A 458,165-nucleotide genomic window follows, 5' to 3' on the forward strand; every position below is an offset into this window, starting at 1 on the left:
GGATATAATAGAGCCCATCCATAAACCTGGTAGAATCTTTTTTGACAATAAGGATTTTTTTTTCGATGTGTCAAGTTCAAATTTATTACAGATTTGGTTAAGTTTAACTGCGGTTGGATACCTATGCTTATGCTTATGCTTAAAATATATAATAGAGCCCTTCCATAAACCTGGTGGAATCTTTTTTGAAAATGAGGAATTACAACATAAAAAAGCACTTTCTTTGATTTAAATACAATATTTTCATAATAATTTTAACATTTTTCACGTTCCGCGAAATTTGCGTGAAATTTTGTGTTTTGAAATTGAGGTCCCCATGATATTTGCAATTTTTGAGCGTGAAAAATCACTAAGCCTAATTATGGGCATTAATACTCAAACATGTTTCTGTTTGTTTCTATGTGATTGCTCTTAAAATCTAGTCAATAATGAACGAAGAAGAATAAGTTCTGAACGTAGAGTAAAATTCTTAAATTATAACAAAATCTAAACAACATGTTTCGAACAACATCGAATCTGAATAAATTTAAATTTCAGGCCCAATTTTCAAAGTTTCGAATCAACAAGCATCATAAAATTCTTTACACATCATTACAATCAGGCAATCTTTAAAAATGATGAAGTTTTCAAATAAAAAAAAAAAAACATAAATCTCAACCTGAAAATCAAATTTAATTTAGTGCATTTTTATCATTGCATGAACTTTTCCCCTAAACTCGACACTCGTATCCCCACAATCACAATACTTCCCATTTCTTCTAAACTTGTTTCCCCTACCGAGCTCTTCTCCCCCCAAATACCCACTGGACCACGAGGCTTCTCGCGATCGCGGCCAACGACGTGCTAGACAACACAGGAGCAACAACCAGCCAGCCAGCCTGCCAGCCAGCAGCCGGTGTGTGCTGTTCAACTCCACCAATACCAACGTGGCGGCGCACGGAAAAAGAGGTCAGCTATTTGCGCTCTTGTATCTATTTCATCCCGACTTCGAGGGGCCTGCGCATGTGTTGGTTGATTTGCTGCCCCAGTGTAAGCAAACACAACCAGTTTGGGGGGGTTCGTGGATTCTTCCCCATGGACGTTTTATTAGTCTGGGCAGGTCGCCGTGATAAGATCTGCGATGGTATTTGGGGAATAATTTCTTAGAAATATATTGGTGGGAATGATTCGGTTGAAATAATTGCTCAGAATTTTGGTAGTCTCAAAAAGATAAAATAAGAATAAATGTTTTAATAAAATGTTGGTTCCGTTTCATTTTTGTAAATATTGTAATGTTTTTTTTTCTGCTTGCAGTTTTGAAAAAGTACAACACCTCAAACTTCAACATTTCAGTTCAAAAAGGCTGCTTTGTTCAGAGGTTCCCAAAAATTTTCAAAAAATAACCAAAGCATTCAAACATTAAAACTTGTAAATAAGTCTAAATTTATGCTAAGATAAATACAAAAGTTTGAAAAAAACGATTTAAATGTATGTAGCAGTTCCCCACGAAAACAGCATGATTCGAAAAAAAGTTCTCCGATCGGGCTCAAAATTTTTCTGCGGGTTCCTTGGCCGAAATAATTAGACCCGTATTTTTTGTTTGGCCATTAGGGTGACCTACGCCGTGTTAGGGTGGTCCGAAAAAAGGGCAATTTCCGTAATTTTTCGCAAAAACCAGAAATAGAAACCGTAACAGTTCAATTAGTTGGGTGGTGACGCGCGGTCAATTATGTGGCATTGTGTGTGAAAAGAAAAGAATTTTATTTCGTGTTTCATCCTGATTGGCTTGCTTAAGTCCTTCCTACATCATCGTTGATCGGGAGGCATGACGTCGTGTGAATTGTTGCATTAAAATAAGTTTAAGTATTACTGTAAATGACTGTAGAAAAGTCCTTCCTTTATGATCAATGTCGTCTGGGTAATCGTGATGAAAAATTACATTTATTCAGTATTTAAATACCTGTGCGCGAGTGTTTTGGTGTGCTAATTAGAAAGACCTTCCCATAGCATCGTTGCTCGGAAGGCTCGCCGACGGGTTTGTTATGAAAGTCCTCCCCATAGCATCGTAGCTCGGGAGGCATCGAAAAGCCAATACCTTATCCTACTAACCCAAAAAAAAATAATCACGTGATGCTTGAAGGAGATGCTGTGGATTCAACGGTCTCAAGCGGTATCAACAAGTATATAGCGAAAAACTGTGTGCTTGATGAGTCTGCAACTTCAACTATCGGACTAACATTCCTCCCTTTTGTTGAACTGCAGGCTTCTTGGGAGGGCGCCGGTATTGACTAATAAAGTCGGGGTCTTCAGGGGTTAAACAGTGAACGGATGGTTGGCTCCCACTGATCATTTTTGATTCATTGTTTAACTTCAGCTGATCTGTCAATAACGGAGTAGCAGCTCATTGGCAGTCAACCATGCTCATGCTCATTAGGGTGGGTACGTTTTTCAAAAAGTTCTCGGATCAAGTTTTAGTATGGTTCCCCTTGTAGGGCATGCCCATAGGGACTTTCATGCCAAATATCAGCTCATTTGGTTGTAAACTGGCTGCGCGCATCAGGGTTAAAGTTTACATGGGAATTACTATGGGAAATTGGAACTTTTTGTTCAAACGCTCCTACAGGTCTGGGAAAATCACGCGCCAACTTCTGGTATGGTCAGGCCTATGGGGAATGGTCTGGAGAACACTTTTCCCGAAGAGAGCATATGGATTCGTTGTCCCTAGACCTGGCGCATCGGCAAACAATCCGATGTCTCCGGAATCAACGGGTTTTCCTGAAAAAGCATCAAATTTTCCTTAGCATGCTATGAAAGCTTGATGCACACCGCGACGCCATACGTCAGGCAGCTACCACGTGGTTGAAATATTTGCAAAAAAATACAAATTTGCTATGCAAAGATTCTTAATTCGACTAAATAATAGCAGGATTACTCGAAATGATCATTTTCTAGTCAAAAGAAGGTTTGCAATTGAATATTCCAGCCGTTTCTCACACACGTGGTAGCTGCCTGACGTATGGCGTCGCGTTGTTCATCAAGCTTTCATAGCATGCTAAGGAAAATTTGATGCTTTTTCAGGAAAACCCGTTGATTCCGGAGACATCGGATTGTTTGCCGATGCGCCAGGTCTAGGGACAACGAATCCATATGCTCTCTTCGGGAAAAGTGTTCTCCAGACCATTCCCCATAGGCCTGACCATACCAGAAGTTGGCGCGTGATTTTCCCAGACCTGTAGGAGCGTTTGAACAAAAAGTTCCAATTTCCCATAGTAATTCCCATGTAAACTTTAACCCTGATGCGCGCAGCCAGTTTACAACCAAATGAGCTGATATTTGGCATGAAAGTCCCTATGGGCATGCCCTACAAGGGGAACCATACTAAAACTTGATCCGAGAACTTTTTGAAAAACGTACCCACCCTAATGCTCATGCTCATGCTCAAAACCAGAAATAGAAACCGTAACAGAAATACGCAACTTTTGGTACCCTAACATGTCTATGTCATCGCTGAAATTTTAAAGTTATAGCAATTTTAGTGAAAAAAGTCGTTTTTTCCCCGATTTCGTCATTATTCCATTTTTGCGCGTGGCGCGTCGAAAAACCCAGTTTATATTTTCAAAAAATCGTATCTCAGAGCATTGAAAACATAACTGCGCCATTTTTCAATATGTTATGTGAAATTTTCCGAGGAATCCGATAAAAAATTCAGACATAGGCCCTTTGGTCCCGAGACCTTCAAAACAGCATTTTAAGTTTTAATACGACCATTTCAAATGTTAAGCTAGATTTTTGAAACTTCTTACTATTTTTTCCAAATAGCCAAACTAATCACCTTTCATTTTCGTCTTAGGACAGCTAAAATCGGATAAAATGGCGCGGAGATATGACTTTTTGAAAAAAGTGGTTTTTGCGAAAAATGACGAAAATTGCCATTTTTTGGACCACCCTAACACGGCGTAGGTCACCTTAACACGGCGTAGGTCACCCTAATGGCATAAAAAAATACGGGTCTAATTATTTCGGCCAAGGAACCCGCAGAAAAATTTTGAGCCCGATCGGAGAACTTTTTTTTCGAATCATGCCGTTTTCGTGGGGAATTGCTGTATATTAATAAGAATTTTAAGATTGTATGTATTGGAACCACCGTCCTGGTATGACTATAGCGTGAAAAAGTCTTGAAAGAGATTTATTGAAATAAGATGTTTAATGAAAATAAATATTCAGCTGTGATTTTTTTTAGCGTAGCAAAGAGACACATATTTGAATCAACTTTTAATATCTTGACAGATACGTATTTCGCGACTCCCAATAGAAACGAATCATTCACTAAATTAAATTGATTCATTCATTAGTGTAATGGATAATGTGCTCGGTTTTTTTGTTTACCAAAGTGCGTGATCATTCAGTATTCTCAATAAAAGAGAAAGAGAGAAACAAAATAGTCACAGAAAAGTGTTAAGAGAACAATAATACCACGGAAAGAGAGAGAAAGAAGAAAGCACAAATTGGGCCGACACGACCAAATGGAGATCCGATGACGACGACGACAACGCGCTCAGCGACATTGAAGTCAGCAGCTTAAGCCACGTGGGAGAGTTGGTGCGATGGGAGAAAAGAGGGGAGGGGGGATCCGACAATACGCATAGAAATGAGCATTACACGTTTTGTTTTCGCATCGCTTCTTGGATGTTATGCTCAGACTGGCTGTGCGTATGTGTGTGTGCTTTGTTTGTGTGAGAATGTTTGCGGAATGGTTGACTTTGCTGTTCAATGATTTTGGATCGGCTCTCTTTCATTGGGGCCGCTGCCTCTCAATGTCTGTGTCAATGTTAAGGTGAAGCTTGTCTACGAGAATCGATGAGCAAATCAGGGAAGGAGATTCATTAGATGAACTGAAAGCAATTTTTAAGTACAGTGAGTCAAATATTTGTGCGTCTTTTTTGCAGTACGGAAACGCGACAGAATGTCCTCTTCAAAATCTTGTCATTGAATTTGTAAAAAACTTAATCTTAAAAAATACAAAAATTGTGTACTGAAAAAATATAACAACATAAATAGGTCAAATGATTCTCCGTAGTTTTATTGAAACTACAAAATTTCATCAATTTGAGTGAATTATGTAAGTAAATATTGATGCTGTGTCAATTGAAAAGTAGTTTAAGCCAGTTTGTGATAATTTAGAACTTCTGATAACTATTTCTAGTCAGCTTTTATAAAATGGTTGAAATTTACTTGTTTATATAAAACTAATCAAAACATTACTGTATGAACAACTAATTTTATTAAAAAAAATGTTTTATGTTTTAAGAGCGAGTCCACGAGCAAAGCAAACCCATCTCGCATCGACCACCCAGATGTCCTCTACAAGCTGCAGGTTGCACCGAATGGATATCTGGATGGAACACTTTTTTATTTGAGTTTGAAAATAATGCTATTTTTGACTAAAATGCCAAAAATTAGGATGCTTCCACCTGCATTTTGTTACATTTTTTAAGCCCTTTCAGATGCATTTTGAATTTTGAAAATTAGTTCAATTTTGCCTAAGTTATAGCCTTTTTAAGATTTTTGACGATTTTGAACCTTCAAACTTTGTGTCCCGATTTGCCCCACTTTCCGTTGACTTAGAGTGCTCATATTTTGGCCAGATGCTCGTTTTATGTGTACAAACAACCTCTGAAAATTTCAGGCAGATTGGTGAGAGCCAAACGAAATCCCATACAAAGGGGTATGCCCTGTTCGTGGACTCGCTCTAAAGAGCCTCTTTTGAACCAATTTCAACAACATTTGTTCAAAAATACATTGTTTGTATCTTTTTCTTAACATTTGCGACAAAAAATACTGTTTCGGAACAAAACCGTTAACCAATCTGGATTTTCCTGGAACCGGAAGGGGGAGGGGAATTTTCCGGTGGTCACATAGAAGACAAAAAAACACATTTTGCCATTCGAAGCATCCAAATTCACCGATACAGTTACTAATTACGAGTCCCTAGTTTGAGATTTGTCACTTAAAATCTGAGGTATGTATAATTTGCTAACCTAACCTGCTAACTAGATTTGTGTTTACATTAGAGAAATAAAAGAGAAAAGCTCGGAACTTAACCTCAAAGGTAAACAACTGAATGAACTTTTTTGACAGGTGTCAGTTCCGGGACTTAGCATTTAAAATTATAATTTTGCTCCGGTTGCTCCGTTTCAAATGGACACAAACACGGCCAGGAACACGGCAAGGACACGGCCACGAGAATAGTCAGAAACAGGCACCTACACGGCCAGGGACACGAAAACGGCTAGAAGCACGGGCACGAACACGGGCAGAAGTCCGGACAAGGACACGGCCACGGTAGAGAGCCTATATGGAGAGGCGAAATGTCACTCTCAGGGTTCCAATCGAACTGTCAAATCGGGGTTTGGAACAAGCAACAAGATCATGCAAGAACAAGGTTGGAATCAATTTAAAATAATTTTGGCAAAAAACGAGACTTATAACAATTACAAGTATTGTACAACTGTTGTTGATAATAATCTGGTAGTTTTTATTATGTTTGTGCTTGTTCGGTACAATAAAAGTGCCAACACCAAAGAAAAACTACAAGTTTTTCAACCTTAAATTTGAATGACTTTGATTGTTTGAAATTTCTCTCAGAACATTTCATTTCCCTATGTAGGTTCCTAGGCCACGGGAATGACGGAACAGGCAACTACGTGGTCAGGTGCACGTACACGAACACGGCCAGAAGCACGGACAAGCACACGGGCACTAATACGGAAAAAAAACTCGGGTTTTCGCGCAATCGGAAGAAAATTCAAATTCAAATTCAAAAAACGTTACTTAATCCACCCTTAGGTGGTTGGCGCCTTCCTCACATTTTAAGGGTGCTATCCAAAATGCAAAAAGTGCGTAAATAACACTTAGGTGCTTATAACTTTTGATAGGGTTGTCAGAACTTCAATGTTTTGGACGCGTTAGAAAGGTCTTTTGAATACCCATCCTACGATAGGTCGCATGAGAGATCCGGACAACGTTTTCATCAACATATCTGAGATCCGGCCTCCAAAAAGCGTATAAATAACACTTAAGTGCTTATAACTTTTGATAGATATGTCAGATCTTCAATGTCTGGGACGCGTTGGAAAGGTATTTTAAATACCTTTCTGAAAATGTATAGCATGACGGGTTTTCTTACAAAAACCACCCTTTTTACAATCTTTCGGACTTTTGTTAAAATCGTTTTTTCAGCATAACTTTTGAAGTACTTAACTAAACTGCATAATTTTTAATAGCGACTTATGGGACCCCAAGACGGATCGAATGACGCCAAAACGGACAAAATTGGTTCAGCCAATGTCGAGATAATCGAGTGACAATTTTTTGATCAACATCCCACCACACACACATACATTTGCTCAGAATTTGATTCTGAGTCGATAGGTATACATGAAGGTGGGTCTAGGACGTCAAATTAAGAAGTTTAATTTCCAAGTGATTTTATAGCCTTTCCTCAGTAAGGTGAGGAAAGCAAAAATGCTTAGTCCCGATTTGACACCTGTCAAACCACTCAAATGGCACTCACAAAATGAATACTGAGTTCTTTGAGTTCATTTGCTACGTCATGGTTTTCTTGTCGATTCCGGGAATGGTTTTAATTTGCATTTTTGATTTGGCTCAAACTTTGTGAGGGCCTTCCCTATGACCAATAAACCCATTTTGCGTCATTGATTCACTCATACAAGTCTCCATACAAAAAAGGTACGTAAATATTCAAATCTGATCAATATTTATCTATATCAAATGGTATTTTTTTTATAAAGTTATTTTTAATAGGTCCTTTTTGGTACAGGGACCTGGTTAGGACCGAGTCGGCTTTTTTATTACATTGTTCTTAAAGCTAAGAGTAATTACAGATGATCTGTGTGTAAATGTTATAAGGACCATTCAGAAAAATTGGCGATTTTTCAATTAACTTTTTTCACAAAAAACAGCTTTCCAAAACCCGAATTTAAAAAAAGATTTGTTTTAGGGGACAAACTTTTCAGCCATAGAGAAGGATGTGAAAAAAATTTACCATCGAGTTGGTTTTTTTTTATTTTTTTTTATTTTTTTTAAGTTTTATCTTTAATTAGAATTTTCAATCGGAAATTACATTTAAGAAATATTGATAAAGTTAACCGTTTTTAAATTAAGGCTTACTTAAGTTTAATTTTAACTTAAATTTTACACAGTTTCGTTTTTCAAATAGTGCCCATGCTTAAACCTACTGATTTTGAGAAATTGTATTTTATTTGTGAAAAAAACGCTAATGATAGAAATTGGTAGTAAATATTTTTGCATTCTATTTTTTCTGCATAGTCCTCGAATAGTCATCAAAACTTACAAATTTTCCGAAGACACCAATTTGATCCGAAAATTCCATCAAAAGATTCAGATTTTCAAATATTTACGTACCATTTTTTTATGAACAATTGCTTAAATTGTATGGAGACTTGTATGAGTGAACCAATGACACAAAATGGCTTCTTTGTTCATAGGGATGGATGGCTCCAAAAAAATTGTTCCAAATGAAATAAAAATGCGAATAAAAACCATTTCCGGAATACGTAAAATTTCTCTCATTGTTTTAATGTTCCGATATTTTTTTAAATTTTTTCAAATATTAAATTTTAATGTTATTTTTAATACTATTTGTACAGTATGTAAAAAAAGTATTTACACCCCTTGAGCACTATGCACATTTTGTGATGAAACATGTAAAGAATTTAAAGTTTGACAGGAACCTAGTACTACGTTTTGTTCAGAAACTCATGCCAAACATTGTGCTACAAACAGCTCATGAAAAGATGATTTCTATAAAAAGTTATATAACAAATACTATTACGAAAATAAAAAAGGTGCAAAAAAAGTTTGTACACCTTTCGAAAAATTAACATAAATAATGTTATTTGTTGACAAATCACCATAAATCCAGTCTCCCAACTCCAAATAGGCATCCTTGACTGATTAAAAAAATGATTTGGATTGAATATAAAGTTTACTAACTACTTAGTATAAAAGTTTATATAACTCTGGAAATTCTATATAAAACTTATCTAAACTTAATTTTGCAAACTTTTAATTCAACTAAATGTCAATATATTACCATAGAATTGCTAAATAAACATTTTGGAGTGGGTATAACACCGTTTTGGGGGTATTTGTATCGATAGAATAGATTTTTCGTTGGAATTTCGTACCAACCCGGAATTACGTCGTCGGAAAATCCGCCGGCATTCGAACCGGTCCATAATTCTTAAGTCAACCTATGTGGCATCGGAAAGGGCATAAAATTTCCGATCTTTTGATACCCATACATCTAGGTTTTCTATAAAACCCACGTTTTTAAATACCTGGGCAAAAAGTAAGTTTGATCCACGAGAACAAAAATTACGAAATTCCATACATTTTTGGCAGATTGCTCAAACAAAACCATAACAACGTTTTTACCTAGGTATTTAAAATCGTGGGTTTTATAGAAAACCTAGATGTATGGGTATCAAAAGATCGGAAATTTTATGCCCTTTCCGATGCCACATAGGTTGACTTAAGAATTGTGGACCGGTTCGGATGCCGGCGGATTTTCCGACGACGTAATTCCGGGTTGGTACGAAATTCCAACGAAAAATCTATTCTATCGATACAAATACCCCCAAAACGGTGTTATACCCACTCCAAAATGTTTATTTAGCAATTATATGGTAATATATTGACATTTAGTTGAATTAAAAGTATGCAAAATTAAGTTTAGATAAGTTTTATATAGAATTTCCAGAGTTATATAAACTCTTATACTAAGTTGTTAGTAAACTTTATATTCAATCCAAATTATTTTATAAATCAGTCAAGGATGCCTATTTGAAGTTGGGAGACTGGATTTATGGTGATTTGTCAACAAATAACATTATTTATGTTAATTTTTCGAAAGGTGTACAAACTTTTTTTGCACCTTTTTTAGTTTCGTAATAGTATTTGTTATATAACTTTTTATAGAAATCATCTTTTCATGAGCTGTTTGTAGCAAAATGTCTGGCATGAGTTTCTGAACAAAACGTAGTACTAGGTTTCTGTCAACATTAAATTGTTTAGATGTTTCATCACAATATGTGCATAGTGCCCAAGGGGTGTAAATACTTTTTTTACATACTGTATATGCCTTGTCCTTTCTTCTGGAACTTCAGCAAAACTCCCATTTCCTCCAGCACGTCATCATAAATTAAGACCCATTTCTAATAAACACCCTCGGGGCACCTTTTTCGACTAACCCAAACTTTTGGGGTCATCCGTGATTCGTCACGGTCGGAGGCAGAATTTTGGGCCCCGCTATGGCAGAACCCCAAAATCAACTTGTCCCCTCGAAGGATCGTCAGGTAGATTTTTTTTTTCGCGATCCGCGGTCTTTTAACGTTACCCCCGAAGCCAACTGAGCAGCACGGTCAAGAAAAGGCAGTAAACTTTTGGCCCAATTTAGGGGCAGTTTTGGGGTGCTGTCTCCCCCGAGGGCACACTTCACAAAGTGACGCACGAGACCCGTTGACCACTAGGAGGTCCCTCCGCGAAATGATGGTTTATGAACAGTGGGATTTCTGGGTGGTCAAAATTAGATTTTTTTTTGTTAGCTCAAATGATTTCAAAAAATGATTTTGTGCAACAAATTTTGCCCAAAATTTAACCCACTGTGGCCCCAGGCAGAACGATTTGTTCGGCCAAATTATCTATCGGCTCGGCCCCCTTCGTCATGTTTCACAACCTGTCATAATTATGTTGATTTGAACTTGATCCAAAACATGTCAGTGGGAAGATCGCTTTCGGGGGACCTTTGATGAGGACCGGTCCCGGCGCATGGGGCTGCTTGAAGAGCGAGAGACCTTTCTTCGGACTTTGGCACGAGCAATTTGGAGTGCGGTGTGTGTGCTTAGGAATGAGATGATTGGCCACGGGGCGGAAGCTGCTGGTGCGTGCTCCGATGGACCCCGAGGGAAAAGGTCAATTTTGGGCACGCAACTTCGGTTGCAGCATGAACAGTTATTCTGTTTGTTTCTTGACCAAATTTGATAATTTTTCATAAATTCATCATCACTGCTGGATCCGATTATTTTTCGCTAAGTTTGTCGAAATTTCTCTGTTTTTGTAATAAAAATGTTTTTTGGCAGGTTTTAGAAAGAATCATCTTAATTTACAAATAGGACACCTTTCCTTGTATAATTTGCAGCTTTGATCAGTTTTTTCAGCCTTAGCCCTTAGTTAACTTCCAAAACAAAAGTTTTTTAAAATGTTCTCTCAAAACCAGTTAGACTCCCTGGTCCCGGACCTCCTCGATAGCGAATCGGCTAGAGATAGACAGGACAGGGGAGAACCAGCTGAACTGAACGCGAAACCAAACAAGACTCACTTTGACCCACTTTCCCGCCAAGTAAACACAACATTGTTAAAGTTCTCCACGATCCACGACGAGCGCTGCAAACATCAATCGATTCGCTGAGTGCCTCCCAATCGTCGTCGTCGTCGTTTCCTCTCTTGCTCTTTGCTCTCGAATGTGTGACAATGTTGGCAAGCACTTAGAGCGGGCTCATGAGTGTAATTAAATCATAAAGAGAAAGTACTACCGCCCCTGGTCCCTGGTTCGAGGAACACCATGAAAAAAGTAAACCAAAAATTTACTTAAACAATAAAGCACAAAATTTGGCAACAATTCAATATTAAGTAAAACAATCTCAAAATAAGGTTGCCTATTGATTTAAATAACATTGAATTTGCTCAACAAATCGAAAAAAATATGCCAAAAACATGTTCACAGTGTTCTATTTCTAACTCTAAGAGTCAACAACGTCTCTGAAGCACGGTTGCGTACTTTGGCAAATGTGCAAAGTCGAACAGTGCAATAAAGAGTGGTTAAGAAGAGGAAGAAGAAATGGGTATGCAACAAAACGCAAACCAGCTAGCAAGCCAGCATGTATTTTACACCCAAAACTGGCCAGCGGTTGTCCGAGAGAATAATGGCATCGAGACGAAAGAATAGTGTTACCATTTACGGACACAGAGAACACAGCTCGAGATGGGTGAAAGAATTATCCTCTCGAGGTTCATTTGCAAAAAAAGTTCATTCGTCAAAACAAAAAACTAAAAGTGTCGACTACGGGAATCGAACCGTAGACCTTTGACATACTAACCCATGGTCTTTACTGCCTCGGCCACCACAGCTTGGTGGCTAAGGAGTGGTCAGATGTCGATGTATGACACTTGTTGGAGATTTATTGCATCAATTAACGAATGAACTCATTTGTTATGGTGGTGTGAGTTGATAAAATTATTCTCTCGATTTTGGCTCTGAGCCCTCAATAAATTTTGAGGTAACGATTCTCTCGACTCGGAATTTTGGGTGTAGGTATGATTTTGTCTCGTGAGCTTGCAGAAAGCATAACACGGTGGCAAACAATGTATAAGACACTTAGGGATGTCCTTTTCATAACAGAAGTGCTCCTAATCGCCTTCTCGCGTTCTCTCATTGCAGTTTTCGGAGAGATTGAGAGACTATGCGGTGAGAGGGCATAGTCGAGGAAAAGGGAAAGAGTGATAGAGAGAGAATGACATCGCTGGGAATCACGAGGCAAAAGAAGAGATCTCACAAGCTATAGTGACGGCCACTATACTCTCAGATATTTTTGGAGCAGAGATAATCTATTGATAGCTTTTTTATCACTCATTTGCAACACTGTAAATAACATAAAATGTTATTTGCCTAGTATTCTTAAATATCATAAAATGTTATTCCCAAGTTATTTCCGTCAGCTCGGGTTGCAAATGTTTTACTAATTCATGCATTTTCTACAATAGATTGCGTAGCCTTGAAATTTGAATAAGTATTTTTTTTAAATTTCGTAAGGAAAATGAGTTTATGTTCAAAATTTAATTTATGCCTAAAAATTCAGTTTAAAGATCAATTTTTTTTTGTAAAAAAGCTCTAAACAAAAGAAATTGAAAGATTATTTCAAAGGGACAGTTATTTTTTGAATCTATTTTTGTTTTTTTTTTGGGAATAAATTCAATTTGGGTCATTGAGTTTTCCCTTAAGTGCCGGTCCAAATATTTTTTTTTAAATGTTTTTGAGAGAAAATGTTTTATGTTTGAAAATACCCAAATTTTTCACATTTAATTGATAACTTAACTTTATTTCCAAATCAAGTTTTCCGAGATAAATCCGTATTAGTGATAGAGGATAGTAGAGGATACCGTAAACTTCTGGCATTATTTATAATTTATAGGAACGAGAATATCTAATCAACCTCTAGTCACAAAATCATCGTCAAAGCAACTTTTAATTTGTAATTTAATATGCAGTCCAGATTCGATTATCCGAAGCTTCGATTATCAAAAATTTCGATTATTTGAAGTTCGATTATCTGACGGTTTGTATGAGTTTTCGGCTTATTTTTTCCTTGTTTTCAACATCAAATTCAAATTCTGCGACCTAATTTTAGTCAAATTTGAATAGTTGATTGCCTATTAAAAAATAGAATGCATTTTTTCAATGTTTCGCTACCGCCATATTGGCCGCCATCTTGGATTTAAAATTTTTAATTCACTTTAGCGTAGTTAAGGGGTCATGCTTAAGCAAAAATAAGGCAACGATATTTTTTTCGTGATTCGATTATCCGATTGAGGCCTTCGGATAACCGAGTCTGGACTGTAGGAAAATTTCAACAAAGTTTGTTTTTTTTGTTTAATAATTCGTCACTTAAAATCATTTACAAAAAATGCCCTAATTTCACGTCAAAATTTTAGAAAATATGAGTTTTTTTAAATTGTTTTTATTTTGTAAAAAAAAAATGTTTTGCTCATAAAATGCAAAAGATACAAAAGCTCCATTATTTGGTGGGGGGGGGGGGGTCGATTTTTCGAACAAATAATGCCGACGCGTTGAGTTCAGTTGGCCAAAATGTAATAAATTATTGTTGGCGAAAAAGTCTCCGAGAGTTCTCAAACCATAGGTACTGGGGGTTTGCTGTTCGATCATTAATCGAGCTACAGTCCAGACTCTAATATCCGAAGGCCTTGGCAAAATTTCCCTTCGGATAATCAAAACATCGGCTAATCGAATCTCGAAAAAAATATTATTTTGATGTCTTATTTTTAAGATTAAGTATGACCAATAAACTACTCTAAAGTAATTTGATTTTTTTAATCCAAGATGGCGACCAAAAAGGCGGTGATGAAACATTGAAAAAAATGCATTTTCTAATTTAATAGGCATTCAATAATTCCCGCCGTGTGGATCAATCGGACCGCGCACTGGACTCACAATTCAGAGGTTGTTGGTTCGAATCCCGCGGCGGGCGCTCTAAAAAATTCTAAGTGTAAATATGGGTATCCGGCGCCGTCGCTCCGTGCCGTACTCAAAACACTTAGGAGCCCAGGGCGGCGAAGTCCTTGTAGTTAAAAGGAAGACACTAGTAGTTGGTACTAGCAATGGAGACCAACAGCTATAAAGTCAACTTCGTTTTTCAATAATTCAAATTTGACTCAAATGGGGTTGAATAATTTGAATTTGATGTTAAATGTTAGAAAATTAAAAATTAGGATTTTTTTTGTTCGTGATTCGATTATCCGAAGTCCCATGCAAACCTTCGGATAATCGAGTCTGGACTGTACTTGGTTAATCGCGGCAAGGCAGTTTGGAAAAATGTTGTTGGCTGTGATGACGATATTGGTGGCGTCGATCAGTTTTTGCAGGAAGACAATTTTGTAAATTAAGTTATGAAACTTTTATTGGGTAATTCTCCGCCAACTCACACAGCAGTTGCCCCGACCCCTCTTCGATTTGCGTGAAACTTTGTCCTAAGGGGTAACTTTTGTCCCTGATCACGAATCCGAGGTCCGTTTTTTGATATCTCGTGACGGAGGGGCGGTACGACCCCTTCCATTTTTGAACATGCGAAAAAAGAGGTGTTTTTCAATAATTTGCAGCCTGAAACGGTGATGAGATAGAAATTTGGTGTCAAAGGGACTTTTATGTAAAATTAGACGCCCGATTTGATGGCGTACTCAGAATTCCGAAAAAACGTATTTTTCATCGAAAAAAACACTAAAAAAGTTTTAAAAATTCTCCCATTTTCCGTTACTCGACTGTAAAAAATTTTGGAACATGTCATTTTATGGGAAATTTAATGTACTTTTCGAATCTACATTGTCCCAGAAGGGTCATTTTTTCATTTAGAACAAAATTTTTCATTTTAAAATTTCGTGTTTTTTCTAACTTTGCAGGGTTATTTTTTAGAGTGTAACAATGTTCTACAAAGTTGTAGAGCAGACAATTACAAAAATTTTAATATATATACATAAGGGTTTTGCTTATAAACATCACAAGTTATCACGATTTTACGAAAAAAAGTTTTAAAAAAGTTGGTCGTCATCGATCATGGCCGTTCATGGTCACCCGCGACAGACACGGACGACGAAACAAAGAGAAACGCAAAAAGTAACTTTTTCAAAACTTTTTTTCGTAAAATCGCGATAACTTGTGATGTTTATAAGCAAACCCCTTATGTCTATATATCAAATTTTTTGTAATTGTCTGCTCTACAACTTTGTAGAACATTGTTACACTCTAAAAAATAACCCTGCAAAGTTAGAAAAAACACGAAATTTTAAAATGAAAAATTTTGTTCTAAATGAAAAAATGACCCTTCTGGGACAATGTAGATTCGAAAAGTACATTAAATTTCCCATAAAATGACATGTTTCAAAATTTTTTACAGTCGAGTAACGGAAAATGGGAGAATTTTTAAAACTTTTTTAGTGTTTTTTTCGATGAAAAATACGTTTTTTCGGAATTCTGAGTACGCCATCAAATCGGGCGTCTAATTTTACATAAAAGTCCCTTTGACACCAAATTTCTATCTCATCACCGTTTCAGGCTGCAAATTATTGAAAAACACCTCTTTTTTCACATGTTCAAAAATGGAAGGGGTCGTACCGCCCCTCCGTCACGAGATATCAAAAAACGGACCTCGGATTCGTGATCAGGGACAAAAGTTACCCCTTAGGACAAAGTTTCACGCAAATCGAAGAGGGGTCGGGGCAACTTTTCCCGATTTCGTGTGAGTTGGTAGAGAATTACCCTATTATAAAAATAACGGCATTTTGAACAAATTGTTGGGTACTCCTACACTTTAAAATTAATATGATTATAATTTATTTTAAAGCTTTCAAAACTAGGATGATTTGTTTTACAAAGTTCATTTTAAGAATTATTTTATACAAATTATTGTTAAACCACTAACTTTTCCCTTTCCTTAGCAGTTTTAGTAACCTTTTCTTAACTCTTGAAAACCAAGGCTACAAGTAAGTTGAACCGGTAACTTCAACTCGTTGGTTCCTGGCCAAAACACAACCAATCGGGATTGGTGTTATTGAAGTCGGAGTCGCTTGATCTTCAGAAACTGGAGTTGAAGTAATTTTGAGCATGAACGATGAACAAATGTGCAAAACTTTCTTTTTGGCCATCCCATTTATGATCCCCAAGACGGAATCACCACGACACTTGTCCGCTCGACGGATCACGTCGTCATCGGTATGGGCAGCTAAGCGGGTTTAAAAAAAAACACGGTGGCCACGTGGTGCTGGTGGTGGCAAACAATTGCACCGAAGCATGCAGTGCTCGCGGTGAATTTGACCTACATCCTAGCAGCAGCCTGATGCCTGCGGCGATGCAATTTTCCACTGCGCTTTTCCCCACAGCGCACTACAGCGGGGGGTAAGAGGGGGAGAGCGATCAAATTCCAAGCTCAAAGCTTTGAGGCGAGCTTTTCTTTACTTCCTCCGTGGTGATGCTTCTTCGCTCGATTCACGGCCACCCCACCCCGATTGGTGGCCTCGCTCTCATTCACTCGGGCCGGCCAGCCCCAGATTGATTGTGGCCAATGTAAAACATCGGGGCAAATTCACGCCTCAGACCCTGGCCAGACTGACGGACGGAGACCCGCTGTCGGATGTGGCCTGATACTCTGCGAGGTGGCCGCGGCAAGCAGGGATTGGAATTTTTTTTCTAATACTAATTATGAAAACTTTAAAATTTATTGCCATAACTTTAAGCAAAATTCTTATCATTTTATTAAACTGTTGTTCAAAGAATACATTTCTTCTATAGTTCCCATCACTGCCTCCAGCCAAGCCAAATTGCCATGTAATTGCAGAGACCCCCAAACAGACACCCAATCTGCATCCACCCCCCTTTCTTCCACCATTCTACCTCACACACCTGATCGATCCAAGGTGGGGGTGGTGGCCACGAGGTTCATAAATCAATCCAATGAATGCACTAATTTAGATGAACAACATAGACCAAAAGGAAACAGAAGAAGCAAAGAAGAATAGTTCAGCAATTATTCGACGTGAAAATGTTCGCAGTTTCGGACCAACCAACTGACTGACTGACTGACTGAGCTAATAATCGGCAAACGATAAAGCCAATTTTGTTGTTTTGTTGGATGGAGATTCTCTTCGAATGACCCAGAGAGCCTCCCAACCAGGCCGGCCAGACAGACAGAGTGATCAATATCAAGGTTGATTGGGTGGGTGGGTGGTTTTGGGCTTTGCGCGTTCTCACGTGAATCACGTTGTGGATTGAGTTTGAAGGTTAAGGCAATTGCTGTAAATGATGTTGAAATTTACTTTGATATCATTAACTATTTTTAAACTTTTACAAGTGTTTTTTTGCTATCTTTATTGAATATTCATTGTATTGTTTTGCTTAAGGCCGTTACAACTATTTATCAAAGTTACTTTCAAAAAATAATACTGATGAAAAACCAAAAATCCAATAATATAAAAGACTGCTCCTCTGACGTTTCACCAGCAAATTTATAAGTGTCATCGAAATTCCTTCCAAAAAGCCTAAATCTGTTTTTGAGTTTTTATTTTACGGATACTTTGTGCATGACAGGAGAGTTGCTCAGTCTCTCACAAAATTCTTTGTCAGTGAGTACTTTATAAAACTCTTTTGATGAAGATTTTCTATCGCTGATTATCAATTTGTTTTTGCACCCTAATTTTTGAAGACAGTTTTGATAACAAAGCCAGTCAAACACGATAAGTGTTGTACGAATATTTTTAAACATTTTAAATAAATTTATTTTTCTCCAAAATGATTCCAAAATAACAACAATTTAAGTATACAGTCATGCCTCAGTTTAGCACCGCATATGGGGGATTCAAAACCGAGGCGTAGGGGAGCTGGGGGTAAGACGGCCACCCCACTGTTTTAATAAGTATACTAATGAATATTACTAAAATGTTTAGCAATACTGTTCCTCATGCTAAATAATGCATATGGAGTCACCTTTACCAGAAATATTGTTTGAAATAGTATGAAAATAGCTCAAAATAAACAAATAATTTTTGAACTTGAAACTGGATGAAATTTTCATGAATTACAACATAGGCATTTGTGTTAGATAACAATATGTTTTCCTGTCTTCAAATTTTTTTTAATGTTAAATTGAAGTTTTCCCTAGATTATGTCCCTCGGAAAAGTTTTAAAATTGCGATGAGCTATTTACAAAAAAAAAAATGTTTAAAAAAATAATTTATATGGGGGCAAGAAGGCAACCTTCTCCGGGGGTAAGGCGGCCACCCGTAATTTGTAAATTTTATTTGATATAGGTTATATTTTTGAAGGTTTTTGACTATTACGATACATTTGTAGATAAGGAAAAGCATTTTCATAAAACGTTACTTAATCCACTTTAAGGTGGTTGGTGCCTTCCTCGCATTCATGTTGTATTTTAGGTGGTATTTACAAATTAATTTAAGAGTTATTTTTATTTTTTTAATTTTTTTTTCATTTGTTTTTTTTTTAATTATTGATTTTACTTGAGCAGCAATTTTCAATTCTTTTTTTACCAACTCTTCAAAATAAAGGTGAAAAGTCTCATGAGTTATATATTTCAATAAAAAGTTCGTGTAAATCTTTGTCAAGACAAAATGATGCAGCAACATAATTAATACAGATTTTTCCAGAAGAGACGCAGACACTGCTTAAGCGATGTGGCAACCGGGCGATACGCATGCAAGGGGGTGTGGCTGCCAATCCCCCGCGTGGTCAAAAAGTCAAAAAAGCAAAAAAAGACCCGGCCTTTGAGGTTATGCAAAAATCACCCTTTTTTGTAGCTACAAAAAAACTTTTTCTTTGCATAACTTTAGAAGTACTTCACTAAACAGAATAAAATTTAATAGGGTCTTAGGGGATCCCAAAACGAACAGAATAAGGCGGATCCGGCCAAAATCGGTACAGCCAGTTCTGAGATAATCGTGTGGAAAAAAATCATGTCCACACACATCCCCACAGACATTTGTTCAGAATTTGATTCTGAGTCGATAGGTATACGTGAAGGTATATCTAGGAGGTGTATTTAAGAAGTTCATTTTTCGAGTGATTTTATAGCCTTTCCTCAGTGAGGTGAGGAAGGCAAAACTATCAATTTTTAATCCAAATGCTGTTAACTACCGTTTTGACAACATTCTTTATGAAATCCTATCAAACTTTTCATAAAAATCGCTAATTTAATATTGTTTACATAATTTTGATTTACTTATTCTAATCGAAATACACTAACTAATTTTTATGCATCATTCTGTGTTTGTTTTGTAGTAAAAAATCACAGTTTTTCATGACATGTGGTCACAATAATATGAAATTCACATTTGAAACTTGATTTTTTTCAACCAAAATAGTTTTGATGTTCAGAGAAGCCGTCTTACCCCGCGTATTTCATATATATATATACGATTTCAATTATTTTTTTAAAATTTGCTGAAAAGTATTGAAAGTTGGTTTTAGATCAAATTACGTACATATTTTTCTACTACAAGTCCATTATAGAAATGACATATATTAGCATTTCTATAATGGACTTGTAGTAGAAAAATATGTACGTAATTTGAGATCAAAACAAGCTGTTGTGTAAATTTTATTAGACTTTTCCTCAGGGTGGCCGTCTTACCCCCATCTCCTCTACATAACTGAAGCACAGAGCTTATGGAATTTTGGCTGTATGGGAGACATTGGCTATAATCGAATGACAAATGAAGCAAACAACAAAGAATATAGTGTTTTAGAATTGGGATGATGTCAGCTATCCACTGTAATTAAAGTTGCATGAAAATTTTCACAAATATACGTATTTTCCTGTATTTTGAAAATGCATTTTTTTACTCTAAAAAAAATTTTAAAATATTTTTTATTGCAATACAAGTATCAAATGATCGTGTGTCATAAATTTCAAATGTCATAATTTTTTTTGAAAATAGTGAAATTAACACAAGACTACGTATTTTCGAAAAAAAAACTTAAAATTTCAGGTTTTTTTGCAATTTGGGTATCAAATGATCGGATTTTTTTCCTATATTTCGAATGTAATAGCAAGCTTTTCAGAAAATACTAACAATTTTCACAAAACTTCGTATTTTCGAAAAAAAAACACTCAAAATTTCAGATGGATAACAAATCATCGGGATTTTTTCAAACATTTGGAATGTAATAAATTTTGAAACTTTGAAATTTTTAGCATTTTTTCCAAAATACATAGCTTTGTTAAAAATTTTAGTAATTTCAAAAAAAATGTGTTATGACTTTCGAAATGTAAGAAAAAATACCTATCGTTCGATATCCATATTGAAAAAAACTGAAATATTATTTTTTTTCGAAAAAATGTAGTTTCGTGAAAATTTGGGGTATTTCAAAAAAAAGATACTATATTAGAATTGTATGAAAAAATCCCAATCATTTGATACCCATATTGAAAAAAACCTGAAACATTGAGTATTTTTTCGAAAATACGTAGTTTTGTGATTTTTTTTTTAGTATTTTCAAAAATTGTTGTTATTACATTCGAAATGCATACAAAAATTCTAATCAATTGAAACCCATACAGTGAAAAAAAAAATAATTTTGTGTTTTTTTTTTTCAAAAATACGTAGTTTTGTGAAAAAGTTGAGGTTTTTTCAAAAAAATGTGTTCTAACTTTCGAAATGTGTGAAAAAAAATAATTATTTCATTTGAAATTTAAAAAAAATCCGATCGTTTTATACCCATACTGCAAAAACAATAATTTTAAGTTTTTTTTTTTCTAGAATCATTGCATTTTCAAAACACAGGAAAAATACGTATTTTTGTGAAAATTTCCTCGTAATCATCCCGATTTCAAAACACTATAAGTTTTTTATGTAAGTATGATTTTTCATACGATTATAGCCAATGTTTCCCATGTAGCCAAACTCCCAAAAGCTCTGTGCTTTAGTTAAGGGGTTACATACATGTAAATCGGCTAAATTGTCAGAGGTTGGTATTAGCATACATTTAAACCTTTTTTAAATCTGTGTTCAGGGTATAAAATAATACATTTTTATCTATTTACAAAACATGTTTCAAGAAATTTGGTTGTAACATTTTAAGTTAGCTGTTTCTAAAAACGGGTACCACGATATCTAAACACTGCTTTGACCAAATTGGCACAAAATGTTGGTGAAGACTCGTTAAACCGGTTCTGTGTGCATGACTGAGGCCGATTTTCAAAATGTTTTTTATATACAAAATCGTCAGATTTTTATTTTTGTGTTTTTATTTAAAAAAAAGCTAAATTTAAAAATCAGACTTCGTCATACACGAGCGTCTTCACTCCAAATTTCAGTTAATTTGGTACATACCATCTCGCGATATCGTGGCACCCGTAAGTCAACTCGGTGTTTAGAGAAAAACGTTCACAAAGTTTGAAAGTTCGCTTTGCGCATAGCAAAATTTTGAACTAACTCAGTTCAGTCACGAAATATCTTCATGAAACTTTCAGGAGTGATTGAAAATCATCTTTTTAGTGGATTTATTGAGTTTTCTGTAATACTAAATTTTGTGATTTTCTACCTGTATGTAAGGTTGAACTTTTCAGCACTAGTATCGAAAGTAACATTTTTCAATATTTTTTATTGTGATCGGTAAACCTCGTTGGATAAATGTACGGCTCGTGCTGAAAAAAAAAATCTTTTTGCAACTTGTTGCATAAACTACTATTAACAAATTGAACATTTCGACCAAAACAAAAGTTAAATTTTATGAAATATTGCTCATAAACAATATTACATTCATAATGGCAATTTTTAAATAACTTTCGCTTCAATACCCCCAGAAGTTCCCCGCGTAACGTTGTCGCCGTCGCAGCGAACCGTTAGGATTTCTACTTATCACTCCGGAATCTGTTTCAAGGCCAGGCCTTTTTGTTCCTTACAGTTTTCACTGAATCATTTTCGATTTCATCATCTTGGACGGACCGAAAAAAAAAGTCCGATGATGTCTCTCGCTCCAGCTCGAGAACGATGACCAAGACATTGTACGAACGATCAAGAGAAAGAAAAAGAGAGGAAGAGGAAGCTGAAAATCGTAAACTTACCTCAGAGTGTTGACCTAAATTCGCGAATGCCCGCGCAGTCACAAAAGAACAGTGCTAAAATGTTAAACCAGCCAGCGCCGAAAAGAAGAGAAAAAGAGAGCGTAGTAGGAGCAAGAGAGAGAGACAAAGGCACGCGAAAGAAATGCTTTCGCTTCCCACGATCTTGGCTTTTGCGCGCTCGCGCGGTTTGACTTTTGGGCTTGAAGGGCGAATCTCTGTCCGTCTCGTTTGTCTGTTTGTCTGAGCTATGTCAAGTTTGATTAACGTGTTATTTTCGGGATTTTTTGCTGCTGCTTCTTCTATACGTACATATTACTTTTTTTTCTGGGCACTGAACATTTGTCATCGTCCGAGTTAACGGGGCAAACCTCCTACACGAAGAGAGGGCAAATGAAGTGGCACACAAACAACGAAACGGAAAGTTTTTTTTTTCATGAAAAGGTGTTACTTTTTACGTACTGATAGCTCAAATGAAAGTGGTTTCTCTAAATTCTGTGCTACTCTTCCAATCATGCAAAATATCTTTTCTGACTATAGTCCCAAAATCATTATTTTTAAAGGTTTCGATTGAAAATAGATAGAAAAATATTCCAAAATTAATGAAGTTACAGTACCAATCCTGAAATAATTTGATTATAAAAAACTGTAAAATTCTAATCTAATCTGCCACACCAGAGAGCTTGCTTTGCCAAATTTTAGATTGACACCGCAGTTCATTGTGATATGTACAATAATAATAATTCAAAAATAAATAACGAGTGGCCCAATTGGGATAATTTGATTTTAATTTTAATCACTTCACTTTATTTATACAACCACCTGAAAATCACGAAACCAAAACTCCAAATAAACTCGTATCGCTGTTCGAGCACAAGCCTCAGGTGAATTATAAAAAAGAAGAAAAAAAAAAACATCCATGAATTATTTATAGTATTTTCTTCCACGTTATTTGCCCGTGGACACGCCAACTCCTTTCTTCGAAACTGCCTCCACCGAAATTCGTCAAGACCTCGGGCATGCTGATTCGCCATGCCTCTTGTTTCGTACCCGCACCGTTTCCACCGTGTTCCGAGTTCCAACGGCAAAGTCAAGTTCAAGCGCTGCTTGAGCCGCTCCAGAGTCGCAGAGTATTTCGGGCTGGCAACAAATTCATTCCGCGCAGCTCCAGCGCCGACATGTGGCCGAGTTGACATTAATCACGGAACCCGAATGCGAGGCACGGTGACCTACTAAGGGTGCCACTTGGGGACGGAATTGCCACACACGGCCCAACTGAATGGGTTCATTGAGCAGTGCACGGCAATTGAACTCTAATTAGGCGCTGAGGTGGCGGGAGCTGATCTATTTTCCCATGAAGTTTGGAGAAGCAAGAACTTACTCATATAATTAATTGCTTTTTTATAGAAACAAGTTTCTAATATACAGTATGTAAAAAAAGTATTTACACCCCTTGGGCACTATGCACATTTTGTGATGAAACATGTAAACAATTTCATGTTGACATAAACCTAGTACTACGTTTTGTTCAGAAACTCATGCCAAACATTTTCCTACAAAAAACTCATGAAAAGATGATTTCTATAAAAAGTTATATTACAAATACTATTACAAAAATAAAAAAGGTGCAAAAAAAGTTTGTACACCTTTCGAAAAATTAACATAAATAAAGTTATTTGTTGACAAATCACCATAAATCCAGTCTCCCAACTCCAAATAGGCATCCTTGACTGATTAAAAAAATAATTTGGATTGAATATAAAGTTTACTAATTACTTAGTATAAAAGTTTATATAACTCTGTAAATTCTATATAAAACTTATCTGAACCTAATTTTGCAAACTTTCAATTTAACTAAATGTGAATATATTACCATAGAATTGCTAAATATACATTCTGGAGTGGGTATAACACCGTTTTGGGGGTCTTTGTATCGCTAGAATAGATTTTTCGTTGGAATTTCGTACCAACCCGGAATTACGTCGTCGGAAAATCCGCCGGCATCCGAACCGGTCCACAATTCACAAGTTAACCTATGTGGCATCGGAAAGAGCATAAAATTTCCGATCTTCTGATACCCATACATCTAGGTTTTCTTTAAAACCCACGTTTTTAAATACCTGGGCAAAAAGTAAGTTTGATCCACGAGAACAAAAATTACGAAATTCCATACATTTTTGGCAGGTTGCTCAAACGAAACCATAACAACGTTTTTGCTTAAGTATTTAAAAACGGATTTTCCTACGACGTAATTCCGGGTTGGTACGAAATTCCAACGAAAAATCTATTCTATCGATACAAATACCCCCAAAACGGTGTTATACCCACTCCAAAATGTTTATTTAGCAATTCTATGGTAATATATTCACATTTAGTTAAATTGAAAGTTTGCAAAATTAAGTTTAGATAAGTTTTATATCGAATTTCCAGAGTTATATAAACTTTTATACTAAGTAATTAGTAAACTTTATATTCAATCCAAATTATTTTTTTAATCAGTCAAGGATGCCTATTTGGAGTTAGGAGACTGGATTTATGGTGATTTGTCAACAAATAACTTTATTTATGTTAATTTTTCGAAAGGTGTACAAACTTTTTTTGCACCTTTTTTATTTTTGTAATAGTATTTGTTACATAACTTTTATAGAAAACATCTTTTTATGAGCTTTTTGCAGCAAAATGTTTGGCATGAGTTTCTGAACAAAACGTAGTACTAGGTTTATGTCAACATGAAATTGTTTACATGTTTCATCACAAAATGTGCATAGTGCCCAAGGGGTGTAAATACTTTTTTTACATACTGTATTACGATTTGTAGCTTTCTGCGAACCCAATTTCAAAATTTATAAGTAGGTTAAAAAGTCTCTGTGTGATAAAAAAAAATGCTTAGTAAAAAAGAATTTATTAATGGGTTCTGTATGATTAACAATCGAATCGACAAGTGATTTCAATGAGAATTTCAATGCTGGTCAATATTTTTGTCCCCTCATTTCTTGGCGAAATTTCGAAGAGGAGGGGAACAACAACTTGAAATAAAATTTGCAATTGCGTGATCAACTGAGAACTATTTGAAATGCATTTTCTTGTGTTGATAAATCATATTTTGAATATTTGAGCTCGCTTGAAACTATTTTGATTTATGTTTTAGTATGGTGTAGAGAACTGCAAAATATTTTTAAGTGGAAAAAATCATCACTGCTTAGAAAATTGAAAACACTTTCAAGCGCAGCGTTAAACGCCGAAGCAATAGAAAATATTTAAACCGCTAGGCCGAAAAATTATCTTTAAACTAAAATTATACCAATTTTCCCAAATAAGCCAGATATATGTGCCGAATACAAAATTAATTGCTTTACAATGCTTATCGATAACTCAATATATAGTGTATTCAATAATTCATCCATTTTAACAACCAAATCTTAATTTCAAGACCAAAATTTGTTTTTATTTTTATTATTTTAAGAATTGCCGGGAATTCTCGGGTCAAAATAAAAAAAAATCCCGGGATGGACACACTACAAAATTGAATATGCAATCGAAAAGTACAACGGGACCATCCATAAACCACGTCGACACTTAAGAGGGGGGGGGGGGGGGGTATTGCGATTGTCCACGATCCATACAAAAAAAAATTTTTTTGTATGGACAATTGTCCACGAAGGGTGGGGGGGGGGGTAAAAGATTCCCAAAAAAAGTGTCCACGTGGTTTATGGATGGTCCCAACACAAATTTATTGATATAATGTATACAATTCCAATATCTTTTTTTTTTTTGTTTTTTTGCATTTTTTTTATGGTTTTTTCTGCATATCGTAAAATTCTTTTTGAAAGAAAAGAACCTATAAATACAAAATTGTCTCGTTATTTTATTTATTATTTTTTCATTTTTTTATAATTTTAATTCTCTTATCATTCCTTTTCCTATTCCTTTTCCTATTCCTTTTCCTATTCCTTTTCCTATTCCTTTTCCTATTCCTTTTCCTATTCCTTTTCCTATTCCTTTTCCTATTCTTTTTCCTATTCCTTTTCCTATTCCTTTTCCTATTCCTTTTCCTATTCCTTTTCCTATTCCTTTTCCTATTCCTTTTCCTATTCCTTTTCCTATTCCTTTTCCTATTCCTTTTCCTATTCCTTTTCCTATTCCTTTTCCTATTCCTTTTCCTATTCCTTTTCCTATTCCTTTTCCTATTCCTTTTCCTATTCCTTTTCCTATTCCTTTTCCTATTCCTTTTCCTATTCCTTTTCCTATTCCTTTTCCTATTCCTTTTCCTATTCCTTTTCCTATTCCTTTTCCTATTCCTTTTCCTATTCCTTTTCCTATTCCTTTTCCTATTCCTTTTCCTATTCCTTTTCCTATTCCTTTTCCTATTCCTTTTCCTATTCCTTTTCCTATTCCTTTTCCTATTCCTTTTCCTATTCCTTTTCCTATTCCTTTTCCTATTCCTTTTCCTATTCCTTTTCCTATTCCTTTTCCTATTCCTTTTCCTATTCCTTTTCCTATTTCTTTTCCTATTCCTTTTCCTATTCCTTTTCCTATTCCTTTTCCTATTCCTTTTCCTATTCCTTTTCCTATTCCTTTTCCTATTCCTTTTCCTATTCCTTTTCCTATTCCTTTTCCTATTCCTTTTCCTATTCCTTTTCCTATTCCTTTTCCTATTCCTTTTCCTATTCCTTTTCCTATTCCTTTTCCTATTCCTTTTCCTATTCCTTTTCCTATTCCTTTTCCTATTCCTTTTCCTTTTCCTATTCCTTTTCCTATTCCTTTTCCTATTCCTTTTCCTATTCCTTTTCCTATTCCTTTTCCTATTCCTTTTCCTATTCCTTTTCCTATTCCTTTTCCTATTCCTTTTCCTATTCCTTTTCCTATTCCTTTTCCTATTCCTTTTCCTATTCCTTTTCCTATTCCTTTTCCTATTCCTTTTCCTATTCCTTTTCCTATTCCTTTTCCTTTTCCTATAACAAGACTTTCCAGCATGCTTTCATCAAGTTCTCTTTTCAGACCACCCGAACAAGGTGTAGATCAAGGTGACCAAACAAACAAAAATAGCCTGGTCGAAGCATTTTTTATTGTTTGACCTCAAATGGGACTGCTGTTTCTAAAGTACTTTCACAATTCATATTAAATTTAACATCCAAATAGAAAATTTAAATATTTTTACGGCTTTTTTCCACGTTTTCAAAAATCATGTTTTTTTATCTTTAGCTTTGACCAAAATAAACCAAGCTCAAAAAATGGCATTTTTATCTATTTGTAAGTTTTTTTTTTAATAAGTACTTTTCACATTCAATTTTTTTATGTGAAAGGTGGATTTGAAAAAAAATGCTAAAAAATTTCGTTTAAAATGAGTATGCAAACTTTTTTTTATCTCAATTTTTTTTCTTAAGCTGTGGAAATATATCTTAAATCACATTATTTACAGTAATCATAAACACATGTTTGAGGCATTCACGAATTGGAACACATATTTTAAGAAACGATCTGAGATATGTGCATTCCATTAAAATATGTTTTAAAATTTCATTAAAAAAAAACGGTTCAACAATAGAAATCATAAACACGATTCTCCCATCTTGCCATCACTCTAATCAAGTACCTATTAGTGTCATCGTAACAATAAACAGTTTTTCCTTCTCGTTCCGCAGGTAGCTCCCAAGATGTCATCCGCGATCGGATTCGGATTCTGTTGACGAGCCCCAAAAGGCGCAACCAAGCAGAAAGAAATGGAAGAAACCAGCTCGACTAGTAGCCGGAAGTAGGTCAACCCCTTCTGGCTGGCGACCCCCGTGTACAGAAACCGGATCTGCTCTGGATTCGCCGCCAAAGTCCGACCAGACGCAGCAGCTTCTCCCTTAATAGGTTCTCCCCGTCGTAGCCGGTCTCGCTTTTCAACAAATCAACTCTCGAGATGGTTTTATGGTTTCTCGGCCCGGGAACATGCGAAGGTCTGCTGCCCCTCAGACATGGCGAGGCCCCTGGTGAACAGGCTTGACCGGCCCAGGCTGCTACCGATCCGATCCCCGTCGATGGCCAGTGACGGAACCGGGTGTCACCAGAGAGCGGGATTGGAATTTTTATTAGTCCACGCAGTAGTAAAATTGAAATTGGAGCAACTTCTCTCTCTCTCTCTCTCTTGATCTCCCGATGGTGGAATGATTTCTTTCGACGCACATTTCTTCGGCTTGAAACGAGCCATAATCTGTGATAATTGTAAACAGGTTATGGAGTTATTTGTAGTTTTGATCGCTGGTTTGATTGGACGTTTGGAAGAATAAAGTAAAATTGAGTTATTTGGAAAAGCCTTCTTCAAATTGAACATCGTTTGAAACCCTTCCAGCAGGTGTAATTTGTCCCTTACGTAGCTAAAAACTCAGTTTTGTAACTCGTCAATTGTTGTCATTCACCAAAACCAGTCAGTCTGTGACGAACGATCGATTTCTATGCACAAAAACAATTATACACCAAATCCACACCCAGCAACGTGTGGTGTTGTGACTGGTGCTGCGAAGAATCCGAACCACGCCGCCGTGTACGAAATATGCAAAGTATTTTAACGGTAAATATGTAAAAAACGAGCGAACGAACGAACCCGGGGGTGACATCAATTGGCGCAAGAGACGAACCCCCCTTCGTTTGGGTGATGTCACACGTGGCGGCGTGGTGGGGGCTAAGTTCTTCTTGAAAAGTTGTGTAGTTTCTTGTCCATGATTGAGCAGTTTTCACCAGATTGAGTAAGAATGATGAGCGAATCTGACCGGTATGGTAAGCGATGAGTTGACGGGTGAGGTTGTAGCTGAACTCAGCAGGGATGCATTGTGGGAATTGAAGTTTGACTCAGGGTGAGCTTCAACATTTCAACAATCAAGTTTGATAATTTGTTTTAAATTTGGTACAATTTCAATAATAAAACTTGTGTTCAAAAAATTCGGCTCCAAGCATTATTTTTTTTAATTGCGTAAATTTTGTTACACTGAAATAAAAAAAAGTACCAGACTCCTAAATTCTAGGAATTTTGCCACCTTTTCTTATTTAGTAATTGGGTTTTTTGGATTACTTAATAAGAAAAGGAGGCAAAATTCCTAGAATTTAGGAATTTGGTACTTTTTTTATTTCAGTGTACAAGAGTAGGGGTCCAAAAAAAGAAACGTAAAAGATCGCTTTTTTTCGACATTTTATGCGGTCCGTCGATATATTTCGTCGAGGGGTCTAGAATAAATTTTTTTCGATTTTTTAAGATTTTTCTTTACAAAAGTTGTTGAAAATTGAAGGATCATTTCATATCCATCAAATTTCTTATGAATATGCCTTGAAAGACTCTAAACTTCATTGACCTTCTGTAAAAAGTTTCCCAACAGAGTTTAGAACAATTTTCCTAAAAACTTTCAATTTTAGTGAATTTTTTTTTGGTTCAATTTTGCAAAAATATCTAATGCTTTAATTCGTTCAGCTGCCTTGAAACACGGGTAATCAAATGATTAAAAAATTTCATGCATTTCGAATGTCATAATTTTTTTGAAAATATTTTTGTTCTCAAAAGTACGTTAATTATTGGATTTTTTTATACGTTTCGAAAGTTATAACAACATTTTTTTTAAATATTAAAAAAAAATCAGAAAACTATCATATCATCAAATGATTGATATCATCAAACGATTGGGATTTTTTATATATTTCGAATACAGTATATTTTTTTAAAATACTAAAAATTTTCAAAAAACCAAATATTTTGAAAAAAAGCACTCAAAATTTCAGTTTTTTACAATATGGATATTTAATTTGAAAGTTGTTACAATTTTTTTAAATACTCAAATTTTTCACAAAACTACGTATTGTTGGAAAATGCTCAAAATTTAAGTTTTTCACAATATGATCGAGAAATTTTAATAAATTTTAAAAGCTATATGATCTTTTTTATATTCTCAAAATGTTCACAAAACTACGTATTTTCTAAAAAAACTACTCAAAATGTCAAAGTTTCAAATTGCATTCGAAATGTTTGAAAAAAATCCGATCATTTGTTACCCAACTTAAATTTTGAGTGTTTTTTTTTCGAAAATATGTATTTTCAAAAAATTTTGTTATTGAGCAATTCCAGCTCAAATCAGGAATTTTTCTGGTACTTTTGTTCCCGTTCCTCTCCGATTTCAATGAAACTTTTTAGACATGTTATCCTAGGCCTATAAAAGCCATTTTTGTGTAAATGGAGACAATTGCACTCGATAATGACATTTGAGAAGGGCGCAAGAGTTTTCAATATTTTTGTATTTTGTAATTTAAGTATTGCTGTATCTCGAAGCCGTTGCGTCGTATCAAAAAGTGTTCAAAGACAAACTTGTAGGAAATTAGACGAACTTTTTTGAAAAAAATACACTGAAAGAAAAGTGTACGCAAATTCTATGAGATTTTTCAATTTTTATGTTCAAAAGTTAAATTTTAAGGTGATATTACAATTTTTTTCGTTCAAAATTTTTGTGAAAATAGCCTAAAATGTGACAAAAAGACTCACGAAAAATGCAGGATGGTATGTCTCTCCTACAAACGCACAAAAATCATTTACAAAAACTGTTTTTTTTTTTGAAAAGTGGTCTAAATGTCAAAATTTTCAAAACCTTATTAAGGAAATTGACAGACAATTTTACATAAAAGTCTCCATATTGACCACTGTCCTATGTCCAATCCTTGTGAGGATACAGCGATTTTAAAAATAAAAATGCTGAAAAATAGAATTTTTAGTGGTTTTTGGCAATTTCTTTATGACAGACTTGATTTTTCAGTCTCGTAAATATTTTTACCAGAAAGCTCGTCCAATTCCCCATAAGTTTGTCTTTGACAGCATTTCAATTGAATGCATGGGCTAACAGATATAAGCTTCATTACATTGCTAATAACTGAAAATAGAATATTTTTGTCAGTGTGGTAGAAACCTGGATAGTATATAAGTTTACGTTAATATTCAAACGAGTCAAAGGCAAACTTATGGGAAATTGGACGAGCTTTCCAGTAAAAATATTTACTAGACTGAAAAATCAAGTCTGTCATATAGAAATTGCCAAAAACCACTAAAATAAATTAACTTTTAAACTTAAAAATTAAAAAAAATTTAATATTTTTTACGAAAATACGTACGTTTGAATATTTTCAGTTTTATCAAAAAAAATTGTTCGACATTCGAATTTAATACCATTATTGTAATAACAAATATTTTGAGGTTATTATTTAGTTAAATAAAAATGCATTTTCAAAATACAGGAAAAATACATATTTTTGTGAAAATTTTCATGTAACTATAATTACAATAGAAAGCTGCCATCATCCCGATTCCAAGCACTTAAATTTTTTGATGTTTGCATGATTTTTTATTCAGTTATAGCCAATGTCTCCAAAATTATATAAGCTCTGTGCTTCAGTTATGCACGCCTCGGTTTTGCATCCCCCATATGCGGTGCTAAACCGATGCATGACTGTATATTATACAGTGTATATGGTGAATTACAAACTAATGTTTATTATTGAAATGTAAAAATGAAAAAAATATCAAATGTACTCTTTCCAAAATTTACTATCCCAAGAGCAGTGTTGTTCTTCAGTCACCTAAATATTTACCGCATAGCGGATCAATTGACCACAAACACGAAATGCCACAAAAGATCCTTTATACTTCAGAGACTTCTGCTTCACCCCGAGTTACCTGTTCAAACCCATCCACCCGAAGGACATCAATTCGGTTTGCCGGCTGTAAATATTGTTCAAATATTGACCAAACCTCCGCCCCCGGGCATCTATCAACGTCAATGCTTCCCAAGGTCATCCCAGCTATTTGCGGTCACTCAGCTCCCGGAATCCCCTGAAATTGCGGTTCACGGAAGCTTCGTTACGCATTTCTCCGAAAAGAAAAAAAAAACGTGTCTCCCTTCCAAATTGAGCAATATCTCTCGATCCTTTCTGCACCCTCCAACCTACCCTCCGCGGGAGGTCATCCTTTACCAGGTTTCCAGGTACCTGCTTCTCGATCTGCCCGCGCAGCAGGTGAGAGTCAGGCCGGTTCTGTTTTGGGCAATTTACACCTTGTTCAATTTGTCTTTGCTTCAATTTGCGTGACTTTTTGGCCCTGCCGGCGTGGGGTCCGAGGGAATTCTCAAAACAAACAGCGCAAAATATTTGCAACACCGGAGAGTGCACCACCACCCAGGGTTACGTGAATTTAGGGCCAGGTCGATGGACCCCACGGAGAGCGTTCCGAGGCTCGGCAGGTTCCCCCTGGGAATTTTGTTTTGTGTGTTTGCTTGCTTTTAAGACAAGACATGTTTCGCCACACTAAACAGGCTGAGCAGAATCGATTGACCCGTAGATTGCTCCGAGGCATCCGTTGCCTCTTCCAGGTCCGAGTGGCCGTTGGATTCCAAACGAAGTGACCCAGTTAGTCCTGGAGGGGGCCCCCGAAAAGGGCGTGCATCAATAAATCAATCTTCGCTGGCTATTCGGTCAGATCTTCAAAGCGAGACCTGGGACGGCGATAAGACGGCGTTCGAGACGGGTTGGATCGTAGACAAAGGCAGGCTGGTTGGTTGGTCGGAGGAGAGAAGTTCATGCTCACGGTCAGCGGATCGGGGATGGTGGCGTAGCTATAGATTGGCTAATCGAAGGAAATACCATACGGTCACTTGGCAGAACCTTGAATTTGACCACCAGTGAACCGAACAAAGTGATGCACTTGGCACGCGATCTAATGGGTGGTGAAATTTGATTGGTCCTTGGTCAAGTGTGAGCGATTAGTGCAGGCTCGTGGGTGGAATGAACTCTGAAGGAAGAACGTCGAGCTCATGTGGTAGAGTGTCATTTGAAGAACATTTTAAAAATTGTTTATTGCAATGAAAAGAAAAAAATATCGCTAACCCACAACTGTTTAGTAAAATCTAACCAACCACATCATTGCATTTACCAACCATGCAGAGGTACCCTTCGAACAAAACCGTCGAAATTACCCCAACACTCGTCAATTGTCCTTCAACACCTGCTCCGTGGCTGCGGTTTGACTGCGCGCTCGCCAAGGAATTGCGAAAAATGGGCCCTGCCGCTGGAGCCTTGCTAGAAGGTTGGCTTGGCCCACCACCGCGCTGTGTCGTCAACTCAACTCAGGCGTTCATTAGCAGGCGCGCACACGCGAGCCAATTCGCTGCACACGTGCTGCAGGTTCTTCCACGCGGTCCAATTTGAACAGTTCCGCGGATTGTGCTTGGCTAGCAGCGTATAACAGAACTGCTGATCACAGATTTTAAATCAAGATTAATGCCAATAAAGCCCAGCAATAATGAAGACAGACCTGTGGTGGTGGTTTTAGCTTTTGGGAAATGTCTAGGGGAGTTTGGGTGCTTTGGTTAACCCTTAACGAATCAATTAAAATTAAATTTTAATCTAATGGAAGAACGAGAATTTAAAGGGTATAATTTTTTGTTTGTTTTCAATTTTGACCACACTTATAATTTATGTTTATGGAACGAGTTGTAAAATTAATATTGACAATCAAGAGAACGAAAGAGCCCGAGTTGGAAATATACGACGTGTGCTAAAAAAATCGCGATTTGCAATCCATTGGCCTAAATCGTCTTACTAAAGAAATAATGTTAACAATAAAAACAAAGCGTTGTTGTCAAAAATGATGCAGTCAAGGGTTACAGTTTTTGGAAGAAACGGAAAAGTGCACAAACAACTGTAAATCGACTCCCAGCTCTAAGCCAAGTCGCCATCGAATGCTACCGCGGTGTGAAGTTTTACAAAATTAGGAATAATTATGATCGTTATTTCTTCATTTCTTGCGCGGAGCCACACGACCAAACACCTTGTGTGTCAGGTGTGGCGGTGTCCGCTATACGCGAGGGTCTCGACACGGACCATGAAGCACTTCCAATCTACCGAAACCAAGTCTAGCAGGGTCTAGCAATGTATGGTGGCATCGATCACCACGAACCCCGTTCGACGAGACCATGGCGGCACCAGGTCTAATTGATCGGGCCATTTGGTGCAAATAAAAGCGCTGATTTCGGGCTCGAAAGAAACGGCTAATTGAGATGGGGTTGTCGATTTGGATGGCTTTGTTGGTGTTCTAGTGGCTAATTAGGTGAAACAATAGCGGCTACTGTGTAGATGCATCGGTTCCTTATCGAATTAGTTATAGGGTAGGGTAGTCATCAATGAGACACTTTTGGTTTTTAACTTTCAACGATTTTTGTATTTTTTCATCAGGGTAATTCTCCGCCAACTCACACAGCAGTTGCCCCGACCCCTCTTCGATTTGCGTGAAACTTTGTCCTAAGGGGTAACTTTTGTCCCTGATCACGAATCCGAGGTCCGTTTTTTGATATCTCGTTACGGAGGGGCGGTACGACCCCTTCCATTTTTGAACATGCGAAAAAAGAGGTGTTTTTCAATAATTTGCAGCCTGAAACGGTGATGAGATAGAAATTTGGTGTCAAAGGGACTTTTATGTAAAATTAGACGCCCGATTTGATGGCGTACTCAGAATTCTGAAAAAAAACGTATTTTCCATCGAAAAAACACTAAAAAAGTTTTAAAAATTCTCCCATTTTCCGTTACTCGACTGTAAAAAATTTTGGAACATGTTATTTTATGGGAAATTTAATGTACTTTTCGAATCTAAATTGACCCAGAAGGGTCATTTTTCATTTAGAACAAAATTTTTCATTTTAAAATTTCGTGTTTTTTCTAACTTTGCAGGGTTATTTTTTAGAGTGTAACAATGTTCTACAAAGTTGTAGAGCAGACAATTACAAAAAATTTGATGTATAGACATTAGGGGTTTGCTTATAAACATCACGAGTTATCGCGATTTTACGAAAAAAAGTTTTGAAAAAGTTGGTCGTCATCGATCATGGCCGTTCATGGTCACCCGCGACAGACACGGACGACGAAACAAAGAGAAACGCAAAAAGTAACTTTTTCAAAACTTTTTTTCGTAAAATCGCGATAACTCGTGATGTTTATAAGCAAACCCCTTATGTCTATATATTAAAATTTTTGTAATTGTCTGCTCTACAATTTTGTAGAACATTGTTACACTCTAAAAAATAACCCTGCAAAGTTAGAAAAAACACGAAATTTTTAAATGAAAATTTTTGTTCTAAATGAAAAAATGACCCTTCTGGGTCAATGTAGATTTGAAAAGTACATTAAATTTACCATAAAATGACATGTTCCAAAATTTTTTAACAGTCGAGTAACGAAAAATGGGAGATTTTTTAAACCTTCTTAAGTGTTTTTTTCGATGGAAAATACGTTTTTTCGGAATTCTGAGTACTCCATCAAATCGAGCATCTAATTTTACATAAAAGTCCCTTTGACACCAAATTTCTATCTCATCACCGTTTCAGGCTGCAAATTATTGAAAAACAACTCTTTTTTCACATGTTCAAAAATAGAAGGGGTCGTACCGCCCCTCCGTCACGAGATATCAAAAAACGGACCTCGGATTCGTTATCAGGGACAAAAGTTACCCTTTAGGACAAAGTTTCACGCAAATCGAAGAGGGGTCGGGGCAACTTTTCCCGATTTCGTGTGAGTTGATAGAGAATTACCCATCAGCATGTTTTAATGAGCTTTTTGTTGCATTTTCTTTCTTTTAATGTGTTCTAACATTGACCAAAATATGAGATCGATCCGACCTCTACAGCCAAAGCTATTTAACTGTCTCATTGTAGACGCACTTGGCAGGAACAATGAGACAGCTGGGGAACAATGAGACACTCTACGAAAATCAATACTTTTCTAGTAAAACATCATATTTTTGTATTGTTCCATTGCAGGTGACTTGCCTTGAACATTTTAAAGCAATTTTGCCAACTTGAAACTTTAATTAACAAAAGTTATACTAAAAAGTATTTGAATTTAGTAAAATTCATTTATTTATACCAAATAACTTAATATTTTTGGTTAAATGAAGTTAAAACTCAATAAATAGGCCAAAAATCACTCCAATTCATGTTTTGAAGGATTTCCCTAGATTTTGAAAAGTTTAATGAAGAAAAACCAAAGTGTCTCATTGTTACTCATGGGCTGAAAAGAGTTGGGAACAATGAGACAGCCCTGGATTCCCAATGTTGGTCAAATCTAATGAAAGGCAATTGTTGCCCAACTCATGCCCTATGAAATGACTAAAGAAATTTGGAGAAATATTAGTTTTTGTATTAATGGCAGCCTATGAGCAAAAAATTAATTTTCAGGCATAATTTACTTTTACACCCCAAAATCTAACATTTATGAATAAATTTGCAAGGAAGCCTCCATAACCAAATCCACTTTAATGGCAGACCTGTATCCAGTAGACACACCTTTCCCCAAAATATGAGCCTGATTGGTTGAAACTACGACTTGTGAGAGCCATTTTATCATTGTTCCCCGTGTCTCATTGATGACTACTTTACCCTACTTATTTATAGTTTTTTTACAGACTGATGTACAGAAAAAAAAAACTGAAGTCATCATTTTCTGATCAATTTCAAAATTGGAGGGGTCTGTTGACACCTTGGCACTGCCTTAAAGTTTCCCTTTTTCTCGAAAGCTGTGATAAATTGTCAGCTGTGTGCTTCCTTGTGACAACGACCATTTAGTACTATCCGAGAAAATCGATTTTTAAAGTTTGATGATAAACATTTTCAAAACTATTAATGGTAGAGCCAAACTTTTTGAAGCAAATGTTTCGTATACTATCGCTTAACAAACGCTCCAAGTTTCAACTAATTTGGTTACACCAGTTAAAATATACAGTAAATTATGTAAACAAAAATCTGAAAAGCACGTGTCACAAGTGTGCCTTGAAAGTAAATTTGTACTACGTGTCACAAGTGTGCACAGAATTCCCATACAAACTAAAATAGGCTCAAATCAATGGTTTAATCGACTTAATCAGTATATTTTAATAAACAAAAGGTTGCACTGCCTTTAGATAGTATGTGTGTACATAAATTTGTGAAAAACAAGAAACAATTTCCTCATTTTCCAACAACATGTATGACGTGTCACATGTGTGCACAATCATTTTGATGATAAATTGGTCTATGTCACAAGTGTGTGTTGCGATATCCGGGAAACGGAAGCGAGTTTCCAAAATCGGGTTAAAGCATCCTGTAGTGTTTGTTAAGTATAGCAAAACGTCATCATTAACTCATTTTCGACCAGAACGGTCATGTCACAAGATAGCACACAGCTGACGAAATTTTGTTTTCCAAACTGATTTATCAGCAAGCTGAAGAAGGTAGATCCAGGACTCATTTTTGGGAAAAATTTACGTGTGTATAATAGGTTCAGACATTAAATTTTCAGTATTTCTTGTAGAGGGTTAAGTTTGATCTCACCTCATTTTACAAAAGTTTTCCAATCTTGGCTAGGGGTTTCATTTTTATTTGCAAGATACTTTACACTTTAGCACTTTTGATGTATTCGATACACTTGTAAGTGCACAGTTTTAGCACCATTCGATTCAAAATTTATTCAGCTATGAATTTTCTGTTAGAATTCCAACACTTGCAAAAATATGCTCAACAAACGAATCAACTCAATTTTTGAAAAAGTTTTCAAAATGCAGACAATTTTTAAGCCAAATAAGCGCTTCCCTACCACCGCACAGTGGTCCAGAACGCAAAATTAAGTGGAAAATGGATTTTCCGAAAAAAATGTGACGTTTTGGAGCTTTGACGTCTTCAGAAGGGTTATTGCAAATGGAAATGGGCAACTTTTGGTGTGGTTTAAAATTAGGGTGGTTCACGATTAAGGTGGTTTTGAAAATCTAAGTTTTCAGGAATATTTTTGGGATTTTTTTGTCTTCTAGAAAGTTGTTGGGCTTGTCAATCCAAGCAAATTTGTCGAAAACACCAAAATTTTATCTAGTAATCTACGCCTTCTCCGACAAATTAAGAGAAAACATCTGAGCAAACCTTCAAAAATCAGTTTTTTGAACGTAGCAATTCAGGGTTAAGTTTTAGAGAAAAGTGTTGTTGGGAGCACTTTTAGAGCTCTGAAAATCGAACATTTTTATTTTCTGACAAGTCGATTTGGACTTAAGGGTCAAAAGTTACAGCCATTTCAAGGCAAAAAAGATGCATACTTTAAACTCAAATATCTCGAAAAGGCGCAGGCCAAATTTTAAGCGCCTGGTTGCATTCAAAAGAGGAAATTTTGATAGGTTTGATAATAGTTTTACATAGAAAATCTAAAATATGACCAAAATACGATTTTTTGACACTTTGGATAGTTTATGAGGGCAGATTCAAAGATTAAATTTTGGTGTCTAAGACAAAGGAGCTTGGATTGGCAAGCCAAACAAATTTCTAGAAGACAAACAAATTCTCCAAAAAAAATCCTGAAAAGTAAGATTTTCAAAATCAACCTAATCGTGAACCAACCTAATTTTGAACCAAACCAAACGCCAAAGCTCCAAAACGTCACCATTTTACGGAAAATACATGTTTCACTTAATTTTGCGTAATGGACCACTTTTCAAATATTTTTCAATCCGCCAGACTTGTCTCAAGATTTATATTTTCAAAACATGTACTGGGGTAGGCCACACATCGTCCATGTACGATATTTCCAAAAAAAGTGTTCCTTAATAGTGCTTTAAAAATAGTTTTGCTGAAAATTGTAATTTAAAAAACCGGGGGTGACTTTGAAAGTAATTGTGTTTCTCACCAATTTCCGCCTACAATTTTGCAAATTGAGTTTACGTCAAATTTTCTCTTAGTTAGGTTATTTTTAATGTTTTTTTTTTTGCAAAAAAAAACAATTAAATATTTGTTTAATTAAGTTAAAAAACTATTAATAAAATTTATATAAATTTGAGGTTAAGTAGAAAAATGTTACAAATTTGATTTAAATTTATTAGGCTTCATCCATAAAGTACGTCACGCTAAAATCAGCCAAAATTTACCCCCCCCCCCCTCCCTCCCTTTGTCACGCTTTTCCTATACTTATTACACGCAATGTCATACTTTATGGATGACGCCTTAGATCTGGAGCAACATTTTTAAAGGGCGCATAAGCTTTTTGACAGCTAGAACTATTTTACAAATTCAGAGCCAACGGGTAACCCCACCGTTAGAAGGTTGCTATTGGCCAGCTAAGGCCAGCTATTGTTTTACATATCGAATTTTGTGAAAAAGTTACCTGTTAGCTCGGAATTTGCAAAATAGTTCTAGCTGTCAAAATGCTTATCCGCCCTTTTCTCGTGTTGCTCCAGAGATATTGATTTTCAAATAAAAAGTTGAATAACAGTTTATGTTATCATAACAAAATTTGTTATTGGTCTACACAGAAAAAAAAGTGTGAATTTACACGACACTGAATTTATGTTTTCCACGTAAACATGCTCAATGTAAATTTGAAATTCGTTGTAAAACGCTGAATTGCATTTAAAGACCCTTCATGTAAAATGAGATTAAATGTAACGCATGTTTGTCGTGTAAATGGATTCGATTTTGTTGCCAATTGTAAAATTTGAATTCATGAAATGCATGTAAATGATTATTCAATGTAAAATTTGCTTCACGTAAATGTTTAAGTAATTTAAATTTAATTTGAAATCTTGTTTGTTCATGATAGTGACAGCTCAATATTGTTGACGATTGCGGGTGAAGATGCGGGAGTGTTAAAGAGATAAACGTAAATTTTTGCTGTAAATTCAAGCATTTTTTGATCATTAATTGTGTTCAAGTGCAATTCAGGATAGTTTCAATAAAGAACGCAACAAGTTTTTACGGGTCGAGTTGAAAGTGGCAGGAAACCAAGAAATATCAAAACAAAACAAAAATCCGCATTGGTTGAAGAAAATGGTGCCGATTAATTCACAAAACGCAGTGTCTGGTCCGGTGACACCGACCGCGGAATTTCGCCGGAAGCTTTTGCGACTGGATTAATCCTTCCCGGAAACTGAGGGAACGGAATATTTTGACTTCCAGCTGGTTTGTGGCGACAAAAACGGGTACGTTTTGTTAATGGGTAATTCTCTACCAACTCACACGAAATCGGGAAAAGTTGCCCCGACCCCTCTTCGATTTGCGTGAAACTTTGTCCTAAGGGGTAACTTTTGTCCCTGATCACGAATCCGAGGTCCGTTTTTTGATATCTCGTGACGGAAGGGCGGTACGACCCCTTCCATTTTTGAACATGCGAAAAAAGAGGTGTTTTTCAATAATTTGCAGCCTGAAACGGTGATGAGATAGAAATTTGGTGTCAAACGGACTTTTATGTAAAATTAGACGCCCGATTTGATGGCGTACTCAGAATTCCGAAAAAACGTATTTTTCATCGAAAAAAACACTAAAAAAGTTTTAAAAATTCTCCCATTTTCCGTTACTCGACTGTAAAAAATTTTGAAACATGTCATTTTATGGGAAATTTAATGTACTTTTCGAATCTACATTGTCCCAGAAGGGTCATTTTTTCATTTAGAACAAAATTTTTCATTTTAAAATTTCGTGTTTTTTCTAACTTTGCAGGGTTATTTTTTAGAGTGTAACAATGTTCTACAAAGTTGTAGAGCAGACAATTACAAAAAATTTGATATATAGACATAAGGGGTTTGCTTATAAACATCACAAGTTATCGCGATTTTACGAAAAAAAGTTTTGAAAAAGTTACTTTTTGCGTTTCTCTTTGTTTCGTCGTCCGTGTCTGTCGCGGGTGACCATGAACGGCCATGATCGATGACGACCAACTTTTTTAAAACTTTTTTTCGTAAAATCGTGATAACTTGTGATGTTTATAAGCAAAACCCTTATGTATATATATTAAAATTTTTGTAATTGTCTGCTCTACAACTTTGTAGAACATTGTTACACTCTAAAAAATAACCCTGCAAAGTTAGAAAAAACACGAAATTTTAAAATGAAAAATTTTGTTCTAAATGAAAAAATGACCCTTCTGGGACAATGTAGATTCGAAAAGTACATTAAATTTCCCATAAAATGACATGTTCCAAAATTTTTTACAGTCGAGTAACGGAAAATGGGAGAATTTTTAAAACTTTTTTAGTGTTTTTTTCGATGAAAAATACGTTTTTTCGGAATTCTGAGTACGCCATCAAATCGGGCGTCTAATTTTACATAAAAGTCCCTTTGACACCAAATTTCTATCTCATCACCGTTTCAGGCTGCAAATTGTTGAAAAACACCTCTTTTTTCGCATGTTCAAAAATGGAAGGGGTCGTACCGCCCCTCCGTCACGAGATATCAAAAAACGGACCTCGGATTCGTGATCAGGGACAAAAGTTACCCCTTAGGACAAAGTTTCACGCAAATCGAAGAGGGGTCGGGGCAACTGCTGTGTGAGTTGGCGGAGAATTACCCTAATGACAGTTTTTCTTACATTGTTACTTACACACTTCCATAAGCATTCAGCATCCCTCTTGCGGAATCCTTACTTGAAAGTTCATGTCTTCATGCTGCTTGGACGGAACATCTTGGCCAGTTTGCAACCAGCAAATGTTCTTTTAACAGTCTGAGGTATGGAACCTGTCGAACCGCCTTCTCGACACATTTCTATCCCGCCGTGCCAGTCAACACATCACTCATCAAGATCTCCAGGATTACAACGAGAAGTGGTCTGATTGGAACAGCCAGTTCTGCCGCAGGAGTTAGAACAAGCTATTCCGGTAAGGTGCTTCCGGGTCAAGAGCGGCATGCCAAAGTGTTCTCGCATATACATTCCGGGCCTTGGTGATGCATTCTACGAAACATTTATGTTCAAAAACATTCACTAAATCAACTATTTTGTTTTGAAATAGCAAACCTTTTGAGAGGAAAACTTCACTTGGGCATCCGGTTTAGGTTTTTGTTATTGGCCAGAAAATTTGATAAGAAGAATCATCGTAGAAAAAAACACTTTTCGGGACAGTTCGGACTATTTTTGCGACAGAACAAAACATTTTCTCGTTGACAGCTGCCAAGTCAAGGCCTTTGACAAGTCAGAGCCACAACCTCTGAGAAATGAAATACCGCGATCAGTATGATGGTTGAACAAAATAGGGCTGATGTAAGGCCGATCAGGTTGTAGAACTTCTCAGTGGGAGGTAGCTCAATTTCACCACTTGAATGTTCAGCCATGGTAACCATGGCAATTTAAGTTTTCACCACGGGTTTTGGGACGTTCATAACTTACGTTGAACCTAATGAGAAATTAAGTATATAATTTTCTCAAATTTTTGTCTGACTTTGCCAAGACGAGCACAAAAGGAACAATAAGGGATCAGCCTTTCAAATAAGACTTTCAACAACATTTTTTAGATATTGATAACTATTTTTAATGTAGGGATGGTAATTTATGTTATAAATAATATATATATTGAAGAAAATCTCTAAACGCTCATTTAATAATTAAGCAAAAAGAACAAAGATTCAACAAGACAAAAGCAAGTATTTTACTTAAAATAAAAGTAGAAAAGCATGAAACAACAGAAGATTTATTTTCTTAGAAGAAAAGTTGCTCAAAATTTCCTTCCCCACAAACAAGGTAAAAAAAGAAATTGGTGTTAGAGAATTTCAGAGTACCGTATCGGTACCGATATACAAGTGCTCGCCTCTAGAATCCCCCAAAAATTTACTAATGCCCAGTAAACTCAATCGGAATTCTAAAACGGAATTTGTAAACGATTCGAATTGAATTCCGTTTCAGAATTCCGATTTGGGTTGACTGTGGAAACTTGCTTGATAGTGTTAGCGCAGCTGAACATTTCAAAAATTCACCACCAAAACGAGTTATAATAATCAAAATTTCGCCAACATTAAATTAAGCGTGTACAATTTGTTTTGGTTTGGTTCCCGCAGATTCACTATAGTTTTTTCGTCTGCTGCGATCGCGTAAAATTTGTTTTGTTTTGCCGGTTTAGCGATTGCAAGTGTTGAAGTTAGATTTCCCTGGTTCTGCCGGCGCTGTTCCTCTACGGAAAGAGCGATCAGGTATACGAGATGCGCTTCCGGGCGAAGATTGTGGAGCTGCCGAAGAACGGTTACTTTGATCAGTCTGAAGCGACCGGATGGCTTGCAGGCGATCACGGACGGTTGCACATCCCGGTTGCACAACGGCCTGCGAACGATAAGCAGCAAGCTGGACGACATGCAGAACTTGCTGAACGAAATGCGCGACGGAATGATCCAGGTGAAGCAAGGCGTGGCGAGAGTTCAGCAGAGGTTGGCATTGGTTCTTTCTTTTTTTTGGTGTTGAGCTTATTTAATGTTTGATTTTCAGGATGCAAGAGCCGCAACCGCAAGCCTGTGTGCGATACCAGAACTGCGTCGAAAAGACTGGTGACGATTGCTGGTAATAGTCGCGTACAACATTTATCGGTAAATAGTAACTGCTACAGTTGTAGACAAAAATAGTATACTTATCAGCGAAAGCAGAACCGCCCAGGCAAGAAGTTCTACTTGAAATTATACTTTCCGGCCAGCTGTCTGTACGTGAGGAAGCAGCCGACCCGGGACAAGAAAAAGTACTTCATATCAAGCTGACGGATCAGAAACTGAGGTAAGAAAAGTTGCATTATAAGGACCTTCTCCGCGACCATTATTTCAGAGCAAAGGAATTTTTTCAAACTGCAGAACATGAACGTGCTGACTCGTCGCCTGGAAACCAATTCTACCGCTCGTGTTCCGGTTTGAATAGTAGTTTATGACGCTGTCGATGCTCTTTCTCATCACATTCGAGCGACACCGTTATTGATCGTGGTGGTATGCGTTGGTCCAGAGATGACACCGAATCCTCATCTTTCAGTAGCTTGTGGTGAATATTGCGTCTTCCGTCTCGGCAGCAGCTGTAATCGGATCGAATTCAAATCTCCAGCTGAAAAGGATCTAGTTGGTGAAACCGTTCAGCGATCATCAGCCGCCGAGCTGCTTCCCGGTTCAACCCGTGACTTTTTCAGCCCAACACGACTGGTAAGCTGAATCGTAGAAATAATGGCGGCACTTTTCTTTACTTTGGTTTATTTTGTAGATTTTGCTGAGACCTTTCACGGACGTGGGACGTTCGGAACGTCGTTCAAGCACCACAAACTATCACTCATCGCGGACAAGCATTCAACGGCGACGAGAAATTGTGCTTGAGACGCCATAGGAACGTTAACAATCATCGATTCTGACAATTCTGATAGAAAACCAATGGTCAACTGATGACCTTTTAAAATAAATCGTAAGTAAAAGACCTTTTTTCTAAACAAACTTTACTTTCCTGTAAATTCTTCAAGAAAAAGCATTTAATTTAGATACGGTCATATTCACGGTGTAAGTTGGAGTGGATAAAAAAATACGTTTTATCATTTATTCAAACCTCGTTGGATTTAGATTGTGATATATTTTTCGAAAGCTTTGGTTTGTATTGTTTTCTGCACTTAGGATGGAACGCTTTTGTTTTGAGTTGAGCTTGAATCAAATCAAAACAAAACCGTAAGCATGTGTTTCAAAGATGTTACGAGACAAAACAAATCGCAATGCTTTTGAAAATTACATCAGATTCTAGATTCAACGGGGTAAAAAATTTTACAGCTTTCTTAAATTTACGTAGATTTCATCGGAAATTTACATGTTTTGAAGTCCCTTTTGCTCCGGCTAATTTACGTTGGATGACATGTAAATTTAAAATGAAACTCATTTAAATTAGCATCATTAATGACGTGCACTTTTGGTACATCATTAATGATGTAAATTTACCGGATTATTTTTTTCTGTGTAGTATTGATTGAAAGCAAAGACAACCTGGGAATAACATTTTTTGTTATGGAAGAATAACTCCAAATGTTATTGGGATGATCGGATTAGTTGTTAAAATAACAAAAAATAATAACAAAGATTTGTTCGAAGAATAACTAAAAATGTTATAAGTCTGTCATTACAATAACAGTCCAATAACAAAACAATCATAACGGCGAATAACAAAACTTGTTAAAAATAAGATAAAATGTTATTGGCCTAGTATTTTCAAATATCAAAAAATGTTATCCAAATCCAAAGTCTGCTCGGGTACAGGGAAGGGAAATAAGTACCTGCACTTGTAGTAGGGTAACTACGATAAGCACCGAACTTTAAAATATTTGGGTGCGGTGCTGGTGCTTATTTTTCAAACAAGGTAACTTTGACTTGTCTTTCTTTGTTACCACAGACAAAATAACTTTTTTGGTCAGTTCCTAGCAGATTCTGTACTTCTTGAGGAGCAATGGCATGTTACAATGTGGCCAAAATTAGACATCTGTGACCAAATTTTGAGTGTATATCGTGAGAAGACGGCTTCGAGTTCTATTTTTGAGCAGACTTCAGAATTGGTAAAACAATCACTGTCTTCAAGCGACTTTATTTGAACTTTTACCCGGCGTGGAGGCACCAAATCCTTCATAAAGATGAGGCAGAAGAGTGTGAAAATGAACCATGAGTAATACAGGATGTTCATGGTGCAGCTGTTTAGACCTAGTAAAAAGCCACTTTGAACGCAGGCCACAATCCCCTTATGCCCCTCGATCTCTATGAGAAACGTTTCAAAAATGTCATCCGTCAATTCTCGCAAGGTCAAATCCATACTGAGGGAAATGCTGCGGCATTTCTTCCCGTTTTCAAAAAATGCGAAGAAGCAAGAAGATTTACATTTAAAATAACAGCTACAGCAATTATCTCCAAATATACATACAAATTTTATCATCCTAAAGCCTAAATAAAAAAAACGTTGCAAAAATAAGCACCTTCAAGCTGGGGTGCTTATTATAAGCACCCAAAATAATGGGTTCTGGTGACAACTAAAGCACTGCACCTTTGATATTTCGCAAAACATGGTGCCTATGTTCGTTCTCTGCTCGGGTAGCAAGATTAATAATTTTTCTAAGTTTTCTAAGAAACATGTTCTACTGAAAATGTCTTTAATTCTTAAGAAATTTATGATTTTTTAGATATCGTTTAAAACTTGTTTTTTTTTAAACATATTTTAACTGATCTCAGTGTACAATTGTCCACAGAGCCTAGTAATGCAGTTCGTTTTCCGATTTGAAAGTTAGTCAACTAACTTTAGAAACTTTCCAGAACTTGTTGAAAACTAATTTCATAATTTCTTACTTTTTTATTTCAAATATTACTTTTGAAAATGAACAATATTTCAAATAATCCAAGATATAAATATATAAATATATTCAGTATTATGCCCTTTTAAAATGATAGTCTTATTTAAAAAATATATATAAAGATTTTTCGAAAGGATCAGAAAATTTCACGAATGTTTCATATTTTAAAATTGTAAATCGGACCAATAGTTGCTGAGATATTGTGTTTTTTTTTGCAAATCAAGTTTTGGTGACAGAAAGTTATACTAAAAATTACCAATTTTTTTACCATGTATCATTTTTTTCAACTTTGCCGAAGATACCAAATCGATCAAAAAATTTCTTCGAAAGATAAAATTTATGAATTTCCATATATCATTTTTGTATGGAAAATTATATGGACAAACTAATGATGCAAAATGGCTTCTTTGTGCATACCGAAGGCACAAAAAAAGTTTCAGCCTTGATAAAAAATACCAAAAAAATAAAATGACCGAAATCTCAGCGAATTGTTCATTTAGGATTTGGGTACAAACTTTTTTCACATACTTTTCATGAAAAATATTACTCATACAAAAAACGAAGCAACAGAAACCAACCAGGTACTGACCACAATGTTCGAACCCCAAAATTGTTTACTGAAAAAAACTTTTTTCGCACTGCAAAACTACCCCCAGAGAGTTCAACATTTATGGCAACCTTTTCGGTAAGCGCTTTCTTCGCGAAAATTTCTCCATCAAGAAGGTCCCCCCCACCCCTCCCCTAAACATAGTGTAAAATTAGCGACAAATTTAATGCTGCGCCGCGTGCATAAAGATGAAAATAAATAACCAATCACGCTTGGGTCCCGGTCCCGGTGGCCGCCAGGAGTTTATTGCACGCCCAACCACACCGGAGTCGTTATCATAAAGTTGATTTTTAGTAGCCGACCCTTGGCCACCGCTTTTGCCGGTATAAGCCCCCTTTTCGGATTTCTCCACTGCACCGAGTTCGCAACCTGCGTGGCACAGATTCACCCCTCGCGCGTCACCGGGCATTTTATGCGAAAATTAAAATGACCGCGAGGTGCAAGTTAACCCTCTACTGTCCTTAGTTTGTATTTCTTGCTTTCATCTAACTAACTTTCAATTTAACTTTCTCAAAGTGTGAACGACAAATTCAAATTTCAAAATCAAGTAACAGTCGAGGGTTAGGGAAGCCATTGGCTCAGGAGACCCCTGGAAAGCCAGGTAGCAAACGTATTGTCCGATGTTGTGTACATTGCACTGTCCAGGACAATAAAGATGTGCCACAGACTACACACGGAGAAAAAAGAGTTCCCAAAATCGTGAACAAGCGTTCATGAAAATGGGAACCTCGAACAAAGTGTTCAAATCCATGGTACGATTTTGAAAAACGTACCATGAAATTTGAACACTTTGTTCGTGGTTCCCATTTTCATGAACGCTTGTTCACGATTTTGGGAACTCTTTTTTCTCCGTGCACCGGCGCGGCATTGGTGGCCGGTGTCTGAATGGGTGTGGGGACCTGGTCAGACAAGCGAGGTTCCGACATTGCACATTCGAAATCGGGAAGTTATGCGAAAGTGTTGCCAGGAAGTTTGAACTTTATGCTGGTAGAAATTTTTGTCTGAATTTGTTATATCAATATTGTTTCTGAATGATTTTTGGAAGTTACTTCCATGTTTTAAAATCAAAAATACTTCAATTATTAATTATTTCAAACCTACAATATTTTGTTATTTTTGAGTGTTATACATAATTTGAGAAGGTTTAATAAAACTGGAACAAAATTATTAAATATTTTTATATTTAAATATTGGCAACCAGATTTCCCCTAAAAGCTTTCCACAAAAGACGCAGTTCCTTGGTTCTTTTCTTCCTCTTACAAACATGGTCTTCCCGGGAAGGTCTTTGCGCCACGCGGGCACGGACTCAAAGGTGCTACCTGGTCCTCGACCTACTGACTGACTGACTGACTTGCTGACTGAGTTGTCTTTCCAAAAAAAACCCGATGCATGAGGAACAAACAGAACGGACCAAGCTAAGCCCTGCTCGCCATGCTAATTTTATGCAACGCCAGATAATGGATTTGACTCTTTTTGCTTTATTTTGTTGCGAATTGCTTCAAATATGACTCTTTTCTTCAGTTGCAGGTTTTAATTTTGAGTAAAATAATATTCATGATTGTTTGTTGCAACATTGACTCTTCTAAGACAATGACAGAATAGCAACAGCAATAAAAAATATAACTATCATTAACCTAAATTTCAAGATCAAAAACCGTTGACTGAAGCTGAAAGCCACGAAATCGGATCGCGCGGAGACTCACGCCAAAACAGTCAACATACAACCTGAAACACTCATACACACATGACACCAAGGGTGACAAATGGGTGAAGAAAGTGCCGCGGACAATTCGTCATACCGCGGATTTCACACGGACCTTTGTTCCGTCTGTCATGGAGCCAAGATTGACCGACCGACGACTTCTTGGTGACTTGGTCGGGTGTAGGAGCAATGAATCTGACGCTTTTATGTGAAATGGTGAGTTTTGTTACATTTGTTATCTTTTCTTCTTCTTTTTATTGTCACTCATGCCAATAAAAGATACTTTTATCAAAATTTAAGAGAAAACTTTATTTAAAAATCAACTATAAATAAATAAATTGTTTGCTCTACAGCGTTGCCTTGGCGTTCTCGATTGCGAGATTCCTACTCGAAACTAAGTGTCCGAAAGCTTGATTATTGAGGCAATTGCAAAATTCTTTTTACACCTAAGCTTCCATCCACCCCGGGATTCGAACTGACGACCTTTGGATTGTTAGTCCAACTGCCTACCAGCGACCCCACCGAGGCAGGACCCAGGGAGACGACTCCTACACCTGGACTGAGCTATCGACCTAACCTCTAGGTTAGACCGGGGCCAACATTTACTTCCCCGTCGGACGGAAGGCATGATCAGACACATCTCGTCTCTAAAAATGCCACCGGGACCTTCTGGGATCGAACCCAGGCCGACTGGGTGAGAAGCAACCTCCGTAACGAGATATCGAAAAATTGAGCTCGGATTCGTGATCAGGGACAATCATTAGGGGAGAGTGGGGAGACTTGATCCCCTTTTTTTGTATCGCACATAACTCTATCAATTTCTCACAAAACTATAAACTTTTTGCATGAATTGAAAGCTTAAACATTCATCTATGTCTGGCTAATAAGGGTATCTCATCAGATGAACTCTTCGAATCATGCCAAGCGTCATAAAAAAATATTTGAAACCGGCACTTTAAAAATGTTAGGGGTAACTTGATCCCCCTTTCAACATTTTGAAGAAATCTTAAGCAAAATGTTTCTTATTCATCCAAACTTTTAATTTTCTATAAGTTACAGCAATTTCACATAAAATCTGTACGTTGGTGTTCAAAATATAACAACTTTAGTATGTAAAATATTTAAAAACTTAAAATATTATTTTTTAGACCAAAATTGAGCATGTTTACAAAAGCTGGAAATTTTTGTTTACAAAACTTTTGAAAAAAGGTTCAAACTGCAGTAAGTTATGTACAACTATACTAAAGGAAACTATGTATGAAAACCCAGCCCAATTAATTAATCTTGAGGCTGATTCCAGCGACTGTAAATATGCAGGGATCAAGTCTTCCTAAACGCACTTTTTTTAAACAATTGATTGTAAAAATAGTATGACGATAAATTTAACATCAAATGCGTAAGGGTTTTGGAGTTGATAAGTTTATCGAACAATTCATATATAAAAAATATTTTTTTGAATATTTTTTGAGTGTTTTCTATACATATCAAAAAAAGAAAAAAAAGATCTCTTGGAAGTTTTTTGCAGCTTGTTTTAGAAAAATGTGTGTAACTCAATCTAAACATTTTTTAATTTTTTTCTTTGTTTTCTACTATGAGTTTTAGTTAATTTCGCACAACTTTCTAGAACAAAGCTAATTATTTTACCCACATGCTGACGAGATACAGGCTTGGGATCAAGTGTCCCCGGGGATCAAGTCTCCCCACTCTCCCCTACCTCTTAGGATAAAGTTTCACTCAAATCAAAGTGGGACGGGGGCAACCTCTGGCGTATTACCCACATACTTAAACTAGAACGTTCAATTTCCCGGGGTTACAACAATCCCGGAAAACGGTAACATTTTGCAATAAAATTAGTGCGTCCATCCCGGGAATTCTCGGGATTTTTCCAGAACCGGGAATTTCTGAGTCTCGGGATTTTCTATATTTTATCCCTGGAATTCCTAAAACTGAAAAAAATCTAATTTTGGTTTTGGTTGTTTAAATAAATTAACAGTTGAATACTTAGTAATCAAAATTGAAAATTCATAAAAGATCCGCTAAATGACCAGTGCATTAAATATTTTCTATTGAATTTTTAAAGCCTAGGCATTATATTTAAGTATACAGACAAATTGAAAAAAATCAGATTTAGCTATTTTTCATCAAACACCGGCATCTGGAGCAAATTAAGACTAATTTAGAAGTAACAAATTAGGACAAGTGTTAAAGCCAAATTGTTTGCATAATGTTTTGATTTTTTTTATTATTGATTTCGATAACAGCAGAAATAGAACGAAACAATTAGTAAACCGATTTCCAAATTATTTGCTCTAAAATCTCCAGTACCTATTCATACTGAAGTCCCAATTTTCTTCAGTTGGTGGTAGAGATATTTTGTAAAATATGATTCTGAATTTATCAAAAATTTTACATTGGTATCTTTTAATTTGATTTCGTTTCTTATTTTTAAAAGAATGTTTTGAAGTCATTTATCAGCTTTTGTGGTCATGTCGCTTCGCTAGGAGATGGTGATTTTAGCGGATTGCAGACTGGATTTCGCCATGGAAAATGATGATTGTCTAAGCCCAAGTTTCATAGGAATTGATAATTGGATGGCTGTCATCACCGCGACGCGAGGCTTTGATGCTCCACTTTTTTAAGGGGGCAAGAGAAAATCTCCACGGTGTCCCCATGTAAGTTTCACTTGCACTTTTGTGGTCGTGTCAGGTCATGTCAAATAAAAACAATAAATAGATGAAATTAACATAATTTCAATCACACTTGAATAAAATTGTGGCTGATTTAAAATTCAAAGCACAACAAAGAACCAAAAATAATCATTTTCAATGTATTCTAATCTATTAGAAAATGCTGCTGTCCTTGATTCGATTGAAGTGTAGATTATCACCAATTATTAGTATTGAGCGAATTCTATGATTTTTAGCTTGAAAAACATAACAAATATAATGAAAACATAGATTCTATGACTGTTTAAAAAAATTCCCGAGATTTAAAAAAATAGATTTACCGTGTCCCGGGAAATTGGACGCCCTAAACGAAATTGTTTAGGAATGCAACATTTGGTCAAAAAGAGTGTGAGGACCAGTTAATGGCTTGAATGCATGGATTTTCATTTTCATAAAGCTCATAGAACTTCAAGATGTCTTTTAAATCGTACAGTATCAAAAAAATCTAAGGATTTTTTTTGTTGGGACAGTGAGTTAAATGAATCCATATTCCTCAATCAAAAAATTGCTTTTGAACTTGCCTTTGTGACCAGTTTTAGAGAGTGTGATTAAGATTAACAAAACAATATCTCATAATTATGTCTTTTTTATGATAAATAACTTTATTAGAACTACCCAAGTAACATTGTTTTCCAAGAGTTCTACAAGAGCTCTTCAAGATAGCTACAGCATAGCAGTTTGGACCGTGGTAGGATAAAATTCTCTTCAAAACTTCTTCAGGAGTTTATAAGAGTACTTGAAAAGAGTTTTATCCTACCGCGGTCCAAATTGCTATGCTGTGGCTATCTTGAAGAGCTCTTGTAGAACTCCTGGAAAAAAATGTTACTTGGGTAGTCATACTGGTTAAATAAAAAATATGACTTCTCGTGTATTTTTTTTACTTGAAAAAACCTTATGTTTTCGCATATGTGAGCAAGCTTTCAAAATATTTTTCATTCAAATTGTTATTTCAATACTATTAAACAAATTGAACTGATCCTTCTTGCACAATCCTATTTGAGATTTTTAATAACAACAATTTAATATTCATCTAGTTTGGTCATGCTAAACAAATACACCAACTGTTGTCAAATGAACGGGGTCTCTTTTTAGTTTGACACCCCTTTTACACGGAGTTCACACACACTACCAAACTTTTTTTTTGATAGTGTGCGTGAGCGCCGTGTAAAAAGTGGCAGTTCGTCATTTTTTAGTTTGACTTTGACCAACCAACGAGGTACAAACTAAAAAAGTGTCAAACGAAAAAGTGACCAACCAGCGGAGGTTGAGTGTAATACAAATAATATTTAGCAAGATCTATTCCCAGTTTTGAATGCTTCTGAAATTGAGCACATGACATTTTCAGACGATCTGCAAAATCCAATGCAAACAGTAATTTGAATTGATTTAAATCATATTCGTTTTTTGTTTTTTTCTTTCTGCCAACTTTCAAATATTTCTTGCCAAAATGGTAAGAAAGTGTATACTTCCGCTTGAATTTTGGAAATTCCCGAGAAATTTGTAAATGTCAGGAAACAGCATTCGTTTGTCAAATTATCACAAAAGTTTTCGAATTTGTGTGTGTTTCGAATATGTGGATGACTATTTTGAACCTTTAAAATAATCCTGAGTTGTTCAATTCAGTTTCTATTTTTATGATTTTAATGAGCAAAAATATTTCTAAATAAGTAGGGTAGGGTAGTCATCAATGAGACACTTTTGGTTTTCAACTTTCAAAGATTTTTCTCATTTTTTCATCAGCATGTTTTAATGAGCTTTTTGTTGCATTTTCTTTCTTTTAATGTGTTCTAACATTGACCAAAATATGAGATCGAACCGACATCTACAGCCAGAGTTATTCAACTGTCTCATTGTAGACGCACTTGGCAGGAGCAATGAGACAGTTGGGGAACAATGAGACACTCTACGAAAATCAACATTTTTCTAGCAAAACATCATGTTTTTGTATTGTTCCATTGCAGGTGACTTGCCTTGAACATTTTAGAGCAATTTTGCCAACATGAAACTTTTAATAACAAAAGTTACACTAAAAAGTATTTAAATTTTGTAAAATTCGTATATTTATACCAAATAACTTTGTATTTTTGGTTAAATGAAGTTAAAACTCTATAAATATGCCAAAAATCACTTTTAATTTACGTTTTGAAAGATTTCCATAGATTTTGAAAAGTATAATGAAGAAAAATCAAAGTGTCTCATTGTTACCCATGAGCTGAAATGAGTGGGGAACAATGAGACAGTCCTGGATACTGGGTATATTCTAAATTTTGGCCAAAACTAATGAAAGGACATTGTAGCCCAACTCAATCCCTATGGAACGTCGAAAGAAATTAGAAGAAATATTAGTTTTGGTGTTAATGGCAGCCTACGAGCGAAAAAGTAATTTTTGTCCATAATTTACTTTTACACCCCAGAATCAAACATTTATGAATAACTTTTGAAGGGAGTTCCATAACCAAAGCCACTATAATGGCAGACGGTGTATCCAGTAGACACACCTTTCCCCCAAATATGAGCCTGATTGGTTGAAACTACGACTTGTGAGAGCCATTTTATCATTGTTCCCCGTGTCTCATTGATGACTACTCTACCCTATGGGACGTGGTTTATGAATGGCCCCTATAAAAAAATAAACACAAATAAAAAATAGTACACACAACTGAAACGATCGTTAATCCTTTAACCTAGATTGATAAACCTTCCCAACTCCATCTTCTTATTGTTTTCCACCCGAAAAAAAAACACGATTTACAGTAAGGTGTACAAGTTTGACCTGTTAATATTAACACGCACACCGGCGGCTGCGGCAACTTCCACAAAACTCGGCACCACCAAACAAGAAATGATAATGACCAAAAAATATCGGCTCCACTCAATTAAGCCAGTTTTCAAAGTCAGAGTCAAAGCCAATGCCACTGCCCCCCGTGCCAGCACTCTTGGCTGCTGCTGCTGCTGCTGCTGGGGGCGAGTTTGTCGTCTTGTTGACGAAATCTCCCCTCTCACCGCAACGCAACACCCCAAGATGATGGCGGATCAGCAACGACAACAAAAAATGAAAAAGAAAATAAAACTTGAAAAAGAGGGAGAGAAGAAAAAACAGCACACACAAGAAATACCGTTGAACCTCAACGGACGACCAGCCACCCAATATGACGCGATTGTAGTGGTGGATTTTTGAGTGAAAGACATGTGTTTTGGGCTGAATTTTTAGATTTTACGAACAAAATACTATCACAAATATATTCTAATAATTGGAGCATTGTATCAAAATCGATCATTTGCATTGAATATTAACTATTTTTGGCCTCCTTATCACCACAAAAAATAAAAATGCTAAAAAGATCATCATAGCATTCATAGCTTTTATCACTTTTGTCGAAAAGTTTTATTATTGAGTATACAAAACACACGCATGCCAAACTTTAACGGGTAATTGTGTTGAAAAATGACCGATTGTGATTGGACATTACCCCTGCTACACCAAACTGAGGAACCAACTCAAAACAAGAAGCAAAAAAAAAACACGCACAGATTCCGACGAACGCCGATATGCATCTTCAGGCCAGTGGCCCCCAGAAGTTGTTCACATTTTCGAGGTCCACACACACACTCCCAGGACACTCCACCAACCCTTCGTCGGAGTTCTTTCCACAAACCCGTCCGACAGCTGGAAATTAAAATGCAAATAAGGAATAAATCAAAACTGTGCCCAACGCCGAGATAAAAGGAAGATACGGACGAACCGAGGGCAGGTTGGCCCGGGTCCGCTTTAAACATGCCCCGCGGCCTATAATTATGTTTCACTTTTTTGGGGGGTGCTGCTTGCCTAATTTTACCTTCGGAAGAGGAGACCCAATCGCCGCTGCTGCTGTATCGCCTGTCCACCCAGAATGAGAAGCCCTTGTGGCCGGGCACCAGGTCATGGAACGATCCGTTATCAACGCCGCGATATAGCTGTTTTGCGGAGTTCACCGGGGACGACATCCTCGGGCCACAGTCAAAACAAGTTCTGATGGACCTTAGAATGGGGAGAATCCATACGCATGTGAAGATGCTCAACTTTGTTTTATAAACTGTTTGAAAAATGACTTCAAGTAGTCCTTTTTCTCACTTGTATTCCGATTCACCCCAGTTTACGGTTCGAAATAGCTTGCGTGAATATGTTCCGAAATTGATGCGTTATTTAAGAATTGTAACAAATGACTGCGATAGGGTTGTCTTAAGATTTAATTTTGTAATTGAAAATAAACTTTTGATTCAATGATTAAAACTACTATAATAATAATAATGTTGAATTTTTGGCCCTTTTGAAGTGTTACTCTTGATAAAAAAAATATTTTTTTTTTTCGAAAAGATCAGAAAATTTCGCGATTGTTTCATATTTTAACATTGAAAATCGGACCATTAGTTGCTGAGATATCGACATTAGAAAATTGTGGGTTGTTTGAGTGAGACTCAGAAAACATCATTTTTTCCTGTTTTTGAATCTTCAATATCTCAGCCACTAAGGGTCGTATCAAAAAAGTTCAAAAATTGCAAAATGTAGAGAATTTTCTCAGCTTTTCAAAAATATTTTTCAAGGGCGGACAAACATGGGCACTTCTTTAAAAAAATAATAACTGTAGCAAAAAAGTTACCTTAAAATGGCTATAACTTGAAAACGTTGCACTTTATTAAAATTTTACTAAAATACTTTTTGATGGCAAATTTAATTTTACATCGATTTTACAATATTAAGCGATTCAAGCCCAAAATTTTTCTGATACTTTTTTCTCGACCCTCTCCAATTTCAATGAAACTTTGTAGACTGGTTATCTTACGCTTATGTCAGCAATTTTTGTGTATATGGAGCCAGTTTCACTCGAGTATGATATTTGAGAAGGGCGTAAGTGTTTTAAATATTTGTGTTATTCGGAAATTAAATATCGCTGTATCTCCAAGCCGTTGCATCGTATCAAAAAGTGGTCAAAGACAAACTTGTAGGAAATTTGACGGACTTTCCGAAAAAATACACTGAAAGCAAAAAAAATACGCCGCTTTTATGAGATTTTTTTATTTTTAAGTTTAAAAATCAAATTTGAAGGAGAGCCTTCGATTTTTTTTTTTCGTTCAATTTTTTTTGTGAAAATTGCCTAAGATGTTATAAAAAGGCTCACAAAACATGCAGGATGGAGCAACTCTCCTAAAAAAAGAACAAAAATCATGAACTGAAACTGTTTTTTTAAGTGCTCTAAACGTCAGAAATTTCAAAAATCGCATACGGGAATCGATTCCCCAAACAATTTTACATAAAAGTCTCTATATTTAACATTGTCCTATGTCCAATAGCCCGGATCAAAAAAATTAAAGTTGCTCAAATCAAAAATTATATGAGATTGCCCGAAAGAGTACTCAAAATGGAGGCTCAGGCCAAAATTTCAGCCCATCTGGTTGGAAACTGGCTTGCCTTGAGCAGGAACAAGTTTAAATGGGAATTAACCCGTAAAACTGGAGCATTTAGGTAAATTGCTATGTACAAGACAGCCGTTAACAAATGACGACTTTTGCATACCATGGGGTCCTAGGGGATGATCTGGGGAACAATTCCTCCGAAGGGTGCAAGACGATCCGAGGCCCCTGGTCTTGCCTTGAACCGGATTCATTCCGGCGTCGCAGAAATTCTCATGGTCCCAGCTAAATGTATAGGGAAAAATCAAAGCACTCAGAAGGCTCACTCAGAAGGCTGTCTCGATCAGAAGACGCCACATGGCAATCAGTCACCACGTGGCAGGAAAATAACTCCAAAATCGACTTCAAAATTACATTTTGTGTTGTTAAGGTGTTTTTTTGGTTGAATAAAGTGTCCTAGAAATTGTCCAATCCTATTGAAGATACAGCGGTTTAAAAAAAAAAAGTTAAAAAAGGGTTTTTAGAAGTTTTTGGCAATTTCCATATGGCAGACTTGATTTTTCAGTCTTGATAGTAATTTTACCGGAAAGCTCGTCAAATTTCCCAAAAGTTTGCCTTAAACAGCATTTCATTTGGATGTAAGACCTCACAGATTAAAGCTTAATCACATTGCTCGTAACTGAAAACAGGATTTTTTTTCAGTGTGGTTCAGTGGATGGCAGTAACCTGTTATATTGAAAAGTGGTCAAAGACAAACTTATGTGCAATTGGACGAGCTTTTCGGTAAAAATATTTACGAGACTGAACATTCAAGTCTGTCATATAAAAATTGCCAAAAACCACAATAAAACTATATTTTCACCATTTTAATTTTTTAAACCGCTGTATCTTCACAAGGATTGGACCTAGAACAATGGTCAATATGGAGACTTTTTTGTAAAATTGTCTGGGGAATCGATTCCCACTATTGGTTTATAAAAACATTTAACGTATAGACCACTTTTCAATAAAACAGTTATACTAAATGATTTTTGTATTTTTTGGGGGAGAAGTACCATCTTGCATTTTTGTGAGTTTTTTTTAACATCTTAGGCTATTTACTCAAAAATTTTGAACGAAAAAAAAATCGTGATATCACCTTAAAATTTTACTTTTAAACTACAAAATCATAAAACTCATAGAAGTTGCGTGTATTTTTATTTAGGTGTATTTTTTAAATGAAACTTAAATGCCAATCGTGTTCCCTTTTAAAGAACAAAAGTTCTATGGGGAGAGCGATTGATATTATGGCGGTGTAATATTATTGTACAACTGAAATAAAATAAATAAATAAAAAATAAATGTTTAAAACAAAAAAAAAAAAAAAAAAAAAAAAAAAAAAAAAAAAAAAAAAAAAAAAAAAAAAAAAAAATCCGATTTTTTAATTAACAATTTTTTCACAAAAACTCAATTTCCCAAAAAACTTTTTTTTTTATTTTCGTGTTTTTTTGATATGTTTTAGGGGACAAAAATCCGCAATTATTGAGCCATAGAGAGGCTTATGGTTAAAAAATTTGCCGCCAAGTTATGATTTTTTGAAAAAAATGGTAATTTTTGAAAAATCGAAATTACATGCAAAAAATATTTTTTTTTTATGTAAGATTGAAAATGCAATCGAAAAGAACTCATCAGATTTTTCGATGAAGGGCTCCGTTTTCAAGATATAGCCAGCAAAAGTTTAATTTTAGCGAAATATTAGCAGTTTTTAAATTTTTTAAAATAGTGACCATGAGTGACCATTTCTAATAATATTTTACTGAAAATTTCAGAAAATTAGCTATAAAATTGTCAAAGAGACATTGAAGATTGGACCTCTGGTTGCTGAAAAACAGCGGCTTAAACAAAAAAAAACAGGAACATTGAAGTTTTCTATGTCTCACTAAAACAGGGGTGCTCAATGTTTTTGGAGGCCGGGCCAAATTTGAAGCTCAAATGAGGTTGCGGGCCAAATTTACAAAAAAAAGGTTATTAAAAAAAATTAATTACGTTATTTTGATTTAAAAGATTAAATTTTAGTTATTTAAAAAAAAATTCAATTCAAAATAATAGACAATACAAACTAACGGTTTCCTATCGGTATTGTTGATTTTATTGTTTTAGGTAGGCAAGGCAATTTGAAAAAAAGTTTTTAGCTGAATGTACTTGTGTTTTCAAAAAAAAAGTTTTGTTTCGAAAATGGTGACATAAAATGTTGAATAATTTATCTAAAGCCGTAATTTTATTTATAAGTTTAGTGTGGCTTATGAAAAATCGTTGAGAGCCAGAATTTCAACACTTCAATGAAAAAAATGTAAGCTTCCGTATGGTTAAACTGCAATCATTATTTTCAAAAAAAAAATCTACAAAAAAACATTTATCAGAAAAAACATATTTCAACGAAAATAAACAAGAAATTATAATATTTTTCATAAACCTAAACATGTCCAAATGATTCTAAATGCAAAGGAATTCATATTTAATTAATTTCAGCTGATTGCACCTAAATTTAGTTTTTTTTTAAGTTTTAAAGTTTTAGGAAATATATTTTTGCTCCTTGTTTTCGAGCCAATTTATTAAAAATGGAAGAGGGGTGGGTTGATTTTCATCGACGAAAGTTTTGAAAAATATTTGCTACAAACTTTATCCTCAGATTTCCACAACTTGTCTGCCTGAATCAGTTGGTAGTCAATCAGATGCGTTATCTAACTGTAATGAGTTCAAATCCTGAAGCAAAATGTTTGATGAAAGTTTTGACAATATTTACTAGTTTCACTCACATTGAAACCTGTGAAATTGTTTTAATTATTAAATATTATGAACAATTTTTTTGTATCCTAAAGTGGGGATCAAAATATTAATAAATCATAAACTTTTTTTTATTAACAAAAAATAAAAAAAGATTAGCGCATATAAAAGTTTAATATAAACCTTAACTTTGAAAAAGTAAAAAATAACTTTTTGCAATTCCGTCGTGAAACTATTTACTTTTCCTGTCATTCTTGAACGACGAAATAGCCTACTTTTCTGTACCAAAAATAACAGAATCGAATAGAAACACTTTTCAAAATAAATGCTGAAAAGTTCTACTTTTCAGCACTCAAATGGGTGCTGAAAAGTTGAACTTTTCAGCACTTGTTTCGAAAAGTAACACTTTTCAACATTTTTTTGATTTAAACGGTTTATTGACAAAATACATGAAAATTTGACATAAAATTTCACTCAGTGTGTGCTTTTTGGAATTGCAAAAAATGTTGTATGGAACTCGTTGCAAAACTTGATTTTTTCAGCACTCTTCGTATTTATCCAACTCGGTGAACCTCGTTGGATAAATGTACGACTCGTGCTGAAAAAATCCTCTTTTTGAAACTTGTTGCATAAACTACTATTACAAGTGGTCAACGGGCCATTTAACATGATCATTCAAAATGGGCCCGCGGGCCATAAAATATCACCGCGCGGGCCACGTTTGGCCCGCGGGCCATACTTTGGTCACCCCTGCACTAAAACAACCCACCATTTTCTAATGTCGATATCTCAGTAACTAATGGTCTGATTTTCAATGATAAATCATGAAACATTCGTGAAATTTTTCGATCTTTCTGAAAAAAATATTTTTAGATTTTTTGAATCAAGACTAACATTTGAAAAGGCGTTATATTGAATGTAAAATTCCTAACTCGGTCGAAGATTTTTTGCCCATTCTGAAAATTTCTGAAAAGTTGGCACTTTATGTCCCCTAAAACATATCAGAAAATGAAAAAAAAAATGTTTTTTTGCAAATCAAGTTTTAGTGACAAAAAGTGAAAAAAAAAATCACCAAATGTTGTATCGTGTATTCCTTATCCATACCCACAACATTACCGAAGGCACCAAATCGATCAAAAACTTCCTTCAAAAGATACAGATTTTTGAATTTTCATATGGGTAATTCTCTACCAACTCACACGAAATCGGGAAAAGTTGCCCCGACCCCTCTTCGATTTGCGTGAAACTTTGTCCTTAGGGGTAACTTTTGTCCCTGATCACGAATCCGAGGTCCGTTTTTTGATATCTCGTGACGGAGGGGCGGTAAGACCCCTTCCATTTTTGAACATGCGAAAAAAGAGGTGTTTTTCAATAATTTGCAGCCTGAAACGGTGATGAGATAGAAATTTGGTGTCAAAGAGACTTTTATGTAAAATTAGACGCTCGATTTGATGGCGTACTCAGAATTCCGAAAAAACGTATTTTTCATCGAAAAAAACACTAAAAAAGTTTTAAAAATTCTCCCATTTCCCGTTACTCGACTGTAAAATTTTTTGGAACATGTCATTTTATGGGAAATTTAATGTACTTTTCGAATCTACATTGACCCAGAAGGGTCATTTTTTCATTTAGAACAAAATTTTTCATTTTAAAATTTCATGTTTTTTCTAACTTTGCAGGGTTATTTTTTAGAGTGTAACAATGTTCTACAAAGTTGTAGAGCAGACAACAACAAAAATTTTGATATATAGACATAAGGGGTTTGCTTATAAACATCACGTGTTATCGCGATTTTACGAAAAAAAGTTTTGAAAAAGTTGGTTGCCGTAGATCATAGCCGTTCATGGTCACCCGCGACAGACACGGACGACGAAACAAAGAGAAACGCAAAAAGTAACTTTTTCAAAACTTTTTTTTCGTAAAATCGCGATAACTCGTGATGTTTATAAGCAAACCCCTTATGTCTATATATCAAAATTTTTGTTGTTGTCTGCTCTACAACTTTGTAGAACATTGTTACACTCTAAAAAATAACCCTGCAAAGTTAGAAAAAACATGAAATTTTAAAATGAAAAATTTTGTTCTAAATGAAAAAATGACCCTTCTGGGTCAATGTAGATTCGAAAAGTACATTAAATTTCCCATAAAATGACATGTTCCAAAAAATTTTACAGTCGAGTAACGGGAAATGGGAGAATTTTTAAAACTTTTTTAGTGTTTTTTTCGATGAAAAATACGTTTTTTCGGAATTCTGAGTACGCCATCAAATCGAGCGTCTAATTTTACATAAAAGTCTCTTTGACACCAAATTTCTATCTCATCACCGTTTCAGGCTGCAAATTATTGAAAAACACCTCTTTTTTCGCATGTTCAAAAATGGAAGGGGTCTTACCGCCCCTCCGTCACGAGATATCAAAAAACGGACCTCGGATTCGTGATCAGGGACAAAAGTTACCCCTAAGGACAAAGTTTCACGCAAATCGAAGAGGGGTCGGGGCAACTGCTGTGTGAGTTGGCGGAGAATTACCCATAGGGTAGAGGACCCAGAAATCGCCCACTTTATAGTGGCAATCTAGGAAATTTGATGAGAATTTAATGAAAATTTATGGTTTTTGGTTCTATTTGTTGTAGAACGATGATAAACTTTTTGATTTTAAGTTTCCACAAGGTTTTTATAATTTACATGTTCATTTTTGATAAAAAATTGCGTTTTAATAAAGTGCTCTGAAGAGCCTATTTTCGCCCCCCTAAATCCAATTTTCGCCCACCCTTGGAACCAGTTTTCGCCCACGACAAAAATCAAGAAATCCAATGAAATTATGACACAAAGCTAAGCAAATATGGTCTCCTATTGATACACAACATGTTCCCGAAGCTCAATTTCATTGATGTGCACTTCTTTTGTCGTAAAATAAATTGAAGTTCAAAAAACCCTAGGAGTTTTCATTACAGATATCTTACTAATGTTGAGGTTCTTTGTATATACTAACTAAAACCAAAACATGTTCTCACTCTCACTAAAAAAATATGACTAAATCAAAATTTGTGATAGAACTCATGTGTCCCGATTCACCCAATATAAGGGCACACAGTTACAATTAGCTCCATGTTGTTGTTGATTTTGTTAGAAGAGCTTTAACCCTATAGGTCATTCGCTCCCGAATTGACTCAATATAAAACTTCGAGTACCTCTTAAAGCACATGTGTAACTACTTTTCCATCCTCTGCTTAATTTCTCCTCTGTACCAGTAAACTTTTACTACATTTGAACTAGGTGTCCCATATCTTAGCTTAGGTTAATTTTTAAACTGATGTTTATACCAAAACCCCCTTATGATTGAAAGGAATAAAAATGATTATTTATCCTTAAAAAATAATCTAGAATGTTCCAAATATATTTTCAAGCACATTTCGCTGCGATTAGATAAGTTTTTATGGTAAACGAAAACTGGTTCTAGATAAAATCTTAAAACACAATACTAGATTTCGCCCTGGACGAAAATTGGATCGCATGTTTTTTCATGACCCCAGAAATCGCGCACTTTATTTTATTGAAATAACCTTTGGTAAACGTTTAAAACAGGTAAATCACTAGATTTTCATGAAATTCAGACATACAGTGAACTAATGAATTATTCATTTACATTATTTTTTGCAAAATTGAGTTGTTTTCCTTCATAAACATTATTACCCGCTGTAGGCTAAATTGACAAAAAATATGGCGGCTGCAGTAAGGCATTTTTTGAAAAGTTTATAAAAACTAAATAAACAATAGAAATTCATCAGGAAAGTTTCAATAAGTACTAGAAATGAATGAATATGTGAACCTGCATAATAAATTCAACCAAAAAATGGTATAAGTTTGCTAAATACAGATTGAATTCAGTAGGTGGGCGAAAACTGGAGCAGGGCGAAAACTGGGTCCTCTACCCTATATCATTTTGGCATGGAATGCTGCCAAATTTGTATGGAAAATTTTATGGACAAACTAATGATGCAAAATGGCTTCTTTGGGCATACTGAAGGCACCAAAAAAGTTTCAGCCGGATTAAAAAATACAAAAAAAAAATCGAATCACCGAAATCTTAGAGAATTCGTCTCTAATATCTAGAGCAATCTTCAAAAAATACAAAAAACAATTTTCAAGATCAACATTGACCAACCCTATATTCCACAACCCGAGTCATTTCGCAGCGCCACCTTGCGTGTTGCGGGTCATCATTTCTGGTTCCCTTCGGTATTGTTGTCTGGCTCTGGTGGTCATTGCACATTCCTGGCGGGTTCTTTCGAAGACCCCAGCCGACCCAAAATTTGGAACACACGACTTCGAACACGTACACGCACCACCACAACTCACACGCACCGAATCGCCTCCGGGTACGCATCGCCGCCTTTTGACGTTGGCTGATGGTGACCAACTTCCAGTTTGGCCAGCTTGTGTTTTTGGGCTGGACGTGGACTCCTCCGGGGACTCTGGCCAACTGTACCCGTTGCGGGTAGGAAACGAAGGCCGATCATTAACCACGCGGTGGTGTGGGACCCCACTTTTGCCGTTGTCTTTCCGTCAACATCGACGTCACCCGTCGCTGGGAGACAAAAATTTAATTACATTTTTATGTTTCTTTTGGCAAATTTAAGTTAGAGATTTTATGATGGTGAGTTCTTTGAGGATGTTTTTAATTTTTTTTTGTTCAAGAGACGTTGTAAGGGTGAAAATGTCCAATGTTTTTAAATTACACTTAAAAATTTACAGGAAAACATCAATTTCCGTAATCATGAATTGTTTTTTTCATATTTTTTTGGGAAAGATCATGGATTCAGCTCAAAGATATAGTGAATGGATTCCTTCGTGGTTCTCAAAATCATGAACGACAATTTGAGATTTTAAAAATTGATTTTTGCCGAGCAATATAAAATTTTATTTTGAATAGACTTTACATAATCATAAAAAATAAAATATTTTTGTAGCGGCTTAATAAGTCAACTATCAAAACATTTTATAACCTGCTACTTCAACTATTGGACATTTACCCCTGAAAAAGTAGCACCTCGTCATCAGACATGCTAACCAGCTCGTTGACCGACTGAACCCTGCCGTCGGGTGACAAGTATGTAAGTTAAGTACGCCCGTCAACTGCAAATGGGCCATCGCTGGGAGGAAGAGCCAGAAGGTGGTGAAATTCGCAATCCGTGAGCTAATTTGGCTGTAGACAAGCTTCCCCCGTCTTTGAGGTTCCAAACCGGGCAGAATCACGTGCGTGTGTGTGTCTTTTTTTGTATGTTTCGATTTTAAGATCGAACATTGCCGCAGAGGATAAGTGTTTGTCAATGGAGTGATGGATTCATTTGATTAATTGACCTTTTTTTTGTTCGCCTACACAGCATAAAAAACTGAAATTTCGGAAGGTTTGGTTGTTTTGATATAATTTCTTTTTTTATTAATTGATGAAAATTTACCAGTTCTTGATGTAAATAATATCACACTTTAATTTACACAAATTCTGTCCCCATTCCCTGAAGAATATTACCATAATTTTTTCTGTGTATAGTGTCCTTGTTTGAATAAATGTCTCATATGCATTTTTTTATCACTTTTAAGATCATGATGTTGTTTGGTTCAAAATCTTGAGCGCATTTAAAAAACAAAAATATCCAGTACTTTGTTTTAGAAATCTAGAAAAAAAAACTAACTTAATCCACCTATGTGGTTGGAGCCTTCCTCACTTATAACCAACAATGGCTGATATGATGGAATTGAACAAAAATTTCATCTATTTTTTAGATCTGGAATAAAAATGTACATAAATATCACTTAAGTGGCCATATAGCTAGACAGGGTTGCCAGATCTTCAATGTTTTGGACTCGTTGGAAAGGTCTTTTGATAATCTAACCAACGATGGGTCGGATGATGAACCCGGGCATAGTTTACATACATTTAAGTGAGATTCGGGTATATGTGAAAACACATTTTTATGCTTAACTTTTGAACTACTTATCGAAACTTCAATCTGAATAGAACTCTATCTATTGGACCCTAAACCAAGTCGAATGCAACAGGTTCAGGTCAAATCGGTTCAGCCAGTGCCGAGAAACATGGGCTAGTTTGTTGGTCTCATACATACATACTAGGGTGGGTACGTTTTTCAAAAAGTTCTCGGATCAAGTTTTAGTATGGTTCCCCTTGTAGGGCATGCCCATAGGGACTTTCATGCCAAATATCAGCTCAGGGTTAAAGTTTACATGGGAATTACTATGGGAAATTGGAACTTTTTGTTCAAACGCTCCTACAGGTCTGGGAAAATCACGCGCCAACTTCTGGTATGGTCAGGCCTAAGGGGAATGGTCTGGAGAACACTTTTCCCGAAGAGAGCATATGGATTCGTTGTCCCCAGACTTGGCGCATCGGCAAACAATCCGATGTCTCCGGAAGCAACGGTTTTCCCTCAAAAAGCATCAAATCTTTCTTAGCATGCTATGAAAGTTTGATGAACACCGCGACGCCATACGTCAGGCAGCTACTACGTGGTTGAAATATTTGCAAAAAAATACAAATTTGCTATGCAAAGATTCTGAATTCGACTAAATAATGTCAGGATTACTCGAAATGATCATTTTCTAGTTAAAAGAAGGTTTGCAATTGAATATTCCAGCCGTTTCTCACCCACGTGGTAGCTGCCTGACATATGGCGTCGCGGTGTTCATCAAGCTTTCATAGCATGCTAAGGAAAATTTGATGCTTTTTGGGGGAAAACCGTTGATTCCGGAGACATCGGATTGTTTGCCGATGCGCCAGGTCTAGGGACAACGAATCCATATGCTCTCTTCGGGAAAAGTGTTCTCCAAACCATTCCCCTTAAGCCTGACCATACCAGAAGTTGACGCGTGATTTTCCCAGACCTGTAGGAACGTTTGAACAAAAAGTTCCAATTTCCCATAGCAATTCCCATGTAAACTTTAACCCTGATGCGCGCAGCCAGTTTACAACCAAATGAGCTGATATTTGGCATGAAAGTCCCTATGGGCATGCCCTACAAGGGGAACCATACTAAAACTTGATACGAGAACTTTTTGAAAAACGTACCCACCCTAATACATACACACACACATAGGCACGCAATGTGTTAAATTTAATGGCCTCATATCTAGGCTCATCAATGTAACTTCCGGGGTACCTCAAGGCTCTCATTTAGGCCCATTACTTTTTATTCTTTACGTAAATGATGTATCCTTTATATTTAAGCATATCAACGTTTCGATTTACGCAGATGACATGAAATTGTTTATGAAAGTTAAAGACGAAACTGACGCTTCAAGATTCCAGAACGAAATCAACATATTTTTTGAATGGTGCTGTCGTAGCCTTTTACAACTTAACATTAAAAAGTGTACATCGATCTTGTTCAGCAGAAAAATAAATAAGCCAAATATAAACGTAAAACTAGACAACCAGATAGTTGAAACCTGTTCAAATGTTAGAGATTTAGGAGTCATACTTGATTCTAAAATGACTTTCATCGAACATTACAACACGATGGTATTCAAAGCAACTAATATGCTCAACTTCATAAAACGATTCAGTTATAACTTTAAGGACCCCTATACATTGAAAACATTGTTCATAGCTTATGTTCGCTCTATTCTTGAATATTGTAGCGTCGTGTGGAGTCCACACATCAAAACACACGAAACCCGTATTGAATCAGTGCAAAAACAATTTTTACTATTTGCTCTTCGTAAACTAGGGTGGACAGTGTTTCCCGTTCCTTCGTATATTGCACGCTGTATGTTAATAAGCTTAGAAACACTTGTAAAGCGTCGTGAATTCGCTTCTCTCTCGTTCGTAAATGATCTTATTGCAAACCGAATTAATTCTCCAGAGTTGTTACAAACATTAAATTTCTATGAACCCACACGCGTATTGAGAGCACGTGAGCCATTCGCATTGCATTTTCACAGAACTGACTACGCTAAACACGGGCCCATGAATAGAATGATGGAAACTTATAACAAATATAATAACATAATCGATTTCACAATGACAAAATCCACCATGAAAAAACAGTTTTACAATCAAAGATAGATGCTCCCCCCTTGTAATTAGAAACTAAGCAACGATCATGTAGTCTACGTATGTTTGACGAATAAATAAATAAATAAATACACACAGACATTGGTTCAGTTTTCGATTCTGAGTCAATGTGTATACATGAAGGTGGGTCTACGACGTTTTCATATAAAGTTCATTTTTAGAGCAGGATTATAGCCTTACCTCAGTGAGGAAGGCACCTAGTTTTTCGCAAAAACTCAACACGTAGCCTTATGTGTGGGACAAACATGCCTTGCGTTTTTCTCAGCTTGCTGTTTTGTATATGGGACATCTATGCGAACATGGGCAGTTTAGGCCACTGCAATTATTTTTTAAAGCTTATAACGCTCAACTCTAGTTGAGCTCGATAAGAGAGATTGAAACAAACAGAACTGTGAGAACCGTATTTGATGATTCTACTTGTTTCATGCTAATATTCTGTTTTATTTGGCTTTACTTTTCAAATACCATTTTATTGTCTACCGTCAGTGGGGGTGACATTAGGTCTGGGGTGAGATTTGGTCAAAATGATTTTTTACGGATTTTACCATTTCTCAGGTTCTTCTCAATTGTGTAGGGGACATCTTAAGATGTCTTCGCTGAAAAAATCGTTCCTAGAACAAATCCTGTTATTTTGGCAGCTGTCCAAAGTTGAGGTACGGTTTTGGCCAAAAATGACCTCTCGAAAAATTATTTCTCTATTATTTTTATTTGTTGGAATTGCTCAAAAACTACCCAAATGTTTGAAAAACTCTACTTTAAACATTGTAGCATGTCAATACGATTCCCTCGAACAAGAAACACTGTTGGATGACTTGTTTTTACCGTATCGTTGTATTTGAGCATCATTTTAGTTTCATTTGACCCAATGTCACCCCCTCTAAGGGGTGAGATTGGGTAAATTTTCAAACTATTGGCATTTAAGGTAGTGTCCATCAAAATCCACCATATTTTGGAAAAATGTTAGTAAACTATCTAAGAACAAAACTAAGTTGAAAGATTTTCGATGTTATTTAAATTGTTTTTGTTATTCAGAAATTACGAAAGGTGTATAATGTTTTTTGACCCATAGTCACCCCCACTGACGGTACCTCCTCTTTTATTTTTTTGCTTTATATTTTCCCTCACTTTTTCTCTATTTTTCTTAAAATGCCTAATTTTTCTCTTATGTTTCCCACATTTTACCATCATTATGCCATTACTTTATTATTGTTTTTTATTTATTGTGTTTGTAATTGATTTGCTTCAATCTTGCTCACACTTTCAACTAGCTTTACTTTGTTTTTATTTTATCTGCTTTGTCGTATTTTCACTAATTTTGTTGCTATACTCTTTATAAATTTATTCGATATTCTGCTATTTTCATTTGTTTTTGGGGTGTGCATTTTGTCATTATTATGTCATCTCTGTTTTTTTTTTGTATATGTTGTTTTTTGGCTTATTTTGTCTTTTTTTGTTATTTGTTTTGTATATTTGTCTAATTTTCTGTTAAGTTAATTTTTTGTGGTTTATCATTGCCTTTATTTTCTATTTCTCTGGCAATTTTTTTTATCAATTTTTTTTTCTCAATTTTCCTTTTTACTCCTTAAAATTTAATTTTTATTTTCATTTTTTTATTCATATAAACACTTAAACTACCAAGGACGCGGAAAACTCGGTTTTTATATGGAACCAACAATGTTTTCCGCGCGTTTGGTAGTTTTAATATAAATTTTGACTGAAATTTGTAATAATATGCCACTTTTTAATTTTCGTAAAAAAAATTAGGATAAGGGAATCAAGCTTATGAGACTCCACAAGCCGAATATTGTTTCCTGGACAATGTTAAGCCTCTGAGCCAAATTTGAGCAAATTAGTCATCATTTATATCCATTGACACTTAAGGGTGAAGTTTGCATGGGAAAACACACAAAAAAGCATGGATAAAATCTTTTTTTTGCGATTTTAGCTATAGGTGTCACTGTTTCCATTCAAATATGTATTCTCCAAGGTTGTTAATCGATAAAATGATCGTCGATAATATTATCGTCTGACGATAACGATAATGGCTATCGTTATTGTTATCGTTATTTCGATATTTCTATCGGCGATAATCTTATCGCCGATAATGGACAAAAACTCATAACATTATATCGCGGAAATAACATTATATTTTGAAAATGACAGTTTTTCACAAAATTCACGAACATAGCAAAATTTTAGAGTGATGATAAAAGGAGGGGTGTTCCGATTTTGATGAAAATATACATTATTGCTTATTTTGATTTTTTTAACTAACCTCGCCAATTTTTAACTTGAAAAGAAAAAAATCGATTTTGAGCTTCTTGGTAACGATTGAGGTTGAGTAACCCGTATGATGATGATAATTGTTGTCATTAATTAACAAAAAATAGGCTTCCTTTTTTTCAAGCTCTTCTCAATAAATCAACACAGTTTGGAATTTCCCAATAATGGTGTCACGACACCAGCTCGCCTTGAACGCCACAATTTCCCCAAATCTAAATTTCCACCAAACACATCCCACTTTTGATTTCTGGGACAAATTGCGCCAATATGCAAAATAATTGCCACCGATTCACTGCCACTTTGATCGAGCACGCGCAACAGGTGATGCTCTCGTTCCCACTTCTCCACCCTCCCCCATCGAAAATATGGGCCAATTCTTCCAGCAGCTGTGAAGGCCTCCTCCTCCACCTGGCGATGCAGATTGCTTAATGCCTAGCCTGGCTGGCCCCCCTCTCGATCTGTAATGACTCGGCAATGCTCGAGTTTAATGAAATTACGAGTGAAAAACTAGTTCATTCATAAATCACAACCTGTCTGTCTGTGTCAGGTTGAGAGTGAAAGATGCACCCAAAGATAGATTGTTTGGATGAATGAAATTTGAATATTTTTTTAGTTGAATTTTTTTTATTCAAAACATTTAAGACAGTGAGAACAAGTAAAAGAATATTAAGTTTCTTAATTATTAAAACAATACAACTTTTAATAACAGTATAGACTGTTTCCACTTCATTTTTTCCACATTTTGTCCAAAACATTCAAATTAGAGTGCTTCTTCCAGCAACCCCTCGGTAATTTGTAAGCATTTTCCTGCCTACATCGCTTTGATTACCCATAATGCCTTTTTCTCGCGCCATGTTCCACATGGAACTTCCCGATTAGAGGGGGATGCCCCCCCTCCCCTGGGGGTTGAGCCAGTTTGATTGAGGTAACCAAGCTCGCCGGAAGTGGAGCGGCTGAGGCGGCGGCGGCCTAATGTTTCGTTCCTTTTCATTAAAAGCTCAAAGCGCGCGGCACTGAGTGAGTTGAGTAGCTCACAGCAGATGGATGCAGATGAGAAATTGAGGTTTACCCCTTGATGCTGTGTCAATCGGGGAGATTCATCAAAGTGCTGATTGGCCTTGATCGGAAATCGGAAGCGGCATTTGGTTATCTTTCTCTCACGCGGTGACACCAATTTTGGAGGGAAAAAAACGGTGTAAAAGTTTGGCGATCTGAATTAAATTTTCTTACTTTGATTGATTTTAACAAAGACACATTGTTCGACAAGATTTTGTCACTAGTCTAAAACTATTTGTGAAACCAAACTAGTTTGCTGAAAAAAATAATAACAATTTTGAGGTACACTTTCTTGAACATTCATAATGCAATGCAGTGACATCCTGTTTTTGACAACACAACTTTTCGACACATCTCCAATCGCCAAAAATGTGTAACTTTAAAATTTCAGCGATGACCTTTACTTTTTGGGTACAGAGAAACCCTTTTTTACGCGATGCGTTACGTTTTTCTGATTTATCAATTTCTCTGGACGATGCAACATTTTTGCAATCTTTTAAAAGCAATTTGTACGGTTTGTTCAAATATACAAAACGCTTTTTGATGCTTTCAAAAATATTGTATGGTTAGAGAGGAATTGACAAATTAACACTCAAACGCTCGGGTAGTCATTTGACCCTTTTTTTTTTCTTAAAAATCTCATAACTTTTGATAGAATTGACCAAATTCGATGCTTCCGGTTGCAAAAGATCCAGATTTGTCTATATTTTGAACTGTCAGATGGGGGACAAATATGGTCCACTTTTACCGGAGATATTCCGGATTCCGTTGGGGTACCTCGGCCCTCCTATTTGGGGTTTTGGTCAATAGAACAAAAACCATTGCACAGAACAATGCCGGAAATGGTGCAAAACTTCAAAGCATCATTCTAATACATCATCCTGCATAGATATATGACATAGTCAAGACCTTCGGGCACCGGAACAGGTTCCAACCAGAAAGGGTTCACTGAGCTGATGTCGATTGGTGCCCAAATGGAACCGGTTTCGGTGCCCCGTAGGACCTAACCATGTCAATTATTTTTGTCGGATGATGTATTAGAATGATGCCTTGAAGTTTTGCATCATTTCCGGCATTGTTCTGTGAAATGGTTTTTTTTTTATCGACCAAAACCCTAAATAGGATGGCCGAGGTACCCCAACGGAGTCCGGAATATCTCCGGTAAAAGTGGACCATATTTGTCCCCGATCTGACAGTTCAAAATATAGACATATCTGAATCTTTTGCAACCGCAAGCATCAAATTTGGTCAATTCTATAAAAAGTTATGAGATTTTTAAGAAAAAAAATAGGGGTCAAATGACTACCCGAGCGTTTGAGTGTTAAAAAGCGTAACGCCAACGTAACGCCACCGTTTAATAAGAGTTTTCTTTGTACCAACATTTTCGTTATTGCGGACAGCGGACAGCGCGTCGAAAAACACAGTTTTTATTTTCAAAATCTTTACTTAATGCACCTTTAGGTCGTCGGTAAGGTCTTTTGATAACCTATCCAACAATAGTTCGCATAATAAATCTGGATAACGTTTTTATCAAATTATCTGAGATCAGGCCAGTGACTAACTGTATAAATAACTGTTAGGTGCTCATAACTTTTGATAGAGTTTGATTGCATCAACCAGAATTTTCTAGCACTATAGCCCAAGAAACCAGCCTGAAAATTTGAGCTTATTTGGTTAAGGTTTGCTCCAATTTTGATCTGAAGTTAAAATGGAATTTCAATCAATTTATTGATATATTTTTTTAATTCTTCTTCTAGAAAGTTTCCCTCAAACTGATAGAATTTTCTCATCCTTTAAATGTCTTAAAGGTGTTGATCCGAGGAACAACTTTGTACAACAAACTCCCGGAAATCGAGAGTTGAATTTGATCATTTCCCGGGACCCAGGAGTTTTTTTGAGTATGCCTATAGTGGCAATAATTTAAAAAGAAAAAGTAATTAATTAGTTTTTTTTATAAATTTACTAACAATCAATTCATACTTATTCTATGAAACGTCAATTTAAGTACAGTGGACTCTGTCGTTGTCGATATTGAAGGGACCAGAGAGAGGGAGTTATCAAATTATAGAACGAAAAATCAAGCCAATCTATTTGAAGTAGAGGGTGACGAGCGGGAATTCGCGGGAAAAATTTCTTGGGAAATCGGCCATTTTTGGACCTCTCGATTCCCGGGAAACTTGGTCGAGGCTCCCGGAAAATTTTATACTTACAAATATCGAACCAAAATCAATAATTTAATCAGAAAAACATTTGGAAAATTCGATTTTTTTTTTTAGAAAATTGGATGTTCAATGTTCGATTTTCAAAATGGAATAAACCAATGCTTCTCTAATCTTCTTATTCTAAAAGTGTAAATTTGAACTTTTAAAAAATTCCAATAACTGTAATTGAGAGTAACCAAAAAATGTCGACCCCAAAATTTGCCTTGAAACATTCTTAGCAGTTACACACCAGGAATGAAATATACATTATTTTTAAGAAGAAAAACTTTTTCAAAATGTCTTGATTTATTGTAATTCTTAGTAAGTCAATTTCGCTGTATCGAGGTAATTTCCTTTTTTGATGTCAATAAGTAATTTTGTGTTTTGCATATTAAATTATATTTTGGGAATAAAAATCAGGCATTTTTAGTGTCCGCTAATTGTGAACATTTACAGTTGATCTAAAGAAGGAAAAAATCAACTTGAAATTTTTACTTTGTGTCGTTATTTATCATATTGCAAAAATGCCATATTGCATAAACGGAAAATTATATATTAGTTATATTTCTACTTTCAAAAAATCTAATAACAAGTTCAACAACAAATTTGTGCAACTTTTGAAAATCACTCAGTGCGAATGAAGATTCGTAAACATTTTAAACTGCTATTTCGAGTCCCAAAAAGGCTCAAGAAACGATTTTGTATTTGTAGATTGAGGTAAAAAATCAAAATGAAGAATTAGTTTCTCAAAACAATGAGGTTACTTAGTTTAACATTTCATTGGATTAGTATGAATTAGTTGTATCTGAATTCATTAAAAAGAAAGGTTTTTTTTACTTTTCTTTTTAAGTTATTGACACTATTGACTAGTTAAAAAAAATTCCCGGGTCCCGGTAATTCCCGGAAAATGGCAAAACTCAACCCTCGATTCCCGGGGAATTGAAAATCTTGAGAGTTGAGAGTTGAAGGGACTGACTAATTTATTGACAGCTGGAGCAATATTGATATCGAAAAGATCGACAGCCAGAGAGTCCACTGTTTCCTCATTGTTTAAAGAAGCTATACAGTGAAACCTCTTTTTAAGCGATGCGTTACGTTTTCCTAATTTGTCGATTTCTCTAGAACTACGCAATATTTTTGCAATCTTTTAAACTCAATTTATAGGTTTTATTCAGATCTACAAAACGCTTTTTGAAGCTTGCAAAAATATTGTATGGTTTTAAAAGAAATCGACAAAATGAAAAGCGTAATGCCACCGCGTAAAAAGAGGTTTCTCTGTATCTACCTTTTGATTTTTGTTGAATCTGCAAATACAAAATTGTTTCTTGAGCTTTTTGGTACTCTGGGACTCACTGGGAATTTTATTTTAAAATGTATACGAATAATATATGGGTAATTCTCCGCCAACTCACACAGCAGTTGCCCCGACCCCTCTTCGATTTGCGTGAAACTTTGTCCTAAGGGGTAACTTTTGTCCCTGATCACGAATCCGAGGTCCGTTTTTTGATATCTCGTGACGGAGGGGCGGTACGACCCCTTCCATTTTTAAACATGCGAAAAAAGAGGTGTTTTTCAATAATTTGCAGCCTGAAACGGTGATGAGATAGAAATTTGGTGTCAAAGGGACTTTTATGTAAAATTAGACGCCCGATTTGATGGCGTACTCAGAATTCCGAAAAAACGTATTTTTCATCGAAAAAAACACTAAAAAAGTTTTAAAAATTCTCCCATTTTCCGTTACTCGACTGTAAAAAATTTTGGAACATGTCATTTTATGGGAAATTTAATGTACTTTTCGAATCTACATTGTCCCAGAAGGGTCATTTTTTCATTTAGAACAAAATTTTTCATTTTAAAATTTCGTGTTTTTTCTAACTTTGCAGGGTTATTTTTTAGAGTGTAACAATGTTCTACAAAATTGTAGAGCAGACAATTACAAAAATTTTGATATATAAACATAAGGGGTTTGCTTATAAACGTCACGAGTTATCGCGATTTTACGAAAAAAAGTTTTGAAAAAGTTGGTCGTCATCGATCATGGCCGTTCATAGTCACCCGCGACAGACACGGACGACGAAACAAAGAGAAACGCAAAAAGTAACTTTTTCAAAACTTTTTTTCGTAAAATCGCGATAACTTGTGATGTTTATAAGCAACCTGTCTATATATCAAAATTTTTGTAATTGTCTGCTCTACAACTTTGTAGAACATTGTTACACTCTAAAAAATAACCCTGCAAAGTTAGAAAAAACACGAAATTTTAAAATGAAAAATTTTGTTCTAAATGAAAAAATGACCCTTCTGGGACAATGTAGATTCGAAAAGTACATTAAATTTCCCATAAAATGACATGTTCCAAAATTTTTTACAGTCGAGTAACGGAAAATGGGAGAATTTTTAAAACTTTTTTAGTGTTTTTTTCGATGAAAAATACGTTTTTTCGGAATTCTGAGTACGCCATCAAATCGGGCGTCTAATTTTACATAAAAGTCCCTTTGACACCAAATTTCTATCTCATCACCGTTTCAGGCTGCAAATTATTGAAAAACACCTCTTTTTTCGCATGTTCAAAAATGGAAGGGGTCGTACCGCCCCTCCGTCACGAGATATCAAAAAACGGACCTCGGATTCGTGATCAGAGACAAAAGTTACCCCTTAGGACAAAGTTTCACGCAAATCGAAGAGGGGTCGGGGCAACTTTTCCCGATTTCGTGTGAGTTGGTAGAGAATTACCCATATCAGGGGTTTTTTTAAAAGATCCAGTAAACCTAACTTTATTTTTTTGCTTTTTGGGTGCTTTTTAATAGGCGGTTTCAAAAACACCCAAAAAGCAAAAACTGGAAATTTATAATATAATAATATAATTTCCCAGGATCGGAATTTTTGCAGTATGATAAATAACGACTCAAACAACTTTTTTTCAAGGTCAGTTGGAAATATTCATTAAAGATATATTTACAGTTATCAGGAAATTCCGAATGTTCACAATTGGCCGACTTTACAAAGATTGACAGAGTTTTTTTCCCAAAATATAATTTAATATTAAGGTTGACGCGAAACACAAAATGACTTATTGACAATAAAAACAGAAATTACCTTGAAACAGCGAAATTAACTTAGGGAATAAAAAAAACAGATTACGAGGATTGCTATACTCGAGAGAGGATAATTGAACTTATTTAAAAAAATGCATTATACACCTGTCCAGTTGTTTTGCAATCATTAGTTTCCAAAATAACTAAGTTTTGACGAAAATTATTTTTTTGCCAAAAATAAAGTTTTTACGCTGCTGTACATTGGAATTTCATAAAAATTCAAAATATTTTAAATCCAGCCTAAACATGCTAAATATCAAAATATCAATGCAGAAAAATGCGTTTTACAGTGTTTTCAGTTGATTTGAATTTTATTTTCATTAAAATTTTGAAGTTTTTTGAAAAAAATGTTTTGACCTCTGGTTTTTTGGACCAATTTTGAAGAGGGGAGGGGGGGTGACATAAACTTTGAAAAATATTCGCAACGGCCTTATTGGAATTTAAAATTTATACTTTCTGAATAAAAATATTAGAGAAGAATTGGTTTATTCGAACTTGAATATCGAACATTGAACATCGAACATCGAACATCCAATGTTCTAAACAATTTATAATTTTCTGATTAGTTTATATAATTTTGCTTCGATTTTTTTTTTATTCCCGGGAACTATGCCATGTTCAACAAAGTTGTTCCCCGTATCAAAATTTATTTTAAAAAAACTTAATAACAGGAAAATTCGACAGGGGTTTGGGAAATTTTCTCTAAGAAGATGTAAAAAGTTACGATTCTCCTTAGTAACCTGATTAATGTTCCATACTGACTTCAGATCAAAACTGGAGCAACTAAACCTTAACAAAATGAGCTAAAATTTCCGGGCTTTTGTCTTTTTCATATTTCCGTGAACCACGCTAGTGGTTTTGTTATGTTTTGTGAAATTTCCCTGGGAATCCGATTAAAATATGTTCAGGCATAGGCTTTTTGGTCCAGACATGGTCAAAATGCCATTTTAAGTTTTCATACGACTTTTTCAAATGTTCGGCTGGTTTTTTCGGTCCTCAAATTATGTTTCCTTGAACTTTTTTTTTTTTGCAAAAAATGATGAAAATTAATACTGGGCTAGTTATTTTCGCCCTAGAAACATTTTAAGTCCTATCGGAGAGTTTTTTCTGTTAATGCTATTTTCCAATGGAATTGCAGAATAATGGTAAGTTCATCACGCAGAGCAGTTGAGAAGGATAACTGTGTTTAGAAAGCTTCTTAAATATCAAACTTGTTTACGTAACATTCTGCACATGTTCAGCGATCTTGAAGCTATTTTTTTGTTTTCAAGATAACAGCATCTCTTTGTGCAGGATCCACCTTGCGATAATAAAACGGTCCGCACTTCCGGAACATTACCCAACATCCCGGTACACGTGCAACCGATAATTGCAGCCCCGGTCCAAGTTATGAATGAAAATCATACCTGCAAAATTACGCGCGACCCAAAATTACTATCCATTCATCCATTCATCGATCTCCATTCATGGGCAGCCTCCCGAAACACACACTCACACACACACACCAGATGACGAATGACCTCGTTTGCATTTTTTTTTTCGGTTGCTGCCAAATGTCCCCAGCCTGCCTGTGCACGACGTCGATGTGTCCTGGCGGAGGAACCAGCTGCTGCGCCAATAATTACCGACCGTCCTCGAAGCAACTCTTCAATGGAACCCCCATTCAGCGTGCATCGTGTGTTCCAAATTGATGGCGCGCCCAGGCAAGCGCAGTCAGGTCAGGCAGCTTGCATTCAAGTGCAAATTTTGTCAACAGGCCGCAGCGCGGAAGCGACGGTCGGTCGATGGGGATAATTGGGGTAAAGGATCTTTTTTTCCAAGAATTTTCATAAATTTTCAGTTGATGGTTACAACATCGGGGAATGTTGATACATTTTCTGTCAGAAAAACCTGTTTAATAAGTATTTCAACAGACATTTTAACAGTTCTTATAGTGTCAGATTATTTTTTCGTATAAACCATCACACCCCATCTCACCCACCACGGTAAACATGTGCAGTTTTGTTGCCATTCGGGGACAAAACAACACAAAATGCCGCTGTCTGTCCTGGCGTCCGGAGGCACACTTCCCTCGAGATGTGTGTCTCTGCTTCATTCACGACCGGACAACATCCCAAAAAAACAACTGGGAACTGCGGCCGAATGGTCGATCGGCCGATGGCTAATTAGCATTTTAATATTTTACTACTTTGTGCGTGTTGCATCTTCTTAAGGTCTTGCTGCTTGTTTGGTTGGCCTCGCCCGGCCTCGCCATAAAGTGCAATATAATTTTTTGCATTTTTGAAAACTCAACAAGCTGGCATGTAACGGATCTTCCTGAATGGAAGCTCACGATGCCATTTAATGGCATTTTGGCAAAACAAATGGCCCGTCATTGAAGATGCAGTCAAGGCTGAGATTGGATTGCGTTGCAAGGGCAATTGGTTGTGCCAAATTGAGTAATTATGAAGGGGAAAGAGTGAAAAGTTGGGAAGTTTTTCAAATGCTAATTTGCGAATCTTTGCAAAGCTAAATTGTGAGAATGTCCTACAACATGTCAGTTTATTTCCGTCCTTTAGTGATACAACGTTATCTCCCGATCGTTCAACGTCTGTATCGGCCTGTAGTTATCCCTCATGTAGCCGAATTTCCCCCGCAGCGATTGAAACAACTTGAGCTGTTTGTTGGTGATCAGCAGAGGTTCTCGGTGGACAAGCCACGTGACCGTTTCGTAGCACGGTGGCGTCGTCAGACTTCCGTCGTAGGAAAAGTACGGCCTGAGGTCACTTCCCACCAGCTTCGCAATGTTCATGTACTGGGGATGGACAAAGGTGTAGCTGGAGCCCGTTTTCTTGATGCTCTGCAACGAGTCTATCCAGCGCTGGTTCTTAGCTTTGGTACTGTTGGCGAAGAAGTACCCGAGCACGGCGAGTCCGTTCTCCTGGAACTGAGCTTCGTCCACCGATTTGTAGTCCTGGTTGTAGAACACCAAGTGCATCTCCATGGGGTGCCGCTGATGGTCCTCTGAGTGCTCACAGCCCCAGTGGAAGTGAAGTCCGGCGAATTTGAACTCCCCTTCCAGCGGACCACCTCGCAAAACTAGTTGCTTCGACGGAGGGTAAGTTAGGGCGAAGGCGACTTGAGAATTTGAGAAATTGTTAGGAGCTTTTCAAATTAGACGCCGTCAACTCAACACTCACCAGTGATTCCGTTATTTTTCACCGTAACCTTGGTGGGATTCACCGCCGCGTTGACCAGCTGCAACCGCTTTGGCTCGGTGACGTTCTTCGCGATCGAGGTATCCAAATCGATGGGACTCTGCCGTTGTCCGTCGCAGTACTTGCTGATCATGCCCCATTGCTCGACGCCCAGGCCGTACGTAAAGTACACTGTAAGTTACTTTTAAGGTTACCTTTTCGTTGATGGAAATAAATCTGCCCGCAAGACTTACATCCATCAGCCCAAGCTGCTGAGAAAAAGCTGGAAAACACAGTCAACACCAGCAAGATCATGTTTTAAACTATACAAATGGTCAACATTGAACTATAAATTAAACTCAGAGATAGTCGTGAACATCGGAAATGGACCATTTGTTGATGCACCGATTGCAACGCATTGTATAAAAGCTGCAAATTGATCTCTTGCGGTTGATCTCAGTTAAAAAAGTCATTCTCAAATGTTGTTGTACATGTTGTTTTGATTCACTTACGTCCTTTAAAAATAAACTCATATAGATCCAACTCCGTCCCAAACGTCGCCAAACTTCCGAAACTTGTTTCAATGACACCGCCGGATTGCCCAAAGCTCCCCACAACCCGATTGATATCTCAACTAAGGTATCTGTTTCCATTCGAGAGAGAGATAGAAAAAACACACAAATCAAATTATAAACTCCATTGACTGCGCGCTGCACACTTGCATCACACATCCTATGGCCATAACGATCCGGCTTGTAATTATTATTGGTCGAGCTTGGAAGTTCATAGTCGTACAAAAGGTGCCTCTCCACCAGAGAAGGAAAAACCAAACGGGTGGAAAAAAAAAAGAAACGCTAGGTATAGGAAAATCAATCAACAATAGCAGGAAAATTATAACACTTCAAGCTGCATTTGCCGCCGGTGACTGTTTGACTGTTGTTTGAGAGGAAAAGGTTTAGAAACGGTCATATAGTCATTATGAATTGGAGTTTTTATTTATTCATAGCTGTTATAAATGTTGATGTCTATTTTAGTCTTAAATAACCCAACACACGTATTTTTATTTTGATGTTTTTTTTACGATTTCAGCGTAAAGTTGGTGAGTACTATTTCTATTACCAGAAGTGGTAAAAACAAATCCAAATACAAAGTCCATACAAAAATGCCATCCACATATTTTGTTCAATTTAATTCAATTCGGTGTTATTGGTGAATAATCAAGTTAAATTTTTTTTTCTAAAACACATACCAGAGTTTTCCATTTTGGAACAGTTATTGCTGCTAAGGCAAGAGTAAGAAAAATTTAAGAAAAAACTTACTAAAATTGCAAAGGATATGGGATAGAAAGAGAGGCAGCTTTTAACTCGATCATAGTATTTTTGTTCTTTTTATACGTGCCAAAGCATCAGCTCCCCGAGGGCTAGAAAATTCTTTGCCTTCTGAATCTGAATCTTGAGAGTTTTTTTCTATAGATTTAGGGCAGGGGTTTGCGAGGCAAATGTGGAAAATTGAGGATTTAAAAAATGAAATTACATAATTAAAGTCTGTACACTGAAAAAAATCAATTCTCGTATTCGTGAGTAAATTTCACGAATTTGAGAACCACGAAGGAATTTATGCATGAGTATGGTGCATTTGCACTATAAACGTGCATATATTACTTTGTGGTTCTCGCATTCGTGAAATCAATTCACGATTTCGAGAATTGATTTTTTTTTTTCGTGTAAAACTGAAACTGGAAGTAGGAATTTCAATTTTGTTTCATTTTCAATTTAAGCATTTAATTACAATTTTTAGGAGCGGCCGTGGCTGACTAGTAACGACGTTTACTTTGTAAGCAAATGGTCTTGAGTTTGATTCCCATCTGCTCCCAAACGAGAAAGTTAATTCAATTCAGAGATTTGGAGAACCTTTCAACTGAAATCAATTCATAAGCCTTTGCAGGGAAGGTACATATATCTACGTGTAGATTTTGCTAGCTGAGTGATCTTTTAGGGCAAATAAAAGCGAGAAAATTAAGAACAAGAAGAAAATATAAATATGAACGGAAAATCTAGTTGCGCTCAAGACGGGGTTCGATCGCCCGTCCTTTGGATTGGCAAGCAAAAATAATAACCACTAGGTCATCGCAGCTTGGTGAGCAGTAATTGAAATAAGGAATACTGTTACTACTAGCTTTATACAATCTGGCTCTTTGTCCATAGGGGGATTTTTGTTTTTTTTTATAAAATTATTTTTTATTGGGTCCTTTTCGGTACTGGGACCTGGTTAGGACCGAGTCGGCTTTTGTAATTACATTGTTCTTAATTAGAGGTGGGCAAAACCGCTCTTTTTTAGGAGCCGCTCATTTTCGTTCGCTCATTAAAAAGAATCGCTCTTTTGAACGGCTCTTTCGCTCTTTTTCAAAGTTTGGATAGAAAGGTTTTTTATGAATAGTGTGATTTTAAAGGTTTCCTAGCATTGGACTTTTATAAATTATTTGATAAAACAAATTAAAACTGAAAACGAGAAGATGCCCTTGGAAACCATAGTTGTTGGTGGTCTCTTTGTCAAGATTTCTACTCGAACCTAAACATTCGGGTAATTGAATGGCATCCAAACTTAAATCTAGGATGCTGGAAAAATTGTTTTTAATTGCGTTTATTTCTGCGAGAACTGAACTAATTCTGATGTTTTATTTGAAGAAAATATTCTGTGGACTCTTTTCTACATTCTGATTTAATCAATAAAGTCTATAAACGCTAAAGCTTAATCGGACAAAAGGGTTTATTTTTTTTTTCTTTTTTTTTCAAAATCTTTAAACTATTCAGTAGATTTTTGGTAATATTTAACAAATTATGCAATTTGAAATGCTCAAATTCGTATTCTGATTAAACTTTAGTGTACAATCAGTTGTACAATGATTTTTTTTTCATTTTGTTCAGACAATCATTTACTTTTGAGATAAATTTTTATTAGCTTTGAAATATTTGAAATTGCATTTTCAATTCTCAAAAACAAATTTAATACTATTTTTTGGAAATTCAATAAATTATATTTATAACATAAATCATGCCATCTTGAAACGGTTTTTTCAAAAGACCGAAGTTTAAAAAGAACCGCGGTTCTTTTTTTCTGAGCCACGGTTCGTTCGCTCTTTTCAGTGAGCCGGCTATTTGAGCGACTCGCTCATTTTTTGCCCACCTCTATTCTTAATGCTAAGAGTAATTACAGAGGATCTTGTGTGTAAATGTTAGTGGGAGGGGAGCCGATTACCCGCGGCCTACTCGGGGTTAGTAGGGAAGGGATTGATGTTAAAAGACAAGTCGTGGGAAGGGAAGGAGGATTGTGTAGGGTTCTTAGTTGGCTCTGCTGGCCTTTGCTTTTGTCCTTAGACGCACAGAAAAAAATAATGTAAATTTGGAAGCTGTAATTTTTGAAGGTTGAATATTACCTCTTTTATGATGTAATTTTACCTCAATTTAGACTGAAAAAGTGACATTACACCAGAAAAGTGGTAAAATTACACATTTCCAGAGGTAAAATTACACCTTTTTCGACATAAAAGATGTACCCCTTCCCAGATGTAATATTACCATGATTTTTTTTCTGTGCGCAACTCGGTGTCCAGCTGCTGGGGCGTTCTTGCTTTGCTTCCGGTGCAAACCAGAAACAACGGCTTTGTGTGAAGGCGAGTTATACTAACTGAAGGAAAATTAACTGGAAGAAAACTAAATATATATTTTGGAATCTGAGAGGTCCATACGGGGATGGCGTCGCTATTTTTAGACCACGTTTTCACTTTTTCTCCATCGAAACCGACTACTTTATCGACTTCATTTTGCTGGGCGAGATAGGACGCCGTCTATTTTTAAACAATGACTCAGCAATTTTCCACTCTTGCAATTATAAAAAACCAGATGGCAGCACGATGTAACGCCACGTCCCTATTTGACAAGAGTTCGGAGGTTCTAAATAACGTTTGAATCCGATTGATGCAAACGTTCTTTAGGGTGGGGCTTGTCGGTTCAAGCTGGGGTACCTCGCGCACGGCTAGCCTGCGTAGAAATTGCTTTACACTGTAGAGTCTACAGCATTGCCTTGGCGTTGATTGGTGGATCGTAGCAAACTGTGAGCGTGTTATGACGTTGAAAATTTTCACTGTCGTTTTTTTACTTTTATTTTTTGAAAAAGTGGAGTTTTCTTTTAAATTGGAAATAATTATGCCATAGTCTCTTTCTCTATGATGGCCAGTAGAAGTGTTTACTGGAAGGCCCTTTGTGATTCTTGTGGCAGAAGCTTGGCGTTTGTAGCAGTACAAGTCGGTTCTGAATTGATACCGCAAGGCAGCCGCGAGCATCCATGGCTTGTGGCCATGGAGAGTAATATCCCTGTGGTTCCGGTCCCGCTTCGATCATCGTAATCAGAAATCTACCAGATACCAAATTTGATGAACCCGTTTCTTTATTAATACAAATATTCTTTCACTTACTCTAGCCTACACACACGTCACTACATCAAACCACGCCAATATAACTAAATACGCGGTAGGGTACTACCCTGGTCGTTCGCTGTGAGTGTTCGATTGCCGGCACTCTGTTGAAGGTTCGGCTATGGGTAGTATGCTTATTAATTTTGCGACATCTCATACCCTTAATGTCGTGACGGTTAAACAAGGGCGTCTGTGTGATGTGTCCCTACACCCGTTACAAATTTCCGTTGCTTTGGGGATGGGATGGGAAAATTCTTTTGACTTAAGCACTGGTATTTGTAACAACAAAATTCGTACAAAAAAATATATGTACGTTGGTGTACAGATTACTGAACATAAGATGACGAACTGTTTGATCAAGCGAACACCTGTGTCCGAAGGCTTGGTTGTTGAGGCAATTGCAAACCTCTTTTTACACCTAAGCTTCCATCCACCCCGGAATTCGAACTGACGACCTTTGGATTGTTAGTCCAACTGCCTACCAGCGACTCCACCCAAGCAGGATCCAGAGAGACGACTCCTACACCTGGATTGAGCTAACGACCTAACCCCTTAGACCGGGGTTAGACCGGGGCCAACATTTAAGCTAGAACAAGATAGTCCGTTCGACGCAGTGGTGAACGCAGAACGCTGTGCCAGTTCGATTTTTCCATCAACATTCAGTCGAACAATCTGCAAGGGTTGCTTTGTTCAATGGTCGATGACTGGCAGGCTATGATGACAGGCGCAAAATTTTGCGTTTGCGTTCAGGCCTGACGTACAATCTTGTTCATACCTTTACTTCCCCGTCCGACGAACGGACAAAATAAAAATTAATAAATTTTGCAATGGTGAATGTCACATTTAGATTACTAAGTCCGCGCCCCAACCTTTTTAGCTCTCACCGTCTTATTCTTGTCTTGCTGAACGCCGATGTAGCAATAGGTTTCCCGTACGTTGTATACTGAATTAACTATGTACGATGTATGGGGAACTTACAGCTACATCGGTGTCGATCCAGTCAAATTCACAGCGGCGAGGTAGCCGAGATGGTTGAGGCGTGGGCTTGGTAATCTGAATGTGACTCTCACCAGATGGATGTTATTATTACGGTGTGAAGAATTTATATATTTTTCTTTTGTACATGCTTTTTGTGCACACGTTTTTTCATACAATATTACATGCTTTTTCTCACAAAGGCGATGTGCATGCTTTTGCATGGGATTTTGCATAGATTTTTTTTTCTGTGAGAATAAATCGTTGCAAAAGAATTTTTTTGCGATTGTTCTTCTAATTTCAATGAACTTTGAAATAATTTTCAAATTATTTATTCAGATGTAAGTGTTTCAAATTCGTAATCTATATATCAAGCCTTTTAAAAATATGGTGCGTCATAGCGTTAAAATTTATATGGAAAGACTTTTGGGCAGTATCAGTTAAATTTATGTTGGTATAATCGAGATAACAGCATTAACAAAAATAAGATGGTTCACAAAAAAAAATCTTAACCCTCTAGAACCCAACCCCGCCTTTAGACGGGCTTCGATTTACAAAATCGCCATAAATCAAATTTTCAACCAATTTTTGATCTTTAAAAATCAATGGAAAAAAGAGCTCTTCAAATTTTAGAAAATTGTTGGGTTGGAAGTTTTACTTGTTTTATGTGACTTTGCCAATGTTTTTAAAAATTAATTTTTTAGGGGTCAATTTTGGCTGTGTGTTTTATTAACATTTCCTATATTTGAAGTGAAAAGAAGTATGCAGTAATTTTTGTAGTATCCCAGGTTATGCCTCTACATATTTTTCTGCAATTTAAATAATAATGGTGCCATTTTATAGCAGAAAATGTGAAAAAACAAGCAAAAAATTGATAAAGTAACTGTAAAAACATGAAATAGGCAAAATGTAATGATGAGAGGTGGTAGAATAGCCAAATACTAGCAAAAACAAACATAAACTGTACAAGATAAATGCAAATTAAAATACTAAAAATGAAACAAGAAAAACATAAAACAAGAGAAGTAAAGTTTACCGTAGAACAAAAGTTGCTAAAAATGACCTCCTGAACACTAGAAAAATACAAATTTTCGAAAAAAATTTGGGCGATAGAGGGTTCAACAAAACCTTATTTTTCAAAAGAACTATAACATGTCGTTTTCGTGGGAAATTTCTGTTTAGAAACAATAAAGATACAATGCAACTTCAAGGCTTCACCACACCCCCTAGGTGGATCGACTCACTTTTGTTGTGTTTGATGGAGTGATTTTATATGTAGTGCAAATATGGTGGCAAAGTTTAGCAAGATGGCGGCGCGCCTTCTCTCCCTCACCACCCCTCTCGTTTTTCCACTCCGTGGAAAATCGCCCCATTTGTGCTGCGGCAATAGAATTAGATTGCGGAATCGCTTCTTGATTTATGGGGCCCGTTTTACAAAACTGCAACTAATCAGCGCGAGCGCGAATTGACTCTCCCAGAGTGAATATAAGTTGGTGTGGCTGACTTCGATTGGCTTCTCAAGTTCAACTGTTTGGGAAATAGTTGGTTATTGGTTGTTGATGGTGGTGGTGGAGGAAATTTTGTAAATATTTCATAACCAAATTGCTAATGTTCTTAAAAGTTGGACTGACCAAGAAAATTGACACGTCGTTTATGCTGTTGCGGGTTTTCATGGTCCTCTAGTTCTGTAAACAATTTAACGATTCATTTGGCGTGAAATCGAATCAAAACGGTTGGTTTCGATGACAGGTTGATTTGTCAAGAGTTGGTGTACAAATATGATATACTTCGACAGCGGTCGTGGTTACTGACTTACTGTAGTGTCAATGAAATGAAATGCTTGCATGTTAACTACATGCTATTGTATGATCTGTTTTATGTTATAATTTCAGATACATCCCAACTTTGATTACAACGGTGCTTATGTTCCATTGCGTATATCTTGCGATATGGTAAAAATATCTTCAACCGAATAATTCACTAAGATAGCAACATTGTTTGAAATTTTAGTTTCGAGTCCAAGTCGTACAAAAACTATCCGACTCCACCAAACAATTGACCTAATTTTCAACAACTTATAAACTTTCCATTTTCAACAACGCAATACTGCCTAAATGCCACACTCATCAAGCATCTTCATCGTGGGGAAGCATCGCATCAACATCAATCCCGCCTGGAACCCGAGCCGAACCTTTGACCTCAAAATGGATCACTTCGACCCCGGCGGCTATTTCCAAGCTTTTGTACCTTCATCTTCCCGAGATCTCCCCAAGACATCCCAAAACTTCAACTCAACGATTCCCCATCTGCAAAGGCCCCTCGGGGAAGGGAGAGCACTTGGTCGAACAATTTGTTGTTTTCCCTTTATCACGAGCAGTTCGACAACAAATTATGAAATGCTTATTGTTATTTATGAAATTCGTTTCCGAAAAAGCGATAAATTTCCGTTCGCCCCTTGCACAGGTACATTTCGTGGGCCAACCCGGAACGGCAGGCTGAGTTGACCTCGTTTTTGGCCGTGCCCAAGAGCAGCAGCATCTTGCTCATCTGGCTGAAGATCGCGATCTTTGTGATGAGCGCAGTTGCTTGCGCTTGGGTGCGTTCGACAATAAAGTGAACATGAAAAGTGTGATAAATTACTTTACCGAAAATTCAGTCCCACGGGAGTTTGAGTAGATTTTTCAATGTTTAACTGCTTTTCGTGACAGGACAACAGAAAATGATAATATCCTAAAATTTTTAAAGTACTTCATACTTCTCAAACTTTTTTTGTAAAATCTATTATTACCACGTGGGTCATTCCACCTGAAGTGTGCAAGAAAAAATGCAAATTTGAAAATTACCATATCCGATTCTGCTCAAATTTGGCAGAGCTGTTGAGACTATCAAAACATGCAAAAATCCCGAATTTCATCCAAATCGGACCACCCCCTCCATTTTTGTACCCTCCCAAAAAATCGACTTTTTGGCGATTTTTGAGCGAAACCTCTATCTTCAAACGACGATAACTCAGGAACCAATCATTTTAGAGGGTCGGACTTAGACTCAATTTTGAAGGAAATCGGACGTAGAATCCATTTCCGTGATCAAAATTTAGATTAAAACATTTTTTCTACCTGTATTGCGCAAGTACTTTAGATTACCTGTATTTGCTTTTTCTGCCGCATCTGCTAGAAGCACTCGGGCGCGCTGATCAATAACTGCTACCTGTGTATTTATTGAAATAAGATTTCATCCGAAATAATCGTTAGCAAATTAGGCAAAAAATGAATGTACACTACTGTAGGAAACTGCTGTATAATCTTAAATTGAAAAAAAAAACATAGTATGCGGTGAACTTGTGGGCTAGCCCACAGGACAGAGCAAGAACGACACGCAATACAGGGCAGAATGAAATTCCCGCAGTGCTAGCAGGAAATTGCAATTGATCTTGTAAGTAACACGATTGTCCACGATCCATACAAAAAAGATTTTTTATATATGGACAATTGTCCACGAAGGGGGGGGGTTGCAGGTTCCCAAAAAAGTGTCCACGTGGATTATGGATGGTCCCAAAAAAACATCAGTTATTCAGATGAAACTGGCTCAAAATATAAAAATCGCTTCAATATGATCAATCTTTCAAATCAGATTTTGGGGTTTTTGCTGAATGGCACTATTTCGATACCACACATGGAAAAAGTTCTAGAACCCATGAAAATTATTTCATCTACTACAGCCAGCTCTACATTTGTTCTCGCTTCAAATAAAAGAAATAATTTGATTAAGTGGGAAGGAATGAAGAATTAGGAAAAATATGAAAACAATAGAAAAATTATTTTTTTGCAAATAAATTGGGTATATGGCCCTATTTTGGACCTACTATGCAAAGCGTCAACATATTTCGCATAGTTCTCAGGAACGGTCTAACTAATTTGGCTCGTTTCAGGATTGTTTTGTGCCTTAATTTATGCTGAACAAAGTGTACTATTGAAAATTTAAAATAATTTAACCATTCCATTGTAATAAGCATTTCAAGTAAAACATTTTTTGGATGCTTTTTGGACTTATTGAATGTATTTTGGAGACATCGCTGAACCTATTTTGGACCTACACTCTGATTGGTTGAAATTTGGACAACTCGAATTGCGGCGTGCGGTGGCAACACGCACACTTGCAGAAACTCGGTTTGATAAACCAAAGGGCCTATCCACGATTATAATTTGGAAAATATTTATTTCAGAAATTAAATAATTATGATGAAACAATGGATTTGAATTTGAAAACGTGTTTTAATCATATTGAATGGAAACTCACGCATTTTTAGCAGGTCTCTGTCCTATTTACAATTTGCATATTCTTACAACCTAATTGTTCAAGCATTAGAACATAAAAGACAACCCGTTATTACTCGCAATAAAAGCACCTTATCTTAAAATTAAATGAATGACACAGATACATAACAAGTTACAATGAAAAAAGGTTCTAAATTTTACGCAGAGCTGTTGTTCAAATATTATTAAACAATCAAGAAATTTTAAAGGGAGATTATAGCTTGTAACTTGGTGTGAAACTTTCTCATCTGTCATGTTAAACTTTACAGTTGCTTGACAAAAAGTTTAACTACATGTTGCACTTTAAAAACAATGTAATATGTATTTGAAAAAAAATCTTTGTTTGACTACCAGGGTGCCTTTGATAGTCATAGTTTGTCTTGTTAAAAGCAGATTTGAGGTTTTCAAACATTATTTTTACTTCAAACTTACCATCAATTAGGTTGCTGATATAATTTTTAAGAAAATCATTTATGTCAATACTTAGTTAATTATGTTTATAAGCTTTTTAATATAATACATATAAATTTTAGGTAATATTGTTAAAAATTCAGAACTTTGCCTGAAATTCGTTGAAACTAGTTTTGTTCATTAAATTATGGATTTGTATTACATGTATTACTGAATTTAAATAATGAATCAAACGTTTTCACATTTTATATGAAATTTGTTTTACTGGAAATGCATTTAAATTATGAGATTTTTTAAAATTATGTTTCAAAAACAAATAATATTTAATAATATTAATATTACTTATTTTACCTTTTCCTAGTACCCTTTTCCTAGTAGAAGATTGCCCGAAGAATCCGAAAATGCATTCCGTTTTACGATTCAAAATCATGTTCATTGAAAAAATCATGACATGTTGAGAAGATGAAAATAATGCTATTTATCAACATTTTCTTAGTTATAGTTAACATACTTTTTAAACTTTTCAAAATTTCATGAAAAGTTCTTCATGAGGTACTTTGAGCACTTTTCTACCCCGGTCATTATGATTCCATACCATTCCGTACGTATTCAATTTTTACTCTTCATTTTGCGGAAAAATATCAAACCTATCAAAGTCACCCCGGCTATATGTCTCAAATCATAAAATTCATAATGTTAACATCGCATTAACCTCTTATGCTTATTTTTTCCGAAGTTTTTTATTTTTCTAGCTGGTTTAATTGTGTTTCTAACATGATTGACACGGTAAAATTTAAAAGTGTAATTTATTATAAACCAACGCTGCCAATAGAGCTTTATGACGTTTTGCGTACACACACTAGCGCACCATTTGATTTTGCTGGCCGGACAAAATTTAACCTCAATCTTTTTCTTGTACGTACACGCAATACATACGCACGTAGATTGTTCTGTTGTGAAAAAAATCGTTATACCTGTATTTTCAAAAATCATACATAGATAAATATGCAAAAATCAGATAAAACTTACAAAAAATATATTATTCATGTGTATATTTCTCTGATTAGTTTGCAATACGTCTTAAAAGCCATCACGATCTCCGACACATTTCTGATTTTTTTTTTTTGAACCAAACCAAATTTTGTTTGTTTTCTCGTAAAGATCATTTAAAAGACGTGCAGATGATAATTAAAGCATTTTTTATTTATAATTCGTAAATTGATCGAGAACTAATCGAAAAATTGATTTGTTTACAACTAGCGCTTAGGATCATTTTAAAACTAACTCAAGTTTTTTTTTTAATTTAATTCATACGACTTTTTCTAAAACCCCTTGTAAGCGATGTTGACAGCTCCTGTCACGGTGACAGCTGACGATTTAATGAACTAGACCCTTTAGGTTTTTCAATCGTTTCACCTTCAATTCCAACAGGGTAGCCAGTTTGCATTTTTTGAAGCAAAAATTAAAAATATATGCGGCTAAATTGGTGATAATGATGTTAAGACAAAAATAAATCAACATCAGTTTAAATTTTGGGATACTTTGCAATCGGTCCTAACAATCATCTAAATCTCTAGCATCAATTTGCATTTTTATCGTTTAAAAAACATATTTTCATTGTTTCTGTTAATCATTTGCTTTTTAAAGCTTGGATTTCTTTCAAATAATTACAGTAACGAAATTCAATTCAAAATATTAAATTTAAAATTATCAATTAATTTCAATGTAATATCGAAATAAATTGATAAACTAAACTGGCAACACCTTGTTATACATGTGTTGGTGATAGCCTTGAACCGACGGCAAAGTAGGTCCAAAAACTGATCCAATGCGACTGATTTGAAAAAATATTTTGAATTGAGTTTTTTTCGATAATAGAATAGTTATTTCAATGGTTTAGTGACGAAAAACAAGAAAGAATTAAATAAACAACAGTTACATTGCTCGAAAACCGGACGAAATTACTTGGTGTCAGTGCAAAACAGAAAAAATCATCAAGGTGTCGCGAGCCAAATCTGATAAGCAACGAGGCCGGATTTTTTGGACTTAATCGATGTGCTAGGAAAATGAAAGGAAGTTGGAATGGCGTTGGAAAAAGTGGCTGAAAAAGCGGAAATAATCAAAAATGTTAACATTTTTGGAAGAGGTAAGATACAAAACGATCCTGTCTACACTTTCTGTTGGTTGGATTCAGTGAATTCGTACTTTAAAAGCCTGAACTACCTCGATGAAAAAAATAGGTCCAAAATAGGTACTAGGTCCAAAATAGGGTCATATACCCTATTAAAAGTTCAAATTTTACTTAATATGGTTCAATGACACTGTGATCAGGAAAAACAGTGCATTCAAAATTACCCAATAGATTGTTCAAGGTATTGATTATCTCAAAATCGTATAAAATTATAAAAATAATTTATCTTACAGAACATCAGGTAGTAATTATTGATCAGCACGACTGAGTGCTTCTAGCATATGCGGCGAGTGTAGATAATTTAGGTAGGGTAGAGTAGTCATCAATGAGACACGGGGAACAATGATAAAATGGCTCTCACAAGTCGTAGTTTCAACCAATCAGGCTCATATTTGGGGAAAAGGTGTGTCTGCTGGATACACGTCTGCCATTATAGTGGCTTTGGTTATGGACGCTCCCTTGAAAAGTTATTCATAAATGTTTGATTCTGGGGTGTAAAAGTAAATTATGGACAAACATTTCTTTTTCGTTCGTAGGCTGCCATTTACACCAAAACTAATATTTCTTCAAATTTCTTTCGACGATCCATAGGGATTGAGTTGGGCTACAATGTCCTTTCATTAGGTTTGGCCAAAATTTAGAATATACCTAGTATCCAGGACTGTCTCATTGTTCCCCACTCATTTCAGCCCATGGGTAACAATGAGACACTTTGATTTTTCTTCATTAAACTTTTCAAAATCTATGGAAATCTTTCAAAACATGAATTAAAAGTGATTTTTGGCATATTTATAGAGTTTTAACTTCATTTAACCAAAAATACAAAGTTATTTGGTATAAATATACGAATTTTACAAAATTTAAATACTTTTTAGTATAACTTTTGTTAATTAAAGGTTCATGTTGGCAAAATTGCTTTAAAATGTTCAAGGCAAGTTACCTGCAATGGAACAATACAAAAACATGATGTTTTACTAGAAAAATCTTGATTTTCGTAGTGTGTCTCATTGTTCCCCAGCTGTCTCATTGTTCCTGCTAAGTGCGTCTACAATGAGACAGTTGAATAAATCTGGCTGTAGATGTCGGATCGATCTCATATTTTGGTCAATGTTAGAACACATTAAAAGAAAGAAAATGTAACAAAAAGCTCATTTAAACATGCTGATGAAAAAATGAGAAAAATCTTTGAAAGTTGAAAACCAAAAGTGTCTCATTGATGACTACCCTACCCTAATCTCAAATACTCAAAACTTTAAAATTCGATATCTCTGGAACGAAACATATTCCTTTCTGCCGATAAGTGATTCTTATGTAAAATTGGACGGGGAATACGATGGTGAGGTCAAATTTAAAAAATAAATAGGGCTGTTTTGAGATACTGCCATTTAATGTTTTCAATTGCGCAATACAGGTAAAAAAAATTAATCTAAATTTTGATCACGGAAATGGATTCTACGTCCGATTTCCTTCAAAACTGAGTCTAAGACCGACCCTCTAAAATGTGTGGTTATCGTCTCAACAGCTCTGTCAAATTTGAGCAGAATCGGAGATGGTAATTTTCAAATGCTGTTCCGCTTCAGATGGAATGACCCACGTATAAAACATATCAGAAAAAAATCAGCATAGAAACGTAAAAAAAGTAAAGTGCATACTATCTTTTCGAATGGTCCTTATTATGGTGATTGAGTCTTTTCGAAAAGTAAAAAATAATTTGTTTCGAACCTTCGGCTACACAAAAGTTATAAACAACTCTAAATCAATTGTGTGCTAAAATAAGTATGTTCTTCTATCTAGATGATCCGAATTTCTTGAATAATTGCCACAATTCAAAAACAGGTGAAAAACTAAAGCGTTCCGTCCGATAATATCCCCTCCCCCCAACCCACACCCCGTCGGAAATTGAATCATTCTCAATAGCGCGCGCACAATTTTCATAAATTACGAAATCAATCTTCCACATCCGCCGCCGAAGATCCACGAGTCGCTTTGGCTTTGGCCTCAAAAAAAAACTGCACCAAGATCAAGTCCACCACCCAATCGAACCCCAATCCGTCCGGTCCGCGGCCACGATCTTGAGACCTCGAAGATCCATCACACTGTGTGAGTCGGTCAGCCAGCCATTACGATGCCAGCGCTCATCATCATCATCGTCTTCAACGCGTCGGACCACAACCGGTAGAAAGACCATAGAGTTCGCCTTCGTCCGAGACCTCGGCTGGTGTTTGGCCGATCGGAGGCATTGGGTGAACTATTTTTAAATGGCCATAATCATTGAGCGGTGTCGGGAAAATTAAGGTCACCTGGCGTTGAAGTTTTCGACCGTCAAAAGAAACTAGGCCCTCGCTGAAATCGAATTTATGCTGGCAGAGGCTGGTTGGCAAGCAGGCAGCAGTGATTTTAACCCTCTGCTGGCCGTGTTGTAAAAGAACCGCAAGCGTTCCTGACCGGCAAATTAAACATTTGATGGGAAAAACAGCGATTTGGAAATACATCGATGTAAGGCAAAAAAAATGAATACAAATTTAATGACAGTCCACATTTGAAAGAAAAAAGGTGTTTAAAAATACTTTATACACCTGTCCAGTAGGGTGTAATATGGTTGCATGGAAAAAAAAAATAAAGTTGTCCAAATTTTGTGAGCACAGCAAGTTTTCAGTTCCTTTTGGGGTCCTAAACAACTCCCTAAAGTTTGGGAACGATTGGTTAAGTCTCCATTTTGCGCAAAGCGATTCAATTTTGTATGGGAATTAGTATGAGGAAAACCATTTTTTTTTATTTTGATAGTTCAAATATCCACCTTTCACGCTATATTAAAACAGGATTCATTTTCGGATGCTCTGGAAGGTGCTCTACAACTTTCCCGAAGAGAGAAAAAGGTACAGCTTGTTCAAAACTCGTCTAAAAGATGTTTTTTTTTTTGCTCGAAAATCACGTTTTACCCGAGCAGGGGTAAATAACACGGGAATACCAAATTTTGGTATTACTTGGGCAAATAACAGGGACCAAAATGTGCCCTTGGTTGCCCAGTAATAGATGGTAAAATACCATGAAATCATACCAGTGATTTTAACCCTTTTTTGCCTTTCTTACTAAAGAAAGGTATAGGGTTTGCTTTTGGCTCCGACGCCAATTCAAGCTTCGTTCCCAAATCATTTCTCGAGAAATATTCATTCGAAAAATCTGCAAAAAATCATGGATGATCGATTTTCGACGCCCGATCGATTGACAATGACAGAATTGGTCTACCTCCAATATCCGAATTTTGGCGCTTGATTTACTGTAAAGCACGCGTGACGTCCGTGTGTGGTAAAAAAGTGCTCAATTTTGTGGTAGGGGGTTTCTCAGAACCCACATTATGGATTTGAGCTCTCTTGGGCGCATTTGAAAGGGGATGTGCTGAACCTGAACCAGTTCCATACCAAATTTGAATTTATCCTTTTTTTATGGGGACTCGGAGTGTGTTTTCACCAAATCAGGCGGTTTTCAAATGAAAATTCCGTCGAAAATTGAAGTATTGAAATCGTTTATTTGTCCAAAAAATTGCATTTTCCCAGCCCTACATCCTCCCAAATTTTCATCCATGTCGGTAATGTGGTTCTTGATTTACACCTTGTGGACTAATTCACTGTGAGGGGGAAAAACCCCTAAAAAAGGTAAAAACCAATTTTCACCAAATGCCAAAACTATTCCTTTGGCATTTTATCTAATTTTTTTTCTCCACATCATAATCTAGACCATACTCGATGTTCTGAAACAAATTTGACCTCATTCGGATTTACCGTTCAGATTTTAGAAAATTTCCATTTTTGCCTTTCTTACTAAAGAAAGGTATAGGGTTTGCTTTTGGCTCCGACGCCAATTCAAGCTTCGTTCCCAAATCATTTCTCGAGAAATATTCATTCGAAAAATCTGCAAAAAATCATGGACGATCGATTTTCGACGCCCGATCGATTGACAATGACAGAATTGGTCTACCTCCAATATCCGAATTTTGGCGCTTGATTTACTGTAAAGCACGCGTGACGTCCGTGTGTGGTAAAAAAGTGCTCAATTTTGTGGTAGGGGGTTTCTCAGAACCCACATTATGGATTTGAGCTCTCTTGGGCGCATTTGAAAGGGGATGTGCTGAACCTGAACCAGTTCCATACCAAATTTTAATTTATCCATTTTTTATGGGGACTCGGAGTGTGTTTTCACCAAATCAGGCGGTTTTCAAATGAAAATTCCGTCGAAAATTGAAGTATTGAAATCGTTTATTTGTCCAAAAAATTGCATTTTCCCAGCCCTACATCCTCCCAAATATTCATCCATGTCGGTAATGTGGTTCTTGATTTACAGCTTGTGGACTAATTCACTGTGAGGGGGAAAAACCCCTAAAAAAGGTAAAAACCAATTTTCACCAAATGCCAAAACTATTCCTTTGGCATTTTATCTAATTTTTTTTCTCCACATCATAATCTAGACCATACTCGATGTTCTGAAACAAATTTGACCTCATTCGGATTTACCGTTCAGATTTTAGAAAATTTCCATTTTTGCCTTTCTTACTAAAGAAAGGTATAGGGTTTGCTTTTGGCTCCGACGCCAATTCAAGCTTCGTTCCCAAATCATTTCTCGAGAAATATTCATTCGAAAAATCTGCCAAAAATCATGGACGATCGATTTTTGACGCCTTGTTGACAAGTTGTCAAGTTGAGCTTCACATGCAGACGCGAGCAATGCTGGCGCGTGATGCTGGCGCGTATAAAGTTTTGATACTAGATTACCCCATTTTAGTGCAAGTTGCTTTATCGATTGCTCGTTCATCACACATCGCCTATCATTATTTTCTATGCTAAGCTTCAGTGAACGCAAACTTGACGCAAGCAGCTATCTGTTCTGAAGCCTCATGCTCATTCTTTTGCCTTTCTTTTTTGTTTTGCTCATTCTCTGATCGAACTCTGAGCGAACGAATTTCTGGGAAACGTCTAAGCTTCCCATGTGCCAGTGACAACGCACATCGCGGGTTTGGTTTTCTAGCTTCGGTACTAGCCTTTTTGTGTATTAGTATTTTTGTTCATCGTACCAGCGCACCAAGGTGGTTTATTCGGTACGTTTGCGTTTGTCGTAGTGAAGTCCCACCGAGCGCTCAGTCGTTGTATGCTTCCCAATCCCAAAAACGCCTAAATGCTTGCTTATTGAAAGCTCACAATTTTGCCTAACGCCTAAATGACAGTTTAGTGAATTACAGTAGGCGTTTCAAAGCTTTCAAAAACATTTATGCGGCTTTACCGTTACATCGTTGTTTACAACACGGCAAATTCTCGGGTGTTGAAACACTTTCTGCCAGTCATTTTGTAACCAATTTAACGCATTGGAGCAAGACGGAATTATTTTGTTTTCTAGTTAATTTTTAATATTTTGTAAAGTGCAAAAAAACACTCAGAGAATACGAACAATTTAGCGATATACAGAAAACATTACGAACATCGCAAATTGTGAGCTAATTCCCCGCCTCAAAAATAATTTGTTCTGATTTTAAAAATCGAAAATGCTTGTGTGCGAGCACAGCTTACAACCGGCCATGGCAAATGGGGCAAAAACCAGCGCTTTATAAGTTATGTTAAAAAATATGGTTGAGTTTAGAATTGTATTATGAATGGACCATTCATTCTTTATTTTGCTATTTCTTTGAAAAAAAAAATCAACTGCCGTTAACTTCCTTTTGTAAAAAAGGCTCTATCTCACCCCAGGTGGGATTAAATCGGGTTTTTAGTGCAACAGTTGCAGTTAGTGAAAAAACGGAAATGATCCATATGCAACAGCAAATCTACTCACCTGATGATTCCATGTTGTTCTTAGTGATATTCTTCACCACATTGAATGCATTTGTCATTAATGAACGGCCTGTGCTTGAAGTTCTTGAAGATTCTGAAAAATAACAAGATTGAAAAATAAGTGTTATTAAAATGAAACTGGATCGAAATTCACCAAAATTCTATAATCTGTCGATTAACTCGTTTTTCAAAGTATTTGGTAATCCCAACTTGGAGAAATTTCAACATTTAAAAAAAAATCTTATTGGGTATATAAAAAAAATTGAAAATCAGCTTTAACATTTTTGGGTTTCAAGTCATTTTAGCGCAAAATTAATTATCTCATCAAAATTTATAAAAAAAATCCCATAGTTTCAGAGGAATTTGATGAAACTTTTCAATACCAAAATAATACCAAAACGTGGCATCCTGACTTAGAAATTTTTCCACAATGTCAAGTCATTTCTTTAGGGGGTATATCAAAAATGTTTGAAATCAAGTTTGAAATTTCAATGAAAGCATTCGCTTTGAGACATCATTTTAGCGCAAAATTAATTATTTTTGTCAAAATTGGTCAAAATTTTCCCAAAGTTTCAGAGGAATTTGATAAAACACTGTAATACCAAAAGAATACAAATTCGGCAATTTTGCAATATCAAAACAATACCTTTAATTGGTATGATAGCACATTTTGCTCTTGCATAATCCTTAAGACAAATTTTAAAGGGTCCAGGAATACCAAAATTTGGTATTGATACCAGAGAAAGGTATTATTACGCATTTCCCTTGTTATTTACCCATGCTCGGGTAGACGAGTTTTTGAGGACCCTGTTTTTTCTTTCAGGAGCAAGTTAGCGCCACACTCTCTTCGGGAAAGTTGTAGAGCACCTTCCAGAGCATCCGAAAATTAATCTGGTTTTAAAATAGAATGGGACGTGGATTTTTGAATAATAAACTTAAAAAAAATCCATACTAAACTAAACCAATCGTTCTCAAACATTGGGGAGTTGTTTAGGACCCCAAAAGGAACTGATTGCTGTGCTGGAAAATCGATTTTGTTATTACACCCTAGTGTCCAGTTGTTTTGCACACATAAGTTTTCAAAATATCAAAGCATTGAAGTTCGAAATATTCAAAATTTTCAAGTTTTTTGAAAAAATAATGCCCTCTGATTTTTTGGACCAACATAAAAGAGGGCCACATCTTGCAACGGCCTACACGGTGCTCAAAATACCGTTATTATGAAAAAAAATATGCACTCCGAGATTTTGGGGTCTATCGATTCCTTACACCATAGCGCATCTCTGTGCAAAAAATAAAAACATTTGCTGATGTAGTTTTCGAGATACAGCCATTTTAAAATGTTATTTCCGATTTTTTCTAAGAAAATCCATGAAATCAATTTAATTTCAGCATTTTAAAGAATATGCATTTCTAGATAATGATGTTTTTTGCTTCATATGACTGTCAAGTAACTCTGGGCCAAGTTTCAGAAGGTTTGCTGATGTATTATCTCGAAATGCATATTCTTTAAAGTGCTGAAATTGTATTGATGTTATGGATTTTATTTGAAAAAATTGGAAATAACATTTTAAAATGGCTGTACCTCGAGAACTACATCAGCAAACCTTCTGAAACTTGGCCCAGAGATACTTGGCAGTCATATGAAGCAAAAACACCTTTATCTCGAAATGCATATTCTTTAAAGTGCTGAAATTGTATTGATTTTATGGATTTTCTTTGAAAAAATCGGAAATAACATTTTAAAATGGCTGTACCTCGAGAACTACATCAGCAAACCTTCTGAAACTTGGCCCAGAGATACTTGACAGTCATATGAAGCAAAAAACACCTTTATCTCGAAATGCATATTCTTTAAAGTGCTGAAATTGTATTGATTTTATGGATTTTCTTTGAAAAAATCGGAAATAACATTTTAAAATGGCTGTATCTCGAGAACTAAAACAGCAAACCTTCTGAAACTTAAAAAACATTTTAAAATGGCTGTATCTCGAGAACTGCATCAGCAAACCTTCTGAAACTTGGCCCAGAGATTCTTGGCAGTCATATGAAGCAAAAACACCTTTATCTCGAAATGCATATTCTTTAAAGTGCTGAAATTGTATTGATTTTATGAATTTTCTTTGAAAAAATCGGAAATAACATTTTAAAATGGCTGTATCTCGAGAACTACAACAGCAAACCTTCTGAAACTTGGGCCAGAGATAGTTGACAGTCATATGAAGCAAAAAACACCTTTATCTCGAAATGCATATTCTTTAAAGTGCTGAAATTGTATTGATTTTATGGATTTTCTTTGAAAAAATCGGAAATAACATTTTAAAATTAGAGAGCCTATATAGAGAGACGAAATGTCACTCTCAGGGTTACAATCCAACTGTCAAATCTGGGTTCCAATCGAGCAACAAGATCATACAAGAACAAGGTTGGAATCAATTTAAAATATTTTTGGCAAAAAAACGACACTTCTAACAATTACAAGTATTGTAAATCTGTTGTTGATAATAATCTGGTAGTTTTTGTTATGTTTGTGCTTGTTCGGTATAAAAAAGTGCCAGCACGAAAGAAAAACTACATGTTTTTCAACCTTAAATTTGAATGACTTTATACATACCATACCAATCAGCATAGCGCACCAGGTACGCGTGCTGTAGCAAGAAGACGCTTCCATCTTTCTCGGTCTTGTGCTGCTACTCTCCAGTTTCCCAGGTTACAGATCTTCCGGATATCACCATTCACTTGATCTCCCCACCGTGCGCGCGGTTTCCCTGCTCTTCTGCCTGTTCCGCCAGCTGGTTCAGCGCGGTCAAAAAGCAGTCTGACAGGCTGGCTTTCGTCCATTCGGGCGACATGGCCGGCCCACCTGAGCCTCCCGATCTTCGCCTGGGTGGCGATGGTCGGTTCTTCAAGAAACGCGTGCAGTTCGTGGTTCATGCGTCGTCGCCATACTCCGTCAGACACCTGCACTCCACCGTAGATCGTTCGTAGCACCTTCCGTTCGAAAACTCCAAGGGCACGTTCGTCCTCCTGCCGCATCGTCCAGGTCTCGTGGCCATAGAGGACTACCGGTCTGATCAGTGTTCTGTACATCGTCAGCTTCGTGCGGCGTTGCACTCGATCCGAAGTGAGAGTTTTCCGTAATCCGAAGTAGGCACGATTCCCAGCAAAAATACGAGTCCGGATCTCTTTGCTGGTGTCGTTGTCGGCGGTTACCAGCGATCCCAAGTACACGAACTCGCTCACCTCCTCCAACTCATCACCATCCACAGTTAGAGGGGTGAGACTTGGGGGGCCGACGTCCTTCGAACCCCTTCCTCTCATGTACTTCGTCTTCGTCGTATTCATGCCAAGTCCTACACGCCTTGCTTGTACCTTCAGTCGGGTGTAGACGTCCATCACCGTCTCCAGGTTTCTTGCCACAATGTCGATGTCATCGGCAAAAGCAAGCAACTGGTAGGACTTGTTCATAATCGTGCCACTCGTTTCGATGCCCGCCCTTCGAATAATGCCCTCAAGGACGATGTTGAATAGCGAACAGGATAAGCCATCACCTTGCCGCAGCCCTCGGCGTGATCCAAAGGGTTCCGCTAATTCCCCCGAAACACGCACGTGACACATCACACCATCCAAGGTAGCCTTGATCAGCCGAGTCAGTTTATCCGGAAATCCGTTCTCGTGCATGATCTGCCATAGCTGCTCGCGGTCGACTGTATCATAGGCCGCCTTGAAATCGATGAAGATGTGATGTGTGGGCACGTTGTACTCACGACATTTCTCGAGGATCTGTCGGAGACAAAATATTTGGTCCGTGGTGGCGCGCGCGCCAGTGAAGCCCGCTTGATAGGGCCCCACGAACCTCCTTGCATGGGGTGACAGCTGACGGCAGAGGATCTGGGAGAGGATTTTGTAGGCCGCGTTGATAAGCGTAATGCCGCGGTAGTTGCCGCAGTCCAGCTTATCGCCCTTTTTGTAGATGGGGCACACGACACCATCCATCCATTCCTCCGGTAGCTTCTCCTCCTCCCAGATCTTGGAAATCACGCAGTGAAGCGCCCTCGCTAGTTTCTCTCCTCCATATTTGAAGAGCTCACCAGGTAACCGATCCTTTCCGGCAGCTCTGTTGTTCTTCAGCTTCCTGATCTCCCTCTTCACCGTCTCCAGATCAGGCGCTGGGAACTGTTCATCTGCTGCGGGCGCTCCAAGGTTGACTCCAACGCCGTCTCCGTCCGCTTCATCGCCGTTGAGGTGCTCGTTGAAGTACTGCTTCCACCTGTCCAACACCTCGCTCTTGCTTACGATCAGGTTCCCCTCGTTGTCCCTGCACACGTCGGCTCGCGGCACGAAGCCTTTGCGGGACCGGTTCACCTTCTCGTAAAACTTCCGCGTTTCGTTAGCTCGGAACAGCTGCTCCATTTCTGCGCAATCCCGGTCTTCCTGCTGGCGCTTCTTGAGCTTGAAAACCGCGACTTGCCGATTCCGAGCCTGCCGGTATCGTTCCACGTTCCCTCTCGTCGCCTTGTGCAGCTTCTTGTCGTAAGCTGCTTTCTTCTCGGCGGTAATCTGTTGGCACTCGTCGTCGTACCAATCGTTTCGACTGACTCGGATCGCACTACCCAGTGTGGCTTCCGCTGCACTGCCGATGGCTGAGCGTATGCGGCTCCAACCACCCTCGAGCGAGGCTGCGCCAAGTTCCTCCTCACCTGGCAGATTCGCTTCCAGCTGCTGCGCGTAACTGTGGGCCACATCTCCGTCCTGCAGACACGCGGTGTTGAACGGAGGGGCCCGCCGGCTTCGGCGTTGGTTAAACACCGTCGACAGCTTTGAGCGCATGTCAACTCCAACTAGGTAGTGGTCCGAGTCAATATTCGCACCGCGAAAGGTGCGCACGTGCGTTACGTCCGAGAAGAATCGGCCGTCGATCAGGACGTGGTCGATTTGCGTTTTCGTCCGTTGGTCAGGTGATGTCCAGGTGGCTTTGTGGATGTCCTTGCGAGGAAAGTAGGTGCTCCTGACCACCATTCCACGGGAGGCTGCGAAGTCGATGCAGCGTTGGCCGTTGTCGTTCGTGACCGCATGTAGACTTTCTGGGCCTATTGTCGGTCGAAACATTTCCTCCCTTCCGAACCGAGCGTTCATGTCCCCAATGATGATTTTTACATCCTGCCGCGGACAGCCGTCGTACACCTCCTCCAGCGTCGCGTAGAATGCTTCCTTCTCATCATCGGTCTTTTCTTCGTGGGGGCAGTGCACGTTGATGATGCTGTAGTTGAAGAAACGGCCTCTTATCCTCAACTTACACATCCGCTCGCTGAACGCCGTGAAGCCGAACACGCGATCCTGCATCTTGCCCCGCACGATAAAGCCGGTACCCAGCTTCTTGTCCTTGCCGCCGCTCAGATAAAAACGGGAATTGGTCTGCCGACCTGGCCAGTCGAGCACCTGCTCCTCCTCCAAGCACACCTCCTGCAGTGCCACAACATCGAAGTTGCGAGGTTGCAACTCCTTCGCTAAGGCGAATTCGAAACCCAAGAAATTTAAAGACCTGCAGTTCCAAGAGCCGAGTCGCCAATCGGTGGTCTGCTTTTCTATGGGCTTCTGCCGTTTGTTCCGGATTTCTAGCCTTCTTGCCATTCGCGATCCTCTTTTTCGGTAGGCAGCCTTATCAGGGCTGCGCTACCTAGTCTCGGGGTGGAGAACCACCTACGAGCTACCGAGACTTAGCTCCGGTTTTCTCACGACACCGTAACGGGGCTTTTATCTCGAAGCCTAACGGTCTTCATATCCGGAAGAGGACGTCTTCTACTGTGTGTGTAAAAGCGTTTCACTACTAGCCCCAAATTTCACAATAATAAAATTTATTTTATTTTTTGCAAAAAAGTTTAAAACTTTTTGCCCGTTTTCTTTTTTCAAAAATTGCACACTCGGCACACCGCGCGCGGTTTCAATTAGTGTGCGTATACGCAATCGACACAACTGCACTGCCACTGGTCTTGTTGCTACACCACACTTAGCCCTTTGTTCTGCTTGTTTGTCCCGCGACGACGACGATGGATGGCAAAAATAAATTCACTTTTATTGCCCGGCCGTCGATTGCGGGTCAATGACTTTGGGTGTTTGAAATTTCTCTCAGAACATTTCATTTCCCTATGTAGGTCCCTATTTAAAATGGCTGTATCTCGAGAACTACATCAGCAAACCTTCTGAAACTTGGCCCAGAGATACTTGGCAGTCATATGAAGCAAAAACACCTTTATATCGAAATGCATATTCTTTAAAGTGCTGAAAATGCATTGATTGTTTTGGTTTTCTTATTAAAAATCGGATGTAACATCTTAAAAGGGCTGTATCTCGAAAACTACATCAGCGAATGTTTTTATTTTTTGCACAGAGATGCGCTATGGTGTAAGGAATCGATAGACCCCAAAATCTTGGAGTGCATATTTTTTTCATAATAAGGGTATTTTGAGCATCGTGACCTAATTTTTTTGACTGTCCCTTTATTTTTTGGCAAATTTTAGAATGATTTTTTGAAACTTGAAATAAAACTTTGCAATAAGTTTAAATTTCGAAGGACTTCGATTTTTTTACTAAAATACGATGGTGAGGTCAAAACTTTAGTAAAAAAAAATTTGCTCAATGTGAAATTAAGGCGTCATGTTATCGTTAGCATCTGGGTGCTGAATAGTGATTCGCAAAACGGCCTCAATTTGGAACTGTCAAAGTGGAACCAATTTATTGATCGCCAAATGTAGAGAGTATTGGTATCGTTCATTATTTTATTTTTTTCAAGAATAATAAATGTGTGGCTTTTGAGGACCTGGAGTTGAAGTCAATCATAAGAAAGTTGAAGGCGAGATCGTAATTTTTTTATAATTATGAATGGAAGTTGGTTATGGAGTCGATGCGAATGATCCATCCAGAAGCTGTCTTTATTATTTAGTTCCGTTTGAAAACCTGGTTTAGTGAAAATCTTCTCCATCCAATAAACAGATCAGCTTCGCTAGAATTAGCGATATTTTTCGCTGGAACAGGAACAGCTCCAGGAATCAGCCAGGGAATTTATCTGCGACATCGCAGAATGAAACTCTCGCGCAGTTCTTCGTCACCCGTAAAAAAGAAAAATCTCTTCTAACCGATCGAAGCGCAATCATTTTCAAGCAAAAAAATGTCAAAAACTAGACAAAATAAAATACAAACTACTGATTATAAAACAGCTCATTTGCATTAAGAAAAACGTCATGCTTGTGCTTGAACAGCCTCCTATTTTGTAGATGTAAACAAAGTGGGATTATTCGGAAATCACGTTACGCATTTTCTCTATTTATCACCCAGGTTTGCATCACACACAATTTTTATTTTAAAATAGACTGCGCCAATTGATTCTACCAACATCCCATTTTGTCTGCAAGTTGATTACAATGTTGCACTTTTTGTATACGATTTAGGTGATATTCACTGCCTTATTTTATTTGAATTCTTCCATTGCAAAGTAAAACAAATCTTTAAAACAAAACCAAATTGTCAAATTAACATTTATTTTAAATTTCAAGCAAAGTTTATGCTTTTTTTTGCTACATAAATTAATTATTAATGTTTTGAGCCATTTCGAAATGTTAATCTTGATTTTAAAACTTTCAAAATATGGTATTCGAAAAGTTTAGAAATTTTTACGACATTGAAAAACGAACCATTAGAATATTTGAGTGACTGTAACTCGGGAACAAAAAGACCAATCTTTAAAGTGTCTTAGTCAATTTATCGCCACTTTCTGTAAAAAATCTGTAATTAGAAACGACAAAAAATTAAAGGGAATATTAATGCTTTCTATTCTGTATCTGATAATATGTAAAGCAATTTTCGATTGCAATAATGCTTTTGTGTTAGAACATTTGGCCAAGGGTCCTGATTTTCGGTTCAAAGATCAGAAATCACTCACTCATCACCGAGCGGATCTTTGCCGACTGGAGATCGCAACCGATCGCGAGCGAGCACGACACTCAGGCTACCAGCGACTTGCTCAATCGCTTCTCCCAGCGACACAAATACTTCTTCCTACTTTGTCCGTCGACCCGAATCACATACGTTCAGAGAGGAGAGAATCTAACAATATGCCAGCTCGGTGCTCTTTTGGCCTGCACTGACGCAGTTTGCTGAAATTGCTTTTAAATGAGTCTTTGATGTTGTGTTATCAACAAAATTGCAAAACATTTTTAATAACATGGATTTTAAGCAGTTTAATAACTGAGCATAACAAAGGCGACCGCAAAATATTTCGGCTCAGCGACTGAGTGTGCCGTTTTCGATTTGTGGTCACGAGTGAATGAGTCTTATTGGAGCAATCAGGACCCTTGCATTTAACGCCTAAAATTAGCTTTTTATAAGAGTCACTGTTTATTTAAAAAATAATAACTTGGTTGTAGAATAACTTTTAATCGCTAAAATATTTTGTTGTAAAACTTTTTAAGCTATAGTTAAAAAGTTTTACAACAAAATATTTTAGCGATTAAAAGTTAATAAAAAATGTTTATTTTCAAAAAGTTCAGCTATGTTTTCCTAATGGTTCTCGCCAATAGATATTGTTCAAATATTAGGTCCAAAGACTTTTGCTGTAAAGACTTGACAATTTTTTATACTACTACAAACTATTCATAGTAAAGATAGCTGCCAAAATTGTATGGAGACTTGTATACAATCTTTTGAAATGGCTGCTTTGGTCTTGGGGGCCCCCTTTGGAATGCTTTTAATAAACAAAAGTCTGCTGTTTTTGTTTGAAATTGCTCTGATTTGACTCTTAACTACGATGTCGCAAACTTTTTCACGTTTTTTAATTTTTTCTTTTATTGTCCAAAGAAGCAATTTTGTAGTCTTTTTTTTCATACATGATTTCATTCAATTTTGGGAGCTGGTCATAATAAATGGATATGTAAAGGTATGAAATCGTGTATGAAATTCTGTATCTTAAAAAGGGATTTTCTGATCTGATCGATCATTTCAGTTTCATTTTTTAACATTGAAATTCGATACATTTTATCAAAAAAATTGTGTAGTATTTTTCGATTCAAACTCGACATTTTTTTCAAGGTTTCCGATAATTTCAAAAAACCCTTTTTTTTTAATACATCTTCTAACCCAGAATTTTGTAACGAGGGCGGAAATAATAGGGAATTAATAAGGAAATAAATGGAAAAAAGATAAACAACTTATTTATACCATTTCCCAATATTTCAAAATGGCATTCCGAGGGTTAAGGAGCTGCCCCCCATCGGTGCTGCTCTTTTGTACTGTTTGCAGGCCAGCCGCGATGATTCACCTAAATTTGAAAAGAAAGTGAATTGATTTAGGCCCCGGCCAGTGTGGACTGCGGACGGCTGGTAGGCCGGGCCGGGCCAACTCCACTGGACGGCCATAAAGCCGAAACCTAACGGTAAAACCACGAATCTTTTTTAGCGCAAGCGCGTTAAGCTCTCTCGGACGGAACCCGCCGATTCCGAGTGGCCCGCGCCGCGTGTAGTTTTAAGGTGAGCTGAGTAGTAGTTTTATGGGTGTGTAGTATAGGTACAACGCACATACAAACACAGATTCTAACCAAAAAAAAACCGAGGGATTTGAGCGGTTGTTTTGGGTGCCTCAAAAACGTGTTGAGACAGGTTAGAGCTGCTGCTACTCGAATCATCAATTCGGCATGTGGTCAAGAATTAGCGAATTATTGCGATTCGGGGTTATTTTTGGTACCAGCGCAACTACGGTGCGTTACAAGAATTCCAGTCGGTAGATCAAGATAAACTTTAACAGTAATGACAATGACGTAAATTTATTTTTTCTATAGTTTTGGAAGATTTATTAGGCTTGATCCAAATTAAATAAATATGACAAAGCGGACGAATTGATTTTAAAAAAGTTTTATAAATTTGTTCTATTAATGATGAAGCCTTCTTGAGATACTGATTTTTGAATATTTTAATATTTTTTTTTTATATGGACAGCTGCCAAAATTGTATACAGATTTGTATAGATGCAATGATTATTTTTGTTTATAACTCATTTATTGATTGATTTTGTTTTACGAGCTGCACCTCCCCCAATAACCGTTGGCAATTTATTAAAGATTCAATTTGGGTTATTTGTCTCGGCTTTAATTTTCGTCGTGCACTTGGTAATGCAATGCCAAGGGAGTGCCCCACCGGTGGCCCTCTTTTGGACCTCAACGACGGAACGGGATCATCACACGAGGTCGACGTGGAAGTGCATCCAACCAAGAGGGATTGCGAGGCGGTGTTCGATAATGAGATTCTGGTCACGAGCTTTCGGTTGTTTTGTTGTAAACTTGATTAGTGCGTTTTTGACCGGGGCGCCCTAGTAAGTTACCACAAACAGTCCTGTAGGTCTCTGCCAGGGCCGTGTGGTTGACCGTTAACCACCGCGGTCGTGGTCATTGCAAGTGGAAATGTAGTCCAGTGATGTGTGTCGTCTTGATTATGTAGTCCAGTTGGGACCTGACCACACGTTTGGCAGGCCCGTGTTTGAACTTTTGGAACTGAATAGGCTTAATAGAATCATTTACTGCCATCATGAAATGCCCAAGGAACTATTGTCATGACCTTGTGAGAGAAAGTTTGATTCCTATTAGAATTGATGGTCAAAGAACAATAGAAAATTCGATAAAAGGAGTATACATTTTTCAATTTAAAAAAAATCGCATCAAATTTCGCAAATGAAAAACTTGATAAAAAAAAAGTTGAAACGATGTTTTTTCCCAAAAATTACAGATTTGATCAAATCGTGTTCTGCTAAGTTCATATTTCATTGACATAGAGCAATTCCAGCTCAAATCAGGATTTTTTCTGATACTTTTGTACCCGACCCTCTCCGATTTCAATGAAACTTTGTAGACATGTTATCCTAGGCCTATATAAGCCATTTTTGTGCATAAGGAGCAAATAGTACTCGAGAATAACATTTGAGAAGGGCGTAAGGTATTTAAATATTTTTGTATTCTGTAATTTAAAAATTACTGCCGTTGCGTCGTATCAAAAAGTGGTCAAAGACAAACTTGTCACGGCTTGTCTAAAGGTTATTTTTATAAAACTTGAATGAACCTCGGTAATTCTTTCTGGATGTTGTTGAGGGGACTGTCCCGAGTCAGAGAAACTGTTTTGCAAAAAAATCTATCGGTAAAAATTGATTTTATCTCATTTTGAAGTTTTTATACTATATATTTAAGCTAAAATCATGAAAAAGTATAAGATAAATTGCTGAAATTATGATATTTTTTGGTGTTATTTCATCAAAACATCAGTATCGAGTTCCCTGAACATGTCTTCAATATCCTACATCATGGAAAAATGTTTATCTTGGTCGTCAGTTTCGATAATGGCTGCAAAATAGGCATTTTCCTATTTTTTTTTAATTCATCTGGAAACATCAACTTCATTCGTGTTTATCAAAACCTTTTTTCCTGGAGTTGAGGAAAATAACATCCAGAATAAATTTGCAGAATAAACATGCTTTTACATCAAATCTCTGAAAAGTGACAACAATTTTAGTGTAGAGAAAGCTGCAAATTTTAAAATTCTGTGATATTTATTTCTATTTCTTTCTACTACTACTATTACTATTAATTTCAGGAGGACAAATCAAAAATCCTGAATTGGATGTTTATCTTATTTTAATTGAAGAAAAAAAACACGCTGACAAATTATTGAACATCTTACATAATTCTGCTAAGCGACTTAAGTGTACCGTTGAATAAAAATGTTGTATTTACGGTGTTCCAATACAACAATTTCCTACGCAAACGGCATGGCCAAACTCTTAAGTGCTCGGATCGGCTTCAAATATTCAGGATTCTCTACCCAAAATAGTTTTATACATAATTTTTTTTAGGTCATTAGGGTGATTCCTACAAATATCTACAAATTTCCCGGGAAATCCCGAAATTACATTTTCTCAAATTTTTGGAACTATTTTTTTAAAATGCTCTGAAAAAATAATAAATGAACAAACTCAACATGATTTTGTTCAATTAAATTTATTTTTTGGTTTATATATAATTAATCAGAATATCAGAAATTATGATATCAGAATTATTTTTGATAATATTAATTTTTAAAGCAACTGAGATTAGATTTTGCTTAATGAGTATTAAATTATTACAATTAGGTAAGCTTTTAACAGATCGATGTTATTTCATCAAAACAATATTAACTCCTTACCTCCAAATTAAAATTGAGATTTTTTTACGTTTTTGTTAACCATGATCAAATGAGATGAAAATCGAATTTGTGCAAAAAGAATTAATTCAATTGGTTGAATACCTAGTACTAAAGAAATTACAATTTGAAGTAAAAGAATTATGGAGCACTGGTGCAACTACAGGTGTTAGAGGGTTTAATGTGAAAAAGTAGAAGACTTTTTGTGGAATAATGTTAATTTATCGTATAATTTAAATCATGCATAATAATACAAAAAAAAAAAAACATTGAAAAATTAGTTTCTATTGTTCGTTCTCAAAATATGCAAAAATATATTCAAAGCTTGCTTCAAATATTTTAAAACATTGGGTTGTTTGGAGTAAAACCAACTCTAAAAAGCTTTACCATTTGTTCAAGAGCTGAAACAGTATTTGTCATGAATAACATAATTTCTGCATGTTTTTTCTCATTTCAATAAATTGGTCACAGAGGCAAGTTTAAAATTTCTCATAAAAAAAACCAAAATACATTTTCTTGTAGTTGAATGATTTTTTACATGCAGTCAAGCTATTAATTGATCTTCACACTTATTTAAACCATTAATGTTGATGTGCTATACAATTTTATTGCAAAATATTAATTAAAACCATGATCATAACAATTTTCAATAAATTTAAAATTTCCCGGGAATTCCCGGGAAATTTGTAACCTCGGGAAATTGGACGCTCTAGTTTTGATAAACACGAATGAAGTTGATGTTTCCAGATGAATTTTTAAAAAAATAGGAAAATGCCTATTTTGCAGCCATTATCGAAACTGACGACCAAGATAAACATTTTTCCATGATGTAGGATATTGAAGACATGTTCAGGGAACTCGTTACTGGTGTTTTGATGAAATAACACCAAAAAATATCATAATTTCAGCAATTTATCTTATACTTTTTCATGATTTTAGCTTAAATATATAGTATAAAAACTTCAAAATGAGATAAAATCAATTTTTACCGATAGATTTTTTTGCAAAACAGTTTCTCTGACTCGGAACAGTCCCCTCAACAATATCCAGAAAGAATTACCGAGGTTCATTCAAGTTTTATAAAAATAACCTTTAGACAAGCCGTGTTGTAGGATGGACGGGCTTTCTGAAAAAAATACACTGAAACAAAAATACACGCCACATCGTTCAAAATTTTTGAGGAAATAGCCTAAAATGTTACTAAAAGACTGACGAAAAATGCAGGATGGTATGTCTCTCCTAAAAAAATACAAAAATCATTTACTAAAACTGTTTTTTTGAAAAGTGTTCTAAACGTCAAAATTTTTAAAAACCGGTAGTGGGAATCGATTTTCCAGACAATTTTACATAAAAGTCTCCGTATTGACCATTGTCCTATGTCCAATCCTTGGGAAGATACAGCGGTTTTAAAAATAAAAACTAACTTAATCCACCTATGTGGTTGGAGCCTTTCTCACTTATTACCAACAATGGCTGATATGAAATTCCATCTCTTTCAGATACAAAAATTTCATCTCTTTTTTAGATCCGGAGTAAATAAGTACATCAATATCACTTAAGTGTACATATCTCAAGACAGGGTTGCCAGATCTCCAATGTTGGAAAGGTATTTTCATAACCTAACCAACGATGGGTCGGATGGTGGATCCGGACATAGTTTACATACATTTAAGTGAGATCCGGCTTCCAAAAAGTACATCAATATCACTTAAGTGGCCATATCTCGAGACAGGGTTGCCAGATCTTCAATGTTTTGGACTCGTTGGAAAGGTCTTTTGATAACATAACCAACGATGGGTCGAATGATGGACCCGGACATAGTTTACATACATTTAAGTGAGATCCTGTTTCCAAAAAGTACATAAATGTCACTTAAGTGGCCATATCTCGAGACAGGGTTGCCAGATCTTCAATGTTTTGGACTCGTTGGAAAGGTCTTTTGATAACATAACCAATGATGGGTCGGATGGTGGACCTGGACAAAGTTTACATACATTTAAGTGAGACCCGGCTTCCAAAAAGTATATCAATATCACTTAAGTAGCCATATCTCGAGACAGGGTTGCCAGATCTTCATTTTTTTAGGCTCGTTGGAAAGGTCTTTTGATAACCTATTCAACGATGGGTCGGATGATGGACCCGGACATAGTTTACATACATTTAATTGAGATATATGTGAAAACACATTTTTATACATAACTTTTGAACTACTTATCAAAACTTCAATCTGTATACAACTCGATCTATGGGGCTTTAAACCAAGTCGAATGCAACAGGTTCGGGTCAAATCGGTTCAGCCAGTGCCGAGAAACATGAGCTAGTTTGTTGGTCACATACATACATACACACACACATACACACACACATACACACAGACATTTGTTCAGTTTTCGATTCTGAGTCGATATGTATACATGAAGGTGGGTCTACGACGTTTTGATTCAAAGTTCATTTTTAGAGCAGGATTATAGCCTTGCCTCAGTGAGGAAGGCAAAATGTTGAAAAACGGGATTTTTGGTGGTTTTTGACAATTTCTATATGACAGACTTGGTTTTTCAGTCTCGTAAATATTTTTAACGGAAAGCTCGTTCAATTTCCCATAAGTTTGCCTTTGACAGCATTTCAATTGGATGTAAGGGCTCACAGATATAAGCTTAATTACATTGCTTATAACTGAAAAGAGAATATTTTTTTCAGTGTGGTAGAAACCAGGATAGTAAATTTGATTCTGTAAATATAAAAACGATATAAAACAAAAAGCTGTCAAAGGCAAACTTATGGGAAATTGGACGAGCTTTCCGGTAAAAATATTTACGAGACTGAAAAACCAAGTCTGTCATATAGAAAATGCCAAAAATCACGAAAAATCCCGTTTTTTCAAGATTTTTATTTTTAAAACCGCTGTATCTTCCCAAGGATTGGACATAGGACAATGGTCAATATGGAGACTTTTATGTAAAATTATCTGGGGAATCGATTCCCACTACCGGTTTTAAAAATTTTGACGTTTAGACCACTTTTCAAAAAAACAGTTTTAGTAAATGATTTTTGTATTTTTCTAGGAAAGACATACCATCCTGCATTTTTCGTCAGTCTTTTAGTAACATTTTAGGCTATTTCCTCAAAAATTTTGAGCGAAAAAAAATCGTTACATCACCTTCAAATTTAACTTTTAAACTTAAAAATTGAAAAATGACATAAAAGTAGCGTGTATTTTTGTTTCAGTATATTTTTTTCAGAAAGCCCGTCCAATTTCCTACTAGTTTGTCTTTGACCACTTTTTGATACGATGCAACGGCTTCGAGATACAGTAATTTTTAAATTGCAAAATACTAAAATATTTAAATACCTTACGCCCTTCTCAAATGTTATTCTCGAGTACTATTGGCTCCATATACACAAAAATGACTTATATAGGCCTAGGATAACATGTCTAGAAAGTTTCATTGAAATCGGAGAGGGTCGGGTACAAAAGTACCAGAAAAAATCCTGATTTGAGCTGGAATTGCTCCATATTTAAAATCCCTGGAAAAAGAATCGTCCCGTTTGGTTGAGTTACCTGAGAACCAGCAAGTTGCAACTACCGTTCCAACTTCTTTGTGAGGATTTCAATCCACCCAGTTGCATTCGACGGGAAATTTATCCTACTCTCAGTATATCGACTTTTTTCAAATCGCTATTTTTCTGCTCAAAAACAAATAAACTGATGAAACAAATAGTCAAAACTATTCAAAAGACTTCAGTTTTTATTGTTTTGTGTTTATCAAATTTCTAATGAATATGCATTGTGAGACTCTAAATCACTATCACTATTTGTCAAAATTTCGGGAAAGAACCTTTCTTTTTTGATGCCAGGTATCAAAACTGCCGAATTTGTTATCTTAAGTTTGATCTACAAATCATACTATGTCTTTAATGCTGGTTTGTAGGAAATTTTCTGATCCCTTTGAATTGTTTTTTTTTTTTCAGATTGACCCTTCTGGTCATGATTTCCACCGGTTAAAATCACATTTTAAACAAATGTGTGTTTTTAATTGCTTTTACATGGAACGGTGCACGATATAAAATTTTGTGTAATGTTCTTTTTGGTTGCAAATCTTATTTTTCATCCAAAAATAAAGAAAAAACTTTTTTTTTACTTTTTTTCACGTTTTAGAAATTAATTGTGATTGGTTTTTGGTCGACCCCCTTCCCCTTATAAAAGGCCACGTAGTTTATGCATAAATTTCAATTGGAATAGCTCAGCCGATGCATTTCTTTTAATCATGTTTTTATTATAGTGTTGCTTTTTTTCTGAAAAGTGCATAGAAATATCAAAAACTTTGCATGAAATACCAAATTGTTCGAGAAATGCGTTCATAAGATACATAAGATAGAATTTGAATATTTTAATAACCATTTGTAAAGACAACTACCAAAATTGAATTAAGACATGTTTGAACGAATGTCAAAATAAATGAATTTGCAGAAACATTTTTAACAGCATCACAATCGAAATGTGATTTGAACAAACTTAGTAAAAAACAATCTAACATCCTCTTTTATATTTTCTATCAAGAATTGTACCAAGAATCTTAAATTTCGAGTTAGTTTTTTGCTATTTTTTAATTTTGGTAAAATTATGATTTTCTATATAAATTAAATTTTGTTTTAAATTACATCAAATCATACTGCACGAAATTGATTCACCCATTTTTACCTCCCAAAAGTATAACTCCAACTCTACAACAGAGCCCAAACCAACTCTTTTTTTTCTACACGCTCCAGATCTTTAATTGCCACCTCGCTGAGGAAGGGAGGGAGGGGGGACTCCATTCGTAAGTGAGCGACGGAAGAGTGTGACTATGAACTGCTCCAAGACAATGATGACGCTGATGACGATGGGGCCTCCTCTCTAGGAAGCGCCACCGCCGGAGAGTGTTCGCATTAATATAAAATTAATTAATCGTGGCAGAATTACTTGCCACAACTAGGTGAGAGGGGTGGTCGTATGCTACGTAGAAACTAGTTTTGTTTGGGTAAGTTGATTTTTTTTTGTGTACATTAATTGACACGCAGTAATAAGCAAAATGGTAAATAAGTCATGAATCTACGCAATTGACGAATGACCCCCAAGTGGTTAAAGGGGAAGCCAACTAGCCATGATCACGTTCACTGCATAGGGGCATTCCCGATGATTGTGTGGGAGATTAGTGCCATCCGAAACGGTACCGAAGTGAATTGAATTAGTTAATTTAGCATAATAAGCTGCCACAAAAAAATCAACGAGGCAGTTTAGGGAGTGGGGGGGGGGATGGGCGAGACGGTGATTGATTAACTGTACTAATATAAGTTAATCATTCCTTAACAAGGTGAAAGACAGTTTGGAGTTATTGCTTTCAAATAATGAAGGGTAAGATTTTTTTTGCAGAGCTCGCTTTAGGTAAGTTAAAATTATTGTGTTTTTTTAAGGGAACTTTGAAAGGCCAGATACCTTTTTATGTCAAAATTTTTTTGTTTGTTGGATTTAAAAGTTTGTCATTGAATAGACCTGATTATCGCTCCTCAATGAACTTCGGATTATCAAACATTTTATTATCACTTTTGTTTGCTTTTTCAGATAAAATAAGAGTCTAATGACCCAAGTTTATCATATTCGACTGATTTGTAATCCCTCTCTAATATTGAATTAAAATGCTATAAATCCTACCACCACCATATTTGCTGAAGCTCGGTGATCCATAATTAAGTAATAATTATTTTTTTAAAAAGTGACTAAAATATCCAAAGAATCGATTTGCACTAGCTACATAGGTTTCACTTTACTTGGTTTTCATTGGTGTGCCCTATTTTTCAAGAATGTATGATGAAATAAGGCTGATGCAAATATTTTTCAAAGTTTTAGAACCTCGGCATAATAATACATGAAAATTTAAATTACAAGCTGAAATATCATCATCAATAATAAATTTTGTTTTGATAACATAATCTGTTATGAAACCCTTACGCAAAAATTGATTTTACAATATTTGTTATTGAAACGGCCCGGTAAAATTGCAGGAGAATGCATTTTAAAATGTTTTCAGCTGATTGCACTCAAAATGTTGTTAAAATGTTGTAGAATATTGAAAAAACATTTATTTTGCTTCCTGATTTTCTGGTGATCCTGATGTTCCGATGGGGGTGGGAGGGGGGGTTGTAGTAAAAACTTAGAACAATATTTGCAACAGCTTTAGAAAGAAATGAATGAAACACATGTTTACCGAAGCTTAAAAAACTAGCGAATCATTTAAAAATTAATCCAAATAACAAGATAATGAAAAGCTATGTAAATAAATGGATTTTAAATAATTTTCAGATGGTTGCACTTCAATTTTAAATTAACTAATGCTTCAAAATGAGACCAGAATCAAAAAACTATAAGTTTATGGCTAGAAATCACTCACCACAATATCAACGGTGACGAGCATTTTAAAACAGCCATGCGCCTCCATGTTCTTCCAAACATGAGCTTTTGCGCACCCAACATAAATAAGCTCGTGCGTCGTGTAAAGAAATGCCATAAAACTTTGCCGTTTTTATGGCACACTAGAATTATGGTTTGGCTACAAGAAATGACGATACAAACGCTTGGAATCAGAAATGTGTTATACTTGCAATAATGTTGATTCAAAATCTTTATTATGACTTTGAATATCGGTTTTAATATACAAACTAATAATTGCTAGAAAACTCTTATCGCATAAAATTAATGCACAGACAAATTTCAAATGCTTTCGCTTAATTTAATCAAAGAATAGCAAAATTAATTTAAAAAATCATGGAGTTTGAGGATTTTTAAAAACATTTTTTTTCAAAACTTTATTTATTTAGGTTTTTAAATAAAACATTGACCCTTGAAATCCACAAATTCGGAACCCTTTTATTACGGATGTAAACATACTTTGGATCTCTCCATGAGTACAGTCATCCCACATATTCGAAACGGTTTCCAGATTGGCCGATATTCCAAAAATCATAGAAAATCGATAGTCGAACATGATGATTTGCTTTTACCTTGGTGTGAAAGCTTTTCATGTGATCTTTCGATTTATGTATTGACCGACGGTTTTTTTTCGTTTTAAATCATTTTTTTAAAGAAAAACATTGACCCTTTAAATCCACAAATTCAGAACACTGTTTTCTTACGGATGTAAACAAACTTTGGTTCTCTCTAGGAGTACATATTTTTTACAAAATAATGACTTCTCACACTGAAACCAGTGAAACTCAAGCTTAGTGATGTTTTATCCATGGTCTGATACCTTTTTTAGTCACAGACTTTTTCAATTCAGGTATTCCACAATTGGGTCCTAAAATGAAGCTTAAATTTCCGAGATTTTTGTTCACAAGGATAAAGCTTATTTTTCTGAGTACTATGACACTTTGTACGACCTCAAAGGATCTAAAATGGATTTTTAAATCAATTTTTAAAAGTTAACCACGTGGCCCTTCTTGACAGAAAAGGTCCTACTTGACAGCTAGTTCCAAGGGGACCATAGTTGATCGATCGAAAAAATGTTGTCTCGTCAATTATTTTTTTACATTAAAATGAAAAAAAGTGATCACAAATGGTATTAAATCTTGTTTTTTACCGTTGTAGATAAAAATTGACATAGGGCTTTAGGACCCAATTGTGGGAGGCACAATAACATTCCACAATTATGGTACAGGCAATTTGGAGGCAGTGTTTTGCTACTTTTTGTTCAAAAATTACTACTTTTACTAGTGAAATAGCAAGCGAATGTCCAAATAAAGGTCCTAAAAATAGAAGGGGCGACAGTAAAGATGCATTTGGCATGCTATTGACAAATTATCACAAAAGTGTTCCGAATTTGTGGGTGTTCCGAATATGTGGGATGACTGTATACAGTAAGCTGATGCATTACAACCACGTACCACGAGCCACGTAGCCCAGTGGTATCACCGGCTCGGACCAACACAATTGGTTATCTATTTCCTTCTGGATTCGATTGCGTAGTAAAGGGAAGGTAGTGTATCGTCATAAACTGGATAAGCCACCTTAGGAGAACAAGCTATGGAATGTTAACATTAACTTTGACATGTTAACATTAAGTTGATTAATAAACTGTTAATTGTAGAGTTATGAGTTATTCCAAGTGTAGAACCTACACATAAAATGAGTAACGCAAGTTCAGCGTGTAGGCGAAGAGATCTGTCAAACGAACGAACGAAGAGGAACGAGAGAGTAGATGTCAATCGGCAGTTGAGATTGGATTGCGGCATGGAACGGACGTTTAGAACGAAGTGAAGTTTCTACAATTGGCGCAGCCGGTACGATCAATTAGTTTGTTCTGGTGATTTTTTTTTTGCTTTTGCGATTGGTAAGTTAGTGGATGACCTAGGATATGTTTTGATCCTGGTGAGGAGGAAAACATGGCAAAGGCGCAAAAGGATAAGAGTGGAGAGGCCGATTGATTTGTTTTGTTGATGTTTATTTTGCTGTTTGAGAGTAAACAAAAGAGCGGGACCGGTTGAAGCTTGAAGCGCCACTTGAACAAAAGAGCGGGACCGGTTGAAGCCCGAAGCGCCACCCAAAACAAAAGAGCGGGACCGGTTGAAGCCCGAAGCGCCAAGTCAAAGAAGGAGTGGTCCGGTCATTTTAGCCAGACAGGAACGAGATCGGTTGAAGGCCGAAGGGACAGACAGTGAAAAAGATGCAGTACGTATGTTGATGAATTGTTTGCAGCTTTGAAAGTTGCACGTGGAGAGGCTGAAGAAAGTATCCGCTGATTAGGTCTCTGAAACTTGCGTTGACAGACGGAGGACTTTGTAGTGAAACAAAGTTTAAATAAGGCCCGTTGAGGATGAATGTGTAAGTTATTGACAAATTTAGTTGAAGAGCGGGGCTTCTCGAGGAATGGCTGAGGACGGTTTATGTTAATTTTTGTCTTGTCCCGTGAAGGGGAAAGGAGCGTCCAACACCTATATGCTATGATGTGTCAGCATAGAGCTGCGCATCCGGTAAGTTCGATAAACCATGAAGAAGACAGTTGACAGCATGTGAAGGTGAAGTTGAGAAGTTTTGATTGTATCTCAGAAGAAGTTCCCATCAAGTATAATGTAGATTGAGCGTTGGTGAATGCGGTCAGCGAAAGGAATGATTGATAAGACCCTCTGTATTTAGGGAGTAGGTCTTAAAAGTCGAGTTGACTCGTGAGCAGGAGTAGACAGCTTGAAATGGCAGAAAATGGAAGGACGAAAAAAGTGTTGATTAAACCAGGAGGCTTTTGTTGTTGTTCTGCGCGCATATGCATATGCTATCTTGTAATAGCTGTTTGCGCTTTCGTTGTACTCTTTTATTGGTTATTTTTTTCTAGCGTTGGCTGGTGGTGCCCTAAATACTAAACCTTGGATTGGATTACCGATGAATGACTATGATAGCATTTTAGTCAAATGCAGAAGAATCAGATGTATTGTGATTTAGAGATTCAATCAACAATGCAGGCACAAGATTATAGAAGTTCATGGTATCCAAAATTTGCTCAGCTGTGATGCAGTTATTTCCTGAGATATTTCCTCATTTGAGAGTAGGTAGTATTGATAAAGAAGTTTCTTTGTCTTGTTTAAGGGATATTATATTGCACTTATGTAACGCCTTGTATTTATGGAAGACGGATAGAATGTTGAAATGCTTTATTTAGTTTTTCGGAAGCGCGACGGTTCACTATGTTTCTGACTCGTGACAAAATCTTGCAACAGACGCATTTTGGAAGAGATGTTCAATAATCAAATTTCAATAAGCAAATTATAAATTAACTTAATGTTATCATGTAAAGGATAATGTTAACATTCCATAGGTTGTCTTCCTAAGGTGTCGTGATAAGGTCCAGTTTGTGATGATACACTACCTTCTCTTTACTAAGCAATCGAATCCAGAAGGGACAAGATTGTTCCGAGCCGGGATTTGAACCCCGATCTACCGCTTACTAGGCGGAAGCATTATCACTTGACTACGTGGCTTGGTCTGTATTGGAGTGGCTTCAAATTGAAAATGAGTGAGAGAGTTTGGGTTAAGATGAGGGGCAGCAGTTTTAATAATTATAGCATTCGATTTAAATTGAAAGTTGCCGTTAGGATGCTTCATGAGTATTAGGTTATTTTGGAACTAAACAATCTTTAGTTATTTAAAGTGTTAAAAGTTGTGGAAATTAAGTTAGACAAGTATTTATTTATATGTGGATGTAAGACTTTGTTAATAAATGTTGAATCAGAGGGATTATTTTTTTTCTCGTTTATTTTCATCGGACAAGGAGAGAGATGTAGAGTTATGAGTTATTCCAAGTGTAGAACCTACACATAAAATGAGTAAAGCAAGTTCAGCGTGTAGGCGAAGAGATCTGTCAAACGAATTCCCACTCAGCGCGTTCCGTTTGAATTCCGTTTAGAATTCCGCTTGAGCGAAAAAAGTTCGATTCGAATTCTAAACAGTGTTCGTTTTAGATTCTAAACCGCATTCCGTTTCAAACGCAACAACCGGTTCCGTTTGAGTTTTCGCCGCAAATCGGTTCAAGCGGAATTTAAACGGAATCGAAACGGAATGGACGGGTTGCTTTTGACAGCTGCTTCTTCTTCTTCTTTTTTCATTCAGGTTTTCTTTTTTTGTTGTGGTTGGACCAAAATTCAACCAACAATAATTATTTAACTCTTTATTTTCATTTACAGCTGATTTTATTTGATTTAAATATAATTAATCGTAAAATCAAACGCTTCCCAACCCCGGCTCCCCCTTTGTTTTTTTATTTTTTAAGATTAACAGTGAACATATTGCTTTATAATAGATTGCGATTAAGTACACTCCGTTTCCCCTGTATCGATCGGAACTTCTTCATCGTTGGATTCCGGGACCGTGAACCTTGACCTTTGTGTACCGGTGGTGCTAGCGCCACTGCTCTACCCGGAGGACTCTCCGACAGCGACGAAATAATCTTAGCAACATCCTGCGCTGATATCTTCCGGCCGCCAACCTTCAGCATGTGGTTCCTGCAGTCCTCGAGCGAGGCCGTAAACGTGTAGCCGATCTCCACCACCAGACTGCCCCAGGCAGTGTCTATTACGGACGACCGCAGCAGTGACTGGGAGTTGGCTTTGACCGCTTCGACCGAAACCGGTACACCGGTACACGCTCCCGCGGAAAGTCCCGACACAGCTGCTGCACAAAGCGCGCTTACGTCGAGTCGGCGAGTCCGAATTCCGGGGTGACGTCGTTGGCTTGGTTCTGCAAAAGAAAGCCGACTCACGGCGAAGGACGCTCTCGTGAATCTAAAAAAGAAAGAAAACTCCAGATTAATCCAGTCCAACTTCAACATAGTAGAATCTTGCGATGCCTGCCGGGCCGGCAAAATTTTCAAAAAGCGAACAAAGTACGTACTTGGCGTGCTTCTGGAAGAGGATTTCCTCGGGGGCAAACACGGCCGCGGCACCGACTCCGGCGGCAGCCAAACCATTCAGCTTCGGGGTTTGGCTCGACACGTTCCACGATCGGAACGGGCTTCAGCTTCTCCAACGTGGCCAAACCCACCGAAGGCAGTAAGCGGACGAAAAGGCTACCGCCGATGACGAGGACAAACTGTCCAAGATGAAGTTCACGCCGGTCAAGGAAAAGGCAGCATCTTCTTCAAATTTTCTAGCACACACTTTGACATGTTTGACATTTGTCACACTCACACATTAAAAGAAAAACCGCTTCGGCGAAACGCGGCGAAATGTCACCGAAGTTCGGCCGTACACCAGCAGGTGTCGCTAATGTACCAAATGGCTCAAACGGAATCGAAACTGAGTCCAACCGGAGATTCCGTTTAGAAAATTTCGAAACAATTTTCGAAGCGGAATTCGAAGCGGAATGAACCCGTCATGCGGAAAACGGTTTGATTGGGGAGGAGCGCCCACTCAGCGCGTTCCGTTTGAATTCCGTTTAGAATTCCGCTTGAGCGAAAAAAGTTCGATTCGAATTCTAAACAGTGTTCGTTTTAGATTCTAAACCGCATTCCGTTTCAAACGCAACAACCGGTTCCGTTTGAGTTTTCGCCGCAAATCGGTTCAAGCGGAATTTAAACGGAATCGAAACGGAATGGACGGGTTGCTTTTGACAGCTGCTTCTTCTTCTTCTTTTTTCATTCAGGTTTTCTTTTTTTGTTGTGGTTGGACCAAAATTCAACCAACAATAATTATTTAACTCTTTATTTTCATTTACAGCTGATTTTATTTGATTTAAATATAATTAATCGTAAAATCAAACGCTTCCCAACCCCGGCTCCCCCTTTGTTTTTTTATTTTTTAAGATTAACAGTGAACATATTGCTTTATAATAGATTGCGATTAAGTACACTCCGTTTCCCCTGTATCGATCGGAACTTCTTCATCGTTGGATTCCGGGACCGTGAACCTTGACCTTTGTGTACCGGTGGTGCTAGCGCCACTGCTCTACCCGGAGGACTCTCCGACAGCGACGAAATAATCTTAGCAACATCCTGCGCTGATATCTTCCGGCCGCCAACCTTCAGCATGTGGTTCCTGCAGTCCTCGAGCGAGGCCGTAAACGTGTAGCCGATCTCCACCACCAGACTGCCCCAGGCAGTGTCTATTACGGACGACCGCAGCAGTGACTGGGAGTTGGCTTTGACCGCTTCGACCGAAACCGGTACACCGGTACACGCTCCCGCGGAAAGTCCCGACACAGCTGCTGCACAAAGCGCGCTTACGTCGAGTCGGCGAGTCCGAATTCCGGGGTGACGTCGTTGGCTTGGTTCTGCAAAAGAAAGCCGACTCACGGCGAAGGACGCTCTCGTGAATCTAAAAAAGAAAGAAAACTCCAGATTAATCCAGTCCAACTTCAACATAGTAGAATCTTGCGATGCCTGCCGGGCCGGCAAAATTTTCAAAAAGCGAACAAAGTACGTACTTGGCGTGCTTCTGGAAGAGGATTTCCTCGGGGGCAAACACGGCCGCGGCACCGACTCCGGCGGCAGCCAAACCATTCAGCTTCGGGGTTTGGCTCGACACGTTCCACGATCGGAACGGGCTTCAGCTTCTCCAACGTGGCCAAACCCACCGAAGGCAGTAAGCGGACGAAAAGGCTACCGCCGATGACGAGGACAAACTGTCCAAGATGAAGTTCACGCCGGTCAAGGAAAAGGCAGCATCTTCTTCAAATTTTCTAGCACACACTTTGACATGTTTGACATTTGTCACACTCACACATTAAAAGAAAAACCGCTTCGGCGAAACGCGGCGAAATGTCACCGAAGTTCGGCCGTACACCAGCAGGTGTCGCTAATGTACCAAATGGCTCAAACGGAATCGAAACTGAGTCCAACCGGAGATTCCGTTTAGAAAATTTCGAAACAATTTTCGAAGCGGAATTCGAAGCGGAATGAACCCGTCATGCGGAAAACGGTTTGATTGGGCGAGAGAGTAGATGTCAATCGGCAGTTGAGATTGGATTGCGGCATGGAGCGGACGTTTAGAACGGAGTGAAGTTTCTACATTAATAAATCCGCTTTGTAAATCCCCAACCCCGATATTCTTCACGGGTGTTCCGCTCAGGAACAGGGAATGATTTACTTTTTCTATTACAACTTTAAACTATGAAATCATCAAGCATGGTTGCTTTTGAAATTATAAATGTTTTATAATTAAAATTAGGAAAAAACTATTATCAAACCATATATTACATAAAATCGTTTTCTTATCAGAATCTCAGCCCAAAAATGCTAAATATGATTAACAGTCTGAACCCGAAGCCTATTTTTTCTGTTACATTCTTAAAGACCATCCATAAACCACGTGGACATTTTTTGGAATCTGCGTTTGTTTTAAAAACGCAATTTTGAAACTATATAAAAGCAAACAACGATGACTTCAAACTCATTAAAATTAAAATTTCATTATTTTTGGAGGCCAGAGTTCAATCCTAATTGTAGTTACAAGAGAATACTTGTTTTTTTTTTATATTCCCCAAAAATAGGAATGTATCCAGGTTTTTAAGCGATGATGGCGTTACGAATGTTGCACGCCCCAAATGTCAAAAACGTGCAGTGGTACCAACATTAGAAAAAAATGTGTGGCTGTTGTTGTTGTTGGTACCACTGCGTGATTTTGACATTTCTTGCGTGTACCATTCTCAACGCCATCTTCGCTTAAAAATCTGGATAGTCGGGGTTTTAAAAGTCAACACAATTTCTGTTCAAGGGAATGTGACAATAAAACAAAGACACAAGACAATTTCTTCCAATAGTTTTTATTTTCAAAGATTTTCTTAAGGTTTGAAACATTCAATAATATCATCTTCAAATAAATATAGCTGTCTATATTTATTTATGCACGTGTTTTGCGTGTATGTGTGTCTGTGTCACTAAGTATGTATATAATTCATCTCTTCTGTTAGAATAATTTCACAGTTTACAAATTTAAGTCCTTCTGATTGTTTTGTATGCTTATACTTTTATATAATTCTTCTTTTGTTCCGGATTATACTTCTATTATTTTTGTCAACATCGGTGTTTTGGTTCTTTTGCTTGGGTAAGGGTTTTCTGTTCTGTTTTGTTTTATAAAACAAATTGTACGAGCGCAACGCGGTGTGTTTGTTTCAACGGAGATTCATCAACAGTTTACATTACAGTATTTATGTATGTTTTGATAGGTACCTGTCGGACTTTTACAAAGAGTTATTCTAGTTCTGGTTTCCTTTTTATATATTAACTTTACCCCCCGCTTGTGTCCATTTGTTTGTATTGTGATGTGCAAACTTTCGTCACTTGGATGCTACAAATATCATAACTCCCTTCCAAGGATCTCTAGATTTGCCGTTTTTTAAATAATCTTGTTTCGTCTAACTAAGGCAACCTAACGACTAACGATTTAAACCATACTGTTAGTACAATAAATTATTTGGTATGTGTGTCTGTGTGTTTTCACGTCCTCATTTTCATCGCTAATAGTTAGTACGCTAAACAATATTTTCCTTGATTTTTCTGTGTGTGTTTGTGTGTTTTCGTGTCCTAAGAATAGTAATTCTTTGCTGTGATGCGAGCATTTCTGCGCCTAACAAAAATCAACAACATAAAAAAGAAACAATTTAGTGAATTTATTAGTGTGGTAAAGCTAAATCACTAGATCTTTTGTACCCGGAACCGTACTGGAACATCAACACGCCACGTGGTTCAAGCCTTGACGGACTTGGCGGTCGCAGCGCCGTGATGCTCCTGGAACTCGACGTAGCCGGACTCGTCGCTGAGGTCCGAGTCGGAGTCGATCGCCTGCAGGTGGTTGATGAGCTCGGTGTTGATGGCGGCCACCGTCGATTTGAGCCGACGGCTCGACGGACCGCCACCGGAGTTGGAGGAGTTTGGTCGGGTGGAGTTTGGCGATTCGGCCTCGTGGTGGACGATGGTGGAGGTCGTTACGGGGAGGAGGAAGCTCGTTTTGACGCCGGGCGCCGGGAATGTGATGCTGCGCTTGAAGAGCTGCTCCGAGTTCAGCTTGCTGCCGAGCGGGGTCTTTTCGCCGAGCGGTTCGTGGATGACCTGATGTTCGGCGAGCTGCTCGAACGAGCGTACCCGTTCGAGGACGGAACAGGGTTTGATGAGGACTGCGGCGGATTCGTCCGTGTTGGTGGTAACTGTACTGGACGTTTCACACCCGCTGGAGATGGAACCTTCGTCGCTGTCGGAGTTGCCGTTGATTTTGTTCGTTACGCAGAGCAGCGATGGAGGAGCGGTGTCGTCTTCGCCACTGGGCGCTTCTTGGAGGAGACTCATCAGGTCGGACTTTTCTCCGGCGATGAAGTTGTTGGCGGACTCCGCTGCACTGCGGAGCATTTCCAGCACTTCATCCTGATTGAAGAACACCTCGTCTTCGGTGTCTTCGTGATCGTGCTCATCCTCCTCGTAATTATCCAGGTCGTCTAAACTCAACGCGTACCGCGACGGTTCCAACCTTCTGCTAGGTTCACCCTCTTCCGAACGCTGACTATTGCTCAGATCGTGCATACTCGCCACCACCTTTGGACTCAGCTTCGTATCCAGGTACGAAATCAACTCCGTCGACAGCGGTTCTTTGGAATTGTAATTGTAGTTGAGCAAGAACGCCTCAAAATCATCCTCGGACGAATCCGAGTGCCGACCAACCTTCCCATCCCCCTCTCCTTCCGCAACAACCTCCCCTTCGTCCTCCTCCTCCTGCTTGATCGTATCCAGTATCGAGTCCACCGACTTGGTCATCGGACTGTCCTGCACCACGTTCTCGTTCTTCAGCGGTACCTTCGCTTCCACAGCCTTCGGCGACTTGAACGAGTTCCGTAACCGGCCGCGCCGAATCGAGTGCCCCCGGCGGCATCTCCGCCGGCCCAGCGTTGTCGACGGGAACAGCGCGTCCTCGCGGCAGCACGCCCGGAACTCCTCGGGCTTCGCAACGCGCGTCGGTGCAACCGTAACAGCCGGTCGTTCGTCGTCCTCCTCCTCCTCGCCGATCATCTCCTCGATGGCCATCAGCTTGGGGGCGGACTTGGAGCGCTCGAGCGGCGGCCGGTAGTTGTTGGAGCCGACGCTCAGCATGATCTTGCGGCGGGGCATGCTCGGGTTGTCGTACACGCTGTTGGCCAGGCTGAGCCGGGCGTTCTGGCGGTTCAGCTTGTCCCGCTTGAACTCCTGCAGGGCTTTGGTGAGGTTTTCCTAAAATGAGAGGGAGGGAATTAGATGGAATTTGGTTGAAAATTGGGGATCTAAAACTTTTTGTCTTTTTGTCTTTTTGTCTTTTTGTCTTTTTGTCTTATTGTCTTTTTGTCTTTTTGTCTTTTTGTCTTTTTGTCTTTTTGTCTTTTTGTCTTTTTGTCTTTTTGTCTTTTTGTCTTTTTGTCTTTTTGTCTTTTTGTCTTTTTGTCTTTTTTGGATCACCCACCTTCAGCACCGTGCTAATGTCCTGCGCGACGGACTCTTTGGTGCAGATGACGGCGTGGCATCGGAACTCGTGCTTCAGCTTGCGGCCCTCGTGCCGGTAGATCCAACAGAAGACCCGCGGGTAGTTCTTTGGCGCGGTGCAGTACGTTATCCGGTGGGACCAGTACTCGGTGAGGCCGTGCTGCCGCGTCGTCGCCTTCAGGCCGGAAGGACACAGGCACAGCTTCATCATCACGTCCGGTTTGCTGTTTTGGGTGTAATTTCGCCACAACGTCGCAAGTGGCTTCTCCACGCATCCTTCACCTGAAAGAGAAATAAAAAAGTAATCATCAGCCATTTGTTTATCCGAAATTGCGTCACTTGTTGGCGAGGGTGTAATCGATTTGGGGTGTCGTCACCAAACCGTTTTTCCTTTTGTTTCTTTGTTTTCCATTGATTTCCCCCCCGTTTCAGCGGAGGAACCAAACCAATCAATTGGTCCACCCCTGAATGTGCACGGTAGGTACCGTATTTCCGTGATTGATAGAGCAAAATCACGTAATCGAACAAACAGAGTCAGTGCACGAGACGGTCTCAACGACGCTCGTTTTGGCGGCGGGTGTATGCTTTTCTCTGCTATTGATCATACAATGTTGAGGGTCAACCACAAAATGCGTCTGGTTTTGTTTTCAGAAGAAAATCAAAAAAAAATATTTAAATTGACTAACTAATGCAAAAGTAAACGATATTCAATGTGTCTAAGTAGTTTACAAATGATTGTACATGAATTAAAATTAAAATTTATAATTTATGCAATATTTTTTTAAGTGAGGAGAAACAAAAACAAAACGAAATTTGTATTTTCCTTACTAAACTTTTTCAAATAGCAGTTTAACGTATTTTCTAAACTGAAAGATGAAACACAATTCAATGTTATTATCGGTAAATTATAGACAAACAGAGGTTATGGTATTCATTCATTTTTATTGATTTAAGTTGCCCCAAACCCTCTTTGATTTGCGTTACACTTTATTGTAGGGTTATTATTGGTCCTACATTTTTCTATATCTCGGAGGGGTGGTACGATCCCTTTAATTATTTAACATTCGAAAACATGTTTTCAATAATTTGCAGTGTGAAATGGGAATGTCCAAAAATTACGAAAAAATACAAAAATAGTTTTCTGCCTCTACCTTTTCTTTTTACTCAACTGTAATTTGTAAAACTTATCTGTAAACTGTAAAACATGTAATTTTCTGGGAAATTTAATGTTCTTTTCGAATCTGCAAATAACCCGAAGGGTCATTTATTCATCTATAACATCAAATTTCATGTAAAAATTTCGTGGTTTCTGAAACTTTGCATGGTATTTTTTTTATAGTTAAGGTTTTGTGCTTCAACCATCACGAGTTATCGCAATTTAACGTAAAAAAAAAGTTTTCAAAAAGTTGGTTGGATCGATCACGGCCGCTCAAGGCCACCCGCGACAGACACAAACGACAAAACAAAGAGAAACAAAAAAGGTAACTTTTTAAAAACAATATATCGTCTGTTGTGTGCTTTCTTGTGACAACGACCATTTAGTTCATTTCGAGAAAATCGATATTGATGGTAAATAATTTCAAAATTATTAATGATGGAGTCAAACTATTTACACCAGTTAAAAGATACAGTAAATTACGTAATCAAAAATCTGAAAAGGCTTCATCCATAAAGTACGTCACGCTAAAATCAGCCAAAATTTACCCCCCCTCCCCCCCCTTTGTCACGCTTTTCCTATACTTACAACATGCAATGTCACACTTGCTTAGACCCCCCTTCCCCCCCCTAGAGCGTGACATACTTTATGGATGACGCCAAAGCACGTGTCACAAGTGTGTTTTGAAAGTAAAATTGTACTGCATGTCACAAGTCGTGCTAGCCATTTCATTAGGGCACATAACTTTTGTAGACGAGAGTGTGTCTCTTTCACACCTTATGTAAACTGTCATTTGAGGGAAAGGGATACACAATTGTATACAAAAGTTATGTGCCCTTTTGAAATGTTAGGCTCCAAGTGTGCACAGAATTCCCATACAAACTAAAATAAGCTCAAATCAATGGTTTAATCGACTTAATCAGTATATTTACTAAAACAAAAGATGGAATTGCTTTAAAAAAATAAGTATCAACACAAATTTGTGAACTTTTTAAAAAAAATCCACATTTTCCAACACCATGTATGACGTGTCACAAGTGTGCACAATCATTTTTATGATAAAATGGTCTATGTCACAAGTGTGTTTAGCGATATCCGGGAAACGGAAGCGAATTTCCAAAATCGGATGAAAGCATCTTGTAGTGTTTGTTTGACAAAATGGTCGTTGTCACAAGATAGCACACAACAGACGATATATTAAAGAATCGCAACAAATGAAAGTTACAATCAGGGTTGTTAAAATATCAAAATATCAGCTCTCAGCAACTACAATTATCCCGCCTGAATATTCATGCCTCAAATACAACTGCTCTTCTCTCCTCATTGAAACTCTCAGCGCCGAACACAGCCGAACACGTTTTCGTGTTTACCCACTCGCGATTGAGATTTTCCTTTTCTCTCTCATTCCCGCTTCAACGATCACCCTACCGCAACAGCGTTTAACCACAAAAGCCGCCACAAAACCAATTTCTCAAACGCAGTTTAACGGGACGTCATGCGTGGTCGGCTCCTTATCGCCATCTCGCGTTCTCTCATTGCAGTTTTCATAGAGAATTTGCAGCAAAGCTAAAAGACACGTGTCGCCACCTATAAACAAATAGCGTAAACCTATGATTTTTTGAAAAAATGTGTTTTTTCCTTCACAATCAACATTTTAAAAAAAACTTATGCCGGATTCGAATGAGAAAAATTATTTCCAACAATTTGGTGTACAACTTTCCAATATTTGTTTGATTTTTCTATGAGAAAACTGTAAATTTAGAAAAAGATAGTAATTTGGAGTATTTGGCAAGACAGTCTGTCAAAAATTAATAAAAATTGTTGAATATACGTTAACACATCTGTTATCAACTATATAACTGTTTATTTCATTGATATATACGGGGAAACTCATTTTTTCGTGTTCCAAAACATGTTTTTTAAAGAAAAAGGTCACAAATTTTTGCGCGCCCAAAAGTTGATGTTCATTATTTAAAAGCAAAAATTTTTTCTCGTCTTTTGCAACCAGTTTCATTAAGATTGATGCAGGGAACCATGAGAAATAAGCGATTTTGTTCTTTAATCCAGCAGAAAGGAATACGATTTTTGACAAGTAACCTCATTTTGGCGCCACCTACATTTGAAACACAGGCGCGCTGCAAAACCTCAATAGAGATTGAGAGACTCAGCGGTGAGAGCGCATAGTCGAGGAAAAGAGGAGGAGTGATAGAGAGAGAGAATGACATCGCTGGGAATCACAATTGAAGAATTCGACGACGTTTTTTCCGCTAGGTTCGCTGTTGTTCCAGCGGTGTTCGGAATGACAGCCCCCATACAGTTTGAGCAGTTTTTAGGGAAAAATCGCGTTTATAATGAAAAATCAAGCATTTTCAGAAAAGTGGGGTATTGCAAAGTGTGGCAATTTCGCTAACGATCATAATGCGTGGTGATTTGTAGTGATTAATTGTGACTGGTATTTTATTTAAACGATTTTTCTAAAAAGATGATCGATATTTTGGATAACTTGAGTTAAATGTTGCAAAAGTTAAAAGTAGTGATGAAATATTATGTAAAAGTGTTTAAACTTTACTTTTCTTCCCGTTTGACCAAAATATTGACCTTAAAAATGCATTTTGGGGATTTTTTGGATATTTTTGGAAAAAATCGAATAACTGGCAATTTTTTGAGAAAATTATTGCAATTATGCTGTAATATGTCTCTAATAGTTTGCTCTATCAGTAATACACACATAAAGAGCATTATCAATGAAATAAATCTTATTTAAATCAATTTTTCAAAAGATCTTTTTGATAAATTTGAGGAAAAAACATGAAAAATTAACTCAGCCCCTATGATTTATACATCATTTGATTCGTTTATGCGATTGCCACACTTTACAATAACTTTCATCGACGTTAAAAAATATTTGAAGGAAATAAAAATCAAAAACTGCAAAAAAAAATAATATTTCCAAGCACGCTGTCATTCCGAACATCGTCGCGTAGTGCTTCTACTCGCCACCAGGATGCGTGCACGTTTCTGTCGAATCTCTCAATACACAAGAAGAGATCTCACAACCCGGGCAGACGGTAATAACAAAATCAATAATATTTCAATAACAAATCCTGTTAAAATAACAAAAAGTGTTATTATTTTATCCTGAAGTTCAACATAAAGAAGAACAAATAATAACAGTTTCTGATAAAATAACAAAATTTGGTATTGAAGTGATATTGTATTGAAAATGTTTAATAACACGCTAATAAGAGGAAATGTTATACATTTCAAAAAATCTCCTAATAACAAAATTTGTTATTCGTTCGGTATACTGACTTAGGAATAAAATTACCATAAATCGCACAAATGGAAAAGTTTCTAAGTGTCCATAACACAATCTGTTATTATTTTTTCTTTTGTTAAATATGTTTAGATCTTTGGGATAATTTTGTCTAATTTCGTCGGGGTCATTATTTTGGCCATGAAATGGGGTCCTTAAGCTAAAATTATTTTAAAAAGTTGAAATTTTGGAAGCTTTTTTTAATTATTTGATATACTCCCTAAGGGAATTTGCTAAAATTGGCTAGAACTATGGGATAATTATGACCAATTTCGTCGGGGTCATTATTTTGGCCATGAAATGGGGTCCTTAAGCTAAAATTATTCTAAAAAGTTGAAATTTTGAAAGTTGATTTTTTTAATTATTTGATATACCCCCTAAAGGACTTTGTTTAAAATGGTTAGAACTATGGGATAATTTTGACCAATTTCGCCAGGGTCATTATTTTGGCCATGAAATGGGGTCCTTAAGCTAAAATTATTCTAAAAAGTTGAAATTTTGAAAGTTGATTTTTTTAATTATTTGATATACCCCCTAAAGGACTTTGTTTAAAATGGTTAGAACTTTGGGAAAATTTTGACCAATTTCGTCAGGGTCATTATTTTGGCCATGAAATGGGGTCCTTAAGCTAAAATTATTCTAAAAAGTTGAAATTTTGAGAGTTGATTTTTTTAATTATTTGATATACCCCCTAAGGGACTTTGCTAAAATTGGCTACAACTATGGGATAATTTTGACCAATTTTGTCGGGGTCATTATTTTGGTCATGAAATGGGGTCCTTAAGCTAAAATTATTCTAAAAAGTTGAAATTTTGAAAGTTGTTTTTTTTAATTATTTGATATACCCCCTAAAGGACTTTGTTTAAAATGGTTAGAACTATGGGATAATTTTGACCAATTTCGCCAGGGTCATTATTTTGGCCATGAAATGGGGTCCTTAAGCTAAAATTATTCTAAAAAGTTGAAATTTTGAAAGTTGATTTTTTTAATTATTTGATATACCCCCTAAAGGACTTTGTTTAAAATGGTTAGAACTTTGGGAAAATTTTGACCAATTTCGTCAGGGTCATTATTTTGGCCATGAAATGGGGTCCTTAAGCTAAAATTATTCTAAAAAGTTGAAATTTTGAGAGTTGATTTTTTTAATTATTTGATATACCCCCTAAGGGACTTTGCTAAAATTGGCTACAACTATGGGATAATTTTGACCAATTTTGTCGGGGTCATTATTTTGGTCATGAAATGGGGTCCTTAAGCTAAAATTATTCTAAAAAGTTGAAATTTTGAAAGTTGTTTTTTTTAATTATTTGATATACCCCCTAAAGGACTTTGTTTAAAATGGTTAGAACTTTGGGATAATTTTGACCAATTTCGTCGGGGTCATTATTTTGGCCATGAAATGGGGTCCTTAAGCTAAAATTATTCTAAAAAGTTGTAATTTTGAAAGTTAATTTTTTTTAATTATTTGATATACCCCCTAAGGGATTTTACTAAAATTGGCTAGAACTATGAAATAATTTTGACCAATTTCATCGGGGTCATTTATTTCACCATGAAATGGGGTTTCAAGCTAAAATTAATCCGATAAAATTAACTTTTGAGAGTTAATTTTTTTTTTAATTTTGTTATATTCCCTAACGCAGCGATTCTCAACGGGGGTACCGAGCCTACTTGATTTACATGGTAGGGGGTACCAGCCTAGAAGAAGGTTGAGAATCGCTGCCCTAACGGAATTGATTTATTTATTGAGAATTTTTGAAGTGTGAATAACAAAAACTGTTATTATTTTCACAGAGCCAGGAAGTCGGAGCTGACGTTGAAGTTCGAGCTGGAGTGAGACCTCGGAGACTGCATCGGATTCAGCAAATTTTCAGCAACTTTTACTTGGAGTCGGAGTCTCTGAAGTCGGGTATTTTTGGAGAGCTGAAGTCGTCGTTGACGTCATATCCTGCATCCAGAGTCGGAGTTGTCTTCAAGTATGGATTCAAAGTCGCTTGGAGGTACCCAACTCTGCAGCCCTGACTAGTACAGAGGAGTTATGGCAACTGCAGGTTTATTTGCAAATTACAAATAAACCAAAACAATAACTTTTTTTGTTATGGAGACATACCAGTTCAATAACATTTTTTGTTATTATGCTGCTCCACCTCTCCGCACAAAATAACAAATCTTGTTATTCCTTCATGATTCCTTCTGTGTTATTGGTTTGTTATTGCAATAACAACATAATAACAGTTTAAGTTATTCTTCGAACAAATCTTTGTTATTGATTTTTGTTATTTTAACAACTAATCCGATCATCCCAATAACATATTTCGATCTTCTCACAATGTCAAAAACTGACCTTCCCAAGTTATTTCCGTCTGCTCGGGAAGCTATAGTGACGGTCGCTATACTCTCAGATATTTTTGGTGCAGAGATAATCTATTGATAGCTTTTCTATCACTCATTTGCAACACTGGTTACAATGAAACCCCTTATGTTTATACATAATTTTGTAATTGTCTGCTCTACAACTTTGTAAAACATTGTTACACTCCGAATAATTATCCTGCAAAGTTACAAAAAAAAACGTTAATTTAAACCACCTCAGTGATTGGTGCCTTCCTCCTAAAATCCAGCTAAAATCAATTGAAAAAGCTTTCTGCTTGTATTCAGTTGCGCCTGAATACATGCAAACAAAATGCTAAGAAAAGCGTTACTTACGTTTCTGCCATAAAGCCATAATATGAAGAAAGCTTAGGATAACGAGGCTAATTCCATAAAGCTGCCTCAGCTGGATCTGTAGCAATTTCAACCCTTTCTTGATCCGTCAAAATTATGTTTTAGTACAACTGCTCATAACTTTTGATAGCGTTATCAGATCTTCAATGTTTTGCACTCGTTGGAAAGGTCTATTGATTACCTATCCAACGATGGATCATATGATAGATCCGGACAACTTTTTCATGAACATTTTTGAGATCCGGCCTCAAAAAAGTGTGTAAATAACACTTAAGTGACCATAACGGTTATCAGATCTTTAATGTCTTGGACTCATTGGACAGGTCTTTTCAATACCTTTCTAAAAATGTATAGCATGACGGGTTTTCTTACAAAAATCATCCGGACTTTAGTCAAAATCGTTTTTTAAAGATAACTTTTGAAGTACTTAACTAAACATCACCGTTTATAGATAGTGACTTAGGGGAACCCAAGGCGGATCTAATGATGCCAAAACGGACAAAATCGGTTCAGCCAGTTCCGAGATAATCGAGTGCAATTATTTTGATCAACATCCAACCACCCGCACAGACATTTGCTCAGAATTTGATTCTGAGTCGATATGTATACATGAAGCTGGGTCTAGGAGGTCAAAGTAAGAAATTCGTTTTTCGAGTGATTTTATAGCCTTTCCTCATTGAGGTGAGGAAGGCAAAAACTCGAAATTTTAAAATGTGCTATTTCCCATAAAATGAAATGTTTTCTGTTGAGTAAAAAGAAATAGTGGATATAAAACTATTTTTGCTTTTTTTTTTTCGATGAAAAATTCGATTTTTTGCGTCCAATTTAACATAAAATTCCTATGACACCAAATTTTCTTTTACGGTGCTGTACATCGGAATTTCCTAAAAATTTAAAATATTTTTAAACCAGTCGAAACATGCTAAATATGATTAACAATGCAGAAAAATGCATTTTAGATTATTTGCAGTTGATTAGCTTCATATTTTCATGAAAATTTTGATTTCTTGAATTATTTTTTTATGTCTCCTGATTTTTCGAACCAATTTTGAAGGGGTGGAGGGGGAGGCGACATAAATTTTGAAAAATATTTACTACGGCCTTTTTGAAGGAACAAATAAGCTGGCATAATTTGTTTCAGAAATCAATCATTTATATTTTCTTTTGAATGTATTTTTTAATAAAAATGAATATTTTATACATGTTTTTTTTTTTCAAGAAAAATTTATGATTTATCCATCAAGGCGCTTCCGAGTTAAATTAATACGACTGCTAAAAAAAACGAGTTTGTTGCACGGTCGCATATTTTTTTTTTTTTGATTTCGTGCAACACTATTAAATAGAATTTTTAGTAAAAACAGTGACGAAAAGTATAACTTTTTGATACAACGGCAGCAAAGTTTAACTATTCAGTATTCAACAAGACTTGTCACTTGTCGTTTAGTGTTATGATGGACAACAGTGCTGTTTTTTTGGTAAAGTTAATTAGGTGGAACCTCAAAAAGTTATTTATTTTTAATTGTTGTAATTTTTCACAAGGGTAAAATATGTCAATAAGTAGTGTTTCCTTAAAGGGATGGCACTCTACATGGTCGGATTGGTTTTAATTATTCTGTTACTGTAATAACGACAAAATTAAACTCAAAATATCAAGTTGCTAGACATTGCGTTTCTTTCAAATTTCAGCCTAGAACATTTATTTTAAGATTTCAAGCTCGATTTTTGAAATTTGGAAACAGTATCACAAATTGCATTAAAAAAGACAAAGGACTAATAAATTAGAACAAAATACTTATCAACTCCCGATAAACTCGACTTATACGAGATTTGCGATCTTTCCAAACGAGTAACATTCCGTCAACCTTTGAAAAAGTTGTTCTGACGTAAGTGTTTGCTCGCAGAATTCCTAGGATGCTTGCAAGATTGTCCAACCGTACGATTATTTGCTCACCTCTGACGCGGGTAAACCGGTTAGCTAATAAAGGTGAGATATTGCGATGCTCATTCAGTTGTTGCCAAATGTTGTCAAGGTATTAGTTACAATTTCGAAACACCCTTTTTTGTATGGTGAGAATGTTTTTATTAAAATATTTGTTCGATTTTCAAAACATGGAAACAATATTACAGTCCTAAGGAATTCATATCACTATGTTTAAAAGAGTTCAATTTACGAAACAATCACATTCGAATCCACGTTGAACTAATTTGACGCTCAACCACTAATCGCCTCTCATTGCGAAGCTATCAATTGTGTGAATGAATTACCCACCAAACCACCAAAGCATTGTTCACACCCAATTAATAAGTGGGCCCATTAAGTGTGGCCATCGATCATCGATCGTCGCTGGGTACCCCACAACAAAAACCAACCACGTGATCTCGAAAAGCAAAAGTCAACGGCTTTCACTCACGTCTTTGGGGGACCGATTAACTTAATTTCACCCCCGCGTCGGTCGTCACCTGTATGAACGATGATGATGGCCCGACGGTCAGCAGCAGCAACGTGATTTTCAAAACAACAAACACACACAAAAAGTGGACCACTTGCGTCAAGCGCGCAAAATAAACGCGTCTAATCATTCCGGCAGTTTTGTTGCTGACGGCGTGGACTTTTGTTTGGAAAATGGCGCGTGCCTTTCGGGTGGTTGTTTTTACCCCCTTCCTCGGGAGAGAGTGTGTGTACGCCAAATATGCAAACACCACGCACAGGAAACTTCTGTTAATAGGAATAGGTAACTGGGGCGGTTTGTGGGCACGTAGACTATACCGTACACTGTATATTGGTATAAAAGTTGTGCCCAAAAAAAATAGTTTTTTTTTCTCTACCTTTTTTTAATACTTGATTTCCCTTTGTATTGCGTAATTTTTTCGCATTTGTATTTTGTTTCTATATTTGTGCTTAGTACTGTTTTTAAACCATTAATCATTGTATTTTGGCTTTTTTTTTAATTTACATTTCATACTCGATTTTCCGAAGCTTCGATTATTCCAAGCTTTGGTTATTCGAAGGTCTTCAAAAAACTTGGGATAATGAAACTGTGAAACAAAGCTTGTTTTATCACATCAAATTCTTTAATTTAATTTAATTAGTGTTTTATTACACCGAAAAAAATAATATTCATCAGAAAATGATGACAGATCTTGTGTCAAAAAAAATGTGTGATATAACATCAATAATTGATAAATATGCATCAGTTTCTGATGAATTTTCATCAGGTTATCATTTTTACACAATTTTTATGTAATATAACTCAAAAATAGCTAATATTCATCGTGAATGCTGAAAAGACAGAATGCGTCACGTGATTTTCGAATGCTCCCACTGCACCCCACTACTACAACTGCACAACCGCTGTAAACATAAACAAAGTAGAAGGCTATGTTCAAGCTAAAGCGTGACATATTTTTTGCTGCTGAAGTGACTTGTTTTGAAACATTTTGGATCTGTTGTTTTAAAGTTTTTCGCTGAATAATAAAGTGCTCCGCGCTTTTTTTGTTCGTAGACTAAACGATGGTTTCCACGTGACGAAAAATTGCGTCAGAAATTATAGATCGATTACAATACTTGCCACTTCTTGATATCATTTTGCAGATAGTAAATTGGTTCCGCTTTGACAGTTCTAAATTGTGGCCGTTTTGCAAACCACTATTCTGCAACCAGTATTCAACCAACCAAAATTTCAACCTTCCAAAATTAAACTATTTTTTCATGTGTAGAATTTGACAGTTCTGCTCCAGGATGTTTCATTTGCAATCCTGAGATTTTGAAAACTTTTCAACTGAGATCAATTCATGAACCATCACGGAAAAATAAACTAAGATAAATGCAAGAATAAATTAAAAATAAAACATAAGACAAGATAAGTTCACAATTTCTTGAGAAAAAATAAACATGATTCGATATCCTAAACAAGTGAAAAACATAACATTAAATAAAAACCAATTTGATAAGATTTGGGGCGAAATAATTTTCCAATCCAGGTCGTTGTTAGAACAGATTATAATTTTGAAATCGACATATTTAACAATGTTTTGTTCTCTGCAACCAGCTAGTCAATATTAAGCAATTTTGTATATTTGTGAAACAAGACATAACAGTTTAGAACAGGCCTGCCCAACGGTTGGCCCGCGGGCCTGATCAAAATAGTTTCTCAAAATAGTTCTATAACTAGCCCTTAAGGCGCAAGAAAAGAAATGTAAAATATCTTTATGAAAAAAACTTGGATTGTTGTCTAAAAATGTACAGAGAGACACTAAATTTTATTTTAATCAGTTTTTACTGTTTTTACTTTTAGAACTTGATTAAACTAGATTTTTTAAATAAATGAGTGAGTATTGCAATAATGTATTTTATCAACACATTTTTTTCAGTGATATTAAAATGAAGATTACTGCAAATATTTTTTAAGCATTAAAAACATTCTAAAATGAGTCAAAAAATCAGGGAGCAACACTATATTATTATCATAAGCTTCGAAATTCAAAGAGTAACGAATTTGAAACTATTTGCTACATATTTCTCTACACTGTTTAAATTTTTGAGTTTTGAGTAAAATATTACAGCAAAGGTGCACAAAAGCGCAAAAGTGTTTTTTTTTTGTAAAGAAGATTTGCATCCAAATTTCGCTTCAATAAATTTTATCATGCCTCATTGATTTTTTTTTGTTCTTTGTGTTAAGGAAATTAAACTTTAAGAAACATGCAACGACCAGTTAAATTTGAATGGTTTTTTTAGTTAATGATGTCAGGGTATTTAATTAAATTTCAATAAATAAAAATAAAAATCAATCAACACCAACTTTTTGAAGTTATGTTGTTTTTCATTCATAAAATCAAAATATATATTAAACATATTTGCAAACTGTTTAGTAATTTGTTTACCAAAAAAATACTTCAAATCATTTTATGAGAAAAAATTGTCAACTTTTTCAACTATTATCAAACATTACTTCTGGCCCGATACATCTTCAGAAAAATCACTCCTGCAGGTCCAAAAGGTTGGGCATCCCAAATTCTAAACCCTTCCCATTTTTTTTTAAATCAAAATCCTCTTTTCGAAATCCACTTTGGATCCACCTGGTAAATCTGCCGAAAGCCACACGGCGGCGGTTCGCACCGAGATGAAAGGGAAAATTGCGATTTAATGCTAATAGCACATTGAATACCTGCTGCCCCCCCAACTCCATTACAAATTAAAATTTATCCGGTCTTATGTGCGGCTTGCCCACGTGTGTGCTGGAGCAGCATTTTAGCAAACCGGATTGAAGCGCCACACTGTCATTGTTAGCTGATTAGGCGGTTGTTGCTGCTTGAATGGCTTGTAGAACTGGTAAAACTGGAAATTTGGACGACATTTTTTTAAGGGTTCAGCGTTCTCAACGTAATATTTTTGTAATCAGTGGAATCAGTCTAAGATTTTTTTCTCTTTAAATCAGTTTCATGTGTAAAAGTTGCTACATTTGGCAAGTATTTGTTTTGAACAATTTTTTTTTAATCCTAGTAAAAACTTGAAGATGCATTTGAATTGAATCAAACAGATAACAGAAAACAAACCAAAAGAGTCCGACAAACCTTGAAGTATATTGTGTAAAGCCCAACTACCATAACCAATCCATCGTTTTCTCACGGTGAAGACGTCTCTCTTCAATGACACTCACGCACAGCAGCCCCCACACACACACGTGCCTCCAAAGCTCATTTTCTAGTAAGTACCTCAGCGCCTATTCCGCCTTCTTCGCCAAGTGTGCTGCTAGGAGCTGTACAGTTGCCTTAAGTGCTTCTCGATGATCTCTGTACGGCAGCAGCAGCAGCAGGTGCTTCACCTTCCCCTACATCTCTCGAAGCGAGTTTTAAAAAGCGAAATACATCCGTTGATTTGGCAGCATCTCTCATCGAGGAGGGCAATTATTACTATTGTTTTAAAGTCACCCCCCAGCAATAAGCCAAAGGCGAAGAAGCTCATTGAACTTGTAGCGGGGCTTGATGGAGCTGTTAATTTCGATAAAAGGCGAAAGTGAGAAAAATTTTGGACTCGGATAATGATCGAAGAAGGTGGGTCTATTTATAATAGAGTTTGGCTCTGCGTCAAAAGGAAGAAAACAAACGCAGCGCACAAATAGAAAATTGAGTAAAGGCAAACAAGCAAAGCAGAAGCGAGCCAAAATCAACAATAACACACTGGAAAAGATAGCGAAAAAACGGTATCATAATTACGTATGAGCGATTGGTTCCGAGGTCGCTTAAGTGTGATGGGGTGAGGGCGCCACTGTTTGGGGTGGGAAATCTCCGCGATGAAAAGTGCGTCACGTAACTTTCCCATCATGCCATTTGGCCACATTAGGGTTGAACGAATGCGGCGATTGTGTCAATCACCTTACGTGATTTGTACATGCAAAATGCCACTGATTTTTGGATCGTATTTTGCTTGATATTTTAATTTGGCTGTTTATTTTAAGGATTAAAGACTATTATACCAAAAACTAGCCAAGGTAAAATATGTTTTTTTAGTGCGTCCATACCGGGAATTCCTGGGAAAAAATTCCCGGGATTTTCCAAACCGGGAATTCCCGAGACAAAATTCCCGGGATTTTTCCAAACCGGGAATTCCCGAGTCCCGGGATTTTTTTTATATTTTGTCCCGGGAATTCCCGAAATTAAAAAAAAAAACAAATTGTGGTCTGGAAATTCAGTTTTGGTTGTGGAAATAAATGGACAGTTGAAGACTTAGTAATCGATAAGAATTATCAAGCATTAAAATTTGTATTTGGCGTAAATCAACATTAATTTGGCTTTTCATGGAAAATTGTTAAATTTTTAGTTTACAGATTCGCAAAATGCCTAGTGATTTATACATTTTCTATTCAATTTTATTTATTTTTAATACGACTTGTATATTTATGAATCTAATCTTTAAAAACATATCATATTAAATTATTTTTCATAAAACGACAGCATCTGGAGCAAATCAGTAATTAAGACTGCTGCTTAAGCCAAATTTTTTAAACAATGTTTTGATTTTTTGATTGATTTCGGATAAAACAGCAACAGAACAAAACAATTAGTACATCGATTTACAAATTTTTTGCTCTAAAATCTCCTTTACCTATTCAGACTGAAGTCCAAATTTTCCCAAGTTGGCGGTGTTTTAAAGATAATTTGTTAATAAGTTTAATGTAAAACATGAGATTTAAATTTATTTAATTTCTACGAAATGAAAATATTGTTTTCGAAAAGATCGGAAAATTTCACAAATGTTCCATATTTTAACATCGAAAATCGGACCATTAGTTGCTGAGATATCGACATTATAAAATGGTGTTTTGTTTGGGTGAGACATAAAAACAAAAGTTTTTCTTTTTTTTAAACACTTGCATGGCAATATCTCAGCAACTAAGGGTCGTATCAACAAAAAACCAAAAAAGCAAAATATAGAGAATTTTCTCAGCTTTTCAAACATATTGTTTTCAAAAGTGGGCAAACATGTGCACTAATTTAAAAAAAATGAAAAACTGCGACTATTTTTAAAAAAGTTACCTTATGGCTTAAACTTGAAAATGGTGCACTTTATCGAAATTTCAATAAAGAATTTTTTGATTGCAAATTTGTTTTAACATCGAAAAATGAAGTAAAAAATGTTTTCGACCAATATTTCGATTTTTTAAAAAAATCAGTATTGATTAAAAAAATCTTAACTCGGTTAAAGATTTTTTGCACAACCTGGAAATTTCTGAAAAGTTGGCATTTGATGTCCCCTAACACACATAAAAAATAAAAAAAAATAAAAATAGTGTATTTTTGCAAATCAAGTTTTAGTGATAAAAAGTTAAATAAGAAATCACCAAATTTATTTTACCGTGTATCATTTTTTTCAGTGTAGCCCTTATCCATACCTACAACTTTGCCCAAGACACCAAATCGATCAAAAAATTCCTTCAAAGATACAGATTTTTGGATTTTTATACATCATTTTTGTATGGACAAATGCCAAATTTGTAAGGAATATTATATGTACAAACTAATGATGCAAAATGGCTTCTTTGGGCATAATAAAAGCTCCTCAAAAGTTCCAGCCGGATTAAAAAATACAAAAATTAAAATTCTAAAAAAAAGACAGATTTCGTAGAGAATTGCTCCTATGGCATTGTGATTTAATAAGGTTTCAGGTAGCAGATCGCTTTTGATAACCTCACGAGTACCCCAGGTTGAAAACCACTAATCTATAGCAAGTCTATAACACTTCCCATGTTCTGAGTACATTTCCACTTGAGGATCCTCTGTCTCAGTGGTCTCACTCCCTAACAACAAGGCCAAGGTCACACCCGCCCTGCTGCAGCCATGGAAAGTTTTGATTCTTAGCACCCACCGTGTTCTAGCCGAAAACCTGAGCTTGTAGAACGCGGTGATGGTACCGGATCGTCCAAAAAACCGGTTTCACCACTTTTTCCATCCGGACGCGCCGGCAAGATGAGCACGAGGTAGGAGATACAAGGAAAGATAATGACGATGACGGACCAACCGGACGGATAATTCACGGCGTGCCTTCCCTGTGTTGTGGTCAGCAGGTTTTGGTTTGGCTAATGGTGCTCGATGTGGAGAGTCATGTTAGTTGGGTGCGGGATTCATAGTTGGGATAGGTAACGCAGGGTATTGTGTGGTAATTAGTTGAGAATTATTATGAAGTCACTAGTTTTTGGGAAGATGGATTTGGAACATCCGTGAAGGAAACTCCAGCAGAATTTTGTTGAAATTGAGTGAATCGAATCGAAAAGCTGATTTAATTCAAAATCTTCCACGACCCTCAACCAAGCCTGAGACACCTTCACTAACATTGGATTCTTAGGGTCACGCAAACTGCAGACAAAGCTCGCCAACAAATTCCCTCAGCCAACAGTCAGTGTCGCGGCCAGGGACACTTGGACAATTGGTGACTATTTGCTTCACGGTCACGAACCGCTGCTGTCAAACAATTTCAACGGGGGACGGGTACCAAACGAAGCAACAGCGAAAAAAACAGAAATCTCCAAAAATAGACTTCTGATTGACAATTATTTCGTTTAAATATGGCGTACAAATATTGGACAGGTCATGGCGGCAAATGGCTTGCGGCTATTTTGGTTTTCTAGTGGTGAGGTAAGTGTCCCTATTTTGGGCACTATTTTAAAGCAAAAGTGAGACTAATGCTGTCTGTACTAGTTTGTACCGTGATGAAAGCAGCAAATTATTTCACGTCCAACTGAACCTATTTTGTTGGTTGCGGTTTGCAACCATTATTGTTTTTTGTTACACAGTAAACAATCTTAGTAAGATTTGAATTAAATTTAGTTCCATTAAAAACTTTGTTTTCTTCTCAAAAAGGAAATCTCCAATTTTCAACTGTGCCCCACACGTCTCGCTTCAATTGACAAAGTCCAAAATAGACGTCACGCCAGCAATGAAAGATGCAAATCAACCCACTTTTGTTGGCCGCGTTAAATATATACGTTTTATATTGTCCCGTCTCTTCGGCTGTCATTTTGGTCGTCGTCGTCGTTCTGCAATTGAAATCAGCACACAAATTATTATTTATGTCTCCCCGCCCGCTCCCGCCATGGCTAATGAGGCAAAAGACGTTTCTCCACGTGGCACAGCTTGTCATTCCACCGGCAAGTGCGCGACACTATTGTGTGCCGAAAGACGACAGAAATTATTCATGGCAAAGTAAAAAGGGGAAGATAATTAAAAAGAAACAAAACCGAAACGTGCTTGGGGGAGGGAAATAGGTTCACCAGGTGGATTTGGACGGAGATTTAAAGTTGCCCTCAATTTTATTAAGGATTGATTAAAAAATAGCAAAAATATTTTGATCGATATCGTTCCAAAAACATCTTGTGACAAAACTCACGTGCACCTGTTGAAAGTTTGTATACTCAAAGAATTTACAAAATTAACACCGCTGAATATAACGGAGCGGCTAGGCAAAGCACAGTCAAAATTGTTGTTAGCAACTAGGTGCTACATAAACATTGATAAAAAAGATAGCAGTCTAACCAAAATAATCAAAACATGATCAAATGTGACACCACCTGTGCCTTTTTTCCATAAGTAGTCATTCCAAACCTATAATTCTCAAGCCTGTTTTTTTTTCTAAACTCTCGGTATTATTATAACCCAATCAAAAACTTTAAAATGATTGTGAATTATTAAAATTAGGCATCATTTTGCCAATTGGGTCCTAAAATCAAGCTTAAATTTGTGATATCATTGCTCACAACGATAAAGCTTATTTTTCTGAGTACAATGGCCCTTTGAACAACCGCAAAGGATTTAAAATGGATTTTTAATTCAATTTTTAAAAAGAAAACTTCATGGCCCTTCTTGACAGAAAAGGTCCTACTTGACAGCTCGTTCCAAGGGGACCATAGTTAATTCATCGAAAATATGTTGTCTTGTCAATTTTTTTTTTGCATTAAAATGAAAAAAAGTGATAAGAAATGGTTTTTAATCGTATTTTTAACCGTTGTACATAAAAATTGAGAAAGGGCTTTAGTACCCAATTCATTGTTGTTCAAAATAAACTAATATTTTCTTGTTTTTAGCGTTATTAGGCCTTTATTGAATTATTCCATAATTCAAGAAGAAGCGAATGGCCAATAAGGATAAAATTGCCTTAATTAAATAAACAAACAACAATAAGGGTTCGTTCAAATATTGCGTAACGCATTTGCGGAAGGGGTCCACAAATTGCTACGATACGTGCACTTAAATTAAAATTTGATCAACAAATTCGTAACTTGGGAGAGCCAGTGTGCCTGAGAATTTCAAACTTAAATTTTGATCCCCCCAGTTCCTGAGGGAAACACCCTGGAAGAGTATCAGCCGGCATTTACAAAGCGGATTCAGTGGCAATTTCATTCTCAACTTAATGTTAACATGTTAAGGTTAATGTTAACATTCCTTAGGTCGCCTTCCTAAGGTGTCGTGATAAGGTCCAGTTTGTGACGATACACTACCTTCCCTTTACAAAGCAATCGAATCTAGAAAAGAAACGATTACCAGTTGTATTGGTCCGAGCCGGGATTTGAACCCCGATGTACCGCTTACTAGGCGGGAGCGTTACCACTAGGCTACGTGGCTCGGCCAAAAGTTTTTAATCGAAAATTAATTTGAATTTCAATAATAACATTATGTTTTGAAAGCATTTTTCTTGTGTACTTGTTGAAATTAAAGACCCTAATATTGCATGCAAGGCATTAAATAATGGAGATGTTTTATATCTCAACTTTTCAAAAATGAATTTTTTTGTCATTTTTCTGATTTTGTAAACAATGTTGTCGATTTGAAGAACATTTATACAGCAATTTTCCCCACAAAAACGACTCGATTCGAAAAAAAAGTTATCTGATCGGCAGCGATGGAAAAATCCCAAGGGAGCATGGCTCTCCTCTCTCGCGCACGAAAGATCGGTAAAAAGAATCTGAAAAATCATCATCTTGATTATTCGGCGGAACATCTTTTTCACTACTACACTTGCAAGTGTAACGTCACACGTCGAAAAATGACCTGTCACGTTGATGGGCAATATGTGTAAACAAAGCGAAACAAATAGTTTTAAATTGTGCTGACAAGAAAATTCACAAAAAAATCATCCGCAGATAGATTTTTATAGGAGAAGTTCGGGAGCGATTTTCTTTTGCGTGATTTGCCTCCTCTCTCTTTCGCGGGTGAAGAACCTATGCTTTTTTAAGGTGGGTCCGAAAAATGGTAATTTTCGACGATTTTCGCAAAACCCACATACAGCCTAATATTTTAAAATATGTTTATCGGATTCCCTAGGAAAATTTAAGCAACATACTCAAAAACGGGAGAAATTCATCAACAGGATTTCTAGATAATTTTTTTTGAAAATAAAATGTGGGATTTTTGACGCACTGCACTCGGGAACAAATTGTTGAAATTTTCATCTTTTTTCATTAAAACTAGATAACTTAAAAATTTCAGCGATGACTGATACTTTTTTGGTTACCAAAAGTTTCTTCTTTCAATTACAAAAATGCTATTAAAATATTATTCTGTATCTCGAGAAAGGTTTTTTTTCTGATCAAGTGAAATTGTGGATATTGTTTAGGACTTCTCAGAAAAAAAGGTTACTCAAAATTCATTTTTTTTTTAACAAAAACAAAAAAGAAAAATAGCATCTTTTGAGCTAAAGCACAAGTTGGTCCAAATGAATTTGGCAGCAACCAATTTTTCAAAAAATATATTTTCAAATTATCTTAGATAGAATTTAAATCTACTGATAATCTCAGAACATGTCAATTGTTTTCAATAAAGAGTACAAATAGAAAATTCAAAGAGCAATTCTCTGAGATATCGGTCACTCGATTTTTTTTAATTTTTTAATCCGGCTGAAACTTTTTTGGTGCCTTTGGTATGCCCAAAGAAGCCATTTTGCATCATTAGTTTGTCCATAGAATTTTCCATACAAAATTTGGCAGCTGTCCATACAAAAATGATTTATGAAAATTCAAAAATCTATATCTATTGAAGGAATTTTTTGATCGATTTGGTGTCTTCGGCAAAGTTGTAGGTATGGATATGGACTCCACTGAAAAAAAACTTGATTTGCAAAAAAAAAATTTTTTATATGTTTTGGAGGACATCAAATGCCAACTCTTCAGAAATTTCCAGAATGGGCAAAAAATCTTTGACCGAGTTATGATTTTTGAATCAATACATACAATAACTGCGACTATTTTGCAAAAAAAAAAGTTACCTTAAAATGGCTATAACTTGAAAACAATGCACTTTATCAAAATTTCACTATGATGCTTTTTGGTTGCAAATTTGATTTTACATCGAAAAATGAAGTTGAAAAAATTTTGCGACCGACATTTGGATTTTTTGAAAAAAAAATGTATTGGTTCAATTTTTACCGTGTATAGTTTTTTTCAGTGTAGTCCATATCCATACCTACAACTTTGCCGAAGACACCAAATCGATCAGAAAAATCCTTCAAAAGATACAGATTTTTGAATTTTCACATATCATTTTTGTATGGACAGCTGCCAAATTTGAATGAAAAAATATATGAACGATCTAATGATGCAAAATGGCTTCTTTGGGCATACCGAAGGCATTAAAAAAAGTTTCAGCCGGATTAAAAAATACAAAAAATAAAATTAATTAAAAAAGACCGATTCTGTAGAGAACTGCTCCAAAGCCTTTTTGAATTTTATAATTAATAAATTTATCGAGAACCGATAGTTTTGATTACTGGCACTCAGGACCATTTGAAAACTAACCAGAGCAATGTTTAGAATATTTAATTTTTCGCACGAAAATTTTAGAATTCTCGATTAAATTTTCAAAAGGCCCTATCTGCATAGGAAACCCATGAGGGATAGGTTGTTTTGAAAATTTAATCTAGAATTGTTCTTGTAGCAAAAATCCTCTAGCACAATATTTCAAAAAAATTCCTAAAGAACATTTCTGGAGTTTTTTAAAAGGTTCAATATAACCAGCTTTTAAATCATGCTGGACTGTGCAATTTTTGTTCTTTAATTCAACTAATTTCAGCTGCATTCCCAAACCCAACCTTCTAACGCTCGCGTCAAATCCTTGCACCAAACTCCACGTGCATAATTATATTTCGCCACATTTATTGATGATTACCTTTACGCAACCGGTCTCACCGCACGCTGGCTGGTGTCAATCGCGGCCGTCCAAGTTTCGAAACATTCCCACCAACAGGGGCAATTAAGGGCTCAGGCGGAGGCGCTCATTATATGTGGGCGGATTTGCTAATGCAAAAAAAATATAAAGAAAAAGGTAATATTAACCCATCGATGCGGTGCAAACCACCACGCGCGGTTCAAGGATTTGCATACGAGCGGCACCTGTTCGTAATGGGCTTTGCGGTATGCAGATTCGACGAAGGTTCTTCTAGAAAGTTCTCATGTCGATGAGGCAACCGAGTGCGCGGTTGATTTACGTGAATTTATATTAGGTTCGCCAATCGATAATTTTATGGTTTGCAGAAATACTTAAAAACTTATTGAGTTCGAAGTTCAGTGACCATCCAATAACTTTGAGCGGGGATGGCACATGGAAAAGTTCGTGCCGTTAGTACCAATTAGTGAGTGCACCCAGAGGGAAGACCTCTGGCATTCGATGTGACGCAGTTTCATGAGTGTAGAGCGAGCTTGGCATAGTGGTATTCTGGACTTCCATTTCAAAGGTATTACACTACGGCAAACAAACAAACAAACTCGCTTTTTTTGACAGTTTACCAGTTTGCCTGCTTTGTTTGTTTACCTGGATTTGTTTGTACAAACGTCAGCCTGCATACATTTTGCTTTGATTGCGAGTTTGCCGCAAACAAATTTGCGAATTTGGCAAACTGTCAAACACGAAAAAGTGCGAGTTTGTTTGTTTGTTTGCGGTAGTGTAATAGCTCCTTCAATCTTGCCAAAAAAAACAACATTCCTCATTTGGGTGCAGTCTAGGAAAGTTATTCTCGGGCTGCCATGCGGAAATCACGATGTTGAGTTTACTCGTGAATCGAAACAGATTTAATAATACGTCCTAGTCGTCGGTTGGTAGGCTTTTGAGCAAATTGTTCACACTGTTTTGTGAATTGATTTGCACTCTGGTTATTTATAAATTGAAACGTCATCTAATCAGTCCTAGCATATGATTCCGCCAACACAAGATGCTTTAAATTGGTCACACATGAAGAAACTTTTAATTAGCAAGTTTCATATAAGATAAAATTTTTAACATTTCAAAATATTATGAAAATTGTAAGTAAACCACATATCAAACTTGCTTGTAAAAATATCGCAAAATATCATTCAAAAGACGAATAGAAGCCCATTCAGCATCATTCCCTTGATCGCAAACCACCGGAGGGCACTCATCAGCATCATCATCTTCCATCTCTGTCGAGAATCGTGACCATATATGAGCCACCAATCGATGAGTCACATGCCAATTTTGCTTAGGTGCGATGCACAAAAGCCCGAGGCTGGCTATTTGGGAAGCATACAATTTTGTGTAGGCTTCCCATTACACAAAACTGGGCTAAACCAAACAAAATTTTAGCTTATAATAAATAACATAACTCGATATTTTAAAGTTGATGAAAGTAAACGCTTCAGTTTCTTCTAGGTATGATAGATTCGGACTCCCTGAACACGCTGCTATCGACAGAATTGAATTTTAGTGAATTCCTTGCCAATAAATAAAATTGCAAATTTGGTTACAATGAAGGATGTTCAGGGAGCCCAAATCTATCATACCTTGAGAAAACTGAAGCGTTTACTGACATCAACTTCAAAAAAATATTTTTAAATTTAGCTCAGACGTCTAAACATAACATTAAATGAGTTGTATTTTATTCTTCAAGGCATGAATTTAAAATCAACTCAAACTGCGTATATAACTCCAAAGTTTATTGTCAAAAATTTCGCGCATAAATTTGCCAAATCGCCATGAACCCAGATTCTGGCAACTTTTCTGTCCATATGCTTCAAGTTTAGCAACACATGACACCCCGACGAGCTTTATTAGTTAAGGGGCGAAGAAACTGGTTTCGGCGGTTATGTTTATCGCACATATACATATTTTGAAGTTTCGCTCTCTCTGTCTCTGCCTGATGTGCAAAACAGCAATATTATAATTGAGCAGCAAGCAGTTTGGCGAGTGGCGATGCGCTTTCGGTCACGGTGAAAAGTTGTTTGTGCCAGTTAGTTTGGATTCACATACCGGTCCCGGGCAGGTAGTGTGTGACCATGGGGATATTTAAAAAACAGGCAGATATGGGCCAGTGTTGGATTAGGATCGTTTGAGAGCGTTTTCTGCAATGTTTTGAATTATGATAATAGGGATAGTGACTCCAAATAGTAATATATTTTGGCAATAAAGAAAACTACTAAGCTGAGAATTAAGAACAGCTTGATTAAAATTTGTTGCTCTTTTTAAAAATCAAAGCAAATTACAGACTTAAAAATCATAAAAAGTTTTCATTAAAAATTTAATTTTTGAAACGCATTAGACATGGAAAGGGGAAATATACCCATTTTAATCACTCTATGCCGTTCGACCAATTCTCATCACTTTTGTCGTTTTTCGCTATTAAATCAACATTTTCAGATGTATCAACAATGTAGAATTGATTGCTCACTTTTATTGGAGCTTTTTATTACTTTGGAACAGTCAAAAACACTTTATGAAAACTGTAATTCATGATCAAAGTGCTGATAGGCCGATAATAGAAATAGGCTGAAAAAGGGTATAGTTCCCCTAATTGTACTTTTTTGGAATGCGTCTAAATCAATTCGTTCAAACATGTAATCTAATGACAAGATTTTGTAGCAGAAATCTGAAAACAAAGCAAAATTAAAGTAAAATTTCAGGATGAATATGAAAAAACACAAAACAAAATGAATGTGTCAAAAATATGCCAAACATCATAAACTGGGTGAATTTGATAGGAGAAAGATGTTTAACAGCAAATAGATATTAATAATTAAATACGGACAAAATGGCTTTAATCTATTCTGACATTGGTAGAGAACAATTAAGAGTACTTCGGAAAGAAATTTACAGAAAAAATAATAGATTTAAATGTAAGTTAAAATAGAGCAATTCCAGCTCAAATCAGGAATGTTTCTGGTACTTTTGTACCCGACCCTCTCCGATTTCAATGAAACTTTGTAGACATGTTATCCTAGACCTATATAAGCCATTTTTGTGTATATGGAGCCAATAAAGTAAAAGTAAACCTTTCCCTGTTCCTGAGGAGAACACCCTTGAAGAGTATCGGGGCCGGCATTAACAAAGCGGATTCAGTGGCAGTTTTCATTTTAACTAATGTTAACATGTTAAGGTTAATGTTAACATTCCATAGGTCACCTTTCTAAGGTGTCGTTGATAAGGTCCAGCTTTTGACGATGCACTACCTTCCCTTTACTAAGCAATCGAATCCAGAAAGAAACGATCACCAGTTGTGTTGGTCCGAGCCGGGATTTGAACCCCGATCTACCGCTTACAAGGCGGAAGCGTTACCACTAGGCTACGTGACTCGGTCATATGGAGCCAATAGTGGTCTGTAAGCCTTTACATCCAATTGAAATGCTGTTAAAGACAAACTTATGGGAAATTGGACGAGCTTTCCGGTAAAAATATTTACCAGACTGAAAAACCAAGTCTGTCATATAGAAATTGCCAAAAACCACCAAAAACCCATTTTTTCAACATTTTTATTTTTAAAACCGCTGTATCTTCCCAAAAAGTGGATATAGGACAATAGTCAATATGGAGACTTTTATGTAAAATTGTCTGGGGAATCGATTCCCACTACCGGTTGTTGAAAATTTCGACGTTCAGACCACTTTTCAAAAACACAGTTTTAGTCAATGATTTTTGTATTTTTTTAGGAGAGACATACCATCCTATTTCCTCAAAAATTTTGAACGAAAAAAAATCGTGACATCACCTTTAAATTTAAGTTTTAGACTTAAAAATCAAAAAATCTCATATAAGTGGCGTGTATTTTTATTTCAGTGTATTTTTTCAGAAAGCTCGTCCAATTTCCTACAAGTTTGTCTTTGACCACTTTTTGATACGACGCAACTGCTTTTAGATACAGTAATTTTTATGTTGCAAAATACAAAAATATTTAAATACCTTGCACCCTTCTCAAATGTTGTTTTCGAGAACTATTGGCTCCATATACACAAAAATGGCTTATATAGGTCTAGGAAAACATGTCTACAAAGTTTCATTGAAATCGGAGAGGTTCGGGTACAAAAGTACCAGAAAAATTCCTGATTTGAGCTGGAATTGCTCAATAACAAAAATTTGTAAAATATGCCTGATTCAATATATTCGAAATATTTTAACAATTTTCTCAAAAAAGAGATACTATCAACTCTACATGATAAGTTTTAAAATACTTTTCTACATAACTCAAAAAAAACCTTAAAATTTATAAGCATTTTTAGTTTAAGAAATGTTTAACTTTTAATTCGTTTTTCGAATACAGTTAGCAATATTCATCGATTTTGTGAAAAATTGAGCACTTTTTTTTCCTCATTGTATCTAGTAATACAAAAATCACATCATATACACAACCAGTTTTAAAACAGTGCTAAAATCACAAAAGGCAGACTAGAGCTGATCAGCAAAAGCTGACCACCACACGGAGAAAAAAAAAGTTGCCAAAATCGTGAACAAGCGTTCATTAAAATGGAAACCATGAACAAAGTGTTCAAATCCCATGGTACGATTTCCAAAAACGTACCATGGGATTTGAACACTTTGTTCGTGGTTACCATTTTCATGAACGCATGTTCACGATTTTGGGAACTCTTTTTTCTCCGTGTAATTATGTAAATCAAATGGAATTATTGAAAAAGGCCATCCAATAAAGTATATTAAATTTTTAAAGAAAGAATTTTAAACATAATTGAATTATACCGCAAATTTGTAGGTAATTGATCCAATGTTAGTTAGCATAATTTTTTGCTTAGTAAAAATTAAATCAATTGCAAATCGGGATCCTAAGCAACATCCGTTTTTTTTTCTTTCTTAACTGATATAAACAGTCGGCGTTTTTAAACATTATTATAAAATGTCAGAATATTACTTAAATAATAATTGAATCTTGGCACCTTTTCAAAACATTACATGCCTCTAAATATGAAAAAGACCTCGAAGAACCTTTTTCGTTTGTGGGCTGTGACTGAAAATAAAAAAAATTGAGCTCCCCAATTTGATCTCGATCGTGAAATTTCTATACAAGTTTAACCTTAAACTTTTTGAATTAACAAATCAAAAAAGCTTTGATTGGTTGAACCGAACTATAAAATGGCTTTATATTTGTTTTCTGTGTATGAAATCAAAAACTCTTCTTTTGTCGCTGATTGAATTTTCATAATGAGAATCGAAATTCCCCGGAGTCTCGACCAAACTTCCCAGGAATCAAGAGGCTCAAAAATGACCGATTTTCCTAGAATTCCCGCTCGTCCGCTCCAGACAACATTGTTACAGTAAAACATTTACTACTGTGTTCAAACACTTGAAACAAACTCAGTGGCTCAATGTATGAATAAGCGTTATTCAATGTATTTTTGCGTTTTCAATGAAATGTTTTGGCCCCCTATTTTTTTTTGGGAAATTTTAAATAGGGGAGGGAAACACAACCTTGAAATTAAATTTGTATTGGCCGTATAGCTTGTTAGCTTAGGCGACATTTCCAACGTTTTATTTATTTATTTTTAATTTAGTTGGATAATAAAAATAAACAAATATACACCCAAAGGAAAAATATATCTCAAAATCTGCACCAGTGGATTTGCTGCAGAAAATGTCACATTTTATAAAAAAATTTGCAGCAAGCCCGTAGATCATTTTTGCCCGCGTGTAAACATTTCTGCGATCTGCAGTTCTCACCAACACATATAATGCTGGCCCGTCCCTTAGCAACACTTCATAGAGAAGATTATGTTGGTGCTCTTTCAATTTCATTTCATCAAGCGTCCATGGCGCGGTGGTAGCGTGTCGGATCATTAACCAAGAAGTTGGTGGTTCAATCTTCGTTCTGTTAAGGTTTTTTTGTGAAATACAATCAAAAAGCTGTCGGTAATGTCGATAATTGTCGGTAACGGGCAAAAATGTCATGCCCCTATATCGCAAAAAAATGCATGAGGACAGTTTTCATGCAGATAATGATATACTTTCATGCCGCCATGTATCACAATCATGCGACCGCCGGTTGAGTGTAGTTATCAACCCGTAGTTGCTACTCTGTTATTGCCCAGGACCTCCAAGAATTGCTCCCTAGACCACAGATTGGTAGGTAACCAATCATCGCCACTTCGCAACTTTCAAATGTGCCTACCATGCTAGTCAATCACAGCGCCGGCCACGACCATTGGTAAGATCACGGGGAAGTGGATAGGAATTTTAGTTCGATACTTGAGTGATGAAGCCCGCTAAAACGGCTGCGTCTTAGACCAAGTATCACGTGAGAATTGAGGGGGTTAGTAAGATGGGTGTGAGGCCAGGATTCACCGTGGTAAGTGATGTGGCCGGTCAATGTTATTCATAGTCCTAATTCTTCGTATGTTCTTAGATTCATCTTAAAAGCTTTCCTATTCGGTTCAACAAGCTTTTTGTGGTGAATTCTGGTCGTGTTTAAAATTCAATGTTCGTCTAACGAGTATGCAACCCGTAAGTTTCTTGAATTCAACTTTGCATTCCCCTGCTCTTAGGTTCACAGATTCCAATCAAGTTTCTTGGATTTTTATAGCATTCTTAATCCTTCTAGTCAACTATGCCTCGACGGTCTGGTGGTTAGCATTTTTGTCTGCTGACCCAAAGGACTGGGGATCGAACCCTGCCGCGAGCTAATGCAATTTTCGTTCATACTCAAGTGTTCGGAATTCCTTTTTTCCAACTTTTTTTCGAACCCAGAACCTTCCGCTTACAAAGCGAACAACGTAACTTTCTTTTTTAAAACTTAAAATTTTCAAAGTTGCTTTTTATATATTAAAACTTTTGTTTTAAAATCTCCACAGATAAAAAAAGGAACAAGTTCCTAAATTCTAGGCTTTTTGCCCCCTTTTCTTATTATGTCATCAAAAAAACCCAATTACTCAAAAAATAAAAGGAGTCAATATCCCAAGAATTTAGGAATTTGGTACTTTGTATTTGTTTCATTGTCGGCCTTCAATGGAATAACAAAATGCATTTAATCTTCGCTTCGCTTCGCTAGGAGACGATGATTTTAGCAGATTGCAGACTGGATTTCATCATGTTAGGTGATGATTGTCTAAGCCCAAGTTGTCTAGGGAAAGATAATTCCACCTGAACCAGATTTTCACCACCATGACAGCCGTCCATTGCCGGCCGCTCCCATCTCTACCGTACACCAGGGACAAGGAAAGGGATTCGGAAGACGGGAAGTGTTGATGCTCAACTTTTTTAAGGGGACAAGGGAAAATCTCCACGGTGTCCAAAATGCATTCAATCTGTATCAAAATAGTAACTGGTCAATTAGACCTCTAAATGACTTTTTTGCTGTTAGTTCATATATTAACTTCAATTTTAATCAATTAAATTTTAACCAGAAGGCAATTTACTGTATAAGAGAAGCTATTTGACCAATAAATAAATACTTGCGCAGCAATACCCATTTTTAATGAGAACTGTTATACAAATTTGAAAATAATCATAATCAAATATAATATAATCAATCTTTTTGAACATGTTTAATGTCGATCTTTATTTTAATAAAATAAAAGTAAAAAAATGATTTAATATGATTGATTAAAAACAAAATCTTAATAGTGGAAAAATATTAGTTAATTTGGAAATGGATCAAAACTCTACAAATTGTACCAAATTTTACAACTCTTATCAAACCAAACTGTTCGTTTTCACTTCCCCCGATGGTCCTGCCATAACTTGCAGCCGCTCCATAATATCGATTACACCCTGACAACTCACCGCACCGCTGTAGTGAAAGATAGCTCGAGAGAGGATCCCCTGTCATTTACCTGCAATGAAAAGTGAAAAGTGATATCCCAATTAATAAACACGAAGCCAGCGGGCAGTTGTGCACTGCAATCGGAACAATATAGCAATAACTCTCAAGGTGTGTATACGTTTACGGGTAATCGGTCAACTTCTGGAATGTGCCGGAATGTTTTTTCTGTAGTTGTTTTAAGGTATCTTTCACTTTCTAAAAAATCTAGTGTGGCCATCAAACCGCTCAAACGTTTCCGGTGGGCCATAAAATTAATGCTTAAATCAAAAAGCTGGGAAATAAAAAAAAATGCACCGTTTATAGGACCGTTTGATGGTTCAACGTCGGTAGCGGTTCAAATTGGACACTAACTACTCACTGGTAGCTAGTATGCAGTAGCAGCGGAGTCAAGTACGATCGGCACGTACCGATACTGAGGCTAGTTTGCAACCGTGTGCGACTAGTTTCGTGTTATGTTTTAATAAAACGGCCACCATATTTCACTACTTGGTAAAGTGTTGCTAACTTTATGACTTCCTTCTTTACGTTGAGGAATTCTGCGCAACTGCTCGATGTGGGGCAGTTTGCAAATTGACGAGCTTGTAGAACAGCTAGCATCCATCAAAACTACTCGACATGCTCGATTAAAGTTATTGTGAACAACTTAATTCTTTTATTTATTTGAATTTATGCACTAGTTCCATGAATAACTTCTAAAGAAAACTTTTCATTTTAACAACAACAACAAAAAAACACGTGCCGAGTTCAATCCCTAAACGAACCTAATAATGATGGAAATTTCCGTCATTTCTAGTCGCATTGAAAAAAAACACACACCCATCTTTTAATGGGAAAAATTTCCATATGATTGCACCAACAATCACAGACTTTTGTCCGTAATTATCGCCGGTCATCGCGAATGCATGCCGCAATCATCCTCATGCAGATATTTTTCCCCGATTACACTTCGTCGTTGTCGTGCTATCTGTCGCACGTGCATTTTGGAACAAACTGAGTGAAGAACGCCATTTTGTGCAGCTCACAATGCCTCGCGTTTTCACCTTCACAGACCTTCCTTCAACAAAAACTGAAATAAAACTCCGTGCATTTTTATCACTCTTCATATGAAACAAGTTTCAATATTGTCGTGCTATTTTGAAACACCCTAAAAATTGCCGTAAGAGCGAAAACTAGCAAAAGAATTTCAGTTCAGAACGTGTTTGACACACGTACTTGCCCGACCACAGTAATCATTTGTAACTATAACTCGGGACTTCAGCAACCAATTTTAACCAAACTACGAAACAATACACAGAATGGTCAACCAAACAAAACGTTTTTGTTATTGTTTACATTACCTTCTATCTATTTTTTGCTTATTCAAGGTCAAACATTGAAACGCATTTTTTTCTCGAAAAGGCAAAAAGCGACGTGCGACAAGATGGCACGACATTGTCAACTTGCAATAGTTGATGACCAGGAGGGCAGCGCGTGCATCTTTGGACATTGTTGATGATAGGGTTAAAGTGTTTGTTTTTGACCTTTTGAAAAAAAAATATATTTCAGCAAATTATTCGAGGAATTATTTGTGCTTTTCACAACTTTTTTTTTTACCTTTTGGCATGAAAATGGATCTTTATTCTTCTTTAGGAAATCGTCAATGTGACTGTTTTTTCCGATTGTTTTTGTTGCTGATGGTTTATTTTAAACCATCACTGACCTGTCGTAACGCTTCCTCATTTAGCTTCCAGCTGGGAAAGTGATTAATGTTTCTCTATGTGCTACATGTGCTCTTGAATTAAAATTTTTTGTTTGGATTTAAATTAAATTTGATGCGTTTGCACCAGGGCTGTGGAGTCGGGTCTTTATGGGGACCTGGAGTCGGAGTCATCAAAATTCTAATAGCTGGAGTCGGAGTCGGAGTCGGCTAACTTGTATGAGCTGGAGTCGGAGCCGGAGTCGTTAATTTCTGATAGACCCGGAGTCGGAGGTTAATTCCCATTCTTTTATACATTTTAAATTTATTTATTGAATTGCGTGCACTGCGTTGACATTTTTTTTTGTTTAATTTATTTTTTGGTTCAAGATATTTATCAGATACCATGATGTTTTCGAAGCATTTTTATTGTGATTGAAATGCTCACTATCAGTATTTAACAAAAATAATTATGTTTTTAAAACATTATCAACTATTACATCAATCTTTTGCTTGGAACGCAACATGCTCATTTTGTAACAACAAATCAAAGTTTCGTGCTGAAAACATTTCAAGCTGACAAAAAATATCGAAAATAAGTTGCAACTAATTTTGAAATACCGTTATACCGGAGCTCTCAGCCTTGCATATGCAACTTTGCATATATGACTCATTGAATTTATTAGATGTATCGATTACCCCAATGTTTACAATTTTTCTACAAAACTCTTAAAGTGTTGATCCTTAAAAAATATCGTTGAACAAGTCAAATTGTATAAAATGCCTTAAATTGAGGTGATAAAATTGATATAATTTAATTTATTTTTCAAATATTAGAATTTTCTAATGATTTGTACGTTTAAAGTGTGAACTGAGCTGGATCACACAATGTCATTGTACGTCTTCTCAAATAAATTCAAAAAAGCTTAAAAATTAATGTAGCTAGCTTATTAACTTAAAAAACATTAATGTAAATTTAAAGCAGTTAAATAAAATGTTCCAATTTTTCAAACAACAAAATATAAATTTACTCAGAAAATTGTTGTGCTGAAAAAGCGTTATTTAATATTTAAAATACAGATTAGGTGTCGGAGTCAGAGTCGGAGCTGGAGTCAACAAATTTTGGAAAACTGGAGTCGGAGTCGGAATCGGCTAGAGTTGGTAGGGCGGATTCGGAATCGGAGCCGGAGTCAAAAAATTGTGGAAAGCCGGAGCCGGAGTCGGAGTCGGCTTAACTCAGAATAAAATTGTTGAAAAAAAAAATCCTTTTTTTTGTGCAAAAATGCAAATATATCTCGAAGCTTGGGATAGTCAGCCATTTTTTAGCTCTTTAAAATAGAGCATTACAATATAAAACAAACCTCAGGGACCATCCATAAACCACGTGGACACCTGAGGGGGGGAGGTTCTCGGTTGTCCACGGTCAAAAAAGATTTCTTTTGTAAGAAAATTTTCCACGATGGGGAGGGAGCGGTTAAGATTTCCAAAAAATGTCCAAGTGGTTTATGGATAGTCCCATAACGCATGGTTTTATTGACTATAATTTTTTTTTGTTTTATTTTGTTGAAGAAAAAATAATAATATTATGCGAGGTTTTGATAAATTTACTTTACAAAATCTAACAAATCCTTTTTCACGAATGCCAAAATTATGGTAAAGTGTCAATAATAATAAAAAATAACATTAATTGTAAACATATTAAATTTAGTTTCATTATTAATTTGAAAATTGTAACTGTTTTTGCTCACTTTTTCATACGAACCATAAAAAGAGAAATTTTAGAAATATTTGCAAACAATTGGTTCTGCAAACTTTTTGTGGTTGGAAATTGGATTAATTTAATCATTATTTTTTTATTGCATAATACGACCAACAAACCCTGTTTGAAAAAAAAATGTTTCAGAAGAAAATATTCAAATAATCATGAGCCAGTTCTTAAAAGTGATCATTAACACAATATGAAAAAAAGTTATTAAAAAACGTAAAAAAGTCCAGATGATCTCAGTTCAAGCGAATTCAAATCATGTTGAGGGTTTTAACTTAACCTAATTTAAAAAAGTAGGACAAAAAAGCATCACACAAATCTTTTTCCAGAATTAATATTAATTCTCTTAAGTTGAAATTATACTTCGGTAATTCGGAATATTTTTTTATTTTTCTTTTAGAGATTTTTATGTTTTGAAATTAACATTTGAAGGTAAGTCAACGATTTTTTTCCGTTTTTAATTTTTGTAGAAGTATTCTAAGAAGGTACAAAAAGCCTCACAAAATGAGCATGAGCATGAGCATGAGCATGAGCATGAGCATGGTTGACTGCCAATGAGCTGCTACTCCGTTATTGACAGATCAGCTGAAGTTAAACAATGAATCAAAAATGATCAGTGGGAGCCAACCATCCGTTCACTGTTTAACATCTGAAGATCCCTACTTTATTAATCAATACCGGCGCCCTCCCAAGAAGCCTGCAGTTCAACGAAAGGGAGGAATGTTAGTCCGATAGTTGAAGTTGCAGACTCATCAAGCACATAGTTTTTCGCTATATACTTGTTGATACCGCTTGAGACCGTTGAATCCACAGCATCTCCTTCAAGCATCACGTGATTAATTATTTTTTTGGTTAGTAGGATAAGGTATTGGCTTTTCGAGGACTTTCATAACAGACCCGTCGGCGAGCCTTCCGAGCAACGATGCTATGGGAAGGTCTTTCTGGTTAACACACAAAATCACTCACACACAGTTATTTTGCTCCACTGTTGATTCAACGATCCAAATTGTCAGTGCGTCTTTCGATCATTATATAAAAATGGCTTTTTCACCGCAAAAAATAAAACCTTAATCGATAAATTTAAACACAATCCACCCGACGCCGTGCCTTCCGACCAACAATGATATAGGAAGGGCTTTGAAAATCACAAAAATCACTTTTCACTCCGAATATTTTTTACGACCACGCGCTCCCTTTGCCAGTTATGCACTGATGAGACTGCATTTTCAGAGGGTAATCTTCTCCTCGCAGCATACAATACACGATAAAAATGCGAAACAAAAGGCACACACAAAAAATAATCACTTTTCACTCCGAATATTTTTTACGACCACGCGCTACCTTTGCCAATTATGCACTCTAAGAAGGTACAAAAAGCCTCACAAAATGTTCAAAAACCAACTGCGAGAATCGATTTTCAACATGTTTGAAAAATCAGCAATTTTGTCATTTTTTTACAATAAAAAAAACAGTTTTAATAAAAGAGCAATTCTCTACGAAATCGGTCTTTTTTCTTCAATTTTAATTTTTGTATTTTTTAATCCGGCTGAAACTTTTTTGGTGCCTTCGGTATGCCCAAAGAAGCCATTTTGCATCATTAGTTTGTCCATATAATTTTCCATACAAATTCGGCAGCTGTCCATACAAAAATGATGTATGAAAATTCAAAAATCTGTATCTTTTGAAGGAATTTTTTGATCGATTTGGTGTCTTCGGCAAAGTTGTAGGTATGGATACGGACTACACTGGAAAAAATAATACACGGTAAAAAAAAATTTGGTGATTTTTTTATTTAACTTTTTATCACTAAAACTTGATTTACAAAAAAACACTATTTTTAATTTTTTTTATTTTTTGATATGTTTTAGAAGACATAAAATGCCAACTTTTCAGAAATTTCCAGGTTGTGCAAAAAATCACTGACCGAGTTATGAATTTTTTAATCAATACTGATTTTTTCAAAAAATCGAAATTTTGGTCGTAAAAATTTTTCAACTTCATTTTTCGATGTAAAATCAAATTTGCAATCAAAAAGTACTTTACTGAAATTTTGATAAAGTGCACCGTTTTCAAGTTATAGCCATATTTAAGTGACTTTTTTGAAAATAGTCGCAGTTTTTCATTTTTTTAAATTAGTGCACATGTTTGCCCAGTTTTGAAAAAAATATTTTTGAAAAGCTGAGAAAATTCTCTATATTTTGCTTATTCGGACTATGTTGATACGACCTTTAGTTGCTGAGATATTGCAATGCAAAGGTTTAAAAACAGGAAAATTGATGTTTTCTATGTTTCACCCAAACAACCCACCATTTTCTATCGTCAATATCTCAGCAACTAATGGTCCGATTTTCAATGTTAATATATGAAACAATTGTGAAATTTTCCGATCTTTTCGAAAAAAATATTTTTGGAATTTTCAAATCAAGACAAACATTTTAAAAGGGCGTAATATTGAATGTTTGGCCTTTGTGAAATGTTAGTCTTGATTTGAAAATTCCAAAAATATTTTTTTCGAAGAGATCGGAAAATTTCACAAATGTTTCATATATTAACATTGAAAATCGGACCATTAGTTGCTGAGATATTGACGATAGAAAATGGTGGGTTGTTTGGGTGAAACTTAGAAAACATCAATTTTCCTGTTTTTAAACCTTTGCATTGCAATATCTCAGCAACTAAAGGTCGTATCAACAAAGTCCAAATAAGCAAAATATAGAGAATTTTCTCAGCTTTTCAAAAATATTTTTTTCAAAACTGGGCAAACATGTGCACTAATTTAAAAAAATGAAAAACTGCGACTATTTTCAAAAAAGTCACTTAAATATGGCTATAACTTGAAAACGGTGCACTTTATCAAAATTTCAGTAAAGTACTTTTTGATTGCAAATTTGATTTTACATCGAAAAATGAAGTTGAAAAATTTTTACGACCAAAATTTCGATTTTTTGAAAAAATCAGTATTGATTAAAAAATTCATAACTCGGTCAGTGATTTTTTGCACAACCTGGAAATTTCTGAAAAGTTGGCATTTTATGCCTTCTAAAACATATCAAAAAATAAAAAAAATTAAAAATAGTGTTTTTTTGTAAATCAAGTTTTAGTCATAAAAAGTTAAATAAAAAAATCACCAAATTTTTTTTACCGTGTATTATTTTTTTCCAGTGTAGTCCGTATCCATACCTACAACTTTGCCGAAGACACCAAATCGATCAAAAAATTCCTTCAAAAGATACAGATTTTTGAATTTTCATACATCATTTTTGTATGGACAGCTGCCGAATTTGTATGGAAAATTATATGGACAAACTAATGATGCAAAATGGCTTCTTTGGGCATACCGAAGGCACCAAAAAAGTTTCAGTCGGATTAAAAAATACAAAAAAAATCGAATGACCGAAATCCTAGAGAACTGCTCAAAAGATTTTTAAAATTACTCAGGAAGATTGCTTTATCTTGCTTACTTGTGAGGATTTTTGCAGCATCTTAGACTATTTTCACAAAAAAAAAATAACAAAAACAAGAACTGTGGGCTTGCCTTGAAATTTGACTTTTGAACATAAAAATCAAAAAATGTCATAAAGTGCCGTGCTTTTTTCTTTCAGTGTATTTTTCAGAAAGCCCGTCAAAAATAATTGAAATAGTCCACCTCAAGATATTCCAAAAAAGCCTTAACGAAAATTAACCCTCTACAACCTAACCCCGCCTCTAGACGGGCTTCGATCTAAAAATTCGCCAAAAATCCACTTTTCAACATTTTTTTTTTCTATAAATAACATTGGAAAGAAAAACCCTTAAAATTTAAGAAAAGTTTTAGGTTGGAAGCGTGACTTGTTTTGAGTGACTTTTTCAATGTTTTAAAAATGTATTTTTTTCTGAGGTCAACTTTGGCTTTGGTCTTACTAACATTTCCTCTATATTATTTAAAAATAAGTATGCAGTAAGCAAAGCAAAATACTGAAAAAGTGACTGAAAACAAATGAAAAACTAGATAGGCAAAAGGAAATGATAAGAGGCGGTAGAGTAGGCCAAATACTATCAGAAACAAACATAAACTAAACAAGTGTAATTTGAATCAAAATAAAATGAAACAAGAAAAATATAAAACATGGAAAAAATAAAAAAAATGCAAAAATATTTGGACCGTAGAGGGGTGGTAACTCATCGATTGTTGGTGGATTTGCCAAAATCAGTCCCTCCATATGTTGAACAAAAATAGTTGGAAACAAACAGTCTGTCCTGCTCGATCCTAATGTATACATCAACTGACGTGATCAGGATACACTTGTTTGTTCCACTTTGTATTTTGTCCATTTACAAGGTTTTGCTTGAAATCGAAAGTCTTCAGTGCTGAGCCTATGGTTCAAAAGATGATCTCCCATAAACCTCAAGAAAATCCAACTGATTGACCAACAATCAACCTGCCCCGATATCACTTTAATTCACAGGAAATAACAACCATTTGACCCACAAAACACCGACGCTGACCTTCGCCACTTTTCGACCCACAAAACCGAAAAGAAACCCACACACACACACAAACGGCCCATAAAAGAGCCCATCAAGAGATTTACGTACATCGTATATGCACACGGCCCGCGCGATGTCTGCGCAAAAGTTCCCATTCATATGTTAGAGCGCGCCGATTTGAATCTATGTACCCATTAACGGTGTGCGCGGCCTACCCATCAGCAATCGGATAAACCACAAAAGCCACGTGCCGCTAGTGCGGCGCGAACCCGGGTATAACGGATTTCGTTCGTTTCGCCGGGAACAGAGAAGTTCCGGCGCCAAGCCACTGTGGTAATCTTAATTAAATCTTGGACCGGGTCGCGGGCAGAGGCCGTTCACCCAAATTTGCAAGAGTTTAATGAGCCCCCCGGCTAGTTGATCTCGCGCCGAAGATCAACCCGCAACAGGTCCCATTAACATTCTCGCTTCGAACGACGACAACAACCACCCCGAATGACCTGCAAGCTGGAGGAGTTTTCCCCTCCAAACCTACCAGGCAAGACCAGAATAAATCGATTTGAACTAGTTCAATTGATCTACTTTTTCCTGGCGAGCGCTACGCTGCTACGAGCAGCTTATCTGTGCCCAGAAAAATTCCTTTCATCCTTGTAACACTGGAGATCGCTTTGGAGAGGGGTTCTCTGGAAAAAACGGTAAGATTTCTTAAATTTTATTTTTTTTGTGTTGATTTTGTTGTCTAATTCAGGTGAAGTAAGAAGTAGTATGTACACAAAGATTTTTTTTCTGTTTCTCTGGAAAGCATTCAGAGGTAAGTTTTATGATATGATTATGGCAATGGAGAAAAATTGAAAATTAAAAAAAAAACTTTTTTGACTTTTATTTACAACAAAAAATGTCACCTTGTTATATCCTATATTATTTCCTGTTTTATTTTAATTGTTCGAGAGCACCAAAAAGGCTACTTTTGATTCTGTGATCACTGAAGTTTCATGAAGTTATGATTTTTCAAAACTATTAACAACACTCTCAAAAACTCTTCTTCTAAAAATTGTAATTTTGCATTATTATTAATTGTCCATAAAATTCTCCACAAAATATGACTCTGTCTACACAAAACTGGACTTACAGAACAAATATCTCTTCATAATTCACAGTTAAAGAAAAATCATGGTTATATTACATCGGGGAAGGGGAACATCTTTTATGTCCAAAAAAACGTGTACCTTTACCTCAGAAAACTTGTAATTTTATCGCATTTCCGGTGTAATGTCACTTTTTCAGTCTAATTTGAGGTAAAATTACATTATTCAAGAGGTAATATTCAACCTTCCAAATTAACACATTTTTTCTGTGGTTCATCATTAAACCTTTTTTAAATTAATTTATTATTCTTTTTTCATAATTTAGAAGTATAATCCACCTCACAAAAAATAGCAATGAATTCCTAAAAAAAACTTACTGACTTATAAGTATTCAAGTATTACAATCTACACCTGAAAACAAAATAAGAAACCTGGGAAAAATTAAAAAACATGTTGTTCATCAGACTTTTAAAACCCGACAGCAAAATGCCGAGAAACACGCTAACAAAAATCAAACAATAGAAGAAATAAAATCAAGCCGTTTCATATCTCCCGCATTAAATATTCTAGTAACGAAGGGTCTCTTATAAACATATTTCCAGTACATTTCATTAATTGAAATATTTCTAAATGTATGGCTTGATGTGGTATTTAAAAAAGGTGCAGGTGGTTATGTTCTACATGACCAATATGACAAAGAACTTTGTACAAAACTCAAAAAATCATGCTATTTTTATTTATATTTTTTAATTCTTTGCCAATTTATTTAATCCTGAGTAATTAATTCTAATTAAATATTTGCATTCAATGGCACCTCTGTGGATATAAATTGCCCATATTGCCCCAAGTCGAATGGCTCGATAAACGTCCCCCCGGTAGAACCTTCCCTCAGGGCCATGGCTACTCCGGGTGTTGCCAATCCTGTCAAAATGGCCATTTTCGTTACCAGTATCAAAAACCATGAATTTTGATACCCATATTGCCCCAAGTCGTATGGTTCGATAAATGTCCCCCCGGTAGAACCTTCTCCAATGCACTGGCCACTCCGGGTGTGGCCAATCCTGTCAAAATGGCAATTTTCACTACCACACCCAAAGTTAAAGAACGAGGGGATAGTCCTAACGAAAAGAAGCGTGAGGAAAGTGCTATTTTGCGAGAGTATAGTCCTCTCGCGTGTTCATTCGCTCATTGGAATAGTTCATCCTACTGAATGGCTTATATGGACAAATGACCACCATTCAGTCACCGAATCATGGTGGCCCATACGGCAAAGGCACGGATCAATATGCCGAAGGTCTTGGGTTCGAGTCTCGGTACCGGTTCGTTTTTTTATGGATGAACTTCTTTTTTTAGAGATGAACCCATGAGTATAGTACTCTCGGTAATTTCGGGATTTATCCTCTCAGTCCGCACACAGTAACATTTTACTACCGAATCGTGCTCTTTATACTCTCGAATGCCGATGTCCAGTTCTGGGTGCAGTATCAAAAACCATGAATTTTGATATCCATATTGCCCCAAGTAGTATGGTTCGATAAATGAACCCCCGGTAGAACCTTCTTCAGGACACTGGCCACTCCGGGTGTGGCCAATCCTGTCAAAATGGCCATTTTTACTACCAGTATTAAAAACCATGAATTTTGATACCCATATTGCCCCAAGTCGAAAGGTTTGATAAATGTCCCCCCGGTAGAACCTTCCCTCAGGGCCATGGCCACTCCGGGTGTGGCCAATATCCTACCAGTTTGGTCCCAACCCCATTGCCTTAAATCATTCTGGTTTTCGAGTGACCGATCTAACAATCTTCGTTAAAACAGAATTCCTCCCAAGTTGGTGCACAACCTGTGTCTTTCAATGTGTGCATGTGTGTGTGAACAATAAAATTACCACCGTCGATCCGTCTCTGACGGATTTTCGAATAAAACTAAAATTGTTCAGAGGCTATCTGTTAGCTTATATAGTTCGCATGAAATGTGGCAACAATGGTGCAGCATTCTTGCGTGACAGTTCCAAGAAAGCAGGAGACGAGGCAAAATTTGCACCATGTTGCCACATTTCATGCTAACTATAGAGCTATCTAAGCCCGATGTCACGCACACTAGCTTACCATTTGTTTTTGCTGGCGGGTACAAATTTTAACCTAGAAATCTTTCGTGTACGTACACGCAATACATGCGCGCGTAGATAACTCTATATAAGCTAACAGATAGCCTCTGAACAATTTTAGTTTTATTCGAAAATCCGTCAGAGACGGATCGACGGCGGTAATTTTATTGCTCACACACACATGCACACATTGAAAGACACAGGTTGTGCACCAACTTGGGAGGAATTCTGTTCTAACGAAGATTGTTAGATCGGTCACTCGAATACCAGAATGATTTAAGGAAACGGGGTTGGGACCAAACTGGCCACACCCGGAGTGGCCATGGCCCTGAGGGAAGGTTCTACCGGGGGTTCATTTATCGAACCATTCGACTTGGGGCAATATGGGTATCAAAATTCATGGTTTTTGATACTGGTAGTAAAAATGGCAATTTTGACAGGATTGGCCACACCCGGGGTGGCCATGGCCCTGAGGGAAGGTTCTACCGGGGGTTCATTTATCGAACCATTCGACTTGGGGCAATATGGGTATCAAAATTCATGGTTTTTTATACTGGTAGTGAAAATGGCCATTTTGACAGGATTGGCCACAACCGGAGTGGCCATGACCCTGAGGGAAGGTTCTACCGGGGGGACATTTATCGAACCATTCGACTTGGGGCAATATGGGTATCAAAATTCATGGTTTTCGATACTGGTAATAAAAATTACGGGAAGGTTTTCCCGGGAGGGTTCTGTTGGATGACGTTGTAGGGCTTTGGTGTATTGGGCAAAGTTGTAGAGGAGAAAATTTCATGAAAGTTTGTCAAAGGTGCCAAATTTGTAGCTCTTAATCTACTCGAGATATACGCCATTTTTGTAAAAATGGTAAAAAAGCACTTTTTTGGTGATAACTTAAAATGTTGGCATTTTAGCGTCCTACTATGTTCTGAAGAGTTGTTTATGACATAAAATTACCCAGCTTTGCCGAAGACAGCAAAATGTTTTGAGCCTTTATTGAGGAGTTTAAAAAAAATTAAGTGATTTTGAGCCTATTTTCAAGTTGCAATGTTTTCAAATGGCGCATTTTGGCGCATAATCGAACAATGCACCTGAAAGTACACACTTTCAACTACATTTTCTGAAATTATTTTCGTGTTTATTTGTGTCTATTTTCAGATATCTCAATTTGAATTCGTCAGATTTTTAATAAATTTATTTATAAATGTTATTCGAAATCATAATGAATACAAGGTGAAAATCGGTAAATTGAAGGGTAAATTGATCGATTTTTATGGAAATTACATCGTCTATGAAAAATCACGACAACTTTTCCAGAGTGACCTAATATAACAGGAAATACTCAATTCTAGATACGGACCATCATTTAAAATTTTCACTTACATTATTTTTGAGAAAACAAGTTTTTATTCATAATTTTAAAATATATATCACAATTTTAAGCATGAACAATGTATTTTCCATAAAAAAACGATCAATTTACCGATTATTACCACGTTTCAATAAGATTCCGCTTAAAAATTATAACTAAATTGATTAAAAACCGCCAAATTCAAATTTAGATATCTAAAAATAGACACCAATAGACACGGAGATATATTCAGAAAATCTAGTTGAAAGTGTGTACTTTCATTGCATTGTTCGGTTTTGCGCCAAAATGCGCCATTTTGAAAACATTGCCACTTGAAAATAGTTTCAAAATCACTTAAAAATGGTTATAAGTAAAAGTAAAAGTAAATCTTTCCCAGTTCCTGAGGGGAACACCCTTGAAGAGTATCGGGGCCAGCAATTACAAAGCGGATTCTGTGGCAGTTTCAAAAATGGTTATAACTCCTCAATAAAGGCTCAACACATTTTGCTGTCTTCAGCAAAGATGTGTAATTTTATGTCATAAACATCTCTTCAGAACATAGTAGGCCGCTAAAATGCTAACATTTTAAGTTATCACCAAAAAAGTGCTTTTTTACCATTTTTGCAAAAATGGCGTATATCTCGAGTAGATTAAGAGCTACAAATTTGGCGCCTTTGACAAACGTTCATGAAATTTTCTCCCCTACAACTTTTCCCAATACACCAAAGCCCTACAACGTCATCCAACAGAACACTCCCGGGAAAACCTTCCCCTAATTTTTATTACCAGTATCGAAAACCATGTATTTTGATACCCATATTGCCCCAAGTCGTATGGTTCGATAAATGTCCCCCCGGTAGACCCTTCCCTCAGGGCCATGGCCACTCCGGGTGTGGCCAATCCTGTCAAAATGGCCATTTTCACTACCAGTATCAAAAACCATGAATTTTGATACCCATATTGCCCCAAGTCGAATGGTTCGATAAATGTCCCCCCGGTAGAACCTTCCCTCAGGGCCATGGCCACTCCGGGTGTGGCCAATCCTGTCAAAATGGCCATTTTCACTACCAGTATCAAAAACCATGAATTTTGATACCCATATTGCCCCAAGTCGAACGGTTCGATAAATGTCCCCCCGGTAGAACCTTCCCTCAGGGCCATGGCCACTCCGGGTGTGGCCAATATCCTACCAGTTTGGTCCCAACCCCATTGCCTTAAATCATTCTGGTTTTCGAGTGACCGATCTAACAACTTCGTTAGAACAGAAATCCTCCCAAGTTGGTGCACAACCTGTGTCTTTCAATGTGTGCATGTGTGTGTGAGCAATAAAATTACCACCGTCGATCCGTCTCTGACGGATTTTCGAATAAAACTAAAATTGTTCAGAGGCTATCTGTTAGCTTATATAGTTAGCATGAAATGTGGCAACATGGTGCAAATTTTGCCTCGTCTCCTGCTTTCTTGGAACTGTCACGCGAGAATGCTGCACCATTGTTGCCACATTTCATTCGTTGCAGACCCCTTCCGCAGTACCAAGCATGCAACATTTTCGTAACGCGCGACATTTTTCGTTTTTCTGGATTGACACCTCACCAGAATAGAGCCCTTAGGACAAAGTTCTTTGTCAAAATAGATTTTATGTTTTATCTTAACGATCATTTTTTAAATTTATTGTACACGTACACATTGTATTGTAAGTCATCCATAACTTTATTAGGATCTGAATTTTAGCCATTTTACTCAATAAATCACAGTACTGGTCAAAAGTATATGACATTGGACGATTTGTCAAACCCAACTCCAAATTCAAATTAGCTACCAATAATTATTTCTAAGTTGTTGACATATTCGTAAAAAATGCAATTTTGGCCGACACTCACTATTTTAACGATATCTCAAAAAATATTGATCTTACCAACTTCATATTTTTGGCACTTAGTCTTGAGATAGTTTCTTAATATTACCCCTTAATATTACGAAAATTTACAATACATATGCTGAAAATATCATGAGGTTTGGTCGAAACACGAGCGTACATCAGTAATTTGAATTTGGAGTTCGTCCAATGTCATATACTTTTGACTTTTATGTAAAATTGTCTGGAGAATCGATTCCCGTATTCGGTTTTTGAAAACGTTTAAAGCACTTTTCAAAAAACAGTTTCAGTAAATGATTTTTGTTTTTTTTTTTATGTGAGTTACTCCATCCTGCATCTCTCGTGAGTCTTTTTGTAACATCTCAGGCTATTTTCACAAAAATTGTGAACGAAAAAAATCGTGGGCTCACCTTTAAATTAGACTTTTAAACTATGAAATAAGAAAATCTCATGAAAATTGTGTGTTTTTTTGTTTCAGTGTATTTTTTCGGAAAGCCCATCATATTTCCTACAAGTTTGTCTTTGACCACTTTTTGATACGATGCAACGGCTTCGAGATACAGAAAAATTTAAATTACGAATTTTTAAAAATTTTTAAAACACTTACGCCCTTCTCAAATGTCATAATAAGGCTTAGTGATTTTTCACGCTCGAAAATTGCAAATTTCACGGGGACCTTAATTACAAAACACCAAATTTCACGCAAATTTCGCAGAACGTGAAAAATGTTAAAATAACTCTGAAAACCTTATGTTTTAACCACAAAAACTACTTTTCATGCTTTATTATATATAAATCTTCAATAAGAGTTCAATTTGTTGGGTGGTGACGCGCGGTCAATTATGTGGCATTGTGTGTGAAAAGAAAAGAATATTATTTCGTGTTTCATCCTGGTTGGCTTGCCCACAAGCAGAAGAAAATCAGTTCAATTTGTTGGGTGGTGACGCGCGGTCAATTATGTGGCATTGTGTGTGAAAAGAAAAGAATTTTATTTCGTGTTTCATCCTGATTGGCTTGCTCAAGTCCTTCCTACATCATCGTTGATCGGGAGGCACGTCGTGTGAATTGTTGCATTAAAAGAAGTTTAAGTATTACTGTAAATGACTGTAAAAAAGTCCTTCCTATATCATCAATGTCGTCTGGGTAATCGTGATGAAAAATTACATTTATTCAGTATTTATATACCTGTGCGCGAGTGTTTTGGTGTGCTAATTAGAAAGACCTTCCCATAGCATCGTTGCTCGGAAGGCTCGCCGACGGGTTTGTTATGAAAGTCCTCCCCATAGCATCGTAGCTCGGGAGGCATCGAAAAGCCTATACCTTATCCTACTAACCCAAAAAAAATAATCACGTGATGCTTGAAGGAGATGCTGTGGATTCAACGGTCTCAAGCGGTATCAACAAGTATATAGCGAAAAACTATGTGCTTGATGAGTCTGCAACTTCAACTATCGGACTAACATTCCTCCCTTTTGTTGAACTGCAGGCTTCTTGGGAGGGCGCCGGTATTGACTAATAAAGTCGGGGTCTTCAGGGGTTAAACAGTGAACGGATGGTTGGCTCCCACTGATCATTTTTGATTCATTGTTTAACTTCAGCTGATCTGTCAATAACGGAGTAGCAGCTCATTGGCAGTCAACCATGCTCATGCTCATGCTCATGCATTATATATAAATCTTCAATAAACAAAAAAAATCTTTCATAAATTTGAACGTGACACACAAAAAATCTCCTAATATTCAAAAAAAACTTCCACCTAGTTTATGGATGAGCTGTATATATATTTTGAAATAAAATGTAAGGCATGCGTATTCTCATATATTGAACTGCTTACTTACTTTACTTTACTTTACTTTATCAGCAACAGGTCTATCGACCCAACGCTGAACTAATCGAAGATTTCCAGGATGCTCGATCTTGGGCCGCTCGTCTCCAGTCGCCCACAATGTTGGCCGCTCTTGCATCTTCGTCGACTGCACAAAGCCAACGCGTACGAGGCCTTCCACGAAGCCGACGACCCCGTCCAGGTTCGCTGCTGAATATCGTTTTAGCCGCCCGCTCGTCCGACATTCTGGCTACATGTCCAGCCCACTTCAGCCTGTCGTGCTTGATGACTTTTACGATATCAGCATGTTTGTAGTCTTGGTACAGCTCGAAGTTCATGCGCCTGCGCCACCGGTCTCCTACTTGCTTGCCGCCGAAGATAGAACGCAGGATTCTCCGCTCGAAGACCCCAAGTGCTCTCTGGTCAGCCTCCTTTAGCGTCCACGACTCGTGACCGTAAAGAGCTACAGGGAGTATCAAGGTCCTGTACAGCGTAATTTTCGTAGGCGTCCTTAGGCTGCGGGACCTTAGCTGGCTACGAAGACCGTAGAAGGCCCTGTTTGCAGCACTAATCCGCCGTTTCACTTCGCAGCTCACATCGTTGTCGCACGTCACAAGTGTACCAAGATATACAAACTCATCCACCACCTCATATCTTTCTCCATCTATTTCCACCTCCGAAACACCATCACCTGCACTGCCACGCGCTCTGCCAGCCACCAGATACTTGGTCTTGGCAGTGTTGATGGTCAGTCCGATCTTCGCAGCTTCCCGCTTGAAAGGGACGAACGCCTCCTCCACTGAACGACGATCGATACCAATGATGTCGATGTCGTCAGCGTATCCAAGCAGCATGTGCGATTTAGTGATGAGTGTTCCGTTTCTTTGCACGCCTGCCCTTCGAGCAGCACCCTCCAACGCTATGATGAACAGTAAGTTCGAGAGAGCATCGCCCTGCTTCAATCCATCCAACGTAACGAATGCTTCAGATGTCTCGTTAGCTATTCGCACGCTTGATTTTGCTCCGTCGAGCGTTGCACGAATCAGTCTAATTAGCTTCGCCGGAAAGCCGTGTTCTAGCATAATTTTCCAAAGTTCGTTTCTTTTGACTGAATCGTACGCCGCCTTGAAGTCGATGAACAAATGGTGTGTTTGCAGGTTGTACTCCCGGAACTTGTCGAGGATTTGTCGCAGAGTGAACATCTGGTCCGTCGTTGACCGACCCGCTCGAAAACCGCACTGGTATTCGCCGACAAAGGTCTCGGTCAACGGTCTCAGCTTGCTCCACAGGATTCGGGATAGTACTTTGTACGCTGAGTTGAGGATTGTGATGCCTCGATAGTTGGCACAATCGAGTCTTTGCCCTTTCTTGTAGATTGGGGTGATGAGCCCGTCTAACCAGTCGGTCGGAAGCTGTTCTTCGCACCAAATTCGCTGGACGATTTGATGCAGAATCTCGATCATCCGCGCGCTCCCGTGCTTGAAAAATTCGGCCGGAAGTCCGTCCTTTCCCGCGGATTTCGCGTTCTTGAGCTCCTTTACGGCTTTTTCCACGTCCTCCAACGTAGGCGGGTCCACAGCTATTCCATCGTCCTCAACGTTCGTCCTGTCCTCGACGATTCCCTCTCACGTCTCACCGTATTGAACTGCTATTTTTTAATATTCGACTTATAAAGTTAAAAAGTTTTCGCCGATTAGCTTCAATTTATAGAATTTCATATCAAAGCTAGATTTAACAATCTTGTCCAGTCAAAATGAGTGAAATAATTTGATTTGTGCTAAATATTAACATTTTTTTTAAGTTTTTATCTCTCTTTTCAAAATTTCAAAGTAAAAAATAATATAATTTGTATCGAAATCCAAATTTTTATTGCAAATTAAAACAAAAAAATAGTATATTTTTAAACTTTCACGGGAATCATCCACCCAAATAACCAAATATCGTTAAATTGTAATTGTAATTGTAAATTAAACAGGACTCAGAAAAAATCTGTTATTTTTTTTTAGTTGATTTCAAAGTTTTCATTTTGTTTTGAATAAAACAAAGCATGATTCTTTTAATTTCTTTTGAAACTATACCTTTCAAATAAAATAGCAGTAAAATTGTTATTACAGCGAATGAAAATATTACTAAACTAAGTAAGTTTCTAAAAACACTGAAAAATCTGAACAATTCTTGAAATGGTTCATATCAAGCTTTTCAACTGAAAACTAATAAATTTTACTTAAAAAGTCTGTGTAGATGAAATATTTACTATGTTGTTATTTTGAAAAACAAACATGATTTGAGAAAATTGATAAATTTCACGAATTTCACGCCGTCCACGAAATCGTCAAAAATCACTAACCCTATGTTAGTAATTGAACAAGTGTATTCACTCACTTAATTCTACAGTAGTTCATAAGATCATGTTTATTCCTATTTGTGTTAGATAAATTATTTTGAGAAAAATCGTTACAGTTTCACACAAACATAAATTTTCACGGAATTTCACGCTGTCCGCAAAATCGTGAAATTTCACTAATCCTAGTCGTAATCGAGTGAAACTTGCTCCATATACACAAAAATAGCTTACATAAGCGTAGGATTACATGTCTACAAAGTTTCGTTGAAATCGGAGAGGGTCGAGAAAAAAGTACCTAAAAATTCCTGTTTTGGGCTGGAATTGGTCGTAGGCAAATTTTGAAAAAAGAGTTGTTTCCAAAATATTTGCCTTTTTTTCCTTTTTCGTAGAATGTTTTTTTTCAAATTGGTCAAAATGTCGCTGATTACGAAAACAATTCATATTTAACAGTAATATCCCAGATTTTCTCACACGATTTATTTTGGTGAAGGTGGAAAATTGGGACTAGGCCCAAAATAGGGACATGGAGTCAGATCATATTGTGGATCATGATTTCTACCTTCACAGCCCTGAAATGAACAACGCACATTTCCTTTAACAACTTTCCAAAGAACTGCACCCGCCGCATCTCTCGGAACGACAACTAGCGCTAGGAAACAGGAAAACGCTAAAGTTGGTCATCGCGTGCCTTCGCCTCGCGATACTGCGGCTGTCGGTCGTCGCGTGGGCTTGTCAAGATGTTCAGTGGCCAGCAGCCCTGAACATGTAGTTGGTATGAAGAGGGTGCATGTAAGTGCCACACCTCCTCGCAATGATCTCCTGTACGTACGGAGTGGGTGCAGCGGACTTGTTGATCTCCTTTTTTTTGTTGCCTGCGATGGAGGAAGATCGAATTACGTTTTACATTCCTGAAGTGCGCTGCGATCACGTGGCTGGTTGTGGGTTAATCAGGGTGCTACATCACTCGATCGGTGGAGGTGAGGAGGGGAAACTATCAGTGTATCTTCAGCATCTTTAACCGGGTGGTACATTCAAACTCCTAAACCTTCTATGACCACCAGCGACCTCGGTCTTTCGTTTGAGCGTGAAGGGCTTGGTTTGTGTGTAGATTGCACCACGTCAAAATTACTTGCATAATCCTTACATGTCGATTATCCACACTTTGGCCCAGCATTGTTCGGACCACAGTAATGACAGACGCTGGATGCTGCAGCATCGCACGGCAGTAGCTTGATTCCCCTCACCAACATAATCAGCATCACAACAAAGGCGCTCATGGCGCTCCCCATCATCAAACTTAATTTCCACCATTTAGGTGTCACCCAAGCTCCGGCTCTGTGATCCGCGACGACTCCATTGTTTGTTCGGTAATTTAATTTTCATTATCGCGCGCATCTTCCGCGGAGATCCGCGGACTTCCTCACCGTAGTCAGCTGTTTTCGCGCTCTGAACTCGGTCGCGCTGATGGTGATGAACTGTGAGCCGCAGCTTCCCATCGTCGTCGTCACCATTTCTTCCGGGAGATCCAGACCGCCGGTCGTGGTATTGGGCCGGGTTAAATGAAAACTTAATTAAAGCGTCAATTATCGTTAATTTAATGTTGCGACGATTGTCCCACTGTCACCCGACTGGGTGAAGAGTGTTCAGAACGATAGTTCTGGAAGATCCGAACCACGCGACGTACCGTAAGCAGTTCGTAATGACCTGTTCCAATATTTGCTTTCTGTGCTTTGTGACAAAACTCGACGATTGCTGGACAAACATCCCAAAGTACGCGTTGATTACGTAAGGCGATCGATGCTGGCCGCCTGACGACCTCAACGTAGTGGAGGCTGAAACAACCAAACCGCGAGTATGTAGCACACGGGGCATTAAAAATCGATTGACCTAAACCGTGCGCGAAAAATTGCGGATCATCAGAAGAATCGCCCAAGTCAGAGGCTTTAGTTGCAGGCGCAAATGTTGAGTAACGATTAGCGCTGGCGCTCTGGTGTAGGCAGGGTTGCCACAAATACAGATTTATCTGTATTTTACAGATTTTTGAGGTGATGAGGTCATACAGAATCTGTATATAAAGAAATACAGATTTTAAGAAAAACATACAGATTTACAGATTTTCCCGATTGTTTATGAAAATTGAATAATTTTAATTCTTTATATTTTTTTTTCAATTGCTGGATGAGCCAAAACATTAAATTTTAGATTGTATAGCATTTTTATGCATTCAAAACAATTAAGAATATTTTGTTTTTTTGAAAAATTGTTTAAAAATGCCAATACAGATTCCAAATACAGATTTTCGTCCCCCTGATACAGATATACAGATTATTGACCCTCAAAAATACAGAATCAAATGTGGGAACCCTGGGTGTAGGTCTGTGGACGGCTTTCCACCTGGCGATGATAGATGTATCCGAGGAGAGCTGCTGCCTGCCGATGATGGCCCAGTTGGGGCCCCAATTGGAGATGAATAAATGCAACTTTTTTTTGTGTTGATCGGCCAGCCCAGGCCAGGTGTTGGGGCTAAATGAGCTATCAGATTGACACAGATTTTTTGTGTTATTTTTTGTGTAGGGACGTATAGCGGTTTCGTTGGGAAATGGCGTCGTTGGTGTAGAGATCGGACCTGGTAGATCAAAATAAACTTTACAAATATCTCGCGACTGGGACTAATTGGGCGGTGCACTGAAATAGGTTTAATAAATTGAATCTAGGTGATGTTCCAGATGTACAGTATATGACCAAGTACATATTGAAGAGCAGAGGCAAAGCTCCCTAAATGCAAAATTTCTTCGTGAAAACTCGGCTTTGAACTAAGTTTTTGAAAAAAAAAGTTTACAAAATCAAAGCAAAATGAGCATTTTTTAGCATTAAACTAATTTTAAAATCCGGAACCACATAAAAATTTAATGCAACTACTTAGAAACACACACGATAAACTGTTAAATTGTATATAGAAATGTGTGATACTTTTTGTTATAAGGCCGATGCAAATATTTAAAAAAGTTTTTGTCCCTCGGCCCTGGCCGAGGTCAAGGGGGGGGGGGGGGGGCAAAAAAATAAAAAATATAAAAAATTAAATAACAAGCCAAAGTCTTCACATTTAAATGAAAAAAGTGTTTTAAAATGCATTTTACACTAGTTCAGTTGTTTTGCAATCATTAGTTTTCAAAAAATCTAAGATCTGACAAAAACAAAAATTGTATCGAAAAAAAAAGATTTTGCATCGAAAATTTTCAAAAAATCTTAAGATTTTTTAATAAACGCAAACATGCTAAAAATGATTTTAAACGCAGGAGAATGTATTTTAATTTGATTTCAGTTGGTTGCACTTGAATTTTCATTTAAATTTTGAAGTTTATTCTAAAAATGATTTTTCGGACCAATTTTGAAGGGAGGGGGGTGACAAAAACTTTTAAAAATATTTGTACCAGCCTAAAAGGTTAAAATTAAGTTTGACATTTAGTTTATTATATTTCTTCAAATTATTGATATGCCTCCAAGAAAGATGATAAAATGTTCAACAATTTTATAAATGTCCATTAAAAAAATGTTTTAAATTAAGTAGCAAATAGTTAAATTATAGGAATTTTGACCCATTTTGTCAAAGACATCAATTTTTGCCATAAAATTTTATCTTTAAACTTTAAAATTATGAAAAAAGCTTTAAAAGAGATATGTATATGGATTGCTATAAATCCAAGGGAAATAATAATTTATTTGAAAACATTATAAGTGTTTTGAACCAAAACCGACCGTTGCAAAAACTTTTCAATATTTATGTCAAAAACGGAGCAAAATAATTTTTACAAAAAACTTCAACAAAATTTCCGGCGTTTAAAATCATATTAAGCATACCTGCGATCTATTTAAAACATTTTATTTTTTTGTAAAATTCCTATGTGCAGCACCGCAAAAAAATTTATCGACGAAAAAAAAATTCTTCGTTTCTTAGATATTTTCAAAACTAACAGCTGGGCAGGTGTGAAATGCATTTTAAAAAATCAGACTCAATTTTTTAACTACATAGATTTCAATTTTTATTCACGTTTTATTTTATTTATGTTTTAGGAGACAAAAAAAAGCATTTTGTGCGCTAGAACTATGAATGATGCAAAATTTGGTACTAAAGTTATAAATTATTGTAAAATTGTGTGAAAATAAATAAAAAAAATCGAAAAACTGAGAAAATTTTATAAAATTTTCCTTTTTGTTGATGTTGACTTTGTTCATCGGACTGCTGGTTGTTGTGAAAAGTAAGTTTTTATTAGTATAATGTAATAAGTCCTTTTTCATTTCGCGATATCTTAGAAATTCACATCAAAAAAATCTGTGTAAAATCGCATGCAAAAGCATGCACATCACCTTTGTGAGAAAAAGCATGTAATATTGTATGAGAAAACGTGTACTCAAAAAGCATGTACCGAAGAAAAAAAATCAGGTCTGCTCACGCCACAAATAACATCAATCCGGCGAGATTACCAAATCCGCGCCCCAACCCACTCTGCTATCTCACCACTATGAAAATATACGGATCAATGCCAATGTAATAGTAGGTTTTCCGTACGTCGTATACTGTGTTAACTGCATACGATGTATGGGGAATCTACACTGAAAAAAAGTACTAAATTCCTAAATTCTAGGAATTTTGGCTCCTTTCCTTATTAAGTAATCCAAAAAAACCCGATTACTAAATAAGGAAAAGAGGAAAAATTCCTAGAAAAAAGGAATATGGTACTATTTTTTTTATTTCAGTGTACAGCTACATCGGTGAAGATCCAACTATTTTCATAGCGGCGAGATAGCCGAGTGGGTTGGGGCGCGGACTTGGTAATCTGAATATGACTCTCGCCGAATTAATGTTATTTTTGGGGTGAGCAGACAGATTTTTTTTTCTTCGGTACATGCTTTTTGTGTACACGTTTTCTCATACAATATTACATGCTTTTTCTCACAAAGGTGATGTGCATGCTTTTGCATGCGATTTTACCATCGGATTTTTTGCTGTGAACTAAAAATTAAAATTTTTGGTGACATATTTTGCACTTTTCAATTAAAATTATTTTCGAAATTTTAAAATTTAGGATTACTTTTTAAAGAACTGAAAACACTTATTTCTGACATTTTCAAATGCTGGGCTTAATTTTGAAAATTACAATTAAAACCTTTGCGAATATTTTTTTTTAAATTTATGTCCATTGGCTCTGGCGAAAGTCGAAGAAGGGGCAAAAAAATTGAATTGCTTGCCATGGTTCTAACTATTCAATGAAAAAAGTGTTGTAAAATGTATTATTCATCAGTACAGATGTTTTGCCATCATTCTTTCAAAAAATGGTATTTTTTGACGAACACAAAAACTTCTCGGAAAAAATTGCAATATTTATCAACGATATTTCACAAAACTTCAAGCTATTTTTTTAATTTTTTCAACCATGCCTAACGCTGAAAATGCATTTTAAATAGTTTCCAGTTGATTGCACCTTTAATTTCATTGAAATTAAGGAGATTTTTGAAAAAATATTATTTAACCCCCTGATTTTTTGAGCCAGTATAAATTTTGAAAATATTTGGAACAGCCTTATTTTTATTGAAACAAAAAAACAGAAAATTTTTCAAAAGTTTTTGTCAAAAATCACATCAAAAATCGAACCGCAATTTATTAGCGAAAAATAGCCAAAAAAACAGCTTTTCGTTTTTTTGCGGGTGTGTTTATCCTTTATCAAGAATTTATAATTTAAAAAAAATCAGCTTTATTCGTATATTTCTTCTAAAATGCCCATAACTTGAAAACAGTGCACTATATAAAAAATAAATCTGTGTTTTTAATCAATATTTTAGATTTTTTTTTCCAAAAACCACACTTTAGCGCGCGATGCTATATTATTTAAAAAATCTTACTTAGGGAATTGAACTTTTGATACTAAAAACTCAAATATAAAAAAAAAGATTTTTGTTCTTTGGTATTGGATTTTGTTTGATTACTATTTTGACTTCCTCACTGAGGTAAGGCTATAATCCTAGAGTGTAACAAAAATGACTTTTTGGCGGGCATTCAAGGGTTTGTTCCGGTGGGCATACTAAGCCTAAATTCAAAATATGAGCTTGATTGGACGTAACAGGAGCTGGCGCTCCGCCTTTCAATTTTAAATGGGATTTAACCCGTAAAAAAAGATTTTTTCAAAAATGTCACTTTTTGAGGCATTTTGGCCACTGAAGCGTTTATTTTCAACATCATTGGCGTGTAGGCCAGATCCTTGCGCATCTTTTAGTATATATAACATTGACATTTGGAGCATCCTGGAGCTCGGTACAGGCCTTCAAAGTTTGGCATTTTTTCGAAAAATCGGCCCCGGCAAAAAAGATATGCGTCGCGCCTCGCGACGCCCTAGACGCCATTTGATTTTGCCGGGGCCGATTTTTCGAAAAAATGCCAAACTTTGAAGGTCTGTACCGAGCTCCAGGGTGCTCCAAATTTCAATGTTATATATACCAAAAGATGCGCAAGGATCTGGCCTACACGCCAATGATGTTGAAAATAAACGCTTCAGTGGCCAAAATGCCTCAAAAAGTGACATTTTTGAAAAAATCTTTTTTTACGGGTTAAATCCCATTTAAAATTGAAAGGCGGAGCGCCAGCTCCTGTTACGTCCAATCAAGCTCATATTTTGGATTTAGGCTTAGTATGCCCACCGGAACAAACCCTTGAATGCCCGCCAAAAAGTCATTTTTGTTACATCCTACTATAATCCTGCTCTAAAAATGAACTTTCTATTAAAAGTTCCTAGACCCACCTTCATGTATACATATCTACTCAGAATCGAAAACTGAACAAATGTCTGTGTGTGTGTGTATGTGTGTGTGTATGTGTGTGTGTATGTGTGTGTATGTATGTATGTGACCAAAATTCTCACTGAGTTTTCTAAGCACTGGCTGAACCGATTTTGATCGAACCAGTTGCATTCGACTTGGTTTAGGGTCCCATACATCGTTATTGAATTGTTTGAGGTTTCGATAAGTAGTTCAAAAGTTATGTATAAAAATGTGTTTTCACAAATACCCGGATCTCAATTATATGCACGTAAACGATGTCCGGATCCATCATCCGACCCATCGTTGATTAGGTAATTGAAAGGCCTTTCCAATGAGTCCAAGACATTGAAGATCTGGGAACCCTGTCTCGAGTTATGACCACTTAAGTGATATTCATGTACTTTTTTGAAGCCGGATCGCACTTAAATGTTTGTAAACTATGTCCGGATCCATCATCCGACCTATCGTTGGTTAGGTAATTGAAAGAACTTTCCAATGAGTCTAAAACATTGAAGATCTGGGAACCCTGTCTCGAGTTATGACCACTTAAGTGATATTTATGCACTTTTTTGAAGCCGGATCTCACTTAAATGTATGTAAACTATGTCCGGATCCATCATCCGACCCATCGTTGGTTAGGTAATTGAAATGCCTTTCCAATGAGTCCAAAACGTTGATGATCTGGCAACCCTGTCTCGAGTTATGACCACTTAAGTGATATATTTGTACTTTTTTGATGCCGGATCTCACTTAAATGTATGTAAACTATGGTTGGATCCATCATCCGACCCATCGTTGGTTAGGTAATTGAAAGGCCTTTCCAATGAGTCTAAAACATTAAAGATCTGGGAACCCTGTCTCGAGTTATGACCACTTAAGTGATATTTATGTACTTTTTTGAAGCCGGATCTCACTTAAATGTATGTAAACTATGCCCGGATCCATCATCCGACCCATCGTTGGTTAGGTAATTGAAAGGCCTTTCCAATGAGTCCAAAACATTGAAGATCTGGGAACCCTGTCTCGAGTTATGACCACTTAAGTGATATTTATGTACTTTTTTTATGCCGGATCTCACTTAAATGTTTGTAAACTATGTCCGGATCCATCATCCGACCCATCGTTGGTTAGGTAATTGAAAGGCCTTTCCAATGAGTTCAAGACATTGAAGATCTGGGAACCCTGTCTCGAGTTCTGACCACTTAAGTGATATTTATGTACTTTTTTGAAGCCGGATCTCACTTAAATGTGTGTAAACTATGTCCGGATCCATCATACGACCCATCGTTAGTTAGGTAATTGAAAGGCCTTTCCAAAGAGTCCAAAACATTGAAGATCTGGCAACCCTGTCTCGAGCTATGACCACTTAAGTGATATTTATGTACTTTTTTTAAGCCGGATCTCACTTAAATGTATGCAAACTATGACCGGATCCTTCATCCGACCCATAGTTGGTTAGGTAATTGAAAGGCCTTTCCAAAGAGTCGAAAACATTGAAGATCTGGCAACCCTGTCTCGAGTTATGACCACATAAGTTATACATTGTGTCTTTTTTTCTGGATCTAAAAAAATTATGAAACCATCCATATACTCATTTTTGGTAAAAAGTGAGGAAGGCATCAACCACATAGGTGGATTAAGTTAGTTTTACATATGTATGGTTCTAAGAACGCTTATCCAGTTGTCGCAGGTCATAAACTGCAATAGATTTCAATAGAGCAATCTTCAGCGAAACGGTGTGATGCTCCCTGGCCCACTAATTGTTCAACCCACTCACGTGCACGTTGAATCTCATTGAACTCTATTAAACCGGGGCGGCCGTCCCACTGCTGCGATGTTCCACGCATACAATCGATTCACGTGTTTGTTATTCATGAATGCCGCTTCTGCCGTGCGGAGGGGGGTTGTACCTATTTTCAACCTATTCTCGATACAAATCTAGTCCAATTGTTGTCCATCGTAAAATTATTCAAAAAAAAAAGTTTGAGCCGAAAAAAGGTTACGCTCCCCTTCTGTACACATTGTCCAAGCTCCAGCTGTTGCTGAATTCGCCAACCGTGCGCTTTTGGTGACACACAAAAAAAAGACACATGTCCCAGATCGATTTGTTGATTTTGCTACTATTTTTGCTGTTGTTTTGTTTCACCGTGGTCCGAAAGGTCTCGGCACTCTGTTTCGACACAACCTGAAGAGCCTGACCATCCGAGCGTTTAGCGAGATGTATACAGCTGATCAGCGCGAAGAAACGCCGCGCCACTTATTAATCAGCCTGCAGCGATGACCCTGGCCAGGTTTCCACAAGTGTCGGCTGGCTAGTTTGCTGTCACCAGCATGTGGACGACGACGAGTGTGTGTCACCAATCCGACACACAGAGGATGGCATAACTCATTGTTTGTTGGTGTTTGTCGCGCCGTGAAGGACTTTAGCAGCTTGGGGACACCTTGGGTAATCCGTGCCTAATGACGGTCAGATGCGGACGGATGGGACCTTTTGCTCGGTCGGGGGTCGACAGGTGATGGAGTTGCGACAGAGTCGAAGATATTGCCGAACATGTTTTAATGTTCTTGATAACACTTTGGAGTTTAAAACTGTAAGTTTATCAGATCAAATGATCAATCAGATAACTACAGTGAACTACGCTGAACACTAGAATGACAAAAAATTAACTACATGCAAAATTATTTTATTTTATGCTGCATGAGTTAAAAGAGTTCCCAAAATCGTGAACAAGCGTTCATGAGAATGGGAACCATGAACAAAGTGTTCAAATCCCATGGTACGATTTCTAAAAACGTACCATGGGATTTGAACACTTTGTTCGTGGTTCCCATTTTCATGAACGCTTGTTCACGATTTTGGGATGTAGAGAAAACTTTGTTTTTCCTGTTGGCTTATCTTTTTTTGGGCTAATCTTAGAGCGTCCAATTTCCCGGGGTTACAAAATTCCCGGGAAACGGGAAATTTTTACAAATTTCCCGGGAACGAAAATTATTCTGATCCTGCTTCTGATTTATATTTTGCTACAAAATTGTATAGAACAGCAACTTTAATGTTCAACATGAGTGTTAGGATCAATTAATGGCGTGACTGCTTTAAAAAAAATCATACAACTTCAGTAAAAATATAGAAATTATCCAATTTTATATGCTGTTTTTCAAAAAAAATATCGTTTGTATTTTTTTTTTTTTTTGAGTAATTACAATCCATGCTCCACAACCATAAAAATGCTTTTAAATATATCTCTTTGACTAGTTCTAAGGAATATGTTAAGAATTACTAGGGTTTGTGAATTTTCACGATTCCGTCGACAACGTAAAATTCGTGAAATTCCACAATTTCCGTGAAATTCCGTTAAATTCTAGGATTTTCTGAAATCATTGCCAAACATAAAAAAAAAACAAATATTTTATCCACAAAGGTTTTAAATGTAAATTAGGCAAAAAATAGTTTTGCTTAAATCATATATTTTCATTGAAAAACATATTACCATATTTCGATTATTAAACACTTTAAATTATATATGGCATTTTAGAGCATTTTCCAAATTTTGAGCATTGAGACCAAAGGTCCGGGATTTTTTATCATTGCTATTTTGTATTTTTTCAGTGTAGTAAGTTACTTTAGAAGAATAGAAAGCATCTAGGTATATTTTTTGCTGCAATTCAGATAAACGCAATTTAGTAAATCCTGAAATTCTCATCACTATTATCACGATTTCGCTCCTTCAACATATATTTGAAAATCAGTGAAAATTCCATGTACAATTCAGCAATGAGTTTTTTTTCGCCGTTCATTCAAACTCGAGGGTTATTATTTTAATCTTACAAAAAACAGCCATTTTCTGAAACATTGTAGTTTTTTCTTCAACCCGTGAAATTTCCACGAAACTTGATGTTCCCGTGAAACTGTAAATTTTCAGTTTAAAAAATCACTTAGCTTACTTGCTTAATATATAATGTTCAAAAATCTTTCTAGTTGTTCAACATAAGATTTTAAAGGTTATTACAGCATTTTTCTTGTTCCGTAACATTTCCGCGAAATGTTGTGTTTTCGAATAGTGGTCCCCGTGAAAATTGCATTTATTTAGCGTGAAAAATCACTAAGCCTAAGAATAACATTGACACATAAAGTTAAAAAAAAAAATCATGTTGAAATGATGTTTTTCATGGCAAAGAGCATATTAATAAATGAATAGAAGCATAGAATTCATCTTACAAATTTAACTTCTCGTGCTTTTTTACTTAGAACACTATTTCATGAGATCACTATATTTTTAAAAAAGGTTTGGTTACCTCATTCAAAAACGGTCCAAAAAAATCAGGGGGCAAAAAAAATTTAAAAACTACAAAATTTCAATATAATTAAATATAAGTGTATTCAGCTAAAATCAATTTAATTACATTCTTCTCGATTTCGATTTCAGTCGATTATATTCCAATGATTTAACAACAATTTTCGCTTAAAAAAAGTTACCAAAAATATAATTGTTTTTGTATCTCTTTGTATTCACCGTTATGCATTCTGCTAAAACGCTCAACCAGACCAGCATAAAATAGTTTATTTTCATTTCATAATTGTAATTTTTATTGCCAAACAAATAAGCAAGACCTTTTTCAAGGTGTGAATGATTCAGAAATAAATTTAATCTGAAATAACCCTGAAAAGAATCTGATTATTTTCTGCTGAGTTCAACACCCAAAATTCAGAGTCGAGATAATCGTTCTCTCAAAATTTATTGAGGGCTCAGTGCCAAAATCGATAGAATAATGGTACCAACTCACACCATCATAACAAATGAGTTCATTCGTTAGTTGAATCAATAAATCTCCAACAAGTGTCATACATCGACTTCTGACTTCTCCTTGGTCACCAAGCTGTGGTGGCCGAGGCAGCTAAGTCATTGGATTGGTTTGTCAAAGGTCTCTGGTTCGATTTCCGTTGTCGACACTTTTGGTTTTTTGTTTGACGGATGAACTTTTTTTGCAAATGAATCTCGAGAGAATAGTTCTATCGCCCATCTCGAGCTGTGTTCTCTGCGTCCGTGAATGGTACCACTATTCTCTCGACTCGAGACCATCATTCTCTCAGACTAGCGCTGCCAGTTTTGGGTGAATATGAACAGTAGATTGACATAAATAAAATCAAGTTAGGTTCTCGCATTTTTTTGCGCAAATTTTCAAAACATTGGGACCAAAAAGTAAGGAAAATGTATACTTCCACTTGAATGGGAAATATTATTTTTCGGGAATTCCCGGGATTTCTTCAATCTTCAATTTATTTCAAGCAAATTTGTAGGAAATTTCCTCATCATTCCAAAAAATATTTTTAGGCATGGCTATGAATCCTGCAGAGACAAAAATCCCCAGTTTTCGAAAATCAAGATTCCTTAAAAAACTGCAATACAGTACCGACTCGATAATCCGATAATCCGCCTTGGAAAAATTTCACTTCGGATAATCGAATCACGAAAAAAATATGTTGTTGTTTATTACTGTTGTTTATTTATTACTATCGCTTATGTATTTAAATCCAAGATGGCGGTCAAAATGGCGGTTGTGAAACATGCATTTTGTAATTTAATAAGCAATCAACTATTCAAATATTACTAAAATGGGGTCACAGAATTTGAATTTAATATTAAAGTAAGAAAATTAATAAAAAACGAAAACATATTTTTTATTCATGATTCCAATATCCGAAGTACCACACAAACCTTAGCATAATCGAACTGGGGATAATCGAGTCTGGATTGTACTGTCAAATGAATTTTGACCAACTTGTGTCATAGCTCAAATAAGAAGACGACATTTTTGTTATCTAAAACATTTTCAAAAAAACAACAATTTTCCAACATGGTATTTTTTGCGCCATTCTTTTTGTTGTGTCAAAAGTCAAATTATTCAAACTTGGATGTTTTGAATATTTTCATAGTTTTTTAAGGACTGCTAAAATTGTATGGTAAAAAGAAAAAAATAATTAAATTATCATGCAAAAAGCTTGAATCGAATCGCAGTCCTCTTGCAAATGTTTGTTTATTTTTTCTGGTGGCAGCTCAATTTCTCATTTCAAATCAAATATTCACATCGCATTCCCTTTTCTCCACCACGCGTTCACTGCAACCAAATTCCATTCCTTATAAAATGGTGGTGCAGCGAGCTGCTTGCTACCTGCCCGATATCGCAAACCTCAAATCAGTGATCCATTTTTGAATACCAACTCCACGTTGAGTCATCATTACGCTCCACAAATCAACACAGCCGAGGCAAGAAAGGTGGTGTGCTGCCCCTTAAAGTACAATTAAAATTCCACAGCTTAGAGGGGTACGATCCTGAATGAAAGTCTTTTGAGCGGCGACGCGATGACAATCTCCGCGTGGTGATTAGTTTTGTGGCGCGCTCCACTTGTTGAATACGCCCTTCGTCACTTTCTTCTCGTGACTGTCTACTTAGTGGTGTCATTAGGTTGATAATTCTCCACTATCGGCGCCTCGCGTTACACTTTACAGCACAAAAGACTCGCTTTTGTGAAGGTTCTACCTTGTGGCATAAAGGGGTGGAGCGACTTGATGCGCTGGGAAGTGGAACAATTAGGTCGTCCTCCGCCCTCCCTCAACTATGCCAAGTCAACACCTCATCTATTCAGTAAAACTAACCAACTCTCCTGCCCCTCTCGTACAACTCCGTACCATAATTGATTTCGTCAATTCATCGTCACGTCGTCGTTCTCTGTGTCGCGAGACCCGAAGACCGCTTCATGGCGTTCTAATCAATTACCGGCGTGTCGTCGTCGTCGTCGGAACGATGAAACAGCTTATCTGGCAACACTGTCACCGAGCAATGCACCACTTACGGGACGATCTCGGGCCAGGTTGGCTGCACTTGTCGTCGGTACACATCCGGTTGATTACCAACCACCAGTCAGCTAACTGTGAACTGTCCTGAATTAGCCGTGCGCGCGGCCTGGTGATGGGTACGTCACGCTCCAGTCCTGAATGGAACCGGGTTCGCGCCATCGACATCGGTACCACCAAACATCGGCACGATACGCGCGACGACTACCGCGCCAGTGGTGAAGATGGCGAGCATTAATTATTTTAATTGAAATTGACATTCTAACCTTTCCGGCATGTGCTCGTTAGAAGTCTATCTGGTACCGACGACGACGAGCTGTGAGCAGAGTACGGCACGCCCACTCCACGTGTGGTGCACCCCTGTGGCATGACTGGAGCACAACCGTAGAACAATAGACTTGTGGCCAGGGGTCAGGGTTGTAGCGAGATCTTGTTGCAGGTCACCTCGGGGCGCAAAAGTCATCCGAAGCCGATATACTCGAAGTGAATGTTTTACCTTGGTTGGTATTTTGTTAACGTGCACGGCAGACAGATGATGTCGTTCTACAGTTTGTAATTAAGTCTGTGTGATGTTTGCAAATGGTAGGTCGTGCCTTTCTCAATAACGGCATGGCCGTACGTCGTTCGCAGGCTACATTCTGACGCATTCCACGATGCTTAGCACCACGTTGAGTCATTAAAGTATTCATCTAAGCCACTTTTGTAATGAAATGAACGTTTAAACGATTTACAATTTTAATTGTTCTGAGATTGTGATGCTCTGTAGCGCTATATTAGTGGAATGATATACAGTCAACTTTCTGGTTGTCAATATTGAAGAAACCATTGATGAAGAGAAGTTTTAGTCCACAGGACTAAGGGACCATTCATAAATCACGTGGACACTTTTTTGAAATCTCAGTCTCAAGAAGTTTGATACGTCACATGACTGGTTTACGCTCGTCGTAATATGGAAAATTTAAAAAATGATCAAATCAAACCAGAACAAAGCCTTTTGGGCTTCAAAACAACCCCTTAACATTTGGGAGCGATTGGTTGCGTCCACACTTTGCGCATTGCATCTCAATTTTGTATGGGAATTCTTATGGGAAATCTCTCTTTTTAACATTTAGAATTTAATCATCAAACCAACACAATAGTTTTAAAATTGAGAAAATTCTCTAAAACTTTCCCCAATAAATTATTGTGCTATCTTGCTCCTGAGCAGTTCTCTACGAAATCAGTCTTTTATATTATTTTAAATTTTTGTTTTTTTTTTTAATCCGACTGAAACTTTTTTGGTGCCTTCGGTATGCCCAAAGAAGCCATTTTGCATCATTAGTTTGTCCATATAATTTTCCATACAAATTTGGCAGCTGTCCATACAAAAATGATAATTCGAAAATCTGTAACGTATGAAGGAATTTTTTGATCGATTTGGTGTCTTCGGCAAAGTTGTAGGTATGGAAAAAGGACTGCACTGAAAAAAAATGATAATGGTAAAAAAATTGTGATTTTTAGTTTCACTTTTTGTCACTAAAACTTAATTTGCAAAAAAAATACTATTTTTTTTTCTGATATGTTGTAAAGAACATCAAATGCCAACCTTTAAGAAATTTCCAGAACGGGCAAAAAAATATTGACCGAGTTATGAGTCGTTTTTCGATGTAAAATCGAATTTGCAATCAAAAGTAGTAGTGTAATTTTGATCAAGTGCAACATTTTCAATTTATAGCCATTTTTAGGTATTTTATTTGAAAATAGTCGCAGTTATTTATTTTTTCAAATTAGTTCCCATGTTTGCCCACTTTTGAAAAGAATATTTATAAAAAGCTGAGAAAATTATCCATATTTTGCTAAAAATGGCTATAACTTGAAAACGGTGCACTTTATAAAAGTTTCACTACTACTTTTTATTGCAAATTCGATTCTAAATCGAAAAACGAAGTTGAAATTTTTTTTCTACCAATATTACGATTTTTTAAACAAAAAAAAATTATTTTACCATTTTTTATCGTGTATCATTTTTTTCAATATAGTCCTTATCCATACCTACAACTTTGCCGAAGACACCAAATCGATCAAAGATTCCTTCAAAAGGTACAGATTTTTGAATTTTCGTATATTATTTATGTATTTGTATGGCCAAATTTGTATGGACAATTATATGTACAAACTAATGATGAGAAATCGCTTCTTTGAGTTTACCAAAGGCACCAAACAAGTTTCAGATGGATTAAAAAATACAAAAATTAAAATTAAAAAAAAAACGATTTTGAAGAGAACTGCTCAATAATCAAATTGTTCATAACACGCAATGTGGGATTCAAACGAAGCGCAATTTGTTATGCATTTTCACATTATTAGAGTTTGTTGTAAAATACGCAAATTTTCACAAAATATCGTATCATATTCGAAAATACTCTAATTTTTCCTTACTCGCAATGTGGGATTCAAAAGAAGCACAATTTTGTATGTATTTTCACTTGATTTTTTTGTAAAATACTCAAATTTTCATAAAAAATAACTATGGACATGTATTTTGTTTAAATTTAAGTATTGTACAAAAGAAAAAAATATGTAGCAATAATTAAAGTCTTCTACACAAAAACTCTAGTAAAATGAAAATGAACAAACAGTCATTTCACTTTGTTTGAAACCCATTCCATGTTGCAAATTAAAAAAAATGAGTATTTTCAAAATACAAGGTATTTTGTATAAATCTCAGTATTTTACAAAAAAAATTCTGACAATTTTGCTTCGTTTGATTCCCATAAGGCTGGTACAAATTATATTTACAGTTTTTGTCCCCCTCCCTTATAAGATTTCCCAAAAAATCACGGAGCACAAAGATTTTTTTCAAAATACTTCAAAATTTCAATCGAAATTTAAGTGCAATCAGCTGAAATCAATTTGAAATGAATTCACCTGCGTACAGAATCATTTTTAACATGGTTGACTTATAAATCTTTTGAATTTTAGATTTTTTTTTTTTTCGTTAAATCTTACATTTTTTGAAAATTAATGATTGCAAAACAACTGAACTAGTGTAAAATGCATTTTAAAGCAATTTTTCCATGCAAATGTTAAAACTAGGGCTTGTTATTTCAATTTTTATATTTTTTTATTTATTTAATCCCCTCCCCTCTCGACCCTGGCCAGAGCCTTGAGACAAAAACATTTAAAATATTTGTATCGGCCTAATGCAAATTAAAAAAAAATATTATTTTCGAAAAAACACGATATTTTATGAAACTTTAGTGTTTACATAAAAAAAACACTAATAAAGGTAATTTAGTATTAATATAATTGTTTCTTTAAAAAGATTGAAGAGTTGAAATTATTTCAAACACATATATTTTATGACTCACAAGTTCCTAGACCCATTTTTGTTCTAAGGAAAACAAAGTTAAACCAAAACAGAACTGAGCACCGAAACAGTATTCTGATTACATTTATGGTTTTCAAAATGCATACAATAATCAAGGCAAACAAATTAACAGCACAGTTTTTAACACGGGACCCGTGGTGTACAGGTAAGCGTGATTGCCTCTCACCCAGTCGGCCTGGGTACGATCCCAGAAGGTCCCGGTGGTATTTTTCGAGACGAGATTTTTATCTTATCACGCCTTCCGTCGGACGGGGAAGTAAATATTGGCCCCGGTCTAACCTAGAGGGTTAGGTCGTTAGCTCAATCCAGGTATAGGAGAGTCGTCCTGCCTCGGTGGAAAAAGAAGTTTGCAATTGCCTCAACAATCAAGCCTTCGGACACTTAGTTTCGAGTAGGAATCTCGCAATCGAGAACGCCAAGGCAATGCTGCAGGGCGAATAATTTGATTTTAATTTTTTTGAATATTTTATGAAGACTTGAATAGGTGAGTCAATGACACAAAATTGTTTCTTTGGTCATAGAGAAGGCCGCACAAAGTTTGAGCCAAATGAAAAAAAATACAAATCAATTCCATTTCCGAAATTCTGGGAGAATGGTTCGAATGGCTTAATGACTTAACTTGAAGCTCAGGCCGGGACCAATGAGAAAGAATATGACGACTGAATAAATCAAAACTGAAGAAGAAATGGCAGGTATTAAATTTAACAGCTGAAACCTTTTAAGCTACATTTACACAATGTTGGTTTTGTAGCCAGGGAATTAGAAAATCCGCTTTTTTCAAATGTTATTCCACAATTTTTACGAGCATGTATTTTTTTGTGGTGAATATGTGAAGATATCACATCACATGATTGAGTTTCATTTGAACTCGAAGAAGCACAAATTTTACACGAAGCTTGATAAAAAAAACGATTGACCGATCCCTATAAATTACCCTTCTAATTCTAAACAAATGAACTCACCTTTCGCCCACCCCGTCAGCACGTTCCCCAGGTAGGACACCTTGTACTCCGGATCAGGCCTGCTAATCTCGATGCTATGCGAGTTCCGCCGCAGCAACCGTCCCAACCCCCGCGTAATCGACCTGATTGCCCTCGGGCCACTTTCACTGTCGTTCACGTAGCACGCGTCCCCAATCTTCGGCTCCTGCTGCTCAGCCGAGGCACTCCCGGCGGCGGCATCCTTCTTCTGGAACCGCTCCGCACCCAGGAAGCCCCGCCGGAACTGCTGCTGCAACTTCAACAGCGCACCGGCGCCCTCCTGCTGCTGCTCGAACTTTTTGGTATTGTAGTTGTTGCCGAAAATGCGCGCAATCGAGGCGCTCTTCACGAAGCGCGACTTTTTCTTCTTGGCGGGATCGGCGGGGGCGGTCACTTCGGTGGCCGTGGCGGCCGCCCGCTGTTGGGCGTGCTTTGCGATGGTCCCCGTTCCGGGATCACTCTTTGGTCGGCGCCTGAGCGCGAAAATGTTAAACTTGTCCAGCTTTTGATTCTTGGTGCAGCCGAGGCACGCCTCGGACTCGGTGGGTTGTACCTTGAGGACAAAGTCCACCTCGTCGCGGCCGGCCGCCTCCGGCGGTGGACCTCCGTTGGAAGTCATGTCACAGCGTTCCCTTTCCACGAGATTCACGAGGGAGCGCCCGGAAATTGCTTCTCAATTGGATTTTCCAAACGCGACAGATTCGGGCATGGTTCTTCACTAACTTCACTACAGCGTTGTACTGCAGTTACGGATTGTGCACTGACGACCGCCGTCAAGCTCTCACATTTTGCACTAGCCGAAGCCGAGGGGGTTTCCTCAGAGGCTCACACTGCGCGCTTGGAACGGAAAATTATCTAACGGAAATTAGCAGTTTTCAACTTTATTTCTTCTTGCCGTTGCCGCTTTACGTAACGCGAGCCTCCACCATGCTCTCGGTTATTGCTCAAGACTCGAAACACACACACACTCGCCTAAGGCCTTTTCGAATGCAAAAAAATGAAAATTTCAGCAGCTCTAGATTTAATTACGCGTGTACCGCGCGAACTCAACACACTATGCACTAGACGATCAATCTGACACTCGCGGCACCTTGCTGCTGCTGCAACTCTTCACGGTTAGACCCTTAAGGGGTACGAAGCCTTGAACTCGATTGGTGTTCTTAGCGCCCCACAGCTACTGCTACTATTGCTCTGACGCCACCAAGCGCCCAATTTGGCCTTCTTAATTGACTAACTGCCCGACTGCCTGTAGACTGTGATGTGTGCGGGATTAGACGAGAGTTCGGTCCGTTCTGGTGAGTCTGTAGAAAGATACTGGCGCGCAGCGACTCGCTGGAAATCTGTCCCCGTAAGAGGTGTTTTGACGCCGTGTCGTTCAGGTTCTCTCTTTTTTTGTTGTTGTTCAGGTGTCCGGATTAATGTGTTGTAGTTGATGGTTGGTTCGGGGGTTGGTAGAGGAGCTCCAATCTGTGTGCGGGGACAAAGAAGAAAATCCGTACGTTAGTATGTGGACATTGTGGGGCATTCGAAGTCGATATACTCGCTTGATGAAAAAAAAGTTAAGAAGTGGGGTCGCAATGACTTTATCGCTTTATTGGTCGCCGCCGGAGAGGACGAATGACCAATCAATTATATGTTTGGGAGATATCTCTCTGTATAAGGTTAAAACGAGTCGAAAGAAACTTTGGGGTTGGGAAATCAAACTGGAAACTAGCCTTGGTCGGTTTTTTTTTTCTCTTTGCGGGTGCGAAAACTTTTCTTTATGGCACCCTGGCTAGTCGTTGGCAATCAACGTGGTAAAGATAAAGTTTTGTTTGGTTTCATGGTTAAAGTTTGCTCGTTCTATGCTGTAATTGAAATCGAAACTGTTTTATAGTGGCAAAGCAAGTTGATAAACAAAAAAAAAGATTTTGATTTCTTGCAGACGAACTTTTTAAAAGATTGTGTTTGTAAGATTATGCATTAGAAACATAAATAAAGAAAAAGTGAAGAAATTTTCAAACAGCTTGAAAATATTTATTAACCAAATAAATTTGTAAAAAAAAAGCAAAAAGTTTACCAAACATAATAAAAAAGCAGTTTCCTCAGACATCAATAATTTTAATTTATTATCTACGATTTCTACATCATTTGTTTTTCCACACAAGTCTCCATACGGTTTTGGGGCCATAGGAAATTGGTATCTAAATGTATGAAAATCTGTACCTATTGAGAAAGAATTTATTGATCGATTTGGTATCTTCGGCAAAGTTGTAGGTTATGATTAGGACTTTTCAGAAAAAAAATGCACACGGAAAAAGATCCTTTTTGATCTTTTTATAACTTAAACATTATTTCCCAAAATCGGCTAAAAAAATCTTGCAATAAAAGCACATCTAAAAAAACTATTTTTGACAAGTTAAGAAAATTTCCTACAATTTTCTCTGTGAAACTTTGAAATCGAGCGATTAGTTTCTGAGATACAAATTACGTAGAGAACTACTCTTTTGTCATTTACTATTACTTTTATTTTCGTTGAAACTTGCAACTTTTGACAAGAAAGGGTTTTAATAAAATTCATTCGTTGAATCAATTCCCATTACCCACAAAACCTTTCTAAATGATAAAAGTATTAACATTTAGAAAAAAAACCCAAGATCGACTTGATGTCTCCGGTAAATTTATAAGTTGCAAAAAGTGTTGTACAACAATACAAATTTATTAAAAATATACACTTGGAATAGAATCAACTTTTTATTGATTTTTTTAATTATGGGTTTCATATAAATGAAAACCGAGTAAACCTTTCTGATTTTTTTTTTTGAGACTGTAAAAAATCCTTTGAGCTAGGATGAGCTGCTGCAAGTTTGCTTTCCCAAAATATGAAAAAAAAAGCTTGGTAAATGACGCAATTATTAACGATTTTATTTATTATTATTATTATTATTATTATTATTGTTTTATTTTTGCACGATTAGACGAAATACACAATTTTCACATATTTACAAGAGAATAACCTTGAAATTTTTTTAATGTCAATTCAGAGGATCAAAACTCAATTTTCCAAAATTGGTATTTTTTTGATTTTCGAGATTTGTTGATATGTTTTAGGAGACCAAAACCCGCAACATTTAAGCCATACAGAACTATGGTCAAAAATTTGCCGCCAAGTTTTGAATGTTTGAAAAAAAGTGATTTTTGGATAATAAATTATTTAATACATAAAATTTTTTCGTCCTCATTTTTTAATGTAAATTTGAAATTGCAATCGACAAATTTTCCAAGACAGATTTTATGACAAAGTACCTTGTTTTCAAAATATAGGCACCGAAAGTTTGATTTCAGTTAAATATTTGCAGTTTATCGATTTTTTAAAATGGTGACCATGAAGGACCATTTCCGATATTTTTTATTTTTTATTTTTTGAAAAGTTCAGAAAATTTGCTATAAAATTGTCTGAGAGACATTGAAAGTTAGACCCCTGGTTGTTGAGATACAGCGGCTTAAAGGAAAAGAAATAAGAAAATTGAAGTTATCTAAGCCTAACCCAAACAACCATCCTTTTTGTAATACCGACGTCTCAGCAACTACAACTACATTCGTGAAATTTTTCAATCTTTTCGAAAACAATATTTTTTAAATTTTTGAAGCAGGATTAACGTTTCAAAAGGGCCAAACATTCAATCTTACGCCCCTTTGAAGTGATATTGAAATATTCCAGATTCAGACGATTACGTCGATTCTTAAGTTTACATCAACCGTTTTACACGAGATTCATCATTTCCAAGCTGAGTAAATTGATACTTTTTGAACAGGCGGAAGCAAAAAATTCTAAGTGTAAATATAGGTATTCGGTGCCCTCTCCCCGTGCCCATACCTTCACACTTAGGAGACCCGGGAGGCGGAGTCTTGTCGCAAAAAGAACGATACACGCCTGTGGATCCGTTGACGAAACCGCAAGGTTTAAGAGGGCCACATTATAATAAGGTGTTACGTCGATTCCGTTTTTTTTTTTTTTGAACAGGTAAAAATTTTACATGAAAATTATGTACCAGAAGGAATCATGTATTGTGTTGACGTAGGTTTGATGCAAATTTTACGGACATTTACACAAAATCAAATGAAAATTGCCATAATGAACTTTCTGGCATTGTTATTTGAAATTATTATGAGTAAACCATTTAGAATAGTAGAAAAAGTAAATATTTAAAAAAATAAAATTACAAAAAAGTGTTATAGTTCATTTGTCCCTCAAGAGCGAGTCCACGAGCAAAGCATACCCATCTCGCATCGACCTCAGCAAATTGCCTGGAATTTTCAGGGGTTGGCAATCCAGAGGTCGCCGGTTTGAATCCCACGGCGGGCGCTCTAAAATTCTTTGTGTAAATATGGGTATTCTTTTATACACTTAGGATACCTTGTAGATAAAAAGGAAGACACTAGTGGTTGGTACTAGCAATGGTGGCCGACAGCTATAAATTAAACTTCGTTTTTTTTAGGTCAACGGGAAGTGGGGCAAATCGGGACACAAAGTTTGAAGGTTCAAAAACGTCAAAAATCTTTAAAAAGGCTATAACTTAGATTCAACTTAATTTCAAAATTCATCTGAAAAATGCAACAAAATTCAGGGAAAAGCATCCCAAATGGTTAAATCTAAAGGGCGTTTTAGTGATAAAATTGCATAATTTTCAACTCAAATAAAAAAGTGTTCCATCCAGATATCAACTCGGTTCGACCTGCAGCTTGTAGGGGACATCTGGGACTACCATCTGAGACTGAGAACGCTTTGGGTAAGGCAGTAATTCGGGGGACCCCTTAGATCAAATTTTTCGGTGACAATTTCATCATATTCGTGTTCCTGAGACAATCTCACAATAGAATGTTTCCTGCATTTTGTGGCATTTTGTACGCCCTTTCAGACGCATTTTAAATTTAGAAATTAAATTTAATCTTGCATAAGTTATAGTCTTTTTAAAGATTTTTGACGTTTTTGAACATTTAAACTCCCGATTTGTCCCACTTCCCGTTGACCTAGAGTGCTCATATTTTGGCCAGATGCTCGTTTTATGTGTACAAACAACCCCTGAAAATTTCAGGCAGATTGGTGAGGTTTAAACGACGTCCCATACAAACGGGTATTTCCTGTTCGTGGACTCGCTCTTAAATCGACATTAGTCAACAACTACGACTAGGTTACAATCTTTTTAAGAGTTCTCTAAAACGTGTTTTTAATTTTGATAGCAATCTAGGTTTGTCGTTTTTAATTTAGAATTAACCTTTAAGCCAGTAAAAGTTAATACCCTTTTCCGCTTGAATGACGTTGTCAAACTTTCCGTTCCAGTCGATTAGTCTAAATCAAAGTCTCACTTTACAGCGTGAACAAAACATCCGCAGTGAGTTTAGTGAGGGGTGCCAGTTGATTTGAAAACACTTGCAAAACAAACAAATGAACAAAAAAAAAGTACTAAAACAGAGTGCCGAGTTTCGTAATCACATGATCACATCTAGCAATTCTAATGTATACAAACTTCTTCCAGGATTGATTAGTCGGGCGGGTGACGGTTTTGCACGTTTTGCTGCACGGTGGGGAAGTTTGCGCAGAAACTTGCTTTTCGGTGGGATGGCCGCAGATTACGTAAAGCTGCAGGGTAAAACTCGAGGGACTCGAGTTGTGTGTGTTGTGAAATACTCGCTTTGAGAACGTCTGGGACGTTGCAACTTTCGAGCACGATGATCAGTGTCAACAGAGGTCAGGCTCGCTACCGGTCTCTCCGGCGAAATGAATAAACATTTGTGGAGGTATACCTCGTTGACGGTAAATTTACTGTCAATTAAGCTACACGTGACATGGGTCCGGTCTGGGACCAAGAATTGTACAAATGTTCTCGCGGATTCTAAATGTCTAAATAGCTCGGTAGTTGGGGAGAAAACAACCACCCGTCGGAGGTTACGTGACCGACGGCGTGTGTAACGTCCACGTGGTTATCGTGTCCTTGATCCGTGTCGCTATCACGTTCTGCGGGATTCGCAACTCCCTCTAATGCGCCAACAGGTCGTACGTGTGCGCAACCCGTAGCCAAGATCAAGCGCGCGCGCGCGCCCGCTCGCGAGGAAATGCATTCGGCATTCGTGTGACAAATTGCCTTGCCGTGTGGCCATTATCTCCAATGAGAATCGCAATTTATTCAAATCGGGCTTCCGTATATCGTTTGCGCTGCTACTCCCGGGAGCGAGCACCCTGATTACACTTTTCACCGTACGGATAAGCTGACTTTTGTTTTTGCTCTGAAGTCTACCGCGCAGATCGGGGTGCACGCGCGAAAGTTCTTCAAACACTTCGCGTGAACATCCCATAAAGTACGGCGTCGACCGACGACGACGTCGACGGAGAGTTGTCTCCGCCAGTTGCAATTTACATGGTCATTAGTGATAATTGCTACTCATTGTCCTATTCGAGAGTCGTGCGGTACTTTGAGCTGCAGGGTGGCGAGACATTAAATGTTTTCAAACGCTGTACGAAATTTGAAGTTCTCAATCAACACTGACAGTTGTTGGCCGAGAGCAGAATAGCCTCAACTTTGGCTGAGAGGATAATGCCCTCGAGTTATGTTCATTCGTTCACTGAAACTGTTCATCTCCACTGAAGGAGCTATTACACTACGCCCGAGCATGGGTAAATAACAAGGGAAATGCGTAATAATACCTTTCTCTGGTATCAATACCAAATTTTGGTATTCCCTGGACCCTTTAAAATTTGTCTTAAGGATTATGCAAGAGCAAAATGTGGTATCATACCAATTTAAGGTATTGTTTTGATATTGCAAAATTGCAGAATTTGTCAATGATCGAACACCACATTTTGGTATTCTTTTGGTTTTACAGTATTTTATCAAATTCCTCTGCAACTATGGGAAAATGTTGACCAATTTTGACAAAATAATTAATTTTGCGCTATAATGATGTCTCAAAGCGAATGCTTTCATTCAAAACCTGAAATTTCAAACTTGATTTTAAACATTTTTGATATACCCCCTAAAGAAATGACTTGAAATTGTGGAAAATTTTCTAAGTCAGGATGGCACATTTTGATATTATTTTAATATTGAAAGGTTTCATCAATTTTCTCTGAAACTATGGGAAATTTGTTAAAAAAAATTTACGAGTTAATTAATTTTGCGCTAAAATGACTTGAAACCCAAAAATGTTAAAGATGATTTTAAAAATTAGTGTGATATACCCACTAATATATTTTTCAAAAACGTTGAAATATCTCTAAGTCGGGATAACCAAATACTTTGAAAAACGAGTCAATCGACAGATTAATGAATTTTGGTGAATTTCAATTCAGTTTCATTTTAATAATACTTATTTTTCAATCTTGTTATTTTTCAGAAGCTTCAAGAACTTCAAGCACAGGCCGTTCATCAATGACAAATGCATTCGGTGTGGTGAAGAATATCACTAATAACAACATGGAATCATCAGGTGAGTAGATTTGGCTGTTACATATGAATAATTTCCGTTTTTTCACTAACTGCAACTGCTGCACTAAAAATGGTATGAAAATACCAAATTTTGGTATTACCGTAAACCGGGGTGACTTTGATAGGATTTCAATTTGTTTTTAGAATATTTTCCAACAGGTAAGGTTTTTCTCAAGATTATTATTTTTAAAACATGTACTGGGGTAGGCCACACAAAGTCTATGCACTATTTAGAAAAAAAAGTTTTTTCAATAGTGTTAAGAAAAATATTTACGTTAAAAATTCTATGTTCTAATTCCGGGGTGACTTTGATAGTCATAGTTTTTCTTGTTAAAATCATATTTAAGATGTTCAAACTTTATTTGTACGTTAAATGTACCATCACTAAAGTAGCTGATATAGTTTGTAAGAAAAAAAATCAATGTTTATATTAAGTTAACTAAGTTTATAAGCTTTTTAACAAAATACATATAAATTTTAGGTAAAATTGTTAAAAAGTCGGAATTTTGCCTGAAACTTGTTAAATATAGTTTTGTTTATAAAATTATCGATTTATATTGCATTTTATACTGAATTCGAAGCACGAATCACAAGTTTTCACATTTTACATGAAATTTGTTCAACTGAATTTGCCTATAAATTTGGAGATTTTTTTTAATTGTGTTTCAAAAACACATATTATTTATTATTTACAAACTTATTTAACCTTCTCCTAGTGGAAAATTGTCCAAAGAATCCGAAAATGCATTCCGTTTCCGATTAAAAATCATGTTCATTGAGAAAATCATGACACTTTGAGAAGTTTCAAATAATGACTTTCATCCACATTTTCTTAACTATAGTTATCTAACTTTATAAACCTTTCAAAAATTTATGAAAAGTTTTTCATGAGGTACTTTGAACACTTCTTTACCACGGTCAGTATGTTTCTGAACCATTCCTTACGTATTTTAATTGTACTCTTCATTTTGCGGAAAAATCGCAAACCTATCAAAGTCACCCCGGCTATCAAAGTCACCCCGTTTTACGGTACTTGTGCAAATACCAGCGACCATAATGTGCTCTTGGTTGCCCAGTAATAGATGGTAAAATACCATGAAATCATACCAAAATCATGTATGTGAAAGACCACAGAAATACCAAAATATGATTTTCCAAGGGCGCGGGAATACCTAAAAATAAAACCATGGCAATACCAAGTTTTGGTATTCAAGCAATGTTCAAAAATCCAGAAGACCTCAACTTGGTATTGAAATGGTTTTATTTTGAGGTATTATTTTACCCTTGGAATAACATGGTTTGGTATTGTTGTGCCCTTACACATACAAGATTTTGGTATGATTTCATGGTATTTTACCATCTATTACTGGGCAACCAAGGGCACATTTTGGTCGCTGTTATTTGCCCAAGTAATACCAAAATTTGGTATTCCCGTGTTATTTACCCCTGCTCGGGCGGCCAACAAACAAATAAACTCGCACTTTTTGACAATTTTCCAGTTTGCCAGCTTTGTTTGTTTTCCTGGATTTGTTTGTACAAACGTCAGCTTGGATACATTTTGCCTTGTTTGCGAGTTTGACGCAAAAAAAATGCGAGTTTGACAAACTGTCAAACACGAAAAAGTGCAAGTTTGTTTGTTTGTTTGCCATAGTGTAATAGCTCCTTGAGTGTCACCGGTAATGAACAGGCCTTGAATTGCCGTTCGCTGTAACTTTTTATTCCCATTCTGAGATCTTTTCCCTCTCAGATGATTGTTGCCCTACTATTCGGTGTAAGTAGCCACCCTGCCAGCTACAGTGTCAGCCGTCGAGACGGTGTACTGCCTTTGAAGAGGAGCCCTTTTTCGGGTAAATATACGTCTTAGCTTGAACCCCTCCTCCTTAAGTATACACAAGAGACACAAGGCAGCGTAAGCCTTACGTAATGACAGCTCACCGGGGTACAGTACTGGTGAAACACACGGATTACCATACGTTGAATCTCTCCCCTCGTTGCCGGTTGTGACAGAGTTATCAGATCGTTTTGATTCGGTAATTCCTACCCAGCTTGCACAAAAATTACCCTTCTTTGGCGCTCTACGGTGGCTTCTCTAAAGTGTCAAACCAACTTCAATCTCCCATCGCCCGAAAAAGTAGCAACAAGTCGCGAAGGTCACGCATGGTTTCGCCGAAAAACAGTCACCGTAGTCACGCGAATCAAAGGTGACCTCAGGTCCTCAAATATTGTTCAAACAAACCACCTGCTCGATACCTGACCTGTTGCTCTGCAGTGGGTAAGTTCCGCTCGACACAGGTGGAATCTTAATCAAGATTGTCGCCAAACGCGTGACCGGTTCTGCGTGTCGTGTTTGTGTTTTTAATTCTTGACGGTGATCTACGTCCACAGTTCTAAAGGGAAGACAGTCCTGTGCTGTTCAAGCCAATTAGTATGATGATCGGTGCCGGTGGCAATTGACTACCGATGACACCTGTGATAGGCCGGCGCGCGGCGATGGTTTCTTCCGTTGTCGGTCCGGAAACGTAAGCGTTGAAGTTAACGTTGGGGGGTGACCTTGGCCGGGACGTATCAATTGGCGAAGCGACTTGGCGTTTGCTTCCTAAACTAATGTAAATTACTTTAAAAATTTACTAGTTGTCAACCAAAAGACACAGCAAGGCAATTATTGGAGATAGATCCGGTAAGGGCATTGGTTTTACTCGATTGTTCAAGATTATTTAATCACACGTCAGATTACTTACCTTACCATGAGGTAACAATTAATTATTAGAAAGTGTGGTAAGCGAGGGGCGAACAACAAGTTGTACGAGATTATAGGCTACAAGTGATTGTTCAGTCTTTATTTAATTTTAAGAAGTGTACATTCAAAAAAATACGTGCTTTTCAATAATTTTCCAAACCAATTTCATAAAGGAGCAACTCTCTACGAAATCGGTCTTTTATATCTATTTTAATTTTTGTATTTTTTAAATCCGACTGAAACTTTTTCGCTGCCTTCGGTATGCCCAAAGAAGCCATTTTGCATAATTAGTTTGTCCATATGATTTTCCATACAAATTTGGCAAATACCCTCACAAAAAAGATAGATGATATTTCAAAAATCTGTATCTTTTTAAGGAATTTTTTGATCGATTTGGTGTCTTCCTCGGTTTAGCACCGCATATGGGGGATGCAGTACCGAGGCGTGCATAACTGAAGCTTATGAGATTTTGGCTATATGAGAGACATTGGCTACAATCGCATGAAAAATCATGCAAACATCCAAAAATTATAGTGTTTTGGAAACGGGATGATGGCAGCTATCCATTGCAATTATAATTACTTGCAAAAACAGCAAAATAATTGTTATTGCAATATGGGTATCAAAAAATCGGGTTTTGCCTTCCTCACTGAGGTAAGGCTATAATCCTGCTCTAAAAATGAACTTTGTATAAAAACGTCGTAGACCCACCTTCATGTATACATATCGACTCAGAATCGAAAACTGAACAAATGTCTGTGTGTATGTGTGTGTGTATGTATGTATGTGACCAACAAACTAGCTCATGTTTCTCGACACTGGCTGAACCGATTTGACCCGAACCTGTTGCATTCGACTTGGTTTGGGGTCCCATAGATCGAGTTTTATACAGATTGAAGTTTCGATAAGTAGTTCAAAAGTTATGTATAAAAATGTGTTTTCACATATATCCGGATCTCACTTAAATGTATGTAAACTAAGTCCGGGTCCACCATCCGACCCATCGTTGGTTAGGTTATCAAAAGACCTTTCCAACGAGTCCAGAACATTGATGATCTGGCAACCCTTTCTCGAGATATGGCCACTTAAGTGATATTGATGTACTTTTTGGAAGCCGGATCTCACTTAAATGTATGTAAAATATGTTCGGATCCACTATTCGACATATTGTTGGTTAGGTTATCAAAAGACCTTTCCAACGAGTCCAAAACATTGAAGATCTGGCAACCCTGTCTCGAGATATGGCCACTTAAGTGATATTGATGTACTTTTTGGAAGCCGGATCTCACTTAAATGTATGCAAACCATGTCCGGATCCACCATCCTACCAATCGTTGGTTAGGTTATCAAAAGACCTTTCCAACGAGTCCAAAACATTGATGATCTGGTAACCCTGTCTCGAGATATGACCACTTTAGTGATATTTATGTACTTTTTTATTCCGGATCAAAAAAAAAAAAATAGATGAAATTTTGTGTACAGCCATTGTTGGTAATGAGTGAGGAAGGCTCCAACCACATAGGTGGATTAAGTCAGTTTTTCCATACATTTCGAATGTAATACCATTATTTGTAATACTCAAAATTTTCCCAAAACAACGTATTTTCGAAAAAATACTCAAAATTTTAGTTTTTTACAATATGGGTATCAAATGATCGAAACTTTTTCATACATTCTAAATGTAATAACAAAATTTTTTGAAAATTCTTAATTTTTCACAAAACTACGTATTTTAAAAAAAATACTCAAAATTACAGATTTTCATAATAAGACAACATTTTTTGAAAATACTCAACATTTTCACAAAACTACTTTTTTTTTTGAAAATATACTCAACTTATAGTTTTTCACAATATGGCAATCACTGAATTATTGAAAATTCGAGTATTCTTTCAAAAATACATAGTTTTGTTAAAATTGTGAGTATTTTCAAAAAAAAATGGTTAAACTTTCGAAGTGTATGAAAAAATCCTGATCGCTTGAAATCCATGTAGTAAAAAACTTAAATTTTCAGTATTTTTTCAAAAATATGTGGGTAATTCTCCGCCAACTCACACGAAATCGGGAAAAGTTGCCCCGACCCCTCTTCGATTTGCGTGAAACTTTGTCCTAAGGGGTAACTTTTGTCCCTAATCATGAATCCGAGGTCCGTTTTTTGATATCTCGTGACGGAGGGGCGGTATGACCCCTTCCATTTTTGAACATGTGAAAAAAGAGGTGTTTTTCAATAATTTGCAGCCTGAAACGGTGATGAGATAGAAATTTGGTGTCAAAGGGACTTTTGTGTAAAATTAGACGCCCGATTTGATGGCGTACTCAGAATTCCGAATAAACGTATTTTTCATCGAAAAAAACACTAAAAAAGTTTTTTAAAATTCTCCCATTTTCCGTTACTCGACTGTAAAAATTTTGGAACATGTCATTTTATGGGAACTTTAATGTACTTTTCGAATCTACATTGTCCCAGAAGGGTCATTTTTTCATTTAGAACAAAATTTTTCATTTTAAAATTTCGTGTTTTTTCTAACTTTGCAGGGTTATTTTTTAGAGTGTAACAATGTTCTACAAAGTTGTAGAGCAGACAATTACAAAAATTTTGATATATAGACATAAGGGGTTTGCTTATAAACATCACGAGTTATCGCGATTTTACGAAAAAAAAGTTTTGAAAAAGTTGGTCGTCATCGATCATGGCCATTCATGGTCACCCGCGACAGACACGGACGACGAAACAAAGAGAAACGCAAAAAGTAACTTTTTCAAAACTTTTGTAGAACATTGTTACACTCTAAAAAATAACCCTGCAAAGTTAGAAAAAACACGAAATTTTTAAATGAAAAATTTTGTTCTAAATGAAAAAATGACCCTTCTGGAACAATGTAGATTCGAAAAGTACATTAAATTTCCCATAAAATGACATGTTCCAAAATTTTTTACAGTCGAGTAACGGAAAATGGGAGAATTTTTAAAACTTTTTTAGTGTTTTTTTCAATGAAAAATACGTTTATTCGGAATTCTGAGTACGCCATCAAATCGGGCGTCTAATTTTACATAAAAGTCTATTTGACACCAAATTTCTATCTCATCACCATTTCAGGCTGCAAATTGTTGAAAAACACCTCTTTTTTCGCATGTTCAAAAATGGAAGGGGTCGTACCGCCCCTCCGTCACGAGATATCAAAAAACGGACCTCGGATTCGTGATCAGGGACAAAAGTTACTTCTTAGGACAAAGTTTCACGCAAATCGAAGAGGGGTCGGGGCAACTTTTCCCGATTTCGTGTGAGTTGGTAGAGAATTACCCATGTAGTTTTGTGAAAAATTTGAGTATTTTTAAAAAATGTAGTTATTATATTCAAAATGTATGAAAAAAATAACCGATCGTTTGCTACCAATATTGTAAGAAATTAAATTTGAGAATTTTGCCAAAAATACGTAGCTTTGTGAAAATTTTAAGAATTTTCAAAAAAAATTGTTATAACTTTCAAAATGTATGAGAAAATATTGATCGCTAGATATTGAAATTTTGAGAATTTTTCTCGAAAATTCGTAGTTTTGTGAAAATTTTGAGTATTTTCAAAAAAAAATGTTTTAATATTCAAAATGCATGAAAAAATCCCGATTGTTTGATACCCATATTGTAAAAACTAAAATGTTGAGTATGTTTTTCAAAAATACGTAGTTTTGTAAAAATTTTAAGTATTTTCAAAAAAAAAATTTTTTATTCGAAATGTATGACAAAATTCTGATTGTTTGATACCCATATTGTAAAAAAGTATTTTTTCGAAAATACGTAGTTTTGTGAAGATTTTGAGTATTTTCAAATATGTTGTTATTACATTCGAAATGTATGAAAAAAATCCGATCATTTGATACCCATATTGCAATCAAAATAATTTAAAATATTTTTATGGAGAACATGGCATTTTTAAATTTTCGAAAACCGAGGCGTGCAAAACCGGGGCATGACTGTGCACTGAAAAAAATGATACACGGTAAAAATAGTTTGGTGATTTTAAATTTCAGTTACTTTATTTCTATTTTGAACATTTACATTGTATTTTGATATGTAATGAACCTAACATCGAATTAATTCAACTTTAAAATTAATTTAAAATTATACGTAAAAAAGTATTTCATTTTTTTCCAAATTGCTCGAAGAAAAAAAGAAAATACAACCCGATTCTTTTCAATTTATGTTAATATAACCTAAAAACCAGTTATTTGACTTTCAATCCGAAACATTTAAAGGTAACTTCTAAAAATATTCAATCGTTCAGTTCATACAGCATCCCCTACACGCGAATCCTTCAGGGCATCGTTTCATCACACACGACGGCGACCAATATATTGCAATAATGGCACTCATGAAAGACGACGACGACGACTCGTTTGACAAGCACTTTGGATTAGCATTTAATTGAGTGCCGCCGGAAGCTTTTCAAGCGGCGTTCTCGAGTGTTTAGCATTATTTTGCCCATGTAACCACTGACGGCTAGATGATTCCCAGGTAATGAAAGGTTTAGAGGTTAGACACAGCAAATTGAGCAAAATGTTTATGCAATTGACAGATTAAAATACCTCTTGAATACCTTACAAATAATTCAACATTTTAAACTTTTGCTCTAATTTCAGTAGTTTATGAACAAAAACTCAATGAAACAATAAATGAAAAATTATGCTGATTTTTTTACTGCTACTCAAACTTTTTTACAAAAACAACAAAAAATACTTGTTTGCAAGCATCGATGATTCATTCAGCGCCGCTTCCTTCTTCCTCATCACAACATAGCTTTTTTTTCGTTCTCTGCTCTCTTTCATCGCGATGAAATACAACCTGCGCAGCAGTGAGCAAATACTATGCTCTGTGCAGCATAACAGTTACAGCTGCTCATCGCGAGGGGGTGAAGCATAAGCAACAAGTAGCAACATAGGAGCAGCCGCAAAAAAATGCCACAATCTTACCGGTGCAAATCGACTATATAATGGAGAAGAATGTTACAAATAATTTCACGATTCAAGCATTTTTTGTAGTTGTTTCAATCATGGATTTATTTAGTGTGGAAAAAATATTGATCAACTAGCATAAATTTAGATCGTCAAGGCTAACAGTATAAATTTAAATGTAAATTGATTACATCATGAAAAAAATCCTGGCAGGATAGATTGGCTCCCTTCTTAAAAATAAATTTTAAATCAATTGCCTAATTTTAAATAGGATTCTATGTGAAATTACTAATTACTTCTGTTTTTTCACATATTTTACAACATTCCAATTTATGTTTCTAACCCACCTCAAATGAAAAATCTCGCGAAAACAAATCAAGAGGTAAACCTGCTTCGATAACTCAAAGACCAGCAGAAGAATGTCGGTCGAAACTCTTTCTCGCAAGAGCTCAATTCAGCAGCAGCCCTAAACATTGCGCAACATTTCCGGCTGACTTGCGCCCTTGTGCCGAGGGTACCCAGTGCAACAGATTTATCAGAAAGCAATTTTAATTAGAAATTCCATTCATGCTCCTGCAACTTTCCGCCGCTGACTTTGCGCGATTCTTCGTTGGGGCCCCCTTTCATCGCGCTGGTTTTGATTGCATACAATTCGGGGTGACTTTCTCAGCCCCGTATCGAGGCACAATTATTACAAAAAAAAAATCAAGTTTCAAAGCTTTTCGAACAACCCTAGCCGTCCTACACAGAGTTCAACTATAGAGGGAAGAAATTGGGGGGAAGGGTTGACATCGCAGTATATCTTCAAGTAACCCAACAATTTCACCAATCAGTCATTCCGAACACATTCCTTCCCGATGTTGTCGCGCGAATGGCAAAAGAAAAGGACGGAATCGGTTGACAACAGGGCAGTAATCGCAATCGTTTGCAGGCAGTGATTGACATTTATTTGATGTACAATCCACATCCGACTCGGTGAAACGCAAAGAAAGCACTGTTGGCAATGCAAAAAAACTATACAGGCGTTGCATATCAGGAAAGGTTCAATGGTTACAGGATGCAGTTTTGATCGGCATAATGCGAAACAAACTTGAATGTTTTAAGTAAAAAAAGTTCGAAGTTATTGTATTGAAAGCAGATTATTACATAAGAGCAGTTCTCTCAGATTTCGGTCATTCGATTTTTTTTTTGTATTTTTTAATCCGACTGAAACTTTTTTGGTGCCTTCGGTTTGCCCAAAGAAGCCATTTTGCATCATTAGTTTGTCCATATAATTTTCCAAACAAATTTGGCAGCTGGCCATATAGAAATGATTTATGAAAATTCAAAAATCTGTATCTTTTGAAGGAATTTTTTGATCGATTTGGTGTCTTCGGCAAAGTTGTAGGTATGGATATGGACTACACTGAAAAAAAATGATACAAGGTAAAAAATTTTTTGGTGATTTTTTATTTAACTTTTTGTCACTAAAACTTGATTTGCAAAAAAACACTATTTTTATTTTTTTTTATTTTTTGATATGTTTTAGAGGACATCAAATGCCAACTTTTCAGAAATTTCCAGGTTGTGCAAAAAATCTTTGAGCGAGTTATGAATTTTTGAATCAATACTGATTTTTTCAAAAAATCGAAAAATTGGTCGCAAAAATTTTTCAACTTTATTTTTCGATGTAAAATCAAATTTGCAATCAAAAAGTACTGTAGTGAAATTTTGATAAAGTGCACCGTTTTCAAGTTAAATCCATTTTTAGGTGACTTTTTTGAAAATAGTCGAAGTTTTTCATTTTTTAAAATTAGTGCACATGTTTGCCCACTTTTGAAAAAAATATTTTTGAAAAGCTGAGAAAATTCTCTATATTTTGTATTTTTGAACTTTGTTGATACGACCCTTAGTTGCTGAGATATTGCCATGCAAAGGTTTAAAAACAGGAAAATTGATGTTTTCTAAGTCCCACCCAAACAACACACCATTTTCTAATGTCGATATCTCAGCAACTAATGGTCCGATTTTCAATGTTAAAATATGAAACATTCGTAAAATTTTCCGATCTTTTCGAAAAAAATATTTTCAAAATTTTTAAACCAAGACTAACATTTTAAAAGGGCGTAATATTGAATGTTTGGCCCTTTTGAAATGTTAGTCTTGGTTTAAAAATTTTGAAAATATTTTTTTGAAAAGATCGGAAAATGTTTCATATTTTAACATTGAAAATCGGACCATTAGTTGCTGAGATATCGACATTAGAAAATGGTGTGTTGTTTGGGTGGGACTTAGAAAACATCAATTTTCCTGTTTTTAAACCTTTGCATGGCAATATCTCAGCAACTAAGGGTCGTATCAACAAAGTTCAAAAATGCAAAATATAGAGAATTTTCTCAGCTTTTCAAAAATATTTTTTTCAAAGGTGGGCAAACATGTGCACTAATTTACAAAAACTAATTGAATCCACCTATGTGGTTGGAGCCTTCCTCACTTATTACCAACAATGGCTGATATGAAATTTCATCTCTTTCAGATACAAAAATTTCATCTCTTTTTTAGATCCGGAGTAAAAAAGTACATCAATATCACTTAAGTGGCCATATCTCAAGACAGGGCTGCCAGATCTCCAATGTTTTGCACTCGTTGGAAAGGAACCTAACCAACGATGGGTCGGGTGGTGGATCCGGACATAGTTTACATACGTTTAAGTGAGATCCGATTTCCAAAAGTACATAAATGTCACTTAAGTGGCCATATCTCGAGACAGGGTTGCCAGATCTTCAATGTTTTGGACTCGTTGGAAAGGTCTTTTGATAACATAACCAACGATGGGTCGGATGATGGACCCGGACATAGTTTACATACATTTAAGTGAGATCCGGCTTCCAAAAAGTACATCAATATCACTTAAGTGGCCATATCTCGAGACAGGGTTGCCAGATCTTCAATGTTTTGGACTCGTTGGAAAGGTCTTTTGATAACATAACCAACGATGGGTCGGATGATGGACCCGGACATAGTTTACATACATTTAAGTGAGATCCGGTTTCCAAAAAGTACATAAATGTCACTTAAGTGGCCATATCTCGAGACAGGGTTGCCAGATCTTCAATGTTTTGGACTCGTTGGAAAGGTCTTTTGATAACATAACCAATGATGGGTCGGATGGTGGACCCGGACATAGTTTACATACATTTAAGTGAGATCCGGCTTCCAAAAAGTACATCAATATCACTTAAGTGGCCATATCTCGAGACAGGGTTGCCAGATCTTCAATGTTTTAGGCTCGTTGGAAAGGTCTTTTGATAACCTAACCAACGATGGGTCGGATGATGGACCCGGACATAGTTTACATACATTTAAGTGAGATCCGGATATATGTGAAAACACATTTTTATACATAACTTTTGAACTACTTATCAAAACTTCAATCTGTATAAAACTCGATCTATGGGACCCTAAACCAAGTCGAATGCAACAAGTTCGGGTCAAATCGGTTCAGCCAGTGCCGAGAAACATGAGCTAGTTTGTTGGTCACATACATACATACACACACACATACACACACACATACACACACACATACACACACACATACACACACACATACACACAGACATTTGTTCAGTTTTCGATTCTGAGTCGATATGTATACATGAAGGTGGGTCTACGACGTTTTGATTCAAAGTTCATTTTTAGAGCAGGATTATAGCCTTACCTCAGTGAGGAAGGCAAAATGAAAAACTGCGACTATTTTCAAAAAAGTCACCTAAAAATGGATTTAACTTGAAAACGGTGCACTTTATCAAAATTTCACTAAAGTACTTTTTGATTGCAAATTTGATTTTACATCGAAAAATGAAGTTGAAAAATTTTTGCGACCAATTTTTCGATTTTTTGAAAAAAATCAGTATTGATTCAAAAATTCATAACTCGCTCAAAGATTTTTTGCACAACCTGGAAATTTCTGAAAAGTTGGCATTTGATGTCCTCTAAAACATATAAAAAAAATAAAAATAGTGTTTTTTGCAAATCAAGTTTTAGTGACAAAAAGTTAAATAAAAAATCACCAAAATTTTTTTACCGTGTATCATTTTTTTCAGTGTAGTCCATATCCATACCTACAACTTTGCCGAAGACACCAAATCGATCAAAAAATTCCTTCAAAAGATACAGATTTTTGAATTTCCATACATCATTTTTGTATAGGGACCATCCATAAACCACGTGGACACTTTAGGGGGGGGGGGGGGTATGGCGATTGTCCACGCTCCATACAAAAAAGTTTTTTTTTGTATGGACAATTGTCCACGAGGGGGGGGGGGGTTGAGATTTCCAAAAAAGTGTCCACGTTGTTTGTGGATGGTCCCATTGCCAGCTGCCAAATTTGTATGGAAAATTATATGGACAAACTAATAATGCAAAATGGCTTCTTTGGCCACCAAAAAACTTCCAGTCGGATTAAAAAATACAAAAATTAAAATTTAAGAAAAAAGACCGATTTCGTAGAGAATTGCTCATAATCAATTTTCAACAAATTTTTTAAAATAATTTTTTAACAAAGTTGTAGAGCAGACAATTACAAAACAAAAAATATCTAAAAACATAAGGGGTTTGCTTGAAATCATCACGAGTTATCGTGATTTTAGGAAAAAAAATGTTTTGAAAAAGTTACTTTTTGCGTTTCTCTTTGTTTCGTCGTTCATGTCTATCGCGGATGACCATGAACGGCCATGTCCTCGGAACCTCAGAATCGTGATCAGGGACCAAAATTAGCCCTTAATACAAAGTTTCACTCTAATCGAAAAGAGGTTGGGGCAAGTGCTGTGTGAGTTGTCAGAGAATGACCCATACATGTTTAAATGTAGATGTTTCAATTCAAACTTACCGTAATCTGGGGTGAATCGGGACTACAGTCTGAATAGGGACAGCAGTTTTTAGAGCACCTAATGCTTTTAAATTTGGAAATGGATGTACACATTTTGTTGGCCTGAGTCTGTTCTAACTGAAACCAACCAGAAAAATCAAAATATTGTGCTACATCATGGTTAAACTGCTGTCCCAATTCACCCTTAAGTGTCCCGATTGACCCCAGTTTACGGTACGTATTATGTATTAGGACAATCTTGTTGCAATAATACCTGAAAGTAAAAAGAGAAGAAACTTTTAAAATCTTGTCCTAATGTAGCTATACTTCTTACAACTCAACAGTTATTCGCAAAAACAAAGCGTTACAAAACAAGTTTTATTCATACACCTCACTTTCACTGTCCCTGATCGCAAACTATTTCAACATCTCGCCAAATTCCGCAAAAAAAAGCCTGAACCGAAAAAAACTAAACACTCCAAAAAACGCACCCTCTTGCACATAACCTAGCAAAAGCATGCACGACCCGCGCGTCACATTTGCGTGATTTCACCCCATTAGGGAGATTGTTTTGGCCGTAATCTGTGACAACCAAACTGGGCAGAGACTAAAAAAAAACCAACCGCCAATAAAATTAAGTAATCCGACCTGGTCCCAAAACGACACAACAGGGCGCAAGAGTAACGAAACTCGGTGTATTGTCAGCTGGAGTCTCTTGCCGCTGTTGGGGGGATTGACATGTCACGCTACTGCATCTGTGGGGAGTTCCCCCCACCTGGACTGCATCGCGTGGGTTGGGGAAGTTTTCTTTTGGAGACAATTTTCCTTGATGTTTGGAAGAACTAACTGGAAAAGGCTCCAAAATAACAAAGCATTTCCGAACAAATCATCAGACCTTATGAAATGTTACTTCCGAGCTTCCCGTCCGGCTATTCTCAGCATGAAGAAGAATCAATTCACACGATCGCGTGGGCTGGTCACGTGGCAACCAACCGTTACAAGCCGTTACATAAGGCAGCTGATGGGGACTCCACTGCCAGGGATCAATTACGTGCCTGACCCAGATTATTGGTCCCCCGGGCCGGCATCGATGAATCATGTGCGAATCTGGTGGGAAAACTAAGTTATATTTCGGTGAACGTGGACAAAAATAAATGCTATTGGTAGAAATCATTGCGATAAAAAATTCATCATGGCATTCAAAAATGTTATTATAATAAGACGATTCTTGTGCCCAAATAAGCTGCCCTTACAAAAGTGATATGACAATACAGTATCGTCAGTGGGGGTGACTATGGGTCAAAAAACGATACACCTCTCGTAATTTTTAGTGACGAAAACATAAATAACATTTGAAATCTTTTAACGTAGAGTTGTTCTTAGATAGTCTACTAACATGTTCCTAAAATATGGTGGAATTTGATGATCACTACCTTAAATGCCAAAAGTTTGAAAATTGACCCAATCTCACCCCTTAGAGGGGGTGACATTGGGTCAAATGAAACTAAAATGATGCTCAAATACAACGATATGGTAAAAACAAGTCATCCAACAGTGTTTCTTGTTCGAGGGAATCGTATTGACATGCTACAATGTTTGAAGTAGATATTTACAAACATTTGGGTAGTTTTCGAGCAATTCCAACAAAAATATTAGAAAAATGATTTTTCAAGAGGTCATTTTTGGCCAAAAACGTACCTCAACTTTAGAAAGCTGGCAAAATTACAGGATTTGTTATAGGAACGAGATTTTTTCAGCGAAGTCATCTAAAGATGTCCCCTACACAACCCTTTTAACCGAATTCAGTTTCATTGAGAAGAACCTGAGAAATGGTAAAATCCGTAAAAAATCACTCACCCCCCAGACCCAATGTCACCCCCACTGACGGTGGTTGTTCGGTAACTGGGCGTTGATTAACTATGCTGCTTTTTAACTGGGCGCTTGATAACTGGGCCGTAGCCCAGTTAAAAAGCAGACAAACGTCAAAAAACCAAAACAAACCAAAATGACCGAGGGGTTAATGGATGCAATAATCATATTCAATAAAAAAAACTTTTTTCAAACTTACAATTAAAGAAATATGAAAACCAAGAATTGTTAATAAATTTGAGTAACTTTTATTTTTATATTTCATCTGGAAAATATTATTCATCGGTGGTCCCCTCGCTATTTCGGTGAAGGGATTTTTTTTTTGATTGCGCAAAATTGCAGGAAAAGATCAAAAATATTTTAAAATAAAATGGAAACTCTTAAAAATCCAATTCTTTATTTTACTTTTTTTTTGTCACAAAAATTTTTTTTTTACAATCTTTACCTTCTTTTAATTAAATAAATTTAAAAAAATAAATAAATTTCGGGTTTTTCTTTATCGAAAAATGGTCTTTTTAAATTAGTTTTTTTTTCAAACCTTGATAATCCAACCTTTGGTAGCTGAAGTATTGTGAATTTGAAAATCAAGAAAAAAAATGTTTTTATGGTTATTGCAGGCCCTTATTTTTCAATCGGCGATATTGGACACTTTTGATTCTATTTCCAATGTCAAAAAAGTCCAATGTCAAAAAAGTGTAAAATTAGATTATGCCACAAGTTGCGAAAACAAGATTTTTTCGGCACGATTCGTACATTTATCCAACGAGGTTTACCGAGTTGGATAAATACGACGAGCGCTGAAAAAATCTAGTTTTGATACGAGTTGCTCGCAACATTTTTTGCAATTCCAATAAACGCTTTTTGAATAAGATTTTACATTTATGTGTTAAGTAAATTCACCGTTCAAGACAAAATAATATTGAAAAATGTTACTTTTCGATAAAAATGTTGAAAAATTCAACTTTTGAGCACCCATGCTGCAAAGAAAGACTTTTCAGTACTTGTTTTAAAATGTATTGACTTGCAAATCTGTTTTTTTTTTTGTAGTTTAAAGTAGGCCGTTTCGTTTCTCAGGAATGACAAGAAATGTTGACAGTTTTACAGCGGGATTACAACATAATGGTCCTCGTTTCTCTACCAAAAACAACAAAAAAACAACTTTTCAGTACTGAAATGGGTGCTGAAAAATTTTACTTTTCAGCACTATTATCGGAAAGTAGCATTTTTCAATGTTTTTTATATTGAACGGTTAATTTACGAAGCACATTGATGTTTGGCATAAAATTCCATTCAAACATCCTTTTTTGTTTAATTTCAAAAAATGTTCTAAGCTATTCGTTGAAAAACTTGATTTTTCCAGCACTCATTGCATTTCACCAACTCGGTAAACCTCGTTGAATAAATGTTCGACTTTTGCTTAGAAAAAAATCTTTTTGAAGCTTCTTATTCAGAATTTCAAAATTACGACTTACTTTCCAAATAGGCCTATTTTTTTACAATATATATATTTTTTTCTAATCCATATCTACGCAGCATTAGTTAAAATCAAAAACAAAACAAAAATTGAAATCTCAAAATTGCAATATTCTGTCCTGATATTTTCATGAAAATTTTGGTGGACATGAACTTGTTAAATTTGTTTGTTAAATTACTTTTTTGCAATTCCGTCGTGAAACTACTTACTTTTCCTGTCATTCTTGAACGACGAAATAGCCTATTTTTCTGTACCAAAAATAACAGAATCGAATAGCAACACTTTTCAAAATAAATGCTAAAAAGTTCTACTTTTCAGCACTCAAATGGGTGCTGAAAAGTTGAACTTTTCAGCACTTGTTTCGAAAAGTAACACTTTTCAACATTTTTTGATTTAAACGATTTATTCACAAAATACATGAAAATTTGACATAAAATTTAACTCAGTGTGTGTTTTTTGGATTTGCAAAAAAATGTTGTATGGAACTCGTTGCAAAACTTGATTTTTTCAGCACTCTTCGTATTTATCCAACTTGGTGAACAATAAACATTTTTACCTATTAACAAAACAAATTTGAAGATATTTGGTTGCATCATTGACGAGAAACAGAAATTTCAAGTTAGCAGTTTCAAAAAACGGGTGCCACGAAATCTCAACACTGTCTTGACCAAAGTGGCTCAAAATTTTGGTGAAGACTCTTTAAACCGATTCCGTGTGCATGACGAAACCCGATATTCAAAAAGTTTATTTTAAAAAAGGTAAAAATATTTTTGCGTTTTTCATGAAAAAAAAACTGTTAGTTTTTTATTTTTATGTTTTTTAAAGCAATTTTTTGAAATTGGGCTTCGTCATGCACACGGGATAAATCTTGAGAGTCTTCACCTCAAATTTTAGCCAATTTGGTCTATCCCATCTCGAGATATCGTGGCACCCGTAAATCAACTCGGGGTTTAGAGAAAAACGCCAACAAAGTTTGACAGCTCGCTTTGCGCATGGCAAAATTTTAAGCTTAAATCGTCTCTTATTCAGTTTAATCATAAAATATCTTCATGAAACTTTCAGGAGTGGTGAATAGCCATCTTTTGAGTGGATTTAACAAATATTCTGTAATATAAAATTTTGTGATTTTCTACATGTGTGTAACCCCTTAAATAACTAATTCTTTGTTGTTTTGAACTATAATAAACATTGTATTTAGCCCATATATTGTTTTACTAAATTATTAAATTGTATTAGTTTTAAATCACTGATAATAGTGTGATCACTGATAATAGCCCAAGCTTGAAAGGTTGCCTGTACTTTTTAAATGCATTTGAGGGGAGTTTGATTTTTTAGAAAGGTAAATATTTGTTTGACATTTATAGTCAAACAAGTCCAAAATTGCATACATATGATTTAAAACTGAGTGCGTAGTTCAGGTGTTGTTAGACTTTTCACATGAAATGTTAAGAATGAAATATTTTTTTCCATTTTTTGATAAAAAAAAAGTTTTTAGTGTTTTAGTCAATTTCCAACAATGATTTTACGCAGTACATTGCGTAAACCTGAGGTTAAAATATAACAATGTGGAATGAATTCAATAATATCTCAAATAAAATTAAAAAAAAAATTAAAAAATCACCAACAGAAACTCGTTTCAATCGCTGAATCGTCCCATTTATCGCAGTGACTCCTGCCCACCGTCAGGTGTGTAATTATTGTCCTTAACACGTTTAAGTACCTTGTTTTTAATTGCCGGCGTCGCGACACCCCGACTGCACAGCGTCATACCTGTACCTACGATTCCTACTATTTGCATACCTTTACATCGGCAATTCAAGCAAGCAGCAAACAGGCAACTTGGACGCGACATTCGTCGTGCTAACATTCATCTTGGCGGCAGTACAAACGTCAAGGACGAACCCGAACCTTACGTTGCCCTGTTGTTCCTTTTTTTTATTGTCATTTGACAATAATACAGTAAAGCCATGATGATTCGACACATTTAAGTTAGAATTTTAGACGTTTGTGTGAAGATTTGCAATATCAAACTTGGACAGTCGAAAAATGTCGCACGAGATTAAATATGCTCGAACAATCAATGTTTCACTGTAGCTCATCTGATACCGATTTTCGGTCGAACAATCGGAGATTGTGACCATTTATCAAACATTTACCACGCGGCCGTCCGTCCCGGAGTTGAACGGAACGTGATGGTGGTCGTTAACTCCTAATGAATGTCAGACGAGCCGTAAACTAGCACGCCGGCCGGATCCTGGTTGGTGAACTGGCTTGATGAGCTTCCGCGTTTGTTTTGGGGGTTAAGGAAGGCGTTACCAGCTGCTGGGGGCGGCAAGGTGTTCTACTCTACACCGGGAAATAGATGGATTTGTGGATATAGTTGGTATTAATGGGATCAGTAGTGTACCGTTTGCGAATGTTCGAGAACATTTCGTGCTAGAAGATTGTGGTGGCAATACCACATATCTAAAATTGACGCTTCGTAGTAAGCAAAATTTAGTTTTTTTAGGTTTTGATTTCTGCAAATTGATACATCTATCTATATAGTCCTCTATTTCAGTAAATAAAAACAGAGGAATGCTATTTTGTTATCTCACGACATGCTGTTGATGCACTGAAGGTACATTTGGTCAATTTGCGACAATGGTAAACATCTTCTATGTGAGTAAAGTGAATGCTTACAGATGTTTATGACAGTACGTAGTGATAACAAAATAAGGCCAGTGGACCTCAGCCATGCAAACATCAATATATTTCAAGATAAACAAAAATAAGTCAGACAAAGGTCCAAAATTTGTTTAATTTTATTCAGTATTTAATTTTGATTTTTTTTATTTTTTTTTTTTTTAAACAATATGAATAATTAAACAGTTCATTCCACTCTGCCACGTGAACTCTCGTGTCAATTTATTAATCTCAAACCGGTTTGTTGTTGTTCACCCCCAAACCGGTTCCAAGTTTGCGTCCGAATATCTTTCAGGCAGGTTCCTTACTTTGTGCTGATGTGTTTACTTAATTTCCATCACTTAACCACCCAATCAGCGTATCATTACGGCACTGAAACAAAAAAAACAGTCCACAATCCTTCTCCCGAAACTTAATGGCTGGCTGGCACAATAAAACATTAACTGTGCAACAAATGATTGAGCGCATGACAAGGAATTGTGAGTCCGTTTTACTTTACTTGCTGGTGGCCAAAATTAGTGGTTATTTGACGTCCGAACCCACCTGCTGAAATCTTTGTTTGTTAAACACGATTTGGGTTTTGATTTTTGCCACACTTAAACAAAGAATGAGGAAGTACCTGGCATCTGACTGGAATTCTGAGGTCTTTCATTTGGGTGTATATGTCAAAATCAAGATTTAATAGATCGTAGATTTTAGGATTTCCCCAATTTTTAAAAATGCAGCTTTCTGATAGGCCCCCTCGCCAAGTTAATTTCCAACGTTTCCCCCAACCCAGTTGAAGGGCGTTGACCCAGCTGTGAAATCCAATTAACCAAATGACTCCTCCGAGCGTTTAAAAAGTCAAATTTATTGATACGTTTCTCTACGCGGGACACCCCTTCTTACTACGAGGAGGAGGACCACCCTGGGGGCTGTTCCACAGGCCGTTTTTTTTCCACAATACCTCTGCGGTATCGATCGACCGGTCGATGAAAAAGGCTGTGGTCATCGTGCTGACCGCACAAGAAGTGATAGAGGCATACCCGCGGAACCTGCTGCACCGAAGCGAGAGCCGGTTCCCCGAGTCTGTCGGCAGAGCTGACCTAGTCGCGCCTCCGAAAAAGTTTCTTCGCGCAGCATCATCCTCGCGAGAGGTTGCAGAGTCTCGATCAGCAGTTTCTCGATTTTTTTTTTTTTTGCTGATTGGCATAAGTCACTGTGAGAAGTAAATATTTGAGGGTGGCTCGCGTCCAGGATGATTAGTTGGGAGTGAGTTGTACATTTCGGTGGACAATTGCTGTCAATCAGTGTGAAATGGCCACGGAGGTCACTTTGGAATATGAACAATATTTACAATTTACAGATTCATCAACATACAGCAAGTCTTTTAAAAAAATATCTAGCGACAGGGTTGCCAGAAATTAAAAAAATAAACAACTCTTCAAAAAATCTATTGAACCCAAATTGAACTACTATTCCAAAACTGGCCCTTCAAATACAGTGTTGCCAGGTAGGCCAGATAGCTTGTGAGGAATCATCAACAATGTACAGAATATTAGTCCCAAAGGGATTTTTTACATTCGTCCTTGCAAAATTCACTGAATGTCGCATTGCTCACAATACCATAAGTCAGTGTTGCCAGACCATCAATCTTCGTGATTTATCGCAGGATTTTTCAAATATTTTAACAACAATGATTCTAAAGCAATCATTTAAAAAAAAGCTTTCGTATACCTTTTTAAAGATGTAATTTTCAACCATGTTTAAAGCAATTTTGCGTTTTTTTTCCTGTTTGAAGAAAAGATCACAACACACCACTGCACAGTGGTCCAGATCGAAAAAAATATGTGGAAAATTGATTTTCTGAAAAATGATGACGTTTTGGAGCTTGAGATATCTCGAGTTTAAAGATAAATACCCCTGAGATTTTTTCAGAGTTTGTAGTGCTAGATCTCTTCCTTCTGGTGCTTAAAATTTGACTTTGTCAGCAACAAAAAGTGACCAATCACTGGGTGTTGAGTGTACCTGCCAGATTTTCTAAGTGTAAACAATTGAAGAGGTTCGCAAATTTGACAACCTGGTTCTTCATTTTCTCCTTCCCTTATTCAGAAACGTATCTAAACAGAACAGAAAAAAACAATGCTGACAACTGTTAGTGGTTTGTTTTTATGGATTCTTGGAAAAGGAAAAAGAGGGAAATGAAAAAGCCGCTATCAGCTGTAAAATTTCCTAAACAATTTCGATAGTTTACTTTCCCATTTCAGTCATCTATACGCAATATCGTCGCTGTCGTGCTAACTTGTCGCACGTGAATTTTGGGCCATATTGAGTTAAGAATTCTATTTCGTGCAGCTCACAATGCTTCACCTTTTGACCATTGTTGTCTCTCTCAATATGAAAGAAGTTTCAATCTTGTCGTGCTATCTTGACACAGCCTGAAAATTGATGTAAATGCGACAATTGGCCAAAGGGATTTCAGGTCAGAACGCGTTTGACACAGAAACGAGCTCGAATACCGTAAACTTTTTCAATTGTAACTCGGGACTCCGGCAACCAAACTACAAGACAATCCACAAAATAGCCTCCCAAACAAAACGTGTTTGTTATTGTTTACATTGCGTGCTCTCGGTTTTGTTTTTTCAAGGTCAAAAATTTAAAACGTGTTTCTTCTCGAAACGTCAAAAAGCGACAAACGATAACATAGCACGACAGCGTCGATACATGAACGCAAAACGCTGATGTGATCATCAATCACAACAAAAAAAAATTGAAAGTGAAGAACTGCAAGCCGCTGCAGCGTCAAGATTCGTTTCCACAGAACATGAGCTCGCCGTTTTTTCCCACGGGCCTTCAAAACCGGTTCTTAATTCTAACAACGCCGAGTTGAGTCGCTCAACCACCAGCATTGATCGATAAGACACGACTAGACAAACTCGCAGATCCTCGACCGGCTGCAAAAAAAGCCCAAGGGTCAACTCCACATCCTTATGGGGGGGGGCACCTCTGAGCATGGACCTCAACTCAGACTGAACATTCCTGACCGAGCCATAACATCATGTGCAAACTTGCGAGAGTTGCCCAACTTCAGCAGCACTGGAACATTCTTATTCTCGTTCTCAGTGGTACGAGTTAAAGTTTAAATCTACCGATTTCGATCAGGCTGGCAGCCCGGCGTCCGTAGGACGCTATTAAACATATTTTATGCCGTGAGAAAACTTTCAATTATGTATTTATTGAGCTCTTGCTGTTGTTGTTGTCACTTGGGATTATTATTTGTTGCAATCTGCAGCAGATCGAGTACCCTCTCGTAGACGTGGTTTCAGGCAGTTAGAAAAACGTTTTACGCCGATCATGTGTGTCCTCCGTTACTATAAAGGAGGTACCACTCTCGAGGGGTACGAAAAGGTCAGTGAATGGCTCTCGTGACTACATGGCAGACTACAAACTAATCGCCAAGTTCCTCCCGCGGGTGTCCACGAGCTTGATCGGCCAATCTAATGGACGGGGAGAACGAACACCTATCGGCCATCTCGTGACCATATTCATAAGCCAAGGCCGGATCAGGCGGGGGTTCATTGTGATGCCCCCAGAGAGTGTGCACGCACTCTTCTCCGCAATCGTAATTGGGCAATCAAAAGTCGTGAGGCTGGTCAGCAGGTTCTGGTGCGGGCCGTTCTTCGACCTCCACCGGAACCGTCGATCGTACAGAATGGACAGTCGTTTTTGGGGTGTACCTTAAAGTACAGAGTAGATTCACTAGTTGGATTTTTCCTAGATCGGCTACCAAACTAACCGTCGAGTAGAAACGCATTCTTCGACATTCCATCACCACGCAGCATTATGCAGTTGCTCATTATTCGAGGTTATGTTAGATTTCCCCACCCAAGGGAAGATCCGGTCGCAGCCGTTCAATAATGGTTGTCAACCTCAGGCCGTACACTGCGATTGAACCGGATACACCTGCCCGTATAATATGACATGACCCTCCCGTGATGGGCTTCACTTTCAGATGCAGCGAACCATTTCAATGTGAGAGATTGTTTCGACGAAGGGTAAGACCGGAATGGTCCGGAGTTGCTTCCGGTTTTCTCAACACTGGACAGCGCTGTCACGTCAAGTTACGACATTATCGGATCAATTATGTTGCGCAGTATGGGAACCCAAAGGTTCGTTCGAATGTCAACGTTGTTTTAAAATTTGTGGTTGGAACACCAGAGTTAATACAACAAATGAAATATTTTAAGCAAATATAGGTCAATAAATAAGCAGTTCAACAATTACCGAGCTGCTTCCCGCTGTTCTTTCATTGTAACCAACTGGCCACAGCCACTACAATAACTCAATGATTGGCACTTGTCACCCGAAAATGGGTGTGATTTCTCTCTGTTACTTTTGACTCGGTGATCGAATAGGGCCAGCAACCGCTGACACAGTTTTCACTTTTCGAGTATTGTTTTGGGCTGTTTTTCGTTTTGTTTTGTTGATTGCCAAAAATGCTACGAGAAAAGTATGTCAAATTATCAAAATGATGTAAAAATCTGCTTAAAATCTTGCTTTAAAACATGCAAAACATTTTTTTTTTATTATTATGCTACCCTTGATTTAAATTTGATTTGCTTTTCTATATGACTGTATAGTTTTGAGAGTATAATTCAGAAAATTTTGAAAATACCAGCACAGTAAAAAAAATTATGATAATACAGTCCACTTTTTTGGGTGTAAGTTGGACATGCATTGTTAATCAATGTTAATCAAGAATATAAATTTTAAAGCGCATTTGATTTATCGAAAATTCTTTCAATGGCTTGAAGAACTCTACACCCAGCACATGCTAATTCCTTTTGGTGATGAAATTGTTTAAATCGAATTTAATACAGAATATTTTATAGTGATGATCCATTTTCTTCGCAAATTATCAACAGTTTCACCTAAATGGAGCAGCGGATACAAGTGGTAGAAATGACAGTTCTCCCATAAGGAATACATTGTAGAAAAAAGCAAAAACTGATAGAATGGAAATGCTCCATTGGAGTTTAAAAAAGACATAACTCAATTATGTCATATTCCACAAAGTAATTTAAATTTTTATAATTAACTAACGTTTTGTTGAATAACAATGACTTAATGATATTAAATTTATACAAATACGTTGCTTTTTAGTTGTTTGTTTACCTACGTCAAGTTTCTAATTTGATTACATTTCCATTTAGTCAAGTTACGAAACCCGAAAATAGCGGTGCAAGAAGCGAATCGTGTAACAGGCCAGTTATTGATGGATCTAGACTAAATCGACCCTCCTGAATCCGAATCTGTCTGTTGATTTTCCTGATTCTCAAAGGGAATCGAGATATTCAAGATGGCGTCCAATATGGCGGCTGAACGGAAAAATACTATTAAAAGGATTTTGAAGTTCAATCAACTACTCAAATTTTACTAAATTGGGGTCGCTGAACTCGAATATAACCCCTCGAATACTCTGAAGTACTCAGGTATTGTGCAATCCAAGATGGCGGCCAATATGTCTAAGTAAGAATATTGGAAATGTTAAAACAGAAGTAAAAGGCAATTAACAGGTCAAATTCAACTAATTTAGGGTCGCTGAACTCAAATATGACTCCTAGAATACTCCAAAAAACTCAGGGATTGTGCAATCCAAGATGGCGGCCAAAATGGCGGTGCTTGAATATTGGAAATGTTTATACTGAAATGTAACAGGCAATCAACAGGTCAAATTTAACTAATTTGGGGTCGCTGAATTCGAATATGACTCCAAGAATACTCCAAAGTTCTCACGGAATGTGCAATCCAAGATGGCGGACAATATGGCGAACTTATAATATTGGAAATGATGAGATCAGATTCGTTTCCATTGATTCAATTCTTTAAGCTAACTGCAATTTTCTAAGTAAAGTAATTGTAGATAGGCCTTAAGACAGCGAAAAAAAAATTTCGTTATTCGATTATCCGAAGATTTCATTATCCGAAATGAAAATTGTCCGATGCATTCGGATAATCAAGTCTGGACTGTATTACATCTGAGATGTTGACAGACATTGTGTCAAAAAAAAATATTCATCAGTTTCTGTTGGAAATCACTTTAATACACACGAAAAAATATTTCCGAATGTTACATCATTTATGATATAACACTTTTGAACGTCATTAAACATTTAAATTTAAATGCAATTTGATGTAAATTTGCAACAAATTATACGTAAAACATGATTTTAAGTGTGATTCAACCGTTTATGTAGAATCTCAAGTTTACATCAACTGAGTTTACATGTTATTCATTATTTCCGAAAACGAAACTATTGGCACTACGCCCCCCGGGGCATGGCCTTCCTCTAACGTGGGATTTCTGCTCCAGCGCCTCTGACGAGACAGGAGAAACCGGGACCGACGTTTTACTTCACCATCCGATAGAAGCTCAGTGGATAAGGCGGGAATCGAACCCGCGTCTCATAGCATCATCGGGATCGGCAGCCGAAGCCGCTACCCCTGCGCCACGAGACCCATTATTTCCCTGTCGAGTGAATTCACTTTTTTTCTGTGTACACATTATTCACGTAAAATTACAAAAAAAAACATGCTATGAATGCTTGATGAACACCGCGACGCCACATGTCAAACAGTTACCACGTGGGCTAGCATCGCCTATAAAAAAATTACTTTTTATTACTTTTTGAACCATAGAATTATCATTCATGGTGATCAGGATACTATTCAGCTGTATTCTGAACCTCCAAATAAGAAAAAAAAAACTGTTATGGTGCAAATTTTACAATCACGTGGTAGCTGTTTGACATGTGGCGTCGCGGTGTTCATCAAGCATTCATAGCATGCTAAGGAAAATTTGATGCTTTTCTGGGGAAACCCGTTGGTTCCGAAAACCCCGGATGTATTGCCATTGAGCTCGATGGGGGTTGAACGAATCAACCTGGTCTCTTAGGGAAAGTTGTTCTCCAGATGATTCCGCTCATTTCTGGCCATCCTAGAAGTTTCTACATGTTTTCCCCAGGTCTGTAGGAGCGAACGAAGGAAAATTCAAAATTTCCCATAGTAATTTCCATGTAAACTTGAACCCGCTTGAGACAAGCCAGTTTTCAACCAAATGAGCTGAAATTTGGTGTGAGAGTCCCTTTGGTTATGCCCTACAAGGGGAACCACACCAGAACTTGATCTGAGAACTTTTCAAAATCCGTACCCACCCTACTGTACACACTTTTTGACACGTTTAAAGCATTTTTGTTTGTATTTGTCATGAAGCTTTTTATAGAAATAATCTTTTCATAGGCATTTGAAGCAAGTTGTACGACATTAGTTACTAATCCAATCTAATCTAACTCAATCGCAGCCAGTCCGATGCTGGAAAGTCTTGTGATTATATTACGTCCCAAGCACTTTTCTTGTCAACATTACAAAATGCAGTACATCCGAGAAGCAGCCAACCCTACTGCGTTGTGTTTACCGCATAGAGGATTCTGTGAACGGATCACATTTCGCAGAATCTGTTGGGGAGTAAGGATGCGTGGACATACCGTACCAAACGCTCAAAATCAGTGGTGTCAGGTCTTTTTGAGGACCCACAGTCGGAGCCAGATTTGTTAAATTCTCAGAAGCCGGAGTCGGAGTTGCACCAAAAGCCATCTGACTTCACAGCCCTGGTATAAATAAAATAATACCGAACATTCCCGTCGTTTTCAGGATACTGACCCTACACAGTAAAAAATCATGTTGATTTTGTAGGTGTTTTAATACTCCAAATATTTTGCGATGAAATTATGATTTTTTTTTTTTTACATAAAAGATGTACTCCCTCACATATTAAAATTACCATTATTTTGTACTGTCAGTTAATTTAAGCTATGGGACCAATTTTGAACACAGAAAAAGCGGTGACCTCACTCAAGCAACAAAATGACCACAATGCCGCAGGTCACTTCAGCAACGGCGTTCCTCAGCTAAAATGCGGTCGCGTGCATATTTTACCACGGTTGAACTGGCGGCGGCGGAGGCCCTCAATCATGCGTGAATTTTTCAAAAGCCCAATCCAACAAAGTGCATCGCAATCATTACCGGCGGTGGCATACAGTGATGCAGGTACTCCACACAGATCTGTGTGTGGTTTTGCGGGTGGCACACGGCACACGATGAGAACTGGATTGGCAAAGCTAATGTGCAATTTGATCTAATGAAATCCGGTGGGAAAATGCGGATTAGGTATCTGGGGAATGGGAAATGATTTAATATCGGGTGAACGCAATGCAGCTCTGGTGAACACATTTGAACTAAGGAGGTTCGTGGAGTTCAGTGATTCAATCAATGAGGTTCGTTGGAATGGTTTGTATTCTCTGCGGATCAATGAACTTGCAGAGCTCTTTGAATCTTCAATGAACGTTCTTCGGCGTCCGTTCCAACACCACGGCGCTGGTAGATCTGGGAAGCATCAACCGATAACAAACTAAATCAATTACCGTCGAGAGGCCTCCATTCTGCACTCAATCAAAACCGCACCGTATTTGCTGCATCGCTCAACTGGGGCATCCGATTGCGCTGGATTGAGACTTGACTTGGCGCGTTTCCCAGCCCGGGACAGTTATCTAAACTCCCTCGGAATGTCTGTCTCACGAGGGCCCGTAAAAGGGCACTCAGAATTTATGACAAAACGTCCAATTCGAATTCCACGAGGTTTGGACGATCATTTCCCAAACCGGGCCGTCGTTAGCCGCCGTTTCCAAATCCAAATCCAACTCTTCAGCTCTGGACAGAGGGTTTCAAAGTAAACCACCAGTCGTTATATCACATCCACTTCACCACCGTGAACGCTGCTGCAGCATAGGAAAAGTGGTATTATCTCTGGTCTAAAACGAAGAGAGCGCGCGCGTTCTCCTTAATTATTTGGTTACGATTGCTCGACTCTTTTGAGCGGAAAAGAAACAACAACACACACACTCTTGAGGCCATCAAACCGGGCCGATTATGTTCCAGCTAATTTCAAGCCTATCTGGGGCAACAAATCAAAGCAGCGCTCGGAAAAGCACATAAACAAGATCTTTTGTACTTTTTTTTGGAAATACCAGAAATCGAGAAAGATTTGTCTATCACGCAATGGCAGATGTCACACAAAAAAAATCGTGCGCGCAAAAGTGACCCACTTTAAGGGAGGTGCGCTCATTAGCACCGATCATCGCAAGTTTGTTACGTTTCCTCAAAAAAAAATCGACCCTAGTGTAGTTGCAGAGTTGCATAATGCACAAATCAGCTCTCGCGCATTTGAAAGAAGAAGGTCTGCTGCTCAGCCTGGGAATGTGGCCGCGTGCAGTGGATCATGTGAAATGTGCGACATCGAAGTCGGCTGTTGCCGAAACTGGGTTGTCGACTATGGGATTGAGTTACGTGGTTGACATTTACAGACTATACTAATTGGACGATTAGTAGATGGTTGGCCTTGGCCAAAATGGCACGCATTGACGAAACTTTTACGATGATTGAGCGAACTAGTAGCATTTTTGATTTAGATCCTGCTGGTTTGACGTTAATAACGACACGAACTTACCATGACTGCGAGTTATCAAGACCATGTTTGGGAAAGCAATTACCTGGAAAAAGAAGAAGAAAACATCTTAATTATTGAAACTTTGCTTTTTCGGGTGCAATAAAACTTTTAAATAGTTCTACTTGAGAAAATTAAACATCAAAAGCAACAGTTGTTGTAATCCAACTTACTTTGTAGCAACGTAACAACTAACCTAACACATGAGACCATAACATACACAAAAATACAAAGTCACAGCCAGACCACTTGTTCTGCGCTTATAACTATTTATAACTTGACTAACCAGCAAAGCATTCTCTAACGTGCCATAAAACCGTAACAAACTGTTGTGACACAATAACGTGTGTGTGTCTGTGTGAGTAATGTTGTTGTTATATTTCTCTCCTCTATTTGCAACGGATATCATACCTGAAGGTATGCACCGCATTACTCACACCTACCGAGCACCACAAACAAACACACAATAATGAAAAAAAATAATACATTCTCGTTGGCTGCGGCGGTCACAGAATTCTGCGAAACTCCGCGCCTGACTCATGTATCGGTATAATAATCAGAAGGCCCCGCATTCTCTCGGAACATCTCGTAATCTGACCAATACCACCGGAATGATGCAGGCCTGCAAGCTGGACAAATTCGCACAGCTTGATTCAATCTGGCAGTCGAGGACAGTCAAAATCAGTAAATTTGACTTTGTTTTTTTATGAACTCTTCTTCTTTAGCATTTTCTTTCTTTTTGTTTATTATTATTTAAATCAACTTTTTCATCAGTTTATTTCTCATAGCTCTTCTTCAATTAATTATGTTATTTTAGATGACTTTTCACCAATTCATTAAACTTGAGATTTCTATTTTGAACACTGTTAAGCACGGCTCTGATGACCCGATAAAACTCCAAGTTACGGTAGCATTTGCCCAAGTGGGTAAATGTTTTAAACATTTTCACGCACCACGTACGTCGTCGTCCAACCAAAAGTAAACTTCTTTTTTGGCAGTGCCATTTTCGACATTCACCAACATTGTTTAAACTAGGTTGAGCGTGTGCCAATTAATGCTGTTTTGCAGAGTTTGCGAAAAGGTTTTTATTTGTCGGTTAAACCAACTTCATTAAACCAACCTAAAAGTTGCAAGCACACTTGTATCTTAGAACAAAAAAACCCAAAATCAATCACCCAAAAATACTTCCTGTCATGAAAAATATCGCTAATGACGGGCTGATCCACCGAATTGATTACGGCAAATTGTGCCTCAGAGACTAAAATTAAACGACACCAATACAACAATGCAGTCTTTAATTGTCACTTTTGACAGAAAAAAAACAAACTACCTAAAACAGCAACAAGAAGAACAACATAAAGTTCCCCAAAACCGGTTTCTCGAGAAGTTGGGTGCTTCCTGTGTGCCAAAAACATTAAAGCCAGACAATAAAATGGAATGGATCTGATAGTGACGGAGTGTGTGTGTGTGTGTGTGTTTGTATGTGAGCAGCACACAGCTGATGGTAAAGTTGGAACGTGTTGGAGGTTGTTTTATTTGTCTTGATTGGATTGAGCACATGAGTTGAATGCAATTTGAAACTAAGCATTTTTTGAAGGTCGTAAGCACCTATGTTTTAAGGAAGTTTACTTTACATAAGTTGAATCGTTACCAGGGATGGAAGAATCGCAAACAAATTATTTTCGCTTACGAGTTTTCTTCACCCACGAAAGAAAGATGAGCATAACGTCATGATTCGAAATCCGGACACTTATTTAGTAGCATATCATTTTTGTTATAGCTGGCAAAAAATCATGTAATAAGTTGAAAATGTAGAAACATCATCAGGATGTAGTATAAACAGTCAGTTTCAAGAAAATGCATGCCAAATATGTCTTTTCTAACAATTTTTCATCAGAATTTTAAAATTAAAATGACTTGTTGTGCTTCGAATCCCGGACACTGTTAAAAGCTAATTCGAAATCCGGACACTTTTGCTTCGAATTCCGGAACACTCGATTTTACTTATGAATCGCACAAATTTGGACTGAAATGTTAGTGAATGGCATTCTTTAGGTCTCAAATAAGCTGTTTACATCAAAACAATCGACAGTTTATATAAAAATTTGCTAGAATTTAAGGAAATCGAACCCATAAATTTTTGCTTTGCCTTCCCGGTGCTTCGAACGCCTATGAAATATTTCAAGTGAAATGTTTCGCATTTTTGGTAAAATTATAATTTTATTGTATTTAATTGTTTTGGCATTAACTACAGCGTTCAAACAAACTTTAAATGAAAGTTGATGTTGAAATTCATCAAATAACACAGTTTTGACATTCATAATGCGAACTTATATCCAAATAATTGATAAAACAACATGAAGTGTCCGGGTTTCGAAGCGTCCGGGAATTCGAATCATGACGTTACTCAGTCGCCAGCCAGCGACAAGTTAAGACGTGTTTTGCTCGTGTTGTCATCTCGCGTGCTTGAAAGTTTTTGACAGATGGAGGTGGAGGAATCCTCCGAGGAGGAAGATTTTCGTCCCGTCCGCGGGAATCGGAAGCGGAAGAAGTCCAGCGAGGTCACTGGAATCGGCATCGAAGGAGAAAAAGTTGAGAAGACCCTGCTCAACAACAACAAGTTCAGCACGCTAGCGGATAACAAAAACAACAACAATGTCAGCCCAGCAGGAGAGGAGGGGACGCCTCGGCGGTTCCACCACCCGGCCAGTCGTAAACAAAAGCAACCACCTTTAGTGGTGAAGAACACCACGGATTTTTACAAGCTCGTGGCGATAGTGGAAAGTTGTAAATATGGTTTCAAACCGATTTACAAACTAACCCGATTTGGAACCAAGGTGACCTGCTTCTCTGTCAAAGATTTTGACAAGTTGCAAGGGCTACTCAAGAAGAAGAAAGTGGAATTCTACACCCACGATCGGCGGAGCGAACGAAATCATCGGGTGGTTCTTCGTGGTTTTCCTGATGAACTGAGACCGGACGAGGTCAAGTACCTTCTGAAGAGGGATCTCAAGCTGGACGCGCTGGAGGTGCATATCATCAAGCGGAAGGAAAAGTCCACCGTGGACGAAACTCCGTACATTGTGGTCTTCCCCAAGGGATACACAAATCTGAAGAAGCTCTCTGCAATGAAAGTTGTGGCAAGCACTATCATCCGGTGGGAGGCCTACCGGAACAAGCGGCCGAACGTGACCCAGTTCAGGAACTGCTTGCAGCTGGGTCATGGAACCAGGAACGGTCACCTGAAAGGCAGGTGCAACAACTGTGGGGGTCCCCACAAGACGGACGAGTGCAAAGTCCAAGAAGCCGAGCCGAAGCGGTGTGCCAACTGCTCTGGAGCCCACGAAGTCACGGACCGCAGCTGCCCTAAGCGTGCGGACTTCATCCGGAGGCGCCAGCAGGCGTCGAAACCGAAACCGCCGGCAAGGAAGGCGGAGAAGCAGAGTCCAGCAGTTCCGGCGTTTACGCCGGCGGAGTTCCCTCCGCTGCCGGGCGCAGTTCCGGACGGAAAATCCAAGGATCGCCCTCGTCCCGCAGGAAGCAGCCAAGGTGGCCCCCGAGACGGTGGAGCCACGGAGAAGGAAGCCGGGGAGGTACTCTACAGTTCGGCTGAGCTGTGGGGGATTTTCTCCGAGTACATCGGCAGGTTCAAGACCTGCAAGACCCGCTTGGACCAAGTAACCCTCGTCAGTTACATCATCTCCAAGTATGGAATTTAAGGAGTTTTTTTTGTTATTATATATTGTTTTACTGATCCTCGGTCCCAACCTGGTCACAGCACCTAAAAGGACCTAATAAAAATAAGTTAAGAAAAAAAAGAGAGAGGAGACAAATCACGCAAAAGAATATCGCTCCCGAACTTCTCCAAAAAATCAATTTGTTGATGATATTTTGTGGATTTTACCACTTAAAATTATTTATTTCGCTTTGTTTACACACATTGTCCATCTACAAATAGTGACAGGTCATTTTTCGACGTGTGACGTTATAATTGCAAGTGTAGTAGTGAAAAAGATGTTCCGCCGAATAATCAAGATGAAGATTTTTTTAGATTCTTTTTACCGATCTTTCTTGCGCGAGAGAGGAGAGCCATGCTCCTTTCGGATTTTTTCTCTTGATGAATATCCAAAGATTTTCTTTTGATGATGATTATTCCATCGCTGATCGTTACTATTCCCAGAATTAACTATTTCTCAGAAATGTGTAAAATAAGGGTAATTTGTAACGAAAAATTATGAAATTCATGAAGGGCCATCCATGAACCGATTTGGCGATTGTTCACGTAAAGAAAAAAACAAAATTGTATGGACAATTGTTCACGAGGAGTTAGGGGGGGAGCTGGGAGGGTTTGAGATTACCAAAAAAGTGTCCACGTGGTTTATAGATGGTCCGAAAAATTAGCCTATATAAAGGATTTGAAGATTTAAATAAGCAAAATGATGAGTATTTTTGAGAAAATTTAAGCAAAACATTTCAAAAGGGCTCAAAAGTTGTATCTCTTCCACTCAAATGACAGTTGGGCAGTTTTTATAGACTTCGAAAAACGAAGAATATTGTTATATTTTATTATTTGGCATCGGACAAACAAGCTATTTTTTATACTTTCTTTATTTTTTTTTTTTTTTGTTTCGAAAATCTGTAAACCATACCAGATTATTTCTCGATCAAATCAAATCAAATCAAATTATTAGCATTGCCTTGGCGTTCTCGATTGCGAGATTCCTACTCGAAAGACTTTTCCATCGAGTTCAATATATTAAAGATCTGACAACCCTATCAAAAGTTATAAGCACATAAGTGCTCTAAATTATGGTATGAATAATGAATCAAGTTGATAGAACATCCACCTAAAGGTGGATTAAGCAATGTTTTTTAATAGAATCATATCACAGAATTCTGTTAATTAATATAAACAGTTTTTGGATATATTTTTCATCACAACACGTAATTTTAGCAAAAATAAAGTTTTCAAAGAATTCGTTTTCTATTTAATTTTGTGTTTGTTTGTTCTGCTTCTAAAGCAAAGACTGTTATTTTTGATTTATTTCTACTTAACTGAAAAATACTACTCTTCTTATGTCAACCTCAGAGTTGCAACTCAGCACAAATTAGGTTGTCAAATGCATTTGTTCTAGTCATGTCGTTGGCACACTTCATTAAGCTTCTTTCCCCCTCGTAACTTGATATACCAACCAAGAAAAAAAAACACTGCAAATAAAGCTCATAGACCTAGATCGATGAATCGGTTACGATTAGCTTCGTCTTGTGCCAATTCGAACCAGGAAAATAAATCAATCAAAAGTAATAATACTCAATCGGCGTTTGGAAATCTTCCAGTTCTTTCGAGTGGTATAGCAGCAATAGTTATAGCCACCTCCACCGACAAATCAGTGTTGCGTAAAGTTACTGAAAAAACCTTGGCAAGAACGACGTGCAGCCAGGAGCGCGCTCTTATATGGTTATCTACGCGCAGAACGACTTAATGACTTAGGGCTCACTACGCCTCTACTACTGTGAAGTAAAACTGCAATGACTGAATAAATTGTTTGTGTATGAATATCATGTGTTCTGCTTCATAATACTCGACCGGCCAGCTTGCTCGACCATTTTTGGGTCTGTTGTACAACATGTGGCACGTTCCACGTTTCTGCAAAGGTATAATTATTATGCGTTTTGTACCAAGTTGGTCACAGTGACTTAGTTGCCGCGGTACACAAAATGGCTGCAACTGTACCATTTGGCCCACAAATTGCCAATCAAATCAAGCAACCTCTTTGCGGACAAAATGGCTGGCCCGGTCGATTCGTGTATTATACAACTATATTTTGCATTCCTCGCGGGGCTCCCATATAGCTGTCTGTCTGTCCGACTGTCTGGCCGTCAAACCGCACTCAGCTTTGGGCTTGGGATTCATTTGCGGGGGCGTCCAACCGAGGAAGATTTCTCGTTTGTCGATACTGCGGTACATCTCTAACGAGCTGCCATAACGAACGTCGAAAACTTGAACACAACAAGCTTGGAAGACAGAACGAGTCGTCGACGTTGTGCTGGCTTGACGCAAAAATTCTTCAAAATTCTAAAAATTGCAACAAGAAGTTGAGGGCACTCTGCCACTTGTCATACAAAAAACCTAAAAAAAGAGACAATCGAGACAAGCTAGCACCAATCCAGCAAAGCAAAAACAGGAAACCGGCTCTAATTTAAACATTATACGACCGCGGGGACTCCTCTCGATTTGGGGGGAAAAACCATAGCTTGGCGCACAATACTGCCTTATTTCGAGGTTTGTGTCAAATTCGAAGCTTTTCGGCAGCCCACAGATATTTCAATGTCACCTTGCCTCTGCCGGAATCGAGCAGGAAGGTGTTGGAATTTTTGGCGGTCATTGGCACCCTGCGCAGCGCTGGATCGCGAAGTGAAGATGTGCGTGGGCATAGAGAGTGTCGTGTGTTTTGTTTTCTATAGTATGGTTGTTACGCGGGTTTCCGAAGGTTTGCATAACGTAATTGCGAACTGTCAGGGTTACTACACAGAAAAAAATATGTAAATTTACACAGCACGTAATTACTGTTTCTTATGTAAACTCACTCAATGTAATGTTGAAATATGATGTAAAGAGTAAAAAGTCATGGAAATTACTCCAATGTAAATCTAAATCTAATGTAAATCATGAATAGAATGGAAACGTTGAGCATGGAAACTCAAATCTGATGGAATTCTACCCGTGTTCGGCTTCCTGTAAATTCCTATTTAATGTAAATCATATATCCAATGTATTTCTGCCAAACGTTGACTTCAAAACTACCCGAACTAAAAATAGTTATATTTGGTTCTCTTTCTATCGCTCTCATATTTCGCTTGCCCACTGCCTGAGCCTCGACCTGAACAAGTTGATGCTTTAGCCGTTCGTTTATAAAATGCGAAGATGGCTCAGTCGGCAGCGGGTAGCAGCAGTAACACCGAACATCCTACCCGTCGTCCGTTCGATTCCAGTCCAGCATTATTCCACTTGGCCGTCGACGAGAAAGCGTCCCCTACCTGTGAAACATCTTTTTAAAATCAGATTTTCCTTTTGCTGCCCGCTTCAACCATTTTAAAATAGAACATAGGCCACACCCCTTTCCTACTGCAATCCAAGTCGAGCTTCTTTTTCCCATTGGCCAATCAGAATTAGTTGATTTGAACGAATGTAAATTTCAAAAGTAATGTAAATCCCAAAACTAATGTAAATTTTCAAAACTAATGTAAATTTCCAATGAATCTAGTGTAAATTTCCAATGAACCTAATGTAAATATACATCATTTATCATGATACCTTTTGGTACATGATAAATAATGTAAATTTACAGGAATATTTTTTTCTGTGTATACTGCTTTTGACCCGCATTTTTGGAAGACCTTGAATGTGGCACAATTTGAGTTAATCAAAAGAATTTAAGTAAGCATATATTTTTTTTAACGGTACACTTCAAGCAAAGCTTTTGCACCAAGGTTTTTGTTACATACATTATAGAATCTTCAAAACTACGGAAACTATCGGTATAATTTTGGATTCATCCCCTGAAATACTGTCTACAAAATAATTTACCACAAAGTTTATTCATTTTTACAATCAGGTTGTTGAAGAATTGGGTCCGTAAGTTTGACAATTTTGGAATAAGAAGGCAACAACATCCTTAATTGCTGTGCTGAACAGGACAATTAACCATCATTATCTTATCAAATATAACTACAATTATAGATCTGTCAATATTAAATATGAGCAATTCTCTAACAAAACCTGAAATGGATTTTATTTGTATTTTTTGATTTGGCTCAAACTTTGTGGTAACCTTCCCTATAATTAAAAAAGCCATTTTGTGTCATTGGTTCATTCATACAAGTCTCCGTACAATTTTGGCTGCTGTCCATACAATAATAGAACGTAAATATTCGAAAATCTTTAACTTTTCAAGAAATTTTCTGATCCATTTGGTGTCTTCGGCAAAGTATACCTACAACTTGAAAAATATTCAGAAAAAAGGTACACGGAAAAATGCCTGTTTTATTGTTAACTTTTTTCACAAAAACTCAATTTCCCAAAATATATTTTTTTGATTTTTGAGACTTTTTTATATGTTTTGGGGGACAAAAACCGGAAACTTTTGAGCCTTAGGAAAGTGTGGTCAAAAATTCTACCAACAAGTTATAATTTTTTGAAAAAGTGATTTTTGGAAAAATCGAAATTTTATACATGATTTTGTATACATTATTGAAATTTTCTTTTTTTTTCGAAAACATTATTTTAATTTTTTTTTTATAAAGACTAACATTTCAAATGGGCGTAATATTGAATGTTTGGCCCTTTTAAAATGTTAGTCTTAATTTAAAAAAATAAAAATATTTTCAGAAATTGTCACTTTTGGTCACTATTTTTAAATATCAAAAAACTGCAAATATTTCGCTAAAATCAAACTTTCTGTGGCTATGTCTTGAAAACGGAGCCCTTTATCAAAAAATCTGTTGAGTATTTTTCGATTGTAAATTCAATTTTACATGAAAAAATAGGTAAAAAGAAATGTATGTATGAAGTTTATATTTTTTCCAAAAAATCACAACTCGACCATACATTCTATGGCTCAAAAGTTGCAGGTTTTTGTCCCCTGAAACATTTTCCACTTTCCATACAAAAAAGATGTCCACGAAGGAGAGGGTGTTGAAATTTCCAAAAAAGTGTCCACGTGGTTTGTGGATGGTCCCGTACCATTATTGTATGGACAGCTGCCAAAATTGTACGGAGTCTTGTATGGGTGAACCATAGACACAAAAGTGCTTCTCTAGTCATGTAGGGTTAGTGAATTTTAACGATTTCGCGGACAGCGTGAAATTCGTGAAATTTGAAGATTTAATTAAATTCCGTGAAATTTACCAATTTTCTCAAATCAATTCCTTGAAATAACGACATAACAAATATTTCAACTATAAAGACTTTTTAAGTTAATTTTATTCAATTGAAAAGCGTGATATGAAATATTTGAAGAATTGTTAGCAAAACATACATTTATATAAAATTGTGACAACATGTACTGAGAAGTGAATGCTGCGAATACTTAAATCATGATAGAAAAAATCAGTTAAAGAACATGTTTCGGAATCGGAAGATAACTTCAATCAATTGATTCCAGTAAAAAAATTACAAATGTTGCCTATTTCAACCAAAACTTGTTGAAATTGTGATAAATTCTTGAAGGATTGCACTTTTTTTTAATTTGAATTATTTTTTTTTTTGAAATTTGGGATTTTTCTGAATTTTGTTTAATTTTCACTATATTTGACTTTTTGGGTGGATAATTCCCGTGAAAGTGAAAAAATACCACCTTTTTATTGTTTTCTGTTCTGATTTTGTTTAAAATTTTGAAGATGTCGTTGCTGATCTTATTATATTTTCAAAACTCTAATTATTTCAATAATTTAGGCTGGACAAGAATGATAAATCATGCTTTGATATAAATTTAAATGAAATGTAAAAAAAATACACAAAACATCAAATTTTTTTATCTGCATTAATAAAATATTAAAAAGCAGTTCAATAAATGCGAGCAGCCTTATATTTCGTTTGAAAATATATATATAGAGCCCATCCATAAACCACGGGGAAACTTTTTTGGAAATTAGGAAAAGTTTTTTTTATGTCTCGTTCAAATTTAGTGAAGATTTGAATGGATATTATAATAATGAAGCATAAAAAGTCATTTCTGTAATTTAAACACAAGTTTTTCAAAGTTTTGTTTTAATTTTATTCAATTAAATTCAGTTTTTATTATGTAAATAATCAATTCACCATTTGTTTTGCAATCAAACCTAATAAAGATTTGGAGCTCCTTTAAGCTTTGTGAGTCGAAGACGCTTTAAGTTTAAAATTTTGCCATGCGCAAAGCAAACCGTCAAACTTTGTGAGCGTTTTTTCTCAAAACACCGAGTTGATTTGCGGGTGCCACGATATCACGAGATGGGATGGACCAAATTGGCTGAAATTTGGAGTGAGAAATCTCAAGACCGATTTTAAAATTTTAAAAAATCAAAAACTGTTGATTTTTTATATGAAAAACAGAAAAATATTTTTATCTTTTTTTAAATATTTTTTTCAGAATCGGCCTTCATCAGGCACACGGGACCCGTTTAGTGAGTCTTCACCAAAATCTTGAGCCGATTTGGTCAACGCATTGTTGAGATATCGTGGCACCCGTTTTTTGAATCTGCAAATGTAAAATACCTATCCAAATGTCTTCAAATTTATTTTGTTTAATGCCCTGAAAACAAATTTAAAAACAATAGTATGTGCTCTACATTTAATGAAAAATACATAAATAAACATTAGTTTACAGTTGATTGAACATATTTTTTCAATGAAAAAATAAATTATTCATAATTAGGCTTAGTGATTTTTCACGCTCGAAAATAGCAAATTTCACGGGGTCCTCAATTTCAAAACACTAAATTTCACGCAAATTTTGCGGAACTTGAAAAATGTTGAAATAACTTTGAAAATCCTATGTTTAAATCACAGAAACTACTGTTTATGCTTCATTATATATTATTCTTCATTAAACTAAAAAACAACTTCACTAAATTTGAATGCGACACAAAAAAAAAAGATCTCCTAACTTTCAAAAACAAAAAAAATCCTCTTGGTTTATGGATGGGCTCAAAACAAAATGTAGGGCACGCGTATTCTCATTTACTGAACTGATCTTTTAATATTCGACTAATAAAGCTAAAATGTTTTCGCTAATTTGCTTCTGTTAGGGGAAAGTGGGGCAAGTGTAACAAGCTAAGGAAATGCTCGTTATAACCCATCAAAAACGTTAAAAATCTGTCGGATTTTTTTATAATCATCTTATTCCAGGTCTTGACTAAGACTTTGATAGAAGAAGTTTTTAAAAAATCCTGTTTTTTAATGTAAAAAAATAATTTTAAAAAATTTGATTTTCCGTACGTTCTTCTCAACTAGTGGGGCAAGACGAACAACCCGTTGGGGCAAGAGGAACAATGCATGAAATAACATGTTAATTTGCTAACAATTGAACTGTTATCACTTAGGTACATCAGATTAGAATGTATTTGAAACGTTTCTTTAATTTTTAGATTAATTAATAATATTTTACTAAAAAAATGATCGTTTATACAAAAACAAATTATTACTTAGATGAAAAAAAGGAAATTTTCATAATATCACTATATTTTGTACGGAATTTTTTTTTATCAATTGTTTATCAGTTTTTAAGTACTTTTATGTATTTATTTCCCAATAAAATATGATGTTGCAGCAATTCGTATTTTTTCCATAATAAAAATCCATATGGTACACTTGCCCCACCTGAACAAGGTTTTTTAAAAGCTCTCAACAAAAATAGCCAAAAGTTAAATCATACTTTATAATAGGTGCAAGCCATTGGTAGGGACACTACTGATCTAGGAAAAATAGCATTTTGATAAAATGAGCCTTAAATCGAACCCTAAGCCTTATTTTGTACTTTCCAAATATTATAAGAAAACAAAGGTTTTGAAAAAAATTAAATCATTAAATCTCATGCCCCGTGGCGTTTACGTCGTTTTGGCGGTTGTGTGGTAGTAGAATCAGCTAATTGCATTGCTAGCAACAATTCCTCATACTGGAAATAATCAAAATTGTAAAAATTACGGCCGTACGAGCGATTGTTCCTCTTGCCCCATATGGTCGTCTTGCCCCACCTTCCCCTATATCATTTCACATTCTATTGAATTTCAAAGCAAGATTTAACAATCTTGTCCAGTCAAAATTAGTAAAATAAATTAAACTTTCTGCGACATTTAGCCCATTTAAAATATTTTTTTAGGATTTTAGCTCGTTTTTCAAAAACTAAATTTAAAATAAATTTGCAAAAACAATATAATTTTCAACAAAATCAGTTATTTTTATCCTGAATGAGAAAAGATAACAAAAAGTAGTGTTTTTTTAACATTCACGGGAATCATCCACCTAAATAAACAAATACCGTTAAAATTAAACAGGCCAAAAAATATTTGATAAGTTTTTGAAATGTGATTCCAAAGATAGAAAATACGCTTTATTATATTTTAAATAAAACAAAGCTTGATTTTTTTTAATTTCTTTCCAAACTATACCTTTCAAATACAATAGCAGTATAATTTTTAATACAGCGAATGAAAATATTACTTAATTTAGTTAGTTTCTAAAAAATACTCAAAAATATGAACATTTCTTCAAATGGTTCATATCAACTTGACATAAATATATATTCAAGCATTTTAATTGAAAACTAATAAAATAATATGAAATTAAATAGTCTTTTGGATGATATATTTACTAAGCTGTTATTTAAAAAAAATGATTTAAGAAAATTGATAAATTTCTCGAATTCCACGCCGTCTACGAAATCGTCAAAAATCTTTAACCCTATATTAGTAATTAGACCAGTGTATTCACTCGCTTGATTCTATAGTAGTTCATAAGATTATTTTTATTCATTTTTGAGTTTGATGAATTATTTTGAGAAAAATCGATACGTTTTCACACAAGGGGGGGGGTTGTCCGCGAAATCGTGAAATTTCACTAACTCTATTCATAATTTTTTTTTTGTTGCACCTGACGAGACAAAAACTTGAAATAAACTTTGGCCAGATCTTTGAAAAAGGTTTGGTTTCACTTTAAAAAGCTGCTCCTTTCACCAAAAGCTCGCCAATTATGCTCCCCAAAGTTGCATCGATAAACGAGTGTCTCTAGCCAACACGAACAAAAAAAACGAAACACCTCACTTTAATTTTCCGCAGCACTTCAGCCAGCAAGTTTGCGGGCCGCATTTTATGATGAATAATGCTAAAAGCCACCGTCACGATCAATCACCAGTAGCATTAGATGTAACTTTTGGACAGCCAGAAAAAAAACAAATTCAACGTTTTAATTTTCACTATTTGCGGCAAATTTATGGCGGAGAGAATTCACACACACACACATTGCATGTTACTAGCCCCGTCGGTTGAATTTATCTATTTTGCTGGTTGTCTTTCAGATTGTGCAAAAACACAAACAACTAGCAACAATAGCAGCAAAAGTAAAACTTTACCATTAAACGATCGTGGTAAAGTTATATATCAAATCTGACCAGCCGTTGCAAGTGGTCTTATGGACAAACCGAAAAAATAATATTAGTAATAGGGTGAAAGGAGCAATTTTTGACAACATCTAAATTTTAAAAAAATGATCAAAATAATTCTTGAAATTAATTTAAACTTCAAAAAGTTTGGTCGAAAATAGGGACAACCACCTTTGCTGATAGAGTAAACTAACTAACACTTTGAAGGGGTGTACCTCGTGGAGGGGGTGGGGGACGGCTAGCACAGCCCCTCTCTCGTGAGTGCATAGAAATATGATGAAAGTTGAAACATACATTATTGCTGGCGTTATGTTGTACGTAGTAGCGCACTATGCAATGTAATGGACTTGGTTCGCGTTCCCTTTTTTTGTTTGTGCGAAAAATGTGAGAAAATTGTACGAGTCAACCGACTTGATGGACAAAAGAATTTCCAGTGAAACTTGTGAGTTGTGGTTTGGAAACTAAAGTTGTGTGTGGATACATGTGAAATTTCACCGTTCGCAATAAATTATAACGATTGTTATCGTTTTCGCTGAACTGAGAGTAATAAATATAGTTTAACACGTTTTAAAACTAACCATTAAATTAACTTTAACTTATGCTTGTGAGCGACATTTTCCAGCATATTTGCATCAAAACACAAATAAGTATTATCTCAACAGCAGCAAAAAGACTAAAATTCAAACAGAAATTCCTCCTCCTTCACTTCTCAAATTTCAGCGCCCCAAATGGCTCCGGGCTCGACTTCTAAAAACACAGTCGACATGCCAAGGTGCAAAACGGAAAACCGGTCTGCTACAGAGCAACGTCATTCGGTCCCAAGAAAAGAAAGAAACAGCACAAAAAAAGTCTAACACAACAACAACCATCTTTCTCAAAGAAATGCCACGAAAAGCTCCCGGGATGACGACAGACGGTCCAACACGGGAAAAAATTCTGGTAAAATATTATCTTACAATAACATGATAATTAGAATTCAGAAATGTGGTATTGTGTCAACATTCATGCTAAAATTCAAACCATTTCAAAGAATTATCGTTGCGGTTAACTTCACGCAGTGGGGCTGGCCATTTATAAAAATGATTTTTTTAAACTGGCTTAGCTTTGTTTGCAATTTAAATTTAAATTTTGCACAGTGTACCTCAACTAAGAGACACCACCACCACCACTCCCGGGGGCCGCAAAAACAAGAAACGTAGCCCCGAAAAATGAAAACGAAAGGCGAATAACACACAACAAACACGCGGTGACGACGACTAACTCCTTTCCAATGCCACGACGGGCTCGGACGACGGTGGTGACCACGTGCAAGATGAGGTTTGGCGTACACGTGTTTTTGTGTGTGACTGCGAGAGAGGGGTGTTTGTTGTGTTGTTTTAGTTTTTTTTTGCTTTTGCAAATGTTTCGAATGTTGTTTGGACGGGGTCACGAAGGGTCAAATTTCTTGGGTGTTCTTAGATTTTTATTTTTTTATAAAGTTACTTCCAAAGATTGTAACTATCTCAAAAACAGTTAGAAAGATTAATATATTAAAATATTTACAAGCACAGCATAAAGTAATCTTCGATCAAAAAGCTCACAAAAATACACGTAAAAACAATGTTGAATCTTCAAAAAACATTGGAAAGGAAAATTCTTAAATTTAAAGAAATCTTGGATTTGATGAATATACATGTTTCGTTTGACTTGGTTTTTAGCAAAAGGAAAACTTGAGTATTTAAAAAAACTTGAAGCTAAATTCTAATTATAGCAGTTTTCAACATTTTTATTGATTATTCTGAAAATTATAAAACATTGCAAAGGCTCAATAAATTCATGTTTAAACCAAATTGATTAAAAAACATATTTTTTGAAAAAAATATTTTTTGCAATTCCGTCTAGAAAGTACTTACTTTTCCTGTCATGCTTTAATGGCGCAACAGTCTACTTTCCCTATCAAAATTAACAGAATCGAAATTTAAAACAAGTGCTGAAAAGTTCTACTTTTCAAAACTGAAATGGATGCTGAACTTTTCAGTACTTGTATCAAAAAGTAGTACTTTTCAACATTGTTTTGATTTAAACGTTTATTTGACTAAATACATGGACCATTCAAAGGTTGTTTTTCGGAGTAGAAAAAAATGTTGCATGGAATTCGTTGCAAAATTTGATATTTTCGGCGAAAATAACATTTGAGAAGGGCGTGAGGTATTTAAATATATTTGTATTTTGCAATTTTAAAATTACTATATCTCAAAGCCGTTGCATCGTATTAAAAAGTGGTCAAAGACAAACTTGTAGGAATTTTGAGGGATTTCTGAAAAAAATACCCTGAAAGAAAAAAAAACATGCACCTTTTATGAGATTTTTTGATTTTTAAGTTTAAAGTCAAATTTAAAGGAGCGCCCACGATTTTTTTTTCATTCAATTTTTTTTTTTTTGAAAATAGCTTAAGATGGTTACCGTAAACTGGGGTCAATCGGGACACATGGGGCGAATTGGGACAGCAGTTTTTACCATGTTGGAGCACAATATTTTGATTTTTCTGGTTGGTTTCGGTTAGAACAGATTCAGGCCAACAAAATGTATACATCAATATCCAAATTTAAAAGCTTTAAGTGCTCTAAAAACTGCTGTCCCTATTCAGACTGTAGTCCCGATTCACCCCAGATTACGGTACAAAAAGATTCACGAAAAATGCAGCATGGAGCAACTTTCATAAAAAAAATACAAAAAAAAATCATTATTGAAAACGTTTTTTTGGAAAGTGCTCAAAGTGTGGTCAAAGACAATGGGAAATTGGACGAGCTTTCCGGTAAAAATATTTTTGAGACTGAAAAATCTAGTCTGTCATATAGAAATTGCCATAAACCATCAAAAACCCATTTTTTCAACATTTTTATTTTGAAACCTTTGTAACTTCACAAGGATTGGACTTAGGACAGTTGTCAATATGATGACTTTTATGTAAAATTGTCTGGAGAATCGATTCCCGTATTCAGTTTTAGAAAAAATTGAAAAAAAACGTTTTAAGTACACGATTTTTGTTTTTTTAGGAGAGTTGCTCCGTCACGCATTTTTCATGAGTCTTTGTGTAACATCTTAGGCTATTTTCACAAAAATTTTGAACGAAAAGAAATCATTGGCTCACCTTCAAATTTGACTTTTAAACTTAAAAATCAAAAAATCTCATTAAAGTGGCGTGTTTTTTTTCAGTGTATTTTTTTAGAAATTCTTTCAAATTTTCTACAAGTTTGTTTAAATTACGAAACGCAAAAATATTGAAAACACTTACGCCCTTCTCAAATGTCATTATCGAGTGTAACTGGCTCCAAATACACAAAAATGGCTTATCTAAGCGTAGGATAACATGTCTAAAAAGTTTCATTGAAATCGGAGAGGGTCCGACACAACCGATTCCCTATTTGACATGGAATTGCTCTCACAATTTTTCGAAGTTTAGTGTTATGATGAAAAAATGCTTTAATAAAAAAAACAATGTTAAATAAACTGGAGTCTTTTGGGTTTTTTTTTTTTTTGAAATTTTTGTTTTATAAATATATAAGAAAATCATGTATGATTAACACTTAAGTGGTCATAACATTGCATAATAGGTTCGTCAGATGTTCTATATTTTTGACGCGTTGAATACGTCTTTTGATTTTGCATCCAACGATTAGTTGCATGATTGATCCGGACATCATTTCCAACAAAAATGTCTAAGATCCGGCTTCTCACAAGTACTTAAATAACAATTAAGTGCTTAAAAATTTCTGATAGGGTTACCAGATCTTCGAAGTTTTCGGATAATTTGAAAGGTCTTTAAATTATCCAACTCATGACGTGTTGCATGATGGATCCGGAAACTATTTTCATCGAAATATCTGAGATCCAGCCTCAAAAAACTACTAAAATATCACTTAAGTACTCATAACTTTTGATAGGGTTGTCACAAAAGTGTTCAATTTCGAACGCATTTTCCATTTTACAATTTTATAATTTATTTTTATAATCAAATATGCTAAAGAACAAATATTCCTTCAGGGTCTTCAGTCTTCATAAAGAGTCAACCCGGCACATGATAATTAATTTAGGACCAGATGTTCGTCAAATTGAATTAAATACGGAGAGTTTAAGAGTAATGATCTTTTTTTCATCCAAAATAAGCACGACATGAATAACTTAATAAAATCGAACTAAAAATAGACTAAACAACGTAATCACCGAAAGGATTGCCTTATTTTACGGATCACATAACCCTACGAACCTCTCTAAAAAGGTATTTACCGAAAAGAGGCGCGCAAAACAAAACTCAATCGCGAATAAATGAAAAACAGCAGCCGCAGCAGATAAACACAAACCCCATCGAACCCACAAAACCAGAGCTAAATCGACCTGCAGACAGGCACAACAGCAAAAAAAAAGATCAATCAATCAAACGAGCGCGCGGCCGTCTGATGTAAGTCGAGAGGTGGATGAAAGCAATAAGCTTCACACCAGCAACCGGCTCGCCAATGTTTGTGCCTAATACGGTGGATTTCTGGTGGAATTCAAGCCGCGTTTTACACGCCGTTTTATTTTCATGCTTTTTTTCTCCTCGTATTTCAGTCATTCAGTCTTTCAATGAATTTGAGCGTGGGTTTGCCTGTAGAGGGGTAGAGGCGACGGGGCGCCTAACCGCCATGTTATTCATGCCCTGAAAAGCTTTGAGCTTTTTTATTTCTCTCTGGCTAGGGGGGAGGAGGCATATGGAACTTGAAGCGCCACCGCGGCTGTTAAAATCCACAACACAAACAAAAAAGGGATAATCTTTAGAATGCTCGAATTGCTTTGGCCATTTCCGCGGGGCAGGTTTTGGGCATGAAGTTTTCCAAAGAAAAGCGAAAAAGGGAAAAACAAGCTTGATTACATTTTCGCTCAATTTATTTCGGGGCCAGGCTTTCATCCGGCTCTCGCGTAAACTTTTCTTGTTGATTTGTCGGAAATTAAGGACCCCCACGCATACACGCAGGGAAGCGCGTACCTTCTTAATTAGACTGACTAAGGTGAGAATTAATGAGAAATTACGGTTCGTTTATATTAGGCTTGCTTGCTAATAGGCTTTATCGACTGCCAAGAAATTTGTGGAGGAAAAGGAAGGGTAACTTTTGGTGTGGAGGATGTTGTTTTTGAGTTGACACAGAGAAAATTTGACATCTATTGCTATTAAAATTATTCTTTTCTAAGTAAAAGTCAAAGCAGTTATGCCGTAGAACAAAATTTATGTCCGTTTGTTAATTTTGATATAACTCCAAGGCACTTGAATAACAGCGATTCCACGTCAAACCAGCAGGATCCAAATAAGTGCTTCGATTTAACTCAAATATGGCCAGGGATTTTTCAAAATACTCATCGGATTTCACTGTAACCAATTTTGCTTCAAATAGCTTTATTAGAGGGTCCAATTTCCCTGGGATACAAAATTCCCGGGATATGGGAATTTTTCAACCAATTACCCAGGAAATCCCGAGAATTCCAAAGAAAATTGAAATTTATCGAAAATTATTCTGATCCTTTACCTGATTAATATTTTGCAAACAAAAACTTGTAAAGAATAACAACTTTAATGGTCAAAATGAGTGCAAGGAATTGTTAATGGTTAATTGTTTTACTGCTAGTAAAAAATCATACAATATACAATAATATATCATAAAATATACAAATTCTTATTTTATATGCTGTCTATGAAATCGTACCAAGTAAAATAAAAACCATTCGTATTTTTTGTTGTGAAGTACACAGTAAAAAAAAGGAGTAATCCAACTGCGTGTAAGAGGCTTGGATGTAAAATAAATTTTGCATTATTTTATGAAATATTACACCCTCAAATATGGAATATATACAGAATGGGAAACCTACTGGACCGAAAAGTCAAGCTTATATATGCGTTATGTTATGTTTGCATTTTTTGCACACCTTTCATAGGATACGAAGTTGTTTTATAAATGATTTTTTATGGTTTCGTTTATGGTATAGTTTTTGTAGCATGGTTTTAGGCTATTTAGAGCGTTAAATTTTCCGTCCTGAAAAAAACCCGGGATTTCTGGTAAAAAAATATTTCCCGTTTCTCTGCATATTTGTAAATTTCCCGGGAATTCCCAATTTTAAAGTAAAAGTTTACATTTTTAACTTTTGGGAACATTTTTGCCTTCCTCACCTTACTGAGGAAAGGCTATAAAATAACTCGAAAAATGAACTTCTTAATTCGACCTCGTAGACCTACCTTCACGTATACCTATCGACTCAGAATCAAATTCTGAGCAAATGTCTGTGCGTGTGTATGTCTGTAAGTCCGTGCACCGAAAAAAATGCACTCGATTATCTCCGGACTGGCTGAACCGATTTGGGCCGTTCTGGTCTCATTCGATCCGTCTTAGGGTCCCACAAGACCTATGTTAACTATTATGAAGTTTTGTTAAGTATTTCAAAAGTTATGCTAAAAAAACGATTCTGGCTAAAGTTTGAAAGATTGTAAAAAGGGTGGTTTTTGTAAGAAAACCCGTCTGATCATACATTTTTAGAAAGGTATTTGAAAGACCTTTCTAATGAGCCCAAAACATTGAAGATCTGATAACCCTATCAAAAGTTATGAGCACTTAAGTGTCATTTGTACACATTTCAGAGGCCGGATCTCAAATATTTTGATGAAAAAGTTGTCCGGATCTATCATGCTACCCATCGTTTGATAGGTATTCAAAAAACCTTTCCAACAAGCCCAAAAGATTGAAGATCTGATAACCCTATCAAAAGTTATGAGCAATTAAGTGTCATTTGAACACATTTTAGAGGCCGGATCTCAAATATTTCGATGAAATTGTTGGCCGGGTCCATAATGCGACCCGTCGTTAGTTGGATAATTAAAAGATCTTTCTAATGAGTGAAAAATATTGAATATCTGATAACCCTATCAAATGTTATGAGAACTTAAGTGTTAGTTGTCGCCTTTTGGGGGCCGTATTTGAGATATTTTGATGAAAATAATGTCCAGAACCATCGTGCGATCAAACAGTTGTTGGATAATTGAAAACCCTTTAAAATGATACTATAAGATTGAAAATCTTATAACCCTATCAAAAGTAATGAGCCGATAATTGAAAACCCTTTAAAATGATACTATAAGATTGAAAATCTTATAACCCTATCAAAAGTAATGAGCCGATAAGTCATATAGTAAAACAATTTTCCCAATTTTACCCATGGTTTCTTTTATTATAATAAAGTATATAAATAATTTTTTTTTCTCATCTATTCTACATCTTATTTTTCAAACATTATTTTCACTGCCTATAATTATATCATCGAAAACATGTTGATTCCACAAAATCTGCGTCTCCTCACGCCACATTCCGGTGACGTCCGAATCTCGTACAATTTCCCAGCCGTCGGCGTCATCAACGACAGGCCCGAGTAAATATCACAAATTGATACACCCACATCAACATCCACCGTTAGCAGCACATGGTCACAGTACATCGCTAGCTTGAACGGCTCCCTCGGCACCGGAACTATCCACAGCGGAACAACCTCATCGATCACCTTGCCCGGCGGTCGTCTCCATGAACACATATCCGACCACGCTGGCCGCCGCCAGCAAGTAGCACCCGTACCGGACGGTCCCATCGCCGGCAAACTCCGGAACCGTGTTTTTCAGCTTAAACTTGAGATCCTGCTAAAAAAAACGTAAACAAAAACATTATCTCTATGAAACAATTGCTTCCTGAAGAACGGATATCACCAACTTACCGTTACATACAGTGCCGGCGTTCCGGGGTGGCCATTGCGGGGAACCGAAATTGCGAAGGTTTTAAGGCGCGGAGATACGGATGCATTTTTTTTTTTTCAAAAAACGCGACGCAATAAGAACTGTTGCAGGAAAACACCCGTTTGACGTTTGTGTGGATGAGCTGAGAAGGTTTTTGACATTTTCTTTTGTGCCTTGGGTTTTGCGAGTGGCTCCCGGGATTTTGTTGATTTGAAACTCCCGGGAAAAATGAACAGATATATTTTTTAACTGCCTTAAGGCTTACATAACTTTAAAGTAATACAACTATTGAAAGTGAACAATTTTCATGAAATAGCCCCGTAGGTGTTGTTCAAATATTACGTCCAATGATTTTTGGGATTCTAGACCCCATATTCCATGTAGATATGTTGTAAGAAGTTTACTTAAATAAATAGTAGGTTGGACATTCTTACTACAGGAATAAAATATGTACATAATTGTGAGGAAGGCTCCAACCACCATCGGTGGATTAAGTAACGTTTTTTTTTTTGAAAATGCTCTGAAAAAAAAAATGATAAAGAAATTCAACATATACTTGTTCCATTCAATTTATTGTTAAGTTAATATAAAATTAATCAGATGATCAGACAATGTTATGTCAACATTAAAATTTGGTTGGTTGCACACACACACACACACACTAAATAAAGAATAACTGGTGTTATTTCATTAAAAAGATAGCCCCCTTCCTGCCGAAACAAAATTAAGATTTTTTACGTTTTTGTTTACCATGATCAAATGAGATGAAAATTGAATTGGTATCATCAAATATTTCATGCTTTTGAGCTTTTGAGCTATGAAAAAAAAAACTTTCATCCGAAGTCAATTATAAACCTGAAAACCATGAAGCCTAAAAAACCGTTAAAAAATCTTTGAAAAAATACTTTATATTGTCTGAGAGGTGCCCAAAAACTGTAAAAATATTTTCAAAACATGCTCCAAATATTTGAAAACATTGACTAGTTTGAAGTTAAAGCTTGAATATTTTGTTCAAGAACTGAAATCAATAATATCTGATTTTCTGAAAAGTTGTTTGTCATGAAAAACATAATTTCATATTTTTTTTAATTTCAATTTTATATGTCAAACCACACTTTCAAATTGGTAACAGAGGCAAGTTTAAAAAAAATAAGATTTTTTAAGAACACTACCAAAGATATTTTTTTATTGTACGATTCGAACTAAGAAAATTTGTTAAATTAAACATTTACTTGTAGTTGTATTACTTTTTACGTGCAGTCATGCTATTAATTGATCTTCAAACTTATTTTAACCATTAAAGTTACTATCATATACAGTTTTTTGCAAAATATTTATCAGAGCCAAGATCAGAACAATTTTCAACAAATTTAAAAGTTCCCGGGAATTCTCGGGATTTCCCGGGAAATCGGCTGAAAATTTCCCGTTTGCCGAGAAATTTGTAACCCCAGGAAATTGGACACTCTAAAGGTAAGAACAAGATTGTCCGTCAGACCTGGACGCAAACGCAAAATTTTGCGCCTGTCATCATAGCCTGCCAGTCATCGACCATTGAACAAAGCAACCCCTGTAGATTGTTCGACTGACAGTTGTTGGAAAAATCGAACTGGCACAGCGTTCTGCGTTCACCACTGCGTCGAACGGACAATCTTGTTCTTAGCTTAAGGCTAATAAATTACCTAACTTAAAACAAATATCATTGTGCAAAAAGTGGTTACAAATAAACAATACATACTTTTCATAATTAAATCTCTTACAGACTGTATTTTTTTGAATACTACTCAACAAATTCCTCTTTGAAAAAATAGCAATTCATTAATTTTGGTCACGGTAAACAAAAACGTTTTTTCTAGGTGCAGAATAGCGGTTCGCAAATTTAGAATTTAGAACTGCCAAAGCACAACCAATTTACTGTTTGCAAAATGATACCAATAAGTGGCAAGTATTGTAATCGATCTATAATTTATTTATTTTGATAGGAATAAAAAAAAAGTCCATGACGTCGAGCTTTCGAGGTATTCGAATATATTGAATATATTGATTTTAATCAAGATTGGCAAAATTTGTCGCCAACATTTCAATAAGCACTACGTCTCACGCAAAACTCATGGCTATGACGCATTTTGAAATATTAGCTACGAATTATCGACAACGATGAATTGCACCTGCCATATAATATTGAATAATCTTACTCCGATAATATCACTGCGCTTCAAAAATACATAATCTCGGAATTTCCAGTGGGTTGCTCTTCTAATTCGCAAAATTCCACACACTTCTGTCGCAATTTTCATCACGTGGAAAACACAAAAGGCCACATATCGTTTAGTCTATGCACAAAAAAGCGCGAACACTTAATTATTCATCGAAAACTTCTACAACGACGTATCCAATATTTTTCAAAACAAGTAACTTCAGCAGCAAAACATATGTCACGCTTGAGCTTGAACATAACCTTCTACTTTGTTTATGTTTTCAGCTGTAGTGCAGTTGTAGAAGTGGAGAGCATTCGAAAATAACGTTACGCATTCTGTATTTTCAGCACCCAGGCCAAAAGGGGTTAAAATCTTATTTTCGAATGATGTAACCAAATTTTTTGCTAAAAAGGTCACCAAAAATAAAATAATAAATTTTTTATTAATTAATTCAAAAATTGTCAAAGTTAGGATTTTTATCAAAATCCTTTGTTTTTTAACATTTTTTTACTCGGCAATTTAGAACACATTTTAGTCGCTGTGGTATTTACTCCTACCCGGGCACAACTCTAAGACACGATCAATGTGTACAGTTCGAACTCAATTTCTCGAAGTTATCATTCAATTATCCGAAATTCGGATTTCCAAAGCACTTTGGAGAACATAAACCCTTAAAAAGAAATTACTCATTTTTTGCGTTGAGCTCGAAATAAAAAAGTTGGAGATCGAAGTAAGCTATGATCGCGACCGGTTGGTTAGCTTTTCGCTCCGGATTTTTTTTCGTCTTCTGAGGATTTTCGTCAAAGCCTTATCGGCTAGTTTTGAATGAACTTGTGAGTGTAAATGAAAAGGTGGACATGGTAAAGATATCCGGGTATCGATTCCTTTTGTGGATTTAGAAAAACCAGGAGCTGTTCCTGATCTATTGCATGTCCAAGAAGACCTCGTTTAGCTGAATAAGAGCCTCAATCGCGCAGATACCGAGGATATCTTGTCTGATTTAATGCGGCCGTTGAAAAGGATAAAGATTGGGGCACAATCTGGCTGTGTCTTTTGAAGATATGCAGATTCTTGGTGAGATCTTTCCATCACTATTTGATAGATGATCATATTCTCCTATATTATTATAAAATAAAATAAATAACCCTCCTACCCATTCCCCAATCATCGGTTCCTCAATCCAATTTGCCCAATTCCACTTCCACCCTAAACATATAATATCTGCCAAATTTACACTAACACACCACACCTAACTGATTCGGAGCGTTTGGTACGGTATGTCCACGCATCCTTCCTCCCCTATAGATTCTGTGAAATGTGATCCTTTCACAGAATCCTCTCTGCGGTAAACACAACGCAGTAGGGCTGGCCGCTTTAATTTTTGTATTACATTTTCGGGTATTCTCAGATGTACTGCAATTATTAATATTGACAAGAAAAGTGCTTGGGGCGTAATCTAATCACAAGACTTTCCAGCATGCTTTCATCGGACTGGCTGCGTTTGTGTTAGATTAGATTAGATTAGATTAGATTGAGCTCGAAATAAAAAAGTTGGACTATTCCAATGATCTCTTGGAAATTTGTAATCCAATATTGCGTCCAATATGACTGTGGAGGAATATCGAAATATAAGACTTGGGAAAATATAATTTAAGATGGTTCGCTGCGTAACGTTGTAATATGTACAAATATTTCTTTGGTGAGGTAACAAGGATTTTCAGTTTACTGTGGTGATAATCGGAGGTTCAAAACACCCCCAAATTCGAACGGTTGATTGCTTGTTGGTTTATCAAAGGAATACATTCAATGTGTCGTCATATTGGATGCCATCAGTTTGGAGTTATATTTGAACTCATCGATTCAAAATGAGCTTCAATATCTTACATTGCATCTTTCCCTAAAGGCCACGATCCTCGCAGACGCTGGTCATCCCACGCACCTCAAACCACAACCCACAACTCGTCTAAGATCACTCAACAAAACGCACTCATTAAAGTCGCTGATCGTAAAACGAAAAATCTCGCACTGGAACGCACACTGATGGTGCTCATGAACTTGCACCTTAGACACGAAGCGCGCCCTCCCCCTCCCTGACCGTCAGAGTTGAACCAGACCACCTCGAACTTGTACCCGCATAGAGGGCACTTCCTCGTCTGTTTGAAGTATAAATGCACAGAGTGCGCGCGAGGCGTTAGAGTTTTCAAAAGGCCATCCAGCGGGGCTCAAGGTATAACGAGGCGACGTATACTCAAAACAGTTGGGGTGGGGGGTCGTTCATAAATTGCGTCACAATTCGTGTTTTACGATAGTTTCGAACGCTTTTATTACTGAAACTATACTGAATATTCAAAAATACTGCTTCAAAGATCAGTTCATGAATGACCCCCCTCTCAAATTGAAATTGCATTCGATAGGCGTCGTGCAAGTTCATATAAATAGGTTACGGTTGCACGCCACATAAAACTTCTAGAACAAATATTTCAGCGTTATCAGTGGCGACGACGACGAGCGATGCAATTCTAATGCATAAAAGCTTCCTTCTTCTGGGCGCACATTGCATGACGGCGGCGTGGGTACGGAACACCACCCACATACGGGGGGCGTTTGTACCTGCTGCAACAAACAATGGAAGATTATCGCGAAAAAATAATTGCGCGCATCATATTAAGATCTGGTGGAAGGTGTTCCAACTGTATGTTGTTTTCCTAACGTCAATAGCACACGGAGGGAAGTGCGTGCATGAAGTGAGGTGCGTTTCAGATAAAATATGCGTTTATTGCAGTTCTAGTTTTCCGGTATACTCAAGATATTTTTATTCCTTTGCCAAAGCAATTGAATAAAACAGCCAACAGCCCACCTCTTGGCCATTCCACGACCATCAAAGAGCTGAATCACCCAATTAAACCCTACTCAACGGCGCGGGTTCTTCTGATTAAATCAATATCTAATAATACATATATTTTTATCGCTCACGGCAGCAATATCCTTCGCTCGTATAACCGTATCGCGTTCTGTTCGCGGAAACAACGTAGAAAAAAGCCTTCACTTGATGGCTCCAAATCCGGCCTGTTTGAAGACGTTATTGGATCGCTATATTCGCTGGAAGATGAGTCTCCCGCGAGCGGAAACAGAACCCTCCGGATCAGTCGTAACATAAGAGCTTTGCTCGCATGATGGGGCAAACGAAATTGTTTGTATAGCCCTTAAGCCCCGCCAACACGTGAACTGCCCTGATACTACCAACTGACGTAAGAGACATTTTGAAATTGCAAAAAAACTGCACATATAAAACACACACCACTTCAAAACTAATCCGGAGCGTTTGGTACGGTATGTCCACGCATCCTTCCTCCCAATGAAGATTCTGTGAAATGTGATCCGTTCAAGGAATCCTCTCTGCGGTTAATGCAATGTAGTAAGGCTGGCCGCTTCAATGATTGTAATACAGCTCGGAGACGGAGATAATACGGTGGAGAGAGAATTCTAAGAGGATTTTTCTAGAAAAATCTGAAGTTCAAGCAAACAGGATTCAAACATAATTCAAGCAAAATGGACCGTCAGTTTGTTCTAGCAGGAATCTAGTAGGATTCTTACAGAACCAGCTATTTTCACCGACCTCTACTAGAACCGGTTATTGCATTTCATCGCTGTCGTGCTATCGTGCTATCTGTGCATTGTTCAATCTTGTCGTGCTATCTTGGCACACCCTGGAAATTGATGTAAGTCAGTGCGACAACTGGCCAAAGGGATTTCATGTCAGAACGCGTTTGACACACGTACACGCCCGACTACCGTTAACATTTGTAATTATAACTCGGGACTCCGGCAACCAAATCCAACCAAACTTCGGGACAATGCACAGAATGGTCAACCAAACAAAACGTGTTTGTTATTGTTTACATTGCGTGCTCTAGTTTTTGTTTAGTTTAGGTTAAAAAATTAAATGCGTTTTTCTACAGCGTCGATTTGAGCTAGTATTGTTGAAGATTTCTAGCATAGATCTGGCAGGATGATGGAAGTCTTTTTTTAGTAACAACAACGTTGCTCTATTAGGATCCTGTAAGAATTCTGCTAAAACGCCGTGGCTGGGTTGGGGAGTAATCTACCGAATTGTTTTTCTAAGATGCTTTCTTCGAAGAGGATTTGGAGATTAGATTAGATAGTACAATGATTTTTCCGTACAGAGCATCACTTGAGCATCCCAGATAAGCTCCTATCTCAATTTGGCGTTTACGTCACTCAGTCGTAACAGGGCAGTTGATGACTCCACGTGGTAGATGTTTAGTTTTCGCGGAAGGATCTCATTTCGAGTCAGGTTTTGGGGTACTTAAGTGCGGTTGACCGTTTGGGGTTGACTCCCTCAAGTGGAACAGGTTTCACCTGACATCCACAAGACATTAGCGACAGGAAACGGAAACGAATCTCGCTAGAACTAGGCTGGTGATTTGGTTCAGTTGTCTCCCTCCACAAGGGTATTCGTTGGACCGTGGTGGCGGTAGGGTTCAGGTGATAGATTACAAAGGTTGTAAAAGAGTCAGACGGTGGAGATAGGTCTTGTAGACTGGAAAGTACATAGAAGGAGTTCATGAACTAGGGTGACTTTTTTATTATTTTTTCTGCTAAAACTACTGCTATAAATTTAATGAAATGCTAAATTTTTTATAGTTTATTTCGAAAAAAAATATATCTATACATTGAATTTGGACAACCTAACCGTCCAACAGAGACGAAGATGACAACTGTTATAAAATAAAATTACACACAAAGAGGAAACCAACCGTCTGGGCCCATTACCTGGCAGCGACGGAAAGAGAGTCCGCCGTCGTCGTCTTCCGACAGATGCCAAGAACCTTAATCAAGGTGTTCAGTTTCACCGGCCAGCCAGGAGGTTGGTGGTGAACGTCATCGCCGAGTTCTGGGTCAGCGCGTAGAAAGAGCGTCAAGTGGTTCGATCCGTCGGGTTCCAATTTGTGTTGGCAGTCGATTTCGTGAGCCTTATTTTCGACAGGTTGACGTCATGACTGGGAGGCGCAGCAAACCGGTCCCGCAACCGGTTTGGTTTTGAAATTGGGGAGACAATTCGTTAAAAGTCACGATAACAAAAAGTTTTTTTTTTAACTCTCGGGCACATGTAGTAGAATCACAAAAATAAATGTGTAAAATATTTTCATTTTTAAATAAAATCAAATTTGACAACTGTGATTTTTTCCTGTGTCTCTTTTCACAAGAGAGCCTCAAACCACAACCGCCCCGTGACAGGCAGCCATCATCATCTGGGTTGACTTACTCTGGCTTTGTTGTGCTTTCCTCAACTCTGGGGATCTGAAAGTGTGACCATCGTCGGGGGAGCGGCGACGGCGGCGGCAGATCGAAAGTCACTCTTTCTTTGGGGCACAAACGGGAGACATGGGCTCGGTGTGAGGCTGCCCGGGTCGAGTTCGTCAAGAGAGCATGGCGAAATTGGAGAGGAAGTGGACCTTATTTTGGCGTAACTGTCAAATATGCCATTAAAGTAAGAATCGTGATAAATTTGCATTATTTAGGCTATACTCATCCTAAAATGACAGTTATTTTGATTCCATCGTATTTCCCGGAAAATTTAACAACGAAAATCGACAAAAATCTCAAGGTATTTTCAATCATTGTCGAGCTACAGTATGTTTAGTTATAAAAAAAAAACAAAACTTTTGTCTTTGAAGAATAATTTTAATACTAAAAACACAATCCAATTGGTTCAAATTCAACACAAATATCTAATTTTTGACTCTACCCCAACATTTGGTCCTTTACTTTATTCAAAATTTGGAACACAACATCGTCGTTCATAGGAAAGCAAAAATGGCTGTATTTTTCCACAAACAAACCGCGGTCACGCAGTTGACGACATTGCACACATACAGCAATAACAACGAAATAATGCTAATTGTGGGCATTTTGCATCGTTGTTATCGTCGTTGTATACACGCCAATTAAATCTGTCGAACATTTGATGTTCTCACTTTTATTTTGTAGCACTTGATCAGATCGTGGCTTATGTTCTGCTGTTTTGATACTTTTGATACCATACTTCCATAGTTGAATAATTTATCATAACCAACTTATTTAAAAATATTTCAATAATTGTCTATAGCTTGCTATAATTATTTCAGTTCAGATAAACTGTCGGGGTGACCACTCAAATCCCATTTTCAAATTCCCGACCTTTTCTCGAATTTTCTAGAAACTGAAATGAAAGCCATTTCTTATCTTAAAAATGATTCGAATCAAAATCTCTTTATAAAAATTAAATATCAACAATTGAAAAGAAAAATCTAAATATACTTTTAAAAAAACCAAACTATTGATTTGTCTTGTTGTTAGTACTTTTCTATATTTTGTTCAAAATGATTAAAGAGACAAATTCTTCAAACATATTTGCAATAACTAAAATCATTTTTTTTTTTTGAATTATTTTTATTGCAATGTCAATATTTTTTCATGTTTTCAAAATGTAAAACAGTTTTTCTATTTTTTTTCATTCAGGGTAGTTAGTCCTGGATTGGATTTTATTCGATATTTAAATTTTCCAATGAGTAAAAATTGAGATTTATCTATAGTAATTTACCCAAACTCACAAAAAAATTCAACGGAACCACAAAAAAACCATTCCAAACTCAAGTTCTTTTTCCTATAATCAATCAATGTACAGTATGTAAAAAAAGTATTTACACCCCTTGGGCACGTGGGTTTTATAGAAAACCTGGATGTATAGGTATAAAAAGATCGGAAATTTTATGCGCTTTCTGATGCCATATAGGTTGACTTGTGATTCACAAGTTGTGAATTGTGGACCGGTTCAGATGCTGGCGGATTTTCCAACGACGTATTTCCGGGTTGGTACGAAATTCCAACGAAAAATCTGTTCTATCGATACAAATACCCCCAAAACGATGTTATACCCACTCGAAAATGTTTATTTAGCAATTCTATGGTAATATATTGACATTCATTTGAATTAAAAGTTTGCAAAATTAAGTTTAGATAAGTTTTATATAGAATGTCCAGAGTTATATAAACTTTTATACTAAGTAGTTAGTAAACTTTATATTCAATCCAAATTATTTTTTCAATCAGTCAAGGATGCCTATTTGGAGTTGGGAGACTGGATTTATGGTGATTTGTCAACAAATAACATTATTTATGTTATTTTTCGAAATGTGTACAAACTTTTTTTGCACCTTTTTTATTTTCGTAATAGTATTTGTTATATAACTTTTTATAGAAATCATCTTTTCATGAGCTTTTTGTAGCAAAATGTTTGGCATGAGTTTCTGAACAAAGCGTAGTACTAGGTTCCTGTCAAACTTTAAATTTTTTACATGTTTCATCTCAAAATGTGCTTAATGCCCAAGGGGTGTAAATACTTTTTCTACATACTGTATCTAAATGAAACATAATCATGACTTAACGCTGGCCATAATTGTTAAAATTAGGCTTCACTGTTATATTAGTTTGTTTTTACTTTGTTGTTGTTTTTAAGATTGATTTTATTACTCATTTTATAAACTAAAATAAATAATAATCATTTGATTCATAAAAAAATACTATGAAAATCTGCGTAAAATGCATCCAATATTTAATAGGATTGTTAATGTCTAAAATAACCTTTGTATTCTCAAAAAGATTGAAATCGTGAAAGAAATCGTAAATTTAAAGTAATTTACTGGAGTACAAAAATTCAATTATTGAGTGAATTCAATTTGAAAAATAATAAAAAAAAATCAAGAGTTAGAACATATCTTTTAAACTAGTATGCTTGGGATTCCTAACTTTTCCCGACTTTTTTTCGCCGATTTTGAAGAATTCTTGCTTTTTTCCCGACTTGAGTGGCCACCCTAGATGAACTGATTCTTATGCATGCATTCCATATGTCAAAAGAAGCCATTTTACATCACTCGTTTTTACACCCAAGTCTCCATGCAATTTTGCGCTGAGAAAATGTCCTACAATTTTAATTTTTTGACTTTGTTGACAGCACTGCTGGTTGCAGACGCGTAGAGCCTTCTAAAGTATAATTTAAGGGAAAAATGTTTGTTTTTTTTTTTTCAAAAATCTAAAATCACTAAGTTTGAATATTATAATGTTATGATTGAATTGAAAAAATTTTAAAATATTTAATATTTTTAGAACATTGAAAGAACATTGAAAGAACATTGATTCTCACAATAGTCTTATTTTTTATTGCTGAAAATCAATATAATAGTTTCAAGATAGATCATTTGAACAATGAGGTCTTATTTGGTGACACTGAGAGAAACCTTTTTTTATATCCATTTTATACCGATCAATTAGTTCTTGAAACAAAAATTGCATGAAATTTTCTCAAATATCTAAAAATAATTTTTGTCGTGCTGCTTTTTCTCGATGAAATGTTTAAATATGACAAATGAAATAATTTTGACATAGGGAATTTTTTATGGAAAACCAAACCTGCAAATGAAAGCCGATTCATTTTTAAGGTAAGGTATAGGTTTATCAACAGTGAATTGAAATCCATCAAGTATTACAAAAATACTTGCACTTCAAGATTGGCTTAATTTTTCCAAATAAAATGCCCACGTAGTAAATGGATGGCCCCTAACGTGGAAACTTCAAAAGTAATTTTTTGGACCCTTGAATTGTTTTTTTTTAATTCAATTTTACGCTATTTTGAAAAGATAGAGTTGATTCCAAAATAGAGCAAATCCATGTCAAATAGAGAATCGGTTGTACAGGACCCTCTTCGATTTCAATGAAACTTTGTAGACATATTAACCTACGTTTATGTAAGCCATTTTTATGTATATGGAACCAGTTTTACTCGATAATGACATTTGAGAAGGGTATTTCGTAATTTAAATATTGATGTATCTCGAAGCCGTTGCATCGTATCAAAAAGTGGTCAAAGACAAACTTGTACGAAATCGATTTATCGTTTTTTTAGTTTAAATGTCAAAGACAATTTATGGAAAATTGGACGAGCTTTTCGGTGGGATTTTTAAAAATTGGCTTTTTAGGTCATAGGAAAAGGTCCCAAGAATTGTTTGAAATTGTGCCAATTTTGAGTCTACAATGGGGTGATTTTTTTTTGACATTTTTGAAAAATCTAGATGACACTTTCTGGATCGATTCCTTGGGCAAAATTAAAAATCTGTGCCAATTTTGAGCCAAATCAGCGTTGGAACTTGTATGGGAATTTTTGAAAATGTTGTGGTTAGTATGGAGAAAGGCAAAATTTTCAATTTCAAGGTATGGTGGTTAATTGTGCCAAGGGTAAGATTCTAATGCGATATTAAACGCTCTACGGTTTTGTCCAACAGTGCAAAGCGATCCGGGTTGATCCTGAAAAGCTATCAGTGATTTAAACAAGAAATTTTTTTAATATGAAATAAGCTCTAAACCATAACCGATTTGGCTCAAAATTTGCTCATATGCTTGCTATTTCGTAAGGGATCGAGTCAGGGGTGTCCCTAAAATCTTTTTTTGTCACCCTAGTGTATACACGATTAGCAACATTCCGTGATCAAAATGCACAACATTGAAACCAACCTCGGCCCAGGTGTGGTTGAAAATGACGACGATGACGATGAAAACGAAACTTGTCCATCGAGAGTGGTTAGGCAGCGTAACAAGTGGCACATGACATAGAAATTAACGACCGAAAACTGCGATCGTTTTGGGTTGTCTGACCGCGATGGTTAGGTTTTTACTAGGCGAAAAATCGAAAACTAACTCAAAGAAATATGGCATGTTTGTCAAGAAATTGGATTTTTTTTTTTCTAGTCAAAACCCACAAAGAATAACTGGTAAAACCAGGCCCCCCATGAAACGGTATAATTCGAGCTTCGAATCGGAACTCTCCATAGACCACACCGTAGCGGTACACCGCGGTAATCGTTGCATGGTGCTTCCAGGTCTTCGCGGCCTCAACGTCAATAGTTGGAATCTTCGTACACGCTATTAATTCTACGCGAATAGTGAAAACAGCTGGACTGTGGACTGTGTCGCGGGTACACCCAAACAAAAAACATGAGGCATATTATGTCGTGTAGCACTTGCAAGGGGAATGATGGCAGTCAAACAGCTCAACTTAGGATAGACAACCTGTTTTGGGTGTACAGATTTGAAGCTTTTATTTTGGTAATCTACATAAAGCTTTTGTTCTTTTCTTCTTCAAATTAATTGGAACAAAACTTATTGAATGTCTACACCTTAAAAGCTTTTCACCCAGTTAAGAGACCACACACTTAACATTGCTTGGAGGTAAACAAAGCCTGTGCAGAACGCTTTCAACTCCCTCTTCGGTCTGCTGAACATCGAAACAACTGTTAATCTACCCAGTATTGCATATAGAACTGCGCTGTGTCTATGCGATAAACATAACACAGCGCTATTGCGCATCAACCTGAGCTCCGTTTTTTTTCGTTTTTGTTTTTGTTTTGCGAGCCACTCGCCGAGAATGGCCCGGCTATGAATTTATTGAAAATTTATGATAATTGAAAAGAGTCATAACCATAGCCACAAGACAGGTGTGTGATGGCCGAGGCATACTGTACCGGGCCGAGCTGGTCCGTTATCATCGGCGGGAGGCTAAAACGGGTCGGGTTGCACACATGAAGCCGGGCCCCCGCCTGATGGCCATCGGGCAATTTGGATTTATGGTAATGGAGTTGGGTCAGCTAGTTGGACCGCGGCCACATCAGCGCACACTTCGGAGCTGCTAATTTACCATAAGATTTGTGTTACGTGGCGATTGTTCTGGCTCATAAAAAAGCGTGCAAATTTTGCGGGGACGAGCTGGGAATGCCTTATTTAAGTGTAAATTTAGCGGTTGCGGTAAATGGTGCACTTATCTTGAAAGGTAGAGGAAACTGTTTAGGAAAGGAACCGTTTTTCATCATCAAAGAGCAGTTACGAGCATATCTTTGGCAAATTTTATGTAAATTACCTAAACGTTTAACTAAATAATCGCTGATCCCTCTTTGCCTGATGGGATCGGAAGCCGGACAATACTCAATGACTTTGAAATGAGACCGAGAGAAGTTAGGTCATTCTTTGACCATACATTCCCTATGACAAAAGAAGCCATTTTTCATCATTGATCTTTTCATACAAGTCTCTGCACACAAAATTTCTTTTTGGCTGATGTGCAATAAAGTGTTACTGAATTTTCATCTACTGAAATTTTAGTAAACGATTGAGTAATTTAGATTTTATTGAATTCTCAGTTAACTGATATTTGTAACTTTGACAGATGATTTACTGAAATTTCAATAAAATGGTTGTCAAAACAACTGAAATTTCAGCAAAAGAAACGTCAAATTATTTTGCTGAAAATTCGGTAATTTTCTTGTGGAAGCTTGACAGATCATTTGCTGAAGATTCAGCAATCATTGCTGATATTTCAGTTAACAAAATATGATTTTGCTTGCCTGCACAGGCTTTTATACTGTTAGGTGTTAATTCAATTATTTCATCAATCGTTAAAACCTAAAAAAACAGGTGGTTAGCATCGAGGCATTTGCTATTAACATTTTTCTTACATTTGTTTCTAAAGATCACAAAACAAAATTAAAAAAAAAAAAGAAAGAGGATGTTGTCTCGGCGGCATCAAAACAATAAGTCAGAAATGACATTTCAGTTCGAAAGATATGAAGTTACTGATTTTTCAGTCATGTTTTTACTTATTACCGAGTTTCACCAAATGTGTTGATTACTGAATAGCATTCAGTTATTTATTTTACTGAAATGGCAACGCAAAATTTGCAGTGTATACAATTTTGAGGGTTGGCCATTAGGGTGACAGTAAAAATGGGACATTTTGAAAAATCCTAGATGACATCTTGGATGATTTCTTGGGCAAAATTAAGCGTCTGAGCCAATACCCAAATTGGTTGCGGTTTAGGGTTGTTGCTACTGAGAGTTTAAGTTTGTATGAGAATTTTTGGGAAAAAGTGTTAAGAAAGGTACAATTTTCGATTTTTTTTCGTGGTGTTAATTGTGTGGAAATTTTGACAAAAAGTGAGTTTCTAATGTGAAATTTAACGTTCTGTAATTTTGTCCAAGAGTGCAAAGCGATCCGAGTAGATCCTGAAAAGTTTTTTTTTATCAAATTTAACGTTCTATAGTAACCTTAAACCTTAACCGATTTGGCTAAAAATTGGCACTGATAGGGGAAGGTGGGGCAAGACGACCATATGGGGCAAGAGGAACAATCGCTCCTACGGCCGTAATTTGTACAATTTTGATTATTTCCAGTATGAGGAATTGTTGCTAGCAATGCAATTAGCTGATTCTACTACCACATAACCGCCAAAATGACGTAAACGCCACGGGGCATAAGATTTAATGAAGTTTTTTTTCGAAACCTTTGTTTTCTTATAATATTTGGAAAGTACAAAATAAGGCTTAGGGTTCGTTTTAAGGCTCATTTTATCAAAATGCTATTTTTCCTAGATCAGTAGTGTCCCTACAAATGACATGCACCTATTACAAAGTATGATTTAACTTTTGGTTGTTTTTGTTGAGAGCTTTTAAAAAATCTTGTTCAGGTGGGGCAAGTGTACCATATGGATTTTTAGTATGGAAAAAATTACGAATTGCTGCAACAACATACTTTATTGGGAAATAAATACATGAAAGTACTTAAAAACGGATAAACAATCGTTAAAAAAATTGTACATACAAAGTATAGTGATATTATGAAAATTTACTATTTATCATCGAAGTAGTATTTTTTTTCGTTAAAACGATAAAATTTTTAGTAAAATATTATTATTTAATCTAAAAATGGAAGAAACCATTCAAATACATTCTAATCTGATCTATCTAAGTGATAACAGTTCAATTGTTAGCAAATTACCATAATTTTTTCATGCATTGTTCCTCTTGCCCCAACGGGTTGCTCGTCTTGCCCCAATAGTTGAGTAGAACGTACGGAAAATCAAAAATTTTAAAATCAATTTTTCACATTAAAAAACAGGATTTTTTAAAAACTTTTTAAACAAAGTCTTAGTCAAGACCTAGAATAAGATGATTATAATAAAATCCGCAAGATTTTTTAACTTTTTAATGGGTTATAACGAGCATTTCCTTAGCTTGTTACACTTGCCCCACTTTCCCCTACTTAATTTTGCCTAAAAAATTGAGCCAGGGTGTTTTTTTTAACACTCAAACGCTCGGGTAGTCATTTGACCATTTGAATCTCATAAATTTTGGTAGAATTGAGCAAATTGGATGCTTCCGGTTGCATAAGATCCAGATTTGTCTATTTTTTGAACTGTCAGATTGAGGACAAATATGGTCCGCTTTTACCGTAGATATTCCGGATTCCGTTGTTGTGCCTCGACCCCCCTGTATGGGTTTTTGGTCAATATAACAATAACTTTTTTACAGAACAATGCCGGAAATGATGATAAACTTCGAGGCGTCATTCGAATACATAAAATGCAAAAATAATTGACATGGTTAAGTCCTACGGGGCACCGGAGACGGTTCCGGATGGGAACCAATCCACATCAGCTCAGTGAACCGTTTCCGGATGGAACCTGTTCCGGTGCCCAAAGTTCTTGACCATGTTACGTATCTATGTAGGATGATGTATTAGGATGATGCCTTGATGTTTTGCATCATTTCCGGCATTGTTCTGTAAAAAGTTATTGTTATTGACCAAAACCCATATAGGAGGGTCGAAGCACCCCAACGGAATCCGGAATATCTCCGGAGAAAGTGGACCATATTTGTCCCCCATCTGACAGTTCAAAATATAGACAAATCAGGATCTTTTGCAACCAGAAGCATTCAATTTTGTCAATTCTACCAAAATTTATGAGATTTTTAAGAAAAAACGTTACTTAATCCACCCTTAGGTGGTTGGTGCCTTCCTCACATTTAAAGTGTGCTATCCAAAATGCAAAAAGTGCGTAAATAACACTTAAGTGCTTATAACTTTTAATAAGGTGGTCAGATCTTCAATGTTTTGGGCGCATTGGAAAGCTCTTTTGAATACCTATCCAACGATAGGTCGCATGAGAGATCCGGACAACGTTTTCATCAGAGATCCGGCCTCCAAAAAGCGTATAAATAACACTTAAGTGCTTATAACTTTTGATAGATTTGTCAGATCTTCAATGTCTTGGACGCGTTGGAAAGGTCTTTTAAATACCTTTCTGAAAATGTAAAGCATGACGGGTTTTCTTACAAAAACCACCCTTTTTACAATCTTCCGGACTTTTGCTAAAATCGGTTTTTAGCATAACGAATGACGCCATAACGGACAAAATCGGTTCAGCAAATGTCGAGATAATCGAGTGACAATTTTTTGATCAACATCCCACCACACACACAGACATTTGCTCAGAATTTGATTCGATAGGTATACATGAAGGTGGGTCTTGGAGGTCTAATTGAAAAGTTCATTTTTCGAGTGATTTTATAGCCTTTCCTCAGTACTGTAAGGAATGCAAAAATAGGGGTCAAAATCAATTTTTTTATCACCCTATTGGCCATACGAAATTGCCATGTTAGATGTATATTGAGAAAGGATTTTCTAATAAATTCTGTGTCTTTAGCAAATGATTAGAACAAAGGGTCCTGATTTTCGGTTCAATGAACAGAAACCACTCACTCATCGCCTATCCATTCGTCGCCTATTCCAACCCGCTAGCATTCATGAGCTAATGAGTCTCGCAAGCAGCCAGCGAGTGGCCCGAACTGTTCACTCAGCGAACAAATACATCGTGAAAATATTTGCCTACTCCGTCGCTCGACGACACTCACACACTACCATGCTCAGCGAAGAGCCACTCTCACAAAATGCCAGCGCGGCAGTCTTTTTGTCTTCACGCCCTCAGTTTGTCATCAATTTGATTTTTTCTTGGTGGAAGTTTCTTTGAATGGTGTCTATGATGTTATGAAATCAAAATAAATGCACAATTTAATTGATAACATTGATTTTAGGCAACCCAAATCAATGAGTATAACGCAGCGCATCAGAGAAAAAATGTTTTCAGTTCAGAGTGATCGGAGACGATCGGCCTGTCTGAACCGTTCGGAGACTGAGCCGATCAGAGAGAGAGAAGAGTAGAAAAGAGAGTGTTCGGGAGCGAATGGTGATAGAGTGACAAACGGTAGGAATTCATCAGGGCAGTATCGCGTCGCATGCTATTTGTGCTCGCGAATGGAGTGGTTGATTTTGAGCAATCAGGACCCTTGATTAGAACTTTAAAAATGTCATACAAAATAAAATTTCCCGATTTTTTTTATTTCTTTTTTTATCACTTTATAGTAGAATTTCCAAAATATTGTTTATTATTTTCGCCAAAAAAATCGTTTTTGCCGATGAGACATTTAACCGAAAGTTTTATTTTTGCCTTAATTATTACGTTTGAAAACATGTAAAAACTGCAATGTTCAAATGAATGCAAAAAACCGTGAGTTTAAAGGAAGAAATCTTTTTCAAACATTGTTCAAGAACTGATCATGTTCAAAAATGTGCAAAAACACAAAAAAAAATCCAAAGCTTTCTTTTAGATCTTTTAAAATAATTCAAAGAACTGCGCATGCATCAGAGAATGCAAATAAAATTATTTTTGAAAACATGTTTGTTTTCAAAGTTATGCTAATTATGCATGCAAAAAAAAATTTCAAGGCCAGTTTATAACAATGGAATGCCCAACACACGTCGAAATGTTCCAAATGTTAAAGAACTGGTCATTTTGAAAAGAATGCAAAAGCTCACATCCTATCGGCAATGAAATTTTTTTTAAATGATAAACATTTTTTCTTTTAAATAATACAAAGAACTTACTATTCACGATTCGTTTTCTGTAGATTTATATCTGAAATCTTCGGTGAATCGTGGAAACAACCCAATTAATAGGCACTGAAAAAAACAAAATCAGGTAATTGAATGGTATACTAATCAAAATATCCTTTTTTAAATTTCCCTAAGCTCATTAAGGGGTTACATCCATGTAGAAAATCGCAAAATTTCATATTACAGAAAATTTATTGAATCCAGTAAAAAGATGATTTTCAATCACTCCTTAAAGTTTCATGAAGATATTACATGATTAAACTGAGTTAGAGACGATTTTGAGCTCAACATTTTGCCGTGCGCAAAGCGGACTGTCAAACTTTCTTGGCGTTTTTTCTCGAAACACCGAGTTGATTTACGGGTGCCACGATATCTCGGATGGGAAGACCCTTAAGACATCCCGTGTGCATGACGAAGCCCGATTTTGAAATTTTGCTTTTTTAAAAAACACAAAAAATCAAAAACTGACGAATTTTGAAATAAATAACACAAAAATATTTTCATCTTTTTTTTTTTTGGAAAAATCGGCTTTCGTCATACACACAGAACCAGTTTAACAAGTCTTCACCAAAATTTTGAGCCGATTTGGTCAAAGCAGTGTTGAGATATCTCGGTAATGATACAACCAAATGTCTTCAAATTGTATTGTAAAATGTGTATGATGAAAACAGATTTTAAATAAAATTAAGTGTTTGCTCACACCAACCTCTGACTTTTTTGTCGATTTATATGTATGTAACCCCTTAATTAGAATGCAGATTTTGGCCCAAGTTTTGCCAAATGTATACCTGGCTAAACCAGATGTATGCCTTGCTAAACAGAAAAATAGAAGTATAAGTATTAGTCGAGTTGGTTTTGTTTGTAAATCTGTAGTTTTTTTTCAAAGGTCCAATAAACCAAATTTTCAGTTTTTGCTTTTTGGGTGTTGTTTAATACCCCTGACTCAAGGCGGTTTTAAAACACCCAAAAAGCAAAAACTGAATATTTGGTTTATTGGACCTTTTAAAAAAAAACTTCAGAAATGTACATTCAACATTATTAGCATTTTTTTTTTTTCAAGATACATGTTTGATGACAAAATCGCATAAAATTAACCTTCATCCTGAATGAACTTTTAAGTAAATTTAGCTAAAAAAAAACGCAAATTTCTGCTCAGCAACGCATCACACTCCCATTATCCACACGTTACGCAAACTCGCACTTATCTCAACCCTTAAACCACCGTTCAAATTGCATTACCCTCTCTTTCTCTCCTTTTCCGCGTATTTCTCAAAGCAAAACATTAACCCCGACGACGGCGGCATTTCACTAGACTTGGCTCTTCCACCCCCGACAACAACAAAAAAAAGATGAGTTAAAGTTGAAGAAGACGGCTTCCTACCCCTTCCCCCCCCCCCCCCCCGAAACCGGGTAACATTCAATAACTTGTGGCGAGGGGGGTGTATTATTAGTCATGCTAATAATAGGCTTCTTTTCGGATGCAAGTTCGCTAAAGCGATTTCTTCTTTTAAAAACAAAAAGAGCAAATATAATTAATTACCTGTTTGCAATGAGTTCACGTAAAAGTTCACGTCTCGTTGATCGTCTCCGGTGCTGTCTCTGTCTCTCTCGTGTGTGTGTGTCCGAGTGCGCTGATTCGACTACAATCCACAGAGCAAAAAAAACTACAGTCCGAGATAACAGTGATAACCGAGGTTGAGCTTCCACAGCTTTGAATTCTTCTCACTCACATTGGCAAGCCAAATTATTCACCTTTTTTCCTCTTCTTTATGCACTTGTTTCACTTTCGTGTTTTTTTTATTTAATTTTTTTTGTTTTCTTTTCTTTATTTCACTTGTTTTTTTTTTTCTTAAATTATTCCTCTCTTTTCTGTTGTGATGGCTCTTTCTTCGCCCGTTACTCGCGGCGCGAGTTTAATTGCGGGCCTTTTTTCCGCGAATTCACCGTCAAAAATTTTCCCTTTTTTTTCGAGCTTAGCGTTTTAAGCCTGGTACACAAATGTGCGCGCACGCGGGGAAAACGATCAATTAGTTGCAAAATTTTTATCACTCACTTTTCATTCGCGTGATTTGGCGCTCCACTCGAAATCCGCCACAATCAAATATTCAACATGTATTTGCTGAGTGCCTAAAGTGCTCACTCGCGGGGGTGGTGTAATTAGAGGAGTCGATCAACTCTTGATGGAAGAGGAGGAGCAATCGATTTTCACTTTTACTGTGCGCGGGTCCAACCGGAACGGTAATCACTACCTAGAACCGACTTGGTAGGTTGGAGGTTCAAAATGAAAGTTGTTGGCTCACTGGAGGGCTCGCCCAAGCGTGAACGATCAGCAGAAGTTTCGAGCTTCGGAGCCAGCAGTCATAAGTCACTTGTACACCACTGGATTCGCTGTTGCCAGCAGGGCAAAGTGCGTCGACAAGTCTTGGTTTTGTTTATTTTGGGTGTTCGGTGCGGGATATTCTCTTCTCTCACTTGAAGGGTGCAATTTCTTCGGATGCGTCCGAAGAAAGGTCAAGGCGAAGCCGCGGTGATCAGGTTTGTTGCTGTCAAGTCGAGTTGTGGGTGTAGTTTCGGCAGCGTCTGGAAGTGGAAAAATTAAAAGATTTCATAAGCTATAGTTGTCGATTATATCTAACTGTATGTTCCTTGTGAAACTAATTTTACTGAATTAAACTAACACGAACACTGAATTACTAACACTTTTGCTCCAAACATCACTATTTGTATTAATTACTTCTGTTAAATTGAATCTTTTTCTTATTTTATGCTTGCAATATTTTGAAAATGAACAAAACATTTAGGTTTTTGCGAGCTTTTCAGTAATGTTAAATTTTAAATCTTTTCGTTGTTTTTCAGAAAAAAAAACACAATTTATCTTCAATAATTATTTCCCCAGTCATACATAATTTGCATGCTATTTGCCTCAGAGAACATACTGTTTAAAAAAAAATCGACAGCATCCTCTATTTGATTAACTAAATCATCCAAATTCATCAGTTTTGGAATATTAAAAAATACATGTGCATTAAATATCAATGAATGAAACATGAAACTTACAATTCAATTATTTCCAAATTTTCTTAACAAAATTATCGCAAAATGACAAGACAACAACTGCTAATTTAAAAAAAAAACTAACTTAATCCACCTATGTGGTTGGAGCCTTCCTCACTTATAACCAACAATTGCTGATATGATGGAATTGTACAAAAATTTCATCTATTTTTAAGATCCAGAATAAAAAAGTACATAAATATCACTTAAGTGGCCATACCTCGAGACAGAGTTGCCAGATCATCAATGTTTTAAACTTGTTGGAAAGGTCTTTTGAAAACCTAACCAACGATGGGTTGAATGGTGGATCCGGACATAGTTTACATACATTTAAGTGAGACCCGGCTTCAAAAAAGTTCATAAATGTCACTTAAGTGGCCATACCTCGAGACAGGGTTGCCAGATCTTCAATGTTTTGGACTCGTTGGAAAGGTCTTTTGATAACCTAACCAACAATGGGTCGGATGGTGGATCCGGACATGGTTTACATACATTTAAGTGAGATCCGGCTTCCAAAAAGTACATAAATATCACTTAAGTGGCCATACCTCGAGACAGGGTTGCCAGATCTTCAATGTTTTGGACTCGTTGGAAAGGTCTTTTGATAACCTAACCAACAATGGGTCGGATGGTGGATCCGGACATGTTTACATACATTTAAGTGAGATTTGGCTTCCAAAAAGTACATAAATATCACTTAAGTGGCCATACCTCGAGACAGGGTTGCCAGATCATCAATGTTTTAAACTCGTTGGAAAGGTCTTTTGATAACCTAACCAACGATGGGTTGAATGGTGGATCCGGACATAGTTTACATACATTTAAGTGAGATCCGGCTTCAAAAAAGTACATAAATGTCACTTAAGTGGCCATATCTCGAGACAGGGTTGCCAGATCTTCAATGTTTTGGACTCGTTGGAAAGGTCTTTTGATAACCTAACCAACGATAGGTCGGATGGTGGATCCGGACATAGTTTTCATACATTTAAGTGAGATCCGGCTTTCAAAAAGTACATAAATATCACTTAAGTGGCCATACCTCGAGACAGGGTTGCCAGATCTTTAATGTTTTGGACTCGTTGGAAAGGTCTTTTGATAACCTAACCAACGATGGGTCGGATGATGGACCCGGACATAGTTTACATACATTTAAGTGAGATCCGGATATATGTGAAAACACATTTTTATACATAACTTTTGAACTACTTATCGAAACTTCAATCTGTATAAAACTTGATCTATGGGACCCTAAACCAAGTCGAATGCAACAGGTTCGGGTCAAATCGGTTCAGCCAGTGTAGAGAAACATGAGCTAGTTTGTTGGTCACATACATACATACACACACACATACACACACACATACACACACACATACACACACACATACACACAGACATTTGTTCAGTTTTCGATTCTGAGTCGATATGTATACATGAAGGTGGGTCTACGACGTTTTTATACAAAGTTCATTTTTAGAGCAGGATTATAGCCGTACCTCAGTGAGGAAGGCAAAAACGTTATGACAAGTTCCCCACACTGCAATATAGCAGTAATAAAGTAATACGTGTAAAAATCCTGGGTGTAAGTGAAAATTGCATTCCTTTGTAACATATTATGTAAAATTACACGCATAATCATGTAGCCTATGTACATGAAAACCCCACTTAACCAAAACGTCAACTTACTCCGGCCCATCGTTCAATGGTTAATAACCGTGCGGGCTTAGGCGCAGGTCTCTTGCGTGCTAGGTTGGAACCCATCAGGCTTAAAGTTTTTTTGTGAGCGGAAAACTGCGCGTTCTGCGTGTAATATTTCATTCACACCAAAGTGATGCGATATAAGCAGCGGAACACCCTTGAAGAGTATCGGGGTCGGCATTTACAAAGCGGATTCAGTGGCAGTTTATTAATCAACTTGATGTTAACATGCTAAGAATAATGTTAACATTCCATAGGTTGCCTTCCTAATGTGCGGATGTATTGGCGAGCAATTAATTCAAATGAAAAAAATAAGATTAGGCCACTTCAAATATTGTTCAAATTTATGCTGGCAATCCCCTCAAAAAAAATTCTCAAAAAAGTGCGATGAAAAAATGTTGAAAATACTTTTATCATAAATCAGAAATGCATCTGGCTGAAGCAATTGCAATAACATTTGCCTGCATTGACTTTTATGTTAACCCTCTAAAGCCCAATTTATTGCAATTTTTTCTTCAAATTTGAGGAAATATTTAATCTTAACATTTTATTTCAATATTCATGGGTGAAAATCTGATAACTGTACATTTGGCGTTCAACTTTACTCTAACCTTAATTGTCTTTAATTATTTTTTTTACATTTCTAATTTCTATGCTGGTTTACAATAATATTTAAATTTCAAGGGCTACGGAATGTAAAATTAAAAAAATGAATAGTTTCAGGTTTATCAGTTCTTTATAAAAACTGGTTTAGCTAAATATAAACTAACCTTAATCACTAAAAATTATACTTGTGCCAAATCTAGAAATAATGTTTAAATCATTACATAATGAATGATTAAATTATGTATAGTACACTGAACGATTTGTTATCTTCCTATTGAATTATAGCAGTATCTCAAAATCACTATTCAAACCTTTGATGAAATATTGCGAGCAAAAAAACACTTAAAACTATAAAGCAATTACAAAACCTGGTTGAAGGATAAAAATCATGCTCAAAAAATCAAGTGTTAAACTTATTCTTCAACATGTGTCCAAATTACCCCACAAAAGGTGTTACCCCACAAGGTCTGTCCACATTACCCCACAAAGCATGTCCAAATTACCCCATAGGGGTGTTCATATTACCCCCCCACGCAAAATGTGGGGGTAATTTGGACACCTTTTAATTTATGCGATTACTTTTTCATCAAAATTTATCGAAATGACATGTATCGTTAAATAGTAGTTTAAGGAACAAGTTGCAAAAGGAGGATTTTCCAGCACGAGTCGTACATTTATCTAACGAGGTTCACCGAGTTGGATAAATACGACGAGTGCTGAAAAAAATCTAATTTTGCAACGAGTTTCAAACTACATTTTTGCATTTCAGAAAAACACCCATTGAGTGAATTATAAGTGTTCATGTTTTTTGGTCATAAATCGTTTGAATGAAAAAAATGTTGAAAAGTATTACTTTAAGTGCTGAAAAGTAGAACTTTTCAGCATTTATTTTGAAAAGTTCGATTTTGTTATTTTTGGTACAGAAAAGTACGCTATTTCGTCGTTCAAAAATGACAGGAAAAGTAAGTAGTTTCACGACGGAATTGCAAAAAAAAAATCGCTAAAATTTTTGTTTTCGTCAAATTTAACATTTTTTAACATACATGTAAAAAATCACAAAATTTCAAATTTCAGATTTTTTTTTAAATCAACTTAAAAGATGATTTTCAATCACTCCTGAAAGTTTCATGAAGATATTTTATGATTTAAGTAAGTTACATACGATTTAAGCTGAAAATTTTGCCATGCGCAAAGCGAACTGTCAAATTTCGCGAGCGTTTTTCTCTGAACACAGAGTTGATTTACGGGTGCCACGATATCTCGAGATGCGATGGACCAAATTGGCTGAAATTTGGGGTGAAGACTCGCAAGACATATCTCGTGTGCATGACGAAGCCCGATTTTGAAATTTTGCATTTTAAAAAAATACAAAAATCGAAAACTTTCGATTTTTTATATGGAAAACATAAAATATTTTTATCTTTTTTCAAAATAAACTTTTTGAAAATCGGCCTTCGTCATGCACACAGGACCGGTTTAACGAGTCTTCACCAAAATTTTGAGCCGATTTGGTTAGTGCAGTGTTGAGATGAGAGGATCGAAGCAGTCTACGATTGGAGAAAGACGTCAAAAAATTTCGCTGCTGCTTTTCTTTGAATTTTTGTTCCAAAAAATAAAACGTGGTTCCGGAACTAATCAGTGCAGTGGTGAATGGTGTTGTTCGTGGGGGAAATGTTCAAGCAATGGTTCCAGCGGAGGATTTTGAACAGGACGGTTCAATCAAGGACGTGGCTCGTTCCGGGTCGGTCGCGATACTGCTATGGAACGCGGAGGCCTTCGAAACTTCCCCGACGACCAGGGTGGATGTGGGTTCGCCTGGAAATGGACAACTTCCGGGAATCTGAAGGAACTGACCCAAATAGGAAAGGTGGCGAATGCAGAGAGCGAAGCGGTCGTCGGTCTCCTCGTGGATGGACTCGTCGAGGTCAAAACCCTGCAAACGAAACGGGAATCGGAGCCTTGGCGCACGGTTTAGTTCGTCGGAACCAGTTAAGGTGGAACGCAGTTGTAGCGGGGAGGTTCCGTTGCCGCAGTTTCCACGAAAGGAGAGAAAGGAAGACGACGGAGCAGATTACGAGTGGGGCGGCGGCAAGCTGAAGCAGCCCAAGCAGGAACCGGCATTTTTCCGTGTATTTCGGGCATGCGTGACCTTTGAAGAGAAGCTGATTTTGAAAATTTTATCAACTGGTGAGCTCGTTCTTTTTATAAGACAACCATACTTTCATTTATTCTGACATACACACACATCAATGAACACAAACCACGCCAATATTACTATATACGCGGTAGGGTGTTCCTTTGGTCGTTCGCTGTGAGTTGTGGATTGCCTGCTTCTCTAATGGAGGTTCGACTAGGGGGGCATGCTTATTAATTTCTCGTCGCTCCATACCCTCAGTGACGTGATGGGAGCAAGGGCGTCTATACAAAGTGTCCCTACACCCGCTACAAATTTCCGGTGCTTGGGGAGGGGAAAGGGGTTTCTTTTTATTCTTTGCGCCGGTATTTGTAGCACTAAAATTCGTGCAAAAAAACTTATGCACGTGGGTGTACAGATTACAGAGTAAAAGATGATCGAATTGTTCACCTAGCGCTCACATGTGTTCCAGGACCAAGTTGCCTGCGGGTATGGGGATCATACATACATACATACATACATACATTTGGTTAGTGCAGTGTTGAGATATTGTGGCACCCGTTTTTTGAAAATGCTAACTTCATATAGCTGTATCTCGGCAATGATACAACCAAATGTCTTCAAATTTATTTTGTTAATAGTTGAAAATGTATATTTTAATGTCCTGAAAACAGATTTTAAAAAAGTTTAAGTTTGTGCTCAAACCAACCTCTGACATTTTTGCCGATTTACATGTATGTAACCCCTTAACTAGTGTAAAATGCATTTCAAAATACTTTTTTCATTCAAATGTTGAGACTATGGCTTGTTACGACGTGAAATTTGAGAAAAAAAATCATAAATTCATTAACATTAGGCAAATTTGTAAAATTAGCATAACTGTTATGGTGTACAAAGCATTTTGTGATACTATTGATGTAAATAAAAAAAACCTTAACTGCTAACCATTTGTTATACTAACAACTCGTCACTTATACTAACTATTTCTTAGTTGGTACTAGCTGGTATTGCCACACATTAGTTGCAGCGCAGTTGTTCTTCCCTATTCGATCGAGCGGTAGATACCATAAAAATCACCCAACCACAAGAAACCAGTGAAACCTGATCGTCACTGACTTAATGTTGCTTCGGTAGTGTGTGTGTGCGCCGCAACATGCTCATGTGGCTGTGGGGGAGGCCAGACCCAACCAGCCCAGTTTTAAAAGAGCGGAAGTCTCTGCTCTCCTCTCTCCGTTTCTTTGTCTTTTCCAACTACGGTTGCTAGTGTTTGTGACCGAATCAGCGTAGAATGACGGAACGATCCATGTTGAAATGCGCCGGTATTGGTTTATGTTGCGCCTAGCTGGCTCGCGAGAGCAGGTTTGGGAGTTTTTATTTTATGTTTTTTTTTTTTCAATGAACCTAAATTCCACAGTGGTCCTCTCTGTCCAACGGCACACCGTCGCCCAGTTGTGTTCGTGTGCAACGGCCTGATGGTATGCGAAAGGTGCACGCAGAGAGAGAGATCTCGATTCCAACTAGTTTTGAAACGCGACTTAAGAAATAAAGAAAAAAACAACAGAATCAACTTGTATGGAAGGAAAGAAAGAAAAAAAAAAGCAGCAAGATTCGATTTGATACGCGACCAAATGGCGGAAATTTGAGAGTTTTGTATGTTTTGAAAAAAAACCTTGGAATTTGAACTGGACAGTTTGCACTTTCGCACAGTCTCGGAAGTTGAAACAGGTGACTTTGAAGCTTTGCTTTGGATGGATATTAACTTGTTGACAACAGGCTCGTCGGGTTGTGGTTGGTGGTGACAGCAGGTTAATGTGTCAATGAACTTTAAGTTGCCTAAGCAGAGCACGAACCAGATGCTTGAAATTTGGGAGAAGTCATGATTAGAAGGTTATTGGGAAGGATGTCAGCAAGTCTGGAAGAAGTCAAAATCGATAGTTTTTATGAAATTCTGCTTCAATGACAGAGTTTAGTAAAATTTACCTGAAATTACAAAAATAAGCGACGAACCTTCAATTGAAAAAGTGATTTGAGGCTCTGAAAGTCTAGTTTTGTCGCTTTAAAAAAATCTCCTAGCGGAGACTAGCTGGTATTTTGCAAATATGAATGTTAAGTTTCACAATTTTACCATTAAAAATTGTACATAGGAAAATTTGTGTGACCAAATTTGAAAGCTGGAAAACTCAGTGAGAATTCATCCCCAGATTGACCAAACGATTACAGCAAGTAATAAATGTGATGGTTAGCTAAGTCGTTTTGTTAGTCTAGCAAAGACGCAAAAACAAAAAAATTGCAAATGTAAAATTTTCCGAGGAAACTGATAAAAATATTTTTAGGCATAGGCTCTTCGGTCCCGAGACCTTCAAAAGAGCATTTTATGTATTCATTTGACCTTTTCAGTTGTAAGGCTAGATATTAGAAACTTTTAACTATTTTTTCTTAAAAGCCTATCTAATACCCTTTCTTCTGGGCTCAAGACAGCTAAAATCGGTTAAAATAGTGTGGAGCAATGATTTTTTGAAAATTGTGGTTTTTGCAAAAATCGACGAAAATTACCATTTTTTGGACCACCCTGACACGGTGTAGGTCACCCTAATGGCCAAACAAAAAAATACGGGTCTAATTATTTCGAAAAAAATTGAGCCCGATCGGAGAACTTTTTTTTTCAAATCCTGTTTACCTTTATCCTGCTCGTTCTAATTGTAATGATTAATTGACGTGAGCAGGATAGACTCTTTTTTTACTCTTAGACATTGGCCTATTATGTAACCAATAAAGCAACAAATTACAATTACAATTAGTGTTGATAGAAATTTCGTTTAGTTATGCCATATTTAATTTAAAACAAACCTGATGTTAACTGTTTTTTTTTTTTTTTTTTTTGTAAATAAACTTGTTTCATATTGATTTGCCAGGGCACAATAAAAAATCATGGGTCGTATTTTTGATAAACATTCTCCTCAAATATTTAAATCGAAGTTTTTTTTTACCCTGGATAATTATTACAGTAAAAAAAATTAAGAAAATTATTTAATAATGTTGTAGAATAATAATTATTAGTTTTATTAAAGACACTAATAATAATTATTCTAAAACATTATTAAACAAAATAATAATACTTGCTCGATTTGCCTTCCTCAACAAGGGAAACATAAAAAATATAGTGAAAAATATACAAAACAAAATAAGTTTCAAATTAATAGTTCACCATACTCAAATGGGAGATTGTTTAAGACAAAAATCAGAAACAATAGTTTACATTAACCAAAACATATCTTTAGATTTTTGCTATGCACTTTACCGATCACCCATCCTTGAGGGTCCCGGAGCACCAAAACTTCTTAGCATGGTGCTCTCAACGATAAATTGCCAAAACAAACAGGAACGTGAGCGGGGGATCCCCATGTTTCTTCCTCCCCTGTAGATTCAGAAATGTATTGATGTTTGAACACTCGTGCTCAAACTCAATCCAATTCAACGAATCATCTTTGCGGTAAACTTTACGCAGTTGGCCTGGCCGCTTTAACGTTTGTGATGTTTCAATGCAATCTAATGCAATGGGGCACTGCAATTTTTAATAATGACAAGAGGATGCTAGGCGTTAATCAACCTAAGGCATTTTCCAGGATGCCTTCGAAAGACTGGCTGCGCTAGGGTTAGATTAGATTAGATTAGATGCACTTTACCGATCACCTCTTAATCAATCACCTTCGAGCCTTTATTGGTGACCATTCCCTAACGATCGCTTCCAAAATTCTTCACAACACTGCCCGCCCATCACAATGCGCGCTAAGCTGAGCTATTAAACATCAGCATACACACCCAAACACACACACACACTTACTTATGCTTTCCTTCTGCTTCAGCGCGCACGTATTTTCGGCTCAGCTTTTATGCTGGCTTATGTTTATGTTTTCAGGCTCCCCTCCGAGCGACTTTCAGCGACGGTCGGAGAGAGCCGACGAATTTCTTCGTGTCTTCGTTCCCCGCTGCACACACACAACCACACTTGTGCGTGTACGCAAGATGTGCACACAGGTATCCCCGTACACACAGGTGAGATTTCGTAAGAAAGAATAAGTTTCTGGCTTAATCCACTGAATTTATAACGCCACACACCGTGTAGATTAGAACCGGATTGATAAAGAATAATAAACAGTAACGATAATGCACTAATTCAATGTACATACACACTAACAACAATGAATAAAACAAGAGATGAGGAGGAAAAAAGCCCGCGGTCGTTTTCGTTCCGCCGTCACACGTCCGCTCGGTAAGAAAGTTCGAATGAGACTGAAAGCACACCGAGTCAAAAACAACGGACAACGAGCGCGAACGAACGAGCGCCACCGCCACACACACGCACACTTGCAACAAAACAAACACCAGCAGCACGCAGCAGGCGGCGGCACTGCTGAGCCGAGATGCCGTTTCGGAATTCGAATGATTGCTTTGCTTTGCTGGGTGGCCTCTCCCTCCTCCCCCACCGGCTTGACGATCCCTCTCGCGCTCTCGTCACCGTTGTCTCTCCGACCTCACTCTCTCTCGGTCGGTGTTTTGCTGGACGGGGCCGCGGACACACAAACACACATACGCACAGTATAATACTTTCCAGGTGTTTTGTGTGTGCAGTGGAGCGTTGACGAGGATGATGACGATGACGATGATGGTCGCCGGAGAGACAAGATGGGCGGTTAGAGTGACCCATTGAAAGAAGTTCATTCAGAATGATTAACAAAAAATCTGTTCATTTCACATGTTCTGGCTCCCTGAACACACCTTCGACGAAAATTAATTAAGGGGAAATGTGGGCCAGAACTTAACTAAATAAACGTCATGATTCGAATTCCCGGACGCTTCGAAACCCGGACACTTCATCTTGTTTTATCAATTATTTGGATATAAGTTCGCATTATGAATGTCAAAACTGTGTTATTTGATGAATTCCAACATCAACTTTCATTTAAAGTTTGTTTGAACGCTGTAGTTAATGCCAAAACAATTAAATACAATAAAATTATAAGTTAATCAAAAATGCGAAACATTTCACTTGAAATATTTCATACGCTTTCGAAGCACCGGGAAAGCAAAACAGAAATTTATGGTTTCGATTTCCTTAAATTGTAGCAATTTTTTATGTAAACTATCGATTGTTTTAATGTTAACAGCGTCTTTGAGATCTAGAGAATGCCAGTGTCCGGATTTCGAATCAGTTTTTATCAGTGTCCGGGATTCGAAGCACAACAAGTCATTTTAATTTTAAAATTCTGATGAAAAACTGTTAGAAAAGACATATTTTGCATGCATTCTCCTAAAAACTGACTGTTAATACTACATCCTGATGATATTTCTACATTTCCAACTTATTACATGATTTTTTGCCAGCTATAATAAAAATGATATGCTACTAAGTGTCCGGATTTAGAATCATGACGTTAACTAACTAAATTTTCGGTAAAATTGCTGCGGTTTTATTCTAAGACACCAAGTTCTCCATGGAATTATTCCAAGAAACCAAGCGTCCCCATTAAATTTTATGATCTTATTGTGTCTCATGACATTGAATGGAGGCCCTTGGTATCTCAGTACAATCAAATTAAAATGCATTCCTCTGCGATGCCCATCATTAATAAACTGGCTATAAATAATCTACGTGCATATGTATTTCGTGTAGTACTCATGTTTGGCCAATAATAAAGTTTTTTTTTCTTTGAGGTGTAATCAAAGTAGCCATTTTTCCTTTATTTTTCTGCCTGAAAAATTGGTTTATTGGACCTTTTCAAAAAATAACTCCAAAACGTCTAAACGTATCCCGCTTACTCCGATGGACCAATGACTTACGATGTGAAAGGGATACACTCAATGTTTACATTTGTTTATAGGACCTTATCACAAAACAAAAGTCGAGATATGCCCATTAGGGTGGTCCGAATTCGGGCTATCTGGCCCATCACTAGGCTAAATAACAATTTTGAGCTCATTTTGACCACGGGAGCCCTTCCTCTAATCGCTTGAAATTTCTATGGGAAAAATCGTCAAAATATTTGGAGAACAGCAACTGCTTCAGGTTTTCATTTGTGGAGGGTGCAAAAGTCGTCCAATCTTTATCAATTCTCAGATGTATGACCTTTTTTAAATTTTGAACAACTTTCTAGAAGACACCACATTTTTAAGATTGTTTGGTGAAAAGATACTAGCTTTCGAAAAAAACCATTTTTGCGCCGCTATAAGGAGCAACATAACAAGTTTGTGGCAGGCAGATAAACGAACACGCTCATGCATTAAAAAATAACTGATACAATTTAAAAAAAAGCCGTCTGAGGAAGGCTTCCCGTGATCAGAATTAGCTCAAATTTGGAATTTGTCTTCAGGGAGAAGCCCATCAGCGTTAGGTTTTTTTTTAATTGTATTATTCTTATGGGTAATTCTCCGCCAACTCACACAGCAGTTGCCCCGACCCCTCTTCGATTTGCCTAAATTAATATGGGCCAGAACTTAAATAACACACAACAAAAATATGCTCAGCAACCAGGTGCTCCACAAAAATGTTCTAAAAACCATGCGCACCCATTAAATTTTTTATCTTACACACAAAATCCAGATAACACAGATCTGTGTAAAAAATTTGACACGGATCGTCCAAAACCGGGAATACACAGAATCTGTGTAAAAACCTTGAACACATAACTGAGTTCAGCCGTTGTCTGTCAAATCTGTGTATTTGTTTACATGAGGTTTATTTTTTAACATAGGGGTACTTGGTTTCCCAAAATTACCCAAAATTCGTAGCTTCTTACCAGAAACATATCATGTTTAGTTCAAGCGGAAAATTACCATAAATTTAATTCAGTTAATTTGCGCGTGGTAATGACAGTTGTATCAGAAAAGTTGTAGGAATTCCGGAATTCAAAAGAAGCTAGAAGCTCTTAAAAAAAATATGACGCATTCTCCAGCGACAAAACCGACAAGTTTCGACTGATAGATTCAAATCCGGCGTTTTTTTTTTTTTTTTGAAAAGGGTCAATAAACCAAATTTTCAGTTTTTGCTTTTTGGGTGTTTTTTAATACCCCTAACTCTAGGCGGTTCTAAAAACACCCAAAAAGCAAAAACTGTAAATTTGGTTTATTGGACCTTTTCAAAATAACTCCAGAAATATTTATTCATTTTTTCATTGATTCTATCCATTATTCTATTTCTTACTTCGTTTCAACGTCACAGAGTAACGAGCAAATGCAAAATTAGACTAAAAGTTAGTTTTCTACAGTCTCTATTTAGGTATAGAAAAAAATCTAAATCAAATCCAAATCTGTATTGTTATTTTAGAATTGAAATGGTTTTGATATCATTCGAGGCATATTTTGAAACTTAATCCACCTATGTGGTTGGTGCCTTCCTCACTTTTTCCCAACATTTGGTGATATGATGGGGTTGGACACAAATTATACCTATCTTCTATATATAAAAAAAATTTCGACGGTTTTCTTCGAACGCGAATCAATTCAACACGGAACGTCGGATCGAGATGCTCTTTGTTGCGTTGGGTTCGTATAAAGCTCCCATGAGTCCAAAACGGATTTGTTTCAGGCATTTTTTGGTTGAACTTTTTGCAAAAATGTAAATTCCGCACAATTTATTTATTGAAAGAAGTAAAAGCACACACTCAAAAGAAAATTTACAATAAGCACCTAAAATCTAGAGTTTTTGCCTCGTAGACCCGCCTTCACGTATACCTATCGGCTCGAAATCAAATTCTGAACAAATGTCTGTGCGTGTGTCTGGATGTGAGTCCGTGCACCGAAAAATATGCACTCGAATATCTCCGGACTGGCAGAACTGATTTGGACCGTTTTGGTCTCATTCGATCCGTCTTGGAGTCCCACAAGACCCTAGTGAATGAAGTTTAGAAAAGTAACAAAAACCAAATAGATTCCAAAGAAAAAATGGGTTGAGGAAAGTAATTATAATTTTCAGAAACAGACAGTGTGTAATAACTATAAGCTTTTTTGAAGCCGATATTTTGATGTAATGATGTAAGGTTATCCTGATAACCTAATAATAAGCTTTAATAATCTATTTATATTTGTTTTTTTTTTTATGTTTTGGCTTCCTCACTGAGGTAAACCTATAATCCTGCTCTAAAAATGAACTTTTCATAGAAAGCTTTATGTATACCTTTCTACTCAGAATCAAAAACTGAACAAATGTCTGTCTCTCTGTGTGTATGTGTGTGACCAAAATTGTCATTCAGTTTTATCAGCACTGGCTGAACCAATTTTGTTCAAACAAGTCACATTCGACTCGGTTCAGGGTCTCATAAGTACTGTTGAATTGGGTCCTAAAATGAAGCTTAGATTGCTGATATTATTGTTCACAGCGATAAAGCTTATTTTTCTGAGTACAATGACCCTTTGTACGACCATAAAGAGCTTAAAATGGATTTTTAAATCAATTTTGAAAAATTAACCTCGCGGTCCTTCTTGACAGAAAAGCTCCTACTTGACAGGTCGTTCCAAGGGGACCATAGTTGATCCATCGAAAAAATGTTGTCTTGTTAAAAAAAAATTTTGCATTAAAATGAAAAAAAAGTGATCAGAAATGGTTTTTAATCGTGTTTTTTACCGTTGTACATAAAAATTGGCATAGGGCTTTAGTACCCAATTGTTTGATTTTTTGGGTTTATATAAAACCACTCATCATGTTTTGATAATTTTCAATGCAAAAAGTTTTTTTTTCCTAAAATTTTTGTTTTCGTCTTATCTTACATTTTTGGAACAACTGAACTTGTGTAAAGTGCATTTTAAAACACTTTTTTCCTTCAAATATTGAGACGGGACCATCCATAAACCACGAGGACACCTTAGGGGCGGGGGGGGGGTCAACTATTGTCCACGCTCCATAATATTTTTTGTATGGAAATTGTCCACGAGGGGTATCTGAGATTCTAAAAAATTACCAAAAAAAATTAAATTGTTATTTCAATTTTCTTATGTTTTTTTTATTTCACGTCTGTTTGTCTGTGGTAATACTGCTCAGACGAGATACCCCTGTTAGACTGAAGTCCCGCGGTCGTGCCTTTCGAAGCGTTATCTACTCGAAATCGATCTTGTCCTGCCATTTTCGAGCGTTTGTCCTGCGTTTAATCGGCGTATAAAAAATTAGCAGGCGGTGATAAAATTTATGACAGATCATTACTTTTCACAAAGCAAAGTCTTCAAAATAAATTCTTAATTGCCAAATCCTTATAATTTTGTTGTAAAATGATATTAGTGCGAACAAACCAAATAAAAAAATTTCCCTGGACGGAATCCAGCAGCGGTGGATAAATTGCCCTCTCCGGAAAAACCATCATTTTGATCGGTGAGGATTCGGTCCTCCGAGCAACATGACAATGTTCCGGTGAAGACCATCAGGGATAACCAGTTGTCGGTCCTTTGGGCGGTGCGGTGGAGGAAGAGGTAAATTCTTAATTCACTTGTTTTTTTGTTTTTATATTTTCTTATATTACCTTTTCTCTTAGACAAGGACACAAACAAAACATGCAAGAGCTGCTTCTTTGGATCAAAATCGGCATACACTGATGACATCAATCATCATCAATCATCAATAAAGACAAATAAAAATTACTTTTTTGCAAAAAAAAAATAATACTTTTGATTGATTAAGCCCTAAATTCGAAACGTGAGCACCCGACAATGGCAGGACAACCTAAATAACAAAGTCGCCCGAAAACGGCCCGACAACGGCCCGTCAACATCGATTTTCTCAAACGTCGATTTCGACGATCGTCGGACAAATTGTTGCATATACGCACGAAAAGGGCCCGAATTCCGTCGGACAAACCGACGGAATTCGGGCCGTTTTGTCGAGCCGTCCGGCGGTTTTCGGGCCGTTGTCGGCCCGGTCCGTCTGTCAGGGTAATAAAGAGTATTATCACTTTAAAAAAACGAGGATGCGTCAGATCGAAACAATGAACGATAAGATTTTGATCATGATTTTCATCAGTTAGAACTAAATTAAATTTTGCAAATTATGGTTTAAAACAAAACTTGAAAACTACGCAACAGGACCTGGTAATACTAAATGGTCGTTGTCACAAGATAGCACACAGCTGACGAGGTGTCAATGCAAAACATTGATAAAATATCGTGCGTCTCCATTAAAGCTGTTGCAATATTAACTAAGAACAAGAACACAGAAAATCCGCATATTTAATACAGTTAAAAATAGTAAAAAGGCAACATTCCAACATTCTCACTTTGCGGCGTGTACTTAGCGCCATTCCTCGACGGTCAATCCAATCAATAATTTATAAACTAGGTAAATACCGTTGGCGTAAAGTGAAGAATATGAATCTCTTTTTACTCTTCCCAGCTGATATCTCAGAGAGGGTGGGTGCAGTACAAGTAGGTACAAAAGTCAGCTGTGTTTGTATATCCATAATAACACACTCTTTGCAGAGAAAAAAAAACCAATTATTCCCATTCTCCTGTAGCCTTTTGCACTTTTCTTGTTCTGTTTTTTTTACTTCTCTGATGATAACTTACCGAGTCTTGCATTGTTCTGGGTGATTTACGACGAACTCTACCGCGTGTCGCGTTGCAAAACCTCGTTGTACGAAGAAGGGTGGGGGAGGGACCTTTAATTTTCTTCTGTGACACGTTTTATCGCATTCTGTCATGCAACAGATTTGTCATTTTCCGTAAACATTCCATTTTCGTGGAAAAACCTTGCGAAACATTTCAATTTTCCTGTCCTGAACATTTGCCAAAAATGCACTGTGCCATTTTTAAGAGCAAATCTTTTATTTTCAAGCATTACCTGCGAAGCTATTTTGTTGCTCACAATGTGCATTAGAGACGATGTATTGTGCATTCCTGTAACGACTTGAACGGTCAATTAAGTGATCCGACTTATTGCTTTAACCGTCGCGAAATCGCCGTTGTTGGTTGATGGCTATCTGAGAGCAATTCGATACAAAGTTAAGTCACGTGGTCTATAGGGGCAACGTGAGCCATCTCTCTATTGCTTCCTTGATGACCTGCTGAATCGTTACTTTGCAGTACACAACAGAGTTTTTGAGTTCCTTTCAGCTGTGTGTTGACTCTGAATCCATTTTGGAAAGATTATTGCTTATTACTATTATAAGACTAAGAAAAAAAAATAGAAAAAATAAATCCAATTGAAATTTTAAGAACGCTTTTTCTGGAAGTTAAATTTATTTAGGAATTTCTAAAAGCAATGTCTTCTCGTAACGAAAATCCCTGCAAATTTGGTTGCTTTTGTAACCATTACAGCGAATTTTATAAATTTAAGCATTTAAAAATAGATTTTTTGGAGAACATTTAAACTTACTACAGATCTCAAAAGATTTTTTTCATTTTATAAAGATGATCCCGTTAATAAAACTATTACAGTCGACTTTCTGGCTGTCGATCTTCTCGATATCAATATTGCTCCATCTATCGATAAATTCTTCAGTCCCTTCAAACTGCATACTTCGATTGGCTTTATTCAGGCTTCACTGAACACCAAGATCGGGTGCGCCGTGGTGCGGTTTTCGTGTCACTCTAGAACCCAAACCGAGCTGTTTATTGTCACACCATAGCAACTGTACCGAAAGCACCTTGGTACACCACCGGTGCACCCAACTGTATACCAAGATGCAACTCAACATATGGTTGATCCAAGTAAACCGGAGGCGACATTGTTTTGATTGAGGTTTGTTAGCCATCATTCACATCTTCGGGGTGGCCTGGCGGTTGTGATCTCCGTCTTTTAATCACGAGGTTCCTGGTTCAATCCTGACATAAATATTTTTGAGGTTTTTTTTTCAATTTTTATTATCAAAATTAGTGATTACATACATTAAAAAAAAAACTTCTTCGAACCTGCGACGCTCTAGTCAAAGGGTTAAAAAATTGAATGGATTTTTGTAGTGGAATAGAGAAAACGTTCTGTATTATGCAGGCAGAAAATGCCTATTTCAGGATTATATGCACTAGAAGTTTATTCTATTCCTGAAGAATTATTCTGAATAAATAAAAACATTAAAAAAAAAATAACTGTCGCGATTCGAACCAAGAACCTTTAAAATACTAATGCAGTGCCTTTGACAACCACACCATTAAGAAGTGTTGATTTCAGCTGGCTTGCTAGGCATCAAGAGTTCTAAACTTCTCCCGTGTGGTAGGCGCAGAAACCAAGTCAGTTTTGTGTACCCGATCCACACCGCCGTCACACCAAACTTTGGTTTCGGTGCACCGATCAAGCTACCGAGCTGTGTCGGGTTTTTTTCGTGACGAGAAATGGTGCGCATAGAAAAACCGGTATCACAGCAAACCGTTGTCGCACCCGTCAAAAGGAAAGTCTGATTGTCACTATTAGGGACCTAGGCTCTCTAGTCATTATCTCAGTAACAACTTTTCAATAGGGCGAAACCCTCAGATGTAAACAAACTGAGTTTTTGTCAGAATCATATAAAGCAAACAAAACTGATCCTAAAACACCCTCCATCATCACAAAATTCCGAAAATACGTAGTTTTACAAGCAAAAAACAAAAGGGCTAATCAACAACATCAATCAAAACAAACCAAATTGAGTTTCCGCCCTTGTGTTTTCACCCAATCACGAAGGGCGAATGTAGTGTTTTCTGCAAGTTCCGACGTATATTTAGAAACACCAAATTTTCGTTATAATTTAGTGAATTTTAACCTGACAATCCTCAAAATGGATCAAAATGTATGTTTCTGATGTCTCTGACCACAATTCCACAACAAACACAGATTTGTATGATCCTATACATAACTTTTTAATTTCAATTATTGTAGTATCGGATCTGGTCTGGATTCACAATCTAGATATGAAGGTCCATAATTTACCGGTTCTTGGAACATCCGGGGATTCTGGGTCTAGCAGTTGCAGGACAAAAAGTTAGTGTAGGGAGGTTTAGGAGGAATGCCGTACAAAATCATCGCCTCCGTAACCATTGAAGCTATGCAAAGATAGAGAAGGCAGGATGGTGGCGGGGTGGCCTAGTCGTCAGGTGCCATGTCTCCCACTTCCGGCGAAGACACCCCAAGGAACGTCACTTCAATATAGACCACATCGTACGGTGTATCCTGGCTCAACGATTCTTGGCCTGAATCGGACTCCTTCTGAAGGCTTTCTAGACCATTTTTTTATCACTGAGGTTGCAAATATCACTGTATTATCACTGACTGTAACGTTTCACAATGATAAAATAGTTGTTTCACCACTTTTTTCTTTAAAAACCCGAAAAATGAACAAAAAACAAAAGGACGAATCTGTTGTTTACTTTTGCTTTGCGGCGTAACCTGACGGGCTAAAACGTTGTTTTGGTTGAGTGGGTGGCGAATACGGTGGGGCGAAAATGGAGGCACGCTCTTCAAAAAGGCGTAATTTGTTTTTCTTAATTTTTAATAACAAAAACACCTTAATTAATTTCAAATGGCTCTCTATGATGAAATTATTACTATTTTCTATTACGTTTTGACAAAATTGATGGTTTTCATGCTTTTTTGTGGAAATAGGAATTGATCGGAATCGCAAAATTTTGAATGTTGATTTTCCCGAAATGACAGGATGGTAGGTTTCGCCCTTTTGAAATGTTGTTACTGATCTCATGGCTTGCACAGACATTTTTCTTTGAGAAACGAAGCTTTGAAGGGTGTTTGACATTAGTTTGTTTTTGTTTGCTGGACGTTGCCATGATTCTCTCCCATAGTTGGGTATCAAGGAAAAATATTTTCAATCGAATCTTCATTTTGTATCGTTTTGTAAACTGATGATTCTCTTCCTCGACGGTCCCTTGGATATTGACAACCAGAGAGTCGACTGTATTCACTTACATTGATTACCATTACCAATTCCTTTTTAATTGTTTTGAAATGTATTTCGGTGACTTATTTAATGTAACCAACTTGCATTAAGACGATTTTCGCCATATTTTATTGTCATATTCAATGTTGGTCAGTTACACCTTAAGAGCCATACGAAAATGTTAAAATTCAAAGACAAATAGAGTTTCATAGCGCAATAGCTCAATAACTCAACAACAATTACCTCAAATCGTTTGTGAGTTTAAGTCACAAGTGCCACCTAATGGAGCCATCAATCAAATCAGCGGCCAGAGAGAGGTCATCGAGAGTTCGCAGATGGAGGAGGAGAAAAATCGCAAATTATTCCCCACAATTGCAAGCGCCCCAATCGCACTAGAGTGGAGCTAAAAATAAGCAAATTGTCCTATTGTTTAGGACTCTCCTCTCTCATTATCTGTACGATAGTGCACCATCAGCTGACGGCTCTGGGGGTGACGTTTGGCCCATGCACGTGAAATTTAATCAGATTCTGAGCACGTTAGAAAAAAAAGTGGCACATTCCAAATACAGAGAGTATGCAAATTTAAGGGGCTTGTTAAGGAATCGAAAGAGACGAGTTTGATTGTCTACTTGATTGTCTATTAAAAAAAACAAATGTCACAGAATTTTAAATGTAGTTAAAACAAATATCCAACACAAGCCAATTGACTTTTTAATCAATTTGTTATGACCGTTTTAAATCTGGACCAACACGAGAAAAGGGCGGATAAGCATTTTGACAGCTGGAACTTTTTTGGCAATAGAGCTATCTAAGCCCGATCTCACACACACTAGCACACCATTTGTTTTGCTGGCGGGTACAAAATTTAACCTCACTTTTTTCGTGTACGTACACGCAATACATGCGCACGTAGATAACTCTATTCCGAGCCAACAGGTAACTTTTTCACATAACTCGATTTGTTAAACAATAGCCTTCCCAGCTACCTTCTACACTGAAAGAAACCAACAAATTCAAATGCTTTTCCACGTGAGCTGCTTCAAAAACCTACACGATGAATTCATATGTTTTTCCTTTGACCCTTACATTATTTTCAGGTCATATGGATGTGATAATCATTTGAAAACAGCTGATTGCTAGCGGAAACCATTTCATTCTTTTTTCGCATGGTGTTCACGTTGGAGTCAAGTGATTTTCTCTTGGATTGGCCCCATCAGTCTTTTCCCTTGATAGTTAGGTGGAAACCACGTTAAAATTGTATGTTTTGAATTTGAAAGTCAAGTGTCTTATTTTTTCGGAAATTCATTGAGCAAGATGGCGAGAAGGAGAACGGCACGTTCAGAGCTCGTCCCGAGCCCCAAGAGTTTTAATTTGTTAAAACTAGGATTTTAATATTAAAATTCATGAAGAATCGGAGTTGATCACGGTAAGCATATTGATTATCAAAAAAATGCTAAAATGACAACTTTTTCTATATCATTTTTCTCAGATAATCGATTTCTGGAGTGTCCAGTCCGCAGTGAACCGACTTCGGACAAATCTTTGAGAGTGCACAGTGTCCAAAAATGCCCGAAGGAACATTCGGTGACCAGTGACTGAGGAACTGCAAGCGTGGACTTAACAATGCGGCAACGCAAGAGATTTATTTGTGTTTTTTTTAATTTATTTTGTTGTGTTAGTGTGATCCAACTGGCTTTGCCAAGATGTGTTTTTGTTTTGTTATAATAAAAAAAGATAAAATGTGATAAATAAAATACAAATTTTGAAAATGAGTGTTGTCTTTATTCTTTTTTAACCTGCAGAAAAACAAACATTTTGGGGTGCTATCCATTTCATCTTCAAAAGAATTTCACGTGACATGCATGTGTGATTACATGTGAATTTCACGTGTTTTTCATTTAATTTCGATGAGAATTTCACTTGAATTTACCGGTGCACGCGATGAAAATTTTCTATGTGATTTACACATGATACTCACATGACAAGTCGAATGGGGCAGATTCATGTGGAAAACATGTAACCACAGACAAACAGACGTAAATCATTGAACTAATTTCGCTAAAATCCATCAATCACTAAATGCAACAAAAATTCAATAGTAACTAGCTCAATCTGGTGGCCAATTCTAAAATTGAGTGTTGCTATACAAAAGAGAAAGTGAAAGTGTTAGTACACGCAATCTTTCATGTGGTAGTGAGGGTAGGGAAATTTGTTTACTAAAACCAACATGTGGGTGGAGCAGCAGCAAGGACAGCCGAGCTATTTTGTTTCAGGACAAATCGAGAATTCAAAATATAACAGTCAGCACTTAGGTCAGCACCGAGGTCAGCACTATTGCTGCTAGTGACCGGCGTGACCGGTTGATTGGCTTCGGAAGCCCGGTGAGTGCGATCGGTTCCTCGCATGATCAGGACCAGTCTTCTCCGAGAGGCAGAAACGAACAGCAAGTGTTTTAATTTTCCTCTGCCAACAAAGTGTCCACTGGATAAGACTCTACCGACATGTAAGAAAATGGTTTTTTTTACGAGTCAAATTGAATGTTTTCAGAAGAAGGTTCACCTCGCAGGAAGGTGAGGAAATTTTTGGGTGGCAGAAAAATGGTTAAGCCGTTATCAATAACATGTCTGGCGGAGATTCCCGATAGAAGTCAGATAACTTAGCCCTGAAATCATTATCCGATTATGCGTGCGGAAAACCACCCGTCGCGTTCCGTTCCCGATCTTACTCAATGCACTATCGTTAGCATTATTTCGTTTTCGTTTAGCATTAGTCTTGATTGCAATGTATACCCGATTTTTCCAAATTCTAACACGAAGTTTGGATCAAGATGCAAAAAATCGTTGAACAATTTTTCTCTGCATGTCGTTTCTCATCTTTCACTGTCGTCAAACAAAGGCAGAAATATTTTGGCGCGCTAGCTGAAACGTCAGTGTGATATGCGCTCTGACTGTAGCGCCATCCCTTGCTGGTGGACGTTCCGAAAACTTCATTTAAATTCAAATCAGCCGTTATATTCCTGATTGATGAACATAAAAAGAGATTTACGTCTGTTTGTCTGTGGTTACCTTTTGTTTCGGAATTTGCAAAATAGTTCTAGCTGTCAAATTGCTTATGCGCCCTTTTCAAATGTTGCTCCAGAAATATTTTTCTATGTTTAGGTCACCACCGTGGCATATAATTTAAACTTTGAATTTTGTATTTGATTTTTTCCTAGGGTTTTTACTTTTTCCGATGTGTGGTCTCAAAACTGAAAATTTGTAAAAATAATTAGAAGTAGCCCATTCGATAAAAATAACCGATCGCTTCTTTCAGTTTTTTCCTTGAAAATGACTATGTATTTTTACAGTATTTTTTGCTATCTTTTTTTAAAGAATGAAAAGTCAACGCGATAAAAATCTAAAAGTAATGTAATCCGTTAAAATCAAGTGTCATAGAAATAAGTTTAATAATGTTTCGAATGAAACGTTTTTGAGATCTCCTGATCTTTCAAATAATAAAAAAATAGGAAAAAAAAACAACCCTAACATATGAACAGGTCTGCAACATTTTAGAAGTCTAAAAGAGTTTAGAAAGAGAAATACATAGAAATTATCTATAAAAATTCAAAATGTATATCTTACCTGAAATTACCCATAAATGCCTATAACTTCAAAACGATGCATGCCTTGTTGCATATGAGCAACTCTCTACGAAATCGGCCGATTTCAACCATTTTTATTTTTTGTATTTTTTAATTTGACTTAAACTTTGTGGGGGCCTTCCCTATGACCAAATAAGCTATTTTGCGTCATTGGTTCACCCATACAAGTCTCCATACAATTTTGGCTGCTGTCCATACAAAAATGGTATGTAAATATTCAAACAGCTGTAACTTTTGAGTGAATTTTCTGATCAATTTGGCATCTTCGGCAAAGTTGTAGGTATTATTGAGGACTTTTGAGAAAAACATAGGTACACGGAAAAAAAATTGCTTCACTAAAACTCAATTTCCCAAAATACGAATTTTTTGATTTTCGAGATTTTTCGATGTAATTTAGGGCACAACTTTTGAGCCATAGAGAAACATGGTCAAAAAATCTGCCACAGAGTTATGAATATTTGAAAAAATAGTGATTTTTGGAAAAAAAATCTAAGTTTCATGCAAAAACAAGTTTGACATTATTTTTTAATGCAAAATTGAATTTGCAATCGAAAAGTACTTTACATATTTTTTGATAGAAGGCTCCGTTTTCAAGATATAGCCACCGAAAGTTTGATTTTAGCAAAATATTTGCAGTTTTTCAATTTTTTTAAATAGGTAGTGAACATGAGTGACAATTTCTAAAAATATTTTTTTTAAAGTTCAGAAAATTTGCTATAAAATTGTCCAAGAGACATTGAAGATTGGACCTCGGGTTGCTGAGATAGGGCCGCTTTAAGGAAAAGAAACACGAAAATTGAAGTTTTCTAAGTCTCACCAAAGCAACCCCATTATTTTCTAATGACGATATCTCATCAACTAATGGTCCGATTTTCAATGTTAAAACATGAAACACTCGTAAAACTTTCCGATCTTTTCGTAAAAAAATATTTTGAAAATTTTTAAATAAAGACTAGCATTTTAAATGGGCGTAATATTCAATGTTTGGCCCTTTTAAAATTTTCGAAAGGATCGGAAAATTTCACGAATGTTTCATGTTTTAGCATTGAAAATCGGACCATTAGTTGCTGAGGCATCGTCATTAGAAAATGGTGGAATGTTTTGGTGAGATTTAGAAAACTTCAATTTTCGTGTTTCTTTTTCTTTAAGCGGCTCTATCTCAGCAACCCGAGGTCCAATCTTCAATGTCTCTTGGACAATTTTATAGCAAATTTTCTGAACTTTTCAAAAAAAAATATTTTTGGAACTGGTTACTCGTGGTCACAATTTTTAAAAATCGAAAGACTTCAAATATTTCGCTAAAATCAAACATTGCAAATTCAATTTTGCATTACAAAATAATGTCAAAGTTGTTTTTGCATGAAACTTCGATTTTTTTTCCAAAAATCACTATTTTTTCAAATATTCATAACTCGGCGGCAGATTTTTTGACCATTTTTCTCTATGGCTCAAAAGTTGCGGATTTTTGTCCCCTAAAACATATCAAAAAATCTCGAAAATCAAAAAAATACGTATTTTAGGAAATTGAGTTTTAGTAAAAAAAAAGTTGATAAAAAAATCTGCAATTTTTTTTCCGTGTACCTATTTTTTTCTCACTACACCTACAACTTTGCCGAAGACACCAAATTGATCAGAAAATTCACTCAAAAGTTACAGCTGTTTGAATATTTACATACCATTTTTGTATGGACAGCAGCCAAAATTGTATGGAGACTTGTATGGGTGAACCAATGACGCAAAATAGCTTATTTGGTCATAGGAAAGGCCCCCACAAAGTTAGAGCCAAATCAAAAAATAAAATAAAATCCATTTCCGGTTTTGGTAGAGAATTGCTCATTTCTAAATTACTTTTTGAAAACAACCAATGTGTTATTTGAAAAGTAAGCGAGATTTATACTTTGAAACCTACCTTCATCTGGGGCGAATCGGGACTACAGTCTGGATAGCGCTTATGAGCGGTATATTATCGACGATAATTTCATCGATTAACTACCTTGGTGAAAACCACACACCTATTTTATGACCGAGCCACGTAGCCCAGTGGTAGTTCGGGGTTCAAATTCCGGCTCTGACCAACACAACTGGTGATCTTTTCCCTTCTGGATTCGATTGCTTAGTAAAGGGAAGGTAGTGTATCGTCACAAACTGGACCTTATCAAGACAGCTTAGGAAGACAACCTATGGAATGTTAACATTAACCTCAACATGTTAACATTAGTTGAGTTTAAAACTGTCACTGAATCCGCATTGTAAATGCCAGCCCCGATACTCTACACGAGGGTTCCCCTTAAGAATTGGGAAAGATTTTTTTACTTTTTACACCTATTTTATCAGTCTAAACTGAGTAACTTATCGATGCCGGTGTGCTTCTTGTACTAAGCTTGCTGGGTTTAGTATCTAGTTAAAACAAGAGAGCACACGAGTATGTTAAATAATTTCTATTCCCACTATCACTATCGAGATAATGTTCCACAACCTGAACATAGATGAAGTCACTATACAAGAGTTTTCTTCTAAAACTTCTGAATAATTCTCCTTCTGAAGTAAATAATACTCACGAAATGAGTTCCATACTTTTCGCTGTAAGGTTTTTCTCAAATTCCGCATTCATTGCATTTCAATACACACACACATGAACATGTTGCTGTTTTTAGTAGGAATATCCTCGCTTTTTATTGTGGTTTGTTGTAAATTTACACAGTAAGTTTAGCTTAGGCTTAAACACGGGATGGGTACAGCATCTGCAAAAATAAAAGAGAAAACCAAAATCGTTAGAAATTAGCTCTCAATGGAAGCGCAACAAGAAAAACTCACAATCCGGATGCGGTGTCCCATGGCGTGGCCGGGCAGGTTGGTGCGGAAGCGAGCCCTCACGCTGCCGCTGTTACCGTGCGAGCGGGTGATCTTGCCCCAGATGGCGCGGATGTTGGTCTTCTTCTCAGCGAGGCCGGGCGCGCTCAGCTTGGCCTTGCCACGGTACACGTACACGCAACGCTTGCCGATGTAGAACAGGGCGTTCTTGCGGTTGCGGCAACCCTCGACCTTCAGGATGGCGTGGTTCTCGTGCTGGTTCCGCAGGCCACGCTTGTACCCGGTGAAGACGGCCTTGGCCCAGAGACGGCCGTAGCTCTTCTTCTGGTAGGGCAGGGCGGCCTTGGCCGTGCGCTGTCCCTTCGGCTTGTGGGTACGGGCCAGGATGGCCTCCTTGGTTTGGGACTTCTTGACGCCCTTGGCGACCACCGGAGCAGCGGCGCTCTTGGCGGCGGCCTTGCCACCGGCCTTCTTAGGGGCAGCCTTCTTCGCTGTATCGGCCATTGCGTTCTAGCTGGAAAGAGGGGAATGAAAAATATTAGAAACATTCCGACGGATTTCAGGCAAGCACTTTGGCAGTTGTTTTCGATGTTTGGAGGTTATGCAGCTGGAAAATGTCAACAATCGCATTTTTGTACTCATTTTAAACTTCTTGAAGAAATATCTTTCAAGCGCACCAATTTCTTAACAAAACAAACGTATTTAGATCTTAAATCACATTCAATCAGTCCCACAGTTTCACCCAAAAAAAAGACTTGTCCAACTTCCGACCGACAACAGATTTTGACAGTTCTCCTCAGAAGCACCGTTCCAGTTTACAAGTCGACCGTCAACAACGATCAGTTTTCGGGCAAATTTTCACTAATTTCCGCCGAAACCGGCAACAAATTTATTTCCAACCACACGCGACACTGTTCCGCACAATCGAAAACAACTTGCACCGCGAAATTGCACCGATTTCGAGCCATTTTTGCGATTTTTCCCGTAGTACCTTGGATGAAATGTGTCCACTAGCATACACGATGCCGGAAAAAGAGAGATCACACGAAAGAGATGGCAAAGGAGTACGAACTGTCACGGGCATTTCCGCCGCGCTAGAGCGGTTGATATTCTAGTACTGCAATGTTTGAAAATGTTAGTGCTGCATGGGCGAAAGTACACGGTGATGAATTTTTTAATGGTTTCGGGTTAAATTATCTTTTTTGTATTTTTTTTTTTTTGTTTAATGGAGCACCCGCAGTCAGGATTACCATTAAAATTTGAAAAATCTGGCAAAATATCGATGAAAAATCTGGAAAATCTAGCTGATTTTATGACATTAAAAAAGTTGAATTTACATCTTCTTTTTGTAAAACATATTCTACTTTTATTTGATTTTCAATTAAATACGTTCATTTTAATCAAAAAATTTGTATAAGATGGGCATAAAGTGGAAAATTTGGCAAAATCTGTCAATATCTGACACAGAGAAGGGTAAATCTTTATTCTGGCTGACACTTGAAATATCTGGCATTCCCAGATTTATCTGGCAACCTGGCAACCCTGCCCGCAGTTCGCTCCATAAGAAATACATTGTAGAAAAAAGTAAAAACTGCTCGAATGGAAGTGCTCCATTGAAAAATAGGGTCCAAACTAAAGCCCTATGTTAATATAATCATAAAATGATAAAATGCATGCCAGAGAACAATAGAGCATTTCCATTCGAGCAGTTTTTGCTTTTTTTCTAAAATGTATTCCTTATGGGAGAACTCTCATTTCTACCACTCGAATCCGGTGCTCCATTTCTGATAACTTATTTGTGCGGTGAGAGAAAACAGCCTTCGACTGTGCATCCGACGTTGTGAGTAGCTTTGAGCACTCCGGATATACCACGGGCCATCACATGCTGTAGATCATCCGGACGGTGCTTCTTCACATATACTGAAAGACCAACCATATTCACTGACGAACTGACAAGCCACCAGGAATAAATTTGTCGATTATTTTTGACCGCACACTGTTTCTTTTTCTTTGTACTATTCTCTTCTTCAGCGATTGTCAGAATTCGTATTGGACGTTTTGTCAGCTGCTTTCTTGCTTAACAATTTGTGAAAACGGCGGATAAGAGTTGGAATGGAAATGTTACGAAAAGTCTAACACAAGCCTGATTAGGAAGTTTAACGCAATTTGATGCATAATTTCCCATTAAATAATAAGGCTTTCTAGTCAGAAATTTACCAACACATTCAAAGTATGTTTACATGACAGCTGGACGTTTGTTTGCATCAGGTTTCCTATCTCTTTCTAGCAAATTTTTTTTGTCAAGCAACTTCTAGCTGGTTTATTTGACTGACTGCCCGATATGTCAGCCAACATACTTCGCAGGGCTGTGACAGCTACAGCTCGATCCGAGGGGGATGTCACTCCGCGATAACACACTAAAACGCACAAAAACGAGCTCGAAAAGCATCAACGCTTCTCATCGTGCCGAGTTTTCACATAACGCCACCTTAAAGCAAGTTATCGCATGTTAACGCGCGTTAAAGCGAGTTAAAGCGGCTAGCGTCTGCTCGACTTTTGAACCAACCGAATCGATCTTGCAACCTTGCTGTCTTAAGTCGAGTAGTTTTTGATCGGGTTTGGCAACTCGGTATTTGTTTTGGTTTATTTTTCCTGCAGTTTCAGGAAAAATAAACAAAGCAATCTGTGAGTTTTATTTTCCCCCCTCGGTGACGAAATCGCTGCTGGTTTGTGCCGCTACGCTGGTGGTCCCCACGGAGCAGGTGAAATCGTCTCGTATTGTGGTGCAGATGCGGTCGCCGAAGAATATGCCGACAGGGTTTGTTGAGGTGAACGGGAACGGACGGGTGGACGACATGGAAGGGAAGACGGAAAATCTTCTGACTGCAAACTCAAGGAGGAGGTAAGATTTCGAGGGCAAGATTTTTTTGAGCGGTCGAGTTTAGGATTTTAATTGTTACCGTCCCCCCAGTGTATCGCCGAAATGTTCGCCAAGCAGCTAACGAATTTCTTCAAGGGCTCGAGAACCATCGCCTTGGCCAGGGAACTGCTGATGCGGCTAAAGATCAGCAATGACGATGAGCGTAGCATAATCCGGGGGCGCGGCGGATTCGAAACGGACTCCGAGAGCGTTGATACGCTGGACGAGGAAGAGGTGGACGTGGATACAGAATGCCTTCCAGTCCTGCCAAAAAATTCATCCGCGAACGTACGTGTAGCGCGACCTAACCGTAATAAGCAGCGACTGTCGGTCCGGAAGTTCAAGAGTTCAAGTTCCTCAGCAGCTGTTCCACGGTTACAAGAACAAGAAGGAGATGCTCAACGAACCAGGAAGAGTTAGCAGAATGGAAGGCAGGAGGAGGCTGAATGCGTCGCGATTTGGAGATTCGGGACCAGCTGCAGGATTGCAACGAGTCGATCAAAAAGCTGACCGTGGCAAGTTCATGAAATCAATTCTGGAAGGGCAATCTGGAGTTGATCGAGTAGTATGAAATAAATCAAATAATATATTTAAATTTATGGTTTATTGTCTTCCGGAGGATCATCCTGCTCCACTTTTCGTTTCTTGGCGTGGGACTTGTGGAACTTGTTGACCCGGAGCACGGAATTGTCCCGCTTGAAGGCATATTCCGGACTATGATTGACGAGTGACTTGGCCAACAGGTGTTTATCGATGGATTCCTTCCACATATGGTCCATTATTACGTTGCACGTAGAACACATCAAATCTTTGCTGTCCAGATCGACGTGATGCGTCCCTTCCGGATTTTGCATGACCCACATAAATGACACGAAACCCTCGTCGGTGTACTTTTCACCTACTCCCCTTCTTCACGATCCTCCACCAACGAAAGTTGCTTCTTGATCTTCCCCGACGGCTTCGATTCTTCTTTTGTTTAGCGAGTGGAAGAACGACTTAACTCCTTGTTGGCCGCGATCAGCAGGTTCAGCAACGTGGCCGAGTTATTGATTTGTAACCGCGACGGTCTCCGGAACAACTGCGGCTTCTATTCTGTACCGGCTGCAGTTGAGCTGGCCGCGTTGCATGTTTCTATCAGCGATTTGTTGTTGTTGCCCGCGCCAGAAGCTTAATCACGCCGTTCTGTTGGACAGGTTTGAAATAACTAGAGTTAAAACTCGAGTAAGCCACTTCACGATCAAAACTCACCAAAAGCAGGTTGCGAAGATCGGTTTGGTTAGCGGCTGCAGCTCAGATTAGCGGGCTTTTACAGGTGTCGGGCCAGGTGGTACGATTTTAAACGTTTCGTCAATGTTGATCTCCGCAATGCAAACTCCGGGATCCGTTTCTGCAGGTTGAACCTGTTGCCAAAGTCATCATCCAACAAGGTTGGCCGTTTCAAGTCTCTGAAACATTGACCCTTGGCAGCTGCAAATGTTTCCTGGTACACCGCTCCTTTTTTGGTTTAAACTTTTGTTTCTTTACGAAAAGTTGGTAGGAGACTTTATTTTTCAAGAAAAAAAAGCAAAACAAACTGCTCGAATGATTTGACAACGAGATCTGTCATTTGCTGTTGACAGTTCTCGCTGTCAAAAAAATCGAGCAGTCTGATGCGTGAACGCAAGAAAAGGTAAAGCAAAAAGCGAGTTAACGCGGTTATCGCGCGTTAAAGCGGAAAAGCAAAAGTTAGCGCTGCAAAGGTATGAAAAGGAAGCTTTATCGCTCGGTCAACGCGAGAGTGACACCCCCCTCGGCTCGATCATTGTTTGCATCAGGACACTGTGACGAGGAATTCGTCATTTTTGAGTTAAATTATATTTTTTTCACTGGGCCTAGAAAGCCTTATGCAAGATTTGCAAAAAATTCACCGTAAAATTCCAAATTCGCCAAAGTTTTAAGGTTTCAATATGTTTTCTCTCGTTTTCATTTGTTGTTCCAGAAAGTTTCTCAGAAAGGAGCACCCGCAGTCGAGCAGTTTTTGACAGTTCGCTCCATAAGAAATACATTGTAGAAAAAAGCAAAAACTGCTCGAATGGAAGTGCTCCATTGCCGCTGCGCATCTGTCAAATCGTCTGTTTGACAATCGCTGATCGCTGAGGGTGAGTGAGAAGGAAGATAGTGCGGTAACTTTGAATGGAGCACCCGATTCGAGTGGTAGATATGACAGTTCTCCCAAGGACGAACCGGTCACTTTGGTGGTCTCTCGTGTCGCCACCAATAAAGGAGAAAAGCTCGAAACTTAACCTCAAAGGTAAACAACCGAATGAACTTTTTTGACAGGTGTCAGTTTCGGGACTTAGCATTTAAAATTATAATTTTGTTCCGGTTGTTCCGCTTCGCATGGACACAAACACGGCCAGGAACACGGCAAGGACACGGCCACGGGAATGGCCAGAAACAGGCAACTACACGGCCAGGGACACGAACACGGCCAGAAGCACGGACCAGCACACGGGCACTAATCCGAACAAAAACTGGGGTTATGACGTTTCGCGCAATCGGAAGCAAATTCAAATTCAAATGCTACGTCACGGTTTTCTTGCCTATTGGGTCCTAAAATGAAGCTTAAATTTGTGGTTTTATGGTTCACAACGCTAATGCTTATTTTTCTGAGTACATACCATACCAATCAGCATAGCGCACCAGGTACGCGTGCTGTAGCAAGAAGACGCTTCCATCTTTCTCGATCTTGCGCTGCTACTCTCCAATTTCCCAGGTTACAGATCTTCCGGATATCACCATTCACTTGATCTCCCCACCGTGCGCGCGGTTTCCCTGCTCTTCTGCCTGTTCCGCCAGCTGGTTCAGCGCGGTCAAAAAGCAGTCTGACAGGCTGGCTCTCGTCCATTCGGGCGACATGGCCGGCCCACCTGAGCCTCCCGATCTTCGCCTGGGTGGCGATGGTCGGTTCTTCAAGAAACGCGTGCAGTTCGTGGTTCATGCGTCTTCGCCACACTCCGTCAGACACCTGCACTCCACCGTAGATCGTTCGTAGCACCTTCCGTTCGAAAACTCCAAGGGCACGTTCGTCCTCCTGCCGCATCGTCCAAGTCTCGTGGCCATAGAGGACTACCGGTCTAATCAGTGTTTTGTACATCGTCAGCTTCGTGCGGCGTTGCACTCGATCTGATGTGAGAGTCTTCCGTAATCCGAAGTACGCACGATTCCCGGCAAAAATACGAGTCCGGATCTCTTTGCTGGTGTCGTTGTCGGCGGTTACCAGCGATCCCAAGTACACGAACTCGCTCACCTCCTCCAACTCATCATCATCCACAGCTAGAGGGGTGAGACATGGGGGGCCAACGTCCTTCGAACCCCTTCCTCTCATGTACTTCGTCTTCGTCGTATTCATGCCAAGTCCTACACGCCTTGCTTGTACCTTCAGTCGGGTGTAGACATCCTTCACCGTCTCCAGGTTTCTTGCCACAATGTCGATGTCATCGGCAAAAGCAAGCAGCTGGTAGGACCTGTTCATGATCGTGCCACTCGTGTCAATGCCCGCCCTTCGAATAATGCCCTCAAGGACGATGTTAAACAGCGCACAGGATAGGCCATCACCTTGCCGCAGCCCTCGGCGTGATCCAAAGGGTTCCGCTAAATCCCCCGAAACACGCACGTGACACATCACACCATCCAAGGTAGCCTTGATCAGTCGAGTCAGTTTAGGCGGAAACCCGTTCTCGTGCATAATCTGCCATAGCTGCTCGCGGTCGACTGTATCATAGGCCGCCTTGAAGTCGATAAAGATGTGATGTGTTTTTCTGAGTACAATGACCTATTATAGCACAGCAAAGGATTTAAAATGGATTTTTAAATCAATATTGAAAAAATAACTTCTTCACTTGACAGCTCTTTCCAAGGAGACCATAGTTGATCCATCTTAAAATGGTTTTTTTTTTTTCCTGTATTCTGGAAATGGAGCATTTCCATTCGAGCAGTTTTTGCTTTTTTATACAATGTATTTCTTATGGAGCGAACTGTCAAAAACTGCTCGATTGCGGGTGCTCCATTTCCCGACTTGAATGAGCATTATCGGGTCGCAATTCTTGATTCTGTTTTTCGTTTCGGATTTTTTCAAACCAAACCCACTGTGTGTGTGGCTTGAAGCAAAAATTCGAGCAAAATCGAACAGTTTAACACACTAAAAATTATCTTGTACATGACACGAAAAAATGCATAACGTGATGAATGCTCAATATTGAGTTGAATTTACTGGAGTGATTTTAAACTTGAAGATTTTTATTTCTAAGAGTCTTACCGTCATCTGGGGCGAATCGGGACTACAGTCTGAATAGGGACAGCAGTGTTTGAAAGTTGAAGGTTTAAAATTTGGAAATGGTTGTACACATTTTGTTGGTTTGAGTATCTTTTTGAAACCAATAAAAAAAAATCAAAATATTGTACTCTAACATGGTTAAAACTGCTGTCCCAATTCGCCCCATGTGTCCCAATTAGCCCCAGTTGACGGTACTGATTTTCAGCACACCAAGGTTTAAACTTTCAACACTTTTCAAAAGCTATGATTTTAAGTCAATCTTTCATAGGTCGATATTAAAATTTTATAAGAATATACCGTAATCTGGGGTGAATCGGGACTTCAGTCTGAATAGGGACAGCAGTTTTTAGAGCACTTAAAGCGTTTATATTTGGAAATGGATGTACACATTTTGTTGGTCTGAGTCTGTTCTAACCGAAACTAACCAGAAAAATCAAAATATTGTGCTCCAACATGGTTAAAACTGCTGTCCCAATTCGCCCCATGCGTCCCGATTGACCCCAGTTTACGGTACGTATTTCAGTGCATTGAAAATGCATACTAATTTCTGTAATATTAATATTATTATTAATAAATAAACTTGATTAAAACTTTAATTAATTATTAAGTAGGTCGAATACCGATGCAAAAAGGGCTTTGTTTACCAATGGCTTTTACGGCTTTTTGAAAACTCATCCGAGAAATCTACGTTGAAAGATTTTCTATGTTATTTAAATTTAAATTGTTTTTGTTATTCAGAAATTACGAGAGGTGTATCATTTTTTGACCCATAGTCAACCCCACTGACGGTACGTCAAACAAGCCCTAACTTATTGATCTGAACTTTTTAAAGGGTTTGAATTCGGATATGATGAAAAAAAAGAAGCAACGCAGTTCTTGTTACTAATCATTAATTGTGATCAAGCGTTTATTTACACTAGTTTACTTTACTCCTACTTAATCAGTTCTTCAAACCTGATGATGGGGCAAAACGAGAAAGTAAGGAAACAATCGGTTCGTTTTTTTTTTCGAATTTGAAATTTTTGCTCCAAAAGGCGTGGTGTTTTTGCGTTTCCCGCGTGTCTCAAATTTCACTCCATCGATTGCTAACTTATACCGAGGTATTTTTTTATTTTTTTTTTTTATATAAAAAAAGGAATTGGTTTGATTGCTAAATTCAACAGGAAAGAACCAAAGTTCAGACGCAAAAAAAAGTGAGGGGAAATAATTTAAAGCTGGCACTGCACGGTCCGTCCCAAAGGGGAGAGCAACGTAAAGATGATGAGGATCTACGTGAAGTGGAACTTGAACTGGAACGGTGACCCGTGCTGGAAGTGATGGAAGGGATTGCCGCCGCCGAAGCCGTTGTTGCGGCCGCCTTCCGGATCGAGCGGATCCTCGCCGGCGTCAAACTGCCGCCTCTTCTCGGGGTCGGTGAGAACTTCCTTGGCGGCGGCAATGTCGATGAACTTCTTTTCGGCCATCTTCTTCTCGTCGCCCTGGAAGTTATCCGGGTGCCACTTTTGGGCGGCTTTCCGGTAGGCTTTCACCACTTCCTGCTTGGTCGCGGATCGCTTCACGTTGAGAATTTTGTAGTAATCCCTCCGTTCGGCTTGCTTCTGCATTCGCTGGGCCCGTTCGATGCCATCCTTGGCCCGCTGAAGGCTGTCGTTGATTTCCAACGCCTCGCGGTACTGGTGGATGGCGTCGTCGTACATCTCAGCGCCGATTAGGGCTTCTGCCCGGTCGCACATCACTTCCGGATCCTGGTACAGGTCCAACGCTTCTCGACACCGTCCGACGGCTGCCGTGTACTGTTCGTCCTTGACGAGGCAAGAGCAGAGCACCTGTTTGCCGTTGTACACCATCATCGGAACGTCCGGTTCAAGCTTGATGAGCTTTTCGGCGTATTGCGTACAGTCGGCGTACCTTTGCTCTTCCAGCGATGATTGCGCATCTTGCAGCACCTTGTCGACCTTCTTGATCTTTTTGTAAAACGGGAAGCAGTCTTTGTGCTCCGGATCGAGCTTTAAGCACTCGCGAATCTCCTTCAGTGCCGATCCCGAATCTCCCAGGTCGTACAGAATCTTCGACAGCGTGTAATAACCATCCGTGCTATCGTGCGAAAGGCGATTCACCGACCGGAAGTCATTGACAGCGGCCAACCGATCGCCAATCCGAATGTACGATTGTGCCCTCGCTTCCCGAATCTCCACCGACCACGGACAAATCTCCAGCAGCTGAGTCAACAGCGCAATTGCCGTGCCAAAGTCACCCCGTTGCATCACGTCCAAGCACAGCGCCCACTGATCCCGGGCCGGGTCGATCCGGGCGTACTGGAAGTTCACGTCGTGATTGTTCGGATCCATCCGCAGCACGTTCACCAGGTCCACCTCGGCGTTGTCGAAGTCACCCATCTTGAGGTAAACCTGGCCCCGTTGCGCTCGGGCCGCAATAAAGTCCGGCTTCAGCTCGAGCACGCGGGAAAAGTCGTTGATGGCGAACTTGGACTTGCCGAGGGCCAGGTACACCGTTCCGCGCTTGAAGTACGTCAGATAGTTGTTCGGGTCACCCTCTGTTGTGGAAGGAAATGGTTGCGCAAAGGTTGGAATTCGATTATTGAACATCGTCAGCGTGATGAAACTTACCCACGGCGGCATGGTAATGTGTCAGGGCATCCGAGAGCTGTCCCCGTGCCAGCAGGTCCCTTCCCATCTCCAGGTGGCGGTCGATATCCGCCTGTGAGGTGGCCGATTCTGCCCCTGTGAGGATAAAGAAGAATCACAATTAGAAATTTGATGTTAATTCAATAAATTTTTTTAAAAAGAATACAATTTGACTTAAACCAAAGGTTTATTAGTTTTTCCATACAAGGTTCCTGATCATATAAAATAGGTATATATGTGAATATTCGGAAATCTGTATCCTGAGGATGGATTTTCTGATCGATTTGGTGTCTTCGGCAAAGTTGTTTTGATATGTTTTTGGAGAATTTTTTGCCCTAGAGATTAGGATGGTGCCAAATCTGGTACCGGATGAATTTTTTTTTTAAATTTAATTGTGATTTTTGAAAAAAAAACGTTACTTAATCCACTTTTTCCAACAAAATCACGTTTTTGAGCAAGATTGTCGCAATTATTTTTTTTTTCAATCATTTTTGTCTCTGAAATTGAATGTGTTAAAACGTTAAAATCAGCAAAAAAAAGATATCTGGGATATAGCCCAAGGCATAGGGGCAGGGGGGCAGAATGGACCGCCTAAGGAAAATTTGCAATTTTCAGTGTAAGAACGGGCCTTGACCGATCTTATGCACTAGGTTCCCGACGAACACGCACTGCCCTTACACCTACATCTCACCCTTGCTCTGAGTCAGTACGAGCAGCACGCTAGAACACGCTTTGAGTGTTCGTGCCAGGCATGCACACCTTCTTTTCCGGTTACGCATTTTAACTCGGCCGGGGGTGGTACATTACGTAGGGTTTGATGCAAGTATAAGCGCGCCTAACCATTTATAGTGTGCCTATCAACTTTTATTGAAGCAAAAACTGTTTATTTTCAGTATGAATTCAAAAACTAATTGTTATTTTACTGTGTATTGTTTTCTGCTGAAATCTTCCCTATTGTTGAGTCGTGTTTATCTGTTGCTATTTCTTTTGTCGCGGTGCTGTGTTACAATATTTTGGTCCTAAGCATTTTAGAAAAGTTTTTCAAAAGTACAATAGTAATATTTGTGTTAATCCTTTAATCATTCCATAAATTGAGTAAGGGCTCGAACCTCACTTGCTTAAGAAAAAGGTGAAGTTTCAAAACAATGGACAGTGAAGGAAATATACTATGTAAAGAATCAATAGTAAAAGAAAGATAGTAATTTATGAAGTAGATATAGAAATTAACAATAGTTAATAAATAGAGGTAACAAACAAGCTTAGATTGTATTGAGGGCAATTTACAGGGAAGATGAGAAATTATTCAAATAGATAAATAAAGAAAAGGCATATGATAAACAAAATTGACATCGCTGCCAAATTAAGGGAAAGCAGACAGTTTTTTTACAGCAGCATCAATTGGTAAAATAGAGTGGAAAAGCGTTGAGAAATAAGAGAATCAAATGAGTAAAATCGAAATCAAATGGAGGATAGTAAACAGAAGCCGCGTTAGAAAATCAGTGAAACAAAATAAACAGAAGATAGGTGGTAGCTGAGAATGAAGAGAAGAGAAACCCCGTTGTGCGATGTTTCAGGTACATCCACAGCAGTTGACTCAACATACTGCGAATCAAAACAATACCGTCTACAATCACAAATTACTTCCCTTTCCCACATTGGCGGTCGGATCAACAAAGTTCAAAAAAGCAAAATATAGAGAATTTTCTCAGCTTTTCAAAAATATGTTTTTACAAGATGGGTAAACATGTGCACTAGTTTAAAAAATGGAAAACTGCGATTATTTTCAAAAAAGTTGCCTAAAAATTGCTTAACTTGAAAACGGTGCACTTTATGAAAATTTCACTGAAGTACGTTTTGATTGAAATTTTTTTTTCTAAATCAGTATTGATTCAAAAATTCATAACTCGGTCAAAGATTTTTTGCACAACCTGGAAATTTCTGAAAAGTTTTTTACCGTGTATCATTTTTTTCAGTGTAGTCCATATCCATACCTACAACTTTGCCCAAGACACCAAATCGATCAAAAAAATCCTTCAAAAGATACAGATTTTTAATTTCCATGCATCATTTTTGTATGGACAACTGCCAAATTTGTATGGAAATATATATGGACAAACTAATAATGCAAAATGGCTTCTTTGGGCATACCGAAGGCACCAAAAAAGTTTTAGCCGGATTAAAAAATACAAAAAAAAATCGAATGACCGAAATCTGAGAAAATTGCTCATCTTTTAAATGCATAGAAAAGTAGAACTCTTCAAATTTCAGAAAATTTTAGGGTTGGAAGTAAGACTTGTTTAACGTGACTTTGCCAGTGGTTTAAAAATGTATTTTTTTTCTGGGCTCAACTTTAGATGTGTTTTTTGTTTTAAAATGAAACAAGAAAAACATATAACGAAAGAAGTAGAGTTTTTCGTAGAACAAAAGTTGATCAAAACTAGGGTTTGTTAAAAAATTACGTCCATGAATAGGGGGAGGGAGGGGTCTGAAGTTTGTGACAACCCATGTTAAAGGTATAGAAAAAGTGTGTTACCGGAGGGGGGGGGGGGGGGATTGCGTACTTTGTGTATTAATTTTTTTGTGAAAAATAAAAATAAAAAATTGGAAAACATTTTTTGTGTACCTATATTTTTTGAAAAAATTAAAACTAATTTAATTTTTACAGGTGATTTTGTATGAGTATGACCAACCCACAAAATTGTATGGAATTTCGTATGAAAAAAAAATACTGATGCAAAATGGCTTCTCATATAGAAAAAGTTTCAAAAAAAAAAACAACGCAGGCAAGTAAAGTAGAATTCAAATGTTAGTTGATGTTTTTCGATTTATTTTGTTTTAAAAAGCACCGTCTCAAAATATAAATTAATTTCTTGCAAATTTTTTCTCCATGGTTAATAATATAAGCTTTTCAACTGTAAAAAAAAAAACACTTTTACCAATTATATCTGGTACAGAGAAACCTCTTTTTACGCGTTGCATTACGCTTTTTATTTTGGTAATTTCTCTAAAACAATGCAATATTTTTGAAAGCTTCAAAAAGCGTTTAGTAGATGAACAAAACCAACAAATTGCTTCTAAAAGTTTGCTAAAAGGTTGCGTCGTTCCAGAAAAATCGACAAATTAGGAAAACGTAACGCACCGCGTAAAAAGAAGTTCCTCTGTATAATAATTTTCTCAAGAAACACATCATTTTAGTTTCATTGATGTTTCAACCCACGCGCGTAAGTTTACTTTGTACACACTTTGTAAGGACACTTGTAAGCAACGCAAAAACACGCGACGAATGGTCACATTTTTTTAAATTTTAGACGATTTTGTTTAGTTTTATAACAGATCATTCATCATTTTTATAGATATATATTGCAAAAAATCATTCCAAATGCATCAATCTTTCGCCAACATCGTCCACGAAAGTGAGAGATAACAAAACAGAGACCTGACCCGCTATTCGGCCGACCGACCAAGAGGGACACGTCAGAGTTTGGATGTTGTTGGACGAGAATAACCTTGCCTTGTGGTAAACTGACGATGGTCTGTGTGATTTTTGGACGCGCTTATCTCTCTGAGATGATTGAGGAAATTTCAATTAAAATTACGAAACCTGTTTCGTTTTGATGAAGGAATGATTTTTCGCCCAACTACTAAATCAATGGTTAATCCTTCACACTAGTATAGACTTAGATTTTAGTTTTCTTCCTGCAGCGGGACTTACGTTTGAAACACAGGTCTAATAATAGAAACAGCAGGACCGTGGTTAATTTGCGGCTGTCGCTGAGCTGCGACATTTCGTACAAATTCAGCAGCATTTTCGCGAGATTTTCCACCCGTCGTGGTTTGCTTTCTTCACGTCAAGCAACACAGCACCGTTTTCTTCTTCGCTTCACTAAGATAGAACCGATTCTACACCGACATACTCCGGAGACCTGTCCGGGCCGTCGTTCCGAGTTCGGGTTGTTAGAGTGTTCTGCACCAAAATTTACTTCTGAAGCTGCAATGCAAACGCAAACTGACGTGTTGTTCTTGCGTTCGAGCAGTTTTGACAACCTCCCAGATGTGGTCGACGCTGATTGGTTGGCGTGTTTGACAGCTGGAGAGGCTTTGCTGCATGGGCCCGGCGACGTCGCGACGCTGTTTTGGGGAGGTAGTAGATTGGTGGACACACTTTTTGGCGGCAAGGACGGTATTCAGAATGCGGATTTTATCTGTTTTGTTTACAATTTTAATTTTATTTACAGATTAATTATTTTTAAAAAATAATAATTTTCAATCGCCTGTATTGAGAAATTCAAGAATTGTTTTGATATGTAAGGAGAAACGAAATTAAAAAAAATAAACCGTTTTCATTAGTTTCCCAAGCGGCGATATAACTGCGCGGTTACATTTGAGTGGGTATTTACCTATGTACCAAAACTTGAAAACAAACAAATAAAAACGAATACATTCAAACCCCGATGGTTTGACACGAACTGTTGTCAAACGAACGGGGTCACTTTTTAGTTTGACACCCCTTTTACACGGAGTTCACACACACCATCAAACGTGCCGTGTAAAAAGGGACAGTTCGTCACTTTTTAGTTTGACTTTGACCAACCAACGAGGTACAAACTAAAAAGGTGTCAAACGAAAAAGTGACCAACCACCGGGGGTTGAGTGTACAATTTTAATTTTTTTTGTAATATTGTGAAATATCGGTGTTGGAAATAGTAAAATAGAGTAAAATCTCAAAGCAATTGTTACGAAGTGTAAGTTTAAAAAAAGTCTTTCGAAACCTCTCCGGAAATCCACGAAACAGCCCCCCTTACAGATTTGATAACACGGTAAGTAATTTTTTGTTACGTTTTTATCAAACTATCTGAGATCCGGCCTCTAAAAAGTGCTTACAACTTTTGGTAGGGCTGTCAGATCTTCAATGTAATGGACGCTTTGAAAAGCGGTATACGCACTTCGGAAGGAACTGGTCAAGAAAAAAATTAATTAGGCAGCAGCGGCAGCGAAAGCAAGCCAGAGAGGGTAAAGAAAAGCCCCAAGAAATCATTCCCTCTCCTGTGCTCTGCTGTTCGTAAAGCTGTTTCTTGACCTCTTTCCTACCGATCTGCATACCAGCCTAAAAGGTCTAAAGTTTGTTTTTAGGATCCTTTAAGCTACATATTGTGTTTTATATGTTAATATGTTTTTTTTTTGTAAAAAAAACTCTAGAAGTCTTTTGATTACCAATCCAACGACGGGTTGCACGTGGGATCCGGACGACATTTTCATCAACATATCTGAGATCCGGCCTCTGATATGTGTTGAATTATCACTTAAATGCCATGATGTTTGGTTCAAACCTAGGTTCAAACACATAAATTTTGCGTCACTATCAATGTTTTGACAAAATTCGTTCAACAAGTTGTTCTGGAAGGTTCAGGAAGATTTGATTTAGATCAAAAATTTCTTCACTGGCTTTAAGAAAGCAACAACCGGCACATGCTGATTCAATTTGGTGCAGAAATTCATTAAATTTTATTCAATGCAGAGCATTTCAGAATGGTCAAAACTTTTGATAGGGTATTCAGATTAGAGAACCTGGAGCTTGTTAGACAACGGCCATCTCAAACCATAAGTACCAATCGAAGCACGAGAACTGTTAAACAAAGGAAGGGGAGCTGGGGGTAAGACGGCCACCCCACTGTTTTACTAAGTATACTAATGAATATTACTAAATTGTTAAGCAATACTGTTCCTCATGCTAAATAATGCATATCTCGGATTAGTTTTCAAAAAGACGTAAGAGCCAAACAACAAAGCCCTTTTTTCAACGGTACTCGACCTACTTACGAATAAGCAACTTCAAAAATGCTTGAGACTCGGCTTGAGATTGTTCATTTACATGTCTTGCAAGTACCTACTCTAAATGGAGCACCCGCAATCGAGCAGTTTTTGACAGTTCGCTCCATAAGAAATACATTGTAGAAAAAAGCAAAGACTGCTCGAATGGAAATGCTCCATTCGGAGAAAAATGAAAATTAGTGTCTGAGGTCACGATGGCACTTACGGCTTTTTGAAAACTCACCCGAGATATGCACCTTTGCCAAAGCTATTGTTTGAAATAGTATAAAAATAGCTCAACATAAACAATTTTTTTTCAACTTGAAACTGGATGTAATTTTTATGATTTACAACTTAAGCATTTTGGTAAAATAACAATATGTAATACTTTCTTTTAATATTTTTTCATGTTAAATTGAAGTTTTCCCAAGATTATGACCCTCGAAAAAGTTTTAAAATGCGTTGAGCTATTTGTAAAAAATGTTTTATAAAATAAGTAACTTGGTGGCAAGACGGCCACCTCCACGGGGGGTAAGACGGCTACCCGTAATTTGTAAATTTGGTTTGATAAAGGTTGCATTTTTGAAGGATTTTTGACTGTTAATACATATTATTTAAGACATATTTGACATACTTTCGATAAAACTATCATTTGTTATCAAAATGCTGTTAACTGCCGGTTCGTCAATATTCCTTACTGTGATATAGCAAAATTCATTGAATAGTATGAAATCCATTCAAATTTTTAATAAAAGTCGCTAATTTAATATTGTTTACATAATTTTGATTTACTATTTGTAATCGAAACACACAAACCAGTTAATTTGCATTAAATTGGGTATATTTTCGTGTAAAAATTCATAGTTTTTCATGAAATGTGGTCGCAATAATATGGAATTCACATAGCCAAAATATAAAATTTGTTGAACAACATTTTGCTTCACATTTAAAACTTGTTTTTTTTCCAACCAAAAAAATAGTTATGATTTTCAGAGAAGTCTGTTCAACCAATCATGTAGGTATTTGGGTGGATTTAGCAAAGTTATCAAGTTAATTTATAGCACTGACCGTCTAACCCCACATGGGTGGCCGTCTTACCCCGCGTATTTCATATATATCCGATTTCAATTATTTTTTTTTAAATGCTGAAAAATATTGAAAATTGGTTTTAAGACCAACTAATTTATGTCATTTCTATAATGGACTATTAGTAGAACAATATGTACCTGATTTGAGATCAAAATAATCTGTAGTGTTAATTTTATGAGACTTCTCCCTTAGGGTGGCCGTCTTACCCCCATCTCCCCTACCAATCGAGCAAAAGACAATTATTGTAATTTTTGATAGGGTTGTCAGATCTTATTGTGAAAGCAGACAAAAATCGAAACACGAGCGCAACCTGTCAAAGCCTGTTGCGCCACAGACTGATGTACACGCTTACGATAAACCGCTCCATTTGTGTATGGCGCAACAGATTGTTTTGCGCAACAGAAGAGATGCGCACTTCGGTTTGGTGGAAGCTGCATAATAAATGACAATTCTTTTAAATACCTTTCTGAAAATTTATAACATGAACCATCTGCCGGACTTTAGACTAAATCGTTTTTATAGCATAACTTTTGAAGTACTTTACTAAACTTCGTAATTTGAAGAAAAAACACATACACACACATTTGCTCATGAAGTTCATTTTTAAATTGATTTTATAACGTTTCCTCGGTAAGATGAAAGTAAGGCAAAAAAAAATACAAAACTGAAATATCATCAATTTTAAAATTCATTTTATTAGGATTTTGTACACTTTTTGAGTTGCGTGTTCACGACACGACAAGATAGTAGAAAAAAAAAACTCGTATATTTCCCTTGCGACAGTTGACAACATATTATAAACACGCTTGTCCACCACACCTGTCCATCACGCTAAGAAAACGTCCCGTATCATCCTCACCAATCACTCAGGCTGTGTTTGTCGCGATTTTCCATTACCATCTCATCGATGAGTGCGCGAAAGTCCGCCGAAATATCGGTGTTGCGCAGGTCAAAGCGTTGCAGCGTTTTGTTCTCCTTGATCCGTTCCACCAGGCTGGCTCCCATCGCTGGACCGAGCTTGTTCGAGGACAAGTCCAGGAATTTTACACTCTTGTTGAAACGCAGCATCATCAGCAGATACTCTTCGATTTCTTCGTCGATCGAACAGCAGCTGAGGTTCAGTCTAGGGGAAAATTAAAAAACTTTTTCAGAATGCTTTTTGAGATTTTTAAATTCAAATCGATCAACTAACTCTTTCAATGGCAGATAGAACATCATTGTGAGTACGATAATTGCGCCAGGATTGCCGATGGGATTCAGCCGTAGGTCTAACCGTTCGATAGGGCGTCGACGAACAAGGTGGACCAGAAAGAGGATGCTTTCGGCAGCTGAAGTTAAATACAAAATGTCAAGCTTTTATTGTTGTGTGATATTCACCTTAATGTTTATTTGTTCTTAAAAAATGTTTGTAACCAGTGGGTGTGTAGTGAGTGAATTCCAGTGACACAGGGGCAGGTTAGCGAGTGTGTTCGTTGAGAGTGAGACGATTCGGTTTGTGTCACCCACGGAGAGCGAGCGCGACCACCCCGTATGAGATCGCCAATGAGATGGAGTAACGCCGCTAGCCACCACCAGAGGGCCGAAGAACATCGCAAGGATTGGTAGCCGTGGCGAAAAGGATGATGATGATGATGGGGCGAAATATGGGACTTCGCCGGATCAGAGGTTCGCGGTTCCATGTCCTGCCGTAGATCGGCCATTTGCCCGGTGTATTGGAAAGAGTACGTATCGTACAAATCGCGAGTGAAGCCGTCCGAGCTACGATTAAAGCTCCGCGGCGTAATAAAGTGAAGTGCCGCGACTCGCCAAGGAGAAGGACTTCACGGAGGACACGGAAGGACCGTGCAAGACACCCCAGGACATCCAGGTAAACCCGCGAACCCGTCAACAACCCTGATCCGTGCCCCGAAACCAACGCCCAGTGTAACCGCCATCTTGTTCCCCCATCTCATCACAGGACCCCGTAGTTTTAGCTACAAAAGCCGGAATCCGCGACTCGGATCTCCCGGATCAACCCGTGGCTCGCCCGTGGTTTTCCCCAACCCGTCCACCGTGCACAATCGGTGTCGACCAGCGACCAGCCGCTCAAAGCTGAGTCGTGTGAGTCCTCCATCCGGGAACCACGAGCCACACCCGAAGACCTGCCTTACATCAACCAACCCTGCGCCGGAAACCGGGCAAGACCAGCGGTACCTTCGGGGACAGCTGAAGCTCGAGTCCGTCAACACACTCGAGGACGCGCAGAGGGCAGGCAAACGAGGGTCAAGCGAAGGCTGCAGCAGCATCAACCCGTGCGTCGGAACGCCGACGGCCACGACAAGCCACCCCAGGCCAGCGAGCAGCGCGAGCAGGCCGAGGTCGGAGACAGCGATCGCGTCAGCAGATCCAGCAGCAGCGGCAGCAGTAGCTGAGGGGCCCCGAGCAGCAGGTCCGCCCACGGACAAGGAAGAAAGTGTCAAGGTAGGAGATAGATAAGGAAGTGGGTTAGGACAGGAGGGAGAAGGTCAGGTTTAGGAGGAAGCCGTGCCAATAAAAGTGACTTGACGAGTAAACCGAGGAGTTTATCTCAAAGCGAACATCAGTGTTTTCCTGCCTCGTGAGCATAATTTATGCCGACCCTGAGGTTCAAAAAGGGAGTTATTTGGACCACCCACTCACCCCATTGAGTTTTATGTTTCGATCCCCTTGCCTTGTAGCATTTATTAACTAAGTGGGTCACCCTAGTAGACCCGAAAGTTATATGTTTGAAATTTGGTTTCGAACAGATCAAAAAATATTACAAAATTTACATTAATTTACAATAAAAATTTGATCAATTGCTTTCGATATGTTATCGATTGACAATTAAAAATGAGGTTAATAAATCAAGACAAAACTTGGAAATAATATAAATATTTAATTTAAGAAAACATGGCCAAAACATGTATCGACTCTATTTCCCACATTTTCGGAAAACTAATCTAAAACATTTAAGAAACTAAATTTGAAAAATGTAATTTTGTGCAACTCAAATTTTTTGTATGAACAATGAAATAAAAATGAGTGTTTTAGACTACTTGCAACGACTACTTTGTTCTAGCTGTTTCATTTTTCAAATAGAACTGAAACAGACCACCCGAAACGCGGAGCTGCAGATTTATTTTTCGAGCAGTATTTTGATAATAAAATATGTTTCAACATGAATTAAAAGATAGTTACATAATTGGTGTGTACAAGTATCAGGTGTCTGCTCTTATTTAGCTTATACAACCGATTTTTTTTTTGCAGATTTGAGATTGTTAAGGTTATTTGATTTTTATGAGTAAATATGATATTTCTATAATCAAATATGAACCAGGAACATTAACGTTGAATTATTTGATCTTGCTTTGCCTTTTCTTTCTTTTGTTCCTTTTCAGATGATTCAGCCAGGAGTGTAGGAGTCCAGCTCAACCGAGCTCCTCGCGAAGATGGAGCTCTGGATCCAGCCGTGTTATTTGTATTTTGTTACTCATGTATTTATGTTTTGTATTATGTGTTTACAAAAAGAAGTAGGTTTTTGGTGCCACTGCTTTGGTGGCTTTTCCTGCCTTAAAAAAAGTAAATAAATTCAAAATTCAAAGTGAAAAAAAAACATGGATACAAAACATGATTTCGTGCTTGCCATTTCATTAGGGCACATAACTTTTTTAAACAAGAGTGTGTCCCTTTCACACCATATGTTAACTGTCATTTGAGTGAAAGGGATACACTATTGTTATGTGCCCTTTTGAAATGTTAGGCTCCATTTAAAATCGAAAATGGGGGGGTTGTGCAAGCGTGACATTGCATGTTATAAGTATAGGAAAAGCGTGACAAAGGGGGAGAGGGGGGTAAATTTTGGCTGATTTTAGCGTGACGTACTTTATGGATGAAGCCTAATTCGTTGTTCAATTTCGAGTTTTGTATCCATGCGGCATGCCCCTATTAAATATTAGGTTAAGGTAAATATCGTATTTTTTCAAAAAATCTAATACCCTTATAAATCTTAAACTTGCAAAAAAATCGGGTTTATCAGCTAAATTCAAGATAAATCTGGGCAGACGAGTGATATTTGTTCATAAAAATTATGTAATAATCTATTAATTCTTTTAAAAATATATTTTAATACGATTTATGATTTTCATTTTTAAAAAAATCCCACTTATTCAAAAACTCGGTTAAACTAAATTTTAAAAATGTTTAGCGTTTTGCAACGTTCTACAAAGTTGTTTCTTGTCTTATTTTGCACATTTTGATGAGTAAATGTCACATAAAACACATCATTTGACAAGTTTCACAAACTGTTATTAAAAAGTTTCCAATAAATAATAAAGGAATTTAGAACAAAAAACTTAAAAAAATAGATATCTCAGAAATTTCTCGATGAATCATTTCGCTCTTAGAAGCATTGGAAAGCTGAGAAAATTTCCTATAAGACACATTTGAAAGTAGCGATGACTATTTTTTCGCCTTAAGGTTGCCCAGAAAACACGCCGTGTAGCATCACAGCTCATATGGCACGCAGATGAAAAAGAAGTTTAATTGAGAATGCAAATAAACTTAAGTTGTGATTTCTTTTGCATATTTCAAGTCTGAAATAGGCAATAAAAAAAACCCTTTCAACTTACAAAGAAAGTTGTTCGTCAGCACCACTTCCTTCACGTTCGGCAGCGATTCCGGCGAGAGCGCGTCGAAGAAGGCCCGCACACCGACGTCTCCGCAGCGACAGTGCGGAAAGCCAACCGACGCCAAGTTCGGACAACCCTTGTCCATGGCCGTGGCCAACCGTTTCATCATCGCCGGTTCCAACTTGGTGCTGTGCAGCCGAAACTCGGTCAGTTCGTAGCACCGTTCCAGGCCCTGGGTCATCAGCTTGACGTCCTTGTCCGTGATGGTGGCGCATCCGAGGTAGAAATTGTTGCCGGCATTTTTCACATCGTACGTGATGTTGACCTTGCGCAGTTCACGGAGATTCGAAAGAATCAAATCCAACGGAATGTGGTCCCCGTTTTCGTTCGTAGGTGGCTCCAGGTGGTCAATGCGGAGTTCACGCACGTGCAGCGAGCACAGATCGACCAGCTTTTGAACGATTTCCTGCTCGTAATCAGCTGGCTTCAAGTTTTCCAGCATTTCCGAGATGTGCTTCTCCAGGTACACTCGAATCCACGGTTTTTCGTCCACGTCGATCGGGTAGTACGTTTTCCACCTGTTGACGAAGGCGCGCCTCCAAAAGGCATCGCTGCGAATCCTCGCACACAGATTCTCCAACGGAAAGCTCAAATCCAGCAAGTCCAACAGAAAGTGTCTATCCTCACCCAGTGGAATCTCGCGGAAGAACGGAATCGTTAGCCAGTTGTTGGCGATCGTGTTCAGGCACAGTATCTTCAACGGTTGCGGATTGCACGTGTCCCAGTCCAGGTTGATTCCGTCCACGTGGCGATTCGCATCACTGGACAGCTGGTGCTCGCAATAGTACGCCCGGTGCGTGTTAATGTCCAACGTATTAGGATACTTCATCACTGCGTTTCGCGACTTGGCCTGTGGCCTGCAAAATTTGCACTTGAAATATGAGCCGGAACGCGCCGAGCACGTTTGATCGATACCGTCGTCGGGTGCCAACTAACGAAAAGTCCGCCACGAGCGAGTGTGATGCGATTTTGGCGTCTCCTCATGGCGAGGACGGAGGACACGGAGAATGGGTTGTTTTGAGGAACGCGACGCAGCAAATTTCGGTATACAAAACGGGATCCATGGCAATTTGCGGATACTCCACTTGAACATCATGACAGTCAGCCATCGCCATTGCAAGACGGGAAGTGTGGATGCTCCACTTTTTTAATGGGATAAGGGTAAATCTCCACGAAATCCCTAAATAAGTTTTGCTTGGAGTTGGACGTTATTTGGAAAACATATAAGGCATAAAGCTTATTGAAATCGAGACAAACTTGAGAAATGTTGAAAAAATCTGGAGTTTGTTTTTGAAAAGGACCAATAAACCAAATTTCCAGTTTTTGCTTTTTGGGTGTTTTTGAAACCGCCTTGAGTCAGGGGTATTGAAAAACACCCAAAAAGCAAAAACTGGAAATTTGGTTTATTGGTCCTTTTCAAAAAAAAACTCCAGAAATATTTAATTTAAAACTGCAGTAAAAGAAAATCTTAGAGACTTCGGTAAATGTAAAAAATATGTGCGAGTTTGTTTGTTTGCTATAGTTTAAATTTCTTACATATATATTTTTTTTAATTTAAAATTCAACTACAATCGTTGTTAGCCATGGAAATCGCTTTGAGACAAATTGCCATATAGAACGGAACTTCTGCGTCGGTTTGTGCTAGCGTTGGCGGTCACTTGAGCAGATTTACAACGGCCCCGACCATGTGAGCCAGGAGACAGACCGGCGTTTGTTTATTTTTATAAACTAGTCGCGCGAGATTTTTGTTTACATGCAGTTTTTTTTCTGACAATTTTTATTGAAGGGGCGTTTTTATTTTATTTATTTTTTGCCATTTCGCATGTTCCGCTGTCGGTCATATTTGGCTAAATTTAGATTAATTATGGGACTTAGTTTTTTTCCGCCGTTTTCTTGTTCTGGTCAGTGGATGTTTTCTTTTTTCACTTTTTTTTAGAAATGGAGGGTGACGTCCTGCCCTGCGAGAGAGAAGGTATAAGTTATAGATGCGCCGTTTTGGCACGGACGGCGTTTGCTTATTTTCCCGACGGCGACATCAAGCGTCGCGAAGCCAACAGGCGGAAAATCACGCGCCGGTTTTCAACACACACCTGTTCCTGGGGGATGGTTACAAGGGCAAATGATGCTGGGACAAAATAGTCAAACTTAATATTTTGGTGTTGAAGCAAAATCATAAACATATATTTTTTAAATCAATATTTTAATTCATCTAATATTGAGCAACTCTCTAAAGAACTGGAAATAGTTTTAATTTGTGCCAAAGAAACCATTTCGCATTATTATTGGTTTGCTCATAAGGCTTTCTAGTCAGAAATTTACCAACACATTCAAAGTATGTTTACATGGCAGCTGGGGGTTTGTTTGCATCAAATTTGCTATCTCTTACTAGCAAGGTTTTTTTTGTCATGTCTGAAAATTTTAGCAGCATCCCATACAAAAATGATCTGTGATTATACGAAAATCTGAATCCAGAGAAGAAATCTTCTGATCGATCGAATTTTTTATCATCAAAATTTTAGTTCCCAAAACCCATATTTTCGAATTTATTTTAATATATTTTAAGGCACAACAAAAAAAGAAATGTTTTGAGCAACAGAGAAGCTTGGGCAAACATTGTGTAACCAATTTATGAAGTTTTTCTCTACAAATCATTTATTTGGCATGTTGATGCATGCGGTAAAGGGGGGGGGGGGGATTTTTGCCGGGAAGATGTATGTTTGTGGTGTTCTTTTTGTGCTGTATTCGTGGTCGTGTTCATGGCGAATTCTGTGGAAGGTTTGAAGCCGCGTGTTTGGATTTTTGTGTCTAGGTTGTTTTAATTGTGGTTCCATCTGGAGTATTAGTTTTTTGAATTATTGTTATTTTTTACAGCTTCCGTTCACTTTTAAAAGTCGCATGGGTTCCCTGCACTTTTGCCACTAGTGAACAACAAAAAAATCCCCTACCAAATCCCCACGAGACTGTATGGGCGTAGCCTTGGAGCACAGTATGGAAATTTACGTTCTCGGATATTTTTGGATGTACCGGGCAGCAATCAAATTGTCTAAGAATATTGAATTGACCATTGTGGCACCCCCTACGGCGTGGTTCAGACCCGTAATGTTATGCTATGCTATGCTATGTTAAATCATTTATTTGGCATGTTCAGCATAATTTAAACCAATGTTGAATGACATTGAATTGTCCTTTTCGCCAAAATAATTGTTTTGAGTTCGACATCTGAAATCAGCCATGGCCACTAGCAGGCCTGCAAAATGTTTGCAACCCAGCGTACACATGAAGCAAACCAAAATGTCAGTTCACTACTAGCATGTGACTGTAAGCCTACTGTGTCCATTCAACCACTGCCGCCTGACTCGTGCCGGTCGGGTGCTGGAGAATGAGAGGCGTGAAAAAATGAGCTACACTCAAACAATTCGTCTCGTATGACTGACTCGTAAAATCCTCTCTAAACACTATTTTGACTATTTTTAAACAATTGAATGGTTCTAGACTGTGAAAAACACTTAAAACAACCATAACTTATATTCAAAATTACATTTCCACGCATAAATCCCAACTTTTTATGTAAAAACTTGTTTTTTATGTGCGTGCAACGTCGAATGAGCGTTGGTCGACTACTGCCTCGCATTGCAGCTGCTCAGTGAGCTAGGGCACTCACGACTGAGTCGGGTTTGTTTATGTCACGTAGAGAACCTGAGAGAGAAGCGTCGTCACTCAGTGCAGCGCTTGAATTACTTGTCAAAATTGAGTTCCTTCGTTTAGTTTAGAAGCACATGAGCGGGAAAGAAACGGGAGAGCGAGTTTTGTTGTGTTTGAGAGTCATGTCATTTCTCTTTGAAGGTTCTCTAATGTCACGGTTTTGCGGTTCAGTGAATGGCTCTGAAAAATTCGTGTATGCGGCGCCGATTTTCGCATCATGACCCCTGACATTTTCAGCTCTGGTCCCTAGTCTAAAATTTGAAATTTTCACTTTTCGTGCTGAGAAATTCTGTACCGTCCTGGGTCAGAATGTTTTGCTTGGGGAATTTGAAAATTTCAAATTTCAGATTAGGGACTCGTAATCGGGCTGTAGTGGACGAAATTGGATGCTTCAAATTGCAAGAGGTGGGTTTTTTGTCTTCTATCTGACCACCACAAAATTTCCCCCCGAGGGGTTAAACCGGTTCCGGGACAATCCGGATTGTTTAACGGTATTGTTCCGAAACAGTATTTTTGGTCGAAAAATGTTAATAAAAAAGATGAAAACAATGTATATTTTGAACAAACTTCTTCAGTAGAGATTCTTACAAAATAAAATGGCAATTCTATAAAAATAGTTGTTGATAAACTAATGTTTTGATAAGTTTAACTTAAAAAACTAAATTTAAACCAATTTTTAATATAAACTAACTAAACAAAGTTATCAGAATTTCAAAGTTGTCACAAACTGGCTAGAGGTACTAGTATTTGACACAGAAACAACATTTCATAAATAAATTCAATTAAATCGATCAGATTTTGTACTTTTACTAGGGGTACGGACAGTTATTTGACTTTTTCAGTAAACTATTTTTGCATTTTTTAAGAAGAAGTTTTTTGCAAACCCAATGACAATGTCTTAAAGAGGACATTCTGCCGCGTCGATTGATGTATAAGACATGGCACTTTAGTCGAATTTTATGTACTTTTATATCACGAACATTTTCCGTACGGGGAGTACGGACAAATATTTGACTCACTGTATATCAGAAATACGTCGAATAATATTTTTAAACAATCAAACCAATTTGTCTTTGTGGCAAACAAATCCAAGCGATTGATTGATTAAGAATAATGCATTGAAAATATGAGCGTTTCAATTTCTTCAAATTTTACATGATTATTATGAAATAAAAGACAATCCAGCTTGTTCTAAATGCGATAACAGTATTCTTTGATGTAACATTAAGAAAAAGTTTAATTTGTATAATGAATTTTGGTCAGTTTTTTTATTATTATTGTTATGTAAAGCAAATTGATTTATACGTCCTTATCAAACTATTCATTGTGCTAAACAAAATTATCTTTATTGTTGTGTAGTAAAATCAGCAATCTAAACCCAATTCATGTTCTCTGAGCCAGTGTTGCAAAAAATCTCTAAATCTTTCGCGGTTCGAATGAAATAAAATCAGTTCGACCGGACTTTTTAAATTTGCTTTCTAGCCAATCAACTAAAATTTATTTATTAACAGTTGAACACAAATAATTTAAAAAATCCTTACTCCGGAAAGGACACCTCCGTTGAAAAAAGGGTGCCCCGACTTTTGAGCGCCTTTTCGAGGCCATTTTTCACCCAACTGACGAGGTGGCCGAGAGGTTAAGGCGTTGGACTGCTAATCCAATGTGCTCTGCACGCGTGGGTTCGAATCCCATCCTCGTCGGGAATTCTTTTTGGCGGAAGTGGCCGTGCACTTGATGATTGTGTTAGTTGAAGAACAAAAGAAATACTAAGTGTGTGTGTTGTTTGGTGACACTATTCAATAGCAAGAGAATTTAATGAAAATTGAAGGATTATTAATATTAGCAATTTACGTAATCTTCGATAAGTTTATTGGCGACGTGAGAATTTCCTTCAAGTGACTAGTACAAAAACATTCGAGCAAAAAATGATACCACTCTTTCTCAACCAACAACGGAATGAAAGATGGGTTTATAGACTTTCTCGAACAGGTTGTTTAATGAACCCACCACTTTACACGCAGCACAAACATGTCTCCATTTGTCGCGAACCAGTTTATAATCGCGATAATCAATTTCGTTTATTTTGAAACATCCTTCTCCGAACATCAGCATTTCTTTCAACAAGCCGCCAGCTGTCAAGTCGTTGCTCGAACCAAAAGTGACAAATCGGAGTCGGCATGGTAGATCCATCAAGGGTTGTAAACATCGCATAGGTACAGCATCGCAGTATCACTCACACACGGTCCCGGCAAGACTTGCGCTGACGTGTTGCGACCTGCTCGCAACAAGCGCTACCCGTGCTGTGCAATAAATGTGACGTCACGCGTTCACTTTCACACTACCACACGCGTAAACTGTTTCGACGTAGACACGTAGCATCTTCTGCCTTGGTTACTCTCCCCACCTCGAAAAAAGACCCAAATAGCCCGGTTGACATTGAGACCGGCAGCAAACATGGCGACGAGGTGGCCGAGAGGTTAAGGCGTTGGACTGCTAATCCAATGTGCTCTGCACGCGTGGGTTCGAATCCCATCCTCGTCGAGGAGCTTTTTTTTGCGTTGCGTTGTTGCGGGAGGGTTTTTTGATCGATGACAGTAGAGGCTGCTCGGTGAGGATGACTTGATATTGCTTTGGAAGACAGGTCACAGGGATGGTAATCAATAAAGAGTGGTTTTATATTGTTATAATCACATATTTATATATATTTATTTCTCGTTATTATTATATAATATTTTGGTATTTATTTATATATTAATTTTTAATGTTCTGTTCTCCAGTAATCTGCTTACAACTTTGTCTATCGTGTTGGTTTCCTGTTTTTGTGTGTGGTAAAACTTTTTTTAAAATTCTACTTCTCCCTCTCTTGCCACCCTTTTCGCGCACTCTGATGTTGTTTGATTTATTTTTCTTTTCATTGGATACTTGCTGCTGCCAATTTGTTTCTTCTTTGTGCTGCTGTTAAATCCTTCTTTTTCCTGCTATCCGTGAGAAGAGTCACAAATACCTCCTCAAACGTGGGTTGAACAAGCACTTTTGCCATGTCGGCTTGCATCTTTAATTTTCTTCTTTTGATAAATATGACACATTTTGGTATTGTTTGTTTGCTTCGCTTTGTTTCCGTTACGAGTGTGTGTGTGTGTGTGTGTGTGTGTGTGTGTTGAGTTTGTGAATGTGTGTTTTCCATACACAATTGCTAAACAAGTTCCATGCAGGCAACGTCATTAACTGAACCACCGAAAGAGAGATAGAGTGAGAGTGAAGAAAGTTTGTGTATGTGTGGGGATGTAAAAAGGGGAAATTGTTTTAATGGAATTACTTTGTGTGATTTGTTTGGTATATTTTTAAGGGACTCTACTTGAGGATATTCATTTTCGTTTAACAATTACGGTGGGATATTTCCAGAGGGGAAGATTGGAAGTGTTCGCTCTTTCAGTTGATGACGTTTTTCTACTAAGACTTCTCGAATACGTGTGTGTATGTGTGTGTGTGAGTGTGGATAAAGTTTAAGCATTTCCTTATAATCAAACAGGAACAAAACATAAAGATTGTCTGTAAATGAAACTGGCAAGAACAGTTTGTTTTCCTTTTTTCTTGTTTGTTAATGCTTAGGAAAAATACGAGATTGTACGCTAATGATCGTCAACAGAAACAGTAAATAAATAGTTTGACTTCTTCCTAAATACAACATCAATAAATTATGCACAACAGTTAAACTTTGTGTATTTTGTTTTATTTTTATGCAATATTTTTTGGTTTTTGTTTTCTCGATTTTGTGCTCGCTTTTGTTTTATTCTAGGGCTTTTTTTAAATACACATTGCGTCTACGTTTTTTTTTTGTTTGTTTATCTTTGCTGTTTTTTAAAACCACGTTTTGCTTCCCGTAAGGTCTGCTGGAAAAGTGATCAGAATATGCCAGAATTTGGCATTCGCGTCACGTGTTTTTTTCTTCTCTGGTTTGAACCTTCACACTTTTTTCTGCTTCTTCTTCAACATTCAGTGCACTATTACTGCCAATGATCATATGCTTTAAATATATTTTATTTTCATATACATAATGCTTTTAGTGCGCGTCGCCTCCATCTCTCAGTAGTGTTTGTTCTTGTTTTACTCTGGGCTTGATTCATTTGTTTTCCATATTTTGTTTTGTATATTTTAGCAATTATGTAGGTGTGTGTGTGTTTTTGTTTACTCATTCCATCCATTTTCACGGGTTTTGCTGCTGTTCCAGTTGCATTATATTTTTTAGAATAGTTATATAGTGTTCTTTAGTCTACCTAAACATTTAACTAATTTACACGGATTCATTTTCTTCATTGGGTTTATCCCCTTCTTCCTCTCTTCTTTTATAACTGTTTCATCTGTGGCTGATTTTGGTTACTGTTTTGCTGTGGAAAAAATACCTATTATCTTGGGGGGGAGTGTGAACAACAATAAGCTAGTAACAAAAATATTCTTTTCGACACGATTTTTCTCTCTCTTTCTCACTCCCTGCTGACTCCTTTGAACAGGGAACGACTTCTTGTAACTGATGCCATCGGGAAGATTCTGATCAACGGAGTGTGGAATTTTTGCTGTTTTTTCTTGTTTTCTTTTTGTTTACCTCTGATTAGTATACTACCACGCTACGTTGTTGTCTGGTTGTATTATAATTAGTATAAGATTTGTTTATGACCTAACTCGGAATCTGATTTTTCCTTGTGGTGGGAGAATATATACTATTCTTGCTCGTCTGTTTGCGCAAAACAGAGCGTCTTCCTTCCCTTTTGTTTTTGGTTTCTCTCAAACACACGCATCCCTTCTTTTTGTCAAAATAAAAGAACCAATTTATTCCGAATCTGCGCCGGATTTACGCGGATTCTGCGTTAAAATCTTTCCGATAAGTTATAATTAAAGTTTCTTCTTCTTCTTCTTTATACAGTCAGACGGAATTTCATGTGTTCTCTGTGATTATTCTTGATTCTCGCTCGCTCGCTCTCGATAAATGCCCTCCAAAACATGTCTACCCTGTCCAGTCACATGTTCGCGATGCTCGGCCTTTCTTGCATTTCTTTTTGATATTTCCACTCAGAAAGTAAACATACATACAAAATACTAGAACTTAGACACAGCTTTTACAAAACTTTTTCTTCTTCTTCTTTTTGTTCAACAACGACAACGGCGGTACAACTTACATGCAAACATTACAAAACATTTCAAAGTCGGCAAGTCGTTCGATTCGAGCGACTAGCCGCGGGACAAGTGGGTTGTACCGTGTTTCCTGCAAGGGATCTACGTGTTGGACACACCGTTAAACGACATTATTGATCGCGCCATTTTGAAACAGACAAACAAACATGAAAGTTTTAGCAGTTCTTTTGTTGTCAACCCATCGGGGTTCTTTTTCGAAATTTGACACCACTTTTACACGGCCATCACACACACTACAAAAGGTTTGTTTTGGTAGTGCTTGTGAGATCTGTGTATAAAGTGACAGTTTGTCACTTTTAAGATTGACTTTGTCAAACCAACGCGGTTCAAAGTAGAAAGTGTCAAACGAAAACGCGTCAAACGTAAAAGTGACCAACGACCCGGGGTTTGAGTGTGATGATTCTTTTCTTCTTTTTTACGAGATATCAGTAAAGTGAAGGATCATTCGCAGATTAGGTCTATCACCGTACCTGCAGAAAGATACTTTTCTCTCTGGCAAAAACTTTGCAAAGTTATTAATAAAAAATTGATTTTGGGGTGAAATGGTAAATTATTGGCCAACAACACATTTTCGCTCGTAGGTAAACACAACATAATAAATTTTTTACAATTTTTATTGGCATTTCATAGGCCCTTTCATTGGATTTAACCTAATTGTTTGTAGGATAATGCCAAAATCCTTAGTCGTCTCATTGTAGGGGAAATATACCCATTTTAATCACTCTAATCCGTTCGACCAATTCCCATCACTTTTGCCGTTTCCGCTAATAAATCAACATTTTCAGATGTATCAACAATGGAGAGTTGCTTGCTCACTTTTATTTGAGATATTTATTACTTTGGAACAGTCACAAACACTTTATGAAAGCTGTAATTCATGATCAAAGTGCTGATAGGCCGATAAAAGAAATATGCTGAGAAAGGGTATAGTTCCCCTACTCCTTTGAACCCATGGGTAACAATTAGACACTTTGATTTTGTCAATATATAAATAATTCAAAAACTTTGTAAATCGTCATAAATTTGAATTGAACAAGAATTTTGAACCTTTTAAGAAATTTGGAAGCATAAAAATAAATGACACATTTTTTTAAATTGTAACTAACTCTGTTTTTTTTTTTATGAAATTCAAGTACTTTTTTGTTTAAATCAAAACACTTTTCCGTACTTTTTTTGCAGATAATCACTTCTCTCTTTAGTGGGTAGGGTAGAGTAGTCGTCATCAGCTCTCATAAATCGTAGTTTCAAGCTAAAAGAATCATATTTGGGGGGGAATAGTGGCTTTGGCTATGGAAGCTCCCTTGCACATTTTAGTTTTAGTTTCGATTTTGAGGTTTAAAAGAAAAAAAAATGCTTTCGTTTTTAGGTTGACATATCATAAAATCGTAGGATAATCCCAAAATCCTTGGGAAACAATCAGACACTTTGATTTTGTCAAAACATATTTCAAAAAACTTTGAAATTTGTCCAAAATTTTAATTAAACAAGGTTTTTGACTCTATTATAATTTTTTAATAGCAAAAATGATCATAAAAAGTTCTTTTAATCGTTTTTGATTTCGTAAAAAAAAATATGTCAAAAACTTTGTAAATCGACCTAAATTTCAATTGAACACTACATTATTACCGAAAATAATGAACTATGTAAAGTTGAAACAGTAAGTTTTTATTAAATTTAAGCACTTTTCAGTATAACTATTCGGATCGATCTCATATTTTGGTCTATGTTCCAACACTTCATTACAAAGTATTTGCAACAAAAGGGGCATCATGATATCTAGACTTTTTTTTATTAGGTCCTATCAATAACTTATTTAACTTAAAAAAAACTCTAGATATACTGATAAAAATAATATTAAAAACTAAGTTAATAACCAAAAGTTCCTCAGTAACGACTACCCTACCCTAAGCTTCACATGTAAACATTTCCTACCATTTTTATACTCTCTTGCAGAACTTTTGCAAAAGAGAGTTACAGAAAAGTAAGGGTTATTTCGCAGAAGACCTGTAATATTGTTTTTTTTTGTTCTTTAGCTGATTAGATCCTTGACTTTGGATTTATCAGCTGCTGAAAGTTAGACAATAAATCAGCTTGGGATAGTGATTGTAAACTGTACAAATCAAGCAAAAAGATTCATATTTGGGGGGGGGGGGGGGGGGGGGTGGGGTGCCAAGTTTGATTTTGAGGTGTAAACGTAAACAATGCATTTTCGTTTTAAGGTTGACATAAACCTAAAATAGCGTTTTTTTTTATAAATTTCTATCGTAATGAAGTAATGAGTTGCAAGGTGCAATACTATACCTCTCAGTTAAAATCTTAAGATAAGCCGAAAATCCTAAGTCGTCTCATTATTTTTCTTTCTTTTAATCCCATAACAATCAGACACTTTGATTTTATCAAAACACATTTCAAAAACTTAACATGTTTTTGTTATAAATAAATAAACATGTTTTTGTTTCTCTAAACATGTTTTTGTTTCTCTATTATGATTTTTTAACGAAAAAAAAAATCAATGATGCAAAGTTTTTTAATCATAACTCTGGTTTCGAGACTTCGAAATGAATTGAAAAAATAAATAATTTTATTTTACTTGGATGATTTTGGATGAATGTCTTTTCCCCATTTGTATGAAGATTTTTTAAATCTTCCTATAAATAGGTAGACTGTTTTGTTCCAAACGAATATAAAATTACAGAAATTTGATAGTTTTTAATTTATTTTTATTTGTTATGTTAACGGTGCCTTTACTAATTTTTGATGCTTGAGAGTTTATATGCTGTGTTAATAAATTTCCCGGGATATTTGAATTAAGTTTCCCAGTGATTAGAACTTTTGTTCAAGGCCAATGTATTGTTTTATGCCACCCCGTAACGATCTAGAAAAAAATCAGAAGGCAAACAAAAAAACAATAACTTTTAAATTTGATTGTAAATCCTTTACAATACAATCTAACCATTAGGAACACATTGTTTGACTGTTGTAATTTTAATCAAAGAGAGCCCGGGAAAAAATGCAAATCATTAAATAAATCAATGGTATTTTGATTGTTTTTTTGACAGTGGCATAAAGGACCTATTAGACTACGACAAACAAAGTAACTCGCAAACAAAGAAACTTTTTGACAGTTTAGTAGTTTGCCTGCATTTGTTTGCGGAAACGTCAGCCTGCATACATTTGGCTTTATTTGCGAGTTTAGCAAACTGTCAAACACAAAAAAGTGCGAGTTTGTTTGTTTGTTTGCAGTAGTCTAATACGTCCTTAACTGTTACAATGTATAAATATTTGGAGAAAAAGTATCAGAAAATATAATTTTTCTCCAAATATTTCAGAAACTTGGCTTGAAATTGAGTTGTTTTTTTTTATTATTTTCCCCTGCTCCCCCCTCGACCTTGAACAGAACCGAGGGGCAACAACTGTTGATAGAATTCGCAAAAGCCTTCTTTTTCACTATTTTACCGGTGACTGCCGAGCGATTTCGCTTGCTATTCGCTAATTCGAATAGAACTGCGTTCCAACTAGCGAGTCCGATCTCGCTAATTGGAACGCCTGACAGCTGTCAACGGCACGAAACCTGACACGAAATTGTCGCACAATCGGGTTGAAATGTCAAAATCCGATTGCCAACCGATGTCGAAATTGCAGTGCTTTTTAATTCAAATACATTCGAATTAGCGAGCTTTCGAACTAGTGAAATTTGAATTCTGTACTTTTTTCAAAACAGTGGCGTTAAATTTGATTAAATTTGAAACACTCTAGCTGCACCAGTGCAGTGCACCCTTAAATGTTTTACTTCAAATCATACAAAACAATGTAAACGAGTCAATGTGAGTTTGTAAACAAACAGTCTTTTTTGCTTACGTCAGTGGATGTTAAATCGGCTCATTTACATTTTTCTGAATGGAAATGGTTCAGTAGAAAACATCACCTCTGCGTTTTTGATGAATTATGTCATATTTTTCCACATTTAAAGGACGTATTAGACTAGGACAAACAAACAAACCCGCAATCAAACAATCTTTTGACAGTTTTGCAGTTAGCCTGCACTGTTTGTTTGCGGAAACGTCAGCCTGCATACATTTGGCTTTGTTTGCGAGTTTGGCAAACTGTCAAACACAAAAAAGTGCGAGTTTGTTTGTTTGTTTGCCAAAGTTTAATAGCTCCTTAAGTAGGGTTCGCATTTGATAAGAAAGGGGGTCAAGAAATGTTGCAAAGTGGGCAGCAGTGGTAGGGGAAAACAAAGCCAGAGAGAGGTGAAGATGAGCCCAAAGTAATCGCCCCTCTCTGTATTTTGTTGTGCTGTTCGAAACGCTATTTCTTGACCCCCTTCCTTGAGAGGACCGTACAGGTCCTTCGGCTTCAAAGTTGCATGTTTGTTTGTCTGCGATATTGGATAATCTGACGGAATTTACAAGACTAAAATCATAATACATTTGCTTGAGTAATTTTCCCAAAACAATCTGGAGAAAACTCTGTGTTACGTATTTCTCGAGTCAAATAAAATCAAATAAAAAAATAACGCAAAAATTTTACATGCCGTCTTGCTGGGCTGTGAAAAAATCTCGCTCCCTCTTCTCTCTCTGATAAATCTAGCTGTTGCAATCACCCTGGACTCTACCGCTACCGCGCACCCCTGAGCTACTCAAACTTAACTTGAATTTTATCTTATAAAAAGAAACACACTTTTCGCTTTCCCGAAATAAGAAGATTCTTTAAACAGAGTTCGCCTGAGAACAATTATTTTCCTTTCGCTTTTTATACTATGTAGGTTGAGATGGCACCGAATGTGTGTGTGTATTTTGTGTTGATTTGTGACACGAAACTAAAAGCAACTGAATGCTGCTGCTGGCACAGTTACAGTGCGTGATTTGACTAGCTTCAAAGCGTGTACGAAGGTGATGAACAAACAGTCGGCTTGTGTAGCAAAACTTAAACGATATTTTATCTAGATATTTATACTCTTTGTTACGCGATATTAATAGTAAAGATTCAGATTTGTGTAGTTTGCGCGTAAAACTTAAAACGTTCAAAGTAAAATCTAACTAAACAGTAGGATTCAGCAAGAGTTAAAGCTTAGATCAGTTTTTTTCTTACACACGCTAATAAAAACAACATAAATATTATCTTTTTTTCAGATCTAAACCAAAACACAACGCAATTCGTTTGTATTGCAACAGTCGAATGTAATAAAAGTATAATAGCAAACTTAAGAACTAACAATTCTAAACCAATTAAATATTACGAAATAGATGGTTACACAAATTCGGTGTAATCAGATCGGTCACAAAAAAAATAATAACTTCTAAACATTGCACTTTTAAGCCCTGCTTTAGCGTATGTGTTTGTGTGATTTCCATTCTATAGCTATCGCGAGTCTAGAAGAGTTAAAACTGAAAGCTAATCACTCGATTTTGTATGGCAACCGATAACTCAACAAATATGGTCAGCATTTGTAATGCTCTCTCTCTTTCTCTTTCCCTTCTGTGTAAAGTATCGACTAAAAACGTAAAAATATAGAATCGTTCTACGCCACCATATTTTCCCACTCCCGCTAAATCCCCCTTCACCAACAACATTACATCAAATTAATCTCATTCGTAACATGTTCGAACATTTTACCTACACCGCGTGACTCTCGACGTTTGCAACCGGCACTTTGGGGTTGCAAACCCCCGGAACTCACCATTCCTTTTGCCTACAAAACAACTTTTTTTCAGCACTCTTTTCTTTGTTTGTTTGTGCAACTCCTGTGCTTATGAATTTATCTTTGTTACTCTTTGGTTTTATCACTTATAAGCAATCAAGCGCGCTCCAATATTCTAGTGTGTGTTTGTGTGACTTTGTGTTTGTGCTTTCTCTCTCTCTCTCTCGCTCCCTCCCCATTTTTAACAAACAATCTTCCGCTCCGGCCCAAACTCGTGGTTGACGAACGAGAACCCGCCAAACTCCTCCTGGTTGATGCACCGGATGATGTCGTTCGGCACCGGCGTTAATACTGGGTCCTCCTTCGTGAACTCGGTGTCAAAGTTGAGGGCGTCCCGGGCACTTCGCTGAAAGTTGCGAGGAAAAAATAAATGTTTAGCATCAACATCAACCGGCGCGGCTCTTTGGGGGCCACAACGCATTTTCAGAGAACTCACTACTCGCGGTCGGAATGGTGGTCGTACTTTTCGCTGCTCCAGCGCGTCCCAGTCCATGTCCTTGAAGAACGGATGGGTGCGGATCTGGTTCTCGCCGTCGGTGCAGCCGAGCCGCTTGGCCGCGTTCTTCGTCATGAAGCCTGCAAAGGGGGAGAGGGGAAACAAACGAGTTGGTCAGTCAATGGATCATAGGATCATCTCAATTTCTTATTTCCACGTTTCTATGTCCTGTGTAGTACAGTTTGTACATTCCGAGCTGTTTCATTGTTCAACCTGAATGCATTTCAATGAATCGTCTTTGCAGTTTACTTCACTCAGCATGCCTGGCCGATAGGGTGGTCCAAATGCGGACTTTCTCGGGGCTACCCCCTGAAATCAAAGATTAAACCATCAATTCCAAATTTGAGCTCATTCTGACCACGGGATCCCCTCCCTCTAAGCGCTTGAAGTTTGTATGGGAAAAATCGTCAAAATGTATGAAAAAACTGAAATATTTTTAAATACACGCTTGCCTGCCTGCCTGTCTGCCTAGCAGTGTGCCAGTTATGTTGCCCCTTAGAGCCGTCTGCGCAAAAAGGGTTTTTTTTGGATGCTATTAACTGTTCATCAAAAAATCCTAAAAATATGGTGTCCTCGGGAAAGCTGTTTAATGAAGGTTCTTCATCTGAGAATTGATAAATGTTGGACGACTATTGCGCCCTCCACAGGTAAAACCTGAAACAGTTGCTTTTTTCCATACATTTTGACGATTTTTCCCATACAAACTTCAAGCGATTAGAGGGAGGGGTTCCCATGGCCAGAATGAGCTCAAATTTGGAATTTAGCCAGGTGGTGGGCCAATCTATGATTTCAGGGGGTAGCCCCGAGAAAGCACGGATTTGGACCACCCTAATACTGGTCAATCGAGCAACAAGACCTTGAATAGGGTTGGAACCGGCGGTGGAATTGCCGTATATTAAAAAAAAAAATTAAAAAGACAAATGTTTGAGAATTTTTGCAATAACTCCGTATTTTTTTAAGTACTAAAAATTTTACGATAGTTTCAATTATCACTATATACCGTATATACGGTGAAAATACTTTAGTTTTCATAGTTTGAATCAATCGACCATACGAAAATAAAAAAAAAAAATTTATAAAAATATAATAGTTTTTGAAAAATTTAGTATTTCATTCCAAAAACAGTAAATATGTGAAAAAAAATCGTTTACATAACACCCATACTAAAAATTATAAAAATGTGTTTTATTTTCAAAAAATTCCGGTATTTTGTAAAAATTTCAGTATTTGATTCTTAAAACTCTAAAGAAATCAAAATGCGTACGAAATTTCAAATCGTTTGATATATCAAATTTTAAAATTTGTGTCTTAAAAAAATATTTTGTGATAATGCATACCAAATTTTGAATCGCTTGGTAGTAATAAAAAGTGTTTCATTCCAAAATAGTTTAAAACAGTGAAAATTTATACAACATTTTGAATCGTTTAATACGGGTATAAAACGATTCAAAATGTTGTATGAATTTTCGTTGCAGATCATGAAAAATTGAGTACCTATTTTCGAAAAATATGGTATTATGAGAATTTTTTGTACGTATTTCATTCCAAAAAGTCTAAAACAAAAAAAAATATGTGAAAATTTTAGTATTTTTTTAAATTTCTAAAACAGTAAGACCAAATATTTCTCAAAGTTTATGTCACCCCCCTTAAGGGTTTAATGTCATGTATTTAGGGGGTGCTTAACTGAAGCACAGTGCTTATGTGATGTTTGCTATACGGGAGACATTGGCTATAACCGTATGAAAAATCAAACCAACATTAAAAAAAATATAGTGTTTTGGAATCGGGATGATGTCATCTATCGATTGCACTTAATTTCTTAATTGCACAAATTTCTACAAAAATACTCATTGTTCCTGTATTTTGAAAGTGCAATGTTTCTCGGAAAAATACTCAAAATTATTGTTATTGCAATATGGGTAAATAATCGGGATTTTTCATAAATTTCGAATGTAATATTATTTCTTTTGATAATACTGTGAACATTTTGAGTATTGTCAAAAAAAGTTGTTATTACATTCGGAATGTATGAAAAAAATTCCGATCATTTGATACCCGTATTGTGAAAAACTTAAAATTTTGACTTTTTTTCTCAAAGATGCGTAGTTTTATGAAAATTTTCTCGGAGTTTTTTTTTTCAAAAAATTTTGTTATTGCAATCGAAATGTATGAAAAAATTCCAATCTGTGCTTCAGTTATGCACGCCTCGGTTTTGCATCCCCCATATGCGGTGCTAAACCGAGGCATGACTGTAGTTCAAATTCAACGATAACCGTTTTCGTTTTTAATGTAAGATAAGGTTTAAAAATCTCGATTATCTTAACAATCTCGATAGAAACAAATATAAGATTTTTTTCTCACACAAGTACAAAACATTGAAGAGAACATTCAAAAGCATACAATAGAAAAAAGGTGAGTGAGATTTTTAATGGAGGCGCTTGGTTTCTTACAATGAACCCATGGAAGCGCTTGTATTATTAGAATAAATCCGTTGAATTTGGACCCGTTTTTTGGGTTGAAAATCAACGGAAATTCAATTCTAAATTCAGGGAAATCAAGAAACCATTAACCAATGTGTTTCCTGAAGTAAAATCGCACTCACCTTTCAAAATCGACACGGCCTCCCGGGACAGCCAAACCGGGTACAGCACGTCGTCCCGCAGGATGGCCTCGAACAGATCGTCCTCGTTGTCCGCCTCGAACGGCGGCTGACCGGCCATCATCTCGTACATCAGCACGCCCAGCGCCCACCAGTCCACCGAGGGTCCGTAGTCCAGCTCCTGCAGAATCTCCGGCGCAATGTAGTCCGGCGTGCCGCAGAACGTCGACGTCAGATTATCCCCGATGATGCCCTCCTGCAAGGAAAGATACAACAGTGGGTTAGGTGTTGGTTTTGAGGAGACGGATGATGGTAGCTTGCCTTGCACATGCCGAAATCAGCCAGCTTGCAGTGGCCTTCCGCGTCCAGCAGGATGTTGTCCAGCTTGAGATCGCGGTAGATCACACCGTTGCGGTGTAGAAACTGTAACGCGAGCGTCACCTCGGCGGCGTAGAATGCCGCCCGCGGTTCGTCGAACTTCCGTGCCCGCTGGATCTGGAACATGAGATCGCCCCCGTTGACGTACTCCATCACGAAGAACAGCCGGTCCGGCGTCTGGAAGCAGGAATGCAGCGCGGTCAAGAACGGATGCTTGGCTGCCAGCGCCAGGATTCGCTTCTCGGTCATCGTGCAGTCCACGTCGTCGTCCTGCAGGATCACGTCCTTTTTCAGCACCTTGATGGCGTACACCTCTTCGGTGCCCTTTCGCTCGGCCAGCATGACCTTGCCAAAGGAGCCCTTGCCGAGCACCTTGATGAAGTTGAAGTCGGTCAGGCACGTCTTGCCGATGGACGAGCCGCCGCTGGCCGAACGATTGCTGCCGTCCTCCTCCTGAGATGTGGATGCGCCGCCCTGCTTCGACGAGGTCGCCCCGGCCCGCTGGGACATTACCGAGCCCTGCTGGGACAGGTCCGTGTCCAGGCTGCTCTTCGAGGTCGAGAAGGAGTCCAGCGAACTGTCCTCGCTGCGCTCCGACATGGATGAGTTGTCGCTAGGCGCTTGGTTTAAATACTGTGAGAAATAATAATAAAAACGATTAAAATTGTGAACCTAATTCAAACAGAAATGTAAATAAGACCATATTAAAACAACGTTTGTTTTTCCCAATGAAAACGGGAAATCGTTAAAATCAAGAAGCTAAGTTCCATTGCCCTAATTTTAAAATATGAGCCACCCACAAATAAACCCGTCACAATTTCAAAACGAGTGATTGTACGAAGCATTAAAAAAAACCTCTAAAATTTAAACCTAATCCCGCTTGTGCTGATAAGAAAAACAGAGCATCGTAAGACGAGGTGGCCGAGAGGTTAAGGCGTTGGACTGCTAATCCAATGTGCTCTGCACGCGTGGGTTCGAATCCCATCCTCGTCGGGAAAGCTTTTTTATCTTTGGGGGATGAAACTGCAACAACAATGTAGTTAGCTGAATTAATTAAATTAACTGAAACGGTTAATCGACGTCAAACCGATAGATAAATTTACTGCAATGCCTAAGGGATAATTCATAGACTACGTAGACAATTAGATAGGAGGCGGGAGAGGTTCTAGCCTGTACTTGATAGCTTTTAGCAGTCGAAAGATTTTTTAAACTATTCGTTATTTAGGTATTCTTTTCAAAATCGGCCGATTTCGTGCATTTTTTTTTGTATTTATTTTTGATTTGGCTCAAACTTTGTAGGACCAATGAGGAAAATTTGTGTCGTTAGTTCACTCAAACAAATCTCCATACAATTTTGGCTGCTGTTCATACAAAAATGGTACGTAAATATTGGAAAATCTGTAACCTTTGAAGAAGTTATCTAAACTATTTGGTGTTTTCGGCAAAGTTCATTATAGGTGCAAACAAAACAAATTATCGTTTTTTTTCTTTTTTTCTTAAACAAAATTCACTAGATTTTTTCTTTATTTTTGAAATTTTTCGATTTTATTTAAGATAAAACCCGTTTTTAGGAAAATCTGAAATTTTACTCAAAACAAGTTATTGACTTCAGTTTTAAATGAAAAATTTATTTTGGAATTAAAAAATACTTTCCTTTTTTATAAAACTTTTAGTTCGGCTGGTACAAATTTTATTTGAATGCTTAATAATGTATAACAGTTATGTTACTACCGAAAATTTGCTAAATATCAATGAATTCATGAAAATATTTATTTTTATGTTTTATGACTTTTTTTCGATCAGTGGTCCCAAAATTCATTTCAAGCAAAACATTGTAAAAGGTCTCAAGTCAAACATGTAAACAAACAGGATTTTCTTTGAAATCGATGCTACGAGTCTTAAACTATCACTACATATCGATTTTCGATGCCCGTGAGCTCTCTTGTTCGATCTAGATAGGAATTCCAGCAAGCTTAAAACAAAAGAGTACACCGGCATCGATTTGCTGAAAGTTCAAAAGTTTCATATTTAATGAAAATACAAAAATAAACATTCTACAGTGTACTTTAAATAGTTTCCAACCAATTGAAACTATTTACCCTGATTTTTTTTCAGGAATTTTAGAAGGTGTTAAAAAATTGCAATGCCCTTAAACATTATTTATAGTAAAAATAGGAATATTTATAATTTTTTAAAACAGTGTTAATTTTTGTCCATGTCTGGCTTTTTTGAATAGCTAAAGGAGGTATCAGACTAGACAAACAAACTGGCACTATCCAGGTTTTTAAGCGAAGATGGCGTTCGAATTGTGAACGTCCGAAATGTCAGAATCGCTCAGTAGCACCAACATTAGAAAAAAAATGTGGCTGTCATGCCATGGCACAGTTTATTCGTAATGTTGGTACCACTACATGACTTTGACATTTCGGGCGTTCACAATTCGAACGCCATCTTCGCTTAAAAACCTGGATAACGTGTCTGACAGTTTGTCAAGTCGCAAACAAAGCAAAATGTATGCTGGTAGACGTTTCTGAAAACAAATGCAGGCAAACTGTCAAAAAGTGCAACTGTGTTTTTGTCCTTCTTGAGCAAATTCTCTACAATTTTCGTTTCTGAACATATAAATTCTGAAATCTGAAATCAGTTGCTGAGATACAGCCTTGCAAGGAATAAAAATTGATAAAATGAGGCTATTTTCATGTTAATATAGATTTTTCAACCTGTTTACATATAAGACAATAATTTTTCGAAAGATCGGAAAAAGTAACAAATGTTTCAATATTTAACATTGAAAATCCGACGAATACTTGTCGAGCTATCTTCTTCTGACAAAAAGGTATAATTTTTTGACACTTAGAAAAAAAAAACTCTTTTTTTGCAAGGCTGTATATTACAATGTCAGTTACTAAGTGTCCGATTTCGGAAGGATTAAAAAAATATATAGATAATTCCCCAGCTATCTAATTTTTTTTTTTCGGAAAGACCGAAACAATTAAAAAAAATCGGAAATATTCATATTTTTACCTTAAATAAGGCTAAAAGTAGCTACAACTCTAACAAGTTTCATTTAATTTACAAATTAAATAAAAACGCCTCAATTTTTTTTTGCCTTTTTGGTATATGAAATTTTTAAGTTCCCAAACGTATTTTTTTTTTTCAAAAACCTCTTAAGCTCATTGCACTACCCTAGAGTCGTACGACTCACCTTAGATCTACGAGGTGGTGTCTTGTCCATGGTGATCCCCATCTCGTTGAGCAACTCGGCCAGCTGTTTCGTGTTGATGCCGCAGTTGTTGGCCACGTTGCCCTCGCAGCGCCGGTGGATGTTCATGCTGCACACCTCGCACTTGAGACCCTGCCGGATGATGCCGTACAGCAGCGAGCCGCAGTGGTCGCAGAACGTCAGCCGTTTGAACGAGTGCACTGAAAACCTGTGTGGTATATTTACATTGAAGCGCTGGGCCGCGTCCTGCGGGGTCGGTCTGGTTTGCTGCAAGAGTTTTGAGGTTCAGGATTAGCGCAGGTACAACTCACTACCGCTACCGCAGTCGCATCTCGCTTACCTCATCTTTCTTCTTTGGACATTTGGTGACGACTGAACTATGGCACCGTTTGTGAACCACACATGTACACACTGAAAAGATGGAAAATGTTTCGTTAGCAGAGTTAGAACTGATCAATGGAATTTTTCTGCAAAGAACAGTAAACAGCGGTTAGAAAGGCAGCTAGAAAGGTTGTTGAGATGTCTCAATGGACAAATTAGTGAGCTAAAGAAAACAAAAAAATATGTTACTCACAGCGAGTACATGTGCGAAAACAATACAACAGTCGAGAAGAGTGTAAAAGAGAAGACCAATACAGAGAAACTTAAAGGGTAAACAAAAGTTCCACGCAGGGTCATAAAGAAAGTATAAACAGGTAGGTACAGTCCGTATGTGCGAATGAAGAAACAACAATAGAGTAAGAATGGAAAATAACTACACTTTTGAAAACGAAAGAGAGATGTGATCTTAGGCGCACGGAAAGAATGAGAAAGAACGACATTCAGAGCAGACAGAGAAGGTGCACACTTCTTACCTTGGCATTGGTATCCTTGCTTGCCTAAACCCCTGTGGCATTGGAAGGGAGTGGAGAAGAAAGTGGGAAATGAACGTTAAATTTACCCCTTCTTTGAGTTAGTTGTTGACTTTTTTAACAAAGGAATATAATTTAATTATTTTTTCTTTGATACATTTGGTATTACTAAAAACTTAACAATGATAATATATTTGAAATTATAAATATGAATTATACAAACTTTTAACTGGCCTGTATTACGGAATTGCATTTGAAATCGTTTTTAGTTGATTGCATTGCAACTATGGAATGAAATTTTCATTGGTGAAATATACATTTAATGTCAGAAATTGAGAATACTCAGAAAGTCAAAATCAGACCAAATTACTCCCTATTTTAAGTACAAATCGTCTCTATAAAATATTTAACAAATAAAAATATATGAACTCTTAGCAGTCAAAAGAAATTTGTCGTATTTAGGTACCGTAAGCTGGGGTTATAATAATATCCGGAGTGAATTTGATAATTTTGAGGTTTTTTTTCGCCAATGAAGAGTACAAATTAAATACGTAGGGAATGGTACCGCATCAAACTAACCGTAATGGAGAAGTGTTAAAAGAGCAATTCTCTACCAAAAGCGGTGTATGCACTTCGGAAGGAATCGGTCAAGAAAAATTTCAAATGGGCAGGAGCGGCAGTGAAAGCAAGCCAGAGAGGGTGAAGAAAAGCCCCAAGAAAACGATCCCTCTCCTTTGTTCTGCTGTTCGTAAAGCTGTTTCTTGACCCCTTTCCTTCCGATCTCCATACTAGCCTAAAACCGGAAATGGATTTTATTTATATTTTTTGATTTGGCTCAAACTTTGTGGTGGCCTTCCCTATGACCAAATAAGCTGTTTTGTGTCATTGGTTCATCCATACAAGTCTCCATACAATTTTGGATGCTGTCCATACAAAAATGGTATGTAAATATTCAAACAGCTGTAACTTTTGAGTGGAATTTCTGATCAATTTGGTGTCTTCGGCAAAGTTGTAGGCAGGGTGGCCACTCAAGTCGGGAAATCGGGAAAGTCGGGAATTCGTCAAAATCCGCCAAAAATCGGGAAAAAGTCGGCAATTTATGATTTTATGTCAAAAAGTCGGGAAAAGTCGGGAATTCTGAATTTTTTAAACTCTTGAATAAATGTTGTAATATTTTGTACAATTTTCAAATTGAATTCACTAATTTCTGCTTAAGTAACTTACTTTGAATTTAAGGTTATTTTCACTATTTCAATATATTTGAGTATGGAAAAGCTGTTTAAGACCTTTGAAATTTTTATGAATATTGGAGTCTTTGACACAGAATTTCATAATATTTTTTTATGAATCAAATGATTGCTTTTAGATTTTGTTCACAAAACAAGAGGTAAAGTTGATGAAAAACTAATATAAAAATAGAGCGTAATGGCCAGCTTAGAATTATGATTCTATTCCATTTTGTCACATAATTGAGTATTTGAAACAGGATTCGAACTTGAGTTTGGCAATAGTTTTTTTTTTTTTGGGTAAATATTTGTAATTGTTTAACTAAATTCATTAATTAATTTAAAATGTGTTTTTTTAATGTTGCCCTTGAATTTTTTTTTGTGAGTATGGGTAAATTACCTACCATCGATAAAGCTTGCTTTTCAGTTTACGGAAAACTTAAATATCGAATAAAATCCAAAATTGAAAAAGATTTTTACGTTTTGAAAACATAAAGAAAATATTGAAATTGCAAAAAAAAAAAATAATCCAAGAAATTTTGAGTTCTTGCATAATTATTTAAAAAAAATGTCCCTTCAAACAGTCACTTAAAATAAGTGGGAAAACATAAAATCATATAAAACTGAATTTTCATTGAAAAAAAAAAACAGTTAAATACTGACCACTAGAAAAATTAACATTCATTAAAAAATTCAATATCAAAAATTACATAATTAAAAAAATGTTTTTGCCAGAGAACTTGGCAAAAACATTTTCTTTTATGAATTCCTTGACATTTTTCTAAATCCTTTGAATGAATAATAACAGCAGTTACGTTTTAATCATTCTTTGATTTAAAATGATGATGAAGTTAAAAAAAATATCAAAAACTATACGTTTGCCAATTTAAAAAAATACCATGGAAGTTATAAGTATTGTTGAACTTTCGATTATTTTTTCAAAGACTACTCTGAATCATAAAAATGAAATTACATTTATGAAGTTTTCTTTATTTTTATTTTTTTAATTTTGTTTAGTTTCTGTATTTTCAAAAAATGCTTATTTTTGGATTTTTTTTTAATTCATTGAGATTTTTTTTTTGGTGGTTAATATTGACTTTTCTTATAGAAAGTTTTTTGTTTGATATCGTTCTTTAGATAAGAAATGCCTATTATTTGAGCATTCTGGAAAAGTCTGGAAAAAAGTCGGGAAAAAGTCGGGAATTTGAAAATGAAATTTGAGTGGTCATCCTGCTAGTAGGTATTGTTGAGGACTATTGAGAGAAAAAAAAGGTACACGGAAAAAAAATTGCAGATTTTTTATCAACTTTTTTTTCACTAAAACTCAATTTCCCAAAATACGTATTTTTTGATTTTCGAGATTTTTTGATATGTTTTAGGGAACAAAAATCCGCAACTTTTGAGCCATAGAGAAACATGGTCAAAAAATCTGCCGCCGAGTTATGAATTTTTGAAAAATAGTGATTTTTGGAAAAATTCGAAGTTTTATGCAAAACCAATTTTTTTAATTATTATTTTAATGCAAAATTGAATTTGCAATCGAAAAGTACTCTAGAGATTTTTTGATAAAGGGCTCCGTTTTCAAGATGTAGCCACCGAAAGTTTGATTTTAGCGAAATATTTGCAGTTTTTCAATTTTAAAAATAGTGACCATGAGTGACCGTTTCTAAAAATAGTTTTTTTGAAAAGTTCAGAAAATTTGCTATAAAATTGTCTAAGAGACATTGAGGATTGGACCTCGGGTTGCTGAGATAAAGCCGCTTTAAAAAAAGAAACACGAAAATTGAAGTTTTCTAAGACTCACCATAACAACCCATTATTTTGTAATGTCGATATCTCAGTGTTAATACATGAAACATTCGTGAAATTTTCCGATATGTTGATGATAATTATTTTCAAATAAATTTTTTTCGAAAAGATCGGAAAATTTCACGAATGTTTCATGTATTATTGAAAATCGGACCATTATTTGGTCATATATTTTCCTGTTTTCAAACCTTTGCATGGCAATATCCCAGCAACTAAGGGTCGTATCGGCAAAGTTCAAAAAAACAAAATAAAGAGAATTTTCTCAGCTTTTCAAACATTTTTTTTTCAAAAGTGGGCAAACATGGGCACTTATTTTAAATAATGAATAACTGAAACTATTTTTAAAAAAGTTACCTAAAAATGGATTTAACTTGAAAACGGTGCACTTTATCAAAATTTCACTATAGTACGTTTTGATTGCAAATTCAATTTCATATCGAAAAATGAAGTTGACATTTTTCGAAAAAAATCAGTATTAATTCAAAAATGCATAACTTGGTAAAAGATTTTTTGCCCGTTCCGGAAATTTCTGAAAAGTTGGCATTTGATGTCCCTTAGGGGAATCAGGAAGGTGCTGTCCCTCGCCTAGACCAGACCAAAATCCATGATAAAGCTGACAGACCAAATCTGTCAGACCAAGACTGTCAGACCAAAGAGCAAAAAGTAAACATCTTGGTCTTCGACGTAGGTGCACACAAATCAACAAAAGAAAATTTGAAAAAGATTTTATTTTTCCAATTCAATTACTGGGTTTGACGTCAGAAAATGATTAAACAGTGCGGCGTCCTGTACACCGACAATTAAATAAGCAGTTAAAAGCCTAATTCTTCCACTTAAATTTTTGATCGCGTTTTCGGTTTACACCTGAAAAATTTTGAAATTATTTATACGGATTTGTGATTCCTCTCTTTCCACCATTCCCTTGAGGAGAATCATATCGGAAAAAAATCAAAATAGTGTTTTTTTGCAGTGATAAAAAGTTAAATTAAAAATCTCCACATTTTTTTATCTTGTATCATTTTTTTCAGTGTAGTCCTTATTAATACCTACAACTTTGCTGAAGACACCAAATCGATCAAAACATTCCTTCAAAAGCTACAGATTTTTGAATTTTCATGTATTATTTTTGTATTGACAGCTGCCAAATTTGTATGGAAAAACTATATGGAACTGCAAAATGCTTCGATGGGCATACCGAAGGCATCAAAAAAGTTTCAGCCGGATTAAAAAAACAAAAAATCAAATTAGGAAAAAAACCGAAAAGACCGATTTCGTAGAGAGCTGCTCACGTAGAAACAATTCCAGAGTTTGTCTTTAAGGTCCTATAAACCCTAATAAGATCTTAGTTCCGAGAATTGGTAAGAATTAGATAGTTATTTCACCTTCCCCAGGTAGATAACTGAAACAGTTGCTTTTCTCCATACATTTTGACGATTTATCCCATACAAACTTCAAGGGCGTAGAGGGAGGGATTCACGTGCTCAAATTTGAAATTTAGCCTAGTTATGGGTTTTAGCCGCCCAAGGAAGCTCGGATTTGGAACACCCTAGTTTCCATATCCAAATCTCCCAAGTACTCGTAATTTTGATACTTGGGGTGATATTCTATAGTTTGGAGACGATAATTACAGCAACACAACGTTGTACGTGTTGTACGATATATATTACACAGAAAAAAAAAATCAATTCTCGTAATCGTGAATTAAGTTCACGAATGCGAGAACCACGAAGGAATTTATTCATGAGTATGGTGCATATGCAATATAAACGTGAATATATTCCTTTGTGGTTCTCGCATTCGTAAACTTAATTCACGATTTTGAGAATTGCTTTTTTTCCGTGTAGCGAATGTTGTTTCATATTTTTTGATAATAATTTTCAAAGTTATTGCAAGACTCGTATAGAACGAAATGTCAAAACAAAATTTAAAAAATGTTACAAGACAAACAAGTGATCAAGTAGCATAAAACCATTACCATATAAATTCCCGACAGTGAGAGCAGAATGTTGGCTGGCGCAAAAACGTGGCCATAAATTTGTGGCCATTAACCTGAAACGAGAAAAAAGAGCAAATGAAATATGTTAGTGAAATTTACAGAATGATTTTTTAAATTTATGTTTTGTTTGAAATGATTTTAACCTGAATGATGAATAATTGAATGACAATTTAATACAAAAAATGTCATAATTGTCTAATTTCCTACTTCATACATCAACTGGAAATTGATTTGTTCCCCCATATTGCTCAACTGACTCTAATGTTTGAATGCGAAATAGGGCACGAGAGCTAGTCATCAAAAATCATCCCCGCAAGAAATGGCAAATCAGAGCGAGAGTGAGCAGCAGCAAGAACAAAACATATTCGAATAAATCATTCAACACATTATTCAAAATATTTTTCCGCTAAAAATAGAACCAATTCCTTCGGTCCATCTCTTTTCACATCGGCGTTGTATTCTCTGTTGAGGCTGCTATTGCTTACCCACACACACACACACACACACACGATTTACCACTAACTGTCAGCACATCTCCGGACACAAACACACATTCACCCCAGGGAAGGAGCAGGGGGGAGAAAAGTCACACACGTACACTATTGGGGCGGTTGGTTCGATCTGCGGTGATGAGTGTGATGGAAAGCGCGCGCCGTGATCGGGTCTCGTGCAACAAGCACCACGTCCTACTCTCGGCACTGCAACTGCAACAACTGGTCGTCGATCGATGGGGATTAACCTCAAGTCCACCCCCTAGAATAGTGTCGCATCCCCCCCGCCTAGCATTGCTTGCTAAATTTCCTTTTTCCTCTGTGTTCTGGTGTAATCAGTGGACATAGACAAATGGATTTGAAAATTGATTCTGTTTAACTTCTAGTTGTTACATTTTTCAAATATTTCCTATTTAGTTTTATTTATTTCATTTTTCTCGATTTCGCGATTTCGCGGAAACCGCGTATTTGCCCTGAAATTAAGTAAATACCGTAAAATGCCACGATATTCGGAATAATCTATTGTCAAATTGCTCCTCAGATGCAGATGCAGATTGTAAATTTCTAGTGATAATTTAAAACACATGAACTTTTTCCTTTATTACGCAAAATTCAAAAAAAGAATGTGAAAGAATGTTATCCAAGATTTCAATGAAAGATTTTTTTGTCAATTATTATTTTACTGATTTTTAAATTGTTATTTAGGATGTGTTTCGCAAATAAAATTCCTTAACACTCAGTAAAAGAAGGATAGTAGAATCGTAAGTTCAATTGATGAAAATTCTAAGAAATTACACAATACTTAATCAGTATTTTTTGCAATGAATATGTAGTGCGAAGGGGTTGAATTAAGTGTCTTGAACTACTTCTAACCAGATTGGAAACTGTTTAGGGCATATTGCTTTATTTTGTTTTTTTTTCAGTCAAATATGGGGGTAATTCTCCGCCAATTTACACAGCAGTTGCCCCCATCAACGATGCCAGATTATTTTATGACAGATCTGTATTTACTAGAAAAAAACTGTATTTTATCTGTATCATGTCGAGTTCGAAGCCATAGAAGACATTTTTATATTTATAACAGTAGATTTAAGCTTTTTGATTTCATATAGCTTAATGAAATCACTAAATTGTTGAAATTTTAAGTATAATCTTTTTAAAAAAAATCTGTATACATAGATTTTTTGATTTTTGGGATCGAAAAATCTGTCAAATACAGATTTATCAGTATATCTGGCATGGCTGGCCCCAACTCCTCTTCGGTTTGCGTGAAACCTTGTCCTAAGGGGTAACTTTTGTCCCTGATCATGAATCCGAGGTCCATTTTTTGATACATCGTGACGGAGGGGCGGTACGACCCCTGAGCAACCATCTACGAAATCGGCCGATTTCGACCATTTTTATTTTTTGTATTTTTTATTTGACTCAAACTTTGTGGGGGCCTTCCCTATGACCAAATAAGCTATTTTGCGTCATTGGTTCACCCATACAAGTCTCCATACAATTTTGGCAGCTGTCCATACAAAAATGGTATGTAAATATTAAAACAGCTGTAACTTTTGAGTGAATTTTCTGATCAATTTGGTGTCTCCGGCAAAGTTGTAGGTATTGTTGAAGACTTTTGAGAAAAAATAGGTACACGGAAAAAAAATTGCAGATTTTTTTATCAACTTTTTTTTTACTAAAACTCAATTTCCCAAAATACGTATTTTTTTATTTTCGAGATTTTTTGATATGTTTTACGGGACAAAAATCCGCAATTTTTGAGCCATAGAGAAACATGGTCAAAAAATCTGCCGCCGAGTTATGAATTTTTGAAAAAATAGTGATTTTTGGAAAAAATTGAAGTTTCATGCAAAAACAAGTTTGACATTACTTTTTAATGCAAAATTTAATTTGCATTCGAAAAGTACTTTACAGATTTTTTGATAAAGGGCTCCGTTTTCAAGATATAGCCACCGAAAGTTTGATTTTAGCGAAATATTTGCAGTTTTTCAATTTTTAAAAATAGTGACCATGAGTGACCATTTCTAAAAATATTTTTTTTTGAAAAGTTCAGAAAATTGGCTATAAAATTGTCTAAGAGACATTGCAGATTGGACCTCGGGTTGCTGAGATAGAGCCGCTTTAAGAAAAAGAAACATGAAAATTGAAGTTTTCTAAATCTCACCAAAACAACCCACCTTTTTTATAATGACGATATCTCAGCAATTAATGGTCCGATTTTCAATGTTAATATATTTATGAAACATTCGTGAAATTTCCCGATCTTTTCGAAAAAAATATTTTGAAAATTTGATTTTTTGACCATGTTTCTCTATGGCTCAAAAGTTGCGGATTTTTGTCCCCGAAAACATATAAAAAAAAACTCGAAAATCAAAAAATACGTATTTTGGGAAATTGAGTTTTAGTGAAAAAAAGTTGATAAAAAAATCTGCAAATTTTTTTTCCGTGTACCTATTTTTTTCTCAAAAGTCCTCAACAATACCTACAACTTTGCCGAAGACACCAAATTGATCAGAAAATTCACTCAAAAGTTACAGCTGTTTGAATATTTACATACCATTTTTGTATGGACAGCTGCCAAAATTGTATGGAGACTTGTATGGGCGAACCAATGACACAAAATAGCATATTTGGTCATAGGGATGGCCCCCACAAAGTTTGAGCCAAATAAAAAAATACAAATAAAATCCATTTCCGGTTTTGGTAGAGAATTGCTACCCTTTCATTTTTGAACATGCGAAAAAAGAGGTGTTTTCAATAATTTGCAGCCTGAAACGGCCGGAAAGTTGGACGCCCGATTTAATGGCGTACTCAAAATTCCGGAAAATAAAATATTTTTCATCGAACAAAAAAAAACAATAAACAAGTTTTAAAAACTCTGCCATTTTCCGTTATCCAACTGTAATTTTTTTTTTGGAACATGTCATTTTAAGGTAAATTTACTGTACTTTTCGAATGAGCATGAGAGACCACCCATGTTTGCCCCTCCGTTGCTGAACAGAACCGTAATATCCTTTCAGCACTTCTGATCATAGGCTTCGACTATCAAGTAGTGTTTCCCTTATCAACAGCATGTATGAATGCGCCGAAAAGATAAAACATCATAATTGCCAAAACTAGATCAGTTGCGAATAGGTAACAGTCATTGACCACCAACAGCGCCCGCCATGTCAGTTTGTAGATTTCGATTTTAAGGGACGGCTGCTGGTTTGCCCTGTGCTTACACCCCACGAGCGCCTGGAACCTGAAAATGTGTTAGTAGGATAGGGTGTTTGGTTAGGATTCTTCATAGAAGATGATGATGCTACCCAAAATCATAGTGTTTGTTGAACGGTATTATGTATTATTCTCAAGGCAAACAATCGGATGCTGCGGATGAGACATTTCCCGTTTATCGGTTGTAAAATTTTAAATGAAATGGTTTAATCTTAGACAGCCGGCTGTGGAAAGATAGAACCCAGATCATTTGTAATTAAAGAATAAAGATTTTAACAGTCTGACTTTAAAATTAAGATGTTTTCACAAGTTTTAAATGATTGATGTTTAGTGAGGTACTGATTTACGAAGCGAACGACGAGCTGAAATGGTATCCTAAGGTTTTGTTGTTGATGCACACCGACAACGAACGCGAAAAATCTTGCGTCCCGCGAAAAAAAAAGAAAAAAACACCGACGACGAACGCGAAAAATCCCGCGACCCGGCAGAAAGGCATCGCAAATCGAACTCGGAAATTTAATGTTCTTTTCGAATATACATTAAATTTTTTTTTAATTTTTTCATTTAGAACAACATTTTTTATTTTGAAATTTTGTGTTTTTCTAACTTTGCAGGGTTATTTTTTAGAGTGTAACAATGTTCTACAAAGTTGTATAGCAGACAATTATAGCAGACGACGACCAACTTTTTCAATTTTTTTTCGTAAAATATTTTGTAATTGAGTTTTATAATACAATTTATAATGTTACACTCTAAAAAATAACCCTGAAAAGTGAAAAAAACACGATACTTGCAAAATTTTGTTATAGGGGAGTTTGGGGTAATATGGACAGTGGGGGTAATTTGAACACCCCTTTACGCAAATATGCATACGCAATTTATAAGATAGTTTTGGAAATTTTGATTTTGGTGGTCATATGTGACCCAACAGGCCTAAAAGGGTCAATCCTTTCATCAAAAATTTAGTTTTTATTTTCAACGCAGATGTAATCCAGCACCCAAAAAAATCAGACCTCCTTTTGTCTATGTCTCTTACAGTACATTGTCATCAATCGGCGCGCTGTCAACAAACAACCGCGCGTCCCCACTGACCATTTCATAAGGAGGAGGAGGTTGGTCTGTCCTCGCACAACAACAACGACAATAACAACAGGGGCAACGCTGTTGTTGCCGCCTGGCCTGCTGCAACTATTGAGACACGACGGCAAAAGGGCGATGTGCTGTGGCGGCAGACTATACTCTTGCTCATCATCACCCGCTCCCCCAGCAGCCGATGACATTGAAGCCAACAGTTTCCCAATTGAAACTGAAGGAGGGGGTGGTGGTGGTGGTGGGTTATTCTCGAGCAGGGGCGCACTTGTTGATAAACAACAACGCGAACACGAACGCGCGGTGGTGATGTCGTGTAAAAAACTGTGATGCACAATACAGCAAGTATACTGGCATATTTACAGTTACAACGGGGCTATATCGAGAAAGCACGAGATGAACCGATCGAACTTTGTATGGGTACACAGAAAGAACACTATTTAGACCTAGGCCAACCAACCAAACAACGCGAGTGAACGGTGGGATAGTTATTGATGGTTGTGTGGTGAAAATTTACCCCCTTTTCTATAGTATACTTCAGTGAGTTCAGTGTGCTCATTTGGTCTTGAACCAAACGGCTCCTGATTAAAATTCTACAGTACCGGTAAATGTGGTAAACATCAAAATATACATTTTTCCTATTTGACTAAACTTTCTAGTTGCTAACTTCGACTGTCGCAAACTTGGTCGCAAACCTTTCACTTTACCAAATCAGGAATTTTGCTGGTACTTTTGTACCCGACTCTCTCCGATTTCAATGAAACTTTGCAGACATGTTTGCCTAGACTTAAAAAAAGCCGTTTTTGTGTATATGGAGCAAGTTGCACTCGAAAATGACATTTTAAATGATAATTTTAACGTTATTTTAATATTGCTTAATTTAAAAATAACTGTAACTCGAAGCCGATGCATCGTATTAAGAAGTGATCAAAAACAAACTTGTAGGAAATTGGATGAGCTTTTAAAAAAAATGCACGCCACTTCTATAAGATTTGAAGTTTCAAATTAAATTTTTAAGGTGATGTCACGATTCTTTTTCGTATTTTTTTTTAGGAAAAAGCCTAATATGTTACAAAAAGCCTCACGAAAAATGCAGAATGGTATTTTTTCCTACAAAAAATCATTCACTAAAACTGGTCTAAACGTCAACCTTTTCAAAAACCGATAGTTGGAACTTTTACATAAAAGTCTCCTTGTTGACCATAATCTTATCCTTGTGAAGATACAGCGGTTTTAAAAATAAAAATGTTGAAACAAATAGGATTTTTAAGGGGTTACATATATGTAAAAAATCACAATATTTTATATTACAGATTATTTGATAAATCCACTCAAAAGATGATTATTATTCACTCCTGAAAGTTTCATGAAGATATTTCATGATTAAACTGAGTAAGAGACGATAAATGTTAAAAATTTTGCCATGCGCAAAGCGGGCTGTCAAACTTTGTTGGCGTTTTTCTCTAAACCCCGAGTTGATTTACGGGTGCCACGATATCTCGAGATGGGATGGACCAAATTGGCTGAAAATTGAGGTGAAGACTCTCAAGATGTATCCCGTGTGCATGACGAAGCCCAATTTTTAAAATTTGCGTTTAAAAAAATAAAATAAAATCAAAAATTAACTGTTTTTATATGAAAAACACAAACATATTTTTATCTTTTTTTAAAACAGACTTTTTGAAAATCGGGCTTCGTCATGCTCACGAAATCGGTTTAACGAGTCTTCAGCAAAACTTAGAGCCGATTTGGTCAAGACAGTGTTGAGAAATCGTGGCACCCGTTTTTTGAAACTGCTAACTTGAAATTGCTATATCTTGGCAACGATGCAACCAAATATCTTCAAATTTGTTTTGAAAGTAGGTGAAAATGTATATTTTAATGCCAAGAAAATAGAATTTGAAAAAAAATGAAGTGTGGGCTCATTCTAACATCTGATTATGATGTATGTAACCCCTTAATGGTTTTTTGCCATTTCAGACAGACATAAGTTTGTCTTTGACAGCATTTCAATTGGTGGTATGGGCTGACAGCAGTCATGCCAGATATACAGATAAATCTGTATTTTATAAATATTTCGAACCCAAAAATTTCAAAAATCTGTATATAAATATTTTTCAAACATGATTATATTTAAAAATTTCAACAATTTGTTAATTGAATTATGCTTCAATATGATTAAATAGCTTAAATCTGCTGTTAAAAATAAATGTTTATCTGTGGCTCTAAATTAGACTTGATACAGATAAAATACAGATTTATTTTTAGGAAAATATAGATCTGCTTTAAAATAATCTGGCATTGTTAGCTGACAGATATAAGCTCAATTACATTGCTCATAACTGGAAATAGGATATTTTTTCAGTGTGGTTAGATGGATGGTAGACACTGGATAACGAATTAGCTTACATAAATATTGAAACGAGTCAAATTGAAATACCGTAAACCGAGGTGGCATTGATAGGATTTCTTTTTATATTTGAAATATTTTTCAACTGATAAGGTTTTTCTCAAGATTAGTATTTTTAAAACACAAATTTTTGAAAAAAGTTGTTTCAATAGTGTTTGCCAAATATAGTTACGCCAAAAATTCTTAGTTTGAATTTCGGGGTGACTTTGATAGTCAGTCAGTCTTGTTAAAATCAGATTTAAGGTGGTCTAACTTTATTTTTACGTCAAATGTACCAATACTAAGGTTGCTGATATAGTTTTTAAGAAAAAACTCAATGTTTATATTTAGTAAACTAAGTTTATAAGCTTTTAAACAAAATATATAATTTCGTTTAAAACTAGTTTAAAACAGAATTCGAAGCACAAATCAAAAGTTTTCACATTTAGAAGTAATTTGTTGAACTGAAAATGCCTATGACACATTCTCCGGCAATGTACACCTTAGGATGAAATTTTGAAAAGCGTGTATGAGCTATTTGGATATTTTTCCTCGATTCTAGACTACTTGAAGCTTCAAAATTCATGGTTTTCATTAATTGATCATTTGAATATCATTTTGTACAAGTTGGTTAGGTTATGCATCGATTCGTGATAAAATCATCGTTTTAAAACATTTTTCTAAAAACTCCTGGTTTTCAGCGAAATAAAATCCAAAAAATATTCTTTTGATTGCATTTTGTAGTACTAAACGGAAATGTCATGGGTTTGCAGTTTATTTTAAGTTAAGTATTTTTTTTCAAACTAGTGTAAGTTTACCATTTTATTGCGTTGCAACGTCACGAAAAAGGGACATTTGTTTATGTCAACAAAAAACTAAACATTCAATCATTTTGATATTTCGGATGCTCTTTGTACTTTGAAAGAGCTTTCAAAAGCAATCTAGAGCGACTTAATTGGTTGTCTAGATCCAAAGTTACAACAGGTTTAAGTTTGCGTTGCAACGTCACGAAATTTTAAATCATATTGGTCACATGGCAAAAAAGGTGTATGCGTAGTTGGTTGTTGAAGATAAAAGGGTACTAAATATTATATATTTGTTATATAATGTTTCCGAGCATATTTAAAGAAGAATTGTACATGGGTCATTCACAAATACCGTCATTTAAGTTTGATGCAACTCGATAAAAAAGTATTTTATGAAACTTGTTGAACAAATCAAAATAGACCGATGTTCACAAGGGGGAAAAATTCTAAAACTTTCAAAAAAGTAATCACGTGGTTACTGGATGGCCCCTTTATGATAAACTGATTTACGTGAGGGTTCATTCTAATACAACGCAATGATTTTTTTTATCCCACACCCTTATGTAAGTCAAATTACAGTGAAATTCACTAAACAATAAAAATCACGTGATTCGATTGTTTTTTTTTTCACAAACTTTTGCCACTCTGTTGTTGGACGAACCCTTACTTAAATAAGTTGTATGCAACGTTTTGTTGTTCACAATTAAAAATGTTATGTTGCGCAGTTAAACAGTTATATTATTTCCTCAAATTTAATTTAAAAAGCACAAAAGTCAACTAAATAAGTTACGTTGTTTGCAGATCACTCCTTAGGGGCCATGAACAAACGATATGGGCACTTTATTTATAAATTCAAAATAAGCCCTCCTGAAAACTTGAAGCTCCTCACCTCCCTTCTAAAACTTCCCCGTGTTTTGTAAGTTGGCCAAAACCATTAAAATATTAAGGGAGCGTTCTTGCATTAAGTAACAAAACATTTATTTGTTTGGACCCCCTCCACCCCCTGGAAATACATTTCCGATACACTTTTTTTTGTATAAATCCTTGAACCCTCCTCCATCCCCCTTGATATTACGCCGTTACGTAATGCATGGACGTCCCGTTACATGGATAGAGGACGGGAGAGGGGGGGGGGGGTTTCCTTCGTGATAATGGAATAATACAAAAAAAATATTTTGAAAACCCTTTGGAAAACTTTGTAAATCGTACTGCAACTGTGAAAGCAGAATAGGGGGAGGGGGGGGGGGGGTCTAACATGGGCAGGCCAATCAATTCACATGTCCTTGTACTGTCTATTAATGTCTTATAATCAAATCTTAACCTACAGTTGTTCAGCCTAACAAAAACTATGATTTATTTTGAAACTATAATTTCGTGACGTTGCAACGCAACGAAAAACCCTGTTTTCAAAAACAGAGCGTTGCAACGTCACGAAATGTAAGCGGTCTTCAAAAATCGAGGTTTAATTTTTTCGAAAAACTAACGATTGCATTCGATTTGTTGGCTAATTTTACACTAAAAATGGAAGAAGAACTCCAAATTTGCCGTTTAACAGAGCAGAGTTAATGGCGAAACATGAATTGGGTCAGGATTGAGAAAAAGTCACGCGTTGCAACGTCACGCTACATATCCCCCTCTCAAAAATAGAATATTCGCTTAAAATAATGTTTCAACATTGTTTCTTATAGGAAATTTAATGTACTTTTCGAATCTGTAATAACATATGTACCTTTTCAATGTAATTTTCGAGTTACAGCCGAAATACTGAAAAAAGAAAAGTCAAAGCGTTGCAACGTCACGGCGGAATGTGTCCTATAAATTTGGAGATTTTGTTGAATTATGTTTCAAAAACACATATTATTTATTATTTACAAACTTATTTCTCCTAGTGGAAAATTGATCAAAGAATCTGAATATGCATTCCGTTTTCTGATTCAAAATCAGGTCATTGTGAAAATCCTGCCACTTTGAGAAGATTATAATAATGCTATTCATCAACATTTTCTTAATTACAGTTAACTAACTTTTAAAACTCTTCAACATTTCATGAAAAGTTTTTATTGGGGTACTTTGAATACTTCTCTACCACGGTCAATGTGATTCCATACCATTCCGTGCGCATTTTAATTTGTACTCTTTATTTTGCGGAAAAACCTCAAACCTATCAAAGTCACCCCGTTTTACGGTACTTTCAAAGACAAACTTATGGGAAATTGGATAAAAAAAATACGAAACTGAAAAATCAAATCGGATTATAGAAATGGGCAAAAATGATAAAAAAACCCTATTTTTCCAACATTTTGCCTTCCTCACCTTACTGAGGAAAGGCTATAAAATCACTCGAAAAATGAACTTCTTAATTTGACCTCGTAGACCCACTTTCACGTATACCTATCGACTCAGAATCAAATTCTGAGCAAATGTCTGTGTGTGTGTGTGTGTGTGTAGGGATGTGGGTCTGTGCACCAAAAAATATGCACTCGATTATCTCAGCACTGGCTTAACCGATTTGGACCGTTTTGGTCTCATTCGATTCGTCTTGGGGTCCCATAAGTCCCTATTGAAAATTATGAAGTTTAGTAAAGTACTTCAAAAGTTATGCTAAAAAAACGATTTTGGCGTATGTCCGGAAGATTGTAAAAAGGGTGGTTTTTGTAAGAAACCCTGTCATGTTATACATTTTCAGAAAGTTATTAAAAAGACCTTTCCAATGAGCCCAAAACATTGAAGATCTGATAACCCTATCAAAAGTTATTAGCACTTAAGTGTTATTTATACACTTTTTGGAGGCCGGATCTCAGATATTTCAATGAAAATGATGTCCGGGTCAATCATGTGACCCATCGTTAGTTAGATAATCGAAAGACCTTTCAAATGAGCCTAAAACATCAAGGATCTGACAATCCTATCAAAAGTTATTGGCACTTAAGTGTTATTTATACACTTTTTGGAGGCCGGATCTCAGATATTTCAATGAAAATGATGTCCGGGTCCATCATGCTACCCATCGTTAGTTAGATAATCGAAAGACCTTTCAAATGAGCCTAAAACATCAAGGATCTGACAATCCTATCAAAAGTTATTGGCACTTAAGTGTTATTTATACACTTTTTGGAGGTCGGATCTCAGATATTTCAGTAAAAATGATGTCCGGGTCCATCATGCGACCCATCATTAGTTAGATAATCGAAAGACCTTTCAAATGAGCCTAAAACATCAAGGATCTGACAATCCTATCAAAAGTTATTGGCACTTAAGTGTTATTTATACACTTTTTGGAGGTTGGATCTCAGATATTTCAGTAAAAATAATGTCCGGGTCCATCATGCGACTCATCGTTAGTTAGATAATCGAAAGACCTTTCAAATGAGCCAAAAACATCAAGGATCTGACAATCCTATCAAAAGTTATTGGCACTTAAGTGTTATTTATACACTTTTTAGAGGTTTGATTTCAGATATTGTGATACAAATATTGTCTGAATCTTCCATGCGAACTATCGTTGGATAGGTTTTTTTTTATCAAACCTTGCCGATGAGCCAGAAATATTGATGATCTGCGAACCATATCAAAAGAAATGAGTAATAAAGTTGATTTGTTAAACATGTTAAGGGGGAATGTTGCTATTTTTACTGAATGTATTGACTTTATGAATATGAGGAAGGCACCAACCACCTAAAGGTGGATTAAGTAACGTTTTTATTTAAAAAACCGCAGAATCTTTACAAGGATTTGACATAGGAAAACGTTCAATATAGAGACTTTTATGTAAAATTGTCTGGTGAATCGATTCCCACTATTTTAAACTTAAAAATTGAAAAATCTCTTAGAAGTGTCGTGTGTTTTTCTTTCAGTGTATTTTTTCAGAAGGCCCGTCTAATTTCCTACAAGGTTATCTTAGACCACTTTATGATACGATATAAAATATATCGAGAAATTAAAAGTGCAACATGGAGTTAAACTTTCTGTTAAGCTGCTGTGAAGTATTCCATGACAGCTGTGAAAGTTGGCTTCATATACACAAAAAAGGCTTTTATATGGCATGTCTAGAAAGTTTCATTGAAATCGGAGAATATTAAATAAAAAAATTAAAAAAAAATCTATAGAGCGTCTAAAATCGATGTTGTGTGATTTTTTCCGCGATTTTTCCGACGAAACTTTCATGATGAGACATGATATTTACGAAGATAGCAGTGATGCCCTAGCATAAAGTAAAACCTAAACCTTTCCTTAGTAAGAAAAGCAAAAAAAAAAAAAAAAAATAGGCCCCAAACTCACCTGATGAACGCGCCTTCTCATGGCACCGCGTCGTCGGTTCAGGAAGGGCTGATCCTTGACGCCGGTGCGACGGCACGAGTTTTGTAGCTGCTGCTGCTGTTGCTGCTGGGCGGCCATGTTGTTCGCCTCCTGGCTCCACCGGAGGTCGATCTTAACGTGGACCCGACCTTGGGGCTCCAGGTCAATCTGTAGGAAAAGGTATGATTTATTAGTTTTTCAAAAGTATATTTGTACTGTCAAGTGAAGGTTACGTTGAATATAAATTAGTCAATTAATAGAAAGAAATTTTCAAAAAATGGGTGACAAGAAAATAACTCATTTTAACCAGTTTAAAATTTAGTTTTTTCAAAAGTGTTAATATTCAAAATTTTATTATTGACTTTTCATGATTGTTCAAATTTTCTATTATACATTTTAAACAATGTTTTTTGAGACGTTGAAATATCCTTGCCACACATAATTGATTCGAATTTAACCTCATAACGATCGAAGTGACAATTCAGTACCTGCGCCGCAACCACACAGGTGTGCATGTGTGATTATGTGTGTAAAGGATTGAGAGAGAGAGAGAGAAACAGCAAGTAGTGTGGGAAATTAAAAATAGCTTTTGCTGTTTACTACTGGAAGTCTGCCTGACGTTGTTGTCCACATCAATGACGCCGTGGTCCATGCATTGTTGCCTGTGGGAAGTGAAGTGTGGAGACAATGCGTCGCAGCAAAAGAAACCCTGAGTGGAGTGGTGAGGAGAAGATGTTTGCATCTCTCTAATGTGTGTTTTGAGGGAAGACACACCATGTTAATCCTTGCGTTTTGCATTTGCAATTCGCGCATAATGTTAGTGTTTCAAAACATTATGGTACTCGATATCTAGAGTAATTTTACATTACTAATTACTACCGTCATCAGGGGTGACATTGGGTCTAGACGGTGAGATTGGGTCACACAAATTTCAGCATTTTTTTATGAACCAATCTCACCCCTTAGACTTAATGTCAAACCTGATGACAGTACTAGTAGTACAGTCATCCCACATATTCGGAACGGTTTCCAGATCGGCCAATGTTCAAAAAATCATAGCAAATCGATAATTGAACTTAATGTTTCGTTTTTACCTTCATTTGAAAGCTTTTCTTGCGATCTTTCGAATGCTGTATCGAACATCTGCAAATTTTAACTTTTATATGAAGTTTTTGAAGAATTACTTTGACCCTTGAAATCCACAAATTCGGAACACTTTTTTCTTACGAATGTAAACAAACTTTGGATCCCTCCAGGAGTACATATTTATTACCAAATAATGACTTCACACACTGAAACCAATGAAACTCAAGCTTAGTGATGTGTCATACATGGTTTGATAACTTTTTTTTTGTGAAAATATCAGTTAAATTAAAGTGTTCCACAATTGTGGGAGGCACAATAACATCCCACAATTATGAAACAGGCAATTTGGAGGCAGTGTTTTGCTGCTCTGGACAAAATAGTCTTGGAATGAAGTTTTTTGTTCAAAAAATCCTACTTTTACTAGTGAAATAGCAAGATAATGTCCAAATGAAGGTTCTAAAAATAGTAAGGTCGACAGAAAAGCTACTTTTGGCATGCTATTGACAAATTATCATAAAAGTGTTCCGAATTTGTGGGTTTTCCGAATATGTGGGATGACTGTACTACTCCTTTTTTGTTATCGCTTTGGAACAATTTTCTCAATTATTTTTGGATAGTTTTGAATAAAATATTCACAGAAAAAAAGTATAATTTTAGAAGTAAAAATTTGATTATTACAAAATGTTTAAAAATGTAAACTTGATAAAAATTTACCAAAAACTGATTAATATTCTCCATTTCCTGATGTAATATTACACATTTTTTGACACAAAATCTGTCACCATTTTCTGTGTTGATATTAGCTTTGTCAATAAGATTGTTGCAAATAAACTCAAAAGGTGTCGACAAGGTTTGAAGATAGCCGCTTACCTGTGTTTGTTATTGTTTTCTTTATTAGCAATTCCTTCTTCAAAATGTATCAAACCATGTCAATTTGAACGTGGTTAACGTGGTTTCTCGGGATTTTTGTAAATTTCTTGGGAGTTCTCTAAATTCAAGGCATTCTTTATAGTACATAAGTATGAATTGATAAATTAATGCATTGATAGAATAAAAAAGGCTGTACATATTTTTTTAATGAATTTTATACAATTCTTATAATATTGCTAATTGGCTTGTCCACGATCTAAACAAAACAGGGTTAACAGATTTAAAAAAAAGTGTCCACGTGGTTTATGGATGGTTCCCATACAAAAATGAGATATGAATGTTCAAAAATCTGTATCTTTTGAAGGAAGTTTTTAATCAATTTGATGTCTTCAGCAAAGTTGTAGGAATGGATATGAACTACACGGTATTTTTTTTTGTGGTTTTTAATTTTACTTTTTAGCACTGAAACTTGACTTGCAAAAAAAACTAATTTTAATTTTTTTAATTGGGTACAAAAGCCCTATGTAAATTTGTATGTACAACGGTAAAAAACACAATTAAAAACCATTTCTGATCACTTTTTTTTTTCATTTTAATGCAAACAAAAAAGTTGACAAGAAAACATTTTTTCGATGGATCAACTATGGTCCCCTTGGAACGAGCTGTTAAGATGGAGCTTTTCTGTCAAGAAGGACCGCGAGGTTAACTTTTCAAAATTGATTTAAAAATGCATTTTAAACTCTTTGTGGTCGTACAAAGTGTCATTGTACTCAGAAAAATAAGCTTTATCGCTGTAAACAATAATATCAGCAATCTAAGCTTCATTTTAAGACCCAATTTCCAGAACGTGCAAAAAATTTTTGACCGATATGCATTTTTGAACCAATACTGTTTTTTTTTTTAAAAAAAAATCGAAATATCGGTCGCAAAAATTTTGCTACTTAATTTTTCGATGTAAAACCGAATTTGCAATCAAAAAGTACTCTAGTGAAATTTTGATAAAGTGCACCGTAGCCTGTCCCATTTTGAGGTAATGTCGAGGAATTTCAGGTGCTCATTTCTTAAATGAAAGATTATGATGTTAGGAACAATTGGAGCCTAACATTTCAAAAGGGCACAAAACTTTTGTAAACAATAGTGTATCCCTTTCACTCGAATGACAGTTTGCATAAGGTGTGAGAGGGATACACTCGTGTTTACAAAAGTTTTGTGCCCTAATGAAATGGAAAGCACGAATTGTTTCTTAGACAAGAAAAAATAATAAAATACTTTCTCGCACCCCCTAGTCGATTTACTGAAAAAGGCACTTCAATACAAAAACTGATTCGATCTGGTGAGTATTATCTTCAAACGATAGGTTTTTGTCCTGGATTAAGATGTACTATCAATACTGGACCAAAACCTAAGTTTTTGGACTCTCCCAGGTGGATTTATGTCGAAAAAATCGCATTTTTCGATTTTTTTTTATTTTTCAGAAATGCTCATTTAATTAAGGGTAGCCTATTATTCTCAGTAAAGCCAATACATGCAGCTTGTAGGAAATTTCATGGCGAACATTTTTCCCTTTGAGAAAATGCAATTTTGACACTCCAGAGCCAAGCTATTTGAGTTTTAGTGAGAAAAAAGTGCCAATTTTCAAAATTTCTCAGAATTCAGAAGCAAGGCCTACTAATTACACGATGTTGCAAGCATGTGTCGCAAAGGTCAGGGTATACTTTCTTATAGTAATTTTGGCCGCTGAATCCGAATCTAAAATCAAATTTCGTGTAAACAGTGATGTTTTGTAGCTACACCCTTTTGGAATGTTATTTGCGTGTTTAAATCGCTGCAATTCGAATAGCTTGCAAGTTCGGTCATACTTTTCTCGGTTTTCGTACCACTTTGTTTGTTATTTTACTTTGATTATCTTAAGCAATTCGAAAAATCGTATATTGTTATTTGGTGGGGGCTTAGGAACTATCCATAAACCACGTGGACACTTTTATTTAAATCGCAGACCCCCTCCCCCCCAATTTCCATACAAAACAAATCTTTTTGATAAGGAGCGTGGAAAATCGCACTTAGAAGGCCTTGCTTCTGAATTCTGAGAAATTTTGAAAATTGGCACTTTTTTTCTCTCACTAAAACTCAAATATCTCGGCTCTGGAGTGTCGAAATTGCATTTTCTCAGAGGGAAAAATGTACGCCATGAAATTTCCTACAATGTATTGGTTTTACTGGGAAAAATAGGATACCCTAAATTAAATGAGCATTTCTGAAAAAAATTTCGAAAAATGCGATTTTTTCGACAAAAATCCGCCTGGGAGAGTCAAAATACATAGGTTTTGGTCCAATATTGATAGTGCATCTTAATCTATGGACAAAAACCTATCGTTTGAAGATAATGCTCACCAGATCGAATCAGTTTTTGTAATGATTCCAAGCGATTTTAGAAAATGTACTCAAAAATGTGACTTTTTCAGTAAATCGGGGGTGCGAGAAAGTATTTTATTACTTTTTTCTTGTCTAAGAAAACATTGTTCCTAGCTTGATAATCTATCTTTTATTAAGTGAGCACCTGAAATTCCTCGACATGACCTCAAAATGAGACAGGCTAGTGCACCGTTTTCAAGTTATAGACATTTTTAGGTTACTTTTTTGAAAATAGTCACAGTTTTTCATCGTTTAAAATTAGTTTCCATGTTTGCCCAATATTAAAAAAATATTTTTGAAAAGCTGTGAAAAATTCTCTATATTTTGCTTTTTTGAACTTTGTTGATACGACCCTTAGTAGCTGAGATATTGCCATGCAATGATTAAAAAACAGGAAAATTTATGTTTCCTAAGTCTCACCACCACCACCATTTTCTAATGTCGATATCTCAGCAACTAATGATACGATTTTCAATGTTAAAATATGGAACATTCGTGAAATTTTTCGATCTCTTCGAAAACAATATTTTATTTTTTTAAATCAAGACTAAAATTTTGAAAGGGCTAAACATGCAATATAACGGACTTTTGAAATTGTAGTTCTGATTTCAAAAATGCTACGATACCATTTTTTGTATGGGCAGGGTGACAAGAAAAACGATTCTTTAGGTAGAAATAAGTAACTGCGCCAATTTTGAACCAAGTCGGTTCGGGGTTAAGGGTCGCTTTTTATCGATCAAGTTTATATGGAAAAACTCGAAAAAAATATTAAGATAAGCAAGCAATTAAAATTCCGCCAAAAAGTGGCGTTAAATGTGAGATTATGTAAAATTTTATTACAAACAACTTTGTCGAGTCAACCCTGATGAGTTATTAACGATTTATAGAAGATTTTTGTTCACCAACTTCAACGATAAAAATCGACCCTTAAGCTTTTACCGATTTCGCTTAAAAAATTTACAGTTACTTATTTTGCCGAAGGAATCGAATCAGAGGGTATCCCTGATGTCGATTCATAATTGTATGAAGTTTTTTATGGACGAACTTATGATGCAAAATGGCTAGACGGCTTCTTTTCAAAACTATCCTGTAAAAAGAAAATATTATACAAAATACCTTTACCAAATGTGTGAAAAGCATAAAGTACTCAAGCTGGATTAAAATGCATTATAATTTGGATTTAAAACATTCCGAAAAACTTTCTATTGGTTTCAGGAGAAAACCAAGAAAAACCGGGAATTTGAAAATGTAAATCTGGTGCCACCCTGAATTAAATCAAAAATTCAATGTTTGGGAGTTTTTCGATTCATCTTATGCTGGGAATGCACACTCACCCAAAAGTCCTGCTGGTCGTTCTCGTTCCGCGTCACCAGATCGTCGAACGGGATCGTCATGTTGGCGACGAACACGTCCGTGATGGGGCCCTCGTGGAATATCGTCATGCCGAGGACGTTGGCGTTTTCCACCTCGTGGATGAAGCTCTCGTTCCACACCGGATCGAATGTGCGCTGCTTTGTCGTGGATCGGTCTGTACGGGGAGGAAAATAGAAAAGTACATAGATGTTATTCTTGTTTTTGAAAAGTGTTTGAATTGCAAGACTTTATCTCAGAGAGACACCCACTAGCTGCGAAACCAGCAACCATTCAGAGCTACCTTAACAAGCCAGTGAACTACATTATCTCTCGCTTTATCTAATCACACACGCTACTATTTGGGCTCGCAATTAGATTACAGATGAAACAGTGCCAGACTAGGTTTCTGAAATGATTCTCAAATATGTGCCAGGTCATGGCTGGACGTCCAAACTGCGGAACAAAGCCTTCCAGCGCGCCAGTCGTTGGCGCGAGTCGTCCTCAATCGTTATGTTTATGTCAAATTAAAAACGATTTATTCGAAAGTTGGTCAAAATAAAACATGGAGCAATAATTTTGATTTGCAGCTTTCCCAGTTTTCGTTCTACGACGGTCAGCTTTGGCCAGTACCAGAATGGTAGGGTAGGTGGACCTTTAATCAGTCTGCAGTTTTAATTTAAACATTTCAAAATAGCTAGATTTTTCAATATGTCAAGATTGGGAACATTTTCCCTTCTTTGCGGGGGATGTCACATATGCTTAGGGTAAAGACAAATCTGCACCCGTTTCCGTGCCAAATCGAAGAGGACATAATGAGTCAGGGCCGTGCGCCATATGCACTAGAATAAAGGTTTAAGAAAAAACTACGTCGTGAAACATGCGGCAAAGCGGATGTATTCTAGGCGTTTCACTTGTTTTGCTGTATTTAATAAAAATAAATTCTAACACATGTTACAAACATAAAGAAAAATAAACCGCTTTCTTCCAAATCCGTACCTTCCCCTACTGCAATTATATGCAAAAACAAGAAGAAAGATTTATGAGTTGCATTCCGGCTAGAAGACGGCCAGCAAGCGAAAAGAAACCGACTCGAATCTTACACGAGGACGTATAGCTGGCGAATAAAACTTTTACAGCGGTGCCCTTGTTAGCAGCGCGGAGGGGCCTCAATTAGTGTCACATGCAATCTATCCAGTTTAGCCGGATGCACCACATCGCACGCCGTAGTGCAAGGTTATGTTTGATTTCGAGATAAGCTCTGTGGGGGATGAAGGAAAAGATGCAGAACCCAGCGTTGAAAATACAAATATTCTGCGGTACCAAAAATAAAGCAACGACTTTGCTAATTTTAATTTCCATCTTTCAGCTTAATTTCTAATTCATCGTGACACTGTCGGAGTTGATCAATCGCTCATGGCAGACACGTTTGATGTTAAATAGTTCAATGGAAGAAGAATATCGTGGGAAGAATTATTTTTTTGCTGTTCGTCAAATAAAGTAGTTGAAATTTTCCTTGTATTTTATGCATCGGAAATTTAATTTCGAGTGCCGAAAAAAAAACAAGTTTTGCAACGAGTTGAATACAACATTATTTGCAATTGGGTCCTAAAATTGAGCTTAAATTTGTGACATTATTGTTCACAACGATAAAGCTTTTTTATGAGTGCAATGACTCTTTATACGAACACAAAGGATTTAAAATGGATTTTTAAATGCAATTAAAAAAAAAATATCTGGAAAAAAAATATCCGCCATGAGTCAGGGTTACTAAAAAACACCTAAAACGCAAACACTGAAAATTTGTCCGGAAACTTTTTGTGATGTAAAAGTACATAAAATTCGAGTATCAAGCTTTATACATAAATCGACGCGGCAGAATGTCCTCTTCAAGATCATGTCATTAAATTTGTAAAAAAAAACATATTCTTAAAAAATACAAAAATATTTTACTGAAAAAAGTTTTAAAAAGAGGTCAAATAATTGTTTTTTGTCCTCTATCTGACCACCATAAAATTTTCCTCTGGTGGTTAAACCGGTTCCGGGACAATCCAGATTGTTGACCGTATTTGTTCCCAAACAGTATTTTTATGGTCAACAAATATCAATAAAAAGATGAAATCAATGTATTTATTCAACAAATATTGTTGAAACTTGTTTAATAGGTAATGAAATACAACATGAAATAGCAATTTTATAAAACTAACTTAATCCACCTATGTGGTTGGTGCCTTCCTCACTCTTTACAAAAGGTGGGTGACATGATGGGACACACACATTTGATCACAAATTTCATCTGTTTTTTAGATCCGGAATAAAAATGTACACAAATATCACTAAAGAGGTCATAACTCGAGACAGGGTTGCCAGATGATCAATATTTTGGACTCTATGGAATGGTCTTTCAATTACCTAACCAACGATGGATCGGATAATGGATCCGGACATAGTTTATATTAGTGCGTCCATCCCGGGAATTTCCGGGACAAAATTCCAAAACCGGGAATTCCCGAATCCCGGGATTATTCATAATTTGTCCCGGGAATTCCCGAAATAAAAAAACAAATTTTGATCTGGAAACTCAGATTTGGTTGTGGAAATAGATGAACAGTTGAATACCTCATAATCGATAATAATTTTAAAGCATTTTAATTTGTATTCGTGTATCAGCATTAATTTGGTTAGCGAAAACTGTTAAAATTTTAGTTAACCTATCTGCAAAATGCCTAGCGCTTTAAATATTTCCTATTTGATTTTATATATTTTTAAAAGATTGAGATATCTACGTATATTTTTAATTTAAAATTTGGAAATTGTTGTTCACTAAACACTGCCCAAGTAGCAAGAAAAACATCGCTTTTTATTTTTTTGTTGAACAATTGCTGCACAAGCGTTTTTATACGTTAATTATTGAACTAGTGTCATAACAATTTGTAATTTGTTCAAATTTTGATCAAAAAACCATTGTTAAACATGGTTGTGTAACATAAATGCCAAATCTAGCAACGGATTACGAAAAGTTCATTTTGAAGTTTATTCTGACTTAAATGAAACATGCTTGTAGAACTCGGAGAGCAAAATGACATTTGTAGACATGATGTTTCATTTCAGTTTGCTAAACATGATAGCATAGTAGATTTGACCTTTGGCTTCGGCTGGGATTTCTCGTAAACAAGTTGTTAATGTAAAGTTTGCCTTCGTGTTTTAAAAACCGAGAAAGAACATGTTGACGAAACAAGCACAGATAGTTCTAAAAATAGAAACAGCTTATGTTCAAGGGAAGTTTTAGCAAACTGTTAGTGAACTTGGTAAAAGCTAGATGACCCCAGACTTCTAATTGACGTTTAGGCCTGCTCATCCAACATAACCCCTCGTGGAAAGAAGCAGACGCGCGCCCGGACTTAACATTTGGAGTGATCGAGGGTTCGATACTTGCCGTGAGGATTCTTCATCAAAAAGGAAAACTGAAAATGCAGCCACCGGGGGAACCAGCAGCAGAGTATTATATAGCAGCAAACAATGTTGATTAGTACTTAAAAATTGAAAAAAAAATATCTCCATAAGCATAATAATGAAATTGAATGATTTTTTTGCTGATATTTTTATTATCCATCGTATCCCTATCAAAACTGACAAATCACAAAACTAGTAGTTAAAGTATCGTAAAGTGACATTACTTACAAATAAAGTTTAAAATAAAGATAAATATATTTAAAGCGAAAACTTGGGACGTATACTATGAAAAGCCTCTTTAAATTTCTTGTCTGCCACAATATGTTCTTGGACGGTTCTCAAAACGTTTTCCTAACTCACTTCTGAATCTTAAAGGCAGGATGTTGTTAAAAGGTTCTAACAACGTTCACCAAACCCAATTCAGAATCTTATAGTCAAGAGTTCTTATGACATGTTTAACAAACGTTCTCTATGCAATGATGCAAAACTAACTTAAACCACGCACATTTCTGACGGATGAAGAGATGTTCAACAACAGAAAAACGTGCGCTTTTTCCAGCGTTTAAGAGTCCTCAGGGACGTTGGGAAAACATAGTAAACGAGTTCAACAAGCAGTTCGGAAATCTCTTGGCGAATAAAGTGTGCTACTTGGGTGGCATGTGGGGCAAATTAGGACAAGACACCTATTTATCCATTTTTTTGCATGATGTTTTGAATGACTTTGGTTAAAACAGGAACAGAACCAAACAATTTCACAGAACACAGATTTTAAAATTTATTGCTCTAAAATCTCCTTAGGGACCATCCATAAACCATGTGGACACTTTTTTGAGAATCTGTTACTCCCCCCTTTTTGTGTAAATCGTGAACAATCTTCATACCCCCCCCCCTTAAAGTGTCGACGTGATTTATGGATAGTCCCTTACCTATTCAGATTGTATTCCTGTTTTTTTCCTAGATGGCGGTAGTAACTTAAAGATAATTTTTAAAATATGTTTTATGCAAAAGTTTTTTTTGTGAATGTTGAACTTTTCAGCAACAGTATCAATAAGTTTTTTTTTTAATTTTAACGGTCAATTTATTTAACACATGGATGTTTGCAAAATTCCATTCAAAAGGCGTTTACTCGGGATTGCAAACAATGTTGTAAAACTTTTATTTCCAGCAATTGTCGTATTTCTAGATTACTTTTTTTCAAAAAACCAATCCGCCAAGAGTTTCCTATCTACATAGAACATTTTGAAAAAGTAATCTAGATCTATCCGATAAATGAAAAAAAAAAATCTTTTTGTCACTTGTTGCATAAACTTTTATTATATAAAACATGAAATTCAAAACATATCTAAACTTTTACATTGACTGGTGACATTTTATTTGTTGTCGTCTCTTGTTTTTTAAAGTTATTTTCAAAGATATTTTTCTAGCTTTTCTCGTCATGTCAAATAAAAAAGAAATAAATTTATATAAGACTTATTTAATTTGAATTACATTGTAGTTCATTTTAAATCCGATGCACAATAAAGAACAAAACAAACTTATTTTAATTTCATTTAAGCTATTTAAAAACTGTCATCCTTGTTTAGATTGAAGTGTAGATTATCTCCAATTAACATGATTGAGCTAGTTCTATGCAAACTAAGAATTTTTAACGTAACTATTTTTTAAACACTGTTGAAAAAACGTTTTTTTCGACAATAGTGCATGGACTTTGTGTGGCCTACCCCAGCACATGTTTTTAAAATAATAATTTTGAGAAAACTCTTATCAGTTGAAAAATATTCCAAAAATGAATTGAAATCTTATCAATGTCATCCCGGTGTACGATACATTAAATCTGACATAGGGCATTAGGACTCTATTCCGGAAAACACCATTAGAATTTGACTTTTCAGTTAAACTTTTTTTCCTCGCTAGGATGTTTTTGCCGTCAAGACAACAAAAATAAACTTCTTGAAACGAGGATCGAACCAGCAATATATTGGTTGGTAATTCAACATGTTACCACCGCGTCATAAGGAGATAGCGTTGTCATTTTTTCACTATTCCCCCATCGAAACGTCTACTTCAAACTAAATTTTGACAGTTTTTATGCTTCAATTAGTACTTTTACTTTGAGATTTCCGTTCTCTAATAATTTGAGGTTCTCTAGTGTAAACACGGGCAAAATTGCTATAAGAGCTTGCTGCAAAATCTATTATAAAAGGTAACATTTTTGAAACAAATGACTATGACAGGTTTTGATACCTTTTTTTTGCTTTGGATGTATAGTTTTCGAGATTACGCGAATCATTTTTTTCTGCAAAACCTATCTCATTGAAGTAATTTCACAGATTTTTTTTTGGAAATTAGTTATAAAACGTTCAAAATTGACTAACAAGAACACTGTAAAGTTAGCAAAAGAAGGTATTCCATATTAACATATAAGTCAAACATATTTTGCACTAAGAAACCATCTCCATCGGGATTCGAACTTATGACATTTGGGTTACGTATCTGATTCAGGCAGACCATAATTCATTGAACATTTATTGAAATCGAAGGGTACACAGAAAAAAAATCAATTCTCGTAATCGTGAATTAAGTTCACGAATTTGAGAACCACGAAGGAATTTAGTCATGAGAATGGTGCATTTGCACTACAAACGTAAATATATTCCTTCGTGGTTCTCGCTTTCGTGAATTTAATTCACGATTTTGAGAATTGATTTTTTTCCGCGTAAATAAAATAATTTCTCAGAATTTGAAAGTTCTTTTATTTATCATTATATCTACCGTAATATCTACACTTTGTTTAAAAAATAAAATCACCCATTTTATCACTCCTCTTAAATACTAAGAAAAAAAAAATGAAAATTAAATACTTGAAATTTTTTGTAAAACTACTTACAAAAATATTGCGTAACCAGATTGAAATTGGAGGATTTGGAGGCAGCGTTTTGCTGCTCTGGATAAAATAGTCTTGAAATGAGGTTTTTTGTTCAAAAAGTACTATTTTTGTTAGTGAAGTAGCAAGAGAATGTCCAAATGAAGGTCCTAAAAATAGCAGAGACGACAGAAAAGTTGCATTTTGCAATTCACCACAAAAGTGTTCCTAATTTGTGGGTGTTCCGAATATGTAGGATTACTGTATTTGAAAGACGGAAATGCCCAAAAAATACCTAAAATTTAATTAGATTTTGTGATGAACATTTCAGAAGAACAGCTGAGATCAAAGAGAATAGTAAACTTTGATGCGGAAAAGATGAAACTTTTTTTTGATTTTGTGAATAACAGTGAAATCGGCAAAAAAATGCGGAATAGTTTGTACAATTTTAGCTGTCATGAAATTAATTCTTTTTAGATGCTTTAAAAATGGATTGCCTTGTAGACTGAGGAGCGGCCATGAAATCTATGGTGATTTCTCTCAAACTACATCGCATTACTGTTGAAAACAAAACCCGGATAGCGATCGGAATCATGCAGCGTCCCTTGTTTGGTTATGATGTGTTGACAAACTCCCGCTGCTGGATGGCTATACCCCTTTCAAGTTTTCCACCTCTAGTCTAGTGCCATCATTGAAGTAAGTGCACATTGCATACATCCACAAAGGTCAAGGGTTAGGTATGCCAACCAGTCAGTCAGCAGCCCCAACACGATTGCCAGCCAGCAGCTCAACAACACGCGCACCGGTTGATACTAAACGCCTACAACGTGTACCAGAGAGTATACACAAACTGCCCGAGGTGTACCCCGAGGTTGATCCCTTTCTTCCTCTTGCAAAAGATGAGAGGGGCTTGTCCGGTGTAGAGGACACTCGGTTTTGCCACCACAATTGTTAACCTCTGCAGAGATAACACTTTTGTTGCGCTTTGTGATACAATTGTGACTGATTATATCAAATACACGGAGCATTATCACGGATTAAACTTGTGGAAGCCTCCTAAAACAACTTTAAAAAAAAATCGTTCAAATCAACTCTGTTTGACGGTTCTCCCACTACTCGTCCAGCGCAGAGGACGTGGGAAATTTCATTGAAGAAGCGTGCTAATTTGACAGCACCACCTGCCCATCCCCTCTAGCCTTTTTCCCCACTTGGTTTACCAAGTCTCGTGCTTTTTTTAATTGGTCCAAACCACTAAGGGCGCGCCAATGGACGGCACTTGGCGACGCAGCAGCACGGTTAAGCATTCCGGTAGTACCTGCCTACTTGGGTCGACGAATTTTTTTTTCAGAATTTTAGGAACATGGTAACATTCTTAGCAAGGGAAAATAATCTTTTATAAAAAGTTGTTACAGTGATTAGTAAAGTTCTGTTAAAACATTGTTTTGTTTTGAAAACTAATAGATTTAAATTCCTGTTAATTCCTGAAATTGAAAGGATACTTGGATACATGACTCCGATGTTTGATGGCTTGTTTATTTCAAAAACAATAAAGTGAAAGTTCCCTTCTTACAGAATCGCACAAAGAGTGTTTACTTCCGTTAAGAAAGTTTCCAGGTGGAATCCGGATCGTTCTGTCTTTTGAAAGCTGAACTGCACTTTTCGTTTTCAATCTGACGGCTCGTGGGACGCAAATAACATTCAACTACACGAAAAACAACTGCAGGTACTACCACTGACTTCTTGTACAATTTTCTCTGGTCAAAATAGCGTTGCAAATAAGAAGTCAACTTTTTCTTTGCTCGAAATTTTTGCAAAGTTAAAAGAAGTGCACAGTGGGCGAAATCGGACCCAAAATCGCACTTAATTAAATTCGGCTGGTTCCCATATATGAAAACTAGTGTCTCTTATGCATGTAAAAAATCTGTGGAATCGATTGACCACTAAACGGAACGGCAAAAAGGTCCGTTTTGCTTCCATTCCCAATTTTTCAACAATTTTGGACCGGCCCGTGGCTTAATGGCTACGGCTCCCACCTCATAAGCTGAAGGTTCCGAGTTCGATTCCCGACCGGTCCTCCTTGAAATTATTTGACTATAATTGAACTTTGAATATGAACAACAAACGCATGGAATCAGGTGGGATTCGAACTCACACCTTTGGTTTGGTAATCAGATGCTCTAGCCACTCGGCAACCAAGGGGTTGACACCCCTTGAGCGAATTAATCCGTAGTGGTGAAATAATGTCACAAAGTCATTTACTAAATAATACAACAATCCCTCTCCCAACGATTCCCCTACACACACCACACACCATATTCTATAAATAACTCGAAGTGGTTGGTACGGTATGTCCCCACTTCTTCTTCTTCCCCTGATGATTCCATGAAATGTGGGTTCCGTTCATAGAATCTGTCTCTTGCGGTTAATGCAACGCAGTAGGCCGGGCCGCTTTAGTGAGTGTAATATATTTCGGGGGTTCTCGATAGTACTGCAATCATTAACAATGACAAGAAAGAACCTAAGGCGTAATCTAACCTTATGTTCTTCCCGGATGCTTTCTTCGGACTGGCTGCGCTTGTGATCGATTAGATTAGATTAGATTCCCAATTTTTCAACAATTTTTCTTGGAATCGCTCTGTATTTAGAGCGGAGGCTTTATGCGGCCATCCAAAATGCATTTAACTTTTGTGAAAATGTCCCTGAAATCCAGTAAAGATAACCACTTGCACCGCAAAATCATCTAGGGTCCATTTAACCCCGATTCCGCTATTAAAACATTTTTGGACGTTTTCAAATGTTCAAAATATTTTTTTCGGAAAGATTAGACAAAAAATTGGGTCCGGTTTCGCCCACTGTGCAATGGTTATCTAAAGTATTGAACAAACAGTTGTTTTTGATAAATTTGTTTATGTGCAAATAATGCATTTAATACAAAGTATTGATTAGCATTCATAAGTTTTGATGATTTTTTTTTTCCTAAAAAAGTATTGATGATTGATGTAAAACATATTTCAGGAGCTGCACCATTAAAGTACACAGTAAAAAAATCATGGTAATTTATCATCTGGGAATAAGTACATCATTTATGTCAGAAAATATGTGTAATTTTGGACCTAAAAAAGTGTAAATTTACCGCTTTTTCGTGATAATGCCACTTTTTTAATCTAAATCATCATAAAAGTGGAAATATTGAACTTTCCTTTTTAACAACCATCCACTTAAATGACCCACAGGTCTTTTGTGATCTTTGCTGCCAGAATTCAGGAGTCCAAAGGCTTTGATGGAGAAAGCAACCAAACCTCTTTTTACTCCAAGGAACCTTCCACCCCAGGATTCGAACTGACGACCTTTGGATTGTTAGTCCAGCGACTCCACCGGAGCAGGCCATCAAATTAATGCCAAAACCTATTTTCCCAAGAAACAGTCCCTACTCGATGTTCCGAGGGACCGGTTATCTTGGTTTATCTAAAGTTCTTCGAGGAAATGCGGATAATCGAATAACGGAATTGTTTTCTTATTTTTATAAATATATATATATTAATCATATTTGAGCAGAGCTTAACAGAGCTGTTTGCCTGTAGTGATACATTTACCAAATACAAATTCTCAGATTTCTACGGCACCATATTGGATACAGTTCAGACTCGATTATCCGAAGGCCTTGGAAAAATTTTACTTGGGATAATCGAATCACGAACAATTTTTTTTTCGTTCTCTTATTTTTGATTGTTGAGCTTAAGTATGACCCCTAAACTACCCTAAAAAGATATAGAATTTTTTAATCCAAGATGACGGCCAAAATGACGGTTGTTATTTTTTTTTGTTTGTGATTCGGTTATCCGAAGTCTTATACAAACGGATAATCGAAACATCGGATAATCGTAACACATAATCAGAAAACTTTGATTCGTTTTTAGCTATCTATTTGGGCTCAGCTGTAAAGATTTCGTTTTGAAATTGCCAAACTAAAAAGTATACAGTCCTGACTAGATTATCCGAAGGCCTCGGAAAAATTTCACTTCGGATAACCGAATTACGAAAATATTTTTTTTTGGCTGTCTTATTTTTGATTGCTGAGCATAGGTATGACCCCTGAACTATGCTAACAAATTTTAGAATTTTAAAATCCAAGATGGCGGTGATGCAATATTGGAAAAACGGCGTGTTTTCTAGAACAAACTTTTCAGGAAAAAATAGTCATCGCCACTTTCAAATGTGTCTTATAGGAAATTTTCTCAGCTTTCCAATGATTTTAAGAGCAATATGATTCATCGAGAAATTTATGAGATATCTATTTTTTAAGTTTTTTGTTCTAAATTTCTTAATTTTTTATTGCAAACTTTTAAATAACAGCTTTGGGAACTTGTCAAATTATGTGTTTTATGTGCACAGAAAAAAAATCATGGTAATATTACATCTGGGAAGGGGTACATCTTTTATGTCAGAAAAAAGGTGTAATTTTACCTCTGGAAATGTGTAATTTTACCACTTTTCTGGTGTAATGTCACTTTTTCAGTCTAAATTGAGGTAAAATTACATCATAACAGAGGTAATATTCAACCTTCCAAAATTAAAGCTTCCAAATTTACATTATTTTTTTCTGTGTGTCATTTATTCATTAAAATGTGCAAAATAAGGCAAGAAACAACTTTGTTGTAGGTTGCAAATCATTTAAACATTTTGAAAATAATGTTTTAACTGAATTTTTGAATTTGTGTGATTTATTCAGAAATTTAAAACATAAAACCAAAATAAAATATGTTTCAACATGAATTAAAAGATTATTACATAATTGGTGTGTACAAGTATCAGGTGTCTGCTCTTATTTAGCTGATACAACCGATTTTTTTTGCAGATTTGAGATTGTTAAGGTTATTATTGAATTTTTATGAGTAAATATGATATTTCCATAATCAAATATGAACCAGGAACATGGATACAAAACATGATTTCGTGCTTGCCATTTCATTAGGGCTAATAACTTTTTTAAACATGAGTGTGTCCCTTTCACACCATATGTTAACTGTCATTTGAGTGAAAGGGATACACTATGGTTTACAAAAGTTATGTGCCCTTTTGAAATGTTAGGCTCCATTTAAAATCGAAAATCTCGGGTGAGTTTTCAAAAAGCCAGTGCGTGGCCGAATGGTTACGCTGTCCGCTTTGTAAGCGGATGATTCTGGGTTCGATTCCCATCTGCTGCAACCTTCCATCGGATGAGGAAGTAAAATGTCGGTCCCGGCCTTGGTTGTTAGGCCGTTAAGTCATTCCAGGTGTAGGAGTCGTCTTCATGCCATAAGTACAAACAACACACCAAACCAAGCCTACTCCGGTGGAATCGATGGCGGCGGTTGGACTCGCAATCTGAAGGTCGTCAGTTCAAACACTGGGGTGGAAGGTTCTTTGGAGTAGAAAGAGGTTTGGGTGCTCTCCCCATTCAAGCCTTCGGACTCCTAGGTTCGAGCAGAAACTTGCAATAGAGACCACAAAAGACCCGGGGGTCGTTAATGTGGATGGTTTGATTTTTTTGATTTAAAAAAGCCGTAAAATCCACCGTGACCTCTGACACAAATTTTTATTTTTCTCCAAATTGAAGCAAAATTTCATTGATCTTTAACGTAGAGCACTTGAAGGACGTTTAGATGAACAATCTCAAGCATTTTTGGAATTGTTTTTTTCGCAAGAAGGTCGAGTACCGTTGCAAAAAGGGCTTTGTTTACCAATGGCTATTACGGCTTTTTGAAAACTAATCCGAGAAATGTACTACAAATTACTGTTGCAAGCTTCAAAAGTCATATTCTCATGAGTATAAAGTAATAAAAAAAAATATAAAATGTTTTTCTGTAGAAAATGCATTTAAAAGTGGGAGTAAAATTCGTGTGTTTTAACTCAGAATGTTGACAACATCTTCACAAACTTTTTTTTTGATTTAAACAAAAATTAAATAGTAAACAGAAACTTTTTATTCCAAAATCTGAAATTCTGAAATCCTGAGAATCTCTGGACGTAATATTCGAACAACCCGTTATCAGTCCCATGTTAATCTTTATTTGCAACTTTTCTGCGTTTCATAACAAAAATCGTATTTTTTTTACATTCAATTATTTTTTTCCGAAAAAGTCCTAACCATAACCTACAATTTTGCTGAAGACACCAAATCGGTCAGAAAATCCCTTAAAAAAAACAGAATTTAATACATTTACATACCCATTTTGTATGACCAGCTCCCAAAATTGTATGGATACTTGTAGAAAAAACTAATGATGGCATAGACTTTCATCCAAATCAAAAAATGAAATTGTACTATTGCATTCTTTTTCTGCGTTGATAGATAAATAAAAGTTATTAGACATTATCGAAAAATAAGAATAAAAATAAAGAAAACAACTTGACAGCTCCACATTTAAACGCTCATTCACCACAACCACCGCACAACCGTGGCCGATTTAAACCAAGAATGGATTGTTTTGCTTTTCCACCCAGAACTCTTACACACAACTTGGACCGGAGAGAAAATTGCACGAGAGCGAAAGAGAGAGTGTGTGTGTGTGTGTGTGCATAAATGTGGAGCTCGCCACACTTGTTAGTAGTGCCCTCGTGCCCCCCACTCTTCCACCCACAATGTTTCCCCCCCACAATTCCAGGCACAACGCTTACGCGCGTGTAAGTCATCATCAGCTGAGCAGTTCTCTAGGATTTCGGTCATTCGATTTTTTTTGTATTTTTTAATCCGACTGAAACTTTTTTGGTGCCTTCGGTATGCCCAAAGAAGCCATTTTGCATCATTAGTTTGTCCATATAATTTTCCATACAAATTCGGCAGCTGTCCATACAAAAATGATGTATGAAAATTCAAAAATCTGTATCTTTTGAAGGAATTTTTTGATCGATTTGGTGTCTTCGGCAAAGTTGTAGGTATGGATACGGACTACACTGGAAAAAAATAATACACGGTAAAAAAAATTTGGTGATTTTTTTATTTAACTTTTTATCACTAAAACTTGATTTACAAAAAAAACACTATTTTTAATTTTTTTTATTTTTTGATATGTTTTAGAAGGCATAAAATGCCAACTTTTCAGAAATTTCCAGGTTGTGCAAAAAATCACTGACCGAGTTATGAATTTTTTAATCAATACTGATTTTTTCAAAAAATCGAAATTTTGGTCGTAAAAATTTTTCAACTTCATTTTTCGATGTAAAATCAAATTTGCAATCAAAAAGTACTTTACTGAAATTTTGATAAAGTGCACCGTTTTCAAGTTATAGCCATATTTAAGTGACTTTTTTGAAAATAGTCGCAGTTTTTCATTTTTTTAAATTAGTGCACATGTTTGCCCAGTTTTGAAAAAAATATTTTTGAAAAGCTGAGAAAATTCTCTATATTTTGCTTATTTGGACTTTATTGATACGACCTTTAGTTGCTGAGATATTGCAATGCAAAGGTTTAAAAACAGGAAAATTGATGTTTTCTAAGTTTCACCCAAACAACCCACCATTTTCTATCGTCAATATCTCAGCAACTAATGGTCCGATTTTCAATGTTAATATATGAAACATTTGTGAAATTTTCCGATCTCTTCGAAAAAAATATTTTTGGAATTTTCAAATCAAGACTAACATTTCACAAAGGCCAAACATTCAATATTACGCCCTTTTAAAATGTTTGTCTTGATTTGAAAATTCCAAAAATATTTTTTTCGAAAAGATCGGAAAATTTCACAATTGTTTCATATATTAACATTGAAAATCGGACCATTAGTTGCTGAGATATTGACGATAGAAAATGGTGGGTTGTTTGGGTGAAACTTAGAAAACATCAATTTTCCTGTTTTTAAACCTTTGCATCAGCTCCCTCCGTGTACGCACGAGAGCATGCAGCTAGTGCTCAGTGCTCCATCGTTTTTTCGATTTTTTTCGCCGTAATTGATTGTGGTTACCCGCGAGTTTGCTTCTCCAGCATGCCAAAGGCCGGCCGTGGCCGTGGCAGTTCGAGTGCGGCCTCGAAAAACCCGCGAAGTTCGTCTACCGGCCGTGTGCAAAAAGGTAAACAAACCAACGCCGTGTCGGCCGCCATCGCGCAGGGGAGCGTCAGCGCTGAAGGCATCGACAAAAAGTTACTACATCCTGGATATGTCCCAAGATCACCAGTGCGAACCCGTTCCGGTACTTCCGGTGCCACGACCAGTGGCACATCAACATCCGCCAACATCCCCATCAGGAACGAGTTCCAGATGCTGAGCGACGACGAAGAAAATAACAACTCTGACGGTAGCAGCACTACCGACGACGACGACGAAGATGATGGTCGTGCACGGAAAAAAGTGCCGACGTCAAAAAAGAACAACTCTCCAGCGGAACGTAGACCACCTCCAATTTTTGTTTTGGACACGTTAGCGGACGATGTTGACGAGTTGCTGGAAGGCCTCGGATATTGTCTGAAAATCGGTAAGTCGGCAGTGCAAGTGATCACACTGACCAAAAAGAATTTCGACCTGGTGTTTGAAGAATTGAAGCGTAGCAACTTCAACTTCTACACATTCAACCCCGAGAAGCCCCCTGTTAAGGTCGTCTTACAGGGTTATCAAGACCGTCCGATCTCCGACCTGAAGGGTCACCTTTCGGACGCCGGAATAAAACCGCGGGAGATTAAAGTGCTCTCGCGCAAGACAACGGTAACAGGTACACACACACTGTACCTGTTGTACTTCGACCGCGGCACCGTCAAGATCCAAGACCTGCGGCGGACTAAAACGTTGGACGGTTTTTGGGTAAACTGGCGGTTTTACACCAAGAACCCGACGGACGTAGCGCAATGCCACCGTTGCCAGAAATTCGGCCACGGCTCGCGGAACTGCAACCTCCGGCCCCGCTGCGTGAAGTGCGGTGAGTCACACCTCTCGGAGGCGTGCGCACTGCCACGAAAGGCGGACTTGGGGGACAAGGCAGAACAAACCAAGCCGCGCGTAAAGTGCGCGAACTGTGACGGCAACCATACCGGCAATTACCGCGGATGCGTCGCGCGCAAGGTCTACCTCGAGGAGCAGGAAAAGAGAAAAAAGAAAGCGTCCCACCCTCCTCAGCGAAGTACGAGCGCAGCCGTTCCTGCAGCTGGACAGCGTACGGTTCCAGCGGAAAACTCAGCGTTCCCTCCTGGTTGGGGGCGTTCGTTCGCCAGCGTGGTCGCTGCCGGTAGCGGCAGTACGGCCCAGCAAGAAGTCACCGGGGAAGATCTCTTCACCCTGCCGGAGTTCTTTGCTCTCGCGGGGGAGATGATGACGCGGTTTCGGAGCTGCCGGAACAAGGCAGAACAATTCCTGGCCCTTGGGGAACTGATGATCAAACACATCTACAAAGGATAAATTTTCTGTGATCTAGTATTAAGCTTTCTCTTCCTCTATTCCCTTTCCTTTGCAATTTCTGTAAGTTTTTTTTTATAGTTTTTTCTTACTCTTGCTAGTGCCTTAGTTAAAGAAATAATTGTTCCTAGATGGATTATGATGCAACACACAGCTGTAAGGAACTCCAAAACTCTGTTATGCACTTCAAAATAACTCATTGTATCTTGATTATTCACCAATAAAACCGAATTGAAATTGAAAATAAACCTTTGCATTGCAATATCTCAGCAACTAAAGGTCGTATCAATAAAGTCCGAATAAGCAAAATATAGAGAATTTTCTCAGCTTTTCAAAAATATTTTTTTCAAAACTGGGCAAACATGTGCACTAATTTAAAAAAATGAAAAACTGCGACTATTTTCAAAAAAGTCACTTAAATATGGCTATAACTTGAAAACGGTGCACTTTATCAAAATTTTAGTAAAGTACTTTTTGATTGCAAATTTGATTTTACATCGAAAAATGAAGTTGAAAAATTTTTACGACCAAAATTTCGATTTTTTGAAAAAATCAGTATTGATTAAAAAATTCATAACTCGGTCAGTGATTTTTTGCACAACCTGGAAATTTCTGAAAAGTTGGCATTTTATGTCTTCTAAAACATATCAAAAAATAAAAAAAATTAAAAATAGTGTTTTTTTGTAAATCAAGTTTTAGTGATAAAAAGTTAAATAAAAAAATCACCAAATTTTTTTTTACCGTGTATTATTTTTTCCAGTGTAGTCCGTATCCATACCTACAACTTTGCCGAAGACACCAAATCGATCAAAAAATTCCTTCAAAAGATACAGATTTTTGAATTTTCATACATCATTTTTGTATGGACAGCTGCCGAATTTGTATGGAAAATTATATGGACAAACTAATGATGCAAAATGGCTTCTTTGGGCATACCGAAGGCACCAAAAAAGTTTCAGCCGGATTAAAAAATACAAAAATTAAAATTGAAGAAAAAAGACCGATTTCGTAGAGAATTGCTCAGCTTTTCACGCACACGTGCGTGTCTGTCCCACCAACTCTCTCTCACTCTCTGCAAATGTTCTCCCGTTCTCACATCTGCTTCACTCTCACTCTCTCTCTCTCTGAACCAGCAAAATTGGATGATTGTAGCAGGCTGGCTGACTTTTCCAAAAGGAGGATTTTTCCCGTAATTTTTGCACGCACATGCACCATGAAGGGGGAGGATGATGGGGGGAAATCCCTGGACCGATTCCACCACTCGGTGGTGGAGGTCACTTGGGGTCCCTGCAAATGTCTCGAAGGGGGTCATTAAACGGGTGCGAGAAAATTTCATCCCCCCGAGCTCCACCTGGGGAACGGAAAGGGGGGTTCATCCCCCCGCTTCATTGAATTTTCCATTTTCCTCCTGGCTGGCAGCCATTTTCATTTCCCACTACCACAGCAGCAGCAGCGCCGTGATTTCGAAATGTCAATATACACGGGGCAAAAAGCTGCGGGGAAGACATTTTCCTCCGCGCCAGCGAAGGAGGCGATTTTTCCATGGCCAACTTGGAGTTGAACTTTGGGGTGGACATGGCCGGGGGGTTGTTCAGCGGAAAATTTCGTCCTCAAGGCCTGTGCTGTGCGTTCCGCGGGGTCACGGTGCGTGTGTCCTCAATTATGCAACTTTTGGGGTCTCCCCAGTTATCCAATGGGGTGGGTTACAGGTTGGTTTCGAAGAATGTGGGGGGACGGTTCGCCCTCATTACCTATGAAGTTCTGGTCGACGTCTATCGAGACATACGGATCGATGAGCTGCTGGTCCCCGAGTCGGCCAAATGTCATCGTGTGGCGCGTCTGGAAGTCCGTGGGTCGCAGACCGCACGCCTCGCAGATCTTCAGGCGCAGCGTACCCGTAAACATGGTGCAGCCTGTCCGTGGCACGGGTCGTCCTCACGCGTTTCTTCCCCTCGTACACGGTTTGTGACGGGATTCACGAAATCGATATTGATCCACACACACGCACGCACGCACGCAGTAGGTCGTGCTTGTTGTTGCTGTTTTCCACCGTGCACGCTCCTCACCACCACCTCAACCACCCCACCAGTGTGGCCATAGATCACTAGATCAGCCTTGATGTGATGTGTGTGCTGATTCACGCGAGATTCTTCACGACTCCTCACGCGCGCCCCGTGGACTCGAATTTCTTCGACTTTCGCGTCAAACAAATATCGCCAAAGTAGAAAAAAAGACCCTCGTCGAATTTTATATCACAAAAATTGGGGTATAGATTCTTCTCTCCGTCTTCCTCTCCCTCTCCGCGCCTCGACACGTCTCTTGGATATCTTCCTCGACGTTTGACCGCAAGTGCCCTCCTCCTGGTATCCTTCCTAATGTGTTCCCCCGTGTTGCTCAGAGGTCAGACCCGCACGAAAAAACGCATTCACGATTTCACGATTTCACTTGCGGCACATATTTCTGCACTGGGAGAGAAGAAACGAAAAAAAAATGCTCGGACCTTCTTTTCTTCACACTGCCTAGAGCACACTCTTTTTTTTCCTCCTTCCTTCCTTCTTTCTTTTGCTTCCACTCACACTCACACACCCTCACACTCCGTCGTTTTTTTTTTTTTTGTTGAGGAGTCCCCCCCCAAAAGTAGGTGCTCGCTCGCGCGCTGGTCTCGGACTGAACGCTGGCTGCTCGCACGAGAGCTCGATATGTCTGAATCCGACGACTAACAGCTTGGAGCTCGCGAGGAGAGCACGAGAGCGAAGCAAAATGTTGGAGAAAGCGATGACGATTAGTGTGAGATTCTGCGAGCTGAGCCAGTACCGACGACCGGAGATTTTCACGATAAATTTGATGGGAAATTCACGGTTACATTGTGCAGAAATTAGACGGAATGCCTCAAATATTGTCATAAAATTGGCAAAAAGTCAGTGCAAGTGATTACACTGAACAAACTGAATTTCAATGTGGCGAAACTTTCCTACATGAAAAACCGCCGTCAAATGCTCGGACAGCATTTGAAAGCACCCAACAGCACAGAGCGGACGTCAAGTGCGCGAACTGTGGTGGAAATAACACGGCGAATTCTCGTGGCTGTATCGCGCGGAGAAAGAACCTCAAGGAGCAGAATTGAGTTGCATCATCCGATACAACGTTCCCTCCTAGTTGGGGAGGTTCGTACGCTACACAGCAAAAAATCCGATGGTAAAATCGCATGCAAAAGCATGCACATCACCTTCGTCAAAATAAACACTTAATATTACACACCGCATGTACAATTTTTACAAAAACAAAAAAAAAGTTGCAACCGACGGGATTCAAACCCAGCACCAACAGTAAGGACTGGCGCCTTAGCCCACTCGGCCACCAGACCGATGGAAAGCTGTAAGGATAAACGCATATATGAGCTTGACATTTCGGTCAAGTAGGTTTCCCATACTGCTGGGCTATATATTTCAGAGTGTAAAATCACATAAAATTGCATAAAATAATGCAATATTTATTTTACACCCAGGCCTTTTACACGCAGCTTGATTACTACTTTTTTAGCTGTGTAGAGTAACCGCTTCTGGGAGCGGTTCTGCCCCGGGACAAGCTGATGTTACCGGTGTTACGCGCTTTCGTGCCCGCCGGAACAAGGCAGATCAATTCCATGCTCTGAGTGGGCAGATGATGAAGTACATTTACAATGACTTATTTGGTTTAGATAACTTATTTTGTTACAACAGCTAAGCTTATTCAAAAAGATGGACTTGAAAATTGATTTTGAAAAACTTGAATCTCTGTGCTTCTTGACAGAAAGTATCTTGTTTAAAAGCTCGTTCCAATGAGACTAAGGCTCATTCAAAACCACGTAGCTTTTTGAGTGGGAGAGGGTGTTCGCTCTAGCAAATCTAACCCAATTTTACGCTTGTTTGTTTGTTCTTGTTTTTGGTCGTTAAGCATATACAGACATGGCCCGGTTTAGCACCGCATATGGGGGATGCAAAACCGAGGCGTGCATAACCGAGGCACAGAGCTTATGGGATTTTGGCTGTATGGGAGACATTGGCTATTATCGTATGAAAAATCATGCAAACATTAAAAATTATAGTGTTTTGTAATCGGGATGATGTCAGCTATCCATTGAAATTATAATTTCATGAAAATTTTCACAAAGATACGTATTTTTCCTGTATTTTCAAAATACATTTTTTCTCTAAGGAAACCAAAAATATATTGTTATTGCAATATCGGCATCAAATTATCAGTATTTTTCATACATTTTGAATGTTAAATATTTTTTAAACATTCAAAATTTTCACAAAGCTACGTATTTTCGAAAAAAATACTCATAATTTCAGTTTTTATAATATGTGCATCAAACGATCAGGATTTTTTCATACATTTCGAATGTAATAACATTTTTTTTAAAATACTCAAAATTTTCACAAAACTTCATATTTTTGAAAAAAAAACACTCAAAACTGAGTGGTTATCAAACGATCGGGATTTTTTCATACATTTCGAATGTAATAAAAACATTTTTTTAATTACTCAAAATTTTCACAAAACTACGTATTTTCGAAAAAAATACTCAAAATTTCAGTTTTTACAATATGGGTATCAAACGATCAGAATTTTTTCATACATTTCAAAAGTTATTAAAAAATGAAAATACACAAAATTTTCACAAAACTACATATTTTCGAAAAAAAAATACTCAAAATTTCAGTTTTTACAATATGGGTATCAAACAATCGGGAATGGCTTGTGTGCTTGGGTGAGTGGTTATTATAATTAAATAATGGCATCATTAGTGCGCTGACCACGCGGACGCGCTGTCTTGTTTTTGCATGCTCATTTTCATTTCTTTTATGTCGCTGCTTGTGTGCTTGGGTGAGTGGTTATTATAATTAAATAATGGCATCATTAATGCGCTGACCACGCGGACGCGCTGTCTTGCTTTTGCATGCTCATTTTCATTTCTTTTATTTCGCTGCTTGTGTGCTTGGGTGAGTGGTTATTATAATTAAATAATGGCATCATTAGTGCGCTGACCACGCGGACGCGCTGTCTTGTTTTTGCATGCTCATTTTCATTTCTTTTATGTCGCTGTTTGTGTGCATGGGGTGATTGGTTATTATAACTTATTGGACATCATAAGTGCAGTGCTTCAGGGGACGCGCAGTCCTGTTCTTTTCGCGATAATTTTCATCGTAAATGATCGTAAAAATTTATTCCAACTGGCATCGATCGATTTTATGAGGAGTAAAGCGTCATTTATTTACTATTTTTGAAATTTGCTCGCGTTATCTAAATTGTAAAAATATACTGATAAGCCCAGCCCATAGCACTACTGCTCGGCTGGCACGCGTTCAATAAAAAAAAAAAACTTTTTAAATAATCAATTATCTATCTTTCCGCATCCGGCTGCCTAAGATTTAAAATTTTCAACCGATAAACAAAATGCTCATGGTCACATCACTGCCACTCGTGAATCCTGACCTCATACCCATCTACTAACCCCCTCAAAACTCATGTGATACTTTGTCGGAGATGCAGTCGATTGGGCGGTCTCTATCACTCAAGTATCGGACTAACATTCCCATCCACTTCCCCGTGACCCTACCACTGGTCGTGGCCGGCGCCGGTATTGATCAGCATGATAGGGGCCTTTGAGAAGTTGCGAAGCGAGGAAAGATAGCTCCCACTTATCTTCCACGGCTCGTGGATGTAACTTCTGGAGGTCCTGGTCAATAACGGAGTAGCAACTGCGGGTGGGCACCTATGCTTATGCTTATGCTTTATGGGTATCAAACGATCGGGAATTTTTTTATACATTTGTAAGTAGTTTTGTGGAAATTTTGAGTATTTTCAAAATTTTATTGTAAAAACCCTATGCCATTTTTTATGTACAACGGTAAAAAATACGATTAAAAACCATTTCTGACCACTTTTTTTTCATTTTAATGCAAAAAAATAAAAAAAAAATTACAAGACAATATTTTTTTCGATGCATCAACTATGATCTCCTTGGAACGAGCAGTCAACTAGGAGTTTTTCTGTCAAGAAGGACCGCGAGGTTAATTTTTCAAAATTGATTTAAAAATCCATTTTAAACTCAAAGGGTCATTGTACTCAGAAAAATAAGCTTTATCGCTGTAAACAATAATTTCAGCAATCTAAGCTTCATTTTAGGACCCAATTGGTAATGAATCTCGAAATTAGAGCTGGGACTTCGGATATCCGGATAGTTTACATTTTTTTTCTAAATAAATTCAGATATTTTTTCAATCAAACCAATTCAAAAGAGATGTACGAAAATCACATCAGAACTAAGAAATTATTTGGGTAAAAGTATTTATGAATAAACATGTAACGGATCGGAGGATTGTTTTTCGGATAACAGTATTCAACCATAAATCATGTGATACAGAATTAAAGGTCTTTTGAATACCTGTAAAATTATTCGAAATGGATGTTAAAATTACAAGACATGGATTCAACATCTGTATGAAAAAAATGTTTCAGAATGCGTTTTATACCAGTCTGATTTCAAAAAACATGAACTTTAGAACTATACAAACTTGGTATGTTTTTCAATTTGATTTAATAGAACGATATATAGCAATTTTTGGTTAATTCATCAAATGACAAATTGGCGAATTTCACGGCCAACGACTTTTATCGTGCTATCGTGACTCCTTACGCAACCCGGGTTGAAACTTGTGGCAGAGGCCACGATAACAGCGTTTCATCTCTCACCTTGCTGTATCCAACCTGCACGGGATGGGAGAGCAAAACAACTGTTGTAGCTGACGGATGTGTGGGAGATTTGCAATCCCTCTCCACTCTCGCGATTGGGGATAAAGCTGGCTCCCCTCGGACTGTTGCCAGATTGCTTCAATGGCACACCGCTTTTAATCCATTTGAGTGTTTTGTTTGCTCAAACTTATGTCTATTTTTTTTTTTTTTTTTGAATTTTGTATATCAAATAAAAGTCGGAATCAGTTGGGGAAGTCTACACAGAAAAAAAAGTGTAAATTGATGTAAATTTTTTGTTTGATTTGTGTGTTGTCAAAGAAAGAATTAAAAAAAAACTAATAGATTCGCTACTCAAACGACCTCACAATCTACTGCGAAATTGGCATCCCTTACGAACTCGTGCAAAACTATTCGGTGATATTCTCTGGATAGAATACCTTTGCGCTCTCAAAAATTCTCACAGTGAATGGTGATGGCAGCTGGCAAAAGACAGTCACTCTGTCAAACTTAACGTATGATGGAATGCGCTTGAGCGACATGAGAAATATAACGCAAGAAACATTCGCTTACTACTCTTTGAATGTGATTCAATGTGACAGTTAAGTTGCACTTTTTAAAAGATTAGATTGGGATTGTCACACGTTTTACGCCACGAAATCAGCGCAATGTTCTTAACGGGATCTTTTTTCGTAAATACTCAGAGGAACAATCGCTCGTAAGCTTTATTTTTCACAAGTTTGAAAAATTATTTGTCGTCAATTCCATGAATGTTAATTAACGTTAATTCCATGAATGTAATCGCAGGCCAAGGGCGAATGATGCTGATGATACCTCTTCAGTTGACGCTCAGGCGAGGAACATTCTGGAAGGAGCGCCACTGACTACGTCCGTAGTCCTGTTAGATCATTCTTGATCAAGACAGTATAGCTCTGGTTTCTTGCAAGTGTCCTATTTTCTTACCTCCACGTTGGCTTGGTTTTCATGATGACCTAGCTGGTGGCCTGTGGAAACGGCTCGTTAACCTTTGACCACCGCGGGTCAGACTCGAGACGGCGAAAGGGGCGCGACAATGTGGAAAAGGGAAGTATTTTGTGATTGTAGACGGTATTGTTTTGATTCGCAGTATGTTGAGTCAACTGCTGTGGATGTACCTGAAACATCGCACGACGGGGTTTCTCTTCTTCCCGTTTTTATCTACCATTAGAGAGCCTGGAGCTTATTAGAGAACGGACATCTCAAACCTGAAGTGCCGATCGAGGCACGGGAGCTGTCAAACGGAGGTACCTATCGAGCAAAATCCTTTATCTTTTGCTCTATTGGTTCCTCCGTTTGACAGTTCTCGTGCTTCGATTGGTGCTTTTGGTTTGAGATGTCCGTTCTCTAATAAGCTCCAGGCTCTCTATCTACCATCTATATTCTGTTTATTTTGTTTCACTGATTCTCTAACACGCCTTCTGTTTATTATCGTCCATTTGTTTTCGATTTTACTTTCATGATTCTCTTATTTCTCAACGCTTTTCTACTCTATTTACTAATTGATGCTGCTGTAACAAACTGTCTGTTTTCCCTTAATTTGGCAGCGATGTGTTTTTTTTTTTCGTCAATTTTGACACTTTATTTATCTATTTGAATAATTTTTCATCTGCCCTATAAATTGCCCTTATACAATCTAAGCTTGTTTGTTGCCTCTATTTATTAACTATTGTTAATTTCTAATCTACTTCATAAATTACTATCTTTCTTTTACTATTGATTCTTCAAATAGTATATTTCCATTGTTTTCAAACTTCACCCTTTTCTTCAAACTAATGAGGTTCGAGCCCTTACTCAATTTTTGGAATGATTAAAGAATTAACATAAATATTACTATTGTACTTTTGAAAAAGTTTTATAAAATGCTTAGGTCCAAAAATTGTAACAAAACACCGCGACAAAAGAAATAGCAACATATAAACACGACTCAACACTAGGAAAGATTTCAGGAGAAAACAAAACACTGTAAAATAACAATTAGTTTTTGAATTCAAACTAAACATAAAACAGTTTTTGCTTTAATAGATGTTGATAGGCACACTTTAAATGGTTAGGCGCTTATACTTACATCAAACCCTACGTAATTTACCACCCCCGGCCTAGTGCATAACCGGAAAAGAAGGTGTGCATGCCTGGCACGAACACTCAAAGCGTGTTCTAGCGTGCTGCTCGTACTGACTCAGAGCAAGTGTGAGATGTATATAGATGGTGCATAAGATCGGTCAAGGCCCGTTCATACACTGAAAATTGCGCATGGCGAATTGCGAATTGCGAATTCTAGCATGAGGAATTGTTGCTAGCAATTTAATTAGTTGCAAATTGAGATAAAGAGCTTGGAAGTTTGAAAAAATATTTTGTCGTGAATTCCATAGATGTAATAATTTTACTGATATTTCATCTAACATGGAACAAACACTTGCTCTTAATTTATTAAGCTTTTGTTAAGTTTGTATTGAAAATTTCCATGATTTATCAGCAGGTGTGGTACTTGAAAGAGGTGTTGGCGATGGGGTTCACCGCCACGAAATCTCGCTCTCCATGACCGGGCCATCGAACTTCCCGGATGGCGGCCACATGCACGTTCAGCTTGTGCAGCTCCCGGGCAAGAAGGCCAGCACGTGCAGGGTCTTGGAGAGTTCGAACGTTCCAAGTACCGAGTTTCCAATCGTTGTCTTTTTTACATCGCCTGGTCTGATGCCGATTTATCCGTCCTTTGTTTCGTCTTTTGTTTTTCTATCACGTGTTTCGCCGCCATCTTGGAACTTTTTCCAGTTTCATGCGAGTTCCACGCACACTGACAAATGACGTTCGATTGAACCAAAACTGGCACCGACGAGCACTCACCATTTAAATCATTTAAGGTACATGACTGTGATATCTCAAAGGATAAAGTCAACAGCACTTTCGAGTTGTCATTTTTATTGCAAATAGTTAAAGATTTGAAATGGAACCCCGCCCTTTCGTATAGGATGATTGTAACTTACATTCTCATTTAACAATGTCCGTCACGAGTCCCGCCGCGATCGTCACTCCACTGACCCGCAGCATAATCCGGCCGAGTTCCTTGCAATCCGCGTACCGTTCCATACAAACCGGCCGCTGAAACTCGATATCGACCAGGGCGCACGAGTTATTGCCCAGGCAGCGAGGGTTCTTCTTGACCACCTCGCCGGTTCCTTTGTGGAGTTGCGCTTTAAGTTTGTGGATCGTAGCCGGTTCGATGAGAGATTGGTGATGAAGGAGCACCGGATAGCCCATCGTGATTGGAACTTTAATGTTGAACACCACGATCCGAGCCCGGATGCGCGTTGCCAGAGGAATCGGTGCGTGGATATCGCTGAGTATAAAGCCAATCGCCATGTTGGCCGCTTCGACGTTGGCCAACGTGATCGAGACCTGATCGCCCGCGAAACAGGTCGTGTATTGCAGCTCGTCGATGGTTATGTTCTTGACCACGGCTTGCTCCTTGCTGGGACACACGAGCACGCGATCATTTACGCACACCACACCGGACTCGATCCGACCGGAGATACAGAAGCCGGAGCCGGTGCCCTTGAAAATGTCCGAGATTGACATGCGGAACGGTTTGTCGACGGAACGGGCTGGGGTTTTGAAGGCATCTATCGGGAAAAAGAAGGTTGTTACAATGAAGGTTGAGAGATTTTAAGCAGCTCGTCCGACTTACCAATCACCTTCAGCAGCGTCGGTCCCTTGTACCACTTGAGCAGCTCGCCGTCGGTTGGATCCTTAACCAGGTTTTGCCCCGTAAGCCCCGAGCAGGGCACGTACGTCACGTCGGAATCTTTGAAGCCGGCTTGCTTCAAGAAGAACCTAAGCTTTCCAACAATTTCGTCGAATCGCTCCTTGGACCAGTTGACCGTGTCCAGCTTGTTGACAACGACGCCCAGTTGGTTAACGCCAAGGGAACGCACCAGCAGCGCGTGCTCCCGAGTTTGACCGCCTTGTTCGAAGCCCGTCTCGAACTCACCCCGGGTGGCATCGACCACGAGCAGTGCCACGTCCGCCTGATTCGCTCCCGAGATCATGTTTGGGATAAAGTCTTTGTGGCCAGGGGCGTCCAGTAGGGTAATCTGTAATTACAACCAACAATTACGTCTCTTCTAGGTTAGAATTCACCTCCAACAAACCGTCTTGTTCGGCGTCTCGAACCGGGAACTCCCGACGTCCATGGTGATGCCCCGCTCGCGTTCCTCTCCGGTCTCATCGAGAACCCACGCGTACATGAAGCTCTGCTTGCCCATCTTCTTGCTTTCCTGCTCGTTCTTGTGCATCACCCGCTGGGGAATATTTCCGGTGTCGCACAGCAAGTGTCCCATCAACGTACTCTTCCCGGCGTCCACGTGGCCAATCACAACCATGTGAATGTGCTGTTTGTCCGCGCCACGCTCCTTCTTGAACAGTTCCAATCCGTTCCGTTGCAGCTCCTTCGGAAGTGGTTTGGGCGTTTGGTTGTTGGCGTTTGTTATTTCCGGGGTGTTCCGGCCGGACACCGAGGGCGACTGGACGCGCGGGCTGCTGATTTCGAAGCCCATCGTTACGTTGGCGGTCTTTTTCGCCGTTGGCGTCACCAGAATGGAAGGTTTGACGACGTCTGCGGCCGGAGCCTTGACGGCGAGCAGTTTGTCGGACTTTTCCAGCAGACGATCGCCAATGCCTGGAACGAGTTTAGCAAGAGCATTTGGGTTTAGCCTAGCGAATGAGGCACTGTTTTTCGTTTTCGTTTTCGTTTTACGGAGCAAGGTGGGGGACGCGGCCTCAAGTCAGTCCAAGTCCGGTTTCTTGTGGAAAAAAGGGTAGTGGCCGAACTAGTATTGCATACCAAATGAACACCACCGGAAGATATAGGGGATCGGGAGAGGGGAGGTGAAAGAAAATTAGTGTTGGTGTGAGTAGTAAGAACTTGGATGACTTGAGCAGTTACGGTAATCTAAGTTTAACACTGAATAAAGAAAATCTGAAATTGTGATTCAAAGTAAGAAGGCCCGGAAAAAATTCAATTATTAGTTAATTAAATAAGAAAATGTAACTAATCGGAGATCTATACAAAAGAAACCTGTGATGTATTCCAAATTTAAAGGAAATAAAAAATACTAGAGAAAAAAAGATGAAAACTAACTGCCGACCTGTCACGTCCGTCAATAGTCTTGTCGTACATTACAACTAAAAACAGATCTGCCAATGAAATGTTACACTTCGTTCAAATCAACTAATCATTTAAGTCCAATTATTCATCTACAGAAAACTATCTAACTTTAATCAACAACCTAAACTAAACTGTCTGAAAGTATATTTAATCTCAAATCCCCGAATGTTTTATTATAACGCCAAATAAGGTAAATGATCTTGTTTTTAAACCAGTCTTGCCGCTTCCAAAAACCAATAAACATAAATGAACAGTTCATAAGTTGAACACTAGTAATTAAGACGACTATTTCATGCCATTCATTTCATTAGGGCATAGAGCTTTGCAAACAAGAGTGCATCTCTATTATACCTTATGTAAACTGTCATTTGAGTGAAAGAGACACACTCCTGTTCACAAAACCCATGCGCCCTTTTGAAATGTTAGGCTCCATTTGATCGTCAAGGCTCCAGTAGACCCTCGATTCGCAACAATGGTCGATACAACCATAGACTAATTAAAGACTAAACACTCGGAACAAAAAATTTCAAAAATTATGACTCATAAGCTGTGAACCGCGGGTACCACGTTGAACCACGCATCGGCTTGCCCCTCGTATGACAGAACGACATGGCAGCGCTGGTTTTTTCGATTTCGTTTTGTGCTGATTTACGCGCGCATCTTGTTTGTTTTTGTTTTTCTTAGCAATCAAGGCAGCAGGCTGCAAACAAGTCAATCAGCTGTGCAGGGATTTTTGTTTGGCGAAACAAGCGAAATTTACTGGTGTTTGGTTTGTAAGGTAATGTTTAGCTATTAAAATAAATGCTTATTTTATTCGGTTTATCATTTGTGTTCTCTTTTCCAGATGATTGCTGTTTTCTCATCATTCCTCGCAAGCCAAATCTGTTCAATACGAACGGCTCGATCGTCCGCGACCTCGCCGCCGGATGATTGAATCACCTCGAACCTAGTCAACTCGATGGTAACGATTGCCTTCCGGAGTTTTGGGCCCGAAAGAGCGTGTTAGGCATTTCGACGCTGCACATTATCCGTGCCAACAAGTTCATCGGTGAGGGTGTCGACTTCGGCGGGCCAACATTCCGGTCATCGGAGGCCACTCCGGCAAGACCATTATCCCAGTGAACCCCAGAGCTTCCCCAGGACAAGATTGCCGCCCTGACGGCACGCATTCAGGAGGTCCTCAAGGCCAAGGCCGGTGCCGGATCGGCCACGTTCACGACGGCCTACGCCGCAGCCCGTTTTGCCCTCGCCGAACCTTGGTCTGCCCAAGGTGAACGCCTACGAGCTAGAGCTGCTAAAGAAGGACATTCCGGAGCTGAAACAAACATCCGGAAGGGCAAGGAGTTTGTCAAGAAGAACATAGTGAACAAAAAAAGTGAATTTCGATCATGTTAACCAACCATTGAAAATAAACTTTCAAGTGCATGATAAAAATATCGGCGTTTTTGTTTTCTTTGTAGGTACTAAAGTAAAAAAAGGGTTTTTCCCATGACTTCGGCGGGTTTCGGTTCCGGGACGAAGCGGGCTTCCTTTTTGGGGGCTTTCTTCCTGCTGACCTCCGCGTACAGCTCGCCTATATCGGCGACGGCGAAAGAGGTGCTCGGGGCGGTTTGTTGGTGATGCTGGTTCGGGGACAAATTTTTGTTTGACGACGTTATCGCTGGGGTTCGGAATGCCACAAGTTGACAGTTCAGAGCAAAGATCTTGGCTGTTTTGAGGTTTTTGAAGTAGGTGCAATTCGTCGAGGCCAAGATGGCGTCTGCAAGGACATTCATTCCTTTCAGGTAGTGGTGGGCAAAACCGCTCATTTCTGTGAGCCGCTCATTTTCGTTCGCTCATTTAAATGAGCGGCTCTTTTGAACGGCTCATCCGCTCATTTCGCTCAAAGTCAGAAAATAGACTGGAATGAACTGAAACATGTGCTCAAGATAATAAGTTTTTTTTTTTTTCAAACGACCAATGGAGTGTCCATGAGTGTCACACTTGTTGATTGATAATTCAAAAATATATGTTTTCATCGCACTTATTCTGAACAGATTGGAGATCGTCCATAAAACATAGAAAACCGTCGATTTACTTTATCCTTTTTTGGAAAGCATTTCAAATATAAACGTTTTATATGAAAAAAAGAAAAACATTGATCTCTGAAATCCACAAATTTCGAAAACTTTTTTCATAGAGAAGTAAACAAACTTGAGTTTTTTTTCAGAAGTGAATATTTTCAACCAAATTATTGCTTTCAATTGTAAAAAGTAAAAAGTAATGAAAAGTTAGCTGAATTATCGTTTTGATAATTATCTTCCCATTATTTTGTGAAACAAAAGAATTAAATTTGGTGCTCATTAACATGCACATTTCGTCGCCATCGTGCTAACTTGTCGTACGTGCATTTTGGGCCAAATTGAGTTAAGAACGCCATTTTGTGCAGCTCACAATGCCTCACCTTTTGACCTTCACAGATCCCCAAAATTCGATTTCAATCCTGTGATATTCAACAAAAACCGAAAAAACTCCGTGCATTTTTGTCACTTTACTTATGAAAGTAGTTTCAATCTTGTCGTGCTATCTTGTCACTCCATGAAAATTGATGTAAGTGCGACAAAAGGCCAAAGGGATTTCAGGCCAGGAAAGTCAGGATGCGTTTGTCGCACGTACAAGCTAGACTACCGTAAACATTTGTAATTATAACTCGGGACTCCAGCAACCAACTTCAACCAAACTTTGGGACAATGCACAGAATGGTGAGCCAAACAAAACGTGATTGTTATTGTTTACATTGCGTGCTCTCGTTTTTGAATATTCAAGGTCAAACATTAAAACGCGTTTTTCTCGGAACGTCAAAATGGCGGGTGCGACAAGATAGCACGACGACGTCGATTTGAGGTAGCGTTTTGCTGCACTTAATAAATTAGTCTTGAAATGCAGTTTTTTATTTAATAAGAACAACTTTTATTCATGACAGCAAATGAATGATCAAAACAAGCGTCAAAAAAGAAGATCTGAAAAAATGCCTTAATAAATCTATTGAACAATTACCACAAAAGAGTACCAAGTTTGTGTGATGTGCTGTGGTAAATTACATTTTAAATCATAAACGGTCCAATACATGGATTAAAACCGCACTTCATGTACATAACATTTGAGAAATGTATCGATATTTTCATAATGAGATCATGCAACATCGGGCGACAGTCAGCTGATTCAAAATCACAGGCGCCCCGACACGGGCTAGCAACAAGCATAAAGTGCGCCATAATGTTGGAACATGAGGCGACCGGTGAGAACCTAGTTTCCCCTCTTTTCTCCACAGCACCGTCACCACCAGCGCGTGGAAGAACGAACCGAACGAGAGCGAATGAGCGAGAGCGAAATAACGAAAGAGTGAGCGAAAACGACGCCGTTCGACGACGTCGACGACGGCGCGAGCGACGCTTATCAAGCGCTCCGTTCGTTCTTTCCGTTCATTTGCTCTCGCTCATTCGCTCTCGTTCGGTTCGTTCTTCGACTCGCTCTTTGATTTGACGGTTCTTTGAAAAGAACCGGTTCACAAAATGAACCGCCGCTCATTTTTTCTGAGCGGTCGCTCATTCGTTCTTTAGCTTGAGCCGGTTCATAAGAACGGTTCGCTCAAATAAGCCCATCTCTATTTCAGAGTGACAATTCCGGGTTGGAGGAGGACGGTTTTGCCCTGCCGGTATTAACCGGAGGCGGCCCGCGCCGGCTTTGCTTGGCAAACCCGACGGTGCTCACGTGATCGTTCTCGGAGAAGAAGATTATCAACATTCCGCAATGATCTCGATCGAGAGCCGCTTCTTGTCTAGAATCGACCACCCTCGGGATCTCGTTCGGGATCCCCTCCAGACGATGGTTCATTCTACTAATCACCGTCCTCTTCCGGAAACTGGTTCCGTTTAATTCAAAACAAAAACCCAAACCCAAACAATAACATTGCGCAAAATGGCATGTCAAAGTCAGAGCTGCCAGTTGTTGACATTTCGATCTGTCATTTTTGACAGTGAACCGGCCTTGTCGAGGGGTCATAAAAAGGTTGAGTCATGGTTCAGAGCCCACTGAGTAGTCTTTTATTAGTCTATGATACAACCATAATCCGAAAACCGTTAGTTCAACAGATTAACGAATTTTGTCCGATATCATCGCACTATTGATTGACCGAGACTCTATGGAAATTTTGACATATCAAAATGCTACGTAATAATTTTTTTTTAAATAAATTTCAAAATCTATTCTATCCTACAATGCCTAGAAGAGGCCTCTGTTTCTGTTGTGAGTAAGCGCTGGTTTCAGAGTTCATTTTTCAATTTAAAAGGGGTGGGAGACGACTAATTTGCTTCATGAACTCCTACTCGGCCTTGGGACCACCTCTTAAGACACTGATGGCTCCTAGCTAGGAATTAAACCTAGACACAGCGTCGAGGCCCGCTTCGCATGGCAAAAATGTTGGCTGGGGGGAAGTGATATTATCACGAAATTTTATTTTAAAGCCAACATTGCTAACGGCGTCGAGGTCCTTACTCATGCCCAAGGCCTAGCGAATGAGGCACTGTTTTCCCATTTAAACCTCTCCCGCCCATGGTTACTCCAGAGCACCAAAACTTTGAACTCAAATATCTCGGAACTGACACAACTTTTCATGGTGCTTTATTTAAGTTGCAGGTGTCATGTAGAATGTATACTAACATCTCCCCAAATTTCATCAAATTTGGTTAAGCACAAGCAAAGTTACAGTGTGAAATGTAAACAAAAATGGGCCAATTTTAGGGAAATAAATAAGGCCTGTTTTCGAAAGCCGGTAAAAATTACCAAACACAAAATTTTATGAAACAAAAAATGTTTTGCTATCATTTGAACCTTGGACAAGAACCCCTGTTAATAACATGGTGAGTTTGGACCGGTTTTAAGGTTAGTATGCAGATTGGAAGGAAAGGGGTCAAGAAACAGCTTTACGAACAACAGAACAAAGGAGAGGGAGCGATTTCTTGGGGCTTTTCTTCACCCTCTCTGAATCGCTTGCGCTGCCGCTGCTGCCCATTTGATTTTTTCTTGGCCGGTTCCTTTCGAAGTGCGTATACCGCTTTAATGTTTTTGTGAATTTTTCTATTCCTTAAAATATGAGCGGTTCTTTAAAAAAAGTTTGAAAGTTTATTTGTATTTTTAAAAACAACCAATTCTTGATTGTTGAGAGTTTTATCAATCAGGTCTTTTTTTTTAATGTAAACTTCTAAAATATTTGTTAAGTTTTTTTTTAACTATTTATTCACGTCTGTTGTAATGTTTTTGTGATTTCTTCCTTTCTTTCAAATATGAGCGGTTCTTTCCAAAAAAGAAATATTTCATAAGTTTTTGTAATAATGTTTTGTCATAATATTGTAAGTTATTCCATTCTTTCAAACATGACTTCTTTAAAAAAAAAGTTTAAAAGTTTATTTTATGTTTTAAAAAGAAAACATATCCTTAATCGTTATAATATTTTTTTGAGTTTTTTAATTCCTTCAAATACGATCAGCTCAATAAAAAAATGTCTGGCCTATTAAATATTTTTGAAGATTTTTTTGATTTAAAAAAACTACATTTTTTTCAAATATTAGCAGTTTTTCCAAAAAAAAAATAATTTTAAAACATTTATAATGTTTTTATTTTATTAAAAAAAATTCTTGGCTGCCGTAATGTTTTTGTGACTTTTCCATTCTTTCAAATATTGCGCGTATTTCCGAAAAAGACACACGGCACACCAGCCTCGAAACGACGCGCCGCACTTTCGGCAAATGCGCGCTGTCAAATCCCATACTGCGCATTTTGTTTTTGTTGACCTTCTTCTTCGAATCGCCTGGCATTGTTGTCAGGTATGTTTTTTATTGCATCAAAAGTGCAGAAAATCTCTGGCAACAATGTCTACGGCACATTCTGAAATGCCGCGTGGCGTGTACTTTTGAGAGAAACGGACACTATAAGCTTTTTGAAAATACTACATTCAAAATAATCGGTATGTTTTTATTTGTTTATATTTAAAAGAATTGTTGGAATATTGGACCTTTTCACGATTGTTTCATATTTTAACATTGAAAATCGGACTATTCGTTCCTGAGATATTGACATTAGAAAATGGTGGGTTGTTTGGGTGAAACTTAGAAAACATCAATTTTCCTGTTTTTAAACCTTTGCATGGTAATATTTCAGCAACTAAGGGTCGTATCAACAAAGTAAAAAAAAATCAAAATATAGAGAATTTTCTCAGATTTTCAAAAATATTTTTTTCAAAAGTGGACAAACATGTGCACTAATTTTTAAAAATGAAAAACTGCGACTTTTTTTTTTAAAAGTCACCTAAAAATGGATTTAACTTGAAAACGGTGAACTTTATCAAAATTTCACTAAATTACTTTTTGATTGCAAATTTGATTTTACGTCGAAGTTAAAAAAATTTTGCGACCAATAATTCGATTTATTGAAGAAAATCAGTATTGATTCAAAAATTTATAACTCGGTCAAAGATTTTTTGCCCTTTTTGGAAATTTCTGAAAAGTTGTCATTTGATGTCCTCTAAAACATATCAGAAAAAAATAGTGTTTATTTTTTTGAAAATCAAGTTTAAGTGACAAAAAAAGAAATTAAAAATCCCCAAAAAATGTTTTACCGTGTATCATTTTTTTTTCAATGTAGTCCTTGTTTATATCTACAACTTTGTCGAAGACACAAAACCAATCGAAAAATTTCTTTAAAAGATACAGATTTTTGAATTTTCATAAATAATTTTTGTATGGACAGCTGTCAAATTTGTATGGAAAATTATATGGACAAACTAATGATGCAAAATGGCTTCTTTGGGCATACCGAAGGCACCAAAAAAGTTTCAGTCGGATTAAAAAATACAAAAAAAAAATCGAATGACCAAAATCGGAGAGAACTGCTCAGTACACAACAACTATAGATTTTTTTTTACAAAAAAGGAAATTTTTCGATTCATCCACAAACAATCTCATGTTTGTAAACAAACAGAGCCCAGGCCCGAAACTTTAAACACGAACAATGGCTGTGAACCGAAGATTAGTAGTGACGTTTTGGAATTTTGACAGTCTGGAACGCATAAATTACCCCATTATCGCTTTCCGGCACGGGTAAAGTGGAAATTATTGCACATGTTTTCATTTGGTAGATGTGCAATATAAGTGGTTTTTTTTTGCGGCGACATAAACTTTGAAAAAATATTTGGAGTGGCCTAATTTTCAAAAAAAAAAAAAAAATGGATGAAAAAATACCTCAAATTTAAAGTTCATTTCGAAGGTGAGAGAAAAATATCAACTAAATAAATACCTGCAATGAAAAAAATGGATAAAACAAATAACTAAATACATACTAAATCTTCTCAATTCAAATACTTCGCGCTCTTCAAAAAACTGTAAAAATCGGTAGTTTATTTTCCACAACATTTTTGCTTTATTTTTTAGGTTAAATCTAAAATAGTGTACTGAATGGTTTGAAAAGAAAACTTAATTTTACCACAACTAGGATTACAATCAAAGATCTTATTATCAATTCGTTCGAACGCTTAAAAGGCAGGTCCCACAGATAAATGACCCTAGGCTCTCTCGACTACCGTCGAAACTTCTTCATATGACCCAGCACGACATCATCCGGCGAGGGAACGTGAAACCGGAAAGGCACTATCGTCGCTGCTGCCACCGCCGCCGTGGCCTTGGTAACAAATCCATGCCGCACCCGGACCGTGCTTCGCTTCCGATAGCGCCGGCAAAGTACCGCGGCAAGCCCGGACGCGTGCGGCGTCACGTTGGCCAACTGCTTGGCCGCGAACCAGCTCGCATCGATCGAGCAGAACTCGTCAAAGATTGGCTTTTGCCCGGGGTCCTCCTCCTCCTCGACAATGTCACAGTCGATGAAACCGTACCGAGGAGGGGAGGTTGCCTCGTTTTCGGCGCCGTTGGATTTGGCGGAGCTGAGCTCCGATTTGTCCTTGATGAGGGCCGATTTGAGATCAACGATCCACTGCTTTTTGGCGAGAGGAGTTTGCTGCGAGTTGCTTCGGGCGGCGCTGGCCAACGTGAGGGGCGGCCGGTTTGCGGTGGGTGGAGTGTTGAACAGGTTTGGAATTGTAAAAGCGGTGCCGAGAGGGCTTCCGATTGGAGTGCCTCCACCCTTGGCCTGCAGGTGGAATTTGGCCAGATCGGTAAGGTTTAAAAAAGTGCCCTCCGATGGGGACGACGAGGCCACCCCACTGTCGTTGCTCAAGGAGAGGTTGGCCAGTTTGGGGATCGTCGCTTCGTCAGCGTCGTCACTCTGTTCAGAACCACTTCCACTATCAACGGACGGTTTCTTCATGCGAGATTTGACCAGATCGCTTAGATTTGTGCCAGCTTGTGCGCCAAACCGAACGCTTGGCAGCGCAAAGCCAGAGCTTGATGGGCTAAACATTTGGGGAAGTTTTGAATCTTACCTTCCAGAAGCAATCCAAGCAGGGCGCCCATGTGACGGGGTTGTGAAGAAGTTACGCCGGAACCGGGTTGAGAACGTGCAAAGAGAAGTTAAAAGATGGAAAACGGGTTAGCGAAAATCAGAACCACTGCACTACATCACTTCACAGAAGTGAAACAACGACTGAACACGGTGAGGTACGAGGCATTAGATTTAAGAGAAAGTATTTCATAATGTGTTGAAGATAATGAAGACTTATCTTTGTCCATGTTGTGAAGCTAAATTGCGCAATTCTTTGGGACTTCGCAAACACATTTCTTGTTGTTTTTAATCGCAATTTTTAAGCAATCAATCAATAACTTTTTTATCATTTTGTAATTTTTAATTGTTTAATTATTTTTGCAGATTTTTTGAAAAGTTTAACTTTCTTCAGAAGTCAATTTTGACAGGATATCACAGACATAAAAAATTACAATTACAGTTAAAAATGTAAGAAGCAAAAAATAACAAATAAGCTTAAGGCAATCATTGAAAATTGTAGAATATGCCCAATAATATCAGACAATAAAAAAAATCACAAAAAAAAAATCATATAAAAATACTAGAAAAAAATTAAGATAAGATTCACCTTTTTCGATCATTTTCGGGACGGTTTTGGCCGCCGCCGTCACGATCGGCGATCTCACGCTGGCCGTCGACGGAGTTTTGGTGCTGTTCAGCACGTCGTCCAGCGCCAGATCAAAGTTGTAGCCGTGCTTCATGATGGCCTCCACCAGCTGCTTGTCCGTGACGGATTCGCCAACAATGTTTCTGATCTCGTCCATGCAGGAGTTCAAACGAACCCGATCTTCGTCGTTCAGTTCCGGCAGCTGGTAACACTACAAAAACATAAAAAAAAAACTTTTAAAATCTTCTGGAACTTGGAACATTTAACCGCGACCGACCTCCGAATCGCGCCGCGTATGCAGACCGGCACACCGCTCCGCTTCCAGCCCATCGTCGTCCTCCTCCTCGATGTCCCGATTGTTGGCCAGGAAGGCGGAAATGCTCTGCTGTCCCTTGGCCCGGTCGTACATCCACTGCTGGGCGTCCGTCGGCGAAATGCAGTCGTCCTCCACCGAATGACCGAGGTAATCGTCGTCATCGTCGTACTCTACGGTGGAGTAATTTCGAAATTACGACGAATTGCTCAGGCTGGTGCGGGGAAGGTCAACACTTACCATCGTCGTAGTTCATCGTCCGGACATTCCGATGACGAGACATTTTGAAATTGGCTTTTGTTCCAAGTCACAATCTCTTAATGGACAAATATCATTTGATTAAACTTTTAGGTTGATTAGACGCGATTAACACACTAGCAAATCATAATATAAGAGATTAAAATTAAAATCAGACACTCGCGAAAGCAAATTCACACAAGAAGAGGAAAACTCTTGCGCGATTTGATGCATCAGCAGCAGCAGCAAGTCGACGTCGCGTCAGCTGTCAGGCGTTGTTGTTGCTTTCTGTGCGCGCGCCTTTCGCTGCGTGTCCCTTCAGAATTGACGGCTAGGGTAGAAAATGTGGTTTGGGCCAGACCTTCGAACTGAAAATTTAATATATTTTTTTTTGCAATTCCGTCGTGGAAATCGTGGAAATACGGGAAATACCAACTTTTTCCTGTTATTCTAGAACGACAAAACAGCCTAATTTTCTCTACCAAAAATAACTGAATCGAACAGAAAAACTTTTAAAAACACAAAAAAACTAATGCTGAAAAGTTCTATTTTTCAGTACTGAAATGAATGCTGCTAATACATAGATATTCCACATCTTACTAACAACTGCCGATGGGTAAAGTCAACAATGTGATCATCGTAGTTCGTCATTTAATTGTTTTTCGGAATTGGGTCCTAAAATGAAGCTTATTTTCTAAATACAATGTACCACCACAAAGAGTTTTAAATTGATTTTTAAATCAATTTTGAAAAAAATAACCTCGCGGTCCTTCTTGAAGGCTAGTATGTAGATCGGAAGGAAAGGGGTCAAGAAACAGCTTTACGAACAGCAGAACAATGGAGAGGGAGCGATTTCTCGAGGCTTTTCTTCACCCTCTCTGACTTGCTTGCGCTGCCGCTGCTGCCCATTTGATTTTTTTCTTGACCGGTTCCTTCCGAAGTGCGTATACCGCTTGACAGAAAAGGTCCTACCTCGGGTCCTACTTGACAGCTCGTTCCAAGGGGACCATAGTTGATCCATCCAAAAAAATGTTATCTTGTCATTTTTTTTTGCATTAAAATGAAAAAATGTTATCAGAAAGGGTTTTTGATCGTGTTTATTACCGTTGTAGATAAAAATTGACATAGGGCTTTAGTACCCAATTGCAAACATATTTTGTATGGAGCTTTTTTCAACACTCGTCATGATCATTCTATATTCCACTCGGTGAACCTCGTTGGATAAATACGACTCGTGCTGAAAAAATCTTATTTTTGAAACTTGTTGCATAAACTACAATACTAGCTACTATCACGGACGAACTAATATATCATTATTAAACAAGGTGAAAAAGATACCATGGTTGCAACCACCTAATAATGGATTAGGTATTGCAAATTTTGCACCTAATTCGACGCACAGCCAGAAAATGTGCACATCTCAAACTTGATCTCAAATATGCACACATCAAAATTTACGACCCCTCTCCACCCCGCTCGCCTACTGTGGTGAGTGTCTAGGATAAAAGCTATCATCAGGGGATTGAAAAACCTGTATCATTTTCTCCTGAAAAGCGGTGGCGCCGCGTGGTGGTAGCTGCCCTGTTCGTTATACTGTGAAATTATCCATGGCTAATCCAAGGAACCAAAAGGTGGCAACATAAATGTCCGTCCAAAAGGGGTTCTGCAAAAACCTTATTATTTTTTTTCAAATTTTCGAACAAATCAGCAACAATTAATAAGTTTGATAGTCAAACCACAGACAAACAGACGTGAAACTCTTTTCTATTCCATCGCCAACGAAAACGGTTAATTCAAATTCAAACAAGCAAAAAACATGGATGCCATAGTACCGCAACGAGACACGATCAAGAATGATGTCGCCACCGTAAACTTTGACGTTTCTTGAATTGATTGGTTGTGTGTGTGAGCGCGGGATATTTCTGTTTATGCCGCTTGATTGCTGTTGCAGCAGAACAAAAAGCACGGATTTAATTGCATAAGAACATCGTTTTGATCAAATTTGCTATGAAATGATACAGGAGTTTTTGATAAACTAAAAGAACTGTTATTTTGGGAGATTTTTGAATCCACGTTGTTGTTTTTTGCATCATCAACTGCGAAAGCAAAATATTCCTATTGAGATTCTCGTTAATTTCGCCACTCCGTTTAAAATAAACACAAAAGTTTTCTTTCCTAGCTCCTCCTTGTTCACTTTAGCCAAGGCCTTTTGACCTGCCTTTGTCACCCTGTTCATGTCTGTTCCGGACCACGGAGTGGAATCTGCTGCGGAACGCCGTACGAAAGAGGATACACTCAAACCCCGATGGTTTGACACCAACTGTTGTCAAACGAACGGGGTCACTTTTTAGTTTGACACCCCTTTTACACAGAGTTCACACACACTACTAAACGTTTATTTTGGTAGTGTGCGTGAGCGCCGTGTAAAAAGTGACAGTTCGTCACTTTTTAGTTTGACTTTGACCAACCAACGGGGTACAAACTAAAAAAGTGTCAAACGAAAAAGTGACCAACCACCGGGGGTTGAGTGTACCACAATGCAATGTTTCTGGTGCAGCAACTGTTTAATTTGCATTCTTTGACGCCATCGCGTGGAACTTTGGCAGCATTTTTCCCGATAATTTGTCTGATTCAAAAAAAAAAATTACCCTCGAACATAACAATGTTTCATTACATAAACAACATACAAACGTCAATTTTCTTTTGTACACGCTTAATCGGATAAGGGGAAGAGGGTACACTCTCATAGTGGTTTATTGAAACGATGAGGTTTCCGCAACAGGACTGCAGATCGCGCTAGTGTGCAGCCCAATTTTGAATTTTCTTGTGGGGACGATGGATTTTTTGAAAAAATCAACTAAGATTCACGTCTGTTTGTCTGTGGTCAAACTACACATAAAAGTTAGTTTTTTTTATTAGTTTTTGCAAAACCGCATGTTTTTTAACGAAAGGGCCAAAAATATTCTTAATTACCTTTTGCCCCTTGGTGGCGCTTTGTATTAGCACAGACAAACAGACGTAAATCTCTTTTTAATTCCATCAATCAGGAATATAACGGCTGATTTGAATTTAAACTTAGTTCTCGGATTATCCACCAGAATAGGATGGCGCTGCAATCAAGGCACACTTTCAAATGACGTTTAAGCTAGTTTCATGTAGCGCGCCAAAAGTTTTGTTTTTTTTTTCTGCTGCTACTTGAGTGTGAGGATGGACCAGTTTGGAGAAGATTGTTCACAAACAGCGCAGTAATACCCAAACCACCCTCAAACTGGTGCATCTTTCCATCAACCTCTGCAGCCTACACGAATGTTTCCTCGGCAAGATTTACCTAGTGCATGGCCGCAATTGGACGCGGACGTGGACCGTCTGCGTGAGTTAAGAATTTGAACTTCTTGCATTCTTCTCACATGTTGATAAACAAATGTAAATGTTAGTAAACAAATCTCCCTCCTCTCACTACAACAAGAGTGACCGCGTTCACTCACACACTAACCAATTCTCATATACAGTGATGCTTAATGCTAGTATTGGCCACCAGATCGAGCTACTAGCTAACCTTTTTCCATTTTTTTGTGATTGATGGATTTTCGTTAAATTTGTTCAATGATTTACGTCTGTTTGTCTGTGGTATTAGTATGTGTGTGGTCGATGTTTGAGAACGTGCACGAAGAACACAGAACAGTGAGAACTAGCGAAAATGCCTCACTTTCTTCTGGTACACTCAAACCCCGATGGTTTGACACCAACTGTTGTCAAACGAACGGGGTCACTTTTTAGTTTGACACCCCTTTTACACAGAGTTCACACACACTACTAAACGTTTATTTTGGTAGTGTGCGTGAGCGCCGTGTAAAAAGTGACAGTTCGTCACTTTTTAGTTTGACTTTGACCAACCAACGGGGTACAAACTAAAAAAGTGTCAAACGAAAAAGTGACCAACCACCGGGGGTTGAGTGTACAAGTCGCCATATTGAAATTGCTTGAAGATTCATACCCGTGGTCGGGTACAACCGATTCGCTATTTGACATGGAATTGCTCAACAGTAACAAAAATTGAAGGCGGCTCTCACTGACAGTTCGCAAGTGGCTGACACTGACAACTAGGTGTATTCTTCTCCGCCCGAACAGTGAGAACTAGCGAAAAAGCCTCACCTTCTTCTGATACAAGTCGCCATATTAAAATTGCTTGAAGATTCATAGGGAGCGTTCTTTTATTACGTAACGCGAAAAATCGGACTTTTAGACCCCCTCCCCCCCCCTCGTAACAAAATTTCCATACAAATTTTAAAAATTTTGTATGGAGCGTAACACGGCCTCCGACCCCCCCTCCCCCCCTACTGCGTTACGTAATAAAAGAACGCTCCCATACCCGTGGTTCCCGGCAGCTGTCAACATGCTTTGCGCCTCGTTTTGCGCTCTTTTCTAATGTTGCTCTTGATTTTAGGACCCAATTCAACACTTGCGATACAAAACGTTCCTAGAGGGTTGACATTGATTTGTCAAAGCTGAAATTTGACAATTTTTGTGGCCGGAGACGAGCGCGTTTGTTTTCGTTCCCCTGTTTCAAGCTGCTGCAGCAAGATTTTCCGGTGACCCGTTCCGCAGTCCGCATTCATCTCAGCTTAGGTGAAAATGCCCCCGAAAAAGGACGCAAAAGGTGGCTCCAAGCAGGCATCCGGTGGCAAGGGAGGCGGTTCCGGTGGCAAAAAGGGTGGTGCCGGCGAAGGTACCGGATTTTCCGGATGCAGTTTGGTTGGTTGTTTTTTTAATTTTCGAATGTTTTTAGCCAAGGAGAAGAAGGGCACCAATACGGCGATTAAGGTGCGTCACATTCTGTGCGAAAAGCAGAGCAAGATCCTGGAAGCGATGGAAAAGCTGAAGGAGGGTCAGCCGTTCAACGTGGTGGCCACGGCGTACAGCGAGGATAAAGCTACCAAGGGGGGCGATCTGGGTTGGCAGCCGCGCGGAGCGATGGTGGGACCGTTTCAGGATGCGGCCTTTGAGCTGCCAATCTCTACGATCGGTACGCCCCGATATACGGATCCTCCGATAAAGACTAAATTTGGCTATCACATTATTATGGTTGAAGGGAAGAAATAAACGACTCTTTTTGTATGTTTTGTTCTCAAAAGTGAGAATGGGGTTTTATTTTGTTTTCAAAAGGCTTTCTTTAATGGTCCTCGTCGGTCACCCTCGACGGATTTGATCCATTCGCCGGTGCGGAAGAAGCAGTACGCCACGGCGTACAGCGCAAGGTAGTTGTTAACATTTTCGTAATAAGTTCGCTGCAAGTAGATGTAGCCGACCTCTTCGCGGGCGAAGAAGAAAAAGTTGGACAGTACCGATAGGACGAAAACGTGCGTTCCGATGAAGGCGGCCAGCTGTTTGCTGTGACCGAAGAACTTTTTCACGAATCCTTCCATCACTATGCAGATCCAGTTGAGCGTGCTCCAAATCATGATGAACGTGTACAGCCCGTGCCAGATGTAGATGAACACGAACGTGATCGAGCTGGCCATAATTTTGCGCGCTCCGGAAGAAGTTTTCGTGCACAGTTGGGTGTAAATGTATCGGAACAGGAACTCGTACAGGCCGCGATCAAAGAACTTCCACATGTCCGAGTAGAGATGAACGCGCCCAATGCAGATGGGCTTCTGGGGCATGTCAACGCCGTCGAACCTGCCGAACGCGATTCCGATTCCGTAAAAGACGACATACTTGACGTAGAAGAACTGGCCCATCAGGTAGCCGCAACCGTACAGAACCCAAAGGTTGATTTTATGTAGGAGCTGTTGAGAGAATTGGGATTAGAAGGTCGATTGGTTCGAGATGCAAGTCTTACCTTCAAATCAAGTTGAATGATGTTGATGTAGAAAAAGTGCTGCCCAGCTTCCATTACAAGCGCCCAGAAGAAACAAAGAAGCAGTTGGAGAACCAGTTGCTTTGCGCGCCGAAAAGTGTTCAAGTTTTCAAACGGAGATCGCACTTTCAAACAGTCTTTAAACCGATCGTAAATTATCACAGGACCGTGCAGTAGCAGTGGAAAGTAAAACGAATAGCCCAGCAAATCTACCAACCGGTAGCGAGATCCATCGTCTTTGGGTTTGCACCGATCAATGCAGAAGCACGTGCACTTGATCACGTTCCACGAAATTATGATGCTGAACTCGAGCAGCTTATCGTTGTCGATTCCAAGCAGAACGTTCAGCTGATCGTAAAAATACAACAATTTCACACTGTTGATGACCGCGATCCAAAAAAGTGCCTTCAGCCACAATCCAACCGTACTCTTGCTGTAACTTACGGCAAAGAACGTAACGTTCTGCAGCAGCATAATCACCAGAACCTTGTACCCGTACACGTAGAACACCACACCGCTGCCAAAGACGGCCAGCGCAGCCGACACGTGCCGGAAGCGCATGATTCGCACCACCTCAAACAGGACGGCGTGCAGCGCGAAAATCCACAGATTTCCGACGGCGGACTTCTTGCCGATCTCCCACTCCCAGTCGTAGTCATCGCGGCGCCGGCCCGGAAAGATTGACCAACCTTCCTCGAGGTAGTAGTAGTTTTGGAGAGTGTCTGAAACAATTTATCATGAAAATAGTTTTAACGATTTTAAAGTTCAAAAGCACCACTCACCATTACTTATCAGGTAATTTTTGTAAAACGAATAAAACAAGCAAGACACGTACAACACAACGCAAATCGCCGTATCAATCGTAATCTGGACGGACCCAATTTTCATGTTTTCAAAAATTTGCCACGTGTGTCTACTCTCCCGCTCTTTAACGGCCCCGTTGAATCGAATAGTTATGAATGAACTGCACCGGTTCAACCAACCGGTTCGCCGCACAAACACACACACACTCACGATCCCGTTAGATGCGCCGTCACCACTACAAGCGCACCGATCCGGTGGGTGGACGCGACGCGTCGTCAAAAAACGTAAACAAACAAACGTGGTTTTCAGTGTGCCAAAGCAAAGGTAGCTTTGTTCGTTCGGATTTCGACGGCCTAATCAGCTGGCTCTGGGCGCTGCAGACGACGGTTATCACACTCACGTGGGAGATCGCACCGGCCGGCGTAACGGTGAGTTAACTGTGGAATGTTACGGCGGATTGATCGCGCGAAAATTAAGGAGCAGAAACCAGCATCGGCGTAGATGTGTGTCTGGCTTTGGAAGTTTTAAAAATAATTCTGCCTGTGGGAGGAAGATACCGAAGACAACACTGCTGCGGGGTAGGGATGTTCAAAATAGAGGGACATTAATAGGGGTGCCCAGTAGAGGTGTTCAATAATTGTCCACTACATTTTTCGCTCCGCTACAGAGCAAGGTTATTGATCTTTTTTTTTAATCGGATCATCAATTTTTGACATTTACCAAATGAGTTTCTAATGCACTTGATGCGTTTAATGTGTCCTTGTTTTGAGTACCTGCCAAAATGCTCCGATAAAAAGGTCAAAAGATTGGGATTTTCCCAAAAAAAAAAAAAACACTGCTTTTTGGTTTTAACCATTGAAGTTTCCATATCCCTTATGTTGTCTTGCCCCTAAGGAAGTAACTTATTTTTAAATACGAGAAATGTGGTTGCTAAATAGCCCCTGTTCCTAGTTTTTGTCACATCTATATATCGAATTGAATTGACTGAGCAGTTATTCCAAATAGCGAACTAGATTTCGCTAATTCGAATGCAGTTCCTTTATTCGAAAATCCGTATTTTGAGAAGGGGTTTTCTAATGGACTCGGTGTCTTCGACAAAGTAGTAGGTCACAAATAGGAGACATTAGAAAAAATAGGCATATGTACAAAAAATACATTCTCGAGCCAAATCAACTTTGAGGCTTGAGCCTCACTGGGTCACAATATCTCGGAAACTATTGATACTATTTTCAATGATAAGGCCGTTGCAAATATTTTTCAAAGTTTATGTTGCCCCCCCCCCTCTTCTTTTTTTTTCGAAAAATAAGGAGGCAGAAAAATATTTTTTCAAAAACTTCAAAATTTTAATGAAAATAGAAGTTAAGTCAACTGAAAACAAACTAAAAGGCATTTTTCTGCATTGATAATCATATTTGGCATGTTTTGGCTGGATTAAAAATATTTTAAATTTTTATGAAATTCCAATGCACCACAAAAAAAAAAAATTTCGCAAAAAATAAAATTTCGTCAATACCTATTTTGGAAACTAATGATTGCAAAACAACTGGACAGGTGTTTCATGTATTTTAGAACACTTTTTTCATTTAAATCAGGGGTGCCCAACCTTTTGGCTCTGCGGACCAGGTGTGATTTTTCTGAAGCAATGGTGGGCCGGAATAAATATTTGATAAAAGTTAAAAAAGTAAACACATTTTTTTTCAATTTTCATAGGTATGATTTGGGTTCTTTTAAAGCAAATACATAAAAGAACTAGTGTTGCGAATATGATTTATACATCTTGATTTTGAAAATGAAAAACAAAGATAACATGAAAAAATGTGTTTATTTGACTTATTTTAATTTTTGCTAGTTTAAAATTGTATAGATATTGTTTTTGAGGATTGCAATTAAATACCTTGATATATATATATTTTTTCAATAAAAAAGTCGTTGCAATTTGCTGAAGTTTTTGATACATTTTTCAATATTTTAAAAATATTTCCAGCGATCTATATTCAGTGTCAATAATTTGATTTTTAAGCTTTTAAAAAAAACTTTATAGCTAAAAAGTTGTTCTGGAAAAAAAACCTTAGTTTTGCTTATTTATTTATTTACTTCAAATTTAAGTAAACATAGTCAAAACTGAAAGAAATATTATTTAGTCTCTTTTGTAAATTTTAAGATAACAATCCAAGTATTTTCATAAATTTCGCAATTTTACGAAATAGATAATTTTGTTTTCCTGCACAATTTTTCAGTTAAAAAAATCATAAGAATTAAATTAAATTCAATAATAATTATAAAAATTAAATTCAAACATGAAAAATGTTGTTATATAATATGTTTAAATTTGATCTGGAGCTTATTTTTTGAATTCAGACAATAATTTTATTTTTTAAATACTTCATGAACAGCCTAAGGGCCGGTCATAGAAATATTTTAAAAAGCCGTCGCGGGCCGGATAAAATGGCTTCACGGGCCGGATCCGGCCCGCGGGCCGGACGTTGGGCAGGCCTGATTTAAATGTTGAAATCATGGCTCGTAAATTCAATTTTTAAACTATTTTATTTTATTGTTTCCCTTTTTTATTTGTTTGCCCCAGGGATTTTTTTTCATTTATTAAGTATTTTAAAATTGCAAAAAGATAAAATCGAAAGATTTTACGATAAAATGCATCTAACTTTATCAACAAAATTATAAAGTCAGTTTCGATTGCCATTTGATTTTGCTCTTAAAAATCTATATATATATATTTTTTTAATTTCGTTTGACAATTTTTGCACCATTTCAACACCCAACCGGCGGTCGCATGATTGTGATACATGGCGGCATGAAAGTATGTCAGAATCTGCATGAAAACTGTCCTCATGCATTTTTTGCGATATACGGGTATGACATTTTTGCCCGTTACCGACAATTATCGACATTACCGACGGCTTTTTGATTGTATTTCACAAAAAAAAACCTTAACAGAACGAGAATTGAATCACCAACTTTTTGAATATTGATCCGACACGCTACCACCGCGCCATGGACGCTTGATGAAATGAGATTAAAAGAGCACCAACATAATCTTCTCTTTGGAGTGTTGCTCGGGGACGGGCCAGCATTATATGTGTTGGTGAGAACTGCAGATCGCTGAAATGTTTACACGCGGGCAAAAATGATCTACGAGCTTGCTGCAAAAAATGTTATAAAATGTGACATTTTCTGCAGCAAATCCACTGTTGCAGAATTTGAGCTATATTTTTCCTTTGGGTGCACCCAACTGGCAGTCGCATGATTGTGATGCATGGCGGCATGAAAGTATATCAGAATCTGCATGAAAACTGTCCTCATGCATTTTTTGCGATATACGGGTATGACATATGAAGCATATGTTGGTGCTCTTTCACTCACTTTTCATCAAGCGTCCATGGCGCGGTGGTAGCGTGTCGGATCAATAACCAAGAAGTTGGTGGTTCAATCCTCGTTCTAAGTGTTTTTTTTGTGAAATACATCCAAAAAGCCGTCAGTAATGTCGATAATTGTCGGTAACGGGCAAAAATGTCATACTCCTATATCGCAAAAAATGCATGAGGACAGATTTCATGCAGATTCTGATATACTTTCATGCCGCCATGCATCACAATCATGCGACTGCCAGTTGGGTGAGAACAAAGTACTGGATGTTATAGGCCTGCGGGCCAGATCTTAATTTTCTGAAGCAGTGGTGGGCCGGTACTAATATTTGAAAAGAGTTGAAAAAGTAAACGATCTTTTTCAAATTGTTTTATGATTGGTTTCTTTTAAAGTAAATAAATATAAAAAACTGGTGTTGAAAATAAGATTCATATATCCTGATTTAAAGAATGAAAACAAAGATAACTTTCAAAAAAGTTAAAAAAAATTATAGTTATTGTTTTTGGCGATTGCAATTAAATACCTTGATACATTTTTTTTATAAAAAAAAATTATTAAAATGTCAATGATCGTTGCATTTTTCAACACCAGAATATTAAAAAAAATCAATGAGACATGATAAAATGTATTCTAACGAAATTTGGATTCGAATATCCTTTCCTATTAATAACTTTTTGCGTTGTTGTGCACCTTTAATCAAATATTTAAAAAATATTTTAAAATTATTTTAAACACTCTCAAAACTGTTAAAGTGTAACAAATATACTTTTAATCATTTTCAATTTGTTATTTTTCGAAATTTCAAGTTTATGAAAAAATATATTTTTTGCTCCCTTATATCTTGCATCGTTTTAAGACATTTGATAAATATTTTTAAAATATTCGCCGAAATCTATTTTCAGAATTTATCTTTGTTTTTTAAAGCTTTTTTTTTCAACAAAAACTATTTCACTGAAAAGTTTTTCTGGGGAAATGGGGGAAATACATTAGTTTTTGATTACCTATTTATTTTAAAAAAATAGAAAACTGTTAAAAAAAACTTCAATGAGAAAGAAATTTAAATTTAGTGTCTTTTTGTACATTTTTAGACAACAGCCCAAGTTTTTTCATAAATTGCACAATTCTACTAAATTGATAATTTTGTTTTCGTGCACCATTTTTCAGTTTAAAAATATCAATATACAAATTATAAGAATTAAATTAAAACATGAAGAATGTTGTCATAATATGTTAAAATTTGATCTCAAGCCTATTGTTTTTAATTCAGACAATCAATTTATTTATTGAATAATTCATGAACAAAGGGCCGGTCATAGAACTATTTTGAAAAGCCATCGCGGGCCGTATGAAATGGCTTCACGGGCCGGACGTTGGGCAGGCCTGTTATAGGCTCTTTCGAAAGAGCACACGATTTTGAACCAAACTGCATCAAAAACTCGATCTCGATGAAAATGCATATGGGACATTTATGCGATCAGGGGCAGTATAGTTTTATTGAAATTGAAAAACTGCTTTGATCTTTTACAAATTGTGATCCTCAGTTGGAAAAGAAACACAACTCAATGAAACAATTTTTAAACATTATTTTTGATAAACTTTTACACATTTAAACTAAAGTTAACTTTGCGCAACCTAGGCAATTTTGGAGCTTTTCTTCTAAAGCAGTTGAAAATTTATCCTTAAATTTGAAATATTTGATTTGTATACGTTTTTAATGGAGACGCATGGTACATTATCGATTTTTGTCACTGGGACTAATATTTAAAGCGAATTCTGCAAGACAATTTTACGTTCATTGTTTTTTTTATGGACGTCAATCGAGATGGATAGGGACTACAGTTTTCAAACAATTTAAATTATAAAATTTTGACTTTTCTTTCCAAAAATTCAAAGCATTTAATTTGTAAATGTTGTAATTGGGCAATTGCTTTAAAGCTTAATCCATGAAAATTACTAAAATATATATTTAATATTCTCTCCATTTTTCCCTCTATTGTTAACGAATCGTGATTTAATAGTCACTGCTTACCCCCCAGATTCCCCAACAATGCTGATCAAGTGCCGCAAGTGCTCGAACCCGCTCGCCGCCATCGACGACGCCCACGTGCTGGCGGTCCATTCGAGGCGCGAGTTCGCCGCGGATTCGCTGCCGGCGTGCCCCACCGAGCGGGACAATGCGGAAGTTTTCCTGCACGAGGACCACCTGCCGGGCTGGATGAACGCGGAAATCGAGCAGACCCAGTGGACGCGGGGAAAGCTCAAGTGCACCAAGTGCGGCCAGAAGGTCGGCTCGTTCGACTTTGTTTCGGGCGTGCGGTGCAAGTGCCCCGTGGGTGGGAGTGTCCTTCCGGCGGTGCATTTGGTGCGGAGTAAGGTCGATTTGCGGAAGAGTGTCGGATAGAAAGGGAGAAGGAGAGACGAGGTTTGTTTTTTTTTCGCTTTTTTTTAAATAATTTATTTCAAACTCTTATGCATAAAAGATACAAAATATGTTTTTTTTGTTGTTCAAATTACGAGTAACCTTAAAATTTACTAGAAATATGTACGCGTTTACTGTTTTAAGAGACGAATTAAAAATGAAACATGTATAAGTGTACGTGTGTAAAGATTCGGCTTCTGTAAAAACTTACTCATCTAATATCACATTTCATTTTGTTACACTATAACGTTTTTTTTCTTTTTTCCTCCAAGATCATTGGATGATTTGTGATTTGTTTTCATCTGTTTCAAGCGATTATGATTGTTCGTCTCCTAGTTTATGTTGGGCGATGTTCTATCTCGTTTTTTTGCTTTCTAAACGATAACTTATGAAATATTATAAATTATGTGTCTAAAACTATAGTTAGAACTCATTTGTAGCAGTGGTTTGTGGCTGTTGTATGTACAGAATTCGTAAAATAACTTAAATTAAATTTGATGATTAGGAAAAGACTAGCATTTGTGCGATGAAAAATTAATTTCGATGACTAGGGAAACCCATTATTTCTAAAATTATTGAAATTACGTGAGATCAAACGAAAGCTGCAAATTAAAATCTACATTTGGTTGTACGGACTAGAGTCGAGAAACGGTTGACTAGTTTTTTTTCATGACTAAATTTGCTCGTCCGCAAAGTTGACTGACTAGTTTTTAGAAATAAACCTACTTACAGTTGACTAGAACTCTGACTAGCACTAAAATGACTATTTCTATTGGTGCTGACTAGACCTTACACAAATTGACTGCCGTTGAAACCCTTGTCTGTAAACCTACTTTCAAAAAACCCGAAGCAACAAATTTTGTCCGTTTTTTTTAAACCCTCCCCCTTTTTACACATGTAACTAATATGGCACAATTTTCCACTCGATTGCAAAAGCCAACCCCGAACCTGCTGCTGGTGCTTCCTTTCCTGGACAGTTTGTCACTTTCAAAGCAAAACCAAAGAATAATTAAACGAAACGAAAAAAGTCTGGCGAAAAAATCTCACTTAAATTGTCTTTCGTGCTTTCTTTTTGTACAAGCTTGAGCCTTTCAACCCGATTTGAGGGAACTGAAAAACGCTCAAAAGTGCTGGCGGGTATTGTCCTGTACACGGTAAATAATTTCGGTAGAAATTGTTGTTTTGCTTAAACCTAACCTCTGATGGCTTCTGAATGGTTTTACTCACTCTGAAAGATGTTACACGGGTAGTGGGAGAAATTTACAATTAAATAAGTTAAATAAATACGGTGCGCGAATATATTAGTCTCTGAATAAATTACTTTTTGTTTTCACTAAACTGCAGTTGAACGTGTAACTGTTTGAGTTTCATTGAGTATGAGACAGTAATGCGAAAAATTACAGTTTAGAAAAATGACTAGATGGAACTTATCTTTGGTGACTTTTGAAATAATTTAAATAAATATGATTCAAGAATATATTAATCTATAATAAATTAGAATTCTTCTCAATTCACTGCTGTTAAATTCATAACCGTCAAAATACGATCATGAAAACACTCATTTTTGATTTATTTTTAACCTAGTTTTGTTTCTTATTACTCAGTTTTGGGTGAACTTCGTGTAACGGCAAACAAAACTGGTTTAAAATTGACCAATAATAGTTATTTTTAATGAGCGTGTAAACTTCTCAAAATGACAGTTACGCATGCACGCACATTCAAAATTACTCAGATTTTTTCGCAACCAATCCCACGCTGGAATGAGTAGACGATGAAAATATCAGATTTGAGTGATTTTAGCTCGGATCACATAGAATTCTGAGTAAAATTCACCACAAACTGATATTTTCCTGAGTTGTTGAGGTTTGGAAAATTCAGCAATTTTTATTTGCGTTTTTAACAGCAATACATTTTGGAGAATGACTAGATTGAACTCTTCTTTGGTGACATTTAAATAATTTAAATAAATATGGTGCACGAATATATTAAGCTCTTGAATAAATAAATTAAATAGATCTACGCACAAATGCCCAAGTGACTAAAGCTTATCCAAAATAACTGACTTATTTAGTTCTATTTTAACAAAATCGGAGTAATTTTGGTTGAACTTGTCAACGTGGGACAGTAATGCATGGAGCGACATGAATACTCGAATGACTAGATCGAAACTCATCTTTGGTGGCAAATAATTTAAAATAAATAGGGTGCACGAATATATTAAGCTCTTGAATAAATTACTATTTTGCACTAAAACTAGGGAAATGACTAGATGGATACTCATCTTTGGGTGATTGAGAAATTTTTGGAAAATTTTCAAAATCGAATGTACAGAAGTGTTGGAGGACGATAGTGCTCGTAGCGCCACAAGTTAGAAAGGAAAATTATTAGAAAGTTTAAAGCTTGTTAGCAATTTTTATTTGCGTTTTTAACAGCAATACATTTTGGAGAATGACTAGATTGAACTCTTCTTTGGTGACATTTAAATAATTTAAATAAATATGGTGCACGAATATATTAAGCTCTTGAATAAATAAATTAAATAGATCTACGCACAAATGCCCAAGTGACTAAAGCTTATCCAAAATAACTGACTTATTTAGTTCTATTTTAACAAAATCGGAGTAATTTTGGTTGAACTTGTCAACGTGGGACAGTAATGCATGGAGCGACATGAATACTCGAATGACTAGATCGAAACTCATCTTTGGTGGCAAATAATTTAAAATAAATAGGGTGCACGAATATATTAAGCTCTTGAATAAATTACTATTTTGCACTAAAACTAGGGAAATGACTAGATGGATACTCATCTTTGGGTGATTGAGAAATTTTTGGAAAATTTTCAAAATCGAATGTACAGAAGTGTTGGAGGACGATAGTGCTCGTAGCGCCACAAGTTAGAAAGGAAAATTATTAGAAAGTTTAAAGCTTGTTAGTAGAAGGAAAAGAAAACGTTAGAGTTAGAAGTAAGATTTGCGGACGCTCGAGCATTGCGCCGGATTTCCTTACAAACTAGTCGAAAGCTTTGCTCCCAGTCTCTTACACTTGTGTCTAAAGCTATGTACAAACAGTCTTGTGTCTTTTTGGGCGATCCAAGTCTCTTATTTGGTGTGATGCTGTTTTCAGTTTGTTCGGTACGAAAATTTACACAAATCATAAAACCTATTCCGAGATAGAACACCGCCCTGTGTGTGTGTGTGGCGGGGGTACTTAAGCGACTAATGATAGGCTGAACTTACACGCACGGTTTTCTAGACAACCAAAGCGGTGGTGTGCCGAATGACCGATGGTCCGTTCCGCAGGTGGGCCAGCGCCGCTGCGGCGAGGTTCTCCTCCTCCGTGAAGCGGTCACAGTACGCCGACCGGATGGCGTCCATTTCCTCCTGCTGGTAGTCTTCGTTGATGACCAAGGCACGTTCCTCGTAATCGTCGTCGTCGTCGTCGTCCTCGTCGCTGGTCGATTGCTGCGAAGAACTGGACTGATACTGCTGCACGAGGTCACTTCGGAGCGGTGGTTCGCTGGCCACCACGGTGAACACGGTTTGTGGTAGCTCGGTCATGTGGTTCACGTAGACGGTATTGCTGCTATTCGAGTGGTTCGATTCTTCGCTGCCGCTGATGCTGCGGAAGCTGGACACGGTGTTGATTGTTGCTGCGCTGATTTCACTTGTTTCGGCACTTGATTGATTATGTTTGGGCTTGTTGACTTTCGTTTTGTTATGCGTAAGTTGGTGTTTTTTCAGGTAGGCCGGCCGTTTGAACGATTTGTTGCACTGTTCGCAGCGGTACTTGCACTCGGGATCTTCGCCGGCTTTGTCGCCGTCGCCCTTCTTGGCGACCTGATCGCGGGGTTTGTGCCAGCGGCGGTGCGAGGCCAGGTTCGCCGGGCAGTTGAACCGCTTGCTACACTCGGGACAGCGGTACTCGAGCAGAACAATGCACGCACAACGATGCTGAGCCAGTCCGAAGGCATCGTCGAACTCCAACCGGCAAAGCTTGCAGTTGTACGCGCCGATCACGTTCGGGATCGTAGCCAGTTCGGCGCGTACCTCGTCGGAGATCTCCACCAAATTAAACTGCGGATCGATGTCACCCGATTCCCGTGGGATGTCCCCGTTGATCACTTCCTCGAGCGAAATAATCACCGTGCCCGACACTGGCGACGTCGTCTCCTCGTCAAACTTCAACTTCCGGGCTGCCTTCGTACGGCGTTCCTTCGAAACCGGACCCGCCACCCCAGCCGGGTTCTTTGAACTCTTCTGACCCACCTTCGCGCCTTCACTCTTAACTGGTTTAACCGGTGTGGCTTCCTTGACCGGCTCCACTTCCACCTTAATCTGCTTGGCGCGCTGATGATTCCCATCGCGGTTCTCGTCGTTGTCCTCGCGGTAACGCTTCTTCAACGGCGACGGCGTCAACGGAGGCGTAATCGCACCGAAGCTCTGCTTCACCGTCAAATCCAGTGGCGACTCGGCGGTAAGCTTAGTCGTGGCGTTGTTGGCCACGGCTATATAACGCACCTTGTAGCTTGGCGGCAGGTCGGCCACCGTCGTCAGGAGGCCCATTGGCGGGCGGATTTGGAGCTGCGATGAAGCCATACTAGCATGTCCCACAATGCCCCCACTTGATACACACAACTCTCGAGTCCACACACTCTCACTTCATTAACCACTTCAAACAAAATAAAATCTCGTCTCGCACTCACTAACCTATCGATACGGTATTTACAAAGAAGTAGGAAAAACGGGGAAATACAAATAATCTACTAAAATCAAGCCGGATCAATGTCTTCCGGACCGAAGCCAGACGGCGAATGACACGGTTTCGGCTTGAGTCCTTGCGCTTTATATAGTGCCGAAGCAAAACCCCCCGAAAAGGACGCAAAGCCGAGCATGCGCAATCAACGCACGAGAGAGAGAGCGAGCTCGAGTCCTTTCGACCGACGCCCGAACGTGTGAGAGTAGTGGTGTAACGACGCCAGGCTAGACAGGGGTTTCCCCTTGGCAGAGAGCGAGCATTAAATATGCTTCAAGAGAAACGAAGGAAGAACGAACAAAAAATAAGCGGCACGCGACCCGAGCTTGGAAACATACACAAAAGACTCGGAGCACGTGCGGATGTACCGGCGATTCCTCAGGTTACCGCGCGTCGCGCGCCACCACCACCCAGCCACACTGTGTTGTCCGCACTTTTGCTCTGTCCTTTTGGGGTTGGTTTGGACATGGTGGCAACTTGGGTTTGGGATAACATTTTTTCAAATATTTTTTTTATCTTTTTTGCTTAGATGTTTGTTTTTATAGATTTAGGAAAATCTGTATCTTTGGAAAAAAAATCTGATCGAGTTTGTGTCTTGGGCAAAGTTGTAGGTATTTCTTTTTTTACACATTTTGGCGGTACTTCTCTATGGATTTTTGTCCTCTAAACATATAAAAAATTTCAAAAATTCAAAAATGCAGATTTGGGAACACAAAAATTTGTAAAAAAAGTTGATTTGAAAAATCGGCAAAAAAGTGTGTACCTATTTTTTCTGAATAGTTCTACAACAGGGGTGACCAAAGTATGGCCCGCGGGCAAAACGTGGCCCGCGAGTTGATTTTTTGTGGCCCGCAGACCCATTTTAAATAATCATGTAAAATGGTCCATTGATCACTTGTAAAGTGATTTTATACTTTTTCAAAATTAAGGTTTATTTTAAACCTTTTCATGCTGATCTTTTTTTAATTTTTGTCGATAAAAATCGAATGATTTAAGGAAAATAAACCCATTTGAAGCCTAATAAGCGGTCATGTTTGAATGATGCTGAATCTGGAGTGTTCCTTGAAATTTACTAAAACCAAGTACACCAACGAGAAGAGCAACTTTTTGTGAACATTTCTGTTTATTTTCACTTCTATTAAATTTTACTCTATTCCTTTTACAAGCACTTGAAAAAATATTTCCAAAATGCATTGGGCCACGCCCATTTTCCTATTTTCAGCTTAGTTTTTTTTACTTCCAGCGCTCTTTTGGGTCTGCTTAGTGCTGACAAAATTGATAAAATTTTAGGCGAACACTCACGAAAAGTAGCATTTATAGAGAAAATTTCCTGGCAGCACTTGCTCACTCCAACAGGCGCTGCACCAGCATGTTGGTGGTGTTGGTGGCCACCCTTTGTTCTTTATTTGCCTTCGCTTCTCGCTCGGTTTTCTTCAGCCTTCGATTGGAATGGGTCGTCAAAATTGAAACGTCAAAAGACTTGGCGCGTTTGCTTTTTTGATGGCGCTCATTTACATGTTTCGGGATTGTTTTTCAAGTGAGTGACCAACTAATGTGCAAAAGAACATGTTGCCGATGGTTGGGGGCAGTTTTGTATCGAAAGCGCCGTGAAAAAGTAAGTGAATGTGAAATGTTGATTTTGGCGAAATTCATTAAGCGTTTGAGGGTTTCTCGCGGGTGTCACTGTGTGTGCCAACAAAATGATGAGAAATGGTCTCGCAAAATAGAAATTATGATCAAAAATGCATTAAATTTGATCTTTTGGCCAGTAAATGGCATAATTTTACGTGCAAGTATTTTAAAAGCTTTTTTCGACAACCCTCCGCTCCCCCCCATTATTAAAATTTTCTCTAAAAATCACGGGCAAAAATATTTTTCAAAACAATTCAAAATATTCAAAGAAATTTTAGTGCAATTAGCTGAAATCAATTACAAATGCATTCCTCTGCGTTTAGAGTCATCTTGAGCATGTTCTGGCTTAGGCTGGTACAAATATTTTTAAAAGTTTTTGTCACCCCCCCCCCCCCCCTTCAAAATTGGGCCGAAAAATCAGGGGGCAAAAAACATATTTTTATAATAAACTTCAAAATTTCAATGAAAATTCAAGTGCAACCAACTGAAATCAAATTAAAATAAATTTGCCTGCGTTTTAAATCATTTTTAGCATGTTTGGGTTTATTAAAAAATGTTAAGATTTTTTGAAAATTTTCGACGCAAAATCTTTTTTTTCGATACAATTTTTGTTTTTGTCAGATCTTAGATTTTTTGAAAACTAATGATTGCAAAACAACTGAACTAGTGTAAAATGCATTTTAAAACACTTTTTTCATTTAAATGTGAAGACTATGGCTTGTTATTTAAATTTTTATATTTTTTGCCCCCCCCGCTTGACCGCGGCCAGGGCCGAGGGACAAAAACTTTTTTAAATATTTGCATCGGCCTTATTACAACAAAATGAATTTTAGTGCATTTTGGAAGAATAAATATGTTTTCCCTAAATCATTTTCTAACATTTTTTTTCGATAAAATGTTTGAAATTTGGCTCTTACCGATTTTGTATTAGTCATTTATAATAAAAAATAATATTACGCCGTCACATAAATTTGGCGGGTCACTTTTTTTGAAATATAGAATATATTTATTAAATATATAATATACTTATTTTATATTTTGTGTTTTTTATTATTTTTTATTACGGGAATGTTGAAAAAATACTAGAAATTTAAAAAAAAAACTTCAGTTGATATAGATGTATTTCCTAGTCTTATAAATTAAAATAACGTAATTTTTATAAGGATCATATTTGGCCCGCAAGCTCATTGAGCTTCAAATTTGGCCCGGCATCCAAAACCTTTGAGCACCCCTGTCCTACAACTTTGCCGAAGACACTAAATCGATCAGAAAATTCCATCAGGGGTGACATTTGGTCTGGGGAGGGGGGGGGGGGGGGGGGGGGGTGGGGGGGGGGGGGGGGGGGGGGGGGGGGGGGGGGGGGGGGGGCGGGGGGGGGGGGGGGGGGGGGGGGGGGGGGGGGGGGGGGGGGGGGGGGGGGGGGGGGGCGGGGGGGGGGGGGGGGGCGGGGGATTAGATTGGGTCATACAAAACGGCTGAAATTTGTATGACCCAATCTCACCCCCAGACCCAGTGTCATCTCTAATGACGGTATATTTGGAAAAAAATCGTAATTTTTTTACAGAAATCCTGCATGATATCTGTAATCACTTGTAACGCATTTAAAAAATGTTTTCTTTTCTCTACATTGTTAAATCATGTGTTGAAACTTAAATTATTCTCCCTTGACTACAAATTTACAGTTTGGAAGGAAGGGTCTCTAATCATACCTTAAAAATCATGGAAAAATAATTTAATGATACTTAAAAAAAAGTGATTCGTTTTAGATTTGATTTTTACATTTAGATCAAACGTGACTATTTTTTGGATTTTTGATAAGTCTGAATTATGTGATAATAAATTAGGAAAGAAGAAAAACTTCAGATTTTTTTGTCATATCTCGTGTTAGTTTGCAGTTGCGCCTTTTGTAAAAAAAAGGTAATTTTTCGATAGGTTTTACGAAAAATCAATTTGAAAAATGCTTTAAATTGTACATCTCACCGTCACGTCTCAACCCAAACACAATGGCAAATAAGTTTTATTTAGAGAAAACTTAAAATGGGGGTAGAGGACGTGATGGCTGGTATGACTTAATTCAAACTAAGCCGAGATGAATGCTTTGTTATTTTTACCATTTAGTGATAACTTTGCATCATTGAAAATAATGCAGGAATTTATTTATTTTTGCTGCACTTTCTTCTATGGTTTAGCAATTTAACTAATATTTAAACAAGTTCGAAACAATGGCTGTGGGAATTTGACGAGCAAAAAAGGGGGAATAATTTTGCAGAAGATGCTTTGAAGGTAAAAATCTCATTGCATTTTTTCAAATTAAGAAAAAAATCAGTGAATTCATTTCAAGAAAATTTTATTTTTCAATCAAGTTTTAGACAAGCTTTCACCATGTTTCTAACTGTGACCGATCAAAACACAAAACTCTGCCCTATCGAGTCCCACCTTTAGCTTGCTTTCCACACTGTCTCTCTTTCTCTTTCAATCCGCGTGCCATATCCTTCCTTCCTCTCAATTCAGGAGGGTGATTGGTGGTGGTGGTTGTGTTGGTGGTGATTCATGCCTAAACATATTTTTTATGATGCATTTCTCGTTTGCACCCTATTTTTTACACTCTCCGCTTTTCGGCTCAAATGCAACAAACGCTCTCGACGCTCGATCATGCAACTATTTGGTCCATGTTTTTACATAAAGCTTATTTTTTTTAATGGTTAATTATGATTAGTGTTGTTACCTGGGCCAGCGGCGACGTCGACGGCGGCGCCCAAGTTTTTCCGAGCTGGCGTGAAAATAATGGAAATTTATTCACGCAGCGAGCAACATTTCAGCAAGCTACTCAACCCAGGTACGCAACCCAACCTGGGTGTCGCCTGGTTTTCCGCTGTTCCGAATCAATGTGTTGCACCTGGACCGGGTTTCGCTTCTTCTTTCTCTTATTCCTACCCGCGTTTAACCTGGGGGTTCCGGATCTCGGCCGGAATGTGGTGGTATCTTTCAGAGCATTTAATTGATCGTGTGTGCGCACACGACGTCTATTTTTGTATCTCCAAATAATAGGGGTTTTGGGTTTTTGGCAAGCTGCTGCAGGAATTGCGATGCAGCCGGTTGACGGTTGAGGCTGCTATGCTGGAGAGGAGGATCGAATTTGGGATCGGGGTTGAACCTGGCCAGGTAACTCGCCGAGGTTTAGGCTGTTTGTTGTGTGTGTGTTCTTCTGACTTTGGAAGGGAAATGCAGCAGCTGGTCGCTGGATGTTGGTGAAAGGTCGTTGAACTTGTATTGTTTACATGTTGTTCAAATCTCGCAATTCTAATCACGAATATGTTAGTCTAAATTTTGTGAACAATAGCAATATTTATAAGCTTTTTTTAAACAATAAAAACAATTTTTTTCATCATGTCATATTTTTTCAGTTTAACACAAAGTTTTAATATTCTAAAAACGTAAAAATTTTCCTTTTCCTCTTTTTACACCCTAAGCTTCCATACACCCCGGGATTCGAACTGACGGCCTTTGGATTGTGTGTCTATCTGCCTACCAGCGACTCCACCGAGACAGGACCCAGGGAGACGACTCCTGGATTGAGCTCCCCGTCCGCCGGAAGGCGTGATCAGACAAATCAATGCAATTTTACATAAATTTTGATATCGTGCACCGTTTTCAAGTTATGTCCACTAAAAATTGATGTTTTTCTGATAACATAACTGTTTTACATGTAAATGTCATGCCCAAGCTTGACCATCATTTTTTCGAAAAGATCAGACAAAATCCTATAAATTTGCTTCAAACATGTTGAAGATTGGTTCCTGAGTTCCTGAGATACCGTATTAGGGTATTTGTCCCTATTTTGGGCCTACTAAGCAGAGCGCACTTTTAATTTGATGTATTCTCAAAGGCTGTTATTGGCAGTCTAGTTTGTTTTACTTGAATAAGTTGGTTTTTCAATGCTTGTACATTATCAACATTTTGATAAAAAAAAAACCTAATATCGCTGTAAAAGCACGCCCTGCCCCTATTTTGGGGATATTGTTCCTAGCATACGACTTTCTTTGTGCATATTTTCGGCCTACCTTCTGATTGATAGAAATCTCAGCTCGTACAGTACAGCCGCACACATTCGGTCGACAAACATGATAAATCATTGTGATGTTTTAAGCCACAAATAAACATTAGAATGATTGATTTCACTTGCATTACGTGCATAATTAGCTTGGACATGATCTATATTATTTTTTACGAGTTTTTAATAAAAATAAACAATTCTGGAGTTTTTTTTTGAAAAGGGCCAATAAACCAAATTTTCAGTTTTTGCTTTTTGGGTGTTTTTTAATACCCCTGACTCAAGGCGGTTTCAAAAACACCCAGATAGCAAAAACTGAAAATTTGGTTTATTGGACCTTTTCAAAAAAAAAAAAAACTCCAGAATTGTTGCGTTGCCACACAGCAAATAGCATGCAAAAGCATGCACATCACCTTCGTCAAAATAAACACTTAATATTACACACTGCATGTACATTTTTTGCAAACACAAAAAAAAAGTTCAAACCGACGGGATTCAAACTCAGCACCAACAGTAAGGACTGGTGCCTTAGCCCACTCGGTCATCAGACCTATGAAAATCCGGTCAAGTAGGTTTCCCATACTGATGGGCTACATATTTCAGGGCGTAAAATTACATAAAATTGCATAAAATAATGCAATATTTATTTTACAGTCAGCACTTTTAAACTCAGCTGGATTAATACTTTTAGCTTTGCAAATAACAAGCCCGTAATATACAAGAAAGACTGTAACATGTGAATAGCGCACACACACTGTCACAGTTTTTAGAAGTGTCAAATGGGCTGTAAATAGAGCCACGCTTTCGGAGATGGACGAAGTAACTTTAATCAGTTATTGATTTGGTGGCAGTTTAGTGATTATTTTTGCAATGGGCAAGTTGCAATTTGCAAAGCAAAATGTAAAGAGAGATATATTTGTTGCATTATTTATAATTTAAGAGGAAAATGTTAATTATCAAAATGAAGATAATGACAGCACGAATCATTCTCAAGTGGCAGATACCTGCCAGATTTGGTGAAATGCTCAATTTTGATGAATTAAGTTTGGTAGACCCAAAATAGGTACTAGGCCCAAAATAGGGACAAATACCCTACGAGGAAAACGAGGATTTCTTTACACCCAAAGGACAGGATCATTCGTAAATTTAAACAGCAAATCTCCAACATACATCGTCTCCTGACCTCTCTTCAGTCACCAAGCTGTGGTGGTCTAGGCAGCCAAAGGTTCCTGGTTCGATTCCCGTATACATCACCAAAATAGCGTTGAATTTTTAAGTGACGATAACTTTGCAAATATGCGATCGATTTTCAATGTCAATAAATGGAAGTATCGTGAAATTTTTAGATTTCTTCTTGCTAATTTTAAATGGGTGGGTTGACATAAACTATGAAAATTTTTAGCAGCGGCTTTATACTTATTTATTTATAAACAATATTTAAAGTACCACGCTTCTCCATTGAAACGATTTCCCAGTACAGTAAAATTGCTGTATAGCACCATGCACTATACGCCAAAGTTACATTTTTAAACCAACTAGTCATTACCTAGTTTTATTGAGGTTTTATAGCAGCTTCTTGATTGCTTAATAGTTTTATTAGGCCATTGAATAAGCAAGAGCTAATTAATAGGTTCTAACAATGATTTATGCCTCGGATATAAAACCTGGTGAAAATAAAAGCCGACTGGCTTTCAATACAGTTTTATGAAAGTTTTAATAAAGGCTTGAAAACCAGATGGCAATGCCATGCTAAACGGTTTTATCGCATGCTTCTTTAAAACCAAGGGTGTTGTACCTGTCAAGTGCCATTAGACATGCAGAAAGCTCATTTTAAACCATTAGCTCCTAAAAGTGTATTTAACGCAGCCAAATAGCATTGCTTAAATATGGCGCTAAACTTGTGGTCTGATTGAATATGATTGACCGCCATCTTTGCACAAAAAATTGTAAAAGTATAAATTTGATTAAAATTCGATGAAAACACACAATTATGATACATTTCTGACATCGTTAGCATAGCCATAAAAGTTCAAAAATAATTTAAACATTTTTTTGCGAAAAAATATAAAATTTTAACCGCAGATGATTTTGAGATTTTTGCCAGAATAAAATCTGTTTGTCATAAGACGCATGAAGACGTATGAAATGTCATTTTTCCCTAACTCCATACTAGGTTTTAACAAAGGCTTTATCAAGGTTTAAAAGAGGTTGTTAGGATTCATTTGTAAAGCCTTAAACTCCTATGTAGGTTTCATAAATAGGTCGTAACAACTTTTTGTGGAGGTCCTTTTGGGTTTTAAGTGGGATTGATCGAGGTTCTGGGGAGTTTGTTACGACTATGTGGTTTTATTGTTGGTTTTGGCTGATAGGTTTCATAGCGGTTGTGACAGCTTTGATAAAGCCTAAAATATTACTTGGGCATTCAATTAATGTACCGAAGTTCTTTTGATCTGAATCCTGCTGTTTTGACGTGGAATCGCTGCATTTATAAAAACCTTTTTGACCGGTTACGATAATTTGGTTAAACATTGGGCCGAATAAATTTTAATCTTAGTTAGAAAAAGTATTATATTTCCTTTTAAAATGCAGCAAGATGCAAGAAAAATCTAGAAAAATACAAATAAATTTCCAAGTATGGAACTCAAAGCAGCATTGGTTAAAGGTGAAACGATAAAGAAGAATAGAGAAAAAAGTAATCCATGCATGACTGTAGAATAAATTGCTGTGTAGTTTGGTGATTTGAATTTTAAGGTGTGATTGAACCTAATTAATTAAAATGCGGTTTTTTTTTCGAAAATATTGCGTATGAATGATATTTTCTTTCCATTTAAGATGCTGCCTTTTACATTTTTTAAAAGAAAAATCAATGATGTTTTGTTCCAATTTCGACTTTAAACTGAGATTATCCCTGAAGAAACAATCCATCCTCGCAGGTTGATTCACCTGTGCCTGCCGCCAACTCGAATACCCTTGGTCTTCCCCAAAACGACGTCTAGTCTTTTCGTATAAAATTTAATGTGGCAGCAATAAAAAGGGTCGTCGCTAAGGAATCGTCAAGTAGAATTACAGCAAAAAAAAAAGCAAACATGGAAGTAAACGTAGCTGAAAAAAAGGGCAAAGAAAACCTCCGATGTGTGGAGTAAAGAGGTTGGTTCGGGCAAAAACGAGCGCGAAGACCGTGAACTTGAACGACAAGAAGGTATCCGAATAACACCTCGGCAACCCCTCAGCGGAGCAGGAAAAGCAACGTTAGCTTCTCGGCGGCGCCGAAAGAAAGTGAGAAGCATCGTCCTTCCGGGCTAGAAGGGTGTCTCAAACAGCTACTGGCGAGGATATGTTGATGCGCATGTTGCACGGCGTCGTGAGCGTTTTCATGCCCAATTAGGTCGATGCAGGTTGTTGCCGTGTTGACAACAAGTGTTTTCTTTGGAACAGGATGGTGATCCGTTTAAGGGAGATCACCTTACTTTGGGGAAATGAGTGAAAATTTTGATTTGTGGTTTTCTTAGCTATTGATTGTCTTTATGGGTTATTAATTATTTTTCGCTTTGTTTTTGCAAGACTTAAGATCAAAGACAGTGCTAAAACGATTATAAACCTATAAATAGTAGGATTTGTTTTGGCCAGTACTAATAATTTTAAGTCTCAAACACAATTGAAAAAGTATTTTTAAAGTAATACAATTTCACAACATTTAAAAACTATCTTTGGATTCAAATACAATGAAAACGGTGTAACATTCTAATAAAAGCGATATTAACTATTCAGACTTTCCCTAATCGACGCACAATTACCACCCTCCCATGAGTCATTCAACGGGTGGTTGCATACATCCCTCTCGACGCACAACTCCCTCTAAGTTTCCTTAAGAAAATAAATCCCTCGGCTGGTAAGTGTCCATCCCTTCCCTATTCAAACTTCTTTCCCAGGTTGCCGGGTACCCACGGTAGGCTCATCCGAAACCGCAAAACGGTGGCGCCTTCCAGTCAAGTGAAATTCCACAGGTGTTACCACCTTTAACGTGGCTCGGTCCAAAAGACGCTCGTTTCCCATTCATGACAAGTTCCTCAAGTTGACAAACGCCTTTCTTCGACGAGCGTCCCCTCGGCTGCGTTGAATCACTCACTATATTTGCCCAAGTTCTTTATAGATATTCCTGATAGGAGGGCGACGTTGGTGTTGGAAAGTTCTATACACATTGAAACCCCGAATACCAATACACCGTAACGCTGTGTCGAGAGTCGGAAAGTGTGAGGGGTTGAATCCGGCACCCTTTTTTCTGGACTATTCCACGAAACCGTACTCTATTGCATATACGTAGAACCAACAGCTCAAGTTCGATGGAATAGTGTCGCACCCTTCAATTTTGTTCCGTCCAAACCAACAACAAAAAAAAAAGAGCCAGAACTGCCGCAGGACGCAGAGCAGAGCTTAAAGTGGGGAAATGCTTGCCTTAATAACAGACTGAGCTAGTTCCCTCGTTAGAGACGTACACACCAACAACAATGTGCAGCACTTTCAGGTTTGGTTTGGGGTGGGCAGAATTATTCGTATGAATTAGTGGCGATACGCTGTGCGATATGTGTAGGACGGTATCGCTGCCAATGCAATGGACTGGAGGGTTCCGATGGACACCGGTTCGATGCAGCTGTGATTTTTGGACAGCTTGATATTTGAGGAACAAATGCTCAGAATAAATAGATTATTATATAGACAAAAAAAAGAAACTAAAAATTCCATAACATTTCAAAAAATCAGACCATATTGATCACTAATTGCTAAATAATTTTTTTTCAAAGTTTTCTTAGATTTAGATAAATATAAATTCGCACAATAATTTTCAAAACTGTGCTATTTTTATCGATTTGCACATCAACTTTCAATTCAAATTTGTTTGGAGGCTTTAGTCAGTGCCTAAACAATTATATTTAATAAAAATGTAAGTTTACCCAAAAAGTGAAATATTTCACTGAAACTTGTCATAGGCGTCCGAAGCAACGGGAAAGCAAACCCGGGCAGACGGTAATAAGGTCATGATTTGAATTCGCGGACGCTTCGAAACCCGGACACCTCATCTTGTTTTATCAATTATTTGGATATAAGTTCGCATTATAAATGTCAAAAATGGGTTATTTGATGAATTCCAACATCAACTTTCATTTGAAGTTTGTTTGAACGCTGTAGTTAATGTCAAAACAATTAAATATAATAAAATTATAAGATTACCAATAATTCGAAACATTTCACGTGAAATATTTCATAGGCGTCCGAAGCACAGGGAAGGCAAAGCAGAAATTTATGGTTCTGATTTCCTCAAATTCTAGCAATTTTTTGTATAAAACATAAATTGTTTTGATGTTAACTGCTTATTTGAGACCTAAAGAATGCCATTCACTAAAATTTCAGTCCAAATTTGTGCGATACATAAGCTAAATCGAGTGTCCGGAATTCAAATCAAATGTGTCCGGAATTCGAATCAGCTTTTATAAGTGTCCGGGGTTCGAAGCACAACAAGTCATTTTAATTTTAAAATTCTGACGAAAAATGGTTAGAAAAGGCATATTTTGCATGCACTCTCTTAAAATTGACTGTTTATACTACATCCTGATGATATTTCTAAATTTCCAACTTATTGCATGACTTTTTGCAAGCTTAAACAAAAATGATATCCTACTAAGTGTCCGGGTTTCGAATCATGACATTAACAAAATTCATGGCGTTTCAATAACAAATACTGTTAAAATAACAGAAAGTGTTATGAAATCTTCTTTAAAAATCCATTTATGCATAAGGGTTTGATTGCAGTTTATGTTTTTATAACAGAATTTGTTATTGGTCTGATATCGGTTGAAAGCCAAACAACTTTGGAATAACAGTTTTTGTTATGGAAGAATACCGCCAACGAAATTGGGATGATCGGATTCGAATGACTTAAAATGTTATTATTCTGTTATTACAATATCAATCAAATAACATAAAATTCATAACGACGAATAACAAATCTTCTAATAAATAACATAAAATTGGTATTGGCCTAGTATTTTCAAATATAAAAAAAAATGTTATTTCCAAGTTATTTTCGTCTGCTCGGGAAGTAGTATTTCTTTGAAAAAAAAAAAAAAGCTGAAATCTAAAAAACATTACGGGAGAGTGGGAAGACTTGATCCTTTTTTTGAAACGCGCATAACTCTCTCAATTTCTTACAAAACTCTGAAATAATTGCATGAATTGCAAGCTTAAACATTCAACTATGTATGGATGATTAGGGTTTTCTATCAGAAGAACTCTTCGAATCATACCAAGCGTTCTGAAAAAAAATTTTAAACAGGCATTTATGAAATGTGGTAACTTGATCCCTTTTTCAACATTTTGAAAAAAATCTTAAGCAAAATGTTTCTTATTCATCCAAACTTTTGATTTACCGTAATCTGGGGTGAATCGGGACTACAGTCTGAATAGGGACAGCAGTTTCTAGAGCACTTAAAGCTTTTAAATTTGGAAATGGATGTACACATTTTGTTGGCCTGAGTCTGTTCTAACCGAAACCAACCAGAAAAATCAAAATATTGTGCTCCAACATGGTTAAAACTGCTGTCCCAATTCGCCCCATGTGTCCCGATTGTCCCCAGTTTACGGTACCATAAGTTACATATTTGTTTTACTATAAGTTACATTTTTATTTTTTGATAAGGCCAGAATTTTCAGAAAATCAGCGTTAATTTTTTTAGTGACGATATAAGTTTTATGAGCAAATAAACGTTAAATGTAAAAAATGGATCGTGGATTTTTTTACCATATCACATTACAGCTAAAAAATGCGACTTTTTCATCATCAGCGGATATAACTCGATAACGGTGCACGTTATTCAAATTTAAAATTAATATTTAAAAAAAACTAACTTAATGTGGTTGGTGCTTTCCTCACTCTGTACCAACAATGGGTGATATTATGGGTTTGGTTTGAATTATTTTAGATCCGGAATAAAAAGTTCAAAGATATTACTTCAGTGGTCATTACCTTAGGCAGGGTTGCCAGATTTTCAAATATTTAGACTCAATTGAATGGTTTTGATTACTTAACCAACGATAAGTCGGATGATGGAACCGGACATAGTTTACATCCATTTAAGTGAGATCCGGCTTCAAAAAAGTTCATAAATATCACTTAACGTGAAGACCTCCATCATTGTCATGATTTTTCGTTCAAAGATATAAATTTTGCGTCGCTTTCAATATTTTGACAAAATTCCTTCAACAAGTTGTTGAGAATAGTGCCCTGCACATGCTGATCCCTTTTGGTAACGATTATCCCATTCCTTGTAAAGTTATGGAAATCGTCATTAATCAATGATTGCCAACTAGAACGTCAATGACTGTGGCTCAAAATTATATAAATTTTGAAGCACAATTGATTTTGATCAAAAAATCCTTCAGTGGCTTCAAGAAGGCAACAACCGCCACATGCTGATTCCTTTTGGTGCTGAAATTCGTTAAATTGAATTTAATACATAATATTTTATAGTGATGATCAATTTTCTCCAAAATGATCAACGGCTTCACCTTAAGTGGTCATAACTTGAGACAGGGTTGCCAGATCTTTAATGTTTTGGACTCTTTGGAAAGGCCTTTCGATTACCTAACCAATGATGGGTCAGATGATGGATCTATCTTTTAAGTGAGATCCGGGCTCAACAAAGTACACAAATATCACTTAAGTAATCATAACTTGAGACAGGGTTGCCAGCTTTCAATTACCTATCCAACGATTTATAACATAGTGACATTTGGTACAATTTGAGGTAATTTATCTAACATCCGGATATATGCGAAAACACATTTTTATACATAACTTTTGAACTACTTATCAAAACTAAAATTTTAATGAAACTCGATCTATGGGACCCTAAACCAAGTCGAATGGTCTGGACTGGTTTGACCAAAATCGGTTCAGCAAGTGCTGAGAAAACTGAGTGACATTATTGGCAACACACATACACACAGACGGACAGACATTTGTTCAGTTTGCGATTCTGAGTTGATAGGTATACATGAAGGTGGGGGTGTGTGAGCTTTCTGTAAAAAGTGCATTTTTCGAGCAGGATTATAGCCTTACCTATGTGAGAAAGGCAAAATAAAAATAGGTCAAAATATTTTTTTCGATTTTTTCCATGTTTTTTAAAGACTCTTAATTTTTTATTGCCATCACTGCCAAAGATCTAAAAGTAAGATTTTTTTAAAAATTATATTTTGGGTAATCCAACTTCTCAATTAGACCTCCTAGACCCACCTTCATGTATACCTATCGACTCAGAATCAAATTCTGAGCAAATGTCTGTGTGTGTGGTGGGATGTTGATCAAAAAATTGTCACTCGATTATCTCGACATTGTCCGTTTTGACCTCATTCGATCCGTCTTGGGGTCCCATAAGTCGCTATTAAAAACTATGCAGTTTAGTTAAGTACTTTAAAAGTTATGCTAAAAAACGATTTTAACAAAAGTCCGGAAGATTGTAAAAGGGTGATTTTTGTAAGAAAACTCGTCATACGTTTTCAGAAAGGTATTTAAAAGAGCTTTCTAACGCGTTCAAAACACTGAAGATCTGACAACCCTATCAAAAGTTATAAGCACTTAAGTGTTATTTATACGCTTTTTGGATGCCGGATCTCAGATATGTTGATGAAAATGTTGTCCGGATCTCTAATGCGACTTATCGTTGGATAAGTATTCAAAAGAGCTTTCCAATGCGTTCAAAAAATTGAAAATCTGACAACCCTATCAAAAGTTATAAGCACTTAAGTGTTATTTAAGCACTTTTTGCATTTTGGATAGCACTCTTTAAATGTGAGGAAGGCGCCAACCACCTAAGGGTGGATTAAGTAACGTTTTTTTATAGTTAAAATTAAAAAATGGATATTTTTTAAGAGTGTTACTATTTTTTTAAAGCTGTAAGCAAGACCTTCAACATTGTAGCAGAAACCAGAACGATCAAAAAATCCGATCTCAAAATACGGATTTTTGAATATTTTAATGGTCTTTTTGTATGGACGGCTGCCAAAGTTGTATGGATACTTGTATGAAAATAAAATAGCTTTTTAACTATAATCTTTTCATTAGATCAAAAAACATGTTTTAAACATTTTTTTTATCTGAAACAGAATTTAAGTAGCACAATCTTTATAAAAGGACACAGATTTTGAAAAATAAAAATTAAATAAAATTAAATTGATAGTGTTTATAATTTTGAGGGTATCATATACTTTCATAGGTTCTTTTCGATTATTTTTGCTTAACGATATGCTTGACATATTTTGTGTGTGTTTTTACCACGGTAGCATTAGTTAACACTCAGTGTTTCAGTTCAGCTTGTCCAGTACTGCTAACTATAGGTTCTGCACAACCGGTACACAATTTTCTCGTGCAAAAGCTCACTTCTATGTGAGTGAGTTTGCTGCTTTGCAAACCCTCTGTGCACGTGCAAATGCACACACTCACACAAGTAAGGCGACTCATAACATGCACTTTGTTGCACCAGAGGGTCGAGATTTCCACATGGTCCTACACTCTGCGCTAAGGGTGCAGTGGCACCAGATTACCAGAAAAGTCCCTTTGCCTTGTACGGTGTGCATTCTCGCATACATTAAAGGAGGACAATTAATGATTTTTTTGTTATACTCTGTAGTTTAGCCCTGTTTCCTTCCAATCAATCCAAGTGAAACGTATTTCAATTTACAATGTGGAAACCCGGCCTTGCACAGCGAAGCTGAAAGAAAAAGTGCGTCGCCCGGGGAAAGCTAATTTATGCAAATACATTTTCCAGTTTGTCGACTTTCGAGAATTCTAATTAGGCCCGTGCGCCGCCGTAAAACTAGTAAAACTAAGCTTAGGCGCGTGTCACTTTGCAGGGTACATGACATGTGGGGTGGTTTTCTGGTTTGCGCATGTGGACAACCTAACCTCAAAAGGACACGCGCCACAGATTGGCGCAGATGCACACGGAGAAAAAAGAGTTCCCAAAATCGTGAACAAGCGTTCATGAAAATGGGAACCTCGAACAAAGTGTTCAAATTTCATGGTACGTTTTTCAAAATCGTACCATGGGATTTGAACACTTTGTTCGAGGTTCCCATTTTCATGAACGCTTGTTCACGATTTTGGGAACTCTTTTTTCTCCGTGCAGGAGATAATATGCAAAGCGGGTCGAATAATTTGAAAGTTTGTACGGAGAAATTTCATTATCCTGATTGCTGATGGAGGTCGGTCAGGAAGAGGAAATACGCTTCGACGGACGGTAGGACACTCGGCTCTACGGAATTGCTGAACACTATAATTTATGCATCGAAATGGAAGTGAACACTTTCGGTGCAAGATAGGAATCGTTCCAAAACAAATGCGGCTTGCTTTCATTTTGATCTGAGTCGAGTCTGACGAAATTGAATTTGCTTAACATAAATCAAGTACGAGGCATTCGTAATTTCAAAAAAATTATCGTAACATTCTGACGATTAAAAAACTGCGAAAAAATGTTTAGAAATATTACAAGTATATTACATTTAACTTTAAAAGTTCTTCAAATACCTTGTAAACCATATTCCAGTTCATGTAAACGTGTATTTTTTAATCCGACTGAAACTTTTTTGGTGCCCAAAGAAGCCATTTTGCATCATTAGTTTGTCCATATAATTTTTCTTACAAATTTGGCAGCTATCCATACAAAAATGATGCATGAATATTCAAATATCTGTATCTGTTGAAGGAATTTTTTGATCGAGTTGGTGTCTTCGGCAAAGTTTTTATTTATTCATAACTTGTTTTTATTAGGTCCTATTAGGTGCTGCGACCAGGTTGGGACCGAGGATCAGTTTAAAATTTAATATATAATAATAACAATAATAACTCCTTATATTCCGTACTTCGAGATCATGTAACTGACGAGGGTTACTTGGTCCAAGCGGGTCTTGCAGGTCTTGAACCTGTCTTCGGCAAAGTTATGGATAAGGACTACACTGAAAAAATTATGCACGGTAAAATTATTTTTGATGATTTTTAATTTCACTTTTTGTCACTAAAACTTGATTTGCAAAAAAACAATATCTTTAATTTTTTTTTATTTTCTGATATGTATTAAGGGACATTAAATACGAACTTTTCAGAAATTTCCAGGTTGTGCAAAAAATCTTTGACCATCATGAATTTTTGAATCAATACTATTTTTTCAGAAAATTTAAATGTTGGTCGCAAAAATTTTCAATTTCATTTTAAGATGTAAAATCGAATTTGCAATCAAAAAGAACTTTGGTGAAATTTTTATAAAGTGCACCGTTTTCAAGTTATAGCCATTATTAGGTATTTTTTTTAATAGTCGCAGTTAGGCCGTTGCAAATATTTTTTGAAGTATATTTCCCAATGGGGGGAGGGGATAGATCTTGCCTAATGAATATTAAATTATTACAATTAGGTAATTTTTAATAGATTCATGTTATTTCATCACAACAATGTAAACTCCTTACCTCCAAATTAAAATTGAGATTTTTTTTACGTTTTTGTTTACCATGAACAAATGAGATGAAAATTGTTTGTTCTCAAAAAATGCAAAAATATATTCAAAGCTTGCTTCAAATATTTAAAAACATTGGGTTGTTTGGAGTATAACCAACACTAAAAATCTTTACCATTTGTTCAAGAGCTGAAACCAGTATTTGTCATGAAAAACATAATTTCTGCATGTTATGATTGTGGATTATGCAATTTTATGATTGTGGATTATGGATTAATGTCCCGCCCGTGTGGATCAATCGGACCGCGCACTGGACCCACAATCCAGAGGTTGCTGGTTCGAATCCCGCGGCGGGCGTTCTAAAAATTCTTTGTGTAAATATGGGTATCCAGCGCCGTCGCTCCGTGCCGTACTAAAACACTTAGGAGCCCAGGGCGGCGAAGTCCTTGTAGTTAAAAGGAAGACACTACCCAAGTAACCGCGAAGCACTAAATAGCAGCATTAAATCAGCATTATATTGGCATTTAATACCAGCAAATAATGCTTCAAAACATTTAATCAGCACTTTTCCCTTGAGAAATATTTCAAGTGGCGCACAGTGATGCCGATTTAATGCTTCGCCAAACTGCTTTATCGACGTCAAGGCTGGGGGGGGGGGGGGGGGGAAAAGAACAGCTGCGCCACTCACAACACTTGGTGGTGGGCCTCCTTTGTTTTTTTTTCTCCTGTTGCGTTTCATGTGTGAGTGTGACACTTTGATGTTATTCTTACATTTTTCTCGTCAATCTCCAGGATGCGCGCCAGCCAACTGATGTATTCGGAATTGAGTGTTTGTTTTGAAAGTTTTAATCGATGTGGTTGATGCATCGAACATTAATTAAGACTTTCTTTCTGCTGTTTCGAGTTTCCGTTGTGATTTCGTTGGACGGAAATTATCGATTATCACTCAGCAAATTGCGGCCAGCCAGGCAAGTGCAGTACAATTAATTACGGTTTAAAAGGGACAAGCACTGGCTAACGGCTAACGGGAACTGCTTTTCCGAGGAGTGCTTGGTCCACGGTTGGCAAAATTTCACAAAGTGTATCAGACTTCCGGAAAGCAGCTTTTTGCTTTTGAGAAAAGTCATTCAATTTACCAGAGAACTTTTGATAATATCCTTTGTGCTATGGGAATATGTTATGAAAAATTTGACTTAATTACAGGCTGCGGTTTTGTACAAAAAAAAAAAAACCAAAAAAACACTTCAATCAGCGGGAATTGAACCCAGTTCACGCAAAAATGAAACTGATGCACACTGGGGAACTGCGCTTCCCGAGCAGACGGAAATAACTTGGAAATAACATTTTTTGATATTTGAAAATACTAGGCCAATAACATTTTATGTTATTTATAACAAGATTTGTTATTCGACGTTATGATTTTTTTGTTATTGGATTGTTATTGTAATAACAGACTAATAACATTTTTAGTTATTCTTCGAACAAAACTTTGTTATTATTTTTTGTTATTTTAACAACTAATCCGATCATCCCAATAACAGTTTCAGGTATTCTTCCATAACAAAAAATGTTATTCCAAAGTTGTTTTGGCTTACAACCAATATCAGACCAATAACAAATTTTGTTATGATAACATAAACTGTTATTAAACCCTTATGCAAAAATGGATTTTTCAAGAAGATTCCATAACAATTTCTGTTATTTTAACAATATTTGTTATTGAAATGGCATGAATTTTGTTATTACCGTCTGCCCGGGTTACTAGAACGGGGAGAAGGATTAAAGTCAATAAGAGCGTGCCTGATTGAAATGTTTCCCGTGTCGATGGGTTACTTTGTTGATAAACATCAAATGCTTTGAAGCACATTTTCATGGTCGTAAATGGTGATTTAATGCCAGTTGTAATGCTGCAAAGTTTTGGTACTTTAAAGCATTCGCAAAGCTTATTTACTACTTCAAAACATTCCAGTGCTGATTTAGTACTGAATTAATACTTCAATTTAGTGCTTGTGGTTACTTGGGTAGTGGTTGGTACTAGCAATGGTGGCCGACAGCTATAAAGTCAACTTCGTTCATTATGGATTAATTTTACTCACAGTTTTAATATAAATATTTCTCATCAAAAAATATCAAAATACATTTTCTTGTAGTCGAATGATTTTTTACATGCAGTCAAGCTGCTAATTGATCTTCACACTTATTTAAACCATTAATGTTGATGTCCTATACAATTTTGTAGCATAATATTAATTAAAACCAAGATCATAACAATTTTCAATAAATTTAAAATTTCCTGGGAATTCCCGGGATTTCACGGAAAATTGGCTGGAAATTTCCCGTTTCCCGGGAAATTTGTAACCCCGGGAAATTGGACGCTCTATTTAATTTTCATTTAAATTTTGAAGTTTTCGAAAAAAAAATTTTTCTGCCCCCTGATTATTCAGGCCAGCTCTGAAGGGAGGGGGGGGGGGGGGTGACATAAACTTTGAAAAATATTTGCAACGGCCTTATTCATTTTTTTAAATTAGTGCCCATGTCTGCACACCTGTGAAAAAATATTTTTGAAATGCTGAGAAAATTCTCTATATTTTGCTTCTTTGAACTTTGTTCATACGACCCTTTGTTGCTGAGATATTGCTAAGCCAAACAGGAAAATTAAAGTTTTCTAAGTCTCAAACAACCCACCATTTTCTAATGTCGATATCTCAGCAACTTATGGTCCGCTTTTCAATGTTAAAATATGAAACATTGGTAACTTTCCGATCTTTCCGAAAACAATATTTTTTTTTTTTTAGTAAAGACTAACATTTCAAAAGGATGTAATATGGAATGTTTGGCCCTTTGATTTAAACTTTTTGAAAATATTGTTTTCGTAAAGATCGGAAAATTTCACGAATGTTTCATATTTTGACATTGAAAAAACGGACCATTAGTTGCTGTGATATCGATATTAGAAAATGTTGGGCTGTTTAGGTGAGACTTAGAAAACATCAATTACATATCCTGTTTTTAAATCTTTGCTTGACAATATCTCAGCATAGAAAATTCAAAAATAAAATATGCACTACAAACCTGTTGATTCTGTATGACTCATTCATTTCCACGCGCCTGCCAAAGGATTATTCATGCAACAGTCCTGAACAAATATACCAGGTCTAGCCGACGACACCAGAAAATGACGTGGAGGAGTTTGCGTTTGGGTTCGGACCAATGATTCATACGACTGCCGGGTTTAAAATTAGTTCAGACTGCGAGACTCCTGCCGTGGGGCGCCACTTGTTGGACCCAGAAGTATGACGCATTGTTGATTTTGCTGTTCGTGAGCAAGATTATGATGGCGATAAGTTTGGTGGATTAAACATTATTTCTATTTTAAATTAAATTAAAAATTATCTGCGTAGCGATTAGTTTACGGTTTGAGAACGTCATTTATCATTTCAACCCATGAAGTGTATCGAAATTCCCTTGACAATTTGAATATCTTTGCACCCCCTCTTTCTAATCCATGAACTTCACCCTCGTAATTCCTGTCTGGAAGTGTGATGCTCATATTTCCATTAAAATTACAAAACTTCAAAATGGGTAAAATCAAAACTATAGAAACGCCGCACTCCCTCCACCTTCTACCATTGCGCGCACGATGATGTGCACAAATTTATCAGTGTCGTGTAGCCAGGCAAGCATCAACTTTCTCACCATAAAAGTGTCAGAGGGCCAGTGGAATAAATATTGAATTACCGAAATTGCGGATCATCGGCAACATTACGGTGGGTTTCGGAGGGAAGGTTTTTGTAGGGTTATTGCACGCTGAATGATAATTTCAGAATAATTCAAAATATTTTATTTAAAATTTAACTTGTAAAAAATAAAAAAAATGGTTGGTTTAATCCATTTACTTTAAAAAAATATCTAATTAATGACTTGTAGAACTAGCTAGGAAATTGAATCTTACATAGCTCAATTATGTTAAGTTTTTTTTAGATCAATGTGTTTCTCTTCTGTGGTCTATTTTTTTAGATCTATATTAAATACAGATAAAAAAATTTAATTTTCGTACCACAACCCTAAAAGTCGGTAGCGCTATCAAATATTCGATCGGCTTTCCTTGACAAACAGTGCGTAATTAAGGTTCGACCAAATAGACCGAGTGTACACAGCCAGGGCACTCACACAATAAATTTTCATTTTGTGTCAACATCTCAACATAATCCCTTTTCGCTAGCAACATAGAACTCGACTCGGAATCTATCCTTCTAGTGAGGCATTAGCAGCAGCGTAAAAGCCAATCCAAATACCTCAATTCACGGATGCTTCCAAGGAAGAGGGTGTAGCATTTCGCCAAGAAGAAGCTGGAATTTCGGGGACTTTCCCAGCCCGAAAACAACAACAGCAGCCACCCCGTTGGAAAAGGGCGGGAAATGCTGCTGCCAGTGAAAAATGAATTGCACCGAAGGATTCTGCTAAGGAGCGTCGTCTTCGGCGGCGGTGCGCAGACAGGACACGTGTCTCGAGCATACGCCGGCAAAACGAAGTCATTTGTTTACATTCGGGGATATGGAATGGTGCGCTGTATGGGGATTTGGAATAGAAGATGGTTTGAGAGTGGAAAGCTTGGTCAAGCTTGGGGAGGGAAATCTGGGAAAACAAAATCGTTGGCGTGGGGTGATAAAGTGAAAACGACATTGAAAGAATAATCGTTATGCGTTTGCTTTGAGATCTAATTTAATTTACTTCATAAAATTAAGACCTGGCAATGATGCAAAGCAATATGATAAATTCATTCAAACGAAGTATACGAATCGATCTCTTTAACTTTGACAATTATTACAATTTTGTTTTTGTGATTATTTTGTCACGAGCGAGAAATCAAAATTCATAATCTAAATTTTGATTTGTTGCTTTTATCATTTTGAACGAACCAAAGTTTCAATGGAGTTTAGTTTACTTTGTTTAGACCAGGGGTGCCCAACCTTTTGGCCCAGCGGGCCAGATCTGATTTTTCCGAAGCAGTGGCGGGCCGGTACTAATGTATGTAAATGTTCAAAAAAGTAAACATTTTTTTCATAAATTTTAAATATTTGATAAGGTGTTAAATTCACTAGTGCAAATAAGATTCATATATCCTGATTATAAAAAAGAAAAACAAAGATAACTTTCAAAGATGTTTTTATTTAAATTTATGTTTATTTTGTTTAAAGTTGTATAAATGTTTTTGTCGATTGAAATTAAATACCCTGATATCATTAACTTAAAAAGATCATTCAAATTTCGTGGTTGAAAGTTTTTTTTAAGTTTGAAAAATCAACGAGACAAGATAAAAATCATTGAAACGAAATTTGGATTCAAATCATCTTTACGAAAAAACATTTTTTAAGTTGTTTTGCACCTTTTTTCAAATATTTTACAAAACATTTCAAAATGATTTTAAAGGCTCAAAATTTAAAAATGTGGAGAAAAATATATATCTGATAGTTTTAAATTTATCATTCTTCAAATTTCCTAAAATGATTGAAGTTTTTGAAATAAATTGCTATCTGATTTCTTGACTCATTTTGAAACATTTTTTAAAACTTTAAAAATATTTGCAGCGATCTTTATTGTCGATATGATTAATTTGCTTTTTTAAAGCTTTTTTCCAGCCAAACTTTGTTATTGTTTTGCTTACTCATTTATGAAAAATCAATTCAAATCAAAATCCTCACAAATGTAACAATTCAAATAGAAGTAAAAACAGCCAACATTTTTAGAAATTTATATTTGACACTTCTTTTTGCACATTTTTTAAGTTTAATAATTGGTTCTGAAAATTAATATAGAAATGATAAGAATTAAATTCAAATATAAAGAATGTGAAATAAAAAAATACAAATGCAAAATCCAAACAAAACGTTGAATTAGCAACATGGTATGTCAAAAGCAAAAATAAAACAAATAAATGTTTTTTTCAAAATATTGAAAAAAAATAATCTAATGATTATATTTTAAATTTTGACACTCAATTTATTTATTGAGTATTCCATAAACAACCTTTAGGGCCGGTCATAGAACTATTTTGGTTTAGACAGTGTAGGGTATTTTAACCCCCTTAGTAGAGCCGAAGCACATTTTTCACAAATTTTCAATATTTTAAGCACTTTTTCATAACTCTTTGTACAAAACAATGAAAACTGAAGTCTTTGGAACAATTTTGACTATTTGTTTCATCAGTTTATTTGTTTTTGAACGGAAAAATAACCAATTGATTTTTTTTTTGAAGTTATGGACCCCCTTTTCCTGTAGTGGACCCGGGTCCATAATCCGATTGTGGACCCGGGTCTACTATAGGCAAACTGTTATTTTTATACCAAATTTAACCGATATTTGATGTTTTGATGCATGGTGTAGGTCTAATGATAGATATAATGTTTTGTTAACAAATTTGGCTTTAAACAACAAAAAAACCTAACAGACATTTAAACACATTTATTTCCGAAAAAGATCAGAGATAACGTTTCAAAAATCACTGTAAACATAAAAATAATAAAAAAAAGTAATTTTGATGCACATTTTTTCATATTAATCACATAAATGGTTGACCGAAAACTAAACAATAGTTTTGTTTACATTTGCTGATAAAACCACGCATGTTTATTTAAAAAAATGTTTTGTTCTTGATTTATTATTATGAAATATTATTTCAAAATGAAATATGTTTTTTAATGCTTCAGTTAAGTACAATTGACCATAGTTTTGATTAATTATATTTTTTACGTCTTCAGCATTTTTGGTACTTTTAACATGAAACAGCTATATTTATACTCATAATTGAAAAAAATATGCGTTTAGGTTGATAACAACAAGCATTTATTGTATGTTTAAGAGAAACTTTTGCTTAAATACACAGTTTTCTTCATTTTTGAAGGTGTCCACTTTTGGAACAGTTTGGATTTTCGTTGTCCTATATTGGACCCCCCTAAGTTTTGCTCGAAAATGAGTAGTTCTTCGCTTTATTTTAGTAAAGTTCCTTAGAATTACATTATTTCGACTAGCTGAAGTTAAATAATCAGTCAAAAAATGATTGAATAGTTAATTCAATCATAAAATATAAATGCAGTTTTGTTGTGAAAATGCTAGTGGCCATGGCTGATTTCAGATGTCGAACTCAAAACACTTATTTTGGTAAAAAGGACAATTCAACATCAGTCAACATTAATTTAAATCAGGGGTGCCCAAAGTATGGCCCGCGGGCCAAACGTGGCCCGCGATGTGATATTTTGTGGCCCGCGGACCCATTTTTAATGATCATGTAAAATGGCCCGTTGACCACTTGTAAAGTGATTTTATACTTTTTCAAAATTATGGTTTATTTTAAGTTTTTATATGCTAATCTTTTTTATTTTTTTGTTAATAAAAAGAAACTTATGGTTTATCAATATTTTGATCCCCACTTAAGGATACAAATAATTTGTTCAAAATATTTTATAATTAAAACAATTTCACACGTTTCAATATGAGTGAAACTAGTAAATATCGTCAAAACTTTCATCAAACATTTTTAGAAATATAAAAAAAAAACGTTTAAGTTTGACTTAGGTAGAATTCTGTAATAGTTGCAAAAATAAAAGTTTTCTTTATTAATTTACAAGTCACCCTCAAACTTACATTGCACTTCCTTAGGGATTCGAGCTCATTACAGTTAGATAACGAATCTGATTGACTATCAACTGATTCAGGCAGACAAGCAGACAGACAAGTTTGCAGCAAATATTTTACAAAGCTTTCGTCGATCAACCCACCCTCCACCATTATTAAAAAATTGACTCAAAAAACCAGGAGCATAAATGTATTTTCAAAAAACTTAAAAAAATGAAATTTAAGTGCATTTAGCTGAAATTAATTAAATATGCATTCCTTTGCATTTAAAATCATTTGAGCATGTTTGGGTTTATTAAAAATAATTTGAATTTTAGTGAATTTTCGATTAAATAAATAAATGTTGATTCGCTTTTTTTTGAAAAAAAAATGATTGCAGGTTAACTATACGGCAGGTTATTTGCCGAGCTCCTGTGGTCTATTGGTTACAGGTTTCGTTTGATAAACGGAAGGTCGTGGTTTGAAACCCACATGGCTTGGCACCACCTTTCCTCGTACTTTTCACATGTTTTGAGGACCGGCTGTGCTCTGTATATTTGCATCTGCGGAGTGCGCTGGGCCCAACCGCAAAATGTGCTTGGAGGGACAAAAAAAAACTGCTTAGCAAGAGTCCCGGGCTTTTGGGATTTCACTGGGAACACATCCTAAGTAGCGTAATAAAAAAGTGCACTTCAGTTCTAGCGACACATATGGAAAGTACAACAGCACAGAGGAAAGGAAAAATGTTACGGCGTGTGGACAGATCAACACACTTGCTCAACAATAGCGCGTGTGCTTTGTTCCCCAAATGCCCAAGAACAGCAAATTGGCAGCCTCTGCAGATCTAAAAATAGATCAGCAGGTCGACAATAGATCAAATAAATGGTCGCAGTGGACTTATGGCAATCAAACAAAAAAAAAAAAAACTATACGGAAGCTTAAAACATTTTCTAAAAGTTGTTTTTCATTGAAATGTTCAAATTCTGGATCTCAACGATTGTTCATTAGCCACACTTAACTTATAGAAGAATTGTTCAACATGTAATGTCACAACAATTTTCGAAATATAAAAACAAAACTTTATTTTTTTTTGAAAACACAAGTACATTCAGCTAAGAACTTTTTTTTTCAAATACCAGAAACAACAATACCGAATTTGGCCCGCAAGCTCATTTGAGCTTCAAATTTGGCCCGGCCTTCAAAAACTTTTAGCACCTCTGATTTAAATGATGCTGAACATGCCAAATAAAAGATTTGCAGGTAACAACACGCTTGAAATTGTGATTTTATTGAATTTTTCATCAAAAACCCTTCAGAGGGTCCACTATAGGAAAAGGGTCCACTAATGGATAACGTACCGTAAACTGGGGTCAATCGGGACATATGGGGCGAATTTGGACAGCATTTTTAACCATGTTGGAGCACAATATTTTGATTTTTCTGGTTGGTTTCGGTTAGAACAGACTCAGGCCAACAAAATGTGTACATCCATTTCCAAATTTAAAAGCTGTAAGTGCTCTAAAAACTGCTGTCCCTATTCAGACTGTAGTCCCGATTCACCCCAGATTACGGTACCCTATAAAACGGTTCAACCGAACCGGATTAAAGAAACCTAAACTTACATTTACGTTTAGATCCGTCGCAACTTCAGTCCTGTCACTAAATGTGGGTGCATTAGAATGCCAACATCAATACCAAAACAATAAGTTTGCATTATGTTCCACATCATAGGTATTCATTCCACCAGAAACCCAGTCTCAGCAGTAAAGTACGCACTTCATCCCTTTTTTCCTGGCATACGGGCGAACGGAATTGCCACTATCGATACGACGATCGTCGGACGTCCTGTTCGGAAAGGACTCTAACCGTAGGAGGAAAATATAAGCCAACAGAGGAAACACGCCCCACACAATCTGTGCTGATTTTGCAGCCCGCGATGCCGAGGCCCATTCGTGTCCTTTGGGACGTGATTAACGAGAAATAAGCACCTTCAATGTTCGTTACACGGCTGCATTGAGCGCACATGTCCCGAAAATGACTTGACGGGAACCATCATAAGCATTTGGCCCACGGAACGAAACGGATATCGGGACGCGATGGATGCGGGTCCGGTGTGTTTGTAGCTATTCATTCTAGATGCGGCGTTCAGAACGGATATGTTCAGAAATTTGGAAAAAGATCAATGCAAATCAGCGGAAATGGAACACTGCCATTGATCTTTTGTATCTTGAATGAATAGTTTGATTCAAAAATACCAATTCTTTCTTACAAGGGCTAGTTTTGCTAGTAATTTGATTTTTTTTAGTTTATTAATCGATTTCATTGATTAAAATTTAAATGTATGACGCCTTGAAGTTTTGCATAATTTCCGGCATAGCTCTGTGAAAAGGTTTTTGTTATATTGACCAAAACCCCATATAGGAGAGCCTAGCCGAGGTTGCCCCCATCTGACAGTCGAATATATAGACAAATCTGGATCTTTTGCAACCAGAGGCAACCAAATTGGTAAATTCGATCAACAGTTATAAGATTTTTAAATTTGTACTTTTATCACATGAAACATTTAACTGAAGTGCTGTGTATTTTGACTTTTACTACAGTAAATCAGAATTAATGAAAGATAAAAAAATATTTTTATTTTTACTGTGCGCAGTTTGCGCTTGATATAAATCTCAACCCCCAAGATGGCTGCCTTTAGCATCCCCCTGGTTCAATACGTCAAATACTGTATCAAGTAGGCGAATACCTGTTTTACCCATAATCCGACAAAATGCTAAATAATATTTTAATTATTTCAAATGGCATTTTTTCCAATGAAATTCAAAAATTCCAACACCTCAATCTAATGTAAAATTTCCTTAGGATTCCGAATACTTCAAAATTAAGACTAAAAAATGCTGTCTTGTCTTACAGGGAAAAAGTTAACGTTGTAAAATGTGTGTTATAGAAAAATCATAAAACTATGCGAAAAACTGCAATTGGCCAAAAAGTTAATACCGTAGGCTTAAAGTGAAATTCCCTAACTTTTGACCTATGGGAGTATGGGTGTTGGAGGCTGTTGCAAAGATATTAAGGTTTTAACAAAATCCATTTTTAACAGTAATTTGCAAAAACTATGAAAAAAAGCCAAACCAATCCTGAATGTATATAGCACATTTTGAAGTGCTTCAAAAAACCTTTCGAATGCACCTAAGAGAGTTGGAATTGATGAAGTTTTACGGAAATGCGAACAATTTTAAGATTTTTCATGTTTTTTTACCTCAAACTTCAATGCTCGTTTTACCCCACTTCCCTTTGTCGTAGAGGGCTCATAGTTGGCATGAGTTCATCTCATGTATAGACAAACAAACGCTGAAAGTTTCATCCAAATCGGAGCAACTCGATACGACCTCTAGAACAAACCGAGCAGAATCTACAAATTCTGCCTCTTAAATATCCGCACATATTATACTTTTGCATCAAATTATCTCACACTCCCGAAAAAAACCTTAAATCTTATCTCAAAGAGTTCATCAAGTAGGGGAATTTATCGTATGTTAGACATGTTGAGGATTTGATCTTATTTCCATCAAATTTGCAGACTTTCCCTTTTGTAACAACCTTTGTTGATAAACTTTTGATTAAAAACTTGCATGCTCACTAATGCTTCTCCTGTTGTAATTGAACGTCAAAGTGCCGATATGCCAACAAATGGAACGTGATGGAATTACATGTCATTCCTCTATTTACTCTCAAACGCTCGGGTAGTCATTTGACTCTTTTTTTCTTAAATGAAGTTATCGGCCAGATATGTTTTTTAGGAACCCAACTTTAGTAGTTTATTTTGCACATAAATTGGGAAAAAAATTACCTCAAAAACATACACTACCTTTTAAACTTGAATTGCGGTATAATTTTACATGAAAAAAAATCTCAATTTCTTTCCATTTTATGCCAGAAGTTTTTGTACTTTTTTACAGTGCGCAGTTGATTTGTTTTGGTTCCGTAATGAACAGCTGTTCTTTTGTTCTGGCTTTGTTTTCGTGCCGTAAATGACATTTCCCTTTTGTTCTGGTGCCGTAATTGACAACTGGTGATGGCTGCTGTGGAGCTGCCTGTAGTGATATATAGACGTCGCCCCCTGTATTGAACACAGGGTATAAAAAATCTATTTTTTTCAGAAATGTTTTATTAAATTATTTTTTAAATCAAATTCATGACTCCAACACCTGAATCTACAATCTTTTTCAATGGCATATTCTACCAATTTGACTTTTTAGCAAATTCGGACAAGAATTTGTGTTCAGCCGTAAAAAATACCAAGTACATTTATTCTGGTAAAAGGTATAAAAACGTATTCCTGGTGAACTCTCAGCTTTAATTAAATTGAGTTCTAATTTAGGTAATTTACAAATACACTTGTTTATAATTCCGATTTTGCAAATTTTCAAAAAGGATTTGATTCGAAAAAACTTAACAATGAAAAGTTAAAAATGAAGGTTTTTTTTCGTATGACTGGGATTACAAAACTACCTGGTTCTGATCCTTTATCCTATGTTTTTCAAAAATATTTTTTAAACAGTCATTTTTCTATTGATATGGCTGTTGAAATATTTTTCAAAGTTAATGTCGCCCCCAATCTCATATTTTTCGTGAAATGTTGTAAAAAATACCGTTTTTGAGCGAGCAAAAAAAAATCAGAAAAATATGCCTTCCCGTTTGTAATCATAGTAGCCAATGTTTAATGTTAAAATTGCTTATATATGTACTATGAGTTTTGAAAATTCGTCACTTTTTGTTCACTAAAATGCAAATATCTCGGCTTTGCGTGGATATAAATTGAATGTTTAAAAAAAGGAAAATGTTCTCCGTGATATTTCCCACAAGCTGCATGCATTAGTTTTGGTTGCAAAATTGTTTGGCTCGTTTTACGGAGTGATTTATGAAAGTTTTTCACAATAAATACATTTTTTCTACCTTAAACGCCCTGCTTTTGTGGATTATACCTGTACAGGAATTTGTTCAGGGGACTCTAAACTATAGCTTGAAGCCCCAGGCGATCAACTTTGATTTACTTTTGTATGCGTATTTCTAAAAAATACTCAAAAATTAAACTTTTTTCATTCAAGCTCCGCGCACGAGTTGTAAACCATTTTTGAGATTTTGTTGTTGTATGGAAACGTTGTTCCTGACATCCTAATCTATCATTCTAGGGGTGAGCACCATAGTTTTGGCCACTTTTCTTTTTTTTTTGGGACGCCCTTTTGTATACAGATTAAAATACGCTAAAGCGACAAAAATCTTTTATTAATTGGATTTTTTTCATATTTCTAGAATATTTTTGCATTATTCACGTTTCGTGACATTTCCTTGAAATGTAATGATTGTTTCAGCCATATCAAAAAAAGAAATGTTTCATGAAATGTTTTCATCTCCATAAGGCTTTCTACGAAAAACGAAGTTGACTTTATAGCTGTCGGCCACCATTGCTAGTACCAACCACTAGTGTCTTCCTTTTATCTACAAGGACTTCGCCGCCCTGGGCTCCTAAGTGTATGAAAGTATGGCACGGAGCGACGGCGCCGAATACCCATATTTACACAAAGAATTTTAGAGCGCCCGCCGCGGGATTCGAACCGGCGACCTCTGGATTGTGAGTCCAGTGCGCGGTCCGATTGATCCACACGGGCGGGACTAAGGCTTTCTAGGCCCAGTGAAAAAAATATAATTTAACTCAAAAATGACGAACTCCTCGTCACAGTGTCCTGATGCAAACAAAGATCGAGCTGTAGCTGTCACAGCCCTGCGAAGTATGTTGGCTGACATATCGGGCACTCAGTCAAAAAAACCAGCTAGAAGTCGCCTGACAAAAAATTTTTGCTAGAAAGAGATAGGAAACCTGATGCAAACAAACGTCCAGCTGTCATGTAAACATACTTTGAATGTGTTGGTAAATTTCTGACTAGAAAGCCTTATATAAAATATTGTTATGAATAGTTTATCAAATGTTTTTTCGATCATCCAAAAAGTTGAACTTTTAAGTTTGTTGCAATATCTTGTAAACTGCGCTGGTAAACTAATTAAATTTATCTTTTTATGAAGCAGAATTTACTAACGTTTTTAAAATACAGGGAAAAATTACCTAATATAAGAAATAAAAAAACTACATAATTTTCCTTACATTGCTGAAAATGCAAAACAGCGTGAGAATGTATCGTTTTCCCACATCTTAGCTTGAACAAAAGATTTCTTCGAACAAATAACTTCAAGTGTAAATGAACCCTCAAAACTATTTGTAACGAACCGACTAACAATTATACGGCGCTCATACGAACCACTTGAAATAAATATATGCTCATTTGTTTTCCCTAATACGCCCATCATCGGGTAGGCAACGACGACGGACGTCTTGCAAACCAAAAGGTCCAACCCGGTTTCAAGAAGGGAAAAATCATTAGGGGTTGCAACCGCACTCACCCCACTGGAAAGTGAGCCCTCACACTACCCTCATCCTTGAAGAAAACGATTTTTAAAGTAGACAGAGAAAAGGAAAAGTGATTTTACAAAAAAAGTGATCAAGATTACGTTGCGTGTATTGTATTGTGCCGTATGCAATAATTAGACTGTAAAATTTCCATGCAACAATAAGAAACACTTTCGAGTGCCATTCAAATCGAGGGTAGTGCTCGAGATCTTGATTAATTCCTTGTTTTTCTTTGATTAGTCGTCTCGGGGTTCCGAGGAGGGAACCACAATGCCGCGGCGGGGCGCCAAGGGATGCGTTTAATCAAAATGTTTCAATCGCACTGTGCGTTACAATTTTCAAGTTTTGCGGTGAATGGTCCAACACGCAGCGAAAATTGGCACTCACTGCGACAAAACCATGCTGGCTGGTGGCGGGACTGAAAATTTCTCAAGAATACCTCCATGTATGATCCGCCAAAGGGCACGGCGGCCGGTCTTGAGTTGGCCAATCTCCGGTAAGAAATCTCGAGATTGGCCGTATGGTTAAATTACAGCCCCCGGGGATAGTGAGGGAAAAGAAGTGGTTCTTGCCCTGGGAAACAATTGTTTCGACCAGAGGTGATGCCTATTTCGAGATGTCGAATGCATAAATGGGATTGATCTTAAGAAAATGATATCACACCCTTGGGTTGCTAATGGGATTCGCAGCAATGAGGGTTTTAGCAAATGGTGCTCTAATTGCATTTGGACTGGGAAATCGTGAGAAAGTTTTAATTAATTTTCATTACATTGCATGACATTTAGAGAACATAAAATCTAACGTCAGCTAGTACTATTTTTTACATTAAATAGTAAATAAATAATATTCAATTATATCCTGATGGATATTACACACAGACAATGTATACCGCTGATGGTTTTTATCGACAGGATTGATGTCAACCGCCAAACGTACAGCAATTTCTGTATCACTATGATCCTGGTCCTAGACTAAGCTAGAAAATCCACCACTAGACAATCCACTACGGAAACACTTATGTGCAGCAATTTCTGTCGCCGATGGCCGACCCGACAACATGCACCATCGTGATAGACTTGCGTGTCCATCCCCTCCTTTTTTCAAGCTGGGTGGGGGATTCATGCAGCGGTTTCACGACGCGTTATTTGCCGCCATTCATCGTGCAAGGCAGGCACGCTGGGGATTGACGGTCCCGCAGTTGAATCAGGTAGTTGTTGTAGCTTACAGTATCGGTTCCTCTGGTGGTCACACGAAACAAAAATTAATTCACTATCACCAACACCGCCCCCTTACACATGTTAGGGTGATTGCTTTCAAACCCAAATTTCATTTCATTTCAATTTCATTTTAACACTGGAACGCCCAACGCATGTCCAACTTACACGGACGCCCAAGCCTCCCAAAAAAGTTGGAACGGTAACTTCAACTCGCTGGTTCTCGGGCATAACTCACCCAATCAAGACGATTCTTTTTTCCAGTGATTTGTTAGGATGTCTAGATGATCCTAGAACTTTGCAGAACTCAATTTGATCAAATCTGTAAATTTTGCGACCAAAAACATCGTTCCAACTTTTTCAAAAAGACTGGCTCCGCGGAATTTTTGGCGATTTTTTTTTTACACGCGAAAAAAAAAGTTGGAACGATGTTTTTGATCGCAAAAATTACAGATTTGATCAAATTGAGTTCTGCAAAGTTCTAGGATCATCTAGACATCCTAACAAATCACTGGAAAAAAGAATCGTCTTGATTGGGTGAGTTATGCCCGAGAACCAGCGAGTTGAAGTTACCGTTCCAACTTTTTTGGAGCCTTGGGCGTTGGAATGTTAAAAAGTTACACTCAAATAAGTCCAGCGATCTCTAAGTTGTTCGACCAGTGTATTAAATATTGTCACACACAAGTAAACTAAAAAGTAAAATTACAAATCCAGAGTTTTTTTTTTTGAAAATGTCCTATAAACATATGCTCTTTTCTAAATAACGTTGTGTATGCACACTTTTTGAAATTACAGTAATTTCATATAAGGGTCCACATAATTTATGTATGGCACCTTACAAAAACTTCTGTTCAGCAATTCCATTTGAAGAGATCATAAACCGAAAAAAAAGTTCTCGCTAAAAAATGTTGTGGAGGTTCCTTGACCAAAACAATTAGACCCATATATTTTTTGTTTGGATATTAGGGTGACCTACGCCGTGCTAGGGTGGTCCTAAAATTGTCATTTTCGAAAACATTCTTTAAAATAATATTTGTCAAAACTCCGAACCGTTTCAACCGATTTGAGCTCACTTGGACTGTTAGGTAGAATTTACATATTTTCAAGTTGTTATTAATCTTTTCATTCATAATTCAATATCTCGTGAACTAAAAAACATTGAACCATGTTGGAGAATCAATGTAGAAATTTCTCAGGAACACGATGAGTCAAAACTTAAATAAACTTGCCCAAAGTGTGAAAATTTAGCAAAAAAATCCATTTGCGCAACATAAGCAATTTTTAATGAAAATTGGATCACGCCAGGGGTGGCCAACCTTTTGGCCCTGCGGGCCAGATCTGATTTTTCTGAACCAGTGGCGGGCCGCTATTTTTGCTCGCTGATTTCTTCACAAATTTTGGACTTTTTTAAAACTCTAGAACTTTTTATCACTGCATAGTTTTACTAAAAAAATATTTTGTTTTGCTTACTCACTAATAGAAAAAAATCAATTTTAATCAATTTCCTCAAAAAAGAAAAGCTTTAATTTGCAGTAAACATGGTACAAATTGTAAAATTCAAAATTGGGTTTCTTATTGTGCATTTTTAGACAGCGATACAAGTTTTTTTTTTCATTTTACATTTTTACGAAATGGGTAATTTCGTTATCTTGCGCCATTTTACAGTTTATTAATTGATTCCGATACTGTCAATAAAGAAATGACATGAATAAAATTAAAACATATAAAAGTTGCATTCGAAAGAAAAAAAACATTTCAAAAATACAAAGCCAAATCAAAATAATAGTTGAATTCACAACATTTTATCTCAAATAAAGATCTCAAGTTTGTTTTGTTGTTTAGACACTCATTTTTTTATTTAATATTTCATGATCAGCGTTAGGAGCTGGTAATAGAACTATTTTGAAAAGTCGTCGCGGGCCGAATGAAATGGCTTCACGGGCCGGACTTGGGCAGGCCTGGATTACGGCAATTGAATATTAGGAAATTTTGGGGTGTTGTCAAGAGGAAGTGATCCGATTTGGATGAAAATCGAGTTTCTTGCTTGTTTTGATGGAATCAACAGCCCCCTTAATTTGAGCTTGATCAGAAAATGTTCATATAAATTTTGTACTTTTTGTGCACTTTCAAGATGGAATGACACATAAAGATTTTTTGTTCATAGCAATTTTGCAAGGGAAATAGGAAAATTCCATGAACTAAGCATTTGTATAAGAGTAAAAGCGTGTTTGTTTTAAACGTTTAGAATTTGATATTTTTATAAGTCAACTAACCGTATTCAAACTTGTCAAATTTAAAATTATCCCCTGTTAAAATTATCAAACGCATTTTCTAAATGTTTCACCACCGCCATTTCGACCGCTTTCTTTTCAAGCATTTTTTTCGCTTTCAAACAGAAATTTTCAGAAAAGAACAATATTTTTCTGATAACAAATCCTTATGACAGTTAGGATAAAACAACACTTGATAACTTCAAATTCTAAAATTATTGCAAAAATTGTCTTCAAGTAATAACTCCTCAGCTTTAAACCAAAATTCAATATTAACAAATACTGTGAATACAAAGAGACGAGTTGTTTCTTTTAATTCCGCTATATATTATATAGCGGAATTAAAAGGAACAACTCGTCTCTTTGTATTCACAGTAATGCATTCTGCTAAAACGCTCAACCAAACCACAATTAACAAATAGATATGAAAAAAAAAACGACAACACGTATCACCCTAACGCACATGCATCGCGGAAAACGGGCAACATTGTTGGCGATCGGCGGCACTGCCTTCAAATGTAGTGCCATTTGGTATCAGAGACAAACATCAAGGTATTATGCCACAAGAGGCCATCGTCGCCACCACCACCACCACCATCACCACTAATTCCTGTAAACTGTGGCGACAATCGGACTAGACATTAGCTGTTCACGTATTCATACGATACCTGTCGCGGTGGGTCCACGCGGGTCCGGCAAAAGGGTGTAATTATGGTTTTGTTGCGGGGTTGTTTTTATTTTTTATATTTCTGCTGTAACTCCCATCGTACTCCCTTTTCCATAAAAAGGGGTGGTAAATTGAACTTTTGTTTTAAAAATTCTGATTGCAGCAGCGGGTGTGTTGATCGAAAAATGCAAATTTCAATTTAAAAGTTAAATCAGTTGAAAATGTGTCAATGTTACATTTTTTAGGACAATTCCAGTGTTTTTTTGCAAAGGTCCTAAAACTTATATTTGTAGGACCTATTCAAAAAACTAACTTAATCCACCTATGTGGTTGGAGCCTTCCTCACAACAATGGCTGTACACAAGTTTCATCTATTTTTTGTATCCGGCTTCCAAAAAGAACATCGATATCACTTAAGTGGCCATATCTCGAGACAGGGTTGCCAGATCTTCAATGTTTTGGACTCGTTGGAAAGGTCTTTTGATAACCTAACCAACAATAGGTCGGATGGTGGATCCGGACATAGTTTACATACATTTAAGTGAGATCCGGCTTCAAAAAGTTACATCAATATCACTTAAGTGGCCATATCTCGAGACAGGGTTGCCAGATCTTCAATGTTTTAGACTCGTTGGAAAGGTATTTTGATAACCTATCCAACAATAGGTCGGATGGTGGATCCGGACATAGTTTACATACATTTAAGTGAGATCCGGCTTCAAAAAGTTACATCAATATCACTTAAGTGGCCATATCTCGAGACAGGGTTGCCAGATCTTCAATGTTTTAGACTCGTTGGAAAGGTATTTTGATAACCTATCCAACAATAGGTCGGATGGTGGATCCGGACATAGTTTACATACATTTAAGTGAGATCCGGCTTCAAAAAGTTACATCAATATCACTTAAGTGGCCATATCTCGAGACAGGGTTGCCAGATCTTCAATGTTTTGGACTCATTGGAAAGGTCTTTTGATAAGTTAACCAACACAAGGTCGGATGGTGGATCCGGACATAGTTTACATACATTTAAGTGAGATCCGGCTTCAAAAAAGTATATCAATATCACTTAACTGGCCATATCTCGAGACAGGGTTGCCAGATCTTTAATGTTTTGGACTCTTTGGAAAGGTCTTTTGACAACCTAACCAACGATGGGTTGGATGATGGACCCGGATATAGTTTACATACAGAGATCCAAATATATGTGAAAACACATTTTTATACATAACTTTTGAACTACTTATCGAAACTTCAATCTGTATAAAACTCGATCTATGGGACCCTAAACCAAGTCGAATGCAACAAGTTCGGGTCAAATCGGTTCAGCCAGTGCCGAGAAACATGAGCTAGTTTGTTGGTCACATACATACATACACACACACATACACACACATACACACAGACATTTGTTCAGTTTTCGATTCTGAGTCGATATGTATACATGAAGGTGGGTCACGACGTTTTTATACGAAGTTCATTTTTAGAGCAGGATTATAGCCTTACCTCAGTGAGGAAGGCAAAAACTCTAGAATTGTGTTTCAAAAGTTGACTAAAGGATTCATAAGTTGGAAAGCAGTAAAGATTTGTGGTAGAAAATGGATATAGCGCAAGGTATAGCGTGAGTGTGCCACAATCCAATTCAAATTCACCCCTTTTTTCTTGAACTTCATAATTACTTGGCAGTGCCAGGCAACGCGGCGGCGGTCAAGTTCTTGAGGCCAAAGTATTACTCATCGAATTTCCCCACACATGTTTGCACGGCCCCAAACCCTTCTCCGGAATGGATTCCCCGGAAAAGGGGCAACATAATTGGCATGCAAACTCACTTGGGCTCTTGGAAAACAACTCCACACCCAGTGTCCCGGCCCAGTCTCAGGAGGTTCGAGGCATTTATGTTTGAAGCCTGCCCCACTCCATCCGTACCCTCGTGGAAGCAAATAATTACCACCACCACCACCCTCGAGAGGCGAACCAATTCAGCTACCCCGCTTGCAATGTTGCGTGCAGCTTTTCGCTCAATGTACAATTCAATTTTCCATCAATTTATTGCAATTAAATGTATGCTGACGGGTGGTATTTGCCGGGTGTCCCCCTCTTTGAGCTGAATGAAATGGATTGCTGGAAAGATGGGACTGAGAACGATTGATGAACGGGAAATTACTCTATTGCATTTCAAAATTTCGAATTATAAGTTCACCTGTTTTCAAAATTAACTTGTTTTTCAGTTGAGTAAAACAAAAAATGGCATAAGTTTTAAAATTATTTTTGTATTTTTCTCATCATTTTTGCCTTCCTCACCTTACTGAGGAAAGGCTATAAAATCACTCGAAAACTGAACTTCTCAATTAGACCTCCTAGACCCACCTTCATGTATACCTATCGACTCAGAATCGAATTCTGAGCAAATGTCTGTGTGTGTGTGTGTGTGTGTGTGTGTGTGTGTGTGTGTGTAGGGATGTGGGTCTGTGCACCAAAAAATATGCACTCGATTATCTCAGCACTGGCTTAACCGATTCGGACCGTTTTGGTCTCATTCGATTAGTCCCATAAGTCCCTATTGAAAATTATGAAGTTTAGTAAAGTACTTCAAAAGTTATGCTAAAAAAACGATTTTGACTAAAGTCCGGAAGATTGTAAAAAGGGTGGTTTTTGTTAGAAACTTCAGCATGTTATACATTTTTAGAAAGGTATTTAAAAGACCTTTCCAACGCGACCAATACATTGAAGATCTGACAACCCTATCAAAAGTTATTAGCAATTAAGTGTTATTTATGCACTTTTTGAAAGCCGGATCTCAGATATCACGATGAAAACGTTGTCCGGATCTATCTTTTTTTGCAACTTGTTGCATAATAGTAGTTTATGCAACAAGTTGCAAAAAGAGGATTTTTTCAGCACGAGTCGTACATTTATCCAACGAGGTTCACCGAGTTGGATAAATACGAAGAGTGCTGAAAAAATCAAGTTTTGCAACGAGTTCCATACAACATTATTTGCAATTCCAAAAAACACACACTGAGTGAAATTTTATGTCAAATTTTCATGTATTTTGTCAATAAATCGTTTAAATCAAAAAAATGTTGAAAAGTGTTACTTTTCGAAACAAGTGCTGAAAAGTTCAACTTTTCAGCACCCATTTGAGTGCTGAAAAGTAGAACTTTTCAGCATTTATTTTGAAAAGTGTTGCTATTCGATTCTGTTATTTTTGGTACAGAAAAGTAGGCTATTTCGTCGTTCAAGAATGACAGGAAAAGTAAGTAGTTTCACGACGGAATTGCAAAAACTACTATTTTGCAACTTGTTGCATAAACTACTATTTCAACGCAACTAACTTTTTAAGCACTTGTCCATAAACGTTTTTTTAAATGGTGCATGGGACCTGTGTGGCTTACCCCAGTACATGTTTTAAAAATAATAATTTTGAGAAAAACTTTAACAGGTGGAAAATATTACAAAAATAAAGTAGAATTATATCAATGTCACTCTGGTTTGCGGTATCAAATCTCAAGTGATTTAATTATTTTTTTAGATCTGTGTGCAATCTAGCATAACTCATTTTGCCTTCCTCACTGAGGTAAGGCTATAATCCTGCTCTAAAAATGAACTTTGAATCAAAACGTCGTAGACCCACCTTCATGTATACATATCGACTCAGAATCGAAAACTGAACAAATGTCTGTGTGTATGTGTGCGTGTATGTATGTATGTGACCAAGAAACTAGCTCATGTTTCTCGGCACTGGCTGAACCGATTTGACCCGAACCTGTTGCATTCGACTTGGTTTAGGGTCCCATAGATCGAGTTTTATACAGATTGAAGTTTTGATAAGTAGTTCAAAAGTTATGTATAAAAATGTGTTTTCACATATATCCGGATCTTACTTAAATGTATGTAAACTATGTCCGGGTCCATCATCCGACCCATCGTTGGTTAGGTTATCAAAAAATCTTTTCAACGAGCCTAAAACATTGAAGATCTGGCAACCCTGTCTCGAGATATGGCCACTTAAGTGATATTGATGTACTTTTTGGAAGCCGGATCTCACTTAAACGTATGTAAACTATGTCCGGGTCCACCATCCGACCCATCGTTGGTTAGTTTATCAAAAGACCTTTCCAGCGAGCCTAAAACATTGAAGATCTGGCCACCCTGTCTCGAGATATGGCCACTTAAGTGATATTGATGTACTTTTTGGAAGCCGGATCTCACTAAAATGTATGTAAACTATGTCCGGATCCACCATCCAACCCATCGTTGGTTAGTTTATCAAAAAACCTTTCCAACGAGTTCAAAACATTGAAGATCTGGCAACCCTGTCTCGAGATATGGTCACTTAAGTGACATTTATGTACTTTTTTGAAGCTGGATCTCACTTAAATGTATGTAAACTATGTCCGGATCCACCATCCCACCCTTCGTTGGTTAGGTTATCAGAAAACCTTTCCAACGAGTTCAAACATTGAAGATCTGGCAACCCTGTCTCGAGATTTGTACACTTAAGTGATATTGATGTGCTTTTTGATGCCGGATCTCACTAAAATGTATGTAAACTATGTCCGGATCCACCATCCGACCCATCGTTGGTTAGGTTATGAAAAGACCTTTCCAACGAGTTCAAAACATTGGAGATCTGGCAACCCTGTCTTGAGATATGTACACTTAAGTGATATTGATGTACTTTTTTACTCCGGATCTAAAAAAGAGATGAAATTTTTGTATCTGAAAGAGATGAAATTTCATATCAGCCATTGTTGGTAATAGTGTTGAAGGCTCCAACCACATAGGTGGATTAAGTTAGTTTTTTCTATTTTGCATCAGTTTTGAAAAGTTGTATGAAATTTTCATGCAAATGAGTTTTGAGGAACTTTATACATAGTTCTCAAAGAAAAAATAGTGGCAAACAAATTGTTTATTTATTGGTGACTCAAAGTACAGTCACCTCACATATTCGGAACAGTTTACAGATCGGCCAATGTTCAAAAAATCATAGAAAAGCGATGATTGAACGTAATGATTTGCTTTTATCTTTGTGTGATAGCTTTTCTTGTGATCTTTCGATTGATGTATCGGCTGACTGTAATTTTTTACGTTTTATATCAAGTTTTTGGAAACCACACATTCGGAACACTTTTTTCTTACGGATGTAAACAAACTTTGGTCCTCTCCAGGAGTACATATATTTTACAAAATCATGACTTCACACACTGAAAACAATGAAACTTAAGCTATGTCAGCGATTCTCAACCTTCTTCTAGGCCGGTACCCCCTGCCATGTAAATCAAGTAGGCCCGGTACCCCGATTGAGAATCGCATCAGTTTTATACATGGTCCGATAACTTTTTTTTGAAAATATTTGTTGAATTCAGGTGTTCCACAAATGAGAGATACACAATAACATCTTAAATTATGGAACAGGCAATTGTTTTGCTGCTCTGGATAAAATATTCTTAGAAAGCAGTTTTGTGTTTGAAAGGTTCGACTTTAAATAGTGAAATATCAAGAAGAATATCCTACTAAAGATAAGGTTGACAGAAAAGATGCAAAAGTGTTCGGAAAATGTGGGACGACTGTATTCTTATTATTTACATTCAAGCAGTTATGTTGTCCCATTGAAACATGGAACCAAAACTTAAAGTTTAGGTCTATCCTTTTTGAGATCTTAAGTGCAATTCTTCGAGTTACGGTCACACAACAGTAAACTCATCTTGAGATGCGTTGTGGGTTCTGCTTTCTCACCCCCCTAAATAACGACAGCAGCAACGCTTCCGATGGTCCAAAACCACCACCCCAACACCAGTACTACTGGCAATGAAAACTGCCGACAAACGTATGGAACCATTGGAGAACCAAAACAGAAGGCCTTTTTCATTTCCTGTGTGTGTATGAAACCCCTAAGGCCAGACTGGACCAGGGGGTTGAGCGCATTATCGTAATGTACCGTCTGGATGCGTCTGACGATCATTTTCTTCCCCGTTTAGAGGGGGCGAGTACCATCGCAATTCGTGCGGGGGCGGTGGAATTCTTCTCAAAAAATTGTTCCACCCTCGATTTTATTCCCATCCCGAAAAACTCATCAATTACGACAAATGTGTCTATTTTTCCAAACTATTAGAGGTAATTGATGTACCGTGGCTACGCCGAAGCGTAACACTTCAAATTGTGGTCCTCGTCGAGCATCGCGTGAGAAGTGGTCATTTGTGTAGCGTGTCACGGTTGGTGCATCCAGGTGAGCGATTTTCAGAAAACGATTGCAATACTGATCTTTTTCGTAATTTTGAGGGTGCAGAACGGTCCAGCTGTGCTGCTTTTTAATTAAGTCCCTCTAAACAAACAACGAACCCCCTTTTTTGGTGGAGGTGTCACGTATCTAATATAATCCTGGCAGTTCAATGTTAATGCAAATTAGGTACAACAACAGTTCTGGGCGCAGATTTACTCTTTGGCTTATTTTGTCCACTGGGGGATTTCGATGTTTGAACAGGATTTTATCGACTTCCAACAATGTAATTTTATTCTCGTACATTCTACAATATTTGCTAAACGTACGAGGAATGTCTACCAGTAAAATCAATCTTAGTGGATTTAGAATTTTGGAAAAGTCGATGCAAATTTTGCAAACGAGATTTTCTTCGGAGAATTTGCAACTTTAAAAAATTAAATTCACCATTACTTCTTTACAGTATGTGACATTTTTGAATCTTTTATACCATAAAACGTTGTGACTTTGAAAGGTTTGAGAATTTTCCGCAAAATTATAAGTACAAATTGAATACGTGCGGATTCATACTGATCGTGTTAGATAAGTATTCAAAGTACTTCAAGAAATCGTATTCATAAAATTTTGAAAAGTTTTGAAAGTTAGTTAACTTTAGTTAAGGAAATGATGACGAATAGCATCGTTTAATAATATCAAAGTGCAGTATTTTTTTTGAAATAACATGATTTCAAATCGGAAAACAGAATGGATTATCGGATTCTTTAGATAATTTTCCGCTAAGAGAAGCTAAAATTAGCTTGTAAATAACAAATATTATGTGTTTTTGAAACAGAAATAAAAAAGGTCGATTGCAATCTCCAAATTAAATGACATTTTCAGTTGAACAAATTTCATCTAAAATGTGAAAACTTTTGATGCATGC

General features: G+C 37.1%; 14 protein-coding genes, 4 long non-coding RNA genes and 3 other non-coding genes across 28 annotated transcripts; 9 read left to right on the plus strand and 12 right to left on the minus strand.

The window, feature by feature from the left end:
• The first annotated feature begins 42,875 nt into the window (after positions 1-42,875).
• On the plus strand, positions 42,876-44,573 carry LOC120413749 (uncharacterized). Of its 5 annotated transcripts, none has more exons than XR_008212468.1 (5): positions 43,491-43,630; positions 43,689-43,967; positions 44,042-44,170; positions 44,214-44,377; positions 44,436-44,573. XR_008212468.1 is itself a non-coding variant. In XM_039574681.2 (2 exons), exons 1-2 carry the CDS (start codon positions 44,189-44,191, stop codon positions 44,553-44,555), a joined length of 309 nt encoding a protein of 102 aa, XP_039430615.1. In that variant the 3' UTR covers positions 44,556-44,573. The 5 variants fall into 5 exon arrangements, 1 of the variants encoding a protein (XP_039430615.1); XR_008212469.1 differs by having other exon boundaries at positions 44,217-44,377; XR_008212466.1 differs by having other exon boundaries at positions 42,876-43,630; positions 44,042-44,377.
• A 34,390-nt stretch (positions 44,574-78,963) lies between these two features.
• LOC120413796 (carbonic anhydrase 2-like) lies at positions 78,964-80,001 on the minus strand. The gene is made up of 3 exons (XM_039574745.1): positions 79,881-80,001; positions 79,630-79,818; positions 78,964-79,567 (listed from the first exon to the last, which is right to left on the minus strand). Exons 1-3 carry the CDS (start codon positions 79,939-79,941, stop codon positions 79,005-79,007), a joined length of 813 nt encoding a protein of 270 aa, XP_039430679.1. The 5' UTR covers positions 79,942-80,001; the 3' UTR covers positions 78,964-79,004.
• A 40,832-nt stretch (positions 80,002-120,833) lies between these two features.
• LOC128093319 (uncharacterized) lies at positions 120,834-121,930 on the minus strand. Its single transcript, XR_008212403.1, has 2 exons — positions 121,423-121,930; positions 120,834-121,313 (listed from the first exon to the last, which is right to left on the minus strand). It is a non-coding gene; the product is annotated as an uncharacterized LOC128093319 (long non-coding RNA).
• Positions 121,931-122,363: 433 nt separating this feature from the next.
• On the minus strand, positions 122,364-123,451 carry LOC120413808 (uncharacterized). Its single transcript, XR_005604980.2, has 2 exons — positions 122,953-123,451; positions 122,364-122,843 (listed from the first exon to the last, which is right to left on the minus strand). It is a non-coding gene; the product is annotated as an uncharacterized LOC120413808 (long non-coding RNA).
• An 822-nt stretch (positions 123,452-124,273) lies between these two features.
• Positions 124,274-278,494, minus strand: LOC120413750 (uncharacterized). Its single transcript, XM_039574682.2, has 5 exons — positions 278,038-278,494; positions 268,245-269,284; positions 192,183-193,667; positions 126,948-127,249; positions 124,274-126,721 (listed from the first exon to the last, which is right to left on the minus strand). The coding sequence occupies exons 3-5, from the start codon at positions 192,817-192,819 to the stop codon at positions 125,213-125,215; spliced, it is 2,448 nt and encodes an 815-aa protein (XP_039430616.1). The 5' UTR covers positions 192,820-193,667; positions 268,245-269,284; positions 278,038-278,494; the 3' UTR covers positions 124,274-125,212.
• LOC120413752 (uncharacterized) lies at positions 248,005-249,174 on the minus strand. Of its 2 annotated transcripts, none has more exons than XM_039574684.2 (2): positions 248,656-249,174; positions 248,005-248,578 (listed from the first exon to the last, which is right to left on the minus strand). In XM_039574684.2, exon 2 carries the CDS (start codon positions 248,530-248,532, stop codon positions 248,203-248,205), a length of 330 nt encoding a protein of 109 aa, XP_039430618.1. In that variant the 5' UTR covers positions 248,533-248,578; positions 248,656-249,174; the 3' UTR covers positions 248,005-248,202. The 2 variants fall into 2 exon arrangements, with proteins under 2 accessions (XP_039430618.1, XP_039430617.1); XM_039574683.2 differs by having other exon boundaries at positions 248,005-248,581.
• Positions 278,495-289,048: 10,554 nt separating the features above from the next.
• On the plus strand, positions 289,049-289,806 carry LOC128093479 (uncharacterized). Its single transcript, XR_008212519.1, has 2 exons — positions 289,049-289,460; positions 289,524-289,806. It is a non-coding gene; the product is annotated as an uncharacterized LOC128093479 (long non-coding RNA).
• Positions 289,807-294,315: 4,509 nt separating this feature from the next.
• Positions 294,316-295,604, minus strand: LOC120413809 (60S ribosomal protein L35a). The gene is made up of 3 exons (XM_039574764.1): positions 295,477-295,604; positions 294,489-294,999; positions 294,316-294,415 (listed from the first exon to the last, which is right to left on the minus strand). The coding sequence occupies exons 2-3, from the start codon at positions 294,987-294,989 to the stop codon at positions 294,392-294,394; spliced, it is 525 nt and encodes a 174-aa protein (XP_039430698.1). The 5' UTR covers positions 294,990-294,999; positions 295,477-295,604; the 3' UTR covers positions 294,316-294,391.
• A 1,551-nt stretch (positions 295,605-297,155) lies between these two features.
• Positions 297,156-297,848, plus strand: LOC120413799 (uncharacterized). Its single transcript, XM_039574749.2, has 2 exons — positions 297,156-297,387; positions 297,457-297,848. The coding sequence occupies exon 2, from the start codon at positions 297,469-297,471 to the stop codon at positions 297,823-297,825; it is 357 nt and encodes a 118-aa protein (XP_039430683.1). The 5' UTR covers positions 297,156-297,387; positions 297,457-297,468; the 3' UTR covers positions 297,826-297,848.
• Positions 297,849-302,599: 4,751 nt separating this feature from the next.
• LOC120413787 (dnaJ homolog subfamily C member 3) lies at positions 302,600-308,347 on the minus strand. The gene is made up of 3 exons (XM_039574736.2): positions 308,078-308,347; positions 304,348-304,461; positions 302,600-304,274 (listed from the first exon to the last, which is right to left on the minus strand). The coding sequence occupies exons 1-3, from the start codon at positions 308,169-308,171 to the stop codon at positions 302,989-302,991; spliced, it is 1,494 nt and encodes a 497-aa protein (XP_039430670.1). The 5' UTR covers positions 308,172-308,347; the 3' UTR covers positions 302,600-302,988.
• A 3,646-nt stretch (positions 308,348-311,993) lies between these two features.
• Positions 311,994-316,964, minus strand: LOC120413805 (protein NLRC5). 2 transcript variants are annotated; one of them, XM_039574762.2, is made up of 3 exons: positions 315,891-316,963; positions 312,455-312,590; positions 311,994-312,385 (listed from the first exon to the last, which is right to left on the minus strand). In XM_039574762.2, the coding sequence occupies exons 1-3, from the start codon at positions 316,777-316,779 to the stop codon at positions 312,118-312,120; spliced, it is 1,293 nt and encodes a 430-aa protein (XP_039430696.1). In that variant the 5' UTR covers positions 316,780-316,963; the 3' UTR covers positions 311,994-312,117. The 2 variants fall into 2 exon arrangements, with proteins under 2 accessions (XP_039430696.1, XP_052565652.1); XM_052709692.1 differs by having other exon boundaries at positions 312,286-312,404; positions 315,891-316,964.
• A 4,306-nt stretch (positions 316,965-321,270) lies between these two features.
• Positions 321,271-321,352, plus strand: Trnas-gcu (transfer RNA serine (anticodon GCU)). Its single transcript has one exon. It is a non-coding gene; the product is annotated as a tRNA-Ser (tRNA).
• Positions 321,353-322,111: 759 nt separating this feature from the next.
• Positions 322,112-322,193, plus strand: Trnas-gcu (transfer RNA serine (anticodon GCU)). The gene has a single exon. It is a non-coding gene; the product is annotated as a tRNA-Ser (tRNA).
• Positions 322,194-330,388: 8,195 nt separating this feature from the next.
• LOC120413782 (protein kinase C) lies at positions 330,389-379,443 on the minus strand. 2 transcript variants are annotated; one of them, XM_039574727.2, is made up of 11 exons: positions 378,556-379,440; positions 361,114-361,307; positions 355,394-355,579; positions 343,098-343,171; positions 338,091-338,122; positions 337,577-337,647; positions 337,219-337,503; positions 333,957-334,646; positions 333,639-333,891; positions 330,977-331,116; positions 330,389-330,886 (listed from the first exon to the last, which is right to left on the minus strand). In XM_039574727.2, the coding sequence occupies exons 1-11, from the start codon at positions 378,707-378,709 to the stop codon at positions 330,722-330,724; spliced, it is 2,244 nt and encodes a 747-aa protein (XP_039430661.1). In that variant the 5' UTR covers positions 378,710-379,440; the 3' UTR covers positions 330,389-330,721. The 2 variants fall into 2 exon arrangements, with proteins under 2 accessions (XP_039430661.1, XP_039430660.1); XM_039574726.2 differs by having other exon boundaries at positions 330,389-331,116; positions 378,556-379,443.
• On the plus strand, positions 334,925-335,006 carry Trnas-gcu (transfer RNA serine (anticodon GCU)). Its single transcript has one exon. It is a non-coding gene; the product is annotated as a tRNA-Ser (tRNA).
• Positions 379,444-386,477: 7,034 nt separating the features above from the next.
• Positions 386,478-398,661, minus strand: LOC120413779 (protein HBS1). The gene is made up of 6 exons (XM_039574723.2): positions 398,405-398,661; positions 398,129-398,337; positions 397,813-398,062; positions 387,724-388,250; positions 387,261-387,666; positions 386,478-387,195 (listed from the first exon to the last, which is right to left on the minus strand). The coding sequence occupies exons 1-6, from the start codon at positions 398,445-398,447 to the stop codon at positions 386,564-386,566; spliced, it is 2,067 nt and encodes a 688-aa protein (XP_039430657.1). The 5' UTR covers positions 398,448-398,661; the 3' UTR covers positions 386,478-386,563.
• LOC128093423 (uncharacterized) lies at positions 388,279-389,674 on the plus strand. The gene is made up of 2 exons (XR_008212452.1): positions 388,279-389,517; positions 389,584-389,674. It is a non-coding gene; the product is annotated as an uncharacterized LOC128093423 (long non-coding RNA).
• A 4,252-nt stretch (positions 398,662-402,913) lies between the features above and the next one.
• Positions 402,914-403,532, plus strand: LOC120413790 (peptidyl-prolyl cis-trans isomerase NIMA-interacting 4). The gene is made up of 2 exons (XM_039574740.2): positions 402,914-403,127; positions 403,188-403,532. The coding sequence occupies exons 1-2, from the start codon at positions 403,034-403,036 to the stop codon at positions 403,499-403,501; spliced, it is 408 nt and encodes a 135-aa protein (XP_039430674.1). The 5' UTR covers positions 402,914-403,033; the 3' UTR covers positions 403,502-403,532.
• A 25-nt stretch (positions 403,533-403,557) lies between these two features.
• Positions 403,558-405,178, minus strand: LOC120413788 (protein-cysteine N-palmitoyltransferase Rasp). The gene is made up of 3 exons (XM_039574737.2): positions 405,044-405,178; positions 404,244-404,983; positions 403,558-404,190 (listed from the first exon to the last, which is right to left on the minus strand). Exons 1-3 carry the CDS (start codon positions 405,147-405,149, stop codon positions 403,558-403,560), a joined length of 1,479 nt encoding a protein of 492 aa, XP_039430671.1. The 5' UTR covers positions 405,150-405,178.
• A 170-nt stretch (positions 405,179-405,348) lies between these two features.
• LOC120413791 (E3 ubiquitin-protein ligase RNF180-like) lies at positions 405,349-411,054 on the plus strand. Its single transcript, XM_039574741.2, has 2 exons — positions 405,349-405,493; positions 410,483-411,054. Exon 2 carries the CDS (start codon positions 410,494-410,496, stop codon positions 410,845-410,847), a length of 354 nt encoding a protein of 117 aa, XP_039430675.1. The 5' UTR covers positions 405,349-405,493; positions 410,483-410,493; the 3' UTR covers positions 410,848-411,054.
• A 2,594-nt stretch (positions 411,055-413,648) lies between these two features.
• Positions 413,649-415,686, minus strand: LOC120413789 (protein krueppel). Its single transcript, XM_039574738.2, has one exon. The coding sequence runs from the start codon at positions 415,461-415,463 to the stop codon at positions 414,117-414,119; it is 1,347 nt and encodes a 448-aa protein (XP_039430672.1). The 5' UTR covers positions 415,464-415,686; the 3' UTR covers positions 413,649-414,116.
• Between the last annotated feature and the right edge of the window lie 42,479 nt (positions 415,687-458,165).

The sequence above is a fragment of the Culex pipiens genome, chromosome 3 (assembly GCF_016801865.2).
Source record: "Culex pipiens pallens isolate TS chromosome 3, TS_CPP_V2, whole genome shotgun sequence".
NCBI lineage: Eukaryota > Metazoa > Arthropoda > Insecta > Diptera > Culicidae > Culex > Culex pipiens.

Bases quoted from the DNA above. Each gene is read 5' to 3' on its own strand.
- LOC120413749 (XM_039574681.2), top strand. From the start codon at position 44,189: ATGACACCGAATCCTCATCTTTCAGTAGCTTGTGGTGAATATTGCGTC. The intron at 44,378-44,435 runs GTAAGCTGAATC...TTTATTTTGTAG, and splicing joins TTTTCAGCCCAACACGACTG to ATTTTGCTGAGACCTTTCAC.
- LOC120413796 (XM_039574745.1), bottom strand. From the start codon at position 79,941: ATGATCTTGCTGGTGTTGACTGTGTTTTCCAGCTTTTTCTCAGCAGCT. The intron at 79,819-79,880 runs GTAAGTCTTGCG...AGTAACTTACAG, and splicing joins AGCAGCTTGGGCTGATGGAT to TGTACTTTACGTACGGCCTG. The intron at 79,568-79,629 runs GTGAGTGTTGAG...CAAATTCTCAAG, and splicing joins GAAAAATAACGGAATCACTG to TCGCCTTCGCCCTAACTTAC.
- LOC120413750 (XM_039574682.2), bottom strand. From the start codon at position 192,819: ATGACTTCCAACGGAGGTCCACCGCCGGAGGCGGCCGGCCGCGACGAG. The intron at 127,250-192,182 runs GTGAGTTCATTT...TTTCTCTTTCAG, and splicing joins GCTGACGGGGTGGGCGAAAG to GTGAAGGATGCGTGGAGAAG. The intron at 126,722-126,947 runs GTGGGTGATCCA...CTCTCATTTTAG, and splicing joins ACATTAGCACGGTGCTGAAG to GAAAACCTCACCAAAGCCCT.
- LOC120413752 (XM_039574684.2), bottom strand. From the start codon at position 248,532: ATGGGACCGTCCGGTACGGGTGCTACTTGCTGGCGGCGGCCAGCGTGG.
- LOC120413809 (XM_039574764.1), bottom strand. From the start codon at position 294,989: ATGGCCGATACAGCGAAGAAGGCTGCCCCTAAGAAGGCCGGTGGCAAG. The intron at 294,416-294,488 runs GTGAGTTTTTCT...TTATTTTTGCAG, and splicing joins TGGGACACCGCATCCGGATT to ATGCTGTACCCATCCCGTGT.
- LOC120413799 (XM_039574749.2), top strand. From the start codon at position 297,469: ATGTTCGCCAAGCAGCTAACGAATTTCTTCAAGGGCTCGAGAACCATC.
- LOC120413787 (XM_039574736.2), bottom strand. From the start codon at position 308,171: ATGCTGCTGAATTTGTACGAAATGTCGCAGCTCAGCGACAGCCGCAAA. The intron at 304,462-308,077 runs GTAAGTCCCGCT...TTATCCTCACAG, and splicing joins ATTAGACCTGTGTTTCAAAC to GGGCAGAATCGGCCACCTCA. The intron at 304,275-304,347 runs GTAAGTTTCATC...CTTCCACAACAG, and splicing joins ACATTACCATGCCGCCGTGG to AGGGTGACCCGAACAACTAT.
- LOC120413805 (XM_039574762.2), bottom strand. From the start codon at position 316,779: ATGAAGTATCCTAATACGTTGGACATTAACACGCACCGGGCGTACTAT. The intron at 312,591-315,890 runs GTAAGTTGAAAG...ATTTAACTTCAG, and splicing joins GCTGACGAACAACTTTCTTT to CTGCCGAAAGCATCCTCTTT. The intron at 312,386-312,454 runs GTTAGTTGATCG...ATTTTCCCCTAG, and splicing joins TTCTATCTGCCATTGAAAGA to ACTGAACCTCAGCTGCTGTT.
- LOC120413782 (XM_039574726.2), bottom strand. From the start codon at position 378,709: ATGTTTACGGGTACGCTGCGCCTGAAGATCTGCGAGGCGTGCGGTCTG. The intron at 361,308-378,555 runs GTAATGAGGGCG...CTCCCCGTACAG, and splicing joins CGTCGACCAGAACTTCATAG to ACCGATCCACGACAAAGCAG. The intron at 333,892-333,956 runs GCAAGCTACCAT...CTTTCCTTGCAG, and splicing joins CTGATTTCGGCATGTGCAAG to GAGGGCATCATCGGGGATAA.
- LOC120413779 (XM_039574723.2), bottom strand. From the start codon at position 398,447: ATGTCTCGTCATCGGAATGTCCGGACGATGAACTACGACGATG. The intron at 398,063-398,128 runs GTCGGTCGCGGT...ATGTTTTTGTAG, and splicing joins ATACGCGGCGCGATTCGGAG to TGTTACCAGCTGCCGGAACT. The intron at 388,251-397,812 runs GTGAATCTTATC...AACTCGTTCCAG, and splicing joins CCCGAAAATGATCGAAAAAG to GCATTGGCGATCGTCTGCTG.
- LOC120413790 (XM_039574740.2), top strand. From the start codon at position 403,034: ATGCCCCCGAAAAAGGACGCAAAAGGTGGCTCCAAGCAGGCATCCGGT. The intron at 403,128-403,187 runs GTACCGGATTTT...GAATGTTTTTAG, and splicing joins AAAGGGTGGTGCCGGCGAAG to CCAAGGAGAAGAAGGGCACC.
- LOC120413788 (XM_039574737.2), bottom strand. From the start codon at position 405,149: ATGAAAATTGGGTCCGTCCAGATTACGATTGATACGGCGATTTGCGTT. The intron at 404,984-405,043 runs GTGAGTGGTGCT...AAATTGTTTCAG, and splicing joins AAATTACCTGATAAGTAATG to ACACTCTCCAAAACTACTAC. The intron at 404,191-404,243 runs GTAAGACTTGCA...TTCTCTCAACAG, and splicing joins TCATTCAACTTGATTTGAAG to CTCCTACATAAAATCAACCT.
- LOC120413791 (XM_039574741.2), top strand. From the start codon at position 410,494: ATGCTGATCAAGTGCCGCAAGTGCTCGAACCCGCTCGCCGCCATCGAC.
- LOC120413789 (XM_039574738.2), bottom strand. From the start codon at position 415,463: ATGGCTTCATCGCAGCTCCAAATCCGCCCGCCAATGGGCCTCCTGACG.